The 576,716-nt window shown below is 42.1% G+C and overlaps 8 protein-coding genes and 5 long non-coding RNA genes across 45 annotated transcripts; 8 read left to right on the forward strand and 5 right to left on the reverse strand.

Moving 5' to 3' along the window:
* Positions 1-29,496: 29,496 nt before the first annotated feature.
* On the reverse strand, positions 29,497-36,855 carry LOC135972540 (uncharacterized). The gene is made up of 2 exons (XR_010589028.1): positions 34,405-36,855; positions 29,497-32,992 (listed from the first exon to the last, which is right to left on the reverse strand). It is a non-coding gene; the product is annotated as an uncharacterized LOC135972540 (long non-coding RNA).
* A 19,192-nt stretch (positions 36,856-56,047) lies between these two features.
* LOC101946646 (histone-lysine N-methyltransferase SETMAR) lies at positions 56,048-68,623 on the forward strand. 2 transcript variants are annotated; one of them, XM_065550833.1, is made up of 3 exons: positions 56,048-56,316; positions 61,675-61,888; positions 65,491-68,623. In XM_065550833.1, the coding sequence occupies exons 1-3, from the start codon at positions 56,122-56,124 to the stop codon at positions 65,598-65,600; spliced, it is 519 nt and encodes a 172-aa protein (XP_065406905.1). In that variant the 5' UTR covers positions 56,048-56,121; the 3' UTR covers positions 65,601-68,623. The 2 variants fall into 2 exon arrangements, with proteins under 2 accessions (XP_065406905.1, XP_065406904.1); XM_065550832.1 differs by lacking the exon at positions 65,491-68,623 and having other exon boundaries at positions 56,057-56,316; positions 61,675-65,445.
* A 2,722-nt stretch (positions 68,624-71,345) lies between these two features.
* On the reverse strand, positions 71,346-151,786 carry SUMF1 (sulfatase modifying factor 1). Of its 9 annotated transcripts, none has more exons than XR_255377.5 (10): positions 145,404-145,673; positions 138,126-138,299; positions 135,362-135,436; positions 116,286-116,368; positions 113,548-113,670; positions 112,431-112,545; positions 111,063-111,176; positions 88,604-88,663; positions 75,993-76,130; positions 71,346-73,776 (listed from the first exon to the last, which is right to left on the reverse strand). XR_255377.5 is itself a non-coding variant. In XM_024105019.3 (10 exons), exons 2-10 carry the CDS (start codon positions 148,380-148,382, stop codon positions 73,666-73,668), a joined length of 909 nt encoding a protein of 302 aa, XP_023960787.2. In that variant the 5' UTR covers positions 148,383-148,398; positions 151,649-151,786; the 3' UTR covers positions 71,346-73,665. The 9 variants fall into 9 exon arrangements, 6 of the variants coding, with proteins under 6 accessions (XP_023960787.2, XP_023960788.2, XP_005288578.2 ...); XR_010589385.1 differs by having other exon boundaries at positions 88,604-88,695; XM_024105019.3 differs by lacking the exons at positions 75,993-76,130; positions 145,404-145,673 and adding exons at positions 148,329-148,398; positions 151,649-151,786.
* ITPR1 (inositol 1,4,5-trisphosphate receptor type 1) lies at positions 146,090-402,829 on the forward strand. Of its 8 annotated transcripts, XM_065552925.1 has the most exons (62): positions 152,016-152,149; positions 170,257-170,364; positions 174,108-174,178; positions 212,068-212,146; positions 227,846-227,961; positions 231,151-231,237; positions 233,317-233,475; positions 235,182-235,280; positions 236,960-237,043; positions 237,138-237,284; positions 238,998-239,093; positions 249,468-249,622; positions 252,363-252,462; positions 252,967-253,127; positions 257,759-257,900; positions 258,392-258,550; positions 259,059-259,231; positions 259,506-259,625; positions 266,659-266,853; positions 268,794-269,045; positions 270,306-270,447; positions 271,525-271,678; positions 272,031-272,218; positions 274,847-274,985; positions 277,016-277,088; positions 278,164-278,329; positions 278,424-278,594; positions 283,049-283,114; positions 283,736-283,873; positions 286,160-286,285; positions 286,642-286,842; positions 289,643-289,894; positions 290,434-290,559; positions 291,263-291,391; positions 295,341-295,367; positions 296,291-296,411; positions 297,189-297,373; positions 298,004-298,152; positions 298,934-299,045; positions 305,044-305,076; positions 315,317-315,352; positions 317,057-317,107; positions 321,821-321,953; positions 322,713-322,903; positions 341,740-341,920; positions 342,563-342,816; positions 345,706-345,906; positions 348,571-348,681; positions 349,944-350,039; positions 351,377-351,499; positions 352,479-352,583; positions 353,477-353,669; positions 359,825-359,947; positions 367,558-367,733; positions 369,004-369,168; positions 371,000-371,195; positions 372,921-373,022; positions 374,844-374,986; positions 379,260-379,425; positions 380,361-380,521; positions 394,059-394,220; positions 401,466-402,829. In XM_065552925.1, exons 2-62 carry the CDS (start codon positions 170,325-170,327, stop codon positions 401,550-401,552), a joined length of 8,289 nt encoding a protein of 2,762 aa, XP_065408997.1. In that variant the 5' UTR covers positions 152,016-152,149; positions 170,257-170,324; the 3' UTR covers positions 401,553-402,829. The 8 variants fall into 8 exon arrangements, with proteins under 8 accessions (XP_065408991.1, XP_065408992.1, XP_065408995.1 ...); XM_065552919.1 differs by lacking the exons at positions 152,016-152,149; positions 305,044-305,076; positions 315,317-315,352 and adding an exon at positions 146,090-146,222; XM_065552920.1 differs by lacking the exons at positions 152,016-152,149; positions 305,044-305,076; positions 315,317-315,352 and adding an exon at positions 146,090-146,222 and having other exon boundaries at positions 317,060-317,107.
* LOC135972831 (uncharacterized) lies at positions 240,379-243,048 on the forward strand. The gene is made up of 2 exons (XM_065552930.1): positions 240,379-241,369; positions 242,438-243,048. The coding sequence occupies exons 1-2, from the start codon at positions 240,829-240,831 to the stop codon at positions 242,512-242,514; spliced, it is 618 nt and encodes a 205-aa protein (XP_065409002.1). The 5' UTR covers positions 240,379-240,828; the 3' UTR covers positions 242,515-243,048.
* Positions 344,499-347,561, reverse strand: LOC135972833 (uncharacterized). The gene is made up of 2 exons (XR_010589396.1): positions 347,384-347,561; positions 344,499-346,120 (listed from the first exon to the last, which is right to left on the reverse strand). It is a non-coding gene; the product is annotated as an uncharacterized LOC135972833 (long non-coding RNA).
* On the forward strand, positions 353,676-358,945 carry LOC135972830 (uncharacterized). Its single transcript, XM_065552929.1, has 2 exons — positions 353,676-357,464; positions 357,546-358,945. The coding sequence occupies exon 1, from the start codon at positions 354,916-354,918 to the stop codon at positions 355,990-355,992; it is 1,077 nt and encodes a 358-aa protein (XP_065409001.1). The 5' UTR covers positions 353,676-354,915; the 3' UTR covers positions 355,993-357,464; positions 357,546-358,945.
* On the reverse strand, positions 369,115-416,956 carry LOC135972832 (uncharacterized). Of its 3 annotated transcripts, none has more exons than XR_010589394.1 (3): positions 415,261-416,956; positions 390,066-390,229; positions 369,115-369,234 (listed from the first exon to the last, which is right to left on the reverse strand). It is a non-coding gene; the product is annotated as an uncharacterized LOC135972832 (long non-coding RNA). The 3 variants fall into 3 exon arrangements; XR_010589395.1 differs by lacking the exon at positions 369,115-369,234 and having other exon boundaries at positions 382,412-390,229; positions 415,261-415,343; positions 416,428-416,956; XR_010589393.1 differs by lacking the exon at positions 369,115-369,234 and having other exon boundaries at positions 382,412-390,229.
* On the forward strand, positions 411,802-461,319 carry LOC122173666 (uncharacterized). Of its 2 annotated transcripts, none has more exons than XR_010589392.1 (2): positions 411,802-412,133; positions 461,038-461,319. It is a non-coding gene; the product is annotated as an uncharacterized LOC122173666 (long non-coding RNA). The 2 variants fall into 2 exon arrangements; XR_006174342.2 differs by lacking the exon at positions 411,802-412,133 and adding an exon at positions 416,987-417,224.
* On the reverse strand, positions 454,362-467,159 carry LOC112059489 (uncharacterized). 11 transcript variants are annotated; one of them, XR_006174337.2, is made up of 4 exons: positions 466,118-466,258; positions 458,411-465,558; positions 457,618-457,691; positions 454,362-455,470 (listed from the first exon to the last, which is right to left on the reverse strand). It is a non-coding gene; the product is annotated as an uncharacterized LOC112059489 (long non-coding RNA). The 11 variants fall into 11 exon arrangements; XR_006174336.2 differs by having other exon boundaries at positions 454,362-455,575; XR_010589390.1 differs by having other exon boundaries at positions 454,362-463,267; positions 465,428-465,558; positions 466,118-467,145.
* A 346-nt stretch (positions 467,160-467,505) lies between these two features.
* On the forward strand, positions 467,506-473,281 carry BHLHE40 (basic helix-loop-helix family member e40). Its single transcript, XM_005288517.4, has 5 exons — positions 467,506-467,921; positions 468,131-468,200; positions 468,632-468,739; positions 469,791-469,914; positions 470,978-473,281. Exons 1-5 carry the CDS (start codon positions 467,842-467,844, stop codon positions 471,835-471,837), a joined length of 1,242 nt encoding a protein of 413 aa, XP_005288574.1. The 5' UTR covers positions 467,506-467,841; the 3' UTR covers positions 471,838-473,281.
* A 32,249-nt stretch (positions 473,282-505,530) lies between these two features.
* ARL8B (ADP ribosylation factor like GTPase 8B) lies at positions 505,531-534,929 on the forward strand. 2 transcript variants are annotated; one of them, XM_008168061.3, is made up of 7 exons: positions 505,531-505,844; positions 522,528-522,604; positions 524,824-524,897; positions 525,383-525,476; positions 529,836-529,903; positions 530,182-530,252; positions 532,930-534,929. In XM_008168061.3, the coding sequence occupies exons 1-7, from the start codon at positions 505,559-505,561 to the stop codon at positions 532,977-532,979; spliced, it is 720 nt and encodes a 239-aa protein (XP_008166283.2). In that variant the 5' UTR covers positions 505,531-505,558; the 3' UTR covers positions 532,980-534,929. The 2 variants fall into 2 exon arrangements, with proteins under 2 accessions (XP_008166283.2, XP_005288572.1); XM_005288515.5 differs by having other exon boundaries at positions 505,541-505,844; positions 522,524-522,604.
* Positions 534,930-547,473: 12,544 nt separating this feature from the next.
* EDEM1 (ER degradation enhancing alpha-mannosidase like protein 1) lies at positions 547,474-571,556 on the forward strand. Of its 3 annotated transcripts, none has more exons than XM_065552927.1 (12): positions 547,474-548,059; positions 552,515-552,587; positions 556,031-556,134; positions 557,754-557,949; positions 560,599-560,782; positions 561,422-561,596; positions 562,218-562,338; positions 563,165-563,335; positions 564,019-564,092; positions 565,331-565,427; positions 566,914-567,102; positions 568,026-571,556. In XM_065552927.1, exons 1-12 carry the CDS (start codon positions 547,632-547,634, stop codon positions 568,113-568,115), a joined length of 1,902 nt encoding a protein of 633 aa, XP_065408999.1. In that variant the 5' UTR covers positions 547,474-547,631; the 3' UTR covers positions 568,116-571,556. The 3 variants fall into 3 exon arrangements, with proteins under 3 accessions (XP_065408999.1, XP_005288571.3, XP_065409000.1); XM_005288514.5 differs by having other exon boundaries at positions 547,478-548,059; positions 557,778-557,949; XM_065552928.1 differs by lacking the exon at positions 547,474-548,059 and adding an exon at positions 549,199-550,455.
* Positions 571,557-576,716: the final 5,160 nt, after the last annotated feature.

Below are 576,716 nucleotides of genomic sequence, written 5' to 3' on the forward strand. Positions count from 1 at the left end.
TGTAGGCAAATAAAAAAAAAGTTTTGGTTCAACCCAAATCCCCCTGCTCCCCCCGTTTTTCAGAAGTGCCAATGCACTGTCAAAAAAATCACCCTGTATCCAACTGCCTATGTTTGAAGCAATATGAGGACATTTTTGGTGCTTGTTGCAAAGAGAAAGGGAAGCTATTCCAAGTCTCAAGGTAGTATTAAAGAGTGTGAAGCCAACAGTGGAAGGAGGGGACACAGGAAGCCATTGTGAGAAAATACAGAGGAACGAGAGTGGGGGGGAAATTGCACTGGTAGGCATTATCACCTCTGGAGTTATCTGCAACCAACACCACTGAGGGGTACTGGAGGCTGCTCAGCCACCATTGCATAAGGGTTTACATAGACTATCCCATGGGCTCAAAAAAGAGGCAGAGACAATCAAGATGCACAAGGCTGCTTAGGAGAGGGCAATGACTTGGCTTGAGTTTCATCCAGTTTCAATGAGGAAATTTTTTTAGGACGGTAGGAAAGGTCTGTCGGCCACCTGGGATGTATCCATGCCACTCATGGTCTGAAAGACCAAAGCCCATTATTGCCGGGTTACCAACTATCCTCAAACATGTTATGGCATCATTCCTGCTCGAGAAGCCACTGTCTAACAGTAATCTAAAATAAGCAGGGGTTGCGTGTGTCAGAGGATAGTGGGCAGGAATATTTACACACTTCAGGTCCTATCAACAGGCCAGATAATGTATTAGTATGGGATGTGCAAGGCTCCCAAGTGTTGTGTAGGCTGCCTGCGTACAAAGCCAACCAATCCAGAAGATGGTCAGCCTAGTGAATGGAGGATGAGGGAGTAAGGTAATCTACACCTGCTCCCTGATCAGATATAGAGTTACTGAGGAGTGGGAAAGTCATGTCAATGACCTATCCCACTCCCCCAGATGTTGTTACATGCATCCTGATCTTCTCCCCCAGAGAATGACAAGATGGGATGTTAGGGTGAAGAGAAAAAAACCTCAAAGGAGCAGCTGCAGCCATGCCACGTGTCTTTTATTTGTAGTGTAGATGTGCCCTAAGTGTTCTCTCCCTTTTGCCCTCTCAACATACGTGCATGCACTCTAACCTATATGGAAGCTTCTCAGATAATCTACATCTACCATTTCAACCCTCAGCAGCTACCAGTGCTACCAACTAGTTCAATATACTTTCTTTAATCACCAGCATTTTGACACTGGTTACCTTTTTATGGATTACAGTACTATCATGGAGAGACACCAGGTAAAGACTCTACACAATAACCCATTACCCTCCAAGAAGTCAGGGACTTATCAAAACAGGAAGGCCTTTCTCTCTCTCCACCATCCAAATAACTTACTTAAAATTCCTTTTAGTCTTAGTCCCCTGAGACCCAGGAGAAAGTAGGAAGAAGCTCAGGGCACTGTCAGAGTCAAAGAACTCTAATCCTATTTATCTAGCGCTAGATCCCTGAGCTGGAACCCAGTGGAGTGCGTGGGCCTGGGTTCCCTACCAACCCCCTGATAGACTTGGCTGTGAGAAAAGGGTTTTCAGACTCTTGAGAACCAGGAATAGACCGACAGCCCCACTAGCACCCCAGGGGCTGCACCACACTTGGCCAGAGGGGGCGCCATCACACTATACTGATGCCTCACAGGGCTTATACAACTATTATAGGGAATTAGCCAGCCTTTCACTTGATCAGCTGGTATTACCACCCAGGGCCCTCAAAGGTTCTGGAACCTACCTTGCTTACAGACAGAAATGATCAATACGCAAGTCAATTTTTCTTCACAAACTAAGTGTTCCTGTTTGGGCAGTTCTATGGACCACGACTAGGTGGGTCACAAAGATACCTCTTAAATTTACCCTGGGGGATCATCAGAATACAGTTATGCTAGTCTGGATGTGGTTAGCTTTCACAGAGCTGAGATTTTTTTTCTTATCACAAATTCTCAAGAGGTCTGAAAGACAATAAAAACCTGGTTGCATCTGTGTTCTTTTTAGTAAAGATCAGCCTATTGGTAGCTTTGGTGTGGCTACAGATGCATTGCTAGTAGCAACGTATCCTTCTTATTTCCCTTGTGCTTTCCTACTGCTTTCATTAGCTGTGTAATATAGATTTCTTCAGCTAGCTGATTAGCGTCTAACTGTTTCTATGTTAATACTTGAATTCAGTTCATTTAAAAAAATCCGATAAGGAATCATGTTTCATTTTTTGAAATTGCATAGTCTTCAGAGTCTGTGTGTTAATAGCAAACTTAATAATACTGTGCAGTAGAAGGAATTCTTGAAAAATAAAAAAAGTCTTTAAAAATATTTGCCTACCATATATGCCAAAGTGAAATGGCAGCACGGTTCCATGTCGTTCAAGACAATGGGCATCTGCTCAAACTGTATTAATTGCTTTTTAAAATGGAGGGTGAAGGAAGGGTCTTTGCGCTTGCCTTTTTATAAATCACTCCTATATTGTTACCCAAAATGGTTCTCCATTCATAGCTGTGATTTCATCCAAGTTAGAGGCCTAGGACATGCTGGGAGAACTGGAAATATTTTAGATGGCACCAGCAATCAAAAGATGAGGCCAGGAGTCTGGAGGATAATTACAGGTAGAGCAGTGTTAAAAACCACACAACACATTCTTGTATTATGGAAGAAGTAGTGGAGAAAGATGGCTTTTACAGCTCTTGACGCCTTTGCCTGTTCTGGTGAAAAACTGTGCGAGGCTCCAGCATATCAGTCAGTTCATCCCCTCCTGGGCTGTCGTCTCTGGACAGCTCCTTAATAGCTTCCTGTCAGGAGCTCCTTCTCCAGCCTGCTCACCCCTCCTATAGCTACCCCACCCATCTGCTTCCCAGCCCTTTTATCCTCCCAGCCTGTATTCACCCTTTGAGCACTGGGCCAGCATGGGATACATACAACTCACAACAATGCCTCATGACTGCATCTAATGTTTCAAAGGGCTGGTCCACACTAACCCCCCACTTCGAACTAAGATACGCAACTTCAGCTACGTTATTCATGTAGCTGAAGTCGAACTATCTTAGTTCAAACTTACCGTGGGTCCACACGCGACAGGCAGGCTCCCCTGTCGACTCCGCGTACTCCTCTCGCCGAGCAGGAGTACCGGCGTCGACGGCGAGCACGTCCGGGATTGATCCGGGATCGATTTATCGCGTCTAGACAAGACGTGATAAATCGATCCCAGAAGTTCGATTGCTTACCGCCAGACCCGGAGGTAAGTATAGACGTACCCAAGGAGATGCACTAAAATGAGACACACAAGGGACTGAGGTAGATGAAGTGCTATTTTTGTATCCTATAATGTCCCGTCCCGCCCCCCCCACACACACACACGCAGGAATGCAGTGGATACCCAATGGGTGTTTTCTTTTCGACATTAAATTTTCCTATGATGACAACTTTATCCAAATCTTATAGAATTAGAACATGGAAAACTGTTGCATTTGCAGTTTAGAAATACCCCAATGAGGGAAGCTCCTGATAAAAATCTAGACCTGGAGTTGCCATAGTCAGATGAACGTTTTAAGCAATCAGATTTGGAGGCTTTGAAGGTTGTCCCATTGTCATGTAATATTTAGTGAGCTACTTAATGTACTAAGTGCACTTTGGCCAAGATTTTTTTTTTTTAAATAAGTGCCTATATTTAGGCTCCAAAAATTGTGTCATGAAGGTTTCTTGGGCTGGGAATAGGAAGAGTAAGAGCTCCATCCCAAAATAGCCAATAGCCCAGGGATTAGGAAATTTTATTGGGTTGTGAGAGATTCAAGTCCCTGTTTTCCCTGATTTTGGGGGTGGGTGCGTGGAAGATGGAGGAGGGCTCAGTTTGGAATGTATCTATTTATACCATTAGCCAACATTTCAAATACTCAGATGATAGTGCCTTTAGAAAAAGGATCACAACCTCCCAGTATACAAATCCTTAGGATCTCCAAATCAAGACAGTAATAATCCTCAGAAAGGATTGTAGAAAGCTTGTAGAGCGGACAACATTGCCATTAGTCTAAGTTATTGCTACTACAACTTGGAAGATTATAGTTATTCCTTTCTTCTGTTAGCCCCCATAACAACCAAGCTCAGAGTCCTCTTCCTCTATTAATGTCTAATTATTGCCTAAGTGTCCCTTTTGGTGTTATTTGCACCAGAAGTGGTTACAGCTAAGCCTCAACAAACAGGATAGTTTCTGTGGAATGGGCCAAAATTTGTAATTTCTGGAAAGTTACAGCCATATCAAACCAAAAGAAGTGAAAATTGATTAAGCTTTAAGAACCTTCCCTTATAGCCTGGGTTTTGTTTTGATCATTTTTCCTCTTTACTGGCAACACAAACAGCCTGTAAATGTACAAAAATGAACCACTATGCTGACAGGTTGCTATTAAGAATTAAATTTTTCCAATTCTGTTAACTATACGAGCATGATTTAAAATAAAATAAAAAAAACAAGTAGCAAAAACCACAACTGCATAATAGCTAGGATCCTGACAACCAGCTAACAAAAAGGACATATTTTTAATAAATATACCACCCTCCTGGCTCTGCCTTTCTTCTTGTATGCTCAGCTGTAGCAATTAGGAGACTAATCTATAGGAAGCCTATCCCCAAAAGCCTCTCTCTGCTTTCTCCAGCTGTTTCCCCTCTTTTCATTGCCAGCAATCTCAAGCTCTGAAGACATGATTTGCTGCTGCAGGAGTCCAAACTACTTCTGCTCTGGGGCCATAATCCTTGCTAGGTACTGGGAAATGGTCTTTATTTTAAATCAATAAAATAAAATAAATAATGGAGGCACTAGGCTATTGGCTCTCAAACTTTTGTACTGGTGACCCCTTTCACGTAGCAAGTCTCTGAGTGCGACCCACCTTATAACTTAAAAACATTTTTTTATATATTGACCACCATTATAAATGCTGGAGGCGAAGCGGGGTTTGCGGTGCAGGTTGACAACTCGTGACCCCCCCCATGTAATAACCTCACGACCCCCTGAGGGGTCCCGACCCCCAGTTTGAGAACCCCTGCGCTAGGCTAAGCAAGCCTAGACTTTGCAGAAGCCACATAATATGGGTCTGTTTTTAAGTGACATTTCTAGACCTGGCTGATATTTTCCATTCAAAAAATTTCGTCTTCCTTCCTTAATCACCACTAATATTGCTTTACATAGGGCTTTCCAAATCAAGCATCTCACAGCACTTTATAAAGGCAGGTAAGCCTCTGCATCATTTTGGAAGTGAAGAAACTGAGGCAGTGTACGACTTGGCCAGAGTCACAACAAATAACCTACGAAAGTGGCCATAGTACCCACATATCCTGACTTCCAAGCCACAAGATGAATTTGCTCCACAAGGAAGAAGTTACATTGTGGAATGCTGGGGGCGGGAGGGGGGGAAATAGGTTTGTGGCTGTGGATTCTGAGCTCTCTTTTCTTCCATGGGAGGAAGCGTTCTCCAGCAATTAGAGGATGGAAGTGGGAGGTAGGGCTCAGGTTCTATTCCTGGAGATGTCAACGAGTCTGCCTCAGTTTGCCCTTATGTAAAATGGGGCCAACACCACCTCACTGGGACGACGCAAGGTTTAACTAATAAAGGGACAAATCATGACTCCACTGCTTTGTTCACAACTGGTAGGGTTTTGATGTAGGGGAGATAGGATTTGAAGATCCTGTGGAGATTAGCTATGGGGGTGGGGGTGGGGGTGGAAATGTGGAGGGGAGGGGAAGTGTTGGAGACAGGACCAGGGTTCACAGTTTATACAGTTCTACCATCCATGTGCCTCTGCATAACATGTGAGAGGGATGCTGTTCCATGGGGGAGTGGTGGAGGGTGAGGGGGGAATAGCTAATGTCCACTTGGGGAAAACCCAGATACTTGATTGCTGCAAAATCCACAGGGGAAGTGCAAAGTTATTATTATTGTCAGTAAAAGGAGCCTGCTGCCATACCTGTCAACCCACCCAAATGCAGGAGGCTGCATAGAACAGAGATCCACAGTTACAACCATGCAACAGCTTTACATTGGTCTGGAATTCATTTGCTCAGCATAACATTTGTTTACAGTCTCAGTTTCATGAGTTAAAAACAGCACATTTTTGTAAACTAGGAAGGGGTTGGCAGAAGGAATGGCCATCTGCACAGTTACTGCTACCTCTTCCAGCCATAAGGAACAATAGCCTAAGAACTGCAGAAAATACAAAGGAGTGCTTTTCTTGGTGTTCTGGACCAGGGCAGCAAGCTACAGGCTTCTGTTATCAGAGGAAGAATAGTTTTTCAAATACTAACATGGGACACTTAATGAGCAAACAGAGCCCGGGTTCTGGGAAGCTCAGTCTGACCATTTCATGAGCACCTAAATCCCATTTGGAATGGAGCCTCAACATTTGTCATGTTCATAAACAAAAGCAACAGAAGAGTACTTGAAAACAATCCATCCTTGTGACAAAGATTTCTTCAGTAGGAGAGCATGAGTTTGGAAATCAGTCTATTCCCATTGCATTTCCAATTGCTTACTAAACCAGAAAAGGGCCCCATGAAAGTGCTCTGGTTTGAGAAACAAAGCCACACAAAGGCATCATGATGAGCCCGGATATCAGGAGAAAATGCAGAGCTAACATCAGGAAGAGGCCGTAGTCAAGGTCACTGTTTCCAGTGTCAGTGATTTTCCTCAATATTAGGACTGCATTTCATGCCTGTCAGAACCTCAATCCAGTTTTTGCGCAGTTGCAGTTGTGCAGACTGATCAAAGATCAGCAACATTAAAACAGCAAAAAGAGCTCACATGCAAATTGAGGGGAGGTGTCTGTCCCATGTAGTGGCACAGAGACCACTTAGAGAGAGATAAAATGAGTCTGCTCTACAGCCTAGCCAACAGCCAGTTGGTTTTTAGCTCGTGCGCTAAGCTCCAGAGGTCCCAAATTCGATCCCGCCCGCCGACGATGTTACACAAACACAAAGGAAAACTTGTTGTATAAAAAGCAAACAATCCCTTTACACATAATAAGATACAAATAATCTTCACATAAAGACGTCACGGGAGGAGCTTAGTTTCCCTTATAGGCCTTTTTTGTATTTATCACCTCAGATTACAAAACAAAGCCCATATACACAGGGAATGTATGTTATGATGCAAGAGATGCCCTACATCACATCTAAGTATTTCACTACACAATGGAACGTTAGGCTAAAAAAAAAAAAAAAAAAAATTCCTTTCGGTGATCTAAAAATGTTTGTTTCACAGGTACAGAATGCTTCTCTCTGCTCCTACAGTCTTCTGCTACTGTACTGATGTCAATATAAATTTTCACTGCTTTCTCACAGTCACTCTGCCAATACCTGTAATAACTTCAGTTGCCTCCTCTTGCTGAGATAACCAATCTTGTCACCACTCTGTAAGCATCAGTGGTAAAACAGAGTGGAGCTCCAACATGCAGATTTGCAGCATATTAATATTACATGGAACAAAAAAGGGGAGGGAGGAGAGAGAGTGTGTTAGATTTGTTCAATTCCCTACATAGCTGTGGCCCATATAACAGGACATGAACATGCAAAGCTATGCTGCTGCTGTCTATGTGTAATTCTGCCCAGACAGTAAGTCTTTATTACAAAAGTACTTCACATTTTCTATAGAGGAAAAAAGTCAGACCTATGCTTGTTGTGTATGTGTACAGCACCTTACATAACACAGTCCTGGTCTGTGACTGGGCCTACTGCAAGACAAATACTAACATAATCCATGACTTTTAGACCTCCTGTGCTGAATCCGCAGTTCATAACAAGAGTCATCAAAGGCAACAAGTAACATTTTCAACAGTGTCTAAGTGAGTGGGAAGCCTGAGGCCTATTGCTTTTCAACAGAGTTTAGGCACTTTTGAAAAATTACCAAAACATGGCTAGGGAACAGTCAAAACACCTAGGCCCTATCTGATAGGACCTCAAAATGGGAAAAGCAAGATTGCTGACAAGACTTTTTCAAGGTAACTGAAAAATGATTTGGCAATATAATTGCTAAACTTCAAACAAAAGTCCCCAGAAAACCCATGTTTGGAAAATATAAGAATATGCTGATGATAGAGCATTGGGTTCGCCATAACTTTCCTACTCAAATAAAAAAAAATAAAGATTAATGAACAATTTAGGATGACACACATGTAATTAACTATGGTACTAAAAGATGGAAAACTGCTAAATGGTAAAAATAAAGGCTGTGTTTTGCTAAGTTAATGGTTCGTGACAATGTATGTTGAACGGTGAAAGGATAATTGAGTTACGTTGATACATTACTACTGGTTTAACACAACACAAAATGGAAAATGAAAAACAAAATTATGAAAGTTGGGGTAAATATATAACTGGGTATGTGGCATGACTGATGACACAGAAGTACAAATTCATGTATAAAAATCAAGTGACCACAGGCCCAAGTTGGAGAACTCCGATTCAGAGACTGAGATGACCCTCGTGAAGATGATCCTCTTGGTACACCATAACTCAGTTACTTGGGCCCCTACCTGTTCTATTTTCTCGCGCATCATACGTACATGATCAGAAACTATAAGTGGCAATGACTGTCTAAATTTAATCAACTTTTCAACTTTATAAATTTTCAAATAAGGTAGATTCATGCCTCAATGTCCTTACAGCATTAAATCACAGTAGAGGAGATGTTGCGCTTCCATGGGGTCATCAAAAAGAAGAAGAGAAATAACTTCAGTTCCACTGGGGGCAGCCCCTTGCAGGAAATGCTCAAGTGCCTCACAGTAATGTGCAAACCATTTTTAAATGAGCTCTCACAGAATAATATGCAGTACAGATGGAAGCTAAGTCATCTTGTCCATCCCGACCCTATTTCTTCTACAGGCTGGGAAGGAAGAGAGACAGATTGGTATTGGTATTTATACTTTAAGTACTTGGGAGGTGTCATCTGCAGCATATTAGTATTCTTGCCAAGTCAAGTTTTGATTGACTAGCAGTGACGATTCTATCACTTCTCTTACTTAAATCTTTCAGGAGGAGAACAGGAATTTGCATAATGGGAATCACTAGCAATAACAAGGGTGTGGCGGGGGTCTGAGGACAGAGGATTGGGGGGCAGGAGGGGTGCAGCCAGGGCTCAGGGCAGGGGGTTGGGGGCTCAGGGCAGGGGTTGGAGTGCAGGAGGGGTGCAGCAGGGGGCTCAGGGCAGGGAGTTGGGGTGCAGCAGGGGTGCAGGGTGTGGCAGGAGCCTCAGGGCAGGGGGTTGGGGGCTCAGGGCAGGGGGGTGGGGTGCAGGAGGGGTGCGGTAAGGGCTCAGGGTAGGGGGTTGGATGTAGGAGGAGTGCAGGGTGTGGCAGGGGGCTCAGGGCAGGGGCTTGGGGTGCAGGAGGGGTTCAGGGTGCGGGCTCCAGCCGGGCGCCCCTTACCTTAAGCGGCTCCGGGGTGGCAGCGGCGCACAGCGGTGCCAAGACAGGCTCCCTGCCTGCTCTAGCCCCATGCCACTCCCAGAAATGGCTGGCACCATGTTCCTGCGGCCCCTGGAGGGTGGGGCAAAGGGCTTCACGCATTGCCCTTCACGTACTGCCGCAGTTCCCCATTCACAGCCAATGGGAGCTGCAGAGTCGGCACTTGGGGTGGGGGCAGTACGCAGAGACCCCTGGCCGTGCCTCCTCCTAGGAGCTGCTGCTGGATATGCCGGTTGCTTCTGGGAGAGGCACGGAGCCAGGGCAGGTAGGGAGCCTGCCTTAGCCCCGCCAGACTTTTAGCAGCCTAAAATCTCCCAGATTGGCTTCAGTAGTCTCCAGCATATCAGGCCCGATTCCGGGAGACTTCCAGCCAAACCTGGAGGGTTGGCAACCCTAGTTGGGCATAACCAACACCCTTCATTTCAGCTAGTTGTAAGAAACAGTTAAGCTCCTTTATAAACCATCTGGCTGAAACAATAGCAGCCTCCATCCCAACCAATGGCTGATGTCACTACCCAAAAAAAAAAAAAAAAAAACCCACAAAAAGCACACATGGGCAAATAGCCAGTGAAACCTATTGTTTTGGGAAGCTTTGTGTATCAGACAGAGAGAGAGGAAAGAAGCAAGAATAGAAAAGCCAAGGACACAGCCTGAATAAGCAGTGGAAGCGTGGCCCTGAGAAAAATCCCTGGAGAGAAGTTTAGGACTGAGTGTGGCTTGGAGCTGCAAACAAATTGTCTCCTGCTCTTTGATTCCTGGTGCATTCAGGGAAATGGGACTTTGTATATTCTTTGTAAATAAACGGGAGTGCATCAAAGAAACATCTCGCCCCATCATCAATTTCTCCTCCTAATGCAAAAACCCCACAACAACCTAAATTTGGCTAACTGCTTAGGTCAAAAAAGGAGTCACAATATTTTAGCCTTTGAAACCTCACACTTCTTACTGCAAAATGTGGCCTCCTTTAGCTGTCTGGAAGGGATGCAATAGGGCAGTCAAGATCATGCCCAGGCTCAGTCTCCCACCGAAGACTATATTGCAATGAATCAACTGGCTCATTGCCAAGTACTGTGCTAACCTGCCCTGTGCAATGTCCAGCCAGCAGAGAGCTCCATAATCCCTCCAGCACAAAAAAAAAAAAAAAAAGGAAAAAATTCCCAGAATTCTAAGGGATCCTGGCTCAGGGGGGAGCAGATGCAGGAAGTTGGTAGTGGATGGAAGGCCTGATAGCAGGCAACATAAGAGCTGGGCCAAGCTACACCATGTTGCTGGCAGGGGGCCAGCAATAGAGACAGCAAAAAAGATACGGGCTGCAGGCAAGAAGATGGTTCAAAGGGGTTCCACTAGGACGGGGTGGCCAACCTATGGCTCCAGAGCCACATGCAGCTCTTCAGAAATTAATATGCAGCTCCTTGTATAGGCACCGACTCTAGGGCTGGGACTACAGGCGCCAACTTTCCAATGTGCCAGGGGGTGCTCACTGCTCAACCTCTGGCTCTGCCACAGACCCTGCCTTCACTCCACCACTTCCCACCCCCTCCCGAGCCTGCCGTGCCCTCACTCCTCCCCACCACGAAATAGCTGATCTGGAGGTGCGGGGAGGGAGGGGGAGGCGCTAGGAGAACTGATGGGGGGGCTGCCGACATATTACTGTGGCTCTTTGGCAATGTAGATTAGTAAATTCTGGCTCCTTCTCAGGCTTGCCACCTCTGCAGTAGGACTTTGGTACCTTTTACATCCCTGGAGGGGACAGCCCCCAAGGGCTAGGTTGATCTTTTTAGTCTACAACTTTTGAAGTCTTTGTGCAGTGTGTATAAGCAACTTGTGTTTTCTCTCATTCCTAGTCAAAATAATTAAAAAAAAAAAGAGAGATATCCTATCTCCTCAAACTGGAAGGGACCTTGAATGTTCATCGAGTCCAGCCCCCTGCCTTCACTAGCAGGACCAAGTACTGATTTTGCCCCAGATCCTTAAGTGGCCCCCTCAAGGATTGAACTCAAAACCCTGGCTTTAGCAAGCCAATGCTCAAACCACTGAGCTATCCCTCCCCCCAAAGAAGTACTCTCTCTTATTTGAGGTGAGTGCGTGCCTGGGAACACATTGAGGGCTGCAGGCCAAAGAGCCTAGTGCTTGGAACTCCTACAGTGCTTGTCTCTGAGAGTACTACATCCAGGATGCTACCAGACGCTTAGGGACGCAGGAGCACAACATGCATCGCAACACTCTGCAGTGGGGTCAGTTACAATGTTCTCGGACAATTCCAAATTGGTCCCTCGGGGCCAGGAATACCCTGTCCACCATTGTGCCAGTTACTCACGATTTTAAAGAGACACTTCAACCTTCAATTTTTAAAAAAGCATAGATATGTTTTTAAAGTATCAGTTTCTGATTGGCCACCTATGAATATTTCATAAGCCTAACACACTCATAGGCTTTTCTGCTCCGCTGTTGATCTTTCAAAGGGTGTTTCCAGCAAGGGAGAAGCTGGCTAAGACACTGATCCTGCAAGTAACTCCATCCAGGCAGTCTCCTGAGTCCAGACATAGATGCACTGAAGTCAGTAGGTATCCACCCATGCAGATCAGCTTGTGGCATTAGGACCCAACTAGCTGTAAAGATACAGTAAAACTAACTGTACACAATGCGCTGTCGAATGCTCAGAGTAAGCAAACTGAAAAATAGAGAAAAATATCCTGCTTTCATTAACTTCAGTTAGCTTACACATTACTTGTAATGATAGTAGGAACAAAATTTCCAAGCAATTTTGCTGTTCTAGGTGACAGTATCCCTTTAAATGACTCTACATTAGCTTTTAATTCTCCTTATCTCACCAATCACTAAAATGGGACGCTATGTTTTGTGAATGTACTCATTCAGTACCATAATATCCTCATTTTCCAGTCTGTGTCGTATATTACAGTTCATACAAGGAAGTTTAATTAGTCTCCTGTGACTACGATTCACTTCCTCTGGCAAATTCATTTCGATCAAACAGAGGAGGGAAGAGAGGCTGTTTTACTGATGGCAAACACATTTCAAATTCATTTCTTAACAGTCATTATCTCTCTCAGCTGTATTTGCATATGGTTTCATTTCAGGGGAAGCATCCTTTGTTTAAAAAAGCTCTTTATTTTCCTCTTTTCATATGCCTGGATATTATTTTTAATTGTGCCACAATAAACCTACATCTAGAATCCCAGAGTCCAAGCTACAAGCTAGCTCACTTGAGCTTAATACAATCAAAGACTTTTTAAAATGAATGTCTATAAACATTTGCATTTTAGTAAAGTGTTTAAATGAGTGCTCAGTTATGTTCCATGAGATACCCAGTATAAGACAAATTCAGACAGGTAGCTGGTTTGCAAATTAGTCATCTATTAGGTTCCTTACAGACAGTTTATTGGTAGTCTTGGTTATCCATTCAAGCCATCAGCAAGGTTTGAACTGGAACCTATAGTGCTAAAATGAGAGCCTCTCCTACTTGAGCTAGAGGACTATGTCGCCAAGCTGGCCTCTGTAGCAGATTCATTTATCTCTTAAGTGCAGCAGCCACTAAAGGCAAATCCACACAAAGACACTGTGGGTCTCTCTCACACGCACAGGTAACCAGGTATCAAAACATTCTTATGGGGCTTTTGTCCCTCATCGAGTCTCCAGGCTCAGGCAGGGCTCCACCTTCATATAAGTTCTCAGAAGAATCTGCCCAGTCTGATAGCCAGTTCCAACACTCCCTTGTTACTCTGTTTTCTGCTTCATCCATATACTGGACAGAGCTACAGCAGAATCATTGTTTGAGCTCTTAAAGAAGCACTATCCTGCAATTATGAAATACTGCTCGTGCTTCAGTGCTGACATGTAAGTTGGTTCCATTTCACTACCTAAATTACCAAACCAGCCCAACCTGGAAGCAGCTACACAAGCCATTTGCTGACTGAGAACAGACAGCAATTTACCTCACTAGCAGTTCTAGCTAAGGCAATGGCAGCATATCGGTGCAGTGGGTGGCTCCTGTCACTGCACATCTCCATCCTGGATGGCAAGTGTCTCAGATTTCACCATAGGGCAATTTTTTTCCCCATATAAAGACAAACAGAATCCAAATACCAAGCGGTAAAATCCTTAACTTTGCTGCTCAGAGCAACAGTTAAGACACATGGAGGAGAGAGAAAAGGGCTAAATAAAGCTCATTACTACAGAATATAAATTATTACCCAAAAGACTCTTTGGTCATCTCTGCTGTGCTATGAAACATGCATGCTCTTAACATGATGCTTATTAAAATACAAGGCACCTGACAGAAGAGGCCTATTTTTAATCTATGCTGAACCCTAGCGACTTTTCTGAAGCAGTTAAATCAAGTTCATAATGCACATTAGGAAGAAGCTTACACCAAACAGAAGCCACCTCAGTGACAGCACCCTGAGCTCTACCCTAAATAAGTGATATCACCACTACTACTGTCCTACACACAGGAATGGGGGTGGGGGGTTGGCCAAGTGCCCCTTGGACATGCCTACCATCTTGAATGGGTGCGTACTCAGGTGGCTAGCCCCTCCTGCTGCTCTCACTACCACAGCTATACTCTATTTTAGTGCACTCATTCTGATTGAACTAACCTCAGGTATGGCTCCTGGAGCTAGGAATTACACCTTTCAGCTTGAAGAGTAGACATGCCTCAAACACAATCACTCCTCACTCAGGAGTGTTAGCTTTTTACTTCACAGCAGCTCATGTGCCTCTCTTACTTCTAGGCATGTTATTTTTAATGGCGTTGTTGAGTAGCTGGTAATTAACTTTTAACCTGTCTTGGTTACAGACCCTTTCCCAGGGTAAATTATGCAGAAAAATGGTTTTACCCATGACACTATTTAGCCATGGTACCTAGTATACAAAAAGTCTTTTGACCATTCTGGCAGAACGAAGTTACTGAGGATGCTCAAAATAAAAATAATAAAAAAAAAACACACTACCTATAGGTAAATGTGTGACTCCAGATTATAAGTGTTTGCACAGAACTCTCTCCTGACATTTCTTTAAATGAATGTCTTTTACAAACTGCTAATTACTTGAGAAAAATCTCACAGCACATGGCCACACTGGTAGGTAAGTTTGATTTTTGTCTAAACTTAAATGCTGTTTATGTTTCTTTCTTGTTTCAAAAACCAAACTACATATTTTAAAATCTCAGTTTAATATATTATAATTAATAGACTCAAGTCTACATGGTATTTTCTGGTAATCTTTCACAAATAATTTTTTTTAAATAAGCACTATTCTGTAGAACCTATAAGTCAGTTACTTATTAACTCTTGTTCATTCTACTAGCTCTATGAAAGCATTTAACATTATTGGTTACAAATACTATGCACATTCCTGCTGACATCTTCAGTAATACGGAGGTTCCATTGTAGCAACAAGTTAACAAACAAAGCAGAGCCACTGGTTTTTAGTGGAAGGTCATAGCATTTCTGTAGTATCTCCCTCCTCATTATTCCCACAGGAGTCATAACTACTTTGGGCTTCCCCTCTGCTCTTAGGGACACAGGAGAGGAAAATTAACTATCACAAAGAGATTTGAGATACTGTACATACACTGGACATAAAGTTGATATGGAGTTAATTTCCTTTCAGAAAGGGAAAGGAAGATAGAGTAGTCTATCATAAAACCACAGGCCTAACATTGCTCCAGCTGAAGTCATTGTCTGAGCTCCCAGTTCAATGGAGTGGGATGCTTATTTCAGTATTTTTGAAGCAATGGCACAAACCGTTCAAAAGTCTATCAACTATCACTCGTAACATCCACTCAGTACTGTAAAAATGCTAATTCCATTTTGGTTAGTTAAGCACAAAAGGGGATAGAGGAAACACCAGGATCATCTCTAGATATTTTTGGAACATTCCCATGCCCCATTGCATCTCCAGTCTGCAAAAGCATACAAAAGTAGGGTGACCAGATGTCCCGTTTTTAAAGGGACAGTCCCATTTTTGGGGACTTTTTCTTACATAGGCGCCTATTACCCCCCACCCCCATCCCACTTTTTTCCACAGATGCTATCTGGTAACCCTATCAAAAAAGGTACTTTCAAGGTCACAGGCCTCAACAGCCAATTAAAACCCACAGATGTTATTCTATTTAAACCAGATGTCAACAGGTTTTTCAATGTCTTTGTTTGTAAAATCTGTCTCTTTCTCTTGCAGAACAAAAGCTTAATAGAAGCTACACTTAAAAAAAAAAAATCACATGAGCATTGAGATATTTGGATCATGGAGCAGTGGGGCTATAGAATACTAAGAAAGGGCAGAGATATTTGAAAGTTCATTTTCAACAATGCATAGAATATAAATGCAGTAGCTATGTTAATGGTGCTTAGGGTACCTACACATCCCATCTGGTGATCATTGTCACAATAGTTAATGGCTCTGTATACTAGAGGGACCCTTATTCTGAGCATCAATGAAACAATAAACCATAACAGCTCCTTTAGAGCTGTGGCAATGTTTACTTGAGGAGTTTCAATCTGCAGATTATGTCATGGGAAATGCCATTATGTTCTATCATGTCAATAAGAGTTGGCATATTTCAAAAATAATATGCTTAGAATCATCTTGCTCTACTTAATATGCAGAGTAAGCATGAATACTGATTTTTTTAAATTGAAGAGTAGTTAACACACCTGCAGTCACACTGAGCTTAAAGGCAAAAAAGCAGCATCAGCATTTCAATTTCTTCTTGGTTTAAATATTCAATGGTACTTATTCACATTACATTACGGAGTAGCAGCTTCAAAATTACCTCTTTTGAATGAATCATTTGGTGACTACATGAACTTACTTGGGGTGGGAAAGAGGGGAGAAGATCCAAACAAAATTCTGTTTTACATTAATATTCATAGATTCTAAGTCCAGACGGGACCATTTGTCAGACCTCCAGCATAATACCGACCATAGAACTTCTCCCAAATAATTCCTAGAGCATATTTGTATTTAGAAGTGGTCAGTGGAGAATCCACCACCCTCGGTAAATTGCTCCAGTGATTAATTACTCTCACCATTAAGAATTTACACTTATTTCCAGTCTGAATTTGTCTATCTTCAGCCAGACCTTTTTCCACTATACTTAGGAGCCCATTAATAAATACCCACACACACACCATGTAGATACTTCTAGACTAATCAAGTCATCCGTTAACCTTCTCTTCGGTATGCAAAATAGATTGAGCTCCTGGAGTCTCTCTAAAAAGCATATTTTCTAATCCTTTAATCATTCTCATGGCTCTTCTCTGAACGCTCTCCAAGTTAACAATATCCTTCTTGAACTGTGGGCACCAGAACTGGACACAGTATTCCAGCAGCAGTCTCACCACTGCCAAATACACATCTTTCACAAATAATTGAAGAGGTAAAATAGCCTACTAAGACTCAAGATTTCCCTGTGTATGCATCCCAGGATCCCATTAGTTCTTTTGGCCACAGCATCATACTGGGAGCTCCTGTTTAGCTGATTATCCACCATGACTCCAAATCTTTTTGAGAGAGAGTCACTGATTCCCAGGAAAGAGTCCCCCATCCTGCAAATATGGTCTTACATTTAGACATATTAAAATTCATATTTGCTTGCATCCAGTTTACCAAGAGATCCAGATATCTCTGAATCAGTGAGCTGTCCTCTTTGTTATTTACCACTTCACCAACGTTTGTGTCATCGGCAAACTTTATCAGTGGTTTTATATTTTCTACCAGCCCTCACTGTGCCATTGTATTGCTGGACATATTACCCTTATGATGTTAAATCACAGGAGGAACCATACATCCTCAAAATGATAGATTACTGTAGACTCTAGTACAGTACGTTTAAACAATTATTGTTTGAAAATTGCTCAAAGAGGTAATGTGCTTTTTAAATATTGCAGGCTTTCCTATCCTCCCCCATAACTATTAGTTACAGAACTATTTGTTATGAATGGAGAGGTTTTGATTAGCAATTGAATCAATCCTGATTTTCTATGAATGAATCCTTCAGTCAAGTATTAGCTAAAGCGTTTAGATAAATAATCTTTTGCCTCTAGTGGATCACAAACTGTTTGCTTCAAGTATTTGTGGGGTGTGGTTGGTCATTTAAGTCGCATGGTCTTTTTTCTACTTCTAACTGGGATAAAAAAAATTTTTTAAAGAATAAGGACAACACTAAAAAGTTTTGGATAATCATTCATTCCAAAACTGGTTAAAATTTGCAGATTTACAATTATTTTCCACAGATATTCAGCAGTTGTCCAGATACTCAAATAACAAATAATACAATGCTGCTATGTCACAGTAAAGCAGAGCTGGAGGCAGATTCTCACCCAATGTAGATTAGTCAGAGCTCCACTGACTCAATAGAGCTGTGATAATTAACACAGGTGAGGATGTGCTCCTTGGTGCTTTTAGTCAGGAAAATAGTCACAAATGAATTTACTAGTCCACCAGCTCTATTTGAAAATGTTGTAATACTTTGGCCTCATTTCAGGTGTTGCATTAGTGTGCAGGCGCTAGGTAGTGTTGGTGGCCTGAGATACACAGGAGGTAGATATATACATAAATCTATGACTGAAATTCTAAGAGAAAAAAAATGGAAAAATATCTATACATTTTACAATGTATTACATGAACTACTTCTGAAAATTTGGATCCATAAGTGACTAGTGATTTTAAGTGCCTACCTTAAAGTAGCCCATTTTTCAGAAAGTACTGAGCAGCCATCGTCTGAAAAATTAGTCCCCTTTGAGGAGTCTCAAGTTGCACCCCCAGAAACTGATGCACTCAAAATCTCTAGTCATTTTTGAAGACAATGTATCCCATGGTACATTAGATTCATAGATTTATTCATAGAGTTTAAGACAGAAGACACCATTCAATGGATCATCTGATCTGACCTCCTGTCTATCTTGGAGCATTTCACCCAGTTACCCCTCTTTTGAGTCCAATAACTTGCATTTCACTTAATTAGATCTTCCTGAAAGAAATCCAGTCTTGATCTGAAGACTTCAAGGAGATTAAGAATTTATCAATACCCTTAACAATATGTCCCAATGGTTAACCACCCTCCCTGTTAAAAATTTGTACCTTAGTTCTCATTTGAATTTGTCTGGCTTTAACTTCCACCATAGAAGAGTTCTTTAGTACACAGTATTTTCTCCCCTTAAATCAAGTCACCTCTGAAGTTTTTTGATAAGCTGAATAGATAGATCTCCTTCAGTCTGTTCCCAATAGGCATCTTCTCCCACCTTTGAATCATTTTTGTGATTCTTTTCTACACACTCTCCCATTTTTCAACCTCCTTTTTCAAATATGAACACCAAAACTGGACGCAGTATTCCAGTATCTGCCTCATCAACACCATATAGAAAAGTACAATCATCTCCTTACTTCTACTCACTACTCCCCTGTTTAGATCCTGAAGGTTCGCATTAGCTCTTCTTGCCACAGCTTTTCACTGGGAACTCATATTGAGTTATTTGTCCACTATAACCCTTAGATCTCTTTGACAGCCACTGCTTTCCAGACTACAGTGCTCCATTCTGTTTGTATGGCCTGCATTCCTTGGTGCTCAATGTTGTACTCTGCATCTGGCTGTATTATAATGCATTTTGTTGAATCAGCCCAGTTTACCAAGCAATCCAGATTGCTCTGGATAACGGCCCTGTCCTCATCATAATTAACCACTCTGCCAACCTTTGTGTCATCCCTAAAATGTATCAGCAGTGAATTTGTATTTCCTTCTGGGTCATTGATGAAAGATGTTAAAAAGCATTGGGCCTAGTACCAATCTCTACAGAACCCAACTAGAAACACTCCAATTTAATGATAGAGAGTCCTGTGGCACCTTTAAGACTAACAGATGTATTGGAGCATAAGCTTTCGTGGGTGAATGCCCACTTCGTCGGATGCATGTCATGACATCTGTTAGTCTTAAAGGTGCCACAGGACTCTCTGTTGCTTTTTACAGATCCAGACTAACACGGCTACCCCTCTAATACTCCAATTTAATGATGATTCTCCAGGGATGTATACTTTTTGAGATCTGGCAGTTAACCAGCCCTTAATCCATTTAGTGTGTACTTTATTAGTATTACATAGTGCCAATTTTAAAAATCAAGTTTAGCAACGACGTGTTGGGTAATTTTGTTCTTTATTTTAAGGTTCCTTCTTACTAAATTGTATACAAAAAATCACCTTTTGTATACGGCAACACTTATCTCTGCATTAAGATGTTGGCTTCTATAAGAATATTAGAAAAAAATAAAGTATTCCCCCCATCAACCCAGAATTGCTTATGGTATAAAAGGTTCTTTGCTACTCTAATCAATACACATAAAGAGGAATAAAGATTTGTTTGTTCTTTCTAGTGTCATTTGAGCTAAACACGGAGTCTTAGTCATCCCTTAATTATTTCTGTGGTCTGGAAAGATAAGTGGTGACTGATTTTTTTTTTTAAATAAAAAATGTCCAGAAGGCAGTTAGTAGTGGGTCTGGTTAGGTAATGCATATGCAAACATACTTATAAAGGATCAGCAGAGAGAACTAGAGCAACAGGTTTCCATGATGGAAAATAAATGCAATAGTAGCATGGAACAAAAAAATAAAAATAAAATAAAAAGACAGCCTAGCACAAAAGATAATTAAGGGCATTTTGACTGCCAGGAGTGGAGCAGTAGCTATGCTGAATGCTGCTTCAAGCCAGAAGATGCTCTTTTGCTGCAGGCAGTGTGGAGCATAGTCAGGGCCGGCTCTGGCTTTCTGGCCGCCCCAAGCAAAAAAAAAAAAAAAAAAAAAAAAAAAAAACCTGCGGCGCGGCCGGAGCCAGGGTGTGGGGGGACTCCCTGCACTGCAGATGTGCCCTGGCTAGCGGGGGGAGGGGGAGGGAGCAGGGCGGCCAGGGCTTCAGCGGGGCGCTGCCACGCGGCCCCTCCCGCTGTGCCCCCTGCTGGGAGGGCTCCGCACTGCTCCGGTCAGTGGGGAGGGAAGGACGAGGGCTGCCCTGCCGGGCTTGCTGCAGGGCGCTCCCGTCCTCCACGCCGCTGCCCCCTACAGGGCGGCCGGAGCGAAAAAAAAAAAAAGCCGCCGTGCCGCCCTAGGATTGGGCAGAATGCTGCCTCCTACAAGCTGCCGCCCCAAGCACCAGCTTGCTCGGCTGGTGCCGGCCCTGAGCATAGTGTAGATCAGGAGTAGGCAACCTGTGGCACGCATGCCAAAGGCGGCACGCGAGCTGATTTTCATTGGCACTCACACTGCCTGGGTCCTGGCGACTGGTCCGGGGGGCTCTGCATTTTAATTTAATTTTAAATGAAGCTTCTTAAACATTTTTAAAACCTACAACAAATAGTTTAGTTATATATTATAGACGTAGAAAAAGACTGTCTAAAAACATTAAAATGTATTACTGGCAAGCGAAACCTTAAATTAGAGTAAATAAAATGAAGACTCGGCACACCACTTCTGAAAGGTTGCCGACTTCTGGTGTAGATGGACCAAGTTCCACAAAAAAACTGGTCCAGTGCCAGTCCCTGCCTTCCTTCCATCACAGTGGTGACCCCACCCCCCCCCGCCTCCAGCTTTTGCACTCTGCTCTCTCATGAGGGACAATGGGGTAGAGTGAAGGAGCCCAGGAATCACAGATCTGTTCCAGCCTTCTAATATACGCAGGATGGGGCTCCCCAACACTTCACATCTGTTACCAATGACACTGATAATTAAAACCAAAATTTAAAATCCAGTTGATTTGTCACCATTTGTGGTGTCTGAAATGCAAAATAAAAGTTAAAACTAGACCAGTCATTTTCTCTTTTTGGGTCTAATCAGTTTCGCTATCTGATTCTCAAGAACTAGCCAACGCACTAACACTGGCTATTTTGTTCAGGCATATTACAGTGATAAACATGTATAAGAACCTATATGGAATAGAATTATTTCCAAAGCCACAAGCGAAGGGTCAAGAGGGAAAACCCCCCACCCTTTTCCTTCTCCCTCTTTCGTCTCATGAAACCCCTCTCTCTTCACATTAGATTTTACAAACTATTTCCACCTCTCCTCTTCCCCCCCAAAAAGAAACCTGCTATATTTTGGGTCTGAATTACTTGACACTATTCCTTTAACGCTGTCCATGCAGTTCAGGCAACCAGACTTTAAATCCTGGCCATAGGCACAAGTTCAAATGTGTTTCATAATCACTATCTCGTCTATATTTCTTCACACATCATAAAGGCACCATAACATATGGCCTGATTTGGGACTCCCTTGAGGAGATATGGAGACTGGAATGCCCAGGACTTTTACTTGGAGGCCAGGACTAAAATGTCTTGGCAAAACTGCAAGGGCTGGTTGGAGAGCATCTGCCCACGTTGTGCCTGGCTCTAGTCAACACTATCAATTCCTTCACTGTCGTGAACGGGTAAATTCATTTCACAAATCTTAAAAATAAAGAGCCAGATTGTAATCTAAGTTTCACTGAGAAACTCTGGGTTCTCCTCAGTGTACAGCAGTTCAGCTACTCTACATTTACACTAGTGTAAGATCAAATGAGATTCTGGCCCACAATGAGGAGGGAGAAAAAACATAGGAAGGAGAGTTTAAAAACATGTTGCAATCTTCAGGAGGGTAGTACAGTAAAAAAAAAAATGAAGCCAAGACATTCAAACTATATCAGAAACAAAAACCCCATAAAAGAATACAATGTAAAACAACATGAAGTAGAGCGGGAGGCTTGACCTGACATAATACAGATTGAATGAGAGAAATGTCACAAAATTCAGATAGAGACAGCCATAATGATGAGTAACTTCCATTCAAGAGAATGGACACCTATTTGATGAAGAAATATTTTCCATGCAAAATCTGGTCACTTTCTTTCCATGAAAGGACTTTTGACTTGAAAGAAAAAAAGAAAAAGAAATCCATGTCTCAAGAACCAAAGCAGATGTCTATAGCAGAAATAAAGGTCAGCAGCACAGCCGGTCCCCAAACAGACTGATAGATTATAAAACATACCAGTAAGTTACCAGCTCTCCAAGCAGACCTCAGTGAAAGACAATGGAAGTGCTACAGATGAGGTGAACATATGGAAGGACAAAGCCAATCAGGGATCAAAATATGTACCTCCAACAAAGAGAATCTTAGCCAGAGTGGACTTTGCTGGTTCATTTTTCTGTAATTAGGTGAAATGAGCATTTAACTCTTAGTGAGCAGTCTTCACCCTTTTCATTTAAGGCCCCCCTAACTGATCATAATAAATCTTGTCTGTGTGGAAAATGATTACAGAACGAGAGATGAATAAAAGCCAACAATGTGCTGTAAGAGACCTATAGATGAAGCAGTCTAGCAGATATACAAAGGTAGCTCCACCCAGTCTAAAAGGTGTCACAACTGGTGGCAAAGAAGTTGCAAACAGAACCAATCTCTCCCTCTGTCAGAGATTGGGACATGGATGGTTGTGTCTAGTGGTCAGAGCGTGAATCAGCAGTCAGTGGCGCAGGAACACTTCGAATAGTGGGGGTGCTGAAAGCCAGCCTCTTCACCCCTGTCCGCCCGACCCCTTGGAGCCGGCAGCTGGGATGCAGGGGGCCAGGGTGCAGGCAGCCGGGACCCGGGCCCAGGGGGCTGGTAGCGGAGCCCCAGCTAAAACCTGGGGGTGCAGCAGCACCCCCTGAACCCCAGTTCCCACACCTATGACAGTAGTCAGAAATCAGAGCCCAGGGTCAGAGCCAGAGCCAGAGGCCAGATGGCAGGAATTGAAGCCAAGAGCCAGGACCTGTTGCCCTGAGTGAGGCAAGGCTGGGTCTGAGGCAGGAGCAGGAGCTGTTGCAGCCGTGGAGGAATGATTTGAGCAGCCACTGCTGCTGGGCTTAAAAACCAGACTGCTGACTCTTCTAACTCTCAGGCAGCCTACTACAGGCTAGCTGCATTCATTAGGTAGCCTGGAGACTGGCGCTGCTTCAGGCCCCGATTCCTGATACTCTCTACAAATGAATGGAGTCATTGTTTGTTGGATATCAGTAAACATCTCACATGGAGAGTCACGTATAGGGACTAAAGAAGCTTTATGAAGAGATACAACAGTCTCTGCATGAAGTGCACCAAACAGAGTAGTCACACTGAACTTTGCAATGATCCTTGGTGATTTCACCCTCAGTTCTGATGACTCCTGTAGACCCCATGGCCTTTTAGGGTAAGTCCAGGGTTAATAGAACTCAAGTTATCAGGCTCTGGATTTAAGGTAGGGCTTGAGCATTTACACATTTGTAGCCCACGGTTAGGAATTGCTGAACCCTGGCTCCCAATCTGGACTCTAGGGGTATGTCTACACTGTGATTAGACATCCACATCTGGCCTATGCCAGCAGACTTGATTATGGGTCTCAGGCTGCAGGACTCTTTAATTGCAGTGTAGACTTCCAGGTTTGGGCTGCAGCCCACTCTGGGACCTTCCCATCTCCAAACCCTGGGTTAGTGCTATTTGCGTGTAGACGGAAAGGGGGTTAGTCTTGACTCAGAGTTTGAACTCTGCGCTTACACTGCAGTGTAGACATACCCTTACTTCCTATCAGAGTAACATCCTTCTTTAACTTGATTTTGTGGATCAAATTCCCCCCATTAAATCAGTGACAAAACAACTCCCTATAATGGAAGCAGAATCGGGCCCATGTATTAATCCCTGCCATATGCTTTGCAAGGTAGCTACATGTTCCCCTCCCCACTCCATTTCACAGTAAGGGAATCTGAGGAACAGCAAGATTAAGAGACTGTCCAAGGTCACAGAGCAAATCAATCCCAGAACTGAGAACAGAACCAAGAACTCCAAGGCCCAGATCTGTGCTCTAACCACTAGATAACAGTATTCATGCTGATATTTGAAGTACTATTGTTAATATCAGGAACACAGTCACTTTTTTTTTTAAACCACACTAAATGTTTTGTGGTAATTAATAAGTGGTTGCTTCATGAGTATTTGCATACGCAAAAGAGAGCATCTCCACATATGATCCAAAAGGCTGTCTATATATGGTTACGTTAATACGATGCAAAGGACTCTGTATATAATGGTGTCTGAATTCTTTCTAGACGACTGTTTGTTTTTCAGTACCCTGGAAGTCACATAAAACTCTGCAACCAAAGTTAATTTGTGATCACTGTAATAATCAAATTTAGTTTGTCGGTACCACATGCCAAAAGACCTTTGGGGATTTTAACAAATCTATTCAAATAAGATTGGAGGCCCTAATAAGTGACTAGAACAGGGCACAAAAACACACCCTAAACTTCCACACTGTTCATAACCAAGGGATCCCAGACACCACCAGTGAGGGGCCTTCATTTCTCTGTTTTCCCCCCCAATACATCCAGAATACTAGAGTGTTGTAATATTTTCAGCTGGGCAGGCAAACCTGATGACATTTTCACCCTAACACCCCCAGGGTGGAGGTATCGCAGCCCAGTGATGATTTTGGATAAGCATTAGTTTATTCTGTATTTAAATCTGAACACAGGCGGGCCATTTTAATGAAAGTTTCTACATGACAGGGCCATGCACAAAGGCCTGGACCAGCTTTCTGGCAGAGAGAGACTCACTGAAGAACTGCATCTCAAATCACTTCCAAGAAGTGAGAGGAAGAATTAGGTTAACATTTGATTAAAAGCATTTCTATGATGCTCATCACTATAGAATAAGTTTCCCCAAATAGAGGCCTGATCTAAAGTCCATTTGAGTCAATGGAAAGATTCTCATTCACTTCAGAGGTCTTTGGATCAGATCCAGAGGAAACAACCTCATTCACACATAACATGGCAACTTTAAAGCCCAAATACAAGGTAAACCATGTCAATAGACAGGCCTCCTTTCTCTAGGTGAGGTAAACTGGACTATAACTCAGACCTGGGTTCTATTCCTAGCTCTCACTGGCCCACTGAGTGACTTTGGCAAGTTACTTGCCTCTCTGTGTCTCAGTTTTCATTATAAAATGAAGATAATGATACTATCTGCTTTGTAAAGCCCTTTGAGATCCATTGATGAAGTAGCCTTGATGTTCTGCATTTGCAAAAACGGAATGGGTTTTGGCATAGGTTATGGTGCTAGTTCCCCCTGGAATTTGTTTAGCGCCTGTTCCTCAATTGTTTATCCTGTTGATCAAGCACATTGTCTTTTGGCCCAGGTGTCAACCATCTGTATTGTAACTGGAACTGGGACACAGACCCACTGAGATGATGATTACAATCACAGCTTCATAGCAGTAGTAGTGCCAAGGTCAGCACCATGAAGAACAGCTCCATTCTGGTCAGTCTTTAAAGTTATTTTTTAAACTACTTTTAAACTATTGTTCACTCTTTGCAAGATTACTTGTTTTTTCTTTCCTTCAAAGGAAAAAAAAAAAAGATACACATCCTTGTCCGATACAGTGCTTTAACTGTTTCAGATTTTTTCAGATGAAATGCAAAATGTCTATATCTTTAATAGGTTCTATACATATAACAGATATTCATTCAGTATAAACCCTATATGCACTGAAAGTTACAGAAGCTATGAAATTGGAAGAAGAATATAAAATATTGAGTATAGTAATAGGGGACATTAGCTAGGAGTAATGGATTGTATTAAGAAAGGGAAAATTTAAGCTGAATATCAGGAAATTGTCCTGACAGAAAGATCTACTAGTCTGAGGAATAATATCTCAAGTGAAATGGAGGAAGCCCTATCACTTGGCACAGTTAAAATTATTTTGGACTGAACAAAAAGACTAGTAAGTGTATAATAGGGCAAGGCAAATATCTCACACTGCCAGGGAGATTGAGTAGAAGCTAACAGAGGTAAGTCTTTTCCATCTATAGACTACTACACAGTCAATATTGCCAAGTGTTCAAAAATCATGAGGCGGGGCCTAAGAAATCATGATGACATTTGCTTTAAAATCATGAAGTTAAAAAAAAAAAATAACCCACCAATCCCACACATCACTGTTGGGGTTCTTTTCATTTACCCTCTATTTTATGAACCTTTGAAAGTACACTTGAATCATGTGTTTACGTTTTTCTGTATAACCACAAGGGCTTACAATTTTTTATTTATTTATTTTAAGTAAAGGTCAGATTCTCCAATGACTCCAGGAGCTGGGGCTTTAAGAAAAACATCAAATATCATGAGCCTCACGATAAAGTCACAAAATTTGGCAACACTGGGTCTAGTCTCTGAAGTCCAAGAAGAGGACAATGCATTCCAAATCACTGGCACAATGGGACAGAGTTGGGTCCAAGGTCTGACCCACAGGGGCTATCATGAGTCCAGCTTTACAGGCCACTGCAGAAGAGAGAAATGTATCTATTAAGTTTTATTATAACTAACTTCTAGCCCACAGCACAGTAATCGTGGCTTTCAGATTACTTGTGTGGAACAGGCAGGGAAAGATTATTTCCTGAGAGATTTCAGAGTAGCAGCTGTGTTAGTCTGTAGCCGCAAAAAGAACAGGAGTACTTGTGGCACCTTAGAGACTAACAAATTTATTAGAGCAGAAGCTTTCGTGGACTACAGCCCACTTCTTCGGATGCATATAGTGAAACATATATTGAGGAGATATATATATACACACATACAGAGAGCATGAACATGAACATGAGTACTCCTGTTCTTTTTTCTGAGAGAGGTTTTCTTGTGTGGGATCCAGCTACAGTTTTTGGATTGTGAAGATGCACCTGTTCCTACCCCAATGTAAGTTACAGCAGCCCCTAAACTGCTCTTACACCAGCTGTATATTGGCCCTAAGCAACTGTAGGTTAGCTGACAGCAGAGAGGAGCTCTGCTTCACCCCACATCTTACTGCCCTCTCCCGCCTCATGTCTCCTGTGCCTAGGTGGGAGCTGAAGTGGTTCGTGCAAGGACCAGCTCTGCTGGCTGAAACCTCTCCTGGCTGGACAATTCTCCTCTGACCAGTTACAGCCAGATTCCAACTCCTTTGCTGAGCTACTCAGGTAGAACAAAGGGGCTGGATCCCAGGAGGAATCTGCTGCACAGTGTTTTGAGAGGGATTTCTTTTGCTCTTGTGCTCCCTCTGTTGGCTCAGTCTGGAGCACAAATAAGAGACTAAAAAACACCTTAGTGGTGCTGCTCCACTAAATAAGAGAAGAGGCTCTGGACCAGTTTGTGACCAGTCTATGCAGAAGGAGCTTTCCCAGCACTTTCACTCCTCTACCCCATGCAGACCCAGTCACAAGTGCTAGTCATAGCAGACCTTGTGGGAGGAGTGCAAAGGGCTACTAGCCTAACCAAATAGGCAGGAGAGACGGGGCCTGGCCCCATGCTGGCTGTCTGCACAGAGAAGTCATCAGCCCTCTGTCCTCCTCAGGAGTGATGCAGCCGACATGGTTCCCCAGGAGACATCATGGCTCTGATGAGTTCTTCTTGCCACAGGGTGGTGAGGCTCTGTGCCACCCCATGCTCAGGGCAGTCTCCTAAAAGGTATAGCCTGGTCTGTGGGGTTTGCCAACTGGAGAGGGAGTAAAAGCACGCGAGAAACACTTTGGGAGAGCACCATGCCCTTTAACAAATAGATAAGCTAAAAGACAGCACTGCCTGTTTAAAATGTTCATCATTATTGTTACTACAGTATGTTTCCTCAGAGATCCCCAGATCACAGAGCACATTTTTACAGGGACAGAGGGAACACAGTGCAAGGGTAATGGTTAATTCATGGTCTTGCAGAGGTCACCACAAAAGTGAATTCCATAGAAGTCATCTCAGATTTTCAACAATAAACCATTTGGGGAGCTCTTTACAGAGATTTGTTTTAAAGGGGCACTGTCAAGAGATGACCTTTTTTGGTTTGAAGCCTTTCCCCTGGAAGCAAATGCAGCAAGATTGTTCTAGTACAGAAAAGCCGAGTAATAACATTGGGGAACCTAATTTTATTATCTGAATGCAGTGAAATGCATAAAATAAACAGTGTTAAAGAATTTTAATTCTGCATTCAGATGCCACCATGAGGAATGCAGAGAGGTCAGAATAGATAGGCTCACTGTGTTTATTCAGATAGAACCAACACCAAGTGCTCACCACTCCTCTGGGTTTCTAACTCCTATATTGCAACTCCCGGTATCAACATACAAAAATGAGAAGACTGCACTGAACTAACATTACCACCTTTATTGGCATGACAAGCTATACAAGGGATGCCAAGGTGTAAGAAATACATACCCCTCAGGTATCTGTCAGAGACTGACAAGACCCACCCACAACAGAGTTAAACACTGTTTGGGGTACAAAGTTCTGTGTCCATTTGTCATACCTGATAATCATTACATTTTCTTGTTAGCCCTATATCCTTCATCCCACCTGTTGTGACAAATGTCTGGTGAGGGAGGAGAGAGAGATGGTGGGCTTTGCAGCATTAACAGTTGTGAGTTCTGGTGGACCAAGAATAATTGAATATATTACTGGTTACTGAAGTCTGAGTTGTTTTTTAAATAACCATGTAGCCCTGGCTACATTAAACACTGATTTCCACCATTTGAGTGTTGCACAATTAAAGTCAATGGACTGCCATGAGATGAAAATCTGGATGATGTTTTTTTACCTTAAAATTTCTTTCAGGTTTTTCTTCATTAACAAAAAAGTGAGAATGAATGAAGCAGGAAAAAAAGATCCACCTGGCATACAAAGTAGCATTCTAGTGTAAGTTATTAATGGAGGTCTAACATTAGTATGTGAATAAAAAGTGTTACAGAACAGACATCATCTGAATTATTTTAATTTCTGCATCATTTCTTGACCTGCAGCATATAAGAAGCAGATTCCTAAACACCCCAGTCTGCCTTAGGAACAGTTTCCAAGCAGCATTCAAGGAAGAAGGTTACTGGATTGTCATGGCAATCAAATTTTCCTTCCTAGAACAAGCATCTAGTGCATTGAACAGCATTTCACTGCCATCTCTTGGCAGATGTTCAGATAACACTTCAGCTCATTACAGAGTTAAGAATATGTAAGCACACAAAAAAAACCAAACCAAAAAAAAAAACAAAAAACCACACACCGGAGTACTTGTCGCATCTTAGAGACTAACAAATTTATTTCAGCATAAGCTTTCGTGGGCTGCAGCTCACTTCTTCGGATGCATAGAGTGGAACACACAGACAGAAAATATTTATACATACAGAGAACATGAAAAGGTGGAAGTACGCATACCAATTGTAAGAGGCCAATCAATCGAGATGAGCTATCAGTAGCAGCAGAAGAAAAAACTTGGAAGTGATAATCAAAATGACCCATAGAAGGTGTGAGGAGAACTTAACATGGGGGAAAAAAAATTCAATTAGTGTAATGACCCAACCATTCCCAGTCTCTGTTTAGGCCTAAGTTAATTGTGTCTAATTTGCATATTAATTCGAGTTCAGCAGTCTCTCTTTGGAGTCTGTTTTTGAAGTTTTTTTGTTGCAAAACTGACACCTTCAAGTCTGTCACTGAGTGATTAGAGAGGTTGAAGTGTTCTCCCACTGGTTTTTGAATCTTATGATTCCTAATGTCAGATTTGTGTCCAAACTGGACAGTCTCTACGCAAAAGAATAAATGTTTTGTTATCGGTCCTTTCTCCTCATATATATTTACCACATCATAGCATCAAAATGTCAGAAGGTCTTTGGCCTCAAGAGATGTAAAATGACTGCAATAGAAGCTGCGTATCAGATCCCTACAAAGCTAGGAGCATGGCATAGTGCCATCTTGTGGACACTACATATAACACAGCGCTTCTCAAACTGGGTCACAATCCTGTTTTAATGGGGTCGCCAGGGCTGGTGTTAGACTTATTGGTGCCCAGGGCCGAAGCCCAATCCCCCCTCCTCTCACCTGGGGCCAAAGCCCTGGGTGGTGGGGTTAGGATACAGGCCCCCTGCTTGGGGCTGAAGCCCTTAGGCTTCGGCTTTGGCACCTCCACCCAGGGCGGTGGGGCTTGGGCTTTAGCTTTGCCCCCCGTCCCCACTCGGGGCAGCAGGACTTGGATGGGCACAGGCTTCGGTCCTTCCACCTGGGGTCAGGTAGTAATTTTCATTGTCAGAAGGGGGTTGTGGTGCAATGCAGTTCGAGAACCCCGATCTATCAGGAAGTACCGAGGCAAAAAGAAGTAGGCTAGATAAAGACTTGAAGTCACAGAGTTTAGGAATTCCCTGAGTAATAAGACACTGAATCCAGTTTCATTCACTATGTTACAGATGTAATGGTTAAGCTAAAAGCAGTCCACTGAAACCTGAGACTCCCTGCTTCCATGAAAAATACAACAAGAAGCTAGCCCTCTGCACCGTCACACAGAGACAACAGTCTCTTGGTCCTTGTATTCTTGGCCAAGGTACCAAGAGCAATGATTAGGGCCCTACCAAATTCATGGCCGTGAAAAACACGTCACGGACCGTGAAATCTGGTCTTTCGTGTGTTTTTTAACTCTATACTATACAGATTTCACAGGGGGAGACCAACATTTCTCAAATTCAGGGTCCTGACCCAAGAGGGAGTTGCAGGGGGGTTGCAAGGTTATTTTAGGTGGGGGAGGGGCGCAGTATTGACACCCTTTCTTCTGTGCTGCTTTCAGAGCAGGGTGGCTGGAGAGTGGCGGCTGTTGGCTGGGTGCCCAGGTCTGATGGCAGTGCCCCGCCAGAAGCAGTGCAGACGTAAGGGTGGCAAAACCATTCCATGTCACCCTTACGTCTGCGCTGCTTCCTTCAGAGCTGGGTGGCCCGAGAGTGGTGGCTACTGACTAAGGGCCCAGTCAGCAGCAGCGCAGAAGTAAAGGTAGCAATGCCATACCAGGCCATCCTTACTTCTGAGCTGCTGCTGGCAATGGCTCTGCCTTCAGAGCTGGGCTCCCAGCCAGCAGCTGCTGCTCTCCAGCTGCCCAGCTCTGAAGGCAGGCCATTGCCAGCAACAGAGCAGAAGTAAGGGTAGCAGTACCACAACCCCGCCTTCCCCCCTACAATAACCTCCCCACAACTCCTTTTTGGGTCAGGACCCCTACAATTTCAACATCGTGAAATTTCAGATTTAAATAGCTGAAATCATGGAATTTACAATTTTAAAAATCCTATGATCATGAAATTGACCAAAACAGACCGTGAGTTTGAAAGGGCCCTAGCAATGATATAGACTCCACACAGGGGATGAAGAAGGGTTCCTAGGGGGTTGTGCTGGGCAGTTTGCATGGAAGGGAAGTGGAGGAAGCATAAGCATTGCCTCTTGCAAGGATGTAGCAGATGCTGCAACAGTGCACACTCTTCTCAACAGCTTTGGACCAAATTCAAGAGGGATATAAATATCAGCACACCTTATTTGTTAGGGAGTACAAGAGTGTGTGAGTGCATGCAAGAGTAACTCCCAGTCAGTGGGCATTACAGGTGCCCTTCTCCGCCACAGCAGGGACTGCCACCCTGGGGGAGTGCCTGGACCTAGAACTGCACAGGAGAGACTACCAACCTCTACTCTAGAGGTAGTAGGACCCAGATGGTGTCTCCCCCATCAATGAGATCTTAAAGGGAAACTACAGAGAGAAGTCTGCCAGAGACACCAACTGCAGAAGCAACCAAAGCAGGGATGTCTCTCTCTGTAGTTTTGACTGGACTTTTTCTGGCATTGGCTGTTTGCTCCAACCCTCCCGCTCCTGAGTCTATTCACTTCAACTTTGCTCCTCGCCTGCATCCCCCTCCCCCCATTCATGCACTGAGGCACGAGTAACATTTTCAAGAATGCCTATGTGACTGCAAACCTAAGTCACAATGAAAGTCAGGGGAACTTAGGTATGTTTGAAAATTTTATCCGCTGTTATCTGGGATCTGTCCCCAGGGTGCTGCCCAGTACAACAGTCAATGATTTAAAGTGACAATGTAGCCCTCATTTAAACAGAATCTAGCAGTAAAACAAAAGGCGTTGGCAGGTTCTCCAGCCATTATTCCCTAAGATCAAGTAATGAGGGTAGCTCCTTCCTTCAACTCCGAATACAGGGCCAGATCCCCCACTGGTGCATTTTGTCATCGTCCTCTTGAAGTGAAAGGAGCTGTGCCATTCTACACCAGCTGAGAAGCTGGCCCCTAACTGTTAAAGATTCCAAAGCTTGATTTTGAGAAAAAAAATTTAAATAAAAGAATTCTGAAGTATACAATATTAAGATAAGCAAGGACATTTGTCTCAGTGCTTATGGCCCAGTTATTACAAACTTGACTATTTTTATAATAAATTGCAAATTTCAGTGAAAACAACCTTTCAGATGTAATGATACGGTGGGAAAGAGATATCCCTCACTTCTTTTCTATTAAGAAAATCCTATGTCACAATTTAAAGGTCAAACAGTCCTTTGAAAATGGGATTGCTTTTCATTTATTTTTCCACATTTCGTACAGGTCATTCATGGCTGATCTCTCCAAACTAGGCTATACCACACTGCTGTCTTGCCATGTAAAAACTGTACATCAGTCAGGTCCCTCTCTTCAACAAGAAGTTTTATTAGACCCCCATTGTGCTGGATGCAGTAGCCTCTCTCCCAAAGAGCTTCCATCTTGTCTCAACTTAGACTGTAACATGTGGATAAAAAAACCAAGAGACAGAAGGGAAGACAAGGGTTAAGAAAATAACAAACACATCACACGGTTACATAGAGAGGAGTCTTCAAATTGTGCACTAGCTAAGGGCTCTAAGTGAAGGGTTTTTTCCCCCCCTTCATTTGTATAATTTAGGCCTGCATAAAGCTTAGATACACTATACAACACTTTTTCCATGAGCCACCTTCTCCCTAATAATAAACATAACAGCTACTGGCCAACGTAACACATCAAATAAGACCATATTCCAAAATCCATGTGTAGGTATGGGATTTAGTCCTTTTAGGGTTACAAAAAATACTTCCTTCTTGCTCATATTTACATTATGCATGAAGCTTTTAAAGTTGTCTCATTTATCAGAGCAGAAGCCAACTTTTAATTTTTCTAAAGGAAGCTCCCCAACTTTTCCCAGTTACTACTCACTATTTCTAGAAGGTCCAATCCTACATCTCTTGCTCAGAAAATCTCCCATAGCTACAAACAAATATCCAGCTAGTCTCCATCCCACCAAAGAAAAAACAAACATTTAGAATATCACTTCCCACCACTCACAGCAGTGCTGCTTGCAGAAGTGCCCGTTAAGCACGGCAGAACAGCACCAGCAATAAAAATAAAGTACTGAAAAAAAATCTATGGGTTTGATTGACACTAGTGTAAATAAGGAATAAGTTCAGTGAACACAACACAGGTATAAAACTTGGGAAGCCATCAGACAGTCCCCACCATCCCACATCTTGTGTAGCTATTTACACCAGTGCAAAGTGAGTGTATAATGCTACCAAATTACATTGAGGGCATCTTACACCAGTGCAAAGTGAGTGTGAGTGAGAATCAGGCTCTGTGCAGCTAGAGTTCCTTCTGCATTTGCCAGCTCAGAGTCAAGCATATAATCTTTCCTGATATATTCAGTTCAAGGTAAAAAAAAACAAACAGGAACAATACAATACCCAGTGCACAAACAAAACTGTAACAACCACATTCTCTTTAGCAACAAGGTCCTTCTCAAAGCAGAACAATGCCACACAGAGACAAACAGAATTCATAGACAGTCATTCAGTTTCTTTACTATTCCCTTAATAGCCTTTAACCCCAAGTTTCTCACTTTTTGTGTAATCATCTGAGCACTATATGAATCAACTCTATGGTCTCATCTACCATACATAGTGATACTGAAACCCCTTGTTATGTAACTGTAATATAAAATATTCTTTATATAAATTCTATAGTAAATATGTCATTATTTGGCAGTACTTCAAGCTAGGAATTTGAAGAAGGGATAGAACATATTGATTCTTAACAGGGTTTGAGTGTATGTGGGGAGGAACAGCAAAATATAGAACAGAACACTTTCAATAAAGGCCTCTAATTCCTTCACTCTTACTTACCTGTAGGAAGTTTCCAACAAAGAAAAGAAAAGAATTCAATCCCTTACTGAAATTAAGCTGTAAAAACTCTTAACTGCTACAGTATAGCTAGGCTGATGAGTTCCCTAAATAACAGCAATGTTGTCTCCACTTTTTACTGTGCTTGATAAGCTAATTAGTGGGAAGGCTCCACCTGTGTTCCCCCAGAAGCCTGCCTCTGAGAGAGTTAAGGTTATAAAAGGGGCATTAGTAGGCTGGGGGTGAAGAAGCAAATGTATATTGGTTCTGTAGGAACAGAAAGATGTCAGCTTTGCCTACTGCAAAGAAAACATTATATAAATTGGCCTGCTTGTTGTTTATAATTCCTGCACTTTTGTGTATTTTCACTAATAATCCATTTTTCACCTAAATCAGTGTGTCTGATGTAGATATATGTTTGTAGAAGATTATAATGTAGAGATGTTCCCTCATAAGGGACAGTATTATGAACATAGGAACTTAGAGATGTACCCTAAAGGCAGGGGTTGGGAACACTGCATGGCTGTATGCAACAGTTCAGAGATCCTTTGCAGTTTGTTTTATTAAAGTTTTATTCCTTTCTCATTCACTGGTTTGCTCCACAGGTGACCCCAGCAGTTCCGGGCCGGTAAGCCTGACTTCAGTACCAGACAAACTGGTTGAAACTATAGTAAAGTACAAAATTGTCAGACACATAGATGAACATAATTTGTTGGGGAAGAGTCAACATGGATTTTGTAAAAGGAAATCACACCTCACCAATCTACTAGAATTCTTTGAGAGGGTTAACAAGCATATGGACAAGGGGGATCCAGTGAATATAGTGTATTTAGATTTTCAGAAAGCCTTTGATAAAAGTCCCTCACTAAAAGCTCTTAAGCAAAGTAAGCTGTCATGGAATAAGAGGGAAGGTCCTCTCATGGACTGGTAACTAGTTAAAAGATAGGAAACAAAGGGTGAGAATAAATGTTCAGTTTTCAGAATGGAGAGAGGTAAATAGTGGTGTATCCCAGGAGTCTGTACTGAGGCCAGTCCTATTCAAAATATTCATAAATGATCTGGAAAAAGGGGTAAACAGTGAGGTGGCAAAATTTGCAGATGATACAAAACATCTCAAGATAGTTAAGTCCCAGGCAGATTGCGAAGAGCTACAAAAGGATCTCTCAAAACTGGGTGGCTGGGTAACAAAACAGCAGATGAAATTCAATGTTGATAAATGCCAAGTGATGCACACTGGAGAATATAATCCCAACTATACATAAAAAATGTTGGGGTCTAAATTAGCTGTTACCACTCAAGAAAGAGATTTTGGAGTCATTGTGGATAGTTCTCTGAAAACATACACTTAATGTGCAGCAGCAGCCAAAAAAGCTAACAGACTGTTGGAATCATTAAGAAAAGGATAGATAATAAGACCAAAAATATCATATGACCGCTATATAAATCATTGGCATACCCACATCTTGAATACTGTGTGCAGCAGTGGTCGCCCCATCTCAAAAAAAAGATATATTAGAATTGGAAAAGGTTCAGAAAAGGGCAACAAAAATGATTAGGGATATGGAATGGCTGCTGTATGAGGAGAGATTAATAAGACTTGAACTTTTCAGCTTGGAAAAGAGATGACTAAGGGGAGATATGAGAAAGGTCTTTAAAATCATGACTGGTGTGGGGAAAGTAAATAAGGAAGTGTTATTTACTCCTTCTCATAACACAAGAACTAGGAGCCTCCAAATGAAATGAATAGGCATCAGGTTTAAAACAAACAAAAGGAAGTATTTTTTCCACATATGCCCGGTCAACCTGTGGAACTCCTTGCCAGAGGTTGTTGTGAAGGCCAAGACTATAACAGGGTTCAGAAAAGAATTAGATAAATTCATGGAGGATAGGTCCATCAATGGCTATTAGCCATGATGGGCAGGGATGGTGTTCCTAGCCTGTAACTTGCCAGACGCTGAGAATGGGTGATGGGAGATGGATCACTTGATGATTGCCTGTTCATTCCCTCTGGGGCACCTGGCATTGGCCACTGTCGGAAGACAGGATACAGGGCTAGATGGACCTTTGATCTGACCCAGTATGGCCATTCTTATGTTCTAAGGGATATTTCTGAAAACCATTACCTGGTTTGTTTATATTAAGGCAGCTTCTAGGGGCCTTTAGTAGGTTGAGGTCCCAATGTAATCTGCATAGCACAAACATAGAAAATAGCATTCCTTGACCTAAAGAGCTTACAGTCTAAGAAATCTTACTAAAGATTACAATCTAACAGTTTTACTAAAGAATGGCATACTAGTTCATTCCCTCTGGGGCACATGGCATTGGCCACTGTCGGAAAACTGGACTAGATGGACCTTTGGTCTGACCCAGTATGGCAGTTCTTATGTTCTTATTTAATGAACCACAAGATCATTACCTTTGATAACCTGAATCTTTCCAGCCTGGACTGTCACCATAGTTACAACAAAACTCCAGATGTGGAAAATGTTGCTTTTGGGTTGTATTATAAAAGTTTAGTATGGTTCTATGATAGAGGAAAGATGAGGGTATTATTAAAATTCATTGATCTAATGAATACTGGTTGACTTCAGAAATATTCATAGATTAAATAAAAATGAAATAATACTTTAAAATGTCCAAATACAAACCTTAAAGTAAGAGGGCCAATATTTGGCTAAATTATGTCTTGACTAGAGTTGCCAACCCTCCCAGTTTCGCTGTGAGTCTCCCAGAATCGGACTCTATCTCCCAGAGGCTACTGAAGCCAAACCGGGAGATTTTAGGCACTAAACGTCTGGTGGCGCAGTGGCATGCTCCCTGCCTGCTCTGGCCCCACGCTGCTCCTGGAAGTGGCCGGCACATCCCTGTGGCCCCTGGGGGAGACAGGGGTCTCCACCCATTGCCCTTGCCTTGAACGTTGACTCCGCAGTTCCCATTGACCGGGAACTGCAGCCAATGGGAGCTGCAGGGACAGTGCACTGAGCCTCCTGCCCCTCCCAGGGGCCACAGGGACATGCTGGCTGCTTCCTGGAGCAGCGCGGGGCCAGGGCAGGCAGGGAGCCTGCCTTAGCCCCACCGCACTGCTAACTGGGAGTCGCCCGAGGTAAGCGCCGCTCAGCTGGAGCCTGCACCCCTCACCCCCTCCCACACCCCAACCCCCTGCCCCAGCCCTGACCCTCCTTTACTCAAACTCCCTCCCAGAGCCTGCACCCCCCCTGCACCCCAACCCACACCCCCAACCCCTCCAGCACCCAAACTCCCTCCCAGAGCCCACACCCCTTCCTGCACCGCAACCCCCGTCCCAGCCCAGTGAAAGTGAGTGAGGGTGGGGGAGAGCGAGCAACGGAGGGAGGGAGGATGGAGTGAGCAGAGCGGGGCCTCCGAGAAGGGGCAGGGAAGGGGTGGGGCAAGGGTGTTTGGGTTTGTGTGATTAGACACAAGACCCTAGTCTTGACACTCGACCAGGGGTCGGCACCTTTCAGAAGTGGTGTGCCGAGTCTTCATTTATTCACTCTAATTTAAGATTTCACGTGCCAGTAATACATTTTTAGAAGGTCTCTTTCTATAAGTCTATAATATATAACTAAACTACATGTAAACTAAATAAAGTTTTTAAAATGTTTAAGAAGCTTCATTTAAAATTAAATTAAAATGCAGAGCCCCCCCAACTGGTGGCCAGGACCCGGGCAGTGTGAGTGCCACTGAAAATCAGGCGAAGGCGGCACGCGTGCCATAGGTTGCCTACACCTGCACTAGACTCTACTATTTCTTTGATAATAATGTTTATTGAGAGTTCCTGTAAAACTAGACTGCCATTGGCTTCTGCCTTCTTGTCATGGGTACTGTGGGAAGACAGCAGTTGACAGTGATTCAGAGAACTCAAAAATATTCAGGGTGAAATCCTGCCCCATTGAAATCAATGGGAGACATGCCATTTACTTCAGTGGGGCCAGGATTACACGCTAACAGTTTCCATTTTAAGGTGCAAGTGTTGGTGCAAGTCATTTTGGATCCTGCAAACTCTGCATGTTAAGGTCAAACACAGAGTCACAGCAGCATATGTTAGCTCCTATTCTAGGCTGCTTTTATATGTTTCTGTGATGGCTAAGGGTTGGATTTTCACAGAAGCCTAAGGAAACTTAAGACTGTAAATTCTCTGGGGAAGAGATCATCCTTTGTTCTGTGGTTGAACTGTGCATTGAACAGTGGGGTCCTGGTCCATGATTGAGGCTTCTGGGCAGTGCTGCAATACAAAGAAATAATCATAAACCAACTCTCATTGCATTTCAATAGGATTTGAGGTCCAAACTCCTTTAGGCTTCTGTGAAAATCCTAAGTATAGATGATTAATTTTGTAATGGGGAGGAGGTTGTGGCTTCCAAGGCACAGGCTAACAAGTTGAGATGCATTTGTTGTGCCTACAAAACTGATATTTAGCCCTGTAAGAACAGGCAATCACACATGCAAATAGATCCTTATACAAGCAATTACCTATTTTTCACAAAGAAAGCTACATTTGGACAGCTGTCAGCAAGAACAAGGGGGCTATACACCCACTTCTCCGATGCTTCCTTCTTTGAAAGTATTGGTCATAAAGAACTCTTAATTGCTGAACTCAGTAGAACTCAAGCTGAATAGCTACTGAAATATCTGGTTTGCCAGACTGCCTACAGATCCTGTACCACTTGAAAGCCAATTTATCTCTGAATGCATCAGGAGTCAGGAGAGCATCAGAGTTTTATGTGCTTCCCAGGAGAACTTCTGCAGGGGATATTGCAGCCACATCAATACACGAGTGCTTGGTATCACTGAGATGCCTCACGACCAAGTGCTGTCAAAAGGCAGTATTCCCGGGAATGCCATCTGTTTTGGAGGTTAAATCAAGAGAAAGCTAACTTCACTGGTTGCACAGGCATAACTGGGGGCCCAGCATTTGACCCATTGCTCCATTTGCTTCCAGAGGCTATGTAATATAAATCACGTTAGTTTGTTTTCTCATTGACACTGCCAGCTCTTGCATCACGGTGAGGTAGACTTTACCTTTCACCTCAATACTTGAAATCCAAGTCAGGAGCATCTGGCTAATCTTTAGACCATAACATGGGGAAAGTTGTCTACTTCACCTGAAGCAACATATCCAGGAAGAAAAATCAGAACTGTTGATTCTACCTTGTGGATTTCAAATACTGGAACAAAGAGGAAAATATACCTGAAAGGACTTTTAAAAAGATAGAATAGTGCCTATAAAATGTTTGAAGAACTTCCCCTACTTTTCCCTCCATAGTGCACTCCCCAGGGATCTGATCAAGCCTGCCCTACTTCAGCTCAGCCTGGGTGTATGATAGGGAGAAGAGCTTTCACTTCATAGAATCATAGAAGATTATGGTCGGAAGAGACCTCAGGAGATCATCTAGTCCAACCCCCTGCTCACAGCAGGACCAACCCCAACTAAATCCTCCTAGCCAGGGCTTTGTCAAGCCAGGCCTTAAAAACCTCTAAGGATGGAGATTTCACCACATCCCTAGGTAACCCATTTCAGTGCTTCACCATCCTCCTAGTGAAATAGTATTTTCCTAATATCCAACCTAGACCTCCCCTACTGCAACTTGAAACCATTGCTCCTTGTTCTTCATCTGCCACCACTGAGAACAGCCTAGCTCCATCCTCTTTGGACCCCCCCTTCAGGTAGTTGAAGGCTGCTATCAAATCCCCCCTCACGCTTCTCTTCTGCAGACTAAGAAGCCCAGTTCCCTCAGCCTTCCCATGCAGGACCTTCATTTTAAAAGTAAGTCTGACATGGCACAGCCTTGAAGAGTAGTTTTGTCTTAAATACGCACAGAGGGTTATTGTAAAGGCTCAGGTCAATGTTAATAGTTAAGACCTGGTCTAAGGCTAGCACTGGGATTAGGTCTACCAATAGTGTTACAGGTAGGGCTGCTGTTAGGGTTACAGATGTAGTTACAGTTATTGTTAGACCTACCAACAGGGCCAGAGTTAAAGCTATAGTTAATGATGTTGGTAGGATCACAAAAACAACAAGGAGTCTGGTGCCTTTTAAATCTGTGAGTCTTTAAGGTGCCACCAGACTCCTTGTTGTTTTTGTAGATACAGACTAACACGGCTACCCCCTGATACTTGACACCATGCAAGGTAGGATCACAGTTAGTGGTTGGGTTATAGTTACAATTAGGTTGGGTTTATGTTGTCATTTTCAACCTGAATTAAATGTAGGTGAAACATTTGGTATATTTCATGCTAAAGAAAATCAAGGCAGATGACCCAAGCTGCTTGCCAACAAGCTGGCACTGTGGAATATGCCGGCATTTTCAAAAAACAAACAAACAGAGCGCAGCCTGGTAATCCATTAAAAAGCAGAGGTGGATGGATGGCCCATACCTTGCATCCAGGGTTCCTTGCATATATATTTTTAACATGTGTCTGATATATTTTGAACTATACAGAATGTAAACATTGTCAGCCTGAGGAAAACTGGGCTACAAGAGGTTCATTTACATGTACAGCAAGTGGGGTCCATTTACAAAATGGGCAGAACACAAGTGTGCCACTGAGAACTTGTCACCATTTCAAGCTTACAACACAGACAGTGCCACCCTCTACCTCCCTCCGGCATCTTGAGTCACAGATTTGTCTCTCCTTAACTGGGTAATCTCATTATAGTGATAATTACAACAGACTTCTGGTACCGTGCTTCAGAGTGTGTTGCCTTTGTTGTAACCACCACCCCTATAAAACTGTTTTTGTCTCTTTATGACATCTCATAGAAAGAGTCTCTTACTCTCTTACTGAATTAGCTCCAAGGCAATTCTCTTTGCACAATAACCTCACTAATGTAAATTCCTAACTTTTTTCTTGCACCGGAGGAATTGCATGCTATCAACCGTTCTATAACGTGACCTCCTTAGATCATCATTTTATGTACTGGTTGTTGGTGTAACATGTGAGCTGCTGCTCTCCCATGAATGTGTACTGTTGTTTCTATTACCTGAACAATTGAATCTCGTCTATCAACTACACTTTTTCGAACAAAAGTGCGTGAGTTCTGTTCTCGTCTCTTGTATGCAGGTTTCGTTGACAACTGTGTGGCTTGCTTGTGTGCAGCCCCCGCTCATACAATACATATTGTAGTTTACAATACATACTGTCTCCTTTACAGGATCATTTCAGAGCTATCAAAATGTCACAACAAACAAAATAGCAGTCTAAAGATGGTTTTTAGAAGCATGTTCATAAAATGTCCATTTCACATAGTGCTGCAGATGGCTGTCTGTTACCTTCAGTGCTGACTTTATCAACTTATTCCTATTCTTCTTCTCTCACATGGATAGCTGCTGTGCAAGAGCAAGAAGCATGCCACTGAGCAGAAGAGAGGGCCTGATTGGTAATTATGTTTGAAGATTCATTGGTACCATAGTGATTTCAATCCTCCTTCTCAGGGGAATACCCAATTGTTTAGTCTTATATTCCCCAAAGCACCTCCCATAAAGAAGAACACTGTTGTTTCCCTAACAGCTGCTTGTCTGCTCATAAATTAACTCCATCTTCATCTAGTCTGTAAGTTATGTCTATAAGGGCTGGGGAAAGGAGGAGAAATTTCATTGTTGTTATGTTGATTCAGTTCCTTATTTATACAGGCATTTGCTTGCCATACTACAGCACAAGTCACGTAAGAGGCGCGCAATACTGGGGTTTTAGTGATGAAGAGGGAAAAGTGCTCCAAACAGATTAATTTTTTCTTCCTCCTTTGAACACCAGACAAATAAGGAAGCTTTATTAGCTCAAGTATAATTTGGTCCCAACCCTGAATTTTTTTATTTATTATGTGTATTATATTAGTCCCTGGAGGCCCCAGCTGAAATCATGACCCCATGGTACAGACACTCAGCCCTGATCCTGCAGAGCTTACAACCTAGCCAGAACAGACAGTGTGTGGAAGGGGGAAACGGGGGGCAGAGTGAGCGGAAGTAGCTGGCCCACCATCACACAGCTGTCCAGGGGCTGAGCTGGGAAAAGAACCTGTATTTGCTGACTCCCAGTCTAGCCACCATTCCTCTGCATGGAGTTTGTGTACATAAAACTTCCATTGACTTTGGCAGGAGTATGCAAGGAATGCAGAATTGGACCGCTTGTCAATAACAACATCAGGCTCAGTCCTCACCCCCATCTTCCTCCCAATCTTAAAATGGGGTCCCTCAACAGTGACTCTTACTGCAAGAGCACCAGACACTGCTGCACCTGCGCTCCATTAGAGAGGGCTGTGCAGAGCTGCTCAAATCCATGGAACAAGAGAGAGTGACTGACGGTGAAACAAGGGGGCCCTGGAAAAGGAGAGGAACTGCACTGTTTAGTATCAGAAACACCAGCCCCCAATTCCTGTTCCTCTTCTCAAAGACTTGGGGTAAGGGGCAGGGCTGGCTCCAGCGTTTTTGCCGCCTCAAGTGGCGAAAAGAAAAAAGAAAAAAAGCGGCAGCTCTACCGTGCCGCTTCATTCTTCGGCGGCAATTCGGCGGCAGGTCCTTCCCTCCAATAGGGACTGAGGGACCCGCCGCCGAATTGCGCCGAAGAGCCAGACGTGCCGCTCCTTTCTGTTGGCCGCCCCAAGCACCTGCTTACTGTGCTGGTGCCTGGAGCCGGCCTTGGTAAGGGGTTATATGGCCTAGCAGCCTTATAGGGGACACTATTAGCAGATGGATCCATCTCTCAACATGTAATACCCCCGGCCCTTGTATTGGTAGGTAAATAGTATAATGGCTAACAGGGGTCAGGATGGAGACTCTTGCCTATATGCTCGGGGTCTTACTGATCGCCATATTTGGGGTCGGGAAGGAATTTTCCTCCAGGGCAGATTGGCTGAGCCTCTGGAGGTTTTTCGCCTTCCTCCGCAGCATGGGGCAGGGATCTCTAGCAGGAGGGTCTCTGCCGATTGAAGTCACTAATAACAGGATTGGGGACTTCAGCAGCAGAGTCCAGGGAAGGGGTAGGGACGGTTTTATGGCCTGCAGCATGCAGGGGGTCAGACCAGATGATCATAATGGTCCCTTCTGACCTTAAAGTCTATGAGTCTATGAAGAGTCCAGTCCAGGAGCTGCAAAATGCAGTGATCCGTGAGACAAAAATTAGTCCAAAATCTGTTCACTCCCCCAAAGGCTGGGATGACTCTATAGGGAATGCCACAAAGGTCACTCGTATATATCCCAACTTAGACCCATCCCTGTCCCAAACACAGCAGCTGCTCATCCTGTGTCATGTGGTACAAATGAGCCAATCGCATGTTCTCTTAGTATTTACAGGTACACCCATTTAGTCATGGAACACCACATGGCACATGTGACATGTCACCAATCAAAAGTTAAAGTGGCAAAATGGCATTTTTGGAGAAATGTTGAAACAATGAAAATTTGAAGAAAAATGAAACATTGCACCAACAATTTTTAAAATTGAAGTTTTTCATCTCTTGAAAAATTCTAAGAAACTTTCTCTGAAACATTTTTTGGATTAAATTTTTCCTTTTGAAAAATGTTGACCCAGTTGAGAAAGAAGATTTAGAAAAGCCTAAACATTATGTGTTAGAGGCAAATTGGCTTTGAAGGTCATGATGCAAAACAGGCATCTCAGAGCTATGTGAGATAGGTTATTAGCTGCCCTACAAATATACTTGTTCAAAAACTTGTACATATATTTTTGATGTGGGAAATTAATTTCCTACCAATGACATTAAATAAATACATAAATTCTTAGCTTTATACTGCTCCATCCCTTTTCCAGTTTCCAGTTTGATTGCATGCTATACCGAATTATTCAGTAATCATCAATTTTAGAGATTTATTTTACTGTCACAGGATGTACGGTAACAATATCCTGATTATAATTTCACCTTTGTTTTCTGTTGTCATATCAACCAGAGAAAATTATGGATTTAATTAAACTACAATTCAGTGATATAGGAGCAAGACAAGCTGAGAGTCTTTTTTATTCTTGCTAAAGACATACATTTCTTGATAGTGTAAATTAAAAAATTGTGATATATAATTCTTTTGAAAGCATACATAGCACAGAATCATAATTTATAAAATATCAAGAAAGAGTTGCTTGAATCAATGACCCCATTTTTCTTTCTGTAAAATGATTTGACTACCATACAGTACATGATGTAGACCAAGGAGCTATGTGCTTCAAGAACTGGAAGGAAATGTAGCTCACTCTTCTTTATCATGCATTATGGGTGTGATCCAACACCCAGGAAGAAATCCAGGAAGGCTAAAGAGGTCTTTCCACTGGACCATGTAATTGAAGCTGCAAAAACAATGGCTAAAGAACAGCAAATTCATAAAAGCAATTTTTAGATGGAACTAGGCCCAGATCCTCAAAGGAATTTACACATGAAATGCCCACTGCAATCAATGGAGCTACATATGTAAATACCTTTGAGGATCTGGGCCTGATTGATTGCAATCAATGAGAGTTAAGCACCTAAATACCTCTGTTGATTTGGGCCTTAGTCCTTTAGCTGAAACTGTAGAGGCATTTGCTATCAGTTATGAAAGTTTAAGATTCAAACACCAGGATAGCTATATTCTTGCATTAATTTTGGATAACAAATACCATGGCAAATGTCAAAATCTGCTCCTGGATTGTTCACCAAATAGGGGTTAAGTTAATCAAATAAATTGTTCACTGCAAATATTTTGCTTCATTGTAGTATAACAGTGGGAAAGGCAATCCAAAATTATTTGTTACTGGATAGTGAATCTCCCCATTAAATTTATATAAATGTGTGGTGAGTGAGAGCACCCTGCTCTACTTATTCAAACACATCTCATCCTTAAGCCAAAACAATCACACTTTATGCCAGAATTCTGGTCGCCATATGAAGGATTTTGACTCAAGTATTCTGCTTTTCGTATATGCACTGAACACCGTATAATGTCAGTTGGGATGATGTGCTGTGCACTAATGAGTTGATCTAATATGCTGCACTAAGTAAATGAACACTGGGACTGAAATGATTGGGCCAAGTCTTGTTCTCAGGCAATGCTCTCATTGAAGTCAAGAACTTATAGACCAGGGGTAGGCAACCTTTCAGAAGTGGTGTGCCGAGTCTTCATTTATTCTCTTTAATTTAAGGTTTTGCGTGCCGGTAATACATGTTAACGTTTTTTAGAAGGTCTCTCTCTATAAGTCTATATTATATAACTAAACTATTGTTGTATGTAAAGTAAACAATATTTTCAAAATGTTTAAGAAGCTTCATTTAAAATTAAATTAAAATGCTGATCTTACGCCGCCAGCCTGCTCAGCCCGCTTCCAGCCTGGGGTTCTGTTCACCTAGGCCTGCAGTGGGCTGAGCAGGGCAACTCGAGGTCAGGGCAGAGGGCTGGGGTGTTTGTGGAGGTGCAGGGCAGAAGGCTGGGTGTTGTGGGGAGGACATGGCAGAGGGCTGGAGGGGTGTGGGGGTGCAGGGCAGAAGGCTGGGTGTTGGGGGGAGGACATGGCAGAGGGCTGGAGGGGTGTGGGGGTGCAGGGCAGAAGGCTGGGTGTTGGGGGGAGGACATGGCAGAGGGCTGGAGGGGTGTGGGGGTGCAGGGCAGAAGGCTGGGTGTTGGGGGGGTGAGGGCAGAGGGCTGGGAGTGTGGGGGTGCAGGGCAGAAGGCTGGGTGTTGGGGGAGGTCAGGGCAGAGGGCTGGGGCTGTGGGGGTGCAGGGCAGAAGGCTGGGTGTTGGGGGGAGGACAGGGCAGAGGGTTGGAGGGTGTGTGGGGGTGCAGGGCAGAAGGCTGGGTGTGTGTTGGGGTGTGGGGGGTTCAGGGCAGAGGGCTGGGAGGTATGGGGGGAGCAGGGCAGAAGGCTGGGTGTGTGTTGGGGTGTGGGGGGTTCAGGGCAGAGGGCTGGGAGGTATGGGGGGTGTAGGGCAGAAGGCTGGGTGTGTGTTGGTGTGTGGGGGGTGCAGGGCAGAAGGCTGAGTGTGTGTGGAGGGGTGCAGGGCAGAAGGCTGGGGTGCTCGGCTTGTGGGGGTGCTCCCAGCCCCCTGCCCTGAGCGGCTCATGGCAGGGGGCTGGGAGGGATATGCCCTGTTCCACCCCCTTCCCCCAGGCTCTGTCCCTACCTCTCTCTGCCTGCTCTACGGAGCTGTGCGCATGCCGCCGCTCTTCCCCCTCCCCCTCGCTAGGGCCATCGCAGGCAGGGAGCGGGAGGAGTAGGGGCAGAGGGGCCGGAATGCACCAAGCCGTGAGAAGAAGCGGGGGTGGGGGGAAGCTTGGCTGCCGCAGGACCAAGCTTCTGCCTCCTGCCCCCGCAGGGGAGAGCGGTGGGCGGGGGGGCTGAGTGGGGGCGGGGGGCCGGGACCCCCCTTCCCCACTCTCCCCTGCCGGGGCAGGAGACAGAAGCTTGGTCCTGCGGCAGCCAAGCTTCCCCCCACCCCCGCTTCTTCCCCCAGTGTGGCGCTTTCCGACCCCTCCGTCCCTCCTCTCACCGGGCAGGCAGCGTGCCACTCAAAATCGGCTCGTGGGCCGTGTTTGGCATGAGTGCCGTAAGTTGCCGACCCCTGTTATAGATTAACAGATGTATTGGAGCATGAGCTTTTGTGGGTGAATACTCACTTCGTTGGATGCATGCACGAAAGCTCATGCTCCAATACGTCTGTTAGTCTATAAGGTGCCACAGGACTCTTTGCTGCTTTTACAGATCCAGACTAACACGGCTACCCCTCGGATACTTGTTTAGTAATGACTTTCTTTAGAAGAAATATTAATACACTGGAATCTATTTAACTGGAATGCTGATAAATAGCATGCTCAGTTAACAGGAATGTGGTGATATACCAGGGAACAGATTCATTGCATCACATTATAACAGCTCTACACAATGGATAAATGACCTATCAAATATAAGTGACCTATAAGTGGCGCAGCTGGTGTTGTCAGTCCACAGTAGTTTATAGGTGTGAATTTGTTCCTCTGACTTGCATCCTTAGAAAAGTTTTCATCAAAATGAGTTGTTACAAATCAAGATGTAATTTACGTGCGATCTGAATGGTTGACAATCCTCGAAACCACAGTATTATTTGCTTCTGAGGAGACAAGTGATTATTAAAAAAAAATCATATGATTTAGTAAATTTCTAAGTCACGATTTTCTTCTTGGACAGACAGACTTACTACACATAACCCTCAGGATGATGGTCCATAGAACAGGACATAGTGACAGATGCCATGGAAAGCTCTATGATAGGAAGCTTGGGCTCTCTTCCGGGCCTCTGCCATTGATGTTGAGTATGTCATTTCACCTCTTTCTACCTCAGTTTCCCCATTTGTAAAATGAGGGACACAAGATTTATCTATCTTAGGCCTGGTCCACACTAACCCCCCACTTCGAACTAAGGTACGCAAATTCAGCTACGTTAATAACGTAACTGAATTCGAAGTACCCTAGTTCGAACTTACCGCGGGTCCAGACGCGGCAGGCAGGCTCCCCCGTCGATGCCGCGTACTCCTCTCGCCGAGCTGGAGTACCGGCGTCGACGGCGAACACTTCCGGGATCGATCCCAGAAGATCGATCGCTTACCGCCGAACCCGGAGGTAAGTGTAGACGTACCCTTTGTAAAGCACTTTGAGAAATACACATTAAATGTGCTATATAAATGCAAAGTATTTTTCAAGGTTAATCATTGCTCCACAGCTAAGGTGAACTTAAATAAACTGATCTTCAATTTCTCCCTCTTTGACAGGATTTATAAATGTGATTAGTATGTCTTTAGTTCCAGCATTCATTTATTTATGGCATATTTGGCCAGCTCATTAGCACACAGCAAGATATTGTTCACCATCCAAGATCCATGCGCTGAGAAATGACCTCAGAATTCCTGCTTCTGAAGGCAGCGAAGGCCAGGTGTGACATAGACATCATGAGTTTGGCCTTCCAGAAAGAGGGTCAGGGTGCCAACTTGACTGCTCTGTGGAATTTTACAGCACTGTCACGGCAGGCACAAGTCTGTAAAGCATTCTCTCATTATTTCAAACTCTCACTCCATAAAGACAGGTTTCAGAGTAGCAGCCATGTTAGTCTGTATCCGCAAAAAGAACAGGAGTACTTGTGGCACCTTAGAGACTAAAAACATTATGCTCTAATAAATTTGTTAGTCTCTAAGGTGCCACAAGTACTCCTGTTCTTTTCACTCCATAAAGTACTTTCAGATTCTTTGCAAGCTGTAAAAAATAAATAAGACAAGCTGAAGAACTGACTGAAACAAATTTCCTGGCTGAGCAATTAATGAGCAACATTAATGCATTTTTAGAACAAGACAGAGTATTCTCCCTTGCTGTTCTGAGGGGGTCACAAATACAGTTAGAGAGAAAATTGGGGCAACTACCATACAAGGGTACAAGTAACAGACCTCAGAATAACAGTGCTCTTTCGCCACGCATGGAGGCTCACATGGAGTATCCAGCAGACCAATATGTATTGTTTTTGACTCCCCAGCTCAGAATTAAGGCAGCATTGTCCAGACGAGAAGGAGAAGGAGCTTGGGAACAGGTTCAGACTCTGCTCTCCAGAGAATTGGGGGTCTGCTTTCTTGCTCATGAGGATGTCAGGCAGGTGGGGAATGGACTGGGATGAGGAACCTCCAGAGGCAGCCATTTGATTCTGGTGGAAAGAGGCAGAATATCTGATCTTCAAGTTGCTGACTTTTGAGACCTGCCAACTCTGGGATGTTAGGAATGGTCCCAGTGTTGATGAGTTAGTGGGCAGAATGCAGGTGAGGCAGACAAAGGTGCATAGTAAATGCACATGTTGCACACATGTGGTATATATTCTATATTGATAAAGTCTGCAATTCACAATCTGGTGTTTCTGCATCTCCCTATAAGCATTTAATAGCAGACACTGTAATAAGATATTAGTTTACTAAGCTTTCATTATGGTTACTAAACACACTATAGTACAATTACAATTATACTATGGAATACTATTATAGATAATCAACACTAAACTACAGTTGACAGGAGTAAATCAAAGTATATTTTGTATTACTGCTGCTTTTTTAGATTCAGTCATTCAAAAGGGGTCTTTCAATCACGAATGCAAATAAATTAGGTCCTAATCTGTATGTGTATATTTTTATCTCTCATCTATCTATGCAGCATAGTCTGTATGGAAAAAATTTTTTAGTTTTTGGACACTAACTCTGTGAATTTGACTTGCCTTGAAAACACTGCTGTCACTAAACTTTTTTTAAATGGGATATTGATTTTTTTCTACTTCACTCTCTAGCAATCAATATTCTAAATAGATGAACAATAGATTGGCAGAGGGATAGAAAGTACCTGCACACTAACCCAATGGACATGATTATCCAGCAATCAAGGTCAAATCTCAAAGCAAGATTAAAAGCTGTACCGGGAGGAATGGCAGAGCAGAGCAAGGAGTAGAAGAGAGAACTGTAAGCAAGGCAGTAGAAAAAAATTTAAAGATGACAAACTGGAGGAAAAAGAGGAAAACACAATCCTACAGAAATTGTGTTTTAAAGGGGCCACAGGCTGTAATGGGTTGCAAGCATAAATTCCAGTGTACCTAAGCTGCAGAACCTTGTTACAGTGTAAAATATTAGCCAATGGAAACTCAGTGATGTAGTGAGAGAAAGACAGTTAAAAGCTGAACTCTATTCCAGACGCATTTAACCTCCTCATACCTCATTACCAGAAGGATATTAAATTGCAGAGCGTGCACAGAAAAGCCACAAAACTTATTAAGGAGCTGGAAGCGATTATTTGTAAGGAAGAAATGAAAAAGCTATGTATGTACATATAAAAGCAAAACAAAATATAGATATATCCAGTAGCTCATTGTGACGTTATGAGTATGATATAATATCTCATTGAAAGATGACAGGGCCGGAAAGAGTTAATTAACTCAGACTGACCTCCCCCATGGGTGAACCGTAAGGACTGGTTAGGAAGATATGTAAATGAATAGAGCTTTGAAATGCAAGTCTGCATTGTTAGAGGTAAAAGGGTAGATGTTTGCTCAGGGCTTGTGATGTAAGCAAACAAGTCTTGTCTATTGCTATAGTTTTAAATTCAACGATCAAAAAAGGAATATTAACATTTATAATGATACTTGAGTGAAATAGTATTATTGTCTATATGTCTCTTTGAAGGTTGTGGTAACCTGTATCTGAACTGTTTAATGGATAAATTACCCTGTGCTAATTGCCAGGATGTTTGGAAGGAGAATTAAGCCTATTGTTTTTCTCAGGCTGAAAGGCTGCTGGAAATGTATAAGAACCCTCGGACATGATCCTGCTGCATCTCAGATCTGCTTTGGGTTTCAAGAGGGGGAAACCTTAAGCCATAAGGATTGAGATCCCCAGTCACTGACTGGAGCCACCCTGAATATGGACATTGAACTATAGCCTATGGACTATTTCTAAAAGGACTTTTGTCAACTACAAGATCACCTCTGCTAATGTATCTGAACCTCAAGAATTGAATTCAAGTTTGTATGTATCTTTTAACCAACACTCTCTCTCTTTTTTTAAAATAAATTTTAGCTTAGTTAATAAGAATTGGCTATAAGCTTGTATTTTGGGTAAGATCTAAGTTATAATTGAACCTGGGTATGTGGCTGATTGGAAGAACCTTTTCTTTTATATGATGAGATAAGATTTTCAGTAATCATCATCATATCTGACAGGTGTGTCTGGACGGAGGCCTGAGGCTGGGCACTTTAAGGGAACTGCGTTGCTTGGACTTCTGAGTAATCAGTGAGGTACTATAGAAGCTGTTTTTTGCTGGCTTGGTAAATCTAAGTATTGGAATAACCACCAGCGTTTGGGGTTTGTCTGCCCCATTTTGTTTGCAGTTCACCCTGATGGAGTGATCTCAGCGGGTTCCCACGGGCAGCACCGTCACACTCATATATGCACATTTGCTCCCATTTTAAAAACATGGTGGCTTGTTGATAAAATAATTCTGTAATTGCACCAGGAGCCTTGGCTCATCAATGCATAGTTCAGACTCAGTTCTTCACTTCAACTCCATTCTGTGCTTTCTGTCAATAACTGTTTTACATTAGTTAAAATGCTTCTTTCAGCCTCTCACCCACTCTGGACAACTTAAGACTTCAACCCAGGGTATGGGACAGCATAACATGAGTATGTGGGGGAAGGAGGAAGAGAGAACAGAGGGTTTTCCATGCTCCTGTGCAAATTGTTAACACCCTCTCCCCCATAGCTACAAGCAAATCTGTTTCTTGCGCAAAAGAATAATGACTCACCATTTTTGTTATTTAAACAAATGGAAAAAAATCCATCTGTTGCTGGGTGTTAGCAGCCAAATTGTATTTGTCTTAACCCAAAAGTCCATTTGATAATAATAAAAGTCCTTGAACTACAAAAAGGAAGTGGAGTTAATATCAGTGATCACTCTACAATGAAACTTCCAGCTTGGGAATCTGATCCACCTCTCCAGTATGGAAGGTGTGGAAAAGGTGAGTAAATGAATCCAAAAAGGATGAGAGTTGGCAACATTCTCAAGAGAGGGATGCTGGAGCTGAAAAACATCTTAAAAGAGACCTGCTGCAAGTACTTAAAGCTGTTGCCATTATCATCTCTTCAAAATATGGAGATACGGTAGTACCGATTTATTTCCCTAACATTCATGTCAGAATTAGGTGATTTAGAGATCACACTATGCCTTCAGTGTGACATATATGTAACCGACGCGCCCCCTGCTCCACCCTCCAGGCAACTGGGCTCCAGTTTCTTTTTATGTAAGAGGCCACTGGCAATGGGGATCTTAGGAGGCATGGAGTGCAAGGTAAATGAAGGCAAGAGAGATTTGGTGGGGGAGCAAAGGGAAGCAGGAAAAATGGAGTGGAAGAGAGGCAGAGTGACAGAAGGCTGGGGGAGGTAGACTAAAAGGTTAGAGAAACATCTTTTGAGTCACAACCGTAGAGGATATTACAGAATGGTAAAATTCATGCATTTCCCCCCCACCCCCTTCCCATTCATTTCTCAGCAAGATCCCATGCAAACTCTCTCTCTCACACACTCACTCACTCACTCTATGGTAGCTGTGATTCTGTCCTTACAAAGCCATACACATCCTCCCCTTTCACTCTCCATCAGGTATCAATCATATGTCTACACTGGACCCAGAAGGTATAATTTCCAACTTGAGGAGACATAACCACACTAGCTCTGATCGAGCTAGTGCACTAAAAATGGAAGAGTAGCCAGCTCTAGTGTAGCTATATCCTTAGTGTCAGAGCACCGGTATCATTTCGAGACCTCTCCCGCACGATGTAATGACTTTTGTGCTTATTCTCCATCTCCGCTTCGTACCCAAACATCCTTAAGAAGCTTTGCCAGTTGAACCAATCAAATATAAAGTTCCACAAAACAAGCACTCTACATCTAATTTCCTTATAGCAGTATTTCACATAATTTGTAAAACAGAAACAAAGGAAATTCCCAGATTAACCCCTCTCCCCGCAAGGAACCATAGCTGAAATAACACTGTGGTGACAAAGACGCCTCAATGAACTGAAAACAAAATTATAATTGTGTAATGGAATTAGGTTTTTTTTAAAAGGACAAAAATGTTTGAAAGCAAAACATTTACAAATTAAGTTTCTGCACATTAACTGTAATACTGTACCAATGCCCATTTTCTACCTATTACTTACTATCTAGAGCAGCCCCTTCATTTCTAACTACCAGACATTATATAAATTTCCAATATTAAAAGGCAACTCTTTCTTCTTTTACTGTTTAAATAAACTTAAGAACCACTTTCTACCCATCTCAGGCCAACCACCACACATATCTCATTTGGTCCAAATATGTGTGTGTAGAACAGAAAGAAAAAAAAAACTTCTCCTAACGGTCTCATAGACTTATAGACTTTAATGCCAGAAGGGACCATCATGATCATCTAGTCTGACCTCCTGCACACTGCCGGCCACAGAACCTCACCCACCCACTCATGTAATAGACAAATATTCCTCTGTAGAGCAAAAACCAAAATTTACTGCCTCCACTGTGAGAAACTGCCAAGAGGAGTTATTAGCACTTACCAATGCGAAGAAAAGAAGATACAAGCACCAAAAGTAGTTGCAAAGAAGCCACATATAAGTCACAGCAGATATTCTCTGCCAAATGTAACAGACCAGCCGCCACAAAAGATATGCTAAGAGGAAATATCTTATTAGAGGGGCAAGCCTCACAGACAAGCTAGGAAGTTAATATGAAAGGTACCCTTGATGGACAGGCTGTTCCAGCATGTTACAAGCAACTACTATATCACACTCCACTGTATGTACCTTACTAATCTGTAAGATCTCCATAAACAGGCCTCAGATGCACTCTTGCCCAATCTGCTCTACAAAAATTGGATGCATAGGCTGAGATAATTCTTGTAGAACATAATGTGGTGATGTGAAAAGCTTCTAAAGTTGTTGCAATACTTATACCACACTAGTATCCTGACTAGGACTATTACCACTCTAATTGAAATCAGTAGGATCAGTACTGGAATCATTATTCATGTTATTTATCCTAATGCTATAGAATTAAAATTATAATTTTCCTAGCTTTCAAATATATAGGTCACTGGGTAGCAGGCCCACTGAGGAGCTCAGGCCTGGCTAGGAAATTTAGAATTTTAATTCTATAGCACTAGAATGAATATCTGTCACAGGCTCAGCTAACGAGAATGAGCCAACAGAGATCCACCCACGGGACCATTAGAGTTACTAAGAATCACCAGGATACAGGGAAGTTGAGCCAGTGTCCCCTTCTCTTAGTCTTGTTGCATATACTGGCCACAGAAGAAGGGTGGTGCAAGACCAGCCTTAGATGTTCTATTCCACCTGATGATCTTGCCACATGGGTAATCCTCCTGTAGTTGGCTAAGCCAGTTTCAGGGCAGCTTTGCACTGGCAGAATCGTGTCAAGCTTCCCAGACAAGGAGAGAGCCTGGTTCCACCTCCTGTTCTTATCTTCCTTCAAATAGAAACCTTACTTTGGTAAGTCTAGGGAGAAGAATTGGCCCTTACTTTGTACTCTTGAATTTAATTTTTTAAAATATGCTAGTTTCTTCTGTAAATGTTGTTGTCAAGAGTTATCACATTATGACAACTACAGTTTCCAGTTTGATCTCATATCTCTCATGTAAAACCACAGAGAGCAAAGAACATCCAACCACAGAAGTGATATTTTAAAAACATATATTAGCTCAGTTCAAATACAGAAGTAAGAAAAGTTAATTTAAAATGTTTGTATGGGGGGACAAGAACACTAATTAAACATCCAGAACTCATTCACAAATCTGTACCTTCAAAATAAGCAAGAGAGATTTAATTTCATAGTGAAAGTTTTAAAGTATTCAGCAGTTCCAAATGACATTTCAATAAGAAAGTTTAAAAAGATTCCGTAGTAAAAGATTTTGTTGAATGTCAGGTAAATATGATTGAATTAAAAATAGCCAATGGTTGTAACTTATATGGAGAAAATAACCCAGCCAAATGTGATGTATGTTTTTTTTAAAAGTGCGCGCCGCATGCTCTTTTTACAGAAAAATCTCTCTTCTCAGAAGTGAGAGCTCACCATTTTATTTATGCAAGAGCATTCTTTTAATCTTACCTACTGCTCCCTACAGTTTTTATGAACATGCAATTAAAAAATGAAAATTAAAAAAAAAATCTGTGGAAAATAGTGGTAGAAAAAAATCATTTCCCAACTAGCTCTAGGAAAACCCATCTAATAATCTGTGGCATTTCCAACAGATTCTATTTTATAAAACCAAAGAAGCAATAAGCAGTAGTGCCTATACAAGGTAGTGCCTTGTTGGATCTTTGGACTCAGCCCTGCAGTTGAAGCAGCTGCAGGTGCAGTCATCGCCCATGTGGAGGGAGTTGCAAGAGCAAGGCTTGCTTTTATCTGCACAACTAGGTGCAACAGGATAGCAACAATGTCAAGGTGCAACAGTACAGGACAGCAGCCTTCTCAAAGTGCTCCAACCTTGACCTGAGTGCGTGGAGGGATAATTCTGGTTCCATGGCCACTCACTGCTCCTCTGCCCAGTGTGCTAATGAGAGGGCCATCTATAGCAATTTGCCCTCAGAGATCAAATGGCGCATCACTCTGTCCCAGTGCTTAGGTCCCCATGACATGGCACAATCGGACGCTGTGTGGATGTAACAGTACGTGGCCTCTCTCAGCTGGATTCCTTGAGATGCTTTACAAATACAGTCATTTCACAAAGCCTCATAGGGCCTGGGAGAAGAAGGGGACATAACAAAAATAATAGTACTACGTCAGGGTGCAACAGCACCCTGTCAGATTGTGCTGGGGCAACACACACAATGTCATCGCCTGTGTGTGAGAGAGTGTCTGTGTCTGTCTGACACGCACAATGTCATTGTGTGTGTAATAGAGAGAGTCTGTCTATCTGACACACACAATGTCACTGTGTGGGTGAGTCTCTGTCACACACACAGTGTCTGAGAGAATGCCTGTGTCTCACACAAAATGCCATCATATGTGTGTCGGTGTCTCACACGCACACAAAAATCTCTTCCTGTGTGGGTCAGATGGAAGGTCCCTCTCCCACGGTCTAGCTCCCCACCTGTGGTCCCTTTAAGAGAACGCACACGTCCGGGTCTCCGCCTGTGATGTCATTCATCTCGTCCAATCACACAAGGACATGTCGCTTGGGAGCCAATCCGAGTGGAGGGAAGTGGGGTTTGTTGCCATGGCGACGGTAGCCAGGCCCAGGCCCCGGCTGGCGGAGGGAAGCATGGCGGTGATTCCCCGCGCGCGGGAGCGGGACCTGAGCCGGGGGCTGGAGAGCCTACCCGTGTCGGTGTGGCCGCCGTCCGAGGAACCCCCGGCCTTCCAGGTAGGCGGCGGCTGCGGCCCGGCACAGAGCAGGAGCAGGCCTCCGCGGCTGGGGAAGCAGCTGCCGCGCCTGAGAGACCGAGGAGCGTCGGCCTGGGACGCGCGGGTCCAGAGCATCCCCCTGGGAGCCGAGCGCGCCTGAAGCGCCGCTGCCGATTCAGAGGCGGCCCGGCTCGCTGGTGCCTATGGCCGAGCTCTGGCCCTGCAGGCTCGCTGGGCGGGGAGCCACGAGCCCAGCCCTCTAGGTGCAGGGGTAGGATCCGTGGCTGGGACGAGCAGGGCCCTGCTGGTCTCGCCCCACGCTGTCAAATCTGAATGCACAGAAACGAGCTCGGGGCTCGCCCGAATGTTTCACTGCGTGCTGCTAGAGTACTTGGTGAGCACGCTTGGGCCGTGTGATCTGCGGTGTCTTGTTCCAGTCCCCTCCTGCAGTATATGCTGTATGGCATTAGAGGGCACTATGGTCTTCGCCTAGAGCCCTCTCCTTGCAGGAAAGTTCAGCTGGTACTAAAAACAAATAACCAAACACACGCACACACAAACTGCATCAGATTAAACAGATGCGTTCCCTGGCTGGGGTGAGGGAAATACACGTTTAACTTTGAAAGCAGGGTATAAAATGGTGCTTGTACAAACAGGTGCCATTTCCGTGTTCCATAAATCTTTAATAGGTGCAAAGGAAGTTCTGATTGTTTGCAGGGCCTGCTCCAGCATTTCTGCTGCCCCAAGCAAAAAAAAAAAAAAAAAAAAAGCCGAGATCGGCGGCGGCAATTGGAAAAAAAAAAAAAAAAAAAAGCCGCTATCGGTGGCGGCAGGTCCTTTGCTCCTAGAGGGAGTGAGGGACCTGCCGCCCCTGTATTGCCGCAGGTGCCGCCCCTCTCCCTTGAAAAAAGAACAGGAGTACTTGTGGCACCTTAGAGACTAACAAATTTATTAGAGCATAAGCTTTCGTGGGCTACAACCCACTTCTTCGGATGCATATAGAGTGAAACATAACACTCTATATGCATCCGAAGAAGTGGGTTGTAACCCACGAAAGCTTATGCTCTAATAAATTTGTTAGTCTCTAAGGTGCCACAAGTACTCCTGTTCTTTTTGAGGATACAGACTAACACAGCTGCTACCCTGAAACCCTCTCCCTTGGCCGCCCCAAGCACCTGCTTGTTAAGCTGGTGGCTGGAGCCGGCCCTGATTGTTTGCCTCAATCCTGAAACTTTATACCCAGATTCCCGTTGGCATCCTCAGGCAGGATGTGGTTATTATTAGTAGGGAACTGTGTGCATGTAGTTGTAGGATAGGGGCCCTGAACGGGTAAACATTCTAATGTGTCCCTTCTGAAACAAATCAGGGCTTAGAAAATCCTCACTTATCTCTAGAGATACAGGGTGGGTGAGTGCTATCATTTATTGGACAACTTCAAGAAGTTGTCCAGTAAAAGATATTACCCACGCACCTTGTGTTTGTAATATCCTGAGACCAGCCAGGCTCCAACATCTTATATCTAGGAATAGAATGGTTTGATTTTCCAGTAACTTGGAAAAATAAAACCCTGCCAACATGGTTGGCTCTTCCACTTCTGTTCAAAAAAGATTTTCAAAAAGATTTTAAAATAGGTAGAATGGAGCTGAGTACATGTATTTTAAAATATTCTCTATTTGGATGCCCTGCTCATGTGTTTTTACCTATTTACATTATTTTGCTTTTCAGCAGCCACTTGGCCATTTAAAAAAAAAAAAAAAAAAGGGCACGAGAGAGCATGATTTACAGCCTGTACCTGGAAGACTCAGTAAATAAGCAAATAGTTGAAACAAACATTACTTTTAAAAAAGTAACGTTAGTATATCTTTTTTCTGCTATCTTTTTATAGATTAATGGGGAATCAAAGCACTAATTTCAGCTGGTCTCAGGTTAAAAATTACATTTTGCACAATTTTTTTAAAGGAAACATCCCAGATCTTAATGGAAAAGCTCTTCTCTCTAAAACGTTTTCAATTGTACTACCTCCTTTTCCCTTGCTGACGGTTTTTACAGATTTTAATCTTAAAGCCATATCTCACCTGCTGGTCTCCAGAAATAAAATATATTGCCATAGGTTAATTTATAGCCCAACCATTAAAACACGTGCATTGCTAGCAGGGATTATAGCTTTTCTTCAGTAAAACAGAATCAAAGAAAGAACTTGACTGGCACTTTAGAGTGCCATACTGTGTGAGGTGTTTAAGACAATAAAATATATGAAAGTTTTGAAACATTAACAGTCACTTTTCATCCTAAGGATGAACTGATCCAACTCCTAATGTATCCAATCTCTTCTCTAAACTATTTATAGAGACTTAAAAACAAATTCCCCAGAGGTGTTTGGCTAGTTAGGTTTTGATTAAGTGGTGGATTCATAGGATTTAAGAACCTGTAATCCCCTAATGAAAGTGGAGCCGTGTATTGGACTAAACATTAACATTCATGTTAAATGATGTGGGCTTGTGAAATTTTAGGGAAATAAAGAAACTTCTAGTTAGTGTATAAGGGAATATCACAGATAAGTGAATGTTAGAAAGATTCAGACTTGCTCTGATTTAAATACAAGAGGCTGAGCAAGCTGCTAATTGAGGAAAAATAAACCTCTGAATGAACTGGTATGCTCCTGAGCATCCAGAATTTAACGTAACAGGCCACGGTAATGTTTTAATCACAGTATGTACTTCAGGTTTCTGGATAATAAGCTCCCCTCCCCTCCTTCAAATGGAACATTGTAAAGAAAACAAACATGCCTCTGGAGTATCTTGTTATAAATATCTATAGTTTGACTCCAAACTTTAGCAAAGTTTTGACCACCTTCCTTCATCATATGAATATTCACTCTGATGTGAACTTGGGCCTGCCAGGGGCATTTGCGTAATTTTGAAAGCGTGAATTCCAGCTTTGTGTTGTCTGAACTAAACCAGATCCCTTCCTTCAGTAGTAACCAGGTTGAAATGCAATCACCAACTCATTTTTGTTCTCTGCAGATGCATCACTATACAGTTCTGAACACTTAGATACCTGCCTCTGCCACAGACTTTCCTCTTGTGACAATTAAATCACTAGGACCAGGTCTCAATGTAACAAGATACACCTCTACCCCGATATAACGCTGTCCTCGGGAGCCAAAAAATCTTACCGTGTTATAGGTGAAACTGCGTTATATTGAACTTGCTTTGATCTGCCAGAGCGCGCAGCCCCGCCCCCCCGGTGTGCTGCTTTACTGCATTATATCCGAATTCATGTTATATCGGGTTGCGTTATATCGGGGTAGAGGTGTATCTACCATCTCAAAATGTAAAGCTTTTTGGATGATGACTATTAAAAATAAAAATGATGGCTAGAAATTATTTTCAAAGTCAAACACAGTTCTCACAGGAGAGCTTTTGAATTGGCCTAAGAGGTATTTGTTTGATAAAATAGTAATGCTGTTTAAATAATTTACTCAATCTCACAATGATTTATATGTGTAGATTAACTAGGAAATTAACATCACCATCTGCTTGTCTTTCTGTCTATTATGTAAATAAATAGTAGCATATTGCATGCCTTTTCTATTTTAAAGGATTCTTTTGTTGCTCAAAATAATTAACTCATGTCTGGTCACTCTAGATACAATTAGATGCATTAGTTTTGTGGGGGCTGGTGAGAATTCATCTCTAGTTTATCCAGTGGGCTGTTTTTAGGAATTAAATAATTAATGTAGCACTCTGCACATTCTCCTTAAATCCATGTGGACTAGGATTTGCATTTTAAAAATTGGTTTCAAAAGCATTCATCTACATAATTAGCAAATAAGAATTAGAATGAAAAAATATAAAGCTGTTTTTAATTGCCCACCCCCGCCTCTCCTAGCTAATTCACCTAGACACCCATCTTCAAGTTTTTTTAAAAAAGTAATTGTTTCCAGATTTTGGCATATATCCAGGAAGAGATTTTTCTGGATCCATTTCGAAGTCTACATCACAATTGTCTCCCTGTGGGCAGTCTTATCTGAAAGGTAGGGCCCTACCAAATTCCTGGCCATGAAAAATGCGTCACGGACTGTGAAATCTGGTCTTTAGTGTGCTTTTCTATACAGATTTCACAGGGGAGACCAGCATTTCTCCAATTGGGGATCCTTACCCAAAAGGGAATTGCAGGGGGGTCACAAGGTTATTTTAGGGGGGTCGCAGTACTGCTACCCTTACTTTTGAGCTGCCTTCAGAGATGGGTGGCTGGAGAGTGGCGGCTGCTGACTGAGAGCCCACTTCTGCAGGCAGCAGTGCAGAAGTAAAGGTAGCAATGCCATACCAGGCCATCCTTACTTCTGTGCTGCTGCTGGCAGTGGCCTTGCCTTCAGAGCTGGGTTTCTGGCCAGCAGCCGCTGCTTTCCAGCTGCTCTGAAGGCAGAGCCTCCACCAGCAGCCATTCAGAAATAAGGGCAGCAGTACCGTGACCCCCTCTACAACTCCTTTATGGGTCAGGACCCCTACAATTATAACACCATGAAATTTCCAATTTTAAAAATCCTGTGACGGTGAAATTGACCAATGTGGACTGTGAATTTGGTAGGGCCCTATTGATAGGCCAAGAAATGAAAGATGATGGAGACTGAATTGCCTTCTTATTCTGAGAGGACTGGGTTCTGTTGGGCCAGGGTTGAGATACAGTGGTGGGGCAGTGTAAGGGAAGCCAGCGTTGTCACTGCATCTGTTCCATGATCAAGGACTTACTGCTCCAGCACTGTTAATTACTTCTTTCATGTCATGTTCACTTTTTTAAAAAGACACATAAAAATACAATAACCGGTAATGCTATTGTTAGGAATTGCACAGATGCAGCTGAGTACTGAAACTAAACCAGAACACATTTCTGCTTTCACAACAGACCCATCATCACCATTTATCAGCATAGATAAAAGAGCTTTTGGTTTCTAACTTTAAATGGCAAAACTTTGAAACAGTTTGCCTCTGTAAAGACGAAATGTGAAAAGATTCTAGGAGCTATTAATTTGCAAACCAGATGCTTGAAGAACAGTGATCATTTGAAAGGCAGTTATCCCTATTAGGCACCTGGGAGACGTTAAACAAAAAAATAAGGTGTATTAATTTTTCCCCCCTGTCTTTACAGGACACAGATCTCAAGAATGCAATATTGTAGTGACCTGATTAGTATGGGCTTTTTGGGGGGCCAGGTTTTCAAAAGTGTCCACTATCCATTAGTTTCACTGGAAGCTCCTGGAGGTCGAGTTCTTTTGAAAATCTGTCCCCTCTATTTTAAATGAGAAAAGTTGTGCTTGTCTCTGTGAAGGGGAGTATAGTTATCAAAATGATTTTAATTTGTGATCATCTCTTTGCAGTATAGCCCAGAGCACGTGGCAGGAGCAGGAGAAGACACTGACCCTTCTGAAATCACTTTTCCAGGATGTAATTGTATTACTGCTTCCTGCGTGGCCAACACTTGTTCGTGTCTTCGCCATGGTGAAAACTATAACAGTTCATGCATCAAATACATAGGAAGTGAAGTGGACTATACTAGGCCTATTTTTGAATGCAATGCCATGTGCCGTTGTGGTGAGTTCTGTCAAAACAGGGTTATTCAGAGGGGTTTACAATTCAGACTTGAGGTGTTCAAGACTGTTAAGAAGGGATGGGGTCTCCGCACACTGGAGTTCATACCTAAAGGAAGATTTGTGTGTGAATATGCTGGTGAAGTTCTATGCTTCCGTGAGGCATGTAGAAGAATACAGGCACAGACACCAGAGGATTCAAACTATATTATAGCTGTGAGGGAACACTTGTATGATGGACAGATCATAGAGACATTTGTTGATCCTATGAATACAGGAAATGTAGGCAGGTTCCTGAACCATTCTTGTGAGCCAAATTTATTTATGGTTCCTGTCCGAATTGACTCACTGGTGCCCAAACTGGCACTTTTTGCTGCTGCTGCTGCTATCTCTGCTGGAGAAGAACTTTCATATGATTATTCTGGAAGATTTCTTAACGTACCGCTAATCAAAAGAGAGCAGGAAATGTTGGAGGAAGATGATGTAATGAAAAAACCTTGTTACTGTGGTGCTAAATCATGTGTTGGGTTTTTACCGTATGATAGCTCTCTGTGCTATACACCAGGCAAACAAACTTTTGGCAAAGTTTCTCAAGGAAACAGTTGTGCATAGGGATTCAAAAAGATTGACATCAGTGAATATAGCATCTATTGTCAGATGTGCCTAGACAAAAATTGAATGAGATGCCTTTGCCCCGCCACCCAAAAAAATAACCATAGGTCCCCCATCCCACATATACACACACCAACAGCAAGGATAGAAGTATAATGGCATGATGTGGGAGGGGGAAATGGGAAATGCCATTCCACTTAGCTTCAAGTGAAAAGTTAAATGACTAATTAGGACTACAGGCAAAGGGTAGGAAGTAATTGTTATGTACACTATAATCTTACACAGTTAGAGGCATTTGGCCTTCATCTGTACATTTCACAGTATGCTCAGGACACTGAACCCATAACCTTACATCTCAGTAAGGGTTAATACTTAACACATAGGTGAAGGAGAAGTCAAAGCAGAGGCACTGATGGTGCAAAATAAACAGAAGCTAAGGCAGGTGTAAAGTGCTGCAGATGAGTATGTTAGATAGTATATTCAAAAGGGGAAAATGCTGTTTTCAGGAGAGGAGATTGCAATCTGCCTTATTGCTCTGACTGTTAGAGCCAGCCTTGCACAAAAGCCAAGACAGAGTTCCTGACAATATCCTCAAATAACACACTGAACAATCTCCTGTACTCTCAACTTGATTCCAGGTGGATGATACAAGAGATAGCTAAACGGGTGACCTACTGCCACAGCTAACCTTTTCCTGTTAAAACAAGAAAGCTTAGGATAACTTGCCATAGCTCAAAGATTTTGATAAGGCCTGTTTCAGTGAACAGTGAGGTATATAGAAACAGATTGAATTAGAATGGTAGGTGCAGAAAAGTGGAAATTTGGGGAGATGAGTTAGATAAGGGAAAAAATCACTTGAGAATTAAAGCTTGAGGAAAAAATCAAGGTGACAGGTGCAAATTAACAGTGGCATTTACAAAGGTGGCACCCGTTTTTGTTTTTTTAAACTGTGTGCATTAATAGCTCCTGCAAACTAAAACTATTTAAAACATGAATTCCTTGTTTGTCCAGCCTGTCTGAAAATTAGGACTCACTTATAGCTATAGCTGAGCCCCTCCTATTTCATGACCAACTTTTACAGAAAAATATTAAGTAAAATGCATTCCCTCCTCCCCATCTTTTGCCAGCTCTTCCTACTTCCCCTCTTGACTGTAACTGGGTAGGGAGCTAATTCTGTTCCATGAACACTTGACGTTGCATTTTCTCCTCTGTTCCCTGAAATGGACTCTGTACCCCAGGCCTTCTCTGTGATCATTTTAATTTTTTTTCTGAATTGGCTCCATCTCAAGGCATAGGCTCAGTTAGCCACAAGAGGGCACCAATATAGATGTATAGTCATCCCTTCGAAATAGCACGCATCGCCTCAGTGATGCTTCCAACTGATGTTGGCAAAATAACTGAGGGAGTGGGCAGAAAATCCAAATTCCATTCTGCAGAGTAGCACAATACACTACCTGTGTGTCTGGCAAAACAGATGGAAGTGGTAGATGCTAATATACAACACCTTTACGAACAAGCATCTGTTTCTGCACTGTTAAACAGATGGTAGAGAGAAGAGGGGGGTTTGTTTTGTTTAATATTAGTCCTTTCAAGCACTTTTTATGCAGTCAGATGTTTTATTGTTAGCCTTTTTTTCCCTCTCAAACCAAATTGATTTCTGCCTCTGGTTATAAGGAACAGGGAAACAGAGTTTTGCCATTGCAGATAGGAGGGATAGTGGTGCTTAGAAGATACATAAAGTAATGGCTACACTTTCCAGCTAAAAACTACAAAATGTTTAGCAGTACGAGTTAAGAAAGTTGCTAGTTTTAGGCCAGTTGTTGTGGACAAGTGACTGTCACAAAAAAAATCCACTAGTGCTATTACTGATTTTCATCAGTCCATAACCATTTGATGGTGTCCGAGTACCTCCTCTCTTTCTCCCTTAGAAATGATTGCTTCTGCTAGCGGTGTATGGTGGAGATCTACGTAAGAGAAACTTCCTATTTGTTGCTGTCCTGAATAAGTAAAGGGCTGAAAAGGTGGCAACCAACTCACCTATCCCAGGAGATGAAATGCACAATCACTTAGCACTTCCATTTTGGGGGGCGCGGGGGCAGAGGGAATCTTACTGTAAGTAAGCGGGATATTCCAATTGAATTTCTATCACATCTAGTTCTTTAATTTTGAGATTAACATTTTTATGCATGAGGCATCTGCACAAAAGAACCACTCTCGCCCCATCCTAAAACTGATCTTAACTGGACATTGCAGATGGAAGGGTTGAAAATGTAGAACATGGAAGATGTTTTAGAGCCCAGGAAAAGACCATACTTTGTTCCTTTTCGGCAGTTAGGCCCCAATCGGGGTAGAGTTACTCACATACCCTAGTTTAGAAAAGGAAAAGGGTCTCTCACTCCTTTCCTGTAATTCCATACAGTCTTCGGTTGTAGCATGCTTTAAGTCCAGTCTGTTTCAGTCGGGCTAGTTTAAAGATTTAGTGTTCCTCTACTATCTTCTACCCCCAGTTTCCAGTGTTTCCCCCCTAAGATCATACCACTGGGAAACAGACACTACCTTTGCGGTAAAATTTGAAAAGCAAGTAGATTCATCTATGCATTGCTTAGTTCTGACTGCTGGACTAGCTAATTTTTAATGTTTTGTCATGCTGTTGGGTGGTGAGGTGGTACAACATTGATTAATCAATTAAAGTCAGTTTCTGAGACCAGGATGGATGGGTCAGTTGCTAGTGGATCAAATTTAATTATAATTAAAAAAAAAAATCTAAACCTGCATTTTACAACACAGAAAGATCCATTCAGTCCATAAAAATTATTTCAATGTATGCTTTCTGTAATACTATATGTACTCTGTGGCTCACTTACTGTCTTGTTCAACTTACTGAGTAACTCATGTTATCATAATTCACTGTACACTGTGTTTATTAAATATCACAAAGTGTTCAAAACGTACATGTCTGTCCACTAACTTTGTAAACAAATTTGCTTTATTCAGGTACTTTGGAGTATTTGCTGGTAAAGTATTGCAATGGTGGAGCACCTTCAGCAAAGTGGCTACTGTTTACTGCAGTGACTCAGAAGCAATATTGCACATTCAAATTTTGATTTTCAGCAGTAAGAGGATGGCGTGAATGGTTCCACACCATGCAAACATTTCACAGTAGGATAAGGAATACAATTCTATGAAACTAGTTCCAGTTCCACATGCTGCTACTTTTCTAACTGGAAAAGATGGTCAGTGACAACACCCTTCACAATCTGTTCCTGTAAGTCCTGGACATTTGAGAAACAACCAGTGAGGGGGCCACTTATGTCAAACACTTAAGGAAAGAACACTAAGAGTAGATGTTATTAAAAGGTAGTTCTGTGTCTGTTTAATTTTTTGTTTTTATGTCCCATGCTGCTGAGTGAGACACTATTGTACTTTTAAGTTTGTAAGAAGTATGTATTTCCAATCATACTATTTGTCCTGTTGGAGCAGTCAGCACCTAAACAGTTAATTTAAATACACATTCTAATTTGCTACCCTTGTTTTTCTGAAGGGTGTTGGCCAAATAGCACCTCCAGTGACAAAATGCACCTTCACTGTTTTCCAGCTGTTAGTTTGCAAAAGGAGTATCTCATCCACCCATCTTGGAAAGGGAAGAGCTTAGGTTTTGCTCACTGTTATTGAGATGCCAGTCTTTCCCTAGTTTCCCATTTTGACAACCCACACCCTCCCTAAAGCCCAAATCAAGCCACCTACAATTTCACTTCTGTCAAAGAAAGACAATTAGATCTTGTGCTAGGATCACATTTTTATGCAAAGTTTGGAGTAATGCACAGAAGACATCCCAGACGATGTAGGATTAAAAAAAATTGAATGCCTAAGGCCAAAGGAGCCTATTGGTATTATATTGTTTCAACTTTTTAAACAATATTAAAAATAAAGTCCCCAAATCATAAGTTTTATTAGTGTAGCTGTAAGTGACATGAATGTATCTTCTATCCTCACTAGGAGTTGAATGAACATATTTTTGCATTTCTAAAGTGCCTTTCAGCCAAGGATACCCAAGCGTAAGGCTTCAAGTGTTGCCAGAGAGCACCCTAGTGCCAGAAGTCAGGCCCCAAACAGAAGAAACACTGCACAAATGAGAAACAATGTGATCATTTTTCCCATTCAGTAGCCACTACTGGCTCTCTTGGCTAGCTGCATCCAAGACAATGAAACAAAACATACAAGGGTGTTGCTATAGTTCCCATACAGTCGGCATGTGTTTGTGTGTGTGGCAAGGGGTGTATTTGCTTTTGCACATTGCTGTCTTACTTGGCAGGCCAAGTTTGGGAAAACCATGTGCCACAACGGAAAGATTAAGGAGCTGCCTAATCTTATCATAACAGTGCAACCACTGCCTGTTTCAGAGCACTGGTTCAGTAAATGTGATATAGCAGACAGAGGAAGTGTCCTTTCATTTTATTTGTTACATGTCTCTATTGTTTTTCCTTATCAGCATTAGATCCCATTACTTTAGCTAATAATCCTTTTCTGGGAGGGGACCACTTCCCAATTAAAAAAAAAAAAAAAAAAAAAAAAAAGGTCGTTGTAAGCATAGTAGAGCTTTTCTGTTTTGTGGGGAACTGTGTGTACACAGGCAGCCAACAGTCTAGTAATATGAACTAATCACTCTAGTTTATTTTCCATACAGTTGAGGATTGATGTATAAAGCTGCTGTTATGGAAAATATGTAGATTGCTCTCCTTGATCAGATTGGCTTTCTGTAATGTTGTCTATCAGATATATTACTTGCTAAATAAGATGAAATTAACGGGGGCATGGATGCTTTAAAACAGAAGGCATTTCATTTTGAGTTTTCCCCACCTTCAAGAAGAAAGATGTAGATAAGGCTTTGATGTAATTCATGAACATATTAAGCAGTAAACTAAATGCTCTGTGCATGCTCAACTAGCCCTGGGTGTGTTTCCTCTCCACAATTTGACAGCCTATAGTCATAACATTTGTGCATAGTACATGTACTACAAGCTACCTATCTGAGGACAGATACATTAACTTCCATAAACCAACAGTGATGCTTTATTTTTCTTATGATGAGGACTTTGTTTTGGAACTGAATCATTACTTGATGCTGATGAGGGGCCAAGGAAATTTAATTGCTCTTTGCTGGACTGTCTTCACACACATTTCACTGCTGGATTTTCACCTTAGTCTCACCCTATTCTATAAGCATATCTCCCAACTTTGGTTGTGGAGAATGACTTAAGTGGGTTTTACAGGTGATTAGAATTACAACTGAAGCTAGATTGGAGATCATATCTAATGATTCACTTTTGTCATTTCTATAGGTGTGTTAACCCTAAAAGCTCTGTTCTTAGATTTTGAGCTTATGGTTTTGCTCATGACTGGCACTCTGGTAACAGTGATGAATACCTTAATCTCTTAGTTGAATAAGGTTTGGATTTCTCTTAGGAAAAATCTACATCTCAGGAGAAGTTCCACAGATTCTGTATCCTCGTCTGTAATATGGTTTCATCTAAATATTAAAAAAAAAACCACAGCACTTAATAAGACTTCAAGCTCTACTTTTTGGTGCAGAGAAGTCTTTCTTTTTCTCCTAAAATGGCACCATGCCTATCACTTTTAGCTGGTATATTTGAACATCCAAATTAAAAGAAAGTCCAATCTACCTCCTCTTCCTCACTGTAAACAACTTCTATAATATTCTGAAAGCACTGTATTTTCATCCCTTAAGATTAGATGGGCTTTCAAGATCAATTGCACGGTTTCCAATTATTCTCTTGTTGTGAATATATTTGGCAAGGCTCCAAATACTTGGGAAAGTGTAAATTCAAAATGCGTTACTGCCATCTCAAATCTGCATTATTGGCACTGAACTAGAGCACATGGCTGAGTCTTGTATCTGCATGTAATTGTATTTTTTTTCCTCTTTTAGTCCTGGACAGTTGATCTTTGTTTCTGGTAAGAGTGACCCAGAGACTCGAGATACATGTACAGTAACTCCTCACTTAAAGTCATTCCGGTTAATGTTGTTTCATTGTTACGTTGCGGATCAATTAGCGAACATGCTCGTTTAAAGTTGCGCAATGTTCCCTTACAACATTGTTTGGCAGCCGCCTGCTTTGTCCACTGCTTGGAGAAAGAGCAGGCCGGTGGTGCTAGCTGGTGGGGGCTTGGAACCAGGGTGGACTGGCAGCCTCCCCGTGCGCCCCCCCCCCCATCAGCTCCCTGCTCCTCTAAGTTCCCTATGTGGCAGCCGCCGAGCAGACTATCAATTGCCAGCAATTCAGTTGTCCCTCGCCGCCGCCATGTGCTGCTCCTGCCCTCTGCCTTGGAGCTGCTCCCGGGAGCCTCCTGCTTGCTTGGAGGGGGAGGGAGGAAGAGGGGAGAAAGGAGGAGGGCTAATGTAGGGTGACTCCCTCCCCCCTGGTCCTGCCTACCCCATCTCCGTAGAGCGGTGGCAGGGGGAGGGGGAAGAGAGAGACACACAACAGGGCTCAGGATGGAGGGAGCCTGCTGCCAACAGCTGCAGTCTCAACTTGCTGATCTACTTAAAAAGGCAATGTACTTAGAGTGGCGTCATGGTACTTAAAGGGGCAATGCGCATGCACACGCGCGCGCACACACACACACACGGTGTGTGGCTCTTGTCTATCATGCTGTCTCCCCTCCCTCCATTAGTGCTGCCTTGTAGAGTGTGAGGCTACATTAACAACCATGTGTTAACCCTTGAGGGCTCAGCCAAGTGCTAGTTCATCATTTAGCAGTAAGGCATTCCCTGGAAAATATTCCCACCCTCTAACTCCAGCACCTCAACCAAGCTTCACAATCATCATTGCTGTGTACAGTATTAAACTATTTATATATACACACATAGTATAATTTTAAACATATAGTCTCTTGTCTGGTGAAAAAAATTTCCCTGGAACCTAACTCCCCCATTTACATTAATTCTTATGGGGAAATTGGATTCGCTTGAAGTCGCATTTTTCAGGAACATAACTACAACGTGAAGCGAGGAGTTACTGTACTTTCAAAAGATTCAAAACTAAAGAATTTGCTAGACCACTATCAAAGTAGTACATTGGCATTTGGTCCCAATAACTTTTATGACAAGTAAGTGTTAAGTGACAAAAACATAGATCTTTGCTGTACCACAGCACTGCAGCTGCCTTCCTTGATTAAATAAAGGCTACTAGAATGCACTCTCTCTCTCTCTCTCGAAAAAGACTGAAAAAAGATTAAAGTGCATTCTCCCTCAACTGCATCTCTACTTAACGGCTACAGAGTTTTCAGTCTAATCCTATGAATTGCATGTAAGGTTTTCAAATAGTAAATATCCAATAAGTAAGATTTCTGAAGACTTTGTGTTATAAATCGTATCAATCTGTCCAAATAGAGCCTGTTCCTCCTAGGATTAGGCCCTCCACAAAATCTGATCTGCCAATTCACTGTTCAATGTGGACTTTAATAATGGATCAAATCCAAACACCTCAAAAGGCCAAGAGTTTGGATTCCAACCCTTAGTGCAGTAATATACATCTATGGTTTTGAGGACCCCCTTAAATAGAGGGGGGGGAGGTTGATACACATTTTTGGTTTGGGCTCAATCACAAATTCCTTCCTTTCAATAAGAAAACTTGTTATAAATGGTCAGATTTTACATTTAGGGGCCTTATGTTGCAAACTCTGAGTGGGTGGACACCTGTGCACTCACTGAGTCCCATAAACTTCAATGGGCTTCACACAGGGGCTCCTTGCTGAGTCAGGATACTTTAAGACTGTCTAAAAGAACTGTAAGACTAGTCAGATTCTGCAGACAAAGTGATATCATTTAGGCCATGATTCAGTAAAGCACTTAAAACATGTGCTTAATTTCTAGTACATGCTTAAGTTCCACTGAAGTCACAAGTGCTTTGCTGAATCAGGGCAATAATACTTCTCTGATAGCCAGGAACCTGGGGGAACCCTATCAGTGCCCAGGGATGATTTTCATTAGAAATACAAGTGGTTTAGTTATAACATTAATCCTTTTTTTTTGGGGGGGGGGGGAGGGGGGGGGAGAGATTGCAACCCTCTGGGATTAATTCTTTCAGCTGAATAGCTGTAAGTAGTATTTCTGTAGAATTGCTGATTGAAAGTTGGATGTTCTCATGATACTCTAAGGGGAAAATTTTTCAAGTTTAACTTTTGTTAAAGTTGTAAACAAATTCGGGAGGTTTTAATCCCATGCAAAATATGGATGTGGCAGGAATAAAAAGGGGACATTTTGTACTATTATGTATTGTAGGAATAAGAACAAATATCAAAGAACATCAGAAGCAACAAATCTTTCAACTGCCTGTATATGTTGTAATGTGAGGATGTGAATACTAGCGCCCCGCCATTGGAAAACAGCAAGCTATTGTTCACCAAACTTTTCCTGAAATGTTCATCTGTAAACATGATAGAGGGGGCTAAAGAGATCTGAAAAAATAATAAAAAATACCTTTAGAGGATGCTACCTATATTCTTAATTTTTTATTAGTTTTAAATTAGATGCCTTAATATTGTACAGTACTTTAAACATCTCACCTATTATTTGTGCCTAGGTAGTTGTTTAACATTTCCATAATACAGATCAGAGTAATCCAAGAAAGTTTTCCCACTTTCCGTCTTCCAGCATAAAAAAGTTTTAAATATGGCATTGTTCTCTTTTGGTAGAATAAAGGGGAAGGAAGTTTACCTTGTTGCTCTGAACACTGCTAGAGGGATATCTGATTTGCCCAGTGACAAACCACATGCTTCGCAGATGGCTGAAGAGTGAAGTGAGATGAATAGTAATTCAAAAGCCTCAGTTGTTTACAGAATGTTCAGTTTAATCATTTTATTAAAGTTCTGATCGATTGCTGTAAAAGTGTAAAAAAAAAAGTGGGAATAGTTCAAGCTAATGCGTTTATATGAAACAAACAAGTTAAGCCATCAGAATGAAAGACCACCAGAAGGAAGTTTACACCTATGCCACTTGGGACAGTAAATCTTGACAGACATGCCCCACTTCTGAACAAGCATTACTCTGATGCTGCCATTCAGAGACAGAAATTCCAATGATTTTTCAAAGCTTCAGAACCAGACACTTTTTTATATTGTATATAAATAAAGAGGTGTTCAACAATGACAATGCCTCAAAACAAAGAATTTTCACATACTCCCTTCCACAAAGGCAGACATGTCCCTATGATAGCGCAGGAAGTTTAAACTAAGGTGGACAGCATTTTTCCTCCCATTTGTTTCAGTGGGTGCACTATTGTGAGCACTGTGTTTAGTATATACAACTGGTCAGTCAGTCTTTCCCGACAGTTCCTTGAGATACCACAGCTTTTTCCTATGATTACGTGATATGTTTTAACACTTCGCATTGGCAAATGTTTATACTTTAATGGCTTTCGCTGAATTTTAGTCTGTCGTGCAAGTGTAACTTTAGTTCCTATGCCAATGGGGCCTGGGTGGGTGCACTGCATGGTCACTCCCATAGGAATACCCCTCTGTAGTGGCTTTCCATTCAGTGGGAAACTCACTATCCCAGGGCAGAAGTTGGCAACTAATGTCTTTGTATTTTAATGCCTACCTATCAAAATTATAGGCAAGAAGTGCTGGAAACAAGTGAATAATATGAATACAAAATATTGCTATTACAAACACACTTACCCCATCTTATTCATAGATCTCAAAGCACTTTAAAATGGGAATCAGGCTTACGTGCTTTGTATAGATGGGGAGACTGAGGCACGAGACTTGTCCTAGATCACTGAGTCAGTGGAACAGCTGGGAATAGAACCCATGGCTAAAGGATTGGCACATTCAGGTTAGGAGCTTCTTAATATTCAGCAAACAGAAAGTTTCTTGATTAGATTAAAGTTAGAATAAAGAGTAAGTGGTTGACATGGAAACTTTTCCATCTGCTCCTACGGCTGGGTCCCAGAGTCAGCAGCACTGTGCTGGTAAGAGTGAAGCACATTAGAGAAGAAAGATTCAAGTGTATTTTAACATGAAAAGCCCAAGCTGACTGAGTTAATTTACCAGCCACAACTACATGGAGCTTTTCAATACATTTTGAAACTTATTTAAGGACAACCTCAAGGTTTTCCCAATGAAGCCTATGAGAAACTTTCCATTCAGTTCCAATTTCCTGTCTTTTCATGCAAGCTTTCATATAAGAGCCATTCACCGTCAAAGACAATTTTAAAATCACTAGTTTGAATAAATAACTTAAAGCCCCCCAAATAAATCTACCCAATGTTAGATAGACGTTAAAGGAAATCTCTGGTGTGTTTCTATCGCTACAAGTTTCCAGTGTAAAGGCAATAAATGTTCAATCCTTTATGGGACTATCATCCCTATTCTAATAAAAGCTGCCATTTTCTAAAAAGGGAGAAAGTTACTACTCACCTGGGCAAGGGTCTTTTCTGAACACAATGTTCACGTGCAAAGGGAATGCAGTAGAAGAGCGACACTACATTTTTACAAAGGTAAATCTACAAAAGCATAGCCAATTGCCAATATAGGGTAATAGATAAAGTGGAATGGTTTTCTTCCGTCCATGACCCTCAGTTATAATTGACAATAGGTTTCCTATATTACTCAGGATATAACAAGTAAATACCATGCTACAAAAGCTCAAATTTTCCTTTAACTCCTCCCAAAGTTTGTAGGGCCTACTTGAGGGGTTTGGATCACTTAGGTAAATCCATCATAAAATACTTACTCAGTACTGAAGAGCATCTTCTCTAGAGGAGATAAAAATAGTATCTAAAACAAAATATCCTTTTCAAAATGCAGTCAGGAATGTTCTGGTTAGTTCTATGCTGGTGTAAATCTGGAATATTTCTAATGAAATCAATAGCATTAACACCATATTTTCACCTACACAGTTGATATGGGAACTCAACCCAACTTCTCTAAAGATTGGTTATAGAATTAAATGTCTCTGACTAGCATTGACTTATTTTGGAAGGGGATTTTCTCCAACGATGTCTTTTTAATTAGCTGGATATCTTGTTTTGTCTCACTAGAGACTGGTAACTGCAGAACATCTCAGCAGGCTGGAGCTCCACAAAACTCCTTGTGCTGGAGTGAAATTTTTAGTCCCCTGTGGCTTCAAAGCACCAACAAGTTCTGTCACTGTAAAGCTGGCAGAGTGTCTGCTGCACAACGGAATCCCAGGTTTGAAGCAGAACTATCAGGAGTGTTTTGACTGCGGGCTGCACAGCGATACCTGTAGCAATAGGACTAGAAGGCAAGAAAAAAAAAGTCATTTAAGCGCATATTACAGCTTGTGTCTATGTCTACAGAAGTAAGGGCTGGTTAGACTAATATCACAGAGCATTTCAATTGCTGATGATGTTTGCTACTGACGGGCAAAGATGACAGTCAAGCACCAGGCTGATGGGAAAAAGTTGGAAACGCCTATTGGATGGAAGAGAGGAAACTCAAGGAGAAATTCTGACAGTTATTTGAACACTTGGTTACCCTTAATTCCACTCCACCTCCCTTCCTGCCCACCCTCCATCTTTTTATATTTTATTGAAGTTCTTCAGGACAGGAAACTAATAAATTGAGTCTGTAATAAGATTGTATGTTACAAATGCATCAAGAGGTACACTGGGAACAATTACCTACCTCAGATGTGCTGAAAATGAAGGAAAGTTTGTAAACTGCTCTGAAGATTAAAAGCACTGTTATTTATGCAGTGCCACGGGAGGGTATGATGCTTTAGTCAGCAATATAGTGCTTGCAGATACAAGCTTAATGGGGTTCTCGCAACAAATTTTTTGGTGGCCTCAGAGTGCAGCCACCAAACTCTTGCTGGTGGTTACTCTGACAATTTTTCCTAAAATACTTAATTAACTTTTCGAAAAATTAATAAATATGCACATATAAATGTCCAAATCATTGTAATTTATTTATGTAGGTTTTTTTTTTGTTGCAGAATCAATAATAAAAACAATGTACAGTTGTCTCTATCCTTTATTGGACCTAAACAGAATAGAAACACAAATAAGGTGCTTTGCACATTCTTGTCTTTTTTCTTGTTGTTTCTTTTGCTTTTTTTGATTGCTTTTTTTTTTTTTTTTTTTTTTTATTAAAGACTTACTAGCTACTAAGTCTGCTGTGGAAAGTAATATTAACAAACATACAAATATCACTTTTCACAGCAGACTTACTGAGTCCCAGCAAAGCTGGGGACAAATTAAGTCCTGAATGGGGAGGTGGGTATGGAGGCAGCAGGAGCCGGGGCAATGGGGCACTGGGGAAAGCAGCAGTGGTCGAAAACCGGCCACCTGGCAATCCTAAGTAATATTAGCTTATTAAGAACTGTAGTACATTGACTTTAGATGAAATACCTTAAACAGTAGTTGCACAAGTTTAAAGTACATATACATGAATATATTTAATGCAAGTCCATGTCAGAACGCGGTTCAGTGTGTATTCCAATATACTTTTTCTTGCACTTTTCAGATGTTTCCAGTATAGATAGCATTTACATTATTCTGCAGCTTTTTAGTCAAAAAATGAAAATCTGAAAAGATTAGTAACTAATAGATCTCTCCCTCTAGTCCCCTTAAAAAACAACAACAACTGTATTCCATGCATTTGAAGAATTGAAAATTGTGTGTGAAGATCTTTATAGGTCAAATTTAGAATTGCATCCTGCCTCTCCCCACACTTAATTTGCAACATAAGACTGAAACATACTTAATAAGGCACAGATTAGATTCTAGTGTAGCACTTCATGGTTTGGACACTGAAACAGCTATAAGATCAGACATGAATATTTCTCAATTTAACCCAATCAATGTAGCTGTACTATTTGACAGCCAGAGTGCAAACTAGCCTTTTCTCATTGTACAAGATTTGTCAGCAAGGCAGTCTATTATTCTGCTTTTTTCTCTTTGTAGCGAATAAAACTCAGTTTCCTGATTTAATGGGGAAAAGGGTCTTGATACATAACGAGGATTTGGAAGTGAAAGGTACTGACATCTGTCTAGAAGAATCCTATTGAACATGACAATGAAATCCCAAGGAAAAAAAGCAACTGGACTGAAGACCAACTTATGTACTGGTATGCCTGCTGGTAGTCTTTTTAGGGATACCTATACTCTGATATAATCTATATCGGTGGCCACAAACATTTTCATTTAAAATGAAATCACTGGGATAGATGATTCAGCTACCTGTCAGAAGTTCTTGGTAAGCAATTATTTTGCGCTGACAGTTTCCTCTCTTACTGGCCTGATTTCAGAATAGGCTGCAATTATATGCAAGTTGCCCTTTAGAAAACTCAGAGGAGGAACTGCTATTTCAAATCTCCCTGATATGAGGGAGGCAGCACAGGATTATCCAACATGACCTACGCTCTCAGACTGTCTTTAATGTGGCCCCTCTGCTGGGACTGAGGCACACTGGTAAGGAACTGTCAAAAGCTTGCACTGTTAATTCTGTACCTGTTCTGTGTATGACAGATTTGAATCTTCAGTGGTGACAGTCAGGAATGGTTATAGTCAACGGAGCAGATGCAAGGATTGCCACACACACACAGTCCCAAGTCAGTTGTTTCCAATGTAGATAACATTTGTGTTATTCTGCAGATTTTTTTAGTCCAAAAATGAAAATCGGAAAAGATTAGTAATTTATAGATTTGGTTTGTGTGAGCACTGCATGTCTCAACAACATATGGCTTACCAAACTTACAATCCAACAAAAGGGATCAAATTCAAATCCACTCCACTAGCATCAAGGATGAATTTGGCCTAGAGTTTTTAATGGAAGGGCCACCAGAAATTATTCAGAAAGGATTAAATGAACTTAATCCATTTTAGCCCCTAACATTGGACTGCCGATTTAAAAAGCTAAACTTCCACTCCAATTAGTATTTTCAGTTAGGAGAGAGTAAGAAACTTGCAGCAATTAGGATAACACAAGTTTGAATAAGTTGGAGAGATTTCATTTCGGCACCTTTCAGATTTCCAGCACACAGTATTAACTGCCATATATACTCGTTCATTAACCCGTTCGTTTATAAGTCGACCCCCCTGTGACGTTGTGCAGTCTATATGGTTTTATAAAAATATAAGTGAATGTAATGTAACTGGGATACGCTTCGTGCAAAAGGTCTCTTGTAAGGTATCATTACAAAGCTCATAATCTCCTGAATGTGATCATCTCATTTGTAGAAATGTACCACTCTTGTATCTAAAACTAGAAATATAAAACAACTCTGAGGGCCTATTGTAATTATGTAAAGCGTGGGCCATTAAGGATGGTTTGGAATCTTGATGACTCCCATTGTCGGCAGATGGCCGTATTTACCTGTGAGTCTTCCTGTATATGTGTGTGCTGGCAAGTGAGTAATGAAGTCTTGCAGTGACATGTGATCATGTCACCTGAACTGGAATCAGTCTTTAACCTGGTGCTTTTCCAGTGAGGGGGGGTGGAAACCCAGAGGGACAAAGGGTTCCCGCCTTATGCAAAAGATATATAAAGGGGTGGAAGAGAACAAGGGGGAGAGGAGCCATCATGAAGAATCCCCTAGCTGTCACCTGAGCTGCAACAAGAGCTGTACCAGGGGAAAGAATTGTGCCCAGGCCTGGAAGGTGTCCAGTCTGAGAAAAACTTACTGAAGCATCTCTGAGGGTGAGATTATCTGTATTCAGTTTGATCAAGCATAGACATGCACATTTTATTTTATTTTGCTTGGTGACTTACTTTGTTCTGTCTGTTACTACTTTGAACCACTTAAATCCTACTGTCTGTATTTAATAAAATCACTTTTTATTTAGTAATTTACTCAGGGTATGTATTAATACCTGGGGGAGCAAACAGCTGTGCATATCTCTCTATCAGTGTTATAGAGGGCGAACAATTTATGAGTTTGCCCTGCATAAGCCTTATGGTTTAGACCCCATTGGGAGTTGGGCATCTGAGAGCTAAAGACAGCACACTACGGTGAGCTGTTTTCAGGTAAACTTGCAGCTTTGGGACAAGTGATTCACACCCTGGGTCTGTGTCTGGAGCCAGACGGGAGTGTCTGGCTCAGCAAGACAGGGTGCTGGAGTCCTGAGCTGGCAGGGAAAACAGTAGCAGGGGTAGTCTTGGTACATTGGGTGGCAGCTCCCAAGGGGGTTTCTGTGATCCAACCCATCACACCCCCCAAGATGGATAGGTAAAAATAGCAAAAACTATAAAAAAAAAAAAATAGTATGACCTTTTCATAAGCCAACCCTATATTTCAGGGGTTGGCAAACTTTGGTTCCTGGCCTGTTAGGAAAAGCCGCTAACGGGCCTGGACGTTTTGTTTACCTGGAGCATTCGCAGGCACGGAGCCCTTCAGCTCCCAGTGGATGTGGTTTGCCACTTCCCGCAGCTCCCATTGGCTGGAAATGGCGAACCGCGGCCACACGGAGCTGAGGGGCTCCATGCCTGCATATGCTCCAGGTAAACAAAATGACAATGTATTAGATATTCAAGTCAATGATTCCATAGAGTTTAAAATCATCAAATTTTGGTGCAGACCCATTTATAAGCCGACCCCAGCTCTTTGATGCTTCATTTTTTTACCAAAAATAGTCGGCTTATGAACAAGTATATATAGTAATATGAAGTTTGCTTTATTTCAGTTTAATAAACTGTAGGTACTGAAAAAAAATTAGCTTTCCCTCTTCCACTACACCATTTAATGGACTTTGCATTTTGCTCCCTTTTGGAGAATAAATTCACCAAAAGCACGATTAAAGCTGCAAAACTATGACGTTAACTTGGGACAGGCAAAAGGAGTTATTTGTAAAAATGTAGGTCAATTCAAAAACTAGGGGTCTTTATCTACTTCTTCCTATCAAGTAGAACGCTCCGCACTTTTTGGAAAAATTAACTACGAAGTGACAAATATTCTAGAACCATCTGCAGAAAGCAGAGGTAACTGGCTGTTTATACATAGACACTAACAATGGAATAGGATCTCTCCACCTCTCCCCTTGTAATGTTCAAATAACGATAGCATTTCAAACATTAATGAAATATGCCTTAATATTGAATACTGAGGAGTCCACATTCATGAATTGCAATATGCTTAGAACAGTTAATATTTTGCATTTACAATTGGAGATGCTAATGATTTTCCTACACACACACACAAATTAAAAATGTGATTAAACTGGCAGGTGTTTAAAAGTGACATTATGGGATTCCTTTGTTCATCATCTTCCTTTCAGATCAAATGTGCTTGTTTATAACATTTATGAGAGTTTTGATCCAAGTGGCTAGTCAAATTTTGGGGCCTTGGGGACATTTCAGTTAGGAGGAGAAATTGGCAATATTCATATTTCTTTGATGCAATCTTGTTTATTTACAAGGAATGTATGAAGTCCTGGTCTCTGAACACAGAAGGAATCAAATAGCAGAAAATATCTTCTTTTGCTCACAGAGCCAACAGCAGCCTTTCCCGCTTGCACCCTTTCCCCAGGTGTCTTTCAGATCCTACACCATGCTTTCAGCTGCTCCTTCGGGCTGTCTGTATCCCTCTGGTCCTCTGTGTTCCGTCTTCCCTCCTTTCTCTCCCACCCACCCTCTCCTCTCTGCCTAAAACAATATTCAACAAAACTTCTTGGGCAGGTTCAGATTCTCCTTGTGTTCTAGGTGGGGGTTTATCCTTACAGTTATTTCAACGGCAAGGTGCATTCACGCCTATCCATCTCAATGATGTTTTACCTCAACCCGTAAAAAAGGTTTCACCCAGCTCACAACAAAGATGTATTTTCCCTGCAAACTCAAACTATTTTTTCCCCAGGCTCAACACCACCACCAGGAATGTAGGTTCCACAACTGGAATTTAGTTTGATCTAATGTGTGAGCCAAAAATAGAACCCAGTTCATGTCACCATATAGCCTCTCAGTAAAAAGAATAACAGTAAAAATGTATCCAAGAAGTTTCATTTCCCCCAAGAGACATGCCTACAATGAGAGTCCTTTCATTCCTGGAAAATTCAGGCAGAAAAATTCAAGTTCTGTTGTACCTAGCAGCATGCTTTTGCATTACCATGCAATAATTTGTGAGTTAGAGGGAAAGATTTTCATTGGTACAACCAGCACGCCATCTAAAGGCTGCATAGCACTGTAGGACCCTGTATTGATGTACATAGCTCATGGAAGTACACATAGAGTCATCCATTTACACTCACACAGTTTCACAGGTGCAAATGGATTTTGCATGACTGACTTCTGAAGAGCTGGCTTATAAAGGTCATGATGTTAGAAATAGAATCAGAACTGGAAGGGATCTCAAGAAGTCATCTAATCCAATCCCCTGCACTCAAGGAAGGACTAAGTATTATCTAGACCATCCCTGACAGGTGTTTGTCCAACCAGCTCTTAAAAATCCCCAATGATGTAGATTCCACACCTTCCCTAGGCAATTTATTCCAGTGCTTAACCACTCTGACAATTAGGAAGTTTTTCCTAATGTCCAACCTAAACTGCCCTTGCTGCAATTTAAGCCTATTGATTCTTGTCCTATCCTCAGATGTTAAGGAGAACAATTTTTCTCCCTCCTCCTTGTAACAACCTTTTATGTACTTGAAAACATATGTCCCCTCTCAGTCTTCTCTTCCCCAGACTAAACAAACCCAATTTTTTCAATCTTCCCTCATAGGTCATGTTTTCTAGACCTTTAATCATTTTTGTTGTTCTTCTTTGGAATTTCTCCAATTTGTCCACATCTTTCCTGAAATGTGGCATACAGAACTGGACACAATACTCCAGCTGAGGCCTAATCAGCACGGAGTAGAGCAGAAGAATTACTTCTCGTATCTTGCTTACAATACTGCTGCGAATAGATCCCAGAACGATGATTCCTTTTTTTGCAACAGCGTTACACTGTTGATTCATATTTAGCTTGTGATCCACTATGACCCCCAGATCCCTTTCTGCAGTACTCCTTCCTAGGTAGTCATTTCCCATTTTGTATGTGTGCAACTGATTGTTCCTTCCTAAGTGGAGTACTTTGCATTTGTCCTTATTGAATTTCATCCTATTTACTTCAGACCATTTCTCCAGTTTGTCCAGATCATTTTTAATTTTAATCCTATCCTCCAAATCACTTACAACCCCTCCCAGCTTGGTATCATCCACAAACTTTCTAAGTGTACTCTCTATGCCATTATCTAAATCAGGCGTTGGCAACCTTTCAGAAGTGGTGTACCGAGTCCTCATTTATTCACTCTGATTTAAGGTTTTGCGTGCCAGTATTACATTTTAACGTTTTTAGAAGATCTCTTTCTTTAAGTCTATAATATATCATTAAACTATTGTTGTATGTAAGGTAAATAAGGTTTTTAAAATGTTTAAGAAGCTTCATTTAAAATTAAATTAAAATGCAGAGCTGCCCAGACCAGTGGCCAGGACCCGGGCAGTGTGAGTACCACTGAAAATCAGCTTGCATGCTACCTTTGGCATGCGTACCACAGGTTGCCTACCCCTGATCTAAATCATTGATGAAGATATTGAACAGAACTGGACCCAGAACCGATCCCTGTGAGACCCCACTCGCTATGCCCTTCCAGCATGACTGTGAACCTCTGATAACTACTCTCTGGGTACAATTTTCCAAACAGTTATTTCCAGCCAGATAATTTAACAGATTGCTCCATTTTTCTGTGAATGTTACATTTTGACAAAGTGAATTTGTACAGAGAGGTTTTGCTATGTCAGACCTTGTTGCAGCACTTCCCAAAGGAACCGCTGCAGAATCATTCATCTGCAAATGGCCATTCTGAGGATAAAACCACTCCTACAGATTCCAGGGCACTTATTTTTTTTTTGGTAATATGTTTACTGTAATGTTAGTTTACCAACATTTCCCTACTCTTCTGCTACTGTGCTCTAGGCTGTGTACCACTTGCTACTTTTATACCTCAGAGGTGGCTGCATTTCCTTGGTACTGTATACATGTCATTCGGGATCCTTTAGGATGAAGGATACATTTACTTGCCTATGAAGTCTGTAGAGGAGTTGTCATTCTGATAAGAATTTCTCATCAGAAAAAACTCACCCTCCTTCCCTGCCATACAGCTAATTTACATCAAATTTGCTGAATTTTTAATAAAAAGACACAAAAAATCTGAACCCCCCCCCCCCAAAACCATTTGAATTTTTGATTTGAAATGTCAGTTTTGAAATTTACTTAAATTTTAGTAAAATTAAAATACCCTAAAAATATATCAAACAAAACATTCTGGTATTTCAGAACAGCCAGAGAATTGGAAAAGAAATTAGTTATTTACACAGCTCTAATTCTGATACACTTGCTATACAAACTAATTTGTTGTGTTTTATCATCTGAGGAAAGTAAGTAATTTAAACATCCAACTCCCATTTGAATTTTTTTGGGACTTGGGCACCTAACTGCCTTGTAGTATATTGAAAACTGTGTTAAAATTATAAACGATCACTTTAAATTCTCAGGGGTTTTCCTGGTCCTTCTTTCAGGCTAGGTGCTCAGTAGGGAAACATGTGATCTGGATTTTCAGTCAGTCAGTCTGCAGAGCCAGTCTAGAATAAGGTGGGGGTGAATTGTGCTTCTCTGCTGTACGGAGCAGCCTGTTTTCTCTCTCTGTGTTTTGGTTTGTGTGTGTTAAAGTTCTGGGTTTTAAGAAATAAGTAGTGTCCTGCCACATACTGAAGTGTCCATGTAGACCCTGCAGCCACATGCTAGAAGTTCTGTAGTGCATTTTGATCGACCCCCACTTTGAAATGGGAGTAGATCAAAGCACAGCAAAGAACTTTTACGGTGTGGCTATGTCTAAACTTGCAGAGTTTTTGCACTCTCAGTTTCAATGGTGATAGTGAACCAGTGAAAGAAAAGCGCTGGTTTGTGTACTCACTCACTTCCACAGGCATCAGAGAGTTTACATTTGCAGCACTTCCATCACCCATCGCCGATGAAAGCAGCGCATTGAGGGCAGCTATTCCACAGTGCAGCTCTCTCCATTTTGAGGAGAGGTCTTGTGGGAAGTATGTGTGGGTATAGGGGGGTAATGGTGGGGCCTCCTCTCCCCCAAACACTCCCGTAGCTCGGCATTGCTCCAAGCAGGGGATCCTTTGCTCCAGGGAGCAGGCATTGTCACCTGGCCAGATAAGTGAGCACTTGCCAAGAAAACAGGGAGGAGAATTTCAAAGTTCCCAGAGCTTTACAGGGGGAGAGGTGGATGTCTGTTTACCTGGCGTTAGAGCAGCAGAGCTGCTGGCCAGAGTGGTCACCTAGACACTGTGGAATAATCTGTGGACGCTAAAAGCTGTGCAAACAGGAAGAACATGCCTTCTCTTGCACATCACCACAAAAGCATCACCCGTAAGAGCTGTACGCCTCTCGTTGAGGTGGTTTTCTCTTTGCAGTGAAACTTCTGAGTTTCACCACAAAAAGTCATTGGCAAGTGTAGACATACCCTGTGACAGCAGGGTCCACATGGACATTTATTACTTTGCAGCAGACTAGAGTAGATTTACACCCCAGCTTGCCACAAACTTTATGTAGACAAGCCCTCATTTGCAGGCTGTGAACATAATAATTGCTTAAGCTGCTTGTGAAATTCCAGCCTAAAGGTGTTTGTCTGTGCCATTCAAAACATTATGGCCTATCAGTTATCTGACATTATGAACACCTTCTTCAGAAAGAACAGGAGTATTTGTGGCACCTTAGAGACTAACAAATTTATTTGAGCATAAGCTTTCGTGGGCTACAGCTATGCATCCAAAAAAGTGGGTTTTAGCCCACGAAAGCTTATGCTCAAATAAATTTGTTAGTCTCTAAGATGCCACAAGTACTCCTGTTTTTTTGCGGATACAGACTAACACAGCTGCTACTCTGAAACCTTCTTCAGATGTTACATTGCTATAAAGCAATCACTACTAGTTCTGAATTGAAATTTGATGTCTCTCTGCCTATGAAGGAAAGTCACAAGAACAAGGGAACGGGGACAGGCTGCTTTCTAGACAGGTACATATTTTATACTACTTTGTAGTGGCTTATATTCTAGGCTCATAGGCCAAGTAGGGGTTTCATTTGTATAACCAAACTTCAGTGCAGTCAAGTTTTGCCCATTCAGTGTGGAGACAGTTCATTGGTGTTTACCTCCATTAACTGTCAAGTGCCTCCACCTAAGGAGAAATGTAAATAAAATATGGAGATATACCTATCTCATAGAACTGGAAGGGACCTTGAAAGGTCATTGAGTCTAGTCTCATGCCTTCACAGCAGGACCAAGTACTGTCCCTTACAGATTTTGCCCTAGATCCCTAAATGGGCCCCCTCAAGGATTGAACTCACAACCCTGGGTTTAGCAGGCCAATGCTCAAACCACTGAGTTATCCCTCCACTATAGTTCTTGATACAGGTACAAACTATGAACCCAGAGAATAGTTTTTGTCCTGAGCAAAAATACTGTGTACGGTAACTGCCATGCATGCTGCAGAGGGCTCTGTGCAACTCATGATACTGCAAGCAGCAGCATCCTACTAGATTTTACAAGACTATCTACTTTGAAAACAAAGTGGTCATTTAACAAGGTTCTCTCTCTCTCTCACACACACACACACACACACACACACACACACACACACACACACACACACACCCTGCCCACCCCCTTTGCCAACTCTAAAGGGAGTAGAGGAATCCATTTAAATGGCTTTTAAAAGGCATCTAATACAAAATCCTTTGTACTATACAATTTTTTGGTCTTAATACACAGCCTACTTTTAACACCTAAAAAAAAAAGACTCTGAGTCTTTAAAAGCCTTTAAAATGGGTCACATTATTCATCAGTAAAGAAGATTCTATTCCAGTGTTAATTTACTCAAAGCTGCTAATTAACGTGTGACATTGATTTCACCTTACATTCTCACAGGAAATTTAATCTAATTATGAGGATGATTTACCAGCTGCAGGCTTTGAGGAGGAGAGGAATGGAATGGGTTTGTTTTTAATCTGAACAAATACACAAAGGAGGGACATATTTTTAGTGTAACGTGAACAGAGTTTGGGGCACAGCTGTTGTTCATGCCGGAAGCTGGGAGTTAAATCAATAAGACTTGAAGGACTATTGTGAGATGGTTGTAATCAAACTCTTCAGAAATAAATTTCAAGTCTCTCACTGCTATCCAAGCTGAAAGCTCCATCTCTTACCAGTTTCTCTTCAACTACCCATCACCCCACACATTCCTGTTGGGTAAAGGATCTTTCTCAAACTGAAAGTCACACTTGCCACAAATGGTGTACCGTGTATTCTTACAAGTGACAATGAAGATTACTAAAAATGAAAGTAGCAGAGGATGTATTTAGACATCAGTTTTATTATCTGCATTTAGTAGTAGGTGGGGTGCAATCAGTTTCACTCTTTCCCTCTCTAGTCAGTTAACAAGAGAGAAAATGACTAATTGAAAAGACCCTTGGAAATAGTCTTTTCTGCTGTTGAAGAAAAAAAAGAAAGAAAGAAATCCATAAAGTTTCAGGACATGCTGTTAAAAGGAGGGCTCTATCAGAAAGTGATTTTTTTCATTAGTCTATTTTAAAATATTCAGTTTGATGACTCCCCTTTCACTCAGATAAGCCCTGGCATTACACCTTGTGGCTATTTATGAAGGAAGCAATATAAATACATTTGGTGTTATACAGGGTTGCAACTAGATTTCCATATGTTTGACTTCTTAGTCTTACACTTCGATATACCCTTTTGTCCATATAAAAGTTTCCTCGCAGGCCAAATAACTTTTCCTGGAAGCATAAAGCATGTTGGTCAAACAGTAACTGAGTTATAGGTGATGAAAGTGTAATATGCAAGATACTTCTTACAACGCAAATTTTGGAGAAAGACTATAAAGTGGCTTGGTTTTAGAAGTTTGAACTCTTAGGTTCACAATTAGCAGTGCACAGAGTATCAACATTGGTCTAAGATGGAGACAGGGAAAATATTCATAAAACAGCTGGAGCATCAATCTATTTTATAGATTAAGAAAATATTTACAAGAAGGTTCAATAAATGCAGCTACAGAAGTCCAGAATGGGGTTTATCCACTTTTTTTTTGGGGGGGGGGGAGAAAGGGGGTCAGAGAGAGACTAGTTATTGCCACCTATTAAATTCTCTCTGCAAAGAGATGCAACATCACCGGACTGAATGTTTACATGAGATTGAGTAACGTTTCAAAAAGGCTTTCATGTGGAATCCATTAATCCTTCACCTCAGCATTAGTGAAATGTTAGTCTTTGGGAGGAAAGAACAAGCAATGAGTCCCATCGCTCAGACTAACAACCCTCCCAAACTCTCTGAAGCTCTCTCAGTTTCTCCACTTGTCATATTCTTGCTTCCAATCCTCTCAAAGCTTTTCTAGTTTTACTATTAGTAAGAAAATTAACACTTTATTAGCTCAAGCCCCTACTGGGACCATCTGCCTCCTTCCCTGTTCCTCTGAGGCTTGACCACTAAAGGCTCCCCAAAAGGGGAAGTGCTATGTAACACAAGGGAAGTTTTTTGCACCCATTCGTGCTTGCAGAGATGTTGTCATTTCAGGATACTGACATAATCATAAGCTCCACAAGCATTCTTGCAGCTAACACGATTTACTGGCGAGGCAATGTGGTAGCACTCCGGGTGTACAAACTTGCAAAAGGGAGTTATGCTCAAGCTTCCTTCACATCATCCTGGCTCAGCTGGCAGCACTCTTACCTCTGAACTTGTGAGTTCAGCTTCTAAACTAGGATATAGACTTGAACAAGTGGAAAGCTAGTACAGCCCGCGGGAAAGGGCTTGTGGGGAGGGAAGATGGAGTGCTACACAGCCATAAGGATTTGATCCTGACTAACTCCAGTCTCGGACAACTGTCCAGAAGCAATCTGAAGACTGTATTGTAATTTACAAAATGAGTGACGGATAAACCTTTCTGAGGGTTCCAATATTTCCTCGCTCTAATCCAGCATTCTAATCCACAACACTGTGTGCGAGCTACTGCGGAGTCTCCAAAGCAGTCACTTTCACAAATTCAGTAGTACTTGACATTTTTATATTTACCTACACAGTTCCTGCATCACCAGGAGCTAACTAACAACTGTGCCTTGAGATGATTGGCATATGGAAGGTGCAGTACAAAGCTATTCCTACCCCTTATTTTGCTGGATTTGGGCATATAACTACCCCATCAAAACAAAGAGATAGGAGGGTGTTTAAAAATCAAGAATAATTTAGTTCTTGACAGTGAAATATGTCTATTCACTGTATATAACATAGTAAGGCACAGTTATGTGTGTTCGTTCCTTACACTAATTCCGATTTAAAACACAGTTTAAGTAGTACTATCCTGAACCAATTTAATCTGGAGTTGTGGAGAACGTGTTTTCAGATTAGGTAGTATTTCTTTTATTTAAATTTTCCTATTTCACTAGTATTTAGTTGATTTAATGCTTACAGCTCCCAAACTGCAAGAAAACTACATGGTAGAGAACTACCTGCAAGAAAACTACAGAAAGAACATGAGCATTGGCTACATTCCGCAATTCTGGAAACATGATTATTAAAAGAGAAGGAACACCAATTCCCTTCTCCAATACTGAATTTTTGGCTTTACAGCAAAAAAGGCAACACACTGAATTCTGGAGCATGTTATTTTGCATATTTCCATGACTACTTGCTAATTTTAGCAATAACTAGAGTAATTTTGTGATCAAATGTCATCATCAGATATTGCTTAAATTACCATGCTTTATAAAATAAGTGGTTTTAACATAGGCACATTTACCTTTTTATAAAATGGAAACTCCAAAAAGTTCATATTCTCTCAAAAGTCTTAAAAAAATAAGATGTGCTCTGTCTTTGCACTTATAAGTACATCTGCTTAACTTGTAGAAGATTCCTAAACATTTAAACATTAAGATGCTTTAGGAAAGGAGGAGAGAACAACTCCAGTAATTCTCATCTAATTGACTCCTGGGCACCACAAGGTTTTATTTTAACATCTGTTCTAAAAAGGAAGGTTTTGGTCAGAAAAAAATTGTATGGGAGCCCCCAAGATCTCCAGTAATCTTTGCTATAATAAAAAGATAATCAACTCCCCTACCCCTCACCTCAAAAAAACCACTGAATACTATGTATCGACTTCAAGAGTGCATACTGAAAATGGTTGAGAGCTGCTCGGGAGACTCTACATACAAAAATCCAAGAACCATAAATTAACCATCCTCTGGAAGAGAAGCTAGGTTTCCTTTCCTCCAATGATAACAATCATCAAGGTCTGGAATGGAATGGTATAGGACAGGACATAGTACAATGGTGTCTCCAGAGTACTCAGGAGAGCACATATGATATGTGGGAAGTACCAGCAGTTGAGGACTTTTCCATCATTTACAGGACAATATTTGGTTGAGTGAAGTAACCATCAAGGACTCACACTGCAATAACTTTGCAAGTCTGGATCTGAGAACATTTGCAAAAAGTAAATTCTCTTTTTGCCAACTCTCATGTCAAGCCAGGGTAAAATGGTACAATACAATATTGATTTGATTAACTTTGTAAGAGGCTGTTTGTTGCACTGAACAACGTGGAGCCTCTACAACCAAACTAGCATCATGCCAAACCTAGACGTTGCTAGAAGTGGCATTAACTAGACCAGTAGATGGAGATTAGTGGCAAAATTGGCTACTGTCTCCTATGGAGCCGAGACAGCTAAATTCTGAGATCACATCTCTAGATGTGGAAAACTAGTACTTTATCACCTCTGGTAGTATGGGAACATGACTTTGCTTCATTGAGATATTTACATATCCTTTCAAGAGTACTACCATGATAATTATCTGAGCAATTCAAAAATGTAGCCATATAATGTTTATGCAGAATTTTTGAACTATTCCTGTGTAACATGTATCAAGTTCCTATTATGTACTAATAGCCTAATGTATTTATTTCAGCTTAGTCTCATTAGATAATCACAAATACATGCAGACAAAAATAGAAAGCAGTAATTACTAACAATAACCTGACAGCTAAACCAGTGAGGTTTGCTGTAAGTCTTTTAGCTTTACCTTATGGCACATATAGGATCCACCTTTCTTCACTCTGTCAGTCCCTGATGAGGGCCCTTTCTGTGGATGGAAGGACACCAGTTACTTTTCTTCTGAAAAAGAGCAACAGCCAATTACAAGGTAAAGGTACAAAGTGGTAAGAGCAGGAAAATGAAAAAGGAATGACCATCAGCATTCAAAACAAAAACTGCAGCTGTTTCTGAAAACAGAGAAGCTTGAAATAATTACATTGCAAGAGACTTGAAGCCAGGACAGAGTAATTGTTCTGATTTCACCACTTCAAGTAATAAGTACTTGAAATTCTAATAATTGTTCTACCTGTCAAGAGGACAGTGTGCTATTCTGTTTCTTTAAAGAAGCTCGTAATATACTGTAATAAGCAGAATGACAAGTATGAAGAGTAATGATGTTGAAGATATGAAAAAAGCTCTGTTGCTGCAGAATTCTCATAAGAGACAAGATCATACATCTTCACCTGTCATTCACACTGCACTGCCTCTCTCCCCATCCACGTTTCACGTGGAAGCAGCTGAAGAGTTCAATGCTTTCTGCGAGATCCAGTGGGGCCCTTGTGTAACTGTATGGGCCTGCAATTAAAAGCATGTTTTGTGTGCACACATTTTAGGAAGATCAGACCAATAATGTCTTCTCATGCAGACTTTAATTTTACAATCTCTTATGAATTCCACCCCCAAAAAGGAAGAAGTGTTGCCTAGCCATTAGAACAGGGGTTGTAAGTCAGGAAACCTGAGTTCTACTAGTGGCTTCACTACATTCTCAATATGTGAATCTGGGCACAGCTGTGAAATGGTTACCATACTGCTCACCTACTTCTGTAAGTATTAAGTAGCTAGTGCATGGGAAGCTCTTTGAAAACCTGGAAGAAAGGCATTACAAGATACAAGCTACCGCTGCATTTTATATTTGTCTGCACCACTGATTTATACACAGGCTACTTCTGAAGGGAAAATTTCCCACAAGAGTCCAAGTAAAAGTTGCTCTCTCTCCCCTTCACATGAAACTCCTCCTCTAGGCAGGAAGAGCTTTACTATCACAAACTGGAATTGCATGCAAGAGAGCACGTCTTGCTTACAAAAGCTATAAAAATTATCTTAAATAATATGTTATGGATTGTGTTGCTGGCATATTGGGCCTAAAATCAGTATCAAATGAAAAACTTACTTGGGCAGGATAAATGAGCTCTGACATATACAGTGATTCAGATTTTGGTACCTACTGAACAATCATATATTCTGCAAATTACTTCAAATATTTCAGTCAAGTGTCTCAGTGAAAGTCTCACAGATAACTCCAAGTAAATGAAGAATTCCTTATGTGGCAGCGAAGAATTTTAAAGTCGGCATGATGTCTAAAACAAGGTTCTGTATTTTTAAAGAGAAAAAACAGTGATATACTTAAAAATGGTATTTAAAATCTCAGTCTCTGGTTTTTTACAATCTATGCTGCCTGGTTTTTAAATGGGGAGTAGGGGGACAAAGACCACACAGTAAATTCACCATAATTCTGTTACTCATTTTTATCCTTATAACTACAGAGGTGGGGTGAGGGATTACTTCAGGGTGTTTTGCAATCTAGTAACTGAAGAGGTAATATACAAGCATTTTTCCAAATCTCTTTCCAAACTATTCTACAAGCGATGCCACAGTATGCAATCCAAATCCATCCGTTTCCTGGATTTGGCTTCATTACCAAATAAGGTACAACAATCAGCTCAAACCTTCTCCCCACACTTGGCTGCTCTTAGGGTTGCTCCGTCAGAACTCCTCAGCACACACCTTAGATTTTCTCTTACCTGTGAGCCATTCCCACCTCCCTTATAACCAGGTTGAATTAGGAGCCAACCACCTGCCTCAGTCCATCAGTTGCACTCAACCGTTCTGAGCAGGAACACCATCTGCCAATAAGACAGGGGTGTTTCAGGAAAAAAGACTTCCAGCTTTCTCCACCGCAATTACAGAAATGATCCCCCTCTCTAGTACAGATACACGAAGTGTACAGAGCCATATTAGTCTTCATAAAACACCTGAAAGTAGGCCCACATACACTATGTCTTCAGGAGTTTACATTTCCCCCCCAGCTTTTAAACTGTACAGTCTTCATGCTTATGAACGATGCTCACCCCCGAAAATCAGTTCACAGAGCTATAGAACAGGTGTAAGAAGGATAACTCAGACTACGTCTTCACTACAGGGGGGTAGTCGATTTAAGATACGCAAATTCAGCTACGCGAATAGTGTAGCTGAATTTGACGTATCCGAGCCGACTTACCCCGCTGTGAGGATGGCAGCAAATCAACCTACGCGGCTCCCCTGTCGACAGCGCTTACTCCTACCTGCGCTGGTGGAGTACAAGTGTCGATTCGGGGATTGATTGTTGCGTCCCAACAACACGTGATAATTCGATCCCCGAGAGATCGATTTCTACCCGCCGATTCAGGCGGGTAGGGAAAACGTAGCCTCAGTCTCTCTGGCCTATTGAGTCCTAGACATATGTTGAGGTGGTCAACGAGAGAAGGGCATCCCTTCCCCATGGACTGTGCCTTGACAATTCAAATAGACCTAGAAGAGAGATGATTATGCAAAGTGGCCAAACCTCAAGAAAGATACTTCACTGAAGAATTTGTTCTCTTCAAAAATCCATTACCAAAATTGGTACATGGCCCGTGCGACATAATAAAACCACCTCAAGGAGCGGCAGTAGCTATGACGGTGGGAGAAGCTCTCCTGCCAACATTGCGCTGTGCACATTACTTTTTACACTGGTGAAACTGATGTCACTCAGAGGTGTTTTTTCACACCCCTGAGCGACAGAAATTTGGCTGACATAAGTGATCGTGTAGACATAGCCTTAAAGGATCGGCACGTAATCATTTCACTGCTGATCACTGTAGAACCACCATCCAGCTGGTGTGCATCTCTCACAATTCCAGCTTACTTCCAAGAGGCAAAAATCACCACTGCCCTCTACTTAGCTGCCAAAACTCTCAGCTTCTCCACCACTCCTCTAGATATACATCTCTGTGGCATGTTGAAAAGAAAGAGTGGGAATACCCTAAAATAAAATATAATAAGTAGACACTACAGAAGCTACTTGTGCCAAACGTACTATTTTTAATCACTCTTTAATAATCTCCATTTTAGAGGTTTAACTGAAGTTGCCATACAGTTTCCAAACTACTGGTCTAGAGCACAATTTAATCATGGGTAAAGGAGGAGATTACAAGGCATCAGATGCAGCTGTGGATCCAATGAGTCAAAACAGACCACAATGGTGTCCATTACTTAATAAATGGGTGAGGAGGATCCCACTGACAAAATGGGAACACAGTTGTGCTTCCTCCACTCTTCCCTCACTACCGTTCTTGGAAAGGTCTTTCTTTGAGGGAGAAGGAAGAGTACATTCTAGAAGCAGACTGCATGGTACCAAAGATACTCTTACAGCAGTACAGTACACCATCACTTAATTGTGCTCCAAAACAGGCAAGTATGTACTGCAGGTAAAAAATTATTAGTTCATCCTCTGTATATATTGCATGATTTCTGCTTGTCATGGGAATTACTTATTCTCTATTTCCAAGGTCTGGGGAAACAGACTCTGTGACCGACAATATCTTGTAATATACTGAACAAACCTCATGGAATTCAGCTAAGCTTTCTTGAGTTAACCCTAATTCAGTAATACTTAAATTAATACCTGTGGGGTACATTGTATTAAAAATGCAACTGTGTATGTATTTTTGGGGAACTGCATGTACCTTCACTAGTAGGGAGGGGGATGCTAATGAAATTCCTCAGTTATCAGCCTTTGAGCCCCCACCATCCCCAGGAAATATGCATATACTAGTTCAAACTGGATCCTCCATAGACCCACAGATAGGAGGAAAGACTTTTGGATAAAAAGCCCAAGTTTAGGCTGACTGGGGGCCTTCTTCCTGACCCAGCAAACAGACAGGACTCCTGAGCTACAGGGGGCCCCAATTCTTAGGGGAGAACTGGAAGGACGTGGCCCACTTAGGCCTCGTAAGACTGGGTGCTTGTTCTGAACTGAAGCTCTGATGAACTTGTAACCACAAAGAAATCCCTAAGGTGGGGTGTTGAAAGACCGCTCTTGCCAGAGCCTATGAAGAGTTGGGATGGACTCTGGTAAGCTTATTAGCATGCGTGTAGGTTCTTTCATTGTTTTTAATAGGTTCTCTCTGTAGTGTTTTTACCTCAAAAATAAAGTAGGCTTGCATAGGAAACTGTGTGGTAACATATCTGTAGTGATCACTCTGTTATCAATCTCAGAGGAGAAAGCAATCAGGTCTGTTTAGGCAGACTGTCTGCTGGGAAATATATAGTGAAGGCAGGGAGCTGTATAGCCCAGAAACACCCAGGTCAGGAGAGAGATGCAGGTCACCAGTTCACACCCCAAAGAGGCAACAGTTGGGGAAATGGAAACCTGAGAGTGGGTACCCTTGCTGAACCCCCGAGGGGAGATATAGGTGCAGCTGCTCTGAACCATGACAGACTCCATAAAACCTTTGACGCAAATATGTTGCATGTCTCATTGTAAAGATAAGCCATCAAAAGCACAAATGATGCGTAAACAGCAAATTCATCTCATTTCAGCAGCCAGCATGGAGCACAGACAGAAAGCGGAACATTTACCTATAAAAACAAGATTGTGTGAAAACAAACAACAGAAACCGTTGGCAGGATTCCCCACTAAAAGCAATAAAAAGTGAGCGCAGAGTTCAGAGCAGCAGCCATCCTGCTATCAGCTCAGAAGGAGCCCAGTTAAAACTAGAAAGAGCATGCTAATCTGGGATTAAAAGACGTGTTTGTCCATCTACGTGACAGGAGTTGCCTCAGTAATTACAGAGGTAATTACAGAGGCAACTCCTGTTACTGATGTGCAGATACAATTACCACTTTCTTTGGTTTAAGTCAGTCTTATTACAAAAATCCAGTGCCAGACAAATCTAAACCTTAGAGGGCTATTTGTTACAAAGCATGAATTATACTGAAAATCCCAGCCTCTGAAATAGGATTAGAGCATAGAAATGCTCTGTCGGACCACTTGAGCTGTAACAATGCTTCCCAACGTGACTCTCTCTTTAGAGATCTATTGCATTATAGAGCATCATCCTCTTAATGTATCCTTTCAAATTACTGAAGATAAAAAAGTTATCAAATAACTGAGAAAGCTCTCTGGGACGCAGAAAATGAGAGAAATGAGCTGGAGTTACACCAACTGCTTATTGGGCAATTATACTTGTTCTAACTTTGCTTCTCTTCCTCAAGGTTTGTTGCTGATATTTCCCCCATATCTTGCATTGCAGCTCAGTTCATCAATAGGAGCAGGGCCGGCTCTAGGATTTTTGCCACCCAAAGCAAAAACAATTTTGGCTGCCCCCCGTTCTTTAATTACCCCACCCCTGGCCCCGCCTCAACTCCGCCCCTTCCCCAAATCCCCAGCCTTGCCTCCTCCCCCCAGGCCCTCAAGCTTGGGAGGGAGGGGGAGCAGCGGCGTGCGAAACGGCACGTGTAACAGGTTTGAGAGCCTGGGATGGAGGGGGAGACCCCAAGCCGCCACGGCGCACGAAACGGCTGATTCGCGTGCCGCTGCTCCCCCTCCCTCCCAGGCTTGAGAGCCTGGGAGGGAGGGCGAGTAGCGGCGCACGAATCAGCTGTTTCGCGCACCGTGGCGGCAGCAGCAGAGGTGAGCTAGGGCGGCCGGGGCACATTTTTAGGGGCGGCATTCTGGCGCCGGCCATGCCGCCCCTAAAAATGTGCCGCCCCAAGCACCAGCTTGTTTTGCTGGTGCCTAGAGCCGGCCCTGAATAGGAGTACCACGCAGAAATTTAAGGGAGAGCATAGGAACCCAATTTCAGTCAGCCACATCCAAATGCACATGCAATTGCATGTGCAAATAACTGTGCATGCAAGTGGCCAACTACAAGTCTGATGGGCCCCAGGGTTTGCTTTGAGTGCGGTTACTGTGAGCTGAGCAAATGCACATTTTACCCATGCCTGCATGCGAGTTATGTTTTTTTTAAAAACACTCGGATTGCCAATGTTCCTGAACTAAGTGAATTCCCTTCCCCTGCCCAATGTTAAAATTCAAGTGTACAAAAGCTCTCAAAAAAGCTCCTTTTTAAATTAAATTAGAGTTAAAATTAGAATTCAACTATTGAACATAGACAGTGATTATATCTTCATACAGTATGCAGCTCGGCTTCTTTCTAAAAGGCTCCACATATCACTCAAGTCCTTAACAGTGGGTGCTGGCTGCTCTGAAAGAGATGCACAATAAACAGAAAAATGACACTTATTCCAGAATAAGAATGTCCCCACAGGACATAACTAAACGAGTATAATTCTGCCATGAAGTAAAGATCTCCAGGAAGACCAGCTGTTTTTATTCAGACACTAAACTCTGGGTTGGAAATGAACCTTGCAAAGTTTGATGCAAAGTGGTGTAGTGGACTAAGCCTTGAGCCAGAAGCCAGGAACCAAGAGACCTTTTAAAGGTTTTTTAAGGCCCGGCTTGACAAAGCCCTGGCTGGGATGATTTAGCTGGGAATTGGTCCTGCTTTGAGCAGGGGGTTGGACTAGATGACCTCTTGAGGTCCCTTCCAACTCTGATATTCTATGATTCTATGACCTGATCCCCCAGCTCTCCCACTTATGTAATCTATGGCCCTAGCAAGTCACTTTCTCTCTCTGTACCTCAGAGTCTCCATGTGTAAGACACTCCAGCCCTTGTCATTACAGCCCTTGTCACAAAGGAAGGCTTACTGTTTTTATGGCACTGAAGTGCTATGCATATATAGGCTACAATAAATATGACAACTTGCAGTCAGAGAACAGAAACAAGTTGACAGTTCTCAGCACATGGATTCAATCCTACTGAATGTCATTTAAGCTACCCTGCACCACCCACCATCCCTCCTACCCAGCAGGGCCTACTACATATTTCCCACCCCCAATTGTCAAGCCTTCATCCCAGGGTTCGTATTACGAAAATGCTGTAAAACTGCTTGAAAGAATCCAAAATCCTAATTCTCACAGGTGCTTTTCTAGAATATGAACTCCTATCATAGATATCCATTTTATGAGCATATCCCATGTGAAAGGCTAAGGCATACGCTTATTATACTACCAAGCTTCTGTGTTGGAGACACGGATGGATAATTTTCTCTCTCAAACACACCACAATATCCGCCCTAAGGCAGCCTGAAATCAGAGGAATTTTCTTTTTCTTTTGTAGGTTGCACTTGACTGACTTTGCAGTCAAGTATTTCATAAAACTTCCTGATGCAACGTGTAGTTAAAGAACTTGGACAGGATCTTTTGTAGAATGCAGTATGGTAAGGGAAACCTTTCTGCAACAAGTTAGATTTAAAATTTTAATTAAAGCGAATGTTTAAAAAAGTATAGAATACATAGGTTGGGAAAAGAGAGTCTGTACATCTGGGTATAGTGCTTAGGTTATCCACAAATAAAAAGTTAGTTCTTAAAAGTCATGGTACTTAGAGTACATAATCAGCAATAACCCAAATGTAGGTTTAGATATTTTAGAATCTAAATACTCAGGTACATCAGCCATGAAAAGTTGTACGGCGATTTGGTTGTGGAAAGCAAAATATAACAATGAATGGAGATTCTCAATTACTGAGGGACAATTAGGCAGGTTGTCCATTTAGAAAATACAATCCATAGTTACACCTAAACTGGATGGGCCTTGTTTGTAAAATAAAACCTTAGTGTATTTCACAAGTTACGCACTGGAAACTATTAACACCAGAAGACAATCCAGAAGGTTGTCAAGTACCAACGCTCACATTTAACAGCTTCTTGAGAATGCAGAAACGATGGTGCTTAGTACAGAAGTTCCCTTAATTGGTTTATCAAGAGTGTAGAATAGCATCTTTCGAAAGTCAGAGTTTAATTTCTTAGCATGAATTAATACAAAGCTCACTTATGACAAGTATCATCGGCTACTGCATACATCAGTTCTATTTGCAATCTCTCTGGAAGGAACCCTTTACATTTTTGAGTACCTCTTCCTTCTGTGGTCACTCTTTTTCATTAATACTCTTCCTTGTTTTGCAGACAGTTGCAGCAGAGAGTGAAATGTCACTGTTGTAGAGTTAGCTGCACCTCTGTCCCCTGTGTACACCTCCTTTGGTCTGATGTCTTGTGCCTTTATCTATCCCTGGGTATAATTTTGCAATTTTCCCGCTCTTAAACTGCATCCTCAGCTACAGTACCCTGTGTATCAATTGTTCCTATCTTGCAATTCCAAATGAGTTCTGGCACCTGTGGGTCTTCCCTTTGGGAAGCTGACCAGTTGTCTGTAGTAATCAAACTGCCTTCTTAAAATAAAGGTAATGATAGGAACTAAGCTTTTAAAGAGCTTTTAACATTCCACATCCATGTCTCTTACCTGACGGTAACCTAGGCAGGCCTAACTTCTTCAGACATCCTCAGCAGGTCCAAGTTTCAGTGTAGTTCCCCTGTACTACTACTGCTTGAGAGAGAGAGAAACACTGACCCTTTTAAGTCCCACCATAGATCTTTTATTCTTCTGTGTTCCCACACTTCAACACTTCTGGTCCAAATTAATTCTGTAGTCTCAACTGGAGATCAAGACAGTCCTGGAGCCAACGATTCTGGGATTGTCCCTTAGCAATTCTCAAGTGTTTATTGAGAGGTGGCTTATCTTCATCTTTTCCTTCCTGCCTGTTTTTCCAGACAGACTTCTATCAAACTAAATCAATATAGTCATAAAGTAAACATCCCAATAACCAGGCAACATACAGTATTAATAAATTACAGAGCCACCACGCCATCTTTATCTAAGCATTGGCTGACTGGGGCATATTAAAACAACTTTGATTACTCTGCAGAACTCAAACACAGCCCCACAATAAAGTGCAACCTCTAAGTGTCTAAAAGTCATCCATGAAGCCAAGCCTCAAACATCAACTGCTTCACGAGGATGGTGCATACACCTAAGGGTGTTATATCGTAAAGCAAGGCTATTACTTTGGCTAGAAGGCCCCACCTAATTTCTGATAACTTGTATTAAAACATGTAAGAGCACAAAAAGCCAATATTTGCTCATGCTTTTATTCTCCTTAATAGATGGAGAAAACCTCCTTGTTTTATCTCACACATAACAGCCTGGAGCTGATCAGCTGTGCCCTCACCCTGTAGTTACAGCGAGAACCATGACTGCAGGTCACATCTGATTCATGTGGGTACCTCTATATGCTATTCCTTTCATTCCATCATCAGGCATTAGATATTGCACAATTATCCCAGGAGCAGCAACAACCATTGAGTGGAGCATGTGGTCTAAAAACAACTGATCAAAAGGGCAAGTCCAAGCCACATCCGTAAGCTAAAGAGCAGTGGACTTTCATCCAAGATTCAACCTAGAGATTATTAAACTACCATAACCACACTTTACTCAAATTGTGTATTTTGTTTTAGCACACAACTTGCAGAAATCATATTAAGGGCTGGTTTCAGATCACAAATTGCTCGTTTGTACAGTTTATTTATGTGATGAATTAAAAAAAGACTCGAGATAACGCAGCCCTCATTACAGGAATATTAAAACATACTGTAGAAATAAAATGTTTATTAAAGCAGTTCTAACAAACGGAACTGTTCTCAAACCTTGAATGTAACCTTCCACACCGCACTAGTCATCCACACTGCCACTCCATGCTGTGCTAAATTAGGTCTTTAATACAGAATTGTAGGTCATCCAGTAACTATGCATTACATACTTGAGACAGAAATTGCTACAATTAAAGCAATCTCCATGAAGGAATCATGGTATATTAATCAAACATGCACTCTGCTGCCCTTTGCAAGCTGATCATTTACACGTCACAAAAGAAGTCGGACATTGCTTGGTCCTGCATTCACATGCACTAGTAATGATTGCAAGCTGTGTTGCAGCAAAGACCAGCTTTCTTGTGAATTTAGTTTGCCTTGCACTACTTTCTCACCCATGATCTTGACACTCTGTAGCTATTAGGAAACACAAGACTGTAAAGCAAGCAGTTAAAATCCCATTTCAAAATTAAGAGACTAGTTTCCTCTGGCATTTCTACTGCTGCTCCCTTCCCCGCAGCCCCCTCAAAACAAAAAACATCGCCAAAGCTGCCGTTAGGAGTAGGAAGTCAAAGTATCAGTTTTATATTCTCTTCTCTATTCGATTGTATCTGCACTTCCCTCAGCACAGTTTCACCATAGAAACAAATATCACTTGCAGTTACATGAATGGATTATTTTCCTTGCCTATCCTAAGAGGACCTGAAATTCAAGCCAAATAATTTCAAAACAGAACATCTAGTTAACCACTTGATATCCCAAAACCAGCTCCATCAGACAGATCTCTTATGCAAAAGAGCCCCCAGAAAGCATTGTTCCATTCCCTAGGTCAAGTTCTGTAGTCAAAGGGGTGGCACAATGACAGGCAGAATTTGGCGCATTAAGTCTAACTGCAGTATCTGAATTTCTGTCTGCCTAAAAAGTGTTTTTAAGGGATATTAAAAAATGACAAATTTGCAGTAAGAGTCAAACTATAAATGAAGATAGGAGCCAGAAGAAAAGCAGTAGCATCACAATGGATAATTGAGAGAGTCTACATTACTATGCAAGACACACAATATGCCACTTGAAGTATATCCAATACAGATATATGAAAGCTTGACAATGGTTTAGTTTCCCTCTCAATTCATTGCTGATAAAGCTACATAAGATCTCCCAAATCAGCTATTTTAGGTTGTCCTATTCTTATTCCTGCCTGTTTTGGATCCCTCATGTACATATGAAAGTTTCACTCTGCTGGGCTGTTGCAATAAAAGGGAGGCTACTAGGACTGATAATTAAAAAGAAATGCTCTTTATCTCAAGTGAATTAAAAACTCTGGTCCAAGTTCCCTTCAGTGTGTTCTAGACAAATAGTTACATTTATAAAACATTTCATCTTCTTACTTACAATTACTGAATTTGTAACCTAAAACAGAATTACAAGAGTCATTTACCTGTTGCTTTCACACAGCTACCAAAGCTTTTCAAACTATCACTCTCTCTACTAATGCTGGATGCTGTGGAGGGTTAAATTCACAGCTTCCTTTTATTTGTTCAAGCCAAAATAAAAAGGGACATTTACAATACATCAGACAAGAAATCTGTTAGGAACTTAAGTTCAAAATAAAAGCTGCTTGCTCCTCATGTCTCACAGAAAGAGCATTTCGTATAAGTCAGTTTTGTTCACTCCTATTCAAGTAACTAAATTTATGAGCAACTCACGTTTTCTATCAGAAAATCAGAGGTGACCATGGAACAAGAAAAGCTTACTCGTATTAGCTTTGGATGTTTAATGGCCATACACACAAACTCTTAAGAGTCCAAATTCTTAATTCTCCTAGTTAGTGCATTGCTGAACTGTTTTGAAAATCAAAACCCCAATATGTGAAGTATAAAATTGTTCAAAGTTGTCAAGTGATATTAGAATGATCTATCCAAATTAAATTTCATATTATTCATCACATTCATTGCTGAAGGGATTTTATATTGTATAGACTCTTGGTCTTGGGGATAGTATTAATCCTAGTCTTCTGTAATTTTACAGTACCGTGTAACACACCCACACACCCCCAATTTAGACTTTTTCCATCTTCCCAAGTGCTACTTTTTGAGACCTGCACAGCAAACTTTCATTGAAAAATATCTGACAAAGGTAAGAAATTTTGTGAAAGTAAGATTGTAATGACTGTTGTGGACCAAGCTCTACTCTTTTCTCTTTCTTGCAATTCCCTGATATTGCTCTCAGACTTGGACTGAATTTGTCTCCTGAAATCATTATTTTATAAAATGGAGTGTTGAGGGCGAGGAACAATTTGTTTAGAGAACTTAATATTTTAGTAACAGCAGCTATTTAGTTTGAACTAAATTAAAAATCCCTACAAAAGCTTTAGGTGCCCTAATTAAGACTTGCATCCAACGACAGATGGATGCTACCCAGTAGCAAAGAAATAATCACGCACATAATGAATGAACTCATCCAGCCAATTAATCAAAACGGTCATTTTAGCTCTTCCAGAAGAATCTCTCTCTAAGGACTGCACCTTGCTGTGGTGTGAATGCTTGTGTAGTCCAGTGAGCTATCCTGGCAAGAACTTTAGTTCCAAGTAGGGCCACTCAAGCTAGACAGGTCAAAAGTAGGGAGCAGATGGAAAGTACCGGTAGTTCATTTGTCCTCTAGGATGTGGGTTCAAGCCAACACCCTATCCTTGTAAAACCAATCAAATGGCAAATTACAGAAAAACTAGGTTACCATTCTATCAAACAACATGCTAGGGTAGAGCCTTGTTTGTGCCCTAAGCAATGTCTAGATAGCATTGGCCGTATTCAGACTCAGAAGCATACACCAACCTTCCCCCAAAACCCTGTCAGATAAATGGCTTTGAAAACTACAGGAGTTGAACTAGTCTTTACCCATTCTGTATGTTCATCCCCATACTGTGATCCTCTCCCTCCCCGCAAAAACCCTCATGCCTCAGACACGCTTGACTGCTAGCGGCTTCACAGATATATTTGAGTGCCTCAACAATGGCATCCAATGATTGACTGGTTAAGTTGACCCCAGGTTTGTGCTTGGTATTGAAATCTGTAGTTATGAAATAACACTAGCAAAAACGAAAGTAAGGGCCCAACTCCCTGTCATTTTTAATGAGTGCCTAACTACCCTAGGGCCTCCGAAAATCTCCCCCCAATTGTCTACAACTATCAGGTTGACAATAAGCCAGAGTAACAAGACAGTTTTTGAGAGCTACCTGAGAGTCATGGTGGCTGAATGTGCATCTTCAAGACGGACAGGTGTACAGAGTGCCTTACTAGCCCTTGTTTGACTGCAGTTTTCAGTGGGCATCTCAAAATGACCTTGCAAATATTTTTTTCTTAAGCACCTGGACTCCAAAGTAAGAACCCTGTGGGATGATTTCGAGAGGCAACACACTGGCTTCTTAGTTTATGGCTAACACCTAAATAGAAGAGAGAGCCTTTGGGAATACCTGTGTCATTGTCAGGACCTCCTTGAATTGTGCAGAGATATTTTCTCATAGAATATCAGGGTTGGAAGAGACCTCAGGAGGTCTAATCCAACCCCCTGCTCAAAGCAGGACCAATCCCCAACTAAATCATCCCAGCCAGGGCTTTGTCAAACCTGACCTTAAAAACCTCTAAGGAAGGAGATTCCACCACCTCCCTAGGTAACCCATTCCAGTGCTTCACCACCCTCCTGGTGAAAAAGTTTTTCCTAATAGCCAACCTAACCCCCCCCCTCCGCCCACTATAACTTGAGACCATTACTCCTTGTTCTGTCATCTGGTAACACTGAGAGAAGTCTAGATTCATCCTCTTTGAAAGCAGCTATCAAATCCCCCCTCGTTCTTCTGTTCTGCAGACTAAATAATCCCAGTTCCCTCAGCCTCTCCTCATAAATCACGTGCTCCAGCCCCCTAATAATTTTTGTTGCTCTCCGCTGGACTCTTTCCAATTTTTCCACATCCTTCTTGTAGTGTGGGGCCCAAAACTGGACACAGTAATCCAGATAAGGCTTCACCTATCTGAATAGAGGGGAATGATCACATCCCACAATCTGCTGGCAATGCCCCTACTTATACAGCCCAAAATGCTGTTAGCCTTCTTGGCAACAAGGGCACACTGTTGACTCATATTCTGCTTCTCGTCCACTGTAACCCTTAGGTCCTTTTCTACAGAACTGCTGCCTAGCCACTCGGTCCCTAGTCTGTAGCAGGGCATGGGATTCTTCCGTCCTAAGAGCAGGACTCTGAACTTGTCCTTGTTGAACCTCATCAGATTTCTTTTGGCCCAATCCTCCAATTTGTCTCAGTCCCGCTGTATCCTATCCCTACCCTCCAGCGTATCTACCACTCCTCCCAGTTTAGCATCATCTGCAAACTTGCTGAGGGTGCAATCCACGCCATCCTCCAGATCATTAATGAAGATATTGAACAAAACCGGCCCCAGGACTGACTCTTGGGGCACTCTGCTTGATACCGGCTGCCAACTAGACATGGAACCATTGATCACTACCCATTGAGCCCGATGATCTAGCCAGCTTTCTATCCACCTTATAGTCCGTTCATCCAGCCCATGCTTCTTTAACTTGCTGGCAAGAATACTGTGGGACACTGTATCAAAAGCTTTGCTAAAGTCAAGGAATAACACGTCCACTGCTTTCCCCTCATCCACAGAGGGAGTCATCTCATCATAGAAAGCAATTAGGTTAGTCAGGCATGACGTGCCCTTGGTGAATCCATGCTGACTATTCCTGATCACTTTCCTCTCCTCTAAGTGCTTCAGAATTCATTCCTTGAGGACCAGCTCCATGATTTTTCCAGGGACTGAGGAGAGGCTGACTCGCCTGTAGTTCCCCAGATCCTCCTCCTTCCCTTTCTTAAAGATGGGCACTGCATTAGCCTTTTTCCAGTCATCCGGGACCTTCCCCGATCGCCATGAGTTTTCAAAGATAATGGCCAATGGCTCTGCAATCACATCCACCAACTCCTTTAGCACCCTCGGATGCAGTGCATCCAGCCCCATGGACTTGTGCTCATCTAGCTTTTCTAAATAGTCCTGAACCACTTTTTTCTCCACAGAAGGCTGGTCACCTCCTCCCCATACTGTGCTGCCCAGTGCTGTAGTCTGGAAACTGACCTTGTTTGTGAAGACAGAGGCAAAAAAAGCATAGAGTACATTAGCTTTTTCCACATTCTCTGTCACTAGGTTGCCTCCCTCACTCAGTAAGGGACCCACACTTTCCTTGACCACCACCTTGTTGCTAACATTCCTCAAGAAACCCTTCTTGTTACTCTTAACATCCCTTGCTAGCTGCAACTCCAAGTGTGATTTGGCCTTCTTGATTTATTCTCCATTAATTTTCCACCATTGTAAGCAGCATCCTTCATTTTTACATCCAACCTTACCACCATCCCAGATAGACCTTTACTGTAAACTACTTACACCACAAAAGTTCAGTCATGAAGCTGAGATTATTAGAAATATTTTAGCATAAAATACATCTTGCATTGTTGAAAAACTTCTGCTGTTACTTGTCTTTCAGGTTGACTGCGTGTCCAACCTTTAGCTTTGACTAGCGTGTTGATCTTCTCTTCCTTTTTTATTGGCCACCAGCAGTGTTTTGTCTGCAACCAAAACCATATTGATTTCTTCCGATGTAGTCACCAAAGTCACATGAGTAATTACATCTATCAAACAGCTTTTCAAGGGCCATAGGCTCAAGACATTCTATCTGACTGGTTCTTGTAGAGCTGATGGTAACAATACAAGAACCTAGGAAAAATAGAACAGTTGCCGGAAAGGATGTGCTATCTTCAGACTCTGTCCACTGCACCTCATTTTGTGTAGCAGAACACAACCAGTCACAGAGGAGGCTTCTTGCATGTTTTGTAAATAGCCTTGCAATGGGATAGAGGAGCCCTAATGCTATCTGATAAGCTGGGGGTTAAGGTCCTGCCAACAATCCTTTCCCTCCTTCCCCGTAATATTCTCCAAAATAGAAGGATTTCTCTTTTTTGTCAAGCTGAATTGGTCTGACTCCTAATTCTCTCTCTCCACTTCCCATAGGTGAGGTTGAGGATGTACATCAACTAGCACTGAGGGAATGACAGAGAACTCTTGGATACCAGATTGGTGGTCTCTTTAAAAACATAGTACTGGGAAGGCACACTACTTGCTCCCCGATTTGTTGCAATGTTTGAATTTGAAGCTTGACAAAGTTCAAACCTCGACTGTGTTCTTTTGGCACTGTTGGAAGCTTAGTCTTTTCTTTGGATGTACGGCTGTGCTTTCAGTATGGACACAAAATTAGCCATGTCATCGCTGCCCCTTATTCAACGGTTTTTCAGATTTCAAGTCACACAGACCATTGTAGGCTCTTTTAGGAAATTCTTTTCATTTCTCACCTTTAAGCAGGCAGATGTAGTTTAAGTTGAGTATCTACAGCTCAGAAAATGGAGAGGTTTAAAATATATCAGCATATCTGCCAGATTCCAAGTCATTTTTAATATCTTGGAAGTTGCTGCAGCCTAGCTATCTCAGAGTAGTTTTTTTTTCCTTATTATGGGATTCAATGTGTGTATCTGCTGATTCAGAAAGCACTGCCAGAACTCATATTACAAATGCTCCTCCTTTAGAACTAACACCATTAACTTTCAAAATCTGTCTCTGAAGCAGTAAAATCTAAATTGAAAGTAATTAAAGTTTTAGCATTTTTTACTTGAAAACTTTTTTTCAAGTATGTAAGGGGAAAAATGTTTGGACTGAACTCAGAAGCTAAGTTAAAGCAGTTATTAGTTTGCTTAGCAATCATACACGACCCTTGTATCTCAAGACCCTCTTAATTCAGTGCTGAAGCAGTGCTACACAGATGTTGCAAATACAACTGTGCAAATACAGTAGCATTTCTTCAAAGAAATCCTTCTAATGAGGGTGCACTTATCTCAGCGATTCAAAAAGGATTTGAGATGCTGAAGAGATCAGTTAGGAAACAGGCTTTTATCCTTAAAATCCAGACACGATGAGATGAGAAAATGTTTAGGGTTGGAATCTGGGATCTATTGTAGTGCATCCACTCCACCAATGTGAATCTGGCCTGCACTGCCATATCCTTCTCATCTGATTAGCAATCAGCACTATAATCTTAGAAAAGGTTCACTTAAAAGTAATGAGGGCGGTATCTGCACAAGTGACATGAGAGCACACAAAATGAAGCATTTCATATGCATTGAACTGAAATATTTAGCACTAGAACTCTACTCTAGTGAAAGTGGAATTTTACAGAGAAACCAAAACTCTTTATTGTGAAGTGGATTGAGCACTCTTATAGGACACTGCGGTTTAAAAGTTTGGTATCCAATGTCTTTTGGCCTGACCACCTTATCCATTCAGTCATTTAGACACAAAGGTGCTATTAAACTTGCAACTACACCTCTACCTCGATAGAACGCTGTCCTCGGGAGCCAAAAAAATCTTACCGTGTTGTAGGTGAAACCGCGTTATATCGAACTTGCTTTGATCCACCAGAGTGCGCAGCCCCACCCCTCCGGAGCACTGCTTTACCGCGTTATATCCGAATTTGTGTTATATCAGGTCGCGTTATATCGGGGTAGTGGTGTAATGAACAGGAAAGGAAAACCCCAAACTCAATGTTTTACCATGTGCTTTTTTAGTATCCCTAAAAAAAACAAAAAACAAACCAAGAAAACCCACACAGCACCTTGTGCTAGAGGTTTTTCACCTGAATGTATGCATTGATGCAGCATGAGTATATGAGTGAATGAATGAGTGAGTGAGCGAGCGAGCGACCAAAGAGGGTGGGGGAAGCTGCAATAAAGAAAATACCTAAATATTAAAAGGAAGATGGCTTGGAAGGGGACTGGAGTCCTTCATTTCAATATCTCTGGTTGAAGGATCTCTGGTTGAAATCTTGCCCACATTCGTCACTCGATGACTGCTCACTGGCCTCTCTGATACAAGTGGGTAACTTAGCCAGGGGCTTCGTAGATAAATTACAAAGCCGCCACCACCACAGAGACTAGTTCACCCCTTTGGCAGAAACAAGCAATGAATGTAAACTGATTTCACCGCTCAACCCTACTGGAGGCCCTGTGGCTCCAGGCTGAGGCATGCTGACAGGACAGCGTGGGATATGGTTACAGGACTGCTAGATACACCCAGGCTGACTGACACCTTCCCCTCAGGAGAAAAATGGCTTCTAGAGTAAAAAAAATAGAACATGTTCATCCAAAGTGCCCAGTGAGTCTTTTAAAAGAACATCGTAAGGAAAGGTAATTTAAATAGCGACGCTTGATGGCTTCTATGTTTCTGGCTTTTTGTCTCAGCTAGACTTGTGAGGCCAAGCCTTATATCCAGCTGGGCTGTTCTGTGCACACTTGGGTTGACATTTAGGCATCTGGAAATGAGTTTTGGCCTCTATTTTTGAGGCTTGGAATGTATGGTTACAGTTATTTCACATTTTACTACTAAAAATATATTATGCCCCTGAGCCTTCTGTGGCTATGAATATTGCTTTTTATGTTCTCCCAGGAGAAGTTTTACCACAGACTTCAGATGGGAACAGAGTAAGAAGTAGGCCAATGCTGGGCACTCCTGAAAAAAAAAAAAATTGCATCATATGCAAATACAAACACTATATACAGATACAGACACCCGTAAGATGTCAGAATTTGCATGTCTGTTCAACACTTTTTGTTGTCTTCTATAAATTCTCACACAAGCTTCTATATAATTAAGTTTTAACTGCTGACTTTACAAAAGTGGCATAACTTTTTTCCAGGCACTGACAGTTGTGAAAAGAGCTACAATTGGAACAAGTTTTCTAGCACCTTTGCTGCTGAAAGATGATGTTTCATATGTAATTGTCTAGATATTTGTTAGAGTAACCTGAATATATATTTACAGTATAACTCAATAATCCAGTCTTATGTTCAAAACAGACTATTCTGGGGCAATGGCATAAATAATAAGCACTTAAAAACTCCCTAAATATAGAGTTGCAACATTGAGTTAATAATTTGCATTTTGGGACAATTTTAAGAAAGGCTTCTGAAAGTGTGTTGCAAAGTCGGTGTATAACCATGTAGGTAGTTTTTTCTGTACACATTTATGAGCAATTGCATGCAATAATCAATTAGCTGATTTACATGGGGGCAAGTGTGAGGGGTTTTAAATTCTGCAGATGCATTTGCTTTTTGAAAATATGGCCCAATTTTGTTTTGATTAATGGCATACGGAAGAAAACAGCAGAGGAAAAAGTGACTCAAGCTGTTCCATCAGTCACATATTGGCGAGATGGCTGCAGTGCTAGCACCACATGTTCTGGCTGAAGATGTCTCTCCTACAGACAGGAGCAGTATTATGAAGTGGTGAACACGCCCAAAGGTCAAGGTATTGCTGGGTCCGCAGGTAATGGAACAGCAAGGCAGAGCAGACATGGAAAGGGCCTTGCATTTGTTTTTTTTAATTATATATATATAAATAAAATGTAAGAGTTTTTTTTTAAATAAAAACTGAAAACAATTAAAAATATACAGTGTGCAGCTAGCTAGTGCCAAAGGCAGTATGTGTGGACTAACAGTAAGATGTAGACTGGCAGTCAAGACTTCTGGGATTTATTCCCAGTATTATCACAGTAACCTTGCGTATCACTAACCACTCTGTGCCTCAGTTTACCCATCTAAAAATTAGGCTTAATGACATTGATAGAATGGTGGTAGGTGCTTTAGAAAAGCATGCAATATGTTTAAAAAAAAGGAGTAAAGAAGTGCGAAGTATTACTGCTATTCCCTTTATCTACGGAAAAACTGACAGGGTACCACACAGACATCACACAGCTCACCTACAGACCCCATACATAGTGCTTTTATTTGCAGAATGGAAAGAGGTGGCCTTATTGATCCAAATGCCACTTTTAACTACCTTGGTGATCCGTAATAGCAAGGAAGAAATGTCCTCAACAACTGGTATTTTCTTGTTATGAGAGATCATGGTCCACTAAGCAAGATTAGCCTACCAATTCCTTGATAATATATTTGCAGGAATTTAGGTTATTTCAGACATCCATAATGGAAAGGAATACAAATGGCTAAAAATCAAAGCAACCACTCAACTAAAAACAGATGAACAAGGATGGGAAGAGTCACATTATGCCACAAACTGCTAGTCCTGTGTTCATTCTCATCTCTTTCCAAAACACACAGATGTCGTTTGTCTCTCAAAGTGAGAGGAAAAAAAATATATATATCTCCTTATTCTCCCTCAAGAATAGAATTCACAGATCTGCATGCTCTGAGTCCATGCACTGTTCTGAGCCACTGAACGCAGTTCACAGTGTGGATAAAGAGGTTGGAAAGCTGTGCTGGGCCTTCAGTTTTTCCCCTTCCAACTGACAGGAATTACTAGTCAGTCCATGCTTCATCCACCCATTCCCATCAAGATTGCTAATATTTCAGGAGATTTTTTTTTTTTTTTTAATAAAGTCTTAACTTTCTTCATCTGAAACTCCTCAAGTTCATCTTAGAATCATAGACTTTAAGGTCAGAAAGGACCATTATGATCATCTAGTCTGACCTCCTGCACAATGCAGGCCACAGAATCTCACTCACCCACTCTTGTAACAAACCTGTGTCTGAGCCATTGAAGTCCTCAAATCATGGTTTAAAGACTTCAAGGTGCAGTGAATCTTCCAGCAAGTGACCCGTGACCTACGCTGCAAAGGAAGGCGAAAACCCCCCAGGGCTTCTGCCAATCTGCCCTGGAGGAAAATTTCTTCCTGACCCCAAATATGGCGATCAGCTAAACCCTGAGCATGTGGGCAAGACTCACCAGCCAGACACCCAGGAAAGAATTTTCTGTAGTAACTCAGATCCCACCCCATCTAACATACCATCACAAGCCCCTGGGCATATTTACCGCTAGTAGTCAAAGACAAATTAATTGCCAAAATTAGGCTATCCCATTATACCATTCCCTCCATAAACTTATCAAGCTTAGTCTTGAAGCCAGATATGTCTTTTGCCCCCACTACTCCCCTTGGAAGGCTGTTCCAGAACTTCTCCGGGTTACTCCAAAGCCTTCTCTTTGTGAAGGGAGACAAAACTGGATTTAAAGCTAGCACTTCTAATAAGATCCAGTCCTTTGACAGTATAATTGTTAGGAGACAAGAAGTGAGACGGAAGGGAAACAGACACTGAAAATGACAAGGGAAGGTACCCTGCAATTCTACATAGGGGAAAAAAAAAAGGGGGAAAGAAGAATACTTCATTTTATTGCCAAGAAATATTAAAATGAATGCGCAGAACATTTGACTGTATATGCAGCCATGAGACAGAATTAAAAATGCACTTGCAACTGCTTCCAGCAGATCCAAGGTTCATGCAGCACCACACACATGGACTCTATACGGTTGATCTGTTGAAGAACTGTCGTCTGAAGTCTCTAGTTACTAGGAAGTAACCTAGCTCTCATTTATACTCTAAGCATTCCCTGTACTAGTTCAGTGTGCTGAAAATGTAGGGGTCTCTGTGAGGACAAACAGCAGGGACATGGAGGGGAAGAGAAAGGTTTTGGGCCAGCACCAGCCCAGTGACAGCAATACCAGAATAGTTTACAAGTACTCAAATCTATATCAAGCAAGAAAAACTGAAGGTTTAAAAATTACTCAGAAAAAGTTAAACATGCATAACACAAGGAAGAAGATTAGGTCACCTTCTGTCTTTTAGCCAATGACAAACAACTTGTATTGGACAAAATTATTATTTGTTAGGGGGTTTTGACATATGCAACCAAAAAAGCTGCCTCCTGGATACTTTGGAAGGTAACAGTGAGCCCTACGTTCTGGAATGAGTCTGACTTCCCTTTGCTGGCAACATTCTCTTCTTGAAAAGGGCAGGACACAAGGACCTCTGCAATCTACTGAGAAGGAAAAATTATGATTTGCTCATGTTGCCAGCAGTTACTGTGCTATGAGCAAGGGCTGTGACTATGTCAAGCAGCAACTAAGGGAGATCATCATAATTATCATATATTGCAGTGTTAAAGGTGTGTCGGGGAGAGTACCGCAGTTCACTTCCTAGGTTTAGCTATCTTTGATCAGAGGAGAAGTAAGGTATAATGCAGGAACTTGAGTCTGCTAAGACTGGAAGAGGAATCCACACCACAAAAGCAGTCAGAGGGGCCCTCACAAAAAGGTGGCATAGCCAATACTTATAAAAGACTCCCAAAGAAAAGGAATGACTCATCTGTTCCAAATTAATATCCTGACTATGTGGAAGCTACTTCTCCTTCCAAAATGTCATTTAATATTTGACTCAACCGGTACAGCCAGGACTCAATACGCCTTCAAATCATGAAATGAGACTGTTAAATATATAATCCACACAAATAAGTTGTAACTTATGATTTGCAACTGCCAGTGCAATGAGTTGTGCCATTTTCTTGGATCACACGTTTTTCTGTGCAGTTCTGTTACATCTTACACTCTCTTGGGGTAACCAGGAAGTCAACGTTTTTAGTAATTCTCCAACACTAGTAAGTCTTAGTGCTTACAAATCTGATGCTAGGGTAACAATATTCAATTCCCAGACCATGGATGGACTTGTAGAATTGATGTCACACTAATTAGAAAATGCTACAACGTCACTGTAGAAAGTAACAACTTGCAGAGGCGATATAGCCTGACTCACCAGAACCTGGCCAATCCCATGCATGGCATGGTGAAGGGAGCTAGAGACTTTAATTGGAGATAAAGCAGAGTAGCAAAAAGGCATGTTACAACACATCTGATATTTAAAAAATACTCACTGGGTTGCGAGTTTCACCCGCAGAATGATGAATAGCCCACCAGTCAGATGTCCACTCCCAGGCATTTCCCACTATGTTGTATAAGCCATAGCCATTTGGAGGAAACGCTGTAACCTGGAGGGGCGATAATGTTGAAAGATCATTTATTACAGTCTTGTGGCATGAAATAGCGTTTAACTCCTGATGACCAACAAGTTAAAACACTGACTAGATGTTTGTGCTCTCGGATATCTGAATCAGAAACTAGGGAGTTAACCATGCAGAAATACAGAGGCTCAGGAACAAGAAAGCTATTTTAATCAGGATTTATACTCGAAGACAAGGGTTCAGTATTATATCTACAAAAGGGCTGAACTATGAAAACCTTTATGTTTTCTTTTTAAACAGTACAAATCCCTCATTGTTATGGACAATGACAAAATATTCTCAAGGTTCCTCCCCCAACACTTACAGGTACTATTGTTAAACTATAAATTATCTTCTTGCTGACCCTGCTATTGTTAGAGCCAGTGATTTAATTACAAGACAACAAATTCCGACTAGCAGCTGTGAGCAGATGCTGGGATATTTTCTATTCTACATGCAAACACATAACTGCACTTTGCATTAATGGGAATTAGATCCAGTGGATCACTGTAAGACTAGTTTACATCCCCATTTGTGAATGCCAGATTTCCCACCAAGAGAATGGAGCGTGTCTCCCAACTTCTGCCTGTGCTGACTTCCCTTCTAGTCACCACTTCTCTTAAAATAGCATTCACAGAAGTCTACATACTTAAAAGACTACAGCATGCATTTCCTTTGCAAGCATTAAAAACTTTGTGACTTCCTCACTATGAGATACTTCTAACCTTTATAAATGGAAGTTCACATCTTCCCCATTAAACAGAAAAAACACCATTCCAGAGGTCATGAAACTGAGTACCGGTATTTACTCAGAATGCTAGTCAAAAAGACCCACTATGTCAAAAACCATTTTGTTTATACAGGGCAAGTTATGCCATACTCATCATCCTGAAAGCATTAAGTGTTTTTTGAGTCAAAGGCAGAGATATAGCTAACTTTAGTGAATCTAAAAAGTTAAATGCAAGTTATTTTTAGTCTCCATTTCACACTTTGTAGGAATAAATGTATAGTGCCTTTCTCCATTTTAAGAGTCGTGAGAACGCTGCATGATGGCAACCTTAAAGAGCCTTTTCCACTGTAACACCCCTGGCTGGAATTAAACATCTTGTAGCTTGAAAAAGCTGAAGTTGCGAGAAGTGTTCTTCCGGTGGCAGACACCTATTGAAAAACCCCATTACCCATCACACTGGGTGTACCCCTCAATTCGAAGGCGGTGTTGCTAATGTACTCTGACACACTTACTGGTGCAGTTCCTTTGTATCCATCCTCTCCAGTATTGCTTATTGGGAATTCTCCCTGCCAGATATTGGCATAGTGCTGACCTTTTGGCTGAAGCTTATTGCCCCATGGGAAAAGTCTGTTGGAAGAAACACAAGAGACAAGCTGTCAGAAATATGGCTAGCCTTTAGAGTTAGAGGCAACAGAAGGGAAAAAGGGGAAGGGAGAGGACTGCTACCAGTCTCAAAAAGCTATTTTGAATAGATTAATCAATGAAAAGCTGCCAATCTAGTTCATGTTGGGTACACAAAAATACTCTGAGGAATGCAAGTGCTTGGTCAATGTTTTGAACTTATATGGTCATCTAACTAGGTAGCACTACTGCTATAAAAAAAAATGTTAAACTATTTTAAGTAGAGTTGATCCTAGAAAATTAAACCCAACTCCCATCTTTGTCAGTTGTTTTTTTTAATTGGAGCTACAACAAGAAAAATTACAAAGTAAATATTCTTTACATAGTTTACATCTGAGGAGCCGGACATATAGAACATATACAATCCGTGTTCCAACTCCATTTGTATAAACCCACAATGTTTAATAAGCCTTAAAAGGGATGATGGTTCTCGTATTGCAACTGAAGCTCTGCAGCACAATTTGCTGTTCTATGAGATAATGTTTTAGGTTTAGGATATACAAAATGACTGACATATGAACCCAGTAGTGTCTGTGCAATGAAAGGAATTATGACTACTTGAGCTCTCTCTCTCTACTCCCCTTCCCAGTCCTTTTGTTCATCTCAAACTGGCTTTCTCGGACTCTTTGACCAATTTTGGGTCTGGCGGCAAGAGCCTTCTACATCACATCTCCCGTCACCTGCAACAGCATTCCTACATCTCAATCACAGCCTTATTGCACTTTGTCTCTTAGTTACTATTTAATTCCAACCTTATATGGTTATATGAAGCGTTTTCTGGGATACCCTTTACACAAAGGATGCTGTACAAAATAAAGTAGTGTTACATTTACTGCAAATGCATGTGCCTGTGCAAGAAAAACATTAAGGAAAATAAACACAGCTTTTCTCTGGATGTTGAGATATCAGAATCCTATACATGCACGAGGGAAGAGTCTTGACAAGTACCTATTCTCAAGGCCCCCTCGACAGCTGTACTCCCATTCAGCTTCTGTGGGTAATCGTTTTCCCGCCCATGTGCAATACGCTACAGCATCATTCCAGGAGACATGAAGAACTGGGTGATCCATTCTGATGAGCAACAAAAGACACAGAATGAGGACATCAGCATGGTCAACCAGCCTCACAGCTATACTCTGCAACAGTGCAAGCACCTTATGAACCCCCCACCCCCGCCCAGACCATGTCATGATTTAATACAATGGGCCATAGACTGTACATAGAATGTTTATATCCTTCATGCTAGACTTCAGTTATCTCTGAACTGGGTGCACAGGTTAGTTTTACAGAAAAGAAATTATTGAAGTAAATACCAGAGCAAGGCATCAATCAAGAACACATACAAAGTGAAGAACAGCAAGTGTCAGAATAAGGAATTGAGGTGGTGGGGGGGGGAAATTGGTAAGTAACAGCAGGTTGCACCACAACTATGCACTCTACCCACAGATCCAGCTCACTCTTGGATTTCCCCCATCATGCCCATTTGCGTCCTCACCCAGACTCCATTTAGGGAAGGGTCTGTAGAGCTACTAGCCACTAACTACTCCCATTGGCTTCAATGAGAACCTAGCTTATGAGCACCTCATAGGATCAGGCCAAAACACCTTCGAGGCTGCAGTGTTAGCCCACATTTCTGCGGTAGTTTTAAGGGTATGCTGTAACGCATTAGAAAACGGAGTCAGAGGAAGAGCAGCCTCTGGATGGGGCAGTTTAGGTTTGTAGAGTTAGATAAATTTTTAAATCATTTTTGCTATTCATTTTAATTCTCTATTTTCTTTTCCTCTCCCCCTCAAATCTGTTTACTGCAGGGAGAAAGAGAGAAAGAAGGGTAATGGCAGGAGAGAATACTGGCCAACCCCTCACTTCACCTCAAGCCTCTTCAAACCTCACCATTTCGGAGCTGCAGTAATTTGATAATGGAAGCAGGGCTTTTTAATGCAGACTTTTACAAATGACTTCCATGTTTCCCCTGTTTTAATCCCCACACCGTCTTGCTCACACATTCCCAGCCCCTCCTACCCAAAAGAGACTGTTTCAGCCCTCTGAGACGGAAGGTCTCATTTATCCTGGTCACAATACACCTGCCCTTCCCCCCGCCCCCCAACACACACACCCCTCTTTTTCCACAACCCTCTAGCAGAGTGAGCTACCACCCTGCTAGTAGGGGCTTCTGGTACAAGAGTTGAATGCTCAAGGCTTCCGACTCACTGTATTAGCTATTGGTCTTCCTTTCACTTTTCCACGTCTCACAGTCTCCACTAATCTTCAATCTTTGTTTCTTTCTCTACCTTTTAGACTATTTCTCTGTGATGGGAAGTTTGGTCATTATACTAGGCCAGACTCACAAGCAACTCCTACAAAATGTAAGGCTCAGAGGGCACGTTTCCAAAGCTGTTAACTGCTATGACCTAAATCTCTCTTCCTTATTTTTTGTCTTGTCTCTTGATACCACCGCCTCTATTTTTGCTTCAGATAATTTCTCTTTATTCCCCCTTGGAGAGCAGATGATGTGCACCAGCCATCAAATGATGTTAAAGAGATGCGGCTCCCATCCTTAAGGGATTCAATACGTCAGCTTCCACAAGACATAGGCTGAAAAAAAATCTGCTTTTTTAAAAAGATAACCCTAAATACATCAGTGAGAGATTAAAACTTTGACTAGTCTCTTAACGTGAAGTTACTGATCATAATCATATTTCATCATCATTTCTTTAACAATATGTAAGGCCACCAAACACAAGCTCCTTAACAATAACATGATTTACATCTACATAAGTGTATCTCTCTGCAGCATTACCCAAAGATCACCACTGAAGTATGAACCCTAAATAAATAAATAAATGGTGATATCCTAACTCCTAGAACTGGAAGGGACCTTGAAAGGTCATTGAGTCCAGCCCCCTGCCTTCACTAGCAGGACCAAGTACTGATTTTGCGCCAGATCCCTAGGTGGCCCCCTCAAGGATTGAACTCACAGCCCTGGGTTTAGCAGGCCAATGCTCAAATCACTGAGCTAACCCTCCCACCCACCCTCATTTCCCTCACCCCAACAAACCCATTGATAAAACTTATAGAAGGGCCTACCCTCCTAAGTCATTTAAGTCCCATTGACTTTCAGGGAGAATTAAGGTCCTAAATTGCTTAGACAGTTTTGAAAACTTTATTCCTCCCCCCAATATTCTGAGCCATTTTCTATAAAACAGATGGCATCAGAATTCCTGAACCATGGAGCACAGTCCGAGGACACCTTACAGACAACTCTTTTATAATGAAAGGGGTGCAGCAGGGTTGGGAAGACAAATTAATGCAGAACATCCTCTGCTGATCTCAGCCACAGTGCTCTCTCAGGTGGGCAGGTCCTAGACCATCAAAACTGAACATGACACCTAAAGTCTGATCAAGCTTCAAATTAATACAACGTGCCCAGCTAGTATATTTTATCTAACCGTGACAGAGGTTATTAGTTCTTTCAAGTGCTAATGCTTTAACTGAAGCAAATGCTTAGAAGTCCCAATTATAATATTATATGCAACAGAAAAAATACTACTATCTATGCACTGAGAAGCAATAGAAAGAGCACAGCAAGAAGCCCATCTCGAACCATGCCTCCCACCTTCCGCGCTGAGTTTCTACAGACACTTAAAGTAAATACCACAGTTAAAACGGAAAGGCCATGTCTGGCTCACCTCTTTGAGATACTAGAATCTGGTCCCTCAGGTTGCCTCCAATTAGCTCCTTTAACAGGCATCCACCAGGGAGCAGCTGCAACCTGAAAACAGGCCAAGTAGAATCAAGAAGAATGTTGTAGGCCTTCTAAATTCCCAGTCAGAGCTATTCTGGGAAACATCCATGTGACAACAGCGAAGAAGTGACTACACCTCATTTTTAAGCTCACAGCTCAGAAGTCTGTCTACTGCCTCCAAAACCACTGTGAGGAAGATCGTCTCTAACCAACGGAGACCCATATGTTTAGTCTACAGCATTAGTGGCCAAACAAAAGCCAGTGCAAGTATGGATTAACGCACTGTGGACAAGAACAGCGGGGAAGTGAAGTGACTGAATCTGCAAAGTTTGTTTAATGACTGCTTTTCACTGGTATTGACCTGCTTCAGATTTTGAAAAGATTGAAAGAAGCCCAATGTTCTCCCAAGTCTCTGATGTTCTGAACTGCACCTCGCTTCCTGAAAACACAATTTTGAGCAGGCTATTCACATCTGACAGCTCTGTCCTCTCACCAATTTCCAGTTGTAATCTTTGAGTCCTGAAACTATGTTGTGAAGCTTACCCAGGTCGTCTTATAGACTATTTTAGACTTTTTTTGAGCACATCATGTGGTAAATCAGATTTCATCTAAGCATCACAGCAATCTCTTTGCAGTGCTATGTGATGCTATATCCTGTTCCCCTGGTATGGCTAAAGAGTTTATTTTTAACTTGTTCACCAGTTTCGTCTGGCAGCTTCTAACTCTAGAATCAATATTTTTGGGACAATTAAACACCCTGAGGACTTCCCTCAATTAAGGTCAAGACTTCCATTTAGCACACTTGTCATTTTCCTTCCAGTTAATTAAACTCACTAGTCTGGATCTGCAGTATTTGCTATCAACTTCCAGTAGGTGGAGACAAACCAATCTCAATTTTAATACGTTGGCAAATACAAGCACTTCACGACTGCATTAGTTTCTCTAAACACAGAGTGGTAAGTTGTTTCTGTAGTTGTTATAGTTTAAGGATCATAAAATTGTTCTTACTTCAAAAACAGCTACGAACAATACATACAGAAGAGTTGTATTACAGTTTACATATAAGCTATTGCTTCCTACTTTAATGAAAGCACTTTGTGGCAAATTGAGGCAAAAAGATAATGCCTGTTGAGGTCACAGAAAGTACAAGTGGCAGAGCTAAGTGAAATAACCCAGACCTGCCCCAAAATGGGTTGGCATAGTAGGCTTTTAAAGAAAGATTACATATGCATATGAACAAGAACATCCACAGTTATATTAACTAGGATAAGGAAAATCAGGATGTAAAACTCTCAATGCTTTGGTATGTAAGCAACCACCAACTGCCTATGGTAAGCGAAGGCAGTGTAATCAGTGGACAGAGCATCAAACCAGGGCTCAGGAGACAGGTTCTATTCTGCCACTGGCCTCTTGGCTGACCTTGATTAAGTCACTTGACCTTTGTTCCTTAGTTTCAGATAATGATACTGATCTTTGTAAAGCTCTCTTAGATCTATGATGAAAAGCGCTATATAAGGCCTAGGTAGTAATAATGAGAAACTTCCCTTATGAACAGTTTATTCTATAATTGTCCATCTTGGGGTTACTTCCTGTGAAGGATGTGCTACTGCCCCCACTCAGAGACAGGGCATTGGACTAGGTAGATGAGTGGCTTGACCCAGTACAATCTGAAAGCTAGCAGCAGCTTCCCGGGAGAAACATGATGCCATTGATGCTACTTCCACCCATGGGGATTAGCAGTGAGGAGGGAAAGGTATTTGGAAAGGATAATTAAATATTTCAACCATATGTGCTCTATGGTCCTGACCCCTCGTCAGCATTGCTTAAATGGAAATTTCAGAAGAGGGAATAAACGGCAGTCTGACAAAAGGAAGTGGTTAATACATTGCAAAGGTACACTGCTTACACTTGCAAGACCACCAAATAAATGAATCCTCACAAAAACTTGCAACATTGTTTTCCCCAACTAAAAGTGGGGTTTGAGCCCAAGGTTGATGGCTAAAGGTCTTGCCCTAAACCATATAATGAGTCAGTGGCAGAACTGGGATTTGCTGACTTCTAGCCCTGAGATCAACCCACCACACTACAGAACCTCTCCAGTGAGGAACCTCGGAATATTCTTGAGTTGTGCACAAGAGCACTTGAACCTCTAGAACAGATGTTCTCAAACTTGGGGATAGGCCCCTCTGGGGGGCACAGAATGTATTCTGGGGGGGCACGAGAAGCTTTGGAAGAGAACTTACTGCGCACATTTTACCCACAGCCATGAATAACTAGCAAAGCTGATTTCTACAGACATATCAAGTCCTCAGATGGCACTGTGCATTTGACGCTAGATGCTGCTGTGCATTGTGACAAATTTGTTAAATTTGCATGGTACGTTAATCCCTTTGTTACGACAGGGATTTAGTGGTAAATATTGACCACAATCACCATTTTGCTTTTGCTCTTATTACAACAGACTGTTGGCTTGTTTGGACGAGTGCCTTCCTGTTTTTAATATTTAATGAGAGTTGCATGTTGATTTTTTTTTTAATCATTAGATGTACTTGTGTGGCAGGAGGGAGAGTGTAAACTATTACACGATCAAAAACGTTTGCAAATCACTGCCTTAGAAGCATGGTCGAATTCCAGCCAGAGAGATAAGACTAGAACTCTCTGTGGACGGGAAGTGGTCACATACAGGTGCCTGAAACGCTTTCCTTCAAAATGCTGGAATAGAAGACGTCGCATTAAGTGCAGAAGAGACAAGGACGGTTCTCAGCAGCCTGGAGACCAAAGCTTTCTATCTCACAGAGTGGGTTCCATTTAAATTTGGCCTGTTATGCATATCACAGAAGGCAATCACATCTCTCAAAGAGCTTGCGCTCATCTCCCAGTCTACAACTACAAAAAGAAAGCAGACACGCTAGTGCAGCTCAGGCACGCTAGTGCTGTTCTCCGAGGCCCTGCCCTTTCTGAGAAGTGTAATAACACACTCAGCCCCTCACTAAACTTGGTGACTCCCTTATGGAAGATTCCAATGATCTCAGTTGGAAGAAAAGCCTCCACTTTAGACCCCCAGTTCACTTTCCCCCACACAGACCGGCTGTAGTTTCATTTACTAGTATCAGAATGAGCGAATTCCAAAACTGACACTATAGACTACGTTTAGGCTAAAAGACTGATGGTATGCAACTTTCTTGCATTTTTTCCTTGTCTCCTAAATTTTGGATCTTTGACTCATAGCTGGGCTTCAATCTTTTATACTATCTCCATTTGAGAGCTGGTGGTTACTGAAAGTTAAAGTGACGTTCACGTGCCAAGAGAACTTGACAGAACCTTACTTAGAGTTCATCAGTAGTTCCATAGGAACTGAAATATGCATACTGTGACATTTTTCTAAGAAACTGCTAGCTTTAAAAAGATGAAGGTTGTAGTGGACTGTTGTATCCTTATCCAAAACAAAACCTTGCATGTGACTAAGAAGCCACTTCATGTTTCTTCATGCACAAATAGCAAAAACATGTTTTCAGTTTGAATGGTGTATGGTAACAGAGAAAGAAAAGAAGTCGCTCCACACGAAAGCACTGCATGTCTCTCTTCTGTTTCTGGTTGTGCTGAACTGAACACCAAAGGGCTGCTAGTTTTTGCAATCAGATTTTTACAAGATAAACAGATGCAGTATGCAAACAGGATAACAATTATAGACTAGGTATACCACAATCTCCAGATTAGCTTCCAAATGACAATTAAGTCAATCATATATTGATATCATCAACTAATATGCATTAAGTTGCTCTTTCCAAAAAGAAAAAAAGTATATGCATTTCAAACTTCTCAGAATGCTTTAAAGCTTTTAATAGCTCTAATTCTAATCAGCACAAAGGCTAATTTGATCAGAGATACTACAACCCCCATCATTTAATACTGCAAACGTTCTCATACCACTAAGGAGCTTATTGCTTTCATAATGCCTGACATTCTCATGCTTCAGACCTAGACATGTGTTCCATAGACTGGGTGACAGATTCAGTCTGCAAAAACAGAACATATGCTGAACAATAAGTCCAGAAGAAATAATTAAAGAAGATATCAACCATTTCACTTTGATTAACTCTTTAATCTGCAATATAGACCACAGGTTTTCTATTAGCAAAATTCTTTTTTTTTTTTTTTTTTTTTTTTTTTTTTTAAGAAAGACTAAGGGCAGATCTACACTGGCAAAGTTACAGCCCGGCAGTTCTAGTGCCACTCAGAGAGTGCCAAAGGAAAACCGCTGTTGTGTGTTCATACTGACAACTGCCTGCGCAATAGCATGTTCACACTTGTGGCACTATTCAGAGCAGTGCACTCTGGACAGCTCTCTCACAGAGCACCTCTTTCTCTTTTGCTAAGACTTGTGGGAAGGCGGAAGGGGTCGCAGGGCATCCTGGGTCCTGTCCCAATGCCCCGTGATGCATTGCTTTGTATCCCAGCAATCCCTGTGCTTCTGTCCACATTTGGCACCATCTTTCAATGGTTTGTGTACTGCGCACCCTGCCCTGCCTCTTTCTGGCTGCAGGAATGAATCCCAAGCTGTTGACAAGAATGCTGTTTGCACTGACCAACATGTCATGAGTGGCAGTGGAATTATTCCTTAAACTACAAAGGCAATAGGAGTGCGATATTGATCTCGCCGCATGTAGTAGCTATGACATGAGAATGCTTGTGGCATATACTGAGGTGCTGACCACAGTGGAACGCCGCTTTTGGGCTCAGGAAACAAGCACTGAATGGTGGGATCACATTGTGATACATGTCTGGGATGACGAGCAATAGCTGCAGAACTTTCGCATGAGGAAAGCCACATTCATGGGACTGTGTCATGAGCTCGCACCAGCCCTGCAGCACAACGACATGAGAATGAGAGCTGCCCTGTCGCTGGAGTAGCACTTGGCGACTGCACTGTGGAAGCTGGCTACTCCAGACTGCTACCAATTGATCGCTAACCAGTTCGGAGCGGGAAAGTCGACCACTGGGGTCTTGTTGATGCAAGTGTGCAGGGCCATTAATCGCATCATGCTCCAACAGACCGTGACTCTGGGCAACGTGTGTGAGATTGTGGATGGCTTTGCACAAATGGGCTTTCCTAACTGCGGAGGGGCGACAGATAGCACGCACGTTCCAATTCTGCCACCAGACCACCTAGCCACCGAGTACATCAATCACAAGGGGTATTTCTCAATGGTTCTCCAGGTGCTTGTAGATCACCATGGGCGTTTCACAGACATTAACGCAAGCTGGTCCAGAAAGGTGCATGATGCACGCATCTTTTGGAACACTGGCCTGTTCAAGAAGCTGCAAGCAGGGACTTTCTTCCTGGATCAGAAGATCACCGTAGGGGAAGTCGAAATGCCCATCGTGATCCTGGGAGACCCTGCCTACCCCTTAATGCCGTGGCTCATGAAGCCATACACGGGGCAACTTGACAGCAGCAAGGAGTGGGTCAACAACAGGCTGAGCAAGTGCAGAATGACTGGAGCATGCATTTGGCCATTTAAAAGCCCGCTGGTGATGCCTGTATGGGAAGCTGGACATGGCCGATGACAATATTCCTATGCTTATATAGCCACGTGCTGTGTGCTCCATAATATTTGTGAAGGGAAGGGTGAAAGCTTCACTCAGGGCTGGACCGCAGAGGCTGAACGCCTGGAGGCCGAGTTTGAACAGCCAGCAACCAGGACTATTAGAGGGGCACAGCACGGGGTTATAAGGATCAGGGATGCTTTGAGGCAGCAATTTGAAGCTGAAAGCCACTAATATTTGTTGCTATGCTCAGGATTGCAGTGCTTGTAATGCTAGAGGTGACTGGTGCACATGATGCAAGAAGGGGCCTTAACATAACTGTATGTTGCTTTGCAGTGCTCCTTTTGCTTTCACCTTATAGAATAAAGATTGCTTTCAAACAAACAGTTCTTTTATTGAAAGACAACAACTCGAGGAGAGAATCAAATGAAAAAATTCATCAGCAGGGAGGGGGTTGGGGGAATGGGAGGTCTCAAGGAGGAGGAGGGGTCCCGGGACGGCTACAGATTTGTGGATGTCCAGGGATCATACCCAACCTTCTCCTTTGGAGTACGATGCAGCGGGTGCTGTACTTCAGCAGGGCCAAACTGGTGATGGATGGATGTTGAGTGCAGTGGGTATTGGAAGTCCACACTGCTGGACTGTGAGGAGGGAGGAGTGGAATGCTGCGGGTAGAGAGTGGAGCCAAGAGGTTGGTAAGAGTGTGTTGGCGGTGTGTGTGTGTGTGTGTGTGTGTGTGTGTGTGTGTGTGTGTGTGTGTGTGTGGTGCATGGCAAAGAGTTTTGCAATAGTGGCTGCAGGGGAGGGCGGGTGCAGAGCTGCTCTGTTTGAAGAGCTAGTATCGCCTGGAGCGTGTCCGCTTGGTGCTCCATAACTGTTAAGAGCCGCTCCGTGGCTTCTTTCTAGTGTACCACATTCTCCTTTCATTCCCTCTTCTCGCTGTCCCGCCACTCCTTCAATTCCTTTTTCTCGGCAGTGGAGTGCATCATAACCTCATGCATGAAGTCCTCCTTAGTTCTTCTTGGACGCTTTCTAATTCTTTACAACTGTTCTGCTGCCGATAAGGGAGGCTGGCCTCCCAAGGTTAACTCTGAAGTTTAAATGCAATAGAAGCAGTAGTGTTGCAACACAGACAATACTGTTTCAGTGCTTTAAAACACAGCCAGTATTCACACACCTGACACTAACTGGCTGACCCCAGGCAAGCACACACAAGCCACAAGACCCCCAAAATGGTGAGTAACCACGGGGGCGGGGGGAGGGGAAAATCACTTTTCCCAGACCCTGCTGTACACTGGGCACGTGGCTCTTGGGGAGAGCCAGCACTGTGGGGGAGTTGGAGAAGGTTGATAATCATTTCTGTCCCCACACTTTCCACAGGAGGTGATCATTATGGAAAGCATCTTGCTGCTGAGGGAGAGCAGGAAATCAAGGGAGGGTCTTCTTCAAGCCTGCGGCTTCTGCCCTGGCCCCTATGTGGCTAGCCTGTGTGCAGCTATGCGCCCCCCACTACCCCCCGTGATGGCACAGTAGTGCAGGAAAGTTACCGTTAATGGGGCAAGAAACAAAGCAGTCCTGCCAAGGAACCTGCGGGAGCGGATTGCCCAGTATCTCCATGAGAGTTCCCTGGAGATCTCCGAGCGAGATTCACATGAAGTGAGGGAGTGTATCAACAGCCTGTTCCGCTGCTCAAACTAGGCACGAGGTGGGAGACAAGCCTGCTTTCTGCAGCCCTCCTTCCCCCAACAACTCGCTTCAGCAATTCCCCAAATCAGATCCACTTATCGGGGGCCTCCTCTCCTCTTTGCGCTTCGCCAATATCCAACTGCTGTGACTGGCTAGGCTCCTCCGGGGTAGAAAAGAGCTCCGGACTGCATGCATCTATGGCCTCCGAGTCATCCTCTGCCTCTGGTTCCCCCTCTTCATCCAAGATTGCCTCCTCCTGGCTTGGTCCACTCTCGACTGGCAACGAAGTATCCACAGGGGACTTCGCAGTGGAGGTGGGGCCACCTCCGTGTATCACGTCCAGCTCTTTGTAGAGCCGGCAGCTCGTGGGCACAGCACCGGAGTGGCAGTTTGCCTCCCGCGCCTTGTGGCAGGCATTCCGCAGATCCTTCACTTTGACCCTGCACTGCAATGTGTCCCAGTCATGGCCCTTTTCATTCATGCATCTAGAAATCTGTCCATAAGTATCATAATTCCGATGGCTGGAGTGCAGCTGTGACTGCACGGCCTCCTCTCACCAAATGCTGACGAGGTCCAGCAACTCGGCAGTGCTCCAAACGGGGAATCGCCTGGTGTGTGGAGCAGGCATGGCCACCTGGAAAGATGGGCTGGGACCACTGCATGCATCACTGAGCAAACAAAGGGGACTTTCAAATTTACAAAGGAATGTATGGGGTGGGCCTGGTGGTTGGTCACCTGAGGGCAGGGCAAGGCAGTAGAGTTCAAACGCATGGCCAGAGATGCGACAACAGGCATTGTGGGACACCTCTCAAAAGCCAATCACAGCGCTGTAATCACCATGGTGTCTACTCTGGCACCGCAGTGCTGCAGTCACGACGCAGAAAGCTCTACGCCTCTCGCCGAGGTGGTTTTTTTAGAGCGCTGTTTCTGCGCATGAAGTGGCTTGGCAGTGTGTACACCTCGGGAGTTACAGCGCTTAAAGCTGCTTTACTGTGCACAAACTTGCCAGTGTAGACGGGGCCTAAGAAAAGACACTTTTATTGAAATGTTTGTTCAAGCAGTTTAAGTGGATAACAGCTCTGAAAACAGGACAACTATTTTGATAGCTATAAGGATGCTGTTTTAAGAAGGCTCAGACTACTTTATATAGTTGGTTCAATCACCTGAATATTTATATTCCCCGCAGTCTCTGCTATAGAACTAAAATCTCTAAGAAACCAGAGTGAGGGCTACAGTACACTCCTCATGAAATTGTGCAGACAGGCAGACACCATTTAATCATACTGCAAAGAGAATCATTAACAACAAACTCACTCCTACAAAAAGCAACAGAGGGTCCTGTGGCACCTTTGAGACTAACAGAAGTATTGGGAGCATAAGCTTTTGTGGGTAAGAACCTCACTTCTTCAGATGCAAGAAGTGAGGTTCTTACCCACGAAAGCTTATGCTCCCAATACTTCTGTTAGTCTTAAAGGTGCCACAGGACCCTCTGTTGCTTTTTACAGATTCAGACTAACACGGCTACCCCTCTCATACTTCACTCCTACAAGTTCTCCCACATGCATGGAGCAATTTGCGGAACTGAGGCGTAGTCAGCTACTGCCACCTTTGATTAAAAATGAAAATTTCCTAGAGTCCAATTTACTTTTCCAGAAGCGTTTGGGATAGACACACACTTTGGGCTGGATTCACAAAGCAGCTTAGCTGTAGTGATGAAGAGCATTGCCTTGGCTCCCTATACAATGAATGGGGAGAGATAAGCATCTCAGAATAGGATTCACAAAAGTCAGCATGCTAGGCAAGAACCCACTTAAGCTAGACAATAGGAGACAGATGTGTCCTAAGCCTCACCTTCACCCCACTCAGAGTTCAGTGCCTCCCTCTGCTTGGGATTCTCGGTTGCAAACCTCTTGCCATTAGGCTCCTGCACTATTTTTTTTTTTGGGGGGGGGGGAGGAAAGAGGGGGCAGCACAAGAGGTAGCCTTGGAAGCACTGCAGTCCCATGCCAGGCATCTGGATCCCTCAGCCCCAGAGCTATGCATCAACTGCAGGAAAGATGGGTGCTTCTTTAAGTCACCTGCTGACCCAGCAAGCATGTTCAGAGCTTGCCTACCAGATCAGGCCCCTATACATGAGCGTGGGGTGGGATGGGGACCAGAATGTCTCATAGCCCCAGTGGTTAGGGTACTCACCGGGAAGATGGGACAGCCCTAGTTCAAGTCTTCCTCCACCTGAGGGGTAGAAGGGATTTGAACAGGGAGCTGCCACCTCACAGGTAAGTGCCCTATGAGATATTCAGGGCATTCTGCACAGGTGTGGAAGGTTCACCTCTCACAGGCATCAGTAAGTGTAGCAGCCACTGTGTGCTCAATTGCACTCGCACAGCCCAGGCTGCTGGAATCAATGTTTATTAAGACTGCACCGTGGCTACCATATGTAGGCCAATTTGAATGGTTACTATTAGCTCCCATCAAGGTCCTGCCCCAGGTCAGAGTCCCAGATAGATTAGTGTAGGGCAGTGACAAGGCTTGGCGACTCAAGCTGGAGACAGCTTTTCAGATGGAGAGACTAAGGATACACAGCCCTGGAATATTATAATTTCACCTGTTCTGCAAGGGATTTCCTTACCTAAAGGGTGTATTCCATTGAGCACAAAGATCCTGTCCTGTCTCTCTCACACATACAGACGCACCCCTCTTTTCCTGTAGGACTGGGGGAATTTTAACAGGCTACAGTTGTACATGCAGCCCCTATATTTAAAACAAGCCCCCACCCAAATCAAATGAAGGTCTTTAGATAAATTCACCTTCTCCCTTCACTTGAGCCAGACCTCTCCCCAGCTAGCCCTTTCTTTTCTATAAATACACTGAAAATGGCACCGACATGACCTATTTCTATTCAACACACCATCTCCATAGCAACAGTCTTATGTTAAGTTGAAACAGATGTAACTGACTGCATGGAGACACATTACAATGTAAATAGTGTGAAACTGAATATTGCTTCAAGGCTCAAGACAAAGAAGAGACCTTTTCTAGTCACCCTTCGGTCAGAGACCAAGGTTGTCATAGTAGCTGCATGAAAGAGTCAATCTACAGATGTGATTGTTATTCTTGCTTTTGTGTTTGCAAAATATTCTGCAACAAAGAGATGGAAACAAACACTCTATAATTATGCAAATCAATTATATTTCATTCTCATTCTTAAAACTAACTCCACCAAATATGAAATTAAATCAGGGTGGATAAAAATCAATGATTAAAAAACAACAAAATAATAGGATTTTTATTTAAATCTGATTTTTTTGATAAATGTTTTTTGAGGAAAAAACCTACCTAAAGATAGTTTTAATTAAGATATCTTTGAATTATAATGTATCTAATCATGGAATAGGAATTTTAAATTCTAATTTTATAGAATGAGACAATATATTCATGTAATGTTTAAGAAAAGTTTTGTAAATGAGTTCCAATAGTTCATGAATTAGGGACCCAGTCTTATGGGGTTCCACAGGCTTCTGTATAGATTATTTAGGTTAACGTTTCTATCTACCTAATGGGACTCAGTGCTCAGTCTAGAAGATACCATCAGAGATGCTTGAAGTGGGTTCTAGCCCACAAAAGCTTATGCCCAAATAAGTTTGTTAGTCTCTAAGGTGCCACAAGGACTCCTCTTTGCTTTTGCTGATACAGACTAACACGGCTACCACTCTGAAAACTGTGGATGTGTGTCTCCAGAGGTAACTTGCTTGTTAACAGCAAAAATGTTTTAAAATAAATTACAATAAATAATATAGAGAGGTGAGAAAGAACAGGCCTCAACTCTATTGCCCCTCGGCAAATTTGTGTACACAGAGTCAGTCCCTTACCTCTCTCTAAAAGGTGCAAAGTTTCAAGAAGTTCAATGAATAGAAGAAGATTGTTGGGGGCAGAATAGATCTGGACAAGGAGAAGATGTCTGGAGATAAATGTGAGAAGGAAGGGACATATGCTTGTTTTGTTAAAATATTATAGGTTTGCTGTTGAAGAAAAAAATCCAGAATACACAACATTGTTGTTTTAGTTATATAAAACAATATTAATTATTAACTTGTTGAATTGGAGATAGTTCACCTCCCAATGACTTCATAAATATCTGCTTCAATTACCTTTGTTAAATGAAATAACCAATCATTCATTTTCTGATATAGCTGTAAAATGAATCTGAAAAGTTTTCAAAATAGATCACTGTTTAAAAGTGTAGAGTGTGTACCTTCTAAAAATGAAACCTACATCTATCTCCGAGATGTGAAGAATATGTATTAAGGTTATAACAACCAACAAGAAAGCACTTTTATGTAGAAAACCATGATTAAATTGAGTTTTCCAGACTAGTGATTTAAATCAAATTGATTTAAATCAAATCCACCCCGAATTGAATACATTCAAATTAGTAAAAAGAAGAACAGGAGGACTTGTGGCACCTTAGAGACTAACAAATTTATTAGAGCATAAGCTTTCGTGGACTATAGCCCACTTCTTCGGATGCATATATATATGACTATATGATATAGTCTCTAAGGTGCCACAAGTCCTCCTGTTCTTCTTTTTGCGGATACAGACTAACACGGCTGCTACTCTGAAACCATTCAAATTAGTGAATCAGAAAGTCACTAACTTTTTTCTTCTAGCAGATAGAATTGCAAGAGCCAGCAAGACGAGAGCTATCACAACTCACAATATTGATTGTTTTACTCAAAGCCCCAGCTCCTACCTGAAGTCCTCTGACTGCAGGAGAATCTCAGCTTTCACTTACAAGAAAACAAGTAAGTTTCCAGCCTTTAACACTGGAGTAAAGCTTAGAAATGGGACCTCTTAGAGGCCCAAAAAAACAGACTGCAAATCGTGAGACTTCAAAAATAATAGAATTTAAGAAAAATCTCTTGATTTTTGAACAGCCAATGTTGGCAATATGGGACAATAAGAATTTTACAAGACGGGAATGTATATTTTAAATGATCACTTAGGAAAGGGCTCAAGATTTAACTAAGAACCAAAATTTTACTTTGATGCAGCTCCAAGAAAAGCAGACAAAGTTTACATTGCACTGAACCAATCAAAAATTCAAATGTTCAAGTTCTGGAGGTCAGGAAGTTTTTTGGGTTAACTTTGCAACAAACAAAAGGCTTCTCTCTCAACAACAACAGCAGGAGCACTGGCAAGACTACTACATTTTTGCTTTGCAATTTACCTTTGAGCTTGCTATATGCATTTGAAGTGTCCTGCTCTTCACTTGCTTGTTGGCAACATATCTAGAACTCCAGAAAGACCTATGGGTTTCTATTTTTCTAGTGGTTCAGCAATCCCTGGTCATCCACAATCCCATGCAGTGTGTGCTGACTGTGATTTAAGTAGTCAAACTCATCCTGCAACTTATCATCATCATAATCATACCATTTTATAGGGAAAAGAATCGGGGGTATTGTCATCTTGTATCAGTAGACAGCTCTAAATCCTCCAATATTCTGTAACTAGTAGACTACTAATTCCAAAAGTATCCCAGAAGCGTGAATGCAACAGAAAATGTCCTATAGGACATAACATTTAAGTAACCCATGGTTTAGTGACCTCATCTAGAAAGTATGATATTTGCCACACACACAAAAAAAACAAAACAAAACCAAAAAAAAACCACCAACAACCCCCAACCCTGCAAAGGCACTAAATTGTCCTCCTTAACACTCACCTTTGACCCCCCTCTTTCTGGTACCTCTGAGCACAACCCCTTAGGTGACAGGCCTCTGGGAGGGAATCCAGCAATTCTCCTCTTAGGCTGGGTCTACACTACCCGCCTGAATCGGCGGGTAGACATCGACCTCTCGGGGATCGACGCTCTTACTCCACCAGCAGAGGTGGGAGTAAGCGCCGTTGACGGGAAGCCGCAGAGGTCGATTTTGCCGCTGTCCCTACAGCGGGGTAAGTCGGCTGCGATACGTCGAATTCAGCTATGCTATTTGCGTAGCTGAATTTGCGTATCTTAAATCGACCCCCCCCACCACCCCCCGGAGTGTAGATGTAGCCTTAGTTGGTTCCAGGAGACTGTAGCCTGACTGCTCAGCAGGCCTGACTAGATTCAGCTGCCCTGTTAGACTTCCCTTATCCCAGAGCAGCCTTTTCAAAGCCAAGTACTGTTTAATCTCAACAGTAGGAACACAGGCTCACAAGAGAAAAGTGTTTAACACAATTAACAGTCTGTACATACCTAAAACTCAGGCAGGCCTGCTCAGCTGCCTTCCCCCTCCACCCCGCTTCTGGGTCTGGGATTCAGTCTGATTCTCCACAGACCCCATCTCTCCCCCTGCATGCCACAAGCCCTCAATTTATCACACCCAAACTTCTTTGTTCCCAGTTTCCAGCCTCTTCTTTTCAGACCCTGAGGTTATGAGTAGGGATTCAGCATGGTGGAGCTAAAACTTCAAAGAGATTGACACCTGCATTATCTTTAAAGTATCCCTTGTAGCCATACAGCAAACACAAACAAATATGTAATAATAATAAAATACTGGCAGCTTCTACACCCTTCACAATGACCTCTGGCAACACCCAAGAACGCTTCAATGTCAGGACTGCTGCTTATTATACAAACAATTGTTTAATTATTACCTTGTCCTCCACATTTGTTTCATCCTACATTTAGATTCTAATTCTTCAGGGAAGGGAATAGGGATTTTTGTTATGTTCGCACAGTGTCTAGCACAATAGGGCCTTGATCCACAAGAGGCACCTCTAAGATTAGAAATATCTTAAATTATAATAATATTGAACAGGTTTGTATACCGGGGGGGGAGGGGGAAATAGCGTTTGATGGTCTAAAACTTGATTCATAAATGGCAACATTCACCATAAAACTCCACCTGAATATTTTACTCCTGGTGACGGGATAACTCCAGTTTGAAGTCATCAGTCCACTAACATTTCCAGACCTAACATTAAATGCCTCCTAGAAAAAATGGAAAGCATCCAAATCCATATATTTCAAATGTTATAGCTCCCTTGTTCTGAAACTGATTCACAAGTTTTCTTCTGACCCAAAAGCAAAACAACAACAACAAGTCAATGTGTCAGAGTTTATCTTCCCCAGACCTGGAATGACAAGCACCCACTTCTTTACAGTGAATACGTTTAGGAACCCTTTGATTTACATTGTATTGAGAGAGGAGTACAAGGTGTCATCCTTGTCACTTTCTTCACAGCAGCTGCACATAGAGCTGAAAGCTTGTGCATTTTCTCTTAACAGCTTGCCAACCTCTTCATTGGAAAGTATGCCTCAGTATCTTTCCACTGAGCAGAGACAATCCTTGTGCTTACTTGTTCGAACGTACATTTGTTAAAAACGACCCAGAAGTGGAGTAATAGAATCATGTAAACACCCCCCCATGCTGCTCTGCCAAGAGACCTCTATTCTGAACAACACCCCTAACTACTGCAGAGTGAAATTAGAAGATCACACCCCTTAACTGCATATTTTATTTCACTCCCCGCCCCCCCCCCCGCCACACACACATACACACACCAGCCCTGAGAACCCTGCAGTTCTTTCCAACCACACTCAGAAAACTGGGCTTTCAGGTGCTGTCACAACTGCATCAGTTCTGAAGACACAACGAACTCTAGACACTTAGGGCTTGTCTATACTTACCGCGCTGGTTCGGCGGCAGGCAATCGAACTTCTGGGTTCGATTTATCGCGTCTTGTCTGGACGCGATAAATCGAACTCAGAAGTGCTCCCCGTCGACTCCGGTATTCCTGCTCGCCGCGAGGAGTACGCAGAGTCGACGGGGGAGCCTGCCTGCCGGGTGTGGACTGCGGTAAGTTCGAACTAAGGTACGTCGACTTCAGCTACGTTATTCACGTAGCTGAAGTTGCGTACCTTACTTCGATTTGGGGGTTTAGTGTAGACCACGCCTAACTCATTTCACTATGGCATGCAAGCAGTGGGATTACATTTGGTAAGGACAGTGCACCTGTAGGTGCAAACATTTTCCTGCCCAACACACTGGGTGGATGCCAATCTCCTGGGCAGCCCATGATAACAATTCCAAAGCTGCCTCTATTCTCTGCAGGGAAGGATCCAACGCCCGTGGTGCTCTTCCAACTAATGGGTCCTTTGAAGGGACCAATACTGATTTCAGAAAAATCTGTACTAGATGAAAATCCAGCATCTAAGGAACCAGCAAGACCACCAAGGGGTCGATATCCCATTTGAATAGAGAGCCAGCAACTCCAGCACTAGCAGGTCAGTCACTTCTGCTGCAAGACATAGAGCTACTTCACCACAACAAGACCACAGTACACATTTCCTTGCCACCTCTATTAGCTTCCCCACCCCTCAATGGCTTAAACCAGACTCAAAGCTTATTGGGGGTGATTGGGAACCTCTGAATCATTCACTGTTGATCTCTCTCTCACTTGGATATTGAACAAAACCAAACCACTCTAAATTGAACACTATAATCATAGTGATACAGCAAAACAAATTTCCTATAAACTCCTTCTACAGGCTCAATGCCAATGAAGTACTCATAGACATGCCCAGCCCTTCTGAGTGCATCACCTACCCTGTTTCCCCGAAAATAAGACAGTGTCTTATATTAATTTTTGCTCCCAAAGATGCGCTAGGTCTTATTTTCAGGGGATGTCTTATTTTTCAGAAATGAAAAATGCCTTATTATCGGTGGATGCCTTATTATCGGGGAGGTCTTATTATCGGGGAGATGCCTTATATTACAACGAGAGGCAAAACTGTAAGTAGGCCTTATTTTCGGAGGATGTCTTATTTTCGGGGAAACAGGGTATTTAGGATACTCCCCAGGAAGGCTAATTCTCTGTCTACACCAAAGTAACTTTTCTGGCTGCATCACCAAGTGCAAGTCATAGGTGCTGGAGCTAGGGGTGCAGGAAGTGTGCCACACTCCCTGGCTTGAAGTGGTTTCCATGATATACAGGGTTTACCGTTTGGTTCAATGGCTCTTGCATCCCCACTATACAAATTGTTCCAGCACCACGGCTGCAAGTCTGTGTTTAGGGAAATGTAAGAAGATGCTCCTCCTCCTCCCCCCAACCCACATATAGTGCTTGTTCAAAACTACAGACATTTTCTTTACTTTCTTGTAATAGCACAACCAAGGCCTACTCTAGACTAAAAGTCCACAATTTCAAGGATGGGCCAATGGATAGAGCGTTAGACTGGAACTTAAGAGACCTGGGTTCTATTCCCGACTCTGCCACTGCTACACCATAGACAAGTCATCTGTCTGTGACTGTTCCCTCTCTCACTTTTGCTCCTGGAGCAGGGACCATCTCTCACTTGTATTGGAGCAGAATCTAGCACAATAGGGCCCTGATCTTGGAAGGGTGTCACTGTCATATTAATAAGTCACTATCACTGCTACTATATTCTCCTTTGTGATCAGGATTTCTTGATTTCCATGCAAATAGAAATCACCTGTTTAAAGCTGGATTCCGTACTATGCAGCTGATTTGAAGGTTGTGGGGGGAAGAGAAGATCAAAAGTTGCTTTTCCACTTTTTCTTTCCTAGATCCCACACATTTTAGGGCATACTTTTGTCTAAACTATTAACAGCAGGATTAAAAATTGCCAAGCCACAAGGAAGGCCAGTCACTGCTCCCCTGGGCAGCTTGCCAATGTAATCAGCGCAATATCTTTTTCCATGCCAAACCCGAGGATGTTCCACATGCCAGTGACTTAGAAGACATCCTAATAATAAATACTGAAAAACAAAAGGACAGTCCTCTGAAAGTTACTCTAACCAAATACGGAAAATCTGTGTGGGGAAGCAACAGAGAGGACCAGTTTGGGCTCCATGCCAGCTCTTCAGCACAACTCTGCTTCTATTAGCATTATGGCCAATACCAGACAGTTTGGATACAACATCAAGGCAAGTGGCTCCCACATACACAGAATTTGTTTATACAAAAAAGCCAAAGCTAGGCTACAAAAGCACTCACTTTAAAATTCTATAGAATGAGGTTGGTTTGTTTAGCCACAATCTGCTTTGTAGATTTCCGCAGCACAGCACTAGGCGGCCAGTGTGGATTTCACACAACTCTGGAACATTCCCTGCCAGCTTTTACATTTCCAGGTATACAAGTGATCCCAACCAGGATCCAGTGACTGTATTTCTTCCACCTTCAGCATCTGCACACATCATTACTTATGTACTGGAAGCTTTAGGTGTTTGGGTTTTTTTTAAACTTTATTAAAATTCAATATGGTTTAATACCCCACAATCCCCAAGCTCCGACTCTGCATTACAAGACGCCTAACAGCCTTACTCCAATCATATTTCTTTCATTATATTAGTTAACAACAAAAAGCATAGCTATTCTTCACTTTCAGGAATGATGGAACAAATTGCTGTTATGCCATTTGCAACCCATAAGATTCACATCTGTCAGGAGATGGAGATTTCAAACTATGGTTGAAAAGCCTCATCAGCTCTCCCCCTCCCTTTCATTTACAGGTCTTGTTTCTTCATACGGCAAGTAAAAGCGTGCAGTGTTTAATTTTACTTACTGTTACCATTTCTATAGTGCTCTGTATAAGTCCTTGCTCCTGGGCATAGCATTTTCCCCTTAAAGCACACTATGCACAGATTTTTAAGGGAAATTTAATACTCTGCTGCTCTTCTTAGCACTATGCTGCTAAGGAGGAAAACTGCTCCACCTTAAGCAGAGAGGAAAGGTTACGATCATCTATACAGCACCAGAACATTACAGTAATATGGCTCTCTCGGGGGAGTAGGGGTATCAAACCACTTGTTGAAGGGTTTTGTTTCTGCAGAAAAATCCCACATTGCTAAGTTCTGTACTGCTCATTTTCAGGGTGTCCTTGATTTGATTTTATTTTTTTTAAAGGTGCAAGTTATTTATAATCACTGGCCCACCACTTGAACTTCTCCAGAGGATTGCCGCACACTTTTCAGGCATGAGATAACCCTTACAACACCTGATGGTAGGTATTATCCTTGTTACAGGTGGGCAAACTGAGGCCCAAAAAGGTTAACTGATTTATTCACAGCAGATCTAGGAACAAAACACAACAATTCCCATTGCCAGTCCCACTGACTAGTGCATATTCCTCTATGACCTATAATCTAGAGAAAGGCCTTTTGTCATGGGAAGGCATATTTTAAGTATGTGGGTTAATTTTTAACCATTCCCTTCAATCAGTAACTTTAGGCTCCTCTCAATCCACTTTATTTCTGATAAATGGGGCTTGAGCCAGTGAAGTGTGGGCAGGTACTGTAATATATTAGACTGCAAGCTCTTTGGGGCAGGGACCACCTTTCTGTTCTTTGTACAATGTCTTGCACAATGGGGTCCTACTCCACGACTGGGCTCCTAGGCACAGCCACAATACAAATAATAATCTTGGCCTGAGTCACTAATTTAGTCCCGTCTTATGTTTATTTGATCAAAGCGCTGGGGGCAGTTGGAATTGGAGACCAAGCCATGCATTTTTAAGGAATCACTTATTCCCAGTTTGAAGCCCAGGTCACTGGAGGTGAAAGAGTAGCACACTAACCCTCCTTACTACCCAACCCTCAAAGCCTATTATTCTCCTCTTTGTCTTACTGAAATTCAAATCCCCATTGCAGATCCCAATATTCTTGTAAATGGATTAGGGTACACAGCACAGCTTAATACTATTGCCTCAAGTATTAAAGCGTCCCTCTTTGTGGTCACTAGTCAGGCTCTCTACCAGTTGTAAACCACATTACTCACTGCTTGCTGGATTTCAGTCTTCACTTGTTCGCTCAACATACCCTCAAATACAAAGGAGTCTCCAAATTTCTCTGCCTAGAAGGAAAAAAACCAACATACTGAATTCAAGCAGATTGTAAAAGTCCACTGGAAGTGTTAAGAAAGCATCAAGTGGAAGCATTAAGGAGATAATAGACTTACTTTAATTCTTTCTAATAGGAATTCTGAGTTTGCTTTAAAGCAAACAATATACTGAGCAGAAGTACAGTGGATGAAAGGCCAAATTACCCAGGGATATAGTTGTTCTTTAACAGTCACTGAGATAAAGTGCAGACTGACTGAATTAGTGGAACAGATGGCAGCTCAAAGAAGACCTGCAAACATTTCTACAGCTATTAATTGGAAAGGTTTTTAATTGTCCTGATTTGCTTTTAAAAATCAATACTGCGATGTACATAATATTAATAGTAAGGAATCTATTCCATTAACCTTCCTTTACTTTGGAAGTCATATGCAAATAATTAAGTGGCATGGTTTACTCATTCTCAATGCTCACTGGCTCCACATACTAAGGTGTTGGCACAAAACCCATAGAGGACTATTCAATTTAATCTAAATATCTTAACATTCTACAAAGCCACCTCATTATCAGGAGGAAAAACAAAAGTGATTAGCCATTTCGCTAACTCACAATACATGAGGTGCACCAGCACAGCAAAAAGTATTTTAATACCTGGGTTGGTTTATTAGGAGAGTCTAAATAGGTTACTGGTAGCCAATGACTATCTTTCTACTTCATTGCTTGAGTTTATCAAAACAGGCCACCCAGCTGTGCCCACTGTAGTCAGGGTTGCAAAACTGCTTCCATTGTAACCTTGTTTCCACATTCTAACAACTTTCTGGAAGAATCAATTTTGGGACTGAAGATCCCCATACGTTCACCACTCAAAATCCAGATTGTGCAGAGTTTGGACAAAATCCGTTCAGCCATTTGGCTTAGCAACAGGAAAGGGGGGGGGAGGGGTGTATGTAAAAAATCCCTTTTCCTCCCTCAATCCCTTTCCCATCTGAAGAATTTCCAGCCACTTTTTTCAGGGACAGGGCTCGAACTAGAGTGCCTGAAGTTTGATCTTGACAGAGGTCTTGACTGAGGATTAGTTCCTTAACTTGTTGAAAAAAAAAGTTAGTTTTGATTTAACAGGATTTATGAGCATCTGAAGACTGCAACTTGTGCGTAAACAAAAAGTTACAGAAAATAATCACTATTGGCCATACTGGAGCCCAAGCTAGCCTTTTGCTGGAGAAGAAAAACTAATTAATCTAGTATTTTGATTACCCGAGATAATCAGTTATGCAGACAAATGTTTTTAAAGACAACAGCTCGGCTGCTTCTCAAGAGCCTATGGATTCAGTGCTGTTTACTCTAGCTCTAAGTATATTTTTCCAAATCCCATGTACAAAGTGGCCTTGTGCCAGGGTGTTGAGTGGAACATCTACCCATTCCATTTGAAATCATCAAGCAGAGCCAGAAATAGATTTCATCCCACAAGATAATACAATGGGCATTGGAGTGTAAGGCACATTCCAGAAGCTGTTTGCAATGAAGATCCCGCGTTCAAACTTAAGTGGATTAAGTGACTTTACCTCAATTACTGAGCCAACAGCCCAGTGAGTACAAATTGGTTCCACTGATACAAGAACAGCCCTCTGCCTGAACTTTATGCAAGAAGGGTGAAGGGATTCTCGTCGTCCAAACCAGTTTATCAATAAGATTCTGCTTCCAAGAGTGGGCCTCCTCTCAGGCCTGAATAGTTACTGATAACTTGATTTTGGCTATATGGCTTACATGTATTACAGAAAGCACATCAGGCATGTTACCACAGCTTCTGAACTAACAGAAAAGATCAGGGCCTCCAGAGTGGGTTACGGTTTCTCAGAAGAGGAATGGATACCAAGCAACAAACCTTGTATTGCCCAGATTGCTAGAAAGCAGCTGTGTTTGGCCAGCCTGCAGTTTCTCCAGCTGTCTCACTGTCTGGAGTACTGTGTCTTAAACTCCTTCCTAGAGACATTAAGGTGGTTTGCTAAATGCTTGCTTTTAGCAATCTCAATCAGGGCCTGTCTATACCAAGGATACGTACTGGCATAGCTACACTGGTCCTAACTCATGCTGATGAGCAGCACCAGTAAAAGTAGGGTTTGTAGTGGCATGCCTTGCTAGGTTAACCCGCACCAACTCAGAACATATACATTGGGGGGTTTCCCTGCTACATCAGCCTAACTACACCAAGACACAATTATAGACAGGTACTTGGTTATCACCCTCACTCAGTCTTCATTGCTTTGCCCAAACTAAAGAAAGCCTGCCTGAATTCAGATACCTAGAACCCTGCTGGAAATACAACACACCATATTCATATCTGGTCTGATGCTACTGAAGTAAACGGAGTCACATCAGGCATGAGTTTGGGCCAAGGTCTTCAGCATGTGCTGTCTGCAGATTATTTTCTCAGTAAACTAACTAAATACTGTGTAAAAGACATTTGCAGGGGGTCAACAGCGCCTTTTGTGGGGCCCCTTCCCATCTAGAAGAGGTTAAAAGCAAAAAGTGTTTCATCTTGCCACCAATTTCGGTATAATATATTTGTTTCCAGGGCCTGAAAATCTACAAGCAAAATGTATAATGTGGCCTCCTTTGGGAAAAGAGTTCAGCCTGAATTTCCCAGAAGGGTTCTCTGACATACACCTAATCCCACTATAGAAGGTACAGTAGCTTTCCTCTTACCTCTGTAACATAGCCAGTGGCATTTACAAATTTCTCAAACTCCACATTGCTGACCTCATACCGATCCATATAAAACTGGCTAACATGGACTTTTCTAGCAGGCCATTCCCCATCTTGCTGTATTTCAGGTTCATCAGTACCCATTGTGAACATTCCTGTTGGAATAAGGGCCATCTGCAATGGAAACAGATAAAAATGACTGTAGTTATTTTCAGTCCTAAGTTAAATAGAGTTTGCCATTGTTTTTCCATCATAGACTGGAGGAATGAGGGTCAACACTGCCTTGAACAACACTTTCTTCATGGCTAGAAAATAGTTCAGTGATTAACAATTATAATATCTGGAAGGTTCTAGGTTTAAAAGTAAAGTAAGTGGAGATTGAGATTGTGATTGTCTCCAATCTACCCCACTCTCACAGAGTTCCCAGGGATTTCAGACCACTGCTTAGGTCCAGACCCATCTCCAGATTAGAGAGAAGGATGTCATCTGTCACTGTGCCTCCTTTTTAAATGTGAAGTCTAAAGAGGCCATCAATGAAAATTGCATCTTGCTCATTGCAAAAGGAAAAATCCTGAGTTTTCAATCTGGTGCAGAGAGAAAACTTGACATGTAGATGGACAGCATGGAGATTATGAAGCTGCAAAGTGTTCTTTTGAGGACAAAGCACAGCCTACCTGTTTGCATACTAAGTGTATATGGGATTTTATTTATGATTGATATGTACAGCATTCCATCACTGCCTCAGATAGAGACAGTGCCTGCATCTCAACATTGCATCAAAAAATATATATGGTAAGCTTACAATCAATTAATATTTCCAACTGTGCAAGGTTGGTCTGGAGCTGTAGCATCAGGCTCAGGAAGTAAAGACACAATGCCATGAAGGAACGCCACAACTCTATCTCAAGTTATAATGTCGCTTTATGGCTTCTAGGGAAGACACACCCAGGCTTCCCCCAGATGTGTGTCATTGCAAAGAGTCCACTGCTAAACCCCGGGCAGGCTCCAGTCAGTTCCTATCAACAAACTGACAAGAGATCACAGTCTCATCCAAGAGACCCTTGAAGCAGCATGCAGTCCTCAGCAAATGAAAAGCAGGTTGCTCCTACAGTTCTCCCACCACCACTACCCCGCTACCTGACTCCGGCAGGCTCTTGGCTCCGTTCCCCATGGGGATGAAACAAGAGAGAGTCCTTTTCCCATCCCTCTAAGAGCCACCAAACCCTTCCTTTTCCTGTTTAAATACTTGCCTTGTTGAGTTCAAGGTGGGGGCTGATTTCATGATTTCAGTCAACACAAGAACCTTGATTTAAAAATCAGTTTTTAATCTTATTTTGCATTTGTACTTTTAAAGTTATTTTCCTAAAGAAAGATTTTATTGGTGATTGTAATAACTAAATATGACCTTTACACTAAATGCACTTTTTGCTAATCAGCAGATAAACTGTATCTATACACATTTATACATTTGCAATATAATTTCAGTTTCTATTAAACAATTTCTTGAAACAAATCACAAGTAAAAATCATCTAGCAGATTAAAAAAAATGCACCAGACACCATTTTTTAATGTAATAAAGTAAAAATTAAGAATCTGAGCATAATGTCACATTTTAAAAAGAAAAAAGGATTTAATTTAAATTTAAGAAGTCCTTTTTAAGGTTTGTTTGTTTTTTTACTCAATTTAGATCCACCCTGTTGGAGAAGGAGTGGATTCAAGCAGTAGCCAGTTAGATCTGGATAGGTAGGTTTAAATCTAGAGTTGCCACTGGATGTTTTTCTATACACAACAGTGGTGTTGATGCCTCAGTAAGAAACCTGGGCTGGAATAGGGAGTTGCATCTCAGATTTATAACTCAATGGCAAAACAAACTGGGACAGTTGGCATCAGCCTTTGATAACAGGTCACTAAACAAAAAAAGTTATCGTACTTGTCAGTCTGTATGCAGGGTCTGACCTCCTTCCTCCCTCCATGATGTTCCTGAGCAAATCAAGAGAGAGGCTCCCTTCGCTCCCCTCCTTCCTCCCTCCATGATGTTCCTGAGCAAATCAAGAGAGAGGCTCCCTTCGCTCCCCTCCTTCCTCCCTCCATGATGTTCCTGAGCAAATCAAGAGAGAGGCTCCCTTCGCTCCCCTCCTTCCTCCCTCCATGATGTTCCTGAGCACATCAAGAGAGAGGCTCCCTTCTAAGCACCATTCCCCTCCACAATTAACTTCCATGACACAAGTAGATGAGTGGAATTGTTGAGGGCTGACTTGCACAATACTCACCCTCCCAACCCAGTCAGGTCTACAAGCCTTGTTTTCATTACATCTGAAAGTGATCAAGAGAGACTTGGGCCCCATCCTGTGACCACTCATGCAGAACTCACATTGGACTTAACAGGAGTTCAATTGGAAAAGCAACTGCAAAACAGCACCCAAAAAACCTAAACTAGCAGAGCCAACACAACAGAATCTAGCAGGAGATATATCTTCTTGAAACAAGCAGACAGCAGTTTTGATTCCCTCATGACTGATAACTCTTTGAAGTCTAAGAGGGCAAGGGATATAGATGCCCTTTCTCAGGGACAGTTCCTGAGATCTGCATACATAAGCCACACTTCTAGAGTGGTTGAGTTAGAACTACAATAAGATGGAGAAAAGTCCATTGGATCTTAAATATGGGGAGTTATACAGTTAAGATACAAAGAACCTTTCTCCACAATACCCATCATTATAAATTAGGCCCAATATGGACTTAAAGTACTTAACTTTCTGTTTTCCATTTTAAACGTTTATTATTTACGAAAATGAATAGACTGATGCTTCACTGCAGAATAAAAACCCAACAGCAGCTGTGGCCTTTGTTAGGATATCCATCCTGCAGTATGACCTACATTACAAGGGTAATTGTTACTGTAAAAGAAACACATAAAGGAAGCCATCAAGTTGTCTTTCATCTGTAATGTCCATGGATATCCTTCTCAGACAGAAGCTTACTTGGACTTCCATGCTGATGCACCATGAAGCTGAGAACATTGAGAATTGGTGGCCTTCCATTTCTGCAGAATTCTAGTCTTGTATTGTTAGCTCACAGTGATGCTACCAGGTATAACCATTTGGACACAGTAATGGGCAATGGAGGAGTTTATGTTCCCTGTCCAATTCCTACTTCTCTATTCTTCAGTTTACTTTGTTCATTTAACAGCACTGTGTCCAGCCAGCTTCACTGTTTCCCTTCTCTACAGTAGACTTCCATTTTTGTTTCGGTTCCTTCACAGCAACATTTAACATCTTTTACAAGACGACAGAAGTTGTTGTAAAACCACACAGTAGGCAAAGGGAACTCAAGGCCAACAGAGTACCTGAAATTATTTTTCAGCTGGCTGTTTTTTTTTTTTTTAAACTGACTAAATTTGAAGTTGATCTTACAGAAAGGAGTCTAAATGCTTATGAATCATCTTCAACTCAACAGCAGTCTGGGTGTTTGCACTTGTCTCACTGCAAGTGGGTTTCCGGATAAGAAGTCACTCCTAAGTTTCCTGGGGACTTAAAGAAAGCCGCAATGGGACACGATCAGAGCTATATAACTGCCTACCTTCTAATCTCTTGCTGACTCACTGAAGCTAAAATAAGTACTCTGAGCAGGCTTGGGAGTCACAGATTTTGAGCTTGCTAGTCAGTTGTCAGTACATGAAAAACAAAGCCTTTTACTTTACAGCTCAGTGATCATGTCACCCCACAATCTAAAGAATTTTGACAGATGCCCTGTTATCAATGCAGACTCTGATGTGGCCTTTAAAAGCCTTCCTTTTGAACCCAATATTTGCATATCATGCAGGCACTCGCTTATCTATGCACCACAGACTTCTATCATGTCCTCCAAGTCCAGTGCCCAACATGGGACTTTTGGAGTCCGGTGGCACCTAAAGACTAACAGATTTATTTGGGCATAAGCTATCGTGAGTAAAAAAACCTCACTTCTCATAAGTGAGGTTTTTTTACCCACGAAAGCTTATGCCCAAATAAATCTGTTAGTCTTTACGTTTTTGTGGATACAGACTAACACGGCTACTCCCTGATACATTCTAATTACAACACCACCACTCATTTTATGGCTCAAGCAAGCCACTGTTTTGGAATACAATCATCTTTTGATTGCAGGTGATAGTGTCAAAGTGACAAGTGGCCTCTTGGCACCCATTTGAGCCAAGAAGCACTGACTGACAGTGAGCGTGGAGGTATTCAGCACTGAAGGGAAACAGATTCCTAAAATTAGTTAATGGATTCAAGAACCTGTTCATCTAATAACGAATAAAAATCTTAGCTTCTAACTTAAAAATGAAGATTGAACTCAAGGAAAACAAGGTCGTTGCAGAGAAACTAAATGAATTTTTTGCATCCGTCTTCACTGCAAAGGGTGTGAAGGAGATTTCCACATTTGAGCCATTCTTTTTAGGTGACAAATCTGTCCCAGATTAAGATGTCAACAGAAGAGGTTTGGGAACAAATTGATCAACTAAACAGTAATAAGTCACCAGATAATGTTCACCCAAGAGTTCTGAAGAAACTCAAATATGAAATTGGACAATTAACTATAGCATGTAATCTATCACTTAAATCAGCCTCTGTTACAGATGACTGGAGGACAGCTAATGTAACACAGATTTCTAAAAGAGGCTCCAGCGAGGATCCTGGCAATTACAGGCCAGTAAGCATAATTTCAGTATCAGGTAAATTGGTTTAAACTGCAGTAGAAAACAGAATTATCACCTACACAGATGAACACGATTTCTTGAAAGGAACATTACTTTTGTAAAAGGAAATCATGCTTCACCAATCTATTAGAATTCTGGGGGGGGAGGGGGAGACACGTTAATAAACATGTGGACAAGGCTGATCTAGTGGCCTTTCAGAAAGCCTTTCACAAGGTCCCACACCAAAGGCTCTTCAGCAAAGAAAACAGTCATGAGATAAAAGGGAAGATCCTCTCATGGATCAGTAACTGATTAAAAGATAGGAAACAAAGGATAGGAATATATGGTCAGTTTTTACAGTGCTAAGAGAGAAAAAGCATGGTCCCCCAAGAATCTGTACTAGGGGAAGTGCTGCTCAACATTTTCATAAGTAACCTGGAAAAGGGGTAAATAGTGAGGTGGCAAAAAAGTCTGCAGATGATACAAAAGTACTCAAGATAGTTAAATCCAAAGCTGACTGTGAAGAGTTACAAAGGGATCTTACCAAACTGGGTGACGGCAAGAAAACGGCAGATGAAATTCAATGTTGATAAATGCAAAGTAATGTACACTGGAAAACATAATCCCAAATATACATACAAAATGATGGGGTCCAAATTAGCCGTTACCACTCAAGAAAGATCTTGGCGTCATCGTGAATAGTTCTCTGAAAACATCTGCTCAACGTGCAGCAGCAGTCAGAAAAGCTGCCAGAATGTTAAGAACCATTAAGAAAGGATAAGAAGACAGAAAATATCAATGCCACTATATAAGTCCATAGTAGGCCTGACCTTCAATACTACGTACAGTTCTGATCACCCCATCTCAAAAAAGATGTATTAGAATGGGAAAAGGTACAGAGAAGGGCAACAAAAATGATTATGGATATGGAACAACTTTCATATGAGGAGAGATTAAAAAAACTGGGACTGTTCACCTTAGAAAAGAGACGACTAAGGGAAAGGTCTACAAAACCATGAACAGTGTGGACAAAGTGAATAAGAAGTGTTATTTATCCCTTCACATAACACAAGAACCAGGGGTCACCCAATTAAATTAATAGGCAGCAGGTTTAAAACAAACATACGGATATACTTCTTCACACAATACAGTCAACTGTGGAACTCATTGCCAGAGAATGTTGTGAAGGCCAAAAATATACCTAGGTTCAAAAAAAGATAAGTTAACGGAGGATAGGCTATTAACCAAGATGGTCAGGAACGCAACCCCATGCTCTGGCTGTCCCTAAACGTCTGACTGCCAGAAGCTGGGACTGGATGACAGGAGATAGATCACTTGAATAACTGCCCTATTCTGATCATTCCCATTCAAGCATCTGGCACTGGCCACTGTCAGAAGACAGGATACATGGCTAGAGGGGCCATTGATCTGACCCAGTATGGCCATTCTTATGGCAGATAGCTAGGTCAAAACGGTCAAGTAACAAAAATGTTAACGACCAGATCCTCAGCTAGCACAAATCAGCATAGTTCTTCTGAAATCAATAGAGTTACACTAGTTTCCGGCAATTGAGGATCTGGTTCTAAGTGCTCATATGAACACATATATTTCAGAATTTTGCAAAGCTACCTTATCTCATGGTTATCCCAAACAGGGAGTTCCGCAAGTTGATTATAACCTACAAAGGAGTTCTCCTTCATATTTTTAGAATGTATTGCTTCTCTCTAGACTAAATAACTTGTTTAATAATATCCTTCTTATAGGAATATATTGCTATAGCGTCCAATACTAGTCAGTTTTCATTGCATTTTTCTGGAACAACTAGGTAGCATTTAGAACAAAGCAACTACAGCTGAGTTGAGTACAGTATTCGAGTCAAAGGCACATAGTATGCATACTGCCATTAACTTTTGTTCTCTTTTCTAACCTCTCAACACAGAACAACATTCTAATCTAAAGTCTAGACTGCTTTTACTCACTAATACACATTTCCATTAAGCTAATCACATTACCCAGACTGTTTACACTAAACTTCCCAGCTAAGTCAAAATCAATCCGGCCTCAAATCATACATAAGCTCTTGTCATCATACCATCTGATATCAATCAAGTGAAGAACATATCAGTGTGCTACTATAGCATGGCTCTTTTACAAACTGCAGAAGAACTTGCTATGCAAGTCTAGTTACCCATGCCCCAACATTAGTTATGGCGCATATTCTAGGCTAGGCTGTCACGTTTGGACAGCCTATCATGTATTTTGGTCTTCTGTGCCATATATTTTACATGATGTAGGAGCACTCATGTCTAAGATCAGCTGTTCTCGAGAAGTCAAATAAATTAATAAAGGAAATTGCTTTGAGCACTTAGCCATTTACAAGGCCCTTGTCATCCCAAACCAAAATCCTGGGAGCACTACCACCTGGTCAGAGCCAGGAGACACGTCATTCCACATCGAGAGAGGAAGCCCTGGTTGGACCAGAACGCAGCAGCAGGCTCTAAACCACCCCCTTAACCCTGGCCTCCCGCTCGCTCTCCCTCCCCCCAGCTCGCTGAGTTCCCCTCCGCTCCTCCCACGGGCAGCTGTAGGCCTCGCCCACCTGAGTGTGCGCAGCTGGCCCCTTACGGGTGACCGGCCCCACGGCCGGACTTGGGGCATTGGCCTCCGGAGAATACCTCCGGGCCGCCGCCGCGGTCGCCTCCCCGCCGCTCCCCCGGCCCGAGCTGCAGCCGCACGTCCCCTTGGGGGCCGCCGTGTTGGAAGAGGAGGAGCTCGCAGCCGTCCCAGGCAGTGAGCACAGCGCCAAGCCCAGCACCAGAACCCAGCGGCGGCAGCTCAGGACAGCTCGCCTTGCCCTGGGCGCAGCCATGTTGGCTGGGGCACCGCGTGACGTGAGCAGTCAGGTGACCGTCCCTGGCTTTAAAGAGACAGCGCTCACTTCCGAGCGGAGTGTGGGGGTCTGTTCCCCGCTGTAGCAGCGGCTACCAGGGCCGCAGCTTCCAGCGCTGCCGCCGCCCAACGCGATTCAATGCGGGGTCGTAGGGCGTAGACCTGCCAGGCGGCAATCAGGCCTTAGGGGTTCTACCCCCCTCTGCCACTGCCTTGTCTTCTCATCTGAGGCGCCCCACCACTCCTAAGAGCCTCAACTTCCCCGTCTGTAAAATGGGACTAATGCTACCTCTCTGCCTCAGAGATGTGTCTAAGCTAAATCAGCTAGTGCCTGCAAAGTGTTTTAAGACCCTCCAGCAAAAGTGCTATAATATATTATTCAAAGTCCCGAGCCTTGGTTGTATATTGAATTTACCCAGATAAATGATGATAATAATTGTCTAGACCCAGATGATGATCCCAATGAAATCAACAGCAAAACTCCCATGGACCTTGGTGGAACTAGGAATTGGTCTATGGTGCAAGAGAGGTAAGCTCTTCAACATAGCTGTCTTCACTTCCTGCATTTCTGAAAGGCATGTGGCATTTTTTTGGAAGGGAGTAGAGGGAACATCAGTTACTAGAGAATGTGAACATATATTGCTACCAAGAGCATCCTCACTGAGGGGTATTGCTACCTTGGAGCCTCTGTCTGGAGATAGCTTCTTACTAGAGTTTCTGCAGTGTGAAGTTTTCTATATTCTTAAAATAGCTTTTAATGCTGAAATAAACAAGACCAAAATAAAGCAATTTGGCCTGCATTTAAGCAGAGATCATATCCTGTGCACTGCTCTTAGAACATATTACTTAACTGTACATATTGTTTAGATTTATTAAAAATGGCTGTCTACTACCTACGATACCTATTATTTTTAATGAAATATACACAAAATTACATCAGAAGGGTCTATATGGACAGAAATAATTTCCCAACCATCCATAAATAAAATCCTTTTCTCTCAACTCATTTAATTCCCATACATCTTGTCTCCTCAGAGAAACCATAGGAAAAGCCAGAGATTGGATGATTACCGGTACACATTTGACTATCTTTGTACCAGAGGGCGGGGGAGGAGGTCCAAATTGTTCTGGTTCTGGAATAATCATGCTGAAGAAGTGAGGATTCAGAGTAGTCATGAGATTTGGCCCATTTGTCAACTCTTTTAAAACAGTTGCTTGTAACTGCTGTCAAAACATATGACAGGATATCTCCCTGGAGAAGTCACTTTGCCTCTGTGTCTCCATTTCTCATTGGTAAAGATAATGATACTTCTCCTTTGTAAAGTCCTTTCAGACTGATGGATGAAAAGCATATAGAAGTGCTAAGTACTATCATTATATGTCTTACATTGGGGAATTGCATTCTCTGCCAATGTGAATGCTCGGGGCATGCGTGTGGGGCCAGGCATATCAATTACATTCACTAGCTTTTCTTTTCTTAACAAATCACCTGTAAGAAATCACAAGCATAAAGTATCTGTCTACCATGATGTTTATTATTATCTGCGACTTATCCAAGATGCAGATAAAATTCCACATGGGAGAGGTATGGTCTGATTCTCCTCCTACCCAAAATAAATGGCAAAACTCACATTGATTTCAGTGGGAGAAAGTAGGGCCACTCTGACCAGAAAAAAAAGCAGCATTTTTAACCACAATGTCATTTTTAACAAGTACTGTTCAACACAGTGGGCTGGGCTTTACTACAAGCCCTGTGATGCGGAAACATGTTAATGTGTCATCTCAGGAGCAGTGCAGGGATAGAATCATGTATCCGAGAAGCAGTTTCCTCCCTCATCACTCTGGGGAGAGGAGGTAATTTGTTGCTTCTATAAAAATGAAAATTACTACCCCTGTCCTGGCTGGTGCTTTGAGATCAGACCCAAGGCTTAACCCACTCTCTGCCCTCCTGCTAGGGAGCTGGGGGAGCAGCAGGTGCCCAGTATCGGTTTAGTCCTATGTACAGGAACCCAGGGTCCTGTTACACACAGGGGCAAAAGAGGTGGGGTCTTACCATCCCTTATACCCATATATGGGCAAGTCAGACTCTAACCCAGTAAAACCATAATCAGCTGTCCCAGTGCATCCAGTACTTCCATTGACACCAATGAGAGGTGTTCTGGGGTCTGTTAGGAATGCAGGATCATGTCCTAATAATAAAAGAAATCTTTACTATTGTTAGATATTTACTATAGTTAAAAATATGTAATGTCATCTCGATCTGTACAGATTAGGATTGTGAAACAACAAGAAGCAGCCCCCTGAAGTCAAGGAGAAGGGATTTTTTTTGTTGTCTTTAGAACTTGGATAGGAACACTACTAGATTTCATTCCCTAGCCTGAAAGTGTCCTCTGTGTTAAAATGACAGTGCTGGGAGTTTTCCTAAACATTGTTTCCGTTTATCAGTCATTTGTCCCTTTTGCCCTGTGAGGTACTTAGAAAAGCTACAGAGTGAAGGAAAAACAAATAAACACAAATTTAATTATAAAACCAAATTGCTTTTGGGGTCAGAAAATATAAATGTTCCTTTTATTTTTTAGTAATTATCTTTGCCCCATGCAATAATTATTCCCTATTTAAAATACAAAGGAATTACCAGCAACTTGGTTTCTTCCTCCCAATATCCAGTGAAGTGGTGACAATAGCTCATTTTCAAAGTCAGACACCTACAGAAATCAAAACAATCTGCTGAGCAATTTTCCTTTATTAAAACTGTGTGTTTTAAAATGTATCATTGTGGAGTTCATGAAAACCATCTCTTAGCTAATGCTTCTCTGGTGTATCCTGCTTGTTTGGTCTTATTGCGTCTTTTCCTGAGTTCTTTGGGGTAGTATTTCTACACTTTCATCAAATAAATTTGGGTTCTAATTCCCCCCTCCCTGCCAGAGGGATGGACTCAACAACAACAAAATGCAATTAGCTTCTGAGCAAACTCAGCTTTGGGTTTAAGTTCTGAGGCTGTTTGAGTGCTTTTATTTACTTATTAGTAATGAATCTGCTGCTGAGTCAGCTGTAAATTCAGACAGCCAATTTTTTCCCCACTTAAGGCCTAATTGTGCTTACTCTTTACTCATGGTAAGTAATACCTTACTCCAGGAATAGTCCCACTGACTTCATTGGGACCATTCCTGCAGTAAGGTAATACTCAGCATGAGGAGGTAGGGAAGAATCAGGCTTTTGGTGAAGTCTGTGGGGAAGAGAATTAGGCTGTACTACTTTTTCAGCATTCCTTGTCATTTCCCCTTCCCCTCCCAGCCTTCAGCAGATTTAAAGGTAACTGGGAGGAGGAAATCGATAAATGTCTCTTTGTTTATTTGATTATATATAAAGCAAGACCAGAAGGCTTTGTTTTGTTTTTTATTTCAGAAATATCAAGCATGTCATCTTCTTTTCCCTATTTTACTGGAAGTCTCCCGTGGAGGACCTAGAGAAGTGGATTAGGAGCTTCCTCTGCCCTTAAACGAAGAAGCTGAGATATTGTCTCTTTTTTGCCTAGAATTTCTCACCATTGCTATGATTGCTTCATCTCCCCTGTTGGTAGTAGCGATGGGAGCTCTGGCATGGAGAAGGCCTTGATGGCTAGGGGTATTTTGATTGATCTGACCTGCTTTGACTAAGATTAGACAGCCCTGTGCTTAAATCACGGGCAACCTCTTGGAGCTCTGCCTACACTCTCTCTTCTTCCATTGCTGCTACTGGTGCAGCTGAACTAATGGTAGCAAAGGTGAGAAATTACAGATGAAAGTCCTAGTTCAAACCCAACCATAGAGACTCAAATGACTCCAGACTGTTTGAGAAGGGCCTTTGGAGTCAGAGTTAAGGGAGTAATGGAGAGACAGCATGGAAATCGTTCTGTTGTTCTATGGCTAATAGAAGACTTAAACCTTCCGCTTAATCAATCTAGCATCTTTTACATCTGATGAATTCACATATTTGCTTTAAATAACAAGACACTTTTAAGGCCTGGAATAAAGCCCCCAAAGGATACAAAATAGTAGAGTGGTTCAACAACAAAAGAAAAGCCTCACCACGCCTTTTATTTTTAGTCTTAAGATACACACATTATTGAGTTAATAACTGAGTGTATTACTGTTCCCCTCTGAAAAGACTAAAGTGGTATTTCCTCTATAGTAATTTTTACAATGTTTCATCTGCAACTTCCTGAGCAGTTCTTCTTTGTCACTCCATTCTGCACACCTGTGTCTGAGCTAACCTGGGAATTAACCTCTTCCTTGCTGGTGATTAGAAATAGAACTCTCCACCCATCTCGGACACTGACCCTGAATGTACATTATTGCAGATGACAGGGCAGTTGCAATAGAGTCAGTTTATCATAATTCTGAAGGTGAGCTTTCCTACATTGTTTTCAGGAAGCAACAAATTAGAAGTGAAATTCAGTAGTTAGAGAGTCTGGAGAGCTGCCAATTTGAATAGATTCCATTGCCAGATATGAAAGTGTGGTTATGGTCATTTATAGCAACATCATGTTCACTAGATCTACTGTATTTAGTCATGTCTACTGCCTTTACTGACCAGAATGCAGTTTTACTGTATCACAGAGCTAACTCAGCTGTTGGGGAGCAAGTGACATTCTATTCTGGTGTGCACTAACAGAAAATTGTTAACTAAATTTCAGTTCCAGGTCTATATTGCACCCACCTATGCAATCACATGGATGAGCTACATAGGTGCCATTGAGGGTAATATTTGGCCTGCAGAATCTTTATTTACTGATGAGGGTATACAAACCAGAAAGAACAGAGCTGACTTTTCAGATCCTAGGGTAAGTTTGTAGGGCTCTTAGTTAGGGGAAAATCCATCTTTATAGCTGTGCAAAGTTAATAAGGTTTGATGAAGAAAATAAACAAGAAACTCTGATTTTTTTTTTTTTTTTTTTTTTTTAGAGCAGTGCTCCTCATTAAGGAAGCACTCATTGATATATTTTTGGTTTGAAGGGATGAAAATTCACTAGGAGAATGCATAGTTATCCTTTCGATATTGGGTAATGAGTTCTACCCTCACAAAAAAAAAAAGAAAAAACAAAAACTACCAAAATTCAGAGACCTTTTATCTATTTCTTGACTTGTGCATAAGCGTCAGAGCTCTGTACCTTGACTTCTAGATGTTCAGCTCAGTAGCAATCATTATGACCGGTACAGACTTGTGTTTTTTATGAAGAATCCATATACTGATAAAATAGCGAACAATATAGATTGTCATATTGTCATATGAGACCACTGTCTCATCAACATTGGTGTCCTTTCTCCAGTAGTGGGCAAATACTGGATGCTTTAGGAAGGTGAAAACAAACAGGCAAATGGGCAACAGCTATGAAATGCTCCTTGCCTTTTGTCTAATGCTGTACCTGGGGTGGGGAGGGCCAAGAAGGGGAAGTGCTTTCTTGAGTTTAATGCCTGTGAAAGTGTTGCAGCAGCCAACATACTATGTAATATAACTTTGAGATACCCCTGTCACTAACAGTTAAGAGTAACAGTTTAAGCACAGCCTGTTAAATCCTTTACTCTTTCCAGGCTCTGTTAAATCCTTGCATTTGTTTCATATTCATTTTTCTCACATTTGATTTTCTTGTGGTTTATTTGGCTGATCTAACATTATTAGACTATGGTTGTTTTTGTGCCGTCATTCCATTCTTATTACATACTTTCCCTCTGCGAACCTCTAGCTAAAGCTCTGCAGAGCCTTCGGCTTAACTATATTTTCTGTGCCTTAATCCTTTTTCCCACAACAGTGCATTTTAATATCACAGATTTTTGAAATTCTTGGCTACCGTGATGGGAGTTCAAATGGGATGTGACAGCCAATAGAAACCTCCATGCTAGAAAGCCCCAAACCAAGTTCTAGTAGAAGCATCCCTCTGAAACAGAGACCGGAACATGTATTTTCAGGGTGACTTACTTAAATTCGATTCGTCTTTTTCTTTCCTTGGCAGGGAGAGAGTCTTTGGACCGCACGCTGGAGGGGGCAGCTCAGCCAATGGCAGCTCGGGAAAGCGCTCTTGACTCCACCGTGCATTTACAAGAGATTCCTTTGATCTGACACAGAGTAACGTTTTCCCCTGGCAAAGTCTCTAGAAGCAGCGCCGCGCGGGAGCTTGCTGGGAGTTGTAGTGCGGCTTTTCCGCCTCTGTCCCTGGCACTGGGTGGCGTCCTGAGCCGGCCTGGGACTACATTACCCAGGTAGCCGCTCGGGCGTATTTAAGCAGCCGCGGAGCGACTCTAAAGTGCAGTCACCATGTGGATGTGCTGCTGAGCAAGCTGTGGGCTGAGATTAACCCTCGTCAGCCTCCATCCCTAACGGAACGCAGCGGGGCTGCCTCGGGAACATGGGATTACAAAGCCACTGCTAACCCTCTCCTTGCTGCAGCATCCGGGCAGGCGGAGCCCCTTGTGCAACCAGGTAAGCCCGGGGCAGGTCGCAGGGGAGTGACCTAGACCAGGGGCAGCTGAACTTTCTCGTGGGAGACCCATGAAGCGGCTCTGACCAGGGCTGCAGCTTTGTAGTCCCGTTCCCCCCTCCCGCTTACTTTCATGGCAGGCTTCAATGCTGAGCTGTGTTACATGTCCTCTGATCAGCCTGGGGCTGGGATGGAAGTAGTAACCGATCAGAAAGCAACCCCCCCCCCCTCCCCCGCCAAGTTTAGGACTGTGCAGCAGCAGGAAATAGTTTTGGGGGTGGGGAAAGCAATCCATCAGTCTACCTTGGAGACGATGGGTTTAAATGAACAAGAGGCCAACTTCATGTCTTCTGTTGCATGAAAAGGGGCGGGGGTTGGGGAAGTGTGTGTGTGTGTGTGTGTGTGTGTGTGTATATATATATATATATATATATAGAGAGAGAGAGAGAAGAGATACATGGAGAACTATTAAAAGGAAGCTTTAGAAGGGTGGTGGTAATAGGGAATAGTTGTAAACCAGTGTAGTCAGGTGTCTGGACTATAGAGTGGTGTTTTGTAAACTGCTGCTTAATGGAATGGCTAGTAGATCTGAATACATTCACATTACCTTTTTTGGGTGGCTACAGGTCTTTATGCAAGTTGGCATCGGATAGCAAACTTCTTAACTAGTCTTGCAGAAAATATGTGTTTTAAGAGGTTAAGTGATTAGTCTGGTTGCTTTTGGTATTTTGAAAATCAGATTGAGCAGCGGCAGGCTGAAAATTGCCTTCTGTTCACGTGTAGCAGCATGGGGAAATGTGTTTATCTTCCTGAAACTAACTTCTTTAATTTTTAGCAAGTTAACCCATCTGTCACAGAGGTTAAGAGTTCTGGTCATGATATCTGCTCTTCGCTTCCCAGCTTGGGAGTGCTGCAGTGCCGATCATTCAACCTGACCTGACAGGTGGGCATGGGGACTTGGCAACATGGGCAGGTAACACTGGTCCCCAAAAAGTACACCCAATTCCATCACTGAGGATAAGGGAGTACATTGCTCCCAAGAGGTAATCCTTTCCCTTGATTTAGAGGTACATGGATAATGGAAACTTGCTGTATCCAGTCCTTTTAGGCTGGAGAAAAGATTGCAGGAGTTGAGGGCCAGGGTGCCTGAGAATCCTTAAAGCATCACCCCATAAAAACCAAACCAAAAAAAGCACTTAAATACATACAGTATAATAGCAACTTACCTGGAATGCAGGGCAGCTGTATTGAATGTAGTGTGGAAAGGAAGCATCTGTTATTTACTATTTACCATTTATATAAAACACACTGGTTTAGATCTCAGGTGTGTTGTGTTATTACTAGTTGCATTTCATAGATATAGAAACTGAGGCACAGAAGTGAAGTGACTTGCACAGGGCTGAAGAGGGAGTCAGTGGCAGAGACGGGCTTGGAACTCCAGAGTTCCTGCTTCCCAGCCCCCTGATTAGCCCATACAATTGCAGTGTCTGAATACCAGAAAACCATTTTATGTGATTAAACAATTGCTACTTTAAAGTTGTATTGAAATATTTGTTCTGAATAACACAGTTTAGCTTAATATGTGCAAGCTATGTCTGGTTGTTGGGGTTTATTCCTTCTAAAACCTGGAAGTTATTAGACAACAGTAACTTGTTGTTCTAGATGTCACTCAAATATGAGTGACTCTTGGGCCTCTACAATGATGGTTTAAGGAGTGTGTGCATGTTAGTTAAACTTTTCGTAGCCATTTAAAAAAAAAAACTTGAGACATAATTATAGGGATGTTTGTATTATGTAAATACATGTGAATGCTGTTGCAGACTTGGCTATAGATTTTATTCTTAAATGGTCAAAATCTGGGCAATTGTGGGTGGATATTTCTGAAGGTTTGGTAACTAGTCTAACAGTCTAAATATTTAGCTGTTTCCTGGACTACAATAACTGGACTATATTAAAAAAAAAAAAAGTGAAATGCTTCACAGCTCTGTGCTGTTTGCATCCTGTTGATAAAAGCCTAATTATTGCTAGTTGCTTTGTACATTTTTTAAATATGGTTGGTTGTTGTTTTTAAGTCTGTCTTGTAGTTCATTTATTTGAATGTGTAAATATGTTATAGCTGGCATAATGCAATAGCTTGTGGTTTAACAGGAGGAAGTAAGGGGCCTTTCCTATAAAATATTATGTATGTAACAGTCCTCTTAGTGCAACAGTTATGGTTTAGCGGGCAGTCTCTTCCCTCTGATACATGCACAAACCCGTATGTGCTCTTATTGATCTCTGTGGGATTTGTCTTCATATATTTGGGGATAGAATCTGGCTCCAGGTGGGAATAATGTTGAAAACAAAACTATTCCAGTTGTTGCATCTGATGTGTCTTTTGTCACACCGTCCAACAGCCTGGATTTGTGCAGTCAAGATCGAGTGGAATGTACTACAATATGTGTAATAATAAATCCGAAAAGGAGGAACTTCTAATACAAGCCCAACCACAACAAACCTTTTGCTCCCTAAATTCAGGCATTGCTTGGCTTCAGTAGTTTGGCACAGCAAGATGTTAAATGTTGGTATTCTATCATGATCTCTTAAACCTCTGCTCAGAGCATATTGAACAAACTTCTATACTCCTCCCTCCTCCCCCCCCCCCCGATTATTTTTGCTTAGGCAGCCTCATGAATGTGCACGTCACAAACAACTAAATGGCATAACTCTTTCCCCAAAGAGCCTACAGTCTAAATGCCCAATCTTGCATACTTGTGTGAATAAAGGCTACAAGATTGGGCTCTTTAAGGTTTAACCTCTTAAAATTACGGAAATGGCTCTCTTGGATAAGTTATAGAGGCCTTGTCCATTGTATAAGGCCCCACTTTGCTCTAAACTAATTTTGAGACACAGAAAATCTTCCAGGTTCTAAGTAAAATGTCACCATTATTACAAGTATAAATTCTTTTGCTTCTGTTAATCTGACAGATAATGTGTTGCGCTGTTGTGCTCATAGTGCAGAGCTGGTGACCTAACACTAGCCTGACTGCTACTGACAATTGGTGCTACTGCTCCCATTGAAAGGTTTGGCATGACAAGGCATTCTGCAAATTGCACTTGTTGTCAAAGAAAATATCAACATTAAAGTTCAGCTCAATAGAAAACTGGGCTTGGAAGGGGGTTTGTGTATGTGGAAATCCATGCATGTGAAATAGAAAAGGGGGGAGATTATGATTGAGAAAACTACTCCAGTGTTGTTCAGAACAAGATATTAAAGGATGACTATCAACTTGGCTATATTAAAAATCTGACCTATTTCTAATAGGTTCTCTCTTGGGTGAATAATCCAGTTTGAAAAATATTGTTTTTCTTTAAATCCACCATTCTTTCATTGAGATTAAAAACTGTTTGTTTTTTGCTGGCTGTGCAACAGTAGTCAATAACTATTGAAACACGGTGCTATCTTGACCCCTTTGATGCTGATGAAGTAAATAGTAAGATTGACTTCTGTTTGCCTTGGAAACGTGAGAGGAGACAAAGTGTGGGAAATGGGATCTCTTTTTAAAAAATACCAGCTATGGAGGGTGAAAGAGAGCTCTACAATAATGAACCCCTTGTCAGTGGGTATCTTAAGTAACTAAGGCTGGAGACCGGCTTCTGGTTGGCAAGGTCATGCTGTCCTTGGGCAAACTCAATTCAATGGCAAGAGTGCATTGAGACTAGTAAGTGGAGTGTCGTGACTTGCAATTATGGCCTGTGGCATAAACATGGTGGAATCTGCCAGTCTTAGCTATAGCACTTGGGATCAAGATCCTTTCAGATCCCATGAGCAAAGTAGGGTATTGCAAAGAACATATAGAGTCGAAAAGAGCATAGGAAGTGATGTTGGCAGTGAATTCATCACTTCACCTTATGATTCCTCAGAAATACCATAGTATTCTAGGGCAGTGGTTCTCAACCAGGGGCCCGGGAGCAGACTTCAGGGGGTCTGCCAAGCAGGGCTAGCATTAGACTCACTGGGGCCCAGAATGGAAAGCTGAAACCCCACTGTATGGGTCTGAAGCCCGGTGCCCTGAACCCTGTCAAAGCCTGAGCAATATAGCTTTGTGGCGGCCCCCTGTGGTATGGGCCCCAGACAATTGCCCTGTTTGCTACCCCTAATGCTGGCCCTGGCTTTTATATGCAAAAAAAAAAACAAAAAAACAGTTGTTGTGGCACACATGGGCCATGGAGGTTTTTATAGCATGTTGAGGGGGGCCTCAGAAAGAAAAAGATTGAGAACCGATGTTCTAGGGTGATCACCACAGACTCTGAAATAGCTCTATTGTATGATGCCCATCAGAATGGGAATGTGGGAGGAATACCTGTGGAAGTGCCTGCCATGTATAGTCACTTCTTGTAAGTGGAGGTGCTAGCCCAATTCCAATCTGGGTGATCTACCTGCTTATTATTATTTATTATTATTTCCTATTTGTATTACAATAGAATCTAGAGGCCCCAACTGAGATTTGGGCACAATTGTTCTAGGCACCGTACAAACACATCATATGAAACAATCCCTGTCTTGAAGATCTGACAACCAGAGTTGGAAGGGAAATGGAGGCACAGATAAGTAAAGTGACTTGCCAAATGTCATAAAATCCAGAAGTCAGGGCAATTGACTGGGATTCGATCTGCTAGATCATGTTGCCTCTCATATATCTAAAGTGTCTCCCACAGTGCCTTGTTGAACACCACATTCTTCCTTTCCTGCTTAAAATTAGCATGCGGTGTTGTGTACGGTATACTGGCTTCAGTCTCACCCCAGAGGAGGCTGCACCTCAGAGAGTGACGTGAGCTTCATAGGTATAATTGATATATTGATTTGCAAAACACCCTGGGATCCTGTGGCATGAAAGGTGTCCTATAAATGTAAATATTGGTTTGGCTACATTTTAAGGGCAGGAGGTATCTTGAGATCCCATGGGAAGCAGAGTGATGCTAATGCTTCTACTGTATCAGCTACTCCAGCTGCTGTTCGTTATTAAAGGCTATGTGGGTGAGAGGGAGGAAAGGCAGTTTCACCAGATGAACTTATGGAAAGCAGAGGGGCCTACAACTACGTAACCTTCCAACAGCACCATCATTTTCGAAAGTTCAATGTCCCCATCATTTTTATATGGGCACAGTGTTAATTCTCAACACTTTTGCAAGGAAGATCTTATGAAACCTGATTAGAGTTCCTATTGTACATGGGTATTAAAGACCATTCTTTAGAGAAGGTTGGCTGGTGTTTGTTGTTGCTGAAATGAGCTGTCAAACTCATTAGCTTTGATTATTCTTTTTGGCTGAAGCTTTTTCTGTACTCTTGTGTTGGGTCACTTATAATGTGTGGCTGAGGAGATGGAAGCTGATGACCAATGCCTAGAGAAGACTTGGGTGGTAGCGTACATTGTAGTGTATGCTAGCTGGGTACTAATTGAATTGGTAGCTGGAGGATTGGGAAGATCAGTGGACCTTACCTCTAGGTTGCTAGGTCAAATCCTGTCTAGGAGAGCAGTAACCCCCAGTGGATCTTCGGTGACATTAGTCTAGTTCCCAGTGGACAGGTGGGGACACAACAAACCACCAGCACAACTGGCACTTAGTTTGCTGGCTCAGCAGAGGATGAGGATTGACTGGGCATAGAGATAGAACTCCCTTCTCAACTTTACCGGTGGCTGCCTCTGTTTCAGGGATGACGCATCTTGTCAGAGCATCATGGGGGAGGTGTGCTGCACCTGTTCTGTAGCTTCAGCTGCCCAGCTAGTGTCTTTCAAGAGACAAATTCATATGGGAAAAATGAAGCTAATCTAAGCAAATACAGGAGCTGCAATTAGAGCTGAGATGAAGCTGCAAAATTCATCTCTGAATTCTGAACACTTCAGTATTTCAGAATTTTCAGATCTGTGGTTTTTGGTTTGAGCCCGTCGAAAGTTACAATCAAACTAATTTCCCTTCAATGGACAAATGCTTTGCAAATAAGATGTCACTGCAAGTCTAGGCAATGTTTCTCGTGTGCAAGACGCAAATGCATCAGAAAGTGTGCTTTGAAAGAATGCTGTTCTAGTTATCTTGTTTGCAGCTCACAGCAGTTGTGGTTATAGACGAGGATGCAGCTACATTAATATGTAGAATGTTGTAGAAAATTAAATTTTTATACCTCATGGACCATCTTATGGAACAGAACATCAAAGAATAGTAAACTGCTCTGAGAAGAGAGAGAGGGCCAAAATGAAGACACTGTCTGAGTTAAGGAATTACATGAGTCTACTGCTTTTGAAATGAACTAAGTACTAGAGTGAGAACTTAAACGGATCCTTTTCTCTTCTTCATCCAGCCTTGTGCAAGATGTCTGGAGCCAGAACAAAGTAATTTTTGTGTGTGAGCATCTAGAGGAATACAGATGACCACAGCATACCAAGAAATAGCCACTGCCTTTTTTTTTTTTTCGTATCTGAGATTTCTTTTACTGCAGTTTAATAGAAATACTAGTAAAATGCTGGTGCTGTAGATTTTAGATCCTGCACTATTGCATCTACAACTTGATAAAACTCTAATGTCAGCAGAGATGCGATGATGAACCTGACATTGGGTTTGTATAAGTATGCCCTTCACAGTTCTATTGAAGTCAAAGGTGCATAGCTCTGGTTGCAGGCATGGGGCTAGTGATAGTAATAGGCTAGTGATTCTTAGCTTAAAGAGATGCCTGAACTTATCTTATTTAAATAACTTGACGGTGCTTGGTCACTGTTCAGACGGCAAAGGTTAAGCAGATTCTGCTGCTAATGCTCTTTACGAGCTAAGTTGGTGCAGTATCTGGAAGAACCTTTGCTTAGAAGAAGAGCTCGGGCTTCCATTCTATAAAACAACAACTTGGAGTACAGTGGGAATCCAGCATGTACAAGTCAAAACAGGAACCGGAACCTTCATCTGTAAATGAGTCCAACTGGTATTGCTATTTTTATTCGCAATTCTTTAAGTAGGTTCACTGGCTACCAGTGGTGCTCTGCAGAGCATGTGGTAGTCATGTGGCGCTAGCGGCTCCTCCTCTACAGCTCTTCTAATAGGTATCCAGGCTCTTCATTGCAGAACCTGGATGCCTGTAGAAGCATCTATAAAAGAGAAGCAGTAAGTTTCACCTCCCCTAGTGGCTGCTGCAGCTAAAGAAGACAGAGAAGACTACAAAGCCTTCAGCAGGAAGAGAGCTGCTAGTGGAAGGAAAGAGTCCGGTGCATTGCCAGTGGGGACTCAAAGCTGCAAGGAGCTGGACCAGATCCTAGATCTAGACCCAGGAGCTGCCAGAAGGACCGGAGCTTCCACAATGAGGTGCATTTGAAGGAAAAGGAAGCAGTGGGGAGCAGGGCACGGAGGAGTAGGAGATGAGAATGATGGAAGTATTGGGCAAGTAGGGCGAGATGGGTTGAAGCAAGGGGCATAAGGGATTGTCGGATTTGTTATGGGGAAAGGAACATGTTCTGGATGTTAGAGGTTGTGTACATTCAGCCGGTATCATATTTGCCACAGAACTTAGGTCATGTGAGGTAACAATGAGCTCAGGATTTTGGGGATGGGGGAAAGTCAAGAGGAGAGACTACTGGTGAAGGTTTAGATGTGTAGAGAGGGTGAGATTAGAAACTACCCTACTTTTTGCTCCCCTCCCCAGCTTTCTTCTTTGGCCAAGCTCCAGTAGACCATATACAGCGTGTTTTTTGTTACCTGCCACATTGGCCTCCTCTGCTTCCCTTGGCATAGTCCAACTCTCTCCTTTTAATATATTAAAATACTCTGAATAACATTGTGTGCTTTGAGGCATCTAAGCTGCTTTCTCCCTTCTGTGTTAGAGCCAGTAGGTATCGACTTTATTAAGCACTTCTTACTCTTAATAGAATTAACGAGACACTGTCAGGACATACTTGGTCTGAAACTTTAAAAACGATTTTTAGCCTGATAGGTGTCCCTCTAATGGGGATTCTTTTCTTTGAGCTTTCCACAGACGTCTGTCAATAAAGTCTGCTAGTTGCATTTCTTACAGTAGCCATCCAAATTGATATTCAAACTAGCCTATCAAAGCATAGTTCTACTTAGCGCATTGTTACCACAGCTTGACTTTCAGCCTTGTTTTTCCGTAAGAGGAACAGATAATCCACATTGCTGTTTGACATGTTGTACATCCCTTCTGACTAGGGTGGGCTTGGCAAACCAAGAAAGGGGTGCAGATAAAGAAAAGGAAAGGGTGTAGCTGAGGTTTTCTTGTCAGTGTTAATGACTTATTTGGGTTTACGTCGGTAAGATGATTAAATGTCTCATCTCTTTTTGTAAAGAACTTGAGCATCTGTATGATATCGTCGGTAAAGTATAATATTCAATTATATTTAAGTGACAAACTACATGAATTCAGCATACTGGAACTTCCTCACTTTTATGCATGAAAAATACCTGCCAATGCCATACCCCTGTATCAACTTGGATTCTTGCTTTTAATTTCTTTGCTTCAAGAAAAGGGTGAGACCGAGCTGCTGACTGACAGGCTTCAGTCTGAAGGTATATCTACACTGTGAAGTTGTGGACAAAACTTTTGTCTTTCACGGGTATTTAAAAAAGCCCCTCCGATAAAAGACAAAAGTTTTGTTGATGCAAGTGGCAGTGTGAACGGGGCTTTGTCTGCCGACAAAGCTAACGCCACTTGCAGGTCTGGAAGTATTTTGTCGGCAAAAGTGCCAACAAAGTACTGACAGAGCGTTTATACCCGCTGACTTTCAGCGACAAGGCTGTGTCGACACAGCCTTGTCGCTAAAAGCTGAGTGGTGTAGACAAGCCCTCAAGGACACTTTTTTTTATCTTAATGAAAGAAGTCAAGCAGTGTGATCTAGAGCTCAGGGCACTGGGCTGGGAATCAGGAGACCTGGCTTTTTAATCTTGGCTCTGACACCGACCTGCTGTGTGACCTTGAGCAAGTCATATCCCTTCTCTGTGCCTTTGTTTCCCTTCACATCCTCTGTCTTGCTGGGTTAGATTGCAAGTTTTTCAGGATAGTCCCCTACTTCAGTACAAATAATAAGGGGAGAAAAAAGTGATTACTGAAGGTGCACTGTGTTGTCTCTTTCTCACAAGCTGCCTTGCCAAATGGCAATTGTTCTGCAGTCAGCAGACTCCTGGACAGAGATGATTGCAGTAGGCGGAAGATGAAATCATACACTAGATAGTTAGTTATCCGGTGTTGATACCCTTTAATGTGTAATCACTCAAATATCTCCATGTCTGATTCTGCAGTACAAAGCCTTATCGGAAAAGCTGACAGTACTCCTTAGCCCCTTCTAATGCCCTTTGAAAGTGTGTAAGAGACAGTGGCAGGACCTAACCCCGCAGGTATGTTGGATCCCTATGCTGCCAGCTCTGCGTATATTACCAAGAGAGCTTGTATTTGAGCTAGTGCAAAAATTTACTCTAATGTGGACTTTGAGTGCCAGTCAAGTCAAGAGGCTATGGATGGCTGCTCAATGCATGGAAATGATTGACAGTCAAGAGGTATCAGCTTACACTGTATTACTGTGAGCTCTGCACATTTAATCTTTCCATGTAGAATGCATACGTGTGTGTGAAGCATCTTTGAACTTTAAGAACAAAATATTTTCACATGTGCCAGACCTGGAGCTTATACATGAAACGCTTTTTTTTTTTTTTTTTTTTTTTTGAATTCTGCAACCCCCAAAACAGTCGTTAATTTAAAAAAAAAGCATGGTGAATAAGCACTCCCTCCTCTTCCTTACCCCTCCTTTCCTTAGCTGTTTTCAATGCAGAATGGAATTCTTACTAATCTCTTCCTCACAGCCCCTGGCCAGGGAGGGAGCAAAGGAACCAACCTTTTCAGAACAAAGATGAGAAACGTCAGGTCTCAGTGTCCATTTCAGAAAAACTAGATTTGCCGTAGGGACTGATTCAGAATGTTGGGGACTCATCCAAAGGTGATATCACAGAGGTCAATAGACTTTGGGCTTTGAATTAGGCCCTGGGTGCTGCTTTGGTCCGAGTTATAGCCTCATCATTGCAAAGTTATAGGATTCTGGGCACAGACAATGATCCATCCTTTAGATGTTGGGTGATTTTAATGCTATAGCTATTTTTCACTTTGCCTTTCTTTTCCCCAATGGAAACTCACCTTAGTTTCTGATGAAAGAAAGTTTAAAACATGAACTTCCACTCCAGATTACTTGGCCTGTCTAATGGAATAAAGTCTATGCAGTTAAGTATAGTTTAGGACTCTAATCTTATCTAGTTAAACTGTGTAAGTAGTGAAAAAGACAGCAAAAACGCTCAGTGAAGTGCTTCCCCTATTTCAGCAATGATGCAACTAAAATTGCCAATTTCTATTTACTTTCGATGTGCTCTCTATTGCTCAATTATCATAATAGCGAAATGAAAGGATCACTGGCATGCAAGGCACAGCAAGTAGCTTTTTAGCTCAAAACAAAACAAACATTGCTGGAACTGTCTCCTTTCAAAGATTAGGACTCCTGTGTTTTTTCTCTTCCCTCTCCCCCCCCCACCCAACCCAATTTCTGGAAATAAAACCACCACCAAAGAGGCTTATTTGATTTTATTTATTTTTATGAAAAGGATTTTTAGATGTAGGTTCAAGTATTTAAAATACTACGCAAGGTAAACATGAGAGATTAGGTATCTGTAAAATACTGTGAAATGCCCGACATCTCGTTAAGGTAGCAGATACTTGTCATTTTTGCCCCACACACTGTATTGTTTGTTCTAGTTCAGTTGTTGTTAGGAATTGCACTTGCATAGGAAGATGGGTGAAAGCCTCTTAACATGCAGAGTTTGAATTACAAAGTATCAGATTTATACTACATTTGCTACAGTCTTTTGAGGTCAAGGGGCTATGATTTGCTTTGAATCCTATGTAAAGTTTCAGAGTAGCAGCCGTGTTAGTCTGTATCCGCAAAAAGAAGAACAGGAGGACTTGTGGCACCTTAGAGACTAACAAATTTATTAGAGCATAAGCTTTCGTGGACTACAGCCCACTTCTTCGGATGCATATCTATGCATCCGAAGAAGTGGGCTGTAGTCCACGAAAGCTTATGCTCTAATAAATTTGTTAGTCTCTAAGGTGCCACAAGTCCTCCTGTTCTTCTTTTTTTGAATCCTATGTTTAGGTCCAGTCCTCCTTCATATGAGACCTCTCATTGAAGCCAGTGGGATCATGGCGGAGCTTCATCCTTTAGTTGCACAAGGTTATAAAGGTGGTATTGGCAATGCAAGAGTTAAATGTTTAACCCTGTTTGCAGAACCTTGTGTTCAGGATGATCATTTCTATGTCTGAATTTTACAGTTCTTCTAAGATTTGTATAGAAAGGCCAGGCTATAGTGTCAGTATGCACAAGGTAATCGGCAATATTTGCATAAGCAGTTGAAAGTGCTCCATGTATCTCTTTGATGATAAAAGTTTGGACAAATAATTGCAAGGAAGTTTTCCGCCACTGTTAAGAGCCTGTTTTTTGACAAATGAAGGTTTCAGTCCCGTAACTATCCCAATGCTCAGTAAGAATGTAGCACACTCTGCTCCATGGTCCTACACCTTGCATTACAGGCTGATGTTCAGCTATGTATCCTATAGGGGACAGGTAGAAGGGCAAACTGAAACTTCCAGAACAGGGAGTTCCTGTACAGATTAATTCACTGTCTGGATTCAGCTAACTGGTATTTTCAAGTCCATTATCTTAGAACAATAATGCTATAGAACTGCAAAATGACCTGCAAACCAGTGCTTTGGAATTCTCATGAGGCTGAAACAGGTTTCTGCTTTTAATTATTTCAAGGCAACTTCTCGGAGAGAGTGAAACTTAATTCTTGCCTAATGAACAATACACATTTCAAATAAAACCTATTTAAAGTTTTTAGGTCCAAATCTTTAATTGAATTGATAACTTTAATAACATTTAAGGTCATGACTACACTTGTGCCGCTGTAAATGCAGCTACGTGAACACTCTATGCCAACGGGAGAGAGCTCTCCTGTCAGCATAATAAAAACAGCTCAATGAGCAGCGGTAGCTATGTTGGCCAGAGGGTGTTTTTGTTGTTGTTTTTTGTTTTGTTTTTTCCCCACGCTCCTGAGGGGAAAAAGTTAGGCCATGTCTACACTAGAACTTACATTGGCAAAAGTCAAATGTTGCTAAGGAATTCTTTTGGAAAAAAAAGTTTAACCTTTTAATATTTTTAAGGATGTGTGTGTCGAAAAAAATATTCTACCTAACAGTCCATGCTTCATGCCTAACTTTTAAAAATTAGAACGTTCATCTTTAAAACTTCCTTTCTCCCAGCCCAAATATAATATTTATCTCTAAATTGGATGCTTATGATTAGGAGGAAAAGAGTGTGTTTATTTTTTAAGTTCCATATTGATGCTGCAGTTGTTGCTTCCATCTTGAGTTAAGCCTGTCAATGCAGGTTCAGAGGAAATGGGATTTTTGTTTGTACCTTATTATCATGTTTGCTCCTTCTGGGCTTTTGGTGCTGTCAACATAGCTCAGGGCTCTGAATGTTATAACTGCCAAACTGCTGGTATCTCCTTATGATTTGGTTTCATTATTGAAATCCAGTAGCTGCACCCAGAAAGAATCTTTGTTTTAATCTTCAACTTAAACACGGGGAGGAATACATTGTTTCATGACCTGGCGCCTCCCATGTTCTTTTTCTGATGTCTTCAGGTAACTTTTTTTTTTTTCATTTCTCTTATCCAAAATTTTGTGTGGTGGTGGTGATGGGGCAGGAGGATCACTGTTAAAAGACTCTGATTCTACTTGTTCTCAGGAGAAGTTTTTTGTTTTTGTTTTGTTTTTTACTAGTTTTTGTGTACAGCATTAGCTAATTACTCAGTTGGCACTTGCATATCTAAAATAAACAAATTGCCAGGCAGTTGTTCTGTTTACAATAGCCTAATTGCTTTTTGAATTGAAAAGCATTTATACTTTTAACCATAAACACTAGTTACTGTTCATGTGTGCAGGAGTTCCTCCCCCCTTATAGAACTGTACAAATATCGTATTTTATGATGTCTAGTATGCATCTTGAACTATTCCGTTTATATGTGATGAGGAAGGGTTTTCTTGTGGACTTGGAGACGGGACACCTGAGACATTGGACATGTTGGCCACAAGAGGGAAACCTTCCTGTTTGTCAGTGTGGCCTAAGTGTGACATGAATCTGGGCCAAGACTTCAAAGGAAAAATTATTGATTAAGTGCCACAACTTCTGGGTGCCTGATTTGAGACAGTTTAAAGAGGCTTTACTCAGAGGGTGGATGCTCATCGCTTTCTGAAAATCAAGGCCCCTTTAAGTTGGACACCCAAAGTTCCTATCTGTGCTTTGGAAATCTTGGCTTTATGTTTTGACCCAAAATACCCCAACATAAGTAAAATACAGCTGAATGCCAAAGACATGATTCAAAACAACAGACCAAAAGCTTCAGGGCTTTTTTTTTTTTTTAATTGATAAGCCCTATGTCCAGTGAATCCAAATATAAGTTTGTGCTCCTTGATGCAAGGGGGAGGGGGAAAGCTCATTTCCTGGTAGCTAATCATTTTCAGCCTTGTTGAAATACAAATGCCTAATCAGTCAGGAGATGCTTGTTTTTTGTAGGTGTTCATAAGCCTCTGTCAGATCGGGAAACTAACTAGCTGGAAGCAAACTAAACTCACTCAGTAATTTTTCTCATTACCTGTAAATCTTAGATATGGGAAGGCTTGTTGGATAATTTAGTCCATCATTCCACCTGCCAGTTCAGCATGTTCCTGAGTACTGTCCAATCTAAAAAATTGTGAGCACATGTTTAAGTTCAGTGTCATACATGTTGTTTGGTAGTCCTTAGTTATACAAGAGTGTAACATAAGTAGACAGTGTTCAATTTCATCAGCTTCTACCTTCTCCCCCTTAGTGATAGGGAGGGTCTGATCCTGCACTATTAAATTTGGGCTGGTGTGAAGACTTTGTTATTTAGTTTGCAAAGTTCATGAAAGCTTCAGTGAAGTGACGGATGATAAAGGTCTATTCCTAATAGAGACTCCCTGAATCCTCTCCAGGGTTATAAATTACTTTTGTCAAGGGTAAATCTGGTTAAATTTGAGTTTCCTTAAACATGTAAATTCTTTGATATGGAAGACTGAATAATACCAGAGGTATGTTTGAAAGTTACTGTCCTGTTCTTAAGCCTGGCTTTGGACAGAGCATCTGGGATTTCAATTTTTCATATTCTGGATGCCCGAGAAAGACATTCTTGACGTCTCTATTGGAAGTCAGTAGTTTTGACCTCTACATTCTTCAGCGTACAGCTGTGATGAACATTGATGCCTTTTCTAAAGTAAAATGATCTTAAAGGCCTCTTCCCTAGGGAGATAACTAGTGCACTGCTGTGGGAAGAGTAGTTCACGTCCTGTGTTATCCAGTTCCTCCTACCCAAGTCCTTCTTCTCTGGACATGTGTGTTTTTTTGTTTTGTTTTTTTTATAACTGAAAATTTTAGTGTGTGTGTGTACTCAAAAGCTACAATACAGTAAGGCTACGTTTTTTTTTCAACCCTGATTACATAAAGTCAGGCTACTAAATGCATATTTAAGGACTGAAATATGTGGCTGGATTTCCCCCCTCCCCACCAGTAGTGCTGAGTATCTGCAGCTCCCGCTGACTTCAGTGTTTTGCTCAGTAAATGTAAAGTGGTCCTCATTGTACGTGCCCGGGTGTATGTGTGTATGCCTACATAGGGACTGGGGAGCCTGACTTCAGGAACCCAGATCTGGAAATCTTGTCATAATGCTGAAGTGTGCAGTTGAAATCCAACCGAGGAAAAGGGAAAGATAATATTTCTACTGAAGCTCACTCAACCACTCTGTTACCTCAAGGGGAAGAAGGTAACGCTTCAAAGAAAATACTAGAGAGACGGTAAAGGGAAGATATAACAGGGAAAGCCGTTTTTCTCAGAAGCACAGACTCGGCTCCCTTCCGTGTCTGTCACCGGTGGATTTAGCTACCCATGAAATAGAATAAAATAAAGAGAAGACAAGATAATATGGTGCAAATAAAGGTAAGTGTATTAGGGATAAAACGTACAGAAAACTGGGAAGAACGGGGGGGGGGGGAGGAGAAATACAAGAATAACACAGTAAAACGGCAAAACCACGAATCAGTAAAACTGAATCAGTGACTGACTCTAAGAGCTTGGAGCTCAGGCCCATAAACCCTCCCGTGGGATTCTACAAAACAATAAACAATACCCCAACACAGAAACCTTTCTCCTAATTGCTCTGATGTAGCAGATGTCACGTACAGGCGTGATGCCCAGGACCTACAACTCTTGGACTGATTTAGAGTCCTTGAGGAGGAACACTGTGGAGTCCAGATGACTGATGGTTCTCGTTGCTGGCGAGGACACCCTCTGGGATGATGGACACCAGGAAATGCAGAATATAGGAATGACGATGACAGGACTCCTCTTCCTCAACACACTGCGGGATAGATGTTGTTCTTCGATCTCAGCTCTGGAGCTCTGCGAAGACCCGACCCTGTACAAGCTGTCGCTGGAATGGATAGCCCCGCGCAGGCGCTGAACAAGTCCTTATATAGCCTTTTTGGCAGGAAGAGTTCTGAGGTGATGGAACACGGAGGGTTAGACGTGGTGGGAAAAACCAGTTCTGACTGGTTTGAGCTAGAGTCTTTGTGGTAAACAAGTCCCCTTTCAAAGATGGAGTTCAAAGTCAGAGTTCATATACTCCATTTTGAATTTCAGTTTAAAATCAGTGATTCACTTCAGTATTTTAAAAACATCTTATTTATAGCTAATTGAAACAGTACATTCCATCTAACAACTCTGCATATCATGTATGTTTTCGGGCATATGTTTTAAAACCTCAAAATATTAAGCTCCACATCTGCGAAGAGAAACAAGAATGGACTATGCATCAGGTATACACTGTGGCTGTATGAGTTAATGTTGATGAAGGAGCCTTTAGCCAGCACACTGCTGCCATAAGCAGGCATAGCTTTATTGACTTCCGAGGAGTTGACTAATTTACATCAGTTATGAACTTGGCCCCTTGATTTTTAGCTGTGCTTGACTTGGATTTTTAATTCTGCAAATCACAATGTATCTTCAAGGCACAAGAATCTTGGTTTGGAGCATGGTAAAGGGATCGTTGGTTACAGTGTTTTTAGGAGACAAAACGCAGTCTAGATTGATATTATGCCTAGCAGTTGCTAATCCCGCCCCCCCACCCCCTCCACAAATGTTCCTAACTCTGTGCTTGCTGAGCCCAGACTTTACTTAATACGCTTGAACCCTACCTCTGGCAGTAAATAAGTTAATGTTCAATGAAATGGGAATGCTTATCCCACTCACAATGTCAAGGCTGTGCTCTGTAATAAGTATAATTTCCTGCTATTTAATTCTCCCTCCTGATGGAGGACCACTTTACTGTGACGCTTACATGTCAGTTCTCAAGAACAATACTGCCGGTTAGCGAGGGTTGAGAGTATTTTTATTTGTCCTTTTTAAAACTAAGGGCTCAACCCTGAGCACCTTACTTTGGCACAGCTCCATTATGCGTTCCAGAGTGCAGGATTAGGTTCCAAGGGCATATAAATCAGCAGAGCTGTGTTACTACCTTCTTTCTGAAATCTGTCGTTCAGGGTACTAATCCAAGAATGACCCAACTGTTGAAAAACCATGAGTCAGGCACCACCCAACAACTGTCAGGCTGGCTAAAATTCATGAGATCTGAACAAATATTAAATTCAGAATTCTTTTTATTTGCCTTCTGGTTTTGGAACTTTGAAACTCTTTTCTGTGACTGTGAGGCAGTGGTGCTGGAACAATTTGTATAGTGTGGGTGCCGAGGGCCATTGAACCAAACTGTAAACCCTGTATACGATGGAAACCACTTCAAGATAGGGAGTGCGGCAACACCTCCTGCACCTTCCAGCACCTATGCCACGAGGGTTAGAAATGTGCCTTCATTTTTTGAAAGTAACAGCTCAGACTCTCACATAATGGCATGAATCCAGGAGTCTGGGCTTTAAGAAGAAAACACCAGTTATCTGAGACTTGGGATTAAAATGGTGAGCGTCAGCAACACTGAGTGACTGTGTCTTAAACATGATTATGATTGTTTTGGCACTTTTGCACAGAATTGAATTTCATTTCATAGGGGCCAATGCTCAAACCACTGAGCTATCCCTCCCTTGACTTCCATGTTAATTGTATATTTTAAAGTCTGTTTAATCACTTAGACTCCTGGAAAACCACAACTGGAATCTTTAGGTTGTTGCATGGAGAATCTGCTGCCAAACATCTACAATAACGTTTCCCACATGTCTTTATTAATATTGTATTTCTGTTGGGATGGTAGCTACTTCATATAGTGATGGAGCCGACAAAAATACTTACAAACCATGCTAATACTTTTACATTAAAATTCCTGTGACCATCATTTCATTATATCCCAGGGCACTTTCAAATTGCTCCTGAATGCACTAAGTCTGATCTGGAACTAGCACAACTGGCTTACACAGAGAAATCTTTCCTGGTTTAGAACAATACTGTAAGTAAAATGCCTTAAATTAAGGGGATCTGCTCCTTTCTTCCTTTTTCTTTAACCCCATTTTCCACCTGATGAGAATGTGCCTGGAATGGAATCTTTTAAGTGAACATCTGTATGTTAAACTGGGTAAACAAAAATCATTGAATGGGACACTGTGGAGCTCAAGTTGTCTTTGCCCTGAGGTACCTATCTAAGTTTTCACTGCAGCATGGGCTGGGAAATACTCTTCTAACTGTAGAAACTACAGTCCAAACTTCCTGTCTCCAATACATCAATCTCCAGATCAAAGAGTTGTTCAGCTGGCCAGATGGTGACTAGACTCGTGTATTTTTTTTTTTTTTTAATGCTTTTATCACTTTAAAGTCAGCACTTTCTTGGAATTGTATCAAGTGTTCACTCTTTGAATTTTTTTGTTAGTTTTTTGGCTTGTTGTCTATGGGGCTCTTACTCAGGGAATTCTTCTACCTAGTAAATACACTAACACTCCTTTTCCCTCTCTTTTTTTTCCTAGGGCCAACAAGCCGGAAATGTCTGACAAGATGTCAAGCTTCCTTCATATTGGAGACATTTGCTCTCTATATGCAGAGGGCTCAACGAATGGATTTATCAGCACCTTGGGGTAAGGGAAGCTGTTCTCTTCCGTTGAAAGAAGTCCTTAGGTGTGCAGAAGACTGACAAGGCTGAGCTAGTAATCCTGAGTCTAATGGATATGGGTATTTCCTGCACCCATACATAATAGAATAAGTTGGGGGAGTCTTCTGTAAAGACTTGTCATGTTTTGAAAATAGCCCAAAGCAATATAGCAGATAGAAAGTTATCACTTGAGAGGACGGAGGGTATAGGAATGGAAATAGTATGGTTTTACCATGGGATGGGCAAACAGCTTGCCACGGTTAAGTTACGGGGGGAGGGATGTGAGGAAGGAAGTGTGCTTCTTGCTTGGGAAGGAGCAGGCCCCTTGGCATAATCTGCTGATGGAGGATGGAAGGCAGCTTAGGTAGACATTTTAAAAGAAAAGAGTAGGTCAAATCGCATCTGTACCAGTACTTACCACTAATGACTGGTCCTACCTCTTCCGACGTGCCTAAGATTTCTCATGTAAACAACATCATGCTTCTCCAACTCAAGGGTATTTACTTTTTTTGCTGCTGGGCGGTAGCCCTGACTTGTTTGCTTCTGTTGCTTGGTGCACTTTCTTTGGTGGCCTGTCCACCCTGACAAACACTATACTACAGGCTTCCTGGTAGAGTAGCCATTCAATGAGTCTTCTCAGAAACCAGTCCAGGCTGCTTCCTTAATCAACAAGCATTAGGTAGCCACTCTTCTAGGGCAAGGAAGCTTTCCCCTGGTGAGTGTCGTCAACTCCAGGAGAATCTAAGCTTTGACTAAAAAAATGACACAAACCTGTTTAATTTCACTCTACTGTTGCTTGGGGCCAGCTCTTCACATCAGAGACTGGCACTGGAGCTATTCACTGGACAAAGCAGTGAAGGCTGGGAGAGGGGTAACAGCAGATACCTTCTCCTCACAGCAGTCAGAATGCTGAGAGAGGGCAGAGTAACTGGTAGACAGTTTACTGCTCATTCAGCTTCCTGGTTGCCATGGTAAAGTAACGGTCAGGAAGGTTGGTGGGATGAGGGCTAGAGAGACACACTACTTCTCCCTTCCAGCAGTCATTGGGACCTGGGGGTGGGTGAGGCAGTGATAGTGGCTGCAAATTAATTCAGTTCCTACTGTCCAGATGTATGTAAGAGAGAAAGCTTCTGAGCAGGGGAAAGGGACAGCATCTCCTCTCCCCACTTCCCAGCAGCTAGTGATGGTTGGCATCTTACCTGGATGTTGCCCCAGACAAACTTGTAGATTTAGTCCTCGAACTGTTAGGGTTCTGGAATAGTTGCTAAACTTTCTGAGTAGATATGGGGATGAGTGGGTGCATAGAATCATCTCTTGGAGGGAGATGACTGAAAAGACAGAAAAGATAAATACGTTATGGGGAGGAAGATACGGCAGTGGGAAGGACTCAGAAGAAAGGAGTTAAGAAAATCTAGGATGTAGAGAATGCAACTGAGGGGGGGAAAGGGAAATTAGTGGGAGAGAAAGAAGCAGGCACTGAAGAAGCACCGTGATCTATTATAGGAAAAAGAAGAAAATATGGGATGCTGCCAGAAGGGAAAGAAGGTATGATAAAAGCAAAGCATGTAGTAAGTAGGGTTGGTCGAATAGTATTTGGCGAACGTATTTGACAAATTTCCCAGGTACTCCTCAAATATGATTCATACTCTTTGCAGCATTCGACCAGCTGTATAACTGGCCAAATACTACTTGCTGAACACTGGTGAAGTTAATTGAAAAATATATTTAACTATTTATTTTATTGTTAAAGTAACCCGAAGAGTAAATAAATCAACTTCCTGCTTTGTTTTTTTAAATGTTGACAGTACATTTTAATTAAATACAGTGCACAATAAACAACTGGCTATGGTTTTGAGGGCAGCTATTTTTCACCATGGCTTCAAATTCATTCACAATATTTTAAGGTAATTGTACTGTAAAATGGTCATGTGTACTCTGAGCCAGATTTGAAATAGAAATCCCAATTGCTATGTAAAACATGAAATGCATTAGCATCTTAATATCCCTTCATAGTCAAATTATCTTTGTCCCATAGTTCACTTACTGTTTGACCTGAAGAAAATTAAAGCAACTCAGGAAAAAAATCAATGTAATCGTACTCAGTTGTTATGATATCAGGCTATCAAAACTCCAAGTTATGCTATGTGTGATGGCTTTCGCATACAGTTAATGAAGGATGGAAAACAAATACTGTTATAAATCTTAATGCTGTTCCATCCAAGTAAATCTATCTTTGAAGGATGTTCTTGTTTAATATTCCTGTGATGTGTCTTCACTGCTTAATCAGAACTTCCTTTTTGCTATTTTCCAAATTCAGTGGTCTGATTATTCTAATTACTATTTTATTATGTATATAAATCTCATCTTGTGTGTTGCGCACACTAGAAAATTATTTTCTTTATTTTAATAATCTACCATAGTATAGATAGGAAGTTCACCTTCTCTTAAGTCCATGTAAACGCCTCTGAATCAATTAATTTTCTATGCACTTCACGATTTTCCATAATTGTTGTCTCAAAGACATTCCCTGCATGTAACCAGCCTCTGCAAAGAACAGTTCTCATATTCTAGATCTCAAGCTGTCTTTCCCAGCTGTTACTATATGAGACTGGAGTGTTCCAAACCTTCAGGACATTGGGGAGAACTGTGCTTTATGCACATGTTGAAAGCCTCTTTGACAGGTCAGTGGAAAGGTCTTAATTTGAGCCGAGAAGGTCCAACTAGATACTTTAAAATATTTGTTTACTGAGACGTTTTCACTGTATATGAAAAATAGAGGCGTTCAGCAAAAATATAGTTCCAGATGGTCTAAAAAATGTCCAAGGCTTAAGACTTGTGACAGGTTACAGCAATATACTTACCTTGTTTCCTTCGTTCCCTGGGAGTAGACACGCCCCCATGTCTTTGCCAGTACACGCTCAGAGAAGAAGCTCTCTGTTGGAACTCTCTGATGGAACACCTTACAGGTGCAGTTATCCAATTCTACCCCCTTCCTGGTAAAGCAGGAGGAGGTTAGATTGATCTTCTGTTGGTACCAACCTTCACTGGACTATTTAAGAAACAAACAAAAAAAACCCCACTCCTCCATAATTTAAGCCAATTTTGACCTGACCCTGGTGGTTCTTTTCAGTGATGTATATTTGGCTATCTGGCTCCAAGGTGAAAACTTTACCTTTTGATGACTGGTAAGCAAGGATGCATCAATTATGCCTTCCTCTCTCTTTCGGGAGTGTGTTTTCCCTATGCTAATATAGTTTGTTCCTGGCTTGTTGGACACTGAGGCTTCACTGGGGGTAATAAGTGATCTGATGCATTCATCATTTTTTCCCTAGTTTGCTGCCCTTTAATGGGGACAGGTTCATTACATATTCTCAAATAGTGGTATCTGTCCAAGAAGTGACATTTGCTGTATAGCCTTTGCTCATCTAATTAGAATATGGACCAGTCTGTATGTTTCCCCAGGAGGGGACATGAGGAAGATGCAGTGAGCAGGAGTGATAACTTAATAATTGTCCCGCCTGTCCAGCAGTGTGGTTCTGGACAACACAAACAAATTAGCTGCATGCTTCATAGAAAGATTTGGCATGAGTTGGTTTCTGGGAATTGTCTGTCCTCCGTTGAAGTGGCCAGCAGGATTGAGTATTGAAAGCAACCCACTTTGTGTCTGGTACCTAGGAAGTAGCAGTTGCAAACAAAAACATCTTACCTGAGTTGCTCATTTCTTTGCAGCCTTGTGGACGATAGATGTGTTGTGCAGCCGGAAGCAGGTGATCTTAATAACCCACCCAAAAAATTCCGAGGTAAGGTTATAAGTTTACTTACGATCCTCTTTCAAATCTCTCCTTAAAACTCACCTTTGCTGTGATGTCTGCAAACAAACTTGGTAAGTGTTAGGTTGCTGGTGAGCTGGTACCCCCTGCCTATCATGCTGACTAATATTGTCTCATAGTTTCCTTGTACTCCTCCCTCTGTCTGTGTCTACCTGCTGCCTCTTGTCTTATATTTAGACTGTAAGCTCTCTGGGGCAGGGACTGTCTTTTTTTTCTGTGTTTGTGCAGCGCCTAGCATAATGGGGTCTTGGTGTACTTATTACCCTAATAATTTAAAGATCCCCTATCTCTGGTTCAGAACGACGGCTGCATATGTCATGTTTTAGAGTCTTTGAGCTAGTGGCCTTCTGTAGCATCTTCCTGTGAACCTGTCTTTTTCCACTGGCAATGACTTAAACTTAGTCCCAATGTCTTTCGTGGTGTGGAGGCACATTGCTGTTTTATGTATTGAGCAACTATTTCACAAATAGTTGGCTTGCATAGATTTAAGAACACATTTTGGGTGTGTTTAGTTTAGGCTGGTTTTCTTATCGGGGCAAACAGGATGCAAACAGGTTTGTTTCATTTCCTTTTCTCCATATTTAATTTGGCTCCTTTATGACATACAGAGAGCATAAATAGGTTTAGTATTGGACAGACAGAAACTGAAAATGTCAGAAAATAAGCCTAGGAAAGAAAATGAAAGGGAGTGAACCTGGTTCGACACAACCGCTCCTGTTTTGACCTCACCAAGTACTAATAAGTTTAAATTTGCCCTCCTGCCCCACACCATGAAATTAACCCTAAGAAAGATAGGCTTGGAGTAAAAGCCTTCCTCTTTCAGATCTTAGATAGGCAGTGGCAAAAGAAGACCATAGTGACTTCTCCTTGTTAAACTAATTTTTGAATGTGAAGGGAAGAAATTAATGTGGGTCCCTTCTCAGTTAGTTTCTTAAATTCCTTCTCTGTGCCCCACTCATTTTTAGTGCCTGAAGTTCAAAGAAACTGACTAAAAGATTCATTTATCTTGTATTGCCTCCTAACCCTTGCTAACAAACAGAAAATGAGCAAGCTGGTTAAAGAGTGGGTGTGTAAAATGTTTGCCCTCTCTTCATTGGGTGTATTCTGCAGCACACTACCTTCAATTTGTGTTTGCTACCCTGTTTCTTTAGGTCTGGAATGACATTTTTTGAGACGTGTGCAGTGCCAACAATCCCATTGAAAATCTGAGAGCTGCAGGTGATCAGCTCCTTTGAAAAGTCATGTACCCTCTCCATTGCTGTCTGACTTTTATGACCGGCTGCAGTTTTTCCTCCCTCACAATTCAGAACACTGATGAGATCACATAGATTAAAAACAGCCTGTAAAAAGGGAATTGGGATAAATGGGTTATTGCTGTTAAATCACTGTAAAGTGCTCTTTTTTTTTTTTCCTGGGTGCTTTAATACTAAATGGCTAATTGGTGTACTTATATGCAATGCATTGACTATGCTGAAGAAGTGGTCTAGAGTAGTTTTAGCACTCAATGTTAAATTAGCCAAGGAAAGTGGAATGCTGCTGTTCTGGATGTTGTCTCATGAACTGGAATATATGACGCTAAACAAATTTTGATCTTAGCATAAAAGACTAAGGAGGAAAAAGAACTGACTTGACTAGGAAGAGCCAGGAAAGGTGAGAGGAAGAATAGAAAAAGACATAATTATCACTCACGTAGCTTAGCGACTACAGGTAGGTACAAGTAGTTATCACACATTTTGTCCAACATATAAAACATTATATTTGGAGGTTGCTTGTAAATTATTAGAGGAGAAATGAATAATCTGACAACCATTTCAACCTGTGTAGAAGCAATTTCACCAAAGACTTCACGGGGAAGCCTATGTGTTCTTTCCTTTAACAGTTAACGGCAGTGGAAGGTATAAAACCTTAGCACAATATTCTTTATACGTTAATTCCCCAAAAAGATCTTAAAAGTGTGTAACACCTCTTTTGCCTATGTATTTTTATATGGCCTCCATCACCACTACACTGGAGCATTTCAGGTTGCCTTCACCACCTTCTGAGCGGTAAGGAAGTATTTCCTCATGTATAGATTGTAAATAGAGGCACAGAGAGAGTAAGTGACTTGCCTGCGGTCATGCAAGAATTTGATGGCAGAGTCAGGAGTTCAATCCAGGTCTCCTGAGTGTCAGTCCAGTGTCTTAATGACAAGAGTGAGCATCCCAGCACAAGGGACACCGATACGTCACAGCCTACGCTGGACACAGACACTAGAGGAAAGTCAACCTCCTCTTGAGTGGAGGGCAACAGCAAACCAAGGGCTGCACAACAGGAGAAACTTTGGCTGAAGAGACACAGACACCACTTAAGCTTGCAGGTTCTTTAAATAGCAGATGATTTGATATATTTTAACATCTCTAAAGAAGGGCTCTCCTGAACTCTGCTCGAGTGGCACCATGTGGTCCCAGAGTTTAGGCTGGTCAAACTTGAGGCTTAGGACCCTGTGATGCTTTCTCAGAGCATCCTGAACTGTAAGCTGCCTTGTTACCCCTCTGCCTCAGGGAGAGAGATTTGCTGCTGCTAAACTGTACTTCAGCTGCCTGATGCTCCAGTCCATTAGCCAGCCCAACAAACTCCTCAGGACTCTGCCAATCCTAACTTTGCCTTGCAGGTTAACTCTTGGTGTATTTCAGTTCCTGAACTCTCCCAAAGTGTTCCCCTGCAGCATCCAGATTTGTCACTGGGCGCCCACAGAAATACCAAGTCCATTGTCTCCAGAGAGACAGAATACACACCAGCCTGCTGGCTCAGCCAAGGGTGCACGCTTCACTTAATAGAATAGCACTGAGGTGGATTTATAATAAAGCAAGAATAAATTCAAAGTGATACTATGCAGAGATAATAGAAACTGATTACAAATAAAACAGAAGTATAACATGCTTCTAAGCGACTACATCTAACCTTAGCAGGCGTCAAGCTTTGTCTAAAACAGTTTTCTCACCTCCAGTTACTTTTCAGCGTCACCACCTTACATAGTTGGGAATCCACCATTCATAGATGCAAAGAGTGTTGACCTCTTTGTTCCCTTAGTGATGGATCACAAGATGCCCTTTTGCTTCGCCTTTATATTCTCCAAGGTTCATTGTCTTTGTCTCAAGAGTCACGCTGACCCCCTGGGGCTCAACATATGGTGTTCTCCGGGATGCTGATGCCATGCAGTGTGTTCATCCTCCTGATAACTGATGTTTACCTCCGATGCAAATGAACTGCCCATCGTCTCTGACATTCCTGTGCTCCATTTACGCTATAGATACTTGCAAATCAACACTGCTTTGTCTAGGACAAATGTGTTTATAAAGTCTGCCTCCAAAACACACTTTAGGAACATATTTCCAGCACACACACCTAATTCTGTGCACGCTGTCTGTACTTGCGTCACACCATGATATTTTTGACCAGTGTGTCACCAGTTTTCATTTGATAGGGCACTCTTTACAGATTACACCTAAATACTATGTGTTATAAGTGTGTCCGGTCTGATGGAAATTCACAGAACAACGGGCCCGCTGCCAATTGGCATTGAGAGGGTCTTAGGGTGACACCTATGTCTATGTTGCAGCCGTTGGTACGAGTGGCAGTTCACTTAGACATATCCGTGCTGGCTGTACTCTACCTACCTCACTAAAAAATAGCTGTGAGGACTCTGCGGAGTGGACTGCACAAGCCTGCTTGCCACCCCCCATCCCGCTGATATGTACTCGCTTGTGCGGCTGGCACTGAAGACTGCTCCGTGGCACCCTTATGGCTATTTTTAATGAGCTAGCTAGACTACAGTTAGTGTGAATATGTCTGCCTGAGGTGCAAATCACGTAAACATAACCTTTGTCCTCAAGCTTTTCCCTCCAGCTAAAATATTGCAAAATCACTCTGGATAGCATTGGGACTAAAACAGGTAGATAGCACAGATACCCTTAATCTATAGGCTGTGTCCAGTTCCCAACAAGGTCTCTGGTCTCTCACATGCCCTAAAACTAGGGCTGTCAAACGATTTAAAACAATTAATCGTTCTTAATCACAGTTTTAATTGCACTGTTATACAATAATAGAATACCAATTTAAATGTATTATAAATATTTTGGATGCTTTTCCTACTATCCAAATATATTGATTTCAATTACGATGCAGAAAGCGAAGTGTAGAGTGCTCACTTTATATTATTTTTGTTACAAATGTTAGCACTGTAAAAAAAGAAAAACAAAAGTAGTCTTTTTCAATTCACCTCATACAAATACCGTAGTGCAATCTCTTTACTGTGAAAGTGCAACTTAAAAATGTAGAATTTTTTTTTTACATAACTGCACTCAAAAACAAAACCATGTAAAACTTTAGAGACTACAAGTCCACTCCGTCCTACTTCTTGTTCAGCCAATTGCTAAAACAAAACTTTTTTTTTTTTTTACAGTGCAAATAATAAAAATAATATAAAGTGAGCAATGTATACTCTGTATTCTGTGTTGTAATTGAATGTGTGATAGTGATTTCACATGGTATTTGCTGGAGCATAGCATTAGGTGGGATCCAGTAGGCTGTAATGAGGCCTGCTCTCCATGAGACTTAAAAGAAGAGATTATGAAGATGCCGAAGTCTGATTTTTAGCTTGACTTGTGGGGGCATTCAGAAAGCCTTGCTAGAAGTAAGTGAATGTGGTTAATTACATTCTAGGTTTCCATTAGAGTAGGAGCCCAGGTAATCAAAGGCCAGTGATTTAGCTGATAGCATGTCTTCACGAACAGAAAATGTTTACATGTTGTAAGCTGCTTTACATCTTTGTGTGAGAATCTGCTTTCAAATGAGCTGTGCTTTCAGCTGTGCAGATGTCCGTTAATACTTAAAATTCACCTTCTCAGTGGGAGATGTCAGAAACATGACTGTGGATTTCACTTTGATGGCTGATGCTCTTTATAAGAAGTGCAGAAACCTGCTTGAGCTTCTGTGGTCAGAGGTAAACTTACAAAGATATTTTTACTGCTGTATTAAAAGTAGTGGTAAAGAGATGCCTACGGCCAAATTCTCTGCTTGGATATGCATGCATGACTCATAGAATTCAAGGGAAAATGCATGCATATATTTCCAATGGCAGAATTTGGCCCTTTTGCTTTCACTTAGGTTTCAGTATTTCAAGATTAAAAAGTCTTGTTGCGTAGATGACAATTAGTCGCATGTAGTGTGCTCTGAAAGCTCCACTGTCGACATGGCGACTTGACCTTTGATATCCTGATACATAGCTTTTACTTCACAACTTTTAGAATATATTCTGCTTTTGATGTGAGTAATGGTTCAGTTACATGTATAATCTGTTTGCTGGTGTAACTACTTCACACAAGTCTTTTTATAGTAAATACCTCATAAGTATCTTTAAGCACTAATACCACACTCACTACATGAAAATGTCCCTTAGAACTAATTACCTTTTTTGAAGGATTCTCTGTGTAGCTGAGAAGAGGGATAGTTCTTGGATTATTTTGCCTGCTAATGATTGATTCCTTATTAAACATTAAAGAGATGAGTTTTGAGGGAAGAACTGGATAAGCCTGGTGCCTTGGTGACCCATGATACAGAAGGAATTCCATCCCAAGGGGGAGATGAGAATGGGAGAAGGAAATTTATTTAAGCTTTTGAGTTACTGTGGTCAGAAGTAAATTTGTAAAGGTACCATTTTGAGGGCCTTAGGGCTGGTTTTGTTGGGAGAGCAATGGAGAGGAGATTGAGATATCAGGCTGATATAGTTGGTGCAGTGGAAAGAGGAGATGAAATAAGAGCTGAAGTTTCTGAGATGTGGGCTGAGACAGAATATTGCTGGGCTCCGAAGAAAAGGATAAGATGGAAATTCGTGTCTGATGCAAGAAGCTCGTGTGCTTCCCAGAGCTTTGAGGAAGGTTGTTAGTTCAGTTGTTTTGGTCCAAAGTCACTGTCCGTTTGGGTGCCAAGAGTTATTTCATGTTTTGAACTCTGGCACACCTTTACATCCTTCACCTACAAAAAATGAAGTGGAAAGACTGCTAGAAGACTGATATTTTTGTTGTTGTTTATTGCAGAAGCAGTTGACGAGTGGCCATAAGTTGGTGTTAGACAGCAGCTCTACGGCAGTGAGACTTGAGTAGTTTTTATACTAACATGTTATATATGATTTCCCCCCTCCCCAGTCTAATAAGTGGTGTTGCCCTTCATAGTGGCATTTTCTGCTTCAGTTAAGCAAAAATCCTACAGCAGAACAGCTTGTCTGCTTGAAAAACATTCTGAGACGTTAAGAGTAGATTCGCTAGGGTATCTTTGTTTTTCCCCATGACATCTACAACAAAATCTTTAAGAAACCGCATTTTATTTACCTAGCTTGAATATAGTCTCGGTACAAATGACATCTGCAGCAATAAAATCCTAGTTTCACAATTCTTAAAACATAAGCCAAATCAGTAATCTGTGCTATTTTTGGATAGTAAAAACTATCCACTTAGGCCAGAGGTTTTCAAACTGTGGGTCGTACCTCCCCCCGAGGGAGGGTGGCGAGCAGCGATGCCAGGCGATGATGGGGCTCAGGGTTCAGCACAGCAGGGCTCGGGCAGGGAGTACTACCTCCACCCCCTGACTCGCCTCTTTTTGTCTTGGGGGGTGGGGAGTGAGCACAACCAAAAATTGTAACTCAAAGGGGGAGCTCAGCTCAAAAAGATGTTTTTTAAAAAGCTGGGATCACATTTTATTCATGCTATCAAGGCTGTTTGAATAGGATTGTGACTCTCATTGTAGACCAGAGTTAGGCAACCTATGGCATGCGTGCCGAAGGTGGCACGCAAGCTGATTTTCAGTGGCACTCACACTGCCCGGGTTCTGGCCACTGGTCTGGGGGGCTCTGCATTTTATTTTAATTTTAAATGAAGCTTCTTAAACATTTTAAAAACCTTATTTACTTTACATACAACAATAGTTTAGTTATACATTATAGACTTTTATAGAAAGAGATGTTCTAAAAACGTTAAAATGTATTACTGGCAAAACCTTAAATTAGAGTGAATAAATGAAGACTCGGCACACCACTTCTGAAAAGGTTGCCAACCCCTGTTGTAGACTCTTCCATGACACCTTTTTATATACACAAGTTTGTGCAGAACATATGAAATAATTCCAGTTGAATCTCTTATTGGTGATAGAGGGCTGAAAGTAATAATGCTTGGAACTTGCATGATTCTCAGAGGTGAACGTCTGTTTTACAGATGAGGAGGAAAGGGAGGCACTGAGAGGCTAAGTGACTTGGCCATGGTCACACAGGCAGTGGGTAGCAGAGCTTGTAGCAAAACCTGGGTGTAGGATCTTGCCAGTCCTGTGGCTTAACCCCTGGCTCATACTGTACAGACTTAATGTGCTTTTGCAGTCTTTTTTTATAGGCGTGTTTGTTTCCCATCAGAATTTAGCAGTGCAGTAAACCTGTATGTTAACATGATGGAAGATGTCAGGGCTTGCCAAGTAGCCTCCCTCTATTGCTCAAATATATTTATTCAGGACATAGATCCTATTGCAACCTCAAATGGACTGAATAGTTTGTAATAACTCCATTGCAGTATAGTGAAGAAAAAAATGTGCTTGTTAATTTATCCAGCTGCACCTCCTTCACAGAACATTGTTTTAGCTGTTGCTGGGCAACGCTTCTTTTTGGCAAAACATTCAAGGAATGAGCCGGTATCTCTCTTAGAGTTAAAATGCCCTCATAGCGAAGCAGAAGATGAGAAGTTGAAATTCTGTTTCTTCTTTGGATCCTAATCCATGTTGTTTCTGAGTAATGGTGTCATGAAGCATTTTATTGTGCTTATCTAGTAGTGTTAAGGCTAATGTTGAACATCTCAATCTTTGTAACTAGAGTGTGCATTTGAAATGAAGCTGGATAGTAGAGAGAATTTCTAGTATATATGCTGGCTGTCTTGATGGGATTCTCGTAAGTTATGCTCCACATTCAGTTAGATTGATATATATCTTTTTAATACAGAGCTGAGGATTCTTAAGGATGCGCATTTCACACTTGCCACCAGGACTCAAAAGTTTGCACCCAAATGCTTTGTTTAATGTGAACCAAGTCACACCTTGTACACAGGTTGCATAACTCCATAAACTATAGCACTTCTGCACGTTTCTTGACTGTATATTCCCATATATTGGAATGCTGAATATTTTTGTCGCTGACTTGTTCATAGCTCAGAATTAAGAGCTACAGTGAACTCGCCTTTTAGTTCAAGTGTAGTAGCTCTTTGAGCTCTGGTCAAGTGAAAAATTCTCTAAGTTATACCTGTCCTCAAAAATGTGGGCCATTTTGATATCTGTTTAGTTTCACCTAAAAAGAGTTTTGGAAAATTTCAGTGCTTGTGTATATGTATGCATAGATTCTCTCCTGCCTACCATCACTCTGATGAGAGTAATCAGAGCAGTTTGGGTTGCTCTATATGACCTTTTGCTCCAAAATAGCCTGCATTTGGTGATTATCTTGCTACGCTGCAAAGAGCATCTGTTTTGATAGGAGTTTGGCAGAGGATTGTTCATGGAATGATGGGGAGTAGAGAGGGTTATTGTTTTAATGTTCATATTAATTATCCGGGTATCTAGAACTCGCATGGGATTTTTTTTCTTTCAATTTAAATTTATCTGGTAGTGGCTCAAACATATTTTGGTGACGGTGAATTAACAAATTAAACTAGTAACACAAACTTTATGCATGGAGTATGCAGAAATGATTTCAGTCAGATTTACTGTACTGTAACTTTTGGAAAGTACTCTTCTCATGGTCAGCATGGTGGTTTTGGATATTGGCAATGTGGTTCCATTTCAGTTTTGAAATTCATGGGTTAGATTGAGATGTGCTCATTGAGTATCTGAAGATTAAACAGGGTGAAGTCATAAACACCAGCTTATTACACTGGATTTTTCTTACCTGTCTGACTTATAACATTTTAATGCTGTCTCTTAGTCCTTCACGACATCTCTGCTGATGTCGTGGTCTCTTGTTAAACCAAGAAACTTTTTAAGAATGGAATTCTGTTCACATGACTAGGGGAAAACATTATCCAGGGATTTGGAGCAATCAAATTTTTGAATTGCTCCGCTCCGGCTCCGGGCATAAAACCTACTGATCCGCGCTCCAGCTCCGGGCTCCGCTCCAAAGCCCTGCGTTATACTAAATAATGACAAATTTAGGTGCTTAAGACTTTTGCACTTTTTTGCAACTTGCAAATTAGGTGATGTGCCAAAAAGGCCTTAGACTGTGAAAGGAAGCGCTCATGGAGCATATTCTATGAGTGGATGTTGCATCTTCAAAAATGCTGATCACTTTAGACCATACTAGAACGGCAATGGTTTGTTCTACCATTCCAGTTGATAGCATACATAATTTAAATACATACCATCTTCCTAAAATTTTGAACTCTCAACATGAAAGCCGTCTGTCTATGGTAGAATTTTATATAGCACTTATTACTCTGGCATCTAAGTGGTGAACAAAATTAAAGGTTCCAAAAGTATAGTCTCATGAGCTAAAGCAGAAATGCATTTTTTAATACTCACCCAAATATGAAAATGCTGCATTGGGCATATATTGGAAAAGCCAAAAAGGGCTCCTTTAAACACCAGTGAAATGCAGTAGACTGAGCTTTTGTGGAGAGAAATGGTAGGTAAAAACAGTACAGTGCTTGCAACTTTACAACAACATTTGACTGCGGTTGCCCCAGAGAAGTATCTCAGGCACTGCAGTTATATTTGTTACGTGAATAGGGGTGTCCCTCAGATACTTCTGTGCCATAACTTGTGATCTATTCTGTTCTAATGAATGATGTCCAGTGTCTCCAGCTTGTTTTAACATTCAATGAAGAGGAGAGGACTTGTCCCGTCTATACAAATGTGGTTGGAATATAGAGGTTATATACTAACTTCCATAGATATTAGGAGCTAAATTCTGCCTAAGATATGCAGGGAGAATTAACTTGTATGAGACTTGAATGCAGCTGTTGGAGGGCAGAATTTAACATAAGAAACAAGGAATTCTCATACTGAATTAGCCTCAAAGTCCATCTAGCCCAGTAAACTGTCTCTAACAGTTCTTAGCACCAGATACTTTAGAGGAAGGTTGACAGAAACCACCAATAAACAGTTGTGGGGTAATCTGCCTCCCATGAAGCTCTTACCCTAATTTATAACAGTTAGACTGATTTGACCTTTGACGGATGAGATTTTATGTCGTCCTCAACATGTCTTTTTATTAGCATTAACTATTATAACACTAGGTATTCCTATAAGCTCCAAATACCTTTTTGAATCCTTGAATTTTGTATTTGGGGGGAAAATACTTTTTATTAGTTTGATTTTTTTTTTTTTCTTTTCCCATTCTGTTCTGTGGGAAGAAATGGAAGCTTATTCACTATTGGCCTGTTTCTTAAGGCAGGCTGGCATTCTGTAGCTGGCTCGATGACTTGCCGTGCAGCTGGAAATGGGAGTGACATTCAGTACCTTGCTTCCCATCTTATTGGAGCTTGGGTACTTCGCTGAGATGGCTGCCTTGTCTGTAGAATATCTTAACAGTGACTCTCCGGAGTGGTGTTGCTATATTTCCTGGAGAAGGAGCACCAAGACGGAGTTGTCGGGAAAAGTACATGGGAAACAAATTGGTATGGACAGGCTCTACTCTCTAATATGTCTCCTTGCACAGGAAAGTTTTACAGGTGGGGGGAGGGAAAATGAGAGAGACCTCCCTGGCATACATGGGATTGCCGTGTGGATTGGCCAGGTTGAGCTCTCCCATTGATTTGCACTGGGACGGAGTATTGTGATTAACATGCAGCATTCAGCCAACTATGGTTTTTTTTGTTTTTGTTTTTCATTTTAGACAGGCTCATGTTTTGCACCTAGATAAATGAAAACAGATATAGTTTTATAAATGATGGAGCAAACGTCCTCAGAATATACAATGGTCATGAATATACACTGCTGGAACTTTACATGGGAGGAATGCTGGGCTTGTGCTTAAAGAACTAGACAGGAACTCAGAGCCTGCTTTTTCTGAGTTCCGTCTTGAAGAAGTGAGGTTTTTACCCACGAAAGCTTATGCCCAAATAAATCTGTTAGTCTTTAAGGTGCCACCAGACTCCTTGTTGTTTTTTTAGATACAGACTAACACGGCTACCCCCGATACTTGTCTTGGTGACACTCACTCTGTGGCTTGGAGGAAGTCACTCGATCTCTCTGTCTCAATTTTCCATCTTGAAAAATGTGGATAATCCCCTACTTAACAGGCAAGCTGAGAGAATAAATTCATTGATATTAGTGACGTGGTTGGGGAAATGCCTTCACAAGTACCTTAGTGGTACTAAAAAAGAAGTAACTGAAATGCTCACTAATTCAATTTTTTTTTGTATCATCTGGGTACTGTAAATATATTTAAACTTTTTTTTTTCCTTGCTGAACGTCCAGGAGAGTTCAGGTAGGACTGAGGGAAGGCTTGCCAAAATCCAGAGTTGAGCTGTTAAGTGCAACAGTAATGTTAAAACCTAGTCCCAACCTTGTAGACAAAAGAATACTGTGCCTTTGTTGCCATAGTTTCAGTGCAAAATCTGACCTTCGCTACAATAACATTCGGTTAGAAAGAACTTAGCTAATCAGTTTTCTAAAATTAGTGTGTTCCCTAGTACATAAGCTGGTATGAACAGGATATTTAATGAAATATTATACTTAGTTACAAGAGCCCAAGGGAATGAAATGCCTTGATGAGTTGTTAGAGGGGGGAAGGACAGACGGATGGACCAGATCAGTGCCTATCCCCCTTTTAATACAATCAGAAGTACTTTGTAGTTTGTGGCCTGCTTATTATTTAAGGTAATTCTATTGTTCTGTTCTCCTCTGCAGCTGTCCCTCCTCGCAAACACACTTAACTTTCTTCCTTAATAAGCTTTCAGACTCTCCCCAAGCGAATAGGGGCACCTGAGCCTTCTGAAAAGTCACTAAGGATGCTGATTAATCAAAACTGATGGCTCACATCCATACTGGGAGTATTAATATAAAACTTTTCAGAGGACTTCAAACAGTTACAGTAACCTAAAACAACAACTTAGTGGTCTTCATCCATGGGTCTCAAGCACTTCGTGAAGGGGTAGATATAGCCTCTATTTTATATGCAAAGGTTGAGGGGAAATACTGAGGCAGAGGAAATTAAGTGCCCAAGGTCATATAGAGGTTGTTGGCAGAGATGGGAGTAGAACTTCCAGGTGTTAGACTCTACATGTCTGCATTAACCAGTGGGGTGTGCTGCCTCCAATTACACACCTGATTCTCCAAAGTGCTGAGAAATATGAAAATGAAATGGAGCTGGAGGGAGGCGCCTAGTATGCTAAAATATTGCATTTGGTATTTTTTTAAATAACTTCTCCAAATTTTTCAGAGTTCTGAGATGCATAAAACTCTGTTGGATATGGAATAACTTAAGATAATGCATCTATCGTGTTCTGGGGAGATAGCCCCTGCTTCACTGACCAGCCCTGGGATGGGATATATTTCTAACTCAGAGCTTCATCTGGTCATGAAAACTGTAGCTGAAAGACCAGTCTGTTAGCAGTCATAAAAGTTATTATGTATTTTGAACCTGTCTTGAACACACAGATCAATCTTACTGGAGCCCGAGGTGAACCTTGAAACCCTCAACCCTATCTTGTGTGGGTGTTTGGGCTTGGTAGGGGAGGAAGAGACAGACAGAGACCAAAATAAATGGGGAACCGAGCTATTTTCTCCTGAATTTAAAGACTTGATGTTTCACTTGAACAGGAAATCCGATGCAAAGATTGAAAGAATGAAAAAGAAAATTAGACTTCCCCTTGAAGGAAAGCTCATTGAAAGAGCTGATTTGGGCCTGTTCTGCATTGTTCATTCCTGTTCCAGCTCTTGTGCTCTGTTCCCCAACCGAAATCTCTGCTTCAGCTTTACTGAATCTCTATGCATTTCTATTTTTTTCCGATTTAGGACTAGAGCAGTGCTGATTGGCAGCCCTAGACTGAAGCCCCCTGTATGCGCAAAAAATGCACATCACAGGTAGTGGCAGTGCAAGCTTCCCAACACTGCTACACTAATGTGCCTCAAACTTGACCTTGAGAAGAACCATCTTGGGGGCAAAATTATCCACTCACTTTGGGAAGGAGGGTCTTAGTGTCAGTACAGGGAGTAGAACCTAGGTTTCTAGACTTGGTGCTCAGGACAATCTGCTGTACCACATTTCCCCCTCCCACCAGATAATGCTTTCTGACTGCTTGCTTTTTTATATGTCATCACAGCGTGATAGCAAACTTTTTTTTTTTTTTTTTTTTTTTTTGGTGGTTAGGGGTGACTCCACATGATTGATTGATACCCCACATGACTGATCCTCTGCTATGTACACCCCCCATTTGGTGACTCCATTTGGAAATGGTCTGGGCTACTTATGAATCAGTCACAGAGATTAGTGTGGAACTCTCCCCTCTTCAGCTGATCCACTCTTCAGTTAGGGCAAGTTCATCATTCTTGACCATTTTAAATGGCTAAATATGAATGTAAAGTAAGTCCACTGTTTAACCAATCCCCTGAAATTTTACTTTATCACATGTTAAAACTGTCATTCAGTGGTGCCTGGAGGCAGAGGAGACAACAAATGGTAGGCAGTGTTAAGGAAAGCAGCTGTTATTGCCAGAAACATTCTCCTGTAATATCCTAGATGTTCTCTGACACTTAAATGAGTCAGCTGTCAAGAAACCGCTCCTATTGGCTCCTTCTTAGCTTTGCTTTTGCTAGAGGCAGCTTGCAGTTCCTTAAGTAGCACATAGTTGCAAAAAGATGTGAACTACCCACTACTCAATTCCAGTACAGCTACTGTAATTCAACATGACTATAAAACAAATGGTGAAATTGGTGTGCATATCCTGCAGTTTTATTCCAGGCTACTGATTTATGAGCTCTGAATAGAAAATGGCAATTCACCTCCACGTGTCAGGAATGAGAGCCCATGTAAATTTGCATCATGTATATCTCCGGGTCTACTCTCAACCTGGTGAAGCTTACAGGATAGGCGGTGCGGATGAGGGTTGAATTGGTGTTCACACAACTCCACTTTGGTGGAAGATGAGGAGAGAATTGCCTTTGGGTTTTTTTTCTTTCCTCCATCCTCAAATACAAGATACGATTTTCTTTCTTTCTTCCACCTTGCCTTAATTTTTTACAATATGCCCATCTAGGCCTTTATGGGGGAAATCCTGTTTAATAGGGATGAAAGCAATAGGTTCTATAGAAAAGCAGTAGGATTTAAATATTCTAAAATCCCATAGAAAACATTTCATTCTCTAGTCAGTTCTGTAGTGGTTTTTAACCTTTCTATAGTAGAGACATAACTTCCATTAAAAGGTTATTTTTAGACCACCTTTAACTTCCTATTAAATTCTATAGGACATAAAGCTCAAATAATAACCTTTTTTAAAATATGGTAGAACAGCAGAGTTACGAGCTGACCAGTCAACCACACAGCTCATTTGGAACCAGAACTATGCAATCAGGCAGTAGAGAGGGTTTTTAAAAAAAAAAATAGTGTTAAACATAAACTACTAAAAAAAAAAAAAAAAAGGGAAAGTTAAAAAAATTTGACAAGGTAAAGAAACAGTTTGTGTGCTTGTTTCATTTAAATTAAGATGGTTAAGAGCAGCATTTTACTTCTGCATAGTAAAGTTTCAAAGCTGTATTAAGTCAATGTTCAGTTGTAAACTTTTGAAACAACAACCCTAACGTTTTGTTCAGAGTTACAAATATTTCAGTTTTATGAACAACTTCCATTCCCGAGGTGTTCATAACGCTGATGTTCTACTGTAGGTAATGTATACGTAAGCAGACTCAACCTTATCTTCACCCCTTAAGCTAAATCCTCAATGAGAAGGTTCCCCCTTGTACATATGTGTGTGGAGTGGTTGTAGCCGAGTAGGTACCCAGCATGGGTCACGCACAGGACACAGTACTCTGCCTGGAGCAGGGATGTGTAGTCTGCTCCTTCTGCCTATGGCCAGCAGTCCTGATCTTCTCAGGACTGTCTTCGTAGTCAGATACAAGGGGAAGTACTCTTGTCTAAGCACAGGCAGAGGAGCAAAGCATGATTCTGCACATAGATCCAGTAGTGTAAATAGTGTAATCACAGCAAAACATTGTCACTTGAGCTGTCTATGGGGCTTGTGAGCTCCAGCATTTGACATATTGCTGTCAATGGACTCCTTTGTCCTTTCAATTTGAGAATATGGCAGTTCCATTTCACAATGTTTTCAAGGTAAACTAAGGTATTTAATCTGCTAACATCTGAGTCTAGGACTGATTTTTCTCCTTTGACTGTTGGTGCATCACTAGCATCTGAAGAAGTGCAGGGTGCTTCACTGGCTTCTGAGCAAAGGTCAGGGTGCCAGCATTAATCTGTAAAGCACTGTGGTTTGAGTCCTGAATATATGCAAGTCCTTCTGTTCTTCTCAGCAGCTGATCGCTGGAAGTATTTTTAAATTGTTAGGTGGGGACAAAGAAAGAAGGGGGCGGAGGGTGTTGAAGATTCTTGACTGGTAATCCCTTCACTTTCTGGCAATCCAAAAGGGAACCTTTGGGGCCTCTATTTGCTTGTTCTTTTGCCAATGAAGGTCACTTGAAAACAGACACTAGATATTCATAGGAGTAAACTGAGAATATCATTGTGGTCTTCAAGACAGCATTATAGAAAACTGAAATTATTCTGAGCATGAAATCCTGAGCTGCTCAAACGCTCTTTTGCAAAACATACTATTTGTAAGGCCCTTCATTTTTACTGATTTTTTATTTTATTTTTATTCTTGCTGAGGAATTCCTGTTTTTTACAAATGCTATCATTTGTGTGAGGGGGGGATGGGGGGGGGGAAGATACCTTTCTTTTTCATTTTTTTTCTTCACTTCCCATAATCTGAATTTTGGATGCAGCTCAGTAACCTAGGCAGACCCCTTGATCCCAGCTCCCCACTCTGGCAGGAGAAAGGTTGTGGCTCAGTGACCTGGGTTGACCATAGGGGACCCCAGACCTGGCTCCCGCCTCTGGAAGGATAGATGGTGGCTTGGTAACTTGAGCTGCCCAGGTAACCAAACTGCCATCTCTTCTTCTGGAGCAGGACCAGAAGCAGAAGAGATGGAGGAGGCAGCATAAGGACATGGTGCCCTTGCCTCTTCTACTTCTTCTGCCTCTGGGCCTGCTCTGGAAAGAGAGATGGTGGCTTGGTTATTTGCACAGATCCCAATATTTACCCAGAAAATTGTGAAGTTAATTTTTGGACCTATTTTTAATACCAATTAATTTGTGGGAAATTTAAAAATATAATAAAAACCAAAAATGAATGGTCTTGATTCACTTAAATTCTACAGATTCTTTTTACATGGTTTTATTTGGATCTTTAGCAGGTTATTCCTAAAGCATTGCACTTACCATTTAAACTTCAGTCCAGACTTACTGGTCATTATGAAGGATTCAGTCCAGACTTACTGTTCATAGGGAAGGATAAAACACAAATAAACCACTCTAAAGTTCTGAGTAGTTTCTGATTAGATTAAACTGGAGGGTTTCTCCAGGCTGGTGCTGGGGCCATGTGTCTCTGCATTTCCATCTGGCTGTACTCCGCTTAGTATAATCATGTCCAGATCTCCTTCCAAGCTAGTTTGCCCAGCCCTTGTTTAAATTCAATGTTAATAATTTTTGGTAAAAGTTAAAGCCTGGCTCAGAGAGGTAATAAACTAGTGTGTTTGTATGAACATGTCAAATAGTGACTGTTAAAAAGTGTTGTGTCACCTTGGTGATAATAAGCACTGTATTTCTGCAAGTCTTTATATCTAATGCATATAACTTGCACTGTCAAGTAAGAGATCTATAAATTAATATGCACCAGAAGTGAGTAAAACATCCAGTCATATGTGAAAGTAATTAGTGAAGAGTTCTCAACATGAGCAATTATCTTCTGCTTAGACTTTACAATGTGCATAACTTGATTAGAAAGATAACGTCTTGTATTTTACTTTGAGTTATAATGTTTGTTGTAGCTTTCAATCAGTTTCATAGAGCAAGCACTTGTCTTCCCCTAGATCTGCTGACAGCAGTAGGAAAGAGTTTGGCATCAAAATAAATACAAAAGCAATAAGTATTTCTAGAATACCATTCGGATTCTCTCCTGGTTTAATTGGAACAAATTATCTCTCAGATTTCAAAGTGCTGTTATGCCAAGGGACTTTGGTAGCACTTACAGACCTTTTATTTAGTAAATAACGAAACCTTGATTGGTTGAGGTTAAAACTTATACAAGGGGAAAAAATAAATACAAAGCCATAGGCATGAGGCAGTCAAAAAACTGGATGAGAGGGAGCAGCACTCCTGTAGAGGAAAGAATTTTGGCCAGATCTACGGAAATCTTTTTCCTTTAGAGCAGTGCATGATCCGAGCCAACACTAGCTAACTTGAAACAAGTGAGGAGGCAGAGTAGGGGGTGGGGAGGGGGTTATGGTCCGCTACTTTCTAGGATGAGGAAAGGTGTTCAGGGAGATAACTATAGCTGGTCTTGTGGCACCTTAGAGACTAACAAATTTATGTGAGCATAAGCTTTCGTAGGCTACAGCCCACTTCTTCGGATGCATGCTGTCTGTATATGTATATTTATCTCCTCAATATATGTTCCATTCTATGCATCTGAAGAAGTGGGCTGTAGCCCATGAAAGCTTATGCTCAAATCAATTTGTTAGTTTCTAAGGTGCCACAAGTACTCCTGTTCTTTTTGCGGATACAGACTAACACGGCTGCTACTCTGAAACTTATAGCTGGTCTTATTAGTGATTCCAGTCATATCTGCTCAGTGTGCATTAAATTAAAGCTGTAGTGTGTTTTTGAAGAAGCCAAGGATAAAGACAAGATGTTATCTGCTTTTTCATAATACCATGTAGAAAGAATGCATATGCATTCCCTCCTCCCCCTAGAAGTCTCCTGATTGGAATTCTTAGAACCTGAGTATTTGGGAAAAATTCCAACTTGGACTCTAGAAGCCAGGATTCCATTGAGCTGGGTTGTGAATTCACTGCTTTTCCTAGTAGCTTGCATCTTTTTTCTAGGACAAGAACATAGAAATGTATGGCAATTCCTACCATATTGGATCAGACCCATGATCCGTCCAGTGCAGTCTCTGACATTGGTCAGCACCAGATGCTTTACAGGAAGGTGTAAGAAGTCCTGCAATAGGCAGCTGTAGGGTAATCTGTCCCCTGGGGAATCGCCTCCTAACCCATAATAGAGAATGGGTTGAGTCCCAAGCAGGAGATTTTCTCTTCTGAAACTTTTTTAGTTAATAATTCTTGATATTCTTGTTAAATGTATAAGAATCCAATCCTTTTTTGAATCTTGCTATACTCTTGGCTTCAACAGCAAGCAAAGCTTTCATTTAAAAAACTATATATATATACAGGCACATATAAACATAACTCTTAGGGTTGCATAGAGAAATGTAAACTGATGCAGAAATGTCTGCATACTGTCTGAAACCGAAATCTCTGAGAGGTTCCTGTTCATTTTAATGGGTTTTTAACTCTGAAGCCTAGTAATGGAATCTAAATGTATAGGCTGTTAACTGTTTCACAGCTGATCACAAACTATATGATGAAGTTATGCACTGTGAGTTCATCTTTGGCCTCATGAGTGGGTGGAGTTTGAGTAACACCAATCTGAACCCCTTCCTCCCCACATTTTTGGCACAGTTTTTTTTTTTCCCCCTCCCCTTGATAAATATCTACCTTTTAATCAGGTGCTAAAATAGGTTGTGGAAGGGTGTATCCAAGTAATTCAAAGGTGTTAGTGACCTCATTAACTATCCAAGTAAGTGGGCTTACTTTGCTTGCAAGAACACATGGTGTATCCCACCTTTTGTTGCTGAAGAAGTTTTTGGCTTCGCTAACTGGACGAGGACTGTCTGTGTGCTTTGAGTGTGCTCAATATTGTGTGATGCATAAGAGAAGATGCTGTCCTGGTGCAAGGAAAGTAGAATCTCTAAATCAGAGCGACAACACCCTACAGAGGAATTTTATTTTTAGATGCTTTAGGGGATGGAAGGTCAGCTCTGATGGCAGTGTAGATTTTTAAGATGATAATGCTTGGTTATCACTGAGATAAGATGAAGAGTAAGAAGAGCATAAATGTTTAAAGAGTAGCTTGTCAGGTGGGTGTCCTTGATAATAAAGAATGGCAGTGGGGGGGAAAAAATCCCAAATATAAACTGAAAGATTTAGTTCTATATTGATTTTCCCCCCGACCCCCATACGGCCTCAGTTAGTAATTTTTGTTTTGTGTTTTGTATGTCAATAGTTTTTTGATTTTCCAGTGATTTAAGGTAAATATTTTTGCGAAGGTTGAGTGGATGATACCCTTACCTAGAAGGCAACCAGTCAACTCCAGGTATAATTCAAAGACAGATAAACCAGTTAGACTGCTAAATTCCAATGAGGTCTCTACAGACACACATTCTAATCCAAATGCAGAATTATTTGTTGTATAACATGTAGGGTTGCCAACTTTCTCTTTGCAGGAAACAGAACTTCCTTGCCCTGCTGTGACGCTCTGTACTTCAGGGGAACACCTTACACTCCTATGTTCATCTTTATAAAATGATTGTGTAGTATGCAATGCAAAGTTTGTCATGTCGGGTGTCTTCGGAAGGCTCGTGATGTACTGAGCATTGTTGTTATAGTGATGTTATAGGTTATAATTTCATGTATATAGTTATGAGGCTGAAAATATATACTCATGGCTTAAAGCAAGCCCAGACAAAAACTCTCCAGAAGCAGAGGGGCAATTCACATCCCATCAGGGTGTGGATGGGACAAACCCAGCCCAGCCTCACAGGAACAAAGGGTGCTGGCCTAGGCAACAACAAAAGAATCTTAGGCTCTCAAGGGAGTCACCCCTCTTCCTTTGGTCAGTTTGGAACTGCGATGAGGTAATGCTCACCTGACTCTGAAGGGCGGGGGAGGCAAAGCCAAGAGGGAAGAAAGGACATGATAAAAGGGAGAGACATTTGCCATGCTCTCTCTCTCTCTTCCACCTACACCTACAGACACCACCAAGCGACTGAAGTGCTGATCAAATGGGAGAGCCTGGCTGAAGAGCAATCAACCAGCCTGTGAAGAGAAGCATCTAAGTTTGTAAGGACATTGAAAGTGTTAAGATCAGCTTAGAATGCGTTTTGCTTTTATTTCATTTGAGCAAATCTGACTTATGTTTTGACTTTTAATCACTTAAAATCTATGTTTATAGTTAATAAGTCTGTTTGTTTATGCTACCTGAAGCAGTGCGTTTGGTTTGAAGCGTGTCAGAGGCTCCCCTTAGGATAACAAGCCTGGTACATATCAATTTCTTTGTTAAATTGATGAACTCATGTAAGCTTGTAGTGTCCAATGGGCATAACTGGACACTGCAAGATGGAGGTTCCAAGGGTTGTATCTGGGACCAGAGATATTGGCTAGTGTCATTCGGTTTCAAGTAGCTGGGAGCAGTTTATATGCCAGAGACTGTGCATGAACAGCCCAGGGGTGGGGGTTCTCACAGCAGAGCAGGGTAAGGCTGGCTCCTAGCAGATCACCAGTCCAGATAACACCAGAGGGGAATGTCATAGTGGCGCAGCGAGCAGGGTGTATGTACGGCTTGTTACTCCAAGCAAAGTTCACACTTCACGAGGAGGTCACAGTTTTGTTATTTTCTGTTTGCTTATTTCGGGAAAGGGAAGTAAGAACAGGAAAGCAGAAAAATGAGTGAAAGCAGTGAAGCGATTGCGAAGTTGGAGCTTTTTAGGCTGCAGATTGCAGATAACGGGGGGAGCACCAGAAATTATTGCAACTGAAAGAATTGGAGAAGAGAGAGTCAGCCAGAGAGGAGGCTGCACACACAAGGGCCATGAAAGAGAGCGAGAGAATGGGAGAAAGAGAGCGAAAACACCAACTGGACCTGCTAGAGAAGCAGAACCAGAATCCCCTGACCCCAACGACTCCCATCACTCCAAAAATCCCCAAATGGGAACACTTATGTCCAGCATACAGTGAAGGGGATGATATTGCTGAATATCTGACCACCTTCAATAGCCTGTGTATACTACATGAAATCCCTGATAAGAGAGTTCCTACATGATTGTGAAATTAACTGGTAAAGCTCGAAATATATTCAATGAAATGCCTATTGAAGATGCTTTAGACTATTGTAAATATACTGTTTTGCGAAGTTTTCAGATTACCCCTGAAACATAGAGTTTAAATTTTGGAATCTTTAAGGGGGATATTGGTATGAGTAATGGGGAAGGTGTAAACAAAATGAAAGATTTGTTGGGAAAATGGGTGAGGGGTAGAGAAGGGGCAATTTTTGAGGGAATGTTGGATCTTGTTGCTCAAGAGCATTTCCTAAGCGTATGTAAGGCTGATGTAAAGCAGTGTCTGTGGGAGAAAGATGTAAACTCTGTGGATGAGATGCCTTTTTTAGCTGATGCCGTCAAACAGAATCAGGCGTCTATTGAGGGTAGGCCACAGAAGAAGCATTTAAAACTGGTGGGAAGGGAGGATCCCATTTTGCCCCTGGGAAGAGAGAAGGGGGTTGGGAGCCAAAACATTCTTCTACTGACAGGTTTCGGAGTAGCAGCCGTGTTAATCTGTAGCCGCAAAAAGAACAGGAGTACTTGTGGCACTTTAGAGACTAACAGATTTATTTGAGCATAAGCTTTCGTGGGCTACAGCTCACTTCATCGGATGCATAGAAGTTAATTGTATCTAATTTGCATATTCAAGTTCAGCAGTCTCTCTTTGAAGTCTGTTTTTGAAGTTTTTTTGTTGCAAAATTGCCACCTTCAAGTCTGTCACTGAGTGGTTAGAGAGGTTAAAGTGTTCTCCCACAGGTTTTTGAATGTTATGATTCCTGATGTCAGATTTATGTCCATTTATTCTTTTGCATAGAGACTGTCTGGTTTGGCCAATGTATATGGCAGAGGGACATTGCTGGCACATATCACGTTGGTAGATGTGCAGGTGAACAAGTCTACTTGAAGGTGGCAATTTAGCAACAAAAAAACTTCAAAAACAGACTCCAAAGAGAGACTGCTGAACTTGAATGAATATGCAAATTAGATACAATTAACTTAGGTTTGAACAGAGACTGGGAATGGTTGGGTCATTACACTAATTGAATCTATTTCCCCATGTTAAAATATCCTCACACCTTCTATGGGTCATCTTGATTATCACTTCAAAGGTTTTTTTTCTCTCTCCTGCTGATGATAGCTCATCTCAATTGATTGGCCTCTTACACTTGGTATGGCTACTCCCACCTTTTCATGTTCTTTGTATGTATAAATATCTTCTTTGTGTGTTACATTCTATGCATCCGATGAAGTGGGCTGTAGCCCACGAAAGCTTATGCTCAAATAAATTTGTTAGTCTCTAAGGTGCCACAAGTACTCGTACTTCTACAGGAGATTTGGGATAGGAGTTACCAGTAGAGGAATAAGAACAGAAGAGCCCAAAAGGTGCGATCAGTGTAATTCCACTGATCACCTGAGGAATAAATGCCCTGTGCTGGGAGGAAGCAGGCAACCAATAGCTCATGTTAGTTCTGGTGTCCTCAACACAGAACCCTCCCTAAGCAATTGAAACTTATCATTATTGGTTCTGTGAGGTTAGCCTCTTTAGAACCAGATATGGAGCATGTTAAGGCTGTCCAAATTGATGGTAGGGAATACTTGGGGCAGAGGGATACAGAGGCCCAGATCTCTCTGATTAAGCAGAGCGTGGTCCCAAAGGTCAATATGTTGCCTGGCTATATGGCAGAGATTGTGGGGGTGGGCGAAAGCAGATTCCTCATACCACCAGCTAAAATTCATGTGGTTTGGAAAGTGTTTTGACTGTGGGGGTAATGAAGCACCTCCTATTTGACCTCCTCCTTGGTAATGATTTTTTCCGTATAGCTCAGGTTAAAATATTTGCCTGCAGCAGGAGGGAGTGTTATGCTGGGATCCCCTCTCCCCTCCCTCCCCCCCCCCCCCCCCCCAAGGGAAAGGGTAAGGTTTCAGGAATTACTGAGAGAATGGGAGAGAGTCTCCTTGATTCTTCTGCAGTGTTTCCCCCGAGGCTGGTGAGATACAGAGAGCAGTTATGGGAAAACTATTGGGAAAAGGTGAATCTGATCGAAGGATAAATACACCTAGGCCAGAGAGCAAAAATCACAACCTCTAAGGGGCAGGGAAGGACTCAGTGCTGGGAGGGGGTAACCCCAAAAGGGGTGCTGGATTTTCTGCATACATACAATCCTGTGGTTGGGAGACCTCTCCCCAAAGGGCCAGCCAAGGTTCAGGATCCCCCTGAACACCTATCTTGCCAGACCCTGAGGCAACAAAATTCCAAAAGCATGATTAAATTAAGAGCCCACACAAACGGAAACACTGGAGGGAAAGAAAAGCCAGTGACTGATTAAATGGGAGAGAGTCAAAGGACACCATAGGAGGGGGTATGGGCTCTAGGCTGGGGGTGCAGGCTCTGGTGTGGGGCCGGGGATGAGAGGTTTGGGGTGTAGGAGGGTGCTCCATGCTGGGGGCTGAGGGGTTCAGAGTATCAGAGGAGGTTTTGGGGTGCAGGAGGGGGTGTGGAGTGCAGGCTCGAGGAAGGAGTTTGGGTGCAGGAGGGGGTTCTGAGCTGGGGCAGGGGCCTCGGGCGTGAGAGGGGGTGTGGGCTTCGGGTGGCACTGATCTCAGGTGGCTTTCAGGAACTGGCAACATGTCCCTCCAGTTCCTAAGCCATGGGGCGACCAGGTGGCTCCACACACTGTCCCTGCCCATAGTTGCCGCCCCTACAGCTCCCATTGGCTATGGTTCCTGGCCAATGGGAGCTGAGAAGCCGAGACGGGGGCAGCGCACATTGCCCTGTGCTTACGAGCCACAGGGACATGTTGCAGCTTCTGGGAGCCGCACAGAGCCAGGTTGGGAGCCTGCCTGTCCCTCTGTGCTGCAACCAGACTTTTAACAGCTTGGTCACACCAGACCGCCAGAGTCCCTTTCTGACCGGCGTTCTAGTCGAAAACCAGATGCCTGGCAACCCTAATAACATGTAGGATTAATGCTGTGTTCTGGAATTTTACCGTATAGATGACTGGAGTATATTGGGATAAATAAAGATGCTTCTCTTTTTACAAGCAGCAAAGAGTCCTGTGGCACCTAATAGACTAACAGACGTATAGGAGCATGAGCTTTCGTGGGTGAATACCCACTTCTTCGGATGCATGTAGTGGAAATTTCCAGAGGCAGGTATAAATATGCAAGCAAGCGTGAGTCAGGCTGGGGACTGTATGTGATGGCCAGTGGAGTTCTGTTGGTTTCTTTCTTGGGCTTGTCTTGCAGTAGGAGGCTTCTGGGTACATGTCTGGCTCTGTTGATCTGTTTCCTTATTTTCTCATGCGTGTATCGTAGTTTTGAGAATGCTTGGTGAAGATTTTGTAGGTGTTGGTCTCTGTCTGAGGGGTTGGAGCAGATACGGTTGTATCTCAGTGATTGGCTGTAGACAATGGATCATGTGGTGTGTCCGGGATGGAAGCTGGAGGCATGAAGGTAGGCATAGCGGTCGGTGGGTTTTCGGTATAGGGTGGTGTTAACGTGACCGTCACTTATTTGCACCGTGGTGTCTAGGAAGTGGCCCTCCCGTGTAGATTGGTCCAGGCTGAGGTTGATGGTGGGGTGGAAGCTGTTGAAATCATGGTGAAATTTTTCCAGAGTCTCCTTCCCATGGGTCCAGATGATGCTACATTGATGACATCTTCATAGGTAGAGAAGGGGCATGAGTGGACGAGAGCTGAGGAAACGTTGTTCCAGGTCAGCCATAAAAATGTTGGCATGTTGTGGTACGGGCCATGCAGATGCCCATAGCGGTGCCACTGGTCGGGAGGTATATATTGTCATCAAATTTGAAATAGTTGTGTGTGAGGATAAAGTCACAAAGCTCAGCAACCAGTTGTGCTGTGGCATCATCAGGTATACTGTTCCTGACAGTTTGTATTCCATCTGTGTGTGAGATGTTTGTGTAGAGAGCTTCTACATCTATGGTGGCTAGGATGGTGTTTTCTGGAAGGTCATCAATGCATTGTAGTTTTCTCAGGAAATCAGTGGTGTCACGGAGATAGCTGGGAGTGCTGGTGGCATAGGGTCTGAGTAGGGAGTCCACATATCCAGACAGTTATTCAGTGAGGGTGCCAATGCCCGAGATGATGGGGCGTCCAGGATTTCCAGGTTTGTGGATCTTGGGTAGTAGATAGAATAACCCCGGTCGGGGCTCTAAGGGTATGTTGATTTGTTCCTGTGTTAGTGTAGGGAGTGTCCTGAGTAGATGGTGCAGTTTCTTAGTATATGCATCCGAAGAAGTGGGCTGTAGCCCACGAAAGCTTATGTTCTAATAAATTTGTTAGTCTCTAAGGTGCCACAAGTACTCCTGTTCTTTTTGCGGATACAGACTAACACGGCTGCTACTCTGAAACCAGTTTCTTAGTGTATTCTTCAGTGGGATCTGAGGGAAGTGGCCTGTAGAATTTGGTGTTGGAGAGTTGTCTGGCAGTCTTTTGGTAGTCAGACCTGTTCATGATGACAACAGCACCTCCTTTATCAGCCTCTTTGATGATAATGTCAGGGTGGTTTCTGAGGCTGTGGATGGCATTGCGTTCTGCACGACTTAGGTTATGAGGCAAGCGATGTTGTTTTTCCACAATTTCTGCCTGTGCACGTCGGCAGAAGCATTCTATGAATAGGTCCAGACTGTCATTTCGACCCTCAGGAGGAGTCCATGTGGAGTTATTCTTCTTGTGCGGTTGGTGGGAGGGTATCTGTGTATCAGTGTGCTGTTGAGTGTTATCTTGAAAATATTCTTTGAGTCGGAGATGGCAAAAGTAGGCTTCCAGATTGCCGCAGAAGTATATCATGTTTGTGGGAGTGGCAGGGCAGAAAGAGTCCCTGAGATAGGACAGACTCTTCTGCCGGGCTGAGTGTGTAGTTGGATAGATTGACGATATTGCTTGGTGGGTTAGGGGTACCACTGTTATGGCCCCATGTGGCAGGTAGGATTTTAGACAGCTTACGGTCCTTTTTCCTTTGTAGAGAGGTGAAGTGTGTAATGTAGATCTCCTGTCTTATTTTAGCGAAGTCCATTTGTGTGGAAGTTTGGTTATTTATGAGAGTCTCCAGGTTGGAGAGCTCTTTTTTGATGTTTTTCTGTTTGCTGTATAGGATGCTGATCAGGTGGTTCCTCAGTTTCTTTGATAGCATATGGCATAATCTCTCACTGTGGTCTGTGTAGTATGTAGATAGCAATGGATTTTTCATCTTCAGTCCATTTGGTATGATGTCCATCCATTTGCGTTTGGAAAGGAAGATATCTGTCTGTACTTGTGCAAGTTTCTTCATGAGGTTGATGGATTTCCACTCCATATGGCTAAATGCAGTGCCTTGCATGGTGTCAAGTATCAAAGGGGTAGTCATGTTAGTCTGGATCTGTAAAAGCAGCAAAGAGTCCTGTGGCACCTTATAGACTAACAGACATAAAGGAGCATGAGCTTTCGTGGGTGAATACCCACTTCTTTGGATGCATGTCCATCCCGGACACACCACATGATCCATTGTCTACAGCCAAGCACTGATATACAACTGTATCTGCTCCAACCCCTCAGACAGAGACCAACACCTATAAAATCTTCACCAAGCATTCTCAAAACTACGATATCCGCATGAGGAAATAAGGAAACAGATCAACAGAGCCAGACATGTACCCAGAAGCCTCCTACGCTCCAGCAACACCATCACAGGACTTAACCAGATCAGCCACACCATCATCGGTTCATTCACCTGCACATACACCAATGTATTATACACCATCATATGCCAGCAATGCCCCTCTGCTATGTACATTGGCCAAACTGGACAGTCCCTATGTAAAAGGATAAATGGACACAAATCAGATATTAGGAATGGCAATATACAAAAATCTGTAGGAGAACACTTCAACCTCCCTGGACACACAATAGCAGATTTAAAGGTAGCCATCCTGCAGCAAAAAAACTTCAGGACCAGACTTCAAAGAGAAACTGCTGAGCTTCAGTTCATCTGCAAATTTGACACCATCAGTTCAGGATTAAACAAAAACTGTGAATGGCTAGCCAACTACAAAAGCAGTTTCTCCTCTCTTGGTGTTCACACTTCAACTGCTAGAAGAGGGCCTCATCCTCCCTGATTGAACTAACCTCGTTATCTCTAGCCTGACTCACGCTTGCTTGCATATTTATACCTGCCTCTGAAAATTTCCACTACATGCATCCAAAGAAGTGGGTATTCACCCACGAAAGCTCATGCTCCTATATGTCTGTTAGTCTATAAGGTGCCACAGGACTCTTTGCTGCTTTTACAGTTCCAGACTAACACGGCTACCCCTTTGATACTCTCTCTTTTTACACATAATGATGACTGGCCTGTCTGTATAATTGGACTAAATACAGTGGATTTTGTTGTGACATTTACATAAGTAATTTGTGACTTGTTCCTAACAGTACTCAACCGTGGCTTGCTTAGCTATTCAGATTTTGGTGGAGAGATATACATTTTTTTACTTAACTAAGGAAGAAAGCGACAGGTTTTTTGAGTCTTCAGCACAAATGGCCTTGAGGGGCCAGCAGCTATCACCACAGCTTTTTGCAATACTCTGGGCGTGGCCTTGATAACCCAATGGTAGCAAGAGAAGCTGTAAAGCGCATCCTGATGGACGTGAAGTTAAGGAGAAAAAACTTGAACTTAAATATTGAATCTTTAACAGTGTTTTAAGCTTCGGGCCAAATCCTGCAGCCCTGTCTGAGGCAAAACTCCATTGCAGTTGATCTGAGTAAGGACTGCAGAATTAAGCCTACAGGGGCTTCAGTCACATCCATCATGCGTGAGGAAACTAATGTGTGACAGGACAGTTTTTCAAAGCTGGTGTAGGCCCTGGGATAGCAGGCCCACTGTCTGCTTTCAGAAAAAGCTAGGAAGACCCTGCTCTAATACAAGTGATTTGGGTGGGGAGGGGGAGAGATGGAGTAATGCAAGGGGAGAAGCAGAGGTGGCGGCTGAAAAGAAAGATTTGGGATTTGTTGGGCTGGGTTGAATCCTCTGTGCGTTTGTAGTGGTTTAGATAAGATCAGAACTTCTGACTGCCTGTCTGAACCCAGTAACCCCATTTTTTAGTTCTACTGCTTTAATAAAAGTTTGAACAAACAAACAAATAATCCCCCCCCACCCAACTTTTTCACAAAATCACCAGGATTTGTAGGTCTTGTGGAAAAATTAGTACCTTTTTTCTAGTGTGTGTGTGTGTGTGTGTGTGTGTGTGTGTGTGTGTTATCAAAGTAGTACTGACATTTTTCACTTACTGTAAGCCAGGTAAATAAACAAAATTAATTGGGAGTGGGGGAATCAGGAACATATTTGGAAAATGGAGGGGAAAACCCACAAGAATGGTTTTCTTTCAGACGCTTTGCAATAAAAAAAACTTGTTTTTGGTCCTGCTCTGCTTTAGAGCTTTCATGCTTCATGGAAATAAGGATGACCCTGGGGAATTATAGAAATTAAACAAGGACAAATGCAAAGTACTCTGTTTAGGAAGGAACAATCAATTGCACGCATACAAAATGGGAAATGACTGCCTAGGAAGGAGTACTGCGGAAAGGGATCTGGGAGTCCTAGTTAAAGCTAAATATGAGTCAATGGTGTAACGCTGTTGCAAAAAAATGGAACGTCATTCTGGGATGTATTAGCAGGAATGTTGTAAGCAAGACACGAGAAGTAATTCTTCCGCTCTACTCCATGCTGATTAGGCCTCAACTGGAGTATTGTGTAGGGTTACCATACATCCGGTTTTTCCCGGACATGTCCGGCTTTTCAGCAATCAAACCCCTGTCCGGGGGGAATTGCCAAAAAGCCGAACATGTCCGGGAAAATGCCGGCCGGGCACTTCCCCTCCCGGGCTCCGGCGGCGCAGGGTCCGGAGGCATGGGGGCTGCCCGAAGCCGGTAGCGCTCGGGCAGCTCGGCTCTTAAACAGAGCCGAAGAGTCAGGAGGAGCAGAGCCGCCACGGCCGGAGGCTCTGCTCCTCCCCTGACTCTTCGGCTCTGTTTAAGAGCCGAGCGCTACGTGCTTTGGGCAGCCCCCATGCCTCCGGACCCTGTGCCGCCAGAGCCTGGGAGGGGAAGTGCCCAGCCGGGGGCGCAGGGTCCGGAGGCATAGGGGCTGCCCGAAGCCCAAGCGCTACCAGCTTCACGGTTTGCCGGGCAGCCACCAGACCCTGCGCCCCCGGCTCGGCGCTTCCCCTCCCGGGCTCCAGCTGCGCTGGGGAAGCGCCGGCCGGGGGCGCAGGGTCTGCAGGCTGCCCGGCAAACGGTGAAGCCAGTAGCGCTAGGGCAGCCCTTTTCACGTGGTTGGGAGTGGGAGGGAGGAGGGGGCGGAGTTGGGGCGGGGCTGGGGGAGGGGAAATGGGCGGGGCCAGGGCCCCGTGGAGGGTCTTCTTTTTTTAGTTGTTAAATATGGTAACCCTAGTATTGTGTCCACTTCTGGCCGCCACATTTCAGGAAGGATGTAGACAAATTGGAGAGAATCCAGAGAAGAGCGACAAAAATGATTAAGGTCTAGAAAACATGACCTATGAGGGAAGATTGAAAAAATTGGGTTTCTTTAGTCTGGAAAAGAGAAGACTGACGGGGGGACATAACAGTTTTCAAGTACATAAAAGGTTGTTAAAAGAAGGAGGGAGAAAATTTGTTTTTCTTAACTCCTGATGATAGGACAAGAAGCAATGGGCCAAAATTGCACCAAGGGAGGTTTAGGTTGGACATTAGGAAAAACTTCCTAACAGCCAGGGTGGTTAAGCACTGGAATAAATTGCCTAGGGAGGTTGTGGAATCTCCATCATTGGAGATTTTTAAGAGCAGGTTAGACAAACACCTGTCGGGGATGGTCTAGATGATACTTAGTCCTGCCATGAGTGCAGGGGAGGGACTAGATGACCTCTCGGGGTCCCTCTCAGTCCTATGATTCTGTGATTCATAGATGGAATTTGCTGTGTTGAGGTAGAATCTGTGAATGCTTTTAAATCTACAATGCAGGAAGTGAACCCCAGATAACAAGTGCATTTTGTTAGGGAGCAGGGGCTTGTTGACCGCATTGTCCTTCGCTTTATGTTGGTGTGGGATGGTTTGCTGCATGTTGCTATACAGTGGGTGTTACTGCAATATTGTACCTGGGAGTTTAGGTGCTTGTTATTCCTTGTATGGCCCTAGAAACCGGGCTATAACTATTTAAAGGGGGAAGAGCAAAGGATTATTTCAACTTTATAATATGACATGGGAATGGGGGAACTCAGAAATTACTGCTTTATGTTCACATGGGCAGCATGGAGATCAATCCCTGTGGCTTTTTTTGTTTGTTTTTGGTTTGGTTTTTTTAAATGTATGTATGTGTAAAAAGCCACCATCTTTTCCTTTTTCAAATCCCTCCTGGAGACTTATCTCTGCCATGATGCTTAAAACACTGCCAGGCATGTGATGAATTGGAACATACTGCTTATTATACAAAGTGAACCTACCTCATTCTCTCCAACCCTTTATTTGTTTTTCCTTACCTGTTGTTGTGTTTTGTCCTGATCCTCTATTATGAGCTCTCTGGGGCAGAGAGTCTCTTACTTGTCAATACATCACCTAGCACAATGGGGCCTCTGATCCTTGATTGGGATCCCTAGCACTACCGTAATACTACTACTCTTAATTTAACCACAATTAAAGTGGATGACAAAATATGCTGACCTGAGGGTTTGTCAAAACCAAAGATCAGTCACACGAGTCCATCTCTAGTGATTGGGTTTCAAAAGAAATTTTTGAGTACTAAACCACAGTAACACCTTTGAGCTTTTATTCTGTGTGTTATTGAACTGATAGTTTATTTCTACTTGGTGCAAATACCAGTGCAGGATTTAAATTTCATCCTGTAGAGAATTCAAGTTAAGTAGCCTTTGACTGGGTTGGTAGCTAAACAGCCAAGTACTTGAAAAGTGGCAGTCTCAAACAAGTTTGCAGTCACATACTTAAAAACCAAGTAACTTTTATCTGTTAGAGATTTAAAATCTATCTGACACACAGTGCTCTTTTCCTGAAAACATGGTTAAAGGTTTATTCTAGAAACCCACAATGATCCAGCTACTTTGAATATCTCTTCCTTTAGTAAGCAGTTAGTGTTTGTAGTGTTTGCGGGGGACACTTTGACTTTTTTTTTATTTTTACCCCTTCCGAAGGCTGTTGGTATTTAGGCTTCAAAGGGACTTAACACATTTATATCAATGGTGATAGTACAGGTAAGTTCGTCTAGCTCCGGGGTAGGCAACCTATGGCATGCGAGCTTATTTTCAGTGGCACTCATACTGCCCGGGTCCTAGCCACCGGTCCGGAGGGCTCTGCATTTTAATTGAATTTTAAATGAAGCTTCTTAAACATTTTAAAAACCTTTATTTACTCTACATACAACAATAGTTTAGTTCTATATTATAGACTTATAGAAAGAGACCTTCTAAAAATGTTAAAATGTATTACTGGCACGCAAAACCTTAAATTAGAGTGAATAAACGAAGACTTGGCACACCACTTCTGAAAGGTTGCTGACCCCTGGTCTAGCTTTTTCATTTTGAAACACAATATTTGAGAGAGAGAGTGGTGTCTAATGATTGTAGCAGGTATTGGGAGTCAGGACTCCTGGGTTAGCTTCCGATCTCTGCTAATGAACTGAAAACAAGTCACTTAATCACTTGGTGATTCAAGCTGCCCACTTGGAGAATTGGCATTATCTCCCAGGGCGAGACTTCATGATTCTAAAGTGCTTTGTCCTGCTCAGATGCCATAGCTAAATGGATCTATATGCACGTGAATCAACATTCCACTGGCTTCCCTGCACCCAGTATATCAAGTTTTAATTTCTTACCAGTACGGCCCTGCACATCTCCACCTGAGCCAGATTTTCTCCTATGCCGTTCCTGCCAGTGTCAGGCTGCAACACACCCTTCATTCCCTTTTTCCACTGCTCTTCCACTCTTCATCCAGGCAGACTGGAAACAGAGGAACTCGCTACACTTGGAATGATGTATCTATCCCAGTCTTCTTTATTCTCCCTCACCCTATGGTGCAAAGGGCATCCTCCAGTTTCTATAATTTTATTTCAGTCTAGTGTAGATCTGTTTTGGCTTCTGGGTGGATTTGACGGTTGATCACTTGATTGATATGGCAGCTGGTGTGTGATGACGTTATCAGCCCCCTGCACAGCCTTAAGTCCACTGCTCCTTATTAATTATTTGGAGCTGTCCACATCTGGATGCTCCCTCCCTCCCCCCATTCACTACCTGGGGGATGTGCTTGGTAGCTTCAGGTGCCCTATCCCAGTCTGCTAGCCCTCATTCAAATTCTTCCACTTCTTTAGAGAGGCCCAGATGAGAACAGATTAAGGAATATTTAAAAGGAACATGAAGAAAAAACTAAAGTAATTCCTTCTCATTCTCCTACTGTCTTTTATACTGTAAGCTCTTTGGGGGCAGACTGCCTTGTTGTTTGTTTTCTAGAGCCCTCAGCACATTGTCTGCATACAACAAATACTACCAATGGCAGTCGAGATGAGTTGACCATGGATAGACTCTTACTGAATAAATCAGGCTGATTAAGAAGCTCCGTTTATTTACGGTCTCCTTTATAGGGAACACCAATGACCTGGGACTGATTTAGGAGGGGAGCAAACCTGAGTGGTGCTGGGACCCCAAAGGTTGTAGTCCTGCGGGAGACCCATAGGGGCTGGCTTGGGTCACCTCCCAGCCGTCAGGATGATGGGAGTCTGGGTAGGCCAAATTTCAGAGAGTAGCACTGTAACCCCAAAAGCCAGATCACAACTCCACTCACACAAATTTGGTCCAGTCAGGGAGGCGGGGCCAAACCTGAGCAGCCCTGCAACTGTGGAGGTTGCAATGTCTGAGGCGGAGAGCCAGGCTCAGCCATCCCTACAGCATAGGAGTTGCAGAAGCTGCCACTGTGGGGTGAGTGCTGAGCAAGACCCAATTACCCCCCCCGCCCCTCCGGGGGGCAGGACCTGACTACCTCAGGCCTCCACCCTCAGACTATTTTCTGGGTCATGACAGGCCATAAACACTTACAAATGGGTCCTGAGTCTAAAAAGGCTGAGAACCACAGTCCTAAGGAACCATTCCAGGGCTCTACCTTGAATGGTCTCTTAGAATATTTGCTAACTGCTTGTGCTAAACCATCTGTTCCATCTTGCATTCAGCTGTCTCACTCCGAGTACCTTACCCAGACGTGAAGAAGAAGTCTGTGTAAGCTCGAAAGTTTCTTTCTCTCACCAGCAGAAGTTGGTCCAATAAAATATATTGCCTCATCCCCCTTGTCTCTCTTGGTAAGGGGTAAAAGACCCATAGGTTAGGACAGGCTTTTTAAAGCTACAGGGCTGGGCATCACCTAGAGAGGCCTGAAACTCTCTTGTCTTGTCTTAACCTTATTTTAGGAGTCTGACCATACAATTGGCTGTCTAGATGTTCCATTGATATTCCCTTTCTTCTTGTTCCAGCTCCACCTGGAAGTCTCTGTCACATACCTTCTTGGGTTGCTCAGCCTAAGCACTGATTCCCCTGTGGTGACTCTTGGCCACCAGAGGCCACTGTGGTGTAGCATTGAGGCAGGGAGACAACTCTGATGCTCCATTCCCTGTGCTTCCCTGCTGATACCTAGCGAGTGTGGGGGTGGGGGGTGGGGCGGCAGGGTGGAGACTAGACAGGAGCCAATTGCTTCAGGGAAAGTCTGGGGCCTGGCCGAGGGTTCAGGGAGGCACATAATGGTGGTGGGTTAGTGAGTAAAAGGGGTAGTGGTAGAGGAGGATAATGGGAAGCAGGGATAGAATACTTGAGGCTGCTTTAGGGTCTTCTACAAACAAGCTTGGGAACTTCTTTATTGACGGGTTCTGTGTGGAGGCACCCGGAATAGCTCTGAAGGTACCAAGGAAAGGGTGACTCTCTGAAGAGGAAAGCAGAAATGACTGCCCCTTTCTCCTCTGCCCGTTGCAACCCCTGAGCCTTTGTTTGTAGTCAAGAGAGCCTTGGCAATCTTGTAAACCTTTATGCGCTGTTTAAACAAATACTGTTTTTAATAACATAGCTCCTGTAGCAGGTGTGCTGTAGCTGCTTTGGATTTTTTAAGATTGCTTTGTAAACATTGGGCAGAGTTAGTACAATAAACTTATTGATACTGAGAGGAGAAATAGGTTAGTTAGGCAATCCTTTGATTGGAGTGTTCTTACCACTTGGCCAGCTGTATAAACCTCATTTCCTTTTATTTAATTACTTATTTGCTCATGTCTAATCTTTTGAACCTTCAATTATCTGTGGCTGTCACTCTGATTTGCTTACGTAGCTATCTGTGCTGTTCATGGATAAGATTCTGTGTAGCTTTGGAAACAAAAACATTTATCAGCTGATCAAATCAAGCTGTGACAGTGAAGTGTTTGGATGCCAGAGTGATAGGTGTCATAAGAGCCTAGGTACCGTTAGCAGAATTGCAAGTCACAGATTTTGCATGTGTTAATTCATAGTTTTAAAATTTCTGTGTAACTGATCTCAGGATAACTGAGCATCGGTTCAAGCAAAGGATTCTGTCCCAAATGCGCTCCTCTTATACCCGTTAGTAAGAGCAGCAAACCCCCCCCCCTCCCACTGAGGTAGTAGGAAGGAACAGGAGAGGTGTCCTTTCCCCATTGCATGGCCCCTTGAAAATATTAAATGGAAATTTGCAAGTCTTGAGATGCAGACCTCTTCTTTTTTGGTCATTCCTCTCAGTGGTTTCTTTATGAAATTTCACAACACTAAATAAATATGTACAAATTTCCCTATTAGAGTTGCAAGAATCATGTTACTCTCATCCCCATATATGCCACGTTTGGTTGATCAATATGTCTTTGTTTAAAAATCATACAGCAACCATTGAGGCATATGGGTACAACCTCAGCCAACACCTGGTTAACGTGAGAAGTCTTTTACATAGTTCTGCAGCAGTTTGGATATTTTCATTAGTACAAATACAATATGATAAGGAAAGCAAATCTTATCCGGTGGAACAAGGTATCTTTTGAGGTAGTTGAGCATCCCACTAACTAGAGTATTTTCAAGTGCAGAATGAAGGTTTATATAACTTCAGGGGGCTATGTTGTAACCCAGCCCAAAGCAATCTAAGAAATTCCTACCTGAACAGGTGGATAGTAGCATTGAAATCTTAAGTGGAAGGAACTATTTCAAATACAGGAAGCTTATTTGCACAATCATGCTAACAGAAAAAATTGAAACTAGCAGTGGGGGGGATTATCTAGTGGGGTGAGTACAGGGCTGGTTTCTGGGCACTTGAGACTTCTAGTCCTGACTCTTAGTGATGTACTTTCGGCCAAATCACTCAAACTTACTAAGTTTGTTATCCTATGTTGTAAAAGAGAGTGATTATTTGCATCTCATGGGGTAGCTTGTACACTAACTACTTACAGCTGTAAAGCACTAACTATTGCATGGGAATTCTGTAGGAGTTTCCGTAACTAGTTTATCTGTTTCTCTAAATGTTGAGCCCTTGTAATGTTTTGAACCATACCTTAAATGGTGCTTCACCCTGTAAAAGCTATACTTGTCTGTTGATGAAAATTGAAGCACAGACCTCAGCCAGAGTTGATGTGAATAGAGAAAAATGAAGCATTCTCTTTAAATTGCTGGCTCCATTTTCCATGGTCAGGCCTGATATACTGTGGGTTTGGTTTCTGTTTGTTTGTTTGTTTGTTTTTTGAAGTCTGCACATCAGAAATATTTCTTAAAATGCTGAATCATGCAAACTTAGGATCCCTAAGAAAAGATTGGTTTTGAACTTGCTTTAATCTTGTACAATGATTTATTTAGTTGAAAAACTTCCTTGCTCTCTAGCATCTTACTATAAATTGTTGTAAATATGTACAATACATCTGTCTTGCTATGACACTTAAGTGTGAAACACATTTTGAGCATGCCTAAGATCAGAAGGCAAAGTATGACCCAAGTGGGTTTCCTTTTCTAACTCTTTAACTGAAGCAATCCCTTCATTTTATAAAATGATTTGTTGATGTTTCCAGTATGGTTTTATATTGTATCCTTTGTTGTTGTTGTTGTTGTTGTTTGTTGCTCTTTCTCTTTTTTTGTCCTGTTTTTCTTTTTTTCTTTAATGGAATTAAAGCCCAGAATAGTTCATTAGAACATTATGGTTGAGGTTTTAAGTGTAAAACAGATATACCAATGACCAGAAAAACCTACAGTGAAACCGTAAATAAACAATAAAGAAAAAAGTGACTTGGAGTGTGCTGTACCAAGCCAGTATCTTTTGCGTATGACTGGATGTCCCCTTTTGTTTTAGGAAAGCTCAGAGTTCAGCTTAATGTGATGTTTCTAGTCCTCCGAAGAGTCTATAGCAAAAAACATGGAACTCCTACCTCAGTATTTCTAATGTGCAGGAAACGTATTTGAAAAGAAAAATGGCAGTTGTTGCTCCTTTTAGGATGCCTACAAAAGTCCTGTTCTTGGTATGGCTTATAGGCTTTTGCATTAATAAGAGAAAAATGAGTGAAAAGTGTAGGCCATTGCTTCTGGTGACTTCCCCTTCTTGCGTCACGCTCTCACTGTGCAGCTATTTAGACTTTCACAGTTAGTGAGCACATTGTATCCAGGCCTCTTACTGCTCCTGCAACCCCCCACCCACCCACACCCAGAGTTAAACAGCGTGCCTGTACATGGAAATTTCATGTTTCCAGTTATAGATGGACTTGAATCTTTACTACTTTTGTCACTTAGTTTTTGTTTTGGTACACTCAGTACATATCAATGTCTGGTCTACTAGAATTAGAATACTGGTCATAGAAGTTGGAGATCAGGAAGACTGAGGAGGACATCAGTCAATATATCTGGCAAGCTTCATGACCTGAGACTTCAGACAGTATGAATGTTTATGGTCCTGTTCAGATGGAGTTCAATATTAGGACCCTTTCTACAAATGTGTAACTGTCCCAAGGTAGCGCCTAACATTTAAAGTGGCTTACTTTCCACAATAATATCTAGGATGCTTCAACGTATTACTTGATTTTTTGCATCTTCACATGCCTAGTCCAGTAATGGTGTAGGTGTTCTTCATTAATGCAGTGGGTTACTGGCAAAAGCTTTCCTTCTCTTTCTTTCCTTTTCTCTTTTCTTTAAAAGCACGTGGTGACACTGAAGGGGTTAAAGGCCAAAATTACAGCATGTGGACTCTACACGTAGGTATTAAAAAAAGGGAGGGGGTAGTCATAGGCTGATCTGTAATTTTGACGTTTTCCTTTTTAAGTGGAGACATGAATATTCAAAGCATTGTTTCAAACCTTTGTGGGAGGGCTAGCATCAGATGGTGGCATTTAACGTTCTACTAGCTGTCAATGCCAAGCACTATTAATTTTTTTTTTTTTATGGCAGAGAACAGAAATTAGCACAGGAAGGGTGAAATGATCTATCAGATGTCACTGTTGATTTAGTCCTGGTGGACTTTGAGTAGGCTTACGAGCAAACAGGAGGGCCTCAATCACTTTTTAAACTGCTACTTTAACTCTGAGAAACCAGGCAAATCCTAGTACGTGAGCATCATTTCTCTTGTTTTTGTTTCCAACTCTTACTTTCTCTTTCAGGGTTATTCTCCATTTCAGGCTGCAGTACAAGAGGAATCATTTTGTCTGTCTGAACTGCCACTCTGTTTTATTCTACAAGGTGATCTTTGTAAATCAGTTGTACAGTACAGTAGTGGATGCAGTCTTCTCATATTTATACTGATGTGGATTTTGGGGGTAGAGGATTGGGTGATGGAAGAGAAGCATCCCAGGCTTGAGTTTTCAAGCAGTTACATTCCAAAAATAGAATTCAGTGATTTTTGGAGCAAATGAAACAAGAGCAGGCTATTTGTTTCACGGGGTGGGGGAAATAGAGCTTTATTTTGGATGCTGAAAAAGATGTGAATGTGCTGCTCTGAATTATTAGATTACTATTGCATCTGCCCTCCCTGGGAAGATGGCATTCACAGTGCAAAGGGGTTGTCACTGTTAATGCTTCTCCAGTGTGCTGGTTGGGAAGTTTTCAGAAAGTGGCACAGCTGGCATGGTTCTACTGTCTCCTAGCAGCCTATCCATAGTTTCTGAATCCAATTCTCTTGCATACCATTTGGCACATTATCATTATGTCAGTGGAGCAGCTGAAAGATCATTTTAAATAATGGAAACTGCTAATTCTTGATCTCTGTGTAAAATTGGGGCTAGGGAAATAGGATTAAAACACGGTTGGAACCAGCTTTGTCAAATGAAAAATGAATTTAGATGGATGTGACTTGAGTAAACACTACCTTCTATCGGTTTATAAGAAATAGACCTAAGTTACCAATGTGTATAAATGCAAGTGTATTGGAGACTAAATAGAAACCTGTGTACCACAGTGGTAATATGTTGAAGGTCAAAGGGTAAGGTACATTGAGTTACGTCACTTTCTGTAGAGGATGCAACTTCCTCTTCGTGTATGTGCAACGTGCCTCAGGTGGCACATGACCAGGATTCATCACCAAATTTGGTCTGTGGGTTGAATCATTAGCTTCCCCAGCCTGGGCCAAGTACTGACGGGGAGCACGACATAACGGTCATCCATGCCCCCCGAGGATGCGATTGTCCTGTGCTATCTTGTTGTAATCTTTGTTTCGTTAGAGTAACACTTTGCAGCACAAAGAGCAACCAAGAAAGCTTGAAAGAGCAGATTTTGGTTATAACCATATGTTTTTCACTTAGTCCTGCCCACCACTATGCTTTTCAAGATGAAGAAAAAGGGAGGCATAAAGCTTTAGTTATTTTTGTATCTGATAGTAACAGTACATGGCTGTTTGTCTGTGTAATGTTGCTTTTGAGTGGCATCCCACTTGCAGATTTCAAACACCACACTAACATGACTATTTCTGCAGCCTGCAGAAAAGGGTTTGAAGGCCAGGATGGTATGTATAGGTATGAAATTCTGCTGGAAAGGGGAATAAACCTGATCTGGATTACTCACTTTATGTAAGAAGGCAGCAAAAAATAAGGCTTTTAATTCGAAGGTTAGCAAACATTATGTTCTTCTAGAAGGCAAATACATTTAGGAAATAACCAGCCTGCAGAATTGGACACTTGTATGTTGAAGTTGTGCCTGCAGATTTTCCCCCTGAATTACTGTATCTTGGTATAAAAGGTGGTGTATTCCTGATGGTGCACTAAAGGAGATTCACCCTGGACATATGCTGTTCTTCCGATTGATAGATCGAAGAGCTTAAAGTCTATTGCTTGCTCCTTCATATGCTACCATCCACTACTACTCACTCTTGGCTTTCTGCTTCGACTCTAGAAGATTCAGGGAAATAAGGTGGGCATTGTCACATTAATTTGTTGCACTCAGAGGAACCATTAGGCACTTTGTTCACTTAATAGTTGGACAAAGAAGCTAAAAGAAAATTGACACTTAAAAGTTACCTCTAGACTTTTGCTACACCTCTGAATTCTGCATATGATACTATCCATATTGCATGATGCCATGGCCCACGTTTTTCATGAACACGTTCTCAGCCATCACAAGCCCAGGGACCCAAGAAGCTGCACTGTGCAATGTACATTTGCAAGAAGAACTTACAGTTAGCCGGAGAAAAAAAATGTTAAGGAGCAGAATTGTCTCCTGCGTTAAGAGCAGAATTTGCAACTAATGCTCTGTGCTGTTAGTTGCAAAAGGCAGGAGTACGTAAAAAACAGTGCCGCTCTTGAAACTTATGTAATGGGGTTGGCCAGAAGTTGTGGGGGAAATGATCAGTTTTGTAATGTATTTTGAGCACTTGCAAATTGCTCTTTCAAGGCACGTGGAAACAAAGCCAGCAAAGAAAAGAAAATTCTCTCCAGGGCTATTGATAATTAAAATGTTGGTGCTGACCTTGTTGTTTATTCTCTGAGATAGCTAAAAACGTAGTTGGATACCTTTCCTTTCCCCTTGTAGAAGAGAAAAGAGAAACTAAGGCTATATCTACACAACCACTTACGTCGGCAAAACTATGTTGCTCAGGGGAAGTTTAGGCTTGAAATTAGACGAAGGTTTCTAACCATCAGAGGGGTGAAATTTTGGAACAGCCTTCCAAGGGAAACAGTGGGGGCAAAAGACCTCTCTGGCTTTAAGATTAAGCTAGATAAGTTTATGGAGGGAATGGTTTGATGGGATAACGTGATTTTAGTCAATTAGTCAATAACGTGCCATCGCTGGTAAATAGTATCAATGGTCAATGAGGGTCTGGCTGGAGAATCTTGCCTGCATGCTCGGGGTTCTACTGATCGCCATATTTGGGGTTGGGAAGGAATTTTCCTCCAGGGTAGATTGGCAGAGGCCCTGGAGGTTTTTCGCCTTCCTCCGCAGCATGGGGCAGGGGTCGCTAGCTGTAGGATTCTCTGCGACTTGAAGTCTTTAAATCACGATCTGGGGACTTCAACAGCTGAGTTAAGGGAAAGTGGGTGGGTCAGCTTTTGTGGCCTGCATTATGCGGGAGGTCAGACTAGATGATCATAATGGTCCCTTCTGACCTTAAAGTCTGAGTCTATGAGGGGTGTGGGGGAAACCTGCTCCACCCCCGCCAAGCAACATAAATTTCGCCAGCATAAGTGGTAGTGTGCACAGCGCTATGTCGGCGGGAGAATTTCTCTTGCTGACATATCTACCACTGCTCGTTTGAGGTAGTTTAATTATGTCAATGGGAGAGCTCTCTCCTGTGAACATGGAGCCGCTATATGAAAGCTCTTACAGCAGCGCAGCTGCATAGATACAGCTGTGCCGCTGTAAGGTCTCTAGTGTAGACCTAGCCTAAAATAAGTTACCCAAATCTACTGTAATGTTTAAACAAACAAAAACCAAGAAATCCCTTGTTTTTAAATGGGAAGAATTTATTTCTATCGGTAAGTAACTCTATCTTAATATTGTACTTCCCTTGTCCAGTAAAATTTATACCATCCTGTGCAACAGTGTCAATGTATGGCAGTCCAGGATTCACAGTGCATCTTAGACTTTTAGGGCTCACTCCTGTGATGTGCTGAGTGTCTCGTCTGGGATGCTGAGCACCTCCTGGCAGCTTCTTAAAGGAGCGAGCCCCTGGTAACCTCATAGCCCACATCAGAAGATGATGGTGCGTTGTTTAGATTGATAAGACTCAAAGGGACCACTGTAGTCATCTAGTCTGACCTCTTGCATAACACAGGCCATGGGCCTTCCCTGAATTAATTCCTGTTTGATCTAGAGATATATTTCATTTATTTATTTTTTACAAAATTGTACTTTAATGAAAACATGGCTTAGGCTCCAGCAGCCTGGGAGAAATGCCTTCTGGCCCCTGCTTGGCAGCCCTTGCTTCCGTTCATGGTTTCTGAACATTTGTTCTTCCCATTTGCAATCCACTCTAGTAAAACTGGCGCATTCACATTTCTGTTATCCAGCTGTCTGACTTTTTTGAAAGATACAACATGGGTCTGTTTTTTTTTCTGGCTTTTAGCTTTCACTTGCCTTATTTGGTAAAGCATTGCTTTTAGCTGTTCCTGGAAGGGGCTGTTTAACTAGTTTAGGGACTATTTTCCACTTTCGTTTTTGATCTCTAAAGCTATAGAACTTTCAGCTGCAGCGAGGCCAGAATTTAACTCCTCATGGCTGTGAACCTGGGGTGCTGTGGATTGTAAGAGTGCTTGGTATGAAGACCTCTTTTTAGTGTAAACCATGTTAGGCTGACACCGCACAGCAGGGCTGATGTTTACAGTCAATACTTTTTAACGTAAACTTCTTTGTGCACTTTGGAACACAAAAGAATTTTTTTTTTTTAGCTCTGAAACTACATAATGGGGGGGCTGGCCCAGTCTTAGTTACTTGCATGCTCTAGTGGACTCTTGGGTGCTCCATTCCTGAGACCGGGAGTGGCTTGCACCCTTAAATGATCTTGGACGTATCCAAGCAGCAGCATCTGATAGGTTTCAGCAGGAGTATTTTCTCATGCTCAGCCCAAAGAGTGCTGGTTGCTGGAGAGATTTTTGAGAGAGATAGTTGGGCCTCCATGAAGGCTGTGGAAAACTCAAGCAGAGAATTGGCTGGGGATCGGAGGTGGGGTGAAGGGCAAAGCTCTACTTATTTTTTGTTTTTTCTACCTGTTGCTTTCCCAAGTCTAACACACAGCCCATTTTCGACTGAATGTGCTAGTTTTGCTCCTTGTATGGAAGCATAGCACAGAGGAGTGCAGCAGCATTATTGTATTCCACTCACCTCCAGGCTGTTGTCTTCTAAAATTAAGCCAAGACTGTCCACATCTGGCACGTTTCCTCCTCTGCGCTGCTGGCATCTATCAAATGATGCTGCTTGACTCTGTCCAAGATTATAGGATATATCTTTTTATCATAAACTTGTTGACAACTGTGCTGCACACATGTCTTGCCGGATGTTGTATTCTCCACCCTGTGAAGCATCGGGTGCGTCTGTGGTGTTGGTAGTGTAACTTCTTATGACCTGAAAGTCCTTTGTGGGCTGTGTGGAGGAGAGGAGAAGTGGTGGTACAGGAGTAGTGATGTGGTTACCTTTAAAGAAGAAGTAGGAAGGCCATAAGCCACAAGTGTGGGGGACAGCACAGCCATGGAGAGGTGAAGGTTGTTTTGTTTTCTGGGACACCATGAGGGGCACTTTAAAGAACTTCTCATATGGAAGGATGTTGTGCACCACAGTCATGTTAGACTTACCAGTTATTAATGCATCTGATTCAGTTTCATCTTCTCTTAAGAAGTTCCTTCCCTCCCTCCCCCCTCCCCATTTCTATAATGATCTGAGGTGTTTGAGTTCCCTCTGTTTATTTTTATTTTGTTGTAATGGCCAAATTCGTATTTTAAAAACAGAACTATTAAGCTACTTGTTGGAAATATTGGCCTTTGGTTTTCCACTATTCTTTTAGTAGTGGTGGCCAATCTTAGTTTCTTATGACTCACAACAAAGGACTCTTAAATAGACACAATTTTTATTACTGTGCTCAGTTACTTCAGCTCTGACTGTCAATAACATAATCAGACTCTCTTTAAACTGCTTAAAAGGGACATGCTATTAGGCTGCAATTGAGATTTGATCTACTTTTTTGTTGTTGTGCTTATACCCTCTGTGTAACAGCCCCCCTTTCCTCATCCAGTATAAACCCTCCCGCTTCAGTGCTGTGTTTTTTAATTAAAGAATTCAGTGGCAGCACTTGTGAGCAAAAGCTCTGTAGCAGAAGAGCAAGCAAAGTGGAGGAAGTAAAGAATTAAATGTGAGACTGGAATCTAAGGGGCCAGACAGTGGAAAATTAAAATGAAATGATAAGTAAACTAATTGGCTAATGCCCCTCCCTGTCAATAATCCCCCACCCCAAACCCTACAGTATGGATTGAACAAAAGACCTCCAAGGTGGTGAGAAAAGAATGTGCTCACCACAGCCTCTGTGCAGGAGCGTCCTTGTCCAGTTGGCCAGAAGAAAAGGGGTGTTGCCCTATAAGTCCCCCCCCCCACACACACACACACGTACATTGGGACAAGAGAGGGATTTGGGGGAAGTTCACAGGGATGGGCAGGAAGCAGCTGGTGCCATGTCGGGGAGGGTCATTGCCCTTCCTGCTGACCAGAAGAATGGGGGGAGGGGATTTATATCCTATACAGACCCCAAGAAGTCCTCTTTTACAGGGACTGGGCTGACAGCACCTACTCACCCATGAAATTTACACAAGGAGCAGGTTTTCTCATGACTACTGTGGACATTACATGAGCCCCCGTTTACCTTGGAGGCTGGGAAGGAATTTTTCACTCACTGCCAGATTATCTGAGTAAGGGTAGGTTGGTATTTTTTCCCTCACCTTCCCCACAGCAGATCTGGACCCCATGGGGTGGAGAGGGGCGGGGGAGGGGAGGCGGTTAGGTTATACCGTCACAATTTAACATGTAAAACTCGTGATAGATGTCCAGTGCATATTCTCCTTATTTGGGGGATACGGTTGAATTGGAAAAAGATTTGAAGGAAAGCTTCTTGTAGGGGAATTGAGGAAGGGGAAGTTGGAACTTCTATGTCTGGAACAGCGGGGAGCTGACCACCCATCCCCTTTTATAGCCCCTTTTCCCTTTATGCAAGGGGAGGGTGGCGAGGGCCCAACAACGGGATGGCTGGGACCAGGTTGGCGATTATGTGTAAATGGAAATGATGGTGACCTGCATCATAACATTTATTGCAGGTTACTCACAGATATTGTAAATGAATAAAGCTGTGGCCTAATTAAACCACATCCATTGCATCTTGTCTTTCTTTTATTGTGGCTGGCCAGTGTTCCAAGGTTCATATTTAAGACTGGTGTCTTGTGCCTTGGAATGGCCTAATTTATGAAAACGGTTATGTAGCAGAATTCTTGACTGCCTAGGTAATGAAGGGCAACCTGAATTGTGAAATGGCAAAGTTAAGGTGATGACAGATGATGAAAACCAAGGAAAGTCCATTAAAGTACGTGAAGTTGTGGAATCTGTCCATGAAACATCTACTATGCGATTCCTTGTGTTCTGCCAAAAACATACGTTGTTGATATGTTTTGATTGGGTATTTCAATGAATAATTTAGCTTGGTGAACAAACACAAAAACTGTAGGTTGTTTTTTGAGCAATTTATGCACAGGAGGAGACACCAAATTAGTCGTTGTGAATTATTTTTTTGGTTTTAATATCCATCTTTGTTCCTCACTTGCATTGGGCATTAGAAGGATCTATGGTTGATTTTGGTTGACTTCCCAGATCCCGGAAGCTGGGGGGTTAACTTGAATCACTTTGACTGTTCTAATTTGATTTTGTGTAAACTAACTCCCACTGTTCATAGTCTGTTCTTAAGGGTATCTGGCATACTCATCATAACATCCTTTGTACTGGTTCTCAGCAAGCAACATGCTGTGTTTTTGTTTCTTTATATAGCTTATGTTCCTCACTATGAAGTCACCAGTCTCAGATGACTTTGCTGTTTCTCGGTGTCCCTTTCGGTGCTACCTCTTGAAAGCTGGTTGCCCTTGAGTCTGATTCTCTGTCAGGTTTTTCAAGTATGAATCAAGTATGTAGCCGTGTTAGTCTGTATCCACAAAAACAACGAGGAGTCCGGTGGCACCTTAAAGACTAACAGATTTATTTGGGCATAAGCTTTCATGGGTAAAAAAATGACTCTTCAGATGCATGGAGTGAAAATTACAGAAGTGGGTTTTTTCCCACGGAAGTTTATGCCCAAATAAATCTGTTAGTCTTTAAGGTGCCACCGGGCTCCTCATTTTTTTTTTTTCCCCCCCAAGTATGAATAGATCAGTACTTGTTCTCCCTTCTGCTGACATTGCATCTGCTTATGTATCTGGAGCTGCACGAATCACCTTAATTTGCCATCCTTCTCTTGTGATGGGACTCAAGTGGTTTGCCCTTTTTCTATCCATGTTTTCTTTTGGGGCTGGTTTGAGTTCTCTCACATCACGCTGTATCTCAGGTTACTAAATGATCCTGTCTTGTCAAAGCAGAAACCAGCTTGCTGCTTGTATGCCTAGTGGCCTTTATTCAGAAGTAAAAATATTTACACACGATCCGCACTCAACTGCCTTGGGTTCTTCAGTAGAAGTTTATTTTCGTAGTTATTTCACGATATCTCTTTCGTTGGAATCAGATTAGGGCCAAGGCCTTTTGCTAGCACTGGTTTGCAGTGCCCTGTTGCTGAGCTAATGTAGCGAGCATCCCAGGCTACGTAGTGCTCGTATCTAGTTATCGCTTACCAACCATCTCCCAGGTGTGTCAAATTTCCTTATTGTTTGAACTGACTCTGCTGCTGCCTTGCTCGTTTGAGCTCCAATACACCATCCAACAAAGTTGCTAATGCTAACAGTGCTGGCTTCTGTACTGGTAAGACTTCAAAACATTAGGTGGCAGCTTCCGTGAGCATAAACTGTGGCAGAGGAGAAATGGCATGAGGCTGGTTGCCCAGTGTCTCCTCGGTGTCCGCTGTGGGTGTCTCTGGCTTAGTTGTACAAAACAATTAAAATGTGTCCAGGACATCCTTTATACAGTCTTTCAGTTGAACTGTGGTGAAGAGGGGTATATGTTGGTGAGATGTATTACTGAGTGGCTTCCTTTATTTTAAAAGATCGAGTTGAAAGCTCTGAAGCCATGCAAGATACTTGGCTGCTACATGCTGTTAAATAACATGGTTTTCAGAGCAGCATAAACCCCTCATATATATTGTCATGTAATTAATCTAGCACTATTGAATTCTGAATGTTGGGTGATCTGGCAGTGACACGGGGAATTAAACTGCAGGTCCTCATCATTTAGAATATAAATATGCTTCCACTAGCCTGTACGTAAATTTTTTCAAGTCATTGCCTTGTCTTTAGTGGGCTGGGACGCTGAGCATTTTATTTATTTATTTATTATTTTAATGCCTCCTAGGAAGAAAACATTTTTTGAAATATTTTGATGCCACCTTACTTGATAGAAAAGCTTGTTTTGGGGCATGCAACCCCAAACCAGCAAGGGAAAAGGCAAGTTTTCCCTTGACAAAGACAGTAATTCTTTCAGTGGAAGCAGATGGTTTTTCTGCATGGAAATCCATAAAAGATTAATACTTTGCATTTGTCTATAGCCCATTTTATGCTAAGTTCTCTGAAGGTCCTTGACTGATATAGAATCATTTCAAGTCTAGCAAGGCAGAGGTATAGAAGTAGACAATGTAGTAATCAGACCTGGGGTTTTTGAGAAGATGGACTTGATCTGAGCGTGAATAAGTTTTGATCATTTGTTCTTCATGCTCCACTGCTTGAAAAGACTTCGCTTTCACTCAGAGATCTTCATTCAGTTTTGAACATAAATGGATTTTTTATCTGTTGATATGCTGTTTATATATTTAAGTTATGAAAATTTCACAGGCAGTAGTTTTGAGACGGTACAGTTGCTTTCTGATTTGTCAACTTAAATTTTTCTACCTTTTCCTTTTTAAAGCTTTTTTTCCTTAAAAAGACAAATTTAAAGTTCTTTCAGTAATAGCTAGTGTGAATAAACTCTGGCCTCAGGAACTGAAGAGAGTGAAGGGAAACTGTTAAAATTCACTAGGGAACTGTTAATTTTCTTTTAATTTTAGTAACTCTCTATAATAGGAGTTCAATTGATTTTTATCAAGAAATGAGGAAACAGCTATGTTGGTATGAAATGCTCAGCAATTCTGTAGCTGACTTACTCAAGTATTTCATATTTCATAGATTTCCTGTTTGAAAGGCTTTTGATATATATATATTTTTTTTGAGGGGGAGGAATAGTTTTTAGTTGCAGTAGTTTTTGGAGGGTATCCATCGTACATAAAGGATCTTATGAAACACTTTCCTTTTGCCTTGGTCAAACTGTTCTGGGTGCTCTACTTCAAAATAATCAAGCAAACAATTAACACAAATATGTAGAGATGGCCCCTTAAAAGCCTAAAGTAGTTGTGGCCATTTGCAAAAATGGTGAGCAAGGTAGTAAATATATACCCAGCCTGGGCCAATATATACCCAGCCTGGGCCAAACTAAAATATTTCCATAATCTTCATGGAAGGGACATGGACTGAAACCCAGGGGAGCAGAATCCATGCCATTTGGGCCCACTAGCACTAAAACCTGACTGGTCCTTCACTGCCTGCCCTGGATCCATGCCGCTCCCAAAAGCAGACGGCACATCCCTGCGGCCCCGCGCCGACTCCGCAGCTCCCATTGGCCGGGAACTGCGGCCAATGGGAGCTGCAAGGGCGGTGCTTGTAGGCACGGTAGACCCCCTGCTCCCCGCAGGGATGTGCTGGTCGCTTATGGGAGCAGCACAGGGCCAGGGCAGGCAGGGAGCCTGCCTTAGACCCGCAGTGCCGTCACCCAAGGTACGCGCCTCCCGGACGGAGCCTACATCCTGCACCCCTACCCCAGCCCAGATCCCCCTCCTGCACCCAAACTTCCTTCCAGAGACCTCATCCCCTCCTGCACTCCTACCCCAGCCTGGTGAAATTGAGTGAAGATGGGGAGAGCAAGTGACGGAGGGACCTTGAGGCAGTGGGTGGGGGCAAGCGCATTTGGGTTTGTGTGATTAGACAATTGGCAACCCTAGCTCAAGTGGATGAGGTCTACATCATGGATCCAAGGTTCCAACGTGGCTGATGAGCCATTTGGGTGGCAGTATGATGTCCTATGATTGAATTTGTTTTCGTTTGCTTTTTCAAAACCCTAGGTGCAAAAAAATTCCTCTGTCTTATAGAATATTATTAAGGCTCAAAGTCAAGCACTCAGAAGTTAGGAAATGCCAGAATTAATGTTGCCTGTGCAACCTTACTTTGGTCTCTTTGTGCATGTACATTAAGACAGTCTCTAATTACATGATCACATACTATTTTTTTTCCCATAGGACCCCTGCCTTACTCAGTGCACAGGATGGAGCTGCTTTTGGGATAAGTCAGGGTTAAGTATTGAAGGAGACTGTTGTGGTCTGTAGGACCGTTCCCTCATTTGTCGCTGAATTTGGGAGGTGTGTACCTATTGTGGTTCCAGGAGACGATGGGCCTAAGCCTGCTCATAGCTAAAGGCCCTTCCTCTCAACCAAAGAAGTTGGGCAGTGAATCTAGGCTACAAGTAATTGCAGGGGACAACAAATGAAAAAACGGGGATGGGAGTGAAGGTCTTATGGTGAAAATGAGGTAACGAGAAGGGCACATGGAGCAGAGAACCACTGAGTGCGTCCACTGTTCATCGAAGGCGTCTAAGGGGGTCAATGGACACCACCCAGAGGAACTTTGCTTGTAGATGTGACTGAACAAGGGAATAGAAATAGGCCCCACAGTCGCAGAGTACCCCTCTGCCTCCAATCTAACTTCTTCCTCTTGGTATGATGGATGGCCATCTGGTCATTGCCAGAAGGAGGTTGACAAGGAGGGCCTGCAACTCTGTGGGGCCAGGGATAGTCTGCCAGGATCAGGAGGTGTGGGAAAAAATCACCCAGGAACTCAGTAAGAGGTGCTGGAGGAGGGGCTGCAACCTGATGCACTCTATTTAGATGTGCATTAGGGTCTCCTTGGAGCGTGGGCAGTGAATGAAGTAGGGGATTGCAGGAAGAGAAAAGGATGGTCTCCTGGTTAAGACAGTTGAATGCTGTCCTGGGGAACTGGATTCTATCTTTCCTGCTGACAAACAGTTGTGTGATGCTAGTCAGGTTGCTTAAATCAGTTGTTTCAGAGGTAGTTGCAAATTGTACGGTCCTCATTTTCTGAGTGTCTGACTTGAGACTCTAGAGCCTGATTTGCAGAAGTGCTGAATGCTCACAACTGAAATCAATGGGAGCTGTTCTCTGAACATACAAAGTGCTATATCATGATGAGTATTCACTCTGAAAAATCAGATCCTAGGCAGTTCAGATTGGACACCCAAATTTAGTAAATAGTTTTTACCTTAATCTCTCTGTGCCTCCTTTCCACATGTATAAAATGAAGATGATGATGTGCAAATAAATACATATTTGGGAAGAACTCAGATACTGTGAGTGCTAATGAAAGGCCCATTAGGAAATTAATAATTCTGTTTTCAGAGCGGACATGGATTAATATGCCTAAAATTTTAGCAACAAATTAAACAAGGAGAAAACAAAATACTGAATAGCTGCTCATTAAATAAGTGCTATCCTTTCTGAGCACTGAATGAGGCAGGGCTCCTGTCGGGGAAAAAATAGAATGTGGTCATGTAATTAAAACTATTGTGATGCATATGAATAAAGGGGAGAGGTGAATTAAGGTTGCACAGGTGATCTTAATTCTGGCAAAAAGAACAGGAGTACTTGTGGCACCTTAGAGACGAACAAATTTATTTGAGCATAAGCTTTAGTGGGCTACAGCTATGCATCCAAAGAAGTGGGCTTTAGCCCACGAAAGCTTATGCTCAAATAAATGTTAGTCTCTAAGATGCCACAAGTACTCCTGTTCTTTTTGCGGCTACAGACTTACACGGCTGCTACTCTGAAACCTTAATTCTGGCATTTTGAGTGCTTGATTTTGTAACCTTATTGCTCTTTTAATGTAATTTTGGTGTGTATTTATATTTATCACCAAGGCCAGCAGAGTAATCTAGTGAGAGGAAGTCAATAATTTGTTAGTCTCTAAAGTGCCACAAGTACTCCTGTTCTTTTTGTCAATATCTGGGAATGGTCATGATATCTTTTGGGGACATTGCTAAATGTGGGGGAAAGCATCACCAGAGAGTGCAACAATGCAAAACTCTCTTACCCATTGCCCTTGCAGTGTTGGTATCCTCTGTGAAGGAATTTTTGGATATGGAGAATTTCCACTCTCAGTCCCTGGAAAACCGTAATCTTGCTGCTTCAACCTCTTAATTAGTGTCTCCCCTTCCACTGAGTCAATTACAATCTTTGTTTTAGTCACCAGCACAGAAAACTATAACAGGTTCGGTTGCTTAATAGAAGATTTCCCCCCCCCCCCCCCCCCGAATGACTCAAAGTATGATAAAGATTTATCCAAGGGGAAAGAGGGCTTTCTGTGGCAGGAAACTGGAAATTTCTGCTAAGGATTCTGCTTTGACTTCTGCCAATAATTCAGGCTATGTCAACATCTGGAGCTGGGGTGTGATTCCTAGCTTGCATAGGCGTACTCATGTTAGCTTTGATGTGAGCCTGCATGCTAAAAATAGTGGTGTAGCCATGGCAGCATAGGTAGCAGCAGCAGTGGCAGGTGCTATCAGCTCTGAGTATGTACCATAGGCTTCAAGTGGGTTTTTACTCAGGGTGGCTTGCATCGTACCACCACTGCCCATGCTACTATGGCTACCCTACTGTTTTTAGCATGCTATCTCAGATGAGAAATAGTGTGGATATATCTACATGAGCTGGGAATCCTACCCCTAGCTCATAGTGTAGACGGAGCCTCTTTGTGCCTCCATTTGTGGACCTTTAAAATGGATATAATTGTCTGCTTTTCAGGAGTGTTGAGGTTTTTAATTCTTGTTTGACAAGTGTTTTGAGATCTTTATGTTCCACAAACACTTGTACTGTAATGGATTGCATTGTGATGAATACTGCCACAATCATAACTGCTCTTCTGTACTGTTAGCCATGACTGATAGACAGTTAGGACATAGATAAATATAAAATTTCAAGGTTCATAGACTCATGCAGTTTAGAGATCCCAGTGCCGTAAAATCAATTCAGGTCAGGGTGTAATCCCTGGATAAAATACATCCATATTAGAATGATTTTGTATTTGGCTGGTGGTCAGCAAATAAGGCTATGTTTACCTCAAGCACTTAAGAATTAGATTTCACAAAACAAATATTCAAATAGAGGGTCAAGTGCTTTTAATGTTTGCTTTAGATTTCTAGCTTTTTAAATAGAGACAGAATGTGGGCATATTTTGCATTATTTTTCCCTCCATTGCATCATGTGTTTCTATTTCAGTGGTCAAGGTCAAATGTTTCTTTTAAGAAAAAGAAAACACTACTGAGGGATTTATTTTGCTGACATCCATTTTAAAGTTCAGCTTGACTTCAAAATACAACACTTCTGCTTCGGAAATGCACTTATTCTGTGACTAAAGACAGTGTGTGATTAATTCTGCTGTGCAATGCTGTGTGTTAATTGCTGGCACTGTGTGAACTGGTGGCTTAAGCAGAAATAGAAATTCTTATTACAGGTGTGTTGCTTACAATGCATAGTTTTAGTTGAAAGTACCAACTTACAATGGCTTTTAAATCCTGTTCTCTGCTGTCAAACTCCATGAATCATTTTTATGTAAATTAAAAATGCAACTCTCTGGGAAAGAACATAACTTGAAAGCTTAGGGCACACTGCATTTCTCACATTTGTTATGCATCTGAAGGCTATGAATCAGTAGTTAAGTGGCCCTATGAATTGATGTACTTGAGTCCTTTCTAGTGCCCATATCAGCGCATATCCCCAAATTAGCTCAATATGACTCTACTTCATTTCTTATTCTAATGAACCACCATTTGGCCACCTAGTGTGTACCTTGTTCCAGCCTAGTTCTGAAAATTGGGTTCATTGTGTTGCCCTCCACTTGTGCTACTAGTTCTCTGTGTTTCTTGAAGTTTCCTATTAATTTCATCCAGGTGTTGTATCTGCAGTGGCTATAAAATATCTCAAATGAAGTTAAATGACTAAACTTGCAGTTGGTTTATCTTCTTTCTCCAGGGGATTAGCTCACATATTCCATTAGGTTTCCCTGTGGAAATAGACTCTACAGTCTAGAGAATAGACTCTAAAATGGGTATTCCCTTAACTATCTAGCTTTCCAATTCCATTACTCTTCTGTATGAATACAATGGTTGCCTTTAAAAAATCATTATATAACTAGCAGCCTCATTTTTATTTCCACATAATTGTCAGAGATGTCCAGAACACCTGTCTTTGCATTTGGCTATTAAACTTCTGTCACTTTACTTCAGGCACTAAATTTGAATAGCTTAATTTAATTTTTGCATTGTCAGTTGCTAAGCAACTGACAAGAGAAAAAAGTGCAGCTAATTTAGTTCTTTTACTGATCAGTTAGCTTCTCATTAATATAGAAACTTATTTGTAACATGGCTAATCAGCTGTCAAACCCAGTTTTTGCAAGGCAAAATGTTTTCTAAACAGTGTCTAGGAAATTAGTAAAAGATACTTCTCCTGTATGATCCGCAAGTTTCTTGCTTTGGTGCCCAGGTACCAGTGCTTCGCTAGGAATGTTACACTCGGAATAACTAGACTGACACACTTTTTTTCCATGCCGTGGTCAAGAAGACAAGGCAGGGGACCGAGTCTACTGCTGACGTGCTGTGTGACCTTGGAAATGTCACTTTACTTGTCTTTTTTGCTTCAGTTGCCCAAGCTGTGCAGTATGGATAATGAAACTTATCCACCGTTGGAAAGCATTTTTTGATCCAAGATCAAAAGTCCTGTTATGGAGAGGAGGTTATTATTGTGAATGTTTAAATATGTTGATTCTGAAGACTTGTCTGCCTATTTGCATTGGAAAAGCTTGAGAAACTTTACCTAGTTGAACCACTGACTGAAATTCCCCTTTTCACAAGGTAGCATTTTTGGCAGGAATTGGTTAAGTTTCAGCTTTCTCTGGTCTTGCTTTACAAATCTGGCAGCACCATTTTTATTTTTTATTTTTTAAACCATTCATGGGGCAATATTGCTGTCACCCAAAAAAGCATCGCAGTCTGAGATTTAGATCTTTCCTGGAATCTGTTTTGTAAACCTTTCCCTGTAGCTGAAATGTTTGGACAATATTAAAAGTTAAAGGGGGAAAAATGGATAATTCTGAATGGCTAAAGCAGTCTCTCTATTTATTTCCTATATTTTTGTAGATTGCCTGTTTAAGCTATGCCCTATGAACCGGTACTCTGCACAGAAGCAGTTCTGGAAAGCAGCAAAACCAGGAGCTAACAGCACTACAGATGCAGTGCTACTCAATAAACTACATGTAAGTATTAACGTTGGTAGGCTGCAGTGAAGTCAATGGAGCTATGGTAATTTACACCACCCGAGGATCTGGCCCATTAAGTTGAGTGGGACTACTCATGTGTGTATTGCTACAGAAGATTAATGAGATCCAGTCCCCTGTGTTGTTAGGCCCCAGATTTCATCTCCCATATGTGTTTTCAAACTTTTATCTAATTTAATTATCTGTGATGGCTGCCCTTACTGAAACAAGCTTGCATGTGTATTCAGCAGTTAAAACCTGGTAAGAGAACAGTTTTCAGTTTTAAATTTCTAAGAAATTGCTTTGAGTAATTTAACTACTGTATGTTGACAGCATCCGCTTTAGTGCTAAATAAACTATATTTACCTTAAAATTATATGGCTGGAGCACTTCACATTAAAATTACAAGTCCAAATATTTTTAGTCTGTCAAAGCCCGTGTTAAGCCTACAGTACTCTAAACTATAAAGCACCCCTGTAGGAAAATATCACTTGCAGAAAGCCATATGTTGGCCCTACTCCTTTGTTGCACAAAGACCAAGTGTTTGCCTCAATTTTTTCTTAAAGCTATGCTTGTGAAGTATTAACTCTACAAACAACTTTACAAGTATCCCACCCCACTCCCAAACTAAATAATCACAAGAATAGAAGTCAGCTGTAAGTATAAAGTAACAAATGCTGCTGATTATTTTTCTAAAGCCCACAAAGTAAACAAATAGATGATATGTCCTAAACTGTCAGTAGTGTAGAGGGAGAGAAAAACCCTTGCAATGGTGCTAGGTAACTGTGGGCTGTCACTTTTGTGCCATAATTGATTTTCTTTCTTTTTAATATAATCAATTCAGATACTTAAGCCCTGATTCTATTCTTTTGAAACAGGCCAAAGTCCCGTTGTGGTCAGTCTCAATTCCCCTGTCAAGTGAACCGGGTAGTCTCTCAATGATAAATCACAGCGAAGAAACATTTACACAGTAAATAGCCAAATTTTACTATTCCAGTATAAATGAAGAAAGATTTAATGGCTCATTTTGAATCACCATTACATGCTGGGTAAAGTACAGGGCGTGTGCAAAATTGTCATCTTTTAAACCCACTCAATTTCACTGAAGGGTAGAATTTGGTCCTGTGTGCGCATTTGATTCATAGTCCATAACTTAGTTCGCTCCCGACTGTATGAAACTCATGGGCACTTGTGTCAATTTAAACATGTAATGAAAGCACAGAAGGTACTGGAACAATTCTATTGTCCTAATATTGTTGCAGGGCAAAAAATATCTATGTTCAACTGGTGCCTTCCATTTTCTGCTCTGTTTTTTGATCAGTTCATGGTCATCTTTAATGAAACATTAGTGACCCATGATTTATACTTAATCACTTGCCATTTTTGGCTTGTATTTGTCCACTGTTGGAATTTATTATCGACTACTCTGGAGAACCCAATGCTGAGGTCAGGTTATTTTAAGTTAATACCATTTAAGGGATTTAGAAATCTGGGACACTTGACTTTGACTGGTATCAAACATCAGTGCTATTTGAAAAGCTGACATCTAGTGGTCAGTAAATAAAATTTGTTCTTTCCAGTGTGTTGACATATGCAGTGTTGTCTGTTCACTTTAAGCTTTTGGAATATACTTGAACTTAACTTGTTTCTTCACTTGTACCTATATGCAATGGATCCCTTTGCTCTATTAATGTAAATGTAGGGACCAATTCTGCATGATACATGTCTTCCACTTCCATTGATGTCCTGGGGACTAGAGGGCTCTCAGGGCCTTGCAGAACTGGGCCCAAAGTTAATATCCAATTTCAAGAAACCTTTTCACTGTAGAATAATCTGAAATCTAGCAGTCCCAATGTTAGATCTTTAAGCATTTTAAATTGTCCTGCATCATATTGTTTGTACTGAAATGTACAGTTACACTTGAGATGCTCATGGAGAAAGCCAGTTGTCCTACTCAGCATATCTTCTAACAGAAATGACTTAAGATACATGGAGTTAGAAAATAATTTTGCTTCTTTATACCAACACATGGCTCACTGTTGCTCTTTGATACGCTGAAGCCTATTGTCTCCCATTGCATTGCCTACAGGTAACTGAGCACAAGCGAGTTCTAGGGTGGTTGCAGAAGTTTTGAGAACTAAAATAGTTGATGCATAGACTTCCTAAATGCATGATACCTCATTTAAAATCATCCTCTGACATCTGATTTAAATGAATTCTTCCCTATAATCTGTATTTTCTCTGGTCTTGGCGTCTTGAAAACAACATGAAACAACTCTGAAAATAAAATGAAAATCAAGAGGAAAGCAATACGGTAGAGTAACAAACTAGGGCTTTCACAGGATGGTAGCATTAGGTTATAAATCAGGTTTGGTTTCCTCAGATCTTCTTGTGGATGCTTCCATGTGGTTGAAATGTCTGTCTGGTAAAGAGAGTCCCAGGATTAGATAATTATGGATACAGCAGGTTTGAAATTGAAAGGCATTGCAGCAGAGCATATCTAGGGAAGTTTTTTGTGCTGTGCCTGATTCTAGGAAGTACTATCCTATCTCTTACTTTTATGAACTCTGAACTTTCCCTTATTGGGAAGTTTAGAACTAGACAGTCCCTTCTTCCAGTGCTGTATGTAAGTGTCTAGAGAATCCTATTGAATGAAAAGGATGACTATGGTCACCATGAAAAGGTTTAATGGATGAGGAGTGAAGAGGGAGATTTGTCTTGGCAAAGTAAAATCTAAGTTTTTGGAAACTGCCTGATTACATGGGGACCAAACCTGCAGTTCTTTAGTCCTCATCCTTTATTTTATATTAAAGTTGAGCAGGTGGAAGATTGGATTGCCAGCTTGAATCCCCCTCTTTTCCATCTTTCCTTTTTACCTATTTTGTCATGGCTCAGTTTCCTTTGGAAACTTTTCATCTCATGTTTTATTCAGAAAGCTTCAGTCAGTTTGAAGTCAAAACATTGACTCCTCAGAGTTGCTGCTTCACTTCAGTATAGTTCAAATAGAACAGATTCAATCATTTTCCGTCCTGAAAATTGTAAAGGATGAAATCTGATCCTCAGCTTCAAATGGTTACATTTGTTCCAACTGTATGAAGTACCTTGATGTTTTATTACAGTAAGTAATTGCCAGCACTGTTTGTTTATAACAACACTTTCTATCTCCACAATTTCCTTCTTAAATTTCAGCATGCAGCAGATTTGGAGAAGAAACAGAATGAGACTGAAAACAGGAAACTGCTGGGAACGGTTATCCAGTATGGCAATGTTATCCAGGTATGCGGTGGCCCTGTTCACGCTTTCTACTCTGTAAGACATAGCTCTGTAGGGTTTTACTTGAACCACCAAGGTACAATTATACTTCAAAATAGTGGAATTCCGGTATCAGTGTGTTGTCTTGCAAGCCATGACAGGGTTATCCAGAAGCATGGTACTCTGAAGAAAGAACTACATTTATGGTTTTGTGTGCTGTGAGAGATTCTAAAATGGAGGCATTTTATCTTGCTATGGAAGTTGCCTTTTTAAGAGCACCATCTGAATGCTTTAAACTAGAATACTCTTCATTCATTTGCCTGGCCTTGACCTGGCCATGTGATAGATGGCAAATACACAGTGGTGTACAATTCTGTAGAACTTCTTTCATTTTATCTTCACTTTATACCCCAAATGCTGTACAGCACCATATAGTAAACCCCGTGCAAAACAGAAGAACCAAAATACTCAACCCACCAATGCAATGATAGTCCACCCTGAACAAGGGATTTGGTGCAGCAGACCTCAGGCAAGTCACCCCCCACTTGATGAAATTGGATTCCCAGCGAATGCAAAGAATAGTGATGAGTCGCAAACACCAAGAATAAGATGCTGGGGAAGTGTTGTAATAATAATCAAGGACAAGCCTTGTCATGCCTTAAATGCAGCCAGTGCGGGACTTCGGACCACCACTGGTAGAGCATTCAACAACTCAGGGTTCTCTGATCCCTTCTGGGGACTGAAAGCAGATCCACTTCATCTGATCACAACTGCCAGGTGGAGGTGTAGAGCAAGAGAACTGTAAGCATTTGGATCTACAGCTTTCTAAACAAGTACTTTGAATTGTATCCTCTGACCATACCATCAGCCAGAGTAGGATTGCAGGGAGCAAAGGTAACAGGGTTCCTCTCTCTCCTCTTGTAATGAGAAGGCAAGCAGTCCTGTTCTGCAGCTATTACAGCATTGGGAACAACTTCAAGACGAGTCTTTTAAAGAATTCACTACAATAATCTAGCCTAAGTGTAACATTAGAATGATGAAAGTCTGTGGCAATGTCCTCATCTGAGAGAGGGCCTATCTGTCAGTTTTTCAGGTGAACAAGAGATTGCAATAAGCATTTCTAACCAGTCAATGCTCCATACCGAGAGTAGTTGTGAGTAGGCGAGGAAGGATTAGATTTGTATCAGTAAATGTTGGTAAACATTGGCTTCACCATACACACCCAAACCAACCAAAATGTATTTCCATCGATAATAATTGAAATGTACAGATAGGAAAAGTAAGAAAAATGCTGCTAGAGAACTTATTCAAATTTGATTTAAGGCGATTAATTTTGTATGCTTTGACCTGTGATGTTGACAACTTTAACGGTTGTAAAGCTTTCATTCTTTGAATCTGTGTCTGCTGTCTTATGTGAATAATGAGCCAACAGGCAGCAAAAGGCTTCCAAACATGCAAAGCTACAAGCATTGTCTTGCTTTCGTTAAGATTCAACTCTGCTATGTTTAATCCAAATCAATGTGTAAGCTAGACAATGGGGCTACTACGAGATGGTCCATTATATCCTATAGATCTGTATCACCAGTGCATTGAGGTTTATATACGATATCTCATGGCATATTGAAACAAAAGGATAAAACGGCACCTCATGGGGAGAGAAGAATTGTTCCTAGCTAACCTCATTAGTCTCCCAGCTCAGAATGAGCACAGCCATTTGAGAGAAGCCTCACCCATCCCCCTGAAGGAAAACAGTTTTGTCACCAATATCTCATGGTCCTTGGTATCTGACTGCTGAAACATAGAGCATAATTGGCAAAGGCAGTTCTCTGTTGTCTATCATTAGTGTGATATGGACATTTATGCAAATGGAAGCTGTTCAGTGCCATGAACCAGTCTAAAGCCTACTAAAAAGTGTATTCAAAACAAGAAGTCCAATTGTCTCTGGATTTGTTATGGACAGCATAACTATTCAATCTTAGCATCTGAAGTTAATTTCCATGTATTATGATCAGACTCGCAGACTATTATATAGTCTTTAGTCAGTGTTTATCAAAGGAAACATATGTCTGTCTTTACAGAAACAAATTGTAATTTTTGTTCTAGCTGCTGCACTTAAAAAGTAACAAGTACTTGACAGTAAATAAGAGGCTTCCAGCTCTGCTAGAGAAGAATGCTATGAGGGTGACCCTGGATGAAGCTGGAAACGAGGGTTCCTGGTTCTATATACAGCCTTTCTACAAATTGCGTTCCATAGGAGACAGTGTAAGTGCAGACGAGCATCAGCAGAAGATGCATTATTTGGTGTAAAATACAAAGAGCTTGTATCAGTTGCTTCCTTACTTTTGACTAATTAAATGCATAGGTTTTTATAACGTGTAATATTAACGGCCACAGCCCTTTTCCTGTGCTGAACAGTGTGGGAGGAGAATCACTATGGTAACTACTGATTTGGAAATGAGGAACGATTAAGATTGGAAGAAATAAGGAATCTAAATACAGTAGCCTTCTAAATCCCCACCGAGTTCAAAATGGCATGAAATGTTAAGTCATTTGAGTAGCTTTAGAACAAATATAATTAGTATGCTGGTTCATGGTGCTGTAGTTATGAGTCTTGTTCCATTATGAATTTCTGTATCAAGAATTTTATCAGAATTAGACTAAATGGTTGCCTTGCTCGTGGGAGGTGTGGAAGGTTGGTTGATTCTGAGTTAATACCCTGGGTTTTAATCTCTGGAGATCTCCATTGTGTTCCCACATTGGATGCATAAGAATGAATGTGGTCGTCATTCCATAATCCTAAGTAAATGATTTTCTACTTCACAAAGCCATTATGGACGTTGGCATGCCTCATCAGCCTAAACTCAAGAGAAGCCAAGGACTTCAGTATGCTGTGCAGTGCAGTCTAGTCCAACCTGATAGAGGGCACCTAAACGGAGTAGATTCCATGAAATGGAGAATAGCCATATCCATGTAGATTAGACTGTTCACTTCACTATAAATATATGGAGATATACCTATCTCATAGAACTGGAAGGGACCCTGAAAGTTCAGCCCCCTGCCTTCACGAGCAGGACCAAGTACTGATTTTGCCCCAGATCCCTAGATGGCCCCCTGGGGGATTGAACTCACAACCCTGGGTTTAGCAGGCCAATGCTCAAACCACTAAGCTAGCCTTCCCTGCAGCACTATACATAATAGTTATCCCACCACTACACGTAATACAGCCTTAACTGAATGTCCTTGTTTTTATTTCATTATTACAGGAATAGTACCTTGAAGATTAATGTAGTTTGTGTTCAGTTAATTTAAAAAGAAGAAATGTCATATAAATTCAATTAATGTTCTGCTTTCTCTGTATTGAGGGGAATTCAAGTCCCTCACCTAAGATTTTTGTTATGGATTTTTTTGGTGGGGGGGGGAGGCGCCATGGGAAGAGTGAGGTCTTCAAGCAAGATTGGGAGGCTTTGGATAAGAAACTGCCTTGGAAGGAAAGTATAGGATACATGCGATCTTCACCCTCCATGATAAAGTGCACTTAGCTTACCACATTTGATTGGATCTCGTTAATCGAGAGTAAACATTGTAGATTAGAACCCATCAACTCCTCATGGAGGAGGAGAATCTTTCTGATAACTTTTGGTTTTAGGAATTAATTGTTAGATGTTAGACACTGAAATAACTGTATGGAAGATAAAAACTTAGTCAGTGGAAATTGTAGTTTTCCTTTATATGCCACTCAGCCCTGTTGTGTAGGTGTCTTTAAACCTTAAATAACTCTGAATGTTTCATTTTCTTCTGAAGTTGTCAAGATGGGTTTTTTTTTTTTTTTAAGATACCAGTGTCTTTCCTTTATTTTGCATGAAACAGCTCTAAACTGTAAGCAAATGGCCTAACCTCATTGCTTATACCCAGACAAAGGTAACTCTGGGGACCATTTCTGAATCTGATTGCAAAGTACTTCTCTTCAGGTTGTCATTGGAGACAAGGTGGTCCTGAATCCTGTTAATGCTGGCCAGCCCCTTCATGCCAGTAGTCACCAACTGGTTGATAATCCTGGGTGCAATGAGGTAAGTGTAAAATAAATCAAAAGCTTGGCTTGTTAGTGCAGTGGTGACACAGAAATTTGGTGTAAATAGAGTTAGAAGGGGTCTTTGGCGTTCTCGGCTAAATTAAGGAGCACGCATGTTATGGAATTGCCAATTACCATGATGGAGAGCATATACTGCATTGCTGTCCCATCCTGTTAGTGAAGTAGCAATACTACTAGCTCTGGAGACAAGGTTTCTCACTTCCTTCCTAGTGGGCAAACAGCTGGGTGGGGATTGGTAAGAGCAGGTCTGTTAGGTAAATAACAGGCTATCTGGAACAAAGACATGAGCATTGCCTGTTCTGCCCAACTGCTTGGCTGTAAGAACAGAGATAAGTGAAATGTACTTTTTCTGCAAAATCTGCCATCCTCATGACTGGAGCTAGGTGAATAACTAACTGGTTTGTTTATGTTTGTTGTCAGTTTCGTGGCAGTTCTGAAAAATTAAAAACAAAATAGTTTTCGGTCAAACTAAGTCTGAAAATTCTGAAATGTTTTTGGCGAAATGACCCTTTTTAATCAATCTGAAAGAATGTTGAGAGCAGAAACCTGGCTTCAAATTCCTGTTCAGAGAAGAGATTAAAACCTGGGTCTTCCCCATCCCAGGAGTGCCCGAACCACCAAACCAGGGTATTCTGGGTCAGGTCAGGCCTCTCTCAATCTCTCCTGTTGAAGCTGGTTCACTAGTCATTGTGTCAGAGAGAGAGAGAGTGAGAATGGTTAGGGCACTTGCCTGGGATGTGGGAGACCCTAATTCAAGTCGTTGCTCAAATAAATAACTACTACTTACATAGAATGGAACAGTTCAAGGGAGCAGATTGCCTATAGCAGTGGTCTCCAAACTGTGGGGCACCCCCCCCCAAGGTGCAAAGGAGCCTGAACCAGCCCCCATGAGGGGACAGGGAGGTAGTGCCACCCAGCCTCACTCTGCCCCCAGCCCCTGCCCTGGCTGCAGCCCTGCTCCAGGCTTGGGCTCCTGCCCTCAGCCTACGTCCCCCTGGTCTTGGCTTCCAGCTTGGGTGGGGGGGGGGCACAGCCACATTTTACTACTGGTAAGGTGGAGGTGAATGGGAGAGGATAAGTTTGGGGACCACTGGCCTATAGTCTGGTCGTTAAAGCCACTCAACTGGGAAAGGAAAGATTAAGGTTCAATTCTCTGCTCCAGAGTGAGGATTTGAACCTAGGTCTCCTACATCCCAGGGAAGTGTCCTAGACAGTGGGCTAAAGGTTTACAAAGGGGGAACCACATCCACTTCTTTTGTTTCTGTGATTCTAGCCTGTTTTTTTTTTTTTTCCCTTGGTCAAAATTATTTCGTTAATTGGTGTCAGATTTATGAATAGTTTTGGGTCAATCAAGACTGCCTTTTTTGGAGAATAAATTATTTTTCTGAAAAGTGTCACCCAGCTCTATTCATGACATAGCCAGATAAGGTATCCACGTAACAAGTTAGGTACTAACGTTAACTATAGTTACTGTGATTTACCGCAGGGTTGAGTGCAGGCCACAGTCTTTCTGGATTGTTGTTTTATTTCATACAGTAATAAACAGGGATTGCAGTATACTGTTCAGATTCTCTTTCCACTGTAAAGAAAAGGGCAGCACTTTGCAGTGTTTTATCATACTTCTAGTGTGACCAGTGATACTAGTCTTTGTTCTAGGTCAACTCTGTGAACTGCAACACGAGCTGGAAAATAGTCCTTTTCATGAAATGGAGCGATAACAAAGATGATATTTTAAAAGGGGTAAGTTTGGAAACTCATCTTGCTGCTGGCTTTTTAATAGTATGATGTCTGTATTATCTACTTCGTGTTGATCATTCTGTCTTGGCTTTGACAGGGAGATGTGGTACGGTTGTTTCATGCGGAGCAGGAGAAGTTTCTGACTTGCGATGAGCATAGAAAGAAGCAGCATGTCTTCCTGAGAACTACGGGGAGACAGTCGGCCACTTCTGCAACTAGTTCAAAAGCACTGTGGGAAGTCGAGGTAAGGACAGCATCTCTGAGGCTGTACAAGTGGTTTTATTGTAACAATTGGTGCTTTTGTTTAAAACCTTGCTCCACAAGATATATATATATATTTTTTTTAAGTAAGACTTCTTTCCGGGTTTTGAAGTTTCAAGACCAAAAAATGCCATTGTTTACTAGCATGTCTGGATATTTTTTACAATATAAAAACATGGTTTTGACTTTTTAACACTGCAGTAAGGTGCTTTCCAACTACCAGTTCCTGGCAATGTAGAAAAAAAGAATGAGAGAGGCGTCAATAAATGCCTTATTTACTCATAAGAACATAAGAATGGCCATGTTGGGTCAGACCAAAGGTCCATCCAGCCCAGTATCCTGTCTACCGACAGTTGCCAATGCCAGGTGCCTCAGAGGGAGTGAACCTAACAGGTAATGATGAAGTGATCTCTCTCCTGCCATCCATCTCCACCCTCTGACAAACAGAGGCTCACCAACCATTCCTATTCTAACAAAGTACTAATTATTTCTACTGCCTTGCTGTATATGCTGAACACATCCATGTCCAGTGTGGAATTCTATAGGTACACATAACCTCCTCTGATGGGAGATTAAACCCGTTTGTTAGTCTCGGTCTCTGTGGAATCAAACCATCTTATTAGCATCTTAATTTTAAAAAGAGAGAGAAAGAAGGATGACTTCAATGTCTTGGCCAACATTTCACCTATTAAACAAACAAAACTTTGAGATGCTTAGGTTCTGGAAATAGATACATATGCTTACGATAATATTTTTGTTTTAAAATGTAACTTTAAATGACATGCAGCCTGCCTGTGTGAACACTACAAGTCCCTCTGAGTGGAGGACAGTTATTTTTCCCAGCAGTGCAGTCACTTAATTCAAAGATTCTTTCAGCTGTGCTCCAGCTGGGAACCTGTCTAGAGTCCTAGTTCCATACTTTTTCTTGGGAGGAGCGGGAGCATTAATATGGATCTCTAGAAAACTCCCTTCTTTGGGAAAACACTGTTAAGTTTGAAACAATTCTACTGTTTTTTTTTTTTTTCTTGAGACTAAAGTGACTATCAGGGAAAACAAGAGAATCTTGCCTGACTTTTAGTAAATTTGTTCAATCCTTCTGGTTCAGCCCAATACAAGCTTCCAAAAAACCTCCTTTTACTACCTTTCTGCCAATATATCCCATTAGCCCTTTGTCTTCATTCTCGGGAGGCTCAACATAGAGCACAAAACCATAGTCGGTTTGTTAGCCAAACCATAGTCGGTTTGTTAGCCAACAAATCCAGCCACTTGGAGATAGCCATGAAAATAGAACTTTAAAAATCCAGGTGTGCACTACTGGCTGTGTTGGACATGCCCATTTGGGATGCATCGTTGGTGGTGGCCACCATACCTGACTGGTAAATGGTATTTTTTTTTGTTTTTCTGAGCTCTGTCACATTCTGCCAATGTGTGATGGTGTCCCTATAATCTGTTAGCCAGAAGCTGGGAATGGGCAAAAGGAGATGGATCACTTGATGATTACCTGTTCTGTTCATTCCCTCTGGGGCACCTGGCATTGGCCACTGTTGGAAGACTGGATACTAGGCTAGATGAACCTTTGGTCTGACCCAGTATGGCCGTTCTTGTGTTCTTACATGACTGAAAGTGAAATACAACAGTACTAACCTGAGGGGCATACCACTGAAATTCAGAATATGGCCCCTCTCTCTCTCTCCAGGTGGTGCAACATGACCCTTGTCGAGGTGGTGCAGGATATTGGAATAGCCTTTTCCGGTTCAAACATCTTGCTACTGGACACTACTTAGCAGCAGAGGTAAGTACCATGGGGAGGACCCATAAACTCTGCCTCTTCTCCTCTGATGCTTTCTTCCTTTATCCCTTCCCAAAAAACTGTGGTTGACTACTAACTGAGGATTGAAAACAGATTAGTGAATGATTGCTATGTAGAATTAGTAGTATTAAGGATGAAATTATGCAAGAGTAGGTAGTATCAAAGTGCCAGAGCCATGAAACAAGATATTTTCTTGAAAGATGCTTGGAAAAAACATTGCACAACAAGAATGACTGTGTCCCTAGCCTTTTTGTTGGAGATAGGTGGTGACTTCTTTTTGTTAAGAAGAATAGACAATAAATGACACGATTTTATGTAAACCATTAAAATCAAGGTGAGCTCATTAGTGGGAGAGTGAATTGTACTGTGAATGGCTGGATCACCTGTTGCTACGTTTTTGGGGGAATAAATTAAACCCATTTTTGGATCGTCTGGATTTTTTGATTTCCAAACAGAACGTAGAATGGTTCATAAAAGAGAAGTTAACAGTTAAAGAAGCCTTCTAGGAATTGTCATGAACATTTACCTATCCAAGCATTTTGGAAGGTGAACTGTTAATACCTGTGAATACTCACTGAAACTAGCTTGACTCTGTGTTTCTTGAAACACGTGTGTAAATGAAGACAAGCATATTTGTCAAAATAAGATGCTGGGGATATGCAAGGGAGGTTGGAATGAAGAACGGCAATATAGCCCATCATGGTGAATGCAAGAGTTCAATTGAAATAATCCTGCTTTATGCTTCTCTAGTAAGCAGATTCCAAAACACTTAGTAGCATTTTGCCAAGTACAAAATGGATCAACAGGACTAGCGGATTATAGAGGTTGCTTAGCAAATCATGGGCTGGTTAATCAGCTGTGAAAACATGGAGACGCACTCATGCAAAGGTACAATGGGAGAAATTGGTGAATTTGTGCATATTATGGCAAAAATAATTTTTATTAAAGGAACATTTCAAATGATGACATGATCAAGATTTTTCCCAACTTGTAGTGACTTCTAAAGCTGGTTGAAATGTTTTGAAATTTAATTGTGATTTCAAAATTTAAAAGCTTGACACAATTTTCACAAAATTTCCTTCCTTCCTAGCTTTAGTTATATCCTAGTTGAGTCTCTTTTGCAAGTTTGCTGATTGCTTAATTCTGTTCCTGGCTGCACAACTACCTGGTTTGTTTTTGTCTGTCTGTTTTTGTTTTTTAAAAGTTGATTGCATTGTATATGTGTTTATGGACTCCGAGGCCTGAAGGGACCACTGTGGTAATCTAGTCTGATCTCCTGTAAAGCACAGGCTACAGAACTTCCCGAAAATCATTCCTAGAAAAACATCCAAACTTAGGCCTGGTCTACACTACGACTTTAATTCGGATTTATCAGCGTTAATTCGAATTTACCCTGCAACCGTCCACACAACGACGCCATTTATTTCGAAATAAAGGGCCCTTTAAATCGATTTCTGTACTCCACCCCGACGAGCGGAGTAGCGCCAAAATCGATTTTAACATTTCGAATTAGGGATAGTGTGGCCGCAATTCGATGGTATTGGCCTCCGGAAGCTATCCCACAGTGCATCATTGTGACCGCTCTGGACAGCAAACTAAACTCGGATGCACTGGCCAGGTAGACAGGAAAAGCCCCGCGAACATTTGAATTTCATTTCCTGTTTGCCCAGCGTGGAGAGCACAGGTGACCACAGATAGCTCATCAGCACAGGTAACCATGCAGGCCGATAATCGAAAAAGAGCACCAGCATGGACCGTGAGGGAGGTACTGGATCTGATCGCTATACGGGGAGAGGATTCAGTGCTAGCAGAACTTCGTTCTAAAAGACGAAATGCCAAAACTTTTGAAAAAATCTCCAAGGGCATGATGGAGAGAGGCCACAATAGGGACTCAGATCAGTGCCGCGTGAAAGTCAAGGAGCTCAGACAAGCCTATCAAAAAACAAAGGAGGCAAACGGTCGCTCTGGGTCAGAGCCGCGGACATGCCGCTTCTACGCCGAGCTGCATGCAATTCTAGGGGGGGCTGCCACCACTACCCCACCTGTGATCGTGGATTCCGGGTCGGGGATCGTCTCATCAGCTACACCTGAGGATTCTGCCGATGGGGGAGAGGAGGAGGAGGAGGATGAGCTTGCAGAGAGCACACAGCATTCCGTTCTCCCCAACAGCCAGGATCTTTTTCTCAGCCTGACTGAAGTACCCTCCCAACCCTCCCAAGCCAGTATCCAAGACCATGACCCCATGGAAGGGACCTCAGGTGAGTTTACCTTTTAAAACATAAAACTTGTTTTAAAAGCAAACGGTTTTTAATGATTACTTTGCCCTGAGGACTTGGGATGCATTCGTGGTCAGTTCAGCTACTGGAAAAGTCTGTTAACATGTCTGGGGATGGAGCGGAAATCCTCCAGGGACATCTCCATGAAGCTCTCCTGGAGGTACTCCAAAAGCCTTGCCACAAGGTTTCTGGGCAGTGCATCCTTATTCCGTCCTCCATGGTAGGACACTTGACCACGCCATGCTTGCAGCAAGTAATCTGGTATCATTGCCTGACAAAGCCTGGCAGCGTATGGTCCCGGTGTTTGCTGGCATTCAAGCAACATCCGTTCTTTATCTTGTTGTGTAATCCTCAGGAGAGTGATATCACTCATGGAAACCTGGTTGAAATACGGGAACTTAATTAAGGGGACAGAGGTAGCCGTTCCTACTGGGCTGTTTGCCTGTGGCTGAAAATAAATCCTTCCCTGCAGTTAGCCAAGCGCAGATGGGAAATTGGCCCTGAGCTTTTCGCGTTTGGCTAGCAGGGATCTTCCCTGTTACCACCCACGCGGGGAGGGGTACCGTGATCATCCCAGAGAATTTATGGCGGGAGGGGGGCGGCGGGGGGGGGGGTGGTTAGTTTGGTTCCTGCAGGGATCTTCCCTGATACCAGCCACGCGGTGGGGGGAGGGGTACAGCGATCATCCCAGAGAATTCATGGCGGGGGGGGGGGGGGGGGGGGCGTTAGTTTGTTTTCTGCTGCTGCTGAATGTTAACAGAAAAACCGCAGCACTCTACAGGCGTTACTTGGTATGTGGGAAAGGAGGGCGCAGAAGCCGTAAGACAATGGCTTACCATGGCCGCATGCAAGCCGAATTCTGTTGCCCGGACCTGTGATCTCTAGCAGCAAAGCCACAGGCACTCAGTATTAAGAGGCAAAATGCGACCTTGCACAGAAATCACATGTGCTATGTAATGTGAATAGTGTTGGTCACCGTGAAAGAGTATAAGCATTGTTCTGCAAAATGTATCTTTTTAAACAATTCTCTCTTTTTTCCCCTCCCTACAGCAGCTGCAAATTCCTCAAGCTTCCCTCCTCCATCCCGAAGGCTATCACAGATAAGGCGTCGTAAAAAGAAGACGTGAGACGAGATGTTTGCAGAAATTATGAAATCCAGCCGCAGTGACAGAGCTCATCTGAATGAGTGGAAGGAAACGGTTTCAAAGTATAGGAAAGAAGCCAGTGAACGTGAGGAGAGGAGGGACCAACGTGAGGAGAGGAGGGACCAACGTGAGGAGAGGAGAGACGCTCGAGATGAGAGGCGGCGGCAGGAAGATCAGAGGAGGCAGGATGCAACGCTGGGGCTGCTGCGTGAGCAAACAGACATGCTCCGGCGTCTGGTGGAGCTTCAGGAACGGCTGCAGGAAAACAGTGCTGCTACAGCCCCTGTACCCCCCTCCCCATGTTCCATATCCTCCTCACCCAGACGTGTAAGAACGCGGGGGGGGAGGCTCCGTACACCTTCCCATTCCACCCCAGTGGACAGCCCAAGCAAAAGGCTGTCATTTTTTTAACCTTTTTTAGTGGCCTTTTCCTTCCCACCGATCCTCCTCCCAAATCCCACCTGGGTTCCCTCCCTCTTTTTCTAATCTATTAATAAAGAATAAATGATTTTTAAATGATAGTGACTTTATTTGGTTTGAAAGCAAGCTGGGGGAAGGGGGAGGGTGGGTTCCTTAAAGAAAATGAGTCAATAAAGGGGGCAGGTTTTCATGAAGGAGAAACAAACAGATATTTCACACTGTAGCCTGGCCAGTCATGAAACTGGTTTTCAAAGCTTCTCTGATGCACAGCGCTTCCTGGTGTGCTCTTCTAATCGCCCTGGTGTCTGGCTGCGCGTAATCAGCAGCCAGGCGATTTGCCTCAGCCTCCCACCCCGCCATAAAGGTCTCCCCCTTACTTTCACAGAGATTGTGGAGCACGCAGCAAGCAGAAATAACAATGGGGAGATTTCTTTGGCTGAGGTCAGAGCGAGTCAATAATGAATGCCAGCGACCTTTTAATCGGCCAAATGCACATTCTGCACTTGCTCAGCCTGTAGTTGAACAGCTCCTGACTCCTGTCCAGGCTGCCTGTGTATGGCTTCATGAGCCATGGCATTAAGGGGTAGGCTGGGTCCCCAAGAATACCTATTGGCATTTCAACATCCCCAACGGTTATTTTCTGGTCCGGAAAGTAAGTCCCTTGCTGCAGCCCTTTAAACAGAGTAGTGTTCCTGAAGACGCGAGCGTCATGAACCCTTCCTGCCCACCCTGCGTTGATGTTGGTGAAATGTCCCTTGTGATCCACAAGTGCTTGCAGCACCATTGAAAAGTACCCCTTGCGGTTTATGTACTCGGTGGCTTGGTGCTCCGGTGCCAAGATAGGGATATGGGTTCCATCTATTGCCCCACCACAGTTAGGGAATCCCATTGCAGCAAAGCCATCCACTATGGCCTGCACATTTCCCAGAGTCACTAACTTTCGTAGCAGCACCTGAGTGATTGCTTTGGCTACTTGCATCACAGCAGCCCCCACAATAGATTTGCCCACTCCAAATTGATTCCCAACTGACCGGTAGCTGTCTGGCGTTGCAAGCTTCCACAGGGCTATCGCCACGCGCTTCTCAACTGTGAGGGCTGCTCTCATCTTGGTATTCTGGCGTTTCAGGGCAGGGGACAGCAAGTCACAAAGTTCCATGAAAGTGCCCTTACGCATGGGAAAGTTCCGCAGCCACTGGGAATCATCCCACACCTGCAACGCTATGCGGTCCCACCAGTCTGTGCTTGTTTCCCTTGCCCAGAATCGGCGTTCCATGGATAGAACCTGCCCCATTAACAACATGATCTCCAAAGCACCGGGGCCCGTGGTTTCACAGAATTCTGTGTCCGTGTCCATGTCCTCATCATGCTTGTCGCTGCACTGCCGCCGCCGCTGCCTCCTCGCCTCGTTTTTCTGGTCCTGGCTCAGCATAAACTCCACGAGAACGCGCGAGGTGTTTACAATGTTCATGACTGCTGTCTTGAGCTCAGCGGGCTCCATGCTTGTCGTGGTATGGAGTCTGCAGTGTTCACCCAGGAAAAAAGGCGCGAAATGGTTGTCTGCCATCCGTTGCTTTCATGCAGGGAGGGAGGGACGGAGGAGGTGAGGCTGTACCCAGAACCACCTGCGCCGATGTTTTTTGTCCCATCAGACACTGGGATCTCAACCCAGAATTCCAATGGGCGCGGGAGACTGCGGGAACTATGGGATAGCTACCCACAGTGCAACGCTCCAGAAATCGACGCTAGCCCCGGTACTTGGACGCACACCGCCGAATTAATGTGCTTAGTGTGGCCACATACATTTCGACTTTATACAATCTGTTTCCCAAATTCGAATTATATAAATTCGGATTAATCCCATAGTGTAGACATACCCTTGGTTAAAAAAATTGCCAGTGATTGGACAGTCTACCTTAACCTTTAATAAATTGGTCCAGTGGTTAATTACCTTCACTGTTAAAAATGTCTGCCTTATCTGCAGTCTGAATTTGTCTACCTTCAACTTCCAGCCATTGGATCTTGTTGTACTTTTGTCTGGTAGACTGAAGACCCCAACATTGTGTACTTCTGTAGAAAAAGGTGCATCTGCTACAGGATAAGCTAGATCTCCCTGAGGAATTTTATACTGGGGGGGCGTGGAAAACTAAACTGTTGACTTGCCTGTGATTGTGTTTCATCAGGTAAACCCTGACTATGAGGAAGATGGCCAGGAGTGTCAATCCTCAGTAAGTATAGGCAAGAGTACAGTTTTGCCCCTAATTAGGAAGGGTTGACTCAAGCCCTGTTATTTGATTGGCAAGTGAACAGATGATACAAGGCATTTCTGCTACTAAAGAAAGTCGAAATTAAGCATGGAAGGTATTGCATGCAGTGCTCTATCCTGCAATTGAATACTGAAGATTGGTGTAGTAGGCTTTAGAGGATGTTGAAGAGCTGTGCACTTCTAGGTATCTTGATTCTTAAGTAGCTCCTATCAGAATAGCATCTGAACCATTTCTCAGAAGGCTGAACTCTTCACCTCTTCGATAAATTTTCTTTCTCCAAGTCTGAAGAGCAAGTTTCTCAAGATGAGCTCTGATACCAAATATACTGAATGCTGTCTTTACCCCGGGGGCCAAATTAAGTAGTTTATTTCACGAATGAAAGTTCTCTAAGGAACAATTTCTCATGTGTTAAATTATCATAGGAAAACCATGATAAATAATGAGGCTACAAAACAAGAACTGTGCCCAACCAGTGGGCAATTTTGATGTCATTGTTTTGAATTACCAGTAAAAGCGAGTGTGATGTCCTTTCCAATAAATGTTGTGGAGTTACATCACACTTACTCAAGATCCTGCTTGATTTACTTTATAGAGTATGAATTACCAGAAGCCTCCTATTGATGTGACTAGGGAAGCAGGCATACTGTACGGCCATTGTATTTGCAAATCAAAACTTTATTGGTGACAGCAGATATAACTAAAACAGCCCTTTCCATTGTGGATTGTATTTTTCATTTGGATGAGACTGTAGGCTTATGATGCCATAACCTCTATTTCCTGATCAATGTCTGGCATAAAGGAAGATAATTTTATTTAGAAACAAGGAAGAAAAGCTTGTATCCTAGGAGAAGAGAAGAATGTATCTCAATGCATGGAAGTGAGAAAAGCTCAAATTTTCTTTGTAGGAATATTAGTTGGCCTGTCACCTTGTCTATATATGAAAGTCATCTAAAGTGGTAGCCATTAAAAAGCCAACATTTGCCACCAGATACCCAAAAGTTACTCCAGTTATTTTCTGTTATAACTCATTTTCCTGTACTGCTTTGTAGCAAATGCTGACCTCCTGGCAACACTATTTAGTACATATTCTGGATAGTGAAAACCAACTTGTATCTTAACTTTCCAGGTAAACACTAATGGTTTCTAGTACCTCTTTGGAAATCAGAAAAGACTTCCATTTTTACCACTGTTGATACACACAGGTCCCTCACTCCAAAATGAGCTCAGGTGTTGGAGTCTTGGAGTAAAATCTGATAAGTGGTTTCTGGTTTTCTGCTTATACCTCTTCACCACCAGATGGCGAAAATTGACCGTAAACAAATGACAAGAGCATATAATCTCTTTCTAACATACAAATATAGTTTAAACTCCTTTAATTTAGAGATGGTGTTCACAACCTAACCTTATTTGGGTACAGTAACTTTATTCAAGCCTAAATCATTCTCAAGATGGCAAGTTTTTCTGCACAGTATCTGCCCTGGATTTCTTTCCTTATCCCTCAATTAATGAACAGTGCAGAGGTTTGATTTGAATGAGCATGAATAATATGTCCCAAACTACACCCTTCAACATTACAAGGGATCCATTGTGTGAATTTTGCAATTATGCTTTTGTAGGTGAAACTTTAGTTCTGCATGGATGTAATAATCTTATCTAAGATCTCTCACTTTCTATTGCCTATTGTTTGCTGCACGCTGGTTTGTAGCTTTGCCATAATCTCTAGAATTGTCTAGTATATTGCCTCAGGTGCCAGAAATATTGAATTGTATGAATTTTCAGCATCTGCCATGTTTGGAGATCAGTAAGAGGTTTGGTGAAGACAAATGAAGGTTTTGAGAATTCAGCACAAGTGTAGAGTAGATGGAGTCTCAACTGATAGTTTCCAAACAGACTGAATATATAGCTGCATATTTTTTTAAAATGTGAATCACCAATTTGCATGTCTAGTCCATATATTTACCGTCCTATTACTGAATGACAAATCAAAACTGTAAATATCTCCACTTTGCAGCCAAGTCCACGTGCTACTAATAATCACAGAATATCCTGAAGTACATATAGAACACTGTAAGCATTCTATAGCTTTCACACAGTCCTAGGTCTTTCAACTCCTCAAGCTCAGATTTTCAAAAATAAATTGTTTTAAGTTTAGGCTCCTAACTCACTGTTGAGGTCCCTTACTAAGTGGCCTGATGTTCACCGGTACTGAGATCCCAATATTTCCCACTGAAGTTCATAGGAGTTGATTACTCAGCTTGTCTCTGTGTTTTGAAAGTCTTGGCCTCACGTTCTAACATCTGTACCTTGTTGATTGGAGATTCCTGCTGATGTTCCCAAGAAAGATCTTAAAGGAAGAGCGAACCACAGCTTTTCTTCTGAAAGCTTTTCTTCATTCTCTCTTCCCCTTGAGCTTCAGTTTCTCTGACTTTGCTACTTTATACTTTTCAGAGTGGTAACCGTGTTAGTCTGTATCAGCAAAAACAACGAGGAGTCCTTGTGGCATCTTAGAGACTAAGAAATTTATTTGGGCATAAGCTTTCGTGGGCTAAAACCCACTTCATCGGATGCATCTGATGAAGTGGGTTTTAGCCCACAAAAGTTTATGCCCAAATAAATGTCTTAGTCTCTAAGATGCCACAAGGATTCCTTGTTGTTTCTACTTCTACTTTAGGCCAGTTCTCGTCCACAGACAACCCACCAACCTTAAGCATATTCTCACCAGCAACCACACACCACACCATAGTAACTCAGGAACCAATCCATGCAACAAACCTCGATACCAACTCTGCCCACATATTTACACCAGTGACACCATCACAGGACCTAACCAGATCAGCCACAACATCACCGGTTCATTCACTTGCACATCCACCAATGCCATCATGTGCCAGCAATGCCCCTCTGCTATGTATATCGGCCAAACTGGACGATCTCTACGTAAAAGGATAAATGGACGCAAGTCGGATATTAGGAATGGCAATATACAAAAACCTGTAGGAGAACACTTCAACCTCCCTGGACTCACAATAGCAGATTTAAAGGTAGCCATCCTGCAGCAAAAAAACTTCAGGACTAGACTCTAAAGAGAAACTGCTGAACTTCAGTTCATTTGCAAATTTGACACCATCAGCTCAGGATTAAACAAAGACTGTGAATGGCTAGCCAACTACAAAAGCAGTTTCTCCTCCCTTGGTGTTCACACCTCAACTGCTAGAAGAAGCCCTCATCCTCCGTGATTGAACTAACCTCGTTATCTCTAGACTGATTCTTGCCTGCATAGTTATACCTGCCTCTGGAAATTTCCACCACATGCGTCTGATGAAGTGGGTATTCACCCACCAAAGCTTATGCTCCAATACTTCTGTTAGTCTATAAGGTGCCACAGGACTCTTTGTCGCTTTCTACTTTATACTGTAGTCATCCAAGTTCTTGTTCATTGAACAAATGTTGGTGATTTCATGTCTCAATGCACTTATAAAGCTGAATTCATTAATGAAAGTATGAACCTGGTCAACACTTAATATTGTGCTAGCAGATATTGTTGCCTTGGTTTTTTTTTTTTTGTGCATTGGACACATTTGAATGTGCAAGTATAAATGCCATGAACTGAGGTGAAAACTACCAGCTGGCTAACTTCTTGGTTACCTTTCATTTTTTTTTTTTCAGTGAGTGACAAGTATAATTCTGTTTCTGCTGTTGGAATCTATTAGATACTGTTGATATTGACAACGTGACTGCGAAATAGAATTGCCAGCTGTCATTTTTGCTGCTTACAAAATATTTATTTAAAGTTATAGTTATCAAGTAGACTTCTGGAGCCCTTCAGCAGCAGTCTCTAGGGTAAGGCTCTTGTGAGACATGGATCATCTGCAGCAGAGTCTGAAGCTAATCTGGGTTTTCAGTGCATTGTGAGATGAATGTTTTGGCAATTTGAGTGTATTTTCTGGCACTTAATGTAAAAAGACATAGACACAGGATAACTTAGGAATTATTACATTATAACCCGGAGATGCTCAAAAGTTACCAACAGCAGACAAAGTGAAGCAATGTGTTTGGAAAAAGCAGTTAATTGTCAGTTTTATTTCTGTCCTAAAGCACAGCTGGAGCTTCTGCCAGGACCAGCACTTGGAGAGGTTGATATTTGTGTGCACAAATCATGAAACGCATTGATATAATGCTTGGCTTTTCACGCTGGTCTGACCGTTCTTGGGATAGCATTTCTGACTTCATTTGATTGGATTCTTTCTGTAGACAGATCCTGACCAGGATGCATCCAGAAGAGGGTTGCATAATGCTCAGGAGAAGATGGCTTACTCTTTGGTGTCCGTACCTGAAGGAAACGATATCTCCTCTATCTTTGAGCTGGACCCCACCACTTTGCGAGGGGGAGATAGCCTTGTCCCGAGGTATGATGTTAAATGCAACAGGTTCTCGCTTCTTACAGGCTTACAACAGTACCCAGTTTGAGCTGAATATTCTCCTTGTATGTTGTTGCTACTAGAACCACTAGCTGTTGAAAGATAGACACTCTAACATTTATTTTTAAGAATACAGAAAATTTTTTCACTGTTTGTTTCTCTTTCAAGTTAATTAAAGGTATTAATAGTAATAATACCTAGCAGTTACATAGCACTTCATCAGTACATCTCCAAGCAGTTTACAAAGGAGATGGCAATATCATTATCCCCACATTACAGCGGGGGAAACTGAGGCACAGAGTGGAAGTGATTTATCCAAGGTCCTGCAGCTGGCCAGTGCCAGAGCCAGGGCTAGAACTCAAGTCTGCTGAATTCGTATTCACATTCTATCTATATTGCTAAAGGGTTATGTGTGTGAATTCTGCATATTGCTCCTCATACTCAACAGTGTTATTTTTTCTACTAATCGAACATTTTAATGGCGCTATTTATTCACTACATGCATTACAAACTTAGTTAAGACACATTGCGTGCTCCAAAGACCAAGTAATTTGCTTTTTAAAAAAATAATTTGCATTTTGTCTAAACTGATTGATTCTGATCTGGAGAACAATGGACTCCACATGTCCTATTTAGTAAACTAAATTGAGTTCCTTTCAGTGAGTGTCTTGTATGGCTTTCAGCAGTTGTACAGGTGCAGTTATGTGATGGCTAATACTTCCTTTGTAGCCACTCTCTTGCATTGTACTTTGTGTGGTAAATGCGAAGCAGAGATCTAGAGGAAACCAATAGGAGTAAAGCCTTTCTGAAGCCAACACTACGGATAAAATTATTCCATGATGGTCATCATTTGTCACAGACATGTAGAACTTAGAAACTTGAACAGTGTCAACTTTTTTCTATAGTTAGGCTTCATTGTCTCTGTGACTAGGAAGTTTCTTGAGACGGTGTAAAAACTGTTGATGTGACTCTACCTTTAGGCATAAAACTTCTAGAGTATGTCTACACTGCAGCTGGAAGGTGTGGTTCCCAGCACAGGCAGGCAGACGCACGCTAGCTCCTCTTGAGTTAGCACGCTAAAAATAGCAGTGTGGACATTGTGACCCGGGCAGTGGCTTGGGCTAGCCACCTGAGTCCAAACCTGATCCCCCTGGGTCTGATCTCGGGTGGCTAGCCCACGCTGCTGCCTGTGTCACAATGTCCAAACTGCTGGTATTAGCGTGCTAGCTCAAGAGGCACTCTCACAAGTCTGCCTACCCGTTCTGGGAATCACACCGCCGAGCTGCGGTGTAGGCATACCTTTCAAGTTTGTGTGAGGAAACTTGAACTTGTTTGTTTTACTGCAAATTATCGCAGAATATTAGTGTTAGTCACTAAAAATGAGCCACCTTAACAGAGCGTGAGTTTTAAGTAACATTTTGTGGCTAAGCTGAAATTCCAGCTCCAAAACAAAGGGAACAAAAAAACTGTTCATGTGTAGTTGTGATTACATGGGTGCTGTGCATGCTTCCTAAACACACAAATCAATGCTAGGCTAGCTTAATTCTTCCTGGTTTGCCCTGCTGTTCTAGTTCTTAATCTGTCAGTAGATTGGCATGATGCCCCTGGTTGTGGTTTTTGATCTGAGCTGTGGATTAGGTTGAGGCCACCAAATTTATGGAAACTTTTGACCTAACAGAAATTTAAACCAATGTCTTCTGAGGTAAAAGAACTGCTGACTGTCCTCTAGTCGCTGCTGCTTCATACTATTAAATAAATATATTGGGCATAGAGAGTGCATGCGTGCGTGCGTGTGTGTGAGGTAAGTGTACGGCGTGTGGCTACTTTTCTTTTTTTTTTTTTTTTTTTTTTTTTTAATGGGAACAATTTCTTATTGTAACGAAGACTTTGCTCATTTACTTTCTGTGACACTTGAGCAGGTTATAGATTGTGCATGGTAAGTAGTCAAATGGTTTTCAAAGAATAAGTACTGCTTTTGGGTAGCTTTTCCTTTCCCATTTATGCACAGGAATTGTTAGACGTTGAGCTGCAGTGTGTTAAGATATAGATGCACTTTGGAGTTGAGTTCACAATATAGAAAAAACTGAAGAGTTTTAATCTGTGTTGCTACTTTGAAAAGCTTTATTCTAGTTATCGGACACCCTATTTCTAGTAGAAAATAATGTGCCTCCTATTGGTCTTTCCTAGGGTGACCAGATGTCCCGATAAAATTGGGACTGTCCCAATATTGAGCAATTTGTCCCGCATCCCGACTGAAGTACGGTCAGGATGCCATTTGTCCCGATATTTTGTTTCGGGCGTGGCGGCCCTTCTTCTTTTTTTTTTTTTTTTGCGTAGGCAGCAGTGAGAGGTGGGGGGCACCTTTTCAGTTGTTACACTCACCCGGCACATCCGTGTCTTTGGCGGTATTTCGGCGGCAGGCCCTTCAGACGCTGACGGTCTTCGGTGGCGGGTACTTCTTTCTTTGGCGGCAAGATTTATTACCCGCCGCCGAAGACAGTTAGTGACTGAAGGACTCGCCGCTGGAGTGCCGACGACGACCCGGACGCGGTGAGTATAACAATTGAAAAGGCGCCCCCCCCTGCGGCGGTCCTGATATTTTGAAGTTATCATCTGGTCACCCTAGTCTTTCCTGCCAACAACTTGAAAGTTGTACACATCTAAGATAACTGGTCAATTACATGTCTTGGAAACTGTCTCATTGTTACAATTATTGACTGTGTTGTAGGAACTCCTATGTCAGGCTTAGACACCTGTGTACTAACACCTGGGTTCATAGCACCAATATCCCAATTGATAAAGAAGAAGAGAAACCTGTGATGCTTAAAGTAAGTCCTCTAACTTTAACAAATCCATCCTTTGTCTCCTGTGTTTTCCTAAAAATACTTGCAATATTAAAAATCCTGAGTCCTTGAGGCTTATTGTTCTGCTATGTTAGTCAAATAACAGGGCAATATTAACAAAGACTACCTGTACAGAGTATTGTAATGAAAAAATTAAGCACTAACATTAGTTGAATAATTGGGCTTTTTAGTTTTCTATATAATGTGATCATCAGGAGCAGCATGTCTTTTGGGTGTTTTGTGGCAATGTTTTTGCAGTCTCATCTGGTTTGTGACTGCAAAAGCCTTGAGAATTAGAGAACTCTAGATTTGCATTGAAGTGTTTTGTTCTTAAACTTCATATTCTATCAAAAAAACTTGTACTGCTGTTTCTAATCTCAACTGTTGTTAGGACTGTGGTTTCCTTTATGTCAAATTTTACCGAGTTACTTTACTGCTGCTTTGCCCCTTTGTGTCTTGGTGTGATACTAAAATTACCTTGGGTTTTAGATTGGTACCTCTCCAGTAAAAGAGGACAAAGAAGCTTTTGCTATAGTACCAGTTTCTCCTGCAGAAGTTCGGGACTTGGACTTTGCCAATGATGCAAGCAAGGTGTTGGGTTCCATTGCTGGCAAGTTGGAAAAGGGAACGATCACCCAGAACGAAAGAAGGTAGGGGACTCAAGAAGCAAGCCTCTTGTAGTAATAGGGCTGCTGCCTTTACTCATGTAAATCTGTGATAATCCCTATTCTGAAGTTAGTTTCTTCTTCCCCTTGTATTTGAAAGAACAAAGAGGACCTCAGGAAATACAGACCAGTCAGCCTAACTTCGATAACTGGAAAGAGAGTGGAACAAATTATTAAAAATCATATTGTAAGCATATGGATGATGATGGAATTATAAGGAATAACTAGCATGGATTTGTCAGGAACAAATCTTTGACAGGGTTATTGGCCTAGTGGACGGAGGGAAGCAGTAGATGTGATCCAAGTCTTTTGACACAGTCCCCACATGGCAGTCTCATAAGCAAACTATGGAGATGTGGTCTAGTTGAAATTACTATAAGGTGGCTTTACAGCTGGTTGAAAGACCGTACTCGAAGAGGAGTTATCTACTACTAATTACTTACTGGAGAACTCTGCTTCCCCCGCATGCCATCACAGTGGGGATGAACATAGACTTGTGGGGAGCATCTCCAGTGAATCCAGGCACAATATAGATCACATGGACCAAAACCCCTGCATTTAGAAAGCAGTGGACCCCATCCATGGCTGTTCATCATACCCTGAAAACTGTCAAACTAGGAGGGTGTGTCTAGTAGGGTCCCCCAGGGATCAGTCCTGGGTCCGATGCCTTTCAGTATTTTCATTATAACATTTGCAGGTGACACCAAACTGGGAGGGGTTGCAAGAACTTTTGGAAACAGGCTTAGCATTCAAAATGCCCTTGACAAATCGGAGAATTGGTCTGAATTCAACAAGATGAAATTCAATAGCCTAGTGCAAAGTACTTCGCTCAGGGAAGAAAAATCAAATGTACACCTACAAAATAGGGAATAACTGACTAGATGGTAGTACTGCTGAAAAGGATCTGGGGTTATAGTGAATTATAAATTGAATGAGTCAACAATGTGAAACAGTTGCGAAAAAGGCTAATATCATTCTGGGGTTTATTAACAGGAGTATGTAAGAAATGGGAGGTTATTGTCCTGCTCTACTCAGCACTAGTGAGGCCTCAGCTGGATTACTGTGTCCAATTCTGGGCGCCACATTTTAGGAAATAGTCCAGGAGAGAACCAAAAATAAAAAAAAACCAAGAAAAAGGTTTAGAAAATGTAACTTTGAAGGAAAGGTAAAAAAGCTGGGTATGTTGAGTCTTGAAAAGAGAAGACTGAGGGGGGAACTTGATAATACTCTGCAAATAAATTAAAGGCTGTTATAAAGAGAACAGTGATCAGTCCACTGAAGGTAGGATAAGAAGTAATGAACTTAATCTGCAGCAAGGGAGATTTAGGTTAGATATTAGAAAAACTTTCCAGCTATAGGGATAGTTACGCTCTGGAATAGGCTTCCAAGGGAGGTTATGGAAACCTCATCATTGTAGGTTTTTAAAAAGAGGTTGGACAAACATCTGTCAGGGAGATCTAGGCTTACGTGGTACTGGTGCAGCTCGGGGGGCTGGATTTGATGATTGATTTCCACCTTACATTTCTATGTTTCTGTGATATCAGAGGATCTCAATCTGTGTTCGGTGGAGCCCTCCTTGACTTTTTTTGTGTGTGTGTGTGTGTGCAGAATTGAGAGCGTAGGAACTAGACCAGGGGTAGGCAACCTATGGCACGCGTGCCAAAGGCAGCACCCGAGCTGATTTTCAGTGGCACTCAGACTGCCCAGGTCCTGGCCACCCATCCGGGGGGCTCTGCATTTTAATTTAATTTTAAATGAAGCTTCTTAAACATTTTTAAAACCTTATTTACTTTACATATAACAATAGTTTAGTTTCAGAGGGGTAGCCGTGTTAGTCTGAATCTGTAAAAAGCAACAGAGGGTCCTGTGGCACCTTTGAGACTAACAGAAGTACTGTTAGTTTAGTTATATATTATAGACTTATAGAAAGAGACCTTCTAAAAACATTAAAATGTATTACTGGCACGCGAAACCTTAAATTAGAGTGAATAAATGAAGACTCGGCACACCACTTCTGAAAGGTTGCCGATTCCTGAACTAGATAATAGACCTCAACTGTATTCAAGGTCTTAGAACAAATTTTGAAAGAGAGAGCAGTGAAGGACATAGAAGTAAACAGTAATTGTGATTAAAATACAATGTGATTTTACAAAAGGTAGATTGAGTAAGACCTCCCTGGTCTATTTCTTTGAGAAGATAACCAATTATCTAGATAAATGAAATTCAGTTGATCTAATCTACCTGGATTTCAGTAAAGCATTTGATACAGTTTCACATGGTTTCAGAGTAGCAGCCGTGTTAGTCTGTACCCGCAAAAAGAACAGGAGTACTTGTGGCACCTTAGAGACTAACAACTTAATTTGAGCATAAGCTTTCATGGGCTATAGCCCACTACATGCATCCGATGAAGTGGGCTGTAGCCCACGAAAACTTATGCTCAAATAAATTTGTTAGTCTCTAAGGTGCCACAAGTACTCATGTTCTTTTTGTAGTTTAACGTGGGAAATTATTACTTAAATTGGAGAAGATGGGGATTAATATGAGGATTAAAAGGTCGGTAAGGATCTGGTTAAAGGGAGACTACAGTGAGTCATGCTGTAAGGTGAACTATCAGGCTGGAGTGATTTTACTAGAGGAGTTCCTCAAGGATCAATTCTGGGACCAATCTTCTTTAACATTTTCAGTAATGACCTTAGCACGCTCTCACTTTCTGTGCCAAAGAAATTTGCAGTTGACGCAAAGTTGGTATGTATTGCAAAGACAGAGGAGAACCAGAATATTATATGAGAAGATTTGGAACACCTTGAAAACTGGAGTAATAGAAATGGGATGAAATTTAATAGTTATGTGTTTACAGACTAACAAGAATTTTCACTATAAACTGGGTACTTACCATTTTGACGTGACAGAGGAAGAGAGAGATCTGGGTGTATTTCTCGATCACAGGATGACTTTAAGAGTTACCAATGTGATGTGACCACGGAAAAAAGCTAATATAATCCTAGGATGCATCAGGTGAGGTATTTCCAGTAGAGCTAAGAAAGTGTTGTTACCATTATACAAGGCACTGGTGAGACCTCATCTGTAATACTGTGTGCAATTCTGATCTTCCATGTATGTTTAAGAAAGATGAATTCAAAATGGAACAGGGAGTGAGAAGGGCTACTTGGATGATCAGAGGAATGGAGAACCAACTTAAGGAACTTGGCTTGTATAGCCTAACAAAGGTTGAGGAGAGAGATGATTGCTCTTGACAAGTACATCAGAAATATAAGCGCCAGGAAGGGAGAGAAGTTACTTAAGTTAAGGGCCAATGTTGGCACAAGCACAAATGGATATAAATTGGCCATCAGTACATTTAGATCTGAAATTAGACAAAGGTTTCTAATCATTGAGTGAAGTTCCGGAACAGCCTTTCAAAGGGAGTATTGGGGTGGGAGGGGAACCTAACTTGTTTCAAGACTGAGCTTGATAAGTTTATTAAAGGGGGATGTACGATGAGACTGCCTACAATGGCATATGGCCCATGTGCAACTGCTAATTTGAAATATCCCCAGCAGCTGGACATGGGACACTAGAGGGGGAGGATTTTTTCCCAGGTGTCTGGCATGTTCAGGTTCTAACTTGATGTGTTATATTTGGGGTCAGGAAGGAATTTTCACCCAGGCCAGATTGGCAGAGAGACTGGGTTTTTTTCACCTTCCTCTGCACGATCGGGCATGGGTCACATGCTGGTTTAAACTAGAGTAAATGGTGGATTCTCTGTAACTTAGTCTTTAAATAAAGATTTAACTCATAACTCAGCCAGATGTTATAGGCCTACTAAAGGAATGAGTGGGTGAGGTTCTGTGGCCTGCAAAGTGCAGGAGGTCAGACTAGAGATGATCATTATGGTCCCTTCTGGCCTTAGTCTATGAATCTGTATTCATTGTAGGGCTGGGAGGAATTGTCCATAGCATGCCTATATTGAAACAGTCTGGAAAATAAATGTGGGAACATCTAATCTAACTTGCTTCAAGGGCTGAACACATGACTTCTTGCAACCCCCTCCACCCCCTGCAATGTCTTTAGAATTTGTGATTACATGTAATGAATGCATGCAGCCTGGTACATAGAACTAAGGACCTTAAGTTTCCAAAATGTAGGCCTCTGTTTGAGTTAAGAGGCTCTCCATCTGCTTATCTGGCCGTACAATCACAGAATAGCAGGGTTGGAAGGGACCTCAGGAGGTCATCTAATCCAACCCCCTGCTCAAAGCAGGACCAATCCCCAACTAAATCCCCAAATGGCCCCCTCAAGGCTTGAATTCACAACCCTGGGTTTAGCAGGCCAATGCTCAAACCACTGAGTTATCCCTACACAATAGCCAATGTATGGGGTACTAAAGATATGGCATTTCCATTTCCTCTGTAATGTGGCTATTTAACAATTAAATCTACATCAACCAGGATGTTTTCAGGAAACTAGTTTTCAGTTAGCTGTTGATCCATTCCCATATGCTCTTATCTCTGGGTTATCTCCTTCTTAAAATAACATTTGAAACATTGCAGTCTTTGTTAATTCTTTTCACAACTGACGGTTCCGATTCTGTGTTGACACTTTTGGTTTTTATATAGGTCTGTTACCAAGCTGCTGGAAGATTTGGTTTATTTTGTTACCGGTGGAACTAATTCTGGGCAAGATGTGCTTGAAGTGGTATTTTCTAAACCAAATCGTGAGCGGCAAAAGCTGATGAGAGAGCAAAATATCCTAAAGCAGGTAAGAGAGTTTTATCATGTGACAGAGATTCTGAGGAGAGAGTAGGTTCTCGGAATACAGAATAGTACAAGTTAGTTGGGATAAGGCAAATTCTGCCTCACTAGCTTTCAGCAATCTTCTGGCAGTGTAGGTCAGTGTAAAACTATGGGTGTCCCATTGCTGGAAGATACCACAAGAGGAAGAACCAGTGGATAAAAGGAAAAGCGTCTAGGGTTGGACATAAGTGATCAGCCGCATCCTCTTCAGAGAGAGCTCCTTTGTCCAGACTGTGCAGCTATGAGCTTTATGGAAGTTCATGTGGGAGAGACTGACGGCCTTCATAATTGACATGTGGCTGTGGTGGTGTAGACAAGATTTAAACTATGCTCTGGTTTTGACAAGACAGAGGCCATAAAGTAGCAACATGCGTGGGCATGTGTAGGTACACGCACTCACCTTCATTAAGCTTAGGTAGCATGTCTCAATCTTTATCTTCTAAAATAACCCCATAGATTTTCAAGCTGTTACAAGCACCATTTACAGACTGTGGAGATGGGCCAATGTTGAGGCTGGAGGAACTTGGGGACCAGCGTCATGCTCCTTTCAGACACATTTGCCGGCTCTGCTACAGGGTGCTGAGACACTCGCAGCAAGATTACAGAAAGAATCAGGTTAGTTATGTGTTAGAACCTGTCTAAAAGGCTGGTGGTGTGGGCGTATGAGTTCGTTCATCCAAGATTGGGTACAAGTTTAAGTAGTGTCATTACTTACAGGAATTTATGATTCATTGTTATTAACTCTGTCTAATCCAGGGGAAGACTGAGAATTTCATTGTTCTTTAATTTAAATTTTGAAGGCACATTGAGACTTCAATACATTCTACAACTTTTACCATCACTATCAAGCAGTTTAAAACCAAGTCTTATCAATGTTCTGAGAGTTTGAGCAGAGAAAAGGAGATAGGACTGGGCGTGTCCTACCCAGTAGCTGTGTAGACATAAAAACTGTCCACTGCTGTTCTATGTTATGTTTTTTCCCTGCTTTTCAGTGTGGTCCTAAATCATAGAAACAATAGAACCTCACCAACCTGTTCCTTTAGGATACTGATATAAACAGCTAACTATTTTTCCTTTTAAATTTCAAGTGAGATTAGAATATCTTTTCCTTCTTCTTTCTCAGGAATACATAGCCAAGCAGTTCGGCTTCATGCAGAAACAAATTGGTTATGACGTTTTGGCGGAAGATACTATTACAGCGTTGCTTCATAACAATCGCAAACTGCTGGAGAAGCACATTACGGCTGCTGAGATTGATACTTTTGTTAGTCTTGTGAGGAAAAACAGGGAGCCCAGGTAAAACGGATTGGTATTGGGACTTAGTTACCTTTTTCTCTTATTCATAATCTGAGAGATCTGTATCAGTCAACTTGTTTCTGTATTTAGGAAGCATGTTTAATCCATTCTTGCCTCTGATCCAGACAGTGACTTTCCACCAAGGCAATGGCCTCCCTTGCTTTGCAACATAACTTGGTTGTCCAAATGTTTTTCTCTTTATAAAATGTAGAATGAGTCAACTGAAGAACCGTGACAGGGATTTAATGTGGTCTGTCTTTTTATTTCCAAATAGGTTTTTGGATTATCTCTCAGATTTGTGTGTTTCCATGAACAAGTCTATTCCGGTGACACAGGAACTAATTTGTAAAGCTGTGTTGAATCCAGCCAATGCAGACATACTCATTGAGACAAAGTAAGCCGAGACTTATTTATGAATAGCTTTCTAGTTGGTGTATAAGGAAGGTGGATCAGAGCGTTGAGAACACTAGCCTCAAGACTACAGAGAGTACCAAACTTAGAATGTGTGAGGGCCTTTCTAAATACACGATAGATGAGTGTTGGAGGCACCAAAATGACTGCCACATTGATTCCTAGCCCTATGTACTCTAGACATCTTTCAGATATTTAACATTTTCATCAGGTAGCTTGATAACTCTGAGAGAAGCTGCAGTCTTATGTAACATGTTTTAAGTCTTGAACCATTTTAAACTAAAGATGCTAAAATGCTCTCTCATCTGAGCTGGATAAGCAGATATTCTGGGATTTGCTATGTAGCAGACTTGTATAAAATGGTGTTCCAGGTCCCATGAGCCTGGTTGTTCTCCTGGCCCTTAGGTTTACCATGGTAGATTGACTGCAGACAGCAGCGCCTTTAGGAACTTAGAGCTCTCTGAAAAATGAAAAACTCTTCCCATGAAAACTTTCACATTTTTGAATAAAAAAATTGTGCTGAACTGCAACAAAGCATTGAAAGTATAACATTCTTCCTCAGGAAAGCTTTTTAAGAAAAATTCCCTTTCAGGGGAATTGCAATGGAATTTTTTTGGCTTCCCTGCTGTCCACCCAGAAAGCTCTTGTTAACTTCACAAATGAAATTAAAAAAGCCTTCTATCCTGGCTGTTTAATTCTCTGCTTGCAGCTCTAGGAGCCAGTCAGGAAGAGAGCCAGTCTCCTGTTGCAGATCTAGGAGCTGGAGATGCAGAGAGCCCAGATATTCAGCTCCCCATTTCCCCCCCTCCATCTCCAGGTGGCAGAGCGTCCTGGTGCTCATCCTTAGAAGTCCTCCAGGAAAGGTTTTGTCTATTTCACATAGGGAATGTGAAATTGACAAAAGCCTGTCAAGTGGGGAGCCATCATTTTGATTTTCCTCAGGAAAAATCAGATTTTTGGCAAAAAGAAGAGAGAAAATTTCTCACAGGAAATTTCAGTTTTGTGAAAAGGGCATTTTTAATCAGAAGAATCACTCTGATGAGAAATTGTCAACCAGCTCTCTGACCGCTGTGCACATGCCCACAGCAGTGCAAAAGCTGGTATTTTTATAGTCGCCTATTCCACCTCGGGTCAAAATTTCAGTTTTCATCTCTTGGGAACAACCAAACGATGCATGTGTTATCCATAACAGGCACCAACTTCCAACTAGCTTCAATAAAGCTGGGTTTACTTGGCATGTGGAATTGAGAGAAGGTTAATGTTGAAAAAAGAGGTCAAGAAGAGTAAAACATGTTTTTGCTAAATAATAAATGAAATCTAGGTAAACAGGAAAGACCTTGCAGGCGCTATTTCTAGGTTTGACAAGATTAAAAATCTTGTTTCTTAATGTTTGTCTCTCTACCAGAACTCTGCCAGGTTTCAGTGTCTCTTGCTTATCTGTTTAATTTGTGCCTCTTGCTTATGTAGTTAGTGACCTTTCTTTTGGCCAGATGCTAAGAACCTTGATTACCATTTTAGGTATGAGGTCATTCTTCTAACTTAATTATGTTTTTGACACCCAAAGAGAATGAAGTTCTGTTCCATTTTCCATTTGTGGGATATTGAATAGATCAAAATTTACTTGATCAATCAAAGAGATTGGGTGAATACATAAATTGATTGATCCTAGATGTTTTTTGAATCAATGCTTCCTACATAGAAGTCTTTTTGGACATTAATTTGTCTTGCCCTAGGTGATACCCTTGTTTCTTCAGCCAGGTAGATAGCCACAAAATTAAATTCCCTTTTATAACCAATCAAAAATATACCATATATCTATGTGGATTACTGTTCACATTGGATATTCAGTGCTTAGCTCTAACTAGGTTTTAATACCATGCTCATAACAATAGTATCTGAACACCTAAGGTCGTCATGTAGTATAAGGCCTTGTCTACACTACGAGAGTAGTTCGATTTTACTTGCATCGAATTTTTGTAATCGATATTGCAAAGTCGAACGTGTGTGTCCACACTAAGGACAGTAATTCGACTTTGTGCGTCCACACTAACGGTGATAGCGTCGACATTCGAAGCGGTGCACTGTGGTCAGCTATCCCACAGTTCCCGCAGTCCCCTCTGCCCATTGGAATTCTGGGTGTAGCTGGCAATGCCTTCTGGGTAACAAAATGAGTCGAGGGTGCTTTTGGGAAACTGTCGTCATCCGTCCATCACTCCCGCCCTCCCTCCCTGAAAGCGCCGGCGGGAAAACAGTTCGCGCGCTTTTCCAGTCATTGACAGCGCGGACGCCACTGTACTCCGAGCATGGAGCCCGCTGCGACCATCGCTGCAGTTGTGGCCGCTCTCAACGTCTCGCAGCTTATCATGAAGGTTTCCCTGAGGCAGATGCAGAAAAGTCAGGCGAGGAGGCTACGGCACCGCGGTGATGTCCTGAAGTCTGAGAGTAGCACAGACCTGTCAGAAAGCAGGCGACCCAGCGCCGAGGACATCACAGTGGCAATGGGTCATGTTGATGCCGTGGAACGGCGATTCTGGGCACGGGAAACAAGCACTGAGTGGTGGGACCGCATAGTGCTGCAGGTCTGGGATGAATCCCAGTGGCTGCGAAACTTTCGCATGCGGAAGGGAACTTTCCTGGAACTTTGTGAGTTGCTGTCCCCTGCCCTGAAGCGCAGTGACACCCGGTTGCGAGCTGCACTGAGTGTACAGAAGCGAGTGGCCATAGCCCTCTGGAAGCTTGCAACGCCAGACAGCTACCGGTCAGTCGCGAACCAGTTTGGGGTGGGCAAATCTACCGTGGGGGTTGTTGTGATGCAAGTAGCGAAGGCAATCGTTGATGTACTGCTGCCAAAGGTAGTGACCCTGGGAAACGTGGAGGCGATCATAGATGGCTTCGCAGCGATGGGATTCCCAAACTGCGGTGGGGCCATAGATGGAACTCACATCCCTATCCTGGCACCGGACCACCAGGCCACCCAGTACATTAACCGAAAGGGATACTTTTCCATGGTGCTGCAAGCACTGGTGGACCACAGGGGACGTTTTACCAACATCTACGTGGGATGGCCGGGCAAGGTTCATGACGCTCGTGTTTTCAGGAACTCTGGTCTGTTTAGACGGCTGCAACAAGGTATTTACTTCCCGGACCACAAAATAACTGTTGGGGATGTGGAGATGCCTATAGTCATCCTCGGGGACCCAGCCTACCCGCTAATGCCCTGGCTCATGAAGCCCTATACTGGCGCCCTGGACACTGAAAAAGAACTCTTCAACTACCGGCTGAGCAAGTGCAGAATGGTGGTGGAGTGTGCTTTTGGCCGTCTCAAGGGGAGATGGAGAAGCTTACTGACTCGCTGTGATCTCAGCGAAACCAATATCCCCATTGTTATAGCAGCTTGCTGTGTGCTCCACAATCTCTGTGAGAGCAAGGGGGAGACCTTTATGGCGGGGTGGGAGGTTGAGGAAAATAGCCTGGCTGGTGATTACTCACAGCCAGACAGCCGGGCGATTAGAAGAGACCAGCGGGAAGCGCTGTGCATCCGGGAGGCTTTGAAAGCAAAGTTCCTGAGTGAGCAGGGTAACCTGTGACTTTATAGTTTGTGTACTGAGAAGCTAAACCTGCCCCCGTTTCTTTACCCAGGTAATGTTGACTATCCTATCCAGTTACATACCCCCTTCACCCCCCCTTCCAACACACGTGTCGAAATAAAAATAGTTCTACTTTGTTAAAGCACACCGTTTTCTTTAATACTGTTTTCGCGGGAATTTTTTAAAACTGGGACGCAGACTGTGGTGCGGGGCGGGTGTAGTGTTGTGACGCGAATGCAGCTTCTAAACTCAAGGATTGACAGGCTCCGCTGCGGTGGGATGCTTGTTTCAACGGAGCCTGTCAACCCTCCTGATCGGGACTGTGTGTATGGGGGGTCTATTTGACTTTGTGGCAGGGGGAGGACGGTTACAGATCCCATGCTGTGTGGCTCTGTGATCCTGCCTAAGGACCGGCGCTTAAGATCTGTAACTGCCCTCCCCCGCCACAAAGTCACAGAGCAACCCACCCCCCCCCCAACATTACATCAAAACAACCTCCCAGACTAACCGGGGCAACTAGTCACTGCATCACTGCACTGTGTATGTGCCCTGCTGCTGTGCCTGCCCCCGACTATGTACCCTGCCAAAGGAGACTGTCCTGTCCAATTACCAACCCCCTTTCCCCTCCTCCTCCAAAAGAACATGATTGAAACAGTAGTTAACAGAAAGGAATTTTTTATTATCAACTACACATGGCATTGGGAGGTGAAACTTGGACGGGGGCTTGTGTCAGGCGGGAAGGAAAGAACTTTTCAAATTTTGGGAAATGAGAGCCTTCTGCTACTAGAGCTCTCTGCAGGGGTGGAGTGAGACTTAGCAGGGACTCTGCCGCCTCTCCTTCTTTGCACTTTGGGTGAGGTGGGTATGGGACTTGGTGGCGGGGGAGGGCGGTTAGAGATGGACTGCAGCGGGGCTCTGTCCTCCTGCCTCCGTTCCTGCAGAACATCCACAAGGCGCCGGAGCGTGTCTGTTTGCTCCCTCAGTAGTCCAAGCAGCGTTTGAGTCGCCTGCTGGTCTTCCTGCCGCCACCTCTCCTCCCGATCCATGTTGGCTTGGTGCATTCGGGTCAAGTTCTCCCGCCACTGGGTCTGCTGTGCTGCCTGGGCTTGGGAAGAGGCCATAAGCTCAGAGAACATGTCCTCCCGTGTCCTCTTCTTCCTACGCCTAATCCGCGCTAGCCTCTGGGAGTGTAATTCCAGGCTAGGTTGTGAGACAGTCGCAGACGGGGCTGTGGAAATGGGAAAAAGGGAGTGAATTCCTCAGAAAGATAAATGTAGTTGTGAACAAAGAACATAGTCTTTCTCTGTGAACAAGACCATGCACAGCACCTTTCACATGCGCACTCAGCACAAGGTCGAATTCTCGGCCTTCGCATTCAGTGCCTGGGGTCTTGAACAGCACATTTGAGAAGCGAGGCAGCACAACGGAATTTCTGTTGCAGGCAGACATGGTAAGCCGTACACTTGTGGCAGTTTAAAACTTTTATATTACCACTGGCCTCATTTCACATTTAAATCAATGTCAGTCCCTGCTGCCAGCAATCCGGCAAGCGGGAACTCTGCCCCTGTCCCACCCCCTCGCGGCTGTCCCCGGGAACGATCCCTTTCGGCTGCCCCTCTCCCGCCTCCACCGCGTGGCTGCAAACCAGCGGTTACAGTTCTGTAAAGGAACGGGAAAGCAGTCCCAACACTAACATTCCCCTACCTAATTAAAAGCAGGTCACCATGGCCGACATCACCCTGATGAGGATCTCCGAGAGCGACAAAGAGAGAATGCTCCGGGAAAGCCTCCAAAGACCAGGGCCGTATGCCGCCCTGCTGTGCAGAGCAATGATCCCCGAGTACTTGATAATCTCGTGGCGCGGCAACGTGTCGTACTTCGGAGGACCCAATAAGGCCGCTCTCCCCAAGAACCTCATGCAACGGCTTTCAAGTTACCTCCAGGAGAGCTTCATCGAGATGTCCCAGGAGGATTACTGCTCTATCCCCGGACACATAGACCGCATTTTACTGTAGCTGCAGTAGCAGGGAATAAACAGTAGAGCGGCTTGTGCAGGACAATCACTGAAAACCGGACATTGCTAGATTTCTTTTCAAAACTTGCACTGCCCCTTACTAAACCGTTAAGCGCCTAGGGCACACTAATCATGAACAACCCATTCTTTTAATTGTTAATATTCCTGTTTTGTTAAAAATAAATGTTTAGATGTTTACAACACTTACTGGCTGATCCTTCACCAGATTCTGTGTCCGGGGTAACGGCTGGGGACGCTTCGTAGGGGATCTCTGTAAGGGTGATGAAGAGATCCTGGCTGTCGGGGAAATCAGCGTTGTGAGAGCTGCCGACTGCCTCGCCCTCCTCATCTCCTTCCTCATCTTCCCCGTCCCCTAACATGTCCGAGGAACCGGCCGTGGACAGTATCCCATCCTCGGAGTCCACGGTCACTGGTGGGGTAGTGGTGGCGGCAGCACCGAGGATGGAATGCAGTGCCTCATAGAAACGGGATGTCTGGGGATGGGATCCGGAGCGTCCGTTTGCCTCTTTGGTCTTCTGGTAGCCTTGTCTCAGCTCCTTGATTTTCACGCGGCACTGCGTTGCATCCCGGCTGTATCCTCTCTCTGCCATGTCTTTAGAGATCTTCTCGTAGATCTTTGCATTCCTTCTTTTGGATCGCAGCTCGGAAAGCACGGACTCATCGCCCCACACAGCGATGAGATCCAAGACTTCACGATCAGTCCATGCTGGGGCTCTCTTTCTATTCCCAGACTGCACGGCCATCACTGCTGGAGAGCTCTGCATCGTTGCCAGTGCTGCTGTGCTCGCCACGATGTCCAGACAGGAAATGAGATTCAAACTGGCCAGACAGGAAAAGGAATTCAAATTCAAATTTTCCCGGGGCTTTTCCTGTGTGGCTGGTCAGAGCATCCGAGCTCGCACTGCTGTCCAGAGCGTCAACAGAGTGGTGCACTGTGGGATAGCTCCCGGAGCTATTAGCGTCGATTTCCATCCACACCTAGCCTAATTCGACATGGCCATGTCGAATTTAGCGCTACTCCCCTCGTTGGGGAGGAGTACAGAAGTCGAATTAAAGAGACCTCTATGTCGAACTAAATAGCATCGCAGTGTGGACGGGTGCAGGGTTAATTCGATTTAACGGCGCTAACTTCGACATAAACGCCTAGTGTAGACCAGGCCTAAGGAAATGTCTCTTCTATTTTTCCTACATTATTTGGGATTTTTTGTGTGGACATGTTGAGAGAAAACAAAAAAAAAAACCTGTGTATAGTACCATGAATGCAAGTCTCCTGAGTGACTATGCAAATCACTGTTACTGTACCCCTGTGCAACTCAGCAGTTGTCCAAAAACAAAATATTTTAAGATATCATGGACTGCATTATTTTGTTGTTTAATCCCTTTCTTTCTGCCAGGTTGGTTCTTTCTCGGTTTGAGTTTGAAGAGGTATCAAGTGGAGAAAACACCTTGGAGGTTGGAGAAGATGAGGAAGAAGTTTGGCTATTCTGGCGAGACAGCAACAAGGAAATCCGCAGTAAGAGTGTCAGAGAGTTGGCTCAGGATGCTAAGGAAGGGCAGAAGGAAGATCGGGATATACTCAGCTATTACAGGTTAACACCGTGTGCAGTAGTTGGTTTTGATAGGGTAATAAGAACTGGATGGGTGAAGGCCTTTTCAGTATAATAATCAGTTAATTAGTGCCAAATAAAGACTCAGAACACTAGACTCAGTACTCAATAGAAAATGGTGTAAAGCTTTCTGTACATGGTAAATGCACTAGAAACACAAAGTTGTGTTTTGATGTCAGATAGAAGTCAAGTAATCAATGTGAGCACAATGAGAAAATATAAGCATAAATACAGAATAAGTGGGGTTCAAAGTGTGTAAGAGTTTGGTAGCATTTATATGCGAGGTAGCATATATCTGTGGTGAGTCTTCTCCTGACGGAGATGCTCATGAGTCCGGCTTTCTCCACAATAGTTTGATTTTCTTCATGAGGATCTTAACTTTAGCTTGTAAAATCTGAGCTGTAATAGGGGTTGTTGAAAGGAAGGTGAGCTAGCACTCAGAGTAAAGGAAAGGGTTGGTTGTAACCTGCAAAAAGCTCTTTCTAAGATGCCACCACAGTTCTATATCATTTCTAGAACTTTATTTGTGAGCTCCAGACTTAGTAGATGTCCTGAAGTTCTCACCGGGACACTATATGAACTTGCAAAAACCCCAAGAAGTTTTTTTTTTTATTTTTTTATTTTTTTTTTTATTTTTTTGCCTTTTTGCACTATTAAGCCATGCTTCTAATATGAGGCAGTGCTTCCAGATGACTTGGCTAGACACCAGTTTCTTGGCGCATTGTAATTCCAAGTTCCATCTCAGACCAAATTCCTGTGTCTGGGTTATAAACTTTTGAGAATAGTTTGACAGACCGTTGGCTATTGTGGTGCAAAAAGTACCACCAGAATTCCTTTTTAACTACTTATCACTTTGGCCTTGCATATTGTGTTTAAAAACTTTAAATAATTCATCTGGTAAACTTGTTAAAAGGGATTAGAATGGATGTTTTGGATTTGGACTACTTAAGAGTTTCAGGCCCAAAGTGGACCTGTTCTAACTTTGTTTTCTCTCCTTTATCTGTTTGCAAAGTCCATGCAATTCTTATGAGTTCTTCCCAAAAAGAGTTGTTTAAATGCTCTTAACAGTAATTTCTTCTAACCTTTCAATAACAAACCAATGAGTGTATATATAAAGTGTATCTATAATGAAGAGAGTAGGAAGCAATTCTGTAAGGTAAAATTCCATGGACTAGGATACAAAGGAATAAGATTCAATTAAATGCCTTTTAATCTTTTTATTGAAAAACCACCTTCTTTAGAGTTAAGGTCGGTAAGGACTATATAAACACTCATACTCTGCATGTGCTTTAAACTTTAGTTGCTGGGTTATAATAATTATTAGAGTCTGTTGTATTTGCATTCATTTAAATGATAGGTGCCTGTTCTGTTCCTGTTGACTAGATCCTTTGGGAGCAGAAAAAAAAAGTACATGAACTCAATTGTTCTATCTACCTGTGACTAATTGGTATGGAGACTGATGCCTCAGTTCAGCAGAATACTTAGGCATATGTCCGACTTTAATCAGTTTAATAGTTTCATTGACGCCATTGCTTCAGCAATCAAGAGTAGCTTGAGAGCTGCCAGTGAGAAGTGTGCCAACTTCTAAAATGACTAGGCTGCTGTAATCTTTCTGTATTTAATAAGAAATAGCATTAGCAAAGAAAAACCAAGTGCTGCTTAATTCTTCAAAATATACAACACTGTGACAAACTAGGTGACTTTTGGAAAGCTGTTGTCCCGACCCTCAGATGACAATTATTTTACCTTTATTTGTGTTGGGAAATGATTTATTCTATTTTTAGAGCATCCCGTACCTATTGATTAATATCAGTAACATTTCTTTTTAACTAAAACATTAATTGCTAAACACCGTTGACATTTTTAGGTGCTTTCCTTATATTGACTTCTGGAAACTAAAGTGTAAGTTTCTTCTCTTATAGATACCAGCTTAATCTTTTTGCTAGAATGTGCCTGGATCGACAGTACTTGGCCATAAATGAAATATCTGGCCAGTTGGATGTGGATCTCATTCTTCGTTGTATGTCTGACGAAAACCTACCGTATGATCTGAGAGCATCGTTCTGCCGGCTGATGCTGCATATGCATGTTGACCGTGATCCCCAAGAACAAGTAACGCCAGTGAAATATGCTCGTCTGTGGTCTGAGATACCTTCTGAAATTGCTATTGATGAGTAAGTACTTGATAGAGAGGTATGAAAGAGCAGGAAATGAAATCGTTTTTTAATTTAAAAACAAACAAACCCTAAACTAATAAGTCATTTTTTTTACTTCTTTACTGGTGCTGTCTCACTAGTCTATTATTGGTATTGAAGCCTGGTGGTATTAAAAACGTGTCTGTGGAGACACTTTGCTGAGAAGAACTTCATTGAATAGAAAAGCTCAATTATTTTGTATGGTTGCTGCATTTTATTTTCCCCAAGAGGCAACGTGGTCTAGTGGATAGTGCACTGGGCTGGGATTTGAGACACCAGTGTTCTGTTCCTGACTTTACCAATAACTTGCTGCGTGACCTAGGCAAGTCACTTAAATCTTTTGTGCCTTTGTTTCCTCTCACATCTTGTGTGTCTTGTCTAATCAGGGTGTAAGCTCTTCAGGGTAGAGGACTATCTTTTGGTACAGGACCTAGCACAAAGGGATTCCGATCTTTCGGTTGTGCCCTCTAGTTACTATTGTAATAGAAATAATTTTTAAAATACTTTAATGTGTTCAGATGTTCCAAGCAAGATGATATTTTAAAAGATAAAAACAAACTTGATTTTTATTTGTTTTTTCCAGTCCCAGGGAATAAACACTGTGTATTCTGTTCAGTTGGGGTCTCTAAATCTCTACTGCTTCATTGCAATACTTCACTGCTAAACTTTCCTCCCCCTAGGTTAATTTTCTGAAGGAAATCCAATCGAGCATCTTCAGATTTAAAAGCTAAAGGGAAAAATAAGTGCTCAAGTCAGGCAAACTATTTCCAATAATACATAATTTTAAAAAAAGATTTCCACTACCATCCATATTCCTAATTGTGGATTTTTCTTTAAAAACTGATCTAGAATGTATATTTAAAAAAATAAAATAGTTTAAATGTTTTTACTTACAGAAAAAAATCCCGTTTGTATCCGGAGTTAGCACTTCATGGTCACATCTGCTCTCTTCCTGCTGTATGTCACTTGTCACCATTTCCATTAGAAAAATGTTTTTCCTCCTTTCTTTCTTTTTATTGGTATGAACCTTGCTTTTTCACATGTTTTTAAAATAGTGCAAAGTGAGCATATGGGACAAAGCAGCAAAAGCCAGGAAATTATGGTCTCAGCTTCCTGTCTCCTTGATTTGGGATAAATTGTTTAACAGCCTTAACCTTATTTAGATCTTGACAAACTTGGATTAAAAAAAAATTCTATTTATGTGCATTTTACATTCAAGTTTAATTTTTTCCCCTCCAGCTATGACAGCAGTGGAACTTCCAAAGATGAAATTAAGGAGAGATTTGCACAAACCATGGAATTTGTGGAGGAGTATTTAAGAGATGTGGTGTGTCAGAGGTTCCCTTTCTCTGATAAAGAGAAAAACAAACTCACTTTTGAGGTAATTATTCCATTTTTATTTTAATCTCTTTTTCTAAAGTAAAACAACATTACCTTTAATACAAGTTGAATTGGAGGAGGTTACATGTGAGTACTAACCTTCAGCAACTCCCTTCTCCTTGTGAGTAATCTTTACTCATGTAAACAGCCCATTGAAGTCAGTAGCCGTTTGCAAGAATAGGTGCTAATGTGGGATAAATAAATACTCACTTGTATTTTAAAAATAATTTGCAGTAGTTATGTTCACTTTTTTGCCCACTTGGATTTGTAAGATCAGGTTTTAGTGGCACAAATGTTTGTGGAACCCAGACTTTGTTTGCATGCACAAGTGTTTGTGCATGAAGCGATTGTACACTCATCCAGTAAGAGAACAGTAGAATATCAATCATATAGTTTACCTTACCAGTTACAACAAACAGCTTGAATAACCTGTCATGAATATGCAGGGCAATGTTTCGTAAATAATCCATAGCTAAAGAAAAATCATTCAGTACTTTTGAATAACAAATACATTCAAGGGATTCACTTCCTACTCACAGAAAAAAGAGGCTACATTAGGCATAGAAATTATTTGGGGGGTAAAAATTATTTGCACAGGTCAAGAAACAGTATATTTTTGGGTCTTGTAGGGAAATTCCAGTTCTTGGCAGTATTAAAGATTTGACTAGATTTGTAGTCCTCTGAAAACTCCCTCTGGTGAGAGTCTGTTTAATGGTTACCAATTGATGTAATAACAGTTATGTAAAATGTGCATTTATAGGTCAAGCCCAAAGAAGTTCTATCTTACTTTATTTACTGCCACACGTCAACAAATATATCATGCTTTTTGCTATAGAATAGTTACAATAGGTATCGGAAGTCTTGCAATCCTGGACATGTAAATATACCTGTAGATATATATTAGCAAACTTATTTTGATTACTAGAATAAAGAACTATAAAACATAATGGAATTTGCTTATAAAGAGTGGGTCAGACAAATGGTCAATTAAGATCATAAGTGCAACTAAAAGTCAAGAAACAAACTGAGGTTTTGTGGCAAAAATAAGGGTTTTGATCAATACTTTCATTTTTAATAGGTTGTGAATTTAGCCAGAAACCTGATATATTTTGGTTTCTACAACTTCTGTGACCTCCTAAGACTAACCAAAATCCTCCTGGCTATATTAGACTGCGTGCATATTGCTACTATCTTCCCCATTACCAAAATGGCAAAAGGAGAAGAAAGTAAAGGTAAGACTGAAAAAAATTATATGGGGAACTCCTGAGTGGAAGTGGAGGATTTCTTGGCCTCATTAATTTTATCTGAATACATGAAATGGGCATCAACATTTTCCCTTTTATCCACTGAATTCTTGGTGGTTTCCTATAAAAGCTAAGCGGTAATTGGGAGACTAATCTAAGGGGAAGATTTCTAAAGGAGGTTAGGTGCCTCACTGCCCTTTGTGTCTTTTTGAAAATAATCCCTTTGTTTCGTATGAAGCCGGTTTGTTTTTTCATGAGCTGTGAATGGCCGCTTATCCTCTTGGTGCATGCAAAGTGCACTTATCTTATTCTTACTGTGTTTTTACCTGCCTCTCTGAAGGGAGCAATGTGATGAGATCAATTCATGGGGTTGGTGAGCTGATGACCCAGGTTGTACTCAGAGGTGGTGGATTCTTGCCCCTTACTCCACTTGCTACTGCTCCTGAGGGTAATGTCAAACAGAGTGAACCAGAGAAAGAAGATATCCTGGTAATGGACACCAAGCTGAAAATCATCGAAATACTTCAGGTACTACAGATACAGTGGAATATAGAATTAGGTGGGGTCTCAAATCCTGTGTTGTGATGCTTGCATCTGACACTATATCTTAACTAGATGTTAGGGAGTGCTTAGGAGGAGACGGTCCCTTCCAGTCCATTGCTGCCAGGATAGTCTTCTCATGCTTAGAAGGTGTTGCAGAGGCAAACACATAACCCTGTGAAACACTTTTTGCACACCCCTATGGCAGAGATTATCTTCTGAATGGGAGTTGCTAGTTGTGCACATGGGTGACTCAGAGCTGAACTAAAGGTCAACGTTCAATCTTTCTGGCATAGCAGGTCTTTAGCCACTTACCATGCTATTTAACAGTTAATAATTTTTATAGGGCTGGCTGCCTTAAGAGGATAGTTAATATTCCCCTGGCCTGCCCCATCAAACAACTCCTTGTAATTTTCTAGGGTATCTTATTGTGGATGGCTAGGTAAACTGCCTTTGTTTGGTATCAGGGGGTAGCCGTGTTAGTCTGTATCTACAAAAACAACAAGGAGTCTGGTGGCACCTTAAAGGCTAACAGATTTATTTGGGCATAAGCTTTCGTGAGGAAAAAACCTTACTTCTTCAGATGCATCCGAAGAAGTGAGGTTTTTACTCACGAAAGCTTATGCCCAAATAAATCTGTTAGTCTTTAAGGTGCCACCAGACTCCTTGTTGTTTTTGCCTTTGTTTGATAACTCTACAGCAGGGGAAGTGTCCTGCATATAGAATAAAATACATTTGGCTGGTCACTACATTTTCCTAACAGTCTTGATTATAAGCCATTGATACCATGAAGCCATAAGGGTGATTTCAGCCCCCCTCCGCCAGATATAACGTTGTGGTAATGATAATGCTTCAAAAGTGAGCAGAGGCCCTTTATAGACAGAAAGGAGAACAGTCCCCCTTATGGTGATTTTACAGTCTAATTCACATAGCCTAAATGCTGCTGGTACCCCCGCTGGGTAAAAGAATGCCAAACAGCAATAAAGCTACACATAAGGAGTTTTCATTGAGTTTGCTTGAGCCACCAGTGGTCCTCTGTGCAGCGAGGTGAGGGACTGGCTTTGTGTTTATATGGAAGAAACAGTGTGTACAGAAGGCTTGCAGTGGGATAAAATGAAATATCACAATTTATAAACCTGATTAAAGATAAATATCACTTTTATGGGCTGGAATGGGGCGTTTGATGGTAGATTCTCTTGTTACTTTAGACAACATTATTGAAAAACATGGGTAACAAAATTTGACCCCATTTTTGCAGGAATTGTTAAAGCAGAGCAATATATTGGACATGATCATGCAGTCTGTCATAATGGAACAGGGAAATTAGAAACTGAATTTAAATTAATAAAAATTGTATAGGATTCTTGAATAACATATATAATTATACAGGAAAGTAGATTACTTCTAATTCAGATCTTGAGGTAGAAAGTTTAGATGTCCAGACTCAAAGTTGTTCTATTAATTTGGGGGATTTAATTTTTAAAGGTGGGGTTTTTTTTTTGTTTTTTTCTTTTTTTTTATAAGATTGAGGGGTTTAAAACATTTAAAAAGGCATAAGGAGAGGCTTTGTCCTTTGTTTGTCACTTACTTTTCCCTGTTAAAAGGGGAGGGGTAAAATCAAGGAAAATGTATCTATGCTTGTAAAGATGTATTGATGACTAAACAGTTGAGAAGACATATATTTAAGGTTTTAAAACCAGAATTTATTAAATATGGGGCAAATGTAGCAATATTTATCCCTGCCAAAATACATGATTAATGATGAAAGTAAGTATATCTTCTTACGTTGGGATGATACGAGACACTCCTTGGATGGTACATCTCTCCCCAAGGGAGCAGTAAGATGTTAATGTTGTAAAACAGGATATCAAAGTTCATGTTTGCCTGTTTCCGTTAGTACTGACTGAACTCTTAACCAATGACTGGTTTATACTACATGTTTTATTTAAACCCTATGACACATCTACAAAGGAAGTGTGATACGTTGATTAGGGTGTCTAGTCATAAGAACTGGGTTTGATTCCCTGCTCTGTCTTAAGCTTCAAATGTGACCTTTGGCAATTTGGTTAGGCCCAGATTTTTAAAGCTATTTCAATGTCGTTGTGCTCAGTTTCAGAATGCTTAACTGATTTAGGAGCCTACATCTCATTTTCCGAAGGAATTTTGGCACTTCTGAGTCTGAATTCCATTGACAGTCGATGGGATTGAAACCAATGCCTATGCATCACAGGGGTGTTGTGAGGATAAATACATTAAATTGTCAAGCACTCAGGTACTCCAGTAATGGGCGGGAGGAAAGAGGTGCATAGAAGTACCCATTAAATCTTTCTTAGCTATTTTTACCTTCATGGTTCTTTAAATTGACCTTATACATTTGGTTACGCTTGTAGTAGAATCTTTTAAAATAAAAACCCCCAAAGTACTGAATTTTGGATTACTTAAAAAAGGGATTTTGGTGCATTCCCCTCCCTTCATAGTAAAATCTGCAGTTTTCTGAGTATGTGGATCTCAGCTGTTAGTTTACACAGAGTGCAGTGTTACAGTCTTGAGAGGTATAGAGACGTGATGTAAAAATAACATGTCTATTTCCATTTTTTTAAAACTTTGAATCATCAGTTTATTTTGAATGTGAGGTTGGATTACAGAATCTCGTGCCTACTGTGTATATTTAAATGCGAGTTCGATGAAAGCAATGCACAGACCTCTGAATCACCTACTGGAAGCAGTAACCAAGAGGCCCCAACTAATGTACCAGGTTAGTTATTTCATAAAAAGCTTTTTAAAGAAATGGTGGGGGTGCCTTAATGACCGAAGTCCTGATTCAGCAATGTACTCCAGCTCATGCTTGACTTTAGACACATGAGTGGCCTCACTGAAGTCAGGAACATTGCTAAATCAGGTTCTAAGTGTGACAATTACATTGAATATCTTTTCCACGTAGAGCAAAAACTAGAATTGTTGTCACTCCCTCTTGTTGCCATGAATTAAGTAATTGTACCCGTCTCCGTCTCTAGGAACATTACAAAATTCCTTTAAAATGCATTTTGAAAATTCATTTATCATGGCCCCAAACAAGGACTTGCCTTGTTATTTTCAAACAAAGTTAAAGTGATCCACAATCTACCTGACCACTACCCCAGCAAAGTAGCCTCCAACCCAATCTACCTCCTCCCAAAACAAATCCTGGGAAAAAAGGTGAATCTTGCAGATTTTCCTGGACGTCTCTAAATCTGAATTTTGGTGGACCAAAGTGGGAAAGAAGTTGTACAGCAAAGGCCCCACCCCTGGGTCTCTTCTGATTAAAACCACGATGCTGAAAACTTGTGCCCCTCAGATATTGCTAAACTGCTGTGGTATCATCTAGGGAGAGAAGTGATGTCCAGTAGCCAGAATCTGAAACACTTAGGGCTTGAGAAGTCCTAAACTAAATTATTTATATTTGATCTGTGTGACTTATTGTACTGAAAATAGGATTTTTTAAATCAATTTGAGGATCTGTTCTCTAGATGCCAGAGAGGTTTTAGATGTGTAACTTCTCCGCACCGCAAGAGAACAAACATTTTAGTTTCCACTCCAGTCTCTTGCTCTTGTAGTGTCTTTTGCTCTTGGACTGGAGGGTAGAATGACAGGCTTCTGGTCTGGGTCTTTGTAGTCAGGCTGCTTAGAACGCCCCTTGAGTTGAAGCAGTGCAGATCTATGTACTTGTTATATTCAATGTGAATTTAAAATGAAAGAGTGTAAATAGTTCTCAGATAGATGTATCTTCCCCTTGCTGTGCCCACTGCTCACAAGAGAGATTGAATCAGGGCCCTGTTATAATGCGGAACATGAATCTGGATGCCAGAATTAAAGTAAGATGTCAAGGACCCTATCTTGCAAGATGCAGAGTTCCTTCAGCTCCTACTGACTTCAATGAGAGCTGTTAATGCTTAGCACCTCATAAATCCAGCCCTGTGTGAGCAAAATGGTTACTGAGATGAGGCTTCACCAGCCTCTGCAGGCAGTGGGGTGGGCTAGGTGATCTAATTGACATATCCTCTTATTACTAAGATTCTAGCTAAAACTTTTTAGCTATTTCCTTGCCAAAAAGCAGGGACTGCCATTTACTCTGTGTCTGTACCATGACTAGCACAATGGGACCTAGACCCGACTAAGCTTTCTAGGTATTCCCAGTCAGAAAAAGTGAGATTGGGGAATAACCGAGAGGAAAAAACTTCCATATTTATTTCCCAGGAAGCAGTGTTCAATTGGGAAATTTTCTAAGAATATGGCAGACATTGTTTGCCTCGTGTATAATTTTATTCTAGAATAGTAGTTCTTGTTAACCTTCTGGCACGTACCTCCTGCTGTGAGGGGCAAAGGCCTTGGTGATGTTAGAAAGTGATTCCTGTCATCAAGGGTTTAATTGCTTAAAGCTGTCAATTAATAACAGAAATGCAGGGCATTTCCTGGGGTCGATGGTGGCCCATCAAGTCAGACGCTAATTCCCATCAATGCTTTGCTCTGAAGCAGCTACTGAAAGTATAAGCTAAAAATCGGTGATGGAGGAAGAAACATGGCTATCTGTGAAGTGGTTCAGTAGTTTAACTGGTGAATAGAGATCATTAAGAAATGCCTTACATTAGTTTCTCAGACAGCATCAATCAACATACTATTCAGCTCATATTGGTCTATTCTGCTAAATTTGTGTTACCACTTACAACTTAAGATTTCTTTAGGCTGCCAAAACAGCTACAGTTTGTATCTCTGACACAATAATCGTATGTGCGTATTTCTACTTTCCAGGAGCCCTAGACTTTGAACATATTGAAGAACAAGCTGAAGGGATCTTTGGCGGAAGGAAAGTATCTCTTCATTAGTACGTCTATGGACATAGTTGCTTGAAAACTGTTGTTTTGACAGAATATCTTTGATGGAATTTAAGACTCTTCTCCAAAAAGGAATTTTTAAATGTAATTGTTCACCAATAGAAGTAAATGTTTTAAATTTCTGTTTTATACATTTTTAAATTGCATCTACGCTCAGCATGTTCTGGAAATCTACCAGACTCTCAAAATAATCATACTTGTTTCCTATGTTTCCACCCAACTCACTTTCCTGTGACCTGTTTTCTTACACGTGAGGCTCTTCTGTTTATTATATAGCCTGGAGTTTAAGTACCAGCATACTCAACAAAATAAAATTTAAGGTTTTGTAGCTTTGTGTCCCCAGTAACAGAGTGAGTATTCCAGTCACCTTTTTAAACCTGGGGGTACAAAAATCCATTGGCTATAAAGGCGCGCTCTCGATTAAACAGTAATGTCCTTTAGGATTAAAAGCCAAGAAAAGAGTTAAAGCCTTTCTTCAAGCTAGGAAAGCAAAGAAATCAAAAAGCAGGGATTTCTCCAAGTAGAAGATTTTCATGCAAGTGTAATCACTTCCTGATTCTGCTCTGCGCTTGCATGTGAGAGAGCGTGCTTGAGTATTGATGTGTAGATCTGAGGAGAATTTTACTTACAGCCTAGATGAATCTCACAACTCTTGAGTATGAGACTTCTGGTTCTACTGATATTTTGGCCATGCTCAACTAACTGCATACACACAGCATTCAGCACAGAATACCCAGGAGTCTAGGACTTTGTGTTCCATTTAGCAGGGACTAGTAGTATTGCTTGTATCATCTCTTCAAGCCTCCTGCCACTGGAGGGCAGCTCAATGACAAACTGGAACACTTGAGCAGATCTGACGTTCCATCCAACAGAGGATAGTGCTACTGTTGTCCCTAACTTGTTCAAAGCCAACAGCAAATGAGAGCCCCAGATTGCTCTAATTTTTGATGTGGTTTCCATAGCAAAATTATAAATGCAGCTGCAATAATTTCCTGTATACAAAAAGTTGGTTGTTTTATTAAGGTGGGGGAGAAGTTAGTTTACTCTGCATTTGGTTCTTTTCAGTGACGAGAACACCCCATTAGATTTGGATGATCATGGCGGCAGGACTTTCCTTAGAGTTTTGCTCCACTTAACCATGCACGATTACCCTCCACTAGTATCTGGGGCACTTCAGCTACTCTTCAGGCATTTTAGTCAGAGACAAGAAGTTCTTCAAGCATTTAAACAGGTATGTGTGGCTATTATGTATATGTCCCCTTTCTGCATGCATGTGTTGAAAGTTTTAAAATCTCTGTACAACTAATGGATTGCATTCATATAAGGTTCAACTGCTTGTTACCAGCCAAGATGTTGACAACTATAAGCAGATAAAACAAGATTTGGACCAATTGAGGTCTATTGTGGAAAAATCAGAACTTTGGGTTTACAAAGGCCAGGGTCCTGATGAGACTATGGATGGAGCACCAGGTGAAAACGAACATAAGAAAAAGGAGGTAAGCACTTGCATCTTGGTAGTCAATTTATGTGAACTATTGGAATATCCATTTGGGTAAATGATGTCTGTACCATATTTAAGAAGCAGTGTGGGGGCTGAGAACCAGGGCTCACAGCTCCCTGACGCGAGCACAGCTGCACCCTGGCTCTTGCCTCTTCGCTCCCAGCTGGTTGTGCGGGGTGGGGGGCACTTGGGGCTTCTTACCTCTGATGGGAAAATCCACACCTGAAGTCCAGTCAGCTGCCAGGCTACGGAGCTGGAAACCCAGTTTTCCAGTGGAGTCATGAAATTGACAAGACAGCCAACAGCTGATGTAAGTAAGGCAACATCTACACGGACACTGGGTCGCCCTACCTACACCGATATAAGCCCTGTGTCTCTCGTGGAGGTAGAGTTATGTCGGTGTAGTAGGGCATTTACATCAGTGGAAGCAAGGCTGTAGTGTAGACACTGTCACAGTTAGGTCGACCTAACTCTGCTGTTTACAGCAAGCCAGAGATTCAATCAAATATAAGGCAGAGGTGGATAGTGATGGGAGTTAACAGTATGTGGATGTGAATAGCTATTGTTAGTGGTCAATAAGAATAAGTTACTCATTGCCTTTCATACAGATAGAACCCAAAATCTGCTCTACAAAATTAATATAATTTCAGTTGAATAATAGTGGAGAGAGAGGTATGTTGTGGGGAATGCATGACTACAGACAGAGTGTGACAACTGATAAAGAGGGGATAGGTTGTTACTGTTTTGTAAAAACACTCAACCCTTGTATTCTGGCAGAGGGATTAGTGTGATTTAACACAAAAACACTTTTTAATACCCAGGTGGATTTGACTTAAATCACTAGTCAGGAAGACTCGATTTAATCGTGGATTTCTACATAAACGTGCATTCTTGTTATAACCTTAATACATATTCTTCACAACTCAGAGATAGATGTAGGTTTCATTTTTAGAAGGTATACACTATACATTTTAAATGATTTATTTTGAAAACTTTTCAGATTAACTTTACAGCTATATCAGAAAATGAATGATTGTTTGGTTATTTTATTTACCAAAGGTAATTGAAGCAGATATTTATGAAGTCACTGGGAGGTGAACTATCTCCAATTCAACAGGTTAATGATTAATATTTGGAGGATTTTCTTGCCATGCTGTATTAGGAGGAGAACATCACCAGACAGACATTTAAATTGTTTTATTTAACTAAAACAACAACGTTGTGTATTTTGGATTTTTTTCTTCAACAGCAAACATATAATATTTTAACAAAACAAGCATATGAATTTTTGAATGTAGTTAAACGTTCACGTTTTTTAAAATCAGGTTTGTTTTTGTTAAAATTGTTTTTAACTAAAATAGTGAAATGAAATATTAAAAAAAAACATTAAATAGACTATGTCAGCCAGGTCAACATGATAAACTTAAAATATTAGCTTCTGCAGCTAACTCAGTCATCTTCACCTTCATTTTCCTGTTTGTTCATAATCTGGAAAAGAAAAACAAGCTTTCCTGCTTTTTCAGGTCCCAAACAATTTCTCAATTTGGAATGAATTAGTCCAAAGGAAGAAAATATTTTTTCTACACTGGCAGAAGAAACTACTGCTGTTAAAAATGAGACTATCACTTCAACAGTCTCTGAATCCAAGTGCTTAAGTGACTTCCACCAGTTCACTGGTGTGATTTTTCTTTAAAACATCATCAGCAAACATATATTTCACCCTTAGCTCTGAAGTTTATTATAGTTGGCATTATGGAGGGCTGATTGCTGGATGTCTATGTCATAGCCAACTCCTCTTCTTCAGCAGTTAAGGTTTGACCCTGGTACTGAGTATTGAGAATATTTGCAAGAAAATGAGGTGGAGATAGTGCTTGTCCCACTCATTTTTTTAATGCTTGTAATTTAACTCTGTCATTGCATATTTCTTTTTTTAAGATCTCACTCAGTGCCTTCCAAATTTCAACAGCATCGGCAATAAAACAGCTATTTCCCTGCATTTTGTTCAATGCTGCAGAAATAGGCTTCAGGGTACTCAGCATGTGTTCAACATTTCTCTTAAGCCCAATGTTGAGAACTTTGGCTGTGACAGTGCCATCTATTTTTTCACGATTTTGTTCACAAACTGTCATCAGATTAGGCAAATTCTTTATATAGTGCTCAAAACAGTCCACTACTGAGTTCCATCACATGTCTTGTGGGAGAGTTAGTTTGGTTCCTCCCACTTTTTTCAGAACAGCTGCTGCAAAGTGGCTGTTATGGAAGTATTTTGCAATTTCAGCAACATTAGCCTTTATTTCTGGAACCCTGAATTCTTTGGCTAGGAGGTGCTTCAAATGCGTACTGCAACCATATGTTATTAGTTTGGGACTCCCTTCACTCTCTTGGAAATAATTTCTTCTCATCTTGGATACATTTGCAGCATTGTCTGTGACCAAGCTGCATACTAGACATTTGATTTTTTTTCAGTTTGTTATAGCTTTTACTGCTACTTCTTGTAAGTATTCTGCTGTGTGTGCATTTCCTGATGTATCAATTGTTTCTGTAAGGAAAACATTCCCTTCTTCTGCTGTCACACAAGCACATACAACAGGATCATTGTGGACATTGCTTCACCAATCAAGATTCAAGTTAACAATTTTACTCGCTAGGCCTTTTGCACACTGCTCAGTTTCTCTTTCATACACTTTATCCAGCAGTTTGCCTGTGACAGCTGCTCTGTTGGGTGGAATGTATCCTGGTCTTAATGACTGAACCATGTTAATGAAGTATGGGTTCTCAATCATACGGAAAGGAGAGTTCGTTGCATAAACAAACTGGGCAATTTTTTCATCAGTTACCTCTTTTTGTTATCTGCTGGTTCTTATCACAAACTTATTTATGGCTGTTCCTGGATGATGGATATTTTTTTTCTTTTTGCTACAGGTGATATACTGTGGCTATGTGACATACATGATGGGACTGAAACACTATCATTGGCAGATTTCTCTGAAACTATAGAAAATGATGGTGATCTTGAAAGTGGATAGTCTTCAGAATCCTGTATGTTGAGGATGGATTCTCCTAAACAAAATAAATCAATGCAGTTATTTAATCATTATTACCATACACTCAGTACTACTTTAAAGGTTAAATTGTAACCGGAAGATCTGCCTATTTCAGCTATTTATTTTTTATCACCACTGCATCTAAAATGATAGTACCATAGAGTAACAAATATATTTTTTGCTCAACTTGAGAATTCAAGAATAGTCCAGAAGGAAGACAGGCAGTCCTTATGAAAGAAATATGAAATAAAATGTTTTCCATCCTTAAGATCCTGCATGTTCAGACATGTTCCTTTCATCATCTTGAACATAGCTTCCTCCTGAGAAGGAACATCTCTCGTGATGTTGTTTCATTCGGGCAACCAGTCCTTGCATTTCTTTGTTGCACTGTTTGCATTTTGCACGCATGCCTGTCTTACCCACAGGTAGAGGAACATCATTAAAATACTCCCAAACTGGGTCTCTTTTATGGCCAGGTGCCATTGTAGGTTTTCCCTTCTAGTGAGAGAATGGTATGGTAGATCTCAAATCAATGAAGGCTACACTCAGAAAGACCTCAAGACTTCTGGAATATGCTGTGCAAACAGTTTCACTTTTGTTTCTACTGCCTGTCCCTCCCTTCTCACATTTATCTCCAGACTTCTTCTCCTTGTCCAGATCTATTCCGCGCCCAGCAATCTTCTATTCACTGAATTTTTTGAACCTTTGCACTTTTAGAGAGAGGTAAGGGATTGACTCTGTATACACAAATTTGCAGAGGGACAATAGGGTTGAGGTCTGTTATTTCTCACCTCTTATATTATTTATTTATTTAAAAACATTTTTGCTGTTAACAAGCATGTTATCTCTGGAGACACAAATCCACAGTTTGAGAACGGCAAATCCTAAGCATCTCTGATGGTATCTTCTAGACTGAGCACTGAGTCCCATTTGTAGAAAGAATGATTAACCTAAATAATCTATACAGAAGATCCTGGAACCCCATAAGATTGGGTCCCTAAATCATGAACTATTGGAACTCATTTACAAAACTTTTCTTAAACATTACATGAGTATATTGTCTCATAGTATAGAATTAGAATTTATAATCCCTATTCCATGATGAGATACATTATAGCTCAAAGATATCTTAATTAAAACCACCTTTAGATAGTTTTTTTTCCTCAAAAAGCTTTTTATCAAAAAAATCAAATTTAAATAAAACAAATCGGATTTATTTATTTATTTAACAAATCATTGATTTTTATCCACCCTGTTAATACCCTCAGTCTTGTCATGAAACTGTAAGGTGACAACTGTCAATTTTGGTCTTTATAGATTCAGTTTAATACCCGTATTTCTCAGCCATAGGAGCTTTCAAAGAAAATACTCTAATCGATTAATAGATTATTGGTTTTGCCCCTAGGAAGGCCACAGCAAGTCACAAAAACATGAAAGTACTAGCAGCTATAATTACCGAGTGGTGAAGGAGGTAAGATTTGGTTTCTTTAAATTTAAGTATAAACTAATGGTGCAACTCCGATATTAGTCTGAATTTAAAAAACAGGAAAAACTGAGTCACATTTACACTGTAAAAATTACTTGCTGAGTTCTAATTTGCTGAGTAGTAGAATATCCCAACTCCAATGAGACATCTGGAATATAGCCAACATGCGGGTTACATATTTTCCACAAAAACAGATTATTCCAAAATTTAGCATCAATGCTGCTTATTTCAATGGAAATCCAAATTTTTATGATTATAAAGGATATAAAAGAAGCAGGAAAGTCTGGAAGCTCATTTAAATCTGCCCTCTTTCTTTAGGAACTTGTGCTCCATTGTATCGTCTAATACTTTTAAAACTAATGTACAACGAGAAGCCCGTGTGTGGTAGCTTGTAAGTGTTAGAAGTTTCTAGGTTCGACTCCTGGCTGGCAAATGCCTGAATTAGTTGTAAATGGATTTTTTCATGTCCTTTTCCCATTTGCCCAGTGTCTGTCTGCTTGTCTGTCATTAGACAGTGAGTTGCTCAGGTCAGGGAAGTTTCCATCTTAACGTAATTTAAACCGAAACAAAAAAATTCCAATTTCTAAAGCAAATTTCTTCTCCCAGATTTTGCTTCGGCTTAGCAAACTCTGTGTTCAGGAAAGTGCTTCGGTCAGGAAAAGCCGGAAACAGCAGCAGAGATTGCTGCGGAACATGGGAGCTCACACGGTGGTTCTGGAACTGCTGCAGATTCCATATGAGAAGGTGGGTATTGCACACAACTATTTCCTTACTTTATAGTTTTGCTGACTAATATTAAGAGCTCCCTGAGATCTCCTTAAACCTTAGTTCTTTCAGTTACCTTTGGCATCAAAGAAGCTATTGTAAATATTCATGCCTCTTTAGGATTAACTCATGGTTTATATAAGTATTTGGTTAAGTGTGAAACTTCTGATGACAACAGACAAGATTCTAAGCTAATTGCTGAAGCACCAACTTGGTCTATTGCAGTTAATCAGATCAAGAGCTTGTCTGTACTGGGGAACTCAAGAAAGTTCATTCAAACTAACTAAAGGTGTGAATTAAAAGTGGATTAGTTAAAATGCATTAAACCGTTGTGTGGACACGCTCATTCAGAATTAAAGTGGTCTTAATTCAGTTTATCTTTAATTCTGAATGAGGGGTTAATGCAGTTTACCTGATTCACACCTTCAGTTAATTCGGCTTAATTTTCCTTAGTGTCCCCGGATAGCCAAGCCCTGAAGCTTTGACCTCATTGCCAAAACCAGGTATGTGTTTACTGCAGGATAACTAACATGCATTAGATTCCCACTGTCCCCCATAGTTTGCCAGAAGCTGTGAATGAGTGACCGGGCATGACTTGATGGTCATCTGTTATGTTCGTTCCCTGGCATTGGCCACTGTCGGAAGACAGGATATGAGTTAGATGCACCTTTGGTCTGACCCAGTATGGCTGTTCTTATGTATAGTGTTGTTCTCACCTAGCTACCTTGCAGTAAAAATGACAGCAACTTCTCTCCAACAAGATTTACAGCAGAATAGCTAACAAGAAGTAGTTATCCCATGGTAAAAAAAACAAATACCTTTTTAGTAATATAGGCGTAGCCTCAGAATTGTAAACTATTTCCTAAGACAGTACAAATATTTTAAGCACACATGATAAATATCAGCTTTCTAGTAAAACAGTGACTGAGTATAGAGACAGCTTAGCCCTTGGGGAGTGCTCTGCACTATCGAGCAGGTGACTGGAGTTTTATTCACAGCATTCTTAGCCTCATTAATACTGTGACTTTCCTTCACATGCAGCCACTCCACTCAACTGCTGGCTAGAATCTTTTTCCTGCCTCCCCCTGGTGACTGTAGGTATGACAGAAATTAATGCCATGGTTTTAGGCATTCTTGGTATTGGAGGATAGTAGGTTGCCAGAGAGTGAGGTGAATGGCCTCAGAGAGACGAGAGATATAGAACGGACGCGATCTTGAAAATCTTGCCCAGTTTGAAAACAGAACAGATTATCTAGTGTGAAGTCCCAAATTGGTTTGATTTGGAGGGGGTGTCTTTAACATTTTGCCTTGGAAAAATAAATTGAGCATTAACTGTGTTAATTGTGAAATATGCTGGAGAATGAAACACATAGGGGATGAAATCCCCTATACTCAGAAGCAGCATGAGCACTTGCATTGTAACTTTCCTACTGTCATAGAACCATAGAAATGTACTAGTGCTCAACCTGGCTGTGGAAGTAAGTTGGTCTCCTTGGCCTCTCTGCTGACCCTGCCGTTTATGCTGATTGGATTTTTTAGATGAACTGCAGCATGACCTCAAACCACAAACATTTCAATCAGGGCACTGACCAACTGTTGGGTGCCAAATGCTTTTATCAAAGAAATATGGCTCATTTTATTGCATTGACTATCTGTTACTCCCAGCTGAGATGCATTTATGTGTCAGTTAAGTCAGAGACATGGTTGCACCTTCTCAACTATTCTGCTCCTCGGACTTAAGTCACAGACATAGAGAGTACTTACTCCTGTGAACAGAAGCTGAATTTTGTTATTGCATCAATATCTTCCTATCTCTTCTTCACCATCATCTTCAAGCTCCTCAATACTGAATTCCATTGTAATGGACCTCATGGCAGTCTTCCTATGAAGTCCAAAGGTATGGGAAAGAACCTGATGTGTGGTTTGCCCTATGTACTAGGTATGTTTGGTTAACATTCAAGGGGTTAAAGTGCATTATTGGCAAGCTTGAATGTTGTATTCAGATCTGAAAGACATAACTTATTTATATTGTGTTTTGTTCTCCACAACTTTTAAAATCATAAAGGGGGCCAAGTTCTTATCTGATATCAGTGGATTAATTTGGTTGGAGGTCTATAATGGAGAGAGGTTTGTTTTTCTACTGAGAGAGATGTGACTCTGAAAATTCTGTGGAACAGGTGGTATTGTGCTCCACCCAAAGCTCACCTGAAAGTGAACTTTTGGGTTGTTTTTTAATCCCATCTTATTTGTGTCATGCAATCACAGGCGGAAGATACAAGGATGCAGGAGATAATGAAACTTGCACATGCGTTTTTACAGAATTTCTGTGCTGGGAACCAACAGAACCAAGCATTGTTGCACAAGCATATAAACCTGTTCCTTAACCCAGGGGTAAGAAGTGATTAACTTAATACCATGTTTTTTTGTAGTAAGAAAGTGGAACAACCTGACCTCTGTCGTGGCCTCTGGGCCAGTTCTTATGCAAGACTAGTTAAATGGATAGCACTTTGTTCTCATTAATGTTGGCAGGAGCAGCATCTGGTTAGCACACTCAGTTATATTGCAAGAGGTAGAGGTGGATGGAGAAGAGTATCCCTGATGGATACAAGTCTCTGTACTGAAATGTTGATTCGTCTGAGAAGTTCCTTCTTTGTATTGTCATGTTCCCTGCAAATTCATTGAAGTTGTCCTGACTTGTATGTGTGACTGTTTTTTTTTTTTCCTTTTCTTTTCTTCCCCCTCATTAGATCCTGGAGGCAGTAACAATGCAACATATTTTCATGAACAATTTCCAGCTTTGCAGTGAGATTAATGAGCGAGTCGTTCAGCACTTTGTCCACTGTATTGAAACTCATGGCAGAAATGTCCAGTACATAAAGTTCCTGCAGACAATTGTGAAGGCGGAAGGAAAGTTCATTAAGAAGTGCCAAGATATGGTTATGGCTGAGGTGAGAGATGCATATTTCTGTAAGCTCCTGGGCAAAAAAACACAACTGGCATTCAGTAGAAAGTGACATACTTATCCTCTTGCTGGTGAGGATGCCGAGAAAGTGACGTTCTCAACTGGCACAATGTACAAGTGATGTGCGGCTATCACAGCGCACAAGGCTTTATTATGGTCTCGGGCTGCTTCATCATGCTCCTCGCCCTTGGATGGGAAGGATGACATTTAGTGTATCTCAAAAGTTATCCTCCCTAGTGCCACAAAAAAAGTACACTTGTGCCACAGCCCTAGTCAAGCTCCCACTGCTGCACACTCAACAGGCTGCTGTGTTTGCACCCTCAGGATGGGCCCATGTGCTTTTACACGTCCCTTGGTCTGGATAGGCTCCAGCATGGTCTGTGGCCACGGTCTCAATGCAAAACTTTTGGGCACAGAATGTTTGTCTGATACCCCTTCTGGAAGAGGGACCCTGTAGCTCAGTTGCCCTAAGTCCCCGGGACCAGTGCTGACCCCCAAAACACTTCAGTAGCTTAAGTAAACTATTTCCCAGGATTCCCTCCTTCTGGGCACTCTGATTTATAGTTTATCCCTTTAGGGACATGTGATACTTGAAGCAAATAGAAATAGACTTTACAGAAGGATTTCTAAGGACAGTCAGTCTTTACTTTAGAGGGCACGACATATACAGATATCTTCAAGAAACACTTAGATGATATTCCCTGCTTCAGTTACGTCACCACTCCTGAGTCTTCTTTGGGATTTGGGTCCATGTCCTTTCAGGGGTCTAAGTCCCTCTGCTGGGCTGGACTTCTGCAGCTTATGGCTGCGTCTGTGAATCGTTGATTCTCTCTGACTTGTGCAATCAGCTTCCTTCAGCTTTGTCTGGTCCCACAATCTATAGGTCCCATCTCCTTCCTAAAGCTTGTCCCTTTTTGTTCCCCTCTCTCTGAGTCCCTCTGTGTTTTGAAAGGGCTGTACCAACACCTCTGTCTCTTTGTTCCCCTTTTAGGGGAATTCCGTTGCTCCTCTTCTCATTCCCTACAGCCAAGCTGGGTTGAACTGGGTCTCCTAGGGCTCAGCCATCCCACTATTTGAAGGTGTTCCCATTCGAATGAGAGCCATTCAGGTTAATAATTCTCCATTGTCCCTGGTTTGGGAGAGACAGGTTACCAGCCCTGATGGGAGATTCCACGTACACTGAGGCATTCAGTGATGCAGCAAATTCATAAAACCAAACGGAATTAATAAGTCGTACATAGATTCCCCAACCTGTCACAAATGGGTTTGAGTCAAGGGAAGGACTGTCTTTCTCCAGTAAAATCACTTCAAGAAAATGGGTGGCGGAGGGGAGGAAAATCCTTCCCTTTTGTTAAACTTTTCCCGCTCAGCCTGATGTGGGACTTACTCAGATGGGGAGTCTCTTCTGGCCTTAACCAGCTGAAAGGGTTGGCGCCTCGATGGGTGTTTAAAGTAGGAGAAGATTGTGTGTCCACAGCAATTTGTTAGGGCCATAGTGAACTCAGGGAGGCGGGAGGGAAGGGTGAGGAGGTGTGAGAAATGATGGAACAAATTCCCTTTAATTTCGGTCGCAAAGGATCCATCTGTTCAAAAGTGAATTTGCCTGTTTGATAATAGGATGTTAATTAGCCGCCTCCTCCTCTGGAGGAGCCTTGGGATCCAAAGTGTGGGGTGTTTTTGTTTTGTTTTAAGCTTCTGGCCTTAATGCATCAATTTCACTGGGACTTTTGACTCGGGATATTGTTCCACATGCTGTAGTTAAACTTAAAGCAGAGTGTCAGCTGTGCAGTGTGGACTTAGTCCTGTGAAGTGCTGAGCAACCCTCTTTCCTGTTGAAGTCAGTGAGTTGAGGGAGCTCTGCCCATTGCGGAGTCCAGCCCTGTGAAGTGTGGCTTTGCATGTGAGTTTTGCTCTGTGCATTGTGTTTGTGATAGACGCCTGGATGTGTCTGAAATCTGTAGGGCAGATTTTTAACAGTGCTCAGCAGCTCCCTTTCTTTTCGGTTGCTATCCATCCTACTGTTCTCGATAGAGGCTGGTGGAGTGCTGAGCTGTTCTGAAAAGTGCATTATTTTGGGGGGAGCCCCCTCCCCGAAATAATGTAATGTTGATGGAAGTCTGCCTCGTGGGACTTAATCATGCCTCTATCTGCTTGTTGAAAATCATTGTGTAAGGAATGGGGAATTACCCAGCCTTGAGGTCCTACCACTCAGAGGTCTCGAAGGACTTTGCTCTGAACAGAATCATGTGCCCCAAGTTAACACTACAGACAGATCAGCTGAGGCAATCTTCATGACATAAATACAGAAAAGTCAGAAGCTTCTTGAAAGAACTTTTATCTAACTGATGAGGAGCCAGTTGAACTGACATTGATATTAAAGATTTTAAAAGTGATCGATTTCTAGGGCATAACATACTTAGAACAGAGGACTAGGGGAAGATGTCATACTTCAGAGAAAGCATTTATAACTATGGAAAGAGAGTGCAAGGTACAGAGCCTCAGATGGATCTGGTGGGCTGCAGTTTTATTGAACTCACAAGTAATTGCAAAGGGGCGTAACATTCCAGTACACAGGTAATATATCGCTTTAGATTAAAGGGGGGACCCTTCAGCCTGTTAGTGAAATGTTTAGAGGATGAGGTTTGAGGTCCTCTGAAGAAAAGGGCTGGATAAGTGGAAGGTACGCATGCATGTGTGTGTACTAGAAATGGTCTGATTCCAGTAGAATCTCTTAAGTGGAGACATAACAGAATGGAACCCAAAAGAAAGCTGTTCTTTTTTTATAGCTAGTCAATGCGGGAGAAGACGTCCTTGTGTTCTACAACGACAGAGCATCTTTCCAGACCTTGGTCCAAATGATGAGATCGGAGCGGGACAGGATGGATGAAAACAGTCCTCTGATGTACCATATCCATTTAGTAGAACTGCTTGCTGTATGCACAGAGGGCAAAAATGTCTACACAGAAATCAAGTGCAACTCCCTCCTCCCATTAGATGACATTGTTAGAGTAGTAACTCATGAGGATTGCATACCTGAGGTGAGGTCTGATATTAAACATTGCCTACCTGCATGTGTAATGTATTAAAGTGAGTGGAGTGAGGTTTGTTTTTAATCACTCTGTTTTGGCCTGGAAAGAATGGCCTGTGGGTAAGCAACAAGACTATGAGCTGGGAGAAGTGTGTGTGTGTGTGTGTGTGTGTGTGTGTGTGTGTGTAAATCCCCCCCCCCCTCCTCATTTTTAAAATGAGGGTGGTTACTCCCCAGGAGTGTTTGAGGCTTAGCACATTGATATATGTAAGGTACATTGCCAATCTTGAACAGAAGTGCAAATTATTAACATTATGCTGAATTGTGGCTGCAGTATTTCTGGCTTTTTCCTTTTCGTTGCAGATGTCTTGCTATTTATGCGATTGGATTTCACCAATATTTCAATGAAAACAATAGTTTCTGTAAATTCAGCTACAAATTTTTAAAGCAGTTTTAATGTGATGACCTTGCATTGACTAAAAATGCCCATTTAGGGTTTTTTTTTTTTTTTTTTTTTTTAATTAACCATTTTGATTTCTCCATTTGTAGGTTAAAATTGCCTATATCAACTTCTTAAATCATTGCTATGTGGACACAGAAGTGGAAATGAAAGAGATTTACACCAGTAATCACATGTGGAAACTGTTTGAGAACTTCCTGGTTGACATCTGTCGGGTAAGGATTTCTATACCTATACCTAAATCTAAAAGAGCAAACGGACGTAGTTGTAGTGAGCATTAGCAGAGGTTTGGAACAGTGTATCTTAAAGCACAAGTCAGGAAGCTGTTTACTGGCTCCTCTCATTTCAAATTTATATTTGCCTGCTTTTCCATTTAGGTGATTGTGGATTTTTAGTTATGTTCAATGGAACATGTTGATCTTCTTCTTTCCCCACCCCCTTAAAATAAAACAAACAAACAAAACCCCTTGTTTCTGCATCGTATGTCTTTTTCTATTCTGCCACTGGCTTGTTCACTTTGGCCGGGTCATGTGGATCCTTCCTCAACTGTATTTGACGTATTTTAGCAGGTTTAGAGCAATTTTCCTGCACTTGGCATTTATTTTTCCAAATGGCTTTGTGCCTGGGATACCAAGTAGTTCCCCATCGGAAAACATTGCATCTCATTCCTACCTATAATACTGCATTCTTTGCTCTGAGGTATCCAATTTTTCCTCTCCTATATATACTATATGATGCACATTAAAAATGACAGTATAAGGCTTTTGGCTTTGTGTGTCCTAGCTATATGAGTAATTTTGGTTTACACAGAATATTGTGGCAGATAGTCCATTCAGAACTAATGCTCCAAATCACAGAAATTAAATGTTCATATTTATCAGTTTAAGATGTGTTCTAAAAGAAATAATTATTTTGTAGACATGTAACAACACCAGTGACCGAAAGCACGCTGACTCCATCCTGGAGAAATATGTCACAGAAATCGTGATGAGTATAGTCACCACCTTCTTCAGCTCCCCATTCTCTGATCAGAGCACCACTCTGCAGGTAGGAGACAGTACAACAGGTTAAGGAAATAAGCTGCTTTATTCATGAAACCACAGTAATCCGACAGGATAAAAAGAAACAAGTTGGAGATTGGGGGGGGGGGGGAGGGAAGGTAAGAGAGAGAGAATAAATATTCAAAATAGCACAGAAGTATAAATATTTCCTCCTAGTACATTACAGTTGAACACTCCCTTTCCTGTAGAAGGGACTCTATGCTCTACTACATGTACAGAATTCTTTTCAACAGGTTCTATAGAAGCTTAATTGTAAAATGACACTAACTCGATGATATTGGTGCTCAGTGCTGTTCCTGTCTCTCCAAGTTCAGCTTTCTTAAGGGAAATGATAAATAGCATAGCTGTGGCTCTGGCGGAGTGTAGCTACGCTGCAAGTAGAGAAATGGTGGCGGGGGTTGGGGTTTGGTTCATGAAGACACCTACTGCATATACTACTAAGTATAAGATGAGACAACAAATGGAGAAAGACATAGTACAAGGGAACAATCAGATAGCATTGGTCAGATGATAGCCTGTGGTCTCAACACAACAGCACCCTAACCATTGTCTAGTATTTTGCAGGCATCACAGTAAGAGTTCTGAGAAGGGCGTTGAAAGGTACAGTGAGGAGGTTTTGTAGGTGTTTATGGGAGAAAGCACAAAAGTGCATGTCTGAAACTTTAATAGGTGGATGATAAAAGCCGGCATCATGGGGCAATTGGATTCAAACCTTGCTTCAGACAAACTGCATTTTAAGGACACTTTGCTTTCATTTCTCTAAAACGAATCACACATTTTAAAAATGCTGCCACCTGTTTTCTTTTGTCATCCCGATTAAATCTCTGGACCTGTGTGGACTTGGGGAAAGTTGGAGCATGAGACTCAATACCTTTGTAAAGTGAAAAGGAGACGGCTGTTCTCCTCTTCCATTCCCAGGTTCTCCCAGTCTCTTCCTTACAGGACACGAGGCAAGAGTAGCATGACAACAGCACTAACAGCAGTGCCAAGACGCCTGCCAGGATAATACCTGGATCACTGCTGCAGTGACACCGTGATAGTGGAGGCAGCCTCTTAAATAATAATCATTCTTTATGAAAGTTTTAAATAGCTTTTTGGGTACGTGTGGGAGGGATGGTCAGGGGTCTGAATGTGTCGTCAGGAGCTTGGATATGATTTTCATTGAAACCTGGTGCAAACTCAGGTAAGCAGGAAAAACAATTGTGTGTAATTGAACACAACTGGCAGCAAGTTAGGAAGCAGCTGATTTCCAACTGTGGCAATAAAGGGCATCTAGGAATTTGCCTTTTCAGCCCCTCTTCAGGGAACTTGTACTAACCATTGTGGTGTGCTAACTGGCTTGCTATAGCATGCCCCACTCCAAGGAAAGTTTATGTAAAACAGCCCGCAGTCTGACCTTGCAATCGGTAAAGAATGAAAATTCTGAGCAGTTCAATTGGTTCCCCCTTTTCCCTGAACATAAGCAGTAGCCCTCACACACTTCTGGATTAGATCAGCTCTATCCACATTTCTCTCATTAGGAGGGAGCCTGCCCTCCTTGAGTCGGGAAGAAAGACCAGTTGTGGACCTGAATCTATATTAAACAATGGCCTTGTTCCTGTAATGCTTACTGAGGCAAGCAATCCTTATTCAGGCAAGGAAGTAGTCATACTGAGGATACTCTCATGAGTTAAAGGGCTTGAAGGATCAGTTCAGATAGGGTGAACTTGCCATCTGTGTGTATGAGGTAACTGTGGCAGCTATCTGCACTGTAAGTGGCCTGATTAGGGGCCTGAACCTTAACCTGCACAAGCACAGGATTGAGTAATCAGCTGTAAACGCTAATGTTCACTGCCTAATACTGTTTGATCTGCTTCTCATGTGACTTTGAAGTGAAAGTTGTTAGTTTAATACCAGTTTGCATGCAAATTTGTCAAAACGTATTGTGCAAAATAAAAGTAATGACTAATAATTTACCCTGTCCTGCATGGCTCTGTCCTTTGCCCGGTCTTCAGTTCCTTCTGTACCTTATCACTGTGTGACCTCAGTGCTTGTCATGCCTGTAATTGCCCTCTCTGTGCCAGCAACTTTTGAATCTACTTCTTTACTTCAAGACTTTACGTATCTGCTAATTCATGCATCTGCAGTTCTCCTTCCAGCATCTCAAAGTCTGTCTAAACATAGCGAGACAAAGCATCTCATTTCATCCTCCCTTCTCCATCATGGGGGTGATGGTTCCAATCCTCTGGGTTGTCCTAGACGCCTCTCTCCTCAGCCCCTCACATCCACTCTGTTGCCAGATCTTTCTTCCTCTGCCTCATCTCCACTATCTATCTGTTCCGTCTGTTGAAACCCTTGTCCATATCCTCGAACTCTTCCACCTTAAGTAACTTGTAGCTTCTCTTTGGCTGACCTAATTCCTGCTTTGCACCCCTCCAGCCTATGCAAATTGCTGCTGTGGAAATGATTCAAGTCTCTGATGGCATGTGCACCCCTCCTCCCCCCCACCCCCCAAACACACACTGCTATCTCTTCACTGCCTTTACATCTGTTGCATCAAACTCAGGTTTTGTCTTCACTTTCAGTGCTCTACAGAACTCTGTGGCTTCCTACATCTGATCTCCCACCGCTACCCCTCTGAGGACCATATGCCTTGCCTTGCTTCTCCACTCTGTTCTGTGTTCTCCCACTAATGTCTCCATGCTTTCTCCTATGCTTGTACTGTGTAAACTTCAGCCCACTCCTTCCCTGATGTCCTCTCCTCCTGTGTCATGACTTACATTGTACTTCCCCTGGGGCAGGCCCCTGCCTTGTGTGGCCATGTACATAATACAAAATTAGATTAATAGATTCCAAGGCCAAAAGGGACCATTGTGATCATCTAGACTGACCTGCTGTGTAACACAGCCCATAGAACTTCCCTCCCCCTAAAACACTTAAACCACGGGTAGGCAACCTATGGCACGCGAGCTGATTTCAGTGGCACTCACACTGCCCGGGTCCTGGCCACTGGTCTGGGGGGCTCTGCATTTCAATTTAATTTTAAATGAAGCTTCTTAAACATTTTAAAAACCTTATTTACTTTATAGACAACAATAGTTTCGTTATATATTATAGATGTAGAGAAAGAGATCTTCTAAAAACGTTAAAATGTATTACTGGCACACGAAACCTTAAATCATAGTGAATAAATGAAGATTCGGCACACCACTTCTGAAAGGTTGCGGCCCCCTGTCCTAGACTCTATCTTTTAAAAAAACATCCAATCGTGATGAAAAAATTGCCAGTGGTGGTGAATCCACCATGCCTCTTGGTAAATTGTTCCAATGGTTAATAACTCTCACAGTTAAATTTTTTGTCTTTTTTTCCAGTCTGAATTTCTCTAGCATCAACTTGTAGCCATCTTGCATCTTTCTCTGCGAGACTGAAGAGTCCATTATCAAATATTTGTTCCCCATCTAGGTCCTTACAGACTAACCAAGTCACCCTTTAATCTTAGGGTAATGTACAGATTGCTTTCCAAACAAGAACTTCCCAAATAACTGCCTCTTCACTGTATTTATCTTGGCTTTCTTGCCTCCTATGGGCACTACTGACCCAAACCTTATTTTACAAAGTTTAGAGTGGTTTTGATTTATTGACCTCATTTAAGCAAGTGGAACATCGCTGAAGTTTTCAGACCGCTAAATCTTTAAACATGTTCTATAAGGAATGTGTGAGTGGCTAGAGTCCAGAAACATAGGTAGTTTCAATGTATTTACGCCAGCGTCTGCAATATTTTGACATTTGGCTGTGTTGCTGGAAAGGCTGATGGGCATTTGCTATTGTGCTACTCTAAGTAAACTCTGTTCCCCTTTGCCAACACATGGAGTTATTTCACAACTTGAGGAAAAAATATTAAGGAAAAAATATTTCCTTTTCTCTAATTCCAGCTTTTTTTTTTTTTCTTATAACAGACATCAGTCTTGACAAGACTAACAGAGGTATTTTCCAGTAGTTCCTAAAACTGTGGGCTTTGCACTGAGGTGTGGTTGACTTAAACTAAGCATTATGTACCGAATAGAAACAGACACATGGGTGTTGCCTCTCACTATAGGCAGGCTTTTTAGTGTTGAAACAAGTTCGTCAGGACAGTTTAAAAAAAATACTGTCAATCCACAGTTTAAAAAAAATAAATACTTACACTTAAAAACTGCTTACATAAAGCAAAACAGTGATTTGGTTTTGAAACTGTTTGGATGTATTTGCAGAGATAGCAGAGTACTCATGTGTGAGTATTTTGCCTCTTTGAGGTGGGGATGTTGGCTTATATATAGTGGAAAATCTTGCAAAAGGCCATATAGTTGACTTTTTTGACTCATCCATGGCAGCTGCAGCATTTATAAACGAACTGTGACCCATGTTCAGAATTACAGCTGTTCAAAACCCGTATCTGTAAATTAGAAGCCAACAAACTTCAGAAAAGGACCAGTTGATAATTATGGAGCTGAGTTGTAGTTTAGCAAGAGCAAAGCCCCATTTTCCTCTTGAGTGCCGAGCCACCCTCTGGTCAATCCCAAATGAGCAATCTCTGTATTTTAGGCTGCTGAAAACCCTCCCTCATACAAACTAAAGATTACTGCCTATTTCCTATGCTTAGTGATAATGCATTTAGTGGGACTTCATGCCCTAGGAGCCATCTAGTTGACATTTCCCTATCTGCCCTGATACTCCCTCTTCTGTTAAACTGCTGCTTGTGTAGTAGACGTGCTGCCCAGAATATAAATGTTGCCTTACAAGTGGATGTGGACTGGTAACATGCATTCGGTCTGCAAAGAATAATGGCTGATGTAGTATTGAAGTAGCAGACAACCTAATCTCAAACATGAGATGATGTTTTTGATCTGTTTCTTTTCATGTGTTCTAGACTCGCCAGCCTGTGTTTGTACAACTGTTGCAAGGAGTGTTCAGGGTATACCACTGCAACTGGCTAATGCCAAGCCAAAAAGCGTCGGTGGAGAGCTGCATTAGGGTGCTCTCTGATGTAGGTAAGAAGTTAGATTTAACATGTACAAAATACTTCTGTCCAATATTTCACCCTTATATCCCAAAAGCAAGATGTATTCTACCTCCAGCCAATGGTAGGATGTAGCTAACTCAGAGCTAAGGCATGGAGCAAATCGAGCATTTCCTTCGTAGCTAAAGTCTGTTCCGTGGTTGCACAACAAATGTTTTCAATGTAAATGTGCGGTGAAACTGTAAACTGTTTGATTAACTAGGGGCAGAAGTTCTGAAAGTACATCTTGGCATCTGAAACGATGGGTTTTTACTGACCTAAATTCACTCTGTGGTTTCTGTTGAATATGACGGTCATACTCCAATTTTAAACAATGAACTGCTGATTTGTGCTGTTAGATGGCTGCCGCGTTCCTTCCCAGAAGTTACTGCATATTGGTTGCAAGGACAGTAAGCCTTGTGGACATAAGACATAGGGCCAAATTGTTCCATAAGATGGATGTGCACATCCTATTAACCTTAATGGGAGTTATGAAGGTGTATGTGAGGGCATGGTCTTGCTCATACATTGTGAAGTTAGGAAAAAGCTTTGAGTATGAAAAAGGCTGTATTAAACTTAAGGTATTATGACTGCCCCAAGGGCGTCAGATTCATTACACTGTGGATTGAAAACCGCATCCTATAAAATGTATTTAAAATATACAGAAAAGAGTATGAAAGAAGCACAGCTTGGGATCCCCCCTTGTTCCTTTATTGATTGCATGTAGGGACTAAAGGAGTCCATTCTTATTACCTTTTGTCTGATGCAGCGAAAAGTCGAGCAATTGCAATACCTGTGGATTTGGACAGCCAGGTCAACAACCTCTTCCTAAAATCACACAACATAGTACAGAAAACTGCAATGAACTGGAGAATGACTGCAAGGAATGCTGCCCGTAGAGACTCCGTGCTAGCTGCTTCCAGAGACTATCGAAACATCATTGAAAGATTGCAGGTGAATACAGAGTGCTGCATTAACAACTTACTTCTGCCATCTTAGTAGCCACATATTTGCATGTCGGCACAAAAAGGCAAACTTACTACTTCAGTTTGGGAGTTCTGAGTCAAAGTAAAAATGCCACATGTGATAACCACAGCCAAAGCTAATGTAATACTGTATGTAAAATCAAATGTAAACCATTTATTGAAACAGGTAATGGAACATGCACACAGTATCGCCCAGAGGATTCAGGGGGCCTGGGGCAAAGCGGGGGCGCTGCGGTGCTTGTACTCACCCGGCGGCGGTCCGGGTCTTCGGCGGCATTTCGGTGACGGGGGGCCCTTCAGTCGCTCCGGGTCTTCGGCAGCACTGAAGGACCCACGGCTGAAATGCCGCCGAAGACCCAGAGCGACTGAAGGGCCCCCACGCTGCCGAAATGCCGCCGAAAACCTGGGCCAGGGCGCGCGGGGCCCAGGGCCTGGGGCAAATTGCCCCACTTGTCCCTCTCTCTGGGCGACCCTGCATGCACAGCTGTATACAGTCCCTGGCACACAGTGATACAGAAACCATTCATAAACTTTATAAAATACAGTCCCCAAAGATATTGCTTGGGATTGACAAAACCTGAATGTTGTTGTTTCCTAGGATATAGTATCTGCCTTGGAAGATCGCTTACGCCCCCTAGTGCAGGCTGAATTGTCAGTGCTGGTAGACGTTCTTCATAGGCCAGAGCTGCTCTTCCCAGAGAACACAGATGCAAGGAGAAAATGTGAAAGTGGAGGCTTCATTTGCAAGTAAGTTGTTTCCTTATGCTCTATGCAAGAGTGCTTTCCTTGCAGAGCAGTCCCCTGTCTTGTGTTGTATTAAACACGACTTGTCTTCAGGAAAATAAACTCATTTGTCTTCAGGAAGGAGTTGACAACAGCTGTCCATATTGGTCAATCTGTCCTTGCAGGTGATGCTTGCAAATTCTGGAGCAGTGTATGGCCGTGGTGTACTGTAATACAAATGACTACACACATTTTTAGAGTTATTCCTTATTATTGAGATTGGGGCCAGTTGACTCTAGTCCCAAGAGTGTGTCGACAAAACACTTGCCTTTATACCTCTTACCATTGGGGTAGTGAGTCAAAGTCGAAGTCTGTGTCATCGTATGGTTTTCAGTTGCCTTATCCAAGGGCCACGTTCTTTTTTTCTTTAATGAGGAAATAGATGCAGTATTTAGTGTCTTGTTAATGTTACTGGTTTTTCATAGTGGACCTTCAATTTTTAATTTCCCCCTCTCTTATATAATTCCTTGATCCCTATATATAGATTTATTTTTGCCTGGCTGTTGTTCAGGTGGGAATGCTTGAGTTCCCTTCATAGCTTCACTGGTATTCATGATAACTCAGCAAGTGTTACTATTAAGGGGGTACTCGCCAGCTTACTATATACTGGTCCTTAACAAAACCACATTTTAATTAACTTCATGGTTGTAGCTTTGACCATTGAAATAAGATAGCCACAAATGCCTGTCCTAATTTTTAGAAAATTTAGTACTAAAACAAACTATGATCAATTGGTTGTTTTCAGGTTAATAAAACACACTAAACAGCTGCTGGAGGAGAATGAGGAGAAACTATGTATTAAAGTATTACAGACACTCAGGGAAATGATGACCAAAGATAGAGGCTATGGAGAGAAGGTACTTAATTTACAGTTTATCATTTTGCTTTTGTTCAACACTGTCTTTACTATTCAGAGAGAGAAAATACAGTACTAAGCCTTTAAATTTGTATTTATACCTCGGGTTAAGGATAAAACCTTTCTAGTCAACTAATTGCTTTCAAGATCATGACATTAAATTGAAAGTTAGTTAATTACTCTGGCTTCTTATTTTAGAATATCAGGTTTGTCTAATTTCTGCAATAGTTTGCATCCTGATCAGCAATGTAGAATCTGTTCCTTTTGGTTGTCATGAAAGAAGATAACCATATGTTATAGCTACTTACAGGAGACTTGTCCATGCAGTCATGTGACCTGTCAATAAGAGGATTCTTTTGATAGCTATATACAAGTCAAAATTAAGCTGAGTTAGCTTCTCTCTATTGTGGTACTGAGGAATTTGAATTCTAGATTGGTTGGTATACAACCTTAATAGTTTTCCATTAAAATACTATTCCTTTTTCCCATCAAGAGGGAGTTTTTCTCTTTCTGGAGCTATAGATCTCTCCTCTGCGTCTGAATAATGTGCGTATCTCTCACACTTACACACCCAGTCCCATACTTTTACTCTTAAATAGTAAAAGATGCATATTTCAATTCGATTTAGCTGTATTGACACACTAGGATAGGTATCCCATCTTTAGAGCTCTGCTTCTATTGTCTCTTTATGAAGACATGGAAAATAAAAGAACCCAAAGCAGGGTGACAAGCGATGAAAAGATTAGAGCATGACCTTTGATGGATGAAAGGAGTTGAACAGGTACCGTACATCTTAGGGACAGCTACAAAGAGAAGAACCATTATGTTTTCCATACACAGACTCAAATGTGCTTTGAATCTAGATGGCTTTCATTTTAAATTCAGGAAAACAGCAAGCAAAGAAAGAGCAAAGATTAAAATCTGTGTGACAGAAAGTAGAGTGTCTCTAACTTGAGTCTCCAGCGTGAAATGCCTTGTGGTCTTGCCCTCTCGTCGACAGGTGGGACTCTTACACTTAAAAGCTGCAGTACACAAGAAACCGAATCATAGCTCTGTAGCCCACAGAAACAACTGCCCATGAGCACTTGAGAGGCAACAATTACAAAGCAGGGAAGGAAGCAATTGAGTGGTTGAACTGAGTTGTTAGAAAAGGTAATCTCTGTGAGCAGTTTGCATAGAGTTCTTTTATGCAGATGGACAATTGAATAGTTTTACTAAGTGATACAAATGAGGCTCTCTAATTAGAAGTTAATTGCAAGCTAGGTTTGAAGTCATGACAAAGTGCTAAGTTGGTCAGTCTTAGATGATGGTAACCCATTAGTTTGAGGCAAAAATTTAGAGATTGGACAGCTTCTTTACAGACCCTTGTCTAAGGCTGTCTCTTCAGGGGAGGATGAGGAGTGCTGTTTGATGTGGGCAGTGGAAAGTAGAGAAACCATTAAGATGAGCTAGTTGAAGTTTGCCAATCTGAGGGTGATGCAGGCAGCCTCAGCCCACTCCAAGGTTAGCCGGATATGAGGCATGTCACTCCCCACTTGGCAAACAGCAGGCTTGCGAAACCCACAAGTGCAACAGTCTCGAAGATAAACCAGGCAAAGCGATGAGGATCCTTCTCCAATATGCCATGAGCATGTTGGCTATTGCCGGCCACATGCCCCTGCCGTGCACCCACGCAATACCGTAAATGAGCAGGAGACTCCCAGGAAAATACCCTGGAGGTGGGGATGGGCAATGCTACACTCCCTGTCTGATCTGGGAATGCTGCTTCCCGCTTCTCTGTGTCACAACTTCCTCCCCTGTCAGTGATCCAGCCCAACTCAGCACCTTTTGCCTAGCTCTGTGAAGTTGCTTGCTTTTAAGCCTTGCTTGCAAGCAGCAGTAATCATTCTTTTAAATGAAGTAACAAGAACTGTGTGGAATGCCCTAACTCCCTGCAAGTAGGATTGGGGTGTTGGCAACATCCTGCATGTATATGTTTTAAACCTGCTTTCCAGTCTTGACAAGCCGACAATAATTTGAGCTGAATATCACTCTAATCCACTGCTGTTTGGGAGCCTTCAGCCTCTCTCTGTCTGGCTCTAGTTTATTTACTTTTTACCTGCTTTCTAGCCTCCTATGGAAGTCAACTAGGCAAAACCTGTAAAAGAGATGCTGCTGCTCTAGCAAAGGGCTTAGATGGTCCTTTGTAGCCATGGCTCATTTCTGAGGATGCGTCTACACTGCAGATGGAGATGTGATTGCAGCTCAGATAGGCATACCTGCACTAGTTTGGAAATGGGCCACATCCACCCTGATTGAATTGGCCGTGTTAACACTACAATGAGTAATTTCCCCTCTGTTGATATTCACCCCTTCTTGTCAACTGTTGGGAATGGGCCACATCCACCCTGATTAAATTGGCCTCGTTAGCACTGACCCCCCACACACACACTTGGTAAGGCAACTCCTATCTTTAATGTGCTGTATATTTATACCTGCCTATTGTATTTTCCACTCCATGCATCTGACAAAGTGGATTATAGTCCACGAAAGTTTATGCCCAAATAAATTTGTTAGTCTCTAAGGTGCCCCAAGGACTCCTCGTTGTTTTTTCTGATACAGACTAACACAGCTACTCCTATGAAACCTAGCTTTAATTAAGTTAGCACAGCTGAAAATAGCAGGAAAGATGTGGGAGCATGGGCTGTACATGCCCATCTGGACCCTGAATTAGGTACCTACTTGTATTGCTAGACCATGCTGGGATTTGTGCCACGGTGTAGCCACTATTTTTAACTGTGCTAGCTAGATTAAAGCTAGCAAGGTGTGCCCACCCAAGCCACAATCACATCTCTGATTAACATAAATGTTGACTTCATGACTGAGAGGTGGTATCTGCCACTACTCAAGAGCCAGCATCTAGTGTACTTGGCATTGCAAATAAACTGCTGATACCTCAGGGTTTTTACAGTTGGCTACTAAACTCTTTGGAGCATGTTCATCCCGAGTTTTTCCATTAAAACCAGCGTAAGGACATCACCAATCATGTCCAACCTAAGGAATGTAAAATGAGATTGGGTGTGGCATATCTTGAAATCAACTGAACCAACCTGGTCTTAAAAAAAATCTGTTTCATCTATTGTATATAGTGACACTGATACAACTGGAAATTTTGCTTCAAGCAAACTTCATTTATCAGAGCTTTGCCAGGGTTTTGGTAAAATTGGAACTGCAGATATTGCCAGAGAACATAATGAAAATAATTTTAAAACACTGATACCAAATTAAATGTCGTCTCCACAAATGGCCTGTAAAGCTCTACAAAATTCTAAACATCTTCCAAGTTAAAGATAAGCAGAGATGAAATATATCAACTTCTACCATAGTTGATCAGTTACATAATACATGCAGTACAAGAATAGAATAGCCCATGAAGCAGATTTCAGTAAGGGGAAAAGCTGTCTGCCAACTATCAGCTGCTAGTTATCGATAAACTTTGACTGTCTGGCCACAAGAAGTAGAATGATTCATTTTCTACCTGGTGACTACTCCTAACTGCATTTATTCACCACTTAAAGGCAACATGCATTTCTTTAAAAGCTATTCTGAAATAAAAATAATCTTGTGCTACCCTTGTTAAATTTAGGGTTCTTGAAGATACTCAAGGTAGAAAGGGTTGCATCTGTTCAGGAGAACTCCTAATTTATTGTAAACCAATCTGAGAAGTGTGAGCAGTACTGTTGCAGATAAGGGCATTCAAATAATTTATACTAGAATATATTGTGAATGCTAATATCTACTTCTTTTCTCCTTGATACTTCTACATATTGTAAGAAATTTTAGCAACAAAGAGAGGCTGCTTAGACCACTCTGTTTACCACTTCTACTTCCCTTTCTTAAATATGGTTAAAGACTTCATACCCCATTTTCATAAACTATCTCTGAACTTGCTAAATCAGTAGCTTTATGTCAGGTTATGATTGAAATAAATTTAAAATGGTTATGACAAAGTTTAGGGCCCTGACTTCTGCATGCATGTACAGTTATGAGTGCCTGTTCATTTTCCCCCACTCTGTTGTAAAACTTTACCTCAGCTTTTGCTCTGTTCAAGTATGAGAAGTTTATTTGGCAGAGCCAAAGTTCTTTTTAGTTCCATTATGGGTAGGACTTCACTTATGTTATTCAGCAAAAGTCTAGTCCTCTCCCCTCTGCCCTATCCCCAATGCTCATCCCCACTTTAACCATGTGATTTGTCATCGCCTATGGCATTTGGAGACCTCCATTCCAAATAACTTTGAATTACTATTATCTTAATCCCTAGTAGGCATTTGTTTACCTCTCTTGCCACTATAATCTACTAGATCTGGTAGTTGTCTATTGTGGAATTGAGAGCTGCAGGTCAGACCTGAAGTAGAATTTAGCAAAAGAAATGTAAGGAAAGTTTCCATCTAGTGTCTGATCTTGTTACATTGTATACTGCATACTAGTTGAGACCAGCCAGTCTAGTAATAGACAACCAATCTGTTTTTTAAAGGCATTGCCCTCTCTATAAACATGCCTGACCTCCTCTCCCCCCAAAACCAGACACACCAGCATTGTATTTCCTGTGGACTTGTATTTTCACTCAGTCTCCCTCCCACTAAAGGTACATCTAGAGAAAATACAAGATTGTCTGGCTCCAACAGCCAAGGCCTTTGTCAAAGGCTGTACGTGACTTCAGGTTCCATCCCAGACTGCCCACAGTACTGCTGTGATTCTGTGCAACATGCAAAGGACTTGATCAGAGCCCAGATGCTGCTTCTACTAAGATGCAGTGGGAGAAATGTTGGCTGCTGGCCTATGGACTGAAGATCCAAGCTCACTACTCAATGCTTTTTCCCAGATGCTAGCCTGTTGTGCTACTGTTTGACTGTGGGAGTGGCCACAGTGTAATGCAGAATGTCTGTGATTCTTCCTCCTCCCATGCCATAAAGTATTTGTTACAAGAGTTTTGGTTTTTCACTTCAAAGGCTGACCTTTTTATTGTGCTATGAATTAGCATGTAGAGCTGTGCACACACTCCTCCCACTCTCTTTCCCATCATTTCATAGTTATCCCATGTTACTTCCTGGATTTTCCCATGATCTGAATTTTAAAAAAATAAATAAAAAAAATCAGTTGTACATTTGTGGAATGCTTGAAACTTTACATATGGCTGAAGAGATTTCTTAGAGAGATAAGGTGGGTGAGGTATTATCTTTTATTGGACCAACTTCTGCGGGTGAGAGAGACAAGCTCTCACTCTCTCTCATCAACAGAAGTTGATCCAATAAAAGATATTACCTCACCCACCTTGTCTCTCTAATATCCTGGGACTGACACAGCTACAACTACACTCCTTAAATCTTGGCATTTGCGCAGCTTTCTCAGTGATCAGTAATAGGCTGTGGTATTCCTAATGAGCTGAAAGCCATACTACGTTAGTAGTGTCAAATAGGCCCAGACTGTGACCTTCACTGAAACACCTCGCTCGTACAGATGTTTTCTGCATGATGGCAGCAAGTCTATTAGGGCCAGTTGTACAAACTCTGGTACCCAGATTTTGAGACTTAACCTGGAATTCAGCTTCTCTGTCTTCTTGCTGCTATTCTCCTCAACTCTCTGTAAAGATTCTAAGATGGGTATCTTGTGTTGCTGACCACTCACACGCTGGGGCCTACTATTATGCCCTAGGGTGAAGTTCTTGGTGCTTGTGTAGCCAATCTGTATGGATTGACAGTTGGTAGGTGAATAAAGCATGAGTGAATCCTGTCTGTTCAGTTCTGTGGCAGAATATTTCCAGTAGAGCAGATGTCAGCTAAGATGACCGTATCATAGAGCCTTCCTCTAGCCTTTAATGCCTCTCGTGATATTTTAGAATACCAAACTAGAGCACTGAAATGGTAAATAATATCAAAGTTCCTAATGCAGGATTTATTTGTAATTTTGCTTACTAATGTTTGCTTTCAACCTCTCTTCTTCTCTCCTTTTTTCTTTTCCAGTTGATCACCATTGATGAATTGGATAATGCTGAGGTCTTAATTGTATTTTTCTTCCATGGCAGTGTTTCCATGATGTTTGTTTTATGAGTAGCAATGTGATCTGTCATGCTGTCTTTCCAGTGTTTGAGCGTTCTGACTCCTGCACCTGTTAGTGAAGTAGCTGAGTTTAGTCTGCCATGCGTCTACATTGGTAGTTACCATAACTAATTCTGTCTGTCGTTATCCCCAAGTATTATCCCAAATGTAGTTGTAGTTTTGGCAAGCTGCAATCATCTGGTGGTATAATAGTATGCATACTGCTTAGGATCAGAGCTGAGTGCTCTTAGAATACTAGCTGCAGTGAGTACCATTAAAACATTAGCATTTATCACTCCACAGTAATTATAGTACCACTGTATTGCCTAACGTACAATTTGGAAGATAGGGTGGTTAACCTAAATATCTGGAAAGGTTAATACTAAGTTTTAATGGCACCCATTTGTACTTGATCGGAAAGAATATGAGAAGCCAATTGGAGGAGACTCTAAATGAACTGTCTGTGCTTACTAACCAATGAGTGATTGCTCATAACAATGTATTTGTATAGCACAACTGAGACAATAGAAGAGGATGGGCCCTTGCATAGGATCTGTGTGATATTCTTTCCTATAAAGAAAGTAACTTGATGACTGTTGAGTTCAGCAGGATATATAGGCGTGGTCACTGTTTCTTCCTATTCGGGTTTGGCCTGTGAATATGTGGGAAAACGTAGGGGTATATTGTGAAAGCTACCTGGTGGTAAAGCTATGCCTGGCAAATCAGCAGCCTAAAATAGGGTGTTTACACTGAATGCAGCACGCCTACGTTAAAGGCAAAGGGCCATGTTTGAGTGAGATCTTCCAGTTGAGGCAGCTAAATGTCCAAATGCTGTCACTTTTATATGCACCAACCATCCGGTATGCCCAAAAAATGTGGGCACAAATTCAGAGACTGATTGTTTTTCTGTATATTTGTACAGTATATCTGTTGCCCAGCAAATATTTTACTTATTTAACAACTTCATTGCAAAAGTTCTTCTGCCCTTGCTTTGTTTCTTCTGTGCTGTTCCAGCCTTCGGTTTGGGGCAAAACGGATCCCTTTAAAATGCAAAACACACAGAGAAATATACCAGCTATTTTTTCAAATTAAAAAATATTCTAAACTGGCTTCCTCTGAAACTTTTTCCTTTAACCCTAATCTAGCAATGATCTCCGTTATTATTTTTTTGGGCCATCCATTGTTTTGAGGAATAAATTATAATATTTTGGGAACCTGTCTGCCAAAATGGATTTGGAATCCTACCTGCCCATCTCATCATGCTCAATCTTGAACTGAGCTGTCTTTGTTTGTGTGCGGTTATATTCACTTAGTGCATATATTAATGGAAACTGTGTATGATCTATTTAGAGAATGAGGCTGATTTTCCTGTTACTCATTTCACACTATTTAAAGTCCCTTTACTTCAGTAGAGTTACTCCTCACCTTACACTAATATGAGGAGACTCAGGCACTGTATCTTTCCAGGCTTCACAGGGGAGCTTAAAATAGTTGGCGGCAGAGTTTAATGTCAAACCTTGGATGTGATTTGTTTTTTCTTACTAATTAAGATTTCTCTCTAACCTAGACTGCTCCACTGGAGATGGGCTCTGTTTTTGAGAAGTTAATTTATAACACATTAACATTTCAATCAGGTGCTAGACCCTTTAGCTTTCTGTGGGGGTGCAGTTTCCCCAAATGGTATGTATAATTTATCTTGGAGAAACTTCAGAAAGAACTTGAGATTGTTTAATTGCAAATTAAAGTCATAAAATGAAACTCCCTCTTTCTTTCCTCTGAGTCTCTGGCCATAATGTTCCATCTCATTCCTCAATAAATCAGTTAGAGTGTGCAGACCCAATTTAGAACTTAGTCTTCTGGCTGCAAATAAGAGCTTTATTGCTCCCTTATGGAACAATTCCATGGATGGAGCAGGTGTGTTTATAAACACACAGGAAATGAACAGTGTCTGTTTATGAAGAGAGATGCTGGCAGTGGTTAGGATTTTTTGAGAATTCTCAAAGGAAGCTGTGATGTTTCCCATCATAGTTTCTGCTGGCAACTGTAAAAGTTGGGGTCAAAGAAAACAGAACTCCTTATTTTTAGTTTCTCCAGCTGCTAAGCTCTGAACAGTCTAGTTTTTCTGAATGGCTGAAATGGTTTTCCACTCACTCCTGCCCCTCAGAGAAGACCTTCTGTTGGTGAGGTAATATTGTTATTGTATTATGACATAATTCAGAGCTAATTTCACAGTCTTTCTGGCATTCTAAGTAGCTATTGTAAGATACTTTTGGAAAAGGATAGGTTCAAAATCTTGCCTTTAATTGTTTTTTTTGTTCGTTTTTTTGGTTTTTTTTTAAAAAGGGGAACGCTAAATGCCACAGTCACAACATTATTTATTACTTACACTTTCAGTAATGAGGAAACTCTAAACCAAAGACGGTGGAGTCTCTCTTAAAATCCTTTCTGTCCTGTGGAAAGGGAGTGTCTGTTACTCAGTGAACAGTGCTGGAATTCACCCTGTTGAGTAGGAAATCCCCTGCATAACAGGAAGAATTATAAAGGGCCATAATTGTGTGGTCATAACCGTTCCGGCTATGCCCAACAGTTATGACACGGACACATTGTATGTTGATTAGCCTGTCAGATTATTGTTCTGAGACTTTTGCAATATCAAGGAACTGTGGTGTGAATTAAGAACAGAGTAGTGACTTTTACCCAATTTCTTTACATTGGTCTGGTTCATTTGGTTTACATTCACGGATTTACTTTGAAAACTGTGGTGGAGTCACCATCTGCGAGGAGTGGAGGGTAGGAGAGTGTTGTTGTTGTTGGGTTGTTTGCGTTTTTTTTAAACCCTCGGTTAACATAGTCCTTGGTCCATAATCCATTTTGAACTAGACGTGCGAATGGAATGCTAAGGGATTTTACATAGGATATTGGCAGTTGCACAGCAGTTTATCTGGGTTCAGTGAAAAATGCTTTACTTCCAAGGGAGAGAATTCACAATGCTGCAGGGTTGTGTGTTTCACAGGAAACGCGGGGTCCAGTAAATTTGTGGTAGATCCTTTTTTTTTTAATACGCAAGCAGTCCCACCAAAATAAGTGTACAGGTCTAGAATTAGATGCATTAGAACTTAAGACCAGTAAGTCTTACATGACACACACATCCCTGAAAACTAGAGAACGAATAACCCCAAAGTGTCATTAAGGAGCTGGTTTTGATCTACAAAGGGCTTGGGACCTGTCTGCCTGGGACCACTTCTCTTCCCTTGCCTTACTACCATCATAGTGAACAGCAGAAATCTTCAAGCTCATCCCTCCTCATTTAAAGGGAACCTTCTGCCCTCTTATAAGGATCCCTTTCCTCAAGATTGCTTTCTCCATAAGGTCTAATGTAATCCGAATGTGTAGACTTTCCGGATGTGCTGTGAAGCTCACTGATTTGAGTGAGCAAAAGACTGAGGCCCAAGGTCTAAGGCCAAAAGTATAGTAATGGAGGGTTTCAAGCAGTATTGGTCAGATGATGTGTGGTTGGGTGGAAGGAAGAAGTGGTGTTGCTATGGTCAACTTTTACTTTGTGTCTCCCTATGCTCTTCTGTATGTTGAGAGTGCCCAGAATTTTGAATGGGTGTCCATTTGGAGGGAGTTCTTATAGACCCAAAATGTAAATGAAGATTAGCAGACGGGTCTTGAAAAATTGAGGGAAAGCCTTATTTCTAAAGAGAGCTATAGTCCATGTCATTTCTTGTTTTGTTTCCCTTTTAACAAAAAAAAAAAAAAATGTACGTGTACTGCTACTACTAGTAGTAGTAATACGAGTTAGTTCACAGATCTGTTCAGAGTTTCTGTTATTGCTCTTTGGTGGCTTCTTGAAGTAGTTGTTGATCTTTGCAATCCTTTACACAGCACCAGATTGATGTCATGAGTTGAAGGTTATGACTTTCTAGGTGGACAATATACTGACAAATATGAACTTTTTAACACGGGCCCTATGCAAATGTTTCTAATAGTAAAGAAAATGGAAAACCCTGACATGAGACATGGACAAGAGTTCTCCCTAGAAGCTGCTGTGGGCATGACTCTTACCATTTACAGTACTTACACCAATGCAAGACAGTGCAACTCCATTGATTTAAGTGGAGTTGCTCCCAATTTGCACCAGCATGAGAAGAGAATTTGGTCTTCTGTCTACAGTTATTCATGAGGCATCAAGGAAATCTTACCTCTTATGACAGTACTAAACCCACTGCAGTAGTTCAGTGAAAATAGTTTGGGTTTTTTAAGCTAAATTCCTCCCCCCCCCCCCCCCCCCCCCCCCCCCCATTGTAGACCAGGTACCATACATGATCAGAGCTGCTACACTGAAAATGTGGGTCTGGGTGAATACTTGAATTTTGGGTTCACTGTGATTTAAGGAGCATTAATGTATTGGCAAAGTGCTTTCAGAAGCGGTTTAATTTCAAACCCCTATTGCAGTCTGTCACTGGATTTTAACAGGTGCTAGAGACAAAGCAACCTGCCTAGCTATGTGAAGATAAGAGCTACAATGAAAGTAGTGAGATACTGGGTAAGGGATTTATAAATCCCAGAACAAATTAATATGTATGGAAAGAGAAGAGGAGAGAACTGTTAAACTTCACCTTAAGGGGGCGATCTGATGATGCTGAATGTAACGGAGAGATGTCCTACTTTTTTTTTTTTTCCCCCCCTCCCATATTGCGGTGAACTGCTCCATTGGGCACCTGCCAACATTCAAGCAGCAGTTACATAAGAGCAGCTTTTTTTCCTGGAATTCGTGCTCGTTGCTGATGTGTGACCTTCAGCAGTAATTGCCAATAAATGTGGTGGAACTGTTTACTGTTAGTTCAGTCTGCACTGTTTCTGCCAGTGTCCGAGGCTACAGAAGCAGTTGCAGCAGCTATACAGTTGCTATTTCTTTTTACAGTAACGTTGTTCCAAAATAATTAGATCTAGTATCTTATTATTCAGGTAGGCTGTGTATTTGAAAGAGGTTCAGCAGAGTTCTGTGAATTTCTCTATCATTGATCTGTAAAGCTAATGTTTATATGTCCAAGAGTATTTGCACATAAGTTATGAACCCCTATTCAACGCGCATCCCCATCCACTCTTTCCTTGCATATAGTTAGCAAAGCAGAAAGGGACCAGATCTAACAAGCCGCTAAGCACCCTCAACTTGCCTTGACGTTAACGGGTACTGAAGGCATTAAGCGGGTGAATTAAAGTAACTTCTAGTAAAATGTTGACTTCAGTTCAATAAAAAGAAGGATTTGTTCTCTTTATGTGGTTGATAAGCAAGCTCCAGAGAAATATACCAGCAAACCCATTCAATGTGGGTGGGGGCTTTTTTTGGTTTTCGAGGTTTCAAGTAGGTGAAAAGGGAACTGAAATCCTTGATGAAAAGGGATTGGCTGCAATAATCTTTGCAGTGATGTGTATCGATGATAAGCTGTAAAACTACGTTGCCACAACTGGATGAAGTTCAGAATGTGTTGTTTTCCAGATCTAAGATGGGAGATCAATTAACATGATAAATGCTAGTTAGATGCACTTTTAAAGATGAAATTATATCCCTCATAGAAAGATCTCATGCCACAATCATTGCTGTTGTGTATTTTGTACTTAAACAGCGTTTGAATTATATCTCAAGTAGAGGAAATTAAGTCTCTGGTTTCTGGTCTGTTTTTTAAGCGGGTTCATTGGAGACTCCTCAGAGACGTGCACATGGAACTGACCTTAGGGAGATGGAAGCTGGATTGTGGAAATCTTTGGGTATTGTGTCAGGAGTGAAAAAGGTTGTAATCCTCTGGCTAAATAGTGTTGTGAAGAAGCTGGAATAAGCCAGTATAGGCATGGGGAAGCTGAACACCAAGAAGTGTATCAGCCAGGTTACACTATCTTCTGAATGTACTGTATGATCAAAAACAATGAGGAGTCCTTGTGGCACCTTAGACACTAACACATTTATTTGGGCATAAGCGTTCGTGGGCCAAAACCCACTTCAAAGCTTATGCCCAAATACATTTGTTAGTGTCTAAGGTGCCACGAGGACTCCTCATTGTTTTTGCTGATACAGACTAACATGGCTACCACTCTGAAACCTGGATGATCAAAGGTGACCTGAGGAGGACAAAATGGATTTGGCCTTATTTTTGCTTCTCAGTAACCAAGACAGAACATTTTTGAAACTTGTAATTTTGACTTTTTCATCAGAATGTCAAAATTCAGTGGGGGTAGAGAGAGGGGAAAGGATCAAATTTTTATTCAATATGTCTCATTTCTTTTCATAGCAAAAGCCTGAAATGTTGTTGTCTCTTTTTCACACACATACTCTCTCTCATTTAAAAAAAAAAAAGATGTTTTTCACCTGTTATTTTTCTACCTTAGAAATGTCAAGAATATCAGGTCTTCTCTCCCCTATTTTGCTGAGGGGATTCATTTCAGGACCCAGTGAAATGAATTGGAAGCTCTCTCAGTACTTTGTTTGAAAGAGTCACAAATCTTTAACAGAGATCTTTTGTTCTAGCTGTTTGCTAGGCATTTGAGCTAAATAACATAGCAAAAAAGTAAAGAACTCCAGAGTTTTCAAGTCTGAAAAAAAATATTTTCTTCTGTTGTGCAATTTTTATTTTCATTTTTATCTGCAATATCAATCACTTGCTAGTTTTCCCTGGTGACTGTAGTCTTCAGGAAAAACAGAATAGGCAAATTCTCAACTTCTCATGTAAAAAATCAATTCGATAAAAACCTTAAACTTTCAGGCCTTCTGCATAAAACATAAAGGCAAAAGAGGATCAAAAAATCAAACTTTTCCCTTTTAGGTCAGCTGTGAAGTGATGTGATAAGTACACGCTTACTCAGTTAATTGATTGTACCAACCACTGAAATGGGTACATTCACTCTTGAGTCAGATGAGTTGCTTTTGGGGAAGATGCCTATTCCATAACAAATGAGAAGTCACTGTTAGAAACATTCAGGTCAACAATAGGCCAAAATAATAATAATTCTGGTATGGCTAATAACAAAGGTTTATTTGCCAAACTTGTAGGTAGGGGCAGCTTCAAAATAGCCTCTTCTTGTACAGTAAATTGAATGGCACTTTCCTTATTGTTAGCAGAAAGGAAATTTTCTATGCTCCTCTCCGACCTTGCCATCTATTCTATTTTAGTTTAACGTTTTGAAGCTGAATGCTTTATCTCTGGTGCTTATATGGCACCCAGTACTGCAATATCTTAGTATCTTATAATCTGGAATGCACTTATCCTCAACGTTTTCCCCATTTTATAGATGAGAGTATAGGCGCTGACTTCCCCTCTGCCCAGTGGGTGCTCTCCCCCGCTTCCCCCGCCCCTGGCCCCACCTCTTCCTGCCCCTGCACCGCCCTCGCCCCACCCCCATTCCACTCCTTCCCCAAAGTCCCCGCCCCACCCCACCTTTTCCCACCTCTTCTCCGCCTCTTCCCCTGAGCGTGCCACATCCCCGCTCCTCCCTCTCCCTCCCGGAAACTCCTAAGCACTGCCAAACAGCTGTTAGGCGGCGGGGAGGTGGGAAGTGCTGGGAAGGGAAGGAGTGGGGACGTGGCATGCTCGGGGTGGGGGAGGAGGCGAGGAGGAGGGAGCTTGGCTGCCGGTGGGTGCAGAGCACCCGCTAATTTTTTCCCCATGGGTGCTCCAGCCCTGGATCACCCATGAAGTTGGTGCCTATGGATGAGAGAACCTGAGGCAAAGCGAGATTGTCATAATCCAAGGTCATACAGGAAATCTATGGCAGAGCAGGGGATTACAGCTGGCTCCCAGGTTAACACTTTAACCATTGGACCATCCTTCTCTAAAGCCTATGCAAATATTTTGTTTACCCTGCTAAACACTGCTAAGGATAGCATGACACCCCTAACTCAACATTTCTTTGCTACTTTTAGTCAGTTCTGATGAAAACAATCCAGTCAATCTCATTATTCAGTTTTTTAGTCTTACTGATTGCTAAAGCCCTGTTACAGGTGAGCTGATCCTCAGGACTGCATGAAGCTCCCATCATTTGAAGTTGCTGAACTCTTTCTGGGAGCAAGGTTTCCGCAACCAGTTCACTTTATAAGATTGGGCCCTAAAATCCTATATCCCTTTTCCTGTTTAATTTGGAAGACATGGGACTTTTCTGTCTCAAATACTTCCTCTTCCTAATTCCTGTAAATCACTTTTCTCTATGGGATCAAATTAACTTCTTTTGGATTCTTTATAGCTCTGGCAAATTTCAGTCCTAAAACATGCACATATCTGCTTGGTTAGTGTGTGGTAAGAGCACAAGACCAGGGTGTTCTAGTTCAGACTCTGACACCCTCCGTACCCTGGATCAGGACCTTCACCTTTCTGGTTCAGTTTCTCAGTCTTTGAAAAGAAGACCACAGTTAATTCCCTCAACAGAGGTGTGTGCAGTTGAGCTTGTGTTATCGGTAAGCAGATTGATTATTACTTTATTAATAAGAGGGCTTTTTCACTTTGCTCTGAAGCAAGTTGCGTACTGGCTGCTGGTGTGGTCTGGATAAAGAGTTCAGACTGACTAATGGTCTGGAACGGCAATTCCAATATTATTTGTTGAGCAACTAGAGTGTGCTTGGTAATGCTTACTAGGTAGATGAAGACAAAGTTCCTGCATAAATTAGGTTCTTCCTGTTTAACTTTGTTCTCCTAGCTTAAATACTCTAAACTCCCATTTGACCAAGACTTCAGTGGCTTATATGCTTGTTAAATTTCCAGAATACATAGTAATGACAATGCAAGGAAATAATGTACCCGAGAGGCATGTGAATCAGCCAGGAGGAAAGTTGATTAGAAGAAATAAGGAGAATGGCTTTTCCTGATCATGGAATCCCTCCCCACTGAATGCCAAGGTGGAAAATATCAGTTCCTCTGCCTCTTTCCTGAGCAGTGGAACCTCTCCACCTTAGACTTCCTCAGCTTGGTTGCCTTCCTCTATTTTCCTGCCTGTTTTGCCCTACTCTATTGCTGATGTTGAGCTGATATTCTGAAAACTGATTCACCACAGTCACTCTACTACAAGGTCGCAGATTGAAAGCGTGTTTGTGTGGTCTTGCGGTTAAGGCTCTGGATTGGCCCTCGGAAGATCTGGGTTCAAATCCTGGTCCTAGTATAGGTATCCAGTCTGACCTTAGGCAAGTCACTTAATCTGCTTGTGCCTGTTTTTCATCTTTAAAATTAGCGTGATGCCTCTTTTCTCCTACCCATTGTCTCATTTGTCGATTTTTAGGTTGTAAACTCTTTGGGGCAGAGATTGACTATTACGAGTGTGTACAGCACCTAGCACAGCAGGTTGCTGACCTTGTTCGGCATCTCTAAATGCTCCTATTTCATAAATAGTCATAATTAGTTCTTAGTGTGTCTGCTTCAGAGAAAATAAATTAATTACCCATGTTAAAAAGGCGTTATAGGTCTCGTATGTCTGTGCTGAATGTCTTTAAATGTTACTAGGTGACATGGGTAGACTCATCTTAATTTGTGTTAACATGTTGCATCACATTTTAAATGGAAAATCTATTCATCCCCCTTTAGCTTCCTACTTGGTTGCTGATGTCTAATACTGTAATTTCAGAAAAAGAATATTTATCTTATAAATGACAATCCACTGAAAATGCCCTTTCAGAATCCATATCCTAAAACAGATGTCTGCTGCGCGTTGTATTCAGACAGTGATTTACCCCCATTGGGGATTAAGCCACTACACTAAAATGTGTTATACACTGACATATATGGTGAATTTGTTTTGGGGGCAGATTTTGGAAAGGCCTTGTTTGTGCATCTCCAAGTTGCATGTGTGCTAATGCAGGCATGAAACCACATGCACCAGTAAATCAGGGTGTGTTCTTTTGCATTGGTAGTTCATGTGAGCAAGTTGGGGACATGCAACTTTAGCAGGTGCACTTTGGAAAACTTGGTCCCTTATCAGCAATATACATGTAAACAGTAAACTTCTTTCAGTATGTGTAGAAACCAAAATTATGCCATAATTCAGCAAGATGATGCAGCTAAGGTCAAATGAGTGGCAGAAAATCCATGGAAAGTTTTTTGTGTTTTTTGTTTTGGTTGGTTTTTAAATTCCCCTCTTCCTAAGTGTTGACCATTAGATTTCTGTTTAGATGAAACATTCCTGAACTATGACTAATTATCTGCATTTTACTTTCAACTAGCTGCCGCAACCTCCAGAAACGGAAAGCTCTGTAGAGGTGTGTCGCCCACCTATATTTGTAAAACACACAAATATTGGTGTTTTAAGTAGTCATGCTTAAATGTCTTTCTCGTTGGTCAAATCTGTGTTGTTGTGTTTTATTGAATGATGTAGGCAGAGGGATGTATGCAGCCTTGCTGAAATGGTTCAATCCAGTATACAAATATTCTTGCCAATGGGGAAAAAAAATAGGTCTCTTACAGTTCAAAACTTGTTCTCATATAGTACCATTAAGAGCCCCAAAGGAGCAAAGACTGAAACTTTCAAAGCGGTGCAGGTAATTCAGCCAGCCATCTTTAATGGAGGCACTACATTGAAAGTCTCCGCTCAGATCCCGTGTGTGAAAGAACTAGGCTTCATTCCTCTCACTTCTAGGGGAAATCACAGATTCGGAATCATTTTATCCTTGCATGTTAAAAACGAGGTTTGGAGGTGAGTGGTGAGAAAATAGTGGAACTTTACCCAGTTCAACAAATCCAGAATAGTTGAATATTCCTGTTTTTAAAAAGACTCAGTGAAATAGTAAAGTTGACCTTCATCATTACACTACAAGGTAACACCCATTAGGATGAATCAGTTCATATTCAACAATTTATCCACCGAAAACATTTAGGACTAGCACTTTTCATAAATTCATAAATAAATAAATAAATAAAGCTTGAATACTTTTGAAACTAATGAAGCAACCAATGATGCGGTTGGCACAGAGTCTACCACTGCCTACCAGATCAGTTTTTACTCTTGATTAAAGCTGTATGGAAGCTTAAGTCTAGCTTCTTTTCAATTGCCTAGGCTATGTAAAGAATTTTATGTGGCTAAGCAGTATTATGGATTTGTTGTAAGTGATGAAGAGAAAAATGCAGTTTTCAGTACTTTGGAACTTTATTATAAGTAGTGTTTGTGGAGTAGTGTTTGAATGTCTGTCTTAAGTGCTCAGTGGTTACAGAATGAATTCAATGAGACATGTGGGAAATAGCCTCTTAGTGTTAAATCAGTCCCTGAAAAATGATTGTCATGAATGATCCAAATGCTTTCGAAGCCATCAACAGTATGAGACATTGTTCTGTTCTAAAAATCTGCCTTGTTCAAAGAGAAGAGTCATTTGGCTTTCACCATTATACCTGCCATAGTATTTACTCTGCACAGCAGAAGAAAAATACATTGAAAGCCCCAAACAGAACTGAGGCATTGACATTGGCATTATATGCCAAATGTCTTCCACCTTCGCAAGAGACTGGACTTCCTAATTGGCCAGAGTGAGGTGTGTCAAAATAATGACATTTCCTCCAGAAATGGTGTGTGTTTGTGTGTGTATAAGTGTGTATGCATGGATGTAATGCACGTATGAGTTGCCAAGAACCTGGCCTTTTTTTCTTCTTCTTCTTCTTCTTCTTTTTTTTTCTTTCTGTTTTGTATTATGAGTTACTGTGAAACTAGATGGAAACTTTGTGTGTTACTTTTACTTTTAAATATGTACAAACATCTAGCAAATATGCATGCTCCGTGTAGTTTGATGGAGAGCATCAAAGGTGTAGATAAGCCCTGAAACTCTTTAATAAGTTTGTCAGTCGACCTACCTTCCCTCCCCCATTGCTCTCAGTTGTATGACTTGCTTGAATTTTTCTACTGTTTAGTTATTGATGCTGAAGATATTAGTGTCTCTTTAGTATTATACTTTACAACAGAATTTCTGCCTGCTCAGCAGGAGCTTGATCAAAGTCTACTACAGAGGCAGCTGGAAGATCATAAAAGGGTATGTATCGTCGTCCGGTATATTTACTGCTAATTACCGTTACGCTTCCTTCCCTCTCTCCTTTTTTCTTAAACCGTATATGCAGGCAGAAAAGTTCGGGTGAGAAATTTGTGGCTGTTTTTAAAAGGGAACTTCTTGTCCATGTCTTTGAAAATCTCAAACTGGCATTTCTACCCGTTTTTCAACTATAAAGTAGTTGAAGGCATGTAAGACATGTCTTCAATTAAAATGAAATGGAAAATGTGTGTGTATGCTTCCTCGGTTGCTTTGGAAATCTCCACTGCAAGGGCTGGTGTGTTTTTTCTTTCACACTGCTGTAATTTGGGAGGGACTCCCTTGAAACTGGTGATGTCACACCATTGTAAAGCCAATGTGAAAGGATCATCAGGGCCACAGAGTCGACTTGCCTGGCCAAAAAGTGCCTCTTAGTTATACAAGCTAAGCAATCTTCAAAATCAGCACTGCAAGTAGTTCATTGTGGTGCTTCCCACTTTTGCCTGCTCCTGTAGTTAAGCTGCTGTTATTGTGGTACTTCCTTCTTAACTGTATTACTGCCTTAATCTTGCATTTTAATTGAAGGGTGTATGTAAATGCACAATGTCTGACTGCCTAAAGGTTTTCATCCAATAGCAAACGCTTTCTAATATACACACAATACCCAATTCATCTGTACTATGCCATTGACTACAATAATATTTGCATACCACTTATCTACTGCTTACCAATAGCCTAACTGGATGCTAAATACAGAGGAGACTAAATGTCATTGAACTTTTCTAGGTAGCATGTTTCATATTTCTTAATACAGCCAAACATCTGATATTTGTTCACATATTGTAAGCATTGAAGTGCTGTATAATACTAACATTATAGTTAAAGAAGTGTTCTCAAGCCCATTGTTACACCTGAATTAATGATAGTATTGGGGAAAATATTTTCTCTCCTCTTTTATTCAGATTACATTCTCAGGTGCTTGTCAGTGCTTTTTAATAATTACATCAAGCAAATGATGAGGTTTTCCTTTCCAGTGGTCTTGAACTGCAGCTCGAAGTGGTATTGAAAATGAAAACACATCTCCAAGCTTGTGCAACTCTGGATGAGCATTTTACCAGAAATTGAAATCACTTGACATATGATCGCATCTGCTTTCGCTTGCTGTCCTACTCTTTTATGAGTGTCACTATTTTAGATGTAGTCCAACAATAGCAAGAAGATGGTGATACCACAACAGGCATACTCAGAAATTCCACTTGAGCTTTTCTCTTGCCTGAAATATTTTGACCACTAAACTTTAGTCATCAGATTTTTTTTTTCCTATCGAGTAGAAATAAAGGCAAACTACCTATAATCCAAAGAACAACCGTTAACCTTTAGAAGATGGCAGGGTGGGGAGAAGTTTATTGAACAATGATATTCATAGTGAATGTGTTTAAAGATCTTTCGTAGGTAGTAAAAAGTACCATTTTAAATGCCAGTTGCTGTGGCAACTGCTAGTTAATTTAACAGAAGAGAAAATGGTAATGTGAAAACCCCATTGTAACTTAATTTTGGCATAAAGGGTGTATAAATGTCAAGTTTCCCTTCTAATGAGTACACATGTAGAAGACAGCATAGTTTGTTTTTTTGCCTGATTTGACCTTGTTCTGTCATGCACCCTTCATCGCCTGCAAAACTGAGAGCAGCGGGAGTGGTGTAAATCACTGCAGCATGTACTAGAACAGTATCTTGTCATTGTCCATCAAAACAGCTCACACACAGTGTGGGGGGTTTTGTGGGGGAGGGAGGAAGGGTTAGAACTCGTCCCCTGCCTCTCTTCAATTTTCACAGACCATCCCAATCAATGATCGAAAATACAGGCACCTTGGAAGTAATGATCTTTTCCTAGTATCATTTTGCTAAGTAATTTATGGGAGGAGTACCCCGTGAGCCTTTTGTAATAATTTTGGGAGCACGTTGCTGGCAAGGACTTCTTTTAAGGTTTATTTTGAATCTTACCCCTCATATGAAGCTGATTGCAGAAGAATAAAATAGGGATCCTATCTAGCATCTTTCATGTTAATAGTTAGGGCCCTACCAAATTCATAGCTGTGAAAAATGCATCAGGGACCATGAAACCTGGTCTCCCTTGTGAAATTTGGCTATTGTGAGGGAGTGGGGGGGTCGCAGTATTGCCACGCTTACTTCTGCACTGCCTTCAGAGCTGGGAAGCCGGAGAGTGGCAGCTTCTGGCCAGGCACCCAGCGGTGAAAGCAGCACCACCGCTAGCAGGAGTGCAGAAGTGATGGTGGCATGATATGGGAGGGGTCCTCACTTTTGTGGGGGCAGATCCAGCCTTATATGTGGGCAACGTTGGTGACTGCCCAGGGTGCTGTGCTCAGGGGGGTTCTGTGGTCACCCCTCCCCCCCCCCCCCCCCACACACACACAGCCAGCCCAAGGCCCTTTAACCTCCGAGCACTGGGCCTGGCGCTGGGGGGCAGCAGGGCTGGAGGCATCCCAGCTGGGGGTTCCTACCATGTGCCAGGCTCCAGCTGCTAGTCCCAACCGGGCTGGGGAGGGACAGGACTACCTCTTCCCCTGCACAGGCTACTCCTGGGCTGGGTCAGACCCACCTCCGGGAACCTCCCCCAGTTGCAGGAAGCTCCGCAGCTGTTGGCTGTGCAGCCAGCTCTGAAGACAGCATCACTGCCAGCAGCAGCGCAGAAGCGAGGGTGGCATGGTATGGTATTGCCACCCTTACTTCTGCACTGCTGCTAGCAGCGGCCACTCTCTGGTCACCCAGCTCTGAAAGCAGTGCTACCACCAGCAGCAACGCAGAAGAAAGAGTGACAATACCTCAACTACTCCCTATCATAGCCTTGTGCCCCCCCTCCTCCAATCTGCCTTTTGGGTTGGGACCCCCACGGTTACACCACCATTGAATTTAAGATATAAATTTCTGAATCCATGAAATGTAAGATGTTTTAAATCCTATGACTGTAAAATTTACCAAAATGGACCATGAATTTGGTAGGGCCCTACTAATAGTATGTGGGAATAATTTTGAAGTCTGATGCTAGATGCACAATGACTAAGGCCAAGGGTGTAGCCATTATGCATTCAACATAAGAATTCTCTTAGGAAAGGAGGCACTGTTCTCCCGCACACTGGGGATAGCCTATAACTTTCCAAAAGATATTACAGGATTTTTAACTTTCAGGTAAGCTGCTCCCATCGCTTGTTGAAGAGAGCCCAATTTAAAGTGTTTCTCATCCGAAGTACAAATCACTCCTCTTTTTACACTCTGTATTTTAATGGGTCTATTTCATTCTTTTTCATCTGTGTTTTAAAAATCACTTCTGAAGTTTTTAAACAAAACCTTAACTTGTACAGCAGATGATGTCAAGCTACATTGTTAGGGACATTTTGGATGGATCTGGCGAACTACATTACTTGGCTTATGAACTATAATACAATGTGCAGGGTGAATTTTGCCAGTGGAGCTCAAGGTCATTAAGATACTTTGTTTTGTTCCAGCTTGGATGTTTTTTCCTCTCTTCCTCAAATCATTTTTTACTTAAGTCTCCTCAAAACCCCACGTATTTTTAATTGAAATATAGTCCCTGACCAATAATTTTACAGTTATTTGTCTCTGTCTTTACCTGTAAAGGTCTTAAAAGACTCTCAAAATACCTGGTGTACCTGTTCATTGCTGGGCATGCTACCAAATCTTTTGTGTTACCAAAATAACCATGCAGCTTGCAGACATAGTGCTCAATTGTGGTCCCACTGTGTTCTTAATGACATCAGTAGGAGCAGTCTTGGGCCTATTAATGGTGGTTCAGATTCTGAGAGGTATCGCAGGCTCTCATCTTCCACTGATGAGCTGCATGTGTTCAGGGCTTCTTACCTAGAGTAGAACGTTGCTTGTGGCCTTCTAACTTTGAATATAGTTGAGTGGCTACAGATTATTGGAGGATTCGTGTCCTGAAACATGTAAGATCTCATGTGCTAGGATGCTGGCTGATCAAAATGACCCATCTGTATTTGCTGCAGGGAAGATGCTGTGCTTTTTATTTACTAAAGAGTTGGAAAGCAGTAAACTATTAATGGAACTGAGATTATACACAGATGGGTAGTGTCAACTAACTTGAATTATTTGGGAATGGGAGGGTGTTTCAGCTCTTTAATGTTCACAAAATAGAGTATAAAGACATGGGATTATTCTCATAACATGTTATCTTAAACCATGATTTCATCTCTTTCTCTTCGTGCCCTTTGCCAGAGTTCTAACTGTCCCCTTATCAAATCCCCACTTTGTGTGGGGTTGTTTTTTTTTGGTGTTACTCAAACTCCATGTCTGATTTTAAAGTTGAGCCCTGGGTCCTTTTTAATGGACACCAGTAAAAATGCACCTTTGGCATAAAATCTCAATTTTACACAAGCTAGAATTTTTTAGCATGGCATGTGAACTTTAGCTATTGCTGGTATTTGGTACCCGTGACCTCAGGCAAGGCTTGTGGGATGGATATATAGTGACTAGGCTGGTCTGAAAATATTGTAGGATGTTCAATGAAGTTTTGTTTTGAAACATTCACGGTTTCAGTCCTTCCTTCCCCCACCACTTCTGGTGAAACTAGGCCAATTATAAGACCACTCCTGGTTCTCTTGATTGTTGTTTGTTCATTTATGCATTAAACTCAAATACTGATTTCATTACCCTGTTTGAATTAAGGGTGAAGCACTCAGGCAAGTTTTGGTCAACCGTTACTATGGCAACGTCAGACCTGCAGGAAGAAGAGAGAGCCTTACAAGCTTTGGGAATGGCCCGTTGTCTCCTGGAGGCACTTGCAAAGCTGGGGGAGGAGGTAGGATGTGCTGTCTTCTAATTAGTGATGTGTATGACACTAGCCTGCCATATTGTCTATGCTTGTTTCTGCATAACAAACTGAAAATTTTACAGGTGAAGTAGCTTTTTTTATTTTTTTCCCCTTTGAGATTCCCCCCCACCCGCCCACCCCCATGCCTTTCTGTGAGTTGCATAGAAAAGGGCAACTTATTTCTATCCCTTAATAATAGGATTGGGAAGGAGTTCTACCAGTTTGCTCTTTTATGATATAATGTTGGTTTCAGAAACCATCCTAATTTTCTTTTTTTTTTTTAGCTTTTTTGGATTGTTCTCACTTCACATTCATATGGACTCTAGGAGAAGTCAGCAAACTTCTAATCTACAAAAACAAATGCTGTTGTTGAAAGAGAATACATTAAAATTAAATGTATAAATGAACTTAACTTTTTTCTGAGCTGAGAGTAGCCTAACTTATGGGCCCCGGGCGCTGGGGCGTGGGCCCCGGGCTTCGGCAAGTCTAACGCCAGCCGTGGTGACTCCATTAAAACGGGGTTGGGACCCAACCCACAGTTTGAGAACCCCTTTTCTAGACTGTATAAGCTCTTCATGAGAGAACTTGTCATTGTCTTTTGTACAGAGTTAAACACCTGATTGGCACTTTAAATTTTTCACGGTGTTAATTTATTAGGCTATAACATTTTACTCTTCTTTATTGGAGAATGAGTTCTATCAAGGGGTGAGTCAGTCTCCAGCTATTCATTGTGATTTACCTTTATAGGAGGGAGCTCCGGATCCAGTTCAATGAGTCGAGGTGAGATGAGTTTGGCCGATGTCCAGTGTCATTTGGATAAGGAAGGTGCATCCAACCTCGTCATAGACCTCATCATGAATGCCACCAGTGATAGAGTTTTTCATGAAAGTATTCTGCTAGCCATTGCCCTTCTGGAAGGTGGCAACACTACTATACAGGTAAGGAAATGGATAACAATGAGCTGATTACTAAAAACATCATCATTTGAAATTCCTTTTCTAAAATCCCAAGAAATTGACTGTTGCTTTGAGCTGTGACTAGATAATCTTAGACCTGAAGTACTGGGAAGTGTTAGTGCTCTCTGTGTATTGTGTATTTTTGAGTATTGCAATATTTCAAAGTAATATATCTTTACCCAGGTACTTTAACTTAAAAGTAGCTAGGTATCACTGACTTCTAAACGTTGGCTTTGTGTGGAAGCTCGGATTTGAGGTTATTAAGGCAGTATAGCAGGATGCAGTAGTCAGTGGGACTACCTGCATGAGTAAAATTAAGCAAGTGTGTAAGAGTTTTCAGGACTAAGCTTTTGTTTTTATCTGTCTTAAAATTGGAAGACACTTTACTTTGCGATAAGCCCCAGGTTGTAGTTAATTCCCTGACAGTGTTGCTCTCATTGGCTTACATGTCTTTAAATTTAGTTTGCTTTTATTGACTGAATTAGAAGTTTGTGCCAGCTGTCTAGACCTACCAGTTTAGGGTTTGTGTGCGGTTTGATGGGCATACAATAAAAAAGCCACGTGTCAAAAGCACAATTACTTTTGTTCTTCACACATGAACCAATGCATTGCTGTGGCTAAACGAGCCTACAAAGGCTATTACAGAATATGTGATGCCTTATCATTGACTCTATGCTTTAAGCAGGATCAGTCTGTATAGGACTTAATGCACCTGTTTTTGGGCTTCTGAAAATTGCTTGGAAAGTGCAGAGTTTTTTGAGAAATGTTGGTATGTGTGTATATTGTATAAATAGTCCAGAATGGGTTTTTCCCAATATGTACAATAATTTAATTTCTTTCTATTCTGTGTCTGAATAAAACTATCACTAACTTGGTAGTGCAGTTATTTTTAAACAATACACTTTTTTTTCTTTTAGAGAATTAAATATCAATTAAGTATTTCTCAACACTTAAGGTAATTGACATGTTTAGGTTCCTAGCTTAATGTCACAGCTGTAGTGCATGAATTTTAGAAATATTATCTCCAGAATGTTACATCCACTCCTCCAGTGTTTCGTTTGTATGTCTGCCTTATAGATTGAGAGATTTCCAGGACAGGGAATATTTTTTCTGTGTGTTTGCACAGCGCCCAGCACAATGGGGCCCTGATTCTGATTGGTCCCTTTCAGCACTTCGTTAACTAATGCTTGATGATGATGATAGACAAGCTGACTTGTTATAATTCACACACAAGTTTTCATATAATTCATTTTAAATCAATGGAATTATATCAAGATGAATTTAGCTCAGATTTTTGCAAGTGGAGGGGGAGAATACCAGGCTTTGCTAAAAGTCACAAGCTCTCAAGCTGTGCAGTAGACATCAGACTTTCTATGACCAGATTATCTAAAAGTGTTTATTTCCATTATTATTAACAAAAAGAAGATGCACTTGTTACACCATATGCTCTGGCAGGAAAAGAAATAGAATAAAGGACTCTAAAGGGCACTAGTGTCTGGGTGTTAGCAGTTGTATTAAATCCTGAAGAACTAATAGTTATATCCATCATTGTATTGAGTCAGAGACCCACAACTCAGTGTGACGAACTGATGTTGCTTTGTGATGTTACCTCACTACGTGATACTCAGCCAGCATCATTATACACAACGTCACTGTGCAACGTCAACCTTCTAATATGGTATATTCTAGTAGTATGGGGAGAACCTGCATGGCTCCTTCCAAATTTCAGACTCCGCACTCAGCACTCTGTTGCTATATGTATGAGCAAGAGGACCTGGAGTGTGCTCGTTCATCAACATTTAGCTCACTCTGCCTGAGACAAAGGATAAAGAGCCCCACACCAACTTAAATTTTTAATAACAGCAATACTATTGCGGGGTGAAATTTATCTTCTCAAGTGTTAAATCTGAGCCTTCATCTTCCTAGCAATGCACAGGTATCTTCCCATGTCATGTTGGTGGGTTTAATCAAATTCTGTTCCAGTTCAGCAAGGCTAAATCTATATTCCTTAGCTTATTCTGGAATTTGAAGCCTATGGACTGAATAGGGCCACCTCCCAGTCTATTTTGACTAGATGATCCAAGGGATCCCTTTCTAACTCTGATTTACATATAGTAGGGAAATCTTCCATCCATCTCCAAGGAGACATTTTTAACCAAAAAGGAAGACTCCCTAGTTTCCACTTGATGTGTATCACTGCACATGTGGGGGGATTGTAAATTAAGTATTTGCTGAGGAAGAAGTTGTTGGCGTGGAGCAGTTTTAGTAAAACCTCCTAGCACTTTCACATCCGTTCCTTACAACTCTGCCAATTTCTGTCATGATCTTGCCTTTTAAGATGCTACTTCCAGCAAATTAGACTAACTTTTTCCATCTTCTCCAGCTCTACGGGTAAGTGCTCAGGGAGTGTCCCTACCTTTAGGAAAATGATCTGTGTAGCCAACAGCAGTTCAGAGAGAGAGCATACGTGTGTCTACGTGCACCAATGCAACCGTAGAAAATATCTCCTCTTAGTGGGGGTGCGGTTTGGCTTTTGGGTTTTTTTTAGTTCAGATGAATTGATTCTATGTACAGAATTACACTGAGGTTTTATGCACCAAATCATTCACTGAAACCTACAGCTAGTGCTGTACAGAATACAAGGTCACAGGCACGCCCAGGAGCTATTACTCATGCCCCAAACTATGAATGGGACTATGCTGAAAGTACCCTGTGAAGTAGTTGTGCTACAGATGAACTACTCGCCAAGGATTCCCACAGCCCAAAAGGCAGAGTGCCAAAGTGAAAAATGTGGCAACGTATGCAAAGGTCCCCATCTTGGCAGTTCCCTCCCACCCCCACTTGTTAGTTTAGATTGTGAGCACTGTGGAGCAGGGAATGTTCTTGCTTTGCTCCGTGCCTAGCACAATGGGGCTCTCTGATCAGGGCCTCAAGGTGCCGCTTCAGTATAAATAAAGAACAGCTGTACTTCAGCTCTTTCTAATCTTTCAGCACTACCTGAGTCGTTAAAAAATAAAGCATCAAAATTTAATGTAGAAAAATGCCGACGACCGGGCTTAATTTCTGGGAGAAGAGCTGGCTCAGAATTTACAAATCAAAATGAACTTGAAGGTTGATGTAGTAAAATCGTGATTTCACTTCTCCCTCCCACAAAGTAATTACTAAATTATGGCTCAGTTAAATTAGTCTCCTTTCTGGGTGAGGTTAGTATAACCATGCTTCCCCTTCGCACCTGGGGACAATATTGTATCTAGTTGCCGAGAAAACTAGAAGGTAGTGAGCAGGTGAAACGAAGCTGCTTGAGCCTTTGTTACGGAAGGTCTACATTTGGTAGTCCATTCATCCACACTGCTTTCAATTCACATTTTTAAAAAGAATCTCTCCTTTCTGCATAGGAAAGATTTAATAGCAGAGTACGGCAGTGTGACGTTTCCTATTGCTAAGACTTCATTACTTCTACAAAACATGCTGCAGAACATTACTAGTCTATTATGAGGTATTATGAAAACCCAGATACACTTGTCAAAATGAACAAAGTACATTTGGTGGTGCACTATCTTTGCCGCCCTCTGCTTTTTTTATTCACTTTTTCAATTTTGCAAATTTAGTGAGAACTTCATAATAGGTCTCCCAGTTTTTTTTGTGGATTTACGGAGATCCTACTGTAATTTTAACCAACTGCCATTAGAATAGTGACTCTGAGCTTTGTTAATCTTGTATCACAGACTATCAGTGCACGTGTACTTCTAATTTTAACTTTTAGAAACTCCACCTACCAAAATTCTTTGCCTTGCAATTCTACACAAATTGATTATCTTCATTCATGACAAATGTATATTTATTATTAGCAGCTCTTATTTAATATGGTATTCTCAACAAGCTCACACTACACTCTGTAGATGTTTTTATTGCATTCAAATTGAGGATGAGGAAACTATTGGGATACTGGCAAAATGGGTTACGCAAAATGACTTTCTTGGCAATGAGATCTGAAATGCTTCGTTCTTGCACAGTATTTTCTTACCATAGGTTTTTACATGGGAAATGAGCACAGAGTGCACTGAAGCAAAAAGTTTCCACTGACACACAGCGTCTTAACATGTGATGATGCTCCTGTTAAAGTTAATAATGGGAGTTCCCGGGTAACTCCCATGTGCCTTAATGGGAGAAGAGAGCACTGTGCTATTGGACAAGGATAACTTAAATAGTTGTTGCTGCTAACTCTTTATGTTAGTAGATGTTTGAGCATACTGGCTTCGGTGTTGCTGCATGTTTTATAATGGTGATGAATGAGTGTTAATTATTTCATTATTATTCTAATAGAAAGGTTGTTTTAACTGTGGAAATGACTTTGTTTCATTGAAGCATTAAACGATCAAGATGGAATTTCCTAATCCAGATTAGGTTAGTTCTGATTTCTAGAATACACGTGAGCATTTTCAGTATTTCTACTGCCGAGCAAGCTAATAGAAATTTCTAAGAAACTGTTTATTTTTGAAATTAGCTTATTGTTCCTATTGAGTGAGAGATCAAATTTGCTATGGAAGCTCATCCCTGATTTAGCACCCTGGCAATTTATAATAGCACAGACGAGTTTGAATCGAAGGGTCAGAAAAGGCAATAAATTAACTTGACAAATGTTACTGCTCACTGAACTGAATTATATAAGCTCCCTTATATTTTATGTAACTCCTAGTGTGTCTACCCATGGAAAGCTGGAACCAGTCATTCTCCCCTGGTGCTTTCCAAGAGATGGCAAAAACTCCTGAGAAATGCGTGGATAGGTGCTGTTTCAGAAATCACCTTCAGAGCTGTGTTATGTAAAAGAAGGTTCATACACACTCTTTCTGTAGTGCTGCTGGCCTGTGTGTGGCACCTGTTGCTACATACGTTGTTTTCTTTGGCTTGCTTTGCACAATTTTGCTTTGTGATTTTGCTTGTAGGCAAGCTTAATTTAGAGCATACTTCTCTCCTTTAGAGCAGATCAGAGGGTAGTCTATTGCATATATAAACTTCAACACTGTGAATTTGCTTCAGTTAATGTAAACTCGGCAAGTGAATGACAGTGGAGGAAATTGCTAAAGACTTCTCCTATAGCACGTCTCTCGTCTGCCAAATAAAAATTATGTGCACCATATATGCTGTTTCACCTCCTGGAGTTTCAGGTTTCCTGGATCTGTGAAAGTTAATGATGAGTAAACTCGCTTACATAACTTCCTCTTCTCCATGGCAATTTTGGTCAGCTCACTTAATTAGGGATCTTCTCAAAAGTTAGATTACATGAAAAATAGGTTTCCCACGCCATTCCCACGTAGCGTTGTCAAGATCAAATAAAGTGATGAGACTGACTTTCTTTTGGTGAAGTATGTACTAAAATCCCACAAGAGCTTAATATGGTACCAGTCCTTAGGACTAGTATATCTGTTTTATTGCATAGGCTCTTACAGGTGAAACAACCCCAAACCATAATTCTTCTTTCCCCACTCCTGATAAGGGTGCAAATAGAAATTACATGGCAAAGGGGATTGATAATCAAACCAAAGTTCATTATATGCAGATGAGAAGTTGATTCCCCACATGCATTAATGATCGCACTCTGAATATCACTTTTAATTTCCTTTAGTCCCTGCCCCCTACTACTCATTTCTCAGTGACTGCTTGCTTTTGGAATAGGAAGGGGTGGAACTGAGACTGCTTAGGAGAGGGGAAAGAGGGTTCTTCTACATCCCTGTCATGTATGGAACTGCTTTCAGGGGCTAAGAAGTCATCTTGCAGTGGAACTTTGTGTGGAACTCTCTGGTGGAGATGTGAGGGCCAGATCTGGGAAGAGACGAGCAGGGAATATCCTCTAGCAAAACCCCCCTTGAAGAGCATGTGCTGTAGCGCCATGATACTAGCCCTGGGAGCTGGTGCCACAATTATGATTCCAGCATGCAGGCAAAAGTTAATGAAGCAGCAAGAATAAAAAACTGTGCTGGGCCAAGGTCTGGAGCTTACAGCGTAATTGTGGTTCTTCTCTGAAATGTGACTGTAAAAATGGCATTGTGGTGTTCCATATTTATGTCTTAATTTCCATATCACATCAGCTCGTTATACGTGCCAGCCCTGCAAAATTATCTGGGACCTGAGAGACGTGTTGGCTTCTTTCCTTCTTATGTATCCACACCAGTAAGAAAGATCCTCCAAACCATAATCTGCCCTGGGACCGTAGTGTGCCCCATTGCCTTCAAAGGCTCAGTAAAAAATTGTGCAGTCGATGCACAAGGAGTAGTAGTTGAGATCATTCTTTCTCAGCTGTGTTGGCAGTGCACAGGTGTAAAAAAAAACATTTAAAGAGAAAATGTTGGTGACATTAAAGTCGCAAGGACTTTGAATGCACAAGAGGAGCAGATCTGCTAAGTAAAAAGGTGCCATGTTGACATAGTTGATATTAAGAGAAGAAAAACATTTCATGACCTGGATCAGTGCTAAAAAGAACCAGTGGTAACCTTGAAAAATCACAGGTGCCAAATTCAAAAGTCATCTGATGATGTAATTACCCAGGAGTTCAAAACATCAGTATCTAGACATGGTAGGTGGCATACCATTTAAAAACACACGATTCTGACCTACTACATTGCCTTTCCAATCTATTGCTCCTTCAGTTCTAACCTGAGTTCTCAGGCCAGCAGTCAACCAGGACTAGTAAATCTACACCCAAAAGGATATGGGCATCCCAGCTATCAATAGCATTTGTTGGGTGGAGAGTCGTAGCTCTTTTCAGATCTAGTTGTCTGAGATATTGGCAGTGCCCCTTGCAGACTTAAACAGATGTGGTCCCTGAGCCTGCAGACAACCTGAAACAGTAACTCTGAGAGATGTGAACTGCACCATTCATCCCACTGGGATGAATAACTTTGAAATGAAATGTCAGAAATCTACTTACTCTATGCTACTAAACCACTCCCCTCACTTTCCTTAGTGCCAGAACCTCCCAACTGTGTCCTACCCAGCTGCCAAAACCCTCAGCTTCACAGCCATCATAATTGCTATTTATTTTCCATATAAAATTCTGCAGCACGTTGAAATGTACAAAATCAAGTGGTAGTGCAAAATTGAGTTTAGTAACATATTTATATGATTAATCTTTCATATATACTTCAATGAAAAATTCCATCATCTAAATGTACTTGAAGCAGAGGTAGAATCTCGAGACAGCTGCACTGGAATGCTGCAGGAGCCAGAGGCCTTGCTTGCAGAATTTAGGTCAACCTTGCTTCAGAGTGCACACCAGGTGATTTGAAATTAACCCTGAAAATTGATCAGAGTTCAGGCAGTGAAGGGATATGCAAAATCGGGACCTTTTAAGGGATTCTAGTGCCCTAAGCAAACTGCCATCCCTTCCCAGTCCACAGTGACTGGTTTGCTGCTCCTAATATTTTGCTACTCTAAGCAGCCACCTGTTCTGTACCTTCTGACTAAGGAGTACTGATCAGAGTGATGTGGATTTTTTTAAAATGGGCATTGTCCAGTTTATTAAAATATGGAAGATGTATTTTGTGTGTTTAAAAGCTACTATTACAAAACTACTCAACATTCAATTGCATGTGCACACAGGAAATATCTAGGTGATACCAACTGCTTTGTGGTCCAGTGTCTTGAAAGTTGTCAAATGAAGTATGTTGGTGGACCATTACAAATACTTTCTGGACCACTAAACTCTTGCAAGTAGGAATTGTCAGATTTTTCTTTCTGATCCAAGTTCAGGATCACTAATGCCTTAACTGTAGAAAAACTGTTTTCTTTCTTCATATGTGTAGTATACATTTGACTTCGCGTTTGTGTGCGTGTAAATAAAATGTGCGTGCGGGGGTAGTTATATAAATCAATAACCAATTTTTTTTGGTATAGGGTTAAATCTGAAAAATAATATTCTCCAGACAGATGCAACTTCTGTTTAGAAAACTAATACTATCATCCTGTGTTGTCCATACGAGCTGGTCATCTACATCTTTCATCATGAAATTATTAGAAACTTTTTCCAGGTACAATACTCCAAAGAATGTCACTGTCGGCTTTGATGACACTCCAAACAAAACTGCTGCTTCAAAACTTTCCCTACAAAGAGAGGTAGCATAATTCTCAGCAAACATGCATGTCATCAATTGTAATCTCTTTAGGGCAGCAGTCTTGTCCTCTTCTTTGTCTATAATTCATCTCTTATGCCAGTGGGTACTATATCAATGATCTATGTATTGTGTAAATGTTGCAGGATGTATCCCAATTGATCTGGTCACACTGTAAATCATCATTAAGGCAACACATGTTGCACCATATCCCTGATTATCATGTGAGCAAGGAGATTTTACACTGCAAGCTGTCTGGGGCAGGGACTGTCATATATGTATAAGTGTGTACGCGTGTGCATACACATACTATCTATCACACTGGGCCTTTAGACACCACTATAGTATAAATGATAACTGATAACATTACTGCGCTGGGAACTGAAGATTGAATAGCTGCTATGAAATCATTCCTGCTCTTGTTTGATTAAAAGAATTTCTTTATCGCTGGACGAGATAAAGCTACCAGATAGGAGTGCTCAGCTTGTGAACGGGGTGGGTAAGAAGGCAGTATAGTAATGGAAGAGGGTATTGAACTTGTGGATGCTTTCCACTCTGTTATTGATGTATTGTGTTTTGCACGTAATCAAGCATCCGTAATCAAGACAGCAGCTTCCTGGAGCCTAGCATTACTGACCCTGCCCTTTGTAATATAGCATTTATGTGGGTGAAAAATGAGGATGGGGAACTATATCAGAGCCTGAATGTTAAATCTCCTCTCCTACAGAGATGGTATGATCTCTGTAGACCTATATAGTGTATTATTTAGAACTGCATGTTCTCATATATCTATCTTGGAGAAGCTCTGGGTCAGTTCAACAGTCAGTAGATGTCATTCTAAAATAATAAGGAATCGAGGAAGTAACTCGCTAATGCTTAATATATTGCCTGTATTCCCCTGTCTGTGAAATCTATATCCTGTTGTTTAAACTTTTAAGATGATCCCTAACAGGATTAAAGTCCTCAGCAAGCAGGCAGAGGCAAGCTATTCAGAAAAACAAGGTCATGCTGCAGGGTTGTGTGTGTGTGTGTGTGTGTGTGTGTGTGTGTGTGTGTTTTTGTAAGCACAGGAATCAACAAAGAGATGTTATATAATTTCTATTTATATCCTACTTGCTCACTAGCTGCAGGCATACAAGAGTAGCTGAGAAGGGAATTTAATGAGCTCTCAGGGCTTGCTCACCTTCCAGAGCTGGTAGGAGCCAGCTTGTTTTTGAAGTGCGTCAGCAAATGAAACTGGTGGTGGGTGGGTGGTTTGGGTAGGTGGACTGACTTGTTGCTATGGTTTTCTTTAATTCCCCTGTCTCTCAAGAAGATCTTACACCTTCTTTGGAGTCTGTAGACTTCCGTGTTTCTCACACCTCCTCATGGCTCTCTAAGGAAGCGGGATACATGCATTTCCATATAAGAGTGTTACATGGATCACATATGTGACCTGTTGTGTGCATGGGTGAACGCTCTTATGCCTGTGGAGACGAACTCAAATAAAAGCCCTGTGTCGAAAGTAAGTCAGCGCCCCAAGTCTCCCACGCTTTTAGAGCCATCTGCTCCGTGTTTGCAGGGATTTTAACCCCCAAACTGAACAGGCACATGCTTACTGATGAGTCACTATTGTTGCCTTGTTGGCTTCCCCGTCATCTCAGTTCACCTCACTGCCCCTGTGTTTCTTTTTTACCTTCGTGTCTCGTGTGAACTATTTGCCAGTTTAAATTGGAGATCGCCAGGCTTTTAAATGCCGCATTTGGGGCTGCGTGTCTAATACAAGGGGTCTTCCAGAAACAAGTGGCTTAGCTCTCCCACCTGATTTCATTGTATTGTTTGTGGGGGAAGAATACCATAAGTGGATCTGTTACTAAACAATTAGGTCCCTCCCCAAGAGTCTCCTTAATCAGATTTGTTGTTAGGGGGACAGTGTTTCCAGTTCAGAGTATAGCCCTGGAGGGGAGCGTCAGTAACATAAGTGTGCTCTCCATGTGCGCGTGTGTGTTTGCAGAATATATAGCTGGGATTGCTACTGTGATGGTGTTCCCTCTGCACTTGCCGTGGTTAAAGATGAAGTGTAAAGCTATGCTGAAAAATGGCTAGTTGGGCATTCAGCAGATATTCCTTATGGGCTTAATTCAGGCTACAGAACACGTTCAACCCAGAAATATTTTAATTAACAAATGTTAGGTTCCATGGGACTAATGGTATTACTAAGGACACAGAATGATGGATTTTTAGCAGACAAGGAAATACCAAAGGATTTCTTAGAAGTATCCGAAAGAATTGTTTGTTTAAACAAAAACAAACAAACAAAAAAGTTTACTTTATTCTGTGCTGAAAGCCCTTACAGCCTGGCTAGGGAGAACATAAAGGGTTTGTTTCTGTACTTGACTCAGTGCTTATGTTAGCTTTGCAGTTTATTTTTAAAAGTGTGAAATACGAATACCTTGAAGTACAGTCTGGCTAGATGAGGTGGGGGTGAGCTTTTTTGCAAGTACACCTTCATAAAACTAACACAGAAGTTTTGTAATAGTTCATAGTGGTAGCCCACTAGGATAACCAAGACAAGCTAACTTCCACTTAGTCATTTCTCTCTGACATTGGAGTAGAAGATCTGCTGATTCCAGGCCAGAGAGGTAATCTTTTTCTCAGTAGCTGAAGGGACTTTCCTTTTGGAAACATCCCTGCGTGTCAAGTTCATCATTGAACAATTTCTCATGAAACCACTCTTCATTGATTAACATTTAGCTCTATATGGAGGGGGGAGTTAGTTTCTACCAGCTCAACATAAGCCTTTGAGTTTTTGCCAGGTTTACTTTAAATGAACTGTTTGGTTGTTGTTAAACCATGACTGTTTTCCTGAGAGAGTCTCACCCTACTAATTAATGGGATCTCCTGGAGTTTGTACTTGTAAATTTACTTGAGGAGGTCTGTCAAAACTGTGCTTTAAGGGTGTGGTCCAGAAAACATTCTGTCCTTCTAATGCCAAAGGCACTGTCTCATTTGGATCTCAATCTTCAGAAAGGAGAGTGAGTTTGAACCAACACACTTTGCATACAGTGTTTGTTAAATAGGTTTTGATAACACTTCTTACCACATGAGCGTGCAAACAGAGCATATAATAGAGCCTATAATTATCAAGTCTGGGAACAGAAGCCAAGCTATTTGATGTGAGAAGCACGAATGTTCATCTTTCCGGTTTCTTGGTTAACAATACGAACAGCTGTGACTTCAGGGCAAGTCTGGTTAACAGTTAACTGAATAGATTAATGTGTTCCCAGAAAGAGTGACAAACATACACATAAAGACGTGAGCAAAACCTGATAAGCCTTTGAAAAGTGAGAACCAGACACAAACTGCCTTCAGCTGGTCCCTGGCATTCTAGGTTTTTCCACTTGGCAATCCTTTGTGCTGATTCAGTGTGCACAGGCCCACATGTAGTTAAGCAGGTTATTGTGTTTAAGTTGGCTGAGTCTTTACTGCCCTTCGTGATGCTGTAGTTCTTCAGTTTGCTCTAAAATAAGACATCAGTCAGTAAAGTTTACAACCTGCCATGTGATTCCGCATTCGTCTGCAAAGGGCAGATAGTTGGTTTAAATTGTTAACTAAGTTGCTTGCTATCCATTGCTGAGGCATGAAACATCTTAAGAACCACTTGTACACACTATTGCAGTTACCCTAGCTCTGTAATTCCATCTGTCTAAGCTTCTTCCATTTTGGCCAGCTGCATTTTTTACTGTTAGATTCCAGAGAATCCATCAGGCACTAAGATGCATCTAAGTTTCAGCTCTCTTCAAGGTGCCTGAAATTGAATTAAACTATTAAGTTGTGAGAGTTGTGGGGGGGAGAGTGGGGTTGGTTTTGTTTGTTTTTTGTTAGTTTGCTTGCTTGTTGCACACTAGATGAATCATTCTGATAGTTTATTATTTATTATTATTATTCAATTCTGGTGTCCACATTTTTAAAAGAATGGTAAAAAATTGGAGAGGGTACAAAAAAGAGCCACAAAAACTATTTGAGGGTTGAACAAAATGCTTTATAGTGAAAGACTAAAGAGCTCGGTTTAGTTTATCAGAAAGAAAATTTGAGAGGAGACTTAAAGTATGTAAGTACTTCCTTAGGGAGAAGATACCAGGTATCAAGGGTTCTTTAATGGAGCAGAGAAAGCTACAACAAAAATCCAGTTACTGTAAGCTGAAGCCAGACAAATTCAAATTAGAAATTAGACACAAATTTTTAACAGTGAGTGTGATTAACCACTGAAACAAACTACCAAGGGAAGTGGTGGATTCTCCATCTCTTCAGTTTGTTATGAAGTCAATATCGGATTCCTTTCTGGAAGTAATACTTCAGCCAAATACAAATTATTGGGCTTAATACATTTCACATAGTTATCCATGTAATGGCATGTGTTATACAGGTGGTTAGACTAGATGATATAATGGTCCCTTCTGGTCTTAAGCTCCGATGAATTATTGTTTGTACTCCAGTAGCTCCTAGGAGGGGTAGTCATGGTCCAGGACTCTATTGTGCTAGTATATTAAGTCATTTGGATGTGGCTTTAGTCCCTTTTGCCTGCAAAATGTTTGATAGAACATTCTAAAGATAGTTTTTTTGGGGGGGGAACACTGTTCTTTTAAGCCATTTGGTGTTACTGTTCAGTAGCTATGTAATCCAAGCCTGTTTTCACCAAATATAATTTGCATTAGTAAGGTAAAGGTGAAGGTGGGGTTCCTATTTGGTCAGTGGGTTCCTTGTTTCTTCTTGAAGAAGAGGGGTTAGTGGCTCGCAAAAGCAAGGAGAAACTATGCTTTTAGCAAAGATTTCACAGGTTTTTAGCAAAGATTTATGGAACACTTTCCCCTGTGACAGTTTTATATAGACTATTTGCATTAGCTTCAGATGAATCTATCAGGCTGATTCTCTTTGAATAAGGATGGTGACCTGTGCTGGATTCCCCTCCTTTCCAGTCCCCTGGAAACTAACCCAGCCTCTTGCTATGTGTCAAAGTGCAGTAAACCCTGGAGACAGCTGAAAGGTGCTGTGTCTTGTGTGGCTCACTCAGTTCTGATACCTGCATGGAAACCATCTACTGCGGAAATGCAGATTTTCCTCAGTTCACTGCAGGAGTTTGGACTTGTGAACCTTTAGCTTCAAACCCTACAGGGGGGGAAAAAAAGGATTTTCCTTCTCCTTGTGTGTGTCTATATCATTTAACAGAAGCAGCCTCTAACTTTTCAGTTGGCTCAATAAACTTTGAAAGTTAATTATGAATGGTTTGTGGCAAATGCTCAAAGGAAAGTCTCTCCATTGTCTTGTGTGGTGCAGCTGAATCTCTCCTGTTGTGGATGTTAAATGTACGCAGTATATAAATGTGTTGGGTTTCTTATTCATTCTGTGGCTATAGCCATTAATCACAATCAGGTTGTCTCTGGTGTCGGAAAGGAGTCGTGATTCAGTTAATTGTGTGGCCATGAGTGGCTGCATTTTGGGGATGTGCTGCATTTCATTGATGTAAATTTTGCTTCTAAGGCTGTGTTTACTGAATCCAATGTTCATGAAACAAACCACATGACCCCCTCTTCCCCCCATGTATCATATGATATTTCTTGTTTCATGGCAAATGACTGTTATGAAACAGAATACTGTCTGATCATCACTGAATTCTGCGGAAACGGACAGCTGATCCGGTGTCAATATGCAGGTTTGGTAACAGTCCCAATCCTTGTGACTGAGCATATTCTTGCAGCGTGCTTGGCTTGAATATTTTATTTTTTAAGGAGCTCCTCCTACTAAAGGACTAGGGATGCTTGTGCAACATGGTTAAAAACAGCAAACGTGCTTTTAAAAAAGCCTAGTTGGCATTTGAAATAAAACCAACCAATTGAGGGGGACTACTGCTAGAAATGGAGAGAAGAAGGAAGTGGCAAGGAAAGGAAATAAATATGGGGCAAACAGAGCCCATCTTAAAATGGGACCGGACGAGGAGCTTTTCTCAATATGCGGGAGAGGTGGGTTGATATGGGTATGAAAGGGGCACTCTAAGGTCCAGCTCAAAGGCGCAGCTGCTTGTCTCAACCATTCAGATGTGCTCATGACCTTAAGATCTAGGTGCCAAATGCTACAAGGCAGGCGCCTTCCAATCTAAGATATTGTAATGGGATTTCTAAACCGCAGGCGGGGTGCGAATGTAGATATGAGTCAAGAAAAATCTCACAAAGGAAGTCTAATGTAGTTGTATGGTTACGGGTTTTGAAATCCAGCAGATGCCAGCTAGTCTGCCCTTTGATAGTCAGACATGTGACGGGCACAGGACGGGGGTGATATGGATGCAGTGAGCTCACGTTTATGCAGATGTGTTGACTGCCTAAATAATCTACCATGTGTTACACTTGTGCAGACCTGGGTCATCCTGACGTAAGCTTCCAGGGTACCAATTGTGACTGAGCTTCTCATCCCCACTTTGTCCCTGGAGTTTCAAAATATCCTACTGGAATATGCTCCCTTTTAATGGGAAAGGCCATAATACAGTACAGTCCACTGAACTCTGTACTGTGAGTCACAGCTACCCACCCTATTCTTCAATCGAGTCTACAGGTCCCAACTTAAAATCCTGTCTCATTCTGAATGGTCTAGCTGACTGCCCAAGGTGGACTGTTACATGCTGGGAGCTGTAGTTTGTGTGCTGCCCAGCTCTATCGAAGATGAGGTTGGGTGCAGTCCGTTCCCATCTATGCAAATTAAATGCAGCCCTTGAGCTCACAGCAAGTTGCCTATGTGGCCCTAAGTTGGGCAAATGGGGCTAAACTTTCCCTCACCTTGGCTGGAGAGAACACAGATGGATCCCATCACAGCCAAAGCTAGTGGTGCTTTTATGACCTTCAGGATGGCAATTCATTATTTTTTATCCCAGAGCATTGTGCCTGAATGCATTTGCCTGGCCAACAGTCACAGTCCTCCTGTCTGCAAGTCAGAATGCTGGTGGCTCTGTATCACCTGACAGAAACCTTCATTTCTTTCAGAGGTGTTCCCATAACAATGTTAACTTTCTAACATAAGTTTGGAACCATATCTGTGAACAAGTTTTAGATTCTCTCTCTTATACTTATCATCTACAACTACTTGCTCCAGCACAACTAGCAAAATCTCACCTCTTAAAATACAGTATCTTGGTAGCTCAGCTGGCTTGGGGTTGACTCATGTGTGAAGGTGATGGGTATTCTGACCTACATTGAAACAATCATTTTGTGACAGCCATTAAACGCACACATGACATGCAAAAAATGCTTTATTGGAAATGTTCACTGGGCTAGTTTTTCTCTGACGTGCAATGGAAAATCTGTTAAAGCACCCGAACAAAAAAAGCAACACTTCTGAATCTGTCAGCAAATAACCATTACCATTATGCAAAATATTTATTTCATGTAGTTTATAGAGAAAAAACTTTTTCTTCACCACTCCTTTGTGTTGAGAAGGCTTTTTCTGAAGTAGAAGGTTCTTTATACATGCAATCAACTAACACAAAACACCAGCGTGTGAGGCAGAAACTTTTGTTTCTCAAACGAATTTTGTAGGCAACAGTCACCCTTTCTAAAACTGATACTTTTATTGCTTTTAAAATTTCATTAGTAGTTTCTAGGTCTGATTCTTGCTTATTTGTATTAAAGTAGCATGTAGAACCCCCAACAAAGATCAAAGCTCTGCTGTGCTAGACACCTAAAGACACCTAGTAAGAGACAGTGCCTGCTTCAAGAGTTTACAGTCCAAATAATCAAGACAAAGGTATAGTATTCTTTGTATCTTGGACAAGTCCAAAAATCATTGTGAGGCAGGTCTTGATTATCATTTTACCTGGACAGATCCCATCACGCAGACCAATCTGATTGGTTAGTCCAAAATAACCAATCTAAAATTAATGTTACCTACATAAATACCTCTTCATTTAAACACACAGTCTAGGTACATGTCCAATGGAGAGCAGGGAAGGGGTAGCTTTAAAGTCTTTAACTTAACATTTAATACATGGCTTTTGGTCAGTGAATAATTCTGCAAATATAATTTGGGTTCATGTATCAATTAATGCTGTTCTTATCAAAAATAGCAAATTCAGAAATAATATCAAAATATGTATAAATCTCGCTATTCCAAAGGATCCCAAAACAATTCACATGCTGACCCTGGGCTCATCACAGTGCCTCTGGAACAATTATCAGAGGGGTAGCCGTGTTAGTCTGAATCTGTAAAAAGCAACAGAGGGTCCTGTGGCACCTTTAAGACTAACAGAAGTATTGGGAGCATAAGCTTTCATGGGTAAGAACCTCATTTCTTCAGAGTCTTGCATTTGAAGGTTCTTACCCATGAAAGCTTATGCTCTGGAACAATGTACCTCTCAATGTCACTAGATACTAGAAGTGGGATAATCATTTGTATCACCATCACTGATCGTCATCTGTCCACCATCACTTATAGACTTTCTCATCATTACTGCTTTCCATGTTTCTCCCTGTTATTGAGTACCTAGGATCTTTCTTTTAATATTTTCCCCCAAGAGATATTAGCATGCTCTTTTCCAGGCTGAATGTCAGTTTTTCCTCTATTTCTAATCTCTTTAGAGGCCTATTGATTAATCCTGACTTACTTGTACTTAACACCTTCTATAATAATGTAATTTGCAAATATCATGAACATGTTGAGCTTTTTGCTAATGATCTGAAAAGGGAATACATCTTATATAGGATGGAAGCTAAGACCAGTCCCTGTGGTTACCTGATTTTTCCATTTGCAGCCTCACGTTTTAAAGTTGGCTGTTCATCTTTCCCTTTGTTTATGTCCAGTTACTCCGCCTAAGATATTGTGTTGATGGTTCTGCAACTCTCCACTTCCTGTCTCCATCCCTAGTCCTCCCTTCATGTTTTAAATGAGTTAAACCCTATCCCCAGCAAAGATACTGATACTAATTAGCTGTTCAATATTATATTCAGCCTCTTGGCACTTAACACCAAATCTGAACGGGCACAGGTAAAGAAGGGAAACAATACTTTCAAAGCCAAGCCTGTCTAACAGAGGTGTTTAATGCCAGTATATACTGTAATATACTATGCATGTGCTCAAGGACAGCATTTTAAAAAAGAAAACCACAGCTCAGTCCTTGACTAGCTTCTCTATAGATGGCTTTTGAAATTTTTTTTATCTGTAGGTTAAAAACATTCCTATGTGTTACTGAGGTTAATTGTCTGATGCAATTGTTTTAACTGGTTTTCAGAATGTAGTTCACAATTTCTCCCAGAGGTTTGCTTCTGCGTGGGATGGTCTGTATTGTCCTGTATTCCTGGTAGATTAATTCAGTGTAATGAAGTCAATATTATCTTAGTTTCTTATTTGTCCCCTTCTAGCAATTATTTGACAGACCTATTGGTTATAGTTGAGTATAAAATCTGCCTAGTAAACTAAGATTTTGTATAGGTTTTATACATTTTTTATCCATTTTTAAAATTACTTTGTTCTGTTTTTTTCTTGGCCAACTAATTCCCTCCAACTAGAGGTAATTAAGGCCTTCCTGGTTTGGTAGAGACTGCTCCAAATTTCATGGGGTCTCATGTAGGTATCAGCCACGAGGTTTGAATAGTAGCACTCCCACTCTTCCACGGGAATCAAAAAGGTAACATTAGTCTTTCAAAGCAAGTCCCTCTGCTCCTGTTCTAACCAGAACTGCCAGGGAGTAATCAAAGATAGACATTCCAAGGATTGCCTTGTGTAGTCTGTTTCTCAGAGCAGCATGCAAGATATATTGCCATTCCCCTTTGTAATTTGTCTTCTCAATAAATCAGACTTCGTCCCTATTCATCATGGGAAGCTGTTGGATCATGAGCCGCAACAGAATGCTAACTAATTTCATAATACTCTGCATAAGGTGACCCACTTACAAGTTCATCCTCCAGTCGTGTGTAAGCTCTGATCCTGATTTATGTAACAGCATATTGGTTTCATAAGAAATTGTCTGATTGCTTACTGTGTTGGCTCCTTTGACCTGTATGTGATTTGCATTCTCCTCAGTCTCAGGGGAAAAATTGTCTTTCTACATGTATGGACAGAAAAACAAATTAACAACAAATATTAAAAACTGGTTAATACTTTGAGCTTTTTTGTTGCTTCTAAAGCTATGTTAGAGAGAGAATTAAGATTTTATATATATTTAAATAGCTCTGCAGCAGACAGATCAAAGCACAGAAACTCCAAATTGGGAAAAAAAAAATCTTTGTCCTGTTTGTACATTTTAGGGTTCTGAGATTAGTGTTGAATGTTAAACCTATGAGCCACAATCATTTTGACTCAACAGGGACTGCAGGAAGGACAGTGTTATCTGTATATTTCATTGCTAATGTTTGGCTTCGATGAGCTGAGACCCAAATATGTATAAATTGTGCTTACCTGGAAGGTACAAGGAGAAGTGTACCATATAAATGTACCGGGGATAACATGATCAATTGCACTATCTTCTTTAAAAGTATATTTGGAAATATTAATAACAAAGCTAATGTAACTGAGACACATTTTTGGACTCCTTAACTAGACGATCTAGTCTTCGTTCCTCTAGAGTTCTGTCTGTGCTGAAAGCTAATTAAATTTTTAGTCCTTCAATCCATAGTGCACTGGATATAAGGGCAGGTGAAATAATTTCTTGACTCAAGCCTCTGTATAAAATATATACTTGTTCCATTTCTTTGGTAGCATTCGTTCTTCTGCCGACTAACAGAAGATAAGAAATCTGAAAAGTTCTTTAAGGTTTTCTATGACCGCATGAAGGTGGCACAACAAGAAATCAAGGCTACAGTCACAGTAAACACCAGTGACTTGGGAAATAAAAAGAAAGATGAGGACTCAGACAGAGATGCACCAGTTAGGAAAAGAGGTAAATCTCCAATTCTTTGCTTTGAAAAGTGACATGGGAGCAAGGCACTGTACTTATTGAACTCCTTGTGATTGATGCAGTAGTGCTGTGATCCACAGAGCAAAGTTAAGAGATCAGTGGTATCCTGCCTTGGGATCTCAAGAGCAGCATTCTCTCTCCATCCATTTGTGAGATTGTACTATTGAAATGATGAAATGTATTTGAGATGGGACTCTTCCAACTTGTCTAGCCTGAGATGCTGCCTAAATCTGATCGATCGTAATGGCCCTGGACTGTAGGTTATGGTCAGTGCCTTTCTAAAAATAACTCAGGACTGGAGAAATAGCTTCTTACACAACAGGTCTTCTTCTAAAACTCCTAATGGTGTTATGTGCCTGTGATCTGTTCCCTAACAGGTTAATATAAGGATTAAAAACTTTACTGTGATTTGTTGAAAAGGGTAACATGCTATCATCCTAAACCCAGTCTCTTTCATTGTACTAAACATGCTTGTTGAAAAGGTTATGAAGGTGATGAGCTGGTCTCTGTGTAAAACTTTAATAGGAAATGTGTGAATAGATTTTTTTTTTTTTATCCCCTAATCCTTTTGTTCAGATTACCAGGTGGAAGGTCTTTCATATGTTCCATTCTCATGTATTCTAGTGAAAGAGCCCACAACGCAAATTACAGAGGAAGTCCGGGATCAGTTGCTAGAGGCCTCTGCTGCTACAAGAAAGGCTTATAATACATACAGGAGGGAAGCTGATCCTGATGACCATTATTCAGCTGCAGATGGACCACAGTCTGCACCAGACAAGAACAAAGATGACTTGGAGATGAGTGCTGTGATTACAATAATGCAGCCCATTCTCCGTTTCTTACAGCTACTCTGTGAAAACCACAACCGGGATCTACAGGTACCATAGGCAGATATGCATGTAGAGTTAAGGCATTGCCATCACATCAACCTCTCTAATCTGTGCCACTTTCCCAGTACAGCCTCAGTTGACCTAAGAGAGCCATGCATGCCCTCATCTCTCAAATCCCAACGAACAGGATATTTTGTGGATTGCTTGACAAAAACTGTGCTGAAATGAAGTCTGTCTATGGCCACCACATATGGCGTGAAGGCACTTTCTCTTCTCTCCCTGGCTCTTTCCTGTCCCCAACCCCTCTTTATTCATCCTAGCTCAGCAGGAATAATTCTCAACACAATACTCTGAAAATAGCTGAGCTTGGCTTTTTTACTGTTAATACTTTCTCCAGGTCAGGTCCCATCTTGATTAAGAGGTCTGTATTTACAGACAAGATCTCTGACATCCTGGTATACATTTATGAGACGTTTGGAGGCAATTCCATACAGACACAGCTTAGCCAATCCACATTGCAACTACCCATCTCTGTGTAGATATCCATTCCAAAACTGGTGTATATGATGCTGCATAAAATGTGTAATAAAATCAATGAAGTCCAGGCATCCAGTTGTAGAACTAGGTAAGCCTTCAATGATTAGTTCTAGGAGAGGAGTGATGAGGGGTGAGGTGGAAAAAAAAGATCCGTTCCTATTGAATTCCCAAAGGAACACAGAAATCCCCTCTTCTAATATTTAAAGGTGCTCATCTTCTACATGGCTTGCAGCATTCCCTGCTGGCCTCAGTAGTTGTGGGAGCTCATTATTTTAGCTTTTGGCTCCCTGGCATGGACCAAGTATCTAGTGGGCTCATTCTGTGTTAAACGTTCATAAGCAGGGATTCTCAAACTGGGGGGTCGGAACCCCTCAGGGCGTCATGAGGTTATCACATGAGGGGTCGTGAGCTGTCAGCCTCCACCCCAAACCCTGCTTTGCCTCCAGCATTTATAATGGTGTTAAATATATTTAAAAGTGTTTTTAATTTATAACTGGGGTCACACTCAGAGGCTTGCTATGTGAAAGGGGTCACCAGTACAAAAGTTTGAGAACCACTGCTTATGACTAACTTTTTAAGGTGGTTTGGATCCATGTCTCTGAAGACCAGATCTTTGCTCTCCATATCTTCAGGTAGCCTGACAGGAAGAATATTTATTTTTATTTTTTATTTATATTTTTTGTCCTTGGTTTTCTAAATGTTCTGCATATGATTCTGGGACTCTTTCACGGTCTTTTCTAGCTGCATAGTCCTGTGGACTTGAGCCCAGTTTCATCCTTACTGTCTGACAGTTACTGTTAACATCTTTGCTAACCCAAGCGTTGTGTCCCCCACTTCTTGTATTCGGCCACCTATTTTAGCTCCTAGGTTAAAGACCTTAGCCTATAGATTGACTGAGATTTCTTGACCAGGCAATATGCCACTACGGCCATAGGAGTTTAGTCTTCCATAAGTTTGCATTCAACGTGTATAATCATATTTTGTTTTCTCTTTTGTTCCTATTACTCTTGCTGTCTCTGGGCTAAAAATCCTGTAGAGACATTCTAATGCTATTAATAGTCCAGCTTCTACAAAATGGAAGGTTTAAATCCCTTTCCACTGAGAGATTTTCCTGCCAGTGGAAGTATTTGTTTCAGAGCTTTTTTTTGGAAGCTCTGATCTCTGTAGCCTCCAACCTTTTTTCACTGCCTGGAAAACTAATCAAAAGTCAAGATACTAAGTGAGCAATCAGGTGAAGTACACTGAATCATTGTCACTTTTAATCCTCATTCATCTACAGTGCTTGCCTTTTTATCTTAGCCTTCTGTTGAATCTGGCAACATCTCAGTCTTTGCCTTAAAAAGAAAAAAGTCATTGGACAATCACTAGAAGCAGTCAGTTAGCAACGGTGCTCTGCAAACTTGTAGGCAAGAGACCTTGCCTGTTCCAAAGTCCGATACATTCTGTTCCTCTAATACCTTGTTGTTGTTTTTTTGGGGGGGCGGGGGGAAGGGAAGGAGAGGAAGGGCGGGATGTGTGGAGATTGGCCTTTGAAGTCCAGTGTTGTATAACTCATTAGAAGCAGGCTAGATGGGAAGTGTCATGCTGAAACTTCTAGGAAAAAACAGTGGGGTTGTCAGTTCCTCCTTACAGAACGCCACTGGGAATGTCCTGACAAATTGTATTGAGTCACTGGGAAATTATTTTCCAGTAATTGGTCCTCTTCAATCAAGTATTTCCAAGGGGGAAGCCTTGGAATACATAAAAGATGAAGCATATTTAACCCATGCTGTTAAATGTGACATGTTATTGCAAGAACTGTTCCTAATCAACAGTTTCAAGCTATAATTATATTGGAAGAAGTGGAACTGAGAAAATTATATTTGAAGTTGCCTTTCTCCAGGAGTTGCAGTCAGGAGTCTCTTTGACACTTGCATATGGTGATATGAAACCCAGAACTAGAGAATTGTTTTCTCTCCACTCTAGTGGAAGGTCTTTTGTGTGGAGAGAGATTCTTCTCTGATTGTTGGGGGGGGGGGGGGGGGGGGGAATATGAATATGAATGCCGGTTTTCTTAGATCTGTATGGTCCATAGAATCAAGTGTATCCCACAGTCTGCATGCTCTTCTAGCACATAACACACATTACTCTATTGCCAGCAGGCCATGAGAGAGAAAGTGAGCGAGAGCAGTGCAGTCAAAGAAAGTGAAAGAAGTTTTACAACAGTTGTACAAGAAATAAAGCTTTCTTTAAATCGTAAAACATTTTTTTTTTCATGAGGCATTTCCGTTATGCAACCATACTAAAAATTAGCATTGACATCACAAAGTGTAAACTTAAATCCAATGAATCTAGTCAAATATTACACTCTAAAGTTCATTTTCTATGTTGTTGTTTTTCTTCTTTGACACTTAACTACAGAACTTCCTACGCTGTCAAAACAACAAAACTAACTATAACTTGGTGTGTGAGACACTGCAGTTTCTGGACTGTATCTGTGGAAGCACGACTGGAGGACTTGGGCTTCTTGGTCTGTATATAAATGAGAAAAACGTAGCACTGATCAACCAGACACTGGAAAGTTTGACCGAGTACTGTCAGGGACCGTGCCACGAAAACCAGGTAATGTGGCCACAGCCATAGAAAGAATGACCCATCCTCCACACGCATGTGATGTTTGTGCTGCTGCATTTAGGCCCCCAAAATCCATTTCATCAGCTATAAATTCCATTGTGATGCCATTTATATTGCTCACCTGACCATGGTGATATTTAACTGTATGATCTTATCAAGATTTATTTCTCTATGTACAGGGCTCACTGTTTTCTCCTCCTCCCTAGGAATAAAATAAAAATAAAACTCAGTTAGCATCCTTGTAGGTAGATTAGGATTTGTGTTGCCTTATATAGGATATTTAGGCAAACTGGACAATCTGAATCCTTTTCTAGCCAAGCTGCTGGTGTAGCAAACGCCTATCACAGATTGTGGGGAAAGAAAGCCGGTGCCCTCCAGCACAAGTGGGGGAGAGGCTTGTGCTTTGGTACTGAAAGTCCTGGGTTTATCCCCACTAATGAGCAGTAGAGTTGTTGTGGAAATAGTAACCATTTGAGGATTTGAACTCCTGTGGACTTCAGATGTTTTCTGTGACAGGAGATGTGTGTGACAAGCTGCCTAAATGTGCTATGTCCCCCTCTATTGGCTGAAGATAAGTGCTTGCTACTACTATTGCTGTCTAATGGCTTATGTGTGTCCTAGGTTCTGCCTCACTGACACATGGGCTCATTATACTCACATTATATATACACAGGTAATAGATGAGGTAAAGTTCTAGACAAGCATTTGGCAGGGTGATAAGGGAAGCCCTCTCTAAACTCTGTGAAACTGTGTTGAAAGAATGTTTAAACATGGTACTGACTAATACCAGTATCATGGACAGGGAACAATGGTAAATCGGGAATATGTGATAACTGTAGTATGGTGTAGAGGTTTTAAATGGTCTCATTGTATATGAATGGTGAAGCCATAAGTGAGTTATCCCAGTCATCCCATCACAGTTTAAAAAAAAAAATGTTTGTGACCCAGGACCAAACCTTGCTCATCCGATGCCTCTGAGTTAAGATAATTTTGGGTGAAGGAGAAGGAGGAAAGATTTCTCTGGTAGCTTGATTTTGTTTGCTTAAATAGCAGGTGTTTGAAGCCACTCAGGGACCGAGATAATAAAATGCGTTCCAGGAGCACACATTGGTGAATGGAGGATAGGTGACATAGTCAAAAGTGAATGATAAATATATCTCATAGCTCTGCTGCTCCAGTTTACCACCTGGATCTCAATATCCTTATATATGGCGCAACTATTTTTTAAAACCAAGCTACAAAGCAGCCCCGTCCCTCACCCTGATCTAAACATGGTTCTTGTTAACAGTTTCAGTGAACAGGATAAGGGGTAAATGTCTGGATTTATCCATGCTAAATGGATAGCTGCTGTAGGTGGATGCTGACTGAGTTAGCCAGGGAAGGCAAAATAGTTCAAAACCCTCCAACTCTCTAGTATGCACTAACAAATAGTGCTTGTTAAATACCCATTACCAACAAAACGTACGGTGCTGAGTGTCATATTATACCAGACCAGTTGTCCAGCTGTGGATTCAATCGGCTTAGAAAACAAGATCTGTATATACAAATGTGGATGTCTGCTTCCTTTTCCAACTTAAATCTTATTGAAACCTCTTGTATGCACAGTGCAGAATGATCCATCAGGATGTATATGCCATCTCTAACTGTATAGGAAAGAAATATGGCCTTTAAATTTTTTCCTTCAAGGAAACCTGTACACTGTATGCTATTAAAATAATACACCATACGATGGTGGATAATTGCAGCTATGCTGAGACCCTAGCAGGGGGTAGTTTAATGAATATGCTTTTGTTCAGTACTACTGGATACTACTTATTCTCTTTTCATTAACATATGTAAAGGGCCATTAAAAATAGAAGCTGAATTGACCATGATTAAGTGGAAGGCTGTCACTTTAATAATATACTACATCATTTTTGTGCACTTAAATGTAATTCACAGTAAAGCTAAACAAAACATACTGAGGGATAATTCAATAATAAAACAAAATTGCAGCTATGGGAAAGCATTCACGGAGTTGTACATGTAAGTTAATCATAATAGGAAAGTATATCTCTGCAGAACAGACTGCATATCCAGTGGAATAATTATCTTTGTACATATTTGCAACTGGAAATAGACACACAAACAGATTCAAAATTGTGAATCCAGCAAGCAGGTTGCCAAGTTTAAAAATCTTTGAGTAAGATGCACAAAATTTTAAGAGCAAGCCTAGAAATTATGGAAACATATATTAGCTGTTTGAAAAGAGCTTGGCATATGGGGGTTTAAAAAAAAAAACCCCTCCCATACCTTTATTAAAACAGTGCATTCTCCCTTAGCAGTAAGCTCTGCGTTCATGCCAAAGTGTGCCTGCTGGCTGTTAGTTCATCAGGTGCTGTGCTGTGGGGCTTTTCTCAGCCCAGTCATTTTTGGTAGGTCATCACAGAGATGATGGTAGTCACATTTGAAACTAGAAATTTTTAGCCTTTTATATTGAATCCATTTACTGAATCGAAAAATTCCTTTCATCCATCTGACCTGTCTGAGGGGAGATGAGAAAAAGGTGACTCTTCTCTTGGGTTAGGGATAGTTGGGTCAACTGTGTTTAAAATTGTTGTTTAGCTAGGTTACTTTTCACTGTGGTTTACAATGATGATTTTCTCTGCACAGAACTGCATTGCTACTCATGAATCCAACGGTATTGATATCATCACAGCATTAATTCTCAATGACATCAACCCTTTGGGGAAAAAGAGGATGGACCTTGTATTAGAACTGAAGGCAAGTGGATATTCTACAATGAGCTATACTTTGCCAATGGGATGAAGCAAGAGCCTGTAGCTGAAGTCAGATTTTTTTTTTTTTTTAATATCTCACTGTGGTCATAACTGTTATAAAATTGAGTTGTGGGATTCTGCCTGACAACTGAATGAAAAAAATATAAAAGATGAGTTTTAAGAGACAGATGTTTGTTTAACCCTTGCAGTAATACCAGTGCAATGTCCAATATAAACACCCTAAATCTGAAAAATGTTTTCCCAGTCGAGAGAGCCTAATCTAATTCCCATATTAGAAATACAATACTGTTGATAAATACCATACTAACTTTCTGTCAGACTGCCACAGATATAAGAAAAATGCCATTTCCCCGATACATATTTAGGTTCCTAATGCTTTGTTCCTATTGATACAAGTTATATTGGTACAGTCTCATGATCAAGAATTATTCAATGTCATTCATAGGCAGTTCAGACTTCATGCTGAAATAATTAACAACTCATATTGGATCAAAGTGTGCTATGGAGTTACCTTAAAGCTGCTATAGATACACAGTAGCTCTACTTCAACAACACGTTTCTGCAATATTTCCTGTTTTACTTGTGGCCCCTCTTTTATAATGCTATTTCTAGTTGTTTTCTTTGTGGACTCACGGCATTATTATCGGTACCATGGGTTGTTTTCTTCTTCTAAATAAAAAAGACTTGAAATTTAGAATCAATTTACATTATTCTTTCAAATTAAATACCTTTATTACAATGTTGTTTTTTAATATCAACTGTGATAGATTTTAGTCTTATTGTTCATATTCAAGTAGTCTGATGCCTTGTGGTGTTTTCTTATTTCCTCCCTGTATCACTTGGCATGACCGGGTTTCAGAATGATTTTCAGTTAAAAAGCAGTAAAGTAGATCTGATCTTTAATCTGGTTGTCTTATGTCTTAACCTACAGCATCTTGGCTAAATGCGAGCCCAGTGCTCATGAGTAGTAGAATCTACTAATGCTACAGTCACTTTAAAAGAAAACAACTCTGCAGTTCTAAAAATATTAGGAAACTGAAGCCAAAGGCTTTACTGAGTTCATTTGACTTCTCTTCACAGCGACTACTGTAAATATTCTGTGTTGGGCAGGGTTTTAGCTGTATGGGTGCTGTTGACTTACTGGATGCTGGGCTCAAAGGACTCTATTTTAGAGTTCAGATGGCTTTTGCTGAGGTTTTTTGTCACCTGACGGTGACTGGCGTTTTTCTTCTTTCCTTCCACCAGAACAATGCCTCCAAATTACTGTTGGCAATCATGGAGAGCAGGCATGACAGCGAGAACGCGGAGAGAATACTTTACAATATGAGACCAAAAGAACTGGTAAGTTCCTTATGCCACTCCTAAGCATCCGACGTCCACAAAGTCGTTTGGCAGCATAGCAGGAACCCATTGTAGTTCCACGTGGTTGATTAAGATTACAGGGCAAACTTTAGATCTTGTACCATAGGTCAGTAACAAGTGGTCTGTGCCATAGGTCACTAACAATTTGGAAGAGCTTTCCAGGATTTGATGGAAAGGATAGCTATTGGTTCACAGGCCCATTTTAATTTGCCAATAGCAGAAGTGGTTAAGGAGGCAACACTGACTACTGGAGAGAGAGCAATAGCTTCGCCAGTGTATAATGAAAGGGAAGGACTATATGAATCTTTTATTCCAGGAAATTTACTGTTGTAAACCATCTGACTGAGAGAACGTCAAAGAATTACAATTTTATGATGGTATAAAAGCTGCTCAGTAAACTCTAGCCATCTCCCAGGGCTGTTTATATATTAACAGACAAAAACAAGCCAGAAAATTCAAAGTACAGTTGAAACTTTTAGATCAGAGCATGACACAACATACTGCAAGCACTGTATTATCCAGGAACAACGGGGTGAGTTGAGGATAAAGTTTCAGTCTTTACTTAGGTTTTCCTTCCATTGAGTCAAATGGATCTGATGTAGGAAAAAATTGACAGCAGATGCCAGCTGTAAAAATCTTGTATAGCTTGTACCAACTGGAATATATTACATGAAAATGAGGGGAGATCTAAAATTCCTTTAGAGCAGTTAATTTACCCTTCAGAGATTGAGAGGGTCTAAGGATACGAAGCAGAGTTCATCAGTCTCCTGCTTCATGAGTCTTGGCTTCCTGCTTTATGCTTGATGGCCATACACTGTGTGCTCGGATGTATATTTGAACATAAGAATGGCCGTACTGGGTCAGACCAAAGGTCCATCCAGCCCAGTATCCTGTCTACCGAGAGTGGCAAATGCCAGGTGCCCCAGAGGGAGTGAACCTAACAGGTAATGATCAAGTGATCTCTCTCCTGCCATCCATCTCCACCCTCTGACAAACAGAGGCTAGAGACACCATTCCTTACCCATCCTGGCTAATAGCCATTAATGGACTTAATCTCCATGAATTTATCTAGTTCTCTTTTAAACTCTGTTATAATCCTAGCCTTCACAACCTCCTCAATCAAGGAGTTCCACAAGTTGACTGTGCACTGTGTGAAGAAGAACTTCCTTTTATTTGTTTTAAACCTGCGGCCCATTAAAGCTTCCATTGACTTCTGTGGGAGTTCTGAATGGAGAGCTATTGGCAGAATTTAACCTGAAAATCGGAGTTATTATTAAATCTCAGATGCCTGTGTCTTTCTCGCTTTTTCTTCCTAGGTGGAAGTGATAAAGAAGGCATATATGCAAGGTGAGGTAGAGTTTGAGGATGGAGAGAATGGTGAAGATCTTGCAGCATCTCCTAGGAACGTGGGGCACAATATTTACATATTAGCTCATCAGGTATAACTGCATTTATAGCTATGGCAGTGTCTAATGTGTACAAGAGTGAAGATTAGTAAGTAATCTAGTTTTTCTCGAGATTTGCTTTAATTTCCCAACTGATGTCTTTGTAGTTAGGACAGAATTCTTCTTCAAGAGGTTCATGGTGGAACTCAACACAGTATCCTTCTCTCTTCTTTCTATATCCCCATAATTCCCAATAGGAGTCAAACCTAATCTTTACCCTAACACATTCAAAAATGGCAATTCTGAATTGTTGGCACAATTTGGTCACGTTCTTGAATTTGTGTTGTTTTCTTTAAAAATATTACACAGGCTAGTCTCTGCTGTGGTACAATCCAGTATTGCTCTGTCCCCCATCCACTCTACTGGAGCCTGGTCTAAACACATTTGTTAATCCTGTTGTACTTTCCAAACACCAATACAAGACCATGGAAGGAGTAAGCAAGAGCTTATAGTATATTGCAATTGTCCAGTAGGAATTCCTTGTTCGTGTTGCCCGTGAGTAGATCAAACCACCATTCTGCCACTTTTAAAATGGTCTGAGTTTAAAGCTTTGTAGTACCATCTTGCTATTAGTGCCACTACTATTAGTAGAAGCAAAATCTTCCACCATCCTTCCTTTAGGTACTTGAATTATTAGAGTCCTACCTGCACACAACTTGAGAGATGACGTGTGTGGAAGGGTGCATTGTACCAGAATCCCCAAAAAACCTTTCTCGATTCAGATAGTGGAGAACTTGTGAAGAGAGGAATACAACATGGATATCAAACAAAAAAGGCAACTCCTCTAGTCACACTCTATCTCCCAAAATAGATCTAAATGGTGCCTGGTTGAAATATAACAAACCTTCTACCAACTTTGCCCTCTTCTTAGCAGCTGACTGGGTACTGTTCCTTTTTTCCACCAAAAATTAGAAATTAATGTTAAAGAGAGACATCTTGTGTCTTCCACTCCCTTTGCCTTCCTTTATTTTAGTTGGCTCGTCATAACAAAGAGCTGCAGAACATGCTGAAGCCTGGAGGTCAGATAGAAGGAGATGAAGCTCTGGAGTTCTATGCCAAGCACACAGCACAGATTGAGGTAAAGAAGGAAATCATGAATGCCAGCTCATGCTGGGTTGGGTGTTCCTCAGGATGCAAAAAATCACCTTCCTGGAAGGAGACTCCCCTTAAAAACAGTTTCTCTGTTAAGTGCATTTTGATTCTGGTGGTTGTCTTAAACTAGCCACCTAGGTGTGGATTATTCTGTCCTTCATGTGGGTGTAGGGCTTTTTTCCTGCCTCTTCCGGGGGAACTATTTTTGAACTGTCTGAGTGGATACCCTGACTCTGGCTCAGTTTTACAGGCAGAACTACAGAGAAGCCTACTTGCAAATTGAAGTGCAACTTGAATCAAGAGAATATAGTTTGGCCAATACTATCACTGAACCCATAGGGAAAGTTAGAGCATATTTATAACACTTTTTTTTCCCTACAAAATGAGATTTGACAGACATTAAGCCAAACTAGAGTGTTTTTGAAAACTTAACTGGATGTCATGGGGTGATTTTTAAAAGCTTGTGTAATTTATAAGATAACAGCAATCAAAATTAGCTCCTATATATAAAACAATAGTTGATTTTGCTTGTATAGTGTGAGTGTGTTGGTATTTTCTATGGTGACTAAGTTAGATACCCAAATTCCATTGAAATTCAAAAGGAGATGAGTACTTAGCTCCTTTAGATCTTCTAAAAATCCTAACTTAGAACAGTAATGCCATGGTAAGAGTATAAAAGATATTGTAATGCAGGGTCAATGTAAAGTAAGTAGTAAATTACTGTCATAATGTTCTAATAAACCACTGATCCAATGGTTTTGATGTTTAAATTGTAGAATTTCAGTACATTTTAAAAGTATCAGACATTACCACATTCCCATTATTTTGAAACAATGCACAAAAAACAACTCTGCAAACTCAAAAATCTGTATTGTCTAGATTGTGAGATTGGACCGTACAATGGAGCAAATAGTCTTCCCTGTGCCGAGTATATGCGAATTCCTCACCAAGGAATCTAAACTACGGATATATTACACCACAGAAAGAGATGAACAAGGCAGTAAGATCAATGATTTCTTCTTGAGATCAGAAGACCTCTTCAATGAAATGAACTGGCAAAAGAAATTGAGAGGTAGGTTGGAAATACTAACGTCTCAGGCTGAAGAAAAGTTGTGTTTTATAATAAAGGTCTTCAGAATACTAAATCTTGATTTCATAGCGAATCTTTTCCCCAGTGTGGTAGTGACACTGAATTGTATTTGAAATACCCAGCTCTCCTGCACGGTAACGTTATGTTGCGACTCAATAGTGTTTAAAAAAAAATGTTAAAAAACAAGTATTCTCAAACAGAGATATTTCACAGTTACACTGAGGTTAGTTTTACTGTGATTTTCATACAAGACTAGAACATAATCTGTTTTCTGCCTCAATATTTTAAAATTCTAAACTAATATTTCTATTCGGATTATCTAAAACAAACATGTACTTCTGTCTGAGGCCCTTGTACAGTTGTCACCATTAAAAAGTCAGCATTTGCCAACAATGACACTTTGTCAGTATCAGAGAGAATGCGGTTATTTCCTAATCTATGTGCTGGGAATAACTGTGGTATCTGTTGGCAAATGTTGCCCTCCAGGACTCTAGTTACACTGCTCTACAGCCAAAATGCTTCTGAAATAAATGTAGTCAAACTTTACTAATTCTGGGTCATTGAGAACGAAAATGATGCTTAAAATTGTTGATTGGCTCTAGTTTTCAAGATATGCTATTGGGTCAGTATATACTACCCTTGACTTGGGAATGGTGGAGGATAAGTGAGTTATAAAGGGAAGGGATCTCAATTTAAACCAGAAATGACTAAAATACATCTTTGACTGGATCTATGAATAAATCTATGACTGGGTTTGGACAGGACTTGTTTTTAGGCAAAACAATGAATGATGCAATCTGAAGCTGGTATTGCATCATCCATGATATGAATTGCATCATGTTATTCCTAAAAGTCATGGATGATGCAATCATAACGAAGCTTACATCACTCTGCTGAACAAATTGCCCTATATCAGCTCTAGAAATCATACAGTGTCGTGCTCTCTTATTTGTCAGTGTTTGATTTTGCAAAGGGACACATTTCTGTTTAGCCAAAGTGAGCAGAGATGCCTCGTACTTGTGTGAACAGCGCAAATAACTTCTGCTATGTTTGTGGTGAAGTGACTTTTGCATCACAAAAGCGCAGTATAACCACTATGGTTAGGAAAGCCTATCACCTTTATTTTGGCTGCAAAATTGGAGATTAGGACAAGAGGTGGGCCCCACACATATGCTGCAACACTTGTGCAACAAATCTTCGCCAGTGGTTGAACAGGAAAAGGAAATCTATGCCTTTTGCAGTGCCAATGATTTGGAGAGAGCCAACAGATCAGACCAGCAATTGTTACTTCTTCATGGTGCCTCCAGTTGGGAAAGGTGTGTCAAAGAAGAAAAAGGGGACTGTGCATTATCCAAACATTCCATCAGCTATACGCCCAGTACCCCACGGAGAAGGACTACCGGTTCCTGATGCACCAGAATCATTCTCACTTGCGTCAGACGAGGAAGAGGAAGAGGATGAAACTTCTGGTCCTGAACCATCAATGTCACAGGACCCACATTTTCTCCCATCCTCCTCCTCTGAACCACACCTCATAATACAAGGTGAACTGAATGACCTTGTCAGGGATTTGGAACTACCCAAGAGTAAGGCAGAGCTGTTGGGCTCCAGACTACAGCAGTGGAATCTCCTGGCAGGTGATGTTAGGGTTTCCATGTTCCGTGACCGTCAAAAGGATCTTGTCCCATTCTTCTTCATGGAAGGTGATCTTGTAGCCTGCAACAACATCGATGGTGTGATGGCAGCCCTCAACATCCTTCACGATCCAGATGAGTGGAAACTGTTCATTGATTCATCGAAGACGAGTCTTAAAGCTGTTTTACTGCATAATGGCAATGTTTTGCCGTCAATTCCAGTTGGTCATGCAGTCCATATGAAGGAAACCTATGACAACATGAAACAACTTTTGAGGTGCATAAACTATGACCAACATCAGTGGCAGCTTTGTGGCGATTTGAAGGTTGTTGCTCTCTTGCTTGGTCTGCAGACTGGATACACAAAGTACTGCTGTTTTCTCTGCAAATGGGATAGTCGTGCAAGAGATTCCCACTACATCAAGAAAGATTGGCCACTCCGACAGTCATTGGAGCCTGGGAGGAAAAGTGTTCAGCATCCACCACTTGTTGAATCAAGGAAGATTTTGTTACCACCCTTACACATCAAGCTGGGTCTGATGAAGAACTTGAAGGCCATTGACAAAACACAAGCAGCTTTCGAGTACCTCCGTGGAAAATTTCCAAGGTTAAGTGAAGCTAAGATAAAGGAAGGTGTCTTTGTTGGTCCTCAGATTCGTGAACTTCTTTGAGATGATGCATTTGACCATGCACTGCGTGGCAAGGAAAAGACGGCATGGAAAGCCTTCCAGTTAGTGGCAATAAATTTTCTCAGAAACAACAAGGCAGACAACTACAGGTTGTTGGTGGAAAACCTCCTGAAGGCATACAAAAGCCTTGGTTGCAACACGTCACTAAAGATACATTTTTTGCACTCTCATCTAGATTTTTTTCCACCCAACTGCGGAGCAGAGAGCGACGAGCATGGCGAGTGATTTCACCAGGACATTGCAACAATGGAGAAACGCTATCGGGGCAAATGGAGCCCATCAATGCTTGCAGACTATTGCTGGACAGTGACAAGAGATGCTCCATTTAATGAATACAAGAGACAAGCCAAGAAGCGCTGAGTAGACACTGAATAGGACTAAACTATGTACATAATAGTTTTTTGCCTTTTGTTTCATAATAGATTTTATTTATATAACCCTTTTGCTGATTTTTAAAGTGTTACATAAACAGGACAGGTGAAATATTATCATGTAAAGCAACCATAAACACATGAAAAGACCTAGGTTTACAATTTATGATTAAAACTCTACTATCTACACAATATACATAGACATCAAATGTAAAAACTTAAATATCTTAGAAACAGTAGCCAATCAGTTGTTTTAATTGTCATATTTGAATTCAGCACATCAAAATACATAATAAATAGCACATTTTATCTCTGAAGCAGACGACTTCTCAAAAATTGTAGACCAGTGTTATTAATGCACGTGCTTAGAGTGCTGTCTATGCTTACTAGAGGAAATGTAGAATTGCATAGGCAGTGGAATTGTTTGCAGAATAAGTTGTACAACTATAAACTATCACGGTCTGCCTGGAGCTCCAGAGAGACCCAAGCCAGTTAAACTAATGTGATAACAATTGCTTTGCAAGACTTTCCCTTGCCCTCAGACTTATGTGCAGAGCTCCCAATGGAGTCAATGAAAGTTGAGCATCTTAAGCCCTAGAGGACTAATGAAAACTGAATATATGGTTCCAGCTGCTGGGATAAACTTAGAAAAGTGATTTTTCTAACAGATAAAAATAAACTATAATCCTATTACTTGAAAGCATGAAAGTTATGTGTGGATCAGATACAGTCTAAAACTTATTCAAATCCCCTGAAATGTATTTGACCTGTCTGGTGAATACTAAATGGAGCGGCTAGCTATTTCAGCATTAACAATAGCTTTATATTTTTGATAGAATCAGAATCTTGTGTAAGCATCTTCCCAAAATGACTTAAGAATAATACAGAAATGCACTGCTCTACATATAATATAGTTAGCAATGCATAATATGAAACACTTTGGGGAAGTGGTCAACTATATTTATTGACATAATCATTCAAATAAAGTTGGTTGTGTTTTGTTTCTTGTCTGGTTGAAACTTAACTCTAGGTTTCCAACTAAAGAGTTTCATTAAAATTATAATTCCATGCCTCTGAGGCCTTGTCTACACTACCGGGGTAAGTCGACCTAAGTTACGCTACTCCAGCTATGTGAATAATGTAGCCGGAGTCAACGTACCTTAGGTCAACTTACTGCGGTATATACACTGCGCTGCGTCGACGGGAAATGCTCTCCCATCGACTTACCTTACTCCTCTCGTTCTGGTGGAGTACCAGAGAGCACTGAGCAGTCAATTTTCGACCCCCCACTACATCGATCACAGCAGCGTCGATCCCGGTAAGTGTAGACATTGCCTGAGAGACTTAGATCTGCCTTCTGATCTTTTAGACTTGCATATACATGTCTTAGATGTCTTTGATGTAGGTGTGCTGGTTGGGTCCAGGGAGGGTAGGCACCGCTCAGTGTTCATCTCTTTCTGGAATAATAAGATGTGTTCCAACATGAGCTGGTACTACAGGACATTAGCTCGTAGTACATTCAGCCTTTCAATAGATTTCAAAATCATTGATGGCAAAGCATCCATTTTCCCCCTATGGTCAGGTAGCAAATTACTAGCATTTTTTACAAGTCTCCCATTCTAGATTTAGTAAACACTCAAGCAAGCCTACCAAAACCAGGGTGAGATTCTCCACAGGGCAGAAAGCCTGTGCCACATCCTGAATGCAAGTGCAAGGTAGTGTTTGTGGCTCAGTGTGGACCCTCTGTACTGAATTTAATTCCGTACAAACAGGTTTCCAGCTGGTCACAAATGCCTTCCGTTTAAAGCATATTAAAAACAAAAAGAATATGGAGAACAATGCATCATATACCCAAAGCATTGATGCATATAATTTCAGCGAGGTCTTGCATGTGTCTAGGTTTAGGTGCAATGAAGTTTGATATTTTTATGATGACTGCAAACCTTAGTATTTGCCATTCCTTAGCATTCAGCTCATCAACACATTTGCCTTTTGTGTGCATTTCAGTTCAGTGTATAATGAGGCATTATATAATTTTTTTACCTACCTTTAGCCTCTTAATAACATTGCGAATACCTGTTAAGAAGGAGAATGATTTGTTAGGGCTTAGGGAGAGATGGATGTTGTGAGGCTCTGGGTCTTTGCATTCATTATTTTATCCTCATATGTAACTCATGAGTTATGCTTTTTTTAACTCTCTTCCCTCAACTTTCCTGTGAGCTCCTTTCCTTTCACTGCACCATGACATCTCTATGTATGTACTTTTCCTTTTTGGCAGGAGGATGCTTGACATGTTTCCCTTTAATGAGAGTATTTTTCTTAGATTGCAAGAACTACCGACTTCTGCAGAGCACCCACCACCAGGCAGTATGCCTGCAGTAGATAAATTCCAGGGGATTTTAATTCGATGAAGATAGATTTATTGTAAGATAGCTTCTCGGAGTGCTCTCCTTTTCATCTTAATGGGTCCATGACCATTTCAGAAAATGAATCCTTTAGCTCTGATCTGTGCTCCTTAATTCTGGTTGTAGAGATTATTATAATTAGGACTAGGGGTTGTTTTATTTGGGGGGGGGGGGGGGGGGAGTGTTTGTTTTCAGTGTTTCGTACACATTCTTAAATAAGAGTTTTAAAATGTTCAGCTGTTTAGTTACCGGCATAGTACTATGTAGCTACATTTCTGGGAGAAAGCGTTTGTATCCTTGGCCTACAGTAGTGTATTAAATTAGAAGCCCAATTGGCTGCTGTCTCATGTCTCTGGGGTACCATGGTGTTATTGTTGGTATGCTATGAAGCTGTATTATGTATTTAACATCTTGGTTAAATTTTTGTCTTACTGCAATGTGGACACCCTATATTTTGTATATTAATTCAGGGCTAGATGACACAGTGACTTATACGCCAACAGCCAGTCTACACAGGCAATCCTACAGTTGCTGCTACCCAGCTTGCTGCACTAGAGGGGAACATTTAAGAATGGTAGAAAGTCTAGTGTAGACAAGCCAGCAAATGAGAGCAGCTAGAACTGCACAGCAAAGAGGGATGCAGCCAGAATACTCTCTCACCCTTGCTAACACATACGAACTTTCACGCTCCTAATCACCTGGAGGGTTTTGGATTTAGTGAGTGCAAACTATAATGAGGAAAACCTTAACTATTTTCTCTATGTGCAGGGATTTCTTGGGAGACAACCTATTCTTGAAGTCATTCTCATGCCACTGCTAAAGTAATTTGTATACCGAAAGCTAGTGTCTGTTTTAACATTTGGTCCGTTGTCTGAAAGGCCAGTCAAATAAACTTCAGAACAAGTGGTTGTTTTTTACTGCAGTTGCTCTTGTGCTTCTCTGCAAAGTGTAAATAAACAGGGCTTTGATGGAGACGTGCTGTCTTACCACAAGCCTCGGATGTCTTTGAAACACTCACGTTTTTCTCTTCCTTCACAGCTCAACCTGTATTGTACTGGTGCTCTCGCAACATGTCCTTCTGGAGCAGTATTTCGTTTAACCTTGCGGTCCTTATGAATCTACTCGTAGCATTTTTCTATCCATTCAAAGGAGTCCGAGGAGGTACTAATATTGAGACATTTAAAAAAAAAAAAAAACCCATCTGAACAGATTAGATGCAATAGGCCAAATTCTTCCCTTACTTACAGTGGTGTAACCCTGTTAACTTCAGTGAGGATACTTGGGTGGAAATGAGGGTGGAAATTGGCTTTTGGAGGGCAGGGGAGATTTATAAAAATTGTGATCCTTTTTTTTTCTGGTGTACAATTTTATTACTCCATTAATATTGCTTTAAATAATACTTGCAAGGGGAAAATGGTGGGGGTTGTAACAGGATTGAATTGCACTGTTTTCTATTTAATACAAACTACTTCGGAAGTGTTTGCAAGCAAAATATCGGGTCTGATTTCTGTCTACGTGGAAAAATTACCCAAGAAAGAAATCAGCAATAATTATGTGACTGTTCTGCTTTCAAGTTTTATTTCATAACTGTATATTTTGCTAAACAATATGAAGAGCATTTATTTTTTACTTTCCTCTAGCTCACATCTTAATAATGTTCTTTCGACATAGCCCTGCAGTAGCTCTCAGTACTGTACAAAGGTGGGCAAGCAACATTTATCCCCATTTTTACAGGTGGGGAAAGTAAGTCACAGAGGAGTGAATTGCCCAATACCATATAATATGACAATGGAAGATTCAGAACTAGAGCCTAGGATTTATGTATGCCATTCTTTTGCCCCATCCACTGGGCTGCCTCATCAACATACTGTAGTTGAGAAGTTGCCCAGAGGATTGAGGAAGAGTTTGCTTCCTTAGTCTGCAGCAACCTGTCATTCAGCCCACTTCACAGTACTTTAAAAGTTGTCCTTAAGATCACTGCTATAGAAGAAGCTAGTGATGAGGTATGCAGATCTTGAGGGGATTGTGCGGTCCCTGCTGAATCAAACAGTGACCTAAGGTTGGGGTGATCATTTCTAGCAAGGGTTCAGAGCCAGTTCAGAGAGATACTTCCAGCTGCGGCTTAATTGGATTCAGCTGCCCGTACTTGGGCTCAACACCTTACAGGAGTGGGTTACTTCCCAGGGGGAAGAGACACGTGGGGTCATCTTAGCCAGAACACACAGCTGGAAGCTATGGAGAAATTGAAGATGCCATGTTGGGTGTTTATATTTTATATAGAGAGTTCACTGCTTGTAAAACTGCATGGAAGAAATGTGCAACTAGAGGCTTTTGCCACACGTCTGTAAAGTGGGGTGAACGAGAACCCCAGAAATAAACCCTCATCCAGGAGAGGGTGATCGATGAACAAACTTCTGCTTCCCTTTCTTTCATCATTCTGACACTGGCCCTGCTGCAATATCGAAGGCATAATGTACATATGAAATGGATCTAGGTAACATGCAGATATGTACTCTCTCCAATTGAGCTTTCCTTTCTGATCCATCTTGCCACTCCTCAGATCTCTTACTGGTGGTGTGGTGGGTTGTATGTTTCAAAGCTTCAGCCAAATACATCTCAACCATAGCCCAACTAAAGCCCAAAATCCAGTGAGCCCTACGTGTGAAATGAAAGCCACCAGAAAGGATGCCACAAAAATAGTTCTTAGGTCTTAGTTAGACCTTTAAAGGAATAAGGTGAACTACAGTTTAAAGGGCCTTAATTTATCGATTTAGGATTTGATGCTGAGCTACAGAAGCAGTGGGGAAGAGGCAGATCAGCACAGATAAGTTAAATGGGGATCTAAAATGATGTTTGTCTTCTCCAATGAGGGCATTGAGACAGTACGTCCCATGTGACCAAGATCTCTGACATTCTGGTGAGACAGTTGTTTGAGAGAGAAGAACTGGGATAAATTCTGGAATGTAGGGTTCTTGTTTCTGCAGGAATTCTCTCTTCTGCCACAAGATATAGTAAAACGTTGTGCAATTATCTGGGTACTGGTTTCACCGGTGGTTGGAAAGATTTAGCAAGTGCAAGCAAACAGTCCCCAGATTTCTATGTCTAGTTTCTAAGATCAGAAGTTTAAGTTTTAAGTCTGATTTTATGGCTGTTTGTGTAATGTCTAATAAACAGTTTATGTGGGATTATGAGTTACACCCCTTTGATTCTAATGGAAAGGAACTCAGGGTTCTGAGTAAGATGGGAAAAGGAAATAATCCTTCTTCTTCCAGTGCTTGCTCATATCGATTCCATTCTAGATGTCATTGGAGATTTTTGCCTTAGCTATATCTGGAGGGTTGGCTGTAGCTCTCTCTTGAGTGCTGCGCTCATGCATTGGTCTATTAGGTGATGCTGACCCTACGCCCTCTCTGTTCCTTCTTACCGCCCGTGATGGTTGGTCAGAGCGCCTTGTCTTGCATTGCAAGAGCGTTAGTGGTTCTTACAGTCCATTGTTCTGTCTTCTTTGTTGTTAATTGATGGGTACTTAGTTAGACCTTTAAGTTTAGTGTTAGAGTAGTTGTTTAGGAGTTAGAGTCCCGGCTAGGACTTTGCCTCCGAGCGGAGCTTTAAGTTCCCCAGGCTTTAAGTCATGTTCATTGTGCAGCCAGCTGATGCCCATTAGTGACCCCCATGGGAGCTATTTAAAGTGTTTGGGGGAGTCCCACAGAAAGGATAAGTGCAGGATCTGCAAAAACTTTAGCCCTCAAACTCAGAAGGCACCATAGAGACCAAGCCAGGCGACGGACCTGGCCAAGGCCCCAGCATCTCCAGGCAAGCCGGTTATGGGACCGCCCCCTAAAGTAGCAGAGTGTCCCCGGATCACCGTGGCCTCAGACCCCGGCACTGCAGCCTCAGTCCCCGGTTAGAAGACGCATGTCCCTGACGCCAAGGTCTCCGCCTGCAAGGCACGGGACACCTGAGTCGCGACGCCGATCCCCGTACCCATGGTATCGTCGGGCTTCCTGCCAGAGTTTGCCACGGTGCAGATCACCATCACCTAGACAGTCTCCCAGGCATCGATTTCCCCCCCCCCTCCACCACCCCAGTGTGGGATTGGTCACGGCACTAGTCTCTGGCTCCTCTTTGGGCAGGCGGTGGTCCTCACCCTCTCCTTACCGGTCGCCGACAACGGTCAGTCAGCAGAATCAGGATCTACAGCGCCGCCCTGATCACCAGAAGGGCAGTGGTCCAAGCCTGAAGGAGAGTTCTGTCCCTCGCCTAGAAAAAGCGAATCACCACCGGCCCACGAGACCGTGGCTTCTGTGGCAGTGGCCCACTCAGTGGCAATACTGGAACCCGTGGGGTATACCTACATATTCCCACCATTCCTCCCTGGCCGCATCGTACAAGCTGCCCCCGGCGCAGACGGCACCCGCGTCGGACCCCCCAATGACTTCAAGGAGCCCCAGGCCCTGCTCAAAAGAGTGGCTGGCTGCCAACCTGAACTTGGAGGTTGAGGAGCTAGCAGAGGAGTCTGACCTCTTTAATGTTATACCCTCCTCCACCCCGGCCTGGGTCGTGTTGCCTGTCCACTCAGGGGTCCTTAAAATTGCCAAGTCTGTGTGGCAGATCCCCTCTTCCATCCCGCCTACCTCCAAGAAGGCAGAAGAGAAGTACTATGTCCCCGCAAAGGGGTTTGAGTATCTGTGTCTCTCCCTCGAGCAGTATCCCCATCAACAAAAGGGACAGGCAGGGACAGGCGAGCCGCTCGCCGAAAAATAAAGATGCCAAAACTCTGGACTTGTTTGGCTGGAAAATTTATTGGAAAGCCAGCCTGCAATTTCGGGTGTTTAACCAGCAGGCCCTGATAGCCAGGTACAACTTCAACCTGTGGGACTCCATCAACAAGTTTAAGGAGGGCCTCCCACAGGACTGAGCCCAGGAGTTCGCCGTCTTGGTGGACGAGGGCAAAGCGGTGGCGAGAGGTACCTTCCAGATAGCCTGGGATCCTATGGACTCAGCGGCCACGGTAGTCGCCTCCGCAGAGGTCATGAGGTGCAGCTCCTGGTTACGGTCCTCTGGGCTGTCCCAGGAGACGCAAACTACCGTTCAGGACCTCCCATTTGAGGGAGCAGGGCTCTCTTTAGAGCTGACAGACACACAACTCCACAGCCTTAAAGACTCCCGTGCCACCCTCCGTTCCTTGGGCCTTCACACCCCTCAGCAGGCTAGAATGCCTTTCCATCCCCCGCCACCTCCGTCAAGGTCCTGGAGTGCCCCCCAGTCCAACTCCTACAAAAAGGAGAGAGACAAAGGATTTAAATGACATCACCCTTCGTCTTCCCATTCTTCCTCCCATCCTGGTTCTTCCAGAGGCCAAGGAAACCAGAAGCAGGGGTTTTGAGGATGCGCGCGAGGATGGCATCCCAGTCACTTCACAGGATCCACACACACCCTGCTCTTTCCTCAAGCGCCTGCACCCTTCCGGTCGGCCTGGTCGTGGCTGAGCTCAGACTGTTGGGTGCTCGACATAGTATCTTCGGGCAATACCTTCAGCGCCTAATATACCAATGCACGAGCGTGGCACTCAAGAGGGAGCTACAGCCCACCCTACAGCCCACCGCTAAGGCAAAAATCTCCAACTGTGCATGTGAGCGCGCACGCATGCATCTAGAATGGAATGGACATGAGTAGTACATCTTGAAGAACAACAGTTACGAAAAGGCAGGTAACCATTTTTTTGGCCTTTTAACTTCTAGGGACTTCATCTTGCACATTCTCAACACCTCATGAAGCACCTAACGCTTTTAAAAAACCTCTCTTTGTTATTTATATAAAATCATTTTAAACTCTTGATTAGTTAAACAGCTATAATCCTTTCAAAATGGATCATTTAGGGGAAAACTCTCATTTTTCCCAAATTAGCTGTTACTACTCAAGAAAGAGAGCTTGCAGTCATCGTGGGTAGTCCCTGAAAACATCTGCTCAATGAGCAGCAGCAATGAAAAAGCTAACAGAATGCAAGAAACCATTCGGAAAGGGATAGATAAGACCGAACATATCATAATGCTGCTATATAAATCCATGGTATGCCCACAACTCGAATACTGCATGCAGTTCTTGTCACCTCATCTCAAAAAAGATATATTAGAATTGGAAAAGGTCCAGAGAAGGGCAACAAAAGTGATTAGGGGTACAACACAGCTTCCATATGAGGACAGATTAAAAATGACTAGGACTGTTTAGCTAAGAAAAGAGATATCTAAGAGGGAATATGATAGAGGTCTACAAAATCATGAATGGTGTGGAGAAAGTGATTAGGGAAGTGTTATTTACCCCTTCACATAACACAAAAACCAGGGGTCACCTGATGAAATTAATAGGCAGCGGGTTTAAAACAAACATAAGGAAGTACTTCTTCACACAGTGCACAGTCAACCTATGGAACTTGTTGCTATAGGAAGTTGTGAAGACCAAAAGTACAACTGGATTCAAAAAAGAATTAAAGGAGTTTACGGAGGACAGGTCCATAAACGGCTATTGGCCAAGATGGTAAGGGACGCAACCTCAAGCTCCGAGTGTCCCTAAACCTCCAACTGCCAGAAGCTAGAACTGGATGATGGGATGGTTCATTCAAAGTTGCCCTATTATGTTTATTCCCTCTGAAGCATCTGGCACAGAGACAGGATACTGAGCTAGATGGACCATTGTTTTGACCTAGTATGGCCATTCTTATGGTGTCTCTACATGGTTCAGGCCAGCTGAACTCTGAGCTGCTAAGTGCATAATACTGTGAGATTTATCACAGCGTGGAAGGCCAAAATTTGCAAACTTGAATGCCTATAATTAGGTACCTAAATCCATGTCTAAATAAGTGTCTGGGGTTTCCAAGATGCCGAGACTCTTCCATTGATCTTTGAAGGTGCATAGCACTTCTGAAAACGGACATGTTTTTCTGCTAGCAGGTGGGCAACAGACTCCTGACACCTCTTATGACTAGGAGTGTACATGTCTTCACTGAGAACCACTCAGCTTTGGCCAAAGATTGGTCATTCCCAACTTGGAACTCTGTTTTCCAGGGGCTAAAACATTGCTTCTGCTATGCTCCCAGCCCTTACTGTCCCTGGCAGCGAGGAATGAGTTTGTGACCTGAACTCTAATCTCTTTTCTATTTTCACACCACCCACTTTGAGAAGGCAGCAGAACATGCTGCTGGGGCAGTCTTAAAAGTTCCCTTTAATGACAGCATTCCATTCCACTTATTCTAATGCTGATGAGCAGCCTGTGGTGTGGCCTTTCAAAAGCACATACTGCAGGCAACCTTGAAGGTGTCTTTAATTCTAGCTAGATATGCAGGCCTGCTGTGAATGGCTGAAACTGAAGAGAGAATATATTCATGTTTTAGATTTTATTATAACTGTCAGAATATTAACACTTAAACAGGTGGCTAGATCCAGGGCCGGCTCCAGGGTTTTTGCCGCCCCAAGTGGCGCAAAAAAAAAAAAAAAAGCCGTGATCGTGATCTGCAGCAGCAATTCGGCGGGAGATCCTTCGCTCCAAGTGGGAGTGAGGGACCGTCCGCCGAATTGCCGGACGTGCCGCCCCTTTCTGGAGTGGCCGCCCCAAGCCCCTGCTTGGCAAGCTGGTGCCTAGAGCCGGCCCTGGCTAGATCTTTTAAAAGTGCATTCTACCCTCTCACTGGAATTCCAGTGCCGAGTATATTCACTTCCTAAATGGTCTTTTGTACCTTCTCTCTGCTTTCCCCTTCCTGTGGTATATGTCCCTTTCAAATCTGATGCCTCTGTTTTTGAGCATTGCACCTTTGATCCTTAGGGCTCTGCCATGGCAGGCATTTTGTCCGAAGTTTTTGAACACACTGTGCTCTCTCTGGGGGACATGGCTTTTGTTCATTCTTCTGTTGTTTTTCATTAATCTAAAATAAGTAATTCAGAATGAAAGTATATGGTTGTTCTTCGTATATGGAAGAGCATAACTCTCCTTCACTCCCCTCCCAGTCTTGTTTGAAAAAGCCTTCATTGTGCATGTGTTGACATGCTTACTGAGATGGAACAATCTCCTCAGTTGCTGCAGACTGCTACAAAGTTTAGGGAATCTCTCCCTCTAATCTGGTTCCTGCTGAGATACAAATGGTTTAGAAACATGCAACTCTTTTTTTATGTGGCCTTTGTCATGAAGGGATGGTTGTTCATGTTTGAAGTAGCCCCACAGTGTGCTAGTGTTGTAGGCCAGGTTTTTTTTTTATGGCTCTCTAACTGAAGTGTATTTAGCTGATGTTACATAACCAGCCAGGCACATGGGACACTCCAAAGAGAACTTGAAATACCAGAGATGGCAAAAACTGGTAAAGCTTTTAGTTGGAAAAAAAAATAATAGAAGGGTAGGATAGGAGTAATAGGAAGGTTAGGCCCAGCGATTTCTGTTGTCACTCTCTTCCCCTCCCATTCAGGGAAGCTACTGAGTGCATTAGAAAATCGGTCTTCTATGTTTTCCAATGATAATGTGTCTAAGTAACGCACAACAAAATGAAGACTCCTTTAATGATGATGCTTGACACGCAATGCTTTACGTGTTCAGGTAATATACTTAATTAAAATGTACCTGGGATGCTGTCATTCAGCTTCACCACTCATCAATCTGTAATGGCTGAACAGGTGGATTAGTGATATTGCACAGTAATAACATTAAAATGGCATTTATCTGGCTAATCTTGGCTTTGTTATATTTGGTAGTTAGGAATATTTAATCTTCTTTTATTTTTTCCATACTAGGTACACTAGAGCCCCACTTGTCGGGCTTACTCTGGACAGCTATGCTGATATCTTTGGCCATAGTTATAGCTCTTCCTAAGCCCCATGGTATCCGAGCTTTAATAGCTTCTACGATATTACGACTAATATTTTCAGTGGGTTTGCAGCCTACTTTATTTCTTCTGGGTGCATTCAATGTAAGTATCATGTAGGTTTTCATTTAAATTCTCTTGCATTTTACATAAGAATTTCTTATCCACTCGTGAAAATACCAGACTCTAAATACTCAGTCCAGAACATTGTGGAGTAATTGGTGTAAAAAGTTATTCCCTAATTGGATTGGGGCTCTTCTTTAAAAATAGAATCGCTGTGCTGTGCTTCTGTTTTGGAAGTTTGAGCTCCAATGTGGCTCTCTGCTTTGTCACACTCTAGTGACAGCTCCCAGCTCAGCTAGAAATGTTAAGAAATCTCTGTGACCCTACAGTACTTTAAATTGTTTGCTCAAACCCTTCTCTTGTTCAGTCGCTAAGCTACAGAAGATGGGAGTTTGTAAGATTTATCAAATAAGTGTACCAAATGCTTGTAGCTTACCTGGCAGTCAAAAGTAGGACATTGAGCAGTTTGCTGCAGAGCAAACATGCAACTTCAGTAAGACTCAAATTCAAACATTTGTGGTCTGCAGGCAGAAGGGGTCTACCAAGTGAGCCGAAAGGAAGCTTCTCTTTGACTAAGCTGTGCGAAGGTTCTATCTCCTGGGTGTCTTTTTGTGTATATATTACATAAGTACCTTAAAGCAGACAATTGAATTACATGTCTTGTTATCTGAATATGTTCACAGTGCCACATATATGCCAATATGTTAGCCAGTCGACAATGGTATTATTATTATTATTATTATTATTTGTTGTGGTAATGCTGAACAGTTCCATTTGTGGTTGGGGAACCATTGATATTGGCATTGCTGTGTCCTGATTACTATATACCCAATCTAAAAATAGTTGGGTGATGGGAACCTGGATTATTTTCTTACTAACAACTTACACTAACAAGTGTCTCAGAAAGGTAAGTGCTTCTGTTCCAAGGAGCTGTTTGTTTTAGGCCGATGCATTTTTGAGTGAGAAGTTAGTTTTACACTATTTTTTAAAAAGTCTTACCTCTTCCAACTGGGTGATTTGTTTTTGCAATCTCAAATATGTAGATGTATTCAGTCACAATTGAAAAGATTTTGTGTGTACATGTTATAAGGGCCAGTTTTTTTGCTCTTGGGTCAATTTAGATTGGGCTGTATAGATAGACGTAACTGAGGGCAGAGTCTGACCTGAATGTGTAAATCACTCAATAATTCTACAAGTCCGTATTGCAGTTGTTGATAGAAACATGTTGCTGAATTGCTACTGACTTAGAGTCTGCAATTGTCAGGCATAGGTTGCACACTATAGCTAACCTTTACTGTAATTATCTCCTTAGGTTTGTAATAAAATAATTTTCCTGATGAGTTTTGTGGGTAACTGTGGAACATTCACTAGAGGATACAAGGCAATGATCCTGGATGTGGAATTCCTTTATCATCTGCTATACCTTCTTATTTGTGCTATGGGGCTCTTCGTACATGAATTTTTCTATAGTTTGTTGGTAGGTATTCATCATCTCTTTTGAAGCGCTGTCTGTGTTTTTCTAAAGCCACCATCGCAGTAGTATCTAGAAGACATAAATGTGTCACTGTACAATCTACCCAAAAATAGAACCTAGGTTTTCCACTTCCAGTGTGGCTGCTGTCCTTGGTGGGGTTGCTTTTTAGTGCTAGATCTTTTCAGGAGACCAAACTCATGCTGTTTTAGCTTGAGAGCTTACTGGGGGGGGGACTCGCACTGCCCCTGTGCTACTCCTGTTCTCCTTACCTGAGAGATAAATGGAAGACTTGTAATTTCTTCTACTCCAGTACCATACACAAGCAGGGCACATTGCTTTATTGTAATTTAAAATGTGGGATTTCTGAATGTGTACAATTGCAAAGAGGACTAATTTACAAGTATTTCCCTGTTTCGGGCCCCATTCCCAGACAACTCAAGTATTGGGGAAAGGATAAAAGCAGATTCCTTTGGCTAAATGTGCAATTTCTTAGCTTGCCTAGACTATATAATTTGTCTCTGGTTCTAAGGTTAAATAATAAATTGGCTTCAAATATTCTCAAAGTAACATTGATACCAGGTGAAGTATCCAAGTCTCACCTAAGTCACCAGTGGGCACTACCCAGATCAGAAAACTCAGTACAAAATCTGGCACAGATAGTACATAAATGGTAGCTACTTCAGGAGAAATCCTGGCGGGAACAAGAGGCAGATTGTTCTGCAAGGCGAGTGATGCTTCCCCAGTGTCAGAAGCTGTACCAGTGACTTAGTGAGTTTGGGTGCTTAGTATATTTGGGAGCCTTTTTCTAATCTCTGACCATGATTCCAAGCCCTGGGGAGTGACCGGGATCCCTTGCCTAAGCCTTCCCATTAGGTGCAGAGCCTACAATGCATGACGTAATACTGTTCAAAGTGTGTCGTGAACAAGTATGTCTATAGCAGGCAGGTGTCAATTTCTAAACAAGCCCCTACTTAGTTGCTGCCTGCTACATCATTCTGTATCTGTTTTCAATTGTTTCCTTTATTCCTTTATGGAAAAATTGGGAAACGTGGTTTTACTGCCACAAATGTGTCATCTGTGTATGACAGTTTACTCTTCTAGCATACAAATCTGCAATCTGATGACAAGGAAATGTATGAAAGGGACAGTAGCTTTCTGCAGACCTCATATGACCTCTCTTCAGAGTTCTTTAGAGGGATATGCATAGGGTAAGCGGGTGGAGGGCGGGAGTTGGAGTGAGGGTTTTTTTGCCCTCTCATATTTTAACATTTATTTTGTCCCATCATTCAATAACTGACTGTTCCATGTCCTGTCGGCGATAGGATAGATTTAGAAGAATGGGAAGTGACGGAAGTATTTATGTCCATAAGGAAACTAAGACAAAACCCGGAAAAGATTAACCCACCACCATAAATCCAGCCTTTCCCAAAACCCCTTAGTTTAAGCATGTCGTCTTTCTTTATTTTTTTAATTGACGTTTAAAGAGACCTGCCAACTTTAACTTCTGAAGTAGGTTGTACTTTTCAGTTTGGTGCTGAAAAGAGAGAATGTGAAGTACAGATCATCAATTAGATGGTTACTTTAAAAAAAAAAAAAAAGTGTATTGGGAATGGGTAATGTAAAATCAGTCGGGTGGTTGTGCCATTCCATTTAGTTAGTAGGTGATGCTCCAGAATTCTAAATTAACTATCTATCTGCTTTAAAAAAGGGCAAACTTTAAAACATTGGAATTAGATTATTTACATCCTACTCTGCATTGCCCCAAAATGTAACATGCCATCAGTTTTGTTAGCAGGAAACGTATGAAACAGCTTGACCTGCCCCTTTTTTCCAGCTTTTTGACTTGGTGTACAGAGAAGAGACCTTGCTGAATGTCATTAAAAGTGTCACTCGCAATGGACGTTCCATCATCCTGACTGCTGTTCTTGCTCTTATCTTGGTTTACCTGTTCTCGATAGTGGGGTACCTGTTCTTCAAAGATGACTTTATCCTGGAAGTAGATAAGCTGCCTAATGAAACGTTATTGCCAGGTTGGTATTGGACATTTTAACTGTGCAAGGTTGAAAAGCATAAAGGGCTTGCTCCTGCACAGCTTGCAGGGGGTACTCGACACCTGATAGGATTGAGTACAGATGTAGTTCCGGTAAAAGATGCTTTCCAAATGAGAAATTGGGTGATGCAAATGGCATTTCTAATGTTGTGTAAACTAATGCCAAGACCCGTCTCCCCTAAAAAAGGAGACAGCATTTAAACTTTCCTTTTTGCATACATTAGAGATTTCTTACAGTGCATGATGTGACAGTCGAGATAATCCAATTCAGCTAAACGTAGCTTCTGCCCTGAGTTAATTGCAGGCATACTAGAGGCAGGGCAGAAGCTACATTTAGCTGAATTGGATTATCTCGACTGTCATATCCCTCCATCTGTGAAGTTTACATCCTGCCTTGGTTAGGCAGAGCCTAAATGTGTTTTGGCAAAAGCCCACTCATTCTCCCAGGCTTTAACTGGTGAGGTTGCGGGTTTCAAATACTGGGAGAGCCTGCAAGTTAACTTATGCGATTTGGACAGTTTATTTTTGCTTTTAATGGTGGGTTTAATTCTACAACAATCAAAATAGAAACATCAATAACAAAATAAATACAAATGAAAGGGAGTGTGAAGGTGCTCCTGTGAGCTCAAGCTATATGCTTTTCCTCTATTCGTTTTCTCAGTTTGCATTCAGAATATTAACCTCCACCAAATACTTGCTTTAGGTTTAACTTGCTTTAGCAAGTTTTTTTTTTTTCTTCTGAATTAAGATTTGGTCATTGCAAGTAAAATGTTGCTTTCCATTAAACAGGCAGCTTAGTGATTGAGGTGTACAGATAGAACAGCAAATAACCTTATTAACAAGGCACTTCATTTTTTTTTCCTCTAAAGCTTAAACTATTCAGAAAAGCATTGCTTGATCTTCTTGCTACTAGACATTATTTTTTACCATTTATCAGATTAGAGGTCAAGAACTAAATGACACTTTGCTTCAACTTTTCCACACAGTTGATCTCAATGCCAGGGACATCTCATTATCTGTAACACCTGATAAACTTGCACTGCATGATGAATGCAACTTTTTGAGACACCTTGAAACCATGTCTGCTGAACATAGTGTATCATAACAATTTCAACTACTTCATGAACTTTGGGGCTGAGCATCGTGTACAATAATTGTATGGCGTTTGGTCCTAGTGCACAGAAATAGAAAGCATTTTATTTTGTCCTTCATTTAAACATTGTTAAATAACTAGATGCAAGAGTTTAATTGGACTCTAAGGCTTGGTCTACACTAAACCCCCAAATCGAACTAAGGTACGCAACTTCAGCTACGTTATTCACGTAGCTGAAGTTGCGTACCTTAGTTCGAACTTACCACGGTCCAGACCCGGCAGGCAGGCCCCCCCGTCGACTCTGCGTACTCCTCGCGGCGAGCAGGATTACCGGAGTCAACGGGGAGCACTTCTGAGTTCGATTTATCGCGTCCAGACAAGACGCGATAAATCGAACCCAGAAGTTCGATTGCCTGCCGCCGAACCAGCGCGTAAGTATAGACAAGCCCTAACTTTCAAATCTCAGTGGAAAAATCTTTCACAGGAATACACGCATGTTACTTAGTGCAGACTCAGTTCATATTACAGTGGTTAACACCTGTGGTTCAGTTATGTAAAAACTGAAGCAATGTTAAAGGATATTTTTTGATGCCACAACTTGCATTTTTGTAGACCATACAGAAGCTGGTGATACCATGACTGGGGAGTTCCTGTATTCAGATGTATGTAGAGCAGGCAATGGGGAAAACTGTTCTTCAGTCATTCCTTCAGAAGGTAGGTGACTTTCAGTACTGAACTCTTACACCACAGCTTTAATTTTCACTCTGTTCTTGCCAAGTATCTTAAATTTAAAAAACTTGTATAATTAAACCAGGCAGAATAAAGATATCAGGGGCGCATCTGATTTGAGGGAGGATTAACTTATCCCACCTTCCCATTAACGTAAATATCTTTTGGTACATGAAATACTGTGTGTAAACTAGAAATACTTACTTTATTGCAATGGGATTGCTTAGTACTGAACTGAATTGAAACATGTTGTGTTTTGAACTGCCTTGCCTTATGAGTTTGAGAGGGGAAAAAGTGATGCAGCTCGTCCTCTTTGTAAAATCCTAAAGCTTGCAACAACAGATCAACAATTCTGACCTCAGAAGTTGGTCTCTGAATTTACGAGCATCTTCCAATGTTAGTGTGAAAAGATGCAGTCAAATATAAATGCATTGGTGGTGACAGTATTCTAACTATTTAGTGAAGGAATACATTTTTAATATTGTTTTGGACTATTAAGAAATAATAAACAGAATAAATACATAAAATGGTGGGGGGGGGGTTAAAAAGAGAAAAAATAAATATGTTGGGCATGAAGTATAGCTGTATGTTTGTCCAATCATGTATGGTACAATGATCAGCCTTAAATTGAATCATGAAATATTTTGTCTTATTTTCTACATGTTAAATTTACTTCCTTGCTGAGATTAATGGTACTGGCTGTGAGATGCAGACAATGTTGGTATTTTTCATTCAAATAAAGTATTTGTTTCAAAGGTCAATGATGGCCGAGAGCCCATCTTCTAAAGAGGAAATGTCTGTTTGCTCTAACGTGCCCTATGATAAATTTAAGTAACGGAACAGATACAAAAATAGTTCCTTCTAGTCTTTCCTGGCTGTAGGAGGCAGGGGATGATTTTGGTGGTCTTCACATACTTTATTTGCAAAAAGACACCGGAAACTTGATAATGTCAGAGTTCAGGTTGATATCTGTTAATATCAATGCTTGTCTACAGCCAGAGGTGGATGTGATGCACAAATCTCTGATCACCTCCCTAATGTTTGGAGATGTCTAGACACAACATTTTGATTCAGGCCCATCTTTAACATTTAATATTGTAATAACTGCACATGCATTTTTATTATCATAGCAAAGATGTGGAGGGTTTTTTAATAGTCTGTTTTTGCAGAATACTCATAATTCGTTCTGGAGCTTCCAGAATCAAAATGCATGAATTAGGAATGCAAAGAACAAACTCTGAAGTTATAGCCAAACTGGTAAAAGTTGGTGGAAAAAGACGTTTGTTCCTTTCAAATAAAATACGGATTCCATAGTTAGTAATGGCACCTTAGCCATTTGAAGTGCAAGAGACAAAGGTTTCCTTTCAGAGCGTAGCTCAAGGCCTGTCCAATCATTCCTCTGTCAAATACCAGGCGATAGCATATGAACAAAAACTTTGCCCTCAGAAAGCCCTGGTTCTATATAAACAGGTATCTGGTAAGCTAAAGTTGTGCATGGCAACAGAATGGGAAAGAGAATTTAGCCAACTCCGCACGAAACTAGAAACAGAATTTTTGGTGGTGGGAAGAGGAGAGACACAACTGAGCCAACAATGGAGACCAGCTGAACAGCTGCTGTTCTGTTCCTAGCTAACAAGTGCTGCTGTGGTGAGCTACATGGTTTATTAGATACACATGGTTAGAGTCATATGATTGTTTTTAAAGGGAGAGAAGAAAACTCCCAGCAAGAGACGATTCAAAAAATGAGAATTATTTAAAACATATCTTCTTGCCTTTTAAACCTGTCTTTGCTTCCTCTGTTAATAGAGCTGATATCTAAAGGAGAAATTGAGGAAGAGGATAAAGAGCATACGTGCGAGACACTGCTGATGTGCATTGTTACTGTACTGAGTCATGGGCTCAGGAGTGGGGGTGGAGTAGGAGATGTGCTCAGGAAACCATCCAAAGAGGTAAATTAACACTGCATGGGGGAGGAAAAGGGAGATCTAGTTTTATTGAAGAGAATGTTGTGTACTGTGTATTAAACATATTATGCATATGTTACTAAATAGAAGGGACCATAGTTCCTTTCCATTTAATATGGTTAAATCTCTGCAATAACCAATAAGTCAAGCAATGGCACATCTGAAATGAGCTTCCAGCTATTTGACCTGCATTATGATGATGATGATTATTAATAATATTTTAGGGTAGTGCCTAACGACCAACCAAAAATGGAGCCCCATTGTGCTAGGGGCAGTACAAACACAGAGTAGCAGAAAGTTCCTGCCCTGAAGAGCTTACAGTCTAAATAGACAAGACAGATTCAGGAGGAAAATATAGAACCCACAACCAGAATGAAATGTTATGTATGTTCCATGGTTGTGTGGGGGAGGCGATTAGCTAAATTGAAAGAAGAGGAAGGAGAATCCTCTTCTGTGATTCTATGGGATGATTTAGCTGGGGGTTGGACTAGATGACCTCCTGACGTCTCTTCCAACCCTAATCTTCTATGATTCTATGGGACAGAGCAAGAGAGAAAAGAAGGTAAGAGAAGCAGGGGAGCTCCAAGGCTAATGTTTTCCCTCTCCTCCCTTACAAAAACAGCCAATCAGCACAGGGCACAGAAAGTCCAATCAGAACTGCAGAAAGGGCTCTGAATTTCCAAAGGTCCCTGCTTTGGCTGCTTTGCAGCAGTTCCTAATGGCTGGAGTCTCTGGCTGGTTCCTCCTTACAGTTTTAAACTCCAGGCCACATGATAGCGGGGAGAGAGTGACCCCAGAGTGGTAGGGGTTAGAGGCCTTCCTGTACTTTTCTGGACCCATGGGGGTGTTGGGAGAGGGGTAGCCACCAACTGGACCCCATTTCACTCCCTCTCCCCAGTGCAGCAGTCCCTGCTTTGTCTGTATCAGATGTCGGAGAACAGAACTATTTATTTACACCATATTTTTTAACGATCCCCTAGTATTCAGCCTGATTTCAGGTAAAATTTCCAAAACCTTGTAAGTCCTAAATAGAAGTTAAGCTCCTAAGTGATTTAGATCCTTTTGAAAAGGGATAAACAGTGAGGTGGCAAAATTTTCAGATGATACAAAATTATTCAAGATAGTGAAGTCCAAAGTGTGAAGAGTTACAAAAGGGTCTCACAAAACTGGGTGAGTGGGCAAGAAATATATAGAATATAAAATGATGGAGTCTAAATTAGCTGTTATCACTTAAGAGATCTTGGAGTCATTGTGGATAGTTCTCTGAAAACATCCACTCAATGTGCAGCGGCAGCCAAAAAAGCTAACAGAATGTTGAGAATCATTAGGAAAGGGACAGATAATAAGACAGAAAATATCATACTGCCTCTCTCTAAATCTATGCTATGCCCACATCATAAGTACTGCATGCATAATTCATGCAGATATGGTCTCCCCATCTCAAAAAAGATATATTGGAATTGGAATAGGTACAGAAAAGGGCAACAAAAATGATTAGGGGTATGGAACAGCTTCCATATGAGCAGAGATTAATAAGACTGGAACTTTTCAGCTTGGAAAAGAGACGACTGAGGGGGGATATGATAGAGGTCTATAAAATCATGACTGATGTGGAGAAAATTAAAAAAGGAAGTGTTGTTTACTCCTCATAACACAAGAACTAAGGGTCACCAAATAAAATTAATAGGCAGCAGGTTTGAAACAAACAAAAGAAAGTATTTCTTCAGAGAACAGTCAACCTGTGGAACACTCTGCCAGAGGATGTTGTGAAGTCCAAGACTATAACAGGGTTCAAAAAAGAACTAGATAAGTTCATGGAGGATAGGTCAGGATGGGCAGGAATGGTGTCCCTAGCCTCTGTTTGCCAGAAGCCGAGAATGGGCGACGGGATAGATCACTTGATGATTATCTGTTCTGTTCATTCCCTCTGAAGCACCTGGCATTGGTCACTGTCAGAAGACAGGATACTGGGCTAGGTGAACCTTTGGTCTGACCCAATATGGCCATTCTTATGTTCTTAAAATGTGAGATAGGCATCTGTTTGAAGGCTAGAAGAGGTATTCGTGAAAGACTTCTTTCAGGATGTGGTCCCCATTGAGCATGGGTTGTAGTTGTTTAATTATAACCCTTATGAGTTCCAGTGTGGGGTGGTAGGTGACAACTAGGGTTGTGCAGTAGGAGGGGTTTTTATTTCTGTATTGAAGTAGGTTTTCTCAGGGTGGCCCATTCCATGATACAATCTAGTTCTCTGGTGGAGTGTCCTTATTTGGTGAAGGTGGTTTGAAATGTATTAAGATATATATCTTGGACTTTCTCCTTGGAGCAAATTCCATTGTATCTGAGTGCTTGGCTATAGATAACAGATTTCTTGATGTGTTTGGGGTGGTTACTGGATTTGTGATGGTAGGTGTGGTGAACTGTGGGTTTCTTGTATGTAGTTGTCTGTAGGATTCCATTGTTGAAGCTGATTGTTGGTATCCAGGAAGTTGATGCTGGTGTGGGAGTGTTCTAAAAAGAGTTTAATGGATGGGTGATGGTTGTTGAAGTTGTGGTGGAAATCTGTGAAGGCGTTTGTCATCTGTCCAGAGAATGAAAATATCATTAACATATCTCAGGTATATCATTGATTTTTGTGGTGCATTTGTCCAAAAATTCTTCCTCAATGTGGCCCATGAAGAGGTTGGCATACTGAGAAACCAGCCTAATACCCATGGATGTTCCTATGGTTTGGACAAAGTGCTTGTTGTTGAATGTAAAACTATTATTGTTGAGGATGAAATGGATGAGTTTGGCAATGTGTTGGGGTGGATAGCTGAGTGGTGTCCATGTCTTGTAGATATTTGAGGCAGGCAGTGATGTTGTCATTGTGAGGGATATTGGTGCATAGGGAAGTGACATCTATGGTGGCAAAGGCAGTGTTCTGAGGGAGGTTGTTAATGTTGCAGAATTTGTGTAAGAAGTTGATTGTGTCCTGGAGGAAGCTGCTGGTCCTTTGTGTGCTGAGTGGTTTGAGGATGATTTCCATGAGTCCCAGTATTCCTTCAGTAAGAGTGTGGTACCCAGATACAACAAGCTGCCTGGGTTCCCCTGTTTGTGTATCTTGGGAAGCATGGAGAAGGACCCTGGGGGTAAGGGATGAATGGTTGCAGAGTTTTTCTTGGAGTTGCTTGGGGAAAGATTTGATGATATCCTTAAATTCCTGGGTAAACTGTGGTGTGGGGTTTTCTTTAAGTTTTTTATAGTCGGTGGTGTCAGAGTTCAGGTTAGTTTAATTAAATTCCAAGTGAATTAAAGTAAACTGAATTAAGGCCACTTCAGTTTTGAATCAGAGCAACCACACCAGGTTTTAATGCGGTTTAACTAACCCACTTTAAATTTGTGCCTTCAGTTAATTTGGATTAACTTCCCTGAGTGGCCCCTTGTAGACAAACCCATAGAGTACATCTACGCTACAACAAAAGACCTATGGCATGGCCATGACTGTCCCAGGTCAGCTGCCTCAGGCTGGAGCTGCGAAGCTATAAAATTGTGGTGCAGTCATTCAGGCTTGAGCTAGCGCCTGGGCTCCAGGACCCCGCTGCTAGGGGGGACCCGGCCTCTGAGATTCAGTGCCTTCATTTTTTTTTTTTTTTTAACCGCAATGTAGACACATATCCTTAGATCCTTAGATGCTTTTGAAAATTTTACTCTTTATCAGTAGTAAAACAGGCACTGGGGAGCCTAACAAAACTTTGTTCCTTGTTTTAGCTAATTAAGAGAATATATGTGGTTATTAGTATGTATAATAAAAACAACCTGTCAAAGGAATGTCAAGAGTTGATCAGGAATAGAAGGAATAAATAACAAGACATGGATGAGTACAGGGTAGATAACGAAGAGGGAAAAAGAACAGGAATACTTGTGGCACCTTAGAGACTAACAAATTTATTAGAGCATAAGCTTTCGTGGACTACAGCCCACTTCTTCGGATGCATAAGAGACTTGCAGATAATGGGTAGGGGAGAACTGATCCCATGGAGATCGTATCCTATCACTGATGTTGATGTTTTTCTTGTTAGTAATTTAGGATTTTTGTTTTATGATAATAGAGAATTTAAAATATTAAATTTAATCATTGGAAGACTTCACAGATTTGTGTTCTGAAGTAGGGAATCTCAAGAGGTGAGATGGTGGATTGATACAATATTGGTGGTGAGCTGAAAGAGAGAACTGTCATGGTAAGTGTCAGGGTTAACTTTTTAAAATATTTGTCTTACAGGAACCACTCTTTGCTGCTAGAGTGATATACGATCTCCTGTTCTTCTTCATGGTGATCATTATTGTCCTTAATCTGATTTTTGGTGTTATTATTGACACCTTTGCTGATTTAAGGAGTGAAAAGCAGAAGAAAGAAGAAATTTTAAAAACAACTTGCTTTATTTGTGGTAAGCATTTGCTTTAGAGCTAGCAGCTGATCTGTCCTAACCCAAAGATAGCTGCAGGCAGCTTTCCCACGAAGTTATAAGGCTTTGGGAATCCGGAATCCTACAGTGCTGGTAGACCCTACATAGCGTTCTTCAACTAGCTGTCATTCTCGGCTACTACACCTACTTCCTCTTTCAGGATCTGCTGAGAGCTCATCATTCTCTCCTCTTAAAGTAGAGAATCCTGATTGAGAGCATCTTCTGTGTTGTCTTTGCTATTGGGAGGAGAATTTGTATTGCTTGTAGAGTTTGAGGAACTTGGCATAAGGAAAAGAGATTGGGAATAGGAGTATGTTGTTTATATACCACTCTCCTAAAGTATACTTCATCTGGCTTGTTTCGTGTTTCACCTGAGTTTTAGACAACAGTTTTATGTTGGAGCATTAGATAAACTAAAATGGATCATGTTTCCAAAGATGCTGGATGATTTCTGTAAAGCACCTGGTTTTGAATGCACTGAAGTGAAAAGTTAAACTATTGAGACTGTGAGGCCAAAGTGGTTAAATTACATGGCAATACATAAGTTACATAAATGTATATAGTGATGTATAAGTATCACTTAAGTTTGTTGCAAATTAGTTGCTGTGCTTTGCATAACTTTATTTCAAAAAGAGGATATTTTAATGAGATGATGTTTGTTGCATATCATAGCTAGCTAGCTTCACCATGACTTTTCTAGTATGTGTAATAAATAGAAGTGGTACAATTCCTACTGAGCATTGTTTTCCCATATAATGCCCTTTCTAGGGAGTTAATCCCAGTGACACTGTTTTATTCAAGAATATATTTAATTGTTAATGCATAAATGCCCCAAACTGTATGTTTCTTTCTACTCAGAACTCACATTATGCAAGAGTTGCTAAACACCTAATAGGGATGTGCGATCTCTCTTTTAGGTTTGGAAAGAGACAAGTTTGATAACAAGACAGTCACGTTTGAAGAGCATATTAAAGAAGAGCACAATATGTGGCACTACTTGTGCTTTATCGTGTTAGTAAAAGTAAAAGATTCAACAGAGTATACTGGACCAGAAAGTTATGTGGCAGAAATGATCAAGGTGAGATTGAAGCACTTTCCCCAAATCAGATTAATGTATATGGTCTATATTTGTTTAGTAAATACATGCAGTCTGCATATTTGTGTAAGAATTTGAGGAACAGAAGACTTGTCCTACCAAAACAGACTACCGTAATGCAGTATTTTACCTTCTAGAAATGTCCCCTTAATCAGAGAATATATCTGAAGCATAAGATAAAGGTAGAGATTTTTGTAAGAGGATTAACTCCAAAGAAAGATTTTGCTGAATGGACTACTGACTGCACCTCATTGCAGGTTTCAATCCATGTATGGTAAATTGATGGTTAATACTAAAATTGTGCAGGCAGTAAGGCTTGGGGGTTTCTGGATGTGTGTGAACTGCAGCGCAGTAGTTACAGAATAGTCTGCATCTTCATACCTGTGGTTTCTAAGTCTCTAAAGTATTCACATGAGTGCCAAGTGGATAGCTGTAAATTAGTAAAGTCTACCTAGTCTCTGTGGTTTAGACCAATTGCCTAGGTTGAAGGGAAGACCATTCTGTTCTGAAACCTAATGTACCATAGTTTAAAAGAGAACATTTTCACCTCAGGTTGGGAGAAGTGTCTGTAATGTAACATGCATGTAAAACCTGTCTCATAGCAAAGTATCCTGAACTGACCTCTAAGACTTCTTGTCTTCTAAGTTTAGTTATTAAAGTAATAAACCAAAATTAATGTCCGCTCATTTGCACAGCCTTTAGATGAGCAAATTAAATGCCTTGTCTTTGCCAAACTGCAGGTTCAGAGCCCCTGGAACTATGCCCTCTGCCTCTAAATTCTAATTACTGATTTGTCTCCCTGCTCCTAACTGGTTAGCAAGAGCTCCTGCTGATTTCTAAGAGTACAGTTAGTTATAGTTCTTTACTTGTTTTCACCTTCATGAATTATTTTTGTGTATAGACAGTGCCGTGTGACTTGGGGGTCTCATTTATTTTTACAGTCCTTTTTCCATAAAGGTACAATATACCTTTAAATATAAATCCCACCGAGGTCTCTCTGAGGTGGTACATGTTACTTCAGGGTCACTGAAGTCTACGTCCTACTTCTGGATTTCTTCCTCTGTAATGAGGGCTTAAAGAAATCTTGTGAGCAATCACCTGATAGAGGATTAGCACAGTGAGATAGCAGAGCACTTCACTGCAGCTGTCAGAAGGCTGCCTTGATTATATTGTTCCCTTCATTTAGCTTACTACAATGTCTAGTACTTTAAGACTGTGTTGGTTTTAATTTTTCTGGTCACAAAGGAGTTTGTTAATATTATTTAGGGATTGTTAACACTATTAAAAAGTCCTTAAAGCTGATCGCACCAGTTGCTCAGAAGCTGCACCAATCATTTGGCAAAATTCTAGCGTTTAATTTCTGGTTGTCAAAATGGTGGCAACGATTTGTTTTACACGTACTGCACTGACGTGCATGGAACCTGCATACCCCAAGAAGCAGTAGTAGGTACAATTTGGGAATAGCTGGACCATTTTAGAAGCCTAGGATTTGCTTTTTTAATCAAAACTTACTAAACTCAACCAGTAGTGGCAATAAGGCAGTTGTGGTGAAGTTCATTTTGATAGCCCAGAAGCAAGAACAGAGCTTCCCTTGTCCTTGTTACCTGCTGCTTCCCACCCTCCCTACCCCCATGAAAAAAAGAAAAGTGGAACTCTCTGAATGTATTGCTGCCTCAGCCGTACTTTAATATTTCAGTAAGAGAGAGTTGAGGTGTATGTAGGAATGACTGGGGGGAGGGGAGGCATGTTTTGTTTAACACCAAACTTCTTTGTTTTCATCATCACAGAAACAAATTTAGGAGTGGCCACAGGGGAAGCCTTTACAACATGCCACTGATTCCAAGGTTTCAATTGATCCTGTTGGAGAGGCTGTTTTATTTTCTTTGTTTGTATTGGGAATGGGTGATAATCTGGGATTGCTCAGTGTCTGCAACAGGCACTCGCTCTTCCAAAGTCTCTGCTAATTTCACTGACCGATCTAGAAGGGATTTTCCCCCTCCATGTAACCAGACTGAAGGTGGCACTCTAACATCTTTGGTAGTGACACAAACTGGGCACTTTTATTTCCATAGGTTTCAATGTGCAATAGAAATATTTACTCAGCTATATTAGAATCATAGAATATCCGGGTTGGAAGGGACATCAGGAGGTCATCTAGTCCAACCCCCTGCTTAAAACAGGACAAATCCCTAGACAGATATTTACCCCAGTTCCCTAAATGGCCCCCCTCAAGGATTGAACTCACAACCCTGGGTTTAGCAGGCCAATGCTCATGAAGCAGGAATATGCTCAAAAATATATTGAGACTACAGATGCTAATCTATCTCAAAGATGTTTCACTCTCCTGCCCTAAGTCCCCCAACAGAGTAGCTTTGGACAGTTCTTGAGTTTTTGTCTTTCAGCAAGAGTTGAAATTTTGTACCTGCAATTTAGTAGGTTTATTATTTCTACAGCACCATAGGTGTGCACAGAACATTACAAATACTATTGTGAATCTACTACTTTGGAATTATATATGCTACCAACTTTTCAGTTAAGTCTAATGCTGGTTGGCTTTAACATACAGTGAGTGCATTTAAGCATCATGAATAATTGACTTTATGCCAGTTACTGTATATTCAGACAACTTAGTTCCTTTAAGGATGACCTCATCTCTTGATGTGTTCTTAACTAAAAATAATCTCTGTGTAAAGAGGTGTGAATGGCAATTTTGATGCTACACACTGTACTTGATAACAAGGAGTTAAATCTTGGTTACATAACGTCTTTTGTGGCCTGCAGGAATTTGAGCCAGTGTTTTTAAAAAAAAAAATAATAATAACACCATCCTAATTGAGAACAAATCTATAAAACACACTGAATAGATGTGGTACTACATAGTTTCATGTGTAAAGGCTAATTCAGTTACTACGCAATGTGCAGAAAAAAGTCAGCAGTTATACTTAGAAAACCAAATCTATGATTTAAAAGGATTTAGAATATAAGCAGCCCTGCCCAAATATATATCAAATGTACCATATTAATTGTTAATCAAACACAGTGAATTGATGGATTATGAAGTCCAGTTCATTGCAATATTTTTTTAACTTTAGTCTGTAATTGCTTTCATAAGGTTGTTCAAACCTCCAAGATAGGTCTTTTTCCATTATTTGTTGTTAATTCCCAGATTTAGAAAAAGTGGTGCTGGAGTTCATCCATATGCTATGATTCTGTGTGGTAGTTTGATTGGTCTTTGTCAAGGCTCCGTCCCCACTCTGAACTTTAGGGTACAGATGTGGGGGCCTGCATGAAAACTTCTAAGCTTAACTACCAGCTTAGATCTGGTCCGCTGCCACCACTCCCAATGTGCTAATTCCCTTCCCTGGGTAGCCTTGGGAGACTCTTCACCAATTCCATGGTGAATACAGATCCAAACCCCTTGGATCTTAAAACGAGGAGAAATTAACCATCCCCCCTCCTCTCTCCCACCAACTCCTGGTGGATCAAGATCCAACCCCCTTGGATCTAAAAACAAGGAAAAATCAACCCGGTTCTTAAAAAGAAGACTTCTAATTAAAGAAAAAGGTAAAAATCATCTCTGTAAAATCAGGATGGAAAATAACTTTACAGGGTAATCAAACTTAGAGCCCAGAGGAACCCCCTCTAGCCTTAGGTTCAAAGTTACAGCAAACAGAGGTAAACACCCTAGTAAAAGGTACATTTACAAGTTGAGAAAACAAAGATAAAACTAACATGCCTTGCCTGGCTGTTACTTACAAGTTTGAAATATGAGAGACTTGTTCAGAAAGATTTGGAGAGCATGGATTGATGTCTGGTCCCTCTTAGTCCCAAGAGCGAACCACCCCCAAAACAAAGAGCACAAACAAAAGCCTTCCCCCCCACACCAAGATTTGAAAGTATCTTGTCCCCTTATTGGTCCTTTGGGTCAGGTGTCAGCCAGGTTACCTGAGCTTCTTAACCATTTACAGGTAAAAGGATTTTTGGAGTCTCTGGCCAGAAGGGATTTTATAGTATTGTACCCAGGAGGGCTGTTACCCTTCCCTTTATAGTTATGACAGTCTTGTAGCTAAAAATCAGGATTATGTGTTAGGAGACCTGGGTTCCAGTCCCATCATTGGTGTAAACTTCTTGTGTGAGTTCACTGTCTGTTTGCTCATCTGAAAAATGGGGATAATGATCCTCTACCTCAGCAATGGGGTTGTGAGATCCAGCGTAATGGTTATAAAGCATTTTGAGATCCTCCGATAGGAGCTGCTGGAGAAGTACAAACTGGAAAAATGTAATTGCTTGTTCTCTTTGATGTATAAATAAATGATCTGGTGCCCTGAAGTCATTATGTGAGCACTGAAGGTGACGAGAGTTTTACCTAAGTAACGGCTTGTTATAGACTTCAGGAGTTAGCACACAATGAAGGAAACGTGGTATGGAGCAGACTGCCTTGTGAGTGCATTCTTGAATTGTTTTAAGGATAAATATTTAATAGTTCAGAAATTACCATAAAACAATGAGAAAATGGTTAGCAGTGCTTCAAATGGACTTGAATTGTAAGCTGTTATAACCACCCCCCTCCCAAAGGATCTAACTTCTGTGCATCTGGCTAAATCACTGCAGATATTTGTTTAAGATAGACTTTTAAGTTAGATCAGTGCCTCTTCAAAAGCATTTTTATCTGGAAAGTATGCTAATTGTGCTAGGAGGCAGATAGTCCAGTGCTCCTTGTGTTTCCCTGGAACAAAGGCATAGTTCACTCACTGTATTGCTTTATAGTCATCAAGGAAGGTCAGGTGATGCCTGAATAATAGGGGTGGGGTAAGGGAGTGTCCACTTCTCCCGTTGGCCAGACATTGGCATTCATTCCACACACAAATGACTAATACAAACTTGGTGCAACTCCTTACAGATTGTCTTATCTACCCATTCTCTCAGTCTTGAGAGTTTAGTTGCTGCTTTTGCCTCCAGTTACTCTAGCAGTCTCATTAATACTAGCCCCATTAGTATTGCTATCTTTTGTGTGTCAGTCAACATCTATCACAAACTGCTGTTTGTAGGCATTTATAACTGGTCTGTACAAATTTGCCTTGCTCTGGAGTTTGAGGTATGTAGAACCAAATTTTCACTTTTCATTTTTACTGTCTTCATTTTGTGCGCACAAACCACTTTGTGCAACTTCAGTGCACTGACACTTATATGTGCAAATATTTGGTGTGCTCCTTTGCTCTCTTTTTCCATGCACAAATGAACGTATGCATATAAGCCTTCAAATACATATTTGATTACTGTGAACAAGTGTGTGTGTGTGTGTGTGTGTGTGTGTGTGAGAGAGAGAGATGTACACACAGATGCACATTTTATTTTAAAAAGGGCCTCCTTTTAACCATTTTGCTCACAAAGCTTCTCTAAATAATGCTTATCACTTCAACAGCACTTTTCATCCATAGATGTCAAAGCAGTGTACCAAGAAAAGTACGTTTCATTATCACATCCTTGACAGAAGGAGACAATGAGGCATAATTCAAATCAATTGCCCACGGTCACAGAGCAGGTCAGTGGAACGGCCAGGGATAGAAACAGGACTTTTGATTCCTAGTACAGTCCATCCAGAAGAAAGCCATTCACAAATAGAAGTGAACAAGCCAGCATGCTAAGAATAGTGTACCAACAGCAGCAGGAGGGCTAACCACCCCAAGGATGACCCCATCTGAGACATTAAACCTGCCCTTGGGCAGCTAGCCCCCCCTGTTGGTCATGCTGCTAAGGTTTCACTTTCTTATTAGGGCACTAGCTCAATCAGAACTAGCGCGGATATTTGTTCCCCTGCTGGGAATTCCACCCCCACCTTGAAGTGTAGACATATCCAAACTGGGTTGAGGAAGAGGGTATACGCTTCGGGGGAGACAGCCGTAGAGGCGGGTAGTCAGAATCAAACAAATCTTGTGACTACACAATAATGGGCTTGTGTCACCACTGCGTTACCCCAGTGTTTCACTGATCTAACTCCATTGGCGATCACTGAGACAACGAAGTAACACGAGCAAAAAAGAAAAATAGATAATATAGCGGTGAATCGTGACCAGCATATTTAGAATTTGACTCCCTAAATCCTGCATTTGTGAGTGACTGAAATTACCTTTCTGAAACCCAACAACTAATGTTACTTTTAAAACTGTGCTCATACATAATTTCCACCTGGAGATAATGCAGCTGCACAGACAATCAACATAATTGTATATAGAAATGGCCAGTCTAACATCTAACTAGGTATTTGCACATACAGTTGGGCAAGCTGCCCATACAAATGATGCAGATGCAATTGTTCACCTATAACTTCAGAGTTCTGAGCCTCCGTTTGGCTAAGCGTTACAGTAGCAATTTAATGTCCAATCACGAGAGGAAGGCTAGCATTTGAATTAGTTTTATTTGGTATAGTCTTCCATGCAAAACGTATCCCAAGATGCTTTAGAGAGTTAGCTAATGTAATTACATTGTTAGATAATAACTAATAGCAGTGGAAGTGAGGAGATAAAAGATATGTTTGGCAGAAGGCCACTGGCTGCTATAAACAGTGTGTCGCAGGCGCACTGGTCTTGAGCTTTGGATTTAGCTAGTTAAGCTGTTTGTTCCATCATTAATTTAAGAGCTTGGGTGCACATCAGCAACTGCGGTGGAGGGAAGCAATTGCTCGACCTAATCATCCCCACAGAGGACTAATACATCCTGCCCTCTAGGAGATAAAAACAGTATGTGCCCTTCAGAGTGCTTCTGATGGAACTACACGTTGGCTTTTTTTGCCAGCACTTGGCTTATCCCAATTGATTTTTTTTTCTGCTTTGTGCGGTCGATCATTTAGGCCTGGGTTTCAACAGGGATAAGTTTTGCAGTGATTCCGCTTCTTTGTTGGCGGGAAGAAAGGAGGAATAGGGGTGGTAATTAGAAGAAGGGAGCCTTCCTTACAGCTCTGTTCTATTAAATACGGAACATCCCCAAAGCAATCCTAGTGAAGGGGAAACGCAACTATGATCCTCTTCCCTTTACTGATCATTTTGTTTAGCCTAACAAAGACATCAGTGCAAGTTTTATTTTCTCCCAATATTCTCCCTCCACCCCACTCACTCTCCAGGTGTCGGTCCTTTTTATTCCATTCTGCTTCCTCTTTCACTCTCTCATCCTCTTTTTCTGGATAGAAGGGCTCAGCAATCAGTGCCACTGCAAGAATCAGCCCGTTAGAGGCATTTGAGATTGTCATGCTTTAACATCTCAAACAATAAACCCAGCGTTTCACCTCTGCCAAATACGTGCCCATCCTTTGACAGGAAAAGCGATGTGAGGGGAAGGGGGGGGGGAGCCTAAATTCAAGTCAATGTAAAGGGTTAAGTTTTTATGTAATATCCCCAAACACTGATGGACCCCAAAGCACTTTGCAGACCGGGTGTGTGTTCTATACAGGAGCAACATCTTCTAGTGCTGAAATGCAGCCACCTCAGGGAAAGTTGGCAGCAACTCTTTAAAGGTGAGTGTTTTAACAAGAGCTCAGGAGAAAGTGAGGAAGAATAACGGTATATTGAATTTGAAACTAGTGGGAGAATTTAGGTAAGACAAATAAGCTACCCAATTGGGAATTTGTCTAGAACTCCAGGACTAACATCCCTATTGTTGGGAATAGTGCCATGGATTTTAATGACCATATCTGTTTTATATCCCATTTACAAATTTGGCAGCACAGTACCTAATGCTCTGTTGAGGCACTGGTTCAAAGTCTATTGGGCTAGATCCTCTGCTGGGGATGCACACCAACTGAGGATGTGGCCTGCTATTTGTAGTGCTCCTCCTACAAGCCTAAATCTGAGGTTAGAGAGCAACCTGCTGAGTCACCAATACCACTTCCTCCCATCCACAAAATGACCATATACCACTTGACCCAGCATCACTTCAGAGACCGGCTGGTCTCTCTCACTAGATACATTTCACAGGAACTAGGTGGGTTTCATTACTATTAGCACATTGATGATCATTGTTCTAACGTGATCATCCAAGGGCAACCGTTTGCACAATCTTTGAACAATTAATTCTTCCATCCAGCCCAGCTGTTAATCATAGAATCATAGAATATCAGGGTTGGAAGGGAACTCAAGAGGTCATCTAGTCCAAACCCCTGCTCAAAGCAGGACCAATTCCCAACTAAATCATCCCAGCCAGGGCTTTGTCAAGCCTGACCTTAACCTCTAAGGAAGAAGATTCCACCACCTCCCTAGGTAACCCATTCCAGTGCTTCACCACCCTCCTAGTGAAAAAGTTTGTCCTAATATCCAACCTAAACCTCCCCAACTGCAACTTGAGACCATTACTCCATGTTCTGTCATCAGGTACCACTGAGAACAGTCTAGATCCATCCTCTTTGGAACCCCCTTTCAGGTAGTTGAAAGCAGCTATCAAATCCCCCCTCATTCTTCTCTTCTGCAGACTAAACAATCCCAGTTCCCTCAGCCTCTCCTCATAACTCATGTGCTCCAGCCCCCTAATAATTTTTCTTGCCCTCCGCTGGACTCTTTCCAATTTTTCCCCATCCTTCTTGTAGTATGGGGCCCAAAACTGGACACAGTACTCCAGATGAGGCCTCACCAATGTCGAATAGAGGGGAACGATTCGTGAAGACAGAGGCAAAAAAATCATTGAGTACATTAGCTTTTTCCACAGCCTCTGTTACTAGGTTGCCTCCCTCATTCAGTAAGGGGCCCACACTTTTCTTGACTTTCTTCTTGTTGCTAACATACCTGAAGAAACCCTTCTTGTTACTCTTAACATCTCTTGCTGGCTGCAACTCCAAGTGTGATTTGGCCTTCCTGATTTCACTCCTGCATGCCTGAGTAATATTTTTATACTCCTCCCTGGTCATTTGTCCAGTCTTCCACTTCTTGTAAGCTTCTTTTTTGCGTTTAAGGTCAGCAAGGATTTCACTGTTAAGCCAAGCTGGTCGCCTGCCATATCTACTGTTCTTTCTACACATTGGGATGGTTTTTTCCTGCAACCTCAATAAGGATTCTTTAAAATACAGCCAGCTCTCCTGGACTCCTTTCCCCCTCATGTTATTCTCCCAGGGGATCCTGCCCATCAGTTCCCTGAGGGAGTCAAAGTCTGCTTTTCTGAAGTCCAGGTCCGTATTCTGCTGCTCTCCTTTCTTCCTTGTGTCAGGATCCTGAACTCGACCATCTCATGGTCACTGCCTCCCAGGTTCCCATCCACTTTTGCTTCCCCTACTAATTCTTCCCGGTTTGTGAGCAGCAGGTCTAGAAGAGCTCTGCCCCTAGTTCGTTCCTCCAGCACATGCACCAGGAAATTGTCCAATACACATGATATAATGCATCCTGGTTTACTTAAATAATTTACAATGAAACAACTAGAACTAGGTTAACGGAAAGGGTGGTGCTGTAATTTCTGAAGGAACAAGGGAACCTCCTTTGGGCAATCTTACAGCAGCCCTTTATCATGATTATTAAAACTGGATAGTGTTTGTCTGTAATGAAATTCTCACCTGTGACCACAATTGTCAGTCTTTGGACTGTTTTGAAGATACAGCAGTAGTCATTATTTTATATTCAAGTGCTGTCTTACTCTGCCTCTGGGAATGGTGTCCATATATTGAGATCTCTGTAGTTGCTTTCTTCATGTGAACGGAAAAGGTAGCTAATTAGAAACCTACAGGAACAATGACAAGTTAGTTTTTTAATGCCATTAGTCTGTTTTCACAGACAGGCTAAGTCTAAGGAAGTGGGGGGCACATTCCTCCCATTTTTGAAAAGGTAGACAATGTGAACTCCAAGTGGAGGGAGTTGCATCTAGCCCATTACTGAAGGAAAAAAAGTTAGCTTGATGTGAGGTGGAGAAAGAAACCCTCTCACCCCACAAAAAACACACGCATCGTGCTTTTCATTTTCAAAGCACTTTGCAATGTACCCATCTATTTTATGGGCATAATTTTTGAAATGGCATGCTGCAGAATTTCAGATATTCTGCTTTTGCACTTCTTGGAAACCTTCAGACAGAAGGCTATAGTAATGCAATTTGCTTGACAAACCGAATTGAATTAACCCTCACAATAGCCCTAGGAGGTGAGTAGGTCTTATGCCCAATATTCAGATGAGTAAATAGAGGCCCAGAGTAGTAGTAATGACTTCCCCAAGGCCACATGGCACACCAGTGGCAGACCTGAGGCTAGAACCCAGATTTCTGTGCCTCTATATCGTGCTTCCTTTGGAAAACATGATTCTTGAGGAACATGGTTACTCCATCTTTAATTTATCAAAGGGTACCTTCTTTCTGCCCATTTTAACCATTGGATATGTTTTTAACTGAGGTTGCGTTAGAAACCTTTCTTAGAACAGACTTTCAGTGGAAGCAGGGAAAAGCAACCACTTCTCAGAATGCATTACATCTGCATCATGCACTACAGCTTCCTCTTTTTTTTTTTTACATTTCCAATCATGGACATTTTAAGAGGCTGGTCAACATCGCCCCCATGTCTGAGATTGTAACGATACTTGCTTTACAGGGACTTTTCCAACTTTACCTAGAAAAGAGCTAATCTGAAACCCAGCATTGTGGTTAGCCAACTTCCGTCAGTGGCTTTAGTTAGTTCGTCTGTTTAAACAGAGGAAGCTGCTACTGTGACGGGAAGAGGGAGCTGACTGCATAGCCAGGATCGTGATGCTTCGGCTTGTAGGAGGACCACAGCAGACAGTACATAACAACATTGGTATGCAGGATGCCAGTAGTAACGGGTGGGGGGGCGTGGAGGCAGGGAAACAGATTAGGAGTAGAGCTTCAAGTCTATGGCTCACTTAGTGTATTTAAAACAATAGCAAAACTTGTCACCAAAAGACATAAGGCTATGTCTTTAAAGAGACCTTGGTGCTTTGCTTAAAGTTCAACAGAAACTAGATCATCACGATAAAGCTTTTCTTCAACCTTGAATAGAATTTTTTTGTGCGAACGGGATCCTGCTGGGAGACGCACAGGCTTTGGGATCCGTGACACAGGGATAGACTGCAGTACTTACAGACCCAGCAGGCTTGTCAGCAAATGGCCTTTTAATATTCCCCTTTTCGTTTTTGTTTCATTTTTCATTGTCTTAGTTTTAAGGTTTTAGTGTTTTTGTTTAAAAAAGAAAAGCAAAGAAATTGGGGCAAAATTCTAGATGAAACTGTCCTTATTCCCTTGCTTCTTTTTGTGGTGCTGGTTGTGTTTTTAAAAACAAAATTAAACTCATTCTGTTTTCTTTTAAGGTAGAATTGAGGGGATTATAACTATGTATGTACAAGTATTGGCTATTATGCCTTTAGCTCTTTATTTTAGTAAAGGAGTCTAGACAATTACATTGGGTTAAAAAAAGGTGTTGGGGGGGGTGTAAGTGAAAGGGCCCATCCAACTTGCAATCACTATGCTTTACTGCAGGGGTTCTCAAACAGGGGGTCGGGACCTGTCAGCGGGTCACGAGGTTCTTGCATGGGGGGGTCGCGAGCTGTCAGCCTCCATCCCAAACCCCACTTTGCCTCCAGCATTTATAATGGTGTTAAATATATAAAAAAGTGTTTTTAATTTATAACTGGGGTCACACTCAGAGGCTTTCAATGCGAAAGGGATCATCAGTACAAAAGTTTGAGAACCACTGCTTTACTGCATTATTTTGTCCCTTTAATCCTTCCCTGCTTGATACCTGCCCATCCCTTCAGCCAGACTTGTTATTTGACTGGGCATTTCAGTTCAGTTACAGCGGGATGTTACCAGATAAACTTTGAGTGTTGGCCAGACATACAAGCTGTGTATAATGAAGCAGCAGTGAAGTGATTAAATTATCTAAAATTGATTGGCAACATGTGGTACATACCGTCTTGTGGTAAAAATACCTCCATAAACAAAATTCCTACATAGCCTGTTAACCCTTAGCAGAGATTTTTAAACTTTTCATAATAATTACTAATAGTACACGGCTCTTATATAGTGCGCTTCATCCACAGATCTCAAAGCACTGTACAAATGGAATCAATAGTATTATCCCCTTTTACATCGAGGGGAAACTGAGGCACAGAGGTGACGTGACTTGCCCAGGGTCACACAACAGGCAGTGGTATCTCTTAATACCAGTACCGTCAAACCCAAGTGTTAAAATGCCATATCCCCCAAACTCATGATATTTTGCAAAAATGATACATTTTGGATTCTTTTTATTTGCTGTCTGTCACATTTTCAGTCCTTCTCCACAATTATGAGGACTAGAGATTTTTTTTTTTTTTTTTGTAAGTGAAACCCGAAATTCTTGTGTTATTTACCTGCCTCCAGGAGTTGGGGCTTTAAGAAAACCACCAAGTATCACAAGACTTATGATAAAATTGTGAGAGTTGGCAACACTCTCATCCTGTCTCTCTCTCTCTCTTGGATCAGTTTTTTTACCTATTTCTGATCCCGCAGACCACCTCCCTTTTCCCTAGTGATCAAATTACACCCTCATTGCTTATATTGCAAAAAATTTCAACCAAAATGTTTTGATTGTCAGTTGGGGCAGTATTTGGGTGTTTTCTCCAGAAAACAAGCCCTTTGTGATAAGTCATTTTTTTCCTGTCAAATAAACAGTTTTGACAAAACAGCCCTAATTCTCAAACACGACCATTCAAGGCCACATCTAGCATGTTCATCTTGACTATGCGCTTTGAAAAGGTGTGTCTCATAATGGGAGATTGTAGCAATAAGGAAGCCAAAAGGATGTACTATGGATGTCTTTGCAAAGCAGTATTTAAATTCTTTATTTTTCCCTTGTGAAGCAGGTTTGGATTAAGCAGCCAATTTAGAGCTCAGTTTTAGCAGTTCAAGGAAGAACCCCTGTATATCTGTGGATGGGACGCTGGATGTCAGTGGGCTCCAGAATTCTGACAGCTGATTTCTAACAGTGGTTAATGCATCTTCAAGTAATAACTATGGCAAGTTTGTAGTAGAGCAGTACTTCTTAAAGCCAGTCCGCCGCTTGTTCAGGGAAAGCCCCTGGCGGTCCGGGCTGGTTTGTTTAACTGCTGCGTCCGCAGGTTCGGCCGATCGCGGCTCCCATTGGCCGTGGTTCGCCGTCCCAGGCCAATGGGGGCTGTGGGAAGCGGCGCGGGCCAAGGGACGTGCTGGCCACCCTTCTCTGAACAAGCGGCGGCCCGACTTTGAAGCACTGTAGTAGAGGACTCGTATATTATGGTGGAATATACCTGCTTTTAAGGGTGAAGGAGTACATTGGCAGGAAAGGAGAAACATAAACTACAAAACCTTTATCCCTCTTACTCTTCAGTAGCTGTTAAAACCTGCAGTGCTGTCCTGTCTTTCCAGTGATAAAACTCTGTGGTGAGGCAGTTCTAGAAACTTCCCAACAGGGTGCAAATAAAACTGAAAGTTTGAACTATTAAGAGCTTGTGACTGAAGATTTTTCACACACACAGCCACACATGCACAGTTCTGTCCTAGCAATAATCATGTTCTTGTGTCTGAATTCCAGGAAAGAAACCTTGATTGGTTCCCTAGGATGCGCGCCATGTCCCTTGTAAGCAGCGATTCTGAAGGAGAACAGAATGAACTCAGGAACTTGCAGGAAAAGCTAGAATCTACCATGAAGCTGGTCACCAACCTCTCTGGCCAGCTGTCGGAGCTTAAAGATCAGGTAAGGAAGTTCTAGCAAAACACAGTTGCAGTGAGGTGGATTAGCTACCGATAAACTTCAGTTAGATGGAGAGTACTGGGGCCTCCCAGAACATTTGGAAAATTAGGGGAATATACAATCACCTGCTGTAAAGCTGGGGATAGAAAGGCATTTTGGATTAGAGAGTTTTGTAAAATCTGGATTGATCTGTATTGGGAACTGGATGTTTACAATTTAACTGACTATATAAACAATGTGCAGAACTCTTTGTTCACTGCTGCCACAATGAACTAGCTAGTTTAGAAGAATCACCAATCCAAATTCCAGTCATACAGCCAACCGGCCTGTGGAGAACTAAACATTTTCCAATGTACCCATCTTTTGAAAAGTAAAAGTCTGAAAAACCAAATCAAATTCATATTGTGAACTGTGTATATAATGATTTCTTACTCTCAGAGTATAGATCAATCCCCCTAAATCATGAAAATATCTTGTACGATACTGCCCATTGCCTTGTATAGTAAAGATTACCCACTGCAACTTCAGTTTTGAGTGAGTGTTACTCAGCAAACTTTGTTGTAGTACACTGACTTCTAATTGGCAGTAACACTGCAGTGAGAACTCGAGGATTTGAATGTTAACTTTTGTTCTAGATCAGGGGTGGGCACATTACGGCCTGTGGGCTGGATCTGGCCCATCAGGGCTTTGGATCCGGCCCGCAGGATTGCCATCCCCGTGGTGCCACGGGCCCCATGCCGCTCCCAGAAGCGGACGGCACCAGGTCCCTGTGGCCCCTGGGGGAGCGGAGGGCAGAGGGCTCCGCACGCTGCCCTCACCTCCAGGCACCGCATCCCACAGCTCCCATTGGTCGGGAATGGGGAACCGCAGCCAATGGGAGCTTCAGGGGAGGTACCCGCAGTGCACGGGAGCCCTCTGCCCTCCCTCCCCCAGGGGCTGCAGGGACGTGGTGCCGGCCGCTTCCAGGAGTGGCGCGGGGCCAGGGCCTGTCTTAGCCATGCTGCCACCCCGGAGCCACTCCAGGTAAGCGGCGCTGGGTCTGAGCCCACAACCCTCCTGCACTCCAACCCTTTGCCCTGAGCCCCCTTGTACACCCTGCACCCCTCCTGCACCCCAGCCCTCTGCCCTGAGCTCCCTGCTGCACTCCGCACCCCCTCCTGCACCCCAAGCCGCGCCCCTCCTGCACCCCAACCCCTTGCCCTGAGCCCCTTCCTGCACCGTACTCCCTCCCGCACCCCAACCCCCTGCCCCAGCCCTACATTCATAGCCCTGCATGCAATTTCCCCACCCAGATGTGGCCCTTGGGCCAAAAAGTTTGCCCCCCCCCCCCCCCCCCCCCCGTTCTAGATCCTTCCTTTACCTAGTTATTGCAATGGTTCTTAAACATTTAAGGTTATATTTCTTTTAGAAACATTACTCTTTCCTGTGATTGTGTGGCCTGGCAAACAATGAATATTTTATTACGGATGACATCCCAAGGTGAAATGCAAGTTGTACAGAAAGTTACCCTTCATGAAATTTTTACTATAGTGGATTTTATTGTATTTTGGTTTGGGGTGTGTGTGTGTGTGTTTTGTTGGAAGTCTGTACGCTGCTAAATCCCAAAATATGCAGAAATAGCCGCAAACTCTTATGCAACCTAGTGACCACTCTCTTATTGTTATGTACTAGAGGTACTTGTGGCTACGCTATCCATAAGTGTGTGACAGCAAAGAAGGCAGCTCCAGCACTTAACCACAGGCATCCAAAAAGGCAGCCTGATCATTTACTCTCTACTTCTGAATATTGCCCTAAAATAGCTTTTATTCGGTTTTCAACAGCAACATCCCTGTGAAGAGAAACTGACGGCGTGTCCCAAGCAACATAGTTCTTGGTTCTCTATTCCCATTTTCCTCTGTTTAAATGGACAGAGACCCTCAAAGAATCCTTTAAATAATTATTTAGACAGTGTCTCTTCCCTTTTTACGGTGCACTTCCTGTAGGCCTACAAATGGGAGATCTTGGCCCACATGGCAAAAATCCATGGTTTTGGGAGGTACCACCTGGAGCCACTGCAGTCATGAGATCAGTACGGTCAATCATAGGTGCTTCTTTACTATTTATTATTAACAGCAGAAGCAGCTTGGGGGAGGTTCTTTTGGACCATATTCATCTCAGAGATGGGCCTCCCCAAGGAAGCCCAAGTGCCATTTTGTGCTTGAAGTATCCAACTGAAGATAAAGGGAGAAATGCTGTGGCTTGTCTGAAATTTTAGATGGCACAAAATTACCTGAACCAGAAGAACACACTGACACCTTAATTAATTGAATTTATAGATGTATGCATTGGGTAAAATTCTTTGCTAACTTGCACCTCCTGGAATCCCAGAGCAGTTGATGGAGTTACACAGGCCACAAGTAGTCACTGAATTTGGCTTATTATCTCTTCAGCTTTTGATTTTTTTCCTACTGTAAAATGGTTGACAACTTTCTCCAATATTAAACTGATTGGTTGTTGCCACTGAGCCTCTTCCTAGGGATGTTTCTATTATCGTGATTCCCATTTTAAACTGGGATTAGTTCCACTTTGAATTAAATGAGATGCACCATGCTGCAGGAAGCAACTATTATAATCCAAACCTAATCTATATTAGAAATAGAATGTTATCCTTCCGGAGATGTACTACCTGCCTGGCACAAATCTATAACCTGCACCATGCTTTTATACAGTCTTCCTAACTGGCAAAATTCCTGTTGTTCAGGTCTCCATGTACTGCAGCTAGAGTTACAACTGAAGGTTTTATGGTGCATGGGACATACTCTTGCCAGCAGGCTGGGTAGGAAAAACATATGTAATTGAGCACAGAGTAGGAAGCGAATTAAAATGTTGCTGGTTTTTAACGAAACTATTTTATTATATACTTGCTTTGTAGTTTTAAAGTAGAACACTGTGCAAGCAGGATAGGAAAACCCAGCAAAGGAATCTACTATCATGAGTGTGTTCTCTGTGTTAGTAAATTTACATTGATAAAGTAGTTAGTCTTTGCAAGAGGGTATTGGCTGAGATGCTTGTCGTCCTTTTTTTCCACTCTGTGCTCTGCTCCTCTGGTGGTGATGGGTAGTCAATAGGTGGACCCTGGGTCAAATCCAGACTGCCAGATGCTTTTGAATGTATTGCCATACAGTAATACTCTTAATACAGTAGTCTAATAAATTTTCACTTGGTGCCAAATGTATATTTTCATCAGTCCATAATTTTGTAGCTAAGTCACATCTCCTTTTAACCTTGTGTTTGATGGAACCATTGGCACTGATCAAACTTCCTAGGTACACATAAGCTTCTACTTGTTCTCTATCAACACTTTATTTATTATCCCTTTTCCAAGATGCAACCACTTTTTCGTCTGAGCATTTATTGTTCAAGTCGACTGCAACAGTTTTCCAAGGTAGCAAAGAATATTATTAGTTCAAATGTGTCTGCCAGTTGCACATCATCATCTGCATAGGTTTACAAATTTAACTCTAGATCATCCAATCTCCCATCCTGCAACTGGTCTAACATTTAGTGTCCAGTTTAAGAACATGATGAAAAGTGATGGTGATTCCATGCCCCCTTGTCTTACACCACACTTTGACTTGACCCAGTTGCTTAATTTTTCACCAATTATGGCACTGCAGAAGTCTTCATAAATAAGATCATTGCAATTATAGAAGTTATCTGGAGCTCCAGGATTTTGCTACTTTCTTAATGTTTCTCTTCAAACCAAATCCTCTCTAATCTATGCCTTAATATACTCATTGGGTAGCTGTCATGCCACTTTGCCTGGAAACAGTTATCTTAAACACGTGATGTAGGTCTTCCTGTTAGAGGGTCTGACTCATACCCACTGCAGTCAATAGGATTCGTTCCATCAATTTCAATCAGGCCTTGGATCGTGCCCCAAATGTATTTATTTCTAAAGCTTGCAACTTTCCACTGCCCAAGCACTAAGAATCTTCCCTTGTTCTTTGTGAAAATGAGCTTTTAGAGAGCTACTTCACTGCAAAGGCAGAAGAGGAAACCAGCTTCATTAATGTGATAACTCTTAGGAATTCCCCTAAGTACTGTCACTGAGATAACAGTGCTCCAGGATGCTCCAATTATGAGACGAAACCAGTACATCTCTCCATCATATTAGGAAGAACTGTCTCCAGGAAGAGGAACTAGCTAGGGATTGTTCTGAATCAAATAAAGGGCAAATCTTTCATTCATTTGCTTTGTGATCTGAGTGATCCTACAAGTTTCTGGGGATTATGACTGTCATTAAAACTGAAATTCTGTGTGTCCACTTTGAAAATGCCCTTGAAATAAAATAAAAATGCACCAGGAACAAATGAAAATCTGACCATTTTTAATTCATTACTGTAAATGAGTATGAAGCACTTCCAAAAGGCATTAAAGCAACAAGCTACAAAAGTAACTCACTCTCCAGTTAAGTGTGGTGATCAAGACAAAAATTGCTCCATGGGGTCTTTGACGCTTCCAAACGCCATACTAGAACAATGTGATTCTGCATCTAGGTATCATTTTGTTTTCAACTTGCATTTAGTCAGCTTATGCTTTCTTAAAAAACTAAATTCCTCTTGTTAACTAAACTTATATCAAAATTTAGCATTCTGTTTGTCAACTGCTATCCTTTCCTCATTATTTTACCATTTTGTGTGCCTCCTTCATATCTAATTGTTTGAATCCAATTGCTACTCAAAACCTTGCCCCCTCTGAAAGCATATGTTTTATTAATTTGTCCAGTGGAAATAACAGAATAATGGAAATAAAACCTACAAATAGGTTTTCTCTGTTCGTATTAAGTAGTTAATTATATTTTCAAAAATAACACAAATTTCAAATCCCATATAGCATTAGGAAATCTAGGGGTTAGACTAGGGGAACTGAACTAGGGCTTGGGTGCTGCTCCACTCCTTTGGTGTGACGTTGAGAAAGACACAACATGATTCAGCTCCATTTGAATCCGTGTCCTTCCATGAAAGTAAGATTGAGACCTTTACCCATTGGTTAAAGGAGCATATTTACAGATATGTACATCATGGAGGTGATTAGATTAATTAATGGTGTTTCAAATGCTTTTCAGTCCTCTAATGAAAGGTGGTAGTAAAAGGATCATTCCAAAGATTGTTCACGGCAATCCAGTCTGGTTGATTCATCTTGCCATGGCAAACTCCAAACTTAATTATTCAATTCCTGACCTTAGAAAGGGGGAATTTATTCAGTCTCTGAATATATAGATTTTATGTAGCTCTGTTCAAGTGTGTTTACTGGTGGAGAGCTGAAAATGCAAACAGGCTATCTGTTATCTTGGCATTGATTTACTCTCCCTATCAATTAAGTTAGTCAGTATTTGGAGTGAAATGTCCCAAAAACGAAGAATTACACTGATTAGTAACCTTAGGTCCTTGCATGAATATAGATATGATAGAAAAAGCACTATTTGGTTCAAATGAATTCCAAGCCAAAACAAGGGCCAATAACAATTCATAGGATATGAAAAATGTTGGAAATTCACATTGTAGCTCAACTTTTTAATGAAAAATTATTGTATAAGCTGTATCTGGTTCGGATGCTAAATTTTGGTAGTCAGAGCAATATCTAGAGACTGGTTTCTTACAACTTGCTCTTCAATGTAAATGTTTATTATATTAAAGTAACTCCGAAAACAGAACAGAAGGAGTATTGATTAAAAAATTCTAAGTTGACAGATGCATGGTAGCCTGGCTCCATTTATTTGTATTAAGTCTCAGTATGCTCAATCCAGGGGAAGGAGCAATAAAAATGGAACAAGATTTTGGCCCTTTTGTGTGTTGACCAAGTAATGCCCTGGGGGGTAAGCAGTAAGAAGGTTGGGTCTCGGCACTTTTATGTAAGTCTTGGAATTTGCAGCCATTGTGATGGTAATGTGATGGAGGCTGAACAGTACCTATGTTATCAAAGGAAGAATCGACTAGAGTTGGGGAGCCTGAGTTCTACTCTCTGCCAAAGATATCCTGTGTGGCTTTGGGCAAGTCTCTTCAGGCCTGCTGTTCAGAAGTGCTGAGCACTTACATCTCAGCACCTTTGAAAATCAAGCCCTCCAAGTTTTTTTACACTGCAATTAAAAATCCACAGCTGGCCCATGGCAGCTTGCAGGGCTCAGGCTAAGGGGTCTGTTTAATTGCAGTGTAGATGTTTGGCCTGAACTCGAATCCTGCGAGCCCAAGTCAGCTGACACAGCCAGCTGCGGGTTTTTAATTGCCGTGTAAACGCACCCTATATCTCTTTCTGCTTCAGTTTCTGTAAAATGGAGATACTTACCTATTTCACAGGGGTGATGTGAGGCTAAATTCATTAATGTTCATGAAATACTCATATACTAGAATGATGGGGACCACAGAAATGCCAGTGTTACTGATTAAATTGGTGTGTTCGTTCTCTCAGACTTTCAGACCTTAGCAGATTTCTAACAAGGTGTTGGGAGAGGCTGAATGCAAAGAAACATGGATGATGGCTGCTTTGCAGTGCTCTGCATCACAATTATGAAGGGATATGCTTCTCTATTAGGAGTGTCACTCTTTAGATCGTATACCTTCTTCCATCTCAAATTGGTGGTGGTATTACATTTGATGTAAATTATTATCGGCAAACATCCAGAATTTTGGGACTGAGGTTACAGAAAATGTTTTGTGGAAAAATATGTAGTTTTGCTCCTGTGTCCCTTATTTTGCATTATTGCCTGATATCTGGGCTTTGGCAAATCAGGAGGGATGTTTGCATTCTTGTTACCCAAGAGCTGGGATATTGAAATGAATTTCCACAAACAGATATTTCCAGACTGAGATGGATTCTCCCAACATACAGTACCCCTACTTTCCCCAAATAGATTGTGGAAATAGTGGGAAGTCTACAGAGAATTATCGACACAAGAAGTTTTTGAAAGCTACCATTTTTCGTGCCAGTAATGTGGCCCTTCATATAACATTTTTCTTGCAAAACAGCATCCGTCATCTCTGAATACTTAGTCACATGAGCAGGTTCACAGATATCCCTGCTGGGTTCACAAAACAGGGGCTATGATTGCCTTTTTAATCTATTCATGTTTGGCATAGCAGCCGGAAGTGCATTATTTGTAGAAAGTGGATTTCAGAATAAACCCTAACCACAAATACACCAATGGTTCATTCTGTGAGCTGACGTACAGGAAGTGTCTCGGTCTAATGAGCAAACTTTTTAATTTTCCAGATGACAGAACAGAGGAAGCAGAAACAGCGTATTGGTCTCCTAGGTCATCCTCCTCCCGTGAATGTGAACCCACAGCAACCAGCATAAATCAAAAGGGTCGCATATCCCTCTCAAAACACCATGAATAATGCTAAACAAGAGTTCAGATTCAACCACTAAGGCTGCTTCTATGTATGATTAGTTCATTTTGTAAATACCCTGTTTTTATATGTATGTATATGACTGCTACTATAAAAATCTGGGCATATGTATTGTAATTAGATCTTGTTGGCATGTGATGGGGGTAATACTTGTGCCAAAAGTATGAAAATTGCCTTTTATTGGAAGGACCATCGAGACCCCTTCAATTGCACTTGAAAAGGATTGACTAAAGTATGTGACTTGTATTTTGTATTTAAAAACGAGAATAGCTAGTATTTATGTTTTTATACAATTGTGCAATATTAAATATGCAATCACAATATACTGGTAACTCCTGAACATCCTAAAGGGAGTGCACATCTTTGAATCTGGTGTGTTAGTCCAATGTAATAAATAGTCTAAAATTACAGCTGTAAATGAGGGTGCTGCCAAACTGTATTCCTGGTGTTTGAGACCCCTGGGCATTTTTGTACCATGCATGTAAATATCCTGAAATGCCATATCTGGCTGCCTCTTCCTCCCAGGGAATCTGAGCTGTTAAATTGGTATAAATTTAAAAAAAAAAAAGGAAAATTTGGTTCTTAAATATTCTTTGGAAATCTCCAGATTATGAGGGGTGTTTCAAGTGATTTATTTCTTAAATACAGGGGGGCCCAGAAGCTCAAATGTTAGTTTTCAAACAATTCAAAAAATTTCTTAAAGGGAACTTTTTATGCAAAATTAAGTTTGGGATGAAAATACACTGCTGGTAAATCAGTGTAATGTCTTAGTTTTGTGCCATACCATTTAGAACCCATAAATGATGGTTTCTGAACTTAACATTCCCCATGTAGCCTTTTCTTTTTTGGTTTGTTCATTAGAGACGCACATTCCCATCCAGGAGTATTAACAAACATGCATTGCAGCATTGAAGTATGAACTATCCTATTTTAGGACTTGTAGTTGAGCACTGACATAGGTAGTACTTATGAAAGAGCCTCTTGTTTGGGGTTGAGTTTGTTTTCCCTCCATTTGGTCACTTTTGTTCCTGGTATGAAAAATCTGAAAGGAACCTCTTTTTTTATATCTGTCACCTAGTTTTGTACATGGACCTCCTTTTACAATAGCTAAAATTCCTCTGCAATAGTGTCTAAAACAACAGCAGAGTTATGGATGGAAAGCTATGAAAGTTTGTAAATGCATAAATAGAAATATTTAAATAAATCATGCAGAATAATACTGTACGATTGACAGACTGCTGGTAGTTTGTTCCCTTCCCATGGAATTGTATTAGTTAAACCTGCTATCCTAATCCAGGTTCCTTTTATTAGGCTAACATTCCTCTACATGAAAACCACACAATTGGGTAGCTAGAATACTTTAAAAGGTAAGAATGTTCTTAGAATGCTGAAATGAGCCATTGAGGGGGTGATCTTTTATTAACAGAGCAAATAATTGGCCTTTGACAGTGGAAGCTACAATGTTCTAAAAATCTCTCTAGGGATGGTTCTCAAGGTTTTATGATAGATGCCTTTACTCAGAGGCTCTTCATCAGAGCAAGGATAGGGAGCCTATGTCCCAGCAATTGTTCTGTCCACCCCGTGCAAGCTGAAACCTGCAACAGAGCTTAAAACACACTCCAAACCCAAGCACAGTGCTCTCAAGAGCAATCACTACAGATCAGAGTGCACACACTTGACTGGGAGGCAGCAGGAACTTGCTGTGGTACGATTAATAGGTTCTCAATGTGGTAAAAAGATACAGTTGTCTGCAAAGGGTAGGAACCACTGCTCAAAGTCATAATGAAATATCATTTGCAATGAACGGGGGGGGGGGAGGGAATCCTGATTAATACCACTGTAACCAGAAATATTTTTATGACTTGAATTTTTTTTAATTTCTCAAGTATACCAACAGCTTCGTTTTACTTTCTGCCCTTCATTCTCCCCTCCCCCCAAAAAATTAACACTGTCACCTATTTTCTTTTAATGTTTAGTTTTGCAAATGAGCACTTGGTATGCACCAAGTCTTTTGGTACTTTGGATATTCCATCCAGTAATATTTGTCATTCTCCCCCCACATCGCCACTGAATCAATCAATGAAAGAATCAAGTTAGTCTTCCTCTCCCGAATATCTTTGTGTCTTGTGTTCCTTATTCTCACACTTCTCCCGGGTGGGGGAAAAAAAACAGAAGGGAAAAGCTCCCCACCTTGATGTCAATGGCAAAGCTCCCATTTACTTCAGTGGTGCTGGATCCTGGCCATAACAATGACTGGGGCTTCTAGGCATTACCACAGTACAAATAAATAATAGAAATGGGACCAAAAAAACCTCCCAGCTCCAATCACAGCCAAGTTTAAGGGGATTCCAACTCCTGATTCAAATTTTTCAGATCATGCCTACCTGAACTTCAAAAGGAGACAAATTGAGAACCTTTAAGTGCTGTTAATCTTTTGTATCCAACAAAAGCTGATTGGGCAACTTACTAGAGAAGACCTAAAGCACTATTTGCATATCATGGACTGTAAATGATAAGGAAAAATTCCTCCAGCTCTAAAAACAGGTGCCATCAATGCTTTTAACCCAAGATGCTTGATCATATCTTTAATCTGGGATTCAATGTTGGGATCCAAGGAGGGGGGAGTGACAACTTCAAGACTCTTACACGTCTATACATTAGAAGACCTATGAGACTTACTGTCTAGCTCGTAAAAAAATTTCTAACCGTATGATAACCCTTCCTAAAGACAGATCTGAAATGAACCATTATCCGGTATATGAAATCCTGGAAAAGGTGTGGAGTTGGTATGTAATTTTTTTTAACTTAGTGGAATAACTTAACAGCAAAAGGTAACTTCCAGGAACAAAACTACTACTGCCAAACCACAGCCCTAATGTGAGTACAGAAGTAAAGGACAGAGACTGCCTTCCTTCTTAATGTGTATAAAGCCAAGCCTATGTTTTTCCTCAATGAGTAAATAATATGAGCCCCACAACTTCGTTTCCATCTCACTGACTGGTAGGTAATTGGGGAAGAGAGAAGGGAGATGCTGTTTAAAACTTTAAATATTTCTATAGCAGTTTATATATATTTTACTTAGGACATTAGATGACACCAGACTTTCTAAGTACCTCCTAAATATTTTTCAAACAAAAAAAAAGTCTCCCCCCACTCAATCTATAGGAGAAATAGCTTGACTAGTTTTATAGGCGTTCCATTTTGTTTGGGTGTGAACAACTTAATGAGGGGAAACCAAGAAGAAGGTGCAACCTACTCCCCTCAACCCCTGTGAGAGGCAAGTATTAATCTCTCTACCTCACTTTCCATAGCTGAAAAGTAAGTGACTTGATGCAGCTTACAGAGGGTAGTTAGTTAAAGAATTAAGAACTCTCAAGTTCTAATCTGCCTCCCAGTCCTATATGCATACCACATTTCTCAGATTCATAGGACTTTTAAAATTAGATTCCCCTCTTTTAAAGTTTGGGGCTATAATAATTTGTCTTAAAATAACTTTGTCTGTGGCTAACCTGAACATGTTCTCCTGAAGAGGAACAAAGAATCTGCTAGTTTTACTAATAATGGAAAGTTATAGAGGTGAGGTATCTCCACTTATTTTTCACTTTGCATCAATGGCTGAATTGCTGGCTGAGAATTTTCTTCACTAATGAAGCAGGTGACATGCTAATCAAGACAATGCAAAAATGTTTAGAAAATATAGTTGTAATGCAGTGGTCCTATGATTGCTACAAAGACAGTCTAGACTTGTCATCATTTTACAGCAAATTGGCACAGAACAGGACAAAGAAACTTGGATTACGGTCTGTGTGCTCACTGCAGGGACTCTCAATAGAGCTTGTGTGATGGATACCTTGTTATATAATGGAGTCTTGATTGATACTTTGTCAGTCAAGTCATAATATAGCTCCACATAACGATTCAACTTGTCTCCAAGACTGGGAAATGCTCCTACACACATACTTAATAGGTTTTTTTAAAATTGCCTATTGTATTTTTGAACAAGAGAAACTTATTTGGAGTACTTTTCCTTTTACGTTTAAAAGATAAGCATCTGAAGACACTGCCTTGTTTTCTCTGTTCCATGGTCCTACTAACAATTCTTTAATTTTTCCAGACACTTGTAACATGCCTAAAATGGTACATTAAAAGACTAATGCATACAATGTATCACCTGCAAAAATGTCCAAAATGGTCATTCAAAGTAGCTGCGGCAGTATGACACACGGAAACTTTGAAGATTCTAACATTGAATTTATTTTTTAAAATGAGACTGTTTTGATCATCATGGGACTGGTTTCCTAAACTCTGCAGTGTAGACACCTTAACTTGTGTATTTCCTGACTTTTAAGTGCTTAACTGTACAACCTTAATGCTTATCAAGTATTTGCATTTACAAATGAAATAACCATGTTGTTAATCTTTTAAAGATATGACTGATATCATCCTATCATGATCCTTAGAGTAGAAATAGTGCAAATACAAATGTCAGCTTCACATTTGTGGAGTATTGGTGAAATAAGTGCTAAATATTGCAGGGAGGTGAGAGATCTTTGAGTCTGATATTTTTAACTACCTTGTCCAGCTTTCTTCAGACTCAATATTGTAATTTAATAAATGTCAAACATGTCTAAAAGTAAACTGAACAGTGTTCTTGTCCCATGCCATAGTACAATGCTGATTTGTTTTTAGCAAATAGCAAAGATGCTGGAAAACCCCTACAAAGATTTCATTTTAAACAAAAAGTACCAAAAACTCCACCAGTTTTGCATCACAAAGTAGTGGTTAAAGTAAAGATTTGAGTAAAGCAGCATGTTTGTGGTTTTTGTGGGTGGATGGATCTCAGAATGACAATCTTTCAAAGGGGAGATCTGCATGTCATCTCTGCATATGACAAGCAAAATCTATAGTGACAAATATCTTTCCAACAGTAGTCTACAACATTAGCCACATAACCCTGTTGCTATACACAGTACTCATCATGTCAGCACTTGGAGTATAAACCCCCTTTTTTCAGACACTTATAACCAACAGTGAGATAAACTTAGAAAGGAAAGTCAAGTATGGAAGTGATACTAAAGCTGCAATCAAATGGCACTGCAAACATGCTTAGTTATATAAGATTAAAACTGATGTGTATAAGGGACACTATACAAAATAGTTGCATTAATTTATTTATCCTACTTTTATGATGTTCTCATGGGCACTTGTGGCACTCCTCTCTGTAGTATCTGAGCACTTGAGTATTGACTACACACTGATGCTTGGAAGTGAAATTACATCACACTGTGAGGAAAAAGAAAACTAAAACCACTTGAATAATTATGCCAAATCAAAGGAAGTCTCAGGCAATTTAAATGCAGTCACAATCCCAGGATGTAGTTATTGTATATGTGGAAACAAGCTGACAGCTGGCAAAAGCTCCGCTGAAGCATGTGCTTCCCCCCACCAAAAAAACCAACACAGAAGCAAGAACACCAGAACTTAGTTCAAACCAGCTTTTACATTTGAACAGCCATCATCTGTCAGATCCCTTCTTAAAATTCACTCCTACCTCTTTAGCATTCCATCACCCATTATCTCTCTGATGCTATCTGCTCCCACTCTGGCACCTGGTCCATTTTTTTTTTTCTGTTTAGGGGGAAAATGTTTAGTGCCTATATCTCATTGAGGGATTGATTCTGCACTGTTCCCCCATGCTGAGTAGTACTTACTCATTGGCAATGGGCCCACTTGTAAGGGAAAAGTGCTACTCTCTGCTAAGGGAAGGGTACAGAATCCAGGCCCTTTGATTGTTAGCCCCTTCCTGCAGAGATTTTGTCTTCCTGTCTGTTTCCACCTGTGGCGCTATATAAATAAATATATGGGGCAACAAATGTTAACTAACCATCCCAATCTCCTATGTATTAATTTTTTTAAACAAAGTACAGTGGCTGTAACTTACATTGCAGTGTGAATCTTAAGTAATGTAATGGAAATAATATAGTTGAGGATTCCATTAACCTTTGTGTTTTCCCATTTGTTTTTACATCACTATCTTTAGATGAGACTTGCTGAAATATAATCCATTATCTCTATAGGAAACTATTTATGTATAGTATGAATGACAGAAGTAACAATGTACTCACAAATCATACTGCAGAAAATGATCTTTCTCAGGTTTCTATTGTGGCTGACAAGTTCATAAATGTAGTTTTATTTAGACATCATACAGATTTAATCAACATGCAATTCATAAATTTTAAGGTACCATTATGATCATTTAGAGTAACTTTCTGCATAATACAAGCCATAGAATGTCACCTAATGATTCCCGCATCAAGCTTGATTACCTGTAATGGAACCATCCCATATGTTTCAGAAAGATATCCAATTTTGATTTAACAATTCCACTTGGTGGAGAATTTACTACAGTCCTTTGTACTCTGTTTCAATGGATAATTGATCTCACTGTTAAAAATGTACATCTTATTTCCCATCTGAATTTTTCTAACCAACTTCCAGCCATCGAATCTCATTATGCAATTGTCTGCTAGACTATATAGCATCTAGTATCAAAGATCTTTTCCCTGTGGAAATACAATATTTTGTATAAAACAATGTAGGCTGTGTCCCCTTGGGCAAACCATTTGGTTAAATAAAATATTCATCATAACAATACTCTACAGAAAGGACATGCTCTCTCATGAATTAAACACCCATCCTCACCCTAAGTATGTGTAGCCTGAATTGTGATGCAAGATGATGAGCTGATTTTAAAATAAGTAGAAAACTAGGATTATCACACACCATCTCTAACAAGAGTTGTGGAGGGGCAGATTTAAGAGGAGTTAATGACAATATGTTAATACAGATTAGATCTTTGTGTGGGTCTCTGAATAGGTGTTATAAAGTGGAAAAATAAATAGGCAACAACTTAAATTTTCCAGCTCTAAATGAGGAGATGCAATATATGAAACAGTGGCTTAGAGACACAGGTAGACAACATTAATCAGCACAACTGGTACCAATCTGGCGGAAAGTCCCATTCTGTAGATATTATGGTTGTGAGGAATTACATTAAAGTGTGTCCAGTAGTATCATACCCCCACCTGTCTGAAAATACATAAATCAGTAACTAACTGGAAACCATATGTCCAAAGTCCTCATCTGCTAGACTTTCCCTTGGGCTCAATCTTATTTGAAATTAATATTAAATAGGCTAAAATCTAACTTGGTGTTAACTACTTCTAGGCCCTTCAGTTATATTATATAGATTTCCACAGGAAAGACCTATGTTTCACGTGCATCAGGTACGAATAGGAGCCAGAGGTGGTATTACCATCTCCTGAAAACAAAAACACCCACTATCATTTAAAAACTAGTTCTCCAAAGTTGGCCAACAAAATGGAGGTCAACCGTTACTCGATACTCAGAAAAAGACAGCTCCTCAGCCCTCAAGACATTATGTTTACTACAGTATCTCTATTTGTATGTTCAATTCAGCATCCTCTTCCTGCTGAATAGGCTATGCTATACACAGCTGGTGACCTGATAGTTCACTTAACCTTTGTACATCATTACTGTACTATAACTGCTGGATAACTAAGATATATGACTCTTGCTAGGCTTAATTATATGAGGATCATATGTTACATCATCTCTGGAATATACTTTGTAAAATGCCACTAAAAATCAAGATGGAAACAATTGCAAGTCATTAGCCTTGTCCTGCTTAAAGAAACATGTGACTATCTTTTAACGCACATGCTGGTATGTGCATATGAGCATGCCTCTATCCAATAAAGGAAAAAGGCCTTTTCTGCTCTGTTCAGGGCTGTAACACGCTTCTAAGCTGTTCATGAGGTTGCCCCCCTATAAGGACACAGCCCATCAACGTAAAGCCTGCCACCGGACCATTGTACCCAGGAGCACTGTTTGGCTGGTCTTTGGAGATTAATTGCCACTGACCCCCATGACAATGAAGTAATGTGTGTCACTTCTAGATCAGATAAATGCCAGTCATTTTAGAACCACTACTAAAAATGCTACTGAGAAACAGACAGGAAACAACAAAGAGTCCCACAACCAGTGCAACATAAATGCCAATCCTTATATTGTTTCCCTGGTGCTCATTACTACTTATGGAGTCACAAATCCTTGTTACCCTTCTTGTTAGGTATACCTTTTCAAATATTTTGTTCTATACTGAGTCAAAACTCAACATAGCTTAGCACTCCTAATTGAGGGTGAGGGGGAACCAAACTGTCAGAAAATCTATCCTTGCGGAGAGGGGGAGAGGAGTATATGGTATAGAAATACCAGCATAGTTGAAGATGATCTGAAAATATACTCTTAAAATCCAGCAACTTCAGAACTGTGTGTTGCTGAAAGCACGAAAATAACCAGGAAAAAGTTTACGCTTAAAACCTGGTTCTCCAGAGATGCTGACCACTTCCAACTCTAATTAAAACTAATGGGAGGTGAAGGCACATCTCTGAAAAACAGGGGTGAAATCCTGGCCCCATTGAAGACAATGGGAGAACTCCCATTGACTGCCATTCAATGGCACAAGGCCTTCCCTCTAGGTTCTTATACTTCTCCAACTCCCACTCCCATTTGAGCCCTATGACATCCACAGCCAGTGAAGATCACTGTATTTTGGGCCAGCAAGGACAACTTCACACCTCTTTTGGAAGCTGACTGCAACAACAGATTGAGAGCAGCACGATCTAGTGGCGTGAGCACAGGGCAGGATTGCTGATCCTAACCCACACTCTAGGCAGGGGTGAAAGTAAGTCCAGTGACTTACCGGTACACTGGAGCCAGCTCTGGCCCCCGGAAGGGGTGGGGCCTAGGGCAGAAGGGGCAGGGCTGAGGGAGTCAGAGCCAGCCCCAGCCCACCCTGTAAGGTAAGTGCACCTCCCTTCCCCCCCCACACACCAGGGTAGTAGCAGCAGCCCGGGGCTCTGGGGGCTATTTAAAGGACCGGGGCGGTAGAAGCAGCGGGAGCCCTGGACTTTTTAAATAGCCCCCAGAGTCTTGCAGCCCTACCCCAGGGCTCCAGCAGGGAGGCTCTGGTGGCAATTTAAAGGGCCTGGGGCTCCAACTAACCAACTAATGTTTATAAAAGCCAACAGCCCCTAGAGAGAGAGAGAGCGCTTCATACTCATGTGCATTTTTACATACACTGAATTTTTGTATTCTAACTTTTCCTTGTGTTGTTCTTTATTAGTATTTTAACTCATCTGGAAGATGATGGGGGGGTTACTCGCACAAAGGTGTGCGCACACAAAGCTCGTGTTGAATTTCAACAAATCGTTCCAGCAAACTATGTAGTTAGTGGCTTACCCAAGAGGAAGAGAAGCTATCACATAGGCTGCTAATCGTAGTTTGAGAAATATGTGCGAAGGTTGCTGTTGGAGGAATTAAATTAATACCAAGAAACTTAAATTCATGTAAAAAGGTCCACTGATGTTATGTGACTACTGTACTGAAACATTTTAAAAGAAAACAATTCTAAAGTTAGAATTCTCATGCCCCACAAAGCTTCCTTTTTTCAGTATTGTCAAGCCTTGAAGTTTTTAGACACCGACAAAGCATTCAGAACAAAACATTTCGTCCTAAACTAGCTTAATTATATACAACTTTTTAAAATGCCTCTAATATCACAGGTAAAACCCAAACTGATTGCAACTTTACCAGCTGTATTTACTTTATTCATTCTTGGATTTTTAAATGGGACAAACAGGTTTTTTATACAAGGCAGGGGAGCCCCAGCTGCTGCTGATGGGAAGCCACATGGCCAGCTCTCGCTTCCCCCCCCCCCCCGCGATTCCCCTTTCCGTCTTCACCCTCCTCCCCTCACTCCAACATTCCCCTTCCCCTGCCTTATTCCACCCCCCTCCTTCCCCACTGCCTCTTCCCCCCCCCCCACACACACACAACCCCAACCTCCCTTTACCAAGCACCTAGGGTGACCAGACAGCAAGTGTGAAAAATCGGGATGGGGGTGGGGAGTAATAGGACCCTATATAAAAAAAAAGGACAAAAATCAGGGCTGTCCCTATAAAATCGGGACATCTGGTCACCCTACAAGCACCACCACTAGCATTCACTGTTGCACAGAAAACAGGAAAGGTCCCAGCACACACAAGCAGAGCACAACTGGCACTAGGACCCAGGAGGCGGCGTTAGCAAGCAAGCAGAGACAAGGGAGCCTCCTTCACCTGGGCAGCTCTGTGCTTGCAGAAATGGGGGGTAGTGGTGCAGCAGTGGCATGTAACCCAGTGTACCCCTCCCCCCCGCCTAACTTCTGTTTGGAGGGGGGCAATCTCCCCCCAAAACTGCACCCATAGTCATCCCCTCACGTGGCTTCCCTTTGGTTCCCTGCCATTTTCTGCAGAGACGCACAAAAATTCTGCAGGGGTGGGGGAGGTGTGTGAAGGGAGCATTTTCTGCAGGCACACCGTCACACAGAATCCCCTCCAAGAGGTACACAACAGGGCCAGCTATTCCCAGAGATGAAACAACGTTAGAAAGAACCCCAAAGGTCAGTCCCCTCAAAGTTCCTTCCTTTATTGAGTTGACAAGGTAAACCCACCCATGCAAAAAACAGCTTTAATAACTCTCAATAATTATTTGGAATGGGGAAAATGGACAATGACCCCACTCTCAAGCTCCCTTGACTTGGTAATCATGTGAAACTGTTTAAGCCGGGGGTGGGGGTGGAAATCTCTCCCCTTTTGACCTGGCAAAGTATATGCTTGAGTTACGAGATGGCCAATGAGATTGCTATTTATTTCATTTGATTTATACTGCCTACCACCTTTCTCTCACTATTGAAACACCAAACAAGAACATGTTTAAAATACAAGGCATAACTTTAGTTTCTAGGACTGAAGTTTATTTTATCCTGCACTGTCAGTGCTGCAGGAAAATTAATCATGTGATCTGTACCTATTTGTATTACTTAAAAGATTAAACAGACTTTTGTTACACCATAATGCTGAGATGGCCAAGATACTTACAGAACTGTGGCAGTGAAACAAAGGCATTTGTTCTTTTCTTTCAAAAAGAAAAAAAAAGGCATTGATCATGTTAAATTATGACTTATTTCTATTAAACTAAGTTACTCCAGCAACTGGGACAAATATCTATAACTAATGTGGACTGTATCTAATGGAAGCTAGTCCCCTTGTTGTTATACTTTAGTAGTGTATAAAAATCCCCAAGTAGGCTATGTGCTGTACAAAGCCATTGGAAGTCAATGGCATGCCAGGTAGGTGCAGCAGCATATAATGAAGTGCTAGAGAGAGGCCTAAATAAAAGACCTTGTTGCTTTTTCCATATGTTTGAGGGTGGTGGTGGTGGTTGAAGTATTGCATACTTTACAGTGTGAATGACCAACTTTTGAGTTTTAACTTTTTTTTTTATGTGAACAATAAAATAGGACAGTCTGTGTCATTATAGATTTCAGAGTAGCAGCCGCGTTAGTCTGTATCCGCAAAAAGAACAGGAGTACTTGTGGCACCTTAGAGACTAACAAATTTATTACAGCATAAGCTTTCGTGGGCTACAGCCCACTTCTTCAGATGCATATAGAGTGCATCCGAAGAAGTGGGCTGTAGCCCACGAAAGCTTATGCTGTAATAAATTTGTTAGTCTCTAAGGTGCCACAAGTACTCCTGTTCTTTTTGTGTCATTATAGTGGTCATAACACTTGTATATTATTCAAACGCATGCTTGGGGCATTCGGAAAGACCAAGAGCCTGTCTACCTGAAATGTCGGATGTGCTTCTTAAAATGTATGATTCATTTGTTTAGCAACAGGTGGCCTAAAGACTTCTAAAACTTTTTTTTAAGAATACCATACACTATAAAATAACCCATCTCCCTCAATTGTGCTCAGAATAGTATGAATTAAAACTGTTTGTTTTAAAATTGTTTGCTATTCGGTATATAACATGCACTCGCAGAGCTTGCTGCTGAATCTGCTGGTTTAACAAAGTCACAACCAGACACTTCCACCTCTTTACACTTTTGGTAAGGCCATTCCATTGTTCCATTCCAACAATTCTAAGTTCAGCTTTATTTTTTTCAACTAATGCTAAAAGATCAGCTAATAGAAAAACCTATTAAAGAGGCCCGAGAAGTCAGTTCTAATGTAAACCTACCTGCTTAGTTTCTCACAAAAAACAATCTGCAAGAGGCCATCTGAAATTTGTTTGTGATTCTTTGCTACAAGGCTAACCACATCCTGGCACAACAAATGTTGTTTGATAAACAGACAGTACACACAAACTTGCTGTCAGTCCAGCTGTTTTTTACTGACTCTACACTTGAGCTGGCCCTATGACCTTTTCCAGATAACAGAAGTTTAATTTACACAACACCATGCAAGTGCCTGGGTGTGGTCTGTTTTTTTCTACTATTACACTGAATTTTCAGTAAGTTCCTGCATTCAGCTTTGAAAATAGTAACTGGCAGAGAAAAGTGAGGTTTGGGACAAGGAATGCACATAGACTTTTCCTCTAGGCATAAGGAAGCAAGAAGAATGCATTAAACAGATATCTCCAAAGAGACTGTTTGGGGCCCAATCTTGCGTTGTGTGTGCACTTGTAATGCTGACAGACCCCCGGTGGTCGGCATCAAACCCGGGACCTCTGGAGCTGAATGCATGAGCCTCTACTGCATGAGCTAAAAGCCAACTGACTCTTAGCTAAGGCTGTAGAACAGACTCATTTAACTCTCTCTAAGTGGTCTCGGTACCAGTAGATGGGACAGAACACCACACTCAGACAGTGTGTGAGTTACATACTTAGAATTCCCACTGCAGTTTAACAGACAATATTAGTAGTCAAGGAATGAAGACCGGAGGTTGCAGCAGATGAGAACAGCACACATACACCATGAGTCCAACTGAGTTATTACATAGCACTCATTTCTTTCCCAGTCAATAACTGAACTAAATGAACAGTTCCATTATTCAAAATAAAATTCAAAATAAAATAAAAATCCATGGACTTTGTACAACAGGATAGAAGGCATGACTGGAACCCACCATATTGTATCTGTCAATGTGTTCTGCCAGAAAAAGTAGCAGGCGGGGTCACAAGGATTTTAATATACAGTACTACATACATTCAAGAGCAAGCTATCAGAAATGCTTGTGCTGTCTTATTTTAAAGTGACATTAAAAATAAAAACCCCAATGAAGGGAGATAATTATTGTGCCTGGAGAACCTACAGTGTTTCATAGATGCAGTGTTCCTAACTATAAAACAATTTTAAGTTTCCCATATTGTTCTAGGCTCAATCCTGGATTTGCATGATTGAGCCCGATCTGGGAACATCACTCTACAATGCTTAGTTCAATGCTATCAACCATGATCTCTCTGGCTAGCGCAATTGTCTTGAGAAGACGATCCACATTTAGTTTTCGGATTATGATAATGCATACCATACTTTCCAATTTTTTTCCCACTCTTTCATGGGGAAAAGTCATAAGATTATGGGGGGGGGGGGGGGGGAGAAAACACACACGTAATTTACTTAGTCTGCTAGCAGCAAAAATGACTCAATGAAGCCAGAAAGGCAAGCCCAATTCTGCGCTGGAGCTGCTCTCAGTGCCTTCGAGTTGGACACGGGGAGTCAGTGCATGCAGAGAGGTGTTTTACCTGTCAAAGCATGTTGGTGGTGGTGCTCAGGGAACCTTGAAAATCCCCAGGCAGCATCCGGGAGGGTGAGTTCCAAGTACACACTGGGGTTGGGGAGAAATGAGAACCTTGAGGAAGGAGAGCATGGGAAAAAGACAGAGACACAGGAGTAGGGGGGACAGTGGAAAGGGGAAGTTGCATATCCACTGAGAGAGAGAAAGCAAATGGATAGATCCTCAAACAGAAAAGGGCACGGGGGGCCAAAAAGGGGGCCTCACACACAGGAAGTGGGACATGGGGGACACACTGGAGATGGGGGCCCCCATACAGGAAGAGGCGCATGCAGGAGACACACTTGGGCTGGGCCCCCCCACACACACAAAGGGGTGCATGGAGGGGACACACTGGAGATGGGGGATCCCCCACAGGAAGGGGTGCCTGGAGGAGACACACTCAGGGGGGACACAGACTGGGGGGCCCCACATAGGAAGGAGTGTGTGAAGGGGCACATGGCGAGGACACACACAGGAAGGGGCACATGGTGAGGACACACACAGGAAGGGGTGCATGGAGGGAACACTGGAAATGGGGGGCCCCCACACAGGAAGGGGCACATGGAAAGGGCACAGGGGCCCCCCATAAGAAGGGGCACATGGAAGGGACACATTGAAGATGGGGGACCCCCCACAGGAAGGGGCACATGGAGGAGACACACTCAGGGGGGACATGGACTGGGGAGACCCACATAGGAAGGGGTGCATGGAGGGGCACTGGAGACGGCCCCCCCACAGGAAGGGGCGCGTGGAGGGGACACACTGAGGATGGGGGGCCCCACACAGGAAGGGGCACATGGAGGAGACACACTCAGGGGGACACGGACGGGGGCCCCCCACAGGAAGGGGCGCATCCAGGGGACCCTGGAGACTGGCCCCCACACAGGAAGGGGCGAGGAGGAGGAGCAGACCAGGCCCCGGGCTGCGCCTAGGGAGGCGGGTTTGGCTCCGGGCCGCCCGCAGGCGTGGGGGAGGCGGCCGGGCTCGGGAATTGCCCGCCGGTCCCCGTGCGCGCCACCCCCGCCTTGACCTGGGAGCCCCAGCGCAGCCCGGGCGGCTGGACGAGGCAGGAGCCTGCGGCGCCCCCGCACGGGAGCGGTGGGAGCCCGAGCAGCGCCCGGCCCCGCTCACGCACCTCTCCGCTCCGGCGCAGCCAGACAGGCCGGGCCGCACGCTGCTCCCTGCGCTGCCCGGGCCGGCGCGGGAGGGGGCGAACGAGACAGCGAAGCGCGCCAAGCCCCTGGGGGCGCACACAGGGCCGGCCCGCCCGGGCCCACCGTCACCCACTCGCTCCGGCACCAATGGGAAGCCGAGCAGGGCGGCACGTCGGGCCCTGCAGACACGTAATCGTCTGGCTTTTCCTTCCCACGGGCGAGCCTCCAGCTCCCGGCGCTGCCTGACCCCAGCCAGCCCTGGCTGCTGAGCCACCCAGCTGCCTGACCCACCCTGCAGCCAGCCCTGGCTCCTCATCCATCCATCCACCCACCCAGCGGCCTGTGCTGGCTGCCTGACTTTGTGCAGCCTGCTGGGGTTTAGCTGACTTTAATTGTATTTACAGCCACGCTTTAGAGACCGGCAATAAATTACAAACTAAACAAAAACAGCCAAGTGGGTCCAGGGTCCAGCCCTTGCTCTTCTCTGCCGATGTTCCTGTTAACCCCGGATCAGTGTCACATTCTGCATTTAAAGTTAGTGATGGCCCACTTGACAGAAAGATTAATAACCATGAAATGGCTTGTGTTGGCTGGCTTCTAGCCATGTGTTATTTATAGTCACCTCACACTGTTTTTCTCAGAAGTAATCCTGGTCCCTCGTGACAAACCACTTGGTCTTCAGGCTACTAGTTCATCCCCTTGGGAACCAGATTACTGCTGAGAAAAAAACGATCAGGCTACTAATTATTTGCTGTTACAACTGCAAGGTGTTTGAAAAGTGAGTTGTACAGAGGTTACAATTTAAATGAACAGAGACAACAGTCTGAGCAGGATTGGGGGGTTCTGTGCTTAGTGATCTTCTGGCAGCCACATCTTCTAAAGTAGATTTTTTTTTTGTATGCTTTGAAGTAAATTAATATCTTGTGTTTATATAGTGCTCTTCACCACAAAGGATCCACAAAACATTTAAAACCTGTACAGAGAACAAAAAGCAAATGGTTCTTTCCCCAAGGAGCTTACAATCTATGTAAGAGATGAGATGAATAGTGCCAGACAGAAGGGTACAAGGAAACAATAAGACAATATTGGTCTGAATGGTAGGCAGTGGTCTCAGCACACCGCTGGTGTAACAGTTGCCAAGAGAGTTTTAAGGTGGGATTTGAAGGGTAGCTTTGTGGATGTATGTAGGAGTGCCCCGTGAGTGTTGAGGGGGCAGCATGGCAGAAAACAAAGAAAACATGTTGGAAAATTTGGCTAGTGGGCGATGGAGGCTGGCAGCATGTAGACAGGAGTGGACATTTTGATAGTGAATGAGAGATAAGTAGGATGAGGCTAGGCAGTGATGGGTCTTAAAAGTGAACACAAGGACCTTATGTTTGTTGTAATATTGGAGGGATGCAAAGAAAGGGGTGACTTGGTCAAAGGAATGGGCTAAGCAAACAGTGTTTGTAGCAATAGTCTGAATGGGTGTGAGCAGGGCAAGATCACATGTTTCAATGCCAGAGAAAACAACGTTGCAATAATTGAGGCATTGACATGAGTACCTAGATAAGGATTTAAGCTGAGTGGATGGGTAGGAAAGGCTGTAGTTTAGGAATGCTATGCAGAAAGAATCTGCAAGAGTTAAAGGTAGCCTGGATGTAAGGACCTAGAGATTGGTCTGAGCTGAATATAACATCCAGGTTACAGGCCTGAGTGACAGGCAGGATGGTGATGTTGTCCACAGTGATTGTGAAAGGTGGCAGTAGAGAAGGCTTGGGAGAAGGGAGATTAAGCACTGATGGCTGGACATCCATGAGGAGATGTCAGCGAGAGACAAGCCACAATTTTAATATGGACAAAAGGAGATAGTTCTGGAGAAGAACGGTAGATTTGTGAGTCATGGTAGTTGAATTGTGCTTGCTGTTGAGCTTGCCCAGAGATAAGGTGTAGCGGCAAAAGAGAAGGGGAACAAGGACAGAGTCCTGTGAGACAGAAGGCTGGAGAGGGGAAGGGGGAAGAGGAGGATAAAAGGACATGCTGAAGGAGAAATTAGGGAGGTAGGAGGACAACAAGGAGAGGACAGAGCCACAAAAGCCAAGATAGGACAAGGTTTCAAGAAGAGCATGGTCAACTACATCAAAGGTGGCGAACAGAGTAAGTAGTATGAAAGTGGAGTATTAGGTCCGAGCTTTGGCTAGGAATAGGTCATTAGAGACTTTGGCAAGAGCATTTTGAGTTGCATGGAAGAGGCAGAAGCCAGATTGGAATGGATGGAACTGGAGAAGAGAAACTCCAGACAGTTATTGTAAACTGCATGTTCAGTGAACTTAGAAATGAAAAGGAGATGGGGTGGTACTTGGAGAGACAAGTGGAGTCAAGGGTGAGTTTTTTGTTTTTTTTTTAAGGTAGGAGAACCTAAAGAAGCGTTGTACTATGAGGCGAAAGAGCCAGAGAAGTGTGAGACGCTAAGGAGAAAAGGAAGGGGATGAGAGTGAATGCAAGGGAGACCAGGAGGTGGGTTGGGATGGGGTCATTCAGGCAAGTGGAGGTGTTACAAGAGGAGAACAGATGAGAACCTTCTGCATCTGTGACAGACACTGAAGATCCCACATTTGTTTTGCAGGATAAAGGGTTCTGGCAGTATTCCATTTGACATGATAACATTCTGCCTGATGAAATTCCACCCATAATTTAAATTGGATACAGTTCTCCACTTTGACTCAACAAGCATTTTTACGATTTCTCCCATACTGCTCCATGTACAGGGAAAGAGCTCCCTGTAAACATCTGCAAGGCCACCTAACTATCCTCCTAAAAACTCTCTTCTGCTATGAACCCTACAAAAAAGTGAGTCAGAGGTCCTGTATAAAAATCATATGTGATCATATAATCGAAGACTATATCATAAGACCACAAGCAGTCCAAATTATGGTTGCATGGGCAACCTTAATTGTGGCATTTCCTAACTTTTGAGTGGTTGACTTTGCAATCTTATGTGTTCTTTTAACATTTTGTGTGTGTAACTTCTTGCATTTTTAAAAAAGCAAACTGAAAAAAACATTCCATCATATTCCATCATGTTAATACTCATCATGGATTATCAGCGGGGTTGGACCCTCTGGATCCACCACACAAACCTCTGTCACTTGAGCTAATGGAATATCTAATAGCAGTAATAGGATTGTTATCTGCTACATGGACCGTCACTAGAGGGGGATGAGATGCCTTGCCCTTGGGTTTCACAAATAGTTGCTAACAGAAGAGAAATGTTAAGACTCCACATTCCTTGGTTACATTACAGGTTCTTGGTGGGGAGTGTGCTCTAGTAGTTACACACTCTTCTGCCCATTCCCCCCAAGTGTGACGCCTTCTGTTCTGTCCGTATCCCAGTCCTGTCTCTTCCCCAGCCCAGCTCATCATCTCAGTCCTCATTCTTCTCACCTACCCAGTCCCAGTCTCCGCTCCTTAGGCTTCTGATCCCAATCCCAGTCTCATAGTTCACAAGTCCTAGTCTCAGCCCATTGGACTTCCAGCCCCAGTCTCCTTGCCTAGCCAGCCCCAGTTCCCTACGCCCAGCTCCTCATCGAATCTCTCTCTCCCATCTTGGCCTTCAGTTGCCCGCTTCCTCATCCATTTTCCCCTTCCCCACTGCCTCCCAATCTCAATCTACCTCTCCAGGTTTATCTAGAGTTACCATATTTCAGCAAGCAAAAAAGAGGACGGGAGGAGCCCCTCCCCCTCCCATTTCCCCCCCTCAGAACTCCAAACCCTCCCCCCGCTCCTTGTCCCCTGACTGCCCCCTCCTGGGACCCCTGCCCCTAACTGCCCCCCAGGACTCCACCCCCTACCTAAGTCTCCCTGCCTCTTGTCCCCTGACTGCCCCCTCCTGAGCCCCTCCTCCCATCCTAACTGGCCCCCTAGGACCCTACCCCCTACCTGTACCCTGACTGCCCCAACCCTTATCCACACCCCCACCCCCAGACAGACCCCTGGGACTCCCACGCCCCATCCAACCACTCTCCACCCCCGACAGCCCCCCCCCCCGAACTCCCGACCCATCTAAACCCCTCTACTCCCTGTCCCCTGACTGCTCCGATCCCTCTCCCCACTCCTGCCCCCTGACAGCCCCGCCCCCAGAACTCCCAAACCCCCCCCCCCCCCCGCTCCTTGTCCCCTGACTGCCGCCTCCTGGGACCCCTGCTCCTAACTGCCCTCCAGGACCCCACCGCCTACCTAAGCCTCCCTGTTCCTTGTCCCCTAACTGCCCCCTCCTAAGACCCTACCCCCTACCTGTACCCTGACTGCCCAAAACCTTATCCACCCCCCCGCCAGAAAGTCCCCCCCCTGAACTCCCGACCCCCCCTCTTGACTGCCCCATCGAAAACCTCCCTGCCCCTTCTCCGACCCCCTGACCCCCTTGTTGTTGGCCTTCGCCTAATGTCTCTGTGAACTTGCTCAGGAAAGGCCTGAGCCGTTCGTCCCAGCACGCCGGGCAGCAGTGGAGGAGGAGCGAGGGAGGAGCTCCAGACTGCCAGAGGCGATCTGTGAATGCAGGGAGGGAGGGAGTGATCTCTGCTGCAGGGGAAGCGGAGGAGGGGGTCTCTCTGGCTGTTGGAGCCCCATGTAAGTGGCACCATCCAGCCGGCTGCCCTGTTAGCCCCGCGCGCTCTGCATGGGGGGGGGGGGGAAGTCCGGACATTTACAAATTCCCCCCGGACGCTATTTTTAGCTCAAAAAGCCGGACATGTCCGGGGGAATCCAGACGAATGGTAACCCTAGTTTATCTCAGGTCACCTGAGCAGCTCTATACACGTGTTGGAGGATGAAGGAGGCATGTCTGGAGTATGCTGGATACTCTCGATCTTATGTTTATACAGCAATATCTTTTAAGATCGCATAGACAGTTCTCTCTCTTCTGTGTTCAGCTGTGAAATTTTCTCTCTTTAGGAAAAGTTGTACCCTTCAAAAGTCTGTATTTTAATGATAATCACAGATGTGAATTTAAAAAAAAAAAAGAACATTCTCTTTAGTGTGTTTGATATAACAAAAGAAATCTGTCAGCCAATCAGCTTGATCATAAAAACAATTAAGTAATATGATTTTAAAAAGCAGCTTATCGGAAACATTTCTCTATAAAAATATTCAGTGATGTATTTGTAGGGGGAAAGCCAGGGAAAGCCCTACTTCTTCTAAACCTGTTCCCTTGCTCAAAATGTTCAGCGTGAAAGAATGCATTTATGTCATCCCCCTCCCAGTATAGTTTCTGTGTTTTATATTATCTTCTGCTAAATATGTTGTGAAATATTTGCTTCAGAGAACTATGTATGTTTTCTCCCTTTACGAATCTTGCAAGTGAAACCCTGGGACAGATAGAATGCACAGCAAGATTATTTCTTTGACCATTCAAAATGTAACTATTTAATAGTAGTGCAGTGAAAAATGGGTACTCTGCTCCGTCAGCCTCATCAGACAAAAATGATACATCCTACTTTACTGGATGAATTGTGGAAATCCTCTGGCCTCCATACCTGCAGGGGTTAAAGCAGTGATACCAGATGAACCCTTGCTGAAAAGGGCATCATGAAATTTCTGCAAAGGTATCATGGTTCCATGGGAACAAAGTCTACTTTCTCTGCAGTGTCTCATGCTCCACTGAGTTTCTAGGCCTCACTCCCTGCTCCTCTTGCAGTCTCCTGAACTTCCCTCATTGGAGAGCTATACAATAAGTTCTGTAAGGAGTTCAATGAATAGTTTCTTCTGCAGGGTTTTCCACAGAAAGAAAACATTGGCAGGCATGTTGCAGAGGTACCACATTATTGGGGTTTGGAAAGTCAGAAGAACCCCATGGATTGTGTTGGGTCACCTCCTTACAATGACTGGGAAATCAGACTAATTGTATCTCAAGTTTGGTGGCAGAATCCATAGGCTACCTCCAGCATATAACATCCTAATAGGTAATTGTAAACTTCTGCAGTGGATTCTTGGGAGCACAGACGGGGAGTGCAAATACAGCAGAGCAGTTGTTCTTGCCATAATAGATGAGGACATCTGGCAGTGCGCAGACCTGTTTGAAGGCACTATATTTTTATAAAGAGAGGAAAACACCTCTGGCTCATTTTGTAAATGAGAATGTGTAAAAGAGGAATTACATAAGCTTCTTTCTCCCAAGTGAGAGGAGGCAGAGAAATCAGTAGTACTAGTCAGCCATTGTGGAGAATAAAATAAGATTAGATTGCTTTTTAAGTAGAAAAACAAATAACATAGCAGGGACCAGACAGGGTCCTAGAAACTGAGGATACTAAAATTGGAAGGGCCTGGAACCCTGATTTTTATTGTACAAATAAAGAGGTGCCTACTGTCACATGTGCAGCTGGGAAGGCTACATTAAGAGGAGAATCTCAGTATGATCCTGAACCAATGCTCATTTAAGTTTGCAGAAGCCTTTCCTCTGACTTCCAGTGGCTTTGGATCGAGCCCTTTGTGAGGATTTTGTAAAGGGTCAGTTATTTAGACTGGTATCCATAATGGGGCTGGAACCAGGGGTCAAAATATTCCTAGGATGTGTACATTAGTTATTAGATGATATAGAAATTATATAACATAAACATCCAGGTTCAGTAAGAGGACAACCATGCCAACGCTGTGTGCGGGGACTTGGAGGAGAGTCTGCCTGCTAGAAGCTTTGAGTTGCCTGTAAGAGAAATACGTGTGTAGGCGTGAACTTCCTTCAAAGGACAATATGGGACTGAGCGTAGGCATGACAGATGTCAGAGAGCCCAGGAACACTTGCAAAGGAGAGACAGGGAGCGAGGAGTTCATCTGCAAAGGGCAACACAGAGAGCTGTGTCAGCCCACCCCTATAAATAAAAGTTCTGTCAGTTGTATTTTTGAACTCTGCCCCCTCTCCATAGTCTCTTGTTTGCATGATAGACCTGCTCACTTGTCTTCACCTCAGTATATATCTAGCAGCAGGCGGTGATAATCTCAGGGCAGTTTTCTATTCCTTTGACATCCCTTAATTAAACTATGACATTTGCTAAGTATAGAACAGAAAAATATTGGAGAAAAAAACTCTCTGCACTCTCATTAGATCACTGTATTTATGAGACTTTGGGTGCTGCTAAGGGGAATGATACAAAGGGTGATTTTTAATGAGATTTAATAGAGGTGCCCTTGATTTTAGTTTGTTCCTAATTGTTTTAGCCGTGATTTCATGAGAATTATTAGCATATACATTGTTACAGAAGTGACAAATCCTATGTGTTTTTCTTCGGCATGGATTACAAGTTCTGGGCCAATTCTTACTCAGGGAAAACTTGCACTGGTTCCAATGGGAGTTTTACCTGAGTAAAGATGGAGTAAGTAGCTACAATTAAGTTATGAATAATGAAGAAGCTGTATTCAAATGATACATGCCTTCTGTATCAGGACAGATGAGGTCAAATGGTAAGTAGATCAAAGTGTATATAGTGCTTAGGTACAGTACCATGGGGAGGAGTGCTCTGGAAATACATAAGATGTATGCGGAGGGACTGGCCAGTACGTCCCTCGGCCCGCGCCGCTTCCTGCAGCTCCCATTGGCCTGGAGCAGCGAACCGCGGTCACTGGGAGCTGCAATTGGCCAAACCTGTGGACAGGGCAGGTAAACAAACTTGCCCCGCCAAGGGCATGGCAGGTAAACAACTAGGCCCGCCAAGGGCTTTCCCTGAACAAGCGACGGTCCTAGTTTGAGAACCACTGGGCTAAACCACTCGAGTGTTAATAGTCTTCTGATAACTTCCCTGTGTGCCCAGAAGGACAGACCCAAGTTCTTTGAATGCTCCATGATAGGATGTGCAAGCACCTGTGCACTCTTGATTAGGAGCCCCCAGCAGTACAGTAGCCATATTTCACGGAGGAGACCACATTTCATGAGGGAGATCAGATTTCACTGTCAGTGATGTGTTTTTCACAGCCATGAATTTGGTAGAGCCCTATTCATAGATGTGTGTTTGCTCTTTTTTCCTTAGCTTTCCTCCTTTTTCTTCAGCTACCTGCTCATTACTCTGATTAAATTACCCAGGGAATAAATCACTGGCCCATCAAAAGTACATAATCAAATAGATAAGTCTTGCATTTCACCCTTGTCTCTTTCACTCCCACACATGACTTTGCATGTGAATGTCTAAGATCTGTATGCCCTATTTTTTTTACCTCTAATACTGCAATTAATTGCATTATATAACCAGCCTACTGCTGTTTCTAATTAAATAAAAAACCCAGCATTTAAATAATGTAAAGGGTCGGTCTTGAAATGACAATGCCCGGAAATTCAGAGGGAAGGCTCAGACTCCATCCTCCCTTCAGCTCCATGTTTCTAAGACTTGCCGCACAGACAGGGTGTTATGTAACGTCGCACAATCATTTCTGATTCACACACACTTCCCTCGCAATGGAACAAGCTAAAATTACAGGTTCATTCTTAAATGTGCAAATCCTGGCTCTTCCTCAGTTCCAGGCAGACCCTTGATGAGATTTAAATATAGCAGTTTTTGTACTTTGTTTCCTAAGAAATAAAAACAGCCCCCCCCATACAATTATTTATTTACTTATAATTTTATAGCAGCTAAGATTGCGCTAGGAGCTTCAAAAGACAGATTAAAAAACATGATCCCTTCCCTGTGGAGCTTACAAACTAATTTCAAACCTGATGCCATGGGAGGAAAAACTAGACAAGAGGGAGGGGTCTGAGAGGGAGTAGAAGATATTAAATTATCCCAATTCTACCAGGTTGGTTAGGAACACACAAGAACCAACCCCGGTCTGGGGGAAGAGGAGGCTATCCAGCCCAGAGAAATGGCACAGGGGGAACTGCTTCCTCTGCATGCTCCAGACCTTTACTCTGCACCACTGTACAGGTGTGGTTCTGCAGACAGCTGAGGGAAGTGTGGTGTAGTGGCCAGTGCACCTGCAACAACTTGGGGATCTGGTGGCAAAAAGACTTTGTGAAACAAAGCGCAGGCGCCATGCATGCTAGTGTTGCTCTGAGGATAGAATCCCTCTGAATCTCAATGGCAGCTAAATCAAACAGCCACAGTTCTCCCTGTAGCCTGCACTTGGGTTCCAGTTACTGTCCCAGCCTGATCTCATCCCCAGGATCTTTGTGCTGTAAAACTCCGTGTCTTCCCTCACCTTCCCTCCTTGAATCCAGTATTCAGACCATCTGTCTGCTCTTCCTTCCACCTCATCTTTCCCTGCTGTTCTTGGCAAGCATCCAAGTCTGCCACAAGGTTGGTGGGGTTTGCAAGGCTCCTGAATGGTCCCTTGGATAAGTGCATGGTTCCCAGTAGCCAGCTAGTGGGACTGTGTCTAGAAGTGCAAAGGGAGGAAGCTGATAAGAAGTGATATTCCAAACTTCTCTGAGTCACAATATGTCAGTTTGCAAGATAAAAAGCCCAAACCACCCACAGCTGTAGAGAAGTTGAAATTTACATGAGTATTTCTCATCTAATAGTTATGAATTTCAAATGGTATTTTAATGCCTATGTATCTCTCTACACAATGTTTGTTACACCAGTTTGCCATTTCTCAGGTGAGTCTTGCAGTATTTGCTGTGTTGTTGTTTTTTTAAAGTCCATGTTCCTAGAGTTATGTAATTACTTGACAATCTCCGCCTTCATTTGAAAATAAAGTAAGTTTCTAGCCCTCCTGGTTGCTGAGAAAAGGTTAAAAACATGACCCAAGTGCACCCTAAAGTCTCAAACACCTATAAGCAAATACAAGGAATCCACAACGTATTATTTTTTAAAAATCTCATGATTTTTAAGGCAGCTCATGATTTGGGGTGTGGCTGACTGAATATCCAGGGTTGGTAACAGTGAAATCCAGGTGTTTTCTTTTACTCTTTTCAATCCAGAAGCTGTAGGATGAAGAAGCTTCATTCATTCATAAGCTCCACACTTCTCTTTTTGCTGATGCTATCGTAGCCAGGTTATTTAATAAGGAAAAGTCTGACAGGCTTTGCAATGGTTGTGTTTTCAGTTGCATTTTTTTACTTAATCTAATGACATATTTTACACTAAATTGCCGTTTAGTTTGATCTTTAAAAAAATCATGGGACAAAATGAACTATTTTTCAACCAAAGTGTTTGCTGTTCCTACTGAGTCAATTAGAACATGCTCTTTACTGTAGGTTTATCCTGATGCTTTCATTTCTTAATCACAAACCCCTCTGCTTAAGGCGATTCGTGGCCATCCATTGATCACTGAGCTAAAGTCATAGAATGTTTGTGAGGCATTTTAATCAGGTTGATGCTAATATAGTCCATTTTTCTAAGCTATGTAAAGACTTGGCTTCTTTAACTTTCCATTTCAAACCAGGTGCACAGACACAAGCAGAGGAAGCTAATCTTGGATGGCTTTTTTATTTCATTATCCATCCCTAGGCTGACCAGATAGCAAGGGTCAAAAGTCGGGACAGGAGGTGGGGGGTAATAGGCGCTTATGTGAGAAAAAGACCCCAAAATCAGGACTGTCCCTATAAAATCAGGACATCTGGTCACCCTACTGATCCCTTGCAACAGCCACAAACTCAATCCTTATCTTGCAGCTGGGAGTACAGAAGACTTCCTTGGAGAAGCACTGTGCAGTATCACTCCAGAGTAAATTACTTGCAATGGAGACATGATTAGAGTCTTTACTATCATGTGCAAAACCAGGGGTCTGAACAGAGCTGTCATGTTACCTTCCATGGCAAAGTGTCCTCTTACATCCTACTTGCTTGCTCTGATTTTCCATAGCTAACTTTCAGAGAGTGGGCAATCCCATAGGTGCTGGAACTAGGGTTGCTGTTGCATCCCCTGGCTTGAAGTAGTAATAACCCAAATACATGGTCTCTGCATTCAATGACCCCACTATAAAATATTTTCCAGCACCCCTAAATCCCTGTGAGTTTAATGAGGTAGAAGTTTTATGGGTGACACTGACAGCAGAAGTTGGTTCTGTGTCTATCTCTGTTGTGCCTCCTGCAGCCGTTGTCAGATTAGCATCACCTGCTAGAAATTAAGCAGAAAGAAGTGCGTGCTGCAAGAGCCAAAGTGCAACTGGGCCTTGCAGGGAATAAGACTCAGTGGAAGGAGAATGCAGGCTAAACTCTTGGGTAGGAGATTGGTCAAAATTCAGTGAGGAAAAAGGATGAAAGAAAGCAAAGACGGGATGGACCTTTAGAAAAAAGGGAGAGGTTGTTCTTTTGGGGTTTTTTTTAAGAAATGAAGGGAAAAAATAAGAATAAATTAAAGGGAGAGAGCAAAAGGTAAAAAGAAAATGAGAACAGAGGAATAGAACAAAAGAAGAGAAAACGAAGTGAAGACCTGGAGACAGGAGAAAAAAGCAAGTAAAGAGACTTGACTTCCAGGTTAATTAATTGTATTTCCATGACATGAGCCCCACATCTCTGTAAAACTGCACAAAGGGCTGTGGCAGGATGTTGCTGCTTTGAGAGTTTGGGGCTTATTACTTCATCCTGTGAGTTTGGGGCAAGTGTCTCAAATTTATATGCTGCCCTGATATGTAATTCCTCCCCCAACAAATGTCAAATGCTGGTTTTTGGGTTTCCAAATAATTACAAAGGAATGAAGTGGCCTCAAAGATGGAAATGGGAGTGGTCGTTGGTGGTGTATTCTCTCACTTTCTTAGATCTGGAGTCAGCTGTGTGGAGGGTGGGGTGCTAGAGAAGGAGGACATCTTCTGGCTACGCACCTGCTCAGTAGGCTAACTAAGGAAGGGTGGCAATTTGAACTCTGCAGTGTCTCCATCCTTAAGGCCTAATTCTGTTACCTTCATTCACAGTGGGTCAGATTTTTCAGTCCTCGGAGTTCACTGTGCTGCTTTACAATACAATAAAGTGACATTAGACCAGCTGGGGATTTCCACAGGATAATTTCTTCTGGAAGGTGGAATCTCTTCTAGCATAAAACTGGCAGAAGCGGTGTAGTTACCTCCTGCATCATCTGCCCCATCCCACCCTGCTGTAGGGTGTTTAAAGTGGAAGGAGGGGCATGTTGGGGTAGGAGGGTGTGTGAGCTGGACAATACCGGGTCCTCAGCTTGTTATGGAGCTTACATCAGTGTTAGAAATTAGAACAGAGCCCCTGGTGCTGTCACTTTCACTGGGGCAGGGCAGATGAGGATTAGAGAGCTACTGCTAAGCTCCCTGTGGCATTTGCTCTCACTATGGGCGAGCACAGTTTGGCCCTAGTGGAGAATCAGGGTCACTGAGTCGTACCTTCTTGCACAAGTAGGCCCATTGATTCAGGCTGAATGTGCCAATATTCTGCCACCCTCACTCATAGCTTCTTTTATAACCTACGCCATGAGTACCCCCACTGAAATTAGTGGAGCTTCTTGTAGAGAAGGGTACTTCTCTGAGGGAGTAAGAGTGGCAGAATCCAGCCCAGCGGGGCTGCTTGTTGAATAAGCACTATTCAAAATAAGGAAGGGTGGCAGAACCCAATCCTCAGTGAGGGGATTCTTCCCAAATACAGGTGCCCCATCTGCTAGGATATTGCACCACTATCCATGAGGTCACTCCTTTGGCCCTGAGGCAGAATGCTATTGTACTAGCAGAGCAGGAGACGTTCACTGCTCTGCAGGCAGTAGTGGCTAGCAGGCTTCTTCACCGAGCGGCTGCATACCTCATTCGTTACAAAGTGGTTGTATTTTTATTACTTTGCCTGAAGCACCGAATGAGTAAACGCAAAACTCAATTTGGAGTAAGCAAGTCTTAGAGTGGTGAGAGTGTCAAGAAATCAGTGCACCGAGGAAGATCACTCTGCTTTTTTCTACACTGTGAGCTGAAGCCAGGAGAGATTTTAAAGTGACCGGAGAGAAAAAATACCTTCAGAAACAGGAGATTAAAGAAGAGCGGGGAGACAAAGGCAGGGAAAGCCTTTTATTTCGTAATTGTCCAGTGGACTCGTTTCCTGATGAAGTTTGTCAGAACGCCCTGTGGTGTGTTCTGAAGAGGGTGCAGCTGTAGAATGGTACACAGGTGTTTGATTTCCTCCTTGGGAGCTAGCCTGAAGCCAGCATGTTCTTAGGGGATCACTCCCAACGATTGCAGAAAGAGAGCAGCCCACCCGCAGTGATTTACCTTGAACTCATTGTCATCCACTGTCTCGGAGGCACGTTCTGCACGTGTCCTGCATGTGGAACTCCCATTAACATCAACACGTGTATCTGCAATGCATGAGTCTGCAATATCAGCTTGCACGGCTGCTTAGGAGATTATGACTAGAATCAGATGGGTACCCATGGTGCCATAATGCTCAGTCTTTATGATGCATAAAGTCTGCTGCCATTTTTGTAGTTCTTACTAGAGCTTGGGAGAACAACAGTTTTTGCCTGCCTAGCCGTTAATCCAGGATTGTGTCGTTTAGACACAGCCTGGGCAATATGGGGTGCCGCTTCCCTGTAAGGGGAGTTCTGCCACAGGAAGGTAGATTTCCGTCCCTAAGTTTCCTGGTGAGCAAAGGGAGTGGACTTACTCCTGTACCATTTCATGGGGGACACAGTACCACACCTCACTGGGAAAAATCATTTAGCATAACCCACTAACACATCCCCGGATCTTTACGATGTAGAGGAGTTTTATTTCTCCAAGACTTCCTCATGTAGTGTGGAGCAATGAATCCAGGAGGAGACTCAGCAGTTTGCAAGAATTGCTTAGCTCCTTGCTGGATCAGGTCCTTTGTGTGCATATGGTATATGTACTGAAAACACTAAAATGTGTGTGTGTGTGTGTGTGTGTGTGTGTAATGAAAACACTAACAAGAAACTGGCCTAGGCCCAGGGGATAATACTGATTGCTTACTGCAGGAAGCCAAGGTTTGCATGTGACTGGGACTTTTACTCCTATGGCTGACTGGGACTGGGATCATCAAGAGAAAGAGACTCTTCTTTTAGTCTCTGGGACGCCAGCATTGTTCACATCAGCGAGTTATACACTCGCTATATATGCACGGCTATAAAGGATTATTGCGGGGGGGGGGGGGTAGTTAGCTATACAACAGACTATACAAGTCTGTACTGGCAGACTCTGTAATATAGGCAGGGCAGTGTGGTTATAAGACGTTAACTGGTTGAAGGGGTTGGTGTTTGGCTCTGTCCCACCCTATTTTGTGCTCCGTGGACTGGAAGGTTCTGGGATCATCAGCTGATGTTTTTACTGTGTGCAGTTTAGTTAAGCCCACGATCAGACTTCAGTTTCTGGCTGGATAAATAAATCTGTAGACGTTACGGTGAATAGAGCTCTTGTTATACTAAGAAGAAAAGAAAGGGCTACACAGTAGAAAAATGGCAGCGAGAGCCCCAGGACCCCATTTAGACTGAACCCAAATCCTAACGACGAGGAAATGAGGATTTCTTAGGAATGCAACCTCGGGGCAAAATTCTCTTCTCTGATCAGTACTATGGCTGTTGCCCACAATGCCTTTAGCATAACGCTTGCATATTTTACACACACACATGCACGCACACAGAGCGCTCCCCTTGATGTCAATAGAACAAAGCAGTATATGCTCTCGAGATCAGCATTGTGGAGCAAAGGGGAGGAGTTTGTCCCAGTAGTGTTATGTGGAAGATGGAAAGACCATTACCAGGTCCCTCCTCATACCTGTCTCTGCCCCCACACACATTAAAGAAATGAAAAGGAAATGAACTATGCACGGATACTATCACTTCTAGTATGTTGGGGAAGGTTTCAGTACACCCACATTCACTCTCACCCTTCAAATAGTGCCCAAAGTGATAGGAGTAGAACCCCTGCTGACTTCTGCAGTCTTGCTTCCGGACTTTCCCCTAAGATGTCTGTATCGGCAGAGTTACTACAATGCCATATATAATAATCATAATAATGTATAATCATACTGTCAGGAATGTGCCTGAGTGAACCCATAAAAGAAGTGCACTTCCAAGTGACAGGGAGTGGATTCATGGAATCTGATTTATCTTAACTATGGGCAAATTAACTTTTCAAAACAAATACCAAGATTTTAAAAGTACCTGGATTGCTCACCATATGTACGCAGAAGAAGCTTACCATAATGCAGGTCATCCAGGTTTCCTTTTTCACTGAAGGTCTCAGTTATGTAACATCTCCTCTGAACATATAGGGCCCAAATAAAGTCAGCTGGATCTGGAGGTGAATGAAGTCAGGGGAGTACTGAAGTCAGTGCAGTGACTCTGGATTTATAGTGGTATAACTGGGATCAGAATTTGGTCCTAATGGAGTTGCCAGCAATCAGGAGACTTACCCGGAGAAAATTTATGATCGAGATGATGAGATATCAGAATGCTGATTAGTTGAAAATAAGATACAATTTCCAGAAAAACTTTATCCCATTTTTTTTCATCACAATTTGTACTTTTTTGGAGGGGTGGAGGGGGGAAGCATCATAACTGGAAAATTTTCAACAGACCTTACTGATTATATTTACCTAATCACCCCAGTTTTGAAGATCCTGTATATTTATGAAAGTCTGGGGGAAATAGCTTTAATTCTCTCATTTTGAACAACTTTTTATGGACAAAAGAAGGTGTCTTCAGTCTTAGCCAGTCCTCTTCATCTAATCTAATTTAATCTATGATATTTTTAGGACACCTATCACCTTGGCACGTAAATGCCAAAATGACTAATGTTAAGAATATGAAGTATATATGAAGCCTAAAAATATGAATACAATATAATCGGAAACACAAAGTGCAAAGAAGAGTTTTCCTATCTTCTTTCCCAATGCTGTAGGGAGGGCATTGGGAGCCATTGATGAGGAAAGGCTTTATCAAAGAGGAGTGCTTTAACATTTCAGCCTTTCCGGTGATGTCTCCTAATTGTGGTCTCACTGCTGAGAAATCTCTGTCCCCTGTGCTTGAATGTTTTATCCCTGGTCTCTTTCTAGCTGTGTTGCTACTGAGGAACATGATTTTTGTGGGCGAGCGGATGCCTGCGGGTGATGAGGCAGCCTCTGAGCCTATTAAAAACCTTGTAGATTAAGAAGACCAAGAGTTTTTTTTTGCTGAGACAGACACTGAGTCAATGGAGATCATGAAGTGATGTGACGTTTTCACATCAGCCTGTGTTACTTATGAGGTGGGCTGCTGAGTGCTGCATGACTGGAAGCCTTTATGTGGTAGTTAGAGCGAGTTGCAACAATCTAAACTGGGGCTGATGGCAGTATGGCTCACAGTGGCTAGGTTGTTATCTGACAGGAGAGGGTGTAGTTTCCTGGCCAGATAAAGCAATATAAGCATAAAGTATGCTCCCAGGGCTCTTTTTGTGCTGTGCTCTCACGTGAAATATGACCGTGAAAGATCCAAGATGCTGGAAGAGTCTCGATACCACCCAATTCTCAGAGATTGGAAACTGGGCAGCTATTGGTGAGGTCACTGGCCCAAAGGGCTTCTTCAAGATTGCCAAGCTGCATTCTCTACAGTGGGTGACAGATTGCTTTCTTTAAAGGAGGCACTGATGATTTCAGTTATTGTGGGGATTCTTGGCTAGACTTTACCAGCCATGAGAGGCAGAGGTAACTTTCGCAGCTGATGAGGTGAACATTCCTCATAGCTCTGATGGTTTCTGTGTGGATGACTAGCCCACACTCCAACAAGGCTGATTGGATGGGCATTGCTTTCAGTTCTGGTGGTGCTTTTTGTGTCTCAGAGACACCCCTCTATTGATTCTTTTATTTTATTTTGTCCAAGAAGTAAAAAGAGGGGTTTTTGCATGAGGTGAAGCTTGGGTTTAGATGATCTAGGTCAGGGATCGGCAACCTTTGGTACATGGCACGCCAGGGTAAGCACCCTGGCGGGCTGGCCCGGTTTGTTTACCTGCCACATCCGCAGGCTCGGTCGATCATGGCTCCCACTGGCCGCGGTTCGCCGTCCCAGGTCAATGGGGGCTGCGGGAAGCAGTGTGGGCCGAGGGATGTGCTGGCTGCCGCTTCCCACCACCCCCATTGGCCTGGAGCGGCGAACCGTGGCCAGTGGGAGCTGCGATTGGCCAAACCAGCGGACGCGGCAGATAAACAAACCGGCCCGGACCGCTAGGGTGCTTTACCCTGGTGAGCTGCGTGCCAAAGGTTGCCAATCTCTAATCTAGGTCAATTAGCTAGTTTTACTGCTTGGAGCAGTTAATGGATGTGTCCAAATGTAATCGTGCCTTTGTGGGTCACAACTCAGAATACCAAATTCAGGACAAACGTCTGAGAAATCAGGCAGATTTCTGGCAGCTATTCTCCCTTAAGATGTACCAAGTCAACAACAAAAGTAAACTTCTGTTTCACCACACTGGCTAACAAGAAGTCAGAACGGCAGTTTCCTTAGGCATTCCAGTCCTTGTATTACCACCAAAAACACTAGACTTTAAGATGAGTGGTTCTTTACAATCAGTTTAATCAAATGAAAGGTTCTTCCGATCCCAAAGGACCAGCCACACCCCCCCGTCAATATATAACTCAGATCTTACCCCAAAATCATGCTGTTGCCAATCCTTTAGTATCTAAAATCTAAAGCTTTTTTTTATAGAAAGAAAGAGAGAAAGAAAGGTGAGAATTAAAATTGGTTAAAGGAATCAAATACATACAGTAATTGCAAAGCTCTTGGTTCAGGCTTGTAGCAGTGATGGAATAAACTGCTGTCTTAAGTCAAGTCTCTGGTTGCTTCCAAATCATTGGACGGTCCTTATACTAATGGGAGCATTCTAACCAAGGGATTAAGTCCATAGTCCAGAAGTTTGAGCAGGAAAGAGGCAAAATGAAGATGTTTCCAGCACCTTTTATAGCTCCTCTCAAGTGAAGGGAATCCCATTGTTCTCACTGTAGAAAATTACAGGTAAAAGATGGATTTTGGAGTCACATGGGCAAGTCACATGTCCATGCATAATTTCGCTTAGTCATAGCAGGAAAGTCCATTATCTGTAGATAGGCGTTTCCCACGGTCCATTGTGAGTTAAGTGTTCCTTGATGAGCCACTTAATTTGAATAGTCCCTTCAAGTTGTGCAGGCTAAATACCTTGTGGGCGTTACCCCAGGAGCAAACATTTGAAATCCAGGTAGAGAGCCAGTACTCATAACTTCAAATACAAAAATGATACATGCATACAAATAGCATAATCATATTCAGTGAATCATAACCTTTCCATAGACACCTTACATGAAATATTTTGTACAAGATTTGTTGCAGTTATATAACAGTGGAAGCAACAATGATCTACATAGTCATATTTAATCAGATAACATCACACCAAGAGAGCTTATTTATTTATTTATTTATTTATTTTTGGCTAAAGCATATGTCAGCAGGTGGGCCTCAACCTGGTCATAAACTAAGTTATAAGAGAGGTTTGTACCACAGACATTCCAGCCTTCAACATTCATTCTTCATTTTAGATAGTTCATTAGAGAACATGGTAATTTGTGGACGCAAAGCAGGGGAGGGCTACTTTTGGGCTGGTTTCCTGGGGGGTGTCCATCAGCATTGTTTGTAATGTAACACCAGGGCTTTAACACCTTTATTGAGCTGAAGTATATTGAACAATAAAAATGCATATGATAATAAAACAATATTAGCATAAGAAAATTTTTCTTTTCCAACAGACAAGTTGTATATTTTATTTCTTGAAGGGGAAACTACACACTCCCTATGTCATTGGCCTCATAAAGATGATCCTATATCTAACTATCATCTCCATTCAAGCCATGCACTGGGAAGGGAATTGGCATATGTCACCTGGGCTCAGTCCATGTTTTGGAAGTAAGCTGGTGTGCTGTTGTCCTTGATGTCATCTGGTAAGGGTGAAAAACATGAATCAGACTGGATTTCGCCAATGAATTACTAGCCAGAGTCTTCGAATAAATATGTACTTTTGCATCATACCAGCTGTTGCCCTTTCTGCCAGTTCCTAATTCTCACTGTTATCGGTTTGGCTTTAAGCCATACTGCCGCCCATTATAAACAAATCCCACCCATGTTGTTATGCTTCTGAGATGAAAGCGAAGGTCCATGAACCAAACATCAAACAGGAGCTGGAGGATGTGGGATGCATATTGGATAGTGTTGCTTAGCAATATGTTTAGGGCACAGTGATTGCATCCAGGGTGAGATCCACGCCCACGTGGAAATTGCACTATTCATAATCACACACACACACTCCTTAATAAGTGTGTTACAAAAGAATGACTTGAGCATTGTTGTTAACTTTGAGCAGCTGATGGTTGAAGTTAGGGTGCAAAATATTTTCTTGGCATAAGAGCAGAAGAAAATATGTATGATTTCATTTCATGGGGAAGGAAAACTTTGTCCCCCAAAGGGAAAATTATTTGTGTGTGTGTGTATATCCCTGTTCACATACCAAGAGTAATTATCTTGACTGGAAAGAAAGGAGTGAAAAGAGGATCCTGATTGTCATGTGTCTTGTGTAATTGAGGTCCTAGATGCTTGACAGAAATCTTTGTCCCTTGTTGAGAGAGGCTAGTAATTAGTGCTCTGAGTAATAGCTGCTCCAAGGAAAGTGTCTGAAGTGAAAAGTATAAGACATTGAAAGGTGAGAGAGTGAACAACGAATCAGGAAATGTCAGGATGGCTATAGAACAAATGACTGAACATTTCTCTTGCTGTCATGAAGAAACTGGGTCAAGGAACTGTGGTGAGAGGAACTGTGTAGTGATTAATAATGGCCCCTCTCTCTTCTCTAGGATCAGCAGTGATGGAGGATTCTCTTCTCCAACTATGTTTCTGCTCATATTTTAATGATTGTACATGAATATTTGTACATTTACCTCTTTTCTTCCCAACCTACTCAGTTTTTTCACATTAAGAACCTTTCAGTGGATTAAGTAAAAAAAGAGAGGAAATACCCCTATTGGAATGTATCCTTCAGTATTATGTTGGTGCTAACAACCATATAAATTATCCGTCTTTGATTTCAGTGTGCTTGTTTTCAGTGCTCATGAAACTGACATCACTGGACACTGAAGTCACTTATATTTTTTTAAGGGTCTGATTCGCAAGCCTCTCTTCTTGCTGTGAGGGACTTCTCTAGGTTTGGGAGGATTGTTTGATCTTTGTGGCACATCAATCCTTGGCTCATCCACTGAGATTTCCAGCAAAGGGACCAATAACTGACACCCCTGATGGTACTGTATTTGTGTATTTGCCTATTCCCCTGGCACCGGGCCTGAGAGCATTTCCATTTTAACTCCCTTTTAAAAAAGCCTTTGTGTCTGAAACAGAACAACCCTGAACATCAGATTGTGTTGGCCGATTTGCCACAACGATTAGTTGCCGTGGAGAAACTCGTGATGTCATCAACCACTGATTCTGACCTCAGATGAGCAATAAAATCTTAAGAAATAAAAATGACAATTTCCAGGAAGTGTCCCTTGTAATTAAAAATAAGGGAAAAGAAAATATCAAACATACATACAAAAAATTGGCCCTAAATATAATTTATTTAAGGGTGCCTGCATTTTAGTTCTAATTTTCAGCCCGCTGTGGACTCTCCAGTGAGATTCACAGCAGATACATCTTAACATTCTATTGACTTGAAGAAATGCTGTGTTAAAAGTGTGGCTGGTACAGAAGCACAATATTGCTACTGTGGATTGGACACTTCATGACTGCCTGACCAAGGCAGGTACAGCCCATGCGATATAAACCTTCAGAGAGGCTGTACAAACTAGGTTCATCTGAGCTTTCCACTCATTTGAAGACTTGTTCTCTTAAAACTGGCTGATACAGAAGTGCAGACTGGCTGCAGTTAATGGCATAAAGTATAATGGTTGCAAAATAGTTTGTGTGTGAAAGAGAGAGAGAGTTACACACACACACACACACACACACACACACACACACACACACACACATACTACAAGCCCGTTCAAAGAAGAGTAATAGGTTTTACAAATTATTTAGACCTTAAACTGTAGTTGTTATCCCTCTCCTGTTTCAACAAAAGTTAGCAATAGCCAACAAGTTTGCACTGTTAAATGCTGAGATGATTCAGCTGGTAGCAGTATTCCCTTTGGCTCAAAAGGTTATGGATTCAAACACATGAGACTGTTATAGGTGCTATCCTTTGGAAAAGACAATCAACTGACCACATTTATGACCATCCTTTGTGCTTGTCCAGATGGCAGCTATACAACCCAAGAAGCTCTGTGAAGAAAGTAGGAGAAAACTTGGTGTCCTGGACAACTTTCCCTCTCTGAGTAAAAGCTAGTTTTAATATCCAAACTTGTGTGAAAGCTATGGCAAGAATGTAATGGCCGTCATGTTTGCCTACACTGTTACTGCATTCTCTGTATTTAATTGGTCTCCTTATCCAAAAGTTCTTTGAGATACCATGGATATGACAACTATTGTAGGATACCAAATTTGTTTCTTTGGGAAGGGTGGTGTTTAGTAATAACTTTATTCTCTCTATGTACAAAATAAGTGTTTTTAAATGGATACAGAGTAACTTTCTTCAGTTTATTATGGTTTAGCTTGCTCAGAGGGAGAAAACATGGACACTTTGATAAGTGGATGATATTCTACACCAGGGGTGGCAAAATTGTGGCTCACGAGCCACATGCGGCTCTTTTACCATTTGAGTGTGGCTCGTGGAACCCCCCAGCCTCCTCCCCCCATTCTCACCTACCAGACTGGGGGCAGGGAGCTCAGGACCTCTGCCTTGCAACAGGGTGGTGGGGTAGGGGCATCTGCCCAGCAGGGCACACCTGCAGAGCTTCGGCAGGATAGTGGCTGAAGCCCTGAGCCCTGGCAGGTGCCTGCCACGGGGCTGGAGTCCCGGAAGGTGCGCCTTGGCTCTCAAACTTCTGAAAATTGTCGTATGTGGCTCGGAGAGTCAGAAAGTTTGGCCACCTCTGTTCTACACAATCACTCTTTTTTTCGAAGAGCTGTTCTGTAACTTCATATTGCACACACATGCTTGAGCCAAAAAAAATAAATAAATCCGTGTTCTTTTAGCAACAGCAAAAAGTCTGGATTCTTCACTGATACCTGCACTTTAAAAGCTGTATCAAGAAGTCGTCTTCAGGTAAATATCCTAGGGCTTCATCCAACTCTGATGCCAACTGGAGTCTTTCTATTGACATCAGTAGCAAATTCCCCTACTGAAGACCACAAAAACACTGTCAGTGAGAGTTTTGCCAGTATAATGGGTGCAGGATTAGGTCTAACGTATAATCCTGAGTAACTCACATATCTAGGGCAACCTGTCCCTCTCCTCTCCCTCCCACCCTGATCCTGCAAGGTTCTGCGTGCCTCCCAGAAGGGCAGCGTGCCATCAGCCCCTGTTGATTTCAATGTAATTAGTATTAGTAGCAGCATATTTTAGATAAACTAATTATAATAAATTAAGACAATTGTTTAGCGTTTATGCAGACTATTCTTTGCTTCATCTAAACTCGTTTTATCTTTCAGAATCATACTTGAATACATATGTAATGAAGGGATTGGTTTTGTCCTGGAGAGGGAGAATGGTTTAGTGGTTAGGGTGCTTGCTTGAAACTTGAGACCCAGATTCAGCTCCCTGCTCTGTCACTAACTTTGGTGTGGCACTGGGAAAGTCACTTGGTCCCTCAGTTACCCATCTGCAAAATGGGGCTATAGCACTTCCCTACCTCCCAGGGGTGTTGGGAGGAAAAATGCATTAAAAAGATTGTGAAGCACTCAGATACTGAGATGATGGGGGGCATTTAATTACCTTAGCTGTAAGGCCCTACTTGAATTGTGGGATGATTGTCAAAAAATTGTGGATGAGTTGTGGACAAGCCATTGAAAATTGCGGAAAAGTAATAATGGTCCATTATTACTTTTCCGTAATTTTCTACTGTCGGCCGCCCGGGGCGGCTGGGGCTCCCACTGTCAAAATGTTGCAGAATCTGCAATATCGCAAGTTAAGTAGGGTGTTACTTAGATAATACCTAGGTCTTATGTATTTTTTCATCAGGAGATCTCATTTAGGTTAGAGTGAATTCTGAAGCTAAACCTGGATGTTCAATGATGCCCAGAGGTATGTGCTGGTTGGGTCCGCTAACCAGACTGGGGTAGGGGGGATGGGCATTCAGTATATGCATAATTTAAAAAAAATGATTCTGCTCCATTGGACACAGCTTCACTAAAGACATCACAGGATGTATGATTCTGGAACACAAACAGTGGCCCGAGACTCAGGAAAAATTGGACCCAAATTCTGTGTCCATCTTATAGCTTGAGCATATGTGCTGCATGCTGGGGCATTTCTTGAGGAGAGGGTGGAGCAACAGAGTGATAGATGCACTGAACACACCCCCACCATTGTATGTCCCTCCCTTGCTGCTGACCCTCTGCACTCTGTGGTACGCAGATGTGCACCGTGCAAGATCCCCATAACAGACTCTCTTTCCCCTGCGGCAGTAGTGTGAGGGGTGGGGTGGGGGTGAATTATTTTCCAATTTTTGTTAGAAGTTTTCAACTCAAAGTAGAACTATGTTGTTCCACTGTGAGGTGGGCTCTCCACATCCCCCAAAGAGGGTGCAAGAATTATCCTATTATGCAACCTATAGGACTAATGGTACCAATAATGACACACAATGGTGCATGCTTGGATATCTGTGAATTCACAGAGAGGAGGAAGCAGAATTCCAAAAAAGGTCAATTTAATCTAACTACTGTGCTGAGTGCCTTCTGATCAGCCTGAATTTGGGACGCATTTCTGGGCTTCCTTTTCATTTTAGTTTGGCATTTCCCTTATAGCAGAGTCAGAATCACAGAAAGCCCATTAATAAATATGATTTATTAATGCATTTGAACACAAATCATATTGTTTGCATGCAAATGCATATCCTCCCATGTACTGCTTAGGCTATGTAGAATTTCTTTAATATCCTAAAGTGTTAAGTTTTTCTCCTCTTATTAATTTTTAAGAGATGTGATGTACTTTTTTGTACCTATTGAGATGTGATGAGTCTCACCTTTTTTTCCCTTCTCTCATTTGTTTCATTTTATGCTGTCAGTAACTTTTCTCAGCTAGCCTTTCCAAACAGTTAATCTTTGAACAATGTCTGCCACTGGTGGGGAGAATGATCCTTTCAAAGAATCATTGACCTAAATTGCATTTTAATGCACATACCATGCTGTCCACACCACCTACGTGTCTCCAGGAATACTGGTAAATAACAAGCACTAAATGTTTAGTCATTTCCTGCATCACGTTTGCAGGAGTCAGTAGCTTTATGCTATTAGCATATGTAAGTGCACTGCAGTTCAAACAGTTGGTTTTCATATCAGCAGCTGCGTGGTTTTATCTCCATTTGGGAAAGTGCCACAGGGAGCATTTCAGTGAACCTCAAATTAATATTTCAGCTTGCTTTCCTCAAGGAAGGGGTGCAGTGACAGTATCACTGAAAAGTCACATCTTGAAAATGTCTCTCCTTACTGTTTCTTTGGGGGTTTTTAATGCCTGTTGTGGGGGAAATCCGACTTTAAAATATAAGGGACTTTATATCTGAGATGTGATAAGAAAGGTCTACAACAGAACTGCTAATTATTTTTATGTATTTATTTATTTTTATAAAATGCTGTCAGTTTATGGATTGGATAGTAATCGCTCTAGGCAGGCATCATGAAAGTTTTCTCTACTATATCAGCACACCTTAATCCTGAGATTCAGTAACCCCTGCTATTGCAGTCCTGAGTTTCTACAGAAACTCATGCCAATCACATGGAGCTGTATGCCAATCACATGGAGCTGCTCATATGCACATAAGGCAGCCCAACCGCCTCACTCCTTACCTAGGTTAGGACCTAAATCCCCGTTCTCCAGAAGTGAATCGGCAGCACATAGAACCAGCCTTTGCTTATTTCCCTGTGTATCCATATCACTGGATATGTGAACAAGACTGTATGGAATTCTGCAACCAGTGGGCCGAATTCTGCTCCCACTTACATGAAGTTTAAAAAAAAAGGGTTTGCAGTATAAGTGTAAGCCAATAAGGACAGAATTTGGCCAGATTGCTGTCAAGTTACTGACACCAAAATGATGGCTGCTTCTTGTTTAATGTCTTGGTAACAGAAGGCTAGATTTAAGAGAAAACATATAAATTCCATAGGACATTCTTAACAATATAATTGTTCTGTTCGTTAGCCCCTCCCCAAGGACTACTACAGATATTAGAGCACTTGAACACGAAGGGTTAGATTCTCCAGTCGAAGTCCTCTTTGTGCCATTATGTGGCACAAAGTAGTCATTAAGTGGCCAGAGGAGAATTCCCCCTGTGCAGTTCGGCCTGGGGGTTGGGAGGATGAAGGGAGAAGGGCAGAGCCAGAGCTAGGACAACCCTTTACTGGTGTAATCGTCTGCTACTCCTCTGCGGCTGTAGCTTGCGCCTGACCCAGATGGCTCAGGATCAGGGAACACAACCAGCTCCCTGCAGTTCTTCCTTTCTGGGCCGGGTGGAAAATCTGCCCTAAACTGTGTTTTAGCTGGGGTAGATGGGAGAATCTTGAATTAATTCATCTTTTCAGAACATAGCAAAGGCTTGTTCACTAGTGTGCACCTCCTATACTGCTCCCCATCATCTTCAGACTCAATTAACAGAGGGAACAAACTGACATCTCGGAATTCTAGTCAGAGCATATGTTCTGGGAGACCTTGCTACATTGCACAAGCATTCCCATTAAAGGGATCTGGCTTTGCGAGCACAGCACATGAGTCAACAGCACAGCTAGACTTATAACGTGGGAGTCACACCTACTCTTGGCTGCAGAATTAGCCAGAGAAACAGAAGGTTAACAGGAACACAATAAAGACTAAGAAACCCTTAAAGGTTAGTTACAGGATTTGATTCAGTTGGCAAAGGAAAAAAACCCAAAGAACAGGTCAAGCCAAGCAAGAGAGAGAATGGTAATGAAAAGTTACCATATCTGCTTCCCTGTGAAAGAGCAGTCTGTTCAGATCAGTCAAAATCATGCTCACTAAACACCTTTTCTTCCTCATTAGGCTGGTTCATGAAAGGGCCATTGTTGATTAGTAAATGAAAAAGTCAGTTGACTAATGAAAACATTACGCCATGTCTACACTACAGCGGCACATCTATGGTGCTGCAGCTGCACCGCTGTGGCACTGGAGTGTAGATGCTTCCTACATCGCCAGAAGGGAGTTTCCCATCGATGTGGTTAATCCGTCTCTCCCAGAGGTGGTAACTAGGTCCTTGGAAGAATTCGGTCGAACTGGCTGTGTCTATAACGGGAGCTACATCAACCTAAACGCCCAGGGTGCTAGATTTTTCACAGCCCTGAGCAACATAGCTAGGTCAAGCTAATTTTTAAGACCAGAACTTAGTGGTGCAAGCTTCAGGGTAGGTGAGAAACATTAGCGCTAGCAGGAGGGTCTCTGCCGATTGAAGTCACTAAAACACAGGATTGGGGACTTCAACGGCAGAGTCCAGGGAAGGGTTTTGTGGCCTGCAGCATGCAGGGGGTCAGACCAGATGATCATAATGGTCCCTTCTGACCTTAAAGTCTATGAGTCTATGAATACTGTTCCCAAAGGCAGATAGTCACTCCGAAAGGATACAAATACAGGCCGCCCAGGCAGTTGCCCCGGAGAGGAAAATATTAGGGGCAGCAAAATTCTTAATGATTGCTTCTTTGTTTTTCTCTTCTCTTTAACTTTATTTTAAATTGAAACGTCTCAAACGTAAGTTTCAGCAATGACCACCTCTATATAAGGTTCTTCTATATCACTCATTACACTCCTATCTGAGATCCTTGCAAGTTTTTATGTATTTAGTCTCACAACACCCATGTGATGATATCCCATTTTAGTGATAAGAACTGATGCACTAAGAAACTAAGTGACTTGACCAAGGTCACATATGGATGTCTGTCTGTGGCCAGTCTATGCATGCGGACCCTGAGTCAAAGCTCACTGTAGTCAATGAAAAGTATCCTAGTGAACTTTTGATCAGCCTCGGAGAGCAAAAACAGCCTGAGCAGAAGAGAAGTCAACCTCAGGCTTGTCACTTCATAAAAACACACACAGTTAATCATTGATACTAACACAATAAAGGTGAAATCCAAGTCCTATTTACATCAATAGGAGGGCTCCCAATAGCTATAAGCGGAGTGGGATCAGGTCTCTTAAAAATGTTTTTGCCTTAGAAAGAGAATGAATGCAGGAAGTTCTTTAGTTGCCAGGGAGTTATCTTTTTTCCCGAGAAATTAACAAAAACTGCATATGGTGAAATAGCTCCCAGTCTTTCTCAATATATAATTTTCCTATTTATTGTTTATTGCATGCCTGATTTCATGCTTTGGGAGGTTGGAATTATTAACACCGTGGTGGTAAAAAACCTTAGTGGATCATGTGCTGATCAGAGTTGTTAAGAAGGTACCCCACTGACTTTGGTCTGGTTCTTACATCAGATATATAATTTATTTGGCTTCACTGGGTTTGGCTTCACTGGTGTAAGTGGAGCATGCCTGTTCTGCTAGGTGTTTGAAGACATAAATTTCAAGATGGTCTTGTGATGAAGACATAGGCCAAGGAGTCAGAAGATCTGGGTTGTTGTAAGGTTTAATTCCCCAATGTCAGTGATATATTCTGAGATCCTTAGGCAGAAGGCATTAGAGAAGAGCAAAGACTGTCTTCCATCACACTCTTAGCATTTGCAGTGTTGCTGTAGCCATGTTGGTCCCAGGATATGAGAGAGGCAATTGTGGGTAAGGTAGTATTTTTTTATTGGACCAATGCTATGGGGCTCAAAAGCTTGTGTCTGTCGCCAACAGAAGTTTGTCCAATAAAAGATATTCGCTCACCCACCTTGTCTCTCTTACACCCTTAGCATGTTTTTTATACAATTCTTGTTGAATTAATGGTTTAGTTAAGTATCAGAAGGGTAGCCATGTTAGTCTGAATCTGTAAAAAGTAACAGAGGGTCCTGTGGCACCTTTAAGACTAACAGAAGTATTGGGAGCATAAGCTTTCGTGGGTAAGAACCTCACTTCTTCAGATGCAAGTAATGGAAATCTCCAGACGCAGGTATAAATCAGTATGGAGATAATGAGGTTAGTTCAATCAGGGAGGGTGAGGTGCTCTGCTAGCAGTTGAAGTGTGAACACCAAGGGAGGAGAAACTGCTTCTGTAGTTGGATAGCCATTCACAGTCTTTGTTTAATCCTGATCTGATGGTGTCAAATTTGCAAATGAACTGGAGCTCAGCAGTTTCTCTTTGGAGTCTGGTCCTGAAGTTTTTTTGCTGTAAGATGGCTACCTTTACATCTGCTATTGTGTGGCCAGGGAGGTTGAAGTGTTCTCCTACAGGTTTTTGTATATTGCCATTCCTCGTTATCTCCATACTAATTTATACCTGCCTCTGGAGATTTCCATTACTTGCATCTGAAGAAGTGAGGTTCTTACCCACGAAAACTTATGCTCCCAATACTTCTGTTAGTCTTAAAGGTGCCACAGGACCCTCTGTTACTTGGTTTAGTTAAATAATCTACAGGTGAAAAACTCAAATGCAGTTGACATTTAGTTAGAGTATAAAATATGGACATTAGATTAGGGGTGATAATGCTGCCTTCCTCACTGTGTTTGTGCAGGGTGCTGATGTAATTAGGTATTGTGATGGAAGGATGGCGTGGACTGCACCCTCAGCAAGTTTGCAGATGACACTAAACTGGGAGGAGTGGTAGATATGCTGGAGGGTAGGGATAGGGTACAGAAGGACCTAGACAAATTAGAGGATTGGGCCGAAAGAAATCTGATGAGGTTCAACAAGGACAAATGCAGAGTCCTGCACTTAGGACGGAAGAATCCCGTGCACTGCTACAGACTAGGGACCAAATGGCTAGGCAGCAGTTCTGCAGTATAGTACTTATAGAAGATATGAGTCAACAGTGTGCTCTTGTTGCCAAGGAGGCTAACGGCATTTTGGGCTGTATAAGTAGGGGCATTGCCAGCAGATCGAGGGATGTGATCATTCCCCTCTATTCGACATTGGAGTACTTCATTTGGAGTACTGTGTCCAGTTTTGGACCCCACACTACAAGAAGGATGTGGAAAAATTGGAAAGAGTCCAGCGAAGGGCAACAAAAATGATTGGGGGCTGGAGCACATGAGTTATGAGGAGAGGCTGAGGGAACTGGGATTGTTTAGTCTGCAGAAGAGAAGAATGAGGGGGGATCTGATAGCTGCTTACAACTACCTGAAAGGGGGTTCCAAAGAGGATGGATCTAGACTGTTCTCAGTGGTAGCAGATGACAGAACAAGGAGTAATGGTCTCAAGTTGCAGTGGGGGAGGTTTAGGTTGGATATTAGGACAAACTTTTTCACTAGGAGGGTGGTGAAGCACTGGAATGGGTTACCTAGGGAGGTGGTGGAATCTCCTTCCTTAGAGGTTTTTAAGGTCAGGCTTGACAAATCCCTGGTTGGGATGATTTAGTTGGGATTGGTCCTGCTTTGAGCAAGGGGTTGGACTCCTTAGATGACCTCCTGAGGTCCTTTCCAACCCTGATATTCTATGATTCTATAAAGACTGGCTTTGTTTTAAGATTTTTTTTTTAAAGGTGTGTTTTTACCACTGGTTAACTAACTAACTTCCCAGTGGCTTGGTGAACTTGATGTTTTGCTGGTGTTTCACAGAAAATAAAAAAAAAATTTTTATTGCATTTTGGGAGGTTTATGTTAATGAAAAAGCTTTAAATTTTCCAATAAAAAACTGTTATTTTTAAATGAGAAACCAAAATTTGTCAGGTTTTGGTTTTTCAAATTTTGTTCCCTCTGCACTTTCTCTGCCTCCCCCCACCCCTTTTTCAGTGGCAAAAAGGGAAAAAGAGTGTGTGTGGGGGGAGAATACTCAGACTGAAAAAGCATTTTCCGTTTCCATTGTTTTAGCTGAAAAACTGGAACATTTTGAAAAAAAATTTGCAGTAAATTTTTGTTTTTTAAAAAAAGGCCATATTTAATCAAATAAAAACTCAAGTGAAAAATTTCAACCATCTTGATGTGTAAGATTTGTATAGCTGATCGCAACTGTCCTATTTTCCTTCAGCTTTGGGCATAATTTTACACTGGCCTTCCAATACAGACCGATATAGAGCCTGCCAATTATTCTCATTGCATTACAGAAATCCTCCTCATTGCTCTGCTGACTTGTGAGTGCAGTCATTGCTTTGAACAGTATTTTTGCTTTAGGGGCATTTGTCATTCTGCCCATCTGAAATGCACATGGCTGTTAAGCCCTTAGTCTCATGATTATTTTTTTTTTAATTTCAGCCCCATGATTTTCACTTTCAAGGTTTCTAATTATTTTCCTGAGGCAGTTTGGGAGGTTGATGAGCTGCACTGACTTTGTATTGCTGTGTTGCTTAGGGCATTACCAGCCATAATCAAACATTTAACTGATGAACCATTGCAGGCTCGTGAAAAAAAAATCAGATTTTTTGAGGCCCGATGGGAAATGTAGTCTTCTTAAAGAATCTGTATTTTCAATAAAACTAATAGCTACTTATTGCATTTTTTCTTTCTCTCTTTCCAAATACTGAACATCAATCAATCAACAGCAGTTCAACAGTAATAAAAATTACAGCATTGTATTCACTTGAGGGCAGTTGTTAAGATATTTTGGTGGAGTGCAAGAATGTACTAGAACAATGACAGGAAAAAAATTAAACCCTGGACCATGCTGAGCTTTCAGAACTGAAGGGATTACGTTATCTCTGTGTTAATTTTAATGTCCATGAGAGGATAATGATCTTAAACTTACATTTTGTCTTTCCTCATAAAAAGTCCCAGAGCATTTTACCAACTGAAGCCAATGTAAAAAACACAAAATACAGGATGAAACAAGACAGCTGATTGACAGTACGAGGCAATAGGAAGTGAAGAAGAATCCCATATCCAATTGAAATATTGGGAGTCATTTAGATGGGCATAATATAATTACCCAAATTGGAATTTGGCCAAGATGTCAGTGCTGATACCCCTTCTCCTGTCAAGAAGGGTATGGGAACAAGAGCTTGTCTTTATGTCTCATCTCAGAATAAGTACATAAATTACTCCGCCCCACTTCTCTGACCTTATAATCACATTGTCCTTTGCCAGTTGACTCCACTTCCCTAATTTTCACTTCCTCTCTTTGCTACTCCCCGCAGTTAGGGTGAAGAGTTTGTTCTTTCACTCATCCTGCCCTGATGGCCGGGAACTCTCCTCCACCCAAGCCAGTGAGTCACTTCCTCTCATTAAACGGTCACCTGCTAACCTTCCTCTGTGAGACTCTGACATGCAGAATGACTGGCGTTGAGGAGAAAAATAGGGGTCCTGGTAGCAAGACACTAAAAGGGGAAGGTCAATATCTCTACTGCATATGCATATCCCTCATCATTACCACTACCTACAACCTCACAGCAGCCTCTGAGGCAGTAAAGAAAGGTTATCTCCCCTTAGAGGCACCTACAATTAATACCAAACAACTGTATGTTGTGAGAGTTTCTACTGTCCATCCCTGTGCTCACAATACTAGCGTTTCTCCTCATTTTTCTTTCCTCCCTTCTTCACGCCCCAAGGGCCTGAAGCCGCTGGGGAGTCATGAGTGCTGAACACCTGTCAGGATCAGGGAAAACACCTGCTCAGGAATAGGACACCGATAGCTTATAGGACTAACCAGCCATGGGTGTTTGCTTCTCTCTGAATACGTGGCTGACGAAACGAATTGAAATATTTTAAAAACAAGGTAATTCGCAACTGTTGAAATAATTCTGCTCAGCACGGATCTGTTTTTGGAGAATGTTGGTCACATGATTCAAGGCTTTTTTTTCCTGAGGATAGCACTAAAACAAACATGCGGTGTGTGAATAGCCAGTGGTGAACGCCTTAATCCAGAATGACAACTCAGAAATGAGATTGTGCATATGTGTGTGAGCTACCTTCTCTTTTGGTACCAGGTGTTGCAATGTTACAAAGGGGTCAGAAAACCCCATGCAGCCGTTGAAACTTGCCGACTAGTTCTCAATGTTACCGTGATGCAAATTGCCTTTAGCGGCCTGCAAATGCAACTGCCAGAATCAGATTCTTGAAATCCGTTCTGACAGGCTGAAATATCTGTGGTCAGAGGGGGAGCCCTGGACAGGGGCCAGGGAAGCTGGGTGTGGGGATGTTTCAGACATGCTCCCTCTATACAGGAGGGCGCTAGGTGCAAGATGAGCTGTTCGGAGGAAATCTGTGTGCATCAGTACAAAGCTGCTAAGATGCCTCTCAAGCCTCCTGGGCTGCTAAGATGCCTCTCAAGCCTCCTGGGCTGCTTCAGGATGTTTCCCAGGCCTCAGCTGATAGATCAGATGACAGAACCACTGCTACACTCACCCCAAGGGAATGAACTTTGTTCTGCTTCAGAGCTGGTGCTTAGAGGGGGCCTATCCTGCCTGTTTTCATTCATTTGCTTCTTGCTTTGGGGGTGCAGTTGGAACCTCTGATTAACCAGGGCTTCTCCTTCTGGGCTTGGGGAGTATTGCACATGCACATGCTGACCAGGGTGGATGAGGCCAGGGTGGGCAACCAAGGTGCTGTCCCACCAGATGTGAGTTTGTCCCCAGGTTGACAGAGAATCTAGGATGGAGGGTCCTCTTGCTGTCTGTCAGGCTGGTAGGCTGAAAGGGTATGTCAGTTCTGCAACCTGATATGAGAAAGCATTGGCTTGGCCAGAGGGCTGTTACCTGCTGCTTCCCTTTTAGACTTAGCTGCAGGGGTATGTGTATCTTTCTCCCTTGTCAAAAACAAAACCCTTGTGTTGCTGGAGGGTAGGAGCTTCTCCCACCATCCACAAACCAGGAAATGGCAGAGACGCCGTAAAAAGAGCTTTTGTAGTGCCCATTACCCTATATTAATTGGACAAAAGGCAGCATTAGGATTATCATTCAGGCAATCATTATTCATTTTAATTGGACAATAATTGGACTGGTCAGCAATAAACAGCTGGAAAAGATCATCACCATCATCTTGGGTTTAACATTTGCTGAGGTTAGGTACAAAGAAGGGGGGCAGGTTTAATGTCTTACCTGTATAATTTAGGGACTAGTCCAGCACTTCCATGTATAATAAAGCAGGATGTGCAGTTGCTTTCATGAAACTTCCTCTGACACTTTTCTTATGAAAACAGAAACACAAGCTCCTGCCAGGGAATTTCCCTCCCAAATTCTGAATTTTTGAATAGCGTGAGTGAAATGTTGGAAGTTTTCATATAAAACCCCTTTTCTGCATAGACAGTTGTGTGTGATTTTGGTAATGGGTGTGGTAACCTCTAGTGCTGTGGAATGTCACACTTTTAGATGTTGCTACATGGTGAACAAAATGACAATTCAAGATGCTTCTGAGACAGATGTACAAATTATTCTGACGGAAATGCAAATATTACTTCAAAATCATGGAGTTTGTTATTGTTTCTTCACTTTTTGTTACAAGCCAAATAATGTTTTTAAAACATCCTCTAAGGTACAATAATGTTCTGAGTGAAATATGGATCAATTCTGGTTATGAATATGCTTTTGCATTGAAAACATGCAAAATGTATGTGTTTTGAAGGAGCAAATAGCCATGGAGATTGGCTAGATAATAGAGATTTCACATAGAGTAAAATCTTGGATGTGTGACATTGTGCCAAACAGAACAGCATGCATTTTTCACACACACAGCCCCAAAAAGGGGGGGGGAGAATCTCTAAAGCACAAATTTTGAATTTTGCACAATTCTACTGAGGCTTTTTCAACATCCCTAATTCAGAATAAAACATCCTAATGTAAGAGCAGATCATGTGACAACTGCAACTAAATAGCAATGAAGGGGTCATCAGGATCAACTGAATTGGCCCCATTAGTCAGCAGTCTGACATATGTTGTGACAGCGGTTGTGCTGGAAATCTGGAGGAGGTTTCATGATGGAAGATCAGGCTAAATAAAGGTCTCCCACCTCCATAGTTCCGGCAGCTGAATTTCAACAGTGTATCTAGTCACAATGTGGCAGCCTTATTTAAAATAAATAAATAATTAAATAAAGCTATCCTCAAACCACTCTAATTTTGGTGTTGATATGGACTACTGGGTGGCAGGGTCTCTTCCAGTTTTATGAGAGAGATTTCCTTAACAAATATCAATTAAGATAATCTGTAGAACAGCCCCTTCTTTAGTTGGTAGCACTGCTGAAGTTCATCCATGGACTGGACTCCAGGAATTGCTTTTATTTGTATTCATCCCGGGGGGGGGCAGGGGGGGAGGGGAATCTTGTAGCAAGGCCATAGCACCACAGAATATCAAGCTTGGCAGTGCTTAGTGTCAGCAAAACTGGGTTAGTAAAACTCTGAACATCCTGATCAAACCAAACTCCAGGCAGCTATAGCAAAAGTTGCCCCTCTTGGATAGCTAATAAAGTCAGTGAACTTTTGTCTTCCCTCTGAAGATTGTAAGGGGCATTCCTTAAAAAATGAAAGACATGAACTTAAAATTTTTATGTAGCTAACAGAAATTTAATCATTATTATTATTTATTTATTTGTATTACCATAAGGCCTAGAAACCCTAGTCATGGACCAGAACCCCATTGTGTTAGGTACTGTACAAACACAGAACACAAAGCCAGTGCCTGCTCCAAAGAGCTCACAATCCAAGTCTAGGACAAGAGACAAAAAAGATGGATACAGACAAACAGATGGAGGAATACAAGAAAACAATGAGACAATATTGGTTAGCATCAGGGCAAAGGAGAGTTTTAAGGAGGATAATGAGGTAGCTTTGTCGCTGTTCACTGGGAGCTCCTCCCAAATGTGAAGGTTCAGCATCGGAGAAAGCACAAAAGCTCTTGTCTGAAAATTATCTAGTGGTCAATGGATGCTGGCATCATGGGTCTATCTGAGGTAGAAGTTGACATTTTGATACTGAATCAGAGATGATCGGTAGGGTGGGGATGGGCCATGAAGGCCCTTAAAAGTGAAGACAAGTAGCTTATATTTGAAGTGACAGAGAAGGGGGAGCCAGTGGGGAAATGTAAAGAGTGGGGATGACTTGGTCAAAGTGATGGGCTAGGAAAATGATCTTTGCAGCATCATTCTGAATGGGTATGAGCAGGGCAAGATTGCATTTGTCAAGGCCAGAGAAAAGGCTGTTGTAGTAATCGAGACATGAGATGATGAGAATCAGGATGAGTGTTTTAGTGGTGTGGATGAACAGGAAAGGCCATATCTTAGGGATGTTCTGCAGAAAGAATCGGCAAGATTCAGACATAACCGGGATGTGAGGACCTAGAGAGAGATCCGATTGGAAGAATGACGCCCACAATATGGGCCTGGGTGGCTTCATTGCAGCAGTGGATGGGAAAAAAATGGTGTGAATTAATCTTTGAGATTCTTCTGGATGATGTCTTAAATTTTCAAAATAGCTAGTTCAAAAGTTTTTAGGGACTCAAACTGAGGCACTTTATAGGGGCCTGATTTCCAGAAAGTCCTGAGCACCCACCTTCTGAAATTCTGGCTCTTCTCAATTGTCTCAAGTTGAGTATCCCAAAAATGAGGACTCCCTAAAAGTGTTAGTCATTTTTGAAAAGTTGGGGCTATGTAAAGTAAGCTGCTATTGCTCATTCTTTTTTTTAAAAAAAGGGTGCCATAATATTTTTGCTAAATGGAAAATAATGGTTCAGACTTCAGTCCTGCAATTGGATTTGCATGGGCACAAGGGTCTGCCATTGTGGATCTGATTTCAGGATGGGGGCCTTTTGTACCACATTTGTGTAGTTCAGGGGTCAGCAACCTCTGGCATGAGGCTCGCCAGGGTAAGCATCCTGGCAGGCTGGGCCAGTTTGTTTACCTGCCATGTTGGCAGGTTCAGCTGATCGCGGCTCCCACTGGCAGTGGTTCGCCATCCCAGGTCAATGGGGGCAGCGGGAAGCCGCGGCCAGCACATCCCTCAGCCCATGCCGCTTCCCGCAACTCCCATTGGCCTGGGACGGCAAACTGCAGCCAGTGGGAGCCGCGATCGGCTGAACCTGCCAACACAGCAGGTAAACAAACTGGCCCGGCCCGCCAGGATGCTTACCCTGGCGAGCCGTGTTCCAGAGGTTGCTGACCCCTGGTGTAGTTACTGAGTACACATACATGGCCACACATAGCTTGCAGATCTTTTGGAACCAGCTTAGACATTTACATAATTAATCAAAGTCGATCTAACTAAGTGCCATATCCTGTACCCATTTTAGTTAGTAAGTTACAGCAGATAAATGGTTCAGTGTGACATATGTTTCACTGCAGTATAACATATTTTTATATATATTGAATTCCTATTAATATAATTTAGGTCTGGCTGTGAAAGTACAATTCCTTTCTAAACATGTATTGTATCTATGCTGGACACAATACTCCTGGAGTATTCTGCACAAAAATTTAAAAATTCTGTGCACAATATTTTAAAATTCTGCATGTTTGTCAAAATAATGCAATATAATCATTCTGGTTTCAATTATTTCAGTAATTTATTTAAACTATAATACAATGTATGGAGAATGGGAGTGGAGAGCATTGGAGGAAATCCTCAAGCCCCCTTGCCTAATGGTAATGTAGCTAGGTTTGACCCTTTTTATTTCTAGTTATTAGTCAACCATATATGCAGCCATATGCTTGGTGTTACATCATTGGCAACTGAAGAACAAGTGAGGGCTGGGTAATCAAACTCACAATTTATTTTGGCTACTGACCATCTCCATAAAGGTCAGTAGCAAACAGTTCATGGAGCACATTTTGATAGGAAAATTTTCAGTCCAAACATTTAGACCAGTTCTAATCCCTAAAGCACCATAAGCATTTATAAGGCCATACTGTCCTTTACACCACTCTGGCAATGTAAAGGAGCCTTACAACGTTTACACCTGTTTTATACTCCTGGAGGAATTCACAAAGACAATGGGAACAACTCACTAATCAGGCAGGGTGCTACATTCTGCTCTGCCTGAGGGGCCAGAGCCTGCCCCATGCCTACCTCCTCAGAAACACCCCAAAGCCCTGCCCTTCCATGCCAAGCATGCTGCAATAGCGAGCGAGGGACAGAGTGTCTCTCTCATGTATGACTGTCCAACCCCCCGCCCCCAACCGGTGGTGATTTAATTTTCAACTGACTGCAACCTGCCTGCGCTGCCAGGGAGGGGCTGCGTGACCGCTCTTGTGGCTTCCCTCTGCTTCCTTGTCAGAAATCATTTTTCTGTTGGGAAATAAAGAAATCTGTGGGAGGACATAAATTCTGTGCACACGCAATGACACAGAATTCCCCCAGGAGTAACATATGCATCACACCCAGGCCTGAATCTAATGAGGAGGGGGGAAGGTTAGATGCAAGTGTGCATGCTTATATATATACACACACACACGCTAAAGGAAGATTTAGAAATAATGTAGTTTCATATTATAGTAGGGAGTACTGGTGAAAATAAATTTGCTCCAAAGCAGGAGTTATGGCCTGTGTTGGCAGGAGGTCATATTAGATGATCAGAAAGGTCTCTTCTGGACTTAACCATCTATGAAATGTAAGTAAATAGGATGCTGCTTCCATGAGTGAAATCTGAGGGGGCCCATTTCCATGACGATGTATCATAAGGATGTGATTCAGCAGCTTTCTAGAAATGCCACAACCTGAAAGAGGCAAAGGAGGAAGTTTTCCTTCTGTCTCTTCTTTTATGTTAAGAAGTTAAATGACTTTGGTTCTCCCTTCAGGGATAACAGAAACTTGGTTTAAAAGAGAAAACCCCACAGTCCTGCTGCACTGCATCTCTGCACACCCTAGCCATGCATTTCACGTTACACTTGACCTGTTTTGATACAATAAGGTATTTTCCCAAAAATGCTAGTCACAACTTTGGCTACAGCCAGCTGACTCCTAATCTGTCTCAAAGTAACTTGAAATGGGTAATATTTTATTTATATTTATACACATACATACATATTCTTTAACATTCCTTTAAAAAATAAGCGAATTAATGCAGGAGATGGAAGTGCTGATGTCCATGCCACACCCATTCCACAAATAGAGCAACAACAGCTTCTCCCATGCTACTCCAAAACCCTGTCCTGGAGCAAATGTCCATACGGGTAGGAGGATAACTGAGTCTCTACGTTCACTCAATGGATAAGGGCACTAAGCAGTCCAACCTCTAATAGCACATTTTGGGTTGTTTTTGCAATTCTTGTCATTAGGAGTTTGGGTACCACAGTGATTAGGGTAGTATTAAAAAAATGCTATAGGTACCGGATCCATTCCATTCTCATAATTCACCAATTTTTATTCATGCTGAATGGCGTCACAGTTGAACTAGTGACGTACAGCGCTGTAGTCCACCACCAATTCCTCAAGCCAGCGATAATAGGCAGTTCCATCATGAAGGAAAAATGGGTACAGTGGTCTTCTTGATCAGGTGTCTATTCCAGAGCCTTCTTGAGAAAAAGGAGGAAATAACGGTGCTTAGGATAACTTGAACTGTAAAATATTCTAGGCCTGTAGCAAATGCACAGATGAGCAAGTTTACAGTCACGGTGGGATCCAGGATGAAATGATGCCTGTCATCCATAATGTCTCGAGTAATTCGTACATGCTCTGCACCCCAATGAGAACCTGTTCCATTTTCTAATCACTCCACTCTGCTGCTCTTTCCCTCCTGCCTTCCTCTTCAGTGCTGTTCTTTAGAAAGTTTATCTGACAAAGGGGCTGCAGTCTATTGGGTGGGGGAGGGGGTGGGAGAGGGGGAGTTATGAAGAATGACTTTGGAAACCTGAAATTTAGCTGTGTGTTGTTAGGTTTATAATATTCTAATTCGGTAATGAGCCTCCAATCTCATCCAGGCAGAATGACAAGCTAGAAATGTGCCTCTCTCCCCCAAGGGTTTCCAGATACAGCAGTTAGATCCTGATGGTCTCTTCATTGGTAAAGACGTTCCATAGGAAACTGCAACTGGAACATGTACTTTCCAGAAACGGCAGCAGCAAGCAGTAAATGAGCGTCTCCCTGCTAACATAAAAATGAAATCAAATGCAAGGAAGCAGAGCTCACAGGGAGCAGTAGCTTCACTTTTTGCACTTTCTTTCCAGCAGGAGCCAAGTCCCTGCACTTCTCCTGAATGGAAAGCAAAGACATTTTTTAAGTGGCTCTTGAACAAGGAAAGAAATAATGCAAAGATTTGGAGCCAAAGCTCAACCTTAGCCTGTGCTTAGGTGTGCAATGAAAAAGTGCTGTCTGGGAGAGGAGCCCTGAAAGGCAACCTTTGTCCCCGTACCCCACAACTCTGGGATGAGAGATTTACACCCAGCAGACTCTCCATGGCTCTGGCACTCTGGTCAGGGTCTAGTACCAGGGAGCATGGTCTACAGATTTCACTTAATACACCCTCTGAGCCAGCTACCCCACATCTTCCCCAACCTATTGCAGAGGGGCAGGGCTGGTGCAAGGAAGTTTCGCGCCCTAGGCAAAACTTCCACCTTGCGCCCCCACACCAGCCCTGCGGCAGCTCCCCACCCCTCCCGCCCTGAGGCACCCCCCCCACGGCAGCTCCCCCCCTCTGCCCTGAGGTGCCCCCCGCATAGCAGCTCCCCCCCCCGGGGAGCTGTGCGGCAGCTCCCCACCCCAGTTCTCCTCTGCTCCGCCTCCTCCCCGAGCATGCCGCCCCCACTCTAATCCTTCTCCCCTCCCAGGCTTGCCGTGCCAAACAGCTGATTGGTGCTGCAAGCCTGGGAGGCGGGAGAAGTGGAGCAGCGACGGTGTGCTCGAGGAGGGGGCAGAGCAGAGGTGAGCTGGGGTGGGGAGCTGCCGCATGGTTCCCTGGGCTGGGGGGGGTGGGTGGGGAGCTGCCGCGGGGGGAGTAGGGTTACCATACGTCCGGATTTTCCCATACATGTCCGGCTTTTGGGGCCTCAAATCCCCGTCCGGGGGGAAATCCCAAGCCAGACATGTCCGGGAAAATAGGGAGGTAGGGCGCGGCGGTGCGGGGTTGGGCGCAGTGCTGGGCCTGGGGCGCGGGCACTTGGCTGGGGGCCGGGACTGGGGTCGGCGTGGTGCTGGGCCAGGGGCTGGCGCGGTGCAGGGCTGGGGGCCAGGCCGGGGGCCGGGGCCCCAGCCGGGCGGGAGACACCGGGGCCAGAGCCTCTTGGCCTGGGCCGGCCGGCCGGCCGCCAAAGGGAGCCGCTCGGCCAGGGGGGCCGGACTGAGCTGCGCCACGCCGCACCCTGCCCCAGCTTGCCTGCTGCCTCCCTGTTTCAGGCTTCCCGTGAACATTTGATTCGCGGGAAGCAGAGGAGGGGGAGGAGCAGGGGGCGGAGTGTTCAGGGGAGGGGGCAGAGTTGGGGCGGGGCTGGGGGCGGGGAAGGGGCAGAGTTGGGGCGGGGCCAGGGCCCCATGGAGTGTCCTCCTTTTTAAAAATTAAAATATGGTAACCCTAGGGGGGAGTGCCCCAGCGAGGGTGGGGAGCTGCCGCAGGGCTCCTCACCCCAGCTCACCTCTGCTACGCCCCCTCCCCGAGCACGCCGTCCCTGCTGGCAATTACAATAATTGCATGGAGCAGCCGCTGCGCTGGGAGAGGGAGTCTGAGCTGCATGTGTCAGTGTGCCCCTGCCCCTTCTAGCCCGTACCAAATCCAATGTACTAGGGATGCATGTGTTTGAAGAATATGTGGACATGTGTTTGTTTAAAAATAAATAAATAAATAATGAGGAATTGATTTAAATAGAAAAACTCTCTCAATCATAAAACCTTAAGATGACAAACTGATATGAAGTCGCGTGTCACTAGAAATGTTTCTGTTCTGAAAGCTATACTGAAAATATTGGGCCAGAATCTGAACTGGTGTAAACTGGCATAGCTCTGCTGACTTCAGTACAGCTACATTGATTTACCCCAGCTGAAGATCTGGCCTATTAACAATGGTGAAGATTAAGTTGTAGAATTTGAAAAGGCATATTGGGGCAACATTTTTATTAGGGGACATAAGGGGTAGCCTGTCCCAGTATTGGTGTTTAGCATATCTGCTATTTAGTACAAGTGTGCTCATTCTTAGGGCAATAAAATTTCTCTTCAGGAGTATTTTGATAGTTTGTCTTTGGTGAAGGTGACTTAGAAGAATGCAGAGGAGAAGGGTGCTCTTCCAGCATGTAACTGCAACATACCATGTTCTGCTCTTCTTTGTTCAGACCTGTCCTGCAGCATGAATTCTTCCATTTTTCCCTAATCACTTTGAATTCTGAAAAGTAGTAAATAAGTGTAAATACACAGCTTGGTAAACACAGCATGGGGTACTGAACCACACCTTTAAATATATATATTTTAAAAAGGGCTAAAAAGCTCAACGATTAGATTTGAATGATCATAGTAGCTAATTTTCTGAATTCTGCATGAACGAACTTCCTTACACAGGAAAACAGCTGTTTGTCAGCTCTAAAGTTTGGTAGCGGTCAGACAAATGGTAATTTCCACCCTCATGTGTCCTATTACAAGGACAGCATCTTTTAAAACCATGCTACTGTTACATAAGTGTAAGTTGGTGGTTTCAGATGCAATACTATCAGTGAAGTTTGGCACTGTGAGTAAGAGGAGCCAGTATTCAGCATTGCAGAAATTAGAATGCATTTTGCCTAGGTTAGAAATGTAGTCTCAGATATTTAAGGCAAACTGTTCAAAGGACTCCTAAATACATATTTTGGTTCCAGAGGGAGATTTTCAAAGGTAGGAAGCGCAGTTAGTTGTCCAGCTCCCAGTAAAAGTCTATGGAAGCTGGGTGCTTCACTTCCATGTGTGCCTTTGAAAATTTTCCTTCTAATGCAGTGGCCTGATTTGCAGATGTACGAAGCGCTCGAAGTTCCCATTGACTTAAGAAGGACTGATGGCTGCTCAGCAGCTCAAACTTATATTTGGTCCAACAATGATCCCTTAAAGGCACAGCCCTTCCCCTCTGACACACACCCTGCACTGGGGACCAGAGAGGAGCTTGGTGTAAGTCTTTCTGACACCTCTAGCTGGCCAGGGAATCTTCTCACACCGGGGGCAGTCCCTGGAAGTGATTGCTGCCTTCTGGTTTAAGGATCCTTTATTCTACCAAATCAACATAAAGGGGCTTAAGCACAACAGAGAATTAGGCTGTCTATGCATAGTGCAAAATTATTATAAAAATGTAAACATGCTTATTATCGTCTTAATAATGGTAAAAGAAGGAACATCAGACCTAGATGCCATGTGATCCTGAATTTATGATGACTTTTATTGTGTTCTCACTGGCTCACAATTATACGGGTAACCTCCAAGCATGAAAAGCCAGAGAACAGAATCTAAAAGCAGAGTTTAAAAAGAGAGAAAGAAAAAGACAAAGCCATCACTAGACAAGGACTGTATAACTACGGGACACACACTCAGCACCTGGAGATCCATGGCAATAGTACAGTATTTATTCCAAAACCATGACAGGGTGGGAACAGAGAATTACTGACGCAGAGACTAATTGAATTCATACGTAGAAACCCTGGACACCAGCTGGTCTCAATTAGATATTGGTCCTTAGCTGTTTCTTACCAGTTGGTTGCTCATTGTTACATTCTTAAATCAAACGATCACTTTGATATCTGGGGACCCGAGGCACCTGATGCCATCTTTGTTCAATACTTGTAAAATGAAACATTTGTTCTCCATTTTGGCATTAGGTGAGAATTCATGTGGGGACTTTTGCTCTGTAGATGGCACATCAGTACCAATTGCAGATGCACTAAGATCCTTGGGACAGGGATTGTTCCACCTTGGGTTCCACTCAAAAAGCTGCCAAACTATTTTAAAACTCCATTACATAAAGTGTGGGGGGCATCATGGGTGACACTTGTTAACCATGAGTCCTTTTCTTAAGGAAACTGTGTATTAGGTTTATTTTTTAGTTTTCCCCGTTTCAATTGGTTGTAATTTCTACTTAGTTATGGATCTCTTCTCCTGTAGTTGGTAGTTAGATTATTCTCGTATTAGGAAACATGACTGCAGGATTTTAGCTACATCTGCATGGGCATCTCAATACTACAAATGATAGTTTCACATCTAAGGAATATGGTGAGCAAAACTGCATATAATTTTGATTACACACAAACCCACCATGAATACTACATACTCCATTTAGGTTCCTTTAATGTGTATTCCAGATGAATTTACAGAGACAGTTATGCCATCTCCACATCATGAGACACATCTGGTTCAGGATACAGATGGGCCATGCTGAAAATTCAAGGGGGTTCTGATGCAGGTGTTTGGTTTGTTATAGAGAAAATGACCTGTGATACTGTCTTAGCTACAGATCCAAACTACTTCAGTGATGCCAGTGTGTTCAGATCCAGATTTTTTAAGTTGTTGGAGTGACCAGGAAAAATTATAATTATGTGCATAGTTTGTCTGACCTATATCTTTGCAGGAAGGAGGCTATGCATTACTAAGCACAGACAGATAACACAACACACTGCCACACCTTTCTCCACTGCTTTTTTCTTCCTGCAACAGTTATGCTAAGTACCAGCAAATCTTTCTTTCCTCTTCCAGTGCACAGACAACATGTATAAATCAGTCACCAATGTGCATGTTTAGAAATAGTTCCCAGCACATCCGAACAATTGCAGCCTTCATTTATAAAATCTTTTATCTCCTTAATATTGGTGCTGCCTAAGGGACAGACAGCCCAGAAATCCTCTTATAGAGAGAACACAGACACCCCACGTATACACCTACAAACAGCATGGAATGTTAAACAAGTCCATATAAATACTATGGGCTTGTTCTACTCTATTATCGCTGAGAGTTAAGGTCATCCTAGAATTCTGTTCCCTGTCCTCTAGTAACATCTAAAAAATGTCTCTATTCTTGCTGCACCCCATATTTCGGTCCAATCAGCTTCATTCACAAATCTGCTTCTCTGTTTACCTTGGTGACAAACGATTACAAATAGTCCTTAATGTGTCCTTGATGTTAATGATATTCACAGTACAGGCAAGTTCCTCTGAACTGATGAGCAGTCATCCCTCACTTTGCTCAGGAGGCAGTGTCTGAGGTCAGGAGGGCAAGGTATGAGTGACCTGGCATTCTTCTTCTTCTTAGAGTATGTGCAATGTGCCTCAGGTGGCATGTGAGTAGGGTTTATCACCGAATTGGGTCCGCTGCTTGGATCATTGGGTTCCCCGGCTCAGGCCGGATACCGACGGGGAGTGAGACATGAATGCTGATCTGTGCCCCCCTATCCTGGCATTAACTGGAAGGCAAACACATTGTACAGCTCTACTTGTTCCTTATTGGGTATATTTTTATATAGATTTACACAAGTAGCACGTTTTAAAGGCTTGCTTCAATGCTATAACCTAACCAAACTGGGACTGCAGTTGTGCTTACCTATGTCAAGTGGAAATAATAAAAAACACTCTGAGACAGTATCCATGCCTTATGGGGCCTCAATCCTGATTAGGGCATTTGGATGCTACTAAAATAGAAAGACTAACAATAGTAATAAATGAGGTCCTATGTTTATCCATAGAACTCAAAGCACTTTGCAAAGTATCATCATTTCTCTTTTACAGATAGAGAAACTGAGGCATGGAGATGTTAAGTGACTTTGCCTAACATCAAAGATGGAGTTAGTGGCATAATCAGGAATGCGATCCAGATCTCCTGACTTCCAGTATATGGCCTCTTCACTAGACCACTCTGTCTCTCAGTGGGGAAAACAACTCATTCTCCAGAACAGGACAACATTCACAGCCACACCTGCCTAAGAGTACTGCTCCTCCCACCTACAGCCTTCCCTGCTTGAATCCTGAAGAATGACTCAAGTAAGTCCTAGCTTCCCGGCTCTTTGAGCTCTGGTCAAGTGAAAAATTCCATTGCTTTCTTTGAAATATGAATGGGCCATCACAGCAAGGGGGTAATACCTTGATGCTTGAGGCTATGGCTCTCAGATTCTGGTAATTCTAGTACAGGGATGGCCAAATTTACTGACCCTGCGAGCTGCATACAATAATCTTCAGAAGTTCGAGAGCCGGTGCTCAGGGCTTCTGCCCTGCAGGGCTGGGGGGGTCTCAGGGTTTCTACCCCTCAGGGCGCACCTGCTAGGGCACGAGGCTTTAGCCCTGCTCCTGCTGAAGCCCCGAGCCCTGGCAGGTGCCTTCTGCAGGGCTGAAGCCCCAAGACCCCCTCCCTTCCGGGCAGAAGCTCCTAGCCCCAGCACCCCACCGCAGGGCAGAAGCCCCGAGCTCTTCCAAGTAGTCTGGTAGGTGGAGAATAGGGGGGCTCTGAGAGCTGCACTTTAATTGTAAAAGAGCCACATGTGGCTCACGAGCCATGGTTTGGCCATCCCTGTTCTACTACAATAAGACAGTGATGCGTGAGAAGTTACAGCATGAAGCCAGTTGGTGGAGCACTGCCAGTAAAGTGTGTGTGTGTGTGTGTGTGTATGTACTGAATTTACTTCACAAGACAGTAGTCAGTCAGCAAAGAAATGGTTAAACAGAACAAGTTCTGTGGCTCTCCATTGTTTCTTTGCTATATGGATTTGCCTTTTTTGGCACCAGGCTGGCCACAGTTCCTTAAACAGTCTCAAAGTGGGCAAAAGTCTTATTATGAATTAGTTTCCTCCCATATCACCTCCCACTAGCACATTCAGTACTGGCAAACATCTTCAGACAAAGAGAAGAACAACCTTCACTTGATTCCACTTCATGTGTTTTACTAAATGATTTTAGCTTGGCATCCTCCAGCCAATGCATCACCAACAGCAATCCATGGGTCCTTCTGGGGGAAGGATCCTGACCTAGGACATCAGAGTAGCCACAGACCTAAACCTCATTGAATTATTTTTTTAGTATTTTATCAAAGAACACAAATATCTCAGTGGTAACAGCTAGAACAATCTCATTGTCTCCAAACCACAAATTAGATATGACAGTGATCAGTGCCATGGTAATCCTTATATATGAATAAAATGTCTCAAACTTTTTGGATGAATCTTTTGATCCTATATTCTGTCACACTCAGCTGTGCTATTGAGTTGGTGATCCACGTATAAATGAATCGAAAGGTGGCATACTTGGTTGGGTTAAATCCAAACCTTGGTAAGTATCTGAAGATGTACCAAGCAGAACTAGATGAAGAACTGTATCCAATGTTCTATGTAGCTAACCCATGCATTGCAACCTTTTACATCCATCTTGTAGACTGATAAATGTGGATTCTCAGACTCATCCATGACAATATTGAGAAATAACATTCCTAGGTCTCGTTTAGAGACCAACTGAGTCACTGATCCTGAACACTCCTAAAAATGACATAATGAATGCTATGTTTACCCAGGAGCATAACTATTGCACATTTTGTCTTTGGTTTCCAGTAAAGCTGTCAGTACTTGATGAATGATGCTGTGTTGTCTACCTGACAACTCCCTGTTGCCTCCCTTAGCCCTTTAACATTCTTCTCACTGGAACTGAGATCTGGGACCTGCCTGCCTTGGGAACAGAACTGCCGCACCTACTAACTAAAGACCAGCCGGGAAATAAGCCTAGCTTCCGCCACTCCTGTGTAATGCAGACAGGACTATCTCTTATATTAGAATTAACCAGATCCCATATAAACCTTTACCCCTGCAGAAAGTAATGTATGTTAATTATACAGGCCCTTAGATTAGACCTATCATGTGCTGAGAGCTAGCCATTTCCATTCTCCTCCGCCTAGTCTCGATACCCTTAATTACCAAAGGGCTTTTTGTATTTGACGTGGATGTTCTTTAACCTCCGGTGCCAGTAACCTGAAACGAGACTGCTGGAAATGAGAGAGGGAGAGTCAGTTATTTGATTACAGCCCATGGGCACATGCCTGGCCTTCATGGGTATATTAAGTAAGAGACATTTTAAAACAAAACCTCCCTCAGTAACTCTATCGCAGGCCTGAATCCACTGCCCATCTGTTAACTCTCCACATATTCTTAAATCAGATATCAGTGCCAATGCTTTGAAGAACTTTTTACCCAAAATTACCATTGCCATAATTATGGGGGGAAATGTTCCGGGGTAGAGCTCCATTAACTCAGTGCTGTTAGCCAGACCTCTGCACACCTGGGAAAACAAAAGCCAAACCCTTTCCTGCCAACACATCTGTAAACAACTACAAATCCTTGTTGGACACAAGTTGTTGTTATCCTATGACATTAAATGCTCTATAACAACCATTGGAAATGCCAGATTCTCCCTTAATAGCTCTAGAAAATAATGCCATTACTTTTAACATTTCATTATAGCTTCAATCGGGCATTGTAAAAAAAAGTCTGCCATGGAGAAATGGCTCTGCAAACAAAATCAAGGTGACAAATTAATGATTGCATCAGCCTGTGAAAGCTGTGCCTGGCACCTCATGAAAGTGTAATTTAATTCTCCCTCAATCTAACTTGATGCCCAAGAATGTAATAACTTCATTGGGACTCTCTTTTTAGGGGGGAATCCAAAATCCTTGGCAACCACCCTTAAGGTCATCAGTGAAATCTGACATGGAGCATTGTTTGGCAAACATACCAATAGTAAAAGGGCTAAATAATGGGGGATTACCTCTGATCTGGATTTCTAGGTCACCATCCATTGCAGGAATATACTGTCTCAAAGAACATACACGACTCAAACAACCAGTGGGCATGAACTAGTTCAAATATATTTTTACTTTAAATTTAAAACTTAGAGGAGGTAAAAAATATCTGGCCCTGAACCAGAAAGCTAGAATTTTCCATTAGCAATCCCCTACCATAACCCTAATTATTTCTATTGTTTGATAAAGAGAAGTATGGAGAGGGGGATAAATGAAAGTATGCTAGCAGCTAAAAATTATATAGCTATATCTATATATGATTTTTAAATGCCCTTAACTGTGGTACAAATAACTTACAGCTTTAAAACAAAGGATTTTAAATGTCTAATTTATTTTTCCACTATTTATTTGCATTACAAATCTCCGCTTTAGCAATTAACAACAGAGTTAGTTTCTCTTTTGTAATAATTGTTATTGAATTTATTTAAGTACCACGGTAGCTAACATTAATAAAGACAATTCCTGCTCTGAAGAGCTTTTGATCTAACTCCCTGATCCTGCAAATGCTTATGCATATGCTTTACTTTTTAGGCACACGAGTAGTCCCTTTGAAGTCAATGGGACTACTCACATACTTAAGTTTGCAGGATCATGGCTGAAGGGCCCAACCATGGAGACACTTGAAATGAGTGGATTGATCAGGATAGTGAATGCTATGCTTGGTAGAAACTGCAGGGTTGGGCTGTAAAACACAGATGAGACAATACTCAGTGAGAGAACAGTTAGCTGCATTTTGTGGTTCTCGGTCAGTAGCTATACTGTACTGTTTAGGCTGCAGACACCGCAGGGGAATTTTTCTTTCTGACAAGTAAGATTTTTATAAAACCTCCGTTTTGGGCCTACGTTGTCCTGATAGAGTTTCGTTAACTGAGTCACCTTCTAGTGTAACAAGTCTACAACTCTAAACTCTTTTAGCACTTCTGCCACCACACATGCATTCAAATTACGGTGTATCCGGAAATGAGCATGCCACCTGCTCTAGAACAAATGCCGTCTCTAGTCTCCAGCAAAGTACTTGCTGACCTCAGGCTCCTAGCCACAAGACTCTCAGAGGAGATAGAGAAATCTTTGACAAACGCTGGGTGCTAAAGTTCTGTTATTACCTTATCTAGGTAAATATACCTTCTATTTGGTGATCTGGCCTCTCCTTGTTCAGCATGTGGCAGGGGAAATGACCATGTACCCCCAAAACAAAAGGGTTTGCTTTGGCAGTTACACTTCACTATAATCATCCTTAGCCTTTGCAGAACAGCTGGCAGCCGAGTCTCAGCTGCTTAACAAAGATCAAAGAATTAAACCTCGCTTGACACCTACGAGATATAAAACAAACAGTTACACTCTTACCTAGCTGGTCCTAGTTCCCCGTTATTCTGTTCCTTCTCTTGGGGAATTCAGAGGCTGTACAGGGCATTCCTGGTTCCTTGTTTGAGGCCTCGTCCATAGATAGAAGTGTTGCCGCTTTAACTAGGCTTATTCTGATTCAGCAAAGTGAAATCAAGTACACAGGTAAGTGCCTTACAATGGATCTACACTAGGGCTTTTATTGGCATAAATATGTCAGTACAAAAATCATACAGTTATGCTGGTAAAACTTTTAAAATGTAGATCAGGCCTAAATTACAGCAGCCTCAGTCCTGTAATTTACACTCTGATTCCCTGCCCCCCATGTCCCCTCTCACATTACCAGTTGTCTTAAATCAGCCACTGACCTCGACAACTGCCCCAATGGGGCACATCACTAAATCTGGTAGTTGGCTACTCTGCCTTTGGCCCTGGGCTCAGCTGCAGTCCCCTCAGCCCACATCATGCCTGAGTGCTACTCCGCTCATGGCTACAGTTCACACAAAGCCCTGCACTCCTGATACCAGTTACTCTCAGCGGCATTCCAGCCCAAATGTCAAGGCTTGGGGTATTCCCCACTGACTGCAGAAATGCACATGGAAGATAGTGCAGTTGGTCAGATTCGATGCTGCATTTTATCAAGATTACTCCAAACTATAGACTTAAAAAAAAAAAAAAAAACAGCTAAATTACCTGATGACAGATGTGGCATGTTCTGTGTCTATGCCTACTGGAAAGCTGCCATTATTATGTAATGGATCAGCTGCAGTAGCCAGCCTCTTTCAGTGGGTGGCAAAGCATTTGCCTGTGGTGGCAGCAGGGGCACTGTGACAGTCATCTCCCTGCTGCTTGCAGGGATTTTCAGTCAAAAGCATTCAGAAGCAGCATTTTTGGCATGTCATCTTATGCCTGCCTCCCCCGTTTTACCCCACTGAAGGTGGAGAATCAGTTAGACACGCTGCAGTCAGGTGCAGCCGGCATGCTCTGCCTCTGCTGGTTTCCATGAACCTGGAGTGCTGCCCACACGGCTGGGAAGAACACCGCTTCAGAGGGCGTTTACACGTACCAACTAATTAATCCAAACAACCCCTGTGACGTAGGTCATTTAGGGTTACCTTATTACCACCCCTTTTACAGAGGGGGAAGCCGAAGCTAAGTAGTGAAGTGACGTGCCCGAGGCCAAGTAAGTTGCTTTCTGAATAGAGAAAGCCACTGGGAGGGACGGGAGTGCCTGGTTCTCCCCAGACCAGCCATACCACCCCCCCCCCCGCGAGCTCTCTGCAGTTCTGCACCGGCCTGGCACCAGCCCCTCCCACACGCCACCCCCGGCACCCCGCTTGTGTCCCTCCTGCCCTCTGGGAGGAACAGCTCCCTCGGGAGAGACGCCCCCGCCGCCCGGTCGCAGCGACCTGTGAATTCCCCAGGGCTGGGCCACGCAACCCGCCCGACGCCTCTGCCCGTGTAAGGCGGGGCGAGCCCAGCCAGGCCAGCGGAGCGAGGGAAAGGAGAGGCAGGGTCCCTGCGGGGGGGGGTTCCCCGCCGGACCGGACTGACCCCCCCTCAGAGGGGGGCAGGAGAGCGCGGTGGCGGCGCACGAGCCCCCTTCGCTCGCTCCTCCGGGGCATCCCGGGCTAGGTCCGTGCGCCGCTGGGGATGTTGCAGCCCGGGTGCGCGTGAAGGGAACTCCCCCCTCCGGGTGCGCGTGAGAGGAGCCCCCCCCCCGGGTGCGCGTGAAGGGAGCTCCCCCCCCCCCCGGGTGCGCGTGAGGGGAGCTCCCCCCCCCCCGGGTGCGCGTGAGGGGAGCTCCCCCCCCCCGGGTGCGCGTGAGGGGAGCTCCCCCCCCCCGGGTGCGCGTGAGGGGAGACCCCCCTCCCCCCGCGCTCTCTGCCGGGCACACGCGCCAGCCATCTGCGGGAGAGCCCGGCCGGGCGGAGGTGTCGCCCCATCACGTTCCGGCTGCAGCCGCCGCCTGCCGTGTGTGGCTGGGAGCCGCTGGCAGCCGCGGAGGGAGGGGAGGGGAGGGGAAGGAAGGAGGGGGGCGGGGGGGGGAGGCCAGAGCGTTGTCCAACACGTGAGGCTCATGTGATGGGGGGAGGCAGGGCTCTCCCTCCCCAGCACCGCCAGACGTGCCGGGAGTCACAGGGTAGAACACGTAGCGCCAGCCACCCACTCGCTCCCATTTAACCCAGCCTGCCGCCTCCCAGCGACTCCTCAGCTCGCGCCCTGCCCCGGCCGCGCGGAGATGAGCAGCGCGCCCTGAGCCGTCTGCAGCCCAGGAGCCGGTCCCGACGCCAGCGGTGCCCAGAGCCGCGGGGTTCTCCGAGGAGCTCGCCGCGCACCCGGCGCTGACTGATTTCGCTGCTTTCGGCGAGGCTAAGTTTCAGCAGAGCCCCCCCTACAAAGCCTCCCAAGCTGAAATGGAAATGATCCCCAGCGCCCAGCCCCCTCCCGCCTGCCTGGGCAAGCTGCCTGCGCTGGAGAGCAACGAGATGCCAGGGTAAGATGCCGCCTCAATGGTGCGTTTCTCGGGGCCAGAGCGCCCAGTGCCCTCCCCAGCAAACCCACGGGCGCAATCTGGCCGCTGGCTTTGACTTGAGCTTCAGATCCTTCACCCTGTGCCTGCTGGGAGCGTTGTCAGACGCATTTGTGTCTCTCAGGGTGCAGGAAATAATAATAACCCATCGCATTTTTATGTCATTTGTGCAGGCTGGCCTTTTCTCACATGTATCAAGTGTACAAGCCCAGGAGAGGGTTAAAAAAAAGTGAAGACAATAAGGTAAATGGAGGAATTGCGGAACCTTTGCATTCTTAGTTAACACCTGTCCATTTAAAAAGTTGTATGCGTTTGTGTCTGTTCTGATTTGGTTTAAATCTGCTTTTGCATAAAGCTCAACTAAGATTTAACCGTTATAAAATTTGCTGTGGGGTTTAGGAGGGGTTGTTTTAACATCAGACAGTTTGAATCAAAGTTGTTGGGGGTTTTTTTGCTCTGAGACTGTTGCACTTGTACCTCTTGTCCCCGAATTTGAGGCTCAGAAGGTGGGAGGGGACTATATTTTTGCATTAATTTAATAATTCTTATGACAGAAAATCAGTAAGTTAGTAGCTGCTACACATGGGTACCCAAAAGCATGAGATCTATATGTGTCTATCCATGGTGCTAGAAGTCATCTTGTGTCTTGTCTGATTTTCTCCTTTGGCTTCCAGGAGACCTATAAATTGCCCCACAGACTGATAGAGAAGAAGAGACGTGATAGGATTAATGAGTGCATCGCCCAACTGAAAGATCTCTTACCAGAACATCTCAAACTTACAGTAAGTGAAAATCTGGCTAATATCCAAACTCCTTTTCGTTTTGGGGATGTGTGTTGGTTAATGGATTTCTGTGCAGGTAGATGTGCCATCTAGAGGTTTCCTCTGAGCACTGCACATCAAAGTGGAAAAGGCTGCGATTTGGGCAGGTTTGCCACTTTGATCAGTCTATTACTAATGGCTTTCCTTCCAGATACTATACATTTTTAAACAGTGTATATCTTTGGTGGTGATAGGGTGATATGAATTGAACTGCTGCAATGTTAAAATGAAACCTCATGTAAAAGTGATTATTGTGGGCTTGATGTGAATGTGAGGGATTTGGGTTTTTCCATTTGAGCCACTGAAAAAGTTCCATGTTGCTCTTTCTGAAGTTTTACTGGATTCCATTTATAAGTTGATCCCTAACTTAACTGAAAGTCAAGTCCTTTTAGAGTTTGTTTCCATGCTACCTGTTCTGAGTATTTGAAAGGATTCTCTGTGTTCTTGTTTTGCGCCAGATGTTAAGGACCGCAACTTTTGCTTCTCTAGTGTGTGTGAGGTGCCTTGTTTTAAAAAGAATAAAGGCTTAGGTGCTTGATTAAAATTAAAAGAAAAAAATCCCTGCAGAAGTTTATGGGGAAAACCACTTTGGCTGACATCCTGCAGGACTCCCCTCTTCTGTCACTGTTCAAAAGAAACCCTTTGACTGGATTCCCCTGTGTTAAGGTCATAATGCCAGCAGGGGCAGCAGAACAGATAAAATAAAATACTTGTCTGAGAGCTATGCAGTTGGTCCTAAAATACCCATAGGATGTAACTGTATCCTTCTCTGCAACCTTCCCTTTAAATTTTTTTTTAGTTTACATAATATGTGGATCAGACTCCAAATGTTAAGATTTTTGCTCAAAATCAATCAGAGTGATTTCATTGAATAAAGACACCATTTTTAACCCTGTTCCCCAAATTGCAACTGTTTTTCTTTTTTCATTTCACAATGAATTAGAAAACTTTTAAGATTCCTTGAAGCGTGGCCAGCTCTAGGATAAGTACTAACCTGCCCATTTGTTTCCAGACTTTAGGTCACTTGGAGAAGGCGGTGGTTCTTGAACTTACCTTGAAGCATGTGAAAGCACTAACTAATCTCATTGAGCAGCAGCAACAGAAAATAATTGCTTTACAGAATGGTTTACAAGCTGGTGAGTATTCAAGTCATGTTTGTATCATGTGAGAACCCTAGAATGTCTCGTGATCTTACTTTCAATATCTTTGAAATACTGGCTACTTATGGCACTTAGTTTGGGAGGTGGGAGGGTAAGTTTGTCTTTTTTAATTTTTATTTAGCATGCACACCCTGCTTTATGTGCATGTGGATTTATGAAAAAGATGCTTTTCATCCCTCTATTTAGTTAATTTATAACCAGCTGTTAATTTAATATAGTTTTAAATTCAACCTGATTCTAGTTATTTTATTTTATAGTACAGTTTTACTGTGAGGGCCTGATCCAAAGCCAATGGGAGTCTTTCCATTGACTTCAATGGCGTTTGGATCAGGTCCTGACTTTTTTCTCCCTTAATATATGAAAACATCTCTCTTACATGCTCTTTTTGGTTTCTCCATAAGCCAGTTAGTGCACACTTTGCAGCCCGGGACTATCTAAGGGCCCACAGTGTTTTACATCTGTTTCCTCCTTCCCCTCTCTTTGTGACACTTACTTGAGTCTGGCAGGCTAAAACCAGCTTTTCTAGAAAGGCTACTACGGCTTTAACAGCCACTAGATATGCAGTAGAATTACACAGCCAAACCCAATGTCACGTCCCGAACTTTAGACCTAATCCCCCTTGGTTTATGCAGCTAATGAGGGATAAATTGGGCCCCTTGTACCTAACTTTCATTAGCTGCAGAGAAGCCAGATTTGCAAGATGACTTTGGAACTGATGTCTTTCTGAGGAGATTCCAGGGTTGATTCGCTGTGCTGCCTTTTGCAATTTTCTCCCTAAACTGTAGTGTCTGTTGTGGTTGCCACGTATAATGAGTATAGGATCAAAAACATATTTAAAGACTCACTGTTAGAGGGAGGTTGTAAAAATGGGTGTTTAAAGTGACCGTATTGTAGTAGAATTCACTTGTCTAGCTGTTTTGTAACAGATACTTAATATGGAGATAAAATTTCTTCCTCTCCCCAGTGCACCTTAATGATATTAATAAAACTATTTAGCTCTCTGTTAATTTTTAATTTATTTCTGTTAATGTTCCCTCAGGTGACTTGTCATCAAGAAACCTTGATACCAGCCAGGAAATGTTTCGATCTGGTTTCCAGATGTGTGCCAAGGAAGTGCTGCAATACCTGGGAAAGCATGAGAACACCAGGGATCTGAAATCTTCTCAGCTAGTCAGTCATCTGCACCGAATGGCCTCTGAGGTTCTCCAGGGCGGAGCCAGCCGAAAATCTGGAGATGCGCCCCTGAAAACGGTGGACTTGAAGGAGAAGTCTGGCTCTTTGCCCAAAACTGCTGAGGGTTATGGCAAGAACTGTGTGCCTGTTATACAGAGGACTTTTGCACACTCCAGTGGAGAGCAGAGCGGGAGCGACACAGACACAGACAGTGGGTATGGAGGAGAGCTGGAGAAAAGTGACTCAAACGCCGATCAACAGTATTTTCCAAAGGATACGGGACTCAACTATACCATGCAAGAGAGAATAAGCTCTATTAAGCAAGAGACTGAGGACCCACCAGCCAAAAGGACCAGAATGGAAACTTCAGAAGACGAAGGCCATTTTAGCAGTGATCTGATTGGCTCTTCAAGTAGTTTTTTGGGCCCTCACCCTCACCAGCCTCCTTTGTGCCTGCCTTTTTATTTGATCCCACCATCCGCAACTGCCTATCTGCCTATGCTGGAGAAGTGTTGGTACCCGGCTTCCATGCCTGTCTTGTACCCAAGTCTCCCAGCCTCTGCTGCAGCACTTTCAGGGCTAATGAACCCAGATAAAATCTCGCCATCTCTCCTGATGCCTCAGAGACTTCCTTCTCCACTACCAGTCCATTCCCCTATCGACTCCTCAGCTCTGCTTCAAGCTTTGAAGCAGATTCCTCCTTTGAACTTGGAAACCAAAGACTAAGCACAGTGTGACCGTTTTCTTTTTCTTTTCTTTTTTTTAAGTTTGAGACTCTTTCAGTTTTATATACCGGCTGGACTGAGGTGTGGGGATAAAGGTTCATTGAGAGTAGGAAGCAAAATCCACTTTTCTCTGACTTGTCAGATAGCGTGGGAAAGGATGAAGGAAGCACCCAGGTTAGCCATTCGGGGGAGTTTAAAAGGAGAAAAAAAAAAAAGGTTTTCTTTGTGCTTTACCCTTTACCCTCCCCATCTAGAGAGCAACAGCTGACTTAGTCAGTGAGGATTATATTTCAAAGCTGTGAAAAATATTCCATTAGGCAGATTTAGGTGTTAGGGTCTGTGAATATAAAAATATGGTACTTCTGATGAGGGCTTTTCAAAGCAATGGCCCACCGCCAGATTTGTTACCCCACCCAGTTGCCAGTATTTGAAATGATACATGCATGCACAGCAGTTGAAGCATTGGTGTTAGTCCCACTAAAACGATTCAGAGTAGCAATCACTGGTTGGTAACGCACAGTCAGTGGTTCAGGGAGAGTGAAGACAAGTTTCTCTCCACACCTCTGCTGAATGTTTAAAAAACAAAATGAATAAAATGTAGATGCTGCTTAGAAGCTTTACATGGTGTACTTCTAATTAATAAATTAACATGCATCCCTTTCTATAACTCAAGCTGCTAGTTGGGGCAGGGGAAGAGAAAATATCCCCATGGATCCCTTTGCTTGTTGCACCTAACTCTAGACCTCTCTTTTACTGCTACTGTACAGGTGTCTCTGGGTCTAGTGTATCCGAAAGCAAAATGGTTAAAAAGCCCCATTAATGGGGGCATAGCCAGCAACTGACTGTTTCACTTCTGAGCCAAATCCAGGTCTCTTGTAACAGGGTGAAATTCAATTGAAGTCAACAGAGTTGCACCCACTGAATTGGCCCCCTTGAGTGCCTTTGAGAATTCAAAACTTTTTTTTTTTTTCCAAAGGAACCTAATCCCAGTGGGATTTGGGTGGCCAAATCTCTTAGGATCCTCCGAAAACCCTAGTCCAAATTTCTATTTTAAATAGAGTTAGAATTTGTGAAAATTTCCCTATTAACAAATCTTAGAACTATTTGGGCCTGTGCACCACAGATTCAGTAGTTGCTTCAGTGATGAACACTGTGTCCAATTAGGCTTTAAAAGAAACTAACTGCAAAAAGCAGTCAGTTTTTTTCCCCTATTAATTTTGAGACATTGTTTCCAGAGTAAATGTCACATAGATGCTCATTTCATTCTACCATTGCACCAGTTGTTAAGATGCACTGTGCTTGATTGCAGATTGTGTTCTCATGTTTATTTTATTATTGTTTTTTTGGTATACAGTTGTTGCCTTTATTTGTAAAATCTTGTTATAAATATATATGTATATATAAAATATATATATTATATAAATATATTAAAAAGTTAAAACGTTTCAGAGGTCTATTATTTGTATAACTACTTGAGCATAAAGAAGTGAGAAATATGAATGTATTCCTGATTTGGGGGTTTTGTTTTTTGAAGAGGTTTTGTTTTGTTCTCTAGGGAGGGATACAGTGTTTATATTTTGGAGCCTTCTCAAAGGTGGGGTATTGTAAATATTTTTATCTTGAGTAAATGTTAAGTAGTTGTTTTTAAAATACTTAATAAAATAATAATTTTCCTGTGGAAGATAAGGCTTTGCCTCTTGTTCTTTGAAATATTTGATCAATGTCGTTCCATGTGACCTAATCCAGCAACCAAAATGGCATGCCATGTGGGCTTAGCACTCTGCCTGTGGGAAAGAAGTTGCCGAATCACGGTCTTAGTTATCCCTGGTACAGCCTTGATGGAATAAATGCCCAAAGTCATCCAAAAATTATTATTGTAGTGTGGGATTTTTTGTTTAATTTATTGCATTTTATTTTTACCTCTTGACCTTTTCAGCTTTAAAGAATGGGAGACCATGTTGGGTTTGTACCTTCACTTCATTTAGGTTTGTTTCTTTGTGATGTAGCTAGAAAGTCTGAAAAGCTTTGGGTTTTATATATTTTAAAAAAAAAAGTGGGCGAAGAAAGAGGATTCCTGTGCTTGTTATTCCATTAGAAATTCAGGTCTTGTCTACTCTAGCAAGATTCTATGGAACCTAGAGAGCTTTTGTAATCACAAGAGCCAGAGTATGAAACCTGAGCAATTGAGAAGGGATATTTAGTCAAACTGCTTAAAACTTTTTGTTAATCTTGTCTCAACACCTGTTTAACTCTAGTGCTAAGGACCACATCTTCATTGAAGATCCAGGCAAAGGGGATCTTGTGCGTGAATCTCCCCCTTCCATCTGAAACACGTCCTCAGACATCTCCAGATCCCCTTGCCCCTCTCCTGGACGCAGTGTAGGAATCTCTCCGGTCTGCATTGAAGGAAAGATTGTGTCGGCCTTTGGTGAGGACTGTCTGGGACAGGAGTGTGGGCAGAGGATGGGTATAGGTTTCCCTTCAATCCAATAGAAATAATTCAGTCTGGGGCTTTATTTTCTATCCTCCATCCTCTGGCATCCCAGGAGTAGCTGTAGCCAGTGGGGCACCCAATGGAGCTGCTAGGCCAGAGAATTTCTGGGGTGGGGACCTACTGGTGGGATGGGCTAAAGCCACTGTGGAGGCACTAGGCCTACATGCAGATGGCTCTAGGCCTCTGCAGATCCCTGGGGAGTTAATCAGGTTTGGGGGCAGGCCCTGTGGTCTTTTCCACAGGAGGGAAACCCCACCATCTCAATGGAATGATGCAGGGCAGAATCTCTGCAAGGGGATCCTCAAGGAGATTTCTCACCTCAAGTCCCCTCCCATGGGTTTTTCTGCTGGAAAGGGGTGCTCTAGGCCTTAACAACCACATGAGAGAAGGATGATCCTGTTAAAGATTCAACACCCCCTTCAACTAGTGTGTGGGATATCACAACAAACCTCTCTGAGACATACCAGAAGTCCTCCAGAAAAACCAGGGCAGGCCAGACTTGACACGTGTGATATTTCTAAGCTAAACAAGAAAACCCCACCGCTCCTTGGACCTTTATCTATTGTCAAGAAGCCAAAAAAGGGCATAGCCCCAATTTTAAACAACTCCTTTGCAGGGGACCTTAAGCCTCATTAGAATATAGCAAGCCATGAGAGGAAGGAGAGACACACTCTGGTGTTTGTACTTCACCAGGAGTTTTGCTGTAGGGATTTCCCATGATGGCCAAGCCAATGCTCCAAGGGACCACTATGTTAAAAACAAAAGCGCTCTGTAGTATTGGTGTGAGCCACTATAGCTTTTAGTGTCTGGGCTATTCATGTAGCATATATGGCAGGCAGCTGCTCTTTTTGGTAAGTGCTAATGGCTCACTTGGGGACTGATCCTGCTGCTGTTGGACGTCAATGGCAAAACTCCCTTTGACTTAAATGGGTGTAGGGTGGGTCCCTTGGTCATGGTAAGGGCCGTATACACGTGTGCTGGCTTGGGAGCTAACCCTGCCCATTTTCCATGTCCCTCCCTCATGTTGTGGTGCATGCCCCAGCATATTAGTTGGGTGTATCTGCTGGTGTGCTATGGAAGGATTCTGGCTGGCTGCTCAAATCTCACCCAAGGCTGCCTACGCTTGGTTTGTGGCTGCTACACCCATAACCCCGGCCCTCCTTTGCCTACGGCCCAGGCTGGATCTGAACCCCGGAAGGAGGAGACACCCGCTTAATTCTGCCAAGAGTTTCATTGTTGTTTGAACTGGCTTTGTAGCTAATGCTGAAAAATCTGATGAATATTTTCTAATACCATCAAGTAAGTCTTGGCAGTCGAATTTATTTAAAACATGCACCTTTTGTTTACATCTCATGGCACATCAGCCATGGGTAATAAATAATATACAAGTTTTGGGTTTTTTGCAAAATGAAGATGACCCCAAACCTTTCCCAAAGGCAAACTGTTGAAGAAAGCAGATGGGCTTTGCACTAAAGGTTTGTTCTAGTTGGGGGGAGGGGAAGGGGTGGCTGAAAGGAGGTAAGTACATGTACTAATGTAGAGTATGGGACCCTGGGCTAGATCATTTATTGTCTGTCTTTAATTGCTTTGTGAACACTGGAAACAGGGCTAGCCCATCAGCTGGCATAATCAACAGTGCTAGGTCCATTTACGCTGGTGGATGAGCCGGCCCAATTTCTCTAATGGGTTTGTGGTATGCCATGCCATTCACTGTTGTAGGAAACCTTTAATAATTTACTCTGAAATGAATGTGTGTGTAAATGGGGAACTGGCGCATTGACATTCATGACTGAATGACAGTTATGTTGTATTTTTAAGGTGCTTATCATGCAGGAGGACCAGGAAGGCTGGTAGATTTGTGAAGGCCCCAAACTGGGGTAGTGTGTAACAACCCTATCGCGCCCCAAATGGGCCCCGAACCGTACAGGCCCCAAAGATGAACAGTCAGGTAAATTACGGCGGAGCCTCCTTATCTATCTGGGGAACTCACACTCTCCACCATATTTATTTATTTTAGAGACAAATCCTGCTCCTATTGTAGTCACTGTCAAAATTTCTACAGATTTCAATGGGACCACTGTTTGACCCTCAACATACTAAATTCTCAACACTTCAAGTTGTTGGCAGAATTACAGTTTATTTGCAAGGCTGTCACTTTGAGCTTAGCCTTTCCCACCTTCTTTACCCTTTGCTGGTAGCAGGACCCACAGAGACTTTCTCTGCAGCAAACAGGGACACAATGAGTATAAACATAGGTGCAGGATATGCCCTTTCATAGCAAGGACATGGCTGTTGTGGGGAAGTTTCCCTCCTGGTACAGGTCAAAGCCAAAAAAGCAAAACTGAGGGGGCGACATTCCATTGGTGGTGAAAGGTGCAAGAGTGTGGCCTAGTGGATAGTCCTTAGACTGTAAGCACATCAGGGCAGGGAATATGTCTGCCTCTATGGAGGTAAAGCATCTAGTACAATGGGGCCATGGTCCTGACCTGGGCCTCTGGGCACTACTCTTATAATAATAACAATGGTGACTTAGAGGTAGGTCTCCTGGCTTCAGTTCCTGTCCCTGCTACTGATTTTCTATATGATCTTGGGCAAATCACTTCAGCTGTGCCCGTTTCTCCGTCTGTAAAATGGAGGTGATAATACTGACCTCCCTCAGAAAAGTGGTGTTGAGTGTGGCTGATGTTTATCAAGTGCTTGGAGACCCTGTGAATGTGAAAAGTGTTATGTAACTTACAATTCTAATGTATAAGCTAGATTGCCTTGAAGCTCCTGTATGTGCTGCATCCTTCACTTTGCTGCATCATTCATCCAAGATGCCCGGAGGATAGGAGCAGACATTTCACCATGTTTCATTTCCATTTAAAAAAAACCCCAAACCCTACCTTAATGGAAGAAAATCCTAGAGCAATCAAGGGGATACTGCAGCTGAGGCTACCAGACTGTGACGGGGTGCTTTGCTCAAGTCTCTGCACTCACACTGTTCAGACAGGGTGTGTTGAGTTCCCCTGACTTGTTTTCATGGTCTCACCCAGCTCTGACCTGCCTCAAATGTTGACACAATGTCACGTTTCCGACTGCAGTCTTTCATGTGCAGCCTGAGGCTAAATACGGCTGCTGGTTCCTGGAAACAGACGTGCCTGGCACCCTTTCAGTAGAAACCCGATCCTCATGCAGGCTTGGCACAGCAGCTGAATAACACAGCAATAACTCTTTCAGCAGCATTTCAACCCATAAATAGGGCTTCCCAAGCAAACTCCTCGAAGTGCAGAAAGACATGAACAAGGATTTAAAAAAAAAATCAAATAAAATCAGAGTGCATGAAAAGTGAATGCAGGGAAGAAGCCAGGATTAAAGTGTTAGAAGGAACCTGCAGAAATACAGAACCAGCTTTGATAAATATAACTGTAGGATTATCTCTTTGGTGTTAAAAAAGAAGCAAATTGTGTAGAATTTTATAATGTCCTGGTAACATTTTATCCTAACCCTTTTGTAAAGGTAAACCAGTAATCTTCCTGAAAAGGAGATGTATTCCAACCCAGAGCAAGCTGGGATAATTGAGAGACCCTCATAATTTTAGCTTTTCACCACCTGTTTGGAAAGCTTCTGGGACTGGATGGTTTTTAGAGGCATGTACTCTGGGAGCTGCTTATCCTTCGCATTGTGCATGGGCCACAGCCTAAAATAATCTGCAACAATGCACATTTTTTTGCTGCGATTTCTTAGAATTCAGGTTTTTTTTTAAATCTGCTGTGACTTTTCAGGAATATGCACGTTGAATAGTAAACAAGCCCCTTGTCCCTAGAATCAGCATCTCTGTCTCTCTCTTACACTGGGGTAGGGGGATTTCTCTTCCCGCACAGGCTGTGGCATGGACACTGCAGTGCCCTTCTGCTTTGTCCTCTCTTTCATCTGTAAAGCGTGTCGCTGCATGTGTTTACAAATGCAAGGCATTGCAAGATCCCTTGAACTGTGTCCTAGTACAAAAGAGGCTTTGAAACAAGAAGCACGTTGTCATGGCATGTTCCAGGCCAGCAGCACCAGACTGAACCAGATAATTGCTGTTTCTGCTTTAGCTGTTTCATTGTGGAAAGAATGGTAGGTCATGCAGCAAGCCTTTTTCACCTTAAGACTCTTGATGGGCTATTCTAACTTTAACCGTCTGGGGTGGGAGAGGAATGCCCTGGAAATAGGTATGAGTGTGTGTAAGACCTTTTATTATATACTGCCAGTTCAATTCTGGCCTTGATCAGTTGTGACAGAAAACTGTCACCATTTCTGGGCTGTTGAGTGACTTACGTGAAATTAGTTTGTTGGTCCCAGGCCATGTAACTAGCTGTTGGAGCCAGTGGACCCCCAGCCACATGACACAGGATATTAACTTTTTGTAACCCTGACTCATGTCGTGACTGGAGCCAAGAAATCTCTTACCAGCCTACCTGTGTTTTATACCTTCATCACAGGCCAGCTTTGGTGAGCTAATCTCACTCTGTAGTTGTTTTAATCACACTTCTTACCATAGTGCCTGAGTAATTCTCAGTGACAGGCAACTGCCTGAGTAAAATCCCCAAACAGGTGTAGAGACTGACCAACCCCGTCACGCTTAGACCTCAGGGTTGAAGCACGTTGACTAGAGCAGAGAGAGGAAGCTTGTACTGCAGCTGTCTACCCAGTACCTGTTCTGTGGGTTAATTCAGCCTTTTAGTCTTTATGGTGGTCAAGCCAGCACTTTTTAGGGGCACTACATTCCTGTTTATCTTTTAAGAAAACAAAGAGAACTAGTTCTTTTTGTTTTTGTTTCTTTTCTTGGGTGCATTTTGCTTCCTGTCACTCCACAGAGCCAGTTAGTACACGTAGACACAATACATTTGGAAAGTCTGACACATAACAGTGTGTTTGGAAAGTACTTGCAGATATCTGCTTTATTAAAAAAGGAATTGCAAAAGGAGGCAAGCTAGTAAGGACCTCGCAGCACAGGCTGGCTGATGGAAAAGCCAGGCCTTTAGGGCTAATTTGCCATAAGTAGCTACAAGTGTTTTCCTAAAAAAGATACTGCAGCTTTTTGAATTTATAACCAAAGCAGCATAACCTGTAATCAGCTTGGTGAACTAACATTCTGTCCAGGATCTAGGCTGCTGAGAGTCTTACGATATGGCCTTGTTAACGTTAGAGCTGGTCTGTTTATCTTTTCCTCCAGAATCTATTGAACTTCTGGATCATTTGGAACAGTTTGAGGATTGTTTGTTTGCCCTGGACTTTTTGAAATCACACACACCTCTCTGCAAAATGGGTGTAGCAGGCTACCACATCAGAATCCACTCACTTTGCACTGAGAAAAATGACTGCCTTTGGTGAAAAACACTGGAGACTCAGGCCCTAAATCTTGCAGAATTTGGGTTGCTGGGAAAGGTTTAATACCATGAATTTGATCAACCTTCCCTGACCATCACTTCCCATTTTATTATTCAGTAAATGAAGCATAACCTGACATTTTATCATTTGCCAAACAACAGCTCCATGCAAAAATGGTGACAAAAAGAATGCCTAGTATTTGTGGCCTTTGACCTCTCATTAACTACAGTGAATAAATACTATTCCCTGTGCAATCCAATTTTGCCTTTCCTCTAGGAATGGGCCTCAGCATATGACATTGTTGAAGATCTTGCAACCATCTACTTTACTAAGTTCAAGGGTTTAAACTTAATTATCATTGGCTCTGGTAGAATGCCAAATATAGACAAAGAAAGATTTGTTCTAGTTTGAAAGTGACTGATGATGGTGAGAGCTGAAATATTATGTATCCTTGTTACGGAGAATCCAGATGTGCTTAGGTTACATTGTCGTATCAGTGACTGCTATTTGCACTTTGGTCTGAGAATGTACGTGATGCTAACGTGTATCTGAGAATCTTTAAAAAGATTTAGCTCTTTTATTCTAGACATCTAATCCTTAATTAGATTGTGTTTATATTAAAGGTGTTTTCAAATTGCTACATTGTTTAGCAATGGGACAGTCTACTTTTACTTAAGATATTGATTTAGAGTACTATGAATGGTCCACAATGACACTCATCATAGGTGATTATTGTATAAAATATATAAGTAATTGTGAAATTAGTGTCATTTGGTATTAGATGTGACCCACAGGCATATGTAACAGCACTTTGACAGATCCTAGATGGATAAATAAGTGGGCAAATTTCCAAAAGTGCTGAGCATCCATCCAGCAAGACCCACTGACTTCAGTACATTTGAAATCCAAGTAACATATTCAAGACCCTAAATATAAATGTAAGAGCCTAATTTGAAGCTCCTAAGTGTTGAAAATCTTGACCAGAATTCACAGTCTAGGAGAATCTTCTGGGGGGAACAGAAGGGGGAAGATTTGTGATTTTCCTAAAGCTGGAGTTGAATTTCACCCATAATCAAACAAGCATTCGAACCACAATCCAAGTAGAATGATTTCAGTGCAGACCGCCTTGCAGTCTCAACGTATGGAGTATTTAGTACACAGGAGGCTGCTGGAAAAGTCACGTCTAGCCTGAACTGGCTGGATTCTTCCTTTCATGTTAGCGAGATCTCTCGATGTACTTCAGCAGCCAGGCCAGCTCTCACTGTTTGTCTCCAGGGCGTCTGACTGTAACCCTTCATCTGGCTGAAGCCAGGATGACTCAAGGACTTCTTTCAGGAAGTACGGTGAAGAGAGAAGGCGGTGACCCCTCTGGGTTCTGCTCGGGAACTGAAACAATCTATCATGGAAAAACTGGTCTTTGTGGTAACTCAAATGGAAACTTACCAAGATGACTGTTTCCAAGATTTCCCCTCGAATCACTGTGACTCCAAAGAGCAGCTTTCTAAGATAATGCCCTTGGGAGAGCTCTTATTGGCCTCAGCCATGCCACAGTGTCCTCTTTTCTGGGATACAATAGGCCTGATTCTCCTATCACACCAAAGTGATAACAGCAAACGTTCATTTACTTCAGGGGAGTTACTCCTGATTTTCACTGGTATGTGAGATGAGCAGAATCAGGCCCAGGGAAGCTGTGATCCCTGATTCTCTGTTACTTTGCACCCTGTGCCAGAGTCTTTGGCCTAACAAGTATAATAGCTGGAGATTGCCCCAAAAGAGGCAGGGGGAACCTCTACTGGCATAAAGCTGGCAGAGGCAGCTCCTTTGCCTCCTAGATCTCCTCCTGTAACAGAACTGCACTGCCTGATGTCAAAAGCTGAAACACAGGGGCAGGGCAGAACAAGTCTCCACTGCAGACAGTTGCCCACTGATTGAAAGTCCCTGAGGTCCCTTATATTAGGGCCAGGCAGCTGAGAATCAAAAAGCAGTGACTGTCTGTCTGTCTCTCTCTCTCTCTCTCTCTCTCTCTCACACACACACACACACACACACTGCACCTGAGCTCAGTGGAGGATCTATCCTCTTGTGTAAATATTTGCACCTGTGCAAAGGATCATATCAGAACGGTAGCATTTTGCCCCCCACTTTTCACTGATTACCTAAAGGCCATGGGGAATCAGGCTCCTGCCCTACCTCTTGTATCAGAGCAAAGTGGGTATAAAATGCCTGAGTTAAACCACTGCAGGAAAAGTTTGAAGATCTCCTCGCACGGTGCCTAAGACAACTGCTGGGCAGGAGCGCCGCCAGCTTTTTTGCTGCCCTAGGTGGTGGAAGGTCCCGTCCCCGAAATGCCACCCCCAACAGAGGCGGTGGAAGGTCCCGCCCCCGAAATGCCGCCCCCGACAGAGGCGGTGGAAGGTCCTGCCCCTGAAATGCTGCCCCTGACAGATCTGGCCGCCGTGGTCGCTGCCTCCCAAATGTTAGTGCCCTAGGCGACCACCTAGGTCGCCTAATGGGTTGCACTGGCCCTGCTGCTGGGAGCACTTTGGGGAATCTGGACCCATTAGGAGAGAACTGCCACTCTAAAAGTGAAAACTACTTAACCCTTAAAATCATGTCTGAATCTAATGACAACAATGGGTACCTTATTAGCTGCAGAATGTTGTTTCATTAGGACAACAAGAGAAGAAGTGACTATTGGGCAGTGGTACAGCAGCACTGAAAAGAGCTTAACTGCGTCAGGGGAGGTTTGGTGGTAATTTGAGCAAGGATCCCTGTCACACAGTCTAATATTACACTGTTCCTGTCTCTAGGGAGCCGAGGGCGCTCTTGAAATGCATCTCTGAGAAAGAGTGCAGCATGCTCTGCTCAGAGAGGTAAGGGAATTCCACCTCATGTATTAGTTACTGAGACTGTGATTCCCCCGCGAACCCTTTCAAACAAATGCAGCTGCTGGGTACTCAGCTTCCATGTGATGAGATGTTTCATAACCAATGTAACTGCTAGTGCTTCTGAGGGCCTGCTTGGGGCTTTGCTGCCTTGCACTTCATGTTCGCACCAGAGCAAAGTGCTACCAGCTCAGAATGGTAGCATTTCACATCCACTTTGCACAGAGGTTGAAGGCAGTCGAGAATCAGACCAGGTCTACCCTACAGCCCTATATCGATATAACTATGTCACTCAGGGGTGTGAAAAATCCACACGCCTGAATGACACAATTATACCAACCTAACCTCCTGTGTAGACAGCGCTGTGTCGATGGGAGAGCTTCTCCCACTGACATAGCTACCGCCTCTTGGGGAGGTGGATGAACTACACCGATGGGAGAAGCGCTCTCGTCTGTGTAAGAATGTCCTCACTAAAGCACTAGAGCGCCACTGTAACGCTGTTCGTGAAGACAAGCCCTCGGGCTTCCACTCATTACCCCTAGGTTATGTGTGAGGTCAAAACTATCCGTGCAATTCCACACTGAGTCAATCAGAGCTTTAGGGGCTCAGCACATCTGAGAATCATGCCTCACACTGGGCATCCAGAAAATGGAGCCACTCAGTATGAGCCACTCAGTTACTATGGCGATGAGCACCATGGGAATCCCTAGAAGGAAGTGAAATAAACAAACGCATTTCTTTATCAAAACAGAGTGCCTCACAAATGAACCTAAGCCTCACAATTATTATTGACCTTTTGCAGATAGAGAGGCTGCGGCCAACGTTTTCAGAAGTGGTCACTCCTGCTGGGGGCAGGGTGCTCTATTTTTTGGATGCCCAATTTGAGGCATGATTTTCAGATGTGCTGAGCACCTGACACGCTCATGGACTCAGAGGGGAATTGCAGGTACTCAGCAGCTTTGAAAATCACGCCAGAGCAGGGGTCTTATTTTAGGCATCACAAAAATAAACACACCCAAAATTAATGATGACCTTTTAACATGTGGGCCTAAGTGGTCCTAGAGGAAGTCAGGCAGAACCAAAACCCCTCTCTCCTGACTCCCGACCCTGGGCTTTAATTACAAATCCAGCTCTATATCTCTGAGGGCTAGAGCAGCTGGGCTTCGACCTGTGTTTACACACTCAGTGTGCTTGCTGAAAGACATACCTGATGGCATTTATATCTTTGGAGAGGTCTGGAAATGTTCAACACGTTACAGGAAGGAGAATAGTCACTTTGGGGGGAATTCTCCCCCTCCCCACCCCAGAAACCCACAGAAAGCAGGATGGGTACATCACAAATTGCACCAGCCTGATGGTATAGGGTCTGTATTGTCTCCTGTCTCCCCACCCCTTATGGAAGGGATTGGCCGTGGTCTAGCAAGAGCAGAGGGTTAAGTCAGGTCCAACTGCATGGAGCCCAAAGATCCACAGGAAAGGTAGCCCCAAACCTATGCGCCAGAGTACTTCTGTGTGGAGACCCTGCCCAGTCTTGTGGCAGCACAGATGGCTCACTGCAGTGCTGCTGTTGGCTTCCCAATCAGGTCAGTGCTTTGCTTCCTTCTCTGAGGGTGGGAAAAGCCACCGAGAGAGAGAGTTAATGCTACAGTGAGCAGTGTTAACCTAAGCAGAAATTTGCCTCAGGGTTATGAATAGCTGCTGTGCCGAGTGACTGTTCTCTACCACCACCCTGCTTCTGCCTGGCCGCCTCCCCTCCCAATGCACACATTCGAACGTGGGTGTGGCTGGCACGGCGGGACAGATGGCAGCTGTGCTGCAGGACTGTGTCTTTCTCCTTCCTGCGCACTATGCTCTGCCCTGCCATATGTGAGGCAAGCTGGAGTCCTAGGGCCTGTTTCTTCTCTCAAACTGGTGTAAATCACAAAAAATGACCTCCAGAGAAGTCAGTGGAGCTACCCTGAGATACACAGGGTGAGGACTGCCCACTGGTGTAAGTGAGAGGAGAATCAGACCTCTAGTTTCTTGTTCCTGGCCAAGAGAGTGCTGTGGACTCAGCACACCCAGTCCCTGAGGAGGAGGAGGAGGAGAAGGGAGTGCCTAATCTTGCTCAACAATGAGGCCCCAAAGGGAGGCCTGCCTATTCCTCCTTGGCTGGGAGGATGTGGTCTACAACATGGGCCTCCCTGAGTGGGCAGAGTTAATCACAGGGTGGGAAAGAGCTGACTGCCTTGGGAAAGGGGGAGGGGGAAACAAAACCTCAGGCTTGGAATTGCAAAAGGACTTTTAGTGGTCAGCAGTGCATTTGTTCAGACTGAACCCAAAGACTTTTGACATGTGACAATTACAAGCCAGGGTTGTTATTTGCTGGTGAGGCATTAACCACAGAGGGGTTTTCCAGCTAGAGCAACACTCTAGAGAACAACCAACCATACCTGCCGTATACAAAGAAGCTGAACCTAGGCCTGCTTAAGTCAAAGGTATTTTAAAAGACATGAAGGTGAGTTGGCTCTTTTTTGCAGATTCAGAAGTAGGTTAGAAGGAAGATAACTATAAATTCCTAAGATTACTACAGCCAGTAGCCATCAGGCAATACCAACCAGCCCATAATCAGCAAAATCATTTGGATGCCTGATACCACTTGCAGTCTAATGCCTCACATGGGGAAATTTCTAATTGAAAAATATTTTACTGAAAAGGTTATATAGAGATAGAGATTTTTTTCTTCCATGCAAACCAACCTGAAAGATTTCCATCTTGGAAACCTTTTGCATAGGATTATGCCACTGAAAGTCAACCTAAACCCAGGCCTAATCCTGCTATGAACCTTCTATTTCTGATCTAACAGGGCATTTTCATTGTGTTTGCTGAAGTCCCGCCTGTGACATTGCACCACCTCTAATGCTTAAATGATGCTGAGGGAGCATTTTTGTGTCGTGTCCTTCTAAACCAGTCTTCCCCAGCAAACAGAATTGAGTGACAATTGTGTACAAAGCCAGCAAAGACCCTCACAGGAGGCTGTTTGGAGCTGCACAGGAGTAGTGTACACATTACACCGCCCTTGGAAGGGCGTAGCCTGTGTTCTACTCTGCCATTAGCCTGCTCCAGAATGGGGCACGCCGCACAGCCATGATCAAGACCGCCTGTGCCCTCTTCCTCTTCTTTATCAGCACACTGTGGAAGACATGGCAGGATTTCCCCCTGTGTGGTTCCCCATTAGGCACAGGAAGAATGACTGTAGAGTCGGGATCAGACCAAAGGATTTTTTTCACTCGCTCTCCTCTGCTCTGACCACTAAACCACATCCTTGTCTCCTAACAGTCTGAGACCAGAGCAATGAAACCAAAACTAGGTCACGGCTTCTCAGCCTTTATCCATGCTCCCCTGAATTCTTTGCGCTGAGTGGTGGCAATGCATAGGAGGTGCAGGGGGTTCCTCAGCACTTCAAAGGAATATCTACAGGAACAGGCACAGTGGTTTATGGGATACTCTTGGCATCTGAGTAAGGTCAGTTGTAAGTGGCTGAGCAAAAGCACCTCAGCAGAAGATTGGAAAAAGGAAAGGAAGGCATGATCGTGGCATCTTCTCCAACCGTAACCAATTAACTGCTTTTGGGGGCCGCCAACCACCAGTCAGGAGCTACTGAATTAGGTGGTCTTATTCAGATGTTATTGAGTGTAGTTGGAAGAACAGAGGTGTTCAGCCTTCTTACCCCCAGACCTTCTTACCACAGACCTCCCAAGGCTTCCGTCAAAGGATGACTAGCCATTGGTGAATAAGTGGCAAAGCCACTGGAAATTCTGGTAACTAAATTACATGTGCCAAGCACAACATCAGTGCTTAGCAAATACAAGTAATAATAACTAGTGACTTCATGGCAACTCATGCTGCCAACGTGGAGTAAGAAACAAAGTGGGAAGTGAGGTTGCTTTAGTCCTCACTCTACCAAAATAAGTCACCAAGTGCTTAACAGTGTGACCATGTGAGCTGAAAATCAGAAAGGAAATACTCAGCAATCACTTCGATGGCTTGGAGTGTGACCCCAGACCACTCTTAGCATCCGGAGACAGCTTGCAGCAGTTGTGCTCGCCCTACAGGAAGCTTCTCACGTGTAAGGAACAGACAGCAGCCTTATTGTTTTATTTTGCAAATCAAAGCCATCAGGGAGTTTCTGGAGTGTCTGCCATCCCCACACAAAGCTGGTTAGTCATGCCATGTGTGTGTGCATGTGAGACAGGGTGAAAGGGAGGGAGTCTTTAGGGCTTTGCAAAGATTAAAGACTTATGCCGACCCCTGAATCTGATCCAATGCTACCAATCTGCCCCTGCACCTATCTTACGCTCAGGGTGGATCCATTTCACTTTCCTTTACAGCACTCCTGACTCATTCTCCACCCCAATTCCAGACAAGCCTGGTGGGAATGGGGAGGACTAACAAGTTTCTTGTTTGGGTGTGCATTTGCGCTCTGGACCTGCATTGGGTGCAGCCCATAAGGGAAGCCAGCATGGATAAGATATGGGTGAGCTGAATGCTTGGAAACCACTCCCAGCACAAGTTGAAGCAGTTTTAAATCAAGGTGGAGTGACATACACAGGGCTGAGTGCTTGGCAGCTACACCCAGAATGAATGAAGGAATTTAAATTCAAGGTGGTGCTGTAGGCAGAGCATCACGCATAATACTTCGGAAGCATATAGGTCAGTGATTTGCCAATTCTTTTATCTCGTGGATCATTTCTTAAGAGAGAACCAAACAGGGATTATTCAATCTCCAGACCCCCCATCGTCTGCACAGCATTTTCTCTCTGTCCTGGGCTCACAAGAGAGAACATGGATGGTCCCGGAACCATCTATTGAGCAGCACTGACAGGGGTCATGCCCACATCACTAGTTCTGCTCTGCCTTCTAGTTCTGAAGACATCCTATCCTCCACTCCACTCACACACCATCTGTGACCACCCTGAAATTTTCTTGATAGCAGGTGGGGTTTTTTTTTTTTAAAGATGAAAAATAAAGAGCGTAGGAAAACCCTCAAGTGACAGCTCTGGAGCCAGAATTCATCTTCTCTATCCCCAGAATTAATTCCCCTCTATACAGCAGGTGCTTCCTCGACCATTCTTCAGCAACGTGTCTCAAACTTGTTCTGGAGGGACCTCTGAGAATGAGAGAGTAGTTCAAGTCCTCATGCCAGTTCAGTCATTGACCTGGTTAGAACGGATAGCATTGGTGCCAACTGCACAAGCAGCTTTGATGATATAGACACTTGTTCAGCAGGAACTGAACTGAGGCCACCTGCTGAGTGCATACAGGCTATTAAACAGGCAAACATAGAATCATAGAATTGGAAGGGATTTTGAGAGGTCATCTAGTCCAGTCCCCTGCACTCAAGGCAGGGCTAAGTATTATCTAGACCATCCCTGACAGGTGTTTGTCCAATCTGCTCTTAAAAATCCCTAATGATAGAGATTCCATCACCTCCCTAGGCAATTTATTCCAGTGCTTAACCACTCTGACAATTAGGAAGTTTTTTCTAATGTCCAACCTAAACTGCTCTTGCTGCAATTTAAGCCCATTGCTTCTTGTCCTATCCTCAGAGATTAAGAAGAACAATTTTTCTCCCTCCTCCTTGTAACAACCTTTCTGTACTTGAAAACTGTTATCATGTCCCCTCTCAGTCTTCTCTTCTCCAGACTAAACAAACCCAATTTTTTCAATCTTCCCTCATAGGTCATGTTTTCTAGACCTTTCATTATTTTTGTTCCTCTTCTCTGGACTTTCTCCATTTGTCCACAACTTTCCTGAAACGTGGCGCCCAGAACTGGACACAATACTCCAGATGAGGCCTATTCAGTGCGGAGTAGAGCGGAAGAATTACTTCTCGTGTCTTGCTTACAATACTCCTGCTAATACATCCCAGAATTATGTTTGCTTTTTTTACAACAGTGTTACACTGTTGACTCATATTTAGCTTGTGATCCACTATGACCCCCAGTGCTCCTTTCCACAGTACTCCTTCCTAGGCAGTCATTTCCCATTTTGTACGTGTGCAACTGATTGTTCCTTCCTAAGTACTTTGCATTTGTCCTTATTGAATTTCATCCTATTTACTTCAGACCATTTCTCCAGTTTGTCCAGATCATTTCGAATTTTAATCCTGTTCTCCAAAGCACTTGCAACCCCTCCCAGCTCGGTATCGTCCGCAAACTTTATAAGTGTACTCTCTATGCCATTATCTAAATCATTGATGAAGATATTGAACAGAACCAGACCCAGAACTGATCCCTGCGGGACCCCACTCGTTATGTCCTTCCAACATATTCAGTCACTATGGACCTGAGCCACCTCTGAACTAGTGATCAAGGGCTGAAAGGCTCAGTGGATCCTATTTCAAATCCCCTGACAAGTCCAGTTCCCCTGATAACACACTGATGTGCAGAGTTGTTGTAGCTCTGTTGGTCCCAGGATATTAGAGATACATGGTGGGGGTGGAGGGGGGGTGGAAGGGATCTTTTATTGGACCAGCTACTGTTGTTGAGAGAAAAAAGCTTACAGAGAGCTCTTTTTCGTCTTCCCCCCAGACCCGAAGAAGAGCTCTGTGTAAGAAGCTCATCCACCTTGTCTCTCTAACACACTGAGGTGTAAATATAGCAGTTGCAGAGCCATATGCTTTTCTGCAGTGCCTCACTGCATATACAAACAGGGCTAAAAAGGGTGAAATTTTGTTAGAAACACCCCTCTGTAACAGTTAAAGAGGCATCTTGTCTTATTTTCAGTCTAAAATTGCAGTTCCTGTTAGTAAGGCCAGACGGGTTACAGGAAAAGTGTGGGTCATTTATTGCTGTTTTTGTCTTCATGTGTCCCTCCTTCCTTCCTCCCTCCCTTCGGAGAAATAGGATGTAGAACATGGTTACTCCAGTCGGCAATATTTGTGAACAGTAGAGCTGGGCTTGTTTTGATCCCATCAAACAGCCGCATTATGCCTTGGGTAGCAAAAGATACCAGTCTCCTTACTTACGCCAATTACTCTTGATTTCTAGTTGCTACATGCTCTGAAAGGAAGGTGCTTATCTCATGCAAATTAAATGCTGTCTTAACACTGCCTCATGCCTCTTACTTCCTTTCTCTTTCATCAGACTTCTGGACTGCCCCCTGCTATCCTGGGGTGAAGGGTGGGTCAGGCTAGAGACTTCAGCTGAAGAAACTATAAGAAAGATTTAGATCTGCCTAATCTCCCCTTTCCCTTGTAGCTAATCAATGTCGCATGGATAGAGTGGACTGACCAGACATGTATTTGACTGGAGCAGATCAGCCAAATGAACCTTCCTAACTTGGAAAGCTAAGTACTAATTAGTCTGCTGTTTAATTTGTTGACACAGGTTCCAGGCTGTATATATTCCTCCTGTAAGATGGGGTCACTACATGTTGTGGAAGGAGAGTTATAGAGACAAATTCTGGCAGATGCCTAGAAACTCCCCCCTCACCATTCCCCATAAGGAAGACATAATTACAAGCTGGCAAGAGGGAAATCAGGAACTGCTGATGGGAGTTACTAGCCGAGGCACTGGGAAGTGGCTCTGGTATTGGGATTAGGCTGCTGTTGTTTATATGAAGTATACTCGAAGGGAAACATTCAGTTTAACTAGTACCTTTATGTTAAAGACTAATAAAGTAGGGTGTGTCTGGTGGGAAAGTGTGGTGGTGGGGTTTTAAGCTGAGTCACATGCCTGGTGATCAGCTGATGTGTGGCTGAGTGGGAGAAGAAATGCTGCTGCTAAGGATGATTTTTATTTTGTACCTTCTATGTGCTTGTGGTTTAAAATGTATGCTGAAGGCATTCAGAGCTCCAGATGGGCCCCCTTAGGGATGGAATTTGTTTAAGACCCCAATCTAAATAAATAAATATCCACACAAAATAATGTGGCCCAGGTGTTTCCAAAACTATCATTCTACTTCGTAGGCCACATCTTAGTAGTTGCACATGCAGGCAACCAACTCAATGAATAACTAGGCAATGGAGTGTGCTAATACTATGATTGCACAAGCCACCACAGTAATTAGAGAGTAACTGTGCACCCATGTGAGGTACACACAGGTGCACATGCAGTTATGAATAGGTGGGTCTACCTTGCAGCCTGTGATAACAAGGAATAATGGATCAAACTGTGCTCTTGTTTACAACCCAAGTGATTCCAATGCACAGGTTCAATTCCCATTTCTGTTACAGGCTTCCTGTGTGACCTTGGATGAGTTCTTTATCTACCCTATTCCTTATCTGTAAAATGAAGATAGCATTTTGCTATCTCATGGGAGCCTGGGGAAAAATGAAAACTAGTAATGAGTGAGAGGGGCTCAGAAACTATGGCGATTAGGGCCATAGAAGTACCTTGGTGGATCAAGTTTGTGAGGAGAATTGAGGCAGCCTGGTCTAAAGCAGGTCCACGCTATGTTGTCTCCGAGACTTTCATTTTGTTCTTTCTTCTTTTATTGTTTTTATGAATCTAGAATAAAAATTAATCAGACTGAAAGTATATGGCTGCTCTTTGTGTATGTAAGTACACAGCAAGATCCGATGTGACTGTGCTGACACAGCCTATGCAACAAGAAGAACCCAGAATGTCAGTGAGATGGCCTCTATTCTCAGTTGATTTAGCCAAGGAGAAGAGAGTTGTATAAATGGAGGAATAATCATTTGCCGTGAAAGTAGATTTTAGCGTTAAGGTGCAATTCTGCACCAAAAAATGGATTGTTCAAAATGGTGTGGTGGGGCTCGCTTCCTGGGAAGACTGCCCACTGTAAAAGAAGAACTAGGCACACAAAGTTACTGAGAACCTGCTGGTAGGTTATATGCCACAAAGAATCAGAGATTAGAAACTTCCTCCTAAAGATGGTTCCCCAGAGGGAATGGTTTCATGGGCAGCCTCAGATATTAGGCATGTTCCTACAAGAACGGTGTTCACACGGTGTGGGGTTCAGAGCTTTGATTGGTGCAGCTCCATTGCCTTCACTACCATGACTGCAGTGGAGCTAGGCAGATTTACACAGCTGAGGCTTTTGGCCCAGAATGTTCATATCTGTAATGTAGGCTGTGGTAAAAGGTGAAGGGGTGCAGCATCATGGAGCTGGTCACTGGCCCTACCCTCAGTTGGAGCAGCCTAAGGGACCTTAGCTCACGGAAGGATTGTTGGAGTATAAGTCAACTCTACCACCCCCTCTTATGTATCAATGGTGGCTGGTGCAGTAACTGCCTCTGCTTGGTTTATGCCAATGGAGAGTTCCTCTTCACAAGGCTAATTATCTGCTGGACAGTTAGGGCTAGCATCCAGATCCTTTGTGCATCATCACAGTAGAGAATCTGGCCCAGGGATGGATCCATTAGTCCATTGTCTACTTTTAATAGCCCCATGTGCTTTTCCCTTGAGAAGCTAGTCCAGAAAGTAATACATCTCATGGTCAGGAAGTTTCCCTTGATGATCAGCCTACATTTCCCCCTTCTTAGTTTCATTCCCAAACTATGTACAGGTGTGATCACCTGAGCCTTGGGCCTCAGACCTGAAGCAAGGCTCATCCCAGTAATAAACAGTATATTTATATTGAGGTTATAGGCCAACAATCCACCTTTGGCTTTGCATGAGACGACGTTATAAATACCTCGATACACAGACAGACCTTTCCTCTGTGACAGCTGAGCAATGAGTGACATTTCCTTGCATTCAGAGTTGTGTAACACCTTATCTTGTGGCCAAGCAGCTAGAGCAATGGGCTACGAATCAGAAGAGCTGTTCTGCTACTAGCCGGCTGAGTGACCTCAGGCAAGTCTCTGAGCCTTATTTTCCTCCTCTGTAAAATAAAGATAATGAAACCTCCTTTGTAAAGCATTGTGAGACCTACTGATGAAAAGAGCTGAATAAGAGCTTAATATAAACCATAAATCGAGTGGTGCGCGGAATAAATGTCCCTCTGTTTCTTTCTCTTGTGTCAAAGCAACAATCATTTTCTCGAGTTACCTCCCCACCTGCTTGTACACCACCTTTTTAAAAAAAAGTCATGCTGAGGAGGTTGGAATTGACACGTAGACAAAATGTCATCATTGTATTCATTCCTCGTTTGTTACCAACTCGTTGTAGATCAAATAATTTGCTTTGCGTTTATTATATGCATTAAAAGATAAGATTGGCTCAAGCACATGCTGGCACAGCATCACGCAGCGGGACATTGCACTGGTAGCCCAGGAGACCCAAAGTCATGAGTGAACCACGTTTCCGGATGAGATGAGGCGGTTTGTTTATAAGCTGGGAGGGAGGAGGGAAGGTGGACATGTGTGATGGAACTGCAGCCCCCTCTGCTGTACAACCCATGCAGAAACAGAAAACTACTTGAGTAACAGAGTAATTAGCCAAAGAAAAAAAAGTGGGGAAGGAGTAAAGAGGTAAAGAGAACAAATCAAAATCATTTCCCTATTGTCTATGGGAAAATATTAATACTGGAGAAATCCCTGAAAACATCAGCCTCATGAAAATAATCTTTATTCAATGTGCAGTTTATATATTATATAGTCTCGTTCCCCAAAAGTGGTTAATTAGTGAACTCAACCTTAAACACTGTCAAGGGGTGAGCTGGCCCTTTAAGGGAGCTGGGACTCAGTTTCTCCTGTGCCAGGCTTAGTTCTCCTGCCCAGGTGGAGAGGGAATGAATACAATGGTCATGTGACACAAGCCAGCTGACTACGAACCAGGCCTGCTGAGAGATAAAAGAGCAGCCTGTGCCTATTAGAGTGGAGGCTTTAGGGTGAGGAGTTGGGGGTTCCTAGGCATGGTATATAAGAAGATGTCCTGAGATGATTTAGATTGGAAGCCATGTGGAACAAGGGTTTTTTTTGTTGACTCTGTTTGTAAGTGCCCAGCACAATGGGGTCCTGGTCTGTGACTGGGGCTCCTAGATGCTATGGTAAGATAAATAACTAATAATAAGTTAGGGCAGTTGGCTATGGGACAGATAGCCTGACTGTTTATGGTTGTAGGGTAGGGAACTTCCAGTAAAAAGTAAGGGTGAGATTTTTCCTCTCTGCTGTTGCCTGGGATGTTGTCCAAACATCCCTATCCATGTAGGGGAAGAAGGAATTGATCCAGTGGTTCTCAATCCATGGGCTGCTTGTGACCCAATCAGCACACAGCTGCAGCCCATGTGACATCCTCAGGGCCATACAGGTAGCATATATATTGTGTGGCTGTGGCCAATATAATACATAGAGAGACTCGTACATGGACCCCTACTGGTAAATAAGTTGAGAACTACTGAACTGGTCAGAGCACAAGCAAGTTAGAAGCTGAACCAAAGCAAAGGGTTAAACTCTGTTGAGGAAAAGAACAAACCCTGAGAGAAGGGTCTGTGCCTGGTGAAAGTCTGGGGTAGAAGAATAGGTTTGTTTCCTTCAGGACTCTAATTAAACTCTGGAAGGGGTGGGATTTTGAGACTTAGCTGTAGGACTCAGGTATCCCTGACTTAACTATTTTGGGGGATGGAGGATGAGCAGGGGAAGAGGGTGGTTTCCCATCTGACGGGAAAGTGAGGCATTAGATGGGCTAGAAGCTGGACTGGGTGTGTCCCTGCTACAAGTACCAGTGAAGGGAATGAACTGGCAAAAGCCCTGATCCTGTAATAAATCTCTCTGTTGAGCCCTACCCAAGTACAGAGATCTGTACTAGTGAATCCAGCTCGGGTTTGGGATGAAGTTCTTTTTATTTATGCTAATAAGAGCACCTTTTCTTTACATCAATTTTACTACCTTGCCTTAGGAAGAAAGCAGCAATGTTGCTGGTGGCCTGTGGGACACTCGTCTGCATTGAGACACATTGAAAGGGGCCTGCTGAAGGTCTCCTGAACCAAATGCTCAAGGGTTTTTACTGATTTGTATTCTCACTGTCAAGTGGTAGTTAACCTTAAAGCTTGCCAAATATAAAAACCTCTTAGCTGACTAGGAGGTGAAGGCCATGCCCTATATTCTAGGAGAAGTAATTTCACCTAGAGAAGGTCTAGTGTGGCACCTACTTCAATGTCATAACTTGGTGATTCCCAAGTGGGTTTCTCTGTGAGAGAGCTATAGTCTCTTTCTAGGATTGGAAAACCCACAGTGCAATATGCACCTGCCTGCTTCACCAGCCCCTTCATCTAGATATGGATACAAACAGTGGCATAATCTCCCAAATCCCAGGAGTCCCATCTCCATTTTAGAAGAGTACCTAGCTGTGTGCAATCATCTCTGAGAGGAGAACTACAGAGTTCTAGTTTTCAAAGCCTGTGTTTCAAGGTCAAAGGAATACATCTTGGCAGTAGAGAAACCTCTGCCAAACACAGAAATTTAAGGAAGAACACTGTGAAATCCATCTGTCCTTACTGGTAGTGTGTGTTTATATTGTGGTAGTAGCTAGATGTCACTACTGATGATAGTAGTCCTGTTGCACTAGGCTCGGTACAAACTCATGGAAGACATGGTCCCTGCCCTGAAAAGTAGGGTGTTACTGGTGATGTTAGTTTCAAGTGCCATCCTACCATTGCTTCCTCCCTATCCACCACTCCAAGTATCTAAGCTCTTATATATCATCTTTGGTGATGGGCGGCAGTATGGGAAGAAAAACAAACTCTTGGCTCTTCCTAGCTAAAGGCAGGAGAACAATATCTACCTCTAGTAAATGCGTGTGGAGTGAGGAAGAGAAAGTATATGGTTGGCTTTGTTTTGCCTTGTACCACCAGTGGCAATCTGAGTATCATGAAATCACAGGAGGGAAAAGATTTGGAAAGCCAAATTTGGGGCCAGGTAGTAGCTTAAGTCAGCGTGGCTTGCAGGAGTTGTAGGTGGAGGAGTGATTTGCCTGATCAGGAATCACCCATCTGTTGGGCTCAGATTGGTGCTGCACCCTGTTTTGAGCTGTGACCTAGGGGGTAGGCGATCATGAACATCAGACCTTCCCGTCACCATTTCAGTGTCCCTGTGGAAGTTATAACGCTTTATTAGAAAATGTAGTAAAGGCATTATCTAGTGCAGGGGTCAGCAACCTTTCAGAAGTGGTGTGCTGAGTCTTCATTTATTCACTCTAATTTAAGGTTTCGTATTTTTAGAAGGTCTCTTTTATAAGTCTATAATATATAACTAAACTATTGTTGCATGTAAAGTAAATAAGGTTTTTAAAATGCTTAAGAAGCTTCATTTAAAATTAAATTAAAATGCAACCCCGCCCCGGACTGGTGGCCAGGAACCGGGCACTGTGAGTGCCACTGAAAATCAGCTCGCGTGCCGCTTTCGGCACACGTGCCATAGGTTGCCTACCCCTGATCTAGGGTAAGCCACTGTTATCAAAAGGAAAAACACAGCTCTTTGAGCTCTGGATTGAAATTGCAAATTTGGATATGGACGCCACCTGCTGGCCATGAGAAGTAACCTCCCTCATCAAGGAACAAATCACACATTCAAATACAATTGTTCATTTAGCTTCATAGCAGGTCACCCGCTTCTCTGTTGATGGAGAAGGATGGTGGCCACAAAAGACTGCTCAGCCAGTACCTCCCCTGCTCTGCTTGGCCGGCCTGCCGGAATGCCCCAGTTTTTATAGGGCACCATAATTTACCTGACACTTAACAAATTTAGGAGCCTATCAAAAGTACCCATCAAAGCAGGATTGGAATCACAAATGACACATTCCCTCCCCATCCACTCCCCCTGCCCCCGAAGAGTGCAGTTCACATAAGAAGCAGCTCTTGGAATAATATTGATGTCCTTGTTTGGTGTTGGAAGAAAGTGACTGTATGATTGTCCCATGGCAGGTTTTAATGAATAATTATGTCAGTTTCTTTGTCTCTGCATCAGCTTGTGGCAGGAGGCTTTAGCCAATGACAAATCAAAGAACAGACCAGTGAACAGATATACTGCTTTGAGAAGAGCTGTTATTTCATCCAACAGCCAAGCAGTCAGAACCTTGGGCACAGTTTAGTGTGATATTAGGACTAATTGGTGCCAGTCAGTTCAGTCTCTTTGTTATGGTTAATCTTGGGTATGAAATTTTCGGAGTTAATGAACCATACAGTGGATTCAGACGTTCTAAGGTGCAAGCCCTGAGTTCATATTATAGCTGTGTTGAAGGGAGGATGTTAGCTTTATTTACTGATCCACAGAGAAGTCATGGTCTAAGATTAAAAATATGTATATATCCACGCTTTCCACTGCTGGGGAGTCATGAAAACTCTAATTCCACAATCACCAGAGAGTGTCATTTCATAACAGGTGTCTTCCATACCTTATAACATACCACACTGTAACTCAGCTCACCCCGACTGCCGCAGCAAAGATTTGTGGAAACAGGCATTTTTCCTACATGTGACGCCTATAATCCCTTGTGTGTGGAAGGGAACCAATTAATTCAGAACTCTCAGCAAGATCAGTGGGATTGCTAGTATGACTGGAACAGTTGATCCAGAGCTATCATGCCTGACGGTGCTTTCACACCCGTGTAATTTCCTGCTTCTTTACTCCTAATTTACACTGATTTGTGAGACGAATTGGGCCCATTGTTTATATCTGTAGACTCAGGAAGGCAGCCCTGGATGTGCTCAGACTTAGAAGATTTTATTTACAACTGTAAGAGCTAGTAACCCACACCCTGATTTTGCATGCTCTCTCTCAGGAGACAAAGCTTAGTAGGGAGGATGGCAAGATGGCTTTAATTAAGCAAGCCACGTTTGCACCTCCCAGATTCTGGGCCCATGGCCTCAATTATGGTGGCTTTGACCAACTCCCTATGGTCCATCCTGCCAGCCTGGAATAGCTGGAATGAAGAGAGTGCTGGCCATATTCCCTCCCTTCTCTGGGACTACGCAGAGGGCAGATGGCAGCATTGGTTGGCCATTGCTACCAGCCTTATGATGCCTGGAGAACTCCCCCCCCCCCCCCCTCCACACACACTAAACTAGGGTATTCTGGTGGTCTGATTGAGCAGGCTTTGAGGGCCCTTTATGTTGGCTGAGCCACAACAAAGCGATGCGGAACTGGGGCTGGTAATTTTTTAAAATGATAGCCTAGACCGGTGGTTCTCAAACTGTGGGTTGGGACCCCAAAAGTGGGTCTCGACCCCATTGTAATGGGGTCACCAGGGCTGACGTTAGACTTGACAGGGCTGAAGCCTAAGCCTGAACCCCACCGCCCAGGGCTGAAGCCCAAGGGCTTTGGCTCTGGGCGGCGGGCTCAGGTTATAGGCCCCCTCTCAGGGCTGAAGCCCTTGGGCTTCAGCTTCCCCCGCCCAGGGCAGCAGAGCTCTGGCTTTGGCTTTGGGGCCTCCTGCCCCCCACCTGGGGCAGTGGGACTGGGACAGGCTCAGGCTTCAGTCCAGCCTCCTAGGGTCATGCAGTAATTTTTGTTGTCAGAAGGGGGTTGCGGTGCAATGAAGTTTGAGAAACCCCGGCCTAGACTAACACTAGAGAAGTGTTAGTATGGGGTACGAGTCAGGGTAGGGTGGTTAGAGTCCTGGTGAAAAAACAATGCAGATCTTGCTCTAAATGTTTACTGCAACCATCTGTTTACCTGGTGGCCTAAATGCCACCCACTCCCACACTTTTATATGTACTGGTCATTTGCTGATGATTATAATAATCTAGGGCCCTATAATACTAATTTTAGCCTTCTTTGTTACCTGACCTAGTGATGTCAATGGGTATTCTCCGGAGTAAGCACAGCATAAAGATCTCAGGCATTGGCCCTTAATAAGGACTTTCTACTGTCTCCAAATGCAGTATGGACTTGTATGTTCAAGCTGAGAATATTACAGTAATACCCTGTGCTATATTATTACTGGGATTTAGCAATACAATGGGCTTAATAGACTTAAACCAAATCTGTGTTCTAGACCAGTGGTTCTCAACCAGGGATCCAAGGCCCCCTGGGGGGCCACAAGCAGGTTTCAGGGAGTCCTCCAAACATGGCCAGCGTTAGACTCGCTAGGGCCCAGGGCAGAAAGCCAAAGCCCCACCACGCAGGACTGCAGCCCAGGGCCCCGAGCCCCACCACCCAGGGCTGAAGCTGAAACCTGAGGAACTTCACTTCACAGTGCCTCCTGTGGTGTGGGGCCTCAGGCAATTGCCCTACTTGCTACCCCTTAATGTTAGCTCTGGGTTTTATATGAAGAAAAGCAGTTGTTGTGGCACAGCTGGGCTGTGTGGAGTTTTTATAGCATGTTGCGGGGGCCTTAGAAAGAAATAGTTGAGAACTGCTGTTCTGGACCTAGTTAGTATTACTGTGTTAGTCTAATGGTTCTCCTCTTGCATTTTGTGACCTTCCAAGGAATTTGCAGTAAATGTCTGGGGATGAAGGGCAGTGATCCTATTCCTGTTCTTTATGTCCTGTCTTCTTTTAAAGAAGCTGTAGTTAGCCACCTGGAAACAGGTCCTTCTCAGATGCCTGAAGCATCCTGCAAACCATTGCACCATTGCCACCTCTGCCATGTCATGGTAACCAATGCGTGGGATTTCAGGATGTTTCTGTAGAGGGCTGAGATTGCAAAGGTCTGAAGGTGGGCTCAACGTCCAGGAAGCTAAGAACCACTGTTAGTCTGTTGAAAAGTCAATTAAATTGTTTATCTAGGTTATTGTCCAGGTCTGCCTTTCCTACTGCAGTCACAGGACTGTTGGATACACTACTATAAGCTGAGAACAATACCTAGCATGTACTAGTAAGGTGATATAATGAACTTTAATAGTCGAGTTAAATCACTGTGGTCAATCCTGCTATGTTGGCCATCAGATAAAGCTTTGCAACAGTTTTATTAAGAGAAATATTCCCAATATTTCAAATATATCAAATATTCACAATGTTCAAACGCGGGCATTGGAGAAGCTGTTGCAGTCTGTGGTACTCTTTTGCGGTACTAAACTTAAGAGAGAAGTTGTAGCATCCCCACCCCATATACTGGAAGCATCTTGTAGTCAGTCCCCAAGCTTATTGCCTGGAAATCATGGAACAGGACATTTCTTATCCACGTGGAAAGGCTTTGTGAAGCTTTTACAATTCCAAGACAGATGAGGGGAATTTTGTGTTCTTCCAAGTATTAATGTGGTTGTTTTCCAGTACAAAATGCCCTGTACCTTTGATTCTCTTTTTGCTTGAGTGGTTAAGTTAGCAAATTTTACTTGCTCCCAGAAACAAAATGCCCATTAGTGATTTTGGAGGGAAATATGTGCAATGGTGTGTATTCTTGTCTGTTTTCAGCTTGTACAAAGACATATATCTTAGGACATTGTTTATTAACCCAGTAATGATCTATAGCAACAGAGGGAAATGACCACTGAGATCAGCTCCCCCATGTCATAAAATGTGAGTTTCTGCGTGCACAGGCTGTGCTGTTGCTTTTGGCTCTTGTGAAATCTTGTTCAGTGTTCATACACAAATCACAAAGCAGAAGGGTATTGCTGTGTATATTCTTCTGAGATCCAGGACAGAATGCCAACCAATACATAATTAAGTTGCTATGTTATTTGCTTCAAGAGCCCTGGCTGAAGAGTACAATATTAGAACATGAAGCATCATTTGCCTGATCCTGAGAGATGCTGAGCATTCCCAATTCACATTGATTGCAGTGGGAGCTGCAGGTGGTTAGTGCTTCTTAAGATCAGACCTATTAATGATGATGATGATGATTATCTTATTAGGAATATGCTAAACATTATAGAAATAAATACAATCATGTATCTCTATTAGATCTGTAAAGTGTCTTGTGATTCACAGGTATGAAAATGCTCTATCAAGTACTGCTATGGTATTTAGTTAGCAATGCAGGAGAGACAGGATCAGCAATGCAGGAGTGACAGAAGCCCCCCAAAAAGGTTGAGAGGCTGCAAACCTTGGAGGAAGATTTACAGAAATTGGAGACCAGAGAATGAATGCGTCTATAAAGGAAGTGTGTGGGGCTGAAATATGTGATACAGTATTCTCATGGTATGTTCATGGTCAACATGTGTCATTTAGTCACTGGTAGGAGCAGTGGGGAGCGTGGGGAGCTGGCCTGCCACATGGGAAACTCAGAATGTGGGTTCTGTACAATGGCTTGCACCTACAGCAATCACCGATCCTCTCTTTGTCTTTGTGACTTCGTCTGTGCAATGGGTATACAGCCTAGATGACAGCAGTGTTAATGAATTAAGGGCCTGCATGTGGCTGGCTTAGGATACAACAGACAAAAAGGGTAAAGAAACCTTCCTCTCTCTACAGTGGAAGCCCCTGCATAGGGGTCTGCCCAATCTAGTCAGGTGTACAGGCAAGACCACCAAGTGTTGATCCTGCTCCTACTGAAGTCCCCATTGCTTTTGATGGGAGCAGGGTCAGGCACTAGGCTAACAAAGCTGGTAGCCTCCTGGTAGCGTGGGAAGGCATGGAGTGAGCACAGGGCTATTAGCCTGTTCCATTCCACACAGAGCTGACCCGGTGCAATGGGGAATGCATGCTTCACTCTTTCAAAAGATGCCAGAGCTCCTCTTTGTACGGGCTGCCCTGAGGAATTCTGGCTGAGTCAGGGGGCTTCCGGTGCTGTGAGGCTTATTCATAGCCTTTCATCCGCATTGTGACTGGTTCCCTTGGGAAATCTGACCCATTTTGTTCAGTTCCACTCCTCATACTACAGTGGCTCAGGCTCCAAATATTTATAAAATATAAAGTGTTGTGAGACCCTTGCAAACAAGGATAGGTACAAAATATTAATTATTTTCAAACCACCACATTGCATATAACTAACAGTTAATCTGTTAGGCTACACTTCTTTTTTTTTTTTTTTATTTTACATCCTTGGTTGTTCAGCTAATGGCCCTCCTCTCTGGGTCTGGCACAGCAAATGTCACAGTTTAAGCACAAGGTGGGCTAGTTCTAGATGATTTTAGGAATGAAAAATACATTGGGCTCCTCAAAGATGTCTCCCCGGGGAAAAGATTAATTGTTTAAAGAAAGTGTGTAACTTATTGTGTATTGTGTAATTGGCATTGTGACTGGGGCTTGGAAATCTCTGGCAATCACTCATGTCATTGCTGGCTTTTAATAAAATATTATGGACTGCTTCTTTTTCTGCTATTCTTTTAAGGTAGGGGGCCTACCCTCAGGGCCGGCTCTAGGATTTTTGCCGCCCAAAGCAAAAACAATTTTGGCTGCCCCCCCCTATTTAATTACCCCACCCCTGGCCCCGCCTCAACTCCACCCCTTCCCCAAATCCCCAGCCCTGCCTCCTCCCCCCAGACTCTCAATCCTAGGAGGGAGGGGGAGAAGCGGCGCCACGCCGCGGCCACTTGGAGTCTCCCCCTCCCTCCCAGGTTTGAGAGCCTGGGAGGGAGGGGGAGACCCCGAGCCGCCGCGGCGCGCAAAACAGCTGATTCGCGCGCCCTGGCAGCATCAGCGGAGGTGAGCGAGGGCGGCTGGGGCACATTTTTAGGGGCGGCATTCTGGCGCCGGCCATGCCACCCCTAAAAATGTGCCGCCCCAAGCACCAGCTTGTTTTGCTGGTGCCTAGAGCCGGCCCTGCCTACCCTGACCCTATCTGCTTTGTCAATGTCTTTGCTTGTGGGAACTTTAAAACTTTATGGGCCACACACAGCCCTGGTGTAACTCCACTGAGATCAGTGGAATAACATCAAGGATGTGGGGAGGGCTAGCTCAGTGGTTTGAGCACTGGCCTGCTAAACCCAGGGTTGTGAGTTCAATCCTTGAGGGGACCACTGAGGGATCTGGGGCAAAATCAGTACTTGGTCCTGCAGTGAAAGCAGGGGTTGGACTCAAGGTTCCTTCCAGTTCTAGGAGATAGGATATCTCCATTAATCTAATTTATGAAATTGGGCCCATTTCCCTTGAGCATGGGGAAAGAGCAGACTGTAATATGCAACTGTCTCCTATTCATCGCATTGTATTAACAGCTAAATCAATAAAATACTGTACATCTTTTAGGAATAGGACTTTTGACTCACATTAATTAGGACTAATTCCTGTGAAGGCAATGGAGGTAGAGTGGTACCAACGAGAGGGGAACCAGGCCCAATCTGTTACAAGACTGGCACAACAACAGGAAGATCTAATCTAAACTCCTTTCTAGGTGCAATAGACTTGGATTATCAGAACAACATTATAGAGACTTAGAGGGGTAGCCGTCTTAGTCTGAATCTGTAAAAAGCAACAGAGGGTCCTGTGGCACCTTTAAGACTAACAGAAGTATATTTTAATAAAATATTATGGACTGCTTCTGAAGAAGTGAGGTTCTTACCCATGAAAGCTTATGCTCCCAATACTTCTGTTAGTCTTAAAGGTGCCACAGGACCCTCTGTTGCTTATTATAGAGATTGCTAACTGTACTCATGAACTCTTTTCATTCTTTTTTTTAAATGACTTTAATGTGTGAAATCTCCAAGATTAATAGTATATTAGATGTGTGCTTTATGTAATATTTTATTACAGTATAGCATATAGTATATACCACATGAACATATGATGATTATTATTACTTAAACCCCAGTCCTACAATTACATTTATGGAGGCAGACCCCTGGGATGCACTTGTGTTGAGGTAGTTGCAGGATGGGGCTTAACTTGTGAAAAATCAAATATTTTAAAAGGAAGCAATGGTACAACTACCCTGTGAAATACAATGAATCCTAATGCCAGGAGAGACTCCCTTCATTTGAGATTTTGTCATCGTCTTGAATCAAAAAGTAGATTCATCAAACCGTTTTGATGAATCTGGGGTCAGTTCATGGTTTGGTATTGAAATCATGCAAAATATATGGCTTTTCATGGAGGCACACAAAAGGTACCTACCTAGCACTCTAGATAACTGACATAAATTAGAAAAAGCAAATCAGCTGGAACTAGCAACTAACAGCCCCCAACAAAACTTGACCCATCAGAGAACTACCAACCTCAGCCCATTTCAAGCCCCTGCCTCCCCCCAAAGCCCAAGTAAATAAATAGCTATGCCTTTGTACTGCGAAGTTCAACAGATGGGCTATTTTGGATCTAGGGGAGGTGTGGGGAGCAGGTTCCAAAGCCGAAGGTCCCTCCTTGAAAACACTTTGCCCCTGTTCTTTTCATATTTATTGAAATTCTATGAGTCAAACTGTTGAGCTTTGCCCAGACCTGTATACCGAAGCCACCCTAACTTTAAACAGTTAATCTACTTTTCCCCATTGACACTATTTGCTTCCTTTATGTACTTCACTCATTTTGGACAGGGAAACCAGGCTGATCAATTTCTCTTTTTCATTCTCAAGCACTAGCACAGGGCTCCAAGGGTAAGTAAATTTCAATGTAATAAGCAACCTGTTTCCAAGGGGTGGATGGCTGGGGTGTTGCAGCAGGCAGGGGGCTGGTAGAAGGGGGAAGTCAGGGCGGGGAAGTCAGTAGATATAAGAGGTAGCATCAGAGGGTTCACTGTGTGAGTGGGGGTGTAATACAGGGTGGTGGGATGGGAGAAGGGAAAGTGGAGATATAGGGAGCAATGTGGGAGAGCAGAGAGCAGTGGGGTTGGGAGCAGTAGAGCTTTTGGGAGAGTGTGGGGCAGTGGGGGATGCAAGGACAGCACAGGGCTAATGGTGCAGCAGGTTTAAGAGGGGGGCATCACAGGGCAGTGGGTTAGCAGTGAAGTTGTCAGGGTAGCAGTGGATAGTAGACAGGGGCAGTGCAGGATATCAGAAGGTGATGGGCTATCAGAGGCAGTGGAAGTATTTGGGGGTGTTCAGGACAGTATGGGGGGAAGCAGTATGGGGTATTGGGTGGGTAGCTGTGTGGCATAGCAAGTGGTGGCCAGTGTTGCCAATTCTCATGATTTATCATAAATCAATATTTTATGTTTAAAGCCCTGGCTCCTGGAGGCAAGTGACTGTGCAAAAATCTTTGCTTTCATTTTGGAAAAAAAAAAGTTTCTAACCCTAATGATTCTGGAAAAAAGCTGGAAAATGTGACCCAAGCGCACCCCACAGGCTCAGAAAGCAGAAGGCAAATAAAAATAACCTCCTATTAATATTTATTTTTCAAAATCTCATGATTTTTAAGACAGATGCATAATTTTTGGGGGGTTGGGGGGGTTGACAAAGTTTCTGAACATTTGGAATAGGCTAGGTGGAATTCAGTGTTTATATTCTTAGAATTTCAGCATTTAATATCAATGTTTATTTTTAAGCATTTCAATTTTTTTTTATTGATTTAAATTTTCACAGTTGTGGGAAATTATGGGACAGGTGTCAGATAATGGGGAGTGTCAGACAATAATTATTTAATGACAAGAGACAGCGAGATTCAAGAAGTTAAAGCTTTATAGCCATCAAAACACTAATAGTCAAAAACCCAAAGTAAATATCCTTAAACCAAACTCTCATAAGCTCTCAAGCAGCATTTTTCTTACCTTGCCTATTTGTAAATTTCCACTCTTATCCATGGAAATATTTGTTGTACATACAGTGAAAGTGACATTGACCAATAAAAATCGAATCCTTCCAATCCTCTATATGGGGTATTAGGGAGTGGGATGGGGGCAGTAGAGCTGTTGGAGGAGGAGGTCTGGGGGTGCTTTTGGGGGATAGGGTGAGAGTAGAAGGGGATGGCAGCGGGGTGCACATGTCCCAACCCCTATTTGTGCACCAGCCCCAGTTCCTATCCGCTTATCCCTGCCCCAGCCCCTTTCCCCTGCCCCTGTCCCTAACCCCCTATACTTGCCCCATCCCTATCCCCCTATTCCTGCTCCAGCCCCTATCCCTGACTCTACCTTTGACCTTGTTTATCTCCGTCCCAGCACTTGCCCCAGTCCCTATCCCTGCCCCAACCCCAGCCATTCAGGTGGCCGCTGGGCGGCGCTGGCAGGGCAGGTACGCGAGAATGAGTCCTCCCCGGGCGCAGGGCGGACACCTAGCCGGCAGGGGGCGCCGTAGGCTGGGTTTGCGGCTGCTGCCGGCCGGGCCGCTCTTGCTCCCCCGGCCGGTGTGTGGAGCCGAGCCGTCATATGACCGCGGCGCGGCGAGCAGGGCAGCGTTGGCCTTGGCCGGAGCCGCAGCCCGCGAGTCGCTGCCGGAGGGGCTGCCAGCCGCCGCCGCCGCCGCCGCGAGTCCCCGAGGGGCCGGAGCTAGCGCTAGTGCCGGAGGGTCCCGGCCCGCTTCGCCGCCACGATGCTGGCGCTGCTGTCCCGGCTGCTGGACTGGTTCCGCTCGCTCTTCTGGAAGGAGGAGATGGAGCTCACCCTGGTGGGGCTGCAGTACTCGGGCAAGACCACCTTCGTCAACGTCATCGCGGTGAGCTCGTGCCCGCTCCCGCGGGCTGGAACTGCCCCCGGGGGGGGGCACTGGGGTGAGGGGGCAGGAGTGATCTCGGTCCCTTAGTCCATCTGGGGGGGTCTCTGTGTCTTGGGGGGGTGGGTATTGGTGAGAGGGGGTAGGAGTGATCCAGGTCCCTTAGTCCATCTCCCATTAGGCTGGGGGGGGGGGTTCTCTGTGTCTTGGGGGACGGGTACAGGGGAGAGGGGGTAGGAGTGATCTGAGTCCCTTAGTCCATCTCCTATTGGGCTGGGGGGGGGCTCTCTGGGCCATGGGGGTAATGGGGGGAGAGAGAGTGTTGGAGGGAGTCCAAATCCCTTGGTCTGCCCCCCATTGGGTTGGATGGGGTGTAAGCAGGCCTGTCTCTCGGTGGCGGTTGGGGGTTGGGACAGGCTGCTCTCCTCTCCCAGCCTTTAGGTGGGGTGGAGTATGGCTGGAGGAGGTTTCTGGCAGTGGTTAGGGGATGACTTTTGGCTCGGTGTATGGGAATGGTGGATTTTGGGGGGATGGGCCATCTCTTTGAGCAACCTTAGGACAGGTCTGAAGACCCAACCCTCAAAACAGGAGGTTGCAGCAGGCTAGCAATGCTGGCACTGCACAGAGGCCAATGGGGGTCTCCTCTGTCTGGTAGGGAGACCACTGCTTCCTACCAGCTGCTCCTACAGGCCTCATTGCAACTCCATTATTTAGTAATGAGGGGTTGGTAGCTACTTTTGAGCAGGATTAGGTACCCACTTGTTTTAACTTTAATTTGGTTTGTAATTAGCCATAATCTACAAATCTTGTTGCATTTTACAGTTCCTGGTACCGTATCCTATATAGCATCCATGCAACTGGAACGTAGAAGTACAGTGGACTAGAATAAAACTGACATTCTGTGTATTGGGTTTTGTGGGATAAAATACTAGCTGTAATAACTGTCTCTATAGCTGATGATCCATCATGCGCTTTCCTTAAAACTAAGACTGCTGGGTTGAGATGGCCTCACTAGAACTATAGCTACAACATGGTGCTTTCTGTACTAACAAATGTAGCATAGTTTGCTTGATGTGTACACAGACTCTCTACTGACAGCCATAATACTGCTTACAGCATAGCTTGATGACCTGGTTTTAGGACAGCGTCCCATGTCATGTTGTCTAGGCAAACTATACTAACAACCACATAACGTGAAGAGTGCCTTCAACCACTTTCTTCCATTTTATTTCTGATAATCTGCCATAAACTGCTTAAAGCTGCTTTCTTTTCTTGTCATGAAGGTCTGCTCCTGACATTGCACTCCTCTCCTATTTCTACACTCTGCTGCTAAGAATATTCTGATTCCAACAATCTATATCTTCTCCTGTTAATAGAATGTTTTAGGGCATACACTTTCTGAATAGCTGAAGAAAATCACTTCATGGTTCGTTGGTGTGCTCTGATGGATTCACGGAACCAATTATAAGTCTGAGGCCTCCTGTGTGAAGTTTCTTATGACTGTCACTGAACAGGAGACCAATTGAATGACTTGCCTGGGCCACTGAATTGCATTGTTTCCTCTGGCTCTGCTATTGGTATCCAATACTGCAGTTGGGGAAGGCTGCATATGACTTGGTGTTTTCGTTCACATGCAGTAAAGGGCATAACTGATAGTCCAAGGCACTTACAGGGAAACTGAGGCATTAAACCAGTTTTGGTTTGGAGTGGATATGACTATCACTTGATGTACTGAATTCTTGGGTGTAAGTTGGCTAAGAAGCTTATCTTGGTAGAGACAAGCTAACTTTTTGGCTGCATAAGAGTGCGAACAGTATGATTCTTTTACAGCCACACAGATTTTACATTTTGTGTTCTGTTAAGCTTGGATAGTCCTCACTACTTACGTCACCCTTCTGCCAAAAAGCATTTTCATGGATTCAGTACTGTCCTGTAGCTGTTTTAAAAATAAATAAATATAAGGACTTTAGATAGCATATTCACCAGGTCTGGTAGACCAGACTGTCCCTCAGTGTGTGCAAGGCGTAATACAACTGTTGGGCACTCTGACAGTCTTGATGCATTTCAGAGCTTATGTTTGCAGTTTACTGGTTGTGAAGGATAAGCTCTGCTCAGATCAGTATTTGTGTGCATGCCACTCTGACTTTTATATTTGACTAACCTGTTGGAAAGGAAACTTTATTTACCAAGTTTTCAACTTGCAGATGTTGAAGAATTTAGGTCTTGCTCAGTAAATGTAACTGACTTTCTCGTGTTCTGGCAGTTACATTGCCTAATCAAGAATGTCACTCTAACTTGGTGTCATGCTAATACTGTGTAACAAGGACACTCTAATAATTGAGTAACACTTCCTCCATAAATTTAGCCTCTGTCTTGTTGGTGAAGCCCATCTGCAGGACTAAGTTGTTAGTGTTTGGGAGAGAGGCTCTTTTTAATTTATTTATTTATTTATTTATTTATTTATTTATTTGGTAGGGAAGGTAGTGTGGTAGTCCTCAAAGTGAAGCTCTCTCTGCTTTTTAGAAGGCTGAATCAGGTTTTAAAATGATTGAACAGACTTAAGGCAGGCCCTGCAAGACTAGTCTTTCCTGTGCTTCAGGATCCTCTCTGTAGCTGGCCAGAACAACCAAACTTTGAGCAACAGCATTAACCTCACAATCCTGATAGCTTGTTGACTTTGGGAGCTGTCTGGCCTAGCAGGCAGAGCCTTCAGCTCTGTCCGTTCTTAGCCCCAGATTACTAGTGCTGGCTGTCTCTCTAGTCTTTTACAGCCAAGACTCACTTCAGTGGTGAAGAAGCGGGGAAATGATGGGATGCCAGCAACAAGAAGACTGGAATCAAAATTTCTTGTACATATCAACTGGATAGGAGAGGGAATAGACTCTCTCTACTTAGTGGTAGTTTTGTTTGAGCCTATTCTGGCTACCAAGCTGGTCAGTGACATTTGTAATGTTCTTTCACTCCCACATCCTTTGAAAAAGAACAACCCCATGAACACCTAGTACTCTAAATGTACTGTACTAGGAGCTCATGATAGATGAAAGAACATATAGTGTGTAACTGGCTGAAGTGGTAGAAGTACCACTTATTGGGAGAAGAGATGTTAAGTAAACACTTTTTTTTCCCCATCCTCCGGGGCAGAAGGAGGATGTGTCTACTATTTGAAGATCAAAAGATGGTAAATTTTACTAACAATTGCTTAGTCTTTGGCTTTAAAGCACTGAAATTTATATGGGTGAACACTATTATTAAATACATATACTTGCAAAACTCTTTCTGGGTACTGTGAGAGTCAGTAACTGCTGGGCCATGCCAGAACTGCAGCATTTATCTGGTTGTGTAGTGCAGCAGTAGATAGGTTTGAAGCATTTGGACAGCTTTCTTGACTACTTTGGAATGCTAAGGTAAAACCAGGGTCTAAAATACAAGCAGAATATTGCAATCTGTCGTTTCAGTTTTGTAGAATAGATGCAAGATCTTAGCACTGATTACATGTCCAATGATTTTGTGGGTGGGGGGGAGGGGACACGTCTGCCATACTCTCCACAAAAGCGATCATATCATAACCAGGTCCCTTGCAACTCTTTGTAATGTAGACACAGCATGAAGATTTCTCGTACCAAGCAGGTTCCTGTAATGACTTGTATCTGATTGCATCAGGTGAAATGTTTAGTGCCAATTACTCGTCAGCTTATGAGCTGACTGCTGATCAGACTTAACCTGGAAAGTGCACCAAATAAAATTATGTCCTGTTCCAAATAATGGAAATGTCCCTCCTTTTCCTATAGTTAACCACTTCCTTCTGTACTACTTAGTCTTTAACTACCATGGCTCATTAGCTCTTCCTCACTAGGTATGTAAATTGGGATTGGACCTGTTTATAGTGAAGTCTAGTTATAAACTCTTGTAGATAAGTGGGTTTTTTTTCAGATTCCACTTCGCTACCATGTGAGGCAGAAAATGTAGAGAAGCAGATGCCTTCTTTGAAGGTTCCACTTTAGTCACTGTCCCTTTAATTAGATACCACCATAATGAATATAGTTTTCCCTGTGTATGAGTAAACCTGGTCATAAGGAAGGGCATCATTCCATCATGGGCCATACTTTCCAGAATGTGAAGAGGCCTATGACTTTTAGATTTAACATTTTTTTTGCTGCAGTGTAAGCAGATGCAATCTAACTCAATTTTCCCAGGATTTTAATTGAGGACTAATAGTGTTCTCTGTTCACTAGACTCTGAAGCCTCTTATGCACTGTCTAAGTAACTCTTGCTGACTGCATCTCTACAGCAAGTGTCTGTCTGTCAACAGTCTTTCTTCAGGCTTACTGTCAGAAAACTGCAACCGAGTAGGCAACCAGTCTCCTTAATCATGTGACACAATTGAAACACAAATATTTCAAGTGAGCTGATAGATTCTTGTTGCACAAAGCCTAAAAGTCTTGAACTGGTTTTGGTAAATATTGGTCCTACATTTGAACTTCAGCTTCCAAAAGCTACTTCATGCATTATATTTGGCTGATTTTATTGTAAAACTCGTATCAGGAAGCCAGGCATCAGATGATCCAGCTTGTTAATGCCAAATGTTCTGGTCCTCCCGCTTAATAGTAACCAACTGTTAATGAAAGCATGTACTCTTCTAAAATATAACACTTACTGTCCTCTTAATGTATCTTTAAACTCACTGTTAACAAGACATTTAAAACAAATCTTTCACTCATGCTGTTTCAATGGTGTCCTGAACCCTGCAGGTGGCCACCTGAAGCATAAGCTTTTAGAAACATAAGATATAAACCAGAAGTGAGCCTCAGGACTGCTGAGCCCTGCCCACTACCATCATAAGCAACCCCATCATACAATCACGCTCATAAATTTCTCCTCCCATTTATATCATGCAAACATTCTATAAATGACTGATTTTCTTTTTCAATATATACATTCCCTTACAGTGTCGGCAACCCAAAAGTGCATTTTACAGTACAGTAAACTCCTTTTCTAAAATGGATGAACTAACAGACTGTCAACTCCTTAGGGCAGGGATGATTTTTCTTTTCTGGGTTTGTGCAGTACCTAGCACAGTGCACCCTGATCCTTATTTGGAACCTCTAGGTGCTACTGTAATACAAATACTGGTAGAATTTTTTCCCAAAGGAAGAAAGTTCAAGCCCAGTTGTGCTGAGAGGGACAGAGGTCATTTCAGGATGATCCATATTGGATCTGCATATGAATGGCATCGTAAAGGTAATTGAGCTATAAAGTTATATATTCTCATAGGGTTCTCAGGATGTCTGCACTGCATCGGGGAGTGAGTCTCCTAGCCTGGGTCCACAGATTTGTGGTAGCAGGGTTTGGGCTAGGGCACTAAAAATATCAGGGTAGGCTTTGCTTTGACATTGCTGCTTGGGCTGGAACAGGGGCTCTGAAGCTCACCATCCCACAAGGCTTCAGAGTCTGTGGACCGAGGGTAGGAGGCTTGCTTCCAGGTCAACATAGACATACCTTAGTTACCTTATTTACCACTGGTGATGAGATGTATAGATCCTCACTCAGGTATACATGAGGTAATTTACATCACAAACTGGGGAGGTATCTTGTCTTGCAATAGAAATTCATTACTTTCACTGTTGTTGCAGTTGTGGAGAGCAGAATAAAGGCTTTCAGGCTATGGTATACCTTTTACCTCTAGAGGTGGAAAGGGGTGGTATTCAGCTCTTGTTCTCCATTGAATTACTGTGCTTGCATTTAGTGGTCAGTTCAGTAGAGAGCTATCTAGAATGCTTAAAGGAAACATCAAGCTAGGGCTACTATAAACGCTTGTTACTTGCATTTCAAGCTAATGTACTTAAACTTTCCAACCGTATGGTTTCACCGCAGCCCAGTTTATAGTTGTTGGATCTCAATGGATACCAAGTGAGTCCCTAAACCAATAGGGAGTTTCTGAATCTTACTAAGGCATCACAACAGGAAACAATTGAAACACGGTCTCTAATTTCGTAACAATTGAAACATGGTCTCTAATTTAGTCTCACGGGTTCTAATTTACTGAGTTTAAACGAATATCTAAAAGATCTTAAACTGTTCCTTTGTTTGCCTCTACTTCATGAGTTCAAAATGTATGATGCAGTGGCCTTGAGTGAGTTTACAGTATGGCTTGATGGCTTTGGTATTTAAAACTCTATAAATGTGGGTCAAAGACCTGCTTCCTCTGTAGTGAAGGACCCTAAAAATTTGTGTAAAGTACCAGAATTCAAGATACCCAGGAAAACACTGACTTCAATCTTCCTTATTAGAATGATTGGGAGGAGACATTAGCATGAACACTCTCTCATGGTTGCTTGTATTAGCTGTAGAGTCCCAGTGTGGGTGGACAGGGGTGTATCTTAGATAAAATCCATACCCAAGCTTCATTATGTCATTCCTTTATGAGTCATGCTACCTTTATATTTGTCTAGAAGACAAGTCATGAGCAAGTTGGGCTGACTAGTAGATGAGAATCTGTCTTGTGCAATGGCAAAGCTTTGGTGATGTATCACTTTCTGAATCCCTTAGGATACTAAAGGTGGACGTTTTTGCATGTGCTTCATCTTAAGGAGCTGCTCTGCAGCAATGCTCAAATATTAAGCCACAAATCTAATCTCTGCACCGTACTTCCTTCTCTCAATGGTAAAAGTCAGTAAATAAAAGCCAGTCCATTCTCAATGCCACGTGTGATTTCTAGAGCTCGGTGGAAAGCTCACCCGCCAAGTATTTGCAGGGGAGGAGGTTGTACTTTTCTGTTTTGAACAGAGGCAGAAACTTGTAGGCTGAGATCTAAATGTCAGAAAATGACCAAAGCAGGAAAACGGTCTATGCACTAGCCTAATGTTAACCTTCCTTCAGGGTCTGAACAGTGCAGGAGTTTGTCACTTCAGAACCAAATATTCCCCAGACTTGAAGCAAACCGCCACACTTAAGCATGTGGCAGTTACAGTAACCTATCCAAATATCTGAAATGGAGGTCTTATGCATACTGTCACTAAGTCTATTAGCTGATACTTGTCAGGTATTCAGGATTTCTTTAAATTTATTCCAATTAGTACTACTTTAAACTTATATTTGTATCAAGCATCAGAGGGGTAGCCATGTTAGTCTGGATCTCTGTTGCTTTTTATATTTGTATGTTACTTTAAAAAGGCTATGATAAAGACTGCGTAATGGCATTGCCATTAGAGATCTGTTGATGAGTTAAGTTTCAATAGTTCATAATGTGCAGTCAAAATTTTCTGAAGATTGGTGGTGGCAAAGAAACATTGCTTCAAACTTTAACACCTCTACCCCGATATAACGCGACGATATAACACGAATTTGGATATAACACAGTAAAGCAGTGCTCCGGGGGGGGGGGGGGGGGCTGCGCACTCCGGTGGATCAAAGCAAGTTTGATATAACACGGTTTCACCTATAATACGGTAAGATATTTTTTGGCTCCCAAGGACAGCGTTATATCGAGGTAGAGGTGTAGATCAACTTTATTTTGTATATCGCCTCTAATACTTCAAATCCCATGCTGAAAATTGAAGTGAATTGTTGATGCAGCTGCAAGGAGCAGCAGCCCTAGAGCTATATACTAATCCTATTAAGATCAAATGCTGGAGTCTCACTTTACATCCCAAACTGGTCTTCAGACAACGCCATCACAGCTAACAGGAAGCCAGTGTTCTGACCATAGTCTATGGCCTATCATTCTGTAGCTACAGTGCTCTGCATATTGTGGAGGCTTGTCACACTTCAGGTGGAGATGGAAGTGTTCAGCAAGTAGCTTGCTTTACACATGCAGTGTCTCAAATACAACTGAACACGAAGCATTTGTTTTGGACCAAGACCTGTATAGTAAATGTTGCACAAGTACCTAGTATAGCCAGCAAGCCTTATATTAGGCAAATGTCTAAATAGTTTTTGCTCAGATACCTCGGGTATAACCTTCTTGATAAAGAATATCCTATGGCCCAAGGATGTTGTAAGAAAGAGTTGAAGAGAACGGATCCCAAACTGCATGCATACAAGTTTTTGGATAACTGTCCCTTCGTGTTAAAGTGAGACATGTTAGTTGTTGGCTTAAATTCATTCATCCCACTTTAAACGAAATAGGAAAGATTAAACTTTACTACCTGTGGAACGCTCAAGTGTAAAATACTATCGTGGTATTACAAATATCTAGGGCCCTACCAAATTCATGGTCCATTGTGGCCAATTTCACGGTCATAAGATATACAAAATAATAAATTTCATGATTTCAGCTATTTAAATCTGAAATTTCACAGTGTTGTAATTGTAGGAGTTGGGGCGGGGGGGGGGGGCTGTCACAAGGTTATAGTGGGAGGGTTGTGGTACTGCTAACCTTACTTCTGTGCTGCTGCAGGTGGTGGCGCTGCCTTCAGAGCTGGGGAGCTGGGATCCTGGCCAGCAGCCACTGATTAGGCAGAGCTGATGCCAGCAGCAGCGCAGAAGTTAAAGATGGCATGGTATGGTATTGTCACCCTTACTTCTGCGCTGCTGCTTGCAGAGCCGGGCCTTCAGTCAGCAGCCACCACTCTCCAGCTGCCCAGCTCTGAAGGCAGCAGCGCAGAAGTATGGATGGCATAGTATGGTATTCCTAATCTTAAGCCAGCAGCAGCACAGAAGTAACTACTGATCTTTTGTGCTTTTACCCTATACCCCCGATTTCATGGGGGAGACCAGAGTTTCTCAAATTCAGGGTCCTGACCCAAAAGGGAGTTGCAGGGGGTCACAGGGTTATTTTAGGGGGGATCGTGGTATTGCGCCCCTTACTTCTGCACTGCCTTCAGAGCTGGGCAGCTGGAGAGCAGCAGCTGTGTTTTACCCACAAAAGCTTATGCCCAAATAAATCTGTTAGTCTTTAAGGTGTCACCAGACTCCTCATTGTTTTTGTGGATACAGACTAACCTGGCTACCCCTCTGATACTTCTAAAAATGTGAATTTCCTTTTGATGCCTCTTCTGATTGGGAAATGGCAAGCAAAGAAAACTGTTTTCTCTAGTTCATTGAGCAGCTGCACAGACAGTGAGATTGGGCCAGAAATTGAAACTGCGGGCTACTTCCCATGCTCTCTCTAGTGTGTGTTTTTTCTTCCCCTCCCCCCCCTCTCTTTCAGTTCTGGTTTAGTAAAAACCTGTACTGGAATATTGTAGTTTGTTTTGGAGAAGCTTGTTGGCTAACTGGATACACACTGATAGTAAACAAGAGTGATCTTTCAGGAGACCTTACTGAAGTACAAGATGTCTAACGAGTGTGGTATTAATGAGCAGTCAAAACAAACACTACCGTTCGACTCAAGTCAGCATACTGTGCTTGCTGTCCTCAAAGTGACACAGCATTCATTAGGCTATATAATTGGCACATTATGCAGCAGCCAAACTCCTGCCTCAAGACTGAAACGCTAGGTCAGACATTGCAGGACATGGCACCTGCAATGCATTATGGGTTAAGCAAGTGAACTTGCCAATTAAAACTACTTCTGTATTCTAGACTAAACAAAATTCACTCTACTTCAATATGAAGTAAAGGCCATATTTTGTTGATGAGATTCTGCCCAGTGCAGGGGTGGGAATGACACTGAGCAGGCTGAAAATGAGCCCATGGTCTACGGTGTGGGATTTGCTGTCAAGAAGTCTGTCCTCAGTGCATGTGCATGTGTCCCTCCAGTATTGATCAGTGAGAGGAACATGCGGCTGGATGTTGAATAGAGGGTTCTGGAGCTTGCATCTTCTGTCCATCTACAGACCAACACTTGACTACTCCAAACAGCATAAAGCTGAGCTGTTGTCTCAACAGGAACAAATCATCAAAAATGTCCCATAAGGAGCAGACTCGCTGTTCGTTGATTTCAGTGCCCGTTAGGGTAAGGACTGGGAGCATTGGGGTCACATCATTGAGGCTATCTGTCTCATGTTGGCCAATGGAAATGGCCAGCATGTCCTTGAGCTTTGTGCCTCTTGTGAGCTGTTGGTCTTGACTATGTGTTTTTGTTGGCAGCAGTGGCAGCAAGGTCACATGGAGGCATCCCCGCTGGCATCAGCTTGACCCCCTCCTGATCCGTCACAGAAACATTGGCGATACACTGCATGCTCAATCGAATAGCTCAGTGGTTTGACCACTGGCCTGCTAAACCCAGGGTTGTGAGTTCAATCCTTTAAGGGGCCATTTAGGGACCTGGGGCAAAAATCTGTCTGGGGATTGGTCCTGCTTTGAGCAGGGGGTTGGACTAGCTGACCTTCTGAGGTCCCTTCCAACCCTGATAATCTATGATGCATTGTGCTGATTGCGACACTGTTAGGGCCATGCTCCAATTACATCTTAAAGATCCATCATGTGAAGCCAAAAGGCAAACTTTGCCTCAATATTACTAACACGAAGGACTCTGACACTTGTGCAAAATTTCAATGTGCGCTTGAGTGTGTTTCTGAAAATGAGCAACTTGATTCCCCTGATTCTGATATCTTGTAGGAAACTTTAGAATAAGACAACTTGCTACTGCCAAGGATCTCTTTGGGATAACAAAGAAAAAACAACCTGACTGGTTCGAACATCTGCTGCTCCCACTCATAGAGAAGAGAAAGCAAGCTCGCCTAACTTTACTTCAACAGCCAACCAAGTTCAAAACTCTTAAGTTCAAAGAGGCTAAGACTATGGTCCAGAAAGCCACCAGAGAATGTGCCCAAAAGTATTGGCAAGTCCTGTGCAAAAAGATTCAGACCTACTTTGACAGAGGGGACCTTTGTGGTACCTATGATGGAGCAAGTGCCTCTTTGAGTCCAATTTATAAAAAGACCGCAAACCTGAAAGCGAAAGATGGTACCATCCTGACAGGCAAGAACAACTTGACTGATGGATTGAGCATTACAAATAACTCTATTCAGAGGATACCATTATCTCTGATTACTGCCTTAGCTGCCATCCCTCAGCTTCCAATAATGCATGAGCTGTACCAAACACCAGCTCTTGAAGTAGAGAAAGGTATCGGAGATTGTACCTGAGAAAGCAGCAGGCAAGGATCAGATAACTCTGGAGCTCCTAAAGGCAGGAGGGAGAATGTGTGGATGTTGCTTGCAAGCTCTTCTCTGTGCCAGCTGGGAAGAAAGCCATATTAATTGAATCAAAGACTAATGGCAGCTTGTTCAACATCAGATGACTTCAGAGCGAAAGGCATGTCACCCAGTTCACTAATCGGGATCTGCTCTTAGCAGATGATGCTGCATTCATCTCTAACTCACCTGATGAATTGCAGATCATGATTAAGTTCTCTGATGCATGTATCAAGTTCGGCGAAGTAATCACTATGAAGACAACAGTTATCGTGTCATTGGGCACCAGTATCCCACCTAAAATCTGCATCTGTAATGAAGCTCTGGACAATGTGGATCACTTCTGCTATCTTGGCTCAACTTTAACCAGCTCACTTAGCCTTGATAGAGAACTTGATGCAAAGCCTCTGTCACTTTTGGCAAAGTTACTTCACATGTCTGGAACAACCAGCTGCTAGCCCTGAACACAAAGGTGTCCATTTCTCAGGCTTGTGTCCTTAGTATCCTCCTTTATGGCTGTGAAAGCTGGATCATGTACCCTCAAGCAGGAGCAGAAATTGAACAGCTTCCATCTCCGCTGTCTCAGAAATATTCTTGGAGTCACTTGGGATCAACAGATCACTAACAATGAGATCCTTGAGAGAACCGGCCTACAGTCTGCATAGACTGTTAGAAACTTGCAGGCTTTGCTGGCTGGACACGTGAAGTGCATGCCTTAAGATCATCTGCTGAAGGCTGTGCTCTATGGCCAACTTAAGAACAACCCATGACACACAGGAAGGCCACAGCTCCGCTACAGCCACAAGATCAAGCAAGGTCTCAAGAAATTCAGCATTCCCACTGACAAATGGGAGACTGTTGTCCACAACCGCTCAGTCTGGAGAAGCTTGGTGAAGGCTGGTGCAGTCCTCATGGAGACACATTGGAGAGCCCAGGCTGAGGCCCACAAGTGAGCCAAGAAGCGCAGAGTATGCTCCAACCTCCATCTGGCAAGTGGACCTCCTGTACCCACTGTGGGCAGGTCTGCCACTCGTGTATGGGTTCTTCTCCCGCACTATTGACTGAGTTGGTGGCAGGGCCGGCTCTAGGATTTTTGCCGCCCCAAGCGAAAACAATTTTGGCTCCCCTCCCCCCCCGTTTTTTTTCTTACCCTGGCCCCGCCTCAACTCTGCCCCTTCCCCAAATCCCCAGCCCTGCTTCCTCCCCCCAGGCTCTCAAGCCTGGGAGGGAGGGAGGGAGAGAAGCACTGCGTGCGCTGCGGCCACTCGGGGTCTCTCCCTCTCTCCCAGGCTCTCAAACCCGGGAGGGAGGGGGAGATCCCGAGTGGCCGCGGCGCGCGAATCAGCTGTTTCACACGCCTCAGCTGCTCGGGATCTCCTGCTCCCTCCCGGGTTTGAGAGCCTGGGAGGGAGGGCGAGCAAGGCGCACAAGCCGCAGCAGCAGAGGTGAGTTAGGGCGGCCAGGGCACATTTTTTGGGGTGGCATGGCCCGCGCCAGAATGCCGCCCCTAAATTGTGCCGCCCCAAGCACCAGCTTGTTTTGCTGGTGCCTAGAGCCGGCCCTGGGTGGTGGTGTTTCCTTTCGTCTGTCAAGATGTTGGATGGCCATAGTAAAGTAGCAATGAGATTAAATCTTCAGAGACAACTGTACTGAAAGTAAGAACTAAGTACTGTCTTGACAAAATGGTACTTCATTTAACATCTGCCTTACATACTGGATTTTGCAACTGGAGCAGAGCTGGATGGTGCTCCTGCCCATCCATTCAATGGTTAGATGTAACTTAACTACCTGTAGACTTGGGCAAATATCTTCAACTTTGGATTGGTTTCACATTTTGAAGCCTTCTTTTAAAATGGAATATCTTTTGGCTTCTTTAAAATGAAACTTTAGTTTGTGCTACCAAAAGAGCAATTATGCACCAATTTACCTGGACACATAATCCCCCAAAATTCAGGGCCCTGCACATATTGCACTGTATGACTTCAAAACTTGATCATTTGATTTAACTTGGCTAGGTTCTACAGAAGTGAGCCATATTAAGGAGAAATGGTCACCTGTGTTTTGAGGGAGGGAGTTTCAGATGTAAGGGGCAGCATTGAAGAAGGCACAGATGTCCTAAAGAGAGCACTGAAAAAAGAGTTGAATTGAGCAAAATTGAAAGAGCCAAGTGATCAAGATAAAAGTAGGAACCTTGTGCATTGTAGCAAGCAATGTGGTCTTGTGACCTTCAGAGAAGACACAGACATTGCAGTTTCAGGCAGCTTTTGCCTGACAAACAGAATATTACTGCTTATTAATTTGCTGCTCCCGTTGTGTTGTCAAAGAACAGTTTTACAAATATATTGAGGCTGTTTTTGCTTGCCTTGCTTAAAGCATCCCATCGCATTCTGAATATTCTTAATAAATGAGGGCTGAGTTGTACTTCATAGTTTTTAGGTGATTGGCTTCTTGCTGTCTGAGCCAGTAGAGTACACCTTTAATCTAAAGTTTAGGCCTGATTCCTTCCGGTGTGGATAATGCTATTAGAGACTCTTTAGATCAGAGGTCCCAAATCTGTAGGGCATGCGCCCCCCCCCCCCCCCCCAGGGGAGCACAGAGGAAAGTTTTGGAGGGAGGGCGTGGCAGGGACCAGGCCAGCCCCCATGGGGGATGGGGCAGGAGCACCATCCAGCTCTGCTCCAGTCTCAACTGCAGCTCCATGACTAGCTGTGGCTTCCGCTCCCACTCCTAATCTTGGCCCCAGATTGCAGCCTGTCTGTGGCTTCCCCTCCCACCCCCGGTCTTTGCCTCAGCTGCAGCCATGGCCCTAGTCCTGCCCCTAGCCTTGGCTCCCCCTTATTCCTGTTCATGCCCCCCTTCCGTACTCCTCTCTCACCAGGAGCTGTGGCCCTGTTCCTGGCCTCTGCTCCCGGGGAGGTAGAGGGGGGGCATGGGTTAGGGGGGTGTGACCCTGAAAAGTTTGGGGACCACTGCTTTAGATAGTAGCAAGTAGGATAAAGGGCTCTCTGGGGAGAAGTGAAACAGAGTGCACAGTGTAAGGGAGGAAAAGGGTCATAAGGGCTGGGAGGAAGAAGAAAAACGTAACCAGAAGACAACTACACACAAAAAAGCCATCCACAATCCTGTTTAGGAAAGAGTGGGGAGTAGGTGCAAAACCTAAAAGGGAAGGGTACAGTCTAACAAAGCAAGTAACATCTCTAAAAGTATCAGGTTGATGTTACAGTGGAGAGCTGTTTCATTCTTGAAGGAACTGTGGGGTGTGGTTTGGGCACATTGTGGCTTTGGGGGCCAGAGGTGTTCACCTGAATGGCTTGAGTAAACGTTTGAAGCCCTGGCCATCACCCCCCCCCCCCCCAAAAAAAGGGGGTCGTATTCTCTGGGTGCTCAACTGAGAGGCCTTTGGAGTCTGACACTTGCAAAATGCTGAGCACGCTCTGAAAACTAGATATTGAAGATATGCAGAATGGCTAGTAAGATTTTGATCTGTTACAAAATAAGTGCCAAATAACCTGTCAGGTGAGAAACATCTGGAATAATGAAATGGAACTTTACTGACCTACTCACACAGTACCTCAAAACTATGAGAGAAGTCTCACTCATGACCTTTTTTCTAAGCCACTGACACGACAAAAGCAGTTTCCGTGAAAATGCAAACCTGAACTATCAATGGCTTGAAAAACCAGCAACTTAAACCTCCACTGGCAGGGCATCTTACAGAGAAAAATTTCTTAATCACTTTTAATTGCTAGTTGCAACAATCTACAAACTATAAAGTAAAAATAGCTTCAGAGTTATGCTGTAAAAAAGCCATTGGCTTCTCTGGACCGATCTTAACTCCTGAAAGACCTCCTGCAGTATAAATAGAATCTGTAAATTTACCCAAGTTGCCCATTCATTCATCTGTCACTTAAACTGGTCTCTTCCTCTGCATTTCAGCGTTGAGTAGTAAAGTCAACATACAACACACTTTTGTAACTGCAGAGGTCTTTTTATATGATCAGTCAAATGAGCAAAGGTGAGTTTGCAATAGTCTGTTTAAAAATCAACTTACGTAACAGTCTGTCTTTATCAGAGTTGCTGGACCTGTATGTGAATCTGTATTTGAGGCATCCAGTTGCCTTTATTCATTGGTTCAAGAATGGGTAAATGCAGTGCAGAGGTAAGGGGCAACTGAACTGTAGAAGGCGCATAACTCTGTAACCAGGTCTGGTGTTACAAGTTGATCATTATCTTTGGCTATTACCTTGTGAACTATGTTTAAAGCAGTTTTCATTCGGCTGCTTTATTTAGCTGACCTAAGTAATATTACAGGACAGTTTAGCTACTTAATGAGTCAGGTTATGGAAAGATGCAGGCAAGACCTTGTCCCGTGGCAATATGCTATTGGAGAGATTGGATAGCTTAGAGTAATGAGAAAGCTTTCACATCTGAGACATGTTGCAAGAGACACCTGATTTGGTCTGATTGTGAAATGGGTCAGTGTCCACTATAAACCTACTACAGCCAATACTACTTCAGCAGAAGTCTGGAAGAAAGCATTTACTTTTGCAGAGGTAAACTTAAAGTTGAGGCAGAATAGCCTGGGAGAAATCTGCACTATTGCGACCTGTACCTGTTTATCCAAAAAAAAAAAAAAAAAAAAGGGGGCCTCTAGTTTCCAGTGCCATGTAAAAGAGCTTCTTTGGCCAACATCAGCTAACACTACAAATAAAAGTAAAAACTATATCATTACTACGAAAGGAAGTACGAGTTTATACATACACATCAGACTTCTTGTGAGACCATGATTCATAACTAATCTTTAATACTAAATATTAATGCACAGTAGCATGAAGATTCTCTCAAACCTTCAGTCACACTGCAATCCTCACTTGCTGTCTACAGGTCTGGACACATGCCACTCCCACTTTTCTGAGTACTGTTGAAATTGTGAAATATGAGATGCCAGTTTTGTTTCTCAGGAGGCTCAGAGGCTGTACAAGTTCTTCAGGCTGCCATCTTATTGCTCTAGGGATAATTGTTCTGTGTGCGGTGAAAGCCAGTCCCACTGGAGTTGACACCCTCTGTACATGTTGCCCAATTGAGTGTCTTACACAGCTTAGGAAAAATACCTATTCCAGAGTGATGCAGTGAGGTTCCCACAGCACACAGCTGGAATACTAAGCTCCATCACAAGAAGTGCTTGCATGCTTTTTCATTTAAAGCTCTGTATAACCAAGACATTGAGTTAATTCACATGGCTTAATGCAAGCAAAGCATTTTTCCTCTCTCTGGTTTAGCTTCACGCACAATACTTGCTCACTATACGTTCATTCTTTTGACTTTGACTGAAACATTTCTGAATAGGCCTGAGAATGAGTGTGAAATCATGGTTGGAAATGAGAATTAATAGGCCTCTGTACAAAAATTCATTCCATCACCTATATTTTCTGGCACTTCAACTATAAAATTCTCTCCTTATCTGAGGACAAAAGTTGTGTTTATTTTATTTTTTTTAAATAGCCATGTACTGTAAACAATGTCAATCATGCATATACATGATTCTGGGCTTAAACATTCTCTCATTATTGTGACAAGATCTAATACAAACTCTCTTCTATTCAGTCAGGTCAATTCAGTGAAGATATGATTCCTACAGTGGGCTTCAACATGAGGAAAGTTACTAAGGGTAATGTGACGATAAAGGTATGTCAAGAACATTTTGCTCTTTGTGGGGACAAAAGCATTAAATAGTTTTTAAAGGGATGCTCTCAGATTAGGTCACTGTCTGAAATGAACTCATAGACTGACTTGAGAAAACTAAATTGACCTTTCGTAAGTCCAGCTTTGTTTTGTCATACCAGCAGTCAGGCCAAAAAAAAAAAAAAAACACCTAAAAAACCAGACAAGCCTGTTTTGCTTGCTGGTTCTTAGTCACTAGTATAATGCTGCTTGTCTGAGTTGCAAACACTACAGGGGAATTTCAGTTTTTCTTCCGGAAGCATTTAAAAATGCATGGAATAATCAAACCAGAACCTTCTGTTAAACTTCTTCATGCTTAAGAGCCCCTCTATTAAAATGGAATTTTCAACTGGCATGTTTTGTTATGACTATATTCAACTATTTTCCAGTTGGTCAAGAGGAATAATGCTTACTTAATGTTCTTGCATAGATAAGTTTAAATGTTGGCTTCTCTCCATGCAGCATTCAGCTCTGTATTAAATGAGAAATATACCAAAGTCACATGAGTGTCCCACTATGCTACTGTTATGTTTGTTTTCTTGCATCTAGAATACAATAGCATATGTGGCTCACCTTTTTAAGGTTTTATCCACACTCCTGAGGGTCACTTCTGTTTTTGCTGGATACAGTCTAGAATTGACAGGATTCTAATCTGCCCTAGTCCTTCCATATTTATAGCACCAAGATACTTATTATGAAAGGCTATGGTTATATCAAAAGCTGTACACACCAGAGAACGTATGGGCCATACAACACATTTATGTATTAAGGCTCTCTGTTCATGACTAATGTCCAATGAGACTTCCCAAATTAAATAAATGAATATTTGTCTACAACCTTTCCCACTTGTTTACCCATGCCACTGCTAAGGTACCTAGAGTAAAGCTGTAACTTTTAAAATTAAAATGACTTCTAGTTTTGGGCAAGGATGTGGTACTTTTATATAATAAATTGTAGATGGACAGGAGATGCTACAGCACTGTAAAGGAAACACACTGTCAACTAACTAGAAGCTCTGAAATTACCTTCTAGTAAGTGTCATGTCAATTCTGTCAGTGGAGCAGAAATCCAAGGATACTAGTCACTTGGACTAACATGGCTCCCAGCTTTCAGAGGGTTAGGGCTTCTGCCAGCCTCTTGATATAATGTCCTGATCATATTCCCTCATCTCCAGTAACATCAAGTACGTAGCATAAGGCTGAATTTTTTTTTGCCCATAAGTGTGTGGCTTATGATCCTTCACATGTACACATAACTTATTGCAGAAACATACAAAGGTACCCGCAAAGATATTCTAGCTAGTATCTTTTTTTGCCCAATGCTGACAACTGACTAATTGCACTTAATACATTCTGATTTACAATCCTGACCCAGCCTTCCACTCTCCTTCCTGGTGCTCTGACTCCTCCCTGTCCCCCTGTTTCTTAAGAAACCTACTTCAAAGCAATTTTTTTTTTCCCCAGTTGCAGCTAATTCTTCAAATGATCCACAACCTTATACCACAAGTTATGGTGGCTGCTTATACTGCAAGAAGTGAACTTAACAGATCTTGTAAACGGGTCTGTAGATTTGTAAAGTTTAATCACTTGAGTTTGAGTTCAAGTGTAGGACTTTCTCCTATGTATTCTGTTGTAAAGAGACTTGATCTCTGGAGCACAACTTAGAAGTAACCTTTCCCCTGGATATGCCAGAGTTCCTTTTGTCAATCATCACTGAGACGCTCATGCAAATAGCTGACTTCAGCATGTATGCTGAGTGCAAAGTTGCATAATCTTGCACATGGTTCTAAAACAAAGACCGTGCGTCTTCTGTATTATCCAGCACACAGCAAAACAAGAAGTTCTGCAACTTTTGTGAATTTTTTGAGGTGTCAACCTTTCAGATACAAGCATCTATATTTTTACTTAGTGCCTTAAAGTAAGGGAGAGTGATAGGTAACCCTGCTGACTAGGTATAGGACTTTCCATATCATTATAGTGGAAATAGCCTTTGTATGAAAGCTACTGAGAAGACATAAGGATCAAACACTTCACCTGTTTTTAATAGCTCTTTTATACTTAGGGTGACCAGATGTCCCAATTTTATAGGGAAAGTCCTGATTTGGGGTTTTTTTATATAGGGTTTGTGATATGTTTAAATTTTGACTTAACCTAGTGCCTAGCTAAACTTGCTCTTCCTTTAAGATCTGGGATATAGGAGGGCAGCCACGATTCCGAAGCATGTGGGAGCGATATTGCAGAGGCGTTAATGCTATTGTGTAAGTATAGACAATATCAGGCTGCTGTCATCGGCTGAAGATTTTTTCTTCTTTGCAGCTGAGAAATAAGCCTTTGGTTTGCACTTCAGTTTGCAAGCGAGTGTTCAGTTTTATCTTAAAATTCTGTTGTAGCCCCTCTAAACTAGCTTTTAAATAATGATGGGAAGAACTAAGGCCTGTTTGCTTTTTAGCTATTGTTTATGTAACTTCTGATCTAATACATTAACCTCTTGACATATGAAATAATCTGCATGACTTTGTGACAGTCTGTAATTTGACTGCCCCAACTCTAGTACATTTTAAATGGGAGAGGTTATCAAGCTGTACTTGGCTGACCAGTATTTGGGACAATTGCCCCCTCTGCAAGACTTCTAAATTTGTTCAGATTGTCCTGAAACTCAACACATGTGCCAATATCTTAGTTTCTGAAGCTTATAAACCTGCTTAAGTTGTTGAATAACTAAATTTACAACATCTTTTTAAAGATATATGGTAGATGCTGCCGATCGTGAAAAGATAGAAGCCTCTCGAAATGAACTGCATAACCTTCTAGACAAACCACAGTTACAAGGAATCCCTGTAAGTAAAATATTCTGGCTCTAACATTGCACGGTTGGTATCAGCGAAAAGATAAGTGAGATAATATCTTTTATTGGACCAACTTCTGTTGGTGGAAGGTACAAGCTTTCGAGCTACCCAGCTGCTCTTCAGGTCTGGGGAAGAAAACAGAGACTCTGAGGTAAATACAAATTGGGACAGATGGTTAAGCAGAAGGGTTAACATAGTTGTTTTGGAAGCATTTAATGCACAGGATGAAGTACACCACATGTGAGAGTCATGTGTAGACCCAGGAATTTTGAAAGGTGGGTATTGATGGTTGCAGGGGAGATATGTCTGAAGGTTTTGCATCTATTCTGCCAGGGTCTGGTGCTGCTTTGAGTTGATGTCCTGGTCTGTAGGGAGCTTGCTTCTGATGATGAACTTGGCAAGGTTGGGGCATTGTTTGAAGACCAGAAGAGGGGGTTTAGGAAAGATTTCTTTCCAGATGTGGTTTCCATCAAATATTGGCTGTAATTATTTGATAATGTGGTACTGGCATACCAGGTGCCAGCTAATGCCAAGGGCACTAAGCCTCACTCAACACTGACACCTACATAGCTGGAGACCAATCTGGTCCCACCAATCTGTGCCCACCAATCTGTGTGTTAGCATTATTAAAACAGATAAGTTGACAAGAATGTGTTTTAGTGTTTACACATGATGAAATGCTTGTAGGATGCTGCGTGTATTGATCTCAGATACAACATCTGTGGCCCATGGCGAAGGTTGTAGTGAGTGCATTGTAAACCTCTGTAATTGTGTAACCTGGGAAAGAAGCATTAATTAATGCAAAGTGCTGGTCCTTCACACAAGAAGGCCTATTGAAATCAAATAGCCACTGTGAAACCTCAAAGGACAAAGACTTCGTTGATTGAGGGGTCTCCTACCTCCCCTCCCTCCCGTGCCCACACCCATCCACCCATGAAGAGGAGGTAGGTGCTGCCACTTGTTCCATCAGTTTGAACTCTGGGGGAAGGGAATACAAATTCCTGACCAGGTGGAATTGCATCACTATGCTGCTTGGAATTTGGAGAGGGCAATATTTGTAAGTTTAGCTTAGCTTGTGTTAGCCCTAAAGGACATATAGACCATGCATCTTACAGCAGCTTCTATTACCTTTTGAAACCTACGACTGTAACTCTTTTGTGTGTGTTTACCTGCTGCAACCTTCTAGATAACCAAGAAAAAGAAATTAGAATTAACAGATCTTTAGTTTATAGAATTGGCCACAAGCATTGTCTTTGAGAGATCTAAGGTAGAGTTGAGTTGGGTAAGTGATTGGTCCTTTGGGACTGGGAGTAACCTGAATATTGTGACCTTTGGTATAAGGGACTATCCATCACAAAGGCAAGCTTGCCTAGGTGGCAAGATAAACCGACTACCCAAGGGGGGCTGTCTGTGACTCTATATGTTAAGGCTGTTCTAGTGCTTGAGGCGTTCACACTCAATACTTGGTTGGTGAAATCTAGGTATAGACAACACAACCAGTTGGGGATTTTTGCCCTGTTTCTTAAGTCTGCCTTGAGACTGGCACTCATGGTCATGAGCCATTCTAGACAGCTTGACAGACATTCAATATGGGTTCCCGTGTGGGATGTTGACAAATAGGAGTGTGTTGTCTGAAGGGTTTTTTCTGTATTGAAGCAGATTTCCCCTGGGGTATGTAGGTGGCCCTTACCATGATGTGATCCACTTCTCTGAAGTGTCCTTGTTTTAGTGAAGGTGGTTTTAAGTGTGTGAAGGTGTATATCCCAGACTTTCTCCTCGGAGCATATTTTGTGGTATCTGAGTGCCTGGCTGTAGATAAGACTTCTCGGGGTGGTTGCTGGATCTAGGAAGGTAAGTGTGGTGATCGGAGGGTTACTTGGGTTTACAGCTCTTTGTAGGGTTCCATTGTTTGAGCAAATTATGGTGTCCAGGAAGTGATCTTGATATGGGAGTATTCTGGAGAGAGTTTGATGGATGTATGGTGGTGGTTGAAGTTGTGGTGGAAATCTGAGGAAGTGTAGGTGTTCTGTCTAGAGGATGAAAATATAATTGATGAAATCTCAGGTATATCATTGACTTCATGGTGCATTTTTCCAGAAATTCTTCCTCAAGATGGTACATGAAGAGGCTTGCATACTGGGGAGCCATTGTAGTACCTGTGGCCATTCCCAGGGTTTGGACAAAGTGTTTGTTAAATGTGGGTGAAAATGAAATGGATGCGCTTGGTGATGTGTTTTGGGTGGATTTCTGAGTATTGTATGTTATCTTGTATTCATGAGGCAGACAATGATGCCATCATAGTGAGGGATGTTGGTATATAAGGAGGTGAACACCATCCTTGCCACATATGGAGGTTTGGGCAAGATTGTTCATGGTGTGGAGTTTCTGGAGGAAGCTGGTAGTGCTGTGGAGGAAGCAGACCTTTTTTGTGGTGAGTGACCTAAGGATGTTTTCTATGAGTCCTGATATTCTTTCAATAAGAGTGCCATGGCCAGATATGATGGGTCTGCCTGGGTTCCCCTGTTTGTGTACCTTGGGAAGCATATAGAACAATTCTGGGCTGGGTTTGTGGGGGATGAGGTTGTAGAGTTTTTCTTGGAGTTTTTTGGGGGGAAGGATTTGATGGTAACTTTCAAGTTCCTGGGTGAATTGTGGTGTGTTCTTAATAGGTGGTGTCAGTTGTCTGTTGGCTTCGTTGACATAGTTATCATGATTAAATGCTATGATAGCATCCGCTCTGTCTACAAGTTTGTTCGCTATCTGCTGGTTGGGATTCAGGGACTGTGCAAAACCTTGAGACGTATCTCCACTGCTACAATGATCAGTACCTTTTCAAGATTCATGGATCTGACATGTGCCTATCACAACATGTGGTATGCCTTATCCAGTGCATTAAATGCCCCAATCACAACTATTAGGTGAAACCAGACAATCACTATGCTCTCAAATGATCTGTGAAAAATGATAAATGACCAAAACACTGCATCACCCAGGGTTGAACCTTCTTCCCCCCCCCCCCCCCTCCCCCCAACGTGATCACTCCAGATCTGATCTTTCAATAATTGTCCTCAAAGAAAACCTGCACAACATACTCAAAAGGTGAGGTTGGGAACTTAGCTTGAAGTCTGCTAGACAACAAAAAAATGGACTTAACAGGGACACTGGTTTTATGGCTCATTACAACAATTTGTAACACACCACACTGCCTGCTGTCCTTAATTGCCCTCTTCATTTCAAGTGATGGCCTACAATTTGTGTTAAACCTTCTGCTTAACAGTCTGTCCCAACTTGTATTTACCTCAGACACTCTGCTTCCTTCCCCAGACTTGGAGAAGAGCTCTGTGTAGGTCGAAAGTTTGTACATTCCACTAACAGAAATTGGTCCAATAAAAAGTATTACGTCACCTACCTTGTGTCTGTCTCATCCTAGGACCAACACAGCTACAACACTGCAAACATACTCAGTCTCACACTGATTTGTATGCAACTTTAGTAACTTCAAATGAAATGTAAGTTATGCAAATCTGTAGATTAAATCTTAGAAATTATTAAGCAGATAAGGTTGGTTCTTCATGGTAAAGTTAGCTTGTGCAAACACTTATCACCTACCATGCCTGTTCTATTTTTCTTTGCATTTTTATAATGCAGCTATCCCATGCTTTAGGTACATCTTCCTCAATGCTGTTTAAATTGTTTGTTCAGCACCTACTACAAGTAAATAATTTAGGGCAGGGACAGGTTTACTGTGTACAATGCCTAACACAGTGGGGCCTTGATCTGGCTCAGGCCTCTACATGTTACCATAACACAATAATAGTCAATAAATTACAAATGTGGTGCAAAGCATAATCCACAATTTAAATTTAGAAACACAAGCAGAGATCTGGGAAACTTGGTACAAAGGTAAACCCAGTAACCATAGAGGTAAGCCATGAGAAGAATCCACTCTTCAATGCAAAAATGGAGGGCAAGGGTGGAGGAATAGCAGACTTCCAAGAAAGAGGAGCCCTAAAGCATAGGAAACTGAAATAAGACCTGCTGATTGTCCTAAAGACAGCCATTAAGGACTCGAGCAGACCTCTGGAAGGGGCTTTCGTAATCTGGTTTTGAGGATTCTGTTTTGACCTTGGTATTCTAACAGCTGAGACGTTATTGATAAAATAAACTGAGGGGAGGTACAAACACTCAAATCCAATTTATTAAATCTCGCTACAATGCCTTGAAAGTGACACAGACCAATGTTTTGTCTTCCTCTGTTCAAAGTAAAATATACATTCTTACTTAATGACTGCCTGTGGTTGTGAGCAATGTTGTAATGCTTATCACTGTTGCTAATATCCACTGTTTTAGGTTCTAGTACTTGGAAACAAGAGAGACCTTACTAATGCTCTGGATGAGAAGCAGCTAATTGAAAAGATGTAAGTCTTAAAGAAGATGTGGTTAAGGGAGAGTCTACTGTAATTTTAATTTACTAAATTCTTACAGATACCAGTCTTAAGCCATAGAAAATAATTAGCAAATTTCAGCTTATTGCGCTGGTGTTATTTACAGTTGATGGCTTGAAACGCTATAGAGAAACAAGCTTGCATACAGTAGATTAAGTGATAGTGTCTTGGAAATGTTAAGTGACTAATGTAAAAATGAGATCCTACTTTAAGTGATCACCAAATGTTACTACATGTCTCCTCTCTTTCAGGAATCTGGCTGCTATTCAGGACAGAGAAATTTGCTGCTATTCAATTTCTTGCAAAGAAAAGGATAATATAGGTAACGCTTAATCCAGGAATGCCAATTTGAGAAAGATCTCTTTGTTAAACTGGAAGTACACTCAGGCCTTGGCTACACTTACCGCGCTGGTTCGGCGGCAGGCAATCGAACTTCTGGGTTCGACTTATCGCGTCTAGTCTGGACGCGATAAATTGAACCCGGAAGTGCTCGCCGTCGACTGCGGTACTCGAGCTCGGCGAGAGGAGTACCGCGGAGTCGACGGGGGAGCCTGCCTGCCGAGTGTGGACCAAGGTAAGTTCGAACTAAGGTACTTCGAACTTCAGCTACGTTATTCATGTAGCTGAAGTTGCATACCTTAGTTCGAATTAGGGGGGTAGTGTAGACCTGGCCTCACTCTAACCTCTTATCTGTGTTAGACATAGGCAATGAGTCTGAGCCATTTTCAAAGTACCGTACAGTATAAATTCATTATAGTAACTTCCTCAGTGTCATTGTAGTACAAATAATTTTATGCCACGTTAGACGAGTTAAGACTGAACTTGAAGCCTTTACAGTACTTGTATCCAGTCAGTGAAATGAAGTTTATTGCATTACTTCAGCTAGTCTCTCGTTATGAGCTGCGAGCTAGAAATAGCAAATTTAGCTAAAATAGTGCTGTATAAAATACAGTACTTCATATCTTAAACTAATCTTTTTAAATTTGAAGCTTATGTAAAGAACTGTAGCTAGGTTCTAGTTCTCAGGAAACTGGTTTCATAGACACTTATCCCATGATTTTATCAGAGGAAATGAAGCATATGAATGCATAAAGGCTCAAATTCCTTATTGCATAACAAATCTCATTTGTTTGGTGCAGTAGTGGGTGTTGTGTTTCTTTTACTTCTGGGCTAGATGCATCAGAGGGATGCTTAGACAAATATGGAGGGAGAAATGTGCAATCTGCTTTGCTAGGTAACAAAACGTTAGGTGTTCCACCTACTCTACAGGTATAAGAAGGACAGCTAGTTGAGGCTGGAGGCTATTGCATGACCTTAAATGACTAATGCTGCAACACCTACAAGGCTGTTGCATTGCCAAGATCTGGGGGAAGCTAGATTGTCATATGGTGACTTGACCATATCTATTATTTCATTAACCATTCTGGGTAACATGACCAGTATATAAAAAGATGTTCCCTTATGGAACAACTTCTTTATCATTGCCTTTTTATAATATGAAATTAAGTTACCACTTTGAGTGAATGTAGCTAACCTTTAGCTTCAAACCACATTTTCTGGAATCAGTCCTTCCAAACCAAGATTCAGAAGGATGTTGTAGATTATCTGCAGGGAGTCAAACCAGGACACTTGGTGTCCTGGTTTGTATTTCTGGCTGTTCATTTCCATGAATCTTCCTGTGCTTCAACAGTCTTGTGATTGCTCAGGGAATTGACATGGGTAAGAATCCCTTTGGATTATCCCTTCATTACACTCTCTGCTTACAACATTGGAACAGCGACAGCACGTGTGCCTATAACATCACCTGTCTAAGTAATCAAAGATAAAAGGATAAACATCAGAGTACGGATGGGTAAACTGAGAATACTAGCTCAGTCAATTAGCATCTGAACTAAGAGTAGGATGCTCATCTGATTCCCAGGCTAGTGTGCTTGAGGCTTATGTATCTGAATAAAGGTAGCTTCCCCTGAACATGTTGTTGTTCAGCTAATAAGATCCAATATGTGTGTGGGTTAAGAGAAGACTCTGACTTCAGTTTTTTTAAATAGATTGCCTAGTACTGGGGTCCTCAGATGTACCCAGGTATTCCTTCCACTGGCTTCTTTACAGTTTCATATTAGGTGCTGTTGAAATTTGCTGATTTATGTGGCACTTGTGAGGATATAGGAGGGGCAGTAAGACCAGGTACCAGTGAGTCTCCTACAACAGAAATCTCTTGGTAGTGAATATGAGCAAGCTGCTATCGCCTCTCTTCTGGGTCATGACCTCCCACAAGATGAGAACCATTAAGTTAAGTTTAATTACCTAGCAGCAGTTCCCCCATAGTACACTGCATTACATAAGCTGCTCCCTTTTGGCTTTCTGTGCCTTATATTTTAGGAACAAGACGACGAGCACCTGCCTCAAATGTACAAGTTTCGTGTCTTTCACCAACCTTTTCTCACATCTCTAGGCTAAATGCTTCTGGTTGCATCAGGAGGTTAAGGTCCAGAGAGGAAAAAGGGATTGATGCAGGATTTTGTTAAATAAGCAAACTCTGTAGCCCATATGGGTGTTTTGTTTTCTAACGTAATGCATCCAGCTTGCTCTGATTACTACAGTGTGTTAGGCACTTGACTTAATTCTCTCTCCATGAAGTCTCATGCCTTTCCTGGAGATTTTGGAGTCCTTTTCATAGTTGACCAACTGGCCAGAAGCATGAGATCATGGTGAAAAGTGGCAGTTCTTCCAAATTGGAATGCTAAGAGTGCCTTCTTCCTTCAAGGGAAGACCGCATATGTTTTAACTTCCCATACAGACTCCTTTAGGGGTGCAGGGGAGGGGAAATTTCTCCAGCCTGTGACAATATTGAAGGTTCCTCTCAGCTGTGTACTGAGAACAGTATCCTGGAAGAACTTTCTATAACATACCCCCCCAAAAAAAGAGCTTTTCAGTGTAACTTAAATCTGTAGCTATATGTGAAAAATCTTACACCAGTGCATCTTTTGTTTTTCCTCTAGATATCACGCTTCAGTGGCTTATTCAGCATTCAAAATCTAGAAGAAGCTGAAGTCTTCCTGGAATCTCCCAGCTGGCCATAATCTCAGAATTGTCCACTCCCTCCATGATGAATTACTCCAATAGTCCTCTTGTATCCAAGAAATGGCCTTTTTCAGTTTATTTCTCATATGCACTGCTGAAGACCTATATTCCTGTTCCTATCACAAAATCAACTAGAGTTGTCATGATAGTCAGCACAAAAAAGTTTATTTTACAGCCGTCTAAAGAGTGTGTGTGAGTGGCTGGGGGCTTTTAAAAAATTATCTGTACCATATTAAATTAGAGTACATTTCTGTTCTGGTCTTTCTGGGCCAGATTTTTATATTTGATTTTCAGAAAATGTTAAAATATTTTATTTCTAGTGTTTAGTGGCTTGAAGATGCTGACACTGCACAGCATTAAGATTCTAGTGCCATATAAGGCATTTAGAAAGCATCCCATGTCACACTTAAAGGTTAACTTATTTTTAATCTCACAAATGCATGTGAGGTGCATATTGTAAGATTTAGAAATGGAAATTGTCTGCATAGGGGAGCACTAGGTCAGCATCACTAATTCTACAGATGGGACTTTATGTAGTCACTTTTAGACACCACTTTTCTGATGAATTAGAAAAGCCAAATCTTGTATTTGTCGAGATCATTACTTGTATCTTCCTTTTTGTTTAACATTTTATGAGGATGGAAATGGAATATTTTACTAACACCTTTCAACAGTTGGAGTATTCTAGCAGACTAAACAAATTGCTAAGAGCATTGCTTTGCTCACAAATGCATTTTTCTATCTCCAGATGCTTTAAATGATCTTGGTCTGAAACACCAGAACAAATCTGAGTTGCTGCATGATACTCAAATAACTTTATTTTGGTAATCAGTGATACTGTTGACTTCAGCACTGCACCTGTGGAACTGTCAAGTCAGTGTCTCTTATTCATGGAATAGCTGGGCACAGTTTCACCTGGTGCTATGGAATATCTAGCTATTGTGACAACTCTAGACATGCCTGCTTTCTCAATGTAATCATGTGCAAAGTCTACAGGTTGTAAGTTTAAATATTTCATTGTGTCTCAAAGCACAAGAGCCAATGAATTGATCCTATTTCTTGATTAGCTTCTACAGTATAGAGAAATATGTATAAACTAAAGATTGTAACATGTGTTTGTAGCGATACTTTCTCAGTGACTTCAGTATATTTAAAGGGACAGACTCATCAAGACTAGTTTGTTCATAGAGTAATGTTAATGTAGCCCACTGTAGTGTACACAACTATGATACACCTGCTTGTGTTGCCTCACACTGTGTGTGATTCTTTTAAGCAGCACCTAAACATAGATTCAGATGGTGCACTTTCAGAGCCTTCAGTTGTGAACACTTCAGTCATTCACGTAATTAAGACAAACCAGTTTTAATTTAGATTGCTATGGCCTTAGTGTTCTGTACCAACTACTGCACTGTGCGCACACTACATGTTGTCTTCATTCATAAACCCAGCTTGTATTTTAGTTTTGTCCTTTCATTCTCTGAAGCATGGTTTCAATTAATCCCATACTAGTGTTGGTGCTGTAGAGAGGGGTATATTAACTTGCTACTGTAGTCACTAGTTCACCATGAACTGCTACAGTTACTTTATTTAGCAACTTTGCTTGTGCCTAAAAATAAGGAAATTGAACTAGAATGTGTGAATCTTTCTGTGGGGACCAGGTTACTGTTTAGTTAACTGGCCTATAGCTGAACTTGATGTGTTTGGTGTGTATCTACTTGACTGCTTTTAGAATTTATGGCATCCAAACACTACTACCAACTGTTAACCTGTGCATTAATCTCTGCATGTGAACAACTTATATAATTACTGAACTTTGTAAATAAGTGAATTTTTTTATTTAGATGGATGCATATTGTTGGTTTACTGCTCTTCAGCTTTATTCAATAAACTTACATTTTGAGGGTTGTATTGACACTTACCTTACTGACTCCTCCTGGCTTAATGTCTTTCTATGGGCCATGGGCAAATACTAACTGTATTCTGACTTCTAAAATTAAACAGGAAGTCAAATTATAAAAGATTGGACAACATACAGTGTTTCATGGATGGAATGGCTGCTCAATCTGAAACTTGCCCTACTCGCCTCTTCTTTGCACATAGAACTCATAATTGAATGTCTTTCTTCAATTCCTAGCTTTGAACTTCACCTTTCTTCCATTTGTTTATTTATACTGTCTCTGTGTCTCTCTCATGTCTAACCCGGGTTGGGTTTTGTATCCAGTACGGCCTCCTTGATTGTGGCTTTTTGGGCATCTAGTAAAGTGTTTTTTAAATAATTCCCAATTATCATTCACATGTTTCTGATTAAATTCTTCCTCCCATGTGAATTGTCTCATAATTGCTGTCAGATTTGTGAAATTAGCCCTTATAAAGCACCAAGTATATGATCACTGGTCTGGACTTTATTCTGTTTGCACATTATAAATGTGATCACTTCTATCTACCATTACTATTTTTAGTTCTGTGATCCAATTCCTCTTTATATGTCAAGACAAGGTCTAATACAGAATTCCCTGATGTTGGATGCAACACTGTTTTTGAGTGAGGAAGTTGTCAACTATAATATTTAGAAAATTTCAAGGATGTTTTAGTACTGGCAGCATACGACCTCCAGTGTACATCACTCAAATTGAAGTCCCCCATAGTTGCACAGTTTTTTTTTTTTTTTTCCCCGCACTTGCTATAAATAGGTGCGGAAGGATATGGTCATCCTGTTAGCTAGTGTGGCTTGATGGTCTATAGCAGATGCTAACTAATACCCCTTTTGTGCTTTATCTGCTAGGACGTTGATCCAGGAGCATTCAAGATAACTTTATGCTGAGTTATCAGTGACTCAAACAGGTAATACCATTCTTGATGTAGAGTGCTATTGCCATTCCCCTTCCCTTTTGCACAGTCAGTTATTCCTACACAGGTATAAGTGATTTTTAATATTAATGTGGATATCATCCCACAATTTTTTAATACCAACTAGATTAAATTTATGCTCATAAATGAACAACTCCCAATCTTCCTGTTTGTTACCCAGGCTCCTAGTATTGGTGTACAGGCAATTTAAATAATTTCTTCTCTTTGTCCTTTGGTTCCCTAAGATGTTGAGAAGTGTGAAGTGCTCATATCTTCCCTCTTCACCCACTCCTTTTGTGATTAGTTTAATGCCCTCTGACTACTCTAGCCAGCTTGGCCCAACAAGATTACTTCCTCTTCTGCTGAGGTGGAGGCCCTCTAAACTATGCAGCTCCTATTCCCCACAGAAGGTGGACTAATGCTCCACAAAACCAAAACCGTACATTACTTACCTAGCCAGCAGTTTGCTTCCAGAATCTTCTGCCTTCTCTCTTCCTTTGGTTGTGGGACAGGAATGACTGCTGTCCAAGTGATCGTCTCTATGAGCATGCTTCGGAGGTCTCTTAAATTTATTATCTGTGAAATATGCCGTGACAGTGTCATTAGTGCCGATATGAACAGTTACCATTGGATCCTTTCCTGTAGACTTCAAAAGCCTGTGTACGGTTGAGTGACATCTCATGTCTATAGTGCTCATCGCCCCATATTTCTGCTTATGTTCTCTCTCCATGCATCTCCACAAGAGCTATTGAAGGAACTGTTGATCCAAACAAAGGTCACTTTGAGCAGGCATATCTCTTAACCAGCCTAAAAATGTAAGGTGATGGAATTTTGGTATGCATGTCAATTGCTTCTGACTTGAGGTGCTATATCAATTTAGTTCTGGCCCTGTACGTTTCTTGCCCTTCTTATTTATAGGCTTCTTTAGTGGGACAAGTTACAGTTCCTGTTGCATGATCTCTGTCAGTTAAAGTGATGGGCCACACTTATCACCAAATACCCCTATAAACCTGCATTACTATGGGCATACTTACCAAGTGATTTAGGGCCAAGTTGTTAACTTCACTGAGAGTCTAGCCCGCAAGTAAGATTGCATTATGTCACTTTTATACCTGCTTGCCCTAAACAAGTTAAGGCAAATGAGTGCTGGAGTACTCAGTTTGCTGCTACCATGCAATACTGGCCCTACTTATCAAGACTTGTCTTCAGCTCTGTCCAGTTTAGCACTTTTTAGGCATGCTAAAACCACTAGTTTTAGGGGAGGGAAAGCATTCATATTAAGAGGCAGAGATGGGCTGTATGAGTGGTTTTGGTGGGTAGATGGTAGGTACTGTACGGTAAGCTTGTTAATGCCTTAATCACAGCTTCTTGTTTTGAAGAGAGCCAAGTACACAACAGTGGATATATTCAATCTGTTTTGTAATTTAAAAATTAGTTTCCATTCTGAAATTATTATAGAGCAATTTTTCCTTTCAATATGCTAATCAAAATAGATGTGTATAGAAAGCTAGATGCTCGAACTCGCATTTTCACAAGGTTAAGGCAAATTGCTGTAGTCAGGCACTCATGCAAATTGAGTCAATCAAGACTTCCTCCTATTAAATATGAATGAACTTTATAAGGGCTAATTTCACAAATCTGAAAAGAATTGAGACCTCACACGGGAGGAAGAATTTAATCAGAAACATGTGAATGATAATTGTGAATTGTTTAAAAAACACTTCACTAGATGCGCCAAAAGCCACAATCAAGAAAGCCATACTGGATTAAAAAAAGGAAGGGTGGTTCACAATGACCTGTTAATTCTATAGGAGTCTAAAAAACAAATCTGCATAATAAGCAAACATTACATCTTTTTTTACAGTTGCTGTTTTTGCCTTTAAACCTTTACCTCTGATCCAATTAGCTATCTGAAATGCACATGTAAAAGTGGGCATATCAAAATGTGACTGGTCTGGTCTCTGCAGGAGAGATGGCTTTGAGTACAGTCCTATGCTGATTACAGCCTTCGATCTGGGAGGAATCCTTGATTATTGGCATCAGAAGACTTCATATGTGGTATTCAGAGTGAAGGTAGTTACACAAGCAGTATGTGATTACTTCCCCATTGCTCTAGAATTCAGTGTTGGATCTAATAGAACTCTTAACTTGTATCTGGTACTGTTTAAAATCTAAGGCCCAGTGCCCTTCAGTTGTAATAAGTTTGGAGAAAGAATAAAGTTAAATGGGTGTCAGTAGTGCATGGTTACAGTGGTATTTCAGATGTTGCATCTGCATTGTGTTCCATCCACAAGCATGTCTTTATAACATGAACAATTTAGCCAATCAGAAAATCAGGCAAAAAAGAGTCTAAAATTTGCTCAAGTCTTTTTACCCCAAAACTATGAAAGTTTCAGTACTCTGTCCTGCCCACAACTCTCCTTGGAAAATACTGTATATGAGTGGACTAATCGGACACTGGTTTGATACACTGAATGTGTGGGAGGTAACCTAAATTGTCCTTTATTTTGAAGATGTACTTTGCCTGTTACTGTAAGGGCCAGTTAGAACACCTGTTTCCAAGTATTATTTATCCCATCTCTTACTCTGTCCTCTTTATGCTCTGTGATCTGACTTTTTATCAACCGGCACTTAAAGAAATTTCAGGTTAAAGTCATTTTAAAGGGTCCTTTTGTATTATGGATAGTAATCCACTTGGCTCAGGTGTTGCATTCAGCTTTTACAATGAAAATAGATTAGTTTCAGGCTCAGATTCTCTTAGGCTAATCAAATGATGCAGTTGTAAAAGCTTTTGAGGAATATTTACCTCTAAATTTTTCACTTTCTTTTTGAATGCATTTTTTTTTTTTTTAAACCATAGGGTCTGAAACTTTTCTAAACAAAATGTACATGTTGGGTCTTACTATTTGAGTATTCCTATAAGAAAATTGGCCAGAAATTGGCCAAAAAAAAAGAGCCAGAGAAGTAAACTCCTGATATAACTATGCATTTAATTAATGTGGGGCATCAATCCTGCTTTCATTATTTCCTGGTTGAGGGGGTGAATCTCCCATATCTGTTGGCTTGAGAAACTCTTGTCTGGGTTGGTAGATGATCTGAATGAAATTAAAAGTGCTGTATAGTTCCCACGGTCAACCTTAATGAATATATCCTAGTAGATACACAGAGCAATTCTCCCTACAAATTTAGTGTGTGTGTGTGTGTGTGTCTGTGTGCGCGCACACACACACTCTCTTTAATACTCTGTCTGGTTGAAGTAGAAAGTTATATCCTACTAAAAGCTACAACATTTCAAACTACTTTTTTCTTAACAAAGTTGATAATACTGCTACCTTTGGGTTGTTAGATCACTAACTTATAATATTTTGGCCATTTGCTGTGGCTGTCCCATGTTGCGCTGTACTATTTGACTTCTAGCCAATTTTTTTTTAAACTCCTGTGTCTAATTAGCATAAGAATACCATTTCTTCACAGATGGCATGCCGTAACTCTGCTCCCTACTGGCTCTATTTTACTTTGCACTCAGCCCAAACTTCTAAAAAGATAATAGTAGAAATATAAATGTAGGTGGTAAGGGAAATGAGATCCAGTTCTTAAGCAAGCAATTTTAACTAACTGGCTGGCTTAAAACTGTATCACGTGAGAAACTAAACAGAAAAAAATCCATCTACTAGAAAAATTGTGTCCCTGAAACGCTAGCTTGTTTAAAGACTGGCCTCACGAAACCATAGTAACTTTTTACTATATGCTGCCACAAGCTTAAGGATGCCAAGGGATAATAAGTATATGCCCTCGTAAAACATTTTTGATTTTTGTCACTTAAAAAGTGGCGCAAACACACATTCGCTCAGCAAGGTTGGATATGCATACTTATTTTAATTTTTTTATTTTTAAAGGGACAAAATACTCGGGCATAGTCGTCTATGTGGTAGTGTGGCGGCTCATAGAATAGATGTTTTCATGCACTATTTGAAATTTCAATCTGCTCCCTATCCCCAGTCCAGTCACTGGATGACGTGTATGTGCAAGGGGGCTGAATTTGGGTGTTAGGAAATGCCTGATTTACTTTTTCCTCTATTATGAAGGGTTAACTTTGTAACCTAACTAACTTTCTCTTAACGTAGGAGTTTTTAATGTAATTTTCTAGGTATTTTAACAGAAAAAGGTAGGCGGAGGGGTTCTGCCCTGTGTGCTGTCTCAAAGAGGAGGAATGGGATACTGGGACCATGTGTCTGGGGGGTGTAGTTGGATGGGGAGGAGAGTCCCACTTGACTTGCCTCCCTTCCGCTGTCATATCTTTCAGTCTCTTGTATCCCTACTAACAGCTGATCCAGCAGTTCCCAGAGTTTCCAGTGCTGCTGACCCTTTAGAATGTTCATATTCATTTATTTCCGTATGTGGCCAAAATGTTCCAGAACACCTCAACTGAGAAGGAAAATGGTGATTTTTCTTTAATGAAGAAATTCAGATACACCTGTGTGGATTTTCATGGGACAAAGAAAAGGCAGCTCAGCCCGAGGGCTTTGTCCTTGTTGAATTTCCAAGTGCGAGTGTTACTGCTTCGCAAAAAAGTCACGTGAATCTTCTATAATGGGAAGTGCTAGGTAAGCTAAATATAGAGGTTCCTCCCTATACTTTTATGGATGCCTCTTGCAGTAGCAAGCAACAGGTGCTATGCCTAGGATATAAAGCGCTGATCTGGAAGTTGAGATATGGCTTCTGTTTCCAGCTCTAAAACTGACTTGCTGTGTGACATTATGCAAGTCACTTAACCTTCTGATTCATTCTTGCGGCTCAATCTCCCTATATGTAAAATGGAGAAAACCAGGTAACGCTCAACAATGAAAAACACTCTATAAGTACTATCACTTCTGCACATTATATATGAAAATGTATAGGTATATAAAGTCTTGTGTAAGTGCATACAAAAACTAGCTCTTTCTAGATACTGATGTAATTATTAAGCCTTAGTTTTTAAATGTTAAAAATCAGAGTTATAAGTATTAAATTGACAAATGAGGCTATGACTAATTTCCAAGTTCTCTCTCCATCTATTTCTTTTGGTTTATTGGCCCATAGTTGGGTAGATGGAAATCCTCTTATTGAAAATTGCAGAAACCGTAGGCTAGACCTCTGTATATACTGCATTTCATAACATACTTAAATACCTTGTACAATATGGTGAACAATGTGTGCCAGTCATCAAGTACCTTGTTGGTTGCTACACTGAATAAGCTCTTCTTATTTCATCACTTTGAAGTCTGGTTGCATCCTTTACCAAAGGAAATTAGCCCAGAAGCAAAGCGGTGGTTTATTACAAGCTCAATTTCATAGGTGTGATTCCCACTGCAATCAATAGTAGCAACATCCCTGTAACTTGAGAGCTGAATTTTGAAAGCTATCAGAGTGACTGTAAACCCCAGGTCAAAAGGGAGCAATTTCTTGGTTAGTGTTTGATCAGGGATATGTGCGGGAATTTAAATTTCACTGCTTTTGGAGGGAAACTTTCTGTGCCTCTACGCTGACCTCGGGGCCAGAGGAGCAGTTTCCTCCTCTTCTTCTTCTCCCCCCCCCTCCCCGCAAACTCCTGTGTTTGATGAAACTTTGCCCTTCCAGATACCTATTTGCTTCAGTTCGCTTATGTTTCAAGGCTTAAGTTTTCTTGCTCATTTTTTATCTCCTGATGCATTTTCAAATCTCTATTAGCAGGGAGGATTTCATAGATCACATTACTTAGCAAGTAAAGTAAGTAAATTACCAGGAAAACAATAGGCTATTGTAATTAGTGTGTATTCAAAGCCAAGTTTGAGTGTTTAAGGCAATAAAGGGGAAAGGACTGAAGCAAATTCGCTTTAGTACAAAAAATACCCACACTCTCCCATGTAATGTGAGAAAGGGAAGGGATGCTTTCAGTTTTTCGTAATGGGATATTATCTACAGAGGTACTGGAGCATAATCTTTTCCTTTTTTTGAGACCATGTGATTGATTAAAAGTGCAGTAAAATGTTTTATATGGTAAGTGTTTATACTATGGTGAGAGATGTGTGTACAAAATCCTAAAACTATACATGTTTCTATTCTCGGCACCAGTGTTTTACAGAAGAGCAAAGCTCCATCTACACAGTTTATCTGGTTCTGAATGTTCCCAAACATCATCGCTAGGATCTAGGTTCAGCATGTTCCATATACTATGTATGTGGCCAAAGTGAAATCTCTCTAGGTTTTCATACAGGATACTTTCACTCTGGTTCCTAATGGCCCAGTATTCACCTCACATGAACTATCACCACAATTACACAGATGGGGTAGTCATGTTGAATGGGCAAACTAGCTTCTCGCCTTAAATCAGGACTGAACCATGTTGGCGGGGCATTGCAGGCATTGCTGCTGATTGTGCTGGACATACTATTTCTGTAGATACATGCAAGTCTTAAATTGTCAAGACAGTCAATCAAACAAAGGAAGAAAAGACTTTAGATTTCCTGAAATAGTCGGATATGGCTTCCTCAAGGGAGATTTACACAGTGATATCTTAGGATAGATGTGATATGTTTTTAAATCAAAATAAACATTCATTCATATAGTGTGTGTGTAGTATCACACCTATCCTAAGACCAATATCAATCAATCTCTCTCTCTCTCTCTCTCTCTCTCTCTGTTAATAAAAACGTCTCAGAAGAAGTGATGGACTGTAGATGGATTACTCTAGAAATCCTACAGCTGTAGAGCTGGACGGGACCTCAGGAGGGACCATTTTACAGATTACAGGGGGAGAGGGGAAAGAAGGGTTAAGGGGAAGAGTTTCAAAAAATACCCATGATATGTAGGAGCCCTGGTCCCATTTTTTCAAAAGGAACTAGGCAAGTACAAGCCTTGTTGATTCAATGAGACTTAAGCTTGGGGGCCCACTTTTGAAAATGGGATTTAGGCTCTTAAACCAATTAGACGTAGATCCTCAAAGGTATTTAGGTGTCTAACTTCCAGAGATTTTCATTGATTTTGGGCCTTAAAACTTTTGGGAATCTGGGTCTTAGCTGATTTTGACATTTTTTACCCTAAGGACTTCTCCAACATTGCACAGTGAATTGAGTAGCAAAAATGGAATTAGAACACTGACTTCCTGACTCCTTGTCCCATTAGACTACATTATCTTTCTGAATCACTTTACCTAATTTATTTTTAATTAGAGAATTGCAAGTTTCATGCTGAAGATATTACTCAGAGCATGGCTGGAGTTGTGCTGGAAGGTGGCGGGAAAGGGGGGCAAAAGTTTGTGTTACAGTCTGTGACAGCTCACAGTATAAAAGCACATATTTTGCAAAGATCTGTGCTTCTGCGATTGAAAAAGTAGTAGAAATTCTTTGAGGCCTTATTAATTGCATTCTAAATGAAAAAAGAACTATACTGAGAATGTTCCAAGGCAGCTATTTTCTTGGGCAAACGGTGAGAAATACACAAACTGCCATCACTCACATTCTGAACATAATATGCTTTTAACACCTTTGATAAAATTCAGCTGGGATGGACTCAACCAGGATATTTCCCTATTGGTAACACATTGCAGTGATTCTTTAAAAATCAATGACTATCCCTTGAACAAACGTAGAGGTCTTAAGTGAAATTGTGGGGAGTCAATTGGGGTTTTGTTGTAGCTGGGTTGGGCCCAATATGTGTTAGTATGTATGCTAAAATAAAGGTAATTAAATTTCATGCTGCAGAGACTAAACAGATAGCTTATAAAGGTCAGAAAAGAAATATTTCTCTAAACTACAGCGTTGTACAATTATGCAGCATCAAATAGCGATCACTACCTGAGGCAGAGACCTATTGCAAATCCTACCATGAGGCCCAGCACTTCCTAGCTTCCTCCCCTCAGTACACAATGTCCTTCATATGCGTCTCAGCCTACAAAAGCCTAAATATGGAACCCTGATCTTTAAAATGTAGCCAAACTATTGTTTCCAAAAGCTGGAAATTCCAAATAATCTGGACAGTTTCTTAAACAAAACTGAAGTTATTTGTATTTTTTTAAATAACCCCACACTCCAAGCGAGGGCCAAATCCCACACCAGCTCTACATACAGGAGTCCTTCAGGGGCAGTGAAACCGGTTCTGGATCACGACTGTAATTCATACTAATCAACGTGGGGATGTCACTAGTCTTACAGAGAGAGAGAGTGCTTTGATTCAAACTATGAATGTTTTCCATAGAGATAATGTAGATGAAGTGTAGGGTCTTTGTAGCACCGTGTGAGATTGAGTGGTTTCGGATCCCAAAAGTTCAGCTGAATCTGTTCTTTATTTTCTATGTAAGCTTGTGCCCCTCCCTCTAAAGTTTGGGGTTTGAAGAGTCAAAGCGAAACTCAGTCAACAGCATTAGTTCTCATGTAGTTTCAGGCAGGAGCCATTCAACACTGGGAACATTGCACATTATTGTCACACAATAATAAACTAGCCCAAGTTTGAGAACCTTATGAATTCTTTCAAAGGACTTTGCTTGAATTTGGAGTTTGCAATAGAACCTCAGACCATCTGTGTTTAATATGATTTGGGGTTTTCTAATGAATGGTTTTGTACAGGTCAGACCGCCTTTTATAGATGTAGTAGTGATATCAAAACAACCCATGAGGAAGTCCAGGCTATAAGGAAACTGAACATTTATATATAAGGGCGGGTGAAAGATGAGCTTATTTAAAATGGTACTACAGTTTAAATTCCCTCCCCCACAAATAACCAACCAACCTCAGCAACTTCATATAAAATAGAATATATTCTATTACCCTTTTATTATTTGACTTAACTTGAACAGGATTTCATTTTCTTACTTCATTTATTAGATGTACCTATCACAAGCCTCTAGATCTTTACAACATAAAAATGAGACAATACAGCAGCTATTCCATATTAACTAAAGCAAACAAAACCAAAAAACCCAGGACTTCCTCAGTGATACCTGTGTAAATAGTTTGCTCTGGAAGTAAGTATACTTCTCGGTTATACCAAAAGAGAGAATGAAATCCAGAATGGACCACTCTGCTTCTAGCCTCAAACTATATAAATCTGCACTAGGATCCATGTGGGTAGATCTGACTAGATGGTCAGGAGACATTGAACTGTCAGCTGAAGCATTCCAACTGACCTCAGCAGCTGAGGTAAGGCAGGGGGAAGGGGCGGGTGAGGGGGAGCTGGAGGAAGTGAAACAGTCCTTAATCTATCTAGGACTGAAAAACCAATAGAGTTCTGTGGATCAAAATCCCCATCCCCTTTGATTTCACCCAGAAATGAACTGGAATCTTGTATAGTTTTTAATGCAAATGTGATGTGCACCAAGCGAGCTGTTTCACTCAGTAAATAGACTACCACATTCAGCACTAGCTAACTAGAGTGATGTTCAAATGTTGCCCCCAAAAGAGTGCTTGACAGTGATGCTATCTCTAATAAAAAAAAAAGTGAATTCCTGTTCTATTCTGCCACTATTAATAAGCTACGCAGTAATCTGTGCTTTAACTAAAGGAACTGAGTTTGCTGCTCCACCTTAAAGGTAAACCCTGAAATTAGACACCCAAATGGCAGAAAATTCAGAACTTTACCCTATTCTTTTGTACCTCTGTAGTACATTTCAACATAAGTTGTATAACAGTGCACCCATTGTTTTGAAGCCTAGGCACATCCAACTTGGTGAGGGATGGAATTTTAGGCTTAAATTTGAAATTCCTGACCTTATTCATTTCAGACAGAACCATACTTGATGGTATTTTGAAGATAATCAAGTTATTTTTTCATAGTTTATATTTTTAAAAATCTTTTTGGAGTCTTCTGAGCAATGTTTTCCTTGCTGGTTTCTCCCCCCGCTCCTTTTCTTTTTGGATCAACACTGATTTCTCCCCACATTTACCAAGTTTTATATGACTAGTTTTTATCTAATTTCAAGATATTCCATCCCCAAAACCTGACAATGTCAAACACACCTCAGGAAGTAACATTTGTTAGTTAACTCTTGATGAGGACCTGTTTTTATTGTTCCTACAAAAAGTGGTTATTTTAAAAATGAGTAAATGGATAGCAGATTTAAATACAAATTACATAATTAGAATCCGGAGTATTTTTCCATACCTAGATTTAAAAACAGGCTGTGTGTATTATATTTTATGTTTTTGTTTTGCTTCTCTAGTGAGCCTTTTGTCCAAGGACAAGTGCAGTATAGTCTAAATATCGGACAGTGCTGTCTCTCTGGAAGAATACATCCTGCATTTGTAGAGAAATGTTGGACTCTATAAACTAACATCTTTCTCATCTCTAACTTATATGATCTATATTATTGGACTTCAGGCCTGATTTTTGATGTGGCCTACTGACCTCCCAAAAGCCCTTGGTTTTGCATGACTGTCCCACTTTGACCTACAAAATCCCATCCACATTGAAGAATGTCCTGTCCTATGGGGCCGAGCTCAGCTCCTTAATTGAAGGCATAGTGACCTGGCCTGTTGCCTGGGGTTGCAGCTCTGATCACTCAAATGTGGGTGATCAGGCCAAATTCGAATGAGTGGGACTGCAACCCATGCAGTGGGGTCAGGTGGCAATGTCCAGAGCAGGGATTTGAGGCTGCCAACCCTGCAGGAGCTGTGGCTGCAGAGTAATTGGGGGGCAGGCTTGCTCTGCCACTCCTCCCCGACAAGACTTCCCAGCCCCCTGGGTCAGTATCCCACTGTCCACACTGGGAGCATCAGCCATTCTGCTTTAGCCACTTGATAGGTGGGGAGGTTAGCGGCTTCCTTAAAAAACTGTGAAGCGCTCCTTTCTGGGAGTTAAGGAACCTAGCGGGAGTCGGTCGCATGAGAGCAACTTGCAGCATTGTGGCGTAACTGCACCTGCAAAATCGATGCGGTTTTTACCCAGATACAGCTTCCATCCTTGAAAACAAACTTGGCGAGAGGCCCAGCAATGTAGTAACGAGCCCACCACAAGCCAGCCAGGGGCCCCACAGCTACTCGCCATGGTGCACAATATGTTTGGGCCCTTCACAACCGGACTGGAGGCTGCTGATTATTGGAGAGAAGCCAAGACTCTAACTCCCCAGATCGCCCCCCGCCGTGGGCAGCAGCCCGGGGCAGGGCGAGCTAGGGAGGGAGCGGACTATGCCAGCAGCCCGGCCCCCAACTCGAGCGAGGAGCCAGAGTAGAGAAGTGAGCTTGTTGCTCTGCTCTGCACGCTGGAGCTGCTGCCAGGCTGCACCCCAGAAGTGGTTGCATGTCCAGGAGGGAGGGATGGAGTGATGCTTGGGGACAGTTTGTACAGTGATTGCAATTCTTCAACCCTCGCTTCTCCGCCGCGCAGGGCCAGCACGCCGGGGGGGGGGGGCGGCTCCCGTTACTGGCCCCCCCCCGCTAGCGCTCCGCCATTGGCGGGCAGCTCCCTGCGTACACCCCTCGGTCGCAGCTTGCCACGACAGCTCGCCGCCCTAGGCCCCGCCCAGCGGCGCTTTACGTGCGTGCGGCCGCATTCTCAGAGTGGGGCAAGGCCTTTCCTTTTGATTGACATCCCGCGGCAGCCTATGAGCGAAGAGGGCTGCCCCAGGCGAAGGACGTAGAGGGCGAAGCTGACCAACCGGGACCCGGCACGGGACTGCCTTATTTACTCTCGTGTCACACTCTGTCCGGTCCCTTAAAGGGCCCGCCGGCTGGTTGTTGTGCTGCAGGGGGGAGTCGGGGTTCGCCTTTGGCTGGCTGGCGGCGGCGGGGTCCCTTTAAATTATGAGCGTGGGCAGCGCGCGACCATGCAATGGCGGTCGCTGGTGCTGGGCCTGCTGCTGCTGAGGCTGGGGCTCCACGGGCTGCTGTGGTTGGTGTCCGCGCTGGGGCCCGGCCTGGGCTTCCACCAGCGCTTCCCCTTCGCCCTCCCGCCGCGCGGGGCCGCCGACCCGCCCTGGCTGCGGGCCGCCGGCGGGGAGCCGCGGGCCGCCGGGCGCTGCGGGCGCGCCCACTGGGGCTGTCTGCTCCAGGGCGGCGGCTGCGGCCCGGCCGGGGGCGATGAGTACGAGAAGCGCTACAGCGGCGCCTTCCCCCCGCAGCTGCGGGCCCAGCTCCGCGACGCGGCCCGCGGCATGTTCGTCTTCGGCTACGACAACTACATGCGGCACGCGTTCCCGCAGGACGAGCTGAACCCCGTGCACTGCCGCGGCCGGGGCCCCGACCGCGCCGACCCGTGAGTGGCGGGGCTGGGGGGCGAGGAGAGGGGAGTGGCAGGATGGGGGGGGTTGGTGAGGAGGTGGGGGGGGGCTTTAAAATGGGGGTAGGTGAGGGAAGAGAGGGACTGGGGGGGCTGGCAGGATGAGGGGTTGGTGAGGTGGGGGAGTTAAAATGGGGGTAGGGGAGGAAGAGGGGGACTAGGGTGAGAGGGGGCTGGCAGGCTGGGGGCTTGGTGAGGAGTTGGGGGGGTTAAAATGGGGGTAGGGGAGGAAGAGGGGGACTAGGGTGGGAGGGGGCTGGCAGGATGGGGGCTTGGTGAGGAGGTGGGGGGGGCTTTAAAATGGGAGTAGAGGGTGGGAGGGGCTGGTTGGTGGCCGTTTGGTGGAGGCAAGGGGGCTGTTAAGATGGGGGTTGGGGAAGAGAGAAGATGTGGTTGGGGGGGGCAGGGTGGGAGGGGGTTTGGTGAGGAGCAGGGGGCTGTCAAGATGGCGGCTTAGGGGAGGGAAAGGAGGGCTGGGGGTTGGCAGGTGGGGCTTTGGGGAGCAGAGAAGCATGTCTAGAGGTGGGGGAGGGAGGAGAGCTGCTTGGAGAGATCTGGCCATGGATTCCTGGTTCATTTCCCTGATCCTTGGTGGGTGTGGCTGCCTAGGGCCCAGCTGGGTCATGCACCCCCTCTGCCCCAACCATGCAGAGCCCAAGGATACTGTCATTTTTACATGGTGCTTTTTGCATTGAAGAGTTACAGTCACTTTACAAACTGTTTCCAAGAATCACTTCATCCCTCCTGGACATGCAGTCACCTCTGGGATGCAGCATGGCAGCAGCTCCAGAGTGCAGAGTAGCGCAACAAGCTCACTTCTCTACTATGGCTCCTTGCTCTAGTTGCACCTATCAGTAACTGGTGAAGAGCATTCTCTATTTCTCTGAATTTCTTCATATTCTTATTGTTGCTCTAATATGTATGTTCCTATTGTGGTATCTCTGTCTCTCCTAGTGTATATCTATAAATGAAGACGTGTACAGTAGCAGCCTGCCAGCCTCTGTAGTTTAACTAGAAGCCCCAATAACTCCAGGAAGTGTTTAGTGTTAAACCAGTCGAAGTCCAAGGCCACCCTCCCCTTGACACCTACAGGTTGTTCAGGAGGTGAGCATTAATTCTGTCCCATCTATTTTAAAACATAGTTGTAATCAGATAATTGATTGTAGAAATTGAAGTTGGCAGTGCAGAGAAGTGAAGTATCTAGCTCCTAAACTTTTATAGGGAATTGTGTGCGACTTGCATTGACTTTCATGGGCATAGGACAGCTAAATCTCCTCATAATGCTTTTAAATTCTAGGATTATGCCTCGAGTCACATATGTTTAGCTTCCTCTAAGAAAACACAGCAAGCATTGCTATAACTGCCAAAGAGCAAACTGTAACTTTTAAAAATCTTGTGTCCAGTCAAGTTATGATAAATGGCATCTTTTCAGCTTCGTATTTCACTTCTCCACTCAGTACCATGTTAGACTGTTAAAGAGCAATAATTCAGTAAGATAGAAAAATACTTCTTGGGTCAGAAATTACCTGGTTCTTTACTTCTGGTTTACATTACCTTTGTGTGTATGGAAGGGAGCATATCACTTGATGATTACATGTTCTGTTCATTCCCACTGGGGCACTTAGCATTGGTCATTATTGGAAGACAGGATACTGGGCAAGATGGACCTTTTGGTCTGACCCAGTATGGTCGTTCTTATGTACTAGTGAGGTTTGGTTAGCCTGTTTTTACGGCTAGTGACTTGGACAATAATTTCCTTCTTTTAATGTAGCTGAATGAACTTGTATATGTGGTCTGGATAAAGAATCCTCAATGAATCCAAATAGAATTATATCATGGCCCAGGTATCTTGTGATATGTGTAGAGAACTGGCTTGGCTTTGAGCATTGTTTCTACTCTCAGATGTGTGCTTGTAAGGAAATTATTAGTTTTTGCAAGCAGAATGGAAGCACTTTAGTAGCACTAACTGGTAATACTGCAAATGCTTAATGTTGTTGAGTCAACATTATAGATGTTATTGTTTTGGTTCCCATAGCAGCAGCCTTAAAAAAGTGAAATTTATTTTTAAATTAAATGTGTAGCTTTCATGCTGTAAATGGCAAATTCTGTTTTTGTTTGGGGGTTGTTTTTTTTTGGTGTTTGTTTTAAATCCCACTGACTTCAGTGAGGTTGAATTCAGAATGAGTGCACAATTTGATCTATTGGATCTGAAGTGAGGCAAGTATACTACCAGGAAGGATTTTAAAAAAATAAAAATAAAATCCTCTCCTCCTGTACAGAGGTCTGTAGTCTCCTATTTGATACTGCATTTTAGTAGCATCGAGTGTTTAAACAAACATGAAGGTAAAGCCACAGGAAGCACTTGGGTACATGTACGTTATTTAGTGACTGTTAATCTTTGTACATTTTGAAGCTGAAAGTAGGGGTTTTTGTGCAGTAAATCTGTACTTGCTAATATATATATTTGGATATTTTTAACTTACTGGCACACTGCCCAGAGACATTTGGCCAACTTAAAAAAAAAATCATAAAAAAGGTCAACCTGTTGTGTAAATTGCAGAGCAAAATATTCAACATCCCCTCTCTCTGTATAATAACCAAATCAACCTTATACAAAACTATATAAAAGCTCTTAGCTTTTGTCTTGAAGGATGGCAGAGGCACAGGCCATCAGTGGATTATCCCAGAGAGCCACTTCAGCAAATACCTTAAAAACATAAACCTAGGCCATTGCTTAGAATTGCCACTGAATTCTAGCTTTGAGAAATGAGAACAAGTTAACATTCTCTCATTCTAGAGAGAGCTGTTTTCAATCAGACATATTTTTCTTTAGAAATAGCTATTCACTGATGGCAGAAGAGAGCTAAAACAGCTGTCCTATAAAATGTACATAGAATATTTAGGACTGCCCAGGGCGAGAATCATGTTCAGATTTCAGAAAATTTGTGCTGATAGTAAAACATCTATGGCTGTCTTGTTACTGTTGCTATTACTACTTCAGAGATCCTCTCCGGATGAAGGAAAGCCTCTGTTCACCTGGTTAACCAGCTTTGTGCAGGTTCCTTTCTGGTACTTTTGTAGTTCTCAGCTCATAGATGTTGGCATGCCTGTATGCTCTCTTGTATGCACGACAAATAGCAAATGTGTGCAATGTGCTCTGTAAAGTCTCAGTTCCTACTGTTTATTTAAAACCCTTGAATAATGCCATACTCTGTAGATTAGCTGCCTGATCGAAAGCCCATTGAAGTCTGAACTCTTAAGAATTGTAGTCTTTTAAAAAGAAAGCTGGTAAATTTTTAAAGGAACAACTTTAGAGACTTGTCATTCTTTATAATGAATAAAGACACATTTGTCGTTGCAACAGATATACATTTACCCAAACAACTTAATTTCAACTGTGTGTGTTACCTGTTTACATGTTAGAGGTTTTACTACTATAACAGGCTTGTTTTTAATTCTTCTTAATCACATAAGCTGAATGCTTGATCTCCAATGCAATACATCCCTACCCCCACGCCCACTTTTTTATTTAAAATAACAATTCCAGATTTGTTAAAGATGTAACAAATGTGCCATAGTTTATGGTTCTGCTCACAATGTCTTACATACAGTCTATGCAGAAAGTATCTTTTCTTTTATAAGAAAACAATTGATGAAGTGTATGTTTAAAAAAAGTCAGTTTGGTCTTTTATTAAAATAAATATGAAATATTCTCACCTGCCCCTCTACCTGGCTGTCACAAGCAAGCTACTTTTTATAGGTGTAACAGTTAAGTGAAATGGATGACTGCAACAAACTAATCCAGTCGCCCATATTTATTTTGATAGAACAAACAATTCAATGTGAAAAGGCTGTACAATGAATACGCTATTTAAAAAAAAAAAAAAGACATCTACACTTGAAGTCAATAGAGAAGATGGAAGTGACATGCTAGACTTGAAAAACAGTTTGAACTCCACCATGCCTTTCTCTAAGCCCTTGGCAAAAAAAATAAAATAAATGGGAGGGGGAGAGGGGTTGAGTACTTCACTGTATTGTAGCCTGGAGAGAGCCTAGGCTACAATAATGCATCAGAAGCACCTTCAAATGTATCCGCTTGAGTCCTGAAGAGGAGTAAGAGGCCTTTGTAACCTGTTGAAAAGTACTTTTTTGCCAGTCAAGACAGGGTCATAGGGCTCAATTTTACCCCCATGGGAATCCAAAGCAAACTCCTTAGCAGCATCAGACCCTTTCACTCCCCCCAAGTAATGTCTTATATGCCTGGAAATAATTAAATACCCAAATACATATGATAGTACTTAGATTGGCAGCTTATTCTTAGACTTTATAACAGAGGGTGTTGCCTGGTTAATTTTTTTAAGATTTATCTTTTAGTATGGTGATTGTAAATAGACAGAACTATCATGTAACATTTAACTGTATTTGTTTCAGTTCAAATCTGAATATCAATGATGTCTTGGGAAACTACTCTCTAACTCTGATTGATGCACTGGATACCCTAGCGGTGAGTTGTCAAAATACAAAAGTATATATCTTCAAATTCGTAGCAGGAGGTAAGAATCCACAAGTTGCAGTGGCTTAAGTATTTTCCAAGAGGACATGGATGGTGACTAGAGTTGCTTTTTTGGGGGAGGAGAGGAAGGCAAGTGGCAGTGGGGAGACGCTAGCCACTCATTATGGTAAAGGCTAAAGGAGATAAAACCGAGAATCTTTAAGATCTTGTCCAGGCCTCAGTTGTTGATTGTGTTAGAGGTAATCTTTGATAGCAATAGTTCTATAAAGCATTCTCAAGCTGTGCAGACACTGTACATATGTTAAATGGACAAAGCTCTAGAATTTTTGAAATTGCAGTTCTTTGAATCAATCTAAGTAGATAGAAATCACCAGGAGAGAAAAGGGTAGCCTAGGAAATTGAAAAGAACAAACTGAATTTTGCAAATTGAGTTAAATGCGTTTTAATGCATCTGGATAGTATTGTCAGTGATGAGTCTCTTTGCTAATTAAATAACCTGATGGCAGTGTCTTAACTGGGGTCAGAGGGACTGCCTGAAAAAGAGTAAAATCAGTCGGGGAGGAGGCTTGAGGGGAGTGGGAGACTCAAGACACTCTTGGAATACATGGTTCTTTCTCTTCCTGGCTTGGTTCCTTCACTATCCCAAGCTCCTGGCTCTTGTGGCTGTAATAAGTTTGGATCACTTTTTGTAAGTCTCCTCTTTCATTGACTCGTATATCAGGCCGACTCTACCCTTCAAAGTTAGCTCAATGTAACTATGCTGTGCAGGGGTGTGAAAAATCCAGAATTCTTCTGTCAATCTAGTTGACCTCTTGGAAACAGGAAAACCCCGTCCATTGCTGTAGAAAGCATCTATGCTGTGGTGCTACAGTGCTGTTGCTGCGCTGCAGTATGACCCACAATGTAGACATGGCCTCATTCTATACCTGCTTCAATGTAACAAACATGGTTACATGTTGCCCACTTTTGAGTACCCCACCCCTCCTTTGCTTAAATATAATACTGATTGTGTTCTGGGTACTTTCTTGAACAACAGGCTACACTTTTACATGGTAGGCTTTTTCTCTTAACCAAAATTTTATATTTACCTCTGTGAAGTGTTTTCAAACTTTATGAAGTCCTGAGTACAGAAGGAAGAGTACTTTCCCTATATGATACAATTATAAACAGCCTTTCCATAGTCTCATTTTTTGCATTGTAAGATCAGTTTTTGTTTTGTTTTTGTTTTTAAACTGGATGCTTCAGTCAGATAATTACCATTTGTCCACAGCTATTGGATGGACAATGTCTTCTGTAAATGAATTCTGCAGTTGTATATTTTTCTTCTACATCCTGTCTTTCCTGAAAGATCACAATGTATTTTTGCAAACTAAAGCACTTCCTCATCACTAAAATGGATCTGTATCTCTGTGGTGAAAAGCTGCAGCTGTCTGATGGAGCACAGCAATGATTTACAGAACTTAAAGCAGGAAATGAGGGGGAAAATGTTTTTAACTGAAATGGTAGAGGGGACCTTAAAATGCATGTACCCCAAGCTTGAATCCAGCTTTCAAAAAAAATGAATGTTGATATATCTGATCTTTGGTTTTAAAAAAGAAAGTGTTATGTTATATTTAATGGCCACAGGTCCACTTGTATTTTTAGTTTCCTCTCGTACAGCAGTATACTGCTGTTCAGGGCCACACTAGAGCATTGGCTCAATACTGGTAGAAGAGTGCCACCTACTGAATATCCACTGCTTCTTGCATAGCATCTGTAGGCTGTTTTCCTGTTGAGGTCTTCAAACAAGAACTAAACCTGCTTAACTTGAAATACCATTTTACACCCTTATTCACAAGACTCGGCTTTCTTCTGAAATTGAAACCTTTTCCTTTAGGAGGTTCTTGCAGACAGAGACTTCCTCAATGCACAGCTACAAGCCAGCCTCCTTTTGCAGTAGCAGCTCTCATTCTGAATACTGGCTAGCCCCGCTGTAACTCACTCATTGTGCCCTCATGCTATTCTTAAAGGGGCAGCTCCCATTCTCTTATTACATAATTTAGTTCACCGTTAACAAATATAAATCAGAACGACTACTAAACACAAACCTTATTAATCTGTTTCTAAAACATCTATTCCAAGGGCCTCACAATCACAACACAAGGTGGCACAGCTGCTAAAATAGATCCCATGTCACTGTCACAACACTAATGCAGCTGTGTTAATAAAGTGGAGTATTGATGTCCCTTTCCTCATCCTGCTAGTGTTTTGCAGTAGCCTCTGGTGGCAGCTTTACTATATTAAAAATGCAGTTGCTGCAGTCTACAATACTTGTAAGACAGATTTTCTGTGTCCTTAATCAAACAAGCCTTTGGTTGTCAGCACCTTTTTACTTGGTCAAGAACACCCCAAATAATGAATTGGGTACTGCCCTAACAGAACCTGTGACACTCCTTCCTTTTTTAAAGGGGCAGGTTCTATAGCTACATGTGGAAAGCTGAAAATTAAGTGGGGGAGGGAGGAAAACAAGCTATGTTTATCTTCATAGAAAACAAGCTCTGAGCTGGACTTGAGGCTTCATGGAAGGGCTGAATTCACCTCTCACCCTGGAATACAGCTGGAGTAACTTCCATGATGTTAATGGAGTTCCATCAGTGTAAAACCAGTGTGAGAATTTGATTTTAAAACTCTTGGTGTCAGTATACATGGTTGTGGCGGAAATAACTTTATTTTGTATATTTTGTCGTCTCTTGAGCTTCTACAGGAAATGTGGCTGTTTTTATGTTTCCCTCTATATAGAAAAAATTCCTTTAACTTCCTGTCACTAATGTTGTTGAAACAAGCAATATAACTACATCTCCTTGCAGGTGTTGTTAGTACGGACCTTGCTAGCATTGGGTAAAGTTAGCTAAGCATTGCTTTGTTTCCCCCGGTATTATGCAAATTGTAAGAAATGCAAACAGATCTTTAAAAACTAAACTGAAGGCATATGAGTATCAACACATACTAGCGTAAATAAACAAAACAGTGTAGTAAATATACAAGGCAAGAAAGGGCTGACTTGTCGATTTTAGATGTTTTTATTATCTTGTGCTGTGTGAGGTGACTCAGAATGCTGTTTTGACTGAGGTGGGGGGAAGTAAGTGTATTATTTAAAAAGGGCAAAATGTATTGTAGCAGTTCTAGATACCCTTCTGTACTTCCACTACAACTACTTAGTGAAGTATTCTTGGCTTGTGTAGTGGAATAAGTTTCCAAAAAGTGCTGTACAGGGGAAAGGGGGACAAGTTAGTGTTTATAAATAGAAACACTGACTAGGAATATCAAAGCCACCATTCTCTACCCAGATGACACATTTGTGGCTTAAAATAAAAACTGCATTAATTCTTTTTTCCTCTGTGCAATAACCTGATTGACCTCTCTATGTTCTTTAATATTTTTCTTTTATGTTAAAGGTAATGGGAAATTCTTCAGAGTTCCAGAAAGCGGTGAAGTTAGTGATTGACACAGTCTCATTCGACAAAGATTCTACAGTCCAAGTCTTTGAGGCAACAATCAGGTATGTGGTCATAAATATCTGACTAAATAACGGAGGTTTTACGTGTGTGGGAATGATTCAGAGAGGTTTCTTTGCTCAAAAAGAAACTTACTGGTCTAAAAAACTTCATTGCTTCCTAATTGTTCACTAGGTATCGTTAGTCTGAGTGACTAGAAGGTGTACTCAGTGAACTATCTCTCAAGTGCCACTATTGTTTCTTTTTGTTAAGTGTCAAGGTTAAAACAAAAGGCAAGTGTGCTATGGAGATCATTTTTAAGGTAGTCTTTCTTTTAAATTTTCTTCGTATTGAATCATTCTTAATGCTGCTTGCTCAGTCATTTCAAACTGCAAGACAGTATTTGGACAGCCGCACACTTTTTTTGGAGAGTTTATTCAGGGTATTGATATAAAATATGTTGTTGTGCTCACTAAAAAGGGGCTCCTGTCAATATATTGTAGACAGGCTTTGCATAACTGAAATCCCCACATCAAAGTAACACTCCAGTATAACTGAAGTTCAGCAGTGCCATTCACTGCAATCTATAATCTGCAAACCATGCAAATGAAAAGAAAAATAATTTCCCAATCTTAGAATTCCTCTCCTCTCCTCTCCTTTCTTTTCTTCTCCCAGACATTTGAAGAATATGTGCTGTGCAGGATGTCCTAAATATCACTTTATTTAGCCTAGTTGGGACCAACGCATTGATATTGACTATCTTACCAAAATCCATTTTTATTCTGATTTTGTGTCTAACTGGTATTTCAGGAAAGGTCTCATATGGGTTAAATTTGGATATTTTTGTCCTCATTTATTGTTCCGTTACAATCTCATTTTATTGTGTCTTATCTCGAGTTAATTAACATCGTGGGAAGACACATTCTGCTCTCTAACCTGCTTTTAAAAAGTCTTTTAAAATTTTTTTTATGTGGTTCATAGCCCTGTTTCATTTGATCTTGCAGATGTTGACACTGTATCAAGGTGGAGCTGTACTAATAAGAGCAAAAGTCCCTACCTAATCAAATCCTGAGGGAGGGAGTTATAGGGCTCTTTCCAAGGGTGCAAGCTCTCCATTCATTGTGCTTGGTCTGTGAATCCCAAATGAGTCTCTGCAGCCCAGGACTGAAGTTATTCGTTTTGCCTTCTGCACTGTATACTTTGACTTTAATGGTGCAGGAATGAGGGGAGCAAGGGTGGGTTGTGTGTATGTGTGTGAGAGAGAAAGGATGCCACCTTCTTCCCCCAACTCATTACAGCTTTACAGTGGGTTATGTCCTCTCTGAATCACTCCTCTTTTTCAACGTATGTAATAGTCCTTCACTGCCTGACTGGCTCATTTTTGAGGCTTATTAAAAGGCACTGTGTGCCAAGATTCTTTATAAGTGTTCTCACAGTTGAACTAAATCTGTTCGTATAGTAAAACTAAAGAGAAAATTTGCGTATTGTGAATGGAGATGTTGAGATAACTGCATCCAGTCTTAGCTGTCTTATTGAATTTCAGTTTATGATAGGACCTAACCTTCAGACCGATGGAGTTTTACCAGGTTTGCTCAGTGTTCTTTTGTAGCATTAGGTATTGGCCACACTGCAAGAGGCAGGATATTAGAGTTCATATTGCAAATTCTGTGGATTTTTTTTTAAGGTTCTGCAATCTCTCTTCCAATAGGGTTTTGGGAAGTCTGCTTTCTGCCCACATAATAATTACAGATACCAAGCAACCCTTTGGTGACATGACCATTAAAGATTATGATGATGAACTCTTACATATGGCTCGTGACCTGGCAGTGAGGCTGCTACCTGCCTTTGAGAACACCAAAACTGGAATTCCGTATCCTCGGGTAGGTGTGATACAATCTGTATTGATATACGGAGGTAACTTCCTTATGCTTGTCTTTGTAAGGAAATGCAAAGTAGTGAAATCTTTCTTTTATCTAAAAGGTACAGCTGTGGGCATCAAATGTGACTTACTGTATTTTCCAGTACTATGCAGACTTGTTTAGAGCCCACTTTTCCACTCTGTAGATGCCAGGCTAAAGATTAAAAACTTAACATCTCTGATATGCCTAAACTTTTTTTGTTCAGAGAATGTAGAGTAGGTAGTTATATTCTCCTTTACTCTAGCCAAACTGTACAGACTTATTTCGAACTCTTCGTCATTACTCACGGTGCTATGTGTTGACTTTAAAGTACTGTATACATTAAATATCTTAATTTAGAAGGTTCCAACTAAAATTAACTGTTACCATGCAGGGAGGCATGTCTGTAGAGTTACTTCAGTAGCATCAGTGAATTAATACCAAAATAGTGCACATCCAGAATAGAAGCATGGACACTAGTTTAAATTATTATGTATTATATCAGCACTCTAAAATGAGAGGTAACGCATGGCAGCTGGCTTACCACTGACATTTACTTTTTTATATATATGACTTAAATGAACTTTGCTGAGTTAGAAAAATCTGCTTACCTATGGCAAGTTGAAAGCCATCAACATCTGCAGAATCCAAGCTTTTGCTTAAAATGTTTCTAGTCTTTAGTGTTGCAAAAGAAACATTCCAATGTTGAATAGTAAATCGATGCAGTCTCTTTTTCCTGAGTCTGCAAATTGACTTCTTTGCCAGGTTCATCTCTTTGAAACTGGGGTGGAGGCTAAGGAAGGAACAGGAAAAACGCTGATTTTTTTTTTTTTTGTGTGTGTGAAAACCTTCCTCCCACGTTTTGGCCAACTATATAGCGGTTCAAAACTTTCTGAATATTGACATTCTTAAAATCCTGGAGCAAGGGAAGAATTCTTATTACACTTTTTCCAACCAGGTCTATTGTCCGTTTTCAATTTCACTGGAGAGCCTGTCTAACAAGTGTCTTGTTAGTTTTTGCTGTTCGGAACATTGTGGGCAGTAATGAAATTGACAAGGATTTGGGACCATTTCACTCGGATGGGTTGCTCTTGGAGAAAGTCCAATGCATCCATATAGTTCTGTTCAAGAGCTGCCCCAGGGGAAGCACTCAAGTGAAGGCTGGGAGAGGAGAGGAGAAGAGTAGAGGAGATACCCCTTGAGTCTCCACCACCATCATGGCAGCCAGGAAATGAGGGCGTGGGGGTAGGAACTGAAGATCGCACAGGTCAATTTATCTTGTGATGGACCTGTAAGAAAAGGTGACCTGAAGACAAGAAAGGTTTAATGAGTCGGACATAAGCAAGAGGTTTGTGGGGGTTATTGCCAGTTAACTTATGTTCACACATCATTAAATTAATATTACTGAATAAAAACGGTTGTTTCTTTACAATTAGAGTGTGTGCACGCATATGGCAGGTCAGTTGTCTTTCATTCTGGCTATTAAGCTTTATCCTTGGGCTCACAGGTATCAAGTAAATTTTTCAAGGCCTGGAATTTAGTGCTTGTGAACAGTGCTGCACTGACTCCTTTGCAGAATGAACGCAGTATGGTGGGTAGCAGGAGTCCAGGCTTACCCCATAGTGCCCTCTAACTAATGGGAAATAATTCTTATAGGGCAGAGATAGCAATCCTGTCTTGATGGCCATTTATTTCTTGGCTATCTTGTGCAGATAAAACTGTACGCCATTGGTGAGGGCCTCTTGCAGCTGCTGAAGATCTAAGTTATCTCTGCACTGAGATTCCTTATTCGAGTGTGAAGGCAGAATATTTCTTTAAATGTGCAGAATTATGAGATTCCCACTAAACACTGTTGAGAATGAGAACATTATCTCTGCCATAAAGTAGTAATGGACTTAAATGTGGATTCTGCAGAAAGATTTTTTTTTTTTTAATTGTGAAAGATGCATAGCATCTCATAGCAGAAGATTAGCTCATCATTTAGGTAATTGTTTCTAGCTACAATGTTGCAGTTTCAGAATGGATCACCTATTCTGCAGATGAAATGTGGTGTCCTACCTCAGTCTTCTTTATTGGGATGTATTTCTCTTCTTCACAACAACCAAGTGAATTTTAAAGGATTATTGTAATTACTTTTTGAGCTGTTATGTTTGCATCCACTGTATGTAGTGTGGACGTAGACATAACAATATATTTTATATGTAGTATAAAGAGATTGCCAGTGTCCTTTCATTCCTGGGAACAAGTTGAGGTGCACAGAAGAGGAAAGCTGTAATTCACAGTTTACAAACCTCAATGCACAAAATTAAGCACCTGAATTTCATAGGTGCTGAGCACTTGCAGTTTAGTAATTGTATGCTTAGCACTTCTGAAAATCAGGGGCTGTTTACTTAGGCATATAAATCCTACTTAGACATCTAATTTCAGGGACCGAAGTTTGAATTCCGATTGCAATACATTCAGCTCTGGCTCCAATTGGTGGGAAGTTAATCTCTTCTCACTATATGTAACTAATGCGCACTCCATTAAAAAGCCTGGCATCTATAATACAGCTAAGAGTGGAACTTAGAATATTGTAGCACTCGTTGCTTGACATGTTGAGCAACTGAAGCTCCTGTATCTGTTTCACAGGTGAATCTAAAGACGGGAGTCCCTCCTGACAGCAATAATGAGACCTGTACTGCAGGCGCTGGCTCTTTGTTGGTGGAGTTTGGCATTCTTAGCCGGCTGCTTGGAGATTCCACGTTTGAATGGGTGGCACGGCGAGCTGTTAAAGCACTGTGGAGTCTTAGGAGCAACGACACTGGACTATTAGGTAGTCAATGCTCCCATGTGCTTTCCAGATGTCTTAGTCACTTCAGTCAGAACAGGATGTATTAACTGTCTTGTCTCCCGTCCTTCTATTTTTAGATTCCCGACTTCCTGCACAGTAGTGCTTCACACATTCTCCAGTATATAAAGGGCACCACTTATCTTCTATCTGACTTTGATATTGTGGGCTCTCTACATATGTACGCTTGTTATCTGTCTGTGATGTTCTGTGGATGTACAGGGAAAGCATCATAGAGATCCAGGACACAAACCCCTGATGGTTGGATTTTTCCAAAAAAACCACAATTGTGAAATCAATTTCTGAGTATGGCACAAACTTGAAGTTCCTACATATGTAGGCTCCATTAACATAAATTAAAATAGCATGTGAGTAAAGGCTGCAGGATAGGACCGTTAGTTTTTGAATAACTGCATGAGAGTACTAAGCTTAATTCGTTCCTTGAGCAAACAAGCATTAACTTTTTGACAATACTTTTTCCTTATAGTTATTTTGTAACTCGAATATGTGCAGATCAAGAATTGGAACTTTAAAAATGAGTTGTCACCTGTGCTTCAACTAAAATATCCACCAGGAAATGTTTTAGACATAAATCTTTGTCTTTCTGTCTGTCTATCCCTGAAGGAAATGTCGTGAATATTCAAACTGGCCATTGGGTTGGAAAGCAAAGTGGCTTAGGAGCAGGTTTGGATTCATTCTATGAGTATCTATTGAAGTCTTACATCCTTTTTGGAAAAAAGGAAGACCTAGAGATGTTCAATGATGCATATCGAAGTATTCAGAACTACTTAAGAAGAGGGTATGTTTCCCACAGCTATGATTTTCTTAAACTTACAAACGCTCCAGTGCTGGGTGATGAGTTGTATAGTATCAGCTGCTCTCTTTGGAGAAGCTGTGCTCTCAAACAATTTTTCCTTGATGGAATTATCTGACCACTGTTGTTTGAAATTTGCACCAATAGTACTCCTACATAGATCAGTTGATGGGGGAGAGAAGAGAAATGGTAAATCACTGTACATTTAAACCAGTATTTATTACTTGGGACAGTAGTAAAAAAAGACAGACCATCTCAGAGGGAGGGAAGGGTGTGTGAGTGCGTGCGAGAGAGAGAAACAGTACTATACATGCTTGTTTAGGGCCCAATCTTACCCTTCTTGTGTCAGTGGTAAGACTCCCGTTGATGTCTGTGAGAGTAGGATTAGGCTCTGAATTTATATAAATAATGAATATTATATGGGATTAACCCTGTTTTCCTAATGACTTATAATAGCATAGGCTCAAAAAAATATAGTATCCCCACATCTGTAGAATTCACAGTTTGTGATAGTTGTAAGTTATGGCAATGTTGTAAGAATTTAGCATTAAAATGCCTTGTGCTCTCCTGAAAATGAAACGTTCATGTGTTATGGTTGCTTTTCAGACGGGAAGCCTGTAATGAAGGTGAAGGAGACCCTCCTCTTTATGTTAACGTAAATATGTTCAGTGGACAGCTGATGAACACCTGGATTGATTCTCTGCAAGCCTTTTTTCCTGGGCTACAGGTAATCTCAATTTTCAGTCTTTTGGAGACTAGGTAGTAGGGTGGGTTGGTTTATTAGAGATGTTCGTTTTAATGTTAGTTCTGGCCACAAGTGAGAGTCTGAACCACAGGTGCCAGTTTCTTCCTTTCCCTAGGGGTGCTCAACGCCCGCTCAGCCCCTGTCCCGCCCCCCACTCCTCCTGCATGCCGCAAAACAGCTGATCTACGGCGGGCGGAAGGAGGAGGGGTTGATAATTGGGGCTGATCATTGGGGCCACCGGTGGGCAGGAGGCACTGGCGAGATAGTGGGGAGCTCACTGCCAGTGGGTGCTAAACACCCACTCATTTTTTTTCCATGGGTGCTCCAGGACTGGAGCACCCACGGAGTTGGCGCCTTTGGTCCGACCATATCCTGGAGTCCCCTGCAAACCCAGCAACCAGTTTGTCATGGCTGACTGTCTGCAAAAGAGAGGGCCAAGACTAGATAGCGGGGTAACTCTGCCTAAGACTGAACCTAAGACTGAACTCAGCAAAGCGGTGCTGAGAAACTTGGCCTGCACTTCACTAGACGTAAACTAGTCCCCAGTTTTCAAGAATTAATTCTGATGCTAATCTTACCATTTAGCGATCTGTGATGTGTTGATATAATCTCCCTAATGCCAATGTTTCTGGTGTGAATGAACTAACAGTATGATTCTGCTTTTATTCGGGCCTCTTCCCTCTTGAGGCGTATGTTACATCTGGGCATCCAATGCAATATGTGGGATGAAAAGTGAATTACTGTCTCTGCGTTGTGTTAGCATAGTGTTTCTTACATGCACATGTTTATCGTTGTTAATTATTTCTAGGTTTTAATAGGAGATGTGGAAGATGCTATTTGTCTCCATGCCTTCTATTATGCCATATGGAAACGATATGGAGCTCTTCCAGAGAGGTACAACTGGCAATTACAGGCACCAGATGTCCTCTTCTATCCACTGAGGCCAGAGTTGGTGGAATCTACCTATCTTCTTTACCAGGTACTTCTCATTCTTTAAGAATATGGCCTATATAAGTGTTGTGGTTTCAGAATGCACCTCTGCTTTTTCTGTTATGTACTTGGTCATGGTCAGGCAGCAAACCTCATGCCAGTCCATCAAAAATATTTTTTATATAGAAAGTCTCCCTAGCGAACTGTGTTTTAGACATGTAAAACAGTATGTGCTGCTTGCTTTGAACAGACGCTATACTATAAGTCGTCTCTAACACACTCAAAATGCCTTCTTTCAGATGTGTCACGTAGCAGGTCCTTGAACAAATACTTATATGGCAGAATTAATATTTAAACTTAGTGTGGCAGCTGTTACAGTGGAAACAGGATCTGTGCAAAGGCATGTAACCACCTCTCTCTCAGGTTCACCTGGCACAGTTTGATTTAGTCCAAAGGCAGCCATAATACTTTTTTTAAACCATCAGCTTCTCTCTGCCAGAAAACCAACAAAGATTCCTGCATCTGTTCTCTTCCAGAGGGCAGGCCCAACAGGACCTTTCCACTGGGGCAAGTTATGAAAAGCGCCAGGAAACAGTGGGGGCACTGAATAGTTTGTCTAAAAATGGCTATCTTGAGAATGTGTTCCAATAAACCCCCACCATAATAAATACCAGCTTGACAATATTTTGAATTCCTGACTTTTTTCTTTCTTTCTTTTCTTTCTCTACCCAGGCCACAAAGAATCCTTTTTACCTTCATGTAGGCATGGATATTCTTCAGAGTCTGGAAAAATATACAAAAGTCAAGTCAGTTTTCAAAGTCCTTACCCTTCTGTCCACTGTCAATGTGTATTTGTTTGTTAAAGACTTTAAATGATCTGAAAATGTAAAGAGGTGATAAATATTTTTTTCAGAAAGATGACAAAGTACTTAAAAGTTACATTTAATAATAAATTCTGGAGGTTTCTTATCTGAGTCAGCATATACATGTGATGTAACTGGCTTGTCTTCAGGTAGAAATCTGCATCTTCAACTGGGAAGGAATATTCAGAGTGCTTTTTTGAATGTTTTCTAAATGTATTTATTTTTTTAAACAAAAGATCCTTTCAGTAATGTCTTTTTATCTTGATACTATTTTTCCAGAGAATTGGGTCAGTTTTTGGCAAAAGGGAGAAAACTGACTTGCTTATATTCTCTTAAGAGGAATATTCCTCACCTCAGACCAATCTCTAGTTTAAGTTTGGACTTAATCAAAATTTAGGGGTTCTCTGATCTGACATTTTGGTTTGAGACTACCTCCTTATCAAAACAAAAGTTACTCTTAAATGGTGCCATTGATGTTCGAGTATGGGCTTGGTACCTATTTTACTAATGTTATTGCAGGTCTCCTACAGGAAACTTGAGGTAATATGGTTTTAGACCTATCTGCTAAAATAAATACAGTGATTCCAAATAAAACACTCTGAAATGTAGCTTCTCTGTGTTGCAAAATGACCCTAGATTATCTTTCACTTGCACATTTTAAGGCACAGAATTTGTTTTTATTACTTTTCAACAGTCATCCAGCAACCAAATATTTGTTCAAGACTTGTGAAATATAACTGCAGCAAGAGTACTAGGCTGGATGACAACTGCCTTTATGTATTCCTAATGATACCCCAAGTTGTGGCTATAAGGAAGACCAAGAGACTGTTGGCAGCCCTCCTCAGTTTCCCAGAGAAGTTGTTAAACTGTGAAGGCAGAGATCAGGACTCTGTATGGTCATTCTCTGACCAATCTGGATTCTTGCTATAAATCTATTGTATTGCACTGGTTATCCCAATACATTTGTTTTAGGCTAGTACTGTATAACAAAATGTGTGGCTTAGTTCACAAATAACAGTAGTGGTATAAACCTCTATCTTTTTAAAGTGTGAGATGTCTCATCTTACTTTAATTTTAACTTTAACTTCAACCCATGCTTGGCATTTGGTCTGAATGAAGTTAGGAATGTGACTTAAATGTCAAATAGGGTGGAAATAAATCCAAACTAAATTTAATTTTAGATGTGGCTATGCTACATTGCATCATGTCATAGAGAAGTCAAAAGAGGACCGGATGGAGAGCTTCTTTCTCAGTGAAACATGTAAATATTTGTATCTGGTATGTATTTACGTCTATCACAATCACCAAAACACTCGGGAACTTTATATTACAAGGAAGAAGCTTTCTTGTAGGGACTGCAGGCAAGCAACAATAATAATCGTAGAAATGCAGGGCTGGAAGGGCCCTTAAGAGGTCATGAAACCCATCCCCCCTCCTCCATCCCTTGTTGAGGCAGGATTTAAGTATTCCTGGACCAGTGGTCACCAAGCAGTCGATTGTGATCAACTGGTTGATCCTAGAAGATTTCCCAGTTGGTTGTGATCTCTGGCAGTGCAGTGTGGCTGCCGCTAAGGCAGTCTCCCTACCCTGGCCCTATGCTGCTCCCAGAAGTGACCAGCGTGGCCCCAGGGGTGGGAGGCGGCCGGGAGAGCTGCGGGGGTGGTACTTCCAGAGAGGGGCAGTGTGTGGAGCCACTTACCCCCCACACTCCTCCCAGGGGACGCAGGGGCGCGTTGCTCCCTTCTGGAAGTGGTGTGGGGCCAGGATAGGCAGGGAGCCTGCCTTAGCCTCGCTGCACCTGCCATCGACCGGGAGTTGCTGGAAGTGAGTGCTGACCAGCAGGAGGCCACACCCCAGCTCTGATCCCCCTCCCAGAGCCAGCATCCCAAGCCCCACTCTGAGCCCCCTCCTGGAGCCTGCACCCCATAACCCCTCCTGCACCCCAACACACTGCCCCAGTCCAGAGCTCCCTCCTGCACCCAGACTTCCTCCTAGAACTTGCACCACTCACCCCCTCCTGCATCCCAACCCCCTGCTCCAGGCTCAGCCCAGAGCACCCCCCCCCCCCCCGCGAACCCCTTGGGGCCCTAACCCAGAGCCCGCACCCTCTCCTAAACCCCAACCTCCTACTCCAGCATGGTGAAAGTGAGTGAGGGTGCAGGGAGGGGGATGGAGTGAGTGGGGGCGGCTTTGGGAGTGTGGGGGTGGGGCACGGAGTAGATCCTGGGTTGCCTTACATTCAATAAATGATCTTGGTCATAAAAAGGTTGGAGACCACTGTCCTAGACCATCCCTGACAGGTGCTTGCCTAACCTGTTCTTAAGAATGTCCAGTGACATAGATTGCACAGTGCTGGCGGGGAAGGGAAAGGCTGGCTGCCATAATGATTCATGTTATAAATTTTTGAATTCCTCAGAAAAATATCTTTTGTCTGTACACTTCATGTAAGCACGTAAATTAGTGCAAAATGAGTGCTTAGAGTATTCAGCTCTCGTACTGAGTAGTCATCTTCTAACTACCACCGTTTGCACTCTGCTTTTAGAATTACAAACAACCCCCACCCTAAAATTATAGTTTCCTTTTACTCTAATGGAAATGTGTGCCTCCAATCTCAAAAAATGTGACAAGATTGTTTGGTGTACTGACTTGTTTGGTGTCATGTTGAATTAGTGCGCATGCATTTGATGAATGTTCTGGTAACAAACATGAGTTTCATTAGATGGATAGCGTCATGCTTTATCTCTTTCCCTTGCCTCTTGTTTAGTTGTTTGATGAAGAGAATCCAGTGCACAAATCTGGAAATAAATATATGTTTACTACTGAGGGGCACATTGTGTCTGTGGATAAACGTTTTCGTGACTCGCTATGGCAAGATACCTTCCCTGAAGAAGAGGAAAGGAATACCGAAAAACTGAAGCCTAACGAATTAAAAGCCATGAACTCCAGTTCTAACGTAAGCAGTATATAAAGTGTCTCTGGCTGTGTGGTTGGAGAAAGGGGTGGTGGAATATTACGCCTTGACAGATGAGGGAGAAGAAAGCAACTTTGAAGTGGTAACTAATGAACTTTGTGCAGCAAACTTGTATTCAGATATTTTAAAAATACTGAACATCTCAAGACTTTTGAAAATTAGAGAGAATGCGTATCTGAATGGGTCTGGATGGCTTGGAATACTGGTAATGGCACAACCTGTCAGATCCTAGGTCCCTTGCTCTGACTGTCCTCTTTCATAGTAATTGAAAATAATTGTCACCTGATTGTTGGGGGATGTGCACAGAGTAAATTGGTGTCCTCCATTCATTCCTAGAGGTCAGCTCTGTACATTGCCCAACTACCAGCTCAGACTCAGACTTTAAAGCCAGAAGGGACCATCCTGATAGTCTAGTCTGACGTCCTGCACGTTGCAGGCCACAGAACCTCACCCACCCACTCCTGTAATAGACCCCTAATCTCGGACTGAGTTACTGAAGTCCTCCAGTCACGATTTAAAGACTTTAAATGGTGGATTCTCTGTAACTTGCTCTAGTTTAAACTTGCAAGTGACCTGTGCTCCTCCATACTGCAACATGTGAAAAACTCCAAACACAAACCAAGAGAACACGACTTGTTGTGAAGTTTGCCTAAGACCAAATGTGCGGGGTACTAATCAGGGTTCAGAAGGGCGGGAGAGTGAGGACCCAAACACTACCAGGCCCAGCAGTACTTACTGCCAGGAGTAATCCTGTTGGACAGTGAGACCATTGCATATGGTGCTAAGCTCTACACTTGGTCGTGTTTGCAGGATCAGTGCCTGAGATTGTAACACTGCAGTACAGAGAATGTACATGATTGATTATACAGAGTTTTGAATTTTATTGTTTGTTGCTTTGTTCACAGTGCAATAGGGTTCCTGATGAGAGAAGATACTTGTTGCCGCTGAAGAGTATTTACATGAGACAGATTGATCAGATGGTGGGTTTGATCTGAATTTGTTCTTCAGAGTAATGCTTCATAATATGCAAGGAGGAAAGTGGACTCTGATTCTGATACAGATATCTACAACTGTACACCTGTGATGCGTCCCTACATATACTTAGTCACTTAAATAGCCACTATGTTTCTTAAGGATTTAACTATAAACTGAGAGTGAGATCTTGATAGAGTTTAATAGTCTTCAAAATGAAATGTAGTAAAGCAATGGGAACTCTAAATACAATTTGAACAGAGTTCTGTCCTGATAAAAGTTCATACAGCAAACCTTGTATTGCAGATGAAGTCCGGATAATCTGGGAGTACAATTTTTTTTTTTTTTATTTAAAAAAGCAATTGGCATGTGCCATGAAAATAATTTTGCTACCTTTTTGTAGCTGTATTGTAAATGATGTTCCTTTGGAAAAAGTTTAGTATCGAAGTTGAAAATGTTTTGGCGTTTTGATGGCAAGGAAAGGGAATGTGCAATTTTATCACCAAATTTAATCATTTGGATTGTTCTGACTAGCAATAACAATGCTATTTGTTCCTCAGGTAGAAATATTTGTAGTGGATTTTGGTTGAAACAGGGTTGTGTTTAGAATAACAGCTTTGAGAGGCAACTCCTAGTCATAAAAGAAAAGTTCTCGGTACAGGCATGAGATGTTTAAAGCAGTGTTCTTAACATGAATTGCACATTCACAAAAGCATACTAGCTATAGAAACCAATAATTTAAGAACAAGGTGCCTTTGTAGGGGAAATGCACAAGCCACTCTGAACTCTCTGAGCTGCTCACCTTGTATTGCTTAGCTGAACAGATGTTCAAAATATTCTTTAGATTATTTCTGTCATGTACCTAATCTCTAATGCCTTTTGTAAAGAGATCCTGAAGAAGTATACAATTATCTGACAATATGAAAACAAAGTAATTATATTGTTGGTAGTGCTTTTGGGGTTAGTGCCTTAAGCTTACCTTCCCTCATGAAAAAAACTGAGCTTTTCTTTGAGAATATATTTGTGTTAAATGGAGTCAGTTACTTTTGGAGTGCCTTGGTCATACAATGTTGAGTCCCAAAGAAACTGAAGTTGGTATTTTAAATACTGGAAGGATGTTGCCTCTTAGGCATATCCCAAAGAATGTTGGATTCTTTATATCTTTTTTTTTCTGTGAATTCAGTCCAATATTGTACTGTACATGCTGATGGGTGTTGCCATGGTTGAGGAATTCATACAGAGCCTACAGCATGCTGAGATCCCTCTATCGAAAACGGTAGCAGTGGAGTGCGTTCACCAACTTTCAGGAAGTACACCAGCATTTCACAGGTCAGGCCCATAGTGGCTAGTAACTCAATCTTCCCCTGTGAAAGTCCCTTTTGTGCCTCAATGATGAGCTGCGGGGGGGGAGAATGGAAAACTGGCTGGTTGCCACCTGCCCCTCAGCTGCACCAAGTGCAGCTCAGGCATGCTTGAGGATGACTGTGTGAATACTTGGGAAGAAAGCAAGTGAATTTGGGACAGTATGTCATGAAGGAGGAAAAAAAATCCCTTCAACTGAGACTGAAACACAACTTATTTTAAGGGTTACTATTTTTAGTGCTTCTCATCAGTTAAATCTATATTTTAAAATCTCTTTTAGGCTGCAGTTAGTGTATTCAGCTACCACATTGTTTCTTACTTATAGAGCTAAAACTTCAATAGGAATTTCAAAGTAACAGAGCCAAACTTAATGTGTGTGTATATACAGATCATCTTAGTCTTATGACAGAAATCAAGTTATTCATAAGCCATATGTTGCTTTCATAAAACATTTATAACAAACGTGATGAAGTCCATGTATATGAGGCGCATGCTTAACTTGGTATACAGATGCATCTCAGGGACCTCCAACTAGACTTTTCTGTTCTGGCTAACAGATTTATCATGTATTCAGGAAACAAAATCTTGTCTTCCTATTTTTACCTGGTAACTTTTGCGAATGGGGGAGGAGAGGGAGACTTATGACAGGTAGCAGCTGTAAAGTTCCCAAAACATGTGTATGAGGGTCTGGTGCCTTTTTGAAGTTAGATGCATCCTGAGCTATATAGTATTTTTTCTTAATTATGGGTTTCAAAACTATTACTAGAATATTTCATAGTCACTTCAGTGCCTATTTTAAAGCAAAACATGCTTCCAAGGTGTTGTGATCCAAAGATGTATTAGGGGAATGCGGGTGATACAATGAGCCTCAATTGCTAATTTAAGTGCAAAGGGTATATGGAAGAAGCCTATTCTGTCTGCTGGGGAAGGCATAAAGCAAAAATATCCGGGCATTCCAAAATGCTGCTACCTGGGCCAGACCTCTTACTAGCCGGTGATTTGAAGTGAGAAACTTTAATAAAGTTAGTAATGTGAAAAGAAACCTACATAGGGCCTCCAAAACTTGCAGCTTACAATCTATTGTAAGCAATTAGTTCATGCCAACAGGTGTCCTGGTGACTACTTCTGGTGACAGCAAAACCTCCCCGATCCTCAGTTAAGCCCTTTGAACACGCATTATATGCCCTACTACTTACAGTAGTGTTTGTGCCTTCTGAAAAATTGAGCTGAAATGCAAGTTCCAGTTGGGGGGTTAAGTAAAAGTATATGTTAAATTTGGGTAATTCTCAAAGGAACAGTTGGTTTAACCAGGCTGTACAATTTTTATTTTTCTCAAGTTTTTAATTTTAGGATTACACTTTTCATTTTTATGTGGATTGCCAAAATTAGACTGACCTTCTTTAATTGCGGAATTGGTACAGTATGGGCAGAGGCAGTGCAGGCGTCTCTGCTCTGTCCAGCTGGTGTGCCTCAGCCTTGTATTAGATGAATACATTACATCTAGTATGGAGAAGAGTTGACTCTCCATGACTTTTCAGTGCAGATCACTAGCCGTGACGCCAAATGGGATGTAGTCACCTGTCTGCTAGAAACAGGGCTGACATCACCAATTTGCTTTTCATAATCACCTAATAGCCATCTTCCCATAGTAATAAACTTGGGTTACTATGGTACTGGATTTAATCTGGTGACCTGAAGGTGAAAGACACAGTGTCCTCAAATGATCCAATTTTTCCTTCTCCCTGCACCCCCCTTCTTAAAAGTATTTTTGAAATAAAACATTGCAAAACAAAGGCCACATCTTATGTTTAGGGCACTAGTGTGAAAATCTATTTTTAATTAAGTATTAGAGCCAAGTTGAAAATACTGCTGGGATGACTTGCTGATACTTGTAATGTTGTACGTCTCAGTGTAATGTGCAATATAATTTTTCTAATTAAAATTGCATTGTATGTATATTTAATTGTTGTAAAATGTATTTAACTGGGGGAGGGGAAAGACTTGTAAAAGGACCAAATGTTCTTTTATAAATGTCCTAAGAAATTTTGTCAAAATTGCTTAAAGTAAGGTTTTACAAATTTGTATTAAAAGGCTATCTTTGACTTTTCTGTTTTTTTTTTCTTTTCCTTTGAAGAGGGAAGGGGGATGTAAGAGGTTTTAACAGTGTAACTTTGGGAGTCCCATGGTGCAGTTTGTAGATTACACATCTTCATTTCTTTCATGGACTATGTAGTCTGCACATTTCCCCTCCACCCACCCCGGTACACCTTCCAAAAGTCTGTCTTAGTTGTTGGCTGAGAAGGCTGGACTAGGTTATGAAGTGGGAGTTTTCTATAATATTTTTGTTAAGCCTATGCATGCCTCAGTTTCCCCTATAGTTTGTAAGGCTACCCAGTGGGCAGGCAGGGCATTAGGTAAAGGACAGTTTACTCTCCGCACAGGCTAAGAGACATAGATGTGAATGTTTACTAGCTGTCTGAGCTTGAATGGGTCATTGATACGAGGTAGGTCTCAGCCAGTCTTTTTCCAGTGGAGAATCTGAGAAGACCATGGCAAATCCAATCACCAGAACACTGGGCATTGGTTGCTAGGTGTCAGAGGACAAACAACTGGGAAGATGTGAGGTTGGGGAGCGAGGAAGAGTTGTTTTTAGGAGGGACTTGGGCTATACTTTAACCTTCATTTCTCTGTGCTAACCCAAGGACTTGCTAGGCTGTGTTCCAGTTGACTAATGAACCTGACTCTTTTGACAGTGCTGTTTAAGTGTCACTGCAAATGCTTGGTGTGGTACATTAATCCCTGAAGAGTGTATGAGTCTCTACCAGGAGTCTGTCTTAGCGGGACTTGCTGTACAGAGCTCACGGTGTGAAGCAGGAGTGCTGGAGCCCCAGAGGTTCGGTCTAAGGAGGCGATGAGGCTACTTTCTTTACCCAGTGAAGGAAGAGTCTAACACACCTTTGGCTGGGGTTTGGCACACTGAAGGGGTTCTTCCTAGAGACTTTGAAAGCTGGGGGCATAGCACCGATCCTGTGGATCTGTGATACAGGTAAAATCAAAAGAAATCTACTAAAAGCTCCTGTACGGGGAGAGCTGTACGTCTTGTTACAGTCTCCTGTGACAGCATTAGCACCCTCTTAGATAATATGAACAAAAGGAAGCACAGAACGGCTATTTCTGCTGCCAACAGTGTTGGGGGAAATGAAAAGCTTGTGCAAGTTCTCCCACAGTACAGAAGGAAAATTTAGGAAAAAACATTTTTTTCCTATATAGTGAAGAGTTTTCCCTTAACACTAGTTCAGACACCTGGCAAGCTATCAGCTGTAGCCTCTCACGTATAAAAATGCCAATAATGAGCATATTCCTCCTGTCCCATATGGGATTCATGTTGGGGGTGGGGGAGAAGCATGTTTAAGGAATTGTTTCATATGGTAAACTTAACCACAGATCAAGTCCCATTAGTCTGCCATGAAACTGCAACTATATAATCCCTGCCAGTGGCTTGGCCCTCCCACGGCCAAGCCTGCTGTCATCCTTGCTTTCTCAGCATGCTGAGTGCATTGAGACCTGAGTTTTTCTGGAGAAAAGGAGTGGCTTAAACCAGATCTTGTAACTTCCATTTGCCTGTGGGAAAAGGCAGCCTTTTCTGCATGTCCCTGCTTGCCTTTCTTTGCTGGGCTATACTTTGCTTCCATGGCTTTGGTGTGGTCCTCCTCCCCCACACTCCTCCTCCCCCACTTTTCTATCAGTTGCTATGGTTGGGTCCCAATGCAAAACTGTAGGAGGGTGTGTTGGCAGAGGAGCCCTTCTATGTCATACAGGGCTGTTGCTCTCATTAATAGTTTAATAGGCAGCAGGTTTCAAACTAACAAACAAGGAAGTATTTCACACACTGTACAGTCAACCTGCGGAACTCCTTGCCAGAGGATGTTGTGAAGGCCAAGACTATAACAGGGTTCAAAAAAACTAGATAAGTTCATGGAAGATAGGTCCATTAGTGGCTGTTACCCAGGACGGGCAGGGATGGTGTCTCCAGCCTCTGTTTGCCAGAATCTGGAAATGGGTGATGGGATGGATTGCTTGATTACCTGTTCTGTTCATTTCCTCTGGGGCATCTGGCATTGACCACTGTCTGAAAACAGGATACTGGGCTAGATGGACCTTTGCTCTGATCCAGTATGGCCGTTCTTATGTTATTAGTTATAGGCCCTTTAATGAGTGCATCTTTCTTGCCCTGCTCAGCAAGCTATTTCCTCACTCCTCCGCTGCCTGCGGCAGGCTATTACTGAAGATACGGGATAGCTCCCAACCACGATCGCCGGGAAGGAAGAGGATGAATGCAAGTGGGTGGGGTTTCTGTAGTGATGCTGATTTTTCTCCCTCCTACCTGTCCAGAAGACTGCATCCTATCCCACTAGAGACAGAGCTGGTCATGGTGACCACTGTATTTGTGACATTCAGGCTCTTTTCATCACAGCTCATCTAGGCCTAAAACCGTGCAACCTGAAAAAGCTCCAGCAGCCCATGCGCTTAGCAAGTCAGGCTACTGTTTGCAATTCTCCCTGCCCACAGTCTGGTTTCTGTGCTTTCTCCCTACTGAAGAGTCCAGTTCCAGGTCTCTGATATTTAAAGCCTCTATGGGATTCATCAAGCTTACTGGAAAGAACACCATAACATTTCACAGCCCTGACTTTCCACTGGAGCCAGGAAACTCTTTTCACAACAGGAATCTTGTGAGCGCAGGTGATAGGATTTTCCCAGATGCTAGATCTACACCATGGAACTTGCTTCTGCAAGAGCTATGACTAACCATGCCCTTTTGTAGCATTCAGACCTGAAGACAAAACATTTCTTTGATGTAGCTTTCCTTATTTGCTATACCCACCCTACAGCAAGTCACTTGCTCGTACAAACATAATCAACTTAAAAAGCCCTATTAAACTAGTCAAGGTGTTTCCCCTTAAGAAGGGACCTAAATAATTGTAATTTGTTTTATGATGGTTGGGGAGGGAGGGGGAAATGCCATGGGGTCATAAGTAGCTCGACAGACTACAGCTGTTTTGAGGCTGAATTCTGGAAAAATCAGGGCTCAAATGGGGCTGATACACACCATATGCCCTACTGGTACCACTCCAGTGCAGCAGCTACCATGCCCTGTCACCTTCCTTCTGTGATAGCTAGTGATGTTCTACTCAAAAGTGCAGTTGCTGACCTGGGGTATTAAAGCCTCATCTCAGGCAGCTGTCGTAGCCCCTGGAGCAGTAGAGACACCTGGCACCATTAACTATGGGAGGAGAGAATGAGCAGCAGCTGCCCCTGCTTCCACAGACTCCTGATTGACTAGCAGTAGCTGTTGCTCCTGACCAGGATGGGGGTCTGGACCTTCCCTCCCTGCAGACTATGCTGCTGTTTTCTAGCTGGGAGTGAAGAACTCCAGGCTGCCCCTCTATCCCAAGAGGCAGCAGTGAGTTGGGCTGGAGAGTGGCTTGGCCAAGGGTGGAGGTGTGCTATCGCAGGCCCAGTGCAGTGTTGAGAACATAACTGGGGTGAGTACTCTCACTGGTTTGTTTCCGGTAAGACCTGAAAACACTTACCCAAAGTTATACTAAGCAGAACCCAGTGCATCCTGGGAATTTAGCTTTCAAAACTGGACTTTGTTGCTGTGTTCCCAGACTGTTTGAGTTCTTTAGTCGGGCTAAGGTTATTGGAAAAGGCTGTTGTGAACAGTATGGGGCATTGCCCATGGTCTCAGAAGTATAAAATTCAGAATAGCCCTGAAGCAAGGCTTGGTCTTTACTTTTTGTTCACTCTGTGACTTGCCTTCTCTACTTCTATTATCTGCCTGTGGACCTGATCTAAAGTCCACTGAAATCAATGGGGAACTTTCCATTAGCTTCAGTGGGCTTTGGATGAGGCCCCAGGTTACTGGTCTACTGAACATAAAGTCTATCAAACCTCAGGCCATTGCATTGGGATTTTGCAATATACCCTAGATGGTCCAGGATTTTGTCTTTGCCTGCTCATCTAATACCATCTCTTCTTTCTTCAGACAACTAGATCTCACTCTAGATCCACTTCCAAACTGAATTTAAGAGGGCCAAAAATGTTGTCTGCTTGAAGAAAAGAACTATAACCCTGGTCTGACACCCTTCAGATATGTCGCTCACCTACCAGTTGCCCAGAAAAGAAGTACTTGTTTCCCCCCACTTCTTTTGCTTATCCTTTTTTAAAAAAATCTGTGTTGAAAATAATTGATTTGTCAAACTGTATAACTTTGTAAGAAGGCTGAGAGTTTTGAATAGAGCTCCTGCTAATATTTCCGCTATTTAGGAAGAAACATAAGAAAGAGAAGCTGGTTTTCTAGCTTGCAATTTCCTGAAGATTGGAGCAAATGAAGGCCATGTGTGGTTAAGGCATTTGGCCCAGAGTTTTAGGAGTATTTAGGCATTGCTGTGCTCAGTGTTGCAACAGCTAATTACTTTAGGAGCCTAAATGTCATTTTCCAAATGGATTTAGGCACTTGTGAGCCAAAATCCCATTGACAGTTGATGAAATTTTGGCTTCTAAGTGCTTAAATCCCTTTTGAACATGATTTAGGCAATGTTGAGCCCAGCAATGCCTAAATGATTTTAAAATCTGGGCCTTAAAGCCTTGCAACATGCGAGAGAACCTCTAACGGTTTGGGAGTGTTGAGTGACTATTTTCTCAAACTATCCCCATTACAAGCCAATACAATCAGAGTGAATACAGAAAGGGGTAAGATTTTTCAGGTCGCCTATGTTCTAGTGTATTACATTTAGCATTAATGTTGTAGATGTGATGTGCTTCCACAAGAGACCACTCTTGCTTCACTGTTTGGAACCTTGCTGTGCTTCAGACATGGGGGAAAACCAATTGTAATAATATAATATCTTTTAAGCTGTGTGTTTGGAAGTGTAATTTCATGGTTTTCATGAGCCTCGCTTTTCCTCCAAGCGGGTCTGTGCAAAGAGCTGCAAAATCTTAATGGAAAGATGACCGAGGAAAGCGAAAATGTAAATATTCAGCTGTCGACAGACTGTGCGAGCCGTGTGGTCTCACTGAAGGATTTGGCCCTATAGAGAGATGAAAGATTGCTCCCCTTAATTGGTAACGGTGTTTTACCTAAAGAGAGATCAGAAACTATTCTCCAAAAGCGGTTTCCTATTGCTGCTCTTCTGCTTGTTCATCACTTAAACTGATCAGAGGGGCATTTGGTTATAAAGATCAGATGGGAATAACATCTG

The sequence above is a fragment of the Chrysemys picta genome, chromosome 7 (genome assembly GCF_011386835.1).
Source record: "Chrysemys picta bellii isolate R12L10 chromosome 7, ASM1138683v2, whole genome shotgun sequence".
Taxonomy (NCBI): domain Eukaryota; kingdom Metazoa; phylum Chordata; order Testudines; family Emydidae; genus Chrysemys; species Chrysemys picta.

Bases quoted from the DNA above. Each gene is read 5' to 3' on its own strand.
- LOC101946646 (XM_065550832.1), top strand. From the start codon at position 56,122: ATGTCGCTTGGGAGCCAATCCGAGTGGAGGGAAGTGGGGTTTGTTGCC. The intron at 56,317-61,674 runs GTAGGCGGCGGC...ATCTCTTTGCAG, and splicing joins AGGAACCCCCGGCCTTCCAG to TATAGCCCAGAGCACGTGGC.
- SUMF1 (XM_005288521.5), bottom strand. From the start codon at position 145,673: ATGGCTGCGCCCAGGGCAAGGCGAGCTGTCCTGAGCTGCCGCCGCTGG. The intron at 138,300-145,403 runs GTGGGCGAGGCC...TTTCCATTGCAG, and splicing joins GGCCAGCTGCGCACACTCAG to ATGGCCCTTATTCCAACAGG. The intron at 111,177-112,430 runs GTAAGTGTGTCA...TCGCCCCTCCAG, and splicing joins GATACAAAGGAACTGCACCA to GTTACAGCGTTTCCTCCAAA.
- ITPR1 (XM_065552919.1), top strand. From the start codon at position 146,144: ATGATGATCCCAATGAAATCAACAGCAAAACTCCCATGGACCTTGGTG. The intron at 233,476-235,181 runs GTAAGTGCAGAC...ACTTCTCTTCAG, and splicing joins TGCGTTCCATAGGAGACAGT to GTTGTCATTGGAGACAAGGT. The intron at 380,522-394,058 runs GTGAGATTGAAG...TCTGAATTCCAG, and splicing joins ATGTGGCAGAAATGATCAAG to GAAAGAAACCTTGATTGGTT.
- LOC135972831 (XM_065552930.1), top strand. From the start codon at position 240,829: ATGCAGGCCGATAATCGAAAAAGAGCACCAGCATGGACCGTGAGGGAG. The intron at 241,370-242,437 runs GTGAGTTTACCT...CCCTCCCTACAG, and splicing joins CCCCATGGAAGGGACCTCAG to CAGCTGCAAATTCCTCAAGC.
- LOC135972830 (XM_065552929.1), top strand. From the start codon at position 354,916: ATGCCTTTTGCAGTGCCAATGATTTGGAGAGAGCCAACAGATCAGACC.
- BHLHE40 (XM_005288517.4), top strand. From the start codon at position 467,842: ATGGAAATGATCCCCAGCGCCCAGCCCCCTCCCGCCTGCCTGGGCAAG. The intron at 467,922-468,130 runs GTAAGATGCCGC...TCATTTGTGCAG, and splicing joins GAGAGCAACGAGATGCCAGG to GCTGGCCTTTTCTCACATGT. The intron at 469,915-470,977 runs GTGAGTATTCAA...ATGTTCCCTCAG, and splicing joins ACAGAATGGTTTACAAGCTG to GTGACTTGTCATCAAGAAAC.
- ARL8B (XM_008168061.3), top strand. From the start codon at position 505,559: ATGACCGCGGCGCGGCGAGCAGGGCAGCGTTGGCCTTGGCCGGAGCCG. The intron at 522,605-524,823 runs GTATGTCAAGAA...TCTTCCTTTAAG, and splicing joins AGGGTAATGTGACGATAAAG to ATCTGGGATATAGGAGGGCA. The intron at 530,253-532,929 runs GTAACGCTTAAT...TTTTTCCTCTAG, and splicing joins CAAAGAAAAGGATAATATAG to ATATCACGCTTCAGTGGCTT.
- EDEM1 (XM_065552927.1), top strand. From the start codon at position 547,632: ATGCAATGGCGGTCGCTGGTGCTGGGCCTGCTGCTGCTGAGGCTGGGG. The intron at 563,336-564,018 runs GTACTTCTCATT...TTCTCTACCCAG, and splicing joins CTACCTATCTTCTTTACCAG to GCCACAAAGAATCCTTTTTA. The intron at 564,093-565,330 runs GTCAGTTTTCAA...ATTTAATTTTAG, and splicing joins GAAAAATATACAAAAGTCAA to ATGTGGCTATGCTACATTGC.